Genomic DNA, 466,972 nt, shown 5'->3' on the forward strand with positions numbered 1-466,972 from the left:
TAAACGTAGTTGCTAGCGCTCGAGAGTGCTAGCAATTAGACTGCGTGTGCACATAACAGTGTGCAAAATGTACATGACAAAAGTAAACAGGATAATGAAGAGTATATTCACAAAACAAAAACAATTATTATAATTTTATCGTTATTTTGAGCATTTATATAGGTATTTCCCCAAAGTGTAAAGACACTGGAAAATGTTAATATTTGCTTATGAATATCAAATAAAAATTGTTAACATTTTTTTTGAAAATATGAATCGTTTTATGTCGATTTTCTTCGACGCATTGCACAGCACACGTACAATTTACATATACATTAAAATGATCAACTTGATAACGTCTGCCAGAAAAACTCGGATCATAACAAAATTTTTGATACTGCCTATTCTCCTACACAAAAATTTTGAAACTAATGATCATTTTTTTTTTGGTAAAAAAAAAACACCACGTAAAAAGTGTCATAAAAATTATATATGATACATATAATATCTCAAATTTGAACTTATAAGATAAATCTAATAATCTAGTACAATGTCTAATATGTACGGTATATACACACCACGTAAAAAGTGTCATAAAAATTATATATGATACATATAATATCTCAAATTTGAACTTATAAGATAAATCTAATAATCTAGTACAATGTCTAATATGTACGGTATATACAGACTGCAAAATTTAATGTTTGCAATTTCGATCCAAACTATAAAGATAAAATTAAATAAATTGTGGTTTTAGTTAGGAGGAAGAGGGGGTGGACGTGTTGTACATGCAGAACACCACAAGTTTATGTCATTTGACATTAAGAATATAAATGAAGTAATTTCTTTTAGAATACATATATGTAAGAAAAAAAGAAAAATCAAATTTTTGAGGTTTAACTCCTGCACTTGCGTTTGTAGAACAACACATATATTTTTTTGGCAGAAATTGACCAAATAATTTAAAAGTTTTTTTTTTCTATTGACTTTTGAAATATACCCGAATTTAGGTAAATGTATCAGCTGCCTATAGATTGAACTCCATTTGATACCTGTTTACTATTCATTTATTTAAATATATTATTAATATATCAATATATAAATATATCACATGCATATATAATCATCAGGCACATACATGTAGCATGAAATAAGGTGTGTGCGGGGGAGGGGGGGGGTACCCCAAATCTATACAATTAAGTTGTAAGCAAACAAAAACAAACACAAAACCAACACTAACACTAATTTTGCCAATCATCAAAATTCTAATGCAATGGGGTGAAGGGGCGCAGTTTGTTCAAAAATTATTTTTCAATATTATTAAAGAGAATTTTTCTGTTGCCAAAAAGTGGAGGGATTACCACTGCCCTCATCTGATGCCACATGTCTGATTATAACCAAAGCAATGTAGCTTACCATAGCAGACTCGCAGTTGCTTTGATATTGTCGATCTTCACTCGAAGGAGCGTTCGTTGAATTGCTTAGATTTCCAGGCTACGTTCTGTCATCGGCAGATTCAGCACAGGCGGGGAAGGAAAAAGGGATTTCTCTATCCATGTAATATGAAAGAAAAGCAATAAAAATGTGAACAAGGAAGTTTTTAAAGAAACGTTAGAGTTCATTCATGTTCATGATAGCTGCATGCGCAGGATATCAGAGAAGAAGGATGGGGGGTCCGGATTGCCTACCCCCTTTTCTTATGCCCTTGTGAAATCCTATATTACATTCACAAAGTATAATTACCAAAGTTGTAAACCCATGAGGCTCAAACGTGTTGCAAGTAAAATGTAGATGTATCACTTCTAAATCTGTTTAGTAAGTTCCATGATATAGATAAAAATTGTTGTTTTACATAAAAGCGCTTGATAGTTCAACAGACTGTTAACTAAACGTAAATTTACGATAAATCATCAAACGATATAAAAAGTTAGCATATATTGCATAGTGTTGTATTTAAATGTGTACATACCTTGTGAAATATACCAGGATTTAAAATAAAGACAAATTTCCAGGCGAGAACCTGCATGATTACTGAACGTCCGCTGTCTTCGAAGACTGCTCAGAACAAAGCGTGGTCTTTGCTCTTGGTCCCTTGGGCAGTGAGGTCGACCGTGCAGTGAGCGATCGTCATGGACACATTTTTTGGACAATCATACATTTATCATGGGCTCAATTGATTTCAGAAAGAACGAGTGTCAAACATATTTAAGTCATAAATAATAAGGTGTCATAAATAATGAGGGGTAAACGTATATGAAAGTATTTTTTCAACATTATTTTAGCAAGCATAACTTACAAGAGTTTATGCATCTTCAAAGTCAAGGATTTCTGATCCGCTCCGCTTACAATGTCTGGGAGTAGTTGGGCGGATTAGACTTGACTTGGGAACATGGGGTCAACGATAATCACCACTTTGGGTATGGAAAAACGTTTGCATAGAGATTTGATTTTATAAATTTTGATTGATGACATGGAATTGGAGTACAGTTATTGGTGTTCTCATAATTTACATGTGCATGTATATACATGTACAACATAGCTCATGGAATTTTCGTTAATTAATCGGATTATACATAAAACGGACCCCAAAAAAAGAGAGTAAAATTAGCTGCAATAATTTGATTCGGGGGGCCTCCCTACTCTTCGTTTATATGTTTTGCCCTAGAAAACGTCACATATTAAGTAAAAATCGGAGAGGACTACATTTATTGCAGCTAGAGTAAAATAAGTATTATCAATCTTTTTTCTCATAAGATCAGTAAATTTATCAATACATTATTAGAGTCTTATTATTGTGTATTTCATTTTACAATAAGCCTAGTCTTACATGCATTTAGTTTGTAAATATTAAAATATACTTATGCTCAACCCAACCAAAACGCCACAGAATCGTGGACAATATAGAGATATTCAGATTATTGAAAAAAGTTATGGATTATTGCACTATGGTTACATTTAAATAAACATGTACATTTTGCTATACATCGGAAAAACATTTTCTCTTCTATTTCATAAGAAATCGGACTGCGTTTCATAAATCCATTCACATAAACAAATAACGATCTATCTAGTTACTTTAATTTGCCCGACCATGTTTAAAAATAAGTATTAAATAAATATCATGTTTATATTTTTTAAAAACTTTTTATAACTACTTTTAAGTGCATTTTTTTTAGCTAATACACTATCAAGTCAGTGTAATTCAAGTTGCTATTATAATAAAATTAATAATGGTATCATCGTTCAATTATGTCTTTTTGTTCTATTGTTGTTGACATTGCGTGACTTATTTCATGAAAGACCGAAACGTAATTAACATAATATACTGAAAGCAAGAATAGAGCTCAGTGGACCTGCACAAACTGACCCTAAATATCCAAAATCGTTGGACTAATTATGGTAACCGTCCCATTTTGGTTTTTGGAATTATTGACTGTTCATTCTGTCGGACGTGCCGATGCATATGGACAAACATAATAATTTACATGTTCGTAATTTCATACATTTTTTAAGCATAGTAATGTAATCAATTGAATGAGTCAATCTCAGAGGTGAATGTAAATATAAACAATTCAAAGTGTTTTCTTTTGGAGTTTCATACGCTAAAGGTGTCGCAATTATTGCAGACGAATATGTCACCCAAGAAGATGTTATTGCTACGATATATCGATCATTGCTACGATATATCGATCATTGCTACGATATATCGATCATTGCTTTCAAGCACATGTCAGTACATGTACATGTTTTTTATCTGCATGAAACACTTTAGTCCAAAATATCTGACGTTTTCCTGGCCTTTTTTAACGATTTTAAAATCAAATTTACTTTTGAGTCAAAGGTTTTGGTGGTAAAAAGATGCACCGCATTTACTAGTAGTACAATTTTAGTCCACATTATGCTAATTTCATTTTTGTTAATTCCCGTTGAACTCCCAGAAATAAGAACATTTTGGCATGAATTTATTTGATCATTGTTCTGCATACATGTACAAACTACATACAGTTTTTCCTGTAAAAAATAACTTTTCAAGCCAAGAACACATATATAGTCTATTGCGACAGGTTAGGATACTGAAAAATATATTAACTACATGTACATAACAAAATAATAATAGTTACCCTCATACGTGTAACAGAGACGTCTGAAAGTCAACGTTTAACTATAACAACATAGAACATAGTATGGCCGGGGGGATTATCTACTCTGGTGGGCATACTATGACGGGGACGGGGGAGTGGTGGAGGATATAGTCACTGACACTGCCCAGTATAGTCCGCCTGACGGTCCCCAGGCCCCGGGAACCCATCACAATCATGTCCGCGTTCAAATCCGTCGCCGCTTTCAGAATTCCTTCTCCGGGTTTTTCGGCGTGCGTGCTGCGGACTATGCCGGCTACCTAAATGGGGAGAAAAATACATCAAATCAAAGAAGGCAACATATTGGTTTTCATTTCTATATTTTTAAAATTAAAAGTACACTTATGCGGCATTCAATGAGTTGTATTGTTGCAGTTGATTTTTTTTGGTAATATTACCGTATGTTGAATAGTTAAATCAGGTACATTTTTTAAAAAAGCTAAAAAATGGGGAAAAAACCCAAGAAACAAAACTAGTATAGATGTCTAATGAAACACTATCAAAGCACAGACTAAGGATTTTGGGAAATAAAATATGCAGGGAAACGGATTATACCATGTATATGTACATGTATCACTGTAATTATTGGCATATCGCAGCGTTAGATCGAAACCTAAAGCGGATTTCACGGTTACGTTTCCACTTATATTGATTTTCTTAGTGGGAGATGACCCTATCGAATGGCTTTGTGGGATATGAATGACAGTTTGGCCCTTTGATCAGTCCCTTAGAACAAAAAAAAAAATAGCGTCGATCGCGGTATTGGGATAATATGCGTCCAACACGGAATATGTTATTTCTGTGTTTAATTACGATAGAGTAAAATCAGCAACATTAAATAACATGCAGACTTTATAACTACTTGAATTTCGTCAATACTCATTTTGATCGTAAAAAACTAAATTTTGAAAAAAAAGTAGGGTCATAACTGTATCATTTTATCTTTATAACAATCAAATACTTTCTTTCTTTTCATGATTCCTGCAGGCATGAATGCACGACCATTGCAGAAATGCTGGGTTGTTTTGTTTAACGATCTCTACATTCATAGTCCACATGAATCATAAAAGGTGATATTTATTTAAGAAATAAAGTACGAGTTTTCGTGAATGTTGCATAATAACCTCCGAGGTCGAGAAATGTTGTTTAGAAATATAAAAGCCGAGGCGTTAGCCGAGGCTTTTATATTTCAAACAACATTTCGAGACCGAGGAGGTTATCCTGCAACATTCACGATAACAAGAACTTTATTTCTATTCTACTAACAGCCCAGTATTTCTACAGATCGTTTCTGCTATAGAGAGACGATCTAGGTCATTTTGACGGCTGTTCCGTGTAACCCCAATGGTTTTGTTGGTAATGTTTACATGTGTATCGATCAAAGGAATCACATGCAGACGACAGAAATTTCTTTGGTTTTTTAATATTCTTATCTTATTTATAAAATATCTTTGAATCATGTTCCTTATATTATAAAGGCAATTCAATACGATTATTACTACTACACGATATATATTTTATGTAAAAACATGCAGTGAAAAAATGCTAGGGAGGTGCTAGGAACAGCCGCATTGATCTCTTAAAAATAAACATTTGAGGCAATACACATCGTTTTGACTGGAACTAACACGTGAAACTGACATGGTTTTAAAACTTTTTACGGTTTGAAGTTGTACTTTCATAGTCAGTGCGAGACAAATAGGTATTTCTGATCTGATAATTTACTGATGACGTTCGTGGTATATTGGAGAATAATGTCCGCGGCATCTCTTTGATCTCGGCAATAACTGTAGTAGAATTGTTTATAATACAGCTTTCTGTTAAAAATATTGAATTAATAAAAATATGTAGCAGTACCTTAACTGTTATTCATGTACATCAGTGTATTTATGATAAAAGAAATAGCCAAGTCTCCTTTCACGTAAATTGGGTCTGACATCATCAGATTATAACGTGCAGTCCGTGATTTATTTTTCGATGAATGCATCGATGAAGGTTTCGACTGATCGTTCGCATCAGAAATAGAGGAGAGAATACCCAGTGGATGTAGATATAACGATGTAGCTTCCTTGTATAACGAGTTAATTACGGCGTTACTCTCAAGTATTTATATATTGCTGTTTAAACCCTGTTATCTCGTTATTCTGTTTGAGATATGACCTCGAGTTCTAATTGGTATTCGATCCAAAAAATGCAATTTTCTATCACATGAGATATTCAGCTTCAGCCCTCTCATTCACCGATTTTCACGGCGACCCTAGATGATATAATCTCTAATCAATCACTGAAGAGCCTTTAAGTCGGTGCAAACACGCATACTTCGTATACATGAACATAAATATATAGTGTTCAATATTCATTTCATTCCTAGACACCCCCCCCCCCAAAAAAAATGAGAGAGAGAGAGAGAGAGAGAGAGAGAGAGAGAGATTTTAATAGGAACAAACGATCGATAAAATAATCGTGGCCAAAACCTGGTATTCTGTTGATTTGTAACAATTCTCTCTTACATAAGAAATGAAACGTGTCCAAATGAAAACAAAATGAAAAGGCCAGTATCGACTATCGACTTGTCAAAGATTCTAGCTGGAAAAAAAGAGATAACTGGGAAAGTCATTATATCGTCGAATGAATTATTCAGCCATTGCAGAGACCGATAAAATTGTACAAATCTAGTTATATATTATTTAGATTCCATGAAACTTCGGGCTGTAAATGTGATTTTGGTGTTCTACGCGATTGTGTAGCTGATGGATGGGTGTAATAATTGTTTTAATGCTTGCACGTCACAGTCATGTGATCAACACAGTTGATGTGAAAATAGTCTGCACATATCAGTCTTTTACCCAGGTTCGATAACTCTATGTTTTACATGTATCTATAAACGTACAAAATACATGATCATGAATCAACAATATTTTGTTAATTAAATCCTAGTTAGGGCAAATCAGACATATATCATTGTGTATGTTTAATACATGTTTTTAATCTAGATACTGTATGCTTGAATTTTTGTACAAGGAGGACAATTTTTTAATCGGTTCCCCGGACTTTGAACCAGTGACAGAAAACCATGCCTTGAGAAAAAAGGTAAATGTACACGTGTTAACTAGTATGCAGAAAAATCATGGACTTATTTCAAAATAAAAAGGCAAAAAACTCAATTTACAGCTACTGAGTATTTTTCTCATTTCTGTTAAAACGTGATCAGAATATGGAAAAATTAGCAACTTCTTCTATGCAACCGATCGATAATTCACATAAGTTACATGCTTGTATTTTTCACTCTATAATATGGATAATGGAAGAGAAATTCAGAAAAAGAGAGGTCAAAGCTTTCTTTAGTGGTCCATTTAGGGTATGAAAGGGAGGGGGGGGGGGTCTTATATAAGAAGAAAATCCAGATAAGCCACTGACGCAGGATTACGTTTGATATATTTTTGTCTGCAATGCTTGCTTATCTTAATACCCACACATAACGCAAAAATCATCCTAATGATTCAATATACGTACGTGTTCCTTTTTCATTATTTCTGCGAATTCTTCCAGTTTCTTCTTGATCTCCTCCCCATGTCTCTCCAGCATCGCCTTCAATGCCGTCCTATCTACAGCATATGGAACTGAGAAAAGATAAAAGATAATTTATAAATAAAATCATCTCTCTCCCTCTCTCTCTCTCTCTCTCTCTCTCCCATCTTCCCTAGCCAATGCTATCTCTATCAGATTAATAAAAATTTATTTCAATGCTACTAAATATAAAACATTTTAACAGTTCGTGTTGTCTTGATATTAATCATTCTCATGACAATCGAAACGTTGTCAACACCATGATATATCATTTCGCAGAAATTATGAATGTAGAATTTCGAAAGACAAAACACCTTCAAAAAAGTGAAAAACAAAAACATCCGATGTGACCTCATTTCAAATACAAACGCAATTATTATAACTATCGTCTGGTATTTCCAGTCTTGCTTGCGTTGCATTTAATGCACCAGTAATTGCACACAAAATACGTCGCGACCCACTGTTGTGCAGTCTATTTTCTGAACAGCGTATTTAGATGCATTTATTTCCATACCATTGAACCACTGGGCGGAATACATCGCATCGTATATCTCTACGGAGTACACCATGACTACTTTGTCATCGTCACGCTTCAATGCTTTACAAAACCCTGAAAAAATATTGAAAAATATAAATGTATGCACACTATAAATATACAACAAATCATGTTAATAATTACATATGCACAATTCTCCGATTACACAGTTAATGCAACCTTGTACTGACGATGATTTTAAGGGAAATAATACGGTGCAACTGCCTAGCTACATGTATCTGAATTCATTATAGAAAACATAGCTTCATGTACTTACCAAAGGAAGTACATGCACATGTGCGTGTATAATAAGTATCTAGATATTCTGCTTGAAACTGCAATTTTTCATTCATGTTTATCTATCTAAAAAGGGATGCAGAAAAAAATAGGACACGGTCTAGAAAAATAATACCTATGTGTAGATATGAAACATTTACGCACTTTATTAGAAATACTGCGTTGATAAATTTATGTTGGATCGTAATCTTATGTACACTGTCAGGGTACCTACATGCATACCGAGAAATGGGGAAGAAACTCTGCTAATGCTGACCTCAAATATTTACCATGTGAAATATCTCGGTTACCTACCATGATATCGGAAGGTTCTAGAGACAGGGGAAAAGCCCGTTGGTGTTCAATAAAGTTGTCGATATGGGTCTGTGTAAATGCCGTAGTTATAATTGGAGAATACAGAACGAAGTGGTCAAAGCAACGCAAAATCATTGTGAAAGGAGGGGGGTCGATACTCTTTTATTACTGCAACTGACTACTTCTGTGCATTATGACTAGGCGCTTATAGAAAGCTTTGGTCAATACTGATGAACTTGAAATGAACCATAACAAAAGGGCATAACAAGAAACAGATGTCAATGATCGGTGTACATTTCATGACCCGAAAAAGGGCGGTATATTTACACATGTACTACACTTAGAAAACAATTTTTTATTGCGTTTTAAAAAGTTCAGGACACTGAATTAAAAATAAAGCTCAGTTTAAGGGTTACTTTGAATCAAGCAGAAGTAAGCACTTTATCGCGCTAATTTAATCTGAATAACATTTCTGCACCAGTGTAAACATCTTTTTTCAGTGTTATCTATAATTGGTTCTGTCACAGAAATACATTACTGGAGGTTGTGCAAAGAATCTAAACTCAACTGACAAACTGATCAACCTTCTGACACTCTACCGGATGATCAATAACCCCAAAGCAGATATCGTCGAAATTTTTATCTGGCAGTAGAAATGTTCTGTTTAACTTGTAAATTCAAGCCGTAAAATATCAATGACTCGATCAATGCATTTACAAACTTGCCGAATACTTACAGTGGAATGCATTAATGGCATGGTCACTCCCATCCATTGCAACAATAATCGTCCGAGGCGCCATGACTGCAGATCAGATGTGAGAATCTTCTCGAAACGAACTGTTGTTTATGATCTTTACGATCGTAAACTATATCTACCTTTTCCCCCCGTCTCCCTCTCTCTCACACACACGTACACTTCTCAACACAGGTGGGAAATTCAGCCGAGTCGACAAACTTTAAAAATATAAACAAGGTCACGTGAATAAGAATAATGCGCAGTAACTGTGATTTTTATGCGAAAGATGAGATAGTGAAAGTAGGTCTTTAACGAGGGGAAAATCTAATCGATTCTGACAAATGACAGGGCTTTATATATAAATCATTGGAAATGTTTTAAGATGTTTAAACACGCATAGACAGAGGTTTCTTTGAATTAGTCTTTTGCTAAGAATATGTTTTTAGGTTTTTTTTGTTGGTATATGCATGTGTGTTTGTTTTTAATTATTTTTTTTCCTCATTTTTTCATTCACATAGTTCACATATCGGGGGGGGGGGGGGGGGGGTCTCAGGGAGTCCGTACCAAAGCATGCCCATGAGTATTTTCAAAAACAAATTCTTGACATTATATTTTACCCCTTGATTTTTTTAACGAAAGGGACAAATAAATATATTAAAATTTGTTGTTTGCAAATCTTAACATGTAGCTATAGGTTAATTGATTTCATGAACTAAAAGTTGTATACAAATAAAACAACAATGCTAAGGGAGCTAATAGTACATGTATTTAATTAACCAGTCTCCCTCTGAATTGATACTGAATGAATTCAATAAGAGTGTTTTTCCATATGCGCGGATCTTTTTTTTTTTGGGGGGGGGGGGGGGGTGGTCGGACCAATAATTTATCTCTACATATGAAATATATGCTGAATGGGAGTGCAAATAATATAACAATATTATTAAAATATTTTTTTACACGCAGATCAATGTGATATAAACATGTAATTTACAATATATTATAATGTAAAGGTCTAAGCAATCTACATTGTAATCATAAGTAGATATTTATTTAAATTTAATAAACAACTTGTTTTTGCATGAATGTGAAATAAAGAAAGATTGCATTGTAACAAATAAAAGATTATATCAAAGCTGTTTTTTTTAAGTCTTGCATTATAATACACAATGAATTGTGTTTTTCTATAAATATATATTCACTATCCTACAAACGTATGTATTTAATGCTTCATATAGTACTACTTGCATATTTGTGGTGTAAAAGTTTATTTAATACATGTTCACGTATATTTCATTAGCAGCTTGTACAATAAATATTCCTTAGTAGCACAGTATTTTTTCCCTTTTATTAATGCCCATAAAAACGCACGGAAATGATAATTTATCTATCAACATGTAAAATTGCAAAGCAAAATAAATAGTTTAAAATTTAAAAAAAATACATAAAAACATAAAAGCATAACAGTTGTTTGGATAAAATTATATTTAAAAAAAATTAAATTGAAACATGTGTATATGTAGTTCAGCAAAATGTCTGATAGTCAAACTCATGCTATTCCACTGCATTCTGTCACATACGAAAAACTGGTGAGATTCATACGAATAATTCCAATCACGAGTTATCCACATTCGAAATCAAGATGGCGGACATACAACAACGGGTACATTAGCATGATGAACCACATAATCACTGACACTGCCCAGGATGGTTCTACGGATCGTGCCCAGACCCCGGCTGCCCATGATAATCATGTCTGCGTCTAGCTCAATGGCGGTCTTAACGATCCCCTCCCCCGGATTTTCCGACTGGGCACTGCGTACTGTCCCAGTGGCCTTTCGTTTGTAAAAAGAAAAAAAGACATATTCTTGAAAAATAATTATATCGGTGGATTAAAAAAAATTATGTAATAGAATTCATGTTTTTATATAAAGTAACAAGTATACACTGTAACTAATAAAAATAATTTTAAGCATATATGTGGTTTTATTTTCTTTAAATAGATCCAAACTGATTTTAAAACAAAAATATTAGGTTAATAGCGTGGAAACTGGATCTGGAAGTTGAAGGCTAAGTACGGTTGTAACCCTATCAAATACATGTACAATATAGCCACACACCTTAAAATCGCTAAACAGCTGCTGACTGCCGCATTTTGTACATGTTACACATTAAATCCGGGTTCGATCATCGATGTGTTCAGGTATATAGTCCAGTGACATATGTTGTTCTTTTTTATGTAGCAAGAGCTACATGTAACAGAATATCCATTTACTTTATGCGATGTGAAATGAGGGTCCAGATTTCTTTTCGGGGAAAGGGAGGGATAATATTGTTTTCCGGGGTGGAAATCCATATATTTTTTCGTTGACTTTACCATGCCCCCCCCCCCCCCTCGCTTTTTACATGTAAGTATAGCAAATAATAGTTAATGCGCCATGTCTAACAGACATTTACTTAAACTAAAATGTGTATCAGCATGATTTACTCACATGTTCACTTTCCATCAGTTTAGCAAAGCCAGCAAGTTTTTCTTTGATCTTCTCCATGTTTTTATCAATTGTCGTTTTAATTTCTTGTTCAGAACTTGGTACTGCAGTAAACATTAACAAGGGTTTAACAAGTAACTACCAGCACATGTAGTAGATACACTTTGTTTTTATATTGTCTTCTTTACCAAGATTAATTCTTGCAACTTAGTTTTCAAAGCAGCAATGCTTTGAAATAAATGAACAATATCTATATGCTTAAAGTATTGATAAAGCAAATCATGCTGATAACTTTAAGTGTCACTGATTTTCATGTACTAATTTACATTTTGAAACTGACCATGTAGCCATTGTTTAGGGGTCATTGCATCTGTGACCTCAACCGTGTAGACCATGACGACTTTGTCCGTGTCTCGCTTCATTGATTTACAGAACCCTGGAAGAAAAGGGGAGATTACTGTAAATTCTGCATCTTTCGTTGATTGTATAATGTTGAGAGTAGTGATCCAAAAATAGGTAACTATGTTTCTGTTGGTTTTCATCGTGATCACAAAAGCACCGGTTTTATTGAAAAGTTTGTAAGCATATGATTTTTTATGGAAAAGAGAAAAAATATTAAGAGTTTCATTCATATGAATTTTTTTCCAACCGAACGAAATGCACAATTATCAGTATACACTTTTGCCTCAGTAATATACTAATACTATTGTTCTGAATTAGGTTTTTTTCATTATGAATGATGTAAAATATGCAAAGCGTCTTTCCGTTTAATTGAGTATAGTTGTTGTCTAGCATTAAACAGACATATTATTCAGCGATATTTGTCGTACATGTATTATAATAGCTGTTTTCATCGTCTAGCCATTCATTCTTTTTGTATAGATCGGGAGTTGAAGATGTGCGATTTCATTTATACAGTGCATTCATATGTTTTTATTGAAAGGATCGAAAGCAGGCACCCATTGTCGTAAAAACAGAATTCTGACGAGGTGAATTCGTGTTAATGGAGACATCATTGTCAAAGAGAAACGAAAATAGGTATATATGCAACATCTTGATATAATTATAACCATTCTCAAAGACCCAGCTGCAAGTCCCAATTCAAGAAATGTACGTATACATGAGAGTTGTGTCGGAGGCAAATTGATAATAAAGGGGGGGGGGGGGCAAAATCCCCCTAGCACCCCCCCCCCCCCCCCCGGTTCCTATGCATAATTATGTACTATTCTGTAGGAATTAAGTAAAGTGTATAACATGTATATTTAATGCTTAATACGATTTTTGCATTGAAGATATTTGGAATCCGACTTTCTACTCAGAAAAAATACATACCAAAATCGAATGAACAAGATCTACAGTGAATAAATAATTCATTGAAACCACAATTTTTTATGTTTGTATTATAGCGAGCGCAGCTCGCCGGCGCGCAGCGCCGGCGAGCGAAGCGAGCTCTAAGAACCAGTGTGCGCGGGAAAAAGAACGAGCTAAACCTACAGTTCATCAAACAAAATTTTTTGTCTACATCCCATAATGCTCTCTAATGTTTTCACCCGTGGTGCTATGCCAAAAATGGCCGACTTTTAACTCGTAATTTACAGTGACTTAAAGTTTGAAGACACGTTTTGAGTACCGCATATGCTTTGGCGAGACTCAAAAGATTTGTTACATGCTTCCATACCTCCGTATTGAGTCGAGAAACGTAAACAAAGACGATCAAAATCATGGATGACGTCACAGTGCACTCGCGCTATATTTCCCGCGATAAATTTAGAGGTGGATCAAACATCTGTAATGCGTGTACTAGTTATTTCAGTATAGACTGCGATACCTGCCTCTTTGACGTATGATTTGTTTTTAATCGTTTTTAATATAGAGATTTTATGTATATATATTAGCAAGAGTCATACTTTACTGGCATATCAATCCATTTTTAAGCTAATTGTGCATGCATGAGTAGGGAGGAAATAAACAATAGGACATTTTGAAATAAATAAAAAGGAATAAAATGAAAAAATAAACAGTTTAAAAAAATTATGTAGATATTGCATATAGTCAGACCATTAAATTTAAAAGTGGGAAATTTCACATCTACAAACAGGGACCAGAGTCTCTCTCTCTCTCTCTCTCTTTCTCTCTCTCTCTCTCTCTCGGGGTAGGGGGTTGCGTGGTATGTATCATAACCATTAAAATTAATACCTTAAGCATACTTATTGTAGAGCAATACTCTCAAAAATTCTTTAACGTTCGTTGATACCTAAATAACACTAGGTTGACAATGATGCAAGGCATTTGTAATTCTTGCTGCGCTGGCCAGAACGGTAGCACCGTAAAACATATTAAGGAAATGGATGTACATAAAGCTTGTTGAACAGTCAAGCTTTTGTATCGATTAGTGATCACACCATCAATATCCATCATCTTCGAGCACTACCCTCCCCCTTCCCCCTCCCCCTCGCCTTCCCTCGCCAATCTATGACAATTGTCATCGCTAAAATGATGACCTAATTAGCATCAGTATACCACTACGCAATTAAATATAATTAGAACAAAGAGATCACGCAGCCCAGCCCCCCCCCCCCCCCCCCCAATTAATGAAATATACATGTAGATGTGTGACTTACATTTGAAGGCCTCGATGGCCTGCTTGCTTCCATCCATCCCTATCACCACGGTTCGTTCCTTGTCAGCCATTAGTTTAGATGTGTGCACTGAATGCAGGGAGGGGGCACACATCCGAGGAAACACTTGTATATAGCAAGCTTACTACTCTTTTTTATAATACTGCTCTCTTCAAATACTGCACAATGCACGGCTTGTTTGAGACATCATACGTATACATACATCATACGTATACACACATGCACACAAACACAGTCAGTCCTGCCAGCGCGTTTATTTTGATACGTGCTAAAAAGCATTTCAATAGGGTTTTTTCTTCTCCTTTTTTTATTTTTTTTTTATCTCAAGGCCATCTGAACGAAAGTCGTATACCTGTATAGACTCTATAGAGATAAGTGGGGTTATTTTCATTCGGCCGTACATGTCGAAAGTTTATAAATCCTTTTGTTACAGTGTAACATGGATATATATACGTCTCCTCAACAGTCAGCACAATTCGATTTAATAAAATATGTCGATATTTGAATTATTATATTTTACTCAGAAATCAATTTAGTGCAATGAAATTACTTTTCTGGAAGTTTCTTTTGTGTATGTGTGTGTGTGACAAATTTAAAAAAAAATGTAGAATTGTAATGTTTCTGTAAAATTTCAAGCCTTGTTCAAAAATATGGATGTAATAAATACTTGTATAGTTTTAATAAATTTCAAGACAATAAAATAATCCTAATGTTTATGTTGGCTCTGAATCTGCATCTCATGACACGAGCTTTTCCCCAATGCAAGAAACACAACTCTCGTGCTTTGAAAACTAACACGTATATACATGTAATAATAATTATCCTTCATACACAACAATCAAGTTTCCTTCCTAATATAAGAATTCTGGGAGGAAGTTTGCGTTATGGGTTGTTTCTTTTTCAAGGTTTGGATTTGTTCGAGTTCTAAAAACATGAGTTTCATTGTTCCAAAAAAAATTGTTACGCGTAGAAAATTCTGCATTTTATAATCAAAAGTCATATAAAACATGTACATGTAAAAATAAACAAATAATAACACATGAGTATAACATTCGATAAATTATACAAATCTGAGGTACATGTGTACTACATCCATATACCGGGTAGTTGTGAATGAGTAAAGTGACGCGAGATTCTCTTTCATTGATGATTTGACAGTCTCTAGGAAACTTTCGGACACACGGCGACCGGGATATGTGAATGCTGTAGCACGTAGTCACTGACACTACCGAGGATAGTCCGGCGGACCAAGCCCATCCCACGTGACCCTATCACAATCAGGTCAGCGCCCAGCTCCTCAGCCGCCCGGATGATGCCCTCCCCGGGGTCCTCCGCCTGTACACTTCGCACCGTCCCTGAGGCCTAAAAAAATAAATAATCTGAATTTAAGTTTTATAAATTGACTAGAACTTCTCGGATCTTTCCGGTAGAGTTCGGTAAAGTTCTGTTTCCGATAGAGCTCGAAAAAACCCTGAAATTTCCAAATAATTGACCCTGAACATCAGATAAAATTGGGCATTGGAGGTTAGATTCTAATTAGACTGATGTCTGATTGAAAGTGATCAATTATATAATGAATAGAGCTACATTAATCTTTTTTAAAATCATCATTAATTTTGTCATCATATATAGATATAAAAAATTATCTAGGGTTTAAATATTCAATTCCCACCCCCACCCTCCAAGAAAAAAGGACTTTATAGGTTTCTTTAGTTTGAGTTGACATCAATAATATATATCATTAAAAAGATCAACGCCGTCAAGTCAATGTACATCCATTTGCTTATTTTTAGATAAATTTCGTATTCTTTCTGCTACTATTTGAATTTGCTTTGTGCAATACTTATTGTCAAATACCCCGACTTTGTAGAATGTGTTCGTTAAGACCCGAGAGTTCATTAATTTTTAATAAATGTACTTCACAGATAAAAAATGAAATCACTGCTAATTAAGAGAAATTCGTACATGTTCTTTCTTCATGATGTCAGCAAACTTGTGTAGTTTTTGTTTGATCTCCTCGTGTTGTTTATCTATCATCTTTCTCAAAGCATCCCCGGAGTATGGAACTGTAATGCAAGAAATTAAAAAAATCATCAATATGATAGCTATAATCAAATTTATCATCATCATCTCATCATCATCATCATCATCATCATCACTGCAACCACTGAACAGTCCGCACATCGTATCTGCTTATATACCTTTTGCTAATACTCATTTCCTAATTTAAGGTTTTAGACGACACATTCCTCGAAAAAATTATCATTATTTTCAAATGTTCAACGGCCTTATAATATACCAGATAAGATTAATATTATCTATTATCGTTTTTAAGATGAATAAAATTTTTAAAATATATATATTTATGCCAAAAATGTTTATATCAGCAATTTAAGTGTATTTTCAATAAGATTACGTAGAGAACTGCATACTCTAGTATCTTGCACAAATGCCTGGTACATATGTAGGGTACCCTGATTTTTTGCAAGAAAGCTTGTCAAAGAAGTAGTAAATCAATAACAAATCCTGGGAAAAATTAAAATGTAAAATTTATGAACGTGTCGTCTGACCTTAAGCATGTGATACTTTTAACGCATTAACACATGCATTTAAGTGTACATGTAGGCGGACACTAACTTACCATTGAGCCACTGAGTGGAGTAGATCCCTCCGTAGACCTCCACCGCGTACACCATCACTACTTTGTCGTTGTCGTGTTTGATGGAATTACAGAACCCTAACAAACAAAACAAAAGCATATATTAGAACAACACAGCAAACTCTTACAGAGAAACAAAACATTTTTTTATTATCATATATGAGCACGATAATATCCATTACGAATTTGATTTCTTAAAAATAAAATCATGTATCAACTAAAAACTAATGTACATTTTCCCGGCTGTAACATGTTCATGTATGTGTAATGTATGGACTATTTTGTACGTAAAATATCTTCTTTTTTTTAAATTTTTATCTAATGCTAGTTATTGTAATCTTGAATGCCCTCTGGGCCCAAATTTTGAAATAAAACTATTATCATTTAAGGTTAGGTTTCATTAAATTGAATATTTACAAGTATATGAAAGTGAATATTATCTAGCACTGAAATACAACTATATTGCAATACAATATAATTTCAGTTGTAAATGAGCATGACCCACTTATAAATACCGTTTCCTAAAATGTGACCTTCCGTTAAGTGCAAAAATGTCATCTCAGTTCACACATGAAAAGCGCTATAAATATACGAGTTACATGTATGTAGTGCATTAGGAGGGGTTGGAGGAGGTACATGAAAAATCAAACTTACCAGCCAATTGACCCCTTACATTTTTTGAAACTCTTTTTGACAAAAAAAAAAGAACTTTTTTTTCAGCGGCATAATAAGTATACGTCAAAAATGAACGTGTAAATGATTTCGATTTCAGACCTAGATTTGCAAGTACTTCACGTGTACATTACATGTAATTTTACAATACTTTGTACATTACAAATTATACCTGTCAAGCGATATACGAAGATAGTTGATTTATAACTGATTATCATTTCATAGCTTGTCGAAAAAAAAATATTTACCCTTTTTTCGATGAACAAGTGCAATGTAATAAAACACAAAAATAAACTTAGTTCAATTAATAATGATCAATGGAGAAGAAACAAGTTCAACTCCATCTCTCCTTTGAATTCGCATACATACACGTGTGTACGTGTACATACACATGATTATAAAAGACAAGCTTTGTGTCCATCATTCACAATTGACTACCAGTGAATTTAATACATACATTTAAAGCTCTTAATTGCCTGATCACTTCCATCCATCGCCACAACAACAGTTCGTTGTTTGTTCGCCATTGCTGTGTTTCTTCAATTCTGCACCGGGATTAAAAAACGGATTTTACTTTTTTTTCTTTCAAGAATCTCGTCTGCACTACTAGGTCATGTCCGAATGTCTCACCATTTAATCCAATATACAAACATGTGTCAGAATTTCCAACAGTTCACGAACCGCTTTACGTATTGAATGAGAAACGTAGTAAGTTGTACAGTCACTGTGTCAAAGACCTTAACCTTAACCGGTTCTCGGTCAGTGAACCCGTGGATCGTTTAAATGCTGTGCACGTGTGTGTTTTGAAATACTTCTTTTATAATCATCTGCCCCACTATTGATTTAACAGGACTCTAAATTGCCATAGTAATAATGTTTTGCTTATTTCCAGCCAAAGTGCATTTGATATCAAATATAATAACATTATACTTTTTTTGTTTTGGAATTTTAAAAACTTGTCATAATTTTTTCATCACTGTTAATATGCATTTAAAAGGACAATTTATCTTTCTTATGTCTATGGAATGAGTTTATGTACCATATTAATTGTTATACGCGTGAGATATATTAATTATGTCCTTCGTTGTGTTGCCAAAATTTACTTAAACAATGAAACATATTATAAAATCGTGCTGTTTTGTAACAAATGATATATGAATGTATATATTATTAAAATATGTTAATATTTTACACTTACAAGTAAAGAAAAATGTATATTACTTAAAAAGACAATGATTTATTGTTCTTAATATAATTTTTTTTCCTGGTTTTGGAACAATCGGCTACATTTATAACCAGATATCGGTTTAACTACGTATCTTGAGAATTTAAAAAAAATATATCTGATATTTGCTTCACCAAAAGTCTGCAAAGTATTAGGAAACGAAAATTAATCATGTCGGGTATTTAATTCAATTCCCATGAAGCCCAAAAATGCCTCCCACAACCAATCAGCTTCTCAAAATTGCGGCTATTTATTACTTATATTGCCTTTTGAGATATAGTCAATCGATAAAAATAATTATGAACCGTGTATTTATGTATAATATAATGCAGCAGTCAAACCAGGGCATAGAAAACAAACACATATTTGGATAAAAATCATTTATTTCCTAGGTAGATTGAAAGACGAGATTTGATTGGCTATTAAACCGGGTGTTAATTTCCGTACACCCGACTTGAGGCAGAGGTAAATAACGTGACGTGAATGACTACAGAAATATATCGAGTTGATCGATCTCATAGACAAAAACAGTGATGTTGTTTTAGATCCAGGTTTAATAATAAATGCGTGAACGACATATTTTGAAAGCCCGATATACCCTTGATTGGACATGGGAATTAGATTTTTTTTTTTGGTTTACATATTAAATAAATTCGTTATCCAGGTCCCATTAAGGGTGTACGGGGATTAACTTCGGGTTGTGTTCCATAAACACTGAGGCCAGAGGCTCGTACATCCTTGATTGAACGAGGATATATAACTACTGCAAATCATCAGAGATCCTATATTTAAGGAGGTTTTTTTATGAAATGAACAAAGGAATACAGGCATTGATGTTAAATTTATCAAATATTCGGTAAAAGATATTTTGACAAAGATTATGAAATATATCTTAGCCTGACTCTCCTCTTTCTTATTTTACGATCAGAAAAATCGATTAGTATATAACACTACCCTATGAAATACATAAATTATTTTCGATAAGTTTTTCTGTTTTAATTTTTAATCAAAGTATAGGCATAAAGATAACTATTTATGGTAATCAAGTGATGATGCAACGCTGCAGCTGTAATGTGTTACCTGATTCTATTTATTTGATATCTATAAATGGGTTGACATTCCAAGAAAATTCAGATATATGAAGTCTTTGGTATATTATCCATATCCGAATTTCCCTTCATAACACTTTTAATTACGTAATATCCAAATCACTTGCATCTGATTATAAATAAAGTAATATATGCGTATGTAAAGGAAGTATACATCTGTAAGTATATATGTATACGTTAACATTAAATGTAAAAAGTATCCGGGGAAAATGTCACATTGCCATATTGCTATCTATTTATAGTACTTGATTTTCATTACTATGCCTTTACAATAACTACCAACAACCAAATTGTCATCATCGTCTACACCTGTAGGACCCCTTAGATCACAGTTATCAATGTAACGGAGAAACTGTCCATTTTAATCCAGAATGTGGATACAATGGTTGTCACCGTCTGCTGTCAGTACACGACTCTGACTGTCTGTTGTGATACCCCAGGGTTGAAATGGTTCGTTCTTGGTAACTGAGGGATGACCAGTGTATCTCCATCTGAGTTTCCCGTCCTGATTAACCACGACTACTGCACCAGCCCTCCAGTCAGCTACACAGATATCATTGTTTCTGTTCTCATTGATGTGTTTAAAAACTTGATTCCCTGAGTACAAAGGTTTACCATTATCATCAAATTGAAAAGTCGATCCTGAGAAACGGACAAGTTTGGTTTGAGTGTAATCATTACTGTACATAATAACAAGAATGTCAGAAGTAGAGGTGACACACAGATTACAAAGCTTCCATCTATTTACTCTGATCAACTTAAGTTTTCTGTCCGTCCATTTTTTACTCTAAACACTGTCATTGTTTCTTTGATCGTATATAGTAGATCCCAATGCCCGTCTACAGCTATATCATCAGGGTCTATTCCTGATTTGGTAATGTTTTGATAGAGGAGTTTACCTTCTATGTTAAAGCATTCAATTACATCTGTTAGCCCACTTGTCCATATTTGATTTTCATTTAGACAGTCAACACTGCGTATTAAGTTATGTCCAGTCTGTATTTTGGCATATAGCTCTGGTTCATCAAGGAATTCTCTAACTGTAACGTTTCTTTGCTTTAGTGACAAGACTTTCTCTGCTGTTGCTGTAAATAAGGGGATGATTTGTCCAAACAACCTATACAACTCTTTGCGGTCCTTTGGTTTTGGGATGAATGTTGGCAGGGATAAACGGATCTTAGGTGGAAGCTTTTTTAACTCGCTGTTCTTAGAGTTGTATCCAATTGTTAAAGATGCCTCACTAGATTGCTTGATATCTCTTAGAGCAAGTAGTGTTTGCGTTATTAGGGACTGTATTTGTTTGACTTCATCCAAGTGTTTCTTTAAAATCTCCACTTGTTTCATTTTTATCTCATTGATTTCAGTTTTCATCTTGTTGATAACGATGTCGATATTTTTATGCCATTCCTTTCCTTGTTTAGATATTTCTGTTAATATTCTATGGTATCCTCCATCCAGGTAAGAAAGCTGATTTTCCAACTCAAGTGCAATTTCCTCATATGTAGGAGCAATTAAATTTTCTAATTCTTCTGTATCCCGTTCAATGGTTTGTTTCTTTGTTCTATAAACATGCATGTGTTTCAGATACAACACAACAGGAGCAAACAAAGATGTAATTGCAATTAATGCATTGAAATTTACAAAGTTTTTTTTGAATGTGTTCCACATTTCGGATAAAGCAAGGTTGATTTCCGCTCCAGGAAAGGGACTATTTTGTGTTCGTCATATTCATCAGATATGTGTTCACCTATACAGGGCTTGCAGAGGTTGACATGACAAAAGTCACAGTAGCTGTGTACTATAGCGGTCTCACAAAGGTCACATCGGTGCACATCCTGGGCACCAGAGCGAGAATCCATAGTTGATCTACAATGTACAACATTAGACTAAATACTTCACAGGTTACAACTTATATTATGAAAGATTTAAAATTCCAATCGAATTTTAGAATGATGTGTTGATTATTTCTTTCTGTCAGTCCACAGACACCTATTTCTAATCAGCGGGCTTCCCCAAGACAATGTTCAGGGAAATCGTTTTGAAAGTGAAAGTAATATTTCTCACTTACAATCTCGTTGAAATACTTCATCAGTCATTATTTTGAAACCATACCAATAACGACTTTGGTCTTTCTATAGTACTGTGAAACAAGTTGTACAATGTGAAAGGAGAACATACCGGGTTAACAAGAATTACGTATTCCGTAGGCTAACAGTAATTGTGTTTACGTTGCTAAACATGGCTGATCACTTTCGGAGTGTGACTACCTGACTGAATATTAATCAATAATTCGATTTAATTCAAGTTATTTCCCGCTTTATTTCCTGTGGCCCACATATTCTTACAAAACACCCATTATTGTTGGATCACAAATTAAACGTGGATGACTTTTGAAAGTTTTGTTTAGATATAATCATTCATTTTTTTTAATATTTATAAAAGATTTATGTTCTGATGTATTATCTTTGTAACACGCTGTCGGTATTTCATAATTATGTTCTTTTTTATATTAATTTTAACTGATACTTTATTCCATATACGATAAACAATCTGGGTCAAAGAGTAAACATCAAACAAGTTATTGTTCCAGCTGATTGTCTTTTTAATGAATTCCGATCGAAGAAAAAAGTTAAATGGTTAATTATCGCAAGAACAACTTTTACGGGTACAGACGCATGCGCGGATCCAGAATTTTTTTCAAGGGGGTCCGAAGGATATTTTATTTTTTCGGGGGATTGAATCCAAGGCATACTTTAGGTAAATATAATGGCACATTTTAGAAATTTGATTTTGCCGGGAGGGGGGGGGGGATCTCCATACTCCATACGCACACACATACCCTTAGATCTGCGCATGAAACGTAGCTTGGTAAATTAATTTTATTCATGTGTAGAGAGTTTTTAATTGATAAATAAGGTATAAAACTATTGCCAATGTTATAAACGATTTTGACCTAATCGGAGGTTTTTCGTATACATGTACATGTACATGTGCCTACATGAATTTATGAATTGAATCTTATTCAGGGAAGTTGAAACCAGTTTAAAACGACGCGTCAGTGATTAATAACACGCTGCTTTTATTACCTTTTAAAAACTACTCTAAAGTGCAATTTTGGGCTTATTACTTATAAATGTCCACTTTCTCTTAATGAAATTTACTTCATTAAAATGGGTTATATTTTTTTCATGCATGCTATACCTATTCATACCAAACAAAAACACACCCATTTTATCACGGCAATACAGAAAAATTCAAATATATTGAAATTTTTTTTATTTGATTATTGTCACAGATTTAAAAATGATTTTGTCAATTTTACCATTCTCCTATCCGTATACCTGTGGTTTAGTATGGGAAAAAAAATATAAGCTTGTCTTTCAGGATCTACCATTATTAGTGTTCACATACTATGCATTTCATGCATATTTTTAATTTGTAATTTTATGGTACATGTATGGCATGGTATGCGATTTAAATGATTTTCTACATTGTATACTATGGTGTATGTTGTAAAAGATATGCTTGAACTCACTGTATGCATCACTTTCATTCAACGAATGGATGTGTTTGAGGATATATACAACAAGGTTTTTTTTGCATTTCAAAGGTATGAGACGCATACGATAAAAAACCGTTTTCCTGTGCTAGCATTTCATTTAATATACAACTTCTTCTGATGCGATTGCACTTTTTCATCAAAATTTTATTGTGAATTATATCCGCTGCAGATTAAAACAAATGTATGATTAATTAGGTCATAAATACACAGAGCGTTACCTCACTGAATCAGTCAAACGCGTCATGAAAAGATGGTTATCTTATGTTTGCTAAGCCATACTTTCTAGCTTAACAATAATTATACGACGCATAGTGTAATATAAATAAACAGAATAAGTTTTGATTAACACACGAAATAAAAAAAACTGGCAATGCTCATAACATTAATTTTGTTGTGGTCACAAGAAACGTAGTAAAAAGATATCCTCAATGATAAAAAGTGGGTGACTTTTCTATAAATACATACATTTTTGCATGAACGTTCCATTAATTCTACTGTTTTCTTCATGCATGTTTTCATTTTATTGCAATACATGTAGATCACGATATTACTTTCCAAAACGTTTCTTATCGACAAACTTATATACAACAACAGAATTTGAGCACCCCTCCGTACATAATGCTAGATTAAATTGATTAATTTAAGAAAATAGAAAGTTTCATTTAATAGATAGCATCATGCAATCGAAGAATATAAGTAAAAATACGCAGCAAATATGCAAAAATATTTGATCCACATTATGATAGTTTTCATTTCTTTTCAGTTAACATAGAAACAAAAAGCCCCAGGTGTATTCGAGCCCGTAATTCTGTAAATTCCTTATTTTACGCGAGTACTTAATTCCGCAATTCCAGTGTTTTGTATAAAATCGTGAGAATAAGAAATCGCGATCAGCATTATTTTGTCATAATTTCTTATAGTTCAAAACTGTCTGAAAAATAAAAGCGAGATTTTAAAACCCACGAGGGTTGCTTCTCGCGATTTTACGCGGAAGTTTATTCCTCGCGTTAAATTAGGAATCTACAGTATGGAGTTCACAAGCCTGATATTTTAACAATCATGTTATAATGATATTCTATCTCTGGCTGTATGTTGTGATGCCCCTGGTTTTAAATTGTTTGTTCTTTGTAATTGAGAGATGCCCAGTGTTTTCCGGCCTGATCAACCACCACTACAACACCAACCTCCCAATCAGCTATTAAGATGTCACGATCTCTGTTCTCGGTGATGTATTTTCTAGAACTATTCTCAGAGTACAAAGGTTTACCTACATCATCAAATTAAATTATTTGTTTCTCTGTAGAGCCCGAGTAACGGACAACCTTGAATTGTCATCACTGTATAGGGTAAGTAGAAGATCACCAGTAGTGGTGACACAACTGTTATTAGGCGCCCATGCATCCCTGAAATCTGATCAACTCTTCTGTCCGTTTATATTTAACTTTATACACGGTCCTTGTTGTCCAGTCAGAGTACAGTAAATACCCATCACTGTCTACAACTTTATCACTGGGACATGGTTTTGATTTTGTTTGGATGGTCTTAAGGCGTGAACGTTTAGTATTTAAGCATTTTATATTACTGGACTCTCCACTCGTCCACATTTGCTCTCTATTTAGACATGTTATGTTGCTTAAATATTCATACCGAGTCTGTATTGTCTTAACAAGCACCGCCCCATCCAGGAGTTCTTATAAATATAAATGTTCTTGTGTGGCAATAGAGAATGGTATGATCTGTCCGAAGAAATTGGGCAGGTATTCATGGACTATCGGTTTAGGAATAGATGTTGGCAGCGATACATTTACCTTGGGTGGCAATTTGGTTACGTTTCTTATCTCAGATACATGTATGTATTATATATATGTCAGGGGACATTCAGTAGATTCCTCGGGTTCCGCTAAGAATGATAAAGTTATTATAGTGATTAACATTAAAATGTCTATTATGAGTACTTGATTTTCTTCAAATCGCCTTTTCAAAAATCGCAAACAACAAGGTTGTCATACATGTCCAAACATAAACCAAAAGGATTCTCCAGATCACAGTTGTTTATGTAACGTAGAAACTGTCATCCTGATCCAGAATGTGGATGCAGTGGTTATCACTGTCTGCTGTCAAGATACGACTCTGACTGTCCTTCGTAACACAAAGCGGTTTAAATGGTTTGTGCTTGGTAGTTGAGCGATGACCAGTATATCTCCATCTGAATCTTCCGCCCTGATTAACCACCATAAATGCACCAGCTTCATAATCGGCTACACATATATCACGATTATTGTTCTCGGTGATGTATTTGATATAACTATTTCCTGAATACAATGGTTTACAAAAAATATCAAATTGAATCGTTTGTTTCTCTCTGGATCCCGAGTAACGGACAACTTTGGATTGAGTTTTATCATCGCTGTACATGGACACCAGGACATCACCAGTAGAGGCGACACATATATTAGCGGGAAACCATGGTTTTACAACTATTAACTTTTGTTTTCGTCCATTCTTTACCTTATATACTGATCTTGATGGCAAATCAGAGTATAATACACCCCCATAACTGTCTACAGCTATATCAAATGGGCAAGCATCAGATTTTGTCTGGATAGTTTGCAGGATTAAACCTGTCATGTTGAAGCATATAATGTCATTGATCAATCCACTTGTCCATATTTGGTCTTCATTTTGACAAACTACACTGCGTAGTTTTTTAAAGCCAGACTGCATTGTAGCAATGAGCTGTGGCTCATCCAGCAGTTCTTTAACTGGTTGGTTAAGTGACAAGACATTCTTTTCTGTAACAGTAGATAATGGGGTTATATGACCAAACAAACTATACAGCTTTGTACCATCTATTTGTTTTGGAATGAACGTTGGCAGTGATACTTTTATCTTGGGTAGAACCTTTCTGAACTCCCTGATCTTAGAGCTGTATTTAATAATAGAATACACTTCATTAGATTTCTCAAATTCTTCTAAGGCTATTATTGTTCGTTTTATGAGAGATTGTGTCTGTTTGATATCATTCATATGTTTTTGTAAAATATCTTTGTGCTTCACCTTTATCTCGCCAATTTCAACTTTCATTTTGTTGATAATGATGTCGATTTCATTGTGCCAAAGATCTCCTTGTTTCGGAATTTCGGTTGTAAGTTTTTCATATTCTTTATCCAGGTTTGCAGTCTGGTTTTCCAAGTCGATAGCAACTTCTTCATAATAAGGATAAATAAAGTTTAAAAATTCTTCTTTTTCCTTTCCAATTATTTCTTTTATCAACTTATAATCCCCTGCTAGTTCTACAAACCTATGCCTAACATGTGTTTCTGATGCCATACAAGAAGAGCAAACAATGGTGTCGTCACAATCAGTGCATTGAAATTCACAGATTTTGTGTGGATGTCTTTAACATTGCGGATAAATAAGGGTTGATCTTCGTTCTTGGAAAAGAACTTTTTTATGTTTATCATATCCATCAGAAATGTGATCACCTTTACATAGCTTGCAGAGGTTGACCTGACAAAAGTCACAATGACTGTGTACTCGTGCATTTTACAAAATGAGAGTAAAGACTTATAACATGTGCGTATTTAAGGTACCTCACTACACCCAGACTTATACTTTTTAAGACACTACGTCACAAGATGGGGAATTCAATGTTTTGTTAAACTGTTTATATCGTTCGATTGGGTTGTATATCGTCGTAGCTAAGTGGTTAAGTGGCTAAGTGGCTAAAGTATTGGGCTTCTGAACAGCATATCATGAGTACCAATTCGCCTAGAGCTTTTGTTCATGTTAACTAAACTAAAGTTTTGAAAATGTATTTTTTTTATCCAAAATTGCACATTCTCTGCCTATTTGACTTAAACACTTCTTATTCATTTTGATATCTCTCATAATCAAGTATTTTCTGCTGATTTGAGAAAACATTTCAAGGTGTAGTGCGCCACCTTATTTAGATCCTTTGCAAAAGATAGATAGATAGATAGATAGATAGATAGATAGATAGATAGATAGATAGATAGATAGATAGATAGATAGATAACAGTGTGTTTGCTATCATATCACATTTATACTAGTCCACATACAATAATTTCCGTTATACAGGATAATGTTTATATTCAATGATAAACATGTAGGGATTAAACTAGGATATAGAAACCTTACCTTTAGACTTCCCCTAACTTACATGAATGCATAAAAATTGATATGGTAGGCTTAAAATGATTTGGTTACAATGACTTTTTAATTTTACTTGAATTTAAAATTTTAGTACACACATTGCTTTACAAAGGTGTTTCAAATGGTCAGATAGTTATAAGCGAGATATAAAACTCAAAGTCATTTGATATGCATTTGTAAACAAAGCTCAAGCCATGTTCTTGTTTTATGTTATCTAATAAAATACAAATTGCTGAAATATTATCAAAAATTAATTAGTAACACAGAAACAGATAAATTATAACAATGATAACTTTCATTTAGAGACATTTGATAAAAACAAAGTTCAAAATTTATACAATTTACAATATACCATGTAAACATGAACATGGTACGCCTTTTTTTTTTAGATAACTAAGTATTGTGAGCTTTGCGTTTCGCTTATCAATGGACAACAATTTTTGTAAAAGTTTGGCTGACCATTTAAGATAAATCTGTAAAGTAAAATGGAAAAAAAATGGAAGAAAGAAAATAATATCGACCAATGTCTTTTGATAAGGGCGGCTCACCACACTTTTGAACTGTTTCTCAAATCAGCAGAAAACTACTTGATAATAATAGATAGCATCAAAAAAAATATAAGTAAACTACGCTACACATATGCAAAAAAAAAATTGATCCAAACTATGATTATTTTCATTTTTTTCAGTTAATATATAAACAAAAAGCACCAGGGCCATTCAAACTCCTGATATGCAGTTCACAAGCCTGATACTTTAACAATCGGGTTATAATGATATTCAATCTATCGGCTGATACAAACATTTTATTTAAACATTTTTAAAATTAAAATCTGGTGACGTGATATCTTTAGAATTGTAATTCTTGGTGTAGTGAGGTACCTTTAGAATTTGCAGAGGGCATACAAAATATAACTTTACAGTCAATACTCAATCCGTTCATTTTTCTTAAATTATTTTGACTCTTCGTATATACCTGTAATTGCTAAAGAGAAAGTATGATTTTGACAAGAAGACATGTTTAAAAATCCTTTTATGGCCTTTTAAAGGTTTATGTAAATATAAAAAAAGGGGAAAACAACTTGGAATACATACCATATGCATGTCAAACAAAATATGAAATGATTCTTAAGGTCTGGTATCTATTCTACTGCTAATCACGGCTGAAGCTGTTGTGATTACATGTCTAGAATTTATCTAATATCAAATAATTATCTATGATGAGGATAAACAATGTATATTTTTTCTTCCGTGTGCTTCAGTTATGCTACAATTCAAATTATTTATATCTCAAAATAGGAATGCACTTAAGTTTTTAATGAATGCAAAATACAATATTTACTTTGCTAGCCAAGGGTTTTCGGTCCACTTGCTCCCCATAAGCCTTTGGCGAATTTCAATACGAAAACTCGGTGACAAGCTCCGTTTTATGATTCGCTGCAGCTGCGAGTAGCTGATCCAGTGGCAGTGCTGGTAAATATAAACTTTAAAAGAAAACACAAGTGTGATCTTTGGTCAAACATTCGATACTTTTAACAAATTGAGACACAAGTTCTCGAGTACAATGCCTCCACAACGACGGTCTAACCAGATCGCTTTAAAACAAACCCTGTATGTTTTGCTTGGAATGAACATAGTTCTACAAACTTGTCTAGGCTCGCGTGATAGCATGGGAAGTAAACATGGGGAATGTGGAAGTTCTATCCCGTTAGTCTATACTTTCCTGCTTATGGTTATTGCTTTTAAGGGTTCAATATTCGTTTCTCCATATGTTTTAAGTTGTATTAACGCCGTAGGGTGAATATAACACGTTGTTTAATTCGATTAAAATGTAAATATACAGGGGGCGCAACTAAAGTTGCTCGCTAGATAGCACCACCACATCACCGAGTTTTCGTAATGAAATCCGCCAAGGGTTTATGGGGAGCAAAGTGGGCCAAAATCCTTGGCAAGCGAAGATGCAATTAAGCTGATTTTATAATGCCTGTTGTTGTTAAGGTGAGCGATGTGGCCCATAGGCCTTTTGTTTAATTTTGTTAAAAAATTCGTGTTCATAATACTAAACAAAACAAGGGGTAAAGTAGGAATAATTTGTTGTCTATTTATCAATTTATTGAATCAAAACAGTATATGGTAATAACAAAAAGATACCACTGTTTCTTAATAATCCTTTAAAATTGGTTTATTAACCATATTGACTTTGAACAGTTTTTTTATTACGCTGGAGATTAAGTTGAATTTAGAGTGATTTTTCTGTTTGACCAATGACTTCATTCAGTATTTTGAAACATCTGCGGTGCATGGAGGTGAATTATCGTCGAATTTCGAGTCTCGAAATATTTTTCTATAATTCCATTTCTTGCGTTGTTGGCATTTTTAAGAGCTTATTTGCCTGGGGTCTGTGCATTCTCACTCTTCTACCTTATAATTACTTATTCAAAACAAGCTTAATTGGTGAGAGATCCGGATATATTTGGGAGCCACTATAGAATATCCTCGTTGTTTTGTTTTTTGGTTAAGGAATTCGAAATTTGTGTGCTGTTGTCCACCAGGACTGTTAAACCAGGATTGCTGGTGTTTATTGGACCAAATATTTCATTTTCATAAAATACCCTATTAACATTTTTTATTTTATTTTTTATTTTTATTGAATATAAGTAGATATGTATGTGTACAATTTATTTCACCTTAGGAATAATGAATCAAATTATTTTACTCTCATGGATGGTACACATGTAAATACAGGCGGTCACATGATCAACCCAAAGTAGATAATATTTTGAACTGTACTTGAAGTACACGTACATATTTGAAGATCATGTAAATAATCATGGGGTATTGTCAAATTTAGACTATTTTGACACAAGTACTAAAAGTGCTTGGAATACTTGATTTTTCTGACATTGTGGTTCGCGTAATCACAAACAAAAAGGTCATCCTTTTTGTCCACACATAGACCTAAAGGATCATTTAAACCACAGTTATCAATGTAACAGAGAAACTTTCCATCCTGATCCAGAATGTGGATACAATGGTTGTTTCCGTCTGCTGTCAGGATAAGACTCAGACTGTCTGTTGTGATTCCCTGGGGTTTGAAAGCTTTGTTTTTGGTAGTTGAGCGATAGCCGGTGTATCTCCATCTTAGTTTTCCGGCCTCATTAACCACCACTACTACACCAGCCTTATAATCAGCAACACAAATGTCATTGTTTCTGTTCTCGGTGATATATTTCATAGAACCATTCCCTGAGTACAAAGGTTTACCATCATCGTCGAATTGAATAGTTTGTTTCTCTGTAGATCCAGAGTAACGGACAGCTTTGGATTGAGTTTTATCACCACTGTACATGGTAACCAGGAGATCACCAGTAGAGGTGACACACAGCTGATTAGGGTTCCATCCCTGTAATCTGATCAACTCTTCTGTCTGGCCATCCGTTACTTTATACACTGCCCTTGTTGACAGGTCAGAGTAGAGTAGATCCCCATCGTTGTCTACAGCTATATCATTTGGGTACACCCCTAATTTTGGCTTGATTGTAAGGAGGAGATTACCTTCTATGTTGAAGCATTTGATATCACTTCTACATCCATTGGTCCAGAATAGATCTTCATTTAAACAGGTTACACTGAATAGATTTCTATTCCCAGTCTGTATTGTGGCAACAAGCTCAGGTTTGTCTAGCAGCTCTCTGATTGAAGTTTTAAGCTGGTTTATCGACAACTTCTTTTTTTTGTGGCATTAGCTAAGGGTATAATCTGTCCAAAGAAACTGTATAGATTTTCAGAGTTGATTGGTTTAGGAATAAATGTTGGCGGCAATATATTAACCCTGGGTGGAAGCTTGCTGAAGTTTTTTACCTTAGATATGTATTCTATGACAGAAGACATTTCATTAGACTTCTCTAATTCCCCTAAGGCTATTAAAGTTTTCTTTATAGGAGATTGCATCTGTTTTATTTCATCCAAGTGTTTCTTCAAAATGCTCTCGTGTTTCATTTTTATTTCATTGATTTCAGTTTTCATCTAGTTTATAACGATCTCGATTTCTCTGTGCCATTCATCTCCTTGTTTTGATATTTCTGTTGTAAGTTTCTCATATCCTTCATCTATGTTGGCAAGCTGGTTTTCCAATTCGAATGCGATTTCTTCATATTTAGGAGAAATAGAGTTTCCTAGTTCTATTTTATCCTTTTTGATGATTTCTTTCTTTGTTTCAAATTCATGTTTAACTTCTACAAACCTATGCCCGATGTGTTGTTCAGATGCCATGCAAGACGAGCAAACAAAAGACCTCACTGTCCTGCAATCTTTACAATGTAGTTCGCAATGTTTGTTTGAATGTGTTCCATGAGGGTTGATCTTCGTTCATGGAAAGGCACAATTGTATGTTTATGATATCCATCAGATATGTGATCTACAACACAGCGCTTGCAGAGGTTGACATGACAAAAGTCACAATAGTTGTGTACTTTGTCGGTATCACAAAGGTCACATCGGTGCACATCCTGGGCAGTAGAACGAGGATACATATTTGATCTACAAAATTATAGACAAATACTAAATAGTCATTTGTTAATCAAAAATTGTATATATAATATCTAAATGATATATCATATATAATATTAGTTATCCAGGCCCAATCAAGAATGTACGGGGGTTTACCCCGGGTTGTATTCCATACACCTTGATGCCGAACGCCGAAGGGTGTATGAAATACAACCCGGGGTAAATCCCCGTTAACTCTTAGTTGGGCCTGGATAACGAATTTCTTGCCTGTGTTACACAAATTGTAAATTTATATTGCTTACCAGTGCTTTGCTACTTGAAAATCAATTAATATTAATTGAAATTGTGCCATTTATTCATATCAATAGAATATAAGGAAAGGGGGGTGAGAAATAATTTATTCATTTTCCTCATTAAACTTTACATTATATTACGCAAAGCTGCGGCCTCGCGGTGTATGGAATACAACCCGGGGTAAATCTCCGTACATCTGCATGCAGCCTCGGGGTGTATGGAATACAACTCGGGATAAATCCCCGTACACCCTTGACTAGACCTGGACAACTTATAGTATTATCTATTTCAAATATACTTAAACTCTTGTTATAAAAGAATAAATAGAACTTTATTTTTACAGTCAATACTTCTTGATTACTCTGTACTAGTATATCAGTCTACATAAACTTATTACTATAAAAATTATTAGTAAAGCTTATATCTACAGGATATCATTGACACACAAATTAAGATAAACGAAAAATAACTATACATGTAACATGGACACCTTCCCGGAAAATCCCCTCTACACACCAACATGCATGCACACGCACAACTTATGTATTGTCGTAATAGCCTTAAGAGGCATGACAATATCTGCAGTTACAATTAATTTGGATACGGTGTTGTATTTCACCCATTCATAATTTATATGTATAGTGATTTGTAAAATGAAAGTAATTTTCTACAATGTAATATAATAGTGTATTGTTAAAAATGTCTAGAATTGGCATTTACGTCATGTTATTGAAGGAATTAAACAAAAATGAACAAAAAAAATGTAAATAAAAAAAGAATACATACCGTGTTAATTAGAATTTAACATATTCTTTACGGTCTAATATATGTGCCGCTAAACATGGCTGATCTTGCTCTGTGTTATCACCTGACTGGAAGTTCTTAGTCAATAATATTAGAGATACTTCCCGTGACTCACTTTTTAATACGTGGACACAAAATTTTTATACATGTATAACCAACGATAGATTTTTATGTGTCTGAAAATTAGATGGTAATGAAACTGTGCATTTTCTTGAAGTTCAAATGTATTGTATGGTAAAGACAATGTTTTAGCTGAAGCATTTAAATACGAGAGAAAAATAATATTTCGATGCAACCATGCACGGAAAATTTAAGCAATGTCTAAAACACAATTCGCAATTCATTCTGTTTATGATAATTTAAACAAAAAAAAAATAGATTCAAATGTTTAGTTAAGCTTTCTGACTTAGTTACATGTATTAGCCGAACATCAAAATATTTTGCTGATTATGCAAGTAAATGATAGTTTCAAAATCTTTTCAATGTGCATTCGATTAAAGACCGAGTCACACGCTTGAATTATTTAAAGCGAATTATACGCATACATCAATGTGATTTTGGTTTGGTTTTTTTCTTTATCATTATTTTAACATTTTTTTTTTAAATTGTTTAAAGACTTTAAATTTATAGGGTCTGAACTCTATTTTACCAACTTCACATTGTCAAACCAAAATCAATCGTTGAAAAAGTATCGTTAAAATGTACTTATCAGCATTATCAACTCACAAAAACTGTTTTTAAGGCCAAAACCATCAGTTCGGTTTCTGTGGATATGATTAAACTGCACTGTCTACTTTCTCATGTCATATAATTATAATAAAACACAACAGGAACAGTCTAAAGTTTAATTAACCAATAATATCATACAAAATGTCAATGTCCATATGCATAACAATTATTTTAAAGATCAAGATCAAACAAACTCCTTAGTGGTGAGAGGTACAATAGTTGGCACATCTTCAAAATACAGACATTTCATCCGTTTCGCTGAAGACAACACTACTCTTTAGGAATGTTTACAGTTTATTGTCATTTATCACGATATCACTTTTCACAACCTTTCTTCTCCACATATCTACAGACAACTACGGGCATTGGAGCGTGCCTCAGTATGTAGTCACTGACACTGCCTAAAATAGTTCTTCGCACTTTTCCGAGACCCCTTGTGCCTGTCTCGATAAAAGAGGCGTGGATTTCTTTGGCCGCTTGTACTATACCCTCTCCCAGGGATTTGGAATCGATGGCATTCACTTCACCTAAAATCTGTTGAAAAATAAGAGATTTATATATATATATAGCTAGTCAATTTTAAAAATTGTCATTTATTGAGAATTTTCATTGCATGTTATAGTTCAACCCAACGTATGAAGTCATGCACAGTCTTACCTTAGAGTTTTCTAACAGTTTTGAGAACTTTTTGACTGTCTCAATGTGTCTGGCTCTTTCTTTGTCAAGAGATCCACCTACTTTTTCTTCTACATTTTCTGTAAAAGCTATATTATAAAACGACATGTTGAAATGTAGATTTTATCTCCTTAGAGAAAAAAACCCAAATCGAATCTTATTTTCACAATGTGCACAATATTAATCTTAAGGTTTTATGTAATGTACTGAAGTCTTCATCCAAATATTTCTATTTAAAAACCATGTAAATAGGCTTTAATTACTGAGTTTGTTTAGACAACCTTTATATGTCTTGATCAAGGTTCTTTATTGGGGTTTTTTAAATCAACTTTTTATGTGTTCAAAATTTAATATATTTTCTTGTGACCCAAGTAATATAATGAAAGAGAGCACTTGAAATTTAACACAAGACTAGTATTATAACAAATTTGATATGCATCCTGCTTTCATAGTCCAATATTATAAAGGTACATAATCAGTTTAAATCATGATAAAGTATAAAACAGTGAGCATACAATGACAATGTACATCGTTATATAATTCTTCCTGTGTAAAACAAACTTAAAAAATGTTCCTTAAGTATTATAAAATTCACGAAATTTTTCCTGCACATAGTATATTTAAAAAATTTCCTAGTATGATTTATGTCCTGTGTATACTTATGAATACCGGCCAAGTTTTTTCATTAATTGGGTGTGGCACAGAAAATATCAATTTTGAAATGAATTGAATGAATATTATGTTATTATTACTATAATTTTAAGGGTCACTCGATTATTTTGAAACATTGTAAGTCTGAGAATGAAGTAAAATTTTATTGTATCAGTAAGCAAATGTTGTTCACCCCCCCCCCCCCCTCTTAGTCTCCCTGCCGCCTAGACTTCCACGTCTGACACGGACCTCAATAACTTTAGGGGTCATTAAACACGTCATGAAATTATTAACAGACTAGTGGGTCATTAAGGTACACATCTATGACATATATGGTATGTCAGTTATTTCGCTACCTACATGTATATACTCGTGTATCCTGTTATAAATAGTAGAACCAGGGGATAAAAATGATGCAAAACAAAGATGAAAGGAAAAACGAAATGAAAATGTTTTTAAAAATGATACATTGAATGTATCCTATTCTATTGTTATATCAAATGTTCTGTATATTTAGTACTTTGTATGATAATACGTCAGTTTTAAAAACTCTTGGGCAAAAAACACAGCTGGATATAATTACTTAAAATCACTAACTTAAGATTATATTACAAGTAATTTGTAATTTTTAAATTATAACTTTATGAGAATTTTTTTTGCAATATTAACTTAAATTTTCTTAAGGATATATCGATTATTGTATTTTGTGTCATATTACTGATGTTGATTAATATAGAGTATGCATGTAATATTGTACATAGATCTCATTTTTAAGGTTCCCAATTTTGCCATAAAAGCAAGACATTTAAATATGATTGAATTGTAAAAAAAAAACCGCCAGTCTACCATTAAATCTACCGTATGCAAAATGCTATGTTTTAAGGCAATCTAGATTAAAATCGTTCACTTAATATATATTCCTCATCGAAAGGCCCATATGCCCTGTAGCCCGCATCTGTTTGTATGCCCGCATCTGTTTGTATTCCAGAAGTCAAACTCCAATATTTGTTTTATACTGATAACAGACCAACATTGGTACATACATTTCTCTTTAATATTACGCCAATCTAGGAAATCATATCAGCTTTATTGTCATTGTATAGCGCTCCCCCAACAGCTGTGAATACCATGACCGGCGGTAAATTGATTTTACGAGCGCTGAGAGAGGTGGTAATTGCAATTTACTATCGGCCATGATTTATAGATGAGTTTTTGGTCATAAACATCGCTTACATACACTGTAATTTTGTCACAAATATTTTAAGCGACTTTGTATATTAATGTAACTATAGGCCATTATCGTAAATGTATCTATTTTCATTGATCATACAGAGTTAAGGCTCGGCAAAATATGCATAATATTTTTTAATCATATGATATTGTTTTGATGGATATTCCCTAGTTTCCGAACTAAATCCATAAATAGAATGCATGATCATACATGTAACTCTAAGAGAGAAGAACTACCCCACCCCCACCCCCCCCCCCACACACACACACACACGCGTCTCACTGCCGGCTCCGGGGCCGATCATCACCTCCTGAGCGCATTTCAAATTAACTGTGACAGAGTTAATTTAAAGGCCATCAACATGTAAGAAACCTAAAACGAGTAAGGCAAAGTTTTGCAATTTCGTACAATATTAATGTATGCTCCTTTAAAGCTATAGTAGGCTTACCTTCAGGTCCAGACAATTAGTGTTATAACAGGGACAAAGAGGTTGTATTAAATAAATCTTCATTTATTTTTCTAATAAAACAACCGTACGCTTGTTCTGACATTTCTCATTTCTTCTTTATCCTTGTTTACATATACATACGTTGTGGTTTATTCATGTGGCCCATTAACAACAAACATTTAGCATTCGGATGTACAACGTAAGTAAGATGAATCAGAATGCGCAGATTGGGGGGAAGGGGGGGGGGGCAGACATTCCTGAAAAAATGAAAATTTCTTAAATTTTCATAATCATAAAATGACAGTAAAATTACCGCAAATATGCCATGGGCCACCCCGACCTCCGGCAACTTAACCCCCCCCCCCCCCCCTTTGAACAATTTTCTGGATACCCGCATGAATCATTAACAAAATTTTGTTGATCAGATAAATGATATACATGTATATGTGTATATTTCCGTCCCATCTGTTCAACAGGAAATCAAATTTTAAAGTCAAGCCCCATACACGCCGCTTGCTTTGATAAGCAATAATATGTCACCAATGATATAAACTCAACTGAAACAATGTCATGATCATATACTTACAATGAAACGCAAATCTGGAGTCCTCGCTTCCATCCATTGCTACCATCACGGTCCGTGGGGGGAAAGTCTCGGTTAAATCTCCATAAGATAGAACTCTGACGTCAGTGGAATGACATTTGTGTCCATATATGCGAATTTCAGCATTTTTCCTTGTAAACGTTTGAAAGCACTTCAATAAGCACTTTCAATAATATATTAAAACCGCGTTGTATCAGTAGCGGTTGTTAAAAGCTCGAAAAAAGGGTTGTGTAAAGCTGTGATTTAATTTATAAATAATTTGTCTACAAATATCGCCATTTTTGTTTTCAATATTGTAATTATTTTATGTGAATATTTTTTTTTTCTAAAATTGTTTCTTTTGAAATATATTATTCTAATGTTTAAAGTAATACTGATAAGAGATTTTCAAAATGCTGATTGATAGAATGAATACTGATAATAGGCTTTTTTTCTTTTAAGATTGCTTGATTGGTTCATTTGCTTGATTGTTTGATTGATTTATTTTATTATCTCAGGTGAATAATTGATTAATTAAACATTAAAGGAAAGGTTATAATATTTCAGTGTATGTCAACTAAAAAGATACTCTTTAAAATTGTCCAATAAGTATAATATAGAATATCTACGTTGTTTTGATGTTTTGATTGAAACTCATGTGCTGTTGTGTTGTCCACCAGGACTGTTTAAACAGGATTGTTGGTGAGTATTGGATTCAATATTTCATTTTCAACAATGTAAAACGCCCAATTAACATCTTTTATTTTTTTTAAATTTAAATTAAATATATTAAGAACATATGTATTTGCACAATTTACTTCACATTTGGAATAATGAATCATTTTTTCACTCTCATTGGGGATATAAATACGGGCGGTCGCCATATCCATAAAACCCAAAGTAGATAATACTTAGAACTGCAACTGAACTACATATTCATGTTTGAAGATCATATCAATAATCAAAGGGGAATGTCACATTTATATTATATTTGACACAAGGGTCTTTGGAATACTTGATTTTTCTGACATTGCCGTTCCCGTAATCACAAACAAAAAGGTTATCATTATTGTCCACACATAGACCTACAGGATCTATTAAATCACAGTTATCTATGTAACGGAGAAACTGTCCATCCTGATTTATAATGTTGATACAATAGTTGTCACAGTCCGCTATTAAGATATGACTCTGACTGTCTGCTGTGATTTTCTGAGGTTTGAAAGGTTTGTTCTTGGTAGTTGAGCGATGGTCACTGTATCTCCATCTGAGTTTCCCGGTCTCATTAACCACAACTAGAGCACCAGCCTTACAATCAGCAACACAGATGTCATGGTTTCTGTTCTCGGTGATATATTTCATAGACCCATTACCTGAGTACAAAGGTTTATTTTCACCATTTAATTGAATCATTTGTTTCTCGGCAGATCCCGAGTAACGAACAACTTTGGATTTGGTTTCATCATCATTGTACATGGTAACCAGGAGATCACCAGTAGAGGTGACACACAGATTATGAGGCGTCCATCCCTGTAATTTGATCAACACTTCTGTTTGTTCATTATTTACTTTGTTCACTGTCTTTGTGATCTTTTAAAATAGGTTTATTAACCACATTGACTTTGAACAGTTCTTTGATTACACTGGGGATTTAATTGAATCTACCGTCATTTTTGTGTTTCACCATTGCCTTCATTCGGTATTTTGAGACATCTGCGGTGCATGGAGGTGAAATATCGTCGAATTTTGAGTCTCGGTATATTTTTCTATTCCACTTCACGCACTGTTGCCATTTTTAAGAGCTTAATTTCCTTGTGTCTGTGCATTCTCATTCCTCAACCTTACTTATTCAAAACATGATTAATTGGCGAGAGGTCGAGAGATAATTGGGAGACACTATAAAATATCTACGTAGTTTTGATTTTCTGATTAAGGGAATTTGTGTGCTGTTGTGTTGTCCATCAGGAATGTTAAACCAGGATTGTTGATGCGTATTGGATCCGATATTTTATTTTCAATAATTTAAAATACCCCATTAACATCTTTTATTTTTTTAATTTATAATAAATAGAAGTAGATATTTATGTGTACAATTTATTTCACCTTAAGAATAATGAATCATTATTTTACTTTCATTGATGGTATAAATACGGGCGGTCACATAATCAATATCCATAAAACCCAAAGTAGATAATAATTTGAACTGCAACTGAACTACACGTACATGTTTAAAAATAATGTCAACAATCATGGGAGAAAGTCACATTTAGACTATTTTGACAAAAATGTTAAATATCTTTGGAATACTTGATTTTTCTGACATTGCCGTCCCAGTAATCACAAACAAAAAGGTTATCTTTATTGTCCACACATAGACCTACAGGATCTATTAAATCACAGTTATCTATGTAACGGAAAAACTGTCCATCCTGATCTATAATGTGGATACAATGGTTGTCACTGTCTGCTGTAAGGATACGACACTGACTGTCTGTTGTGATTCCTAGGGGTTTGAAAGGGTTTTTCTTGGTAGTTGAGCGATGACCAGTGTATCGCAATCTGAGTTTCCCCGCCTCATTAACAACCACTACTGCACCAGCCTTATAGTCGGCTACACAGATGTCATTGTTTCTGTTCTCCGTGATATATTTCATAGACCCATCACCTGAGTACAAAGGTTTATCTTCATTATCAAATTGAATCGTTTGTTTTTCGGTAGATCCAGAGTAACGAACAACTTTGGATTGGGTTTCATCATCATTGTACATGGTAACCAGGAGATCACAAGTAGAGGTGACACACAGATTACGTGGCGTCCATCCCTGTAATTTGATCAGCACTTCTGTTTGTTTATTCTTTACTTTGTTCACTGTCTTTGTTTCCCAGTCAGAGTACAGTAGACACCCATCACTGTCAACAGCTACATCATTTAAGTGCCTCCGAAAGTTAGTTTTTATCGTACGGAGGAGATAACCTTTTATATTAAAGCATTTGATATCACTACTCAATCCACCACTGGTCCAGAAGATCTTTTCATTTAAACAGGTTACACTGTATAGAGCATCATACCTAGTTTGTATCGTGGCAACAAGTTTGGGTTTATCTAGCAGCTCTTTGACCGAAGTCTTTGGGTGGTTTATTGACAATGCATTTTCTTGTATGGTATTACATAATGGTATGATCTGTCCAAAGAAATTATATAAATGCTTATGGTCAATTGGTTTAGGAATGAATGTTGGCAGCAATATATTTACCCTGGGTGGAAGCTTGCTGAATGTTTTTATCTTAGATATGTATTCTATGGCTGTGGATATTTCAGTAGACTTCTCGAGTTCCCCTAAAACTATTAAAGTTTCCTTTATAAGAGATTGCATCTGTTTTATTTCATTCAAGTGTTTCTTCAAAATACTCTTGTGTTTCAATTTTATTTCATTGATTTCAGTTTTCATCTTGTTTATAACAATGTCGATTTCTCTGTGCCATTTCTCTCCTTGTTTTGATATTTCTGATGTAAGTTTCTCGTATCCTCCATTCAAGTTGGCAAGCTGGTTTTCCAATTCAAATGCAATTGCTTCATATTTAGGAGAAATAGAGTTTCCTAGTTCTATTCTATCCTTTTTGATGATCTCTTTCTTTGTCTCAAATTCATGTTTAACTTCTACAAACCTATGCCCAATGTGTTGTTCAGATGCCATGCAAGAAGAACAAACAAAAGACCTGCAATCTTTACAATGTAGTTCACAATGTTTGTTTGAATGTGTTCCACATTTGGGATAAATGAGGGTTGATCTTCGTTCATTGAAAGGCACAATTGTATGTTTATGATATTCATCTGAGATGTGATCTACTACACAGGGCTTACAGAGGTTAACATGACAAAAGTCACAGTAGCTGTGCACTATAGCGGTCTCACAAAGGTCACATCTGTGCACATCCTGGGCACTGGTATTAGGATCCATAGTTGATCTACAACATTTATAATAGACAAATACTAACCAAAAATAATGTATATAATATCTAAATGATATATCATACACATTCTTAGTTATCTAGGCCCAATGAAGGATGTATGGGGATTCACCCCGGGTTGTATTCCATACAACTTGATGCCGAAGGTAGAAGGGTGTATTAAAAAATAAAACCCGGGGTAAATCCCCGTTCACTCTTGGTTGGGCCTGGATTACGAATTTATTGCCTTTGTTACACAAATTTTAAATTTATATTGTTTACAAGTGCTTTGCATCTTGAAAATCAATTAATATTAATTGAATTTGTGCTGAAAACCATTTATTCATACCAATAGAATATTAAGAAGGAGTGATTTTGACAAATAATTTATTCATTTTCCTCATTAAACGTTACATTATATTGCGCGAAGCTGTTGGCTCAGTGTGTATGGAATACAACCCGGGGTAAATCCCCGTAGACCCTTGACTTTACCTGTACAACTAATAGTATTAACTATTCTAAATATACGTAAACTTTGGCTGTAAAGGAATAAATAGAACTTTATGTACACAGTCAATATTTCTTAATTATATCAGTCTACATGAACTTATAACAATAAAAAATAATAAGTAAAGCTTATTTCTACAAGATATTATTGAAACACAAATTAAGATAAACGAAAAACGCACAATTTACATGCATGTATTGTTGTAATTGCCTTAAAAGGCATGACAATAAATCTGCAGTTACAGTTAATTTGGATACGGTGTTGTATTTCACCCATGCATATTAATATGGCATTGTGATTTGTAAAATGAAAGTAATTTTCTACAATGAAATATACAATGTAATAGTGTATTGTTTAAAATGTCTAGGACTGGCATTTACTTCACGTATTAGAAGGAAATAAGCAAATATTAACAAAAAATGTAAATTGGTATCATACCGAATAGAAGAATACATACCGTGTTAATTATAATTTAACATATTCTTTACTGTCTGATATCTGTGCCGCTAAACATGGCTTATCTTGCGCTGTGTTATCACCTGACTGGAAGTTCTTAGTCAATAATAGTAGAGTTACTAGAGTGACCCACTTTTAATACGTGGACACAAACTACAAGAGAATCTTAACCCCCCCCCCTCCCTTTCTATGGCAGTACTTAAGTCCAGGTATAACCAACGACATATACATATGTGTCTAAAAATTAGAAGGTGGTGTAGTTGTGCATTTTCTCGAAGTTCATATGTATTCAAAAGACAATATTTTAGCTACAGCATTTCAATACGAGAAAAAATAATACTTCGATCATTATTGTACGGAAAATATTAACAATGTCTGAAACACAAATTCCCTAATCGTTCTGTTTATAAGTTTATAATCATTTAAACAAAAAAATTGATTTAAATGTTGAGTTAAGCTTTCTTATGTACACATCGTCTTTCTTAGCTACTAGCCGATTATCCAAATATACGTTATAGTACTTTCCTGATAATGCGAGAAAGTGATACTTTCAAAATATTTTTTCAATAAGCCCTAGATAAAGGACCAAGTCAACGCTTTGATTTTTTTAAACGAATTATACGTCCTGGCACTGTACCAGTTATAGGCTATAATTTTACGTTTTCTTTTCGTGTTTCCTTATTTCTTGATATATTGGAATAAAACTTTTCATGCTTTAAATTGTGAACTTTTTATTTATCCATCGGTTAGATTACGTCATCATTTAGAAGCCAAAACATATTGTTTCTATGCTTTTTAGCACGCCCCGAATTTGCCGAGGTTTTATGATTTACTGTACCAGTTATCGGCTTCGTGATAACAACATAGTAAAATCCTTGTACATGTTGATTTTATATTCTGCAAAGTGTAAATTGAATTATGTCCCCTGCGTGGTCAGCCTATAGGTCGTGGGGGTTATTATACATAAACAAAACTCATAAAATTATTCGTTTATTATCATACGGTAATACACAAAATCTTACGCTAATCAATACATAATTTTACAATCAGGCGTTCAACTGCGTCATGAATCTCTCGGAATATAGTTCTTTTTACTTATAAATGTTTTATGTATTGATATTATATGCCAAATCAAAGAGTTCGTGAGAAGCGGTGCGGTACAGAAACCCTTGGCTAGCGAAGATGGTACAGTGGTACGCATAGTTCTAACTTGTAACCTACATGTACAAGTACATGAACCGTGTACCCCTTGGTCTGCTAAACCTCTCTAATGATACAATGATCGATTAAAGTCATGTTTTAACTCTGAAGTATACAATTTATTTACTTGATGTTACGTCTACAGGGTACATGTATTCATGTCTACATGCATTTTGAGTCTTCCGCACAAGAATATATCATATGTTTCTAATTAGACCCTGCTTTGAATTTTGAGTTGAAAATTCACAATCTGTTCTTTTTTTAAATAGATAAACTCGTTCATCCTTTCCAGTCTCCCATGAACCTCGAGCGAGAAATATTTGCAACTTCATACGTGATGCACATAACATAAGAAAATCTATGTGCTAACTATATTTGAATACTGTATGTACGACTTTCGCCACAAGTGGATTTTGTCAATAAATTGAATTGTAATTCAAACAAAAATCTGGTAAAAAGAAAAGAAAACAAAACCAAGTTAAAGGTAAAACATTTGGGATTTAACTCTTTTAAAAGGATTTATATTGTCTGGACTAAAAAAAATAACATACATCACTGACAGTGTGCACGTACTTACATGTACATCTATAGACTAAATGTTAACTAGTTTACATGCTGACATTTTAACCACTAAAGACAAGAAACTTTAAAATGAGTAAGAGACTTACCTTCTTCAGTAACATCCACATAAATCACACCTTTAAATGTCCATCTTTTCTCTTTTATTACTCGTAACTCTTATCAGCTTATCAACAGCTGATCAATGTAAACGTAAACATCTGCCGACAGTACTGTGACCAGTGGCGTAGCTAGACTAGACACGAAGTGCATGCTTAAAATGGCAAGGGGTCTGGGGCGAAGATTAAGGCCCCGGAAGATAATGGATTCTGACGATTTTTAACACTAAAAATCATTGCAAAAATTGAAAGGAATGCTCACAATTTAAGCATTATTTAAGGCAGTTAAAATTGTTTTGGTTATAGTTTAGACATAAAATAAAATCACAAAACTTTTTAAAAACTTAGAGAAGAAAAAAAACTTATGACGTTTGTTTTTGACCCACTCAAAGCTTATATTCTGAAGTTCATTTTCACCTAGTTTATGGTAATGAATATCTCAAAAAAGCTGTGATATTCTATGGGGAAATTTACAATGACGTGTAAAACTAAGTTCAAATGCAAAATAAATCTTTGTTTTATTAGGTACATTGTACTGTTTCTTTAATATGGTACTGTAAGTCCACATTGCGTGTCTATATTTGGTACTTAAGACGTCTTTGTTTAGCATTGATAAATCTGTTGATGACCGCTCGGATGTCAATACAAAGATTCCGGATAAAGTAGGACCGGGTGACGGAAACGGATTGATGGCATAATTAAGTATGGACCGAATACTTGAATTCGTTTTTTAATTCTTTTTCTTTATTTATTTTTTTACTGAGCTTCTTCTTTTTTCCCCCAAATGATGTGCATGCTCAGGCATATAAGCATACATGGTAGCTACGCCACTGGTGACTGTCAGAATTTCCTCGTAAACGATTCAAACAAGTCTGAAGAATATATCCTCCTTAATATACAAATACGAAGTAGTGTTCTCGGTACATGTTCATGTGCTTCACTGTGGATTGAAAGTGCACGTGAACGTATGTACGGCGAAAAAATACACAACGTCTCTTCTGTCGAATCTGCGTTTCGGCACCCATGGCTCTGTCTTTCCCATAATGCCGTTCGTCGCTGTTTATATTTGGGGTTACAGACAGGGGGCCTCCGATTTGCTCTGCGCGGACACATAGCACGTTTAAATAAGTAGTTGTGTATGTTCATTGCATTTATAAATGATTAAGATAAGCAGAATAAAACCGTGAAATTTAATAAGAACAATAACAAATGCTACGCCCGGAAGCGGCATTGTTCGCTTGTGTGTCTATGTAGACAATTAACTTGTTCATGTACGATTCTCGCATATTTGTTTTATGACATTACAAATAAATATAGCACAGAGCTTGTTTAATTTCATTCCAAATGACAAAATTTAATATATTAAAAGTAATCAAGTTATTTTTTTTTCATAAAATGATAAAATTTTTAGCTATCAGAAAAAGACGTTTATGGACTGCTGACCCCTAATTAATGAGGCCAGCCCTTTTTTCTTAATTTTAAATAAAAGCTCTCGTTATTCTAAACAACTTTTGTTCTATATGTTTTAACAAAATATTTTTTTGTTTAAAAGTTATAATACAAAAAGCAACAATTTCAGCCCCGAAAAAATCTTAAACTTTGGCGACAAATAGCTCAAAAACTAAAAAAGAAATTTCCAAAATTTTCATGCCAGCAAAACTATAACATGTTACCAACAATTTCGCCAAATTTCAATCACCTATCATCTGCAGTTCCCGAGATCAACTCTGGACAAAAGACTCCCCCCCCCCCAATTTTCAATTAAAGGGCAATAACTCCTAACCGGAAATGAATTTAAAAAATTTGATAAAACCGTTAGTAGACCTTAACATTATCTACATACCCTGAAAGTTTCATAGCAATCAGACAAAAAATGTTCAAGAAATGGCCTTCAAAAAATTTGCGGGAAAAAAAATAATAAGAAGAAACAGTATAATAACAGAAGGGTTTTCTGTTGAAAACGGAAAACCCTAATGAGAATAACATAATATTTATTCATTTCATTTCTCATTTTTCATTTCAAAATTGATATTTACTGTGTCACACCCAATTAATGAAAAACTTGGCCGGTATACATAAGTACAAACAGGACATAAATCAAATTAAGAATATTTTTATATATACTGTGTGCAGGAAAAATTTCGTGAGTTTTATAATACTTAAGGAACATTTTAATTTGTTTCACACAGGAAGGATTATAGAATGATGTGTATTGTCATTGTAGGCTCAATGTTTTATACTTTAACATGATTTAAACTGATTGTGTACCATTATAACATTGGATTATGAAAGTGGATTCAGATAAACTTGTTATCATATTTGTGTTAAATATCAAGTGCTCTCTCTCTCTCTCTCTCTCTCTCTCTCTCTCTCTCTCTCTCTCTCTCTCTCTCTCTCTCTCTACTATTTGGATCACGAGCAAATATTTCAAATTTTGAACACATAAAGAGTTGATTATAAAAAAAAATGAAGAACCTTGATCAATGCATATTAAGGTTGTATCAACAAATTCTTTTATTAAAGTCTGTTTACGTGTTTGTTGAATAGAAATACATTCACATGATTGTATATTCTGATGAAGACTTCAGTACATTACATAAAACCTTAAGATTGATATTGTGCACATTGTGAAAACAAGATTATCTTTGGGGGTTTTCCTGAAGAGATAGCAATCTACATTTCAACGAGTCTTTTTATTTTTAAGCTTTTACAGAAAGTGTGGAAGACAAAGTAGATGGATCTCTTGACAAAGAACGAGCCAGACACATCGAGACAGTCAAAAAGTTCTCAAAACTGTTGGAAAACTCTAAGGTTAGTATGTGCATGACTTCATATGTTAGGCTGAACTATAACATGCACTGAAAATTCTCGATATTTGGCAATTTTTAAAATTGACTAGCTAGATATATCTTATTTTTTAACAGATTTTAGGTGAAGTCAAGGCCATCGATTCCAAATCCCCGGGAGAGGGTATAGTACAAGCGGCCAAAGAAATCCACGCCTCTTTTATTGTTACGGACACAAGGGGTCTCGGAAAAGTGCGAAGAACTATTTTAGGCAGTGTCAGTGACTATACACTGAGGCGCTCTCCAATGCCCGTAGTTGTCTGTAGATATGTGGAGAAGAAAGGTTGTGATAAGTGATATATTGATAGATGACAATAAACTGTAAACATTCCTAAAGAATAGTGTTGTCCTCAGCGGAACTGATGAAATGTCTGTATTTTGAAGATGTGTCAACTATTGAACCTCTTACCACTATGGAGTTCGTTTGATCTTAAGTTCACCTTTCAAGTTATTGTTATGCATATGGACATTGTCATTTTGTATGATATTATTGGTTTATTAAACTTAAGACTGTTCCTATTGTATTTAATTATATATGACATAATAAAGTATTCAGTGCAGTTTAATCACATCCACAGAAACTGTACATATAATATTGGCCTTAAAAACAGTTTTTCGTGAGTTGATTATGCTAATAAGTACATTTTAAGAATACTTTTTCAATGATTAATTTTGATTTGAAAATGTGAAGTTGGTTAAATATAGCCGCGACCCTATAAATTTAAATACCTTAACCAAATGTTAAAAAACTGTTAAAATAATGATACAGAAAATAGAACCAAAAATCACATTGATGTATACTGGTACTGTATCAGTTATCGGCTAAGACCAGATATCGGCTAAACTGTGGGTTCGGGTTTATAGCACCCAAATATCCGAGATTTTTTAATTCAGTCGTCTGTTTTGAATAAAGAAAAGTAAGTTTGCTTGAAAACTTTCTTCAATATGTTTTAAACATGAGCTTTAACGATAATTGTTTACCGCTGATTTACATCTTTGCACTTTCAGCTGTGGGGGAAGTGACGTAATAAGTTAAAAATAGAATATGACCTCTTTGTAATACGTAATTATATCGTTCGTGAGAAGCGGTGCGGATCAGAAACCCTTGGCTAGCGAAGATGACCACTGTGCCAGTTCACATAATTTTTCTTGTTTAGCAATTATGATGTGTACTTAAATTGTCCTTGTTAATGTTTTAAATATAATTTTTATATTCTCTTTTCTTACAATGTAATATGACTACTGGCAGTACTGGCGTGCGAGCAGTTCTCGCCGAGGACCATTTCTTGCTGGTGCATTGTTACATCATATTTTCATATATAATTTTATGTGTTGATAAAATTACGTAACAATGCACCGGTGAGAAATGGTACTCGGCGAGAACTGATCGCACGCCAATATTGATTAATTACAGACAAAAACTGAAGGTTGCAAGTGTTATATTTTTTTGAACACCATTGTTTAAAATAATTCTTTATATATATATGTGACGGTCAGACTGGTTCGAATACCAGTGCCAGATAGCTCAGTTGGTAGCTAGAGCACCTGACTTGAGATTCAGGGGGCCCAGGTTCAAATCCCGGTATGGTCCTTCATTATTTCTCCCATCCCGTTACAAAATTGGTGCTGTGACCAACCCCTGGAACTTACAGGTTAACTCCTGCCAGGGGGAGAGCCAGGGGTGATCGATCTTCGATGGTGAAGATCATTTAAGGGGGGAGGAATGTGATGGTCAGACTGGTTTGAATACCGGTGCCAGATACATGTAGCTCAGTTGGTAGAGAACTTGACTAGAGATTCAAAAGGCCAGGTTCGAATCTCAGTCTGTTCCGTCATTATTTCTCCCATCTTGTACATATATATCAGATATATAATGGATGATTAAGAGTCATCACATGTTTTGTAAGATAAATGTTAAACACCTTAACTTTACAACACAATACATATTAGTGAATATTTATGTATCTTGATATTATTTGGTGTGGTTTTCTTGACAGCGTCGCATTCAAGTCAGTGTCAGCTACATTATGCATAAACAATTTACCCGCTCCTAAACCACAAACTTTCTTATTAGTGGATTTAGCTTACCACTGATTGGCTGCTGTTGCAGCAGAATAATAATACATGCACGGACAAAACACAATGAACATATCAGAGAATGAAAAATTCATCGAGTTACTTTCAACTGTTGGAATTTGGATATTTTTTAAAAATGTACATACCTTGTGACAAAACATATATGTGGTACATACAGCTGTTGCTTTATGAAGAAAATTTGGGTTAGACCATATATAGCTACCATGAAAGTAAATGATATTTACAAAAAACTTGCAATTTATGGCGCACGAAATATACGCTAGTTTTATAAAGATTGACATATATGTAATGTACCACATACTGTGAAAAAAAATCTATTAAAAATTCTTTATCAAGTTTACTCATACATGTTTTATGCTTATTACACATAGTATTGTTTTTAAAACATGTAATTTATAAGAAAAGAAACAAAAACCCTTGCTAAATTTATTTGCAAAAAAAACAAACCAGTAGAATTGATAAAACATAGTATACCAGAAGCTAATACATGTACTTTGACGTTGATCGGATGGGTAATATTCCTTTGTAATTTATGAATTGAAATATTGACTGTTGCACTACAAGTAATAAACTCTCTCTCTCTCAATCTCTCTCTCAATTTGATATGTGTCTATACCTAAGAAAAATTTTTGAATATTATATTATGACTTGATATGCAAATTTTTGATCTTGTACTACCTAAATGTTATGTCATGTAATAATGTATAAGGATATGTCATACTTATTACACTGCATGGTCAGTGTATTTTTTCCAGAAATACTATGCATATGTAAATGTAAACACAACTATTACTAGTACATGTATGTAAACGCAGCTAATTTTTTTTTATTTCAGCTCAAAACGTACTCTTGTTACCACATGGCTTTTATAGTGGGTCAGTGAGGTTAACCTGTCACCTCTATCCACATGCATATTCCTTGTGTTCTACAGACTATTTACCGGTTATTCAATTAAATCGGATAATGCAAGAACAATAATGGAACTTTAAGAAAGCATCATGACATGTTGTTGTTTGTGTTTGATAAGAAATTATGAAAAACAAAATTAAGGTTGTTTAAAGAAATTCATAATTGTTGTGAAAATTTGTTTTTCAATAAAAGTATGCAATTATGTTTCCTTTATTTTTTATTTTATAAAGGTAATAAGATGTGTTTACATAATTGAAAAATCACACCCCCCCCCTCCAATTGTCTGCATTAAGATTACATGTAGGATATGTAAATGACTAAATGTACATTTGACAATGAAATAACATCTGCTATGATAATTACTTTTGAAATGAACAAGAAACAACCTATGTCTACCTTTCTAAGGTATATATGCATAAAAAAGTAGAAAAACATGTCAAATTTGAACATTTTTCATGGAAATCAACTCGATCTGTCTCCAGCTGCATGGGTGTGTTTGAATTTAATTTTAATTTAAGGCAGATGTCTAACTTGTAGGTTGTAACTTACTGTTTTAGCATGGTTAGAAGGAGACTAGAAATCAGAATAGATTAGATATTCACTAAATATAATTGTTAGCTTACTTTTTTCATGAAAACAAGAAATCACAAGCAGGACAGCTGTCTATTTGTTAATTCAAATGGTACAAATCATACAATAAACAAATAAAGAACAAATTTTAGAATCATTGATGATTGTTTCCAAATATGTGTAAGAAATGACACAAGGAAATTGCCACAAGTTTCATACAATTAGGTAAAACATTTCAAACGCATTACTTTTTATGAAAATCAAAAGATGGGGGGTATACATGTAAGGGTATTTCTAAGTGATGTGAAGCTTTTTATCATGATTATATCATGTAGATGTATGGTGTATTGAATAAGGTTTCTTTTTAAAGGTGGTTGAACAACAATTGACCTCTAAAAGGTCAGGTAAGGATGTTTTATTATGGAGAACCCTATAAATCTGGGTTTACTAAAGGAAATTGGAAATGGTGGGTTCACTTAAATGGCCATATTTTTATTAAACCTCAATGGAATTGGCAATATGTGGTTTTTTTTTTTTCTCAGAATTGCATTAGCTTTCTTATTCTAAAAAACAGTCTTTTTAGAAAATGTTAGTGTACTAAGTTAAAGGTACAAGGAACAGTTTCGGATAAAGTACTGTCAATATTTTTGTAAAATTGGGAGTGACTGTACTTGAAGGTTTATCAGTGTTGCGTAGATTCATGAAATGAATTTTAATGATTATCATTAGTTAGAGGGATGTCTTTTGTTGGAATTGGTAAGCAATATTAAGGTCCATAATTTAGAGTAAATGAGAAGCAGTAAATAAGTAAATTGTGAAACTTGCGGCTGACTGTTGTGTTGACTTTACACAGTGAAATTGAAGGTTACAATCACAGGTTATATAACACGAAATGTAGGTGGATGGGATATTATATACATGTACATGTACCTATTTACTGGGTATGAGGACAATAGCAAGTTTATTGTCCCCCAAGACAGCAACTATTTAATGGGGCAAAACCAAGGGAAATAGTTGCTGTGGAGTGGGACAATAAACTTGCTATTGTCCGAATAGTCAGTTAATTGGTATTTTATTATACCAAAGAAAACTTCATTTGTCAGCGATACAGAATTTCTTAATGATAAACAAATTAGAGTTATCAAACTTTGTATTTAATGCAGCGATCTGATTAGGTCAGAGGTGTTCCTGGTTTAAAAAGGAGGGTAATCGAATTCTGCTGATGAATGGTTTTGATGACTATTCACCATGGGCATATAGCATGGATACTATTTCAAATTAGATAAAAAAGCATGTTTATGTGGGGGCCTTCTAGTGATCAGTTTGTCCGTCTGTCCATCCGAGATTGCTTGACCGGAGCATAGCTTCTCTCCCCTTGGCTCAATCTGGCTCATACCTCATCCATAGGGTTCCTTTGGGTAAAGGATGTGCAGTGACCTTGAATCATTTTTTTAGGTATAAGGTTAAGGTCATAGCAGAATTATATATATAAAATCCTTGTCTGGGGCATATCTTCTCTCCCCTTGGTCCAATCTGGCTAATACTCACATAGTGTCTCTATGGTAAAACGATGTGCAGTGACCTTGAATGGAATTTCTAGGTAAAGGGTGAAGATCATATCGGATCATGCAAAAATCCTTTTTTTTCAGAGCATATATACTTTCCACTAACCCCTATTTGGGTAAGACTTAACATAAGCAGAGCTTTTGAGTAAAGGGTGTGTAGTGACCTTGAACCTATTTTCAAGGTAAACTGTGAAGGTCATAGCAGAATTTTATTTTAAAAAATCCTTGTCCCGAGTATATTTTCTCTCCCTTTGCTCCAATCAGGCTCATACTTCACCCACATGATGCCTTTGATCAAAGGATATGCAATGACCTCGAATGATATTTGTAGATCAAGTGTCAAGGTCATATCAGATCACGCAAAAATCCATGTATTTTAAGAGCATGTATATACTCTCCTTTTAGCCCCTATTTTGCTAACATTTTACCTAAACAGAGCTTATTAGTTAATGGCGTGAAATGGCCATGAACCATGTCAATGTAAAGGTCATTGCAGATCTTTTTAAAATTAGTTTTAGACTGTTGATTATTTCCCAGATATGCTTAATCTTGGTCAGATTGCACAAAAATGCCTGTATGTTAGGGGGAATGAAATTGAATTAGAAGTTTATTGCCAGCTGGAAAAATTTCAAGTTCTAGGTCAAGGTCAAAGCAAAATTCTCTGAAATAACATCAGCAGGGCCCTTTGAAATGTTCACCATTTCAATGTTGTCTGGTTCATAGTTATTTTACATAGAAAATATTCACAGAGGTATAATAATTTTTATTTTGCATTCTTGATTTTAAAGAAAATAGATATTAGTTCAAGGTAAAGTTAACTTGCACCTTAAATGTAGTTTATTTGAATTTGTTAAGTCGTACTTAAACACTTTCGGATTTTTTGTTAAGTCGTTCTTGAATGGTTAAGGTTTTTTGTTAATTCATACTTAATACCATTCGGATTTTGTTAAGTCGTACCAAGAATCATTCGATTTTTTTTTTATCTTTTGTACTTAAGTTACTTTTGTTACTAGATTAAGAACTCTGCTTCTTAGAGGTACTTATAGCGTTACTTTCGACATTAACGGAAAACCCACTCGTTGCTTTGCAACGAGCTTTGCTCTAGTTATAACTATAATTTTAAAGGCCATCCGATTATTTGGAAACATTGTAAGTCTGAGAATGAAGTAAATTTCTATTTCACAGTAGGCAATTGTTGTTTAACCCCCCCCCTCCCCCCTTTTTGTGATCGGCTTCGGTCGATCACAGTTGTATCCATATGCGGCATCCGGCAAATTTAACTATTTGCGCACGCATTGTGCCTTGCACTATTTTATTTACTATGCATTGACAACCTTATTCAAATCTTTAATTAGACGTAGATTCCTAAAACGGTAATCTTATCCTGAAAATAAAACATTTATAGAGTTACATGCATAGTGATTCAATTCACTTTTTTTCACATATGCGTAAAAATATTAGTCGGAAGTAGAATTCGACTACTAAAGTAAAGCTCATTCATGCCTTGCCATTTCGAAAATTAATAAAACGATGCTATTTATATAGTTTACTGCATGTAGCATATATTACATAAACAGTGCTGACCAATGATATTTAATGCCGATCATTCCTTAAAAATGAATACTTGTTTTCTCCCTACCGCCTAGACTTCCACGTCTGACACGGACCATCAATAACGTTGGGGGTCATTAAACACGTCATCAAATGATGAAAAGACTAGCTGGTCATTAAGGTACACATTCAGGACATATATTGTAGGTCAGTTATTTCGCTACCTACATATATATACTCGTGTATCCTGTTATAGATAATAGAACCAGGGGATGAAAAGGATGCAAAACAAAGAAAAAAGGAGAGACGAAATGAGAATGCTTTTAAAAATTGTATATTCAATGTATCCTATTCTATTGCAAATGTTCTGTATATTTAGTATTCTGTATGATTATACGTCAGTTTTAAAAACTCTTTGGCAAAAAACACAGGATATCATACCTTGAAATCACTAACTTCAGATTATATTACAATATATTTTTAATTATAACTTTAGGAGATATTTTGTTGCAATATAAATTCAAAATTTCTGAAGGATGTATCCATTATTATATCTTGTGTCATATTACTGATGCAATTTAATATAAAGCACATGTAATATTGTACATAGATCTCATATTTAAGGTTGCCTATTTTGCCATAAAAGCAGCAATTTAGTATGATTGAATTGTAAAAGAAGCCAGTCTTGTGAAATTCTTTCGATTATGATACATCTACCATATGCAAAATGTTACGTTTGAGGCAATCTAGATTAAAATATAGTCCTCATCGAAATGCTATGATGTCCTGCAGCCTGCATCTGTTTATATTACAGAAGTCAAACACCACTATTTGTTTTATACTGATAACAGACCAACATTGGTACATAACTCGTCCAAAACGTCACGAAGTCACGAACGTCAATTTGTTTTCATTAATTTTTTTCTTCTATACTTCCATTCATCGTCTTTAATTGTTTGAAGTAGAGTAGAATTAATTAATAATTTTCTACAATTCTAGATTTTTTACAATTTTAACAAAAGAGATCAAAACATTTTGAATATCCAGATACAGTTAAAATTCTGCGCATTTCTGATGACTCCATATGCAATAACCCCCCCCCCCCCCCCACACACACACACACACGCACCGAGCAAACAAAGATGAATATTGTCAAATTCGATGCCTATGTTTCCACAATTTCGGGGCATTGTCAAATTGCAGATACGAATTTATTTTCAAAAAGACAAATATTCATTCTTTTTAATTAACCTTTTGCACGGAAATTTTATCGAATATGTACTGATATTACTTTTTTAAGTATCTTCATAGTTCTGAAACAAGTTTAAAATCAGTTATAGCTGTTTTTGAAACTCAGATGGTATTGTGTTAAATTATTGTCATGATTTCTCTTCTCTTTTATACGTTATCAACACTTAATTCTTATAAATCACCGATGGACAAAATCGGCTTTGACTTTCTCACTTAAAAAGAATTAAAACTACAAGAATGTGGACAGTTGATATGTAAAAAAAAGATTTTAAGAAAAAATGGCATCTTATATTTATAGATTAACATATTTACATCCACTAAGTATATTTCCCTCTATTTCCTACGAACATTGATTGTAATTCACAGCTGTATAGAAACAGACAGGTCTGAAATCATCGGTCGAAAAATCTCGGATTGCACGAACTATATAATCATGATGATGCCAAACTCAAATTCCCATAGAAGATGCTTTGGCTACAGCTTTCATCTGTCGTTCTGGTGTACATTAACAATAATTTAATGACCTTTACTTTTACGATCAATTCAATTCATTAATTTATTAAATGAAAGATGTAAATATACATGAACACAATAAAATGCTTTCTTCGGTGATACATGCGTGTTATGGCTATAAAGATAGCCACATTACAGAACGCGGGTTTATGTTCATTGTTTAAATATACTAGTACACACCTAATTAAGTGTATCAAATACGACAGACCAACAAAATACAAAAGCCACCCTCGTGCTGAATCTACACTTCAATTCAATCGCTTTGAAAGTTCGCGCATACCGTTGGATTTTTGTGATGCGATTTTTTTACACCATAATCGTGAAATAATTGGTTATATATAAACATAATTCACTTTTTTTTCAAAATGCAAGATTGCAAGTAAATTTCAATAAGACTTCTGCATTAATTATGTCCATTCGTTTCCACTATTTTTTTAACGTGTCGACGTATGCTCAGTAAGAAGTAACACAAAGTAACATTTTTACATGTTGACTAATTTAATTTTCACCAGGCTGAAGCTAGCAGCCACTAACAGCAGCCACTAAGACCGTAGAAGCTAGCAGCCAATAAGGAAATTCATCAAAGTACTGAGAGTACTCGAACAAACATTTTTTTTTACTTAATTATCGACATATTTTGATTAATATCAAAATGATTAATGCTCAATAATTTGTACGAGCATTGGCGACTTCCGAAGCAGTAAAGCTAGCCTGGATAAGAGTTATAAATGCGTTTTTGTTGGATAGAAATGAAATACGTTTATACGGGTAAAAAATTATGAAAATAATGTTATCCTATTAAAGTGTAGTCTTATTGATACAAATAGAAATACTATATACATCGTATACAATGATATGCAAACGTATTATGAAATAAAAGACAAATTGATGAAAAATGATAAAATCAAGTAAATTAATTAAAAGGCATAAAATGATACAAAAACAATAAAAAACCCAAAGCCAACTCAGTGTGGCAAGATAATTTGTTTACATCAAAGTTGAACATGTGCGTTAAAAATTTAACCTCAGGCCTTTTCATTCCCCGGAAACTTAAAAAGAAAATTAAAAAGACATCGTATTACGAATATGAGACAATAGAACAACCAGCATTGTGATTTTATTCTCATATGAAAATTATTATATGTCGCAGTCAAAAACAGCGAAAATCATCATGTGAAATTGGGATTATTTTGTCTCAGCCATGTTTTGACGTGAACCTTCGAAGAATACAACAATGACAATGAAAAGGTTCGGTTTAGCTCACCAAAACTTTGTCATATTTTAGCATTTCACAATGATATAGGGGTTGAGGCGGGTCATTATCTCTTTTATCTTTGAAGTGTGCATTAAACGGATACCAGGGCAATGTAGGGGACCTATGGTGCTATTATTTCCCGGTCGCAGATTTGGGCTGTAGGGGTACCACCAAGTGGCTCCCAGGGGTTCTGGCTCATTTCAGGGATTCATATCTCACTTGAGATTGGCCACAAGAACTTGCAAACACTTGGATAGGTAGAGGACCTCACGAGGTATTCATAATAAGCGTTAAAAGGCACCCATGACCCCTACAAGGGTCCGGTTAGCTCACCCGAACTTTGTCATATTTTAGCATTTCACAATGATATAGGGGTTAAAGAAGGGCCATTATTAAGGTCTTCCGTTTCCAACGGAAGACCTTTCTATTATTGTGCGGGTAAAAAAATTAAGATTATTAGGGTCTTCCGTTTCCAACGGAAGACCCTCTTGTTATTCTACGGTTTCTTTTTCTTTATTCTTACTTCCGTTTCCAACGGAAGACCCTCTTGTTATTCTACGGTTTCTTTTTCTTTATTAGGGTCTTCCGTTTTCAACGGAAGACCCTCTTGTTATTCTTCGGTTTCTTTTTATTAGGGTTTTCCGTTTTTCAACGGAAAACCCTTCTGTTATTCTACTGTTTCTTATTATTATTTTTTTTTTTTCCCGCAAATTTTGTGCACGAGATTTCTCGAACATTTTTTGTCTGATTGCTATGAAACTTTCAGGGTATGTAGATGATATTAATATCTCCAGACGTTTTTTTCAAATTTTTAAAATTCACTTCCGGTTATGAGTTATTGCCCTTTAATTGAAAATTGGGGGGTCTTTTGTCCAGAGTTGATCTCGGGAACTACAGATGATAGATGCATGAAATTTGGCGAAATTGTCGGTAACATTTTATAGTTTTGCTGGCATGAAAATTTTGGTAATTTCTTTATTAGTTTTTGAGCTATTTGTCGCCAAAGTTTAAGATTTCTTCGGGGCTGAAATTTTGTTGCTTTTTGTATTATAACCTTTAAACTAAAAATATTTTGTTAATACATATAGAACAAAAGTTGTTTAGAATATCGAGAGCTTTCATTTAAAATTAAGAAAAAAGGGCTGGCCCCTATAATTAGGGGTCAGCAGCTCATACACGTATTTTTCTGATAGCAAAAATCGTTATCATTTTATGAAAAAAAAATAATTCAGTTATTGTTAATATATTAAATAATGTCATTTGCTATCAAATTAAACAAGTTCTGTGCTATATTTTTTTTCAAATTTCATAAAACAAATATGTGAGAATCGTACATGAACGAGTTAATATGTCTATATAGACACACAAGCGAACAAATGCCAGGCATTTATTGCATTACGTTGTGTTGCGTCTTAGATAAATTGTTGTGATTCAATTTCATTTTTTTCATCTATATCATTTATGAATTCAATGAACACATTATTTAAACGTTCTATATGCAACTATTTGTCGGGGCGCCCCTGTTTGTAACCCCCGCGCGCGCGCCGAATGTAAACAGTAACGAACGGCATTGTAGAAAAGAGAGAGCCGTAATGCAGAAGAGAAGTTGTGTATTCTTTCGGTGTACACATGCATTTTCAATTTGCTGTGAAACATATGAACATGCACAGGGAACAATACTACATATTTGTTTAAGGAGGATATTTTTCTCGTGTGAATCGTTTACGAGGAAATTCTGACAGCCACACTTCTGTCGACGATCAGCCGTTGATAAGCTACGAGTAATAAAGGAGAAAAGATGGACATTAAAGTGTGTGATTTATGTGGATGTTACTGAAGAAGGTGAGGTTTTTACTCCTTTTAAAGTTTCTTGTTAACTGGTTAAAGTTTAGTATATAGTATAGATGTACATGTAAGTACGTGCACACTGTTAGATGTTTTTGTTATGGTGTGGGTGTTTGTTTACTAACGTGTAAATTTTACATGTTTCATGGATGTTTAGACTCGCTCGGGGTTCATGGGGGACTGGAAAGGGTAACTGAATTTATCTATTTAAAAAAATAACAGATTGTGAATTTTCAACTCAAAATTCAAAGCAGGGTCTAATTAGAAACATATCATATATTCTTGTGCAGAAGATTCCAAATGTAGTCATGAATACCCTGTAGACATAACTTCAAGTAGATAAAATTGTATACTTCAGACTTCAGAGTTAAAACATGACTTTAATATCTTTATGATGCCGATCATTGTATCATTAAAGAGGTTTAGCAGACCAACGGGTACCCGGTACATGTACTTGATCATGTAGGTTACAAGTTAGAACTATGCCTACCATTCTACCAGTTCACATAATTTTTCTTGTTTAGCAGTTATGATGTGTACTTAAATTGTCCTTCAATGTTTTAAATGTAATTTTTTATTCTCTTTTTTTAATCTGACTACTGGCAGTACTGGCGTGCGAGCAGTTCTCGCCGAGGACCATTTCTCGCTGGTGCACTGTTACATCATATTTTCGTAAATAATTTTATGTGTTGATAAAATGACGTAACAATGCACTGGTGAGAAATGGTACTCGGCGAAAACTGATCGCACGCCAATATTAATTAATTACAGACAAAAATTGAAGGTTGCGAGTGTTATTTTTTATTGAACAACATTGTTTAAAATAATTCTTTATATATGTGACGATCAGACCGGTTTGAATACCAGTGCCAGATAGCTCAGTTGGTAGAGCACCTGACTAGAGATTCAGGGGGCCCAGGTTCAAATCCCGGTTTGGTCCTTCATTATTTCTCCCATCCTGTAACAATATTGGTGTTGTGACCAACCCCTGGAACTAACAGGTTAACTCGATCCTGCCAGGGATGATCTTCGAGGGTGAAGATCATTTAAGGGGGAGGAATGTGACGGTCAGACTGGTTTGAATACCGGTGCCAGATACATGTAGCTCAGTTGGTAGAGCACTTGACTAGAGATTCAGAGGACCAGGTTCGAATCCCACTTTGTTCCGTCGTTATTTCTCCCATCTTTTACACATACATGTATATCAGATATATGAAAGATGATTAAGGTCATCACATGTTTTGCAAGATGCAATAAGTGTTAAAAACCTTTACTTTACAACAGAATACATTTAAGTGAATATTTATGTTTCTTGTTATTATTTGGTGTGGTTTTCTTGACAGTGTCGCATAAACAATTTACCCGCTCCTAAAACACAAACTTTCTTTTTGTGGATTCAGCTTATCGCTGATTGGCTGCTGTTGCAGCAGACAAATAAGATATGCACGCACAAAACACAATGAACTTATCAGAGAATGAGTTGAGTTTATTTACACTGTTGGAATTTGGGTATTTTTTTTAAAAAATGTATACTTGTGACAAAACATATATGTGGTACATACAGCTGTAGCTTTATGAAGAAAATTTTGGTTAGACCATATATACCTATCATGCAAGTAAATGATATTTACAAAAAACTTGCAATTTATGGCGCACGAAATATACGCTAGTTTTATAAAGATTGACATACATGTAATGTACCACATTCTTTGAAAAATAATCTATTAAAAATTCTTCATTAAGTTTACTCATACATGTTTTATGCTTATTACACGTAGTATTGTTTTTAAAACATGTAATTTATAAGAAAATAAACAAAAACCCTCGCTAAATTTATTTGCCAAAAAAAAAAACACAGTAGAATTGATAAAAAATGGTATACCAGAAGGTAATACCAGTACATGTACTTTGACGCTGTTCGGTGGGTAATATTCGTTTGTAATTTACGAATTGAAATATTGACTGTTGCACTACAAGTACGGTAATAAACTCTCTCTCTCTCTCTCAAACTCTCTCTCTTTCTCAATTTGATAAGTGTTTATACCTATGAAAAATTTTTAATATTATATTATGACTTGATATGCAAATTTTTGATCTTGTACTGCCTAAATGTTATGTCATGTATTGGGATATGTCATACTTATTACACTGCATGGTCAGTGTATTTTTTACAGAAATACTATGCATATGTTAATGTAAACACAGCTATTACTAGTACATGTATGTAAACACAGCTAATTATTTTTTTTATTTATTTCAGCTCAAAACAGACTCTTGTTACCACATGGCTTTTACCGGTACCTGTTGATTCTTGTGGGTCAGCTCCTGAGATTAACCTGTCACCTCTATCCACATGCATATTCCTTGTGTTCTACAGACTATTTACCGGTAATTCAAATTAAATCCAATAATGCATGAACAATAATGGAACTTGAAGAAAGCATCATGCCATGTTGTGGTTTGTGTTTGATAAGAAATTATGAAAACAAAATTTAAGGCTGTTTAAAGAAATTCATAATTGCTGTGAAAATTTGTTTTTCAATAAAAGTATACAATTATGTTTCCTTTATTTTTTATTTCATAAAGATATTTAGATGTGTTTACATAATTGAACCCCCCCCCTCTATTTAATTGTCTGCATTAAGATTACATGTAGGATATGTAAATGTACATTTGACTTTGAAATAACATCTGCTATGATAATTACTTTTGAAATGAACAAGAAACAACCTATTTCTACCTTTCTAAAGTATATATGCATAAAAAAGTAGAAAAACATGTCAAATTTGAACATTTTTCATTGAAATCAACTCTGTCTCCAGCTACCTGGGTGTGTTTGAATTGAATTCTAATTTAAGGCAGATGTCTAACTTGTAGGTTGTAACTTACTGTTTTAGCATGGTTAGAAGAAGACTAGAAATCAGAATAGATTAGATATTCACTAAATATGATTGTTAGCTTACTTTTTTCATGAAAACAAGAAATCACAAGCAGGACAGCTGTCTATTTGTTAATTAAAATGGTACAAATCATACAATATAAACAAATAAAGATCAAATTTTAGAATCATTGATGATTGTTTTCAAATATGTGTGAGAAATGACTCAAGGAAATTGCCACACGTTTCATAAAATTAGGTAAAACATTTCAAACCATGACTTTTTATGAAAATCAAAAGATTGGGGGGTGGGGGGTATACATGTAAGGGTATTTCTAAGTGATGTGAAGCTTTTATCATGATTATATCATGTAGGCATATGTTGTATTGAATAAGGTTTCTTTTTAAAGGTGGTTGAACAAAAGTTGACCTCTAAAAGGTCAGGTAAAGATGTTTTACTATGGAGAACCCTGTAAACCTGTGTTTACTAAAGGAAATTGGAAATGGTGGGTTCACTTAAATGGCCATATTTTTATTAAACCTTAATGGAATTGGCAATATGTGGTATTCTTTTTCTCAGAATTGCATTAGCTTTCTTATTCTAAGACAAACCGTCTTTTCATAAAAATGTTAGTGTACTAAGTTAAAGATACAAGGAACAGTTTCGGATAAAGTACCGTCAATATTTTTGTAAAATTGAGAGTGACTGTACTTGAAGGTTTATCATTGTTGTGTAGATTCATGAAATGAATTTTAATGATTATCAATAGTTAGAGGGATGTCTGTTGTTGGAATTGGTAAGCAATATTAAGGCCCCTAATTTTAAGTACATGAGAAGCAGGAATAAATTGTGAAACTTGCGGCTATGACAGCTATGTTGACTTTACAGTGAAATTGAAGGTTACAAACGGGAGGTTATATAACATGAAATGTAGGTGGATGGGATATTATATGCCTATTTAGTATTTACTGGGTATGAGGACAATAGCAAGTTTATTGTCCCCCAAGACAGCAACTATTTAATGAGGCAAAGCCAAGGGAAATAGTTGCTGTGGAATGGGACAATAAACTTGCTATTGTCTGAATAGTCAGTTAATTGGTATTTCATTATACAGAAGAAAACTTTATTTGTCAGCGATGCAGAATTTCTTGATGATAAACAAATTAGAGTTAAATCAAACTTTGTATTTAATGCGGTGATCTTATTAGGTCAGAGGTGTTCCGAGTTTAAGGTGATATGGGACACTTCCATGTTGTGACGTATTGTTTATCGAAATAAACAATAAAATAAAGTGTAATTATATAAGTACATGTAGTTTCTTTTAAAAAATGGTCACCTAACTCCTTAGCACAGTGGGTTAGAGGGTTTACTAGGAACCTGTAAGTCATGAGTTCGAATCCCGCTGGGGTTTTTACAATTTTTACCTTTTCAAATATTTTTAAAAGCTATTTTTTGGTTAAATATTGTAAAATTTGAAAATTCTAAACCGGTGAAAAGTTTTCAATTATATAGTACTTTAATCCACATTAATATCGACAGATGTCCCATACCACCTTAAAAAGGAGGGAAATCAAATTCTGCTGATGAATGGTTTTGATGACTATTCACCATGGGCAGATAGCATGGATACTATTTTTAATTAGATAAAAAGGCATGTTTATGCGGGCGCCTTCTAGTGATCAATTTGTCCGTCTGTCCATCCGAGATGGCTTGACAGGAGCATAGCTTCTCTCCCCTTGGCCCAATCTGGCTCATACCTCATCCACAGGGTTCCTTTGGTCAAAGGATGTGCAGTGACCTTGAACCATGTTTTTAGGTATAAGGTTAAGGTCATAGCAGAATTATATATATAAAATCCTTGTCTGGGGCATATCTTTTTTCCCTTTGGTCCAATCTGGCTAATACTCACAGAGTGTCTCTATGGTTAAATGATGTGCAGTGACCTTGCATGAAATTTCTAGGTAACGGGTGAAGATCATATCGTATCATGCAAAAATCCTTTTTTGAGAGCATATATAATTTCTACTAACCCCTATTTGGCTCAGACTTCACATAAGCAGAGCTTTTGAGTAAAGGGTGAAAGGGTGTGTAGTGACCTTGAACCTATTTTCAGTGAAAAGAAACTGTGAAGGTCATACCAGAATTATATTTTTAAAAATCCTTGTCCGGAGTATATCTTCTCTCCCTTTGCTCCATTCAGCCTCATACTTCACCCACATGATGCCTTTGTTCAAAATATATGCAATGACCTCGAATGATATTTGTAGATGAAGAGTCAAGGTCATATCAGATTACACAAAAATCCATATTTTAAGAACATAGATATACTCTCCTTTTAGCCCCTATTTGGCTAATATTTTACCTTTACAGAGTTTATTGGTTAATGGCGTGCAGTGACCTTGAACCAAGTCCGTCAATGTGAAGGTCATAGCAGATCTTTTTAAAATTAGTTTTAAATAGTAGATTATTTTCCAAATATGCTTAATCTTGGTCAGATTGAACAAAAATGCATGTATGTTAGGGGGAATGAAATTGAATTAAAAGTTCTATGCCAGCTGGAAAAATTTCAAGTTATAGGTCAAGGTCAAAGCAGAATTCTCTGAAATAACATAAGTGGGGCCCTTTGAAATGTTCACCATTTCAATGTTGTCTGGTTCATAGTAATTTTACATAGAAAATATTCACAGAAGTACAGTAAAGTAAACTTTACATCGATAAGTTTCTGACAATTAATGACGCAACGAGCACACAGTACGAAAGGTCAACCTTTTGAAAAGCAGTGAAGAGGAAAAGTTGCTCAGAATTATGTTTTAAACAAAATTGATTTTTTACATAAATTTTAATTTTGCATTCTGGGTTAAGAAAAAAGATGTTAGTTCAAGGTAAAGTAAACTTGTACCTAAAATGAAGTCAAATTTGTTAAGTCGTACTTAAACACATTGTTTTTTTTGTTAAGTCGTTCTTGAAATGGTTAAGGGTTTTTGGTTAAGTCGTACTTAAAAACATTCGGATCATGTTAAGTTGAACCAAGAATCATTCGATTTTTTTTTGTTATCTTTTTGTACTTAGGTTTCTTTGTTACTAGATAAGAACTCTGCTTCTTAGACGTACTTCTAGCGTTGCTTTCGACATTAGCGGAAAACCCACTCGTTGCTTTGCAACGAGCTTTGCTCTAGTTATTATTTTTTTTCTTTTTCTTTTTTTTCTGACTCCTTTTCGGCTTCATAACTCAAAAAGTTTTCAACCAATTTCAATGAAACTTTCAGAGATTATGTGCAATTAAAATTCCTCAATGATATAAAAGTTTCCATAACAACGTCACTTCCGTTTTTACGTTACGTCATTTTTAAAGTTTTAAAAAAGTCATTTTGTCCGCGGCATTTCTCAAAAACGCTTTAAGATAGAGTCTTGAAATTTTCCCTGGTCATGCATTTGGCAATTTACATGTGCAATAAGGCTGGAAATAAAAATCCGTCACTTCCTGTCGAAACTGGAAGTGATTCAAATTTTTCGAAAAAATAAATTTTTTGATCAAATTAAAAAAGTATACGTATTTTGTAGAGCTTAATAAGCTGAATCTCACACTGAAATCCGTTTTAAAATCGGACGATGCATTACAGAGATATCGGGGTTTAAAAATTCATTTTTCCGGAATTTTTGATTCCGCGTCCTTGGTTTAAAAAATAGTGTAATGTTCAAAGTAAAATTAACTCGTACCAAAAATAATTGTTAAGTCGTACTTGAACACATTCGGATTTTTTTTGTTAAGTCGTTTTTGAAATTGGAAAGGTTTTTTGTTAAGTCGTACTTAAAATCATTCGGATTTTGTTAAGTCGTACCAGGAATAATTCGATTTTTTTTCATCTTTTTATTTTCGTTAATCGTGTTATTGGTTGATGAGATCTGCTTCTTACAGGAACTTCCAGCTTTACTTCCGTCATTAACGGAAGACCCACTCGTTGCTTTGCAACGAGCTTTGCTCTAGTTCTTATTATTCTTTTTTTTCTTTTTCTGACTTTTTTGGAGCGTCATTTCTCAAAAACTACCCAACCGATTTGCACGAAATTTGCAGGAGTGATAGAACAATATCGTCGCTACATATTATTAAATTTTCAAATGATGACGTCACTTCCGGTTTCAGATATAGACGATTTTGTAAATTTTTAAGGGTCAATTTGTCCACGCATCTTCTCCGAAACTAATCAAGATAGAAGCTTGAACTTTTCAGGGATTGTAGATGAGTGTCTGTAGATGTACCCCCATGCTTCCAATTATGAAAATTGCTCATGGCCTTGAAGCTCGCCTGAACCTGATAATTAGCACCAAATTTTTTCACGAAATTTTTGCACATTTTCTGTAATACCTTTCGATGTGTACATATTTTGTTAAAACATGTAATGCAAAAGTTCTTTCAATTTACAAGGGCTTTCATTTGATATGAGGAAAAAGGGGCTGACCCCTCAAATTAGGGGCCAAGAGGGCTCTAAAGTCTTCTTACAATAACTCTTTACTGAACAATAATTTGTTATTAGTTATAGAAGCAAAAATGTTCATTGTACAGCTGTTAATCTATACAGTACAATATTTAAGCCATATGTTACGATATTAGGGGCTTCAAGGGGCCAGAAGTTCAAAACTTTGATCATTAATATCTGAAAAAGGATAAATATTTTTAAACGCAATGTAGAACAAAAGTTGCTCAAAATAATATTTTGTACAATATGCAACCTTAAATGTTTTTGTTTATGACCCCATTAAGGAGTTAAAGGGTCGGCCCCTAAAACACATTTGTACAGATATCTCAAGAACCGTTAACATTATGTGAACACTTGTAAAACAAAATATGTTTATATTTTCGAGACCTTTCATTTGATATCAAGAAAAAGGGGCTGGCCCCTCACATTAGGGACCAAGAGGGCTCTAATGTCTTCTTACAATAACTCTTTACTGAACAATAATTTGTTATCAATTATAGAAGCAAAAATGTTCATTGTGCAGCTGTTTCTCTAAACAGTACCATACTTAAGTCATATATTACGTAATTAGGGGTTTCAAGGGGCCAGAATTCAAAACTTTGATCATTAATATCTGAAAAAGGATAAATATTTTGTAAAGTAATGTAGAACAAAAATTGTTCAAAATAATGTTCTGCACAATATGATACCAAAAATTTTGTTGTTAGTGGCCCCGGTAAGGGGTTAAAGGGTCGGCCCCTAAAACACAGTTGTTTAGATATCTCAAGAACGGTTTACAATTCGTGAACACTTGTAGAACAAAATTTGTTTATATTAACGAGTACTTTTATTTGATATCAAGAAAAAGGGGCTGAACCCTCAAATTAGGGGTCAGGAGGGCTACTAAGTCTTTTTATAATAACTCTTTTCTGACCAATAATTTGATATTAATCATGAAGCAGCAAAGAAGCTTTTATTAAGCTTAATTTAAAACTGAAATCCGTTTTAAAATCGGACGATGTACTACAGAGAAATTGGGGTTTAAAAATTGAGTTTTCCGGAAATTTTGTTGCCGCGTCCTTGGTTTAAATAAATAGCGTAATGTTCAAAGTAAAATTAACTCATACCAAAAATAATTGCTAAGTCGTACTTGATCACATTCGGATTTTTTTTGTTAAGTCGTTCTTGAAATTGGAAAGGTTTTTGTTAAGTCGTACTTAAAATCATTCGTATTTTGTTAAGTCGTACCAGGAATAATTCGATTTTTTTCATCTTTTTATTTTAGTTACTCTTGTAATTGGTTAAAGAGCTCTGCTTCGTACAGGAACTTCCAGCTTTACTTCCGACATTTACGGAAGACCCACTCGTTGCTTTGCAACGAGCTTTGCTCTAGTTCTTTTTTTTCTTTTTCTGACTTTTTTGGAGCATTATCTCTCAAAAACTACCCAACCGATTTGCACGAAATTTTTAGGAGTGATTGAACATCATCGTCGCTACATAATATTTAATTTTTGCATGATGATGTCACTTCCGGTTTCAGATATAGACGATTTTGTAAATTTTTAAGGGTCATTTTGTCCACGCATCTCCTCCTAAACTAATCAAGATAGAAGCTTAAAATTTTCAGAGGTTGTAGATGAATGTCTGCAGATGTACCCCCATGCTTCCAATGATGAAAATTGCTCAAGGCCTTGAAACTCGCCTGAACCTGAAAATTAGCACCAAATTTTTCATCGAAATTTTTGCACATTTTCTGTAATACCTTTCCATGTGCACATCATTTGTTAAAACATGTAATGCAAAAGTTGTTTCAATTTTCACGAGCTTTCGTTTGATATCAAGAAAAAGGGGCTGACCCCTCAAATTAGGGGCCAAGGGGGCTCAAAAGTCTTCTTACAATAGCTCTTTACTGAACAATAATTTGTTGTTAATTATATAAGCAAAAATGTTCATTGTACATATGTTTATCTATACAGTATCATACTTAAGTCATATGTTACGTAATTAGGGGTTTCAAGGGGCCAGAAGTTCAAAACTTTGATCATTAATATCTGAAAAAGGAGAAATATTTTTAAAAGCAATGTAGAACAAAAGTTGCTTAAAATGGTGTTCTTGTCAATATGCTACCTTAAATGTTTTTGTTTATGACCCCATTTAGGAGTTAAAGGGTCGGCCCCTAAAACACATTCGTACAGTTATCTCAAGAACGGTTAACATTTTGTGAACACTTGTTGAACAAAATATGTTTATATTTGCTAGACCTTTAATTTGATATCAAGAAAAAGGGGCTGGCCCCTCATATTAGCGGCCAAGGGGGCTCTAAAGTCTTTTTATAATAGCTCTTTACTGAAAAATATTGTGTTATTATTTATAGAAGCAAAAATGCTCATTGTACAGCTGTTTATCTATACAATATCATACCTAAGTCATATGTTACGTAATTAGGGGTTTTAAGGGGCCAGAAGTTGAAAACTTTGATCATTAATATCTGAAAAAGGAGAAATATTTTTAAAAAGCAATGTAGAACAAAAGTTGTTCAAAATAATGTTCTGAACAATATTTAACCAAAAATTTTGTTGTTAGTGGCCCCGGTAAGGGGTTAAAGGGTCGGCCCCTAAAACACATTTGTACATATATCTCGAGAAAGGTTTACAATTCATGAACACTTGTAGAACAAAATATGTTTATATTAGCGAGACCTTTTATTTGATATCAAGAAAAAGGGGCTGGCCCCACAAATTAGGGGGTACAAGGGCTACTAAGTCTTTTTATGATAACTCTTTTCTGACCAATAATTTATTTATTATAAATATTTATTATAAAACCACAAAGCAGCTTTTATTAAGCTTAATTTAAAACTGAAATCCGTTTTAAAATCAGACGATGCATTACAGAGATATCGGGGTTTAAAAATTGAGTTTTCCGGAAATTTTGTTTTCGCGTCCTTGGTTTAAAAAATAGCGTAATGTTTATAGTAAAATTAACTCGTACCAAAAATAATTGTTAAGTCGTACTTAAACACATTCGGATTTGTTTGTTAAGTCGTTCTTGAAATCAAAAAGGTTTTGTTAAATCGTACTTAAAATCATTCGAGTTTGTTAAGTCGTACCAGGAATAATTCGATTTTTTTCATCTTTTTATTTTAGTTACTCTTGTTATTGGTTTAAGAGCTCTGCTTTTTACAGGAACTTCCAGCTTTACTTCCGACATTAACGGAAGACCCACTCGTTGCTTTGCAACGAGCTTTGCTCTAGTTCTTATTTTTCTTTTCTTTTTTTGTTTCCTAGACGGGAACTTTGAGGCTTCATATCTTGCTCATTTCTGAACGGTATTTGCTCAAATTTTCAGGGCTTATGTACTCTACAAAACACTATCTTAAGCAATTCATAAAATGTAGAATTCCCTTTCCGTAAAAGAGTTATTCTCCTTTTAAATTGTTTTAGGGCCTTTTGTTTCCAGACAAAGGCTCCGAGACTATGATAGCAGGGAATGGGAATCTAACGAATTTGAATAACAGAGAAATTGTAGTTGTGCACATCTGTTTTTGTTTTTTGATTACGTTTTTTATTTAGGAAAAGGTAGGGGGTCAAAAAACAGGATTCAAAAAAGTGCAAAAATTTAGACATGTTTTCCTTTATATCTTTTAAACGAAAAACATTTTGTTAAGACATGTAGAATAAAAGTTGTGCAAAATATCAAGGGCTTTCATTTGACACCAATAAAAAAGGGCTGGCCCCTTAAATTAAGGGCCAGTAGCCCTCAAAAGATTTTGCTTAATAACTCAAAAACGGTTAGGATTTTGATATGGCTGTCGCTGGAAAAGTTGTTTGTTGGGATCTCATAAAGGTCGTTGCAATGTTATTTTGTATGAGATTTGTGTAGTATGAGTGTAAAAAGCTTTACATGTTAACATGTACCTGTTTTCATTTGACAAGTTAACGAAAGTCTTTGCGCGTACAACTGGCATAAAGTTACCGCAGAAAGTATGCTGGTTTATACAAACGGCATTAATTCATAAGAATTCTTTTTTTTAGGATACGTGCTTTATTTTAGGAGTTTAAGTCATTGTTGTTAAGTTCTTATAATGCACAATCCTTAAAAACGGGATTTGGGAAACAAATCATTGTTTTTCTTTTCTAGTAAACCACAAAATATGGAATGAAAAAAAAATCTATGCATTACATTTTAGTTATTAACTCCATGCATTTTAAATCTACCTTGAATCAGAGCTGTGTGTGTGTACCATTACGTAAGCTCTCCCTCGCCCGCGGCCGAGAAAATCGGTCACCATGGTCGCGGCTGGACTACCTAGCGGTCAGCGGTTATCTAATACACGAGAGTTGCGTCTCTCATATATGAGTTTATTTATCCGCAAACTCAAGAATTGTTTTCGTTTTGATTACACATATTTTTTATCGATTAAACGATTGGGTGTCAATTAAGAAATCGTTCAGTTAATTAATAAAGGAATGTCATTTTCAATCTAAAGCAATAATAGACATAGATCAATTGTGGGTTTTTAAGTTTAAAATAAATAACTTCTATTTGATAGAGTAAGGTCATTATACTGCAATCTTTTCAAAGCTTCCTGGGTTCTGAGCTGTGCGGGTTTGTGCGTTGTACCTTTACATAAGCTATCGTTCGCCCACGGCAGAGGATCTCAGCCACGGCTGCACTACATAGCGGTTATTTAATACACAAGATTCGCACACCGAGACGCACACTTCCATGCATATGAACGTGTTTGAGTTAATATAGCCGTACATACAAGAAATGTTTTAATTTTATGTCATCAAAGTTTGTCCATTTTGTATTTATTTAATTAAATTTGAGTGTAAATGAATATTAATGAACGATATTACTCCAAATCGGAAACACCGTCAGACATAAATTAATGGTTGGTTTGTTTATGTAAAATATTTTATAAACTGAACAAATAATGCTTTAAATCAACAACAACAACCCCTAAATATTAAACATTTAAATGATGATCATCCATCGCACATGGCTGAGGAGATCCAGCGCGAGTAGACAAGTGATCCGCGGTCGGTTCGTGATCTTCTACATGTACCTTATCACGCGTTCATGTTTCATATTTTGCACGGACACAACTATATTTTATTATGTTTTCAACTATTGTATTGGTTTAAGGTGAAAAGATAAATTTATTTTGCTTGTACAGTTGATTAAGCATTGATGTATACGATAGCGTACAAGGTAGTTTATAAAATCAAATCAAATTATAATCAAAGTTCCATGTTACATGTTTGCGGTAGGTGCTAGCACGATAAAAGAATGTCCTGAGTTGAGGCATCCAATGATTATTTAAAAGAATATTCACATGAGTTTTAAACACTTTAGATTAGATTCTATCGGTCACATATTAATCACTTCTGTAGTTTTTCTACATGTTCGTTTCATTATGGAAGCGAACTCATTGCTGCCCCCCCCCCCCTTCCTCCCGCTCCGCTGACAGGAGCTCGCGCTGTATTTTTTTTTTTGATTGGCGAAACGATATCAAGATCTGTCGAAAATCATTTTTGGTGGCTTCTTCTTATGTGTAACATTTTGTTTCACTTTCCCACCCGTTTGTTTATTCGGTCAGTCTGTGTTAATTCAACCGCCACGTGCGACCGAGAATCTTGTGTCGCTTCAGCGCACACAGCTCAGAACATATATAGCCCCGGGTCATCAATTGTTATGTTAATTGAGTAACAATTGGAATGGTGCTTTTACTATACATAAAATAATAAATAAAAAAAATTATCCAGAAAAAATGTTACCGTAACTCAATAGTCAATACCAAAAATAAAATCCGCATGATTACAAACTGAAATCGGGTTTTCGGTATTCGGCGGGATTTGATTTTTCTTCTAACATTAGTATTTTTATTGGTTTCAGAGAATACGATGTAAAAATACAAACAGTAAATAAATCTGATATTATTTATGTTACATTAAAGTTTTAAAATTCAGAGAATTTAAAACTATCTATAACAATTTAATTTCTGAGTGTTAACTCAGCACAAGTTAATATATCTATTTTTAGCATTTTAGAGTTACAATTTTTATTTCAAAATCATTTAAATTTTACTTATTTTAAATGCTTTGTATTTTTTCTCACTGTTAAAAGTTTTACTTTATTTCTTAATCGAGAAAATTTATTGGTAGCGTTTTACTTTTTAATTGTATAACCATGGCATCTAAACAATTTGACACTTTTCTGGAAATTATTTAGTTATGACAGATTGTCGGACAATAAGTTAATTTGTTAAATAAACTGACAAATTCCTCATTCAGACAAACCTTTGAAGATAAATTCTTTGTGTTATCAGAGCGACACTTTAGCGACTCGCGAAGATTATTCTATTTTCATTACGTCAGAAAACTTATTTACTCTTTTCGGCTTTACTTAATCTTCTCTTTGTTAACATACGTACATCGAAATTCATCTAATTGACTTTATCACATTTTTGGCCTTAAGTAATCAGTGTCAGCTCGTAGAAGAAATTCTGTGAAATTAGCCCGCTAGCATTAAATCAAGTATCCTGATTGGTCAATGAGAGCAATTCCAAATTAAACCGGATGGTTGGTGAATTTACTTAATTCACTCACTTTCCATCCGACGTTTAAAGAATAAAGAACTTGTTTTAATTTTACGGAATTGTTTCTCTTTTCCATTAGGTAAGCTTGAATGAAATGTTCTATTTTCAGTAATTTAGGTTTCCATTACAGTATTTTATTTTATTTTCTGTTGCTAATTTTGATAAATTTTAGTTTGTTTGTTTAAAATACTTAAGAACAATGATTAACTATATATTTCTTATTATTCGGCGGAACTATGAATTTGTCATTCCAGAATTTTAGTTTTCATTTCTATAAAAGATATTTCGCGTCATTGTTTATTATGCCATGATACTTAATTTTGCTTCATTTCGTTTAAATGTGTGATTTTTATTATTGAATTTCTATGCTGTTAAATGCTGTTTTTATAAAAATTGAATTCGCCGCGTAATTATTGTAAACCTGTAGTAAACTCTTCAGTGCGAGAAGGTGAATTTAAGAATCGGTAGAAATTCGTCAGCTAAGTAATATTTGTAAGTTATTTCCTCTTTAATTATTTAATGACAACAGTTTATATTTTGTTTTCTAGTTTTCTTGCATTTTATAAGCGTTATGCATTTTCATACTTATGCGGAATTATCGATCCTTAGATTATAAGCGTAAAAACGATCTCGCTTTCTCGCATTGCGGTGTTTTACTACAGGGTGTTTCGAAATATGTTTTTGTTTTAATGCACTTTCCATCCGACGTTTAAAGAATAAAGAACTTGTTTTAATTTTACGGAATTGTTTCTCTTTTCCATTAGCAACCAGTAGAAAGCCGAGTGGCATCCTACCAAGCTATTCCCCAACTTAATCATATTCACAAACAGAGAAAGTCTCTGTGTGAAATTTACATTGATGATGTTGAAAAATATCTAAAATTAAATTAGTCACATTCGTTAGAAAACAATGTTATACAAACATCCGTTAGTTTTTTTCCTATGTCGTATCATTCGCGTAAACAAATATGTTCGGTACATATCCATGCACCTCAGGAAAAATTCAAATGATTAAACAAAAAAGAAAGTTGTAATTACTATTTCGGATTTTTTTTTTCAAAGTAATTTAACATTGTATTGAAAGAACAAGAAATAAAAATGATTTAATTTTTTGACTCAATCTTCGTATATATTACCGGCGCTCCTTACATGTACATGTATAACGGCGTACAGTGTATATAGATTATCATGATCTATTTGAATTAAGTTCCATTCGTAAAGATTCCCTTAATAATTAATTGCATGACTGTGTACATTGTAGGCAAATCCCTGTGCGTTAATTACTTTTAAGACCTCTTTTTTTCCGTTAACAGTGGTTTAAATAATTAAAATAATTACTTGTAAAAATATCTATAATCGGGATTCCAAAGAACTTACTTCCTGCAATTCATAGAAATGATCAGTATGTTTGCTTTCTATGTTTTCATTTAATTTTGTTCAAATAATTAATAAATATTCTATCATTTAAATTGTGTGCTTCATCAAATAATGATTCCGATTACATTGAAGTCATTAATTTTTCCATTGGCTATTGACAAAAAAAGAGACGCTTGACCATCCAATGAAAACAAATACACAGAGTTTGATTGACAGGTTCAGCCAGGTGCAGCTCTCACCCGATGTCCGAGGTTATGTGTGCGCTTGTACAAAGCCGAATGGTCTTAGTAAGAGTTATCGATGTAAATAAATAATAAAAAAAAAATACATGCTTATTAAAACCTAACGATTACATAAACTAAAACATTTTCTTATCTTCTTTTTCAATACACGTTTTATATGCTGGCTTTCAATCATAACACGTTTTTATAACAAAAACAGAACTGAAAGTTTAGTAATTATAATCGTTTGACACCACATCACATATATTTTCAACTCGCAGCAACAACGGAAGACCTACTCGTGGCTTTGCCCTCTCTTATATCTTTGAAGTGTGCATTAAACGGATACCAGGGCAGTATAGGTAACCTATGGGGCTATTATCCAAGATACCTGATGAATAAACTAAGAGAGATTGATTAGGACTAAATACTTTATTATGGTTTGGCGTTACTGGCCGCAGTGACTTTAGGCTACCAATGGGCTGCCTCACAACAATTCAAACAATACAACAATACGTGACGGCCCATCAATAGGCTCATTGCGCAGTGGGTGAGCACAAATGCACAAACGTCACAAAATATAATATTCTGTACAGTGGGTAAGTGCAAATGCACAGACATACAAATGACAAAGTTATACACAAGGTTTGTGCGAATGGGTAAACGCAAATGCACAAGTTTCAAAGTTCAAAACACATTAAAATTGTCAAAGTTCTTGTGCAGCAAGTATGTGCGCGAATGCACAAGCATGAATACACAGCATTTTAAACACATTAACAGCATTATAAACACATTATATTGACAGTAAAAAACTGTATCCTATGATAATTTGAATGATTGCACTCTTCCATTGGAGTTGGGGTGCGACGATAGCCCATAAATCAACGACAATGTCAGGAATAGAACGAGTGTCACTGCGACGATTTTTTGTTCAGAACTGCAGGTATCACAAAGATTACGTGGGTGTCACACCGGAACTGAAGGTATCACAAAGGTTATGATGGTTGACCTGAAAAAAATAATGTAAAGAAAAGCAGTATGTGGTTCTAAGGAAAGGAAATGGGAGAGGAAGGGAGGGTAAATTAATCTAAAGAGTATACTTTATTACGGAGAATTAAAACATGTCTTACCAGTTTCAAGAAGAATCCAGAAATGATGCAAAAAGAGGTCTAATTTTAAAGCGAGTATATTCAACCGGAAAAATTCCGGAAAAACATAAACACTATTTATAGGTCCTTGGATAAATTTGCATATCTTTGACAAGCCAAGATATGCCGTATTATCCAAGATACCTGATGAATAAACTAAGAGAGATTGATTAGGACTAAATACTTTATTATGGTTTGGCGTTACTGGCCGCAGTGACTTTAGGCTACCAATGGGCTGCCTCACAACAATTCAAACAATACAACAATACGTGACGGCCCATCAATAGGCTCATTGCGCAGTGGGTGAGCACAAATGCACAAACGTCACAAAATATAATATTCTGTACAGTGGGTAAGTGCAAATGCACAGACATACAAATGACAAAGTTATACACAAGGTTTGTGCGAATGGGTAAACGCAAATGCACAAGTTTCAAAGTTCAAAACACATTAAAATTGTCAAAGTTCTTGTGCAGCAAGTATGTGCGCGAATGCACAAGCATGAATACACAGCATTTTAAACACATTAACAGCATTATAAACACATTATATTGACAGTAAAAAACTGTATCCTATGATAATTTGAATGATTGCACTCTTCCATTGGAGTTGGGGTGCGACGATAGCGCCACTTGCAAGGGTCATGAACGTTTGTTTATGACACTGCAACCGCCACCAATGGAGTGCGCCACTTTCCAAAAGTAACATTGGTGACGGCGGCAGGACCGCAACTCCAATGGTCACCACGAGCCAGTAGTAGTTAATTGTGATGTGGTTAGTCCGGAAGGCCAACACCGCCACAATTTAATAAATCTTGCAACGCACCTTGAATGGTATTTAAAAGGATATCATTACCCAGCTGGGACAGGTGAACTCCATCAGGGTCAAACAACGTAGGTGGTTTTTGGGAAAACTGAGGGTATTTGATGTAATGACCGCCCCTCGATGTTACAAATTTTATCGCTTCTCTATTCATTCGACCCCTTATTTCATTCATTGCTTTAACATTGTCTGAAAAGCGCCAAGCTAATCTAGGCAGGGCAGAGGACCAAACTATCGTTGTGGTAGGGAACATGTCACAAATTCGGGACAAGGTTGTGAAAAGGAGCTCCAGCAGCTCTTCAGTGGTTTTCTGGCCAACATTGTTTGCTCCGCAATGAATGACGAGAAACTCAGGACGATCTTCTAACCTTAGCAACGTTGATAGCCTAGTATTAAGGTCTTGTAGCTTCATGCCACTATATCCCTGCCATAAGACTGAAGTATTCTCGAGATTAAGATTAAGCCCCCCCCTGTCTTGATACTGCACTCATAGCTGCTCGTTTGATGATAGAAGATCCGACAATCCAAACTCTGACAGGACCTAGAATTATCTTGTTTATGGTTAGTAAGATAGATACTGTTGGAATGATAAGGTTACCGAATGTATGTACGAAATGCATTAGAGCGCCATCGTCCTGACCCTTGGATGACGTCACTGTGAACGCCTTGAATAGCAAGGGTTGTAGCTGCACCTATTCTAAATGAGTGGGAATTATAATTGGAGCTATCAACCCCTATTGCATTAAGACAACGCTTCAATATGGTGATAAATTGATAACGGGTCAATGGTTGACCTTCAAAATGAATAAACAATGGGCCAGTTTGAGATGTGCGCATGTGTAAGTAGGCATGCATGGCGGCAAAAGGACAAGCAACACCATTTGAAGCAGGAATCTGCAAGTTTGCCCCCACACCTAATTGGTTTGTTTTTGAATGACAAATTGTCAATTGAATGTTGGTCTGCTGCATTGTTATGTCATGAAATTGGATGATAGTTGCTGGTGTGTTGCCTTTAGACACTGTGAATTCCCCTATGCGCAAGAGGGCGTGAAATGCTAAAGTGAAAGCTGCAGTGAATAGTTTGGTTTCGTATATGGTGTTGCATACGGTTTGCAATGTTGGTATAATTTTGTTTAAGAGCTGTAATGTAATAGGCAAACGAGTGTCCTTGTGTAGTGTTGTTCTTTGCATGCCCTGAAGTAGCTTTCTTATAATAAAATGATTAGTAGGATCTACATTGTAAATTGCTTTGCTGTAAAAACTGATAGCTGCAATGTATGACTGAGCTGTGGAGTATTTGTAACCTGAAAGTGACAGGTAAGCGATAAACCTTGTAATGTGAGTGTCGAGAGGTGGCCACAGACTGGGTAGGTTATGAGACCGGCGAAATGTTTCAAATGAATTGATGCCTGCTGTGTGTGTTTGCCTAGTGTTTACAGCAACTGAAGCGTTGAACAATGATTGGATGTGACTTGTGAGAGTAATGTCTGGAATAGGGCTGGAATGGCCTGCGGATGAAGGTCTGCATAAGGTGCTGCTGCTCGAAAGACTTCCCACTGTTTGCGAGATATAGAATCAGCAATAATGTTTGATTTTCCCGGAATATGTTGTGCTTTAAATTGTATGTTGTGTTTTAAAGCCATTAAGACTAACGATCTGACAAGTACCATTACTCTTGGGGACTTGGCTGACTGTTTGTTGAGAATATGTACAAGGGAAATATTATCTACATGGAGGATGACTTTTTTGTTTTGCAAACGCAATCCCCATATCATGAAGGCTAATACGATAGGTACTAATTCGAGAAAAGTTATGTCCCGCAAAATTGGCTTGTTTAACCATGAAGATGGCCAGGTAAAATGAACCCACTGACCCTGAAAGAAACTGCCGCAACCAAGGTGGCCAGAACCTGCACTATCCGTGTAAAGTTGCAAAGTATCTAGTGTAACCCATTCAGTGTCTGGGAAGTATACAACGCCGTTAAAGTTGTCTAAAAATTGTAGCCATGTGAACATGTCTTCACGGATAGGGTTCGTAATTCTGATGTGATGATAGGGAGAGGGCACCCCGGACATAACATTGTAAAATCTCCTATTGAATGCACGGCTACCTGGGATAGCTTTACTAACGAAATTGAGCTTGCCCACTAAAGATTCTAACTGGGAAAGAAGAATTTTTTTCTGTGTGACCCAATGCTGCAACAAAAGTTTAAGTTCTTGAACCTTACTAACGGGAATTTGGACCAGCATAGTCACAGTGTCGATTTCTAAACCAAGAAATGTAAGCTTAGTGGTTGGCTCAATAGTTTTGTCTTGGTTCAGGGGGACCCCTATTTCTGAACAAATGTCCTGAAAAGTGTGCATGAGAGCTGAACAATTGTCTGAATTGGACTTGCCAATAAAAATAAAGTCATCCAAGTAGTGGTGAACTGTATCGAGTTGTGTTTTAAATTTGACAGCCCATTCTAAGAAAGTGGAAAAAGTTTCAAATATTTTGCATGATATTGAACACCCAAAGGGGAGGCATTTGTCGATGTAATAAGCCCCATTAATGTAAATTCCTAGAAGTTCAAAGTCCCCTGGGTAAATTGGCAGAAGACGAAAAGCATTTTTAATGTCCACCTTAGCTAATAGAGCCATAGGACCTAGTGTGCTTATGGTTTGGACCACTGTGTCAAAAGATGTATAGGTAACTGTAGTGAACTGTGGGTCTATGTGTTCATAAATACTGAAAGAGGGTGGGTAGGATAAGTGTGTTATCATACGCCATCCACCGTCAGCTTTGGGTACAACACCTATGGGAGATACATGTAAATTAGGCATGGGTGGGAGTAAGTATGGGCCAGACATTCGACCTGCCGTAACTTCACTATATATTTTTTCCAAGAGAACCTCCTCGCTGTCGGAAGCTGAACTCAAGTTTTTTGAGAAAACTGAAATGCGTGGTCCAGAGTATTGCAATTTAAAGCCATGTTTTAGACCATCCTCTAAATACCTTGCCGAGACCCTATCTGGGTATTGACTCAAATAATTGCTAATTGCGCTAATGATTATGGGAGAATACCCTAGGACCCAAATGTCTCTGGGGTTGACGAGGGTTTCCTGCCCAATGTTGGTTGGTGCGTGTTTGGTGTGCTGGTGTCTGATACCTGAATGTGGCATAAGAGTTGTTGCGGACTGGAGTGGATGCCCGAAAGGAATTATTTGCATGACCCGGGGGTGGGTTAGCACTGTTGCACAACATAGATGGATGGGTGCCATTGCATTTAAGGCATCGGTGTATGTACGGACAATGGGGCTTGTAACAGTTTGCTTTGAGATTGTAATCAAAGCACTTGTGGTGTTGGGTACTAGAAGATTTATTTGAATTGGCAGTCATGTATAATAACCAAAGCTCATTATCTATGATTCCCCAGTTCTGTGACGGGTTGTGTGCGATCCTTAGCCTAAATTGTTCATCGTACGAAACCCACCCATTAGAATTCTGTGCCCCTAAGCGAACGTCGTGCATATATTTAATAAGCTGTTGCGATCTAAGTGGGTGCACTGCAGTGTAAATGCTGAAATAAATGAGAAATGCATCTGTCCATTTTTCGATAGATGTTATTCTGGTTGTGGGTTTTGGTTGTGATATGATGTTACCCTGCGCATCAATTGTGAGAGTAGATGTTGCATGGGCATTAGTGGGGTCCCTTACCAATAATGTTCCCAGATTGACAAATTCGCCCTTGATGATTTTTTGCTTAATTGGTTGGTTTACATGATACCCAATGGGAACTGTAATAGAGTTGATTGGTTCAGGAGTAGGCTGATGGGTTGAGGTGATAATGGAAGTTATCCCTGTATCTGTACATGAAGATGTGAGACTAGAATTGACAGGCGAAATGAGGCCGGGCATTAGAGTGGTGGATTGTTGTAATGTTGCTACAGGGGGGTTAAAAATCTCATTACCCGCCTGATCCTGGGCTTGCTGTGGTGGGGCTGCCTGTTGTAACAGTGCCGCCTGATGCTGTGGGGCTGCCTGGGGTAGTTGGACTGCCTGGGGCTGAGGGGGTGCCAGTTGAGCCTGGACATCTTGTTCGTTATTGTTGGTCTGTTGGCGTTGAGCCCTGCGCCGGCCTGGCCTGCGTGCTTGTCCTGGGTCTTGAGTATCACGGGCAGCCGCCCGTTTAAGTTGTCTCTTCGGCCTTGGCATTGACCCCGTTGATCTCGTGGTATTTTAAAACAAAAGCGAAAATTGTTACCTAATTAATTTGTAAATAAATCAATGTTAATCAATTTCATAAAATTCTATTGGTATATTGGTAGCTAAGCCGAAAAAAGCAGTAAATTTAAGATCAAGCTAAAATAATGTGCGCCATTGAAGATTGCACTCGAGAGATTGTTGCATCTAAATCCATACAATCAAAGGACCTCAGTGGCCATCGAGCGGAAATCGGTGGCAGATATGCCTTTTCTCGACTTAATAAAATTGATAAAAGTATTTGAACGACTAAATTAATCTAAAGAGTATACTTTATTACGGAGAATTAAAACATGTCTTACCAGTTTCAAGAAGAATCCAGAAATGATGCAAAAAGAGGCCTAATTTTAAAGCGAGTATATTCAACCGGAAAAATTCCGGAAAAACATAAACACTATTTATAGGTCCTTGGATAAATTTGCATATCTTTGACAAGCCAAGATATGCCGTATTATTTCCCGGTCTCAAATTTGAGCTGTAGGGGTACCACCAAGTGGCTCCCAGGGGTTCGCATGACCCCTACAAGGGTCCGGTTAGCTCACCCGAACTTTGTCATATTTTAGCATTTCACAATGATATAGGGGTTAAAGGCGGGCCATTATCTCTTTTATCTTTGAAGTGTGCATTAAACGGATACCAGGGCAGTATAGGGAACCTATGGGGCTATTATTTCCCGGTCTCAAATTTGAGCTGTAGGGGTACCACCAAGTGGCTCCCAGGGGTTCTGGCTCTTGTCAGGGGTATGTATCTCACTTGAGATTAACCACAAGAACTTGGTAACACTAGGATTAGGTAGAGGACCTCAGGAGATATTCATAATAAGCGTTAGAAGGCACCTATGACCCCTGCAAGGGTCCAGTTAGCTCACCCGAACTTTGTCATATTTGAGCATTTCACAATGATATAGGGGTTAAAGGCGGGCCATCATCTCTTTTATTTTTGAAGTGTGCATTAAATGGATACCAGGGCAGTGTAGGGGACCTATGGGGCTATTATTTCCCGGTTTAAAATTTGAGCTGTAGGAGTACCACCAAATGGCTCCTATGGGTTCTGGCTCATTTCAGGGGTATATATCTTACTTGAGATTCACCACAAGAACTTGGTAACACTAGGATTAGGTAGAGGGGCTCAGGAGATATTCATAATAAGCGTTAGAGGGCACATATTACCCCTCCATGAATACTTCTTGACGTCCTCTACCTAATCCAAGTGTTTGCAAGTTCTTGTGGCCAATCTCAAGTGAGATATGAACCCCTGAAATGAGCCAGAACCCCTGGGAGCCACTTTGGGGTATCCAAACAGCCCAAATCTGAGACCGGGAAATAATAGCTCCATATGCCCCCACACTTCCCTGTTATCTTCAAAGATAAGGAAGATAATGGACCCCTTTTAACCCCTATATCATTGTGAAATGCTAAAATATGACAAAGTTCGGGTGAGCTAACCCTTGTAGGAGTCGTAGGTGCCCTCTAACGCTTATTATGAATACTTCTTGTGGTCCTCTACCTAATCCAAGTGTTTGCAAGTTCTTGTGGCCAATCTCAAGTGAGATATAAATCCCTAAAATGAGCCAGACCCCCTTGGAGCCACTTTGTGGTACCCCTACACTCTTCAAAGATATGGAAGATAATGGACCACTTTTAACTCCTATATCATTGTGAAATGCTAAAATATGACAAAGTTCGGGTGAGCTATCCAACCCTTTTCACTGTCAATGTTGTATTCGAAGGTTCACGTCAAAACATGGCCGAGACAAAATAATCCCAATTTCACCTGATAATTTTCGCTGTTTTTGACTGCGACATATAATAATTTTCATATGAGAATAAAATCATAATGCTGGGTGTTCTACTGTCTCATATTCGTAATAATACCATGTCTTTTTAATTTTCGATTGATGTTGTTTCCGGGGGAGTAAAAAGGCCCGAGGATAAATTTTTAAACACGCACATGTTTAACCTCGATGTAAACAAATTATCTTGCCACACTGAGTTGGCTTTGGGTTTTTATTGTATTTGAATCGTTTTATGCCTTTTAATTTACTTTAATTAATCATTTCTTTAATATCATAATACGCTTGCATATCACTTTATACGATGCATATAATTTTTCTATTTGTATCAATGAGTCTACACTTAGGATAACATTATTTTCATAACTTATGACCCGTATAGACGTATTTCATTTCTATCCAACATAGAAGCATTTATAACTCTTATCCAGGCGAGATTTACTGCTTTGGAAGTCGTCAATGCTCGTACAAATTATTGATCATTTTTATATTAATTAAAATATGTCGATAATTAAGTAAAATGTAATTTTTCTGTTCGAGTACTCTCAGTACTTCGATGAATTTCCTTATTGGCTGCTAGCTTCTACGGGCTTAGTGGCTGCTGTTAGTGGCTGCTAGCTTCAGCCTGGTTTATTTTTCTTATTATCGATGTTACACGATGAATGAATCTCTCTCTCTCTCTCTCTCTCTCTCTCTCTCTCTCATTGAATACAAATAATGGCCAAGTGATTATCGATTTTAAACAAAATGACAAAATTAAATGAAAGTCGTTTATAGAGTGCATAAAGTTGCATACGGTATTCTGAAGTTTTAAGAAATATTGCGATTCTCGGATTTTCTTTATTGCTGTACATTGTAACAAACACACATAAACATTGACTTCAGTATCATCGAAATTTGTTTCTTGCATAAGGAAGAAAAGGTGAGAAATCATCATCTATGAAGGTGAATTGTACGGCCATGCATGCTGTAAATTGTAGATGTCGCACCTGTAGTGTTTATATTTATCTTTGACTTTTGTGTCCATATGCGAATTTCAACATTGTCCCATGAACACGTTTTAGAAGAACTTCAAATCTGATCCTTTTATAGTTTAATGATAATAAATACTGGTTAGGAAGGTTTGACTGCCTTATTAAGCCAGTGAATGTGCGTATTTAAATTGCAAGTAATACCCACACAGGCGATAAATTAGCATATTTATCAAATAACAGAGATCGTTTGCCCAGATGTATTTATTTATTTATTTATTACTACATGATCGACAAGTATTATACCATATTGTCCAGATAGTTTGTACTGTGACTCCATTAAGCTAATTTTATCATGCTAATTGTTGTTCAGGTTAGCGACGTGGCCCATGGGTCTCTTGTTAAAATTTGGTAAAAAAAAAATCGTGTTCATTATACTAAACAAAACAAGGGGGTAAAATCGGAATAATTTGTTGTTTATATATCAAAGGTTATTGAATCAAAATAACATATCATAATGGTAATAGCAAAAAGATACCACTGTTTCTTATTATCTTTTTTAATGGGTTTAATAGCCATATTGGCTTTGAACAGTTCTTTGGGTTATGCTGGGGATTGAATTGATTATCCATAGTCATTTCTGTGTTTGACCATCGCCTTCATTTAGTATTGTGAGACATATGCGGTGCAGGGAGGTTAAATATCGTCGTATTTCGAGTCTCGGAATATTTTTCTATTCCACTTCTTGCACTGTCGCCATTTTTAAGTGATTATTTGCCTGGGGTCTGTGCATTCTCACTCTTCTACCTTACTAATTCAAATCATGCGTAATTTGCGAGAAATTCGGAGGTATTTGGAAGACACTATAGAATATTGACGTTGTTTTGATTTTTTTATTAAGGAAATTCGTGTGCTGTTGTGTTGTCCACCAAGACTGTTAAACCAGGATTGTTAGTGCGCATTGGATCCAATATTTTATTTTCAATTATGCAAAAAACCTAATTAACATGTTTTATTTTTTTATTTATAATAAATCAGAGTAGATATGTATTTGCACAATTTATTTCACCTTAGGAATAATGTATCATTATTTTACTTTCATTAATGATATCAATACGGACGGTCACATGATCAAGATCCATAAAACCCAAAGTAGATAATATTTTGAACTGCAACTGACCTACATGTACACGTACATGTTTGAAGATCATTCCAATAATCAAGAGGGAATATCACATTTAGACTAGTTTATCCCAAGTGTTAAATGTCTTGCGAATACTTGATTTTTTTGACATTGCCGTTTGCGTAATCACAAACAAAAAGGTTATCATTAAAGTCCACACATAGACCAAAAGGATTTTTTAAATCACAGTTATCTATGTAACTGCGAAACTGTCCATCCTGATCCAGAATGTGGTTACAATGGTTGTAACTGTCTGCTGTCAGGATACGACCCTGACTGTCTGTTGCGATTCCATGGGGTTTGAAAGGATTGCTCTTGGTAGTTGAGAGATGACCAGTGTATCTCCATCTTAGTTTTCCAGCCTCATTAACCACCTTTACTGCACCAGCTTTATAATCAGCAACACAAATGTCATGGTTTGTGTTCTCAGTGATGTATTTCATAAGACTATTACCTGAGTACAAAGGTTTATCTTCCTCATCAAATTGAATCGTTTGTTTCCTGGCAGATCCCGAGTAACGAACAACTTTGGATTGGGTTTCATCATCATTGTACATGGAAACCAGGAGATCACCAGTAGAGGTGACACACAGATTACGAGGCGTCCATCCCTGTAATTTGATCAACACTTCTGTGTGTTCATTCTTTACTTGGTTTACTGTCTTTGTTTCCCAGTCAGAGTACAGTAGACACCCATCACCGTCAACAGCTATATCATTATAGCGCCTCTGAAAGTTAGTTTTGATCGTACGGAGGAGATTACCTTTTATATTAAAGCATTTGATACCATCAAATCCACCACAGGTCCAGAAGATCTCATCATTTAAACAGGTTATACTGTATAGAGCATTATGCCCAGTCTGTATTGTGGCAACAAGTTCAGGTTTATCCAGCAGCTCTCTGACTGAAGTCTTTGGTTGGTTTATTGACAATATATTTTCTTGTATGGCATTACATAATGGTATGATCTGTCCAAAGATATTATATAAATGCTCATGGTCAATTGGTTTAGGAATGAATGTTGGCAGCAATACATTTACCCTGGGTGGAAGCTTGCTGAATGTTTTTATCTTAGATATGTATTCTATGGCTGTGGATATTTCAGTAGACTTCTCAAGTTCCCCTAAAACTATCAAAGTTTCCTTTATAAGAGATTGCATATGTTTGATTTCACCTTTAAGCGTTTCTTTAAATTGCTCTCGTGTTTTAATTGTATGTCATTGATTTCAGTTTTCATCTTGTTGATAACGATGTCGATTACTCTGTGCCATTCCTCTCCTTGTTTGGATATTTCTGTTGTAAGTTTTTTATATCCTTCATCGAGGTTCGCAAGCTGGTTTTCCAATTCGAATGCAATATCTTCATATTTAGGAGAAATAGAGTTTCCTAGTTCTAGTTTATCCTTTTTGATGATTTCTTTCTTTGTCTCAAATTCATGTTTAACTTCTACAAACCTATGTCCAATGTGTTGTTCAGATGCCACGCAAGAAGAACAAACAAAAGACCTGCAATCTTTACAATATAATTCACAATGTTTGTTTGAATGTGTTCCACATTTCGGATAAATGAGGGTTGATCTTCGTTCGTGGAAAGATACTATTTTATGTTTGTCATATCCATCTGAGATGTGATCTACTACACAGGGCTTGCAGAGGTTGACATGACAAAAGTCACAGTAGCTGTGTACTATGGCGGTCTCACAAAGGTCACACCTGTGAACATCCTGGGCAGTAGAGCGGGGCCCCATTGCTGATCTACTAAATATAGAAAGAAACTAGAGCAGAGCTCGTGGCAAAGCCACGAGTAGGTCTTCCGTTGTTGCTGCGAGATGAAAATTTATGTGATTTGGTGTCAAACGATTATAATGACTAATGACTAAATTATAATGACTAAACTTGGCGATTGACTGCCCTCTCGCTGGGTATCCGCCGAGCGCTCATGACATGCTAGGAGTTTTTACCGCGCATCCACAGCGTGCTCTGCGCGCTGACTGCGTGCACATGCGCTGTTGGAGACTTTACGGCGCTGTCATGGCGACCTTACTCCACTTCTACGGCGTGTTTATCGGAACGCAGAGCCACGGCGCGTACTTTGTGCATGTCCAAAGTACGCGCCGTCGCATGGCGTTCTAAAATGTTCTAGGCTAGGATATCCCACCGCGGCGAACGAAGATGCCGTTGAGTTGTTACGGCGCTGTAGAAGACTCTAGTTCGTTTACCATGGCGTTTTACATTATTCAATTATGCAGCGGGATCGCTGTGAGGACGCAGCTCCAGTGTGACAGGGGTTTAAACAATGAGAAGTTTAATGGCGAGTTAAATTTTTCAGGGTAGCATGGATTGTTATATATTACATGTACTCATGATTCATGTAAGGAAATGTTAGTAAAAACGTGCATAAAAAACACGTAACTTCTGTAAATAAATCTTTCTAATTTTTTGAAGACTATGTGCAAGTTTGAATTTGTTCCGTGCTGTCAAAATTTGGTAAATAGCCAAAATTGATGGCATCTATGAAAATTTATTCAGGGTTGATATTATTTGATAATACGAGTAGACTTGAACATTTAAAATAATAATCAGCTATCTAAGATCATCGGGAGAATTTATGCATAAGTGAGCGCCTAAATGTTACTCCTGATATACAGACACCGCTATGTAACGTAAAATTTAATAACATTATTTACAGAAATGAATATTACTTCTCCCTACGATGCAATAATATTCAAAATCCCTATTTTTAAGTCAGTTTATTCTCCTTTATCGGATCAACAGTTATTCTCTCGGAGAAAGTTTACGTATGTATTTAAAAAAAAGAAGGAGAAACTTCAAAAAAAATAAGCGGAAAATAACGGTGTTACGGTTTTTATTTTCAGTTAATTTAATTAAATGTGACAAAGGCGCATATTCGGTCGGATTTTTGGTAACATGTACATGAAGTAAATTTGATGCAAATTCCATTTTGTTTTTTGTGGGTTTTTTTTGTTTTTATTTTTTTTGCTTTTCTCTGCTTTATCATAAAGATATATAAAAAAAACTACGTACATGTCACAAGCAATATTTGCCTTCTCTATTTATCTTGTATTTTAATAGATTGGGTAATCATTGTCAGGGACGGATACAGGATTTGTAGTTGGGGGGGGGGGCGTGGATAAAATTATGGAGGCAGGGGGTCTGGGGCCGCCTTGAGGCCCCCAGGGTCCCGGGCAAAGCCCTGTTGGGGGCCCAGGGGGCGAAGCCCCCGGAAGCTCCTGGGTTTTCGTGTATTTTGAAGGTAAAACCAGGCTCAATTAAAATAGTGGTATTTTTTCAGTTATGTACACTTTACACAAAAGCCTATTACATATATATATATATATATATATATATATATATATATATATATATATATATATATATATATATATATATATATATATATATATATATATATATAACAATTTGACACATATTGTTACTTATACCTAATACATGTATTGGATTAAAAACAAAAAAATGTGGGCATTTATGAACTCCCAAAATTAACTAGGTTATCAAAGTTACAACATTGTAATGACGTTACGGTATCCGACCCCCTATTAGCTGTTAGAAATATCTGATGCATCAAATCTTCAATATTCTTATATTAAAATAGTCTATTTACCTAGAAAAAAATTCAAAAAATATACAGTTATTCAGAAATTTCTGCTTGCGTCGCAATATGGAAATGACAGCGCAGTAACAAAACTGCTGGGATTTCCAGTCGATTCTTGGTCGAAGCCCCAAGTTCAGGGCCCTGGGGAATTTGTTGCAGCCACCATAATGAAATGACCAACACTGCTTGTTTTAAACACAGTTTAATTGGTTTGTTATCAGAACCTGTCAACATGCATTAGGATTAGATGTTTATAGATGTTTATAGAGCAGCAGATAGCACAGCTAGTGTATCAATGAGGTGTAATATTGAGTCAGGCATAATTATAAATAAAGTGAAACACAAAATGCTAACTTTTCTATGTAAAATTTATCTAATCAACTACAGTAATGCATACTTTGAAAATTTTAGGGGGGGGGGCGTGCGCCCTCCACGCCCCCCCCCCTTAAATCCGCCAGTGATTGTTGACCTAAAATTAGTATTCCACTGGCTGTAGCTAACCTTGTAAGTAAATTAAGTTGCATGACATCCTCATACCACACAACTTCAATAAAACTTCTTTTTTTAAATCAATTTTCATATAATTAGCAATAAAGAAAATCCCCAAGAACACATGTCCATCTCACTGAAGTGTAACTTTGAGAAGCGCATATTTTTTTTGGAGGCAGATATGTCGCTATATTATAGTCTGTAAGTCAAGTAAACTAATCTGTTCTAACTTGCAATACTTTGATGATTTCTATAGCGACCACCTGCATAGCATAATGTAGTCGTATTTCATAACATCTTATCCCAAGAAAACATTACATTTGACTTATGGTCGGGCTCGGTGTTCAACAAAGAAAGGTGGGACAAATTTTTGAGCCCAAACACCGACTGAAAATTAGGCAAACAGATTGTAAAAAATATACATAGTGCAGTAAGTGTATAAACGTGATCGAGATTGTACTTTGGAGGCTCCAGATAGGCCTTTTTCTGTGTCGAAGTATGCGAATAAGTGTCAAAACCTGTAAGTCAACTGTGAAGAAATCTCCGTCCGCCATTTTGAAAAATGCTCTGAGAAAGACTCGCTGTGTATTGGTGATCGTCATAATCGTGTCCATAATCGCGTCCAGAGCCTTACAACAGTGTGGTGATGTCGAATTAAATCCAGGACCCTTGAACGAGGATGATAGTCGTCAACTCACAAGACAAACACAGAGAAAGCTGACGTTTGAAAACCGAGGAGATTCGGACGTTCTGAGAGCCATCGGAGAATTAGGTAAAGATTTAAGAGAAGACATTTGCTCTATTAACGATAAACTAGCGGCACTTGAGAAAAAGATAGACAATTATGAAACAACGGTAGAAAATTTGAAACAGCATAATAAAGCTTTAGAAGATAGAGTGCTACAGCTCGAAAACAAAATTAAAACAAGCCAAGATCAGAAAAGGCAGTATAACGTCATATTGCATGGAATAGAGGATGGGGACACCAAACCACAAGAGACGTACCAGAGAGCCTACTCACTTATGGAAGAGCTCCAGTTAACCAATATCAAAATCGACCAGGCATACAGACTCGGAAAACCAGGACAGAAGACGCAGAACCCACGCCCAATAATGATCAAGCTAACAAGTGTGATGGACAAGGAAATGGTTATTCATAAATCCAGAGAAATTCCGTACAAGAATCGTCCAAGGCTAACTGAGGATTTCCCTCCCGAACTAAGAGACACAAGAAAAAAAAACTAATACCATTCCTAATAAAAGCAAAGAATAACGGGAAAAAGGCCTCGCTTACTAGAGATAAGCTCCGAATCGAAAGCAAAATGCTAGTGTAGATTATATGCTTGATGATTCAATTATTAATAAGTATATCCCAGTGTTAGAAGACTGTGAGGACGAACTGTATATGTCGGATAAATTCTGTAAAAAGCGAAAAAATCAGGACAAAGAGACAAATCATTTTGGTAAACAATTACTAGATCTGTGTGCTGTGGAGGGAATTCATCTTGTGAATGGTAGAACCAACAGTGACTTGTTAGGAAACTTTACATTTATTTCTAACAGAGGGTGTAGTACAATTGATTACTGCATAGCTGATTCAGCAATGTTTAAGTACATTAGTGATTTTAAAGTATTAGATGTAGATATTTCCCTCCATCTTCCCATACTTTGTACTTTAAATATTGTTAATAATAGTATTGAAGTCATGGAGGTTGATGTACAACTTGAACATTTACCAAAATTTAAGTGGGATATGAGTAAATCTGTTGAATTTTCACATAATATGCATAATCCTGATGTGTTATCAGAAATTAAATGTATTACTGAGTCATGTAACTTAAGTACGCAGGAAACTGTCTGTAAATTGAGGGGTGTCTTGGATCCCAAGGTGTGTTTTAAACTTTTTGACAGCATTATCGTTCCTATTCTAACATATGGAGCAGAAGTCTGGGGAACTGATATCAACGAAGAGATTGAAGCTGTACAGAATGACTTTTGCAAATGGATATTGGGAATAAGCAAAAAAGCTACCAATATAATGGCTAGAGGAGAATGTGGAAGACTACCCCTTTATGTTATATATATGATAAAACCAGTGAAATACTGGCTAAAAATACAAAATATGGAAACTACAAGATATCCAAGACAGTGTTTCGAGATGCTTTATAATTTGGATTTGTGCAGCAATCGTTCAACTCCAAACTGGGTATCTAAATTGAAATCAGTCTTAAATCACTACGGCTTTGGGGACGTTTGGTTAAGTGGTGGACCCGGAGATCCAAAGGTCTTTATGTCAGAATTGAACCAAAGGGTGAGAGACTGTGCCCTACAGGATTGGAACTCAAAGTTAGACAATTCACCAAAGTGTGCTTTCTATGTGATGTTCAAAAAACAACTTGCATGTGAGAGTTACCTCACCTTTCTAAGCTACCCCTTAAAACAGGCATTAGCCTCTTTCAGGTGTTCCTTACATAAATTACGTATTGAAGAAGGTAGATTTGAGGGAATTGATAGTGCGGATAGATTTTGTCAACTTTGTAATTTAAGACAAATTGAAAATGAAGTACATTTTCTATTTCACTGTCCAATGTTAGCGGACTTAAGAAGAAATTTTTTATTTCACTGTCCATCAGAAAGAAAAGAGGTTCCAATTTGTATTGACCAGCTTTTTAACAGCAATGACCAAAATGTCATCAAATGTACAGCAATTTTTATCAAAAAAGGTCTGTCAATAAGACAAGAAATGTTAACTCTATGACAATCTATGTTAAAACAATACAGTATTGTTACAAATTTTGTATGTATATGCATTATGTATATAACATGTTTATGTTGCATATTAATATGATGCCTAGATGTACAGTGGGCAATGGCCTTTAAGTACCAAATAAAACATCTTATCTTATCTTTCTTATCTTATCTTATCTTAAAACTTTTAATTATAATATATATTATTCTGTTCATAACTATATATAATAGAAGTTTAGCGTGTTCGACATGTTAATTTATTTTAGCCACGTTCTCAGATTACGATCCCGCACCTTTAATGTGAAAATGAAAGTCTTGTTGTTTGAAAATTGACCACTTTGAAGAAATTTAAGCACCCTTCGAACTGTTGATTAATTACATAACAATTGATGATCTGCAGCCATAAATAAGCTGGGGCTATATTTGTTCTGAGCTGTTTGCGCTGTTCAAAGTGACACAAAATTTCGGTAGCACGTGGCGATTGAATTTACGCAATAAAGAAAGTTGATATTTACAAAGACTGACCGAGTAAAAAAACGGGTGGGAAAGAGAAACACGCTCAGGAGAAAATGCTACACATAAGAAGTCGCTATCAAATGATTTTCGACAGATCTGGAATTTTAAAAAAAGAGAGCACTTGGCAGCGGGGCGGTGGGAGGGCAACACAGAAATAAGTTCGTTTTCACAATGAAACTAACGACCATGTAGAAACACTACAGAAGTTATTTATATGTGACCGATAGAATCTAAACAAAACTTGTTTCAAAACTCGTGTGAATATTCTTTAAAATAATCACCGAATGCCTTAATTCAGGGCATTCTCTTATCGTGTCAGCACCTACCGCAAACATGGCACTTTGATCATAATTTGATTTGATTTTTTGAATTACCTTGTACGCTGTCGTATAAATCAATGCTAAATCAACTGTACGAGTAAAATAAATTTATCGGTTCATAATAGTTTAAAACATAATAAAAATAGTTGCGTTCGTACAAAATACTAAACATGCACGCGTGATAAGGTACATGTAGAGGTCACTTGCACGGGATCTCCTCGGCCATGTGCGAGGGATGATCATTATTTAAAGGTTTTAATATTTGTGTTGTTGTTTTTAATTTTGTTGTTGATTGAAAACATTATTTGTACAGTTTTTAAAACATTTAAGACTTACAAACCAACCATTCAAATATGTCTCACGAGTATTTCCGATTTGGAGTAATATCGCTTTTATTAATTTTCAGAACGACTTTTTAATTTACTCTCCAATGTTTAATTTAACTAAATACAAAATGAACAAACTTTTATAACATAAAATTAAAACAGTGTACAGTGTATTAACGGCTATATAAACTCAAACACGTTCATATTCATGTAAGTGTGCGGGTGCGAATCTTGTGTATTAGATAACCGTTTACCGCTAGGTAGTGCAGCCGTGGATGATTTCCTCGGCCGCGGGCGAAGGATAGATTACACAAAGGTTTAACGCATACACACGCACAGCTCAGAACCTAGGAAAATTTGAAAAGTTTGCAATTTAATGACTAAATTCTATCAAATAGAAATTCTATTTTTACTTAAAACCCACAATTGATATATATGTCTGATATTGCATTAGATTGAAAATGGCATTGCTTTTATTAATTAACTGAACGATTTCTTAATTGACACCCTATCGTTTAATCCAATTGAAGAATAAACCTTTATGTGTAATCAAAACTGAAATAATTCTTCAGTTCGCAGCTAGATTAACTCATATATGAGAGACGCAACTCTCGTGTATTAGATAACCGCTGACCGCTAGGTAGTCCAGCCACGACCATGGTGACCGATTTTCTCGGCCGTGGGCGAGGGATAGCTTACGTAATAATACACATCTCTGATTCAAGGTGGATTTTAAATGCATGCAGTATGATAACTAAAATGTAATGCATAGATTTTTTTTTTCAATAAGTATTTTGTGTTTTACTAGAAAAGAAAAAGAATGTTTTGTTTTTCGATTCTCGTCTTTAAGGATTGTGCACTATAAGAACTAAACAACAATGACTTTAACTTCTATAAAAAAAAAAAGCATGTGTTCTAACTTTTTTCTCATGAATTAAAGCCTCCTGTATAAACCATCATACTTTCTGTGGTAACTTTTTGCCAGTTTTACGCGCAAAGACTTTCGTTAACTTGCCAAATGAAAGCAGGTACATGTTAACATGTAAAGCTTTTTACACTCATACTACACAAATCACTTAAAATAACATTGTAACGACCTTTATGAGATTCCAACACACAACTTTTCAAGCGACAGCAATATCGAAATCCTAACCGTTTTTGAGTTATTAAGCAAAATCTTTTGAGGGCTACTGGCCCTTAATTTAAGGGGCCAGCTCTTTTTTATTGGTGTCAAATGAAAGCCCTTAACATTATGTACAACTTTTGTTCTATATGTATTTAGAAAATATTTCAAACTAAAAAGTTACGAAGCCAAAACATGAGAAAAATTTCGCTATTTTTAAAACATAGATTTCGATTGATTAATTCGAGTGGAATAATTGGAAGAAACTAAAATCCAAAAATCAGAGGACAATATTCAAAGTGTCAATAATAAAGATTTATAACTATAAATTATTTGCTACGGACCATTTCGGAGCCTTTGTCTGGAAACTAACGCCCCTAAAATTTTAGAAAAAGGAAAATAACTCAAAACCGGAAGTTGCGATTTCAATTTTTTTTGTGCTCTAGAAACCTAATTCAATTTACAATATACCGTGAAAATTTGAATGAAATCGGATGACAAACAAAAAAGTTATTGAGGATTTAAAAACGTCTAGAAGAAGAAAAATTATAATGAAGAAGAACCATCAGAATCAGTACAAGGTCTTCCGTTGGAAACGGAAGACCTTAAAAATACATTATTTGACAAATATATCTAAATGGTATGTCATACAGCATTCGGGTTTTTTTAAGAATAAAAAGGACTTTATTCACACAATACTTTTCAACTATATCAAATCAGTCCACATAGATTTATTTAAACAAGTAGAAACTATTCAATTCTACAGGATATTTTTGTCTCACAATTAAAGATAAACGTAACCAAACTGTACACGTAACACGTAACATGGACGCCTTCCCGGAAAACCTCCCTCTACACACCAACATGCATGCACATGCATAATTTATGTATTGTCGTAATAGCCTTTAAAGACATGACAATATCTAAAGTTTTTTGAATACCTTTTTTTTTATTTATTGTTTTTGCCTGTCGATGTTTTTTATAACTATAGCCCCTCCCCCAACCCCCAACCCCCTCCCCACTTTCAATTTCGTGTTGTATTTCACTTCTTTATAATTCTGTGATTTGTAAAATGAAAGGAATTTTCTTCAATGTAATATATATAGTGTATTGGATTGACATTTACTTCACGTATTTGAAGGAATTAAACAAAGTTTAACAAAAACTGTAAATTAAAAAAAGAATACGTACCGTGTGAATTAGAATTTAACAAATTCTTTGCGGTCTGTGCCGCTAAATATGGCTGTTCTTGCTCTATGTTATCCCCTGACTGGAAGTTCATAGTCAATAATATTAGAGTTACTTCCCGTGACCCACTATTTAATACGTGAACACAAACTACAAGAGAATCTTAACACCCCCCCCCCGCCCGTTCCATGGCAGTACTTAAGTCAAGGTATAACAAACTATAGATACTTATAAGTCAGAAAGTTAGAAAGTAGTGCAGCTGTGTATTTTTTTTTAAAGTTCAAATGTATTGAAAAGGCAATGTTTTAGCTGAAGCATTTAAATACGAGAGAAAAATAATTTTTCGATTCAATAATGCACGGAAAATTTTAGCAATGTCTAAAACACAAATTCCCGATTCTTTCTATTTATGATAATTTTAAAAAAATTATTCAAATGTTGAATTAAGCTTTCTATACACATCGTCTCTCTGAGTTACTGGCCGATATTAAATAAAGCCAAATATTTTGCTGATAATGCGAGAAAGTGATACTTTCAAAATCTTTTTCAGTGTACAATAGATTAAGGACCAATTGCAAGACAACGCGCTTGAATTTTTTAAAGCGAATTATACGTATACATCAATGTGATTTTGGGTTTCATTTTCTGTATCATTATTTTAATTTTTCTTAACATTTGTTTAAGGAATTTAAATAAATATGGACTCGGCTCTATTTATCCAGCTTCACATTTTCAAATCAAAATCAATCATTGAAAAAGTATTCTTAAAATATACTTATAAGCATTATCAACTCACCAAAAACTGTTTTTAAGGCCAATATTATCTGTACAGTTTCTGTGGATGTGATTAAATTGCATTGTCTACTTTATTATGTCATATATAATAAAACACAATAGGAACAGTCTAAAGTTTAATTAACCAATGATATCATACAAAATGACAATGTCAATATGCATAACAATAATTTGAAAGATAAAGGTCAAACGAACTCCTTGTGGTAAGAGGTTCGATAGTTGACGCACCTTCAAAATACAGCATTTCATCAGTTCCGCTAAAGCAACATTACTCTTTAGGAATGTTTACAGTTTATTGTCATCTATCACGATATCACTTTTCACAACCTTTCTTCTCCACATATCTACAGACAACTACGGGCATTGGCGCATGCCTCAGTATATAGTCACTGACACTGCTTAAAATAGTTTTTCGCACTTTTCCGAGACCCCTTGTGCCGATCACAATAAAAGAGGCGTGGATTTCTTTGGCAGCTTGTACTATATATACCCTCTCCCGGGGATTTGGAATCGATGGCGTTGGCTTCACCTAAAATCTGTTGAAAAATAAGATATATTTAACCAGTCAATTTTAAAAATTGCCATTTATCGAGAATTTTCATTGCGTGTTATAGTACAACCCAACGTATGAAGTCATGCACAGTCTTACCTTGGAGTTTTCTAATAGTTTTGAGAATTTTTTGACTGTCTCGAGGTGTCTTGCTCTTTTTTTGTCAAGAGATCCACCTACTTTTTCTTCCACACTTTCTGTAAAAGCTAAATAATAAGAGGACTCGTTAAAATATTGATTGCTATCTCTTCAGGAAAAACCCAAACAGAATCTTGTTTTTACAATGTGCACAATATCAATCTAAGGATTTCTGTAATGTACTGAAGTCTTCATCCAAATATAAATGTAAATGTATTTCTATTCAACAACCATGGAATACCTTGATCAAGGTTCTTTATTGGGGTTTTTAATCAACTCTTTATGTGTCCAAAATTTGAAACATTTGCTCGTGACCCAAATAGTATTGAGATAGAGAGAGAGAGAGAGAGAGAGAGAGAGAGAGAGAGAGAGAGAGAGAGAGAGAGAGAGAGAGGACTTGAAGTTTAACACAAATATGATAACAAGTTTAATCTGAATCCTCTTTCATAGTCCAATGTTAGAATGGTACAAAATCAGTTTAAATCATGTGAAAGTATAAAACATTGAGCGCAACAATGACAATACCCATCATTATATATTTCTTCCTGTGTGAAACAAATTAAAATGTTCCTTAAGGAAGGAGTCTTTTCTAGTTTTCGACTTGTCATACGTAAATTTGATTAATTGTTCATTAAATCAAGATGAAAGGAAATTAAAATAGTATATTTTTCTTTCTTTTTTACTATCATACAACTTGGCATAGAAAAATGTAATCAATGTTTAGAATCGAACAAGGACTATATTTTTGGCGTAATATTGGCGTAGGAAAATATCACATGTTGCGCAATTCAGAATTGCTCTGTTTTGGCATTTTAAAAACAGAAACAATTTAATGTTGGATTTTTTTACTAATGTGAACTAATAATATTATACTTGGGTTTCAGAATATGTTTTTAAAATATGATTTGCCTATGAAATTACATTTTTATAAGCTTTTTAAAGCGCCCATTCTATACATTGATTTTTGTTAAAAAATCATTAAAATCAGTTTTTCTCTCTTATAAAATGGTCAGTATATTAGCTTTTCTGTCAATTTATATCTTTATATAAAGTCTTTATAATACATAAAAATCAGAAATATTTTATTATTGGAAGCATAAAAAAATAGTCAAAATTTCTTCAAAATTTAAGAAAATTAGAGGAAATGCGGGCTAAGCAATGTCAATTTTAGTATAAATATTTATTCCAATTTAGTAGTATAAGCTGATAACCACTCTGATGGTCTATGATTTCATTGAAGATTAGAATCTTTAAATCTTAAACAAATGTCTACAGAACTACAAAGAGCTACACTTATTTTTATCATCCTGTACGTTAAGGAAAAAGGTAGTGACCTTGACCTGACCTTTATGCGAAAACAACAAGGTAAAATTTGATTAAACTGATAGAATCATTAGGTAATATGATCCGTTTGACTGTGTCAAAATTTCATGAATTTCTTATTATAAGAAGTATGCTTGATAATGAAAAGACTCCTTCCTTAAGTATTATAATATTAACAAAATTTTTCCTGCACACTGTATATCTAAAGAAAAATCCTAATTTCATTTATGTTCTGTGTGTACTTATGTATACCGGCCAAGTTTTTTCATTAATTGGGTGTGGCAAAGTAAATATCAATTTTGAAATGAATTGAATGAATATTATGTTATTCTCATTCTAACTAAAATTTTAATCGTAACTCGATTATTTGGACACATTACATAAGTCTGAAAATGAAGTAAAATTTTATTGTATCTGTAAGCAAATGTTTACCCCCAACCCCCATTTCTCCCTACCGCCTAGACTTCCACGTCTGACACGGACCATCAATAATTTTGGGGGTCATTAAACACGTCACGAAATTATGAAAAGACTAGAATGTCATTGAGGTACAAATCTAGGACACATATGGTATGTCAGTTGTTTCGCTACTTACATGTATAATTATACTCGCGTATCCTGTTATGAATTATATACCAGGCGATAAAAAGGATGCAAAACAAAAATGAAAGGGGAGACGAAATGGGAATGCTTTTAAAAATGGTACATTGAATGTATCCTGTTCTACTGTAAAAGCAAATGTTCGGTATATTTAGTATTTCTGTATAATAATACGTCCGTTTAAAAAAAAAATAATGGACAAAAAATACAAGATACAATACCTGGAAATAAGAAACTTATAATAAGATTATAATACAAGTAATTTGTAACTTTTTAGTTACAACTTTAAAGGAGATTTTTTGTTGGAATATTAACTCAAATTTTCTTAAGGATATATCCATTATTGTATTTTGAGTCATATTACTCATGCAATTTGATATAAAGTACATGTAATATTGTACATAGATCTCATTTTTAAGGTTGCCAATTTTGCCATAAAAGCAGCACATTTAAATATGATTGAATTGTAAAAAAAAGCCAGTCTTTTGAAATTCGTTTGAGAAAAGTTAAACCATACATCTACCGTATGCAAAATGTTATGTTTAAAGGCAATCTAGATTAAAATCGATCACTTATAGTCCTTATCGAAATAGGCCCCGATGCCCTGTATCCCGCATTTGTTTGTATTCCAGAAGTCAAACTCCAATATCCGTTTTATACTGATAACAGACCAACATTGGTACATAAATTTCTCTTTATCAGGTTTATTGTCAATGTATAGCGCTCGTCCAACAGCTGTTGATACCATGACCGGTGGTAAATTGATTTTTAGAGCGCTTAGAGAGGTGGTAATTGCAATTAATATCGGCCATGATTTAAAGATGAGCTCTGGTCATAAACATGTCTTACATACACTGTATTTTTGTCACAAACATTTTAAGCGACTTTGTATATTTATGTAAGTATAGGCCATTATCGTATCTATTTTCAGTGATCATATGGAGTTAACGCTCGGCAACAAATGCATAATATTTCTTTAATCATATTGTTTTGATGGATATTCCCTATTTTCCGAACCAAATGCATACTACTAGAATGCCTGATCATAAATTTAAGAGAAAGGTACTATCATAAACATCTTTCAGCATCAATATTTCCAGATGCACTTCGTATTTTCTTAAAAAAGGTAAAGTCTTACTTAATAATACCATGCACTATTATAGTTAGGTAAGATTGAAGATACGATAACAGGCCTTTGCATGCAGATAACGAAAGATCGACTTTGATCATAAGAAAATATCATAGCACATGTAAGGAGACTGGTCGGTCAGCAAATCCATGTAGCCACCAGGTCTACTTTATATTTTAAAGCATAATTTATTTAAGATACATACATTATATATATATATATATATATATATATATATATATATATATATATATATATATATATATATATATATATATATATATATATATATATATCAGATTTGAAATATTTGAATATTTTCATCAATATGTATTGATCAATATTTTGATCAATACAGTATTTAAAAATGCACGGCCATTCTACAAAATAGCCAACTTGAGTCGTGCTCCGATTGGAACTCAACGGCGAACACAATAACTACCCTGTCTCTGGGCCTGTGGATATTCTGCATGTACCCTGGGGAGAAACAGAGAACCACATTATTATTTAATAACCTTCATTAAAAAAATCTAACTTTTCATGTTACTGTAACAACTACACGACGTATACAATCCCCCCACCCTACCCCCCCCCCCCCCACCCCACCCCCACATACACACACACGTCTCACTGCCAGCTCCGGGACCGATCATGACCGTCTGAGTAATTTCAAATTAATTGTGACAGAGTGAAGTTTTAAGACCATCTACATAAATGTATTTTGTAAAAAAAAAAAACTAAAACCAGTTAGGCAGCCTTGTAATTTCGTACAATATTAATGTATGCAGCTCCTTAAATGTTATAGTAGGCTTACCTTCAGCCCGCATATTTATTTTTTCTTCGCGGGAAAATTAATTTATTACAGCAACAACAAAAGAAGTTGTACAATATATATCTTAATTTATTTTCCTACCAAATATAACGTTACGCCTGTTTTGACATATCTCATTTCTCCTTTATCCTTGATTACATTACATAGTTTGTGGTTTATTCATGTGCCCTTAACAACAAACATTTAGCATTCGGATGTACAACTTAAGATAAATCAGGATGCGCAGATCTGCGGGGGGAGGGGGGGCAGACATTCCTGAAAAAAATCAAAATTTCATAAATTTATATTGTAAAATTGCCGCAAATATGCCTTGGGCCATCACCATCTCCGGCATTCTGAAATCCCCCCCCCCCCCCCTTTGAACAATTTTTTTTTCAATTTCTGGATACCCGCATGAATGAGTCTCGGTTCAATCTCAATTAGATAGAACTCTGACGGTACTGGAATGACATTTGTGTCCATATTCGAATTTCAGCATTTTTCCTTGTAAACGTTTTAAAGCACTTCCATAAGCACTTCCAATAATATATTAAAGCGGCATTGTATCAGTAATGGTTATTAAACGCTCGAAAAAAGGGTTGTGTTAAGCTGTGATATAATTTATAACTGATTGTCTACAAAGATCGCCATTTTTGTTTTCAATTTTGTAATGATTTATGTGAATAATTTTCTTTGCGAAAAATGTATCTTTTTTAGATATATCATAATTCTAATGTTTAAAGTAATACTGATCAGAAATTTTCAAATTGCTGATTAATAGAATGAATACTGATAATAGGTTTTTTTTTCTTTGCTTGATTAATTCATTTTATAATCTCAGAAGAATAATTCATTAATTAAACATTAAAGAAAAAGTTATAATATTTCAGTGTATGTCAACTAAAAAGATATTCTTTTAAATTATCCAATCGAGTTTGATCGTAATGCATGCATTTGTACAAAATGCAGTTTTAAAAACAAGTTTGTTTTAATACTATTATGTACATTTGAATATCATTATACCAATACAGTGTAATGCTTATCACCTGGTCACATCAATTCACCTTTAATTTAGGAATAGTTGTTTTAGGGCTCGGGAAATATACATGTAGCCACATAATGTTTACTATTTAAGTGTTGGCTTTAAGTAGGATATTGAGGACTTGTATGACTTAGCGTTGGGTCTGGGGTTTTTTAAAAAAATTTTTAAAAGGTTTAAAAAGTCATGTTTATTATACTAAAAAGAACAAGGCGGAAATATTCGGAATAATTTAATTTGTTGTCTACTAGACTTTGATCCGTGCGTGGACGGGTTAACATTGCATATGATATCGGACATTCACGAAATAGATACATCGACAGACCGTATTAACAGAACCAAGCTTTAAGACTATAATAATGCTATTAATTTCACAACACTCTGCTTTGCTAGAATTTATAGTCAAACTTTTTTTTCGGGACAGGCTTCACTACAGTTAAAATGCCTCCCATTAACCGGTAATGTAGCAAAAAATTGCAAAATTGCTTATAAATGTTTTTGGAGAAAATTAATGATGCCGCATTGAGAATAACAGTCAAATCATTCAGTACAAACCATTTTGAGGCTGTAAATAGCTTTCATCTGAAAACTTAAATCATATTAATGAAGAATTCAACACTTTTTCACCAACGTTTTTTACTCGCTTCAAATTTACACACCATATTGGCATTCGGAATTCTCGGGTTTTTCATATTAAATGCACTGAGTTAGCGTTATTTCCCTATTTTCTTTGATGAACAGATTATATTAATAGCAAATTTTCAATAAAAATGTACATGTCTTTGTTTGAATTTATCCATTCAAATGTGATATTGTTGAAACATAAACTAAAGAGCCTCCCGTGGTTTAGCGTGAATGTAATGCGCATGCGCAAGATTTTAAGATCCAGAAAATCCAGATGATTTTCAGATTTTTTAAAGGAATTTTCGTCGATTATTAATTAGCGAAGCTTGTTGAGAAAAATAAAAGCAAATTGGTTATATTAAAGTACCAATAATGTTTAAAATATATAAAACAAAAGACAGTACTCTTCCAATTTAAATTCTCGGCATTAGAGCCCAAAAAATCGAGTCAATTGTTTTAATATAAAAGTATAGATTTATAAAAGGTAATTGAATCAAAACAATATTATATATGAAAATAACAAAAAGATGCCACAGTTTCTTAATAATCTTTTAAACTTGGTTCATTAACCACATTGACTTTGAACAGTTCTTTGATTACGCTGGGGATTAAATTGAATCTAGAATCATTTCTGTGTTTCATCATTGCCTTCAGTATTTTGCGGTGCATGAATGTGAAATATCGTCGAATTTAGAGTCTCGGAATATTCTTCTATAATTCTACTTCTCGCGCTGTTGCCATTTTTAAGTGATTATGTGTCTTGGGTCTGTGCAATTTCAATCTTCTACCTTACTTATTCAACCATGCTTAATTGTTGAGAGATCCGGAGATAATTCAGAGACACTATAGAATATCTACGTTGTTTTGATTTTTTGATTAAGGAAATTCGTGTGCCGTTGTGTTGTCCACCAGGACTGTTAAACCAGAATTGTTGGTGCGTATTGGATCCAATATTTCATTTTCAATTATGCAAAATACCCCCATTAACCTCTATTATTTTTATTGATTTTTTAATTTATAATAAATGTAAGTCGATATGTATTTCCACAATTTATTTCACTTTAGGAATAATGAATCATTATTTTATTATCATTGATGATATAAATACGGGCGGTCACATGATCAATATCCATAAAATCAAAAGTAAATAATATTTTGAACTGCAACTGAACTACATGTACATGTACATGTTTGAAGATCATTCCAATAATCAAGAGGGAATATCACATTCAGACTATTTTAACACAAGTGTTAAATGTCTCTGGAATACTTGATTTCCCTTATATTGCCGTTCGTGTGATCACAAACAAAAAGATTATCTTTATTGTCCACACATAGACCTAAAGGATCTTTTAAATCACAGTTATCTATGTAACGGAGAAACTGTCCATCCTGATCCAGAATGTGGATACAATGGTTGTTTCCGTCTGCTGTCAGGATACGACCCTGACTGTCTGTTGTGATTCCCTGGGGTTGGAAAGGTTTGTTTTTGGTAGTTGAAGTATAACCGGTGTATATCCATCTGATTTTTCCGGCCTCGTTAACAACCACTGCTGCACCAGCCTTATAATCAGCAACACAGATGTCATGGTTTCTGTTCTCGGTGATATATTTCATAGAACCATTGCCTGAGTACAAAGGTTTACCTTCATCATCAAATTGAATAGTTTGTTTTTCGGTAGATCCAGAGTAACGGACAACTTTGGATTGAGTTTGATCATCACTGTACATGGTAACCAGGAGATCACCAGTAGAGGTGACACATAGGTTAAGGGGCTTCCATCCCTGTAATCTGATCAACTCTTTTCTTTGTTGATTCTTTACTTTGTTCACTGTCTTTGTTACCCAGTCAGCGTACAGTAGATCCCCATCAACGTCAACAGCTATATCATTTGGGCGCCTAATAAAGTTTGTTTTGATCGTACGGAGGATATTACCTTTTATATTAAAGTATTTGATATCACTACTAAAACCACTGGTACAGAATATCTCTTCCTTAAAACAGATTATACTGAATAGTCTATCACACCCAGTCTGTATTATGGCAACAACCTTGGGTTTATCCAGCAGCTCTCTGACTGAAGTTTTTGGTTTGTTTATCGACAACCTATTTTCTTTTGTGGCATTAGATAACGGTATAATAATCTGTCCAAAGAAATTATATAAATGTTCGCGGTCAATTGGTTTAGGAATGAATGTTGGCAGCAATACATTAACCTTGGCTGGAAGCTTGCTTATGTCTCTGATCTTAGATACGTATTCTATGGTTGTGGATATTTCAGTAGACTTCTCGAGTTCCCCTAAAACTATTGAAGTTTCCTTTATTAGAGACTGCATTTGTTTTATTTCATTAAAGTGTTTCTTCAAAATGCTTTCGTGTTTCAGTTTTATGTCATTGATTTCAGTTTTCTTCTGGTTGATAACGATGTCGATTTCTCTGTGCCATTCCTCTCCTTGTTTTGTTATTTCTGTTGTAAGTTTCTCGTATCCTTCATCCAGGTTGGCAAGCTGATTTTCCAGTTCAAATGCAATTTCTTCATATTTAGGAGAAATAGAGACTCCTAGTTCTACTTTATCCTTTTTGATGATTTCTTTCTTTGTCACATATTCATGTTTAACTTCTACAAACCTATGCCCAGTGTGTTGTTCAGATGCCATGCAAGAAGAGCAAACAAAAGACCTGCAATCTTTACAAAGTAATTCACAATGTTTGTGTGGATGTCTTCCACATTTCGGATAAATGAGGGTTGATCTTCGTTCGTTGAAAGGTACAATTGTGTGTTTATGATATCCATCTGAGATATGATCAACTACACAGGGCTTGCACAGGTTGACATGACAAAAGTCACAATAGCTGTGTACTATGGCGGTCTCACAAAGGTCACAGCGGTGCACATCCTGGCCACTAGATCGAGGATCCATAATTGTTCTACAAAATTATAGACAAATACTAAATAGCCATTTGTTAATCAAAAATATATATATATATATATATATATATATATATATATATATATATATATATATATATATATATATATATATATATATATATATATATATATATATATATATATCTAAATGTTATATCATATATACTATTAGTTTTCAAGGCTTAATCAAGGATGTACGGGGGTTTACCCCGGGTTGTATTCCATACACCTTGATGCCGAAGGCCGAAGGGTGTATAAAATACAACCTGGGGTTAATCCCCGTTCACTCTTGGTTGGGCCTGGATAACGAATTTATTGCCTATGTTACACAAATTTTAAATTTATATTGTTTACCGGTGCTTTGCGACTTGAAAATCAATTAATATTAATTGAAATTGTGCTGAAAACCATTTACAGTAAAACTCGGTTGTAGCGAAGTCCTAGGGACCAATGGAATTACTTCGTTGTATCCGTAGTTCGTTATATCCGTATAGCGAATTCGTAATAATAACTATAGCGAATTCATTATATACATATTTTCTTTCACCAGACTACACTTTTTGCTAAGTGAGACTGAGAATGAAAAACAATCTTTTGATACCTTTGATAATCGGATTGTGAATTGAAGAATTTATGTGAAAATAAATTCATTCAAACTATTATGTTAAATGGTAGTGCAAATTTTTTAAACTGTAAAGAACTTCGTTATAAAATTGTTAAATTTCGTTATCACTCATCTCTACGGTACTCAAAATCAGTTCGCTATATCCGTAAATTCGTTATATCCGTACACAGTCAATGCTTCATAATTATATCAGTCTTCATAAACTTATTACATTATACAATTATTATTAAAGCTTATTTCTACAGGATATTATTGACACACAAATAAAAAAAAAAGAAAATAACTGTACATGTAACATGTAACATGGACACCTTCCCGGAATACTCCCTCTAGTCTACACCAACATGCATGCACACGAACAATCTATGTATTGTCCTAATAGCCTTAAACGGCATGATAATATCTGCTGGCAGTTAAAGTTGATTTGGATACCTTTTTTATTTACTTATTGTTTTTGCCTGTCCATATTTTCTATAAGTCTAGCCGCTACCCCTACCCCCCCCCCCTCCCCCAACTTTCAATTTTCTTTCGACGCCACCGGATACGGTGTTGTATTTCACCCCTTCTATAAAATGAAAGTAATTTTTTACAACGTAATATTTATAGTGTATTGTTGAAAATGTCTAGGATTGGCATTTACTTCACGTGATTGAAGGAATGAAACAAAAATAAGCAAAAAATGTAAATTTAAAAAAAGAATACATACCGTGTTAATTATAATTTAACAAATTCTTTACCGTCTGATATCTGTGCCGCTAAACATGGCTGATCTTGCTCTGTGTTATCACCTGACTGGAAGTTCACAGTCAATAATATCAGAGTTACTTCTCGTGAACCACGAGTTAATACGTGGACACAAAATACAAGAGAATCTTAACACCCCCCCCCCCTTTATATGGCAGTACTTAAGTCAAGGTATAACCAACGATAGATACATATGTGTCTGAAAATTAGAAGGTAGTGTAGCTGTGCATTTTTTTGAAGTTCAAATGAATTGAAAAGACAATGTTTTAGCTGACGCATTTAAATACGAGAAAAAAAATGATATTTCGATTCAACAATGCACAGAAAAATTTAGCACTGTCCAAAGCACAAATTTCCTATTCTTTCTGTTTATGATAATTAAAACAAAACAAATGATTTAAATGTTGAATTAAGCTTTCTATCACATCGTCTTTCTTAGTTACTATCCGATATTAAATAAATCCAAATATTTTGCTGATAATGCGAGAAAGTGATACTTTCAAAATCTTTTTCAATGTCCATAAGATTAAGGACCAAGTCAACGCTTTAAATTTTTAAATCGAATTATACGCATACATCAATGTGATTTTTGGTTTTATTTTCTGTATCATTATAATAATGATAATTTTTTTTTTTTAAATTAACGTCTGTTTATGGAATTTATTTTTATAGGGTCTCTTCTATATTTTACAAACTTCACATTTACAAATCAAAATCAATCATTGAAAAAGTATTCTTAAAATGAACTGATTAGCATTATCAAGTCACAAACATAGGTAATCATAGATTACTAAGCTCACCGAGACGGAGCATCACCCTTATGAGACATCACCTTCATAAGACCACCTTTATCATTTTATATGAAAATCATACTTTATGATCTTGGATATTCATGGATTCTGTTTTGACAAAATATTGTATATCATCTGATAATTTTTTTTATGATAATCATATGTTCATATGTTAATCAATTCAATGATATAAAATTAAATATTGCATCATATCATATTTATAATATATATCATATAATACAATAAAATACCGTAATAAACAATGAGATACGATATTGTAATGTATGATATGACATTGTATTGTGTTATACCTTATTGTATTTGATCACATAATACAATATCATAAAATATAATACAATATAGTATTATATTACAATATCATATTACATAATACATCATAACATTGAAACATGATATTACATTGTATAATATAGTATGATGTTGTATTGAATGACACTGAAACATATTTGATACATTATATGATATTATATCATATAATACAATATAATTTGATCCAACATTGTATCTTATCAAATGATACAATATTATGTGATAAAGTAAAATATTATAAAATACATTATTATATTATACATATTGTATCATATGACACAATAATATATATTACAATATCATATAATACAATTTCATGTGATATGATAATATATCATATAAACCAATATCATATCATACAATATCGTATGATACAATATAATATAATATTACAATATCATATAATACAATTTCATGTGATATAATTCTATATTACTGAAACCAATATCATATCATAAATATTGTATGATACAATATTATACAATATACAATATTGTATCATAGGATACAATATAATATTTTGCAATATCTTATGTAATTGTATCATTTGATAAAATAATAAATTAAAAATACAATATAATATTATACAATATTGTATCATAATATACAATACTATACATAACAATATCATGATACAATATCATATCATAAAATATCACAAAAATTGATACAATATCATATCGTATCGTATAACTTTTTATAATATAACATATGATATCATATTGTATCATATCAAACAATATTGTTTCATATCATACAATACTATATCATAGGAATCATGTTATATCATTTATCAACAAACACATCTATCTATCGATCTGGTTTGAGTGAGGTAGGAGATCAGGCTCTGAATCTGAAGCAACCTCTGCGTTTAATTTATAATAAAATTAAATCAACTATGCAAGCTTTCATCTATAAAACATGTGACCTGTTCCAAAAAACTAAACCTCATCCAGCATCCGAAACCTATGACTCAGATTCAGCATTCAAGCCCATCAGGTGCATTGGTATCATAAGACGCATCATCCATGCAAGCTTGGTGAAGTTTGGACCAGTAATAACTAAGATATCTTCATCAGAGGGCACTAGCGATTAAAACCTTTACTTCCTCCAGCATCCGCAACCTATGGCTCAGATTCAGCATCCATGCCTGTCAGGTGCATCTGTATCATAAGACACACCATCCATTCAAGTTTGGTGAAGTTAGGACCTGTAATAACTAAGATTAAATTTTTTAGCATCCTTGATAATGGAGATCAAGCTCTGCATCTGAAGCTACCTCTGCGATTCATTCATATTACAGTTAAATCAACTATGCAAGTTTGAAATAGTACTATCATCTATTAAACGTGTGACCTGTTCCAAAAAACTTAACTTTATCCAGCATCCGAAACCTATGGCTCACACTCAGCATTCAAGCCTGTCAGGTGCATCAGTATCATAAGACACACCATCCATGGAAGTCTGGTGAAGTAAGGACAAGTAATAACTAAGATATCATCATCAGAGGGCACCTGTTTCAAAAACTTTATTTAACCAGCTCTTAAAACCTTAACCTCCTCCAGCATCCGAATCCTATTGCTCAGATTCAGCACTCAAGCTTATCAGGTGCATCAGTATCATAAGACGCACCATCCATACAAGTTTGGTGAAGTTAGGACCAGTAGTAACTAAGATATAATCATCAGAGGGCACCTGCAACAAAAACTTTAACCAGCTCTAAAAACCTTAACCTCTTCCAGCATCCGAAACCTATTGCTCATATTCAGCATTCAAGCTTGTCAGGTGCATCAGTATCATAAGACGCATCATCCATACAAGTTTGGTGAAGTTAGGACCAGTAGTAACTTAGATATTGCTATCAATGGGCACCTGCAACAAAAACTTTAACCTGCTCCAAAAACCTTAACCTCCTCCAGCATCCGAAACCTATAGCTCAGATTCAGCACTCAAACCTGTCTGGTGCATCAGTATCATAAGACACACCATCCATGCAAGTTTGGTGAAGTACGGACCAGCAGTAACTAAGATATTGCTATCAAAGGGCACCTGCAACAAAAACTTTAACCTGGTCCAACAACCTTAACCTCCTCCAGCATCTGAAATTTAGGACCCAGATTTAGCATCCAAGTCTTTCAAGTCCATAAGTAGGTCCAGATGCATCATCCATGCAAGTTTGGTGAAGACAGGACAATTAATAGCTTAGATACAGGACCTGCAACAAAAACTTTAACCAGGTCCGGACGCCGACACCGACGCCACCGCCGACGCCGAGGGTATAGCATAAGCTCTCCTTGACTTCGTCTCGGTGAGCTAAAAAGCTGTTTTTAAGGCCAATATTATCTTTACAGTTTCTGTGGATGTGATTAAATTGCACTGTCTACTTTATTATGTCATATATAATAAAATACAATGGGAACATTCTTAATTTTATTAAACAATAATATCATACAAAATGACAATGTCCATACACATAACAATAATTTGAAAAGTGAAGATCAAACGAACTCCATAGTGGTAAGAGGTTCAACAGTTGACACATATTCATAATACACCATTTCATCAGTTCCGCTGAGGACAACATTACTCTTTAGGAATGTTTACAGTTTATTGACATATATCACGATATCACTTTTCACAACCTTTCTTCTCCACATATCTACAGACAACTACGGGCATTGGAGCGTGCCTCAGTATATAGTCACTGACACTGCCTAAAATAGTTCTTCGCACTTTTCCGAGACCCCTTGTGCCGGTCACGATAAAAGAGGCGTGGATTTCTTTGGCAGCTTGTACTATACCCTCTCCCGGGGATTTGGAATCGATGGCGTTGACTTCACCTAAAATCTGTTGAAAAATAAGATATATTTAGCTAGTCAATTTTAAAAATTGCCATTTATCGAGAATTTTCATTGCATGTTATAGTTCAACCCAACGTACGAAGTCATGCACAGTCTTACCTTGGAGTTTTCTAACAGTTTTGAGAATTTTTTTACTGTCTCGAGGTGTCTTGCTCTTTCTTTGTCAAGAGATCCACCTACTTTTTCTTCCACACTTTCTGTAAAAGCTAAAAAATAAAAAGACACGTTGGAATGTAGATTGCTATCTCTTCAGAGAAAAAAGTCCAAATAGAATGATGAATCTTATTTTCACAATGTGCAAAATATCAATCTTGTGGTTTTCTGCAATGTACTGAACTTTTCATCCAAATATACATGTACATGTATTTCTATTTAACAACCATGTAAATAGGCTTTAATTCCTGAATTTGTTTAGACAACCTTAATATGCCTTGATTAAGGTTCTTTATTCGGTTTTTTTTTAAATCAACTCTTTATGTGTTCAAAATTGAAAATATTTGCTCGTGACCTGAATAATATCATGAAAGATAGCACTTGAAATTTAACACAAATATTAAAAAAGTTTATTCTGCATCCTCCTTTCATAGTCCAATATTATAATGGTACACAATCAGTTTAAATCATGTTAAAGTACAAAACATTGAGCAACAATGACAATGTACATCGTTATATAATTCTTCCTGTGTGAAACAAATTAAAATGTTCCTTAAGTATTATAAAATTCACGAAATCTTTCCTGCATACAGTATATCTAAAAACTTTCCTAATTTGATTTATGTCCTGTGTGTACTTATGTATACCGGCCAGGTTTGTTCATTAACTGGGTGTGGCACAGTACAAATAACAATTTGAAAAGAATTTAATGAATATTATGTTATTCTCATTATGAGAATGAAGTAAAATTCTATTGTATCAGTAAGCAAATGTCGTTTACCTACCCCCCCCCCCCCACCTTTCCCCCTACCGCCTAGACTTCCACGTCTGACACGGACCATCAATAACGTTGGGGGTCATTAAACACGTCATCAAATGATGAAAAGACTAGCTGGTCATTAAGGTACACATCTAGGACATATATTGTAGGTCAGTTATTTCGCTACCTACATGTATATACTCGTGTATCCTGTTATAAATAGTAGAAACAGAGGATGATTATGATGCAAAACAAAGATGAAAGGAAAGACGAAATGAAAATGCTTTTAAGACTGGTACATTGAATGTATCCTTTTCTGTTGTACATGTAATAGCAAATGTTCGGTTTATTTAGTAGTCTGTATGAAAATACGTCAGTTTTAAAATCTCTTGGGCAAAAAACACAAGATATAATACCTGGAAATCACAAACTTAAGATTATAATACAAGTTATTTGTAATTTTTAGATTATAACTTTAGAAGATTTTTTGTTGCAATATTCACTCAAATTTTCTTAAGGATATATCCATTATTGTATTTTGTGTCATATTACTGATGCTAATTAATATAGAGTACTAGTACATGTAATATTGTACATGTATCTCATTTTTAAGATTGCCAATTTTGCCATAAAAGCAGCAATTAAACTATGATTAAATTGTGAAAGAAGGCAGTTTAGTGAAATTTGTTCGAGAAAAGTTAAACCATACATCTACCGTATGCAAAATGCTATTGTTTTAAGGCAATCTAGATTAAAATCGTTGACTTAATATATAGTCCTCATCGAAAGGCCCCGATGCCCTGTAGCCCGCATCTGTTTGTATTCCAGAAGTCAAACTCCAATATTTGTTTTATACTGATAACAGACCAACATTGGTACATAAATTTCTCTTTAATATTGCACCAATCTAGGAAATCATATCAGCTTTATTGTCAATGTATAGCGCTCCCCCAGCAGCTGTGAATACCATGACCGGCGGTAAATTGATTTTACGAGAGCTGAGAGAGGTGGTAATTGCAATTTACTATCGGCCATGATTTATAGATTAGCTCTGGTCATATACATCGCTTACATATACTGTAATTTTGTCACAAATATTTTAAGCGACTTTGTATATTTATGTAAGTATAGGCCATTAACGTGTCTATTTACAGTGATCATACAGAGTTAAGGCTCGGCAAAGTATGTATAATATCCCCTAGTTTCCGAACCAAATACATTACTAGAATGCATGATCATAATTCTAAGATAGAAGTACTATCATAAACATTTTTGAGCATCAATATTTCTAGATGATGAATATGCACTTAATTCGTGTGTTCGGGGGGAAAAATGAAGACGTCTTACTTACATGTATAAATACCATGCACTATTATATTATGTAAGATTGAAGATACGATCAAAGCCTTTTGCATGCAGATAACTAAAGATCAGCTTTGATCATAAGAAAATATCACATTTATGGAGACTGGCCGGTCAACAAATTGATGTAGCCATCAGATCCACTTTAAATTTTAAAGCTATTTACTATTATAATAGTACATTGAAGAGATATGAATTTTATATTTTTAAGATTTCAAATATTTGAATATTTTCATATAGTTAATAATATATTTTGGTTTAAAATCTCTAGAGTGTAAAATTAGCCACGACCATTCAACGTTTGTTCACTTACAAAATAGCCACCTGGAGTCGTGCTCCGAATGGAACTCCACGGCAAAGACTATAACTACCCTGTCCCCGGGCCTGTGGATATTCTGCACGTACCCTGGGGAGAAACAAAAAATACCCACATTATTATATTTAATAACCTTTATTAAAAAATCTAACTTCTCATGTAACTGTAACAACGACATGTATACACCCCTACCCCCCATCCCCCCCACCCCCACCCCCCCCCCCCCCCCACACACACACACACGTCTCACTGCCAGCTCCGGGGCCGATCATCACCTCCTGAGCGCATTTCAAATTAACTGTGACAGAGTTAATTTAAAGGCCATCAACATCAAATATCTTTTGTAAGAAACCTAAAACCAGTTAGGCACAGTCAATATTAATGTATGCTCCTTTAAAGCCTTCAGGTCCAGACATTTAGTTTATCTTCACGGCAAAAATTAATTTTATAACAGGGACAAAAAAGTTGTATTAAATAAATCTTCATTTAATTTCCTAACAAAACTACTGTACGCTTGTTCTGACACTTCTCATTTCTTCTTTATCCTTGTTTACATATACATACATGTACACTGTGGTTTATTCAGGTGGACCCTTAACAACAAACATTTAGTATTCGGATAAAATGAATGCGCAGATTGGGGGGGGGGGGGGATGAGGGGGGCAGACATTCCTGAAAATATGAAAATTTCTTAAATTTTCATAAAATGATAGTAAAATTACCGCAAATATGCCTTTGGCAACCCCTACCTCCGGCAACTTAAATCCCCCCTTGAACTATTTTTTGGATACCCTCATGAATCATTAACACAATTTTGTTGATCAGATAAATGATATATTTGTGTAAATTTCCGTCCCATCTGTTCAACAGGAAATCAAATTTTATTTTAAAGTCAAGCACCATACACGCCGCTTGCATTGATAAGCAAAAAATGTGTCACCAATAAAAATACTCAATTGAAACAAATTTTTCATATATACTTACAATGAAACGCAAATCTGGAGTCCTCGCTTCCATCCATTGCTACCATCACGGTCCGTGGGGGAAAAGTCTCGGTTAAATCCCCATAAGATGGAACTCTGACGTCACTGGAATGACTTTTGTGTCCATATGCGAATTTCAACATTGTCCCATGTATACGTTTTAAAAGCACTTCAAATCTGATCCTTTTATAGTTTGATGATAATTAAATACGGGTTTGGTAGGTTTGACTGTTTTAAGCCTGTAAATGCGCGTATTTAAATTGCAAGTAATACCCACACAGGCGATAAATTAACATATTTATCAAACAACAAAGATCGTCTGCCCAGATGTAACCAGGTTAGCCCAGAGGGTGAACAACTGTTGTAACTTACTAGATAAACACAGACTGAATCGACAACAACAACAAAAACAATGACGACACAGAGAGACAACTGTTGCCAGTCAGCTGGTCTTACTCACTACGAGGAACAACAAATCACGCGGGGAGCAAGTTCATAGTGACACACTGGTGTAGCAGTATCCATAGGAAGTGGAGGAATGCGCCGTAGATCGTTGTTAACATACAGAAAAACGGGTCAGGAAGTTCATAGCTGCAAAATCACGCGAACAAGTGTTGTGGTTTGATGTCGCTAAGGATAAACACGTGCTTATAATTAAACAGATGCTTTGGTGAACGCGTAATTCGACAATGATTTTCTCTCTTCGGTTACTTTTACATAAGTTTATTTTTACACTACTTGTCACTTTTTTACTGACTAAATATTTCGATTTTAGAACAAAATTATTAAATGATTCCGAATACAATCCACTTCGACTGTATTAATGTCAAAACTTCTAAATACGTACATGTATTTACTTGAGGCATTCATGTGCAGACATGCAAAAAAAAATTGCGATGCATATATATTTATATAATTATATATAAAATCGGACACTGCTTTTTTTTTTTGGATTTAACTTTATATAATAATATATATGTTATAATTATAGTATTTACAGTGACATATATATAGGCCATGTGGGCTTGTCCACAGTGTAGTTAGTCCAACATGTTTTTATCACATGCTAAAATGTTTTAAGTTTTTCTGAGAACTGTGCTGAGTCATTATATGTCGACATTGAAATGACAGAAAATGTTGAGGGGTTTTGGTGATCCGGGAAGTGTAGTAATTTTGTACAGATGTATTACACTTGATTCAACAATATTTTAACCAGGCTCACACCGGTAATTGTTTCAATTTAAAATAGTGTTGCCGGCAATGGACATGTATTACTTAAGCAATATTCTCGGATAAAAAAAAAACTGTTGTTGTTGTTGATTGCTTGTTCAATTTGACTTGTAAATCCTCAATGAAAAACGAGTGATTATTCTTTGAAGAGCAAATTATCTGATAAGTTAAATTCATGATCACTAAATTAACCGTCAATAAAATTAATATAAAACCAATGGATCCCTCAATTTTACGACGAAATGGCACTGGAGGATTTAGAGGGGGGCCCAGGGTAGCCTTTTGTTATTAAAATTTAAATATATATATATATATAAGACCTGCAGAAAACCCGGAGCTACCAGGGGCCCACTGGGGGTCTCAAAGCGGCCCTCAGACCCCCGGTCACTTCGCCCCCCCTTCAGTCTATTTTCACAGGCATCTAATCTATAATTTTTAGAGAAAAAAAAATAATACCTTATAGTTTATAATACATTAGGTAGGGTATTTTTATTACAAGAAAAACATTAATAGTCAGGTGCCTGTTTGAACTAGATGAACTAGATAACTTGCTTGATAAAATACGAGTGAAGATACAAAATAATTAAAAAATAACATATCTGACAGTGGTATCTATCATATTTAATTTAGCTTCTCTCTCATTCCTTCGAGGACAAGTCATTTGAAATGGATAAAAGTCAGTCACGGTCTTTATTTATACATTGTACCAGGGATGTTTGCTAGAAAAACTACATGTTTGTTTAAATACACGTGCTAGGAATTAATAATTCCACTTTAATGGGGAAGTTTTTGCACCTGTCTAATGTGCACCCCCCCCCCCCTTCCAAAAAAAAAAAATCCTAAAAAAATCATAGAAAAATTTTCTTGCATGATATTTGAAAATCATGTCGGTTTGTCAACATATCTTGTAGGAGTTATATTTCCGATATGTATAAACATGTAAAAAAAAAAAAAAAAGTTTTCCGGTCAGAATTTAAAACCCTGAATGATGTTTTTGTTCAAATTCTATTAAATGCTGAAAAAAAATTCCGGTAAAAATTTCAATAAATCCAGTGGACTCACGACCCCTGACATTGTGAGGATGCTATAAATCCTGCTGGTAAATGATTTTCAAATATGAATTTAATAATTTTCTATTGAATTTTTGATTTTTTTAAGTTCAAAACTTACTAGACGGGTGCAAATCCGCCAACTTGGCACTGGTAATACTATATTATCCAACACAGTGAATTTTTTCGGGTCATTACAAACAGAAATCAAATGATTTTTCAGCCTACCCTTGGGGACTATGATTTGAACAAACTTGAATGTGCACTACCCTTCGATGGTTTAACACAAGTTTTAGATTTTCTGACCAAATGGTTTTTAGCAGATTGTTAAAGAGTATTCTAGCACTAATATTCCTCTGTAAAAGTTGGACCCCTATTGTAGGCCTGCCTACCGCACTCCTCGGGCATCCTGATGTAAAAAGAATTTAATGTACACTATCTTTGGGCTTTTTATCATTGCAATGATGACAAAAAAATATTTTGAATTGTTGCTAAGCTACCTGGAATGTTGACTACTTATCGCTGAATATGTTGCAAGAATCGTCTGCACTCTTACCTAATTAACGCACCTAAAACTACTTGAATCTAATTCCATGTAACAAGACATGGATTGTCATGCAGATATCGTTTAAGCTTGTAAAATTAATGTACATGTATAGTACATGTAACAATGTTTCAAATCAAAGTAACATATTTCTATAAGTTATCTACACGTAATAATGCATATATCTTTTTGGGTACATTATCTATATTTCATTCATACTTTAAACAGTTTTTGCTAAAGGGAAGACGATCATTCTGCAATTTTTATCAAAATAATTGAAGGCGGTTTTCCCACCTTTAGATAAGATATATGTAGATTTCTATGCAGAGAAGTTAATTAACTAGCACGTATATATATGCATTTTTAAAAAAAAATTATTAATGATGAATATATTAACATTGATATTGTTCTTAGAGAAGCGCGCTGCATGTATTTTATACGTACATGTACTCTTTTCAATTGTTACATTGTGCCCTATAATCAGGGCATTATATAAACGAGATTACAGTGCCCTTGTATCGTGTCACTGTTTACGTATATTATTTGATTAGATACTTGGTTATTACATAATTATTTGTTTAGACAACCCTGAAAAGAAAAAAAAATTATGATACTTTAAATTCATTCAACTGAATTTACATTTTAAGATATTACGTGTATATCATCCTGGTTAATAGAAAGTGCAGTTTTTTCTCAATTTACTTTTGGGGGAGGGGGTGGGTGGGGGTACATTTTAATGGGTTTTCCCCATCATACATTGAAATGTTAAATATGTAACAATAATGCAGTATACTTTCCTCAATTGGGCACATTATGGGCCGAATCAAGGCAAAACAAGAGATGTTTCTGAAACACTTATGCCCCACTCCCTTGGACATACATTTCAGGGTGTGCAATGTTGCACCTCTGCATAGAATGCAAATAATTGGAATTGTTCAAAGTCCAAGAGGCATAACTCTGTCACAAATTCCTTGATCGTATCGAAAACAGTACTTGACCTAGGTATGTACATGATAAATTTCATTTCAGTATGTGCAGCCTCTGCGAAGAAAGTGAACGAAAACTGTTGGCGGACTGACCGACGGACCGACAGACAGACAGACAGCAGCAAAGCAATATGCCCTACAGACAGACAGCAGCAAAGCAATATGCAATACTGTCCGATCCAATGCCAGCAAATTCAAATTCAGTGAAGCTGCTCGAACGAAGGTGACCGGTATACTCGAACCTTTTCTGTCCGTTCTTTTTGACGACGATGGTACATTTTTTGTTACGTTCCGTAACTCCTATATCGCCATTTTTGTTTTCACAGATGAATAGTACATTGTCAAACAATGGCACATGTTGTGCATTCTCTTCTTCAAATTCAATTAGATTTAAGCAGCGACCGGAAGCGTCGTACCGAGCGATTCTCGAGTGTTGCAGGTTATCGCTGAACTCTGTAACAAGAACATCATCATTCATGCAACAATGGATTCCTCGAGGTTGCCAACCTTGTGTTTTGGTAAAAGTTGATGGTATTTTGTAAGTAACACATTTAACAGACCTATCCCGAAATTCGGTGTAAAACATATGACCCAAACTATTGATTGCCAAAAAAGATGGCTGTGATGTCACCGAAATTACATTTCCCGTTTTTCCTCGCGTGATGTCGTACTGAGTATTGTTATACTTTCATGTTAAATACTGAAATCTGATTGGTTAAGATGCAGTTAATAATATTTACTATTACCCTCAGCGTTAGCAACGCACTTGGCAACGGGTAACATTAAAAAATGTTACATGCGCGAAAATTATGCGCGTACGGTTCGCTGTAGAATTCACGTTATTCCTATATAAAAGCAGTAAAATTTTCTTAAAAATTTTAAAAAAGACATTCAGTATAACAAAATAAATAGTGCCTGTTTGGGAGGATAACAGTTGAAATTGACACCCCTCGAAAACCATTGTCAACCTCCGCTTCGCGTCGGTTGACAATGGTTTTCTCGGTGTGTCAATTTCAACTGTTACCCTCCCAAACAGGCACTATTTATATAATATGTCTCGAACCGAGCCCACAAACCCAGCTCGTTCCACCTTTTTCACAAACGATGTCCCCACAATAAAACTCGGCAGTTAGTAGTTATCATTCCTCTTACTTCAAAACTTATGCAAGGGGGAGGAATTATGAATGATGAAGTAAACACAGGGTTCTGTTCGTGAAGGAAACCAGCAATTTCTTCCAACTTTTCCATCAAACCATTATCATTTTTCTCAAACAATGGAAGATTTTTTTCTTAAAGTTTAGGATATTGATCCAATAAATTCTTTAATATTTTGTTAGTTTCCCCTGTTTGAAACAATCTACAGTCCCCCAAGACTTTGTTGTTGTGCCTTAGTACTTTGTTCATGGATACAAGTTGTTTACGAGACCTGTCTAGTTCCTCTGAAAGATTTTCACGATGAGATGATTGCATTAGGTCTACTTTCTCGAGGTTTCTATCAAATATCTCATCGATACATTTATGCAAAAAGCGTCTGTGAGAGTTTATTTCTTCCTTGAATTTAGAGTACTTTGCGGGAAGTTCCGAAAGTTTAACCAAAATGGCGTCGATCGTCGACTGATACCAGGGTATGATATTATTCATTAACTCTAGATTCTGACCTTGTAATATATCAACAAGCACGTGGATATGTTCTGATACGCAGCCCGATGTATGCTGGGTATGGCCACCTTCACAATTATCACAAAATGAATTACGGCAATCAAAACAGTAATATATGGGTTTCTCAGACGACAAGCATGCGCATCGGCGAAAGAATAAGCGATTTCCTGTTCCGTATCTGAATGGTACAATGTCGTGTGCTTTAGATGGATTAAGAAGAAAGTGGTTTGTTGTACAGTATGAACAGAGTCCATACTTGCAACCTCGACAGAAATTTTGAACCGGGTCTTGACAAAATTCGCAAAGTTTAATCCGTTGAGCTTGAGTTGAGTTGGCCATGGTCGTTTCTAAATGATTAACATGTTTATCTAAAAAATGATTCAGAAGAAAAAATATCGTAGTTATACAGATTACGAATAATACACATAGACAACATGAAAAGTGTAGTTCTTTGGATCAGAAATCAAAGTCCACAGATTGTTATCAATGAAACATCTTTTCATTACTAGACCAAAACTAAAGAAAGACAACTCATAATAGTTTGTCGCATTATTTTGATTTAAACAATACGTTCGATACAAAAATGTATTAGCTTTTACATTAAAACAGTGCACTTGCCTGTATTTACGCCGGCCGTCTCATCCTACATTGTGTGACATAGAATATTCTTCCTTCTTCTGTATGCTAATCAAACAATGCCTAGTTCCGGTAAAAGGAGTAAAGTAGCTTGTTAATTGTACGTGTACAAAGTTCACGTTTGTACGCGGATCCAACATGTTTCATTATACGAATACATTGTCAGCTAGTGATCCAGAACTTCATATTTCGAAAGGGAGGGGGTGTTTGAATGTTTATTTTTTATTGTTTTACCACGTCACTTTGATATTTGAATTTTCCATACCCCCTCCTCTTTTTAGATCCGCGCGTGCCATTAAAACAATTTTTTTTTATAGATTTAGCTTCCAGAGAAGAGAGTATTGAATTGGAAGTTAATTATGCCTGGTAATTATTACAAATGTATATGTTTTTAAATCGAACTTTACTTATTTCATTACACGGGCCAAGTAACACATTTATTAATAAGTAAATATTTATTTTATGCTCAATGTAATGAGAAGTACGTACAATATGTAGATAATGGAGTTTATTTATTGTAAAACACCGAAGCGTATTAATGCCACATTGTAACAAAAATTCTTTAAATCTTACTTTTAAATTCCAAGATTGAAGTTGCATGGAATAACCAAACTAAATGCTGGATGTTCCAACTCCAGTCGTCGATTTTATTAAGAATTTCGTTTATGATATCACACAATTGCAAAAATTATATGCCCATGTATAGATTAAGTATACCCCCTTCTTTTTCATACGAGATTGGATTGTGTTTTTATAATCATATTTTAGCCAATTGGATTTGTTTGCGTGTTAATATATAGTATATTGTTTAACTTTGAGAAACTGTCGTTTTGGACATTTTTCATGAAGTTTTAGACATGGGTATATTGAACTTGTTGTTCATTTTTAGTGAGTAATTAAACACAAAGTTGTTCCAAATCAAGTCAAGCTTGATATCATACATGTTAAAAACATACTGAAACATTTAAAGACAGTTCCCTTTAAAATAGAAGTCCGAATTTTATTGCATTTATACATGTAGCATAGTAAGGTAAAACTTTAAGTACATCAGGCAATGGTTATGCTTGGTACATGCATGTACATTTAACGCTAAATTGCATCGGGTTGAAACGTTCTACAGAGTTATAACGTTCCAACCAACTATCAATAAATAAATCGAGCAAAAATCAACGCATATACATGTACTATATAGTCAGTTTGAAGCTTCACTCCATTGCTGATTCTTTTTATAAACAGGTTAGAGCAGAAATCGTTTTCAAGTTGCAGAATTTTCATTTTATCATATGTTTCCCTGCTTCTTCATCCATTGCCTGGCTGTACCCGACCTTCAACTGTTCCATTATAAACTCGAACACTTTAGTCCACGCATTTCTACATTTGTCGTCAAATACATCACCGAGTTCTTTTTCCCAAACATATAGCATTGCCTCTGTGAACACATCCCAATATTCCGGCTTGAATCCGCCGAACTCGACGTGCTGTTTTCCGAGCCCGATCAGTAAAGGCCCAAAGTACATGTACAGATTATTGATGTTGTCTATTGCTGCCCCAACTGCTTGCATGAACCGTGAAGCATGGCCATTAAAGTCGTGATCATTCCGCAGTAACTCCCCTTCTTTATTTCGGAACGGGAACAACTGTTTCAGATCGGGGTTAAGTTCGAAAATTCTTTCGAACACTTGGGTGCCATTATAAGACATGTCTTTAGCCAAATATTTCCAGGTTTTTTTAACAAGTCGTTTTTCACTTTCGTTCATTACCTCACATGATACATATGACGAAGGTTCCGGTCCGAAGGAAGATGGCGTCTTTGAAGAATTCTTGTTCGAAGTCGGGATTGCATCGAAAGAAGATGGCGAACATCCCATGGTGTCCCAGAATGTGCTTTATTTGCTCATATAAGACATTGCTGAAATCTAATTACAGACAAAATATTAAAAACAATATCCAAAATCAAATTTTTGACTTGTATATTTACCTGTTTGTCACTAGGATAATAAATATTTCTACGTCAAGGAACAGGGAACGCTATAAACAATTACTTTATCAGTAATTCCAGAAATGTTAAATGACAAAAGTCAATCAATTAACAACGTGTCATTAACTACTCAAGGCTGTCTCCTGATTGTTACAGTAAAAATTTCAATCAGAAGGTAAAGAACCACAATAGTCTATAAAAAATCAAGCAGTTGATACAAGAACATACGATATCAAAAAAAATTATACATTTACACCCAAATTTGAGATCAAGGGCAAAATGATGAAAATTAAAAAAAGAATAAACCTTGTTTAGATGACGTGGAATCCTCATCTCTGGTCGGTGTTGGTAGTTCGTCAACATTGTTGATTTCTTTATTGTGCCCAATAAATTCTGAGTTATTCTACAGGTAAGGCTCTGGAACAAAGAATCGATCTATTCAAAGGTGGTGAACGAGTCATATTCATTAGCTGTACCGACTGAAGATAGCATGAGAATAGGACAATTATTGTTTGAAAGCGGATGTTGGTCTTCGCTTTATATAAAAGCCCCTTAATAGCTTCAGCGGTTTTGTCTTTGTCAACGCAGAATGATGTTTTTGTTTACGCTCCAGGTGCTGTTGGCTAAATGGATATTTGTTGATTGGAATCTTAATTCTGAGTAAATTGTTTATTAAATAGATGGAAACATTAACTGATAAGATGGAACGGTTTTAATCTTAAGGAATTAATGGATTGTTGTTGGAACAATAAAGCCGATGTATGCTTGCTAATGATTATTAAAATATTGTAATAGTTATAGGAATGTACAGTGCCATGAAACGATTTATCAGTCCATAGCGATTCTGATATATAAGGCCAAACGTTTCCGCCTTCCAGTGATATTACAATAATGAATAGCATTTGAAAGATTATCATTTTACTAGAATATATATTATTATGAATCAGCTATGATATAAGTATTTCGAACGTACCTCCATTGCTGAAAATGTTGGCATATCTTTGGTTAATGGAATGTGTGAATATGAAAACTTTGATAGGGTTTTCCCTAGATGCACTTACATGTACATTTTAATGCATGATCGTTAAATTAATGTACATTTACCTTACTATGTTATATAGGCAATAAAACAGACTTCTACTTGTAAAAAAAAGTTTCAATATATCGTGCAGAATTCGTAACTGATAACAACCAAGAAATTCAATATACATGTACCCATGTCTATAAGTTAAAAAATGTGCTAAAAGATAGTTTCTTAAAGTTCAAAAGATTAAAGTTGGAGTTTACAACTTTTATTTTGGTAAATCCAACTTAAATCTTTGAATTTAAAAGTTAGAAATTGTGCAAAAATGTGCAAAAAGATAGTTTCTTAAAGTTCAAAAGATTAAAGTTGGAGTTTACAACTTTTATTTTGGTAAATCCAACTTAAATGATTTGAATAATGTTGGAAATTTCATTACAAGAACTCTTGTTACATTTATACATGTCTATACGCTTCCGTATTTTACTAAAATGGACACCTTTCCAGTGAATATTGTATTGAGCATTAAATAAATATTTACTATTCATAAATGAGAGATATATTTGTCAGTGAATTAAAACATAGGTATAATCACAGATTATATAACTCGCCGAGACGAGGCAACATAGAATAAGAAACCTATGACTCATATTCAGCATCCAGGCCTGTCAAGTACATAAGTATCATAAGACGCACCATCCATGCAAATTCAGTTCAGTTAGGACCAGTAATAACTAAGATATAATAATTATCAGAGGGCAACTGCTCCAAAAACTTTAACCAGCTCAAAAAACCATTAACCTCATTCAGCATCCGATACCTATGGTTCAGAACCAGCATTCAAGCCTGTCAAGTACATAAGAATCATAAGACGCACCATCTATGCACGTTTGGTGAAGTTAGGACCTGTAGTAACTTTACAATGGCTATCAAAGGGCGACTGCACCAAAAAACCTTAACCTGCTCCAAAAACTTTAACCTCCTCCAGCATCTGAAATTCATGGCCCAGATTCAGCATCCAAGCCTGTCAAGTCCATACGAATAGGTCCAGATGCATCATCCGTGCAAGTTTGGTGAAGTTAGGACAAGTAATAAAGGACCTGTATCAAAAACCTTTATAAGGTCCGGACGCCGACGCCGAGGGTATATAGCATAAGCTTCCCCCGACTTCGTCTCGTTAAGCTAAAAAAGTAACATTTGATCGATTTAAAACATATCACAATTACCACACATATAAAAGGTAAATCTATCGAAACAAAATGTTTGAGTGGATTGAAGTGATTTAAAGGGGAGGGGTATATTATTAACAATAAAATAGACATTACCCTACCCCCTACCCTGGCAAACATTATCACTCTGACCCCTCTTGAAAAAATTTCATCAACTCCTGAATTGCAATATGGCACTTATCATAATAATCTGTCCCGAGATATTTTTGCCGCATATCTTCTTCAGTCTTTCGATAGTTATAAATACCTCTTGTCTCAGACTATGTTCATTTAATATTATGAAAAAAATCTCAAGATTTCCAATTTGAAACACCTCCTTGAGCATGTCAGGTTTCGATACACGGCTAAAACTAACAAGAGGCCCATGGGCCACATCGCTCACCTGAGGAACAACAGGTATGATAAAATCAGCTTAATGGAGTCATAATACAAACTATCTGGACAATGTACAATAATACATGTAGATCCTGTATAAATAAAATCCATTTTCCCCTGGATATTCTTACGTTTATAATCATTAGTCCCTTTTCTAACAGGATGATTTTATAGTCATATCATATGTTGGGTATTGCAGTTCTCAAAAAGATCCTTAACAATAGTTTATATATGGGATATAAACGTACATCAACCTCTGAACCTTCTCGTGAGGCCAAAGAATTGTCCTGGGGCCAAAGTCTTAACAATTATAAAGAATCATCTGGCTGATTGGTTTCTGAGAAGATTTTTAAAGATTTACCCTATATATTCCTTTGTTAAGCTTTGACCCCCCCCCCCCATTGTGGCCCCACCCTACCTCATGGGATCATGATTTTCACAACTTTGAATTTACACTACCTGAGGATGCTTCCACACAAGTTTCAGCTTTCCTGGCTGATTAGTTTCTGAGAAGAAGATTTTTAAAGATTTACTCTATATAATCATATGTTAAACTTCGACCCCCCATTGTGGCCCCACTCTACCCCCAGGGGTTATTATTTTCACGACTTTAAAACACCTCTGAATCTACACTACCTGAGGATGCTTCCACACAAGTTTCAGCTTTGCCGGCTAATTAGTTTATGAGAAGAAGATTTTTAAAGATTTACTCTATATTCCTTCGTTAAACTTCGATCCCCCATTGTGGCCCCACCCTACCCCCGGGGGTCATGATTTTTACAATATTAAATCTACACTACCTGAGGATGCTTCCACACAAGTGTCAGCTTTCCTGGCCGATTAGTTTCTGAGAAAAAGATTTTTAAAGATTAACTCTATATATATTCCTATGTTAAACTTTGATCTCCCATTGTGGCCCCACCCTACCCCCGGGGGTCATGATTTTCACAAATTTGAATCTACATTACCTAATGATGCTTTTACACAAGTTTTAGCTTTCCTGGCTGATTAGTTTCTGAGAAGAAGATTTTTAAAGATTTACTCTATATATTCATTTGTTAAAATTCGACCCCCCTTTGTGGCCCCAACCTCAGGTGAGCTGAAAAGGTTAAGTTTACAATAAAATAAGTTGTTAAAGTTGGTTTCTGGAAGAACAGACTTTGAAAATTTTCTTAATAAATATTGACAATTTTTTTACTTTTTTAATCTTTAGTTTTTAAGATCTGTGTACAAACATAGAATTGTGAGCAAATCTCTTTATCTTGCTTATAATTCGAAGCTTAACACTTAAATATGGTTAGTAAATAGAAATTGTAAACAATTAAACACAAGAAACATGCACTACATGTATAACAAATAAAGAACGCAATTTATTTTTTCGAAATGAATCATATATATACATGTATATACCTACATATTTCCGTCAGCGATATCAAACTCTATGTAAACTAAATAAACTCGAGAAAATGCCGAGCATCTCAACAAAACCTATTGCATTAATCTATCATTACGCAAAAGATAATGCCGAATTACCGATAGAATGAATTGTATTTCAGTAGGCATCTACCCCTACATCAGATTTTGCTTAATTTGCGCAGGTTAACAGTTAACTGTTTGATTTACCGAAGTCTCTGTTTGATTTAATACGTAAAAATCACGAAATACAGACGATAGTTTCCAGGTTACAAAGCATAAATAATGAAAACGAAACGAAAATCAGAACAAGCGAACACCAACGTCATGTGTGAAAACTGTCAACGCTTTGAAATATTTAGCCTCAATTTACTTCACAAAATCGGCACCAATATATTTTGCATGTTTCAAAATTTCCCTTCAAACGCGAACTGTTGCACAACAAGCAAATTCATCATAATCAGATCGACCCTTTTTCGTATAATGTCATGGCTGCTTTAAACAAAGAACCTCGTTTTAGAAGTATGGAATACGAGTCTAGGTAAAATGGGTATGCAAACCCGGGCCGTGGCAAAATAAAAGCCGGGGCAGATCGGCAATCGTCAATTCCAAATACGCATTATTTTGCAGCAATATTTACAGCGAATACAAATATACTAGTCCATCAAATATCCTGAAATTTTAATGAGATTGGCAGATTAATAACTGCCAATCTTTTGTTTTGCCCTGGCCAAGTCTTGCCTACCCATTTTACCGGATGCCGAGCCCGAAGCTATTAAACTGATTGAAACACGCCTTTCCTATATTATTATTTTCGTAATAAGTCAGATTTGAAACAGAATTGCCCCTTAATTTTTGCAATTTATATTTTCCTTCCCATAAGGATAATATATGCTAAACTACGTTGAATTTGCCTCGGTAGTTCTTGAGAAGAAGATTTTTAAAAATGCACCCCCCTTTTTCTACAATTTTAAGGTTTTCTCCGCTTTGAAAACAGATCGGACTTTTATTTCTGCAATTTATATTCGCCCTCCCATAAAGATGCTTTGTGCCAAATTTGGTTGAAATTGGATAAGCAGTTTTAGAGAAGAAGTTCAAAATGTAAAAAGTTTACAGACGGACGGACGGACGGCATACGGACGACGGACAAAATGTGATCAGAATAGCTCACTTGAGCTTTCAGCCCAGATGAGCTAAAAACTATACGGTTATTTTCCATTGCTAAAGAGATGAAGTGTTAAATAAATTGTTTATGACTTTTAAGGGTGTTGTTTACTCAGGGTTTGAGTTCTCGAATTCGGATTGTTATAAAGTTCAATGTCATGAGTAAAATTTGTTCTAAACACAAAAAGTATCTGTGAAATGAATTATTATTGACATAACATTCGATATTTCTACTATATTATGGAATTATGCCAAAACAAAAATAGACTTTTAGCCAAACAGAGGAAATTCGAACTAAACTTTGCAGATTTTGTTTTCTGCTAAAACATTTTTGGAAGTACTCTAATATTAAAAGTTAAGATTTTATTTTTTAGTCTATATAATTTTGCATGTTTTCTGGTAGTGTTTCCTCATTTATTCATTATAATAACCGTATGGCATGAATTAAAAAAATATTGAAATATGCTTAAAAACGAGAAAAGACACCATATCTCAAAATTTTGATCATTGACCTCATATGAATTATATGCCAACATAATAAGATCAAAATAAATAGTTTAATACTATAAATGTTTTTGTATTATCATCATTCAATTTTTTGTAAAATTGGATCAAAAATGGGTAGGAATTTGAAAAGTGATAGAGGAAATTCGGACTGGAATATTTATAAAAATTGTGAAGGAAAACTTAATGCTTTGTATGTATTTAGTGTCAGTGCCATTCATAAATTGTATTACATTTTCAAAAGTGCTGAGCAATTTGTATTATTTTCACAATTAAGAAAATCTCAATCATAGTGTAAAATTTTAAGTGATTTTCCTTTAATTTTCCAAAAATATACAATGTCCATTAACTCAAAAAGTAGGTCATTGACCTACTTTTTTGAAAATGAAAAATAACACTACAATAAAAGGTCTATAACACACAATAGTTGGTTTTTCATTATCATCAGTGGAATTTTTTTTCATTCTGAGTAAACGTCATCCTTAAGGGACTCAAAATCAATTCACTATTAATATATCCATTAACTCATCCTAACACAATTCATTATAACATTACAATTTTACAAGAAATCAATGAATTTTTCTAAGGACTTTACATAACTTTGCTTATTCGAGATTCTGCTATATCTGTGTTCGTGCCAAATGAGTTTTACAATAACTGTAACAAACAAGAGGCCCATGGGCCACATCGTTTACCTGAGGAACAATAGGTATGATAAAATCAGCTTAATGGAGTCATAATACAAACTATCTGGACAATGTATAATAATACATGTAGATCCTGTATAAATAAAATCCATTTTCCCCCTTGATATTCTTATGTTTATACTGTCACAGTGGTTTTATCAATATCGATGAATACCAATTTTCGTGGATTTCGTTGTTAAGTTGATCAGCGAAATTAAATGTTTATTGAAGTGCAATTTCTAATAAGATTTTGTAATGATAGGGTCATTGGCCTCGAATTTATCTATCCTTGAAACTGTGATTTTCACTTTATCCACGAAAATTGATACCCTTGAATATTAATGAAACCACAGTCATCATTAGTCCCTTTTCTAACAGGATGATTTTATAGTCATATCACATGTTGAGTATTGCAGTTCTCAAAAAGATCCTTAAAGCTGACATGAATTCATAAAAGCATTTGGTCGCCATATTAGTATCGAACGCTCCTCTACTGTCACTGGGGTATATATACCGGTTCAAAAAGTTACGGTCGGTTGCTTTCCGATCGAGGCATTCAGGTCGCACGGACTTCTAAATGCATGAAATACACACTGTTGTAAAATGTTTGTAGCAAAGAATAAAGAAAACAACAATCAATGAAATACAAAATATATTTCTTCTGTGAATGGATTTCCCAGATATCTTTATTATTTTGCACAGACAGTGATACCTCACTTAGCATTCACATCGAACACGTGTGTCGTTCATACAGAGTGAATAACGTCTGCGTCTTTTTGAAAACCCCGGCGGCACTACATCCAACACAGTCAATAAATGATAGTAAATCCAAGAAAGTAACAACGTAGCATCGTTTCCATCCGTTTCTACAAAAGCGCTTTTTCTAAAACCCATGCGATCATTGACATTGCTCGATCTGCCACTGAGTGTTGTTTGCGCATGTGCGATGTTATAACATACATTGTACACAGGAAAACGGTCTACAATTATCGAGGAATGTTATAAGTATCTGCGCCTGGATTTCAATCTGTCTTGTTTCGCCGTTTATTGGATATATCTTGTGCAGCGGCTGTCATTTTATTTTTCTTCAAAACGCGTTTCTACACGTCTTTTCGTCCAAGGTAACGTGTTCGGGTGTATGAAATACCTGAATGCGGTGAAGCATGAATAGTTCTCTCCGCCTTATATAGGAGGTGTTTAGCGATGAGCAGAACAATAGAGATCGACAACTAATATGGCAGTAGTCAGAGATAAAAGGGAAATAATGCGTATTTATGAATTCATGTCAGCTTTAACAATTGTTTATACATGTATATGGGATACAAAGCTACATCAAACTCTGAACCTTCTAGCGAGACCAAAGAATTGTCCTGGGGCTAAAGTCTTAACAATTGTAAAAAATCATCTGGCTGATTAGTTTCTGTGAAGAAGATTTTTAAAAATTTACTTTATATATTCCTTTGTAAAACTTTAACACCCAACCCACCCTCCCCCCTCAATGTGGCCCCACCCTACCCCCAGGGATCATAAGTTTCACAACTTTGAATTTACACTACCTGAGGATGCTACCACACAAGTTTTAGCTTTCCTGGCTGATTAGTTTTTGAGAAGATTTTAAAAAATTTACTCTATATATTCCTATGTAAAACTTCGACTCCCCATTGTGGCCCCACCCTATCCCTGGGGATCATGATTTTCACAACTTTGAATTTACACTACCTGAGGATGCTTTCCTGACTGTTCAGTTTTAGAAGAAGATTTTTAAAGATTAACTCTATATATTCCTTTGTAAAACTTCAATCCCCCATTGTGGCCCCACCCTACCCCTGGGATCATGATTTTCACAACTTTGAATCTACACTACCTGAGGATGCTTCCACACAAGTTTCAGCTTTCCTGGTTGATTAATTTCTGAGAAGATTTCTAAAGATTTACTCTATTCATTCCTTTGTAAAACTTCGACCCCCTTTTGTGGCCCCACCATACCCCCGGGGGTCATAATTTTCACAACTTTGAATCTACACTACCTGAAGATGCTACCACACAAGTTTCAGTTTTCCTGGCTTAATGGTTCTTAAGAAGAAGATTTTCTCAAATTTTTTCATTAATTTCTAATCATCTCCCCTTGAAAAAGGGTGTGGCCCTTTATTTTCACAACTTTGAATCCCTTTTGCCTAAAGATGATTTGTGCTAACTTTGGTTGAAATTGGACCAGTAGTTCTTGAGAAGCTGTTGAAAATGTGAAAAGTTTACGGACGGACAGACGGACGAGAGACAAAATGTGATCAGAAAAGCTCAATTGAGCTTTCAGCTCAGGTGAGCTTAAAATGATAGTAGAAGAGAGATCCACAGAGCGATACTTGAATAGAGAGAAAAATACTGAAACAAACATGCATTTATATTAGCCTTTTTATTTCCTGAGTTATATATCCTGGAAATACATAGATCTCATATGAAGAGAGCATAATAACAATTAAGGAAGGATTTTACAAGCCTGTTAGACAAGCATATTCAAATACAGGACGAATAAAAGTATAAAACATACAAAGATTTTAAAAAAAAAACACATAAATTTTAAAAACTTATTAGATTTAACTAATCTTAATTTCAATGCAGCTTTGCTCATAAAATATTATACAATGTACTTGGTACATATTTTACATGCTTTAACAAGAAAAAAGCTGCAAAAATGTTAAATCTATTAAAATTTCTTTGAGAAAGTTTATCAATGGGTAACAGTTTTTTCCTGTTCCACTGATTTGTCGGAACTTTTTTCCTCCTTTTTCAAGAGATTTCCTAAAACAATTCCCATGAACATGACAAAGCCAAGCTGGGTGTTGGAGCGGAACTTGCTGGCACAGTCATCGGGGTTGTTAAGGTCTACCGTATACAACTGTAATACAAGAGAGATAGAGAGTTTAGTGCACATTACATTGAGGCAATAAACCAAATACAGTGGGGCCTCAGATATCCGGACGCTTCAGTTTAAGGACCATTTTATTTGGGAACAGATTTTTTATACGTTATTTTGTCTCATTTATCCGGAATTTCGCGTTCCGGTTCCAGACGGTCTGTTTTCACCACAAAACACTAATTTACTACTAATCTTGCTTCATTTAACCGGATGGTAAACTTTGATGATACCCTACTCAGTACAAAAGATTACCCCTGTCAGTTAAGTTTCACACCTTTTTTACGTGCTAGACCCTCATGAGTAGCTTGTATAAATACACTGACTTCCCAAATCACTTTCAAAAATTGGAAAATTGCGAACAACAGTGTATCACACACATATCACACTTGGACAGAAAGAATTCAGCTAGATTCGGTTATCATTATTGTCCGGTTAATATTTCATGACAAAATAATAAAATAAAGCAGAATTCTTTATCTCTTAAAAATGTTCACTCTAGCATGTGTTGCTATATGGTATGAAAGGCAAAAAAAACAAGTATCAACACTGGGAGCCATTGCATACAAATACATTTTCATTCATGACAACAATAGACACATTTCAGATATCCGGACGCTTCACCCATCCGGACGATTCAACTTGGGAACGAAAGCGTCCGGATAACTGAGGCTCCACTGTAATATATGCCCAGTACAAGTTTATACTACATTATTTTTACCTGTATACAACATAATTGACACTATCACAAAATAATACAAGCCTTTTATTATTAAAAGCAAGGAATTAATTTCTGTGTAAAATTGCGAGAAGCAGCCCTTACAAATTTGAAAATCTTGCTCTTATTTTTCAGGCAGTTTTGAGTAATTGCATAAAATAAGGAATTTACAGTAGCCTAATCTTTATTCCTAACATTTAGATAACTTTTTCCATCAGCCATCACCATATCTAAACTGATCCATCTGGATTCAGCACTCAACTGTTTAGATACAGGGGGACAGTTCTCAACTGCTGAGCTACTTGAACTTAATCCTCACCTGAGGAGTTATGTTGGCTCAGTTTTTAGGGAGGAATTAGTGATTTGAACTCACTTAAGGAGTTAGGTTGACTCAGTACACACCTGGAGAGTAAGGTTTACTCAGTTCTCATCTAGTGAGCTACTTGAACTCAATAACTCCCTGTAGAGCAATGTCAACACAGTTCATGCAAGCTATGTAAGCTCGAGCTCATTCCTCAGCAGATGAGCTATGTGGGCTCAGTTCTCCCCTGGTGAGCCACGTACAAACATTTCTAACCTGGTTAGCTATGTGGGCTCATTTCTCATCTAGTGAGCTTGAGCTTTGTGGACTCAGTACTCAGCTGGTGAGGAATGAGGCCTCAGTACTCACCTGGTAAGCATTGTGATATCAGTTCTAACCTGATGAGCTATGTGGACTTGGTTCTAAACTGGTGAGCTAAGTGAACTTAGTTCTTACCTAGTGAGCTATATAGGCTCATATCTCACCTGATGTTGACTTACTTCTCATCTGGTAAGCAATGCAAACTCACTACTCACCAGGTGAGGTATGTCAACGCAGTTTTCAACAAGAGAGCTATGCTGACTCAGTATTCACCTGGTGAGCTATATGGGTTAAGTTTTTGCCCTGTAAGTTATGTGGACTTGGTGCTTACCTGGTGAGCTATGCGGACTTGGTGCTTACCTGGTGAGCTATGTAGACTTGGTGCTTACCTGGTGAGCTATGTGGACTTGGTGCTTACCTGGTGAGCTATGTAGACTTGGTGCTTACCTGGTGAGCTATGTGGACGTGGTGCTTACCTGGTGAGCTTTGTGGACTTGGTGCTTACCTGGTGAGCTTTGTGGACTTGGTGCTTACCTGGTGAGCTATGTGGACTTGGTGCTTACCTGGTGAGCTATGTGGACTTGGAACTTACCTGGTGAGCTATGTAGACTTGGTGCTTACCTGGTGAGCTATGTGGACTTAGAACTTACCTGGTGAGCTATGTGGACTTGGTGCTTACCTGGTGAGCTATGTGGGCGGCGGTCAGTGACACAGTTGTGTAGTATGGCCAGGTCTGGTCACACATTTTCCCCGTCAGAACAAGGAGGGACACCATGGCAGTCCCAAACCCAGTCAGCCAGACTTTGGTGTTATCCCCAAACTTCAGGGCAGTGGACTTCACCCCAATCAGCATGTCATCATACTTGTCCTTGTCAATGCAACAATAAAAATCTCTCTAATAAGATTACTCATACTGGTGAAATTTCTTGCTTCTGTACAAGGTATTGTAATTGTAAATATAGCAATGGATCTCTTTAAGAATATTACTATGTCTTCTAAGCCTTTTTACAAAATAAACAAATCTTTAAAATTGAACAAAAGGAATGTATTAATCAACTTATTGTAGAGATGCTAAATGTTCAATGGACCAAAGGCGGCAATGCTTTAAATAAAAAGGCACTTTAGTAAAAAGCACTTAAACATTGATACATGCACATGTACGTATTTAATAGTTCTGAAATTAATACATGTATAAGAGACCACTGCTCAAAATTCTATTCTACAATCTCTTTAAAAGAATGTGTATATATTGAATATATATTAATACAATTTGTACAAATATACAAAAGTTCAAGTATAAACTTAAGTATAAACATGTTTTTCAATAAAAATCTTAAGGAGGTTCGAGTGTGATCAAATTATTCATCAGATCTAGCTAAAAATTTTAAATATAGTATTTTTTGCCACTAACATTTAGTAACAAAAAATCCCAATATTTTATCTCTAAAATTGTTATTATCCTCCTATATTCTAATACAGACTGGGCTCTTCGTCTCCAGGATATTGATATACTGGTTGTCTAAAAATGGCAACCACCACCCAGCCCTTTAATTAAAAAAAGAAAAGAAGAAAAAAAAATGTGAAACTTCCTGAATCACATGCAAATGACTGAACAACTACATGCACTCACTTGATGAGCATAAATGGTGTCGTAGACCATGGTCCAACAAAAGCCACTAGAATACAGAGGAAGGACGGACAGAGGGTCGAGGGAACCTGTGACAGCGGACCAGCCAAGCAGAGCTCCGTAGTTAAAAGTCAGCCCTAGAGTTGGGAAACAAAGCAGTTCAAGTTTCATAGAAAACGAAGGCGATGTGATTCAAAGTCAGCTGTCTTCAAACCAGAGCAGATTTTTTTTTTGCTAGGTTATTTCAAATCGTTAGCTATATGTGTTAACTAAGCAATGGAATCCTCGCTGTATTATCTTAAAGAATTTGGGAGAGAAGAATTTCAGAAAAAAAAAAATTTGGCAGAATATATGCAGGGAAGTTGTGTATTATCAAACATAATTTGGAATATCAACTTCAAAAACATAGTAAAAAAAAAGATTTTAGAGAAGAACAGAAGTCCAAACATATTCAAATAACAATTCCTGGAAATTTGCTGAAAAAGTGTTAAGTGGCCTGGAATGTTCAGCTACTGAATCAAGTGTCAGGACATCTCTATTTTTTTTTTTGTAATTTTTCATGCATAAATGAAGTACCAACTTTGCATAACAGATAATTGCTGCATTGATCTGGTATACCAGGCTGCCACAGGTTTTCCATTTTTCATAAATCAACAAATGAAGGAAAGGGGGACTACTTGCAAAGAAAACATCACACAAAAAGGCTATACCAGTGCATTTTTTTCTACCAAATTCAATTGCCGGTAGTTAATTAATCTAGCACATGATCATGAACTTTTCGAAATGCAAACATACTTATACAGGAGATTTTTCTTTTAAGTAAATACATTTCATGAGCATAATAAAAAATATGGATTTGCTTCCTTCTTTCAATGTACGATAAGTACTAGGTTTAGTGCCACTGCTTTATTTGTACATAATATCTGAAAAGACTTATCTTTACCATACAAGTACCGGTATCTAATACCTATATAACTACCAAGGATTTCTACTCAGTACATCTGATTGTTCAGAATTCTAAAAGAATCTTAATCATGTTTCGTTGACAATTATTTTGTATCCCCCCCCCCCCCCCCCCAAAAAAAAGAATATATTGAAACTTCCAATTCCTTTACATGTACATATAAAAAAAGAAATTCTGATATACTAGCACGCAAAGTTAATTCATATCTTTTTCTGTTTGAGTATTTACATGAACATGTACATAGAGAGTTTTAAAAATAGCTAGTTTTTCTCCGAGATGTGATTTTTATTTCTCCTTTGACTGTCCATTTGTAAATGTACATATATCTGCATGCAAGTGACCATTGAATAAAAGTGTACAACAGCTAAAGAACTACAGAAATCTGAAGCAAGTTCAGCATTGCAAGCACTTGCGAGAACTCACAATTCTAAATATACCTCAGATCATGCTCATAAAAATACAATAGGGATGGACACATTTAACAGCATGCTAAAGATATTGATATTAAATGTGAGTAATAAAGAACTAATAAACAAGGCTACTTAGATTATGTGTGGTTTAAAGTACTAAAAGAAGTAGAATATAGGCATGATGAAATTGTAATAACTTAAGATAAAACTGTGCATTCATGATTATTATTTCAGCAAAGCGTTTCAGGCATTAACGCACCATTTAATTCTGTGTTATAAAGAAAGGGAAGGCTACTGATACCTGATGGGAGTAAATGGTATCATAGAAAATAGTATACAGAACACAGGCCAAGTAAAGGGGAATAGCCGGTGTCTGTAGGCAGCCGTGAATACCAGACCAGGCGAGCAGAACGCCCCAGTTCAGAGTGACTCCTGTCAAAGCAGAAATAACTGTCAACAATCTGACACATTTCTATATAGTATTTAATTGTAATATATAATGCAATTACCATTAAATATGTAATCAATGTAATTTGTTAAACATTTTGCAAAAAAAGAAATGTTGATGTAATATGTTAACATATTCAATTTGATATACATATAAGTAGTTGAAATTTGTTAAACATAATGCAATATTTGCATTCCCACTGTAAGCCCATACGGAGGAGCTGCAATTATTTCTCTATAATCGCAATTGCTCTGTCTGTATACTATGACGTCATAAAGGTGTAACGTTATATATACTTTTCCATGACGTTATAGATTTAAACCACTATACGATACATCATGTGTTTTTCTCCAACTCCATAAAATTGATGTATTTAATTAAAACATGTTTTTGATAACATTTTAAAGGAATTACTGTTTTAACATATCATTGATTCTGTTAACAAATCTATATGAATTAAAAAGATACATTTCAGTCTGAATGTTTACTTTTGATGCAAAAGCTAAATGTCAAGGTCTAGGCTTATACAGGGTATTTGCGAGTGGTAAAATGCAAAGATAAGTAATAAACAACTATTATTTAGTGAACATGGCATTATGAATAGCAACTGCTCTACTGGCATATTTTCCATGATGCGCTAGCGCGCATCATGGAATATGCCAACAGAGCAATTGCTATTCATAACGCCATGTTCACTAAATAACGTTGTTTATTTCTTAAATGAAAATATTTGGTTAAAATACATTTGATTAGTTTACATGTGTCATTTATAATGATATTTACTATCATTTAAAACTTAATTTATCATTAATGTCAATTGCGATAGCTTGAATAGGGAGTCATTATAATTTATTTACAGTACCTTTAATAAATTTATTTAACCATGATAACCTCAAACAAATGTCTCAGTAAATTATTAGTAGATTTTACAACAATCAAACAATTCAAGTATAATGATGAATTTTGTGCTTTTTAGATTAATTCAGAAAGTGAGCACCATATCTGGTTTTTAGTTAATTAAATACCTTTAAAACATGTACTTGCAAAGAATCTAAATCAATAATAAATTAGCAGAGTATCAAAGATGTAAAACCCTTTCAGCATGAAAGAAATGATATACATTTGTAAAGACTTGCCTAAGAATGCCTGGGGCCAGAATGTGATCCTTTTGGCGAGGGGATAGGTGATCACTAGCCCCATTGATGCAGCACCCAGAACCACACTGAAATGTATAAAAGGAACATAACACACATATTTTAAATGCAAAATATACATATATTGTGGTTTTGTTGTTACTTACAAATAATTATATACAGTCAAACTTCGTTATCTCAAACTAGATTGGACTGTTAAAAAACTTCGAGATATCCAAGTATTCGAGATATCGAGGGCAAAATACTAAATAAACAAGGGGTTGGGTCTTACAGATCACTTCGACATATCCATTGTATTCGAGATATCAGTGTTCGAGATATCGAAGTTCAACTGTAATATAATATAAAAAATATTCATAAAAGTTCATGGATCTTTGTTGTTTACTTCAAATGCTAATCAATATAAACAGAAAACTGTGTTGGCAGAGCCATTATCTACCTACATGTACTGACATATAGAAGGTATCCTGAAACTGATTTTTTTTGGAATTCCATGAAAATTTGATGCTCACAAATACTGATGAAGTCACAGTACAAAATAAACAAATGTATTCTGGTACATAAATTCTATTTTCCATGGTTTCCAAGTTTGTTAATTGATATACAGTAGTAACAGTCTAAGAAGCTGCATGCTTATCTTTCTCTTTGGTCAGGATATAAATGACACATTCTCAGGTAACTAAATAAGCTAGCTTGTTTATGTCCAATTTTAATATCTACTTTTTGTGCAAGGGCAGTAATCACTGCACTTGAAAAATATGGCATTACCGCTTTTATAGTAGTTGCATTTTTTTTTTAAATCTCCACACAAATGCCATTTATATCATCTTTTTCATCTGAATAGAAATTAACATGTATGAAACAAACAATCTAATTAGATTGTAAAACAAATGAATACTTTTGGATGTTAAATATTTAGACTTTGTTTCTAATTAATTACCACAACAAACAACACTGACTGAGATGTTGGTAACCTGTACCAATTTAACTGCACAAGAATATACCCAGGGACATCAGACTTCTTTTCTAATATTGTCAAAGAAATATCAAACAAAATCACTGAGGCTTGAGTTACCTGTACCAGTTGAGCTGCACAAGAATACCAAGAGACACGGACAACATCCCCGCCAAACACACCAGTCCCTGAAACTGGGACAGCTCGCCGCTGGCCATGGGGCGTAGCTTTGTCCTCTCCACTTTCCTGTCAATGTCCTTATCCCACATGTCGTTGATGATGCATCCCGCCCCTCTCATAAAGAATGCGCCGGCCCCAAACAGAGCCAGCAGCCACAGGCTTGGCAGAGTTCCAGGGGCTGATGCCAGGGCAATACTCCAGGTGCAGGGCCAATACAGTAACCACGTACCTGAAATTTGTTGAGGGAGAAATATACCTATAATATGAACAATGCAAGTTACAAGCAACATTACTATTCAATTTTAATTGAAACAAAATGAGATAAATATACCACTATGCTCATCATAGGCTACATGGTATCAATATTTTTTCAGGTTTGCACATATCCTCATTTCATAAAAAATCTATTGTACCATGTTAATACAAATGCTGATAAGAGACGCCTTTAATAATCTTGAGAAAATACTGTTTACAGAGAAATTTTTGCCTCCATTTAATTTTTCCTCAATAAAGTAATACCTAAACTTTATTGACAAATCTAATAAAATCAAAATGGGAAGAAGATATTTATAGTAAACTGAAACACAAGCTGGTCGCAAAATCAAAGTTATCTATTGATTGTGAAACACAAGGCCAAATTTAATCAACATTAATCAAATCAAATGTACAAGTAAATTTGGGCAAATATGACTTGTAAACAGTATTTAAATGACCACACTTACAATATACAGTAATACCTAGAGATTTATCAAATCTTTTTTATACATAAATGTGATAAATGATACATGTACGGTATAGAGTATAATATGAGAAATTACCAATAGGTTTGTCAAATCTTATTAATCGCATATAAGGTTGTAAAGCTGGTGGGGATGCCTCTAGTATTCCTTGGGGAGAAAAACTTGCGTTTCTTCTTGGAACAAAGCTACCATTCTTTAAACACTGAGTGTTTGATGCTGACACATTTTCCCCTAGTACATTGGAAGATACTGTCACTGAGTGAAAGCTATGCGCATGTCTCCAGTAAACATTGTCTGTTGGCAAGATTTTGCTCCCACAATTCATGTTGACTTTGTCCGTCTGGTGTACACTGCACAGCTTTTTAGACTGAGGTAAAAAATCTTGGTTCAAGCAGATGAACTTGGATTGTCTTTTGTAAAATCTATTGTCTGAAATTTTGGTTTGGCTGTTGAAGTGCCAACTGCCATTGGTAAAGGCTAATGCCAGGTGTTTTGATAAAGATGGATCCTGTCGGAATAAATGTGTGACTGGTTTCCTCAGCATCATGACTGCATGTATGAATAAACAGTGGAGAGAAAAGTCTTTAAACAATGTTTTCCATTATATCAAACGTGATCCAAGCACAAGGCAACTGGAAAGGTAAAAAAATTCCTACATTAGTTAGAACATGTTTTTACACTGTTTTAAAAAGACAAATTAACACACATAAAAATCATCCAATTTTTTACCATAAAATAATCTATCAATACAATCATGTAAACATGTTAACAACAGATAGTCTAGATTTGACACACTTGGTCAGATAGCGGCAATAATGTAGCCCTCTCCCAATTTTTTTTGGGGGGGAGAAGGCTACAATTCCATAGGATCTCCGTAATGCTGCAAGTGCTGGAGTGATTCACTCCTGCAACAATTTCAACTCAAATTTTATATAAATGACAATAACATTTGCATTTCATACCTGAACTCAAACATCGTAGGCATAAATAAATCCAAAAATATCAAGTATAGTCCATATATCGGTTATTTTTCGTGTATGTCAACAACGCAGGTTGAAATAGTCCGCCAGCAGCGGCTTCCGGCTTTATTGGATTTGATTACGCCCCGAACAAAATTATCACCACATAACAGCTGCATAATACTTAAAGAATGATTCCTTATTCATTATATAAATACATATATAGATAGGGTATATATCGCCTCTCTTCCCCTACATTTAACGACTTATTCATAGAAACTCAGAGGCCTGTATTGAAAATTACTTTGCCAAACTTTGTGTTGCAGCAACTTGCAGGTATAGAGAATTTTTGGCGAGAGCTCACAAGCACCCGCTCTGTTCAACACGCTTTTGGAAAATCAAGCGCGCCCACAGGGGCTCGTCACGAAGTTTTTTCAACCTTCTATATATACCACTTCTATACTATATTTTATAGTATAGAAGTGGTATATATAGAAGGTTGAAAAAAACTTCGTGACGAGCCCCTGTGGCGCGCCCGGTGTACATGTACATACGTAGATGTACTTTGCAATGGTGAAGTGTCAATAATACTTGTTGTGCTTGACCAAACGATCACATCGTCAACAAATATTGTATTGTCTCTGCACACCTTCACTAAAGTGTTTTAGCACACATTAATAAGAGAAATATTCACCTTTTCACGGGTCATTCTTTCTCGGAATATCCGTACAACCGGAAGTTAAAAAAATAATTAGCAGTCGTACTTGGAATGAGTCGCACGACAAAAAAATATTCCAGTACATCGCGCGTTTATCAGAAACCATTAAAAATTTTAGATGGATGCTACTAACAATAAAAAAAACCGCCTCACAGGGGCAGATACTAATTAATTAATGACACATCACAAATTTAAACTATGAAGAAATCGTGCATCACTGAGGCACGTAGCATCAGGAGAGGGAAGGGGGCAGGGGGCCTGCCCCTCCCCCCCCCCCCATTTTTTGCGTGATTTTTCTTAAAATTAGGTACAAAAAATTGAATTAACATGGAGTTGCCCCCCACTTTTATGGGACTATGAAAAAATTTGATTGAAAATAATGAAATAAACAGTCAAAAGTATTCTCCCCCCCCCCCCCCCGAAAAATACAAGGGGCAGGAATTACAGGCAGAGGGATGATAAAATACTGTAAAAGACGGGTCTGCATTATACTTCAGTGCGTACAGTTTACATCAAAAGCAATTTCCAAGTAAACTCAAAGTAAACCCCGAGTAAACCGAAAATAAACACCAAGTGGACCCAAATTTTCAAAAAGTGTACCCCAAAAGTAAACCCAGGGTTTAGTTGGGGTTTACTCTGGTGTTTGGTTGGATATGATCGGTACTGTACATGCATATACATGTACAGTACATAAGCAATTTCGCCACATATGATTCTCATATGTATATTGCCTTTCATATGAGAATCATATGATAATCATATGTGTATCATATGTATATTGAATCATATGAGTATCACATATGGCAGATCATATGAGAATCATATGAACACTCATGTGTGGATCATATGTGGCGAAGTTGCCTGTATATGATACAAAAAACCAAACAAACAAACAAGAAAAAAAAGGAAACATAACAAATAACAAAAACTAAAGCATGCAACAGCCAGGTTATTATAATATATCATTGTGAAGGTCAAACAGGTCAGAAACTAAACGGGGTAAAAAAAAAAAAGAGCAATTTTTAAATCTTCATTAATGTCACTCCCGTCATGATGTCACCTCTTTATTCATTTCTATAGAAACAAATCAAACATTAAAAAAAAACATATGTATAACGTGGGAATTATGAGGAGGTTCGGAATGGGGGGGGGGGGGGGGGGCTTGATCCCCAATTTCTTTCCAAGTGCGCTGCCCCATTAGCACGCTGACCCGTCCCCTATAAAGAGTTATCCCTCTTTCAATGCTATCGCTTGATCAACAGAGATATCCATCACTCAAAACTCAAAGTATCTTCACCATTTAGGCAATTTCATTCACAAAAAGAAACTGTACGAACACTATCTTTCTTTTTATATTACCAAGATATGTCAATAAATCTAGACATGGTCCATATAAAACTAACGATTATCGTAACAATATATTTCTATCCTTGAGGTTTATTGCTTCATTAGATTAGGGTTTTGTGTGAAATTTGTGAGTGCAGCATCCTGCTCACAGAAAGAAAAAAAAACGCGTGCGAATGTGACGTTTCCAAAGCGCCAAAGGTACACTGGCAGATTGACTTCATGAAGTACTGAAAGATAAGAGGGGATATTAAACATCGGGTTAGGAGACATAAAGAGTCGGGTTAGGAAGTTTCGTGACAAATTCCAGACTCGGCTATCACGGGCTATCTGACTCGATAGCCGGCAAAATCGTTTGCTAGTTTTGAGGAAGAAGAGAAGGGAAAAAAAAGACCACGATAATGCGCAGACATTATGCAATTCATTTGATAAATAGTGAAAATCAGATAAATTTTATCTGCGAAAAAAAAATTCTATGAGCAAACACTTAAACGTGCTCACTGCTTAAAAAATGTTGACGTTTGTTAAAAAAAGAGAAAATACATAAATTGCAATAATAAAAACAATACAACAACGTAACACCTTAATTTACTCCTTTTTTGTAGGATTTGTTGGCTCATATTGCACTTTAATTCCACATAAATGAGACAAAATAACGGATAAAAAAATCTGTTCCCAAATAAAATGGTCCGTTATCTGGCGTCCGATTATTTAAATCCCCACTGTACATATAGTTTTTTTTTAACATATAATAACAAATTATGATAGAAGCTACTAATTCCTTGGGGTATAGCAATCGTTAACTTATGATACATATTTAAATAAATGATGTATATTTTCTGTAGTTTGCTCTTCTTTCAATTGTTAAATGTCGAACATTTTCTTAATTGATGTGCTTTTTTCTATTTTATTAATGCTTAAGATAATGTGCACATATATACATACATGTACTAATATATATGATTTAACTAAATGCGAAAAATGACTTCTGTAATCTGACGTGCATTCAACATCGAATTGTTTAATGTTACAAATTGAAATAGGTATATGATTACTATTTGTAACAGAAATGAAAACTATAGAAAAAATATACGCTCTTTTTTAGTCTTTTTTTTACAAGGCAAAATCAATAAAAAGCATGAATCTTCGGTAAGTTTTTGTACTTGGGCCTTTTTTTCACGACACTGCAAGTACTTTGTCAAATACCACTGGTAGCCATTATTTTCTTCGGTCGATATAAGGTATAATATCAGAGTGCCTTTGTGGAGAGAAATTGCTCTCCAAAGGAAAGCCGAACAGTTTCTGACAGCCATAACTACTAAAAACTGGAGTTTATTTACCTATAACTTTCTCATATTGTCAATAACTAAAGCATCTAGGCCAGTCTTCTGTAATAAAACCGTTTTATTTCCTGAAAGTTTATGAACAGTTATACTGAGTGCAGATATAAACTTTCGTAAATCAGGTCTCTGCTCAAGCCATGATATTGCATGCTGTTGCATTTGTTGTCACCGTCATCTGCAAAAACAATCTCTGCGGGTGTTTGATTTGGCAGAACCGTATTAAGGTAGATGGAACACCTCCATATTGTGACGTACTTCCTATCAAAATTAAGGTGGTATCGGATGGAACACCTCCATATTCTGATGTACTTCTTACAAGCATCAAAATAAACAATAAAATCAAGTTTAAGTCTATGAAATTTTTTACTTTAAAATTAATTGTTACTGAACAGCGTACCGTAATACATATAGGTGTAGATGTAGGCGTTAATTCGAATCTGTGAGTCTTAAGTTCGAATCTCGCTGGCACTTTTCTAATTTTTCCCTTTTCAAAAATATTTCAAACATATTTTTTAGTCAAAATATTGTAAAATTTTAAAATTATAGAACAATGAAAGTATTTTGAACATATAATCCACATCAATATCGACAGGTGTACCCCACCACCTCAAATAGGCTGAATGGTCAACATATTAAGCGTCAGATCTACCTTAACATTACAGATATGATTTTTAACCATAAGTTATTATTTAGTAAAAGTTTTCCAATAAATAGTTACAGAACTCTTTTTTTTCAGGAGATCAACACATCCTTAAGATGGCCGCGACCATGCAGCTTTTTTAAAGCTTGTCTGCAACGTTTTTACGTGCACTGTATAGTACCTCTCGCGTTTCTTCGTAACATGCTGAGAAGATATATCATCCAATTGATCACTCAGCTACTAATTATGTTTAAAATAATGGCATTGCTCTTTCAAACGATGTCTAACTATGTACGAGATATACACAATTTCTAAAAAATTCTTGGGCGACAATTTTTTTCCGATCAGAAATAATTCACTAGACAATTAACTTTGTATCTAGATGAGGAAATATAAGAACTCATTTGATCCCTGGGTTTCTGATTACATTTTGTTAAAACTGAAACGGTCAATGAACTTTCACTATTATGAAGAAGATTGCGGGTTTCCTGTGAGACCACTCCGATGACTATTGATGTTGCCTGTCATGGAGGTTGAGTACATGTCATATCATCGTAGAGGGAAGGCAAAACCTCGCAGAAGATTTATTAAAGAAAGCATGCACAAATCTTTAAGAAAAGTTCAGTCCCCCACCCCCCCCCCCTCCCTGAAAAATTCAGACATGAAATTTAGTTAAAGGGACTTGGACACGATTTTGGATCAGAAATTTTATTTTTATTTTTTATGTATAAAATGGTTTACTGGTGCATTTTAAATGATTGACCAAAGTATTGAATCTTAGAGTCGAGTTACAAGCGAGATACAGAGGTAAGAATTGATTGTTATGTAAACAAAGCTCGAGTCTTTTAGTTGTTTACAAAGATGTAATGTAGAGAATTACCATGTCTTGGACAACATGACATGTAAAAAACAATTTAAACTAATTCAATATCTTCATAAATACTATTATCAACAAAAGAAAGATACATTTGATTGAAACTTACACCAATACAACACATATGTAAAAACGACAATATTCGAGCTTTGTTTACAAAACAAAGAATTATGAACTCTGTATCTTGCTTATAACTTGATATTTGACTTTCAAATTTTGACATAGCATTATAAACTTCTGTAATTATCAGATTAAACATTGAAAATGGAAAAATGAAATTTGAAAATTTTAAGTCAAATCGTGTCCAAGTCCCTTTAAAACCATCTACTGACCCGCCACAAAAAAATCAGACTTATGAAATTCAGTAAAAGCAACCAACCTCCCTCAACCAGGGGAAATGGAATGAGGGCCTCGATTACTTTATACGCAAGTGATGCATTGCATTTCCACTCGTCAATGTATCACATGTAGATGGCGCCATCTATTAATTTTCAAGGTCGGTTACATGGCTTTGACTGTTTACAGAACTTCAGAATGATCTTGTTATTTTTGGCGATTTGCAATAACTTGAAGATTTGCTAAGTGAACCACAAAATTAACGCTAGACAATTTCCAATGATTGGGGCTGTTGACATCGTTTTTGAATTAAATTTTATAAATAGTATAATTATTCATATATAAAACATGAAAACCTTTGGAATCTTTTGTTTTCAAACAAAATAACTAATATCTTTTTTCGACTAATTCAAGTTGATTAAAAATAACTTAATCTTTCTCTCTTAGATATCTGACCCGTAGATTAGCGAATGTTCTTCCCTCGCCTATCAATTTCTCTGTTTGTCCTTGATGTTTTTGTCTCTTGCCAGACCCCGAGAACTCGGCCATCTGACTTCATTACAGAAACAATTCGGACGTATTCGCTTGCTTCTGAAGAGTAGGGTTATTTTGACAGCTAATATCGCGGCAAACTCATAGCAATTTGGTACTGTTGGAAACAAAGCTATCGTTTTACAAGTATAATGGAGATGAATACGACCAAATTACCCAGCTGAGATTTGCCGACCAACGAGGGGCAACAGGAATTTGTATTGCTGCCATAAATCATCCAGTACAGAGCGAGAAACAGAAGACATTGGTCAATTGTAATCTTCTCGTTGGGGTGCCAAAATCTCTCTCTCTCCCTCTCTCTCTCTCTCTCTCTTTCTCTCTCTCTGTCTCTCTCTCTCTCTCTCTCTCTCCCAGAGAAAGAAAATTCACCAGATCTAGAGGCAAGCAGAAGTCGTTGAATGCACCAATAAAGCGCAAATTCTTAATTCCGATGACAAACCTATAAATAATAAAATACTTCATATTTTTGTTTTCTACAATAGACAAAAGCCCAGCATCGCAAATTGATGCAAGTATAATGTAGTAAGCCGCGACAAGGATCAATAAGGCTTGGTTTTTTACGATTTAGTACAAACGGATTAAAGTTCGCAGCAGGCTTTTAGTTGGCTATTTTTCTCATCTATCGGCTACTATGTGTTATTTATTGAAAGAAGTCTTTTCCACCAAGGATATTATTTATTTCTTTATTTACCAAAAAAAAAATCAATGCATGTTAGATTATTCGGTAAGGTGGGTCACCTCTTGCATTACACAACTTTGTATGAATCATGGGATGTTTAATTAGAAGCAACTTTTTTCAACAAAAGAAAAGAATCTAATTGAAAAAGACAACAAACAAACAAATGACAACATTACATTTTCAGGCAGGGCAACAATTCGGACTTAAAAACTGAATTGTTTCATGAATCCTTGGTTGTTTGTGTCCGATATGACCTAGTTGTTTTAACGGTGTCGCACCGTACAATAAGCATCCCTACCTAATATTTTATTTAACAAATCTATAAAATAAGATAAACCCATTTGGCATGCACACCTTCTGAAAGAATTTCATTATATGAATAATAATTTATCAGTGCATACTGAAGTTAGAGCCAATATCAAATATTGAGAATGTGCATTACCCGCAAAATTTATAATAGGTGTTACGGGGATGCAGGGCATAAAACTTGTCGTTAAGACATTTTTAAAAAGCATTCATTTGGCTTCCAAAGCGTCTGAAGACTGCTTTTTCTCTTTAAAAAATGATAATAACGAGATAATAGCAAACGAAAGTATTAAAGGAAAGTTTCACGCCCAGTTCATAATGATAAGCTTTTCATAGATTCCAAAGCTTTAACCGGGGACATTTAATTCAAAATTGATTAAAATTTAGAATTCAAGAAATTTTTGTCGTAAATTTAGAACTGCGGGGTTTTTAATGGTTAACTTAATGTCTTAGCCAATCTAGATCATCAACACAGTTTCACCAGTGAAAAAAAATATTACATACCCACATTAAATCCTCAGAAGTTTTGACAAGTTTTTTTTTCTTGTGTTGAATCACAATCAAATGTTTTTGATATTCCAAATTCCAGACATTGAATTAAAGTGTGCCATTGCAGCAAGTAACCACACTGTAGTTGTTTGTTATCAACACTTATTCCGGGGGAGGGGGGGGGGGAGGGGGTTGTGGTGGCAATAGGGAAAGCCAAGGAACTTCGATATATCTCAAGTTGATATAATTTCATATATGGAACAATCATGATTTCTTAAACTTTTGAATTCGAAGGAGCGCTTGGGAGTGATTTTTTTTGTTTTGGGGATTTGTTTTTTGTTTTTGTTGGTTATTTTGTTGTTGCTGTTTTTTGTGGCTTGTTTTTGTGTCTGTGGGGTGGGGGTGGTGGGGGATCGTAACTTATATGTATATAAGCATTTTTTACTGTAATATTCAATAATTTGTCTTTTGATCAAGAATTTACGTAAACTTAAAATTCACGAATTAATTAATCGCCTGTTGACCAGTCTTTTGCAGGTTTGCATGTATACATGTATGCTACTGTTTGGTATTTTTAATACATGGCGTAAAGATCACATTAATTACTTTTGATACTACACTGTACAGAAAAAAAATATACTAGTACAAATACTTTACACTATATTCATACATATACATGCAGAATATTTTTCAAACTTTTTTCAAATGTTATACACAAGTCTATAGTTCCAAATCGATAATTAACCCAATGCAAAAAAAAAAAAAAATAGAAATAATATATATGTTTCAGATTTTTAACCTAAAATTTGTAATCAGGAAAAATAAAAACAACTTACAACAAATTAACGTTCAGAAAACACGAACTGCATATTAGAGAATTCTAATCTAGATGAATCATTTATACAAATGTTGCATTCAATTAAAATTATTTACGGAAAAATCAGGAAAAGCACATAAATAAACCACTTAAAACCCAAGAGGCCTTTCAAATATGAAAACACCTGCTTCAATTTCATAAAGAAGAAATGGCATTTTATACCGCAATGATAAAATGTTGGTATATACATCAACCCATTTATCTGTTATCTCACCAGAAGGCGAATCGCGTTATCAACGGAGTTTACCAAATATTTCAACACTTATAACGGGGCACAAGCAAATCCCAGCATCAGGTGCAAGTCTTGATCGGAAAGATTAGGGCTTAACGACCGAAAGAATATAAATATTTTATTCAAAACGCTGTAAATCGCGAAAATACTTCCATTTTCTAGAACAACAAAGTTGTTGATTTAAAAAAAAAAATGAAAACAAGGTGTCTTAAGGTTTAACAAAATGACGCTGTTTCACAGCATTTTACTACATCGAGATATAAAAATACAAGACGTTTTTGTTTAATACAAACATGTGTGGTCCCCTAGTGTTACTTAGTTGTTGTGTGAACACAAGTTCCTTGATATAAGGTAATTATCTATATCCACAATTTTTTTCTCCGCTGAACTGAAAATATTTCTGACAGTGTGCTGCTTGTTTCCTGTTGTACAACTTATTACTATTAAGAACCGAAAACTTCGTCACTTGTTAAAAAAATGATATGCAACTGTTAATCGGATCATGGCTACACGAACTCTAATACACTTAACATAAGGAAATATCAAAATGCAAAACGGCGATGTCTTCAATCTATCCAGTAAACATCGCAAAGCCGATCGAACAAGATTCAGTTCATGAAATTACCAACACGGACTGACAGACGGACAAACACATGCAGGGTCTCTGATCAGAATATATTTGAAAAGGGCATTGATATACATGTACATGTATATAAGTGTGCCAAATGCCGGAAAATTACCTGCTGAAGCTCAAACGATTTATAAGCGAACCATTGGATTGTTTGCAAACAGCGAGGCAGACAGACAATAAGCCAATACAACAGACAGAACTGCAGGTAAAGACATGGATAATTCTGTATGTTTTGGTATTTGAATTTTGGAAGCATAAAAATATAATTATCTAGGTTAGAAACCGAGTTTGTAATATTTCTTTAATATAATCTATAATGTGTAATGCAGGTTTTCGCCAAATATTATCAATCACATTTAAACTATAATTAAAAAGTATGATTTATAAGATTTCGACAGTAACACCTTTCTTCAGAGTAACAGGGGGCCTATTCAAACGCTGGTCGAAGTTCCAGATTCCAAGACGAACGCTTTAAAAAAATTGGTTTTCATTACTGTAGGTATTAGCATAATATTTCTACCTTTGATCCTGAAGAATTTGAGAAAGTGCAACCATAAAACTGATACTGTTTATTTAGAGTTTGAGCAAGATAGTTTGGTATTTGAAGTGAATTTGATGCCAATTACTGTCAAAACATTGGAGTTTTGTTGCAAAGAGAAGCGGGTGCTCATGTATGCGAGGATGCAATAAATATTTACCAACACTAAAATATGGCAAAACTCGCAAATATATCATTAAAAACAAATAAACAATGAATTTGATTTTTTCACAAGAAGAAGAAGATGATAATAATGATGATGATGATGATGATGATGATGATGATGATGATGATGATGATGATGATGATAAAGCTCTCCATCTAGATGTGAAGGTACGGTCAGTGTGAAAAAAATTAGATCTATTTTTGACAAAGCGCTCAAAGACACATGTACACCTCAGAAGTGGATTGTGTGTATAATTAGCAGAGACGTGATGTAAGAGTCGTGATTCTGTCTTTAAATCTGTAGCCTCTGGGTTTATTTTAGTAGAATTTCATAAAGAAACTATAAAACTAAAAGAAAATTGCAAAGATGTGGACAAAAATACTGGGTTTTTTTTTGTTCTATCTAAATCTCCACCCTCTTCTTAAAAAATAAAGCCTTGTAATGTAGTCCAAAACTGGAGTGTGTATGGCACGTGCTCATAAATGCTATCACCCAGGGGTATATCCAATTTTGTCGAGAGATTATCAATTCAATTACAATCAATATGCCACAGTCTTGATTTAAGCACCTGCATTTCCCCACTATCATATATGAAAGATAATGTAGGTTTTTCTTTCGTTTACGAGGTCTATTGTTTAATGAACAAAAATATCCAAAAGTTGGTTTTTCTTAAAACGATTTTTGGTATTCGGTGTATGTCAGATCTCAGCGTGTTATTATTTGGTGCGAGATTACCAGATATTTTATTTTGGGGGTCCTGAAATTTCTCTTGCCACTTTACAATTTTACAGTTAATGTGAGTTTTTATGCCGCTGTTTGAATGTTTTGATAATCTATCGGACATCTTTAAGTGACCTTTTTGAACTGGATCAGATTATACAAAACGAAGTACGAGTATAAGAGTATACTCAAAGTTGTTTTAAGGAGATTACTAGCAATGGTTAAAATTTGCATCAAAGGCTTGAAAATTTAGCAAAAGACATTGTTTATTGAACAACGTAAGAGGTTTGACAAAAGAAAACAAAAACAAAACACATGCTCTCTTTACGTACAATAAATAAACAAGAAAAACTAAAGGTAAGTTAACATATTTTCTATGAATGTATAAGTAATAAATCAAACTTATAAAACTCTTGAAAGTTTAGGCATTCAAGTATACTTATGTGTATTCCAATTAAACAGATCAGCTTTAATAGATCTATTTTCAGCATGCGCGAATGTGTAATTTTGTATCAGTACGCCGTAGTGATTCACGATTGTAACTTTCAAAATGTCTATTATTAGAGATTGTGTTATTATTTCTGCTTTTATCTTCTTTTTTTTATCAAGAAAAAAGAAAAATCCGTTTAAAACCATCCACAACCTTTTCTTTATTGTTGAACTGTAATGGCAACCCCTTGCGTGCTCCAGCATTCATACATGCAGCGTAAGGTCTTAGCAAATTGAATGTTAACAATTTTACGCGTATTCAACTAATTAACACTTTGCAGGATGCCAGCAGCATCGATTATCATTTTCTCCTGTTTATATTAACCTTGCCCTTGCTTGAAAAAATAACTATCAACACTGTTTTTTTCCCTATTATTCAAAATCCCAAACCATCTACCTTATAGCAAATTGTGGCGATAGTTAAGAGTCAAGACGTATACAATTTAGAAATTATATTTTTCCCAAAGGAATTATAGAAAAGGAATTGTGGGTATTTTCGATTTAAAAAATAAAACATCAAGGTCATAGACATTCAGTCTTCAAACTCTGAGAGTGTTCCTATTGTCAATCGGAACTCTTCGGATGTCAGTAAAAAAAAATCTGTTTGGAACATCTTGGTATCAACCGAAAACGATCAACAATTTCAAGCATTTTGATGTACAGATTTTTTTCTTACAATGTGATAAATCAAACCCAAATTCCATTGACGACATTTTGTTGAAAAAAGTTGCGGGGTATTTTTTTTTCATCTTTTATTAATGATTGGCATGTTACGTCAAAGATTCTGTTGCTGACGAGCAAGCCACAAGATACGTCACAAGGAAAACAAACACATAATCGAAAAGACAAATAAACAAAATACAAAGCAATTGATTTTCAACTTTTTGATATTGAATGCTCTAAATGTCATTACAAAATCAATTTTAGTTGTCCTTTTTATCCATGATTGATGGTATCTGTCAATGGGCAGAAGGATCTCTGATAGCAACAACGAGTTCAATGCGAAAAAAGACGCTTACTGTACCAAAAAATGAATCTCATTTTAGCCTTTAGAAAAAAACCCGATATCAAAATCCATTATGGTACGAAAATGGTACGAACACCTTGAAATCAAAGTGCTATAAATTGCTCAGATTTTTCCATTCTTCTAAAAAGAATTCAATTATCTCCCAATCCCTATGAACCAATTTACATATACAAATAGCGAATTGATGCAACAACATTAACAACGACGTAGCAAACTTTTCATCGTAGCTAATTGAAACTAATTTATGACTAATGATGAGTTCCCAAATCTGAGTGTTTGCATCATAATGATATCAGGCTTCAACATCTTAGTGGAAAGTACAGATATTAAAGACAAGAGGAATTTGACTGCGAAAAACGATAGGCTGTGTGTGAATATATAATTATATATTTCTTCGCACTCTGAGGGAATCTTGGCCAGCATCAATTTCATGTTAAAAAGTAATATCTTTTTTCCCCGGGAGATTTTCAAGACAAACTGGCTTATCAGGCTGCTGGGAGTGAACTCCGATGTCATAGAACCGTTGAGTGACACGAACGGCTGCTATATATCAGCAACTCGGAATAATCCGGAATAAAAAGGGAAAAGAATCCAATGCCTCAATCACTCCAAGACAAGATCTTGCATTTCACCTTCTGTTGAACCTATATCGTCTTACAGGTAATGTCATTTTTCATGTTTCTTGTGTCTCTGAAACATCCGGAACTGTTGGTGTTGATAGAATGAGCGACATTTTAACATCATTATCTTTTGTGAGTTTAACTTTTGGTATGTTTGCTTTTTTTCCTTCGTACGGATTGTCAATAGATTTGTTTATTTCAGCAAATATGAAATATCTACTGCCATTTTCTTATCATAATAATCAAATATCGAAATTATATTAGTGAAACTGTTATACAATCAAATACGCGTGGGATATTTGTTAAAGAGTCATTGCAAATCCAATAGGAGATTTCTCTTAACATTTTCACATAAAAATTTGACACGTTTAATAAACGGTAATTAAGTATAAATAAATGGCATTATGCAGACTCTCTTTGGTAAATGAATATTTCCGACAACAACATTTTATAAAAAATGACTATGGTTTAATCTTATACTAACATAATAAACAAATATTATGTCTGTAGAACTTTAATACATGTACATTGTACATGTACAGGTACAAAATCGTATACATATTTTATTGGCAGTCTGTAGATTGTTCATATAAAATCTAAAAATAGTTTTATCGTTAAGTAAAAGTTCTGAATCATCTATGTAAATGTTGTTTTTTCGATTCACATCTCTCAAAGATTGCATCATTGGTGTGAGAACAGCAAATTGGCTAAGTCAAAATGTGCCAAAACGATAGCATTATGTTTCAAGTCTTTTTATTGTAAATGAGTCATGAAATAAGTGAGTTTCGATTCGATGCATTTTGCATCACTTGTTTTTAAAAATACAAATTGATAGCTTATTTATCTCTTTTTGGGGAGGTGTGTATACCAAATTTTTTTTATACAGCGTGCTTAAAGATTGCATAACGTTCTCTTTAAGCAATAGAAAGCTTATAGTTAGACCAGTCAGTTTAATTGTGATACATATGTAAACATCAACATTGTATTTAAATATTTTTTTTTTAAAAATCGTGTCAGCTACTATAAATTTACTGCACAACTCTCCTTTTAAACACTCATACAATTAGTTACAAAAATATAATTGCTGAATCATCGATCTTCGATTTTCAGTATAAAATGTCGAGTTACTAAATTTGATTTAGAGATTTTTTTTTGCAGTAGCACTTAGTCTAGTGTAGCATGTACTACATATTCTGACTGGTCTTAGACAAAACTGCTCTTGTTTATAATAAAGCCCCTTTAAATCTCTCTTAAAAAATCTTCAGTTCTTTTTTGAGTGTTTGAAAATTATTTTTTTTTACAATAAAGTGTTGATATACATGTACAATAAAGTGTTCATAAGCATGTACAATGTATAAGCTTCCAGCTATTTATGGTAAGAAGCATCTAGGATATTTGGAAATTATAACTATAACTAAACAATGATAAGCATTTAGTTTTTTCCATAATGGTATTATAACACTTGAGAACATTGAAGATAAAAATACCCCGCCAATTCTTGTAAGTGACATAATCGCCACCTTTATGTAGCAATAAAACAACAAGGAATCATTTTATTGTTAATATTCACCCCCTTTTTAGAAATCAGTCGCATACAGTGGCTTAAAGTGTGTAAATCGACGTTGTATAACTGAGAATTAATATTACAGAGATAGAATAGTCTTGACACATTTCTCAATTTCGATCACGTCTACAAGGTTTTGCTTTTATTTTTAGCTTTTTAATCAGACAAGACCTTTAAAAACAGAAGAATTAAATTGTTTTAGATAGAGTATTAAAATACAATTGATTCTTTTTTTTTATCATAAATTGTTATAAGACTAAATATATATCAAATATTGTACTTTAAAGTGTTATAACCTCAATATCGTTAGATCTAGATTTATTTAAAAAAAACAACAAAAACAATTATAACTTTTTTATACAAGTCGTTACATAGATTTATTGACCCGATAAGAGTTTATCAACCCCGGACTTCGTCCTCGGTCAAAATACTCTAACCAATTGTATAAACCATGTATTGACCCCAATAAAAGGCTATAACTGTATAATATTGGCATTGGAAGAGCTTGTAGAATTGCATATTTTTGGCAGTTGTGTTCATAAAGCATGTTTACAAATGCCACTTAATTTGATATTGATAAATATTGCCACTGCTGACTTTAAACAACATATTAATTGATGGCACCAAATTCATAGCCTACACTAATGAAGAGACGTATGCAAAATAGAAATCAAATAAAGTATCGGAGAGTATTGAAACGTAAGTTTATTCAATTTAAGGGACATGGTCATTATTGGAGCTAAACGTTTTCAAATTTCATTATTCATTTTGTATGATTCAAATGTTAAACCTTATTTGAATACCAGTCGTCAAGTTTCAAGCGAGATAGAATGCTTACAGTTATTTGCAGAGCATAGATTACATTAACAAGGATATTGCCTTGTATTTGTTTGCATTTAGGCTTTTAAAAATATTACCGAAATGAAATGCATGTATTTAATGATACGTAGGTAAAGAAATAGCAAAACATGCTTACAACACAAAGAAATTTAGGCGCTGTATCGTGTTTCTAGTTTGATAGCTTTAAAATTTTGTTTCTCGTTTCTCATAAATAAGAAATGCCTTATAAAGCATTATAAACAATAAAAGGAAGAAAGAGACCATTTGAATTCCTGCTACAATTGTGACCATACATCTTTAAAAACACAAATTATCGCTTTACCGTTTTCCAGAATTTATGTGATGGGAAAAATACCATTTTCAAATAAAATGTCCGGAGGCACCGCCTTGAAAAATTCAAATTTCTGATCAAATTTAAAAGTATTAAAATTGAAAATTTGAAAAATTAAATATGTTTGGCACCCCTCTCCTTTAAACTAATTTTCTGGATCCGCGCATGGAAGGATATAGCTTTAGATACTTGGTAGTATATTTATTACACATATCTATAATAAATAACATGCTACTGTATCGACGTTTAGATTTCTTTAATTGTTTTAGCCTAAATACTCAAGTTATTTGATGTGTACATGTGTAAACGTCAGACACTTGAGAGGTGGTACTCCTCCAGTCAAAACTATTATAGCAAGGGAACAAGAACAATTCATTATTATAGGATGCAAGTATGGACCCTAAATGTTTCAGTATTCATTAAAAGATCAACCGTCGCAACTGAACTCCTAACAATGTTGCTGTTAAGTCTAAGAAACGGAATGATGATCTTGATTTGCTTCATGAAAATCTGATCACGTTAACCCAAGAAAAGAACTGTTACCTTTTAAGTACATCAAGTCTTCATTTCTTCCAGTCAGTGTTTTCAAACAAATCTGAGAAGCTCCAAGTTATTGATGATCATTCACACTGAAAGGGAAATAACAAGAGGAATCAATTGATAGCATTGACAACGAGTTGACCAAACCAGTACCGGCAAAAGTTAAATAATCAAAGTTCGAATAACTTTGCTAGAGAATACATAAAAAAATAATATTGAATTATAAGCTTTGCACCTAGATGATTTTTAATCATAATATTCTATCGAAAATGACGGACTTGGAAAAATGGTAGTGCATTTTATTTATCAAAAAATCAAGTAAATAAATGATTGAAATCGCCTTTAAGTTACAGTTTTATATGTCATAGATTCTAGTTGCACAGTACGTGTGATAAAATATTTACAAAATAAGAAGTTAAATCAATATAACATATTACATGTACATATATATATTTTAATTTGCAATATATTTCGAAGAACCACAATTCATTTTAGTTTCAAACTTAAATAATTGGCTAGTAAATCCCATTCTTGAAATTTCTTGATTTTTTCTTCTCACATCCATTATTTTGATATCTAAAATGATCAATATTATTAGCAGCCAAAGTGTCTGTTATCTTTTATCCCTAAAACATTAGGCTGTTTGAGTCCTAGGCCTGTTAATAAGTCTTCTAATAAATTCTTCAATTTCATCGCCTATCTAGATGTTGAGTTCCCATCAATCTTATTCTGACAATTAAGCAGATAGAAAATTCACGATTCGAAATCAGGCTTAATATCAATACATTTGATACTGAAGAACTCAAGAGCCACAGTAAGAGAGAACCCTCAATGTGTGGAATTCAAATCAAGCTGAGAGAAAAGGCAAGATTGCATGTTTTGAAGAAATTGGAGATCATATTCAATAGAATATTATCTTAACTGATGAACGTCATCGAACATTATTTCAACAAACTTTCGACTCATTCCAGAAATAAATTACTGTTTCTTTATCTTGACACGAAGGGGGAAAAGTTTCCCTCATTATTTTCTGGCTTTGTCTTCCATGACAATCGATCCCTTCTTATAAAGTTTTATTTAAATGTTTTGAATTTTCTAGTAAACGATATGATCCGGATAAGCTTGGGGTTTTTTTTATTAGCGAATCTGTGAAACATCAATTTACTGTTCCCAATACAAAAAAGCAACTCACAAAGATAAGCGTCTTAATACCGTTCTTATGAAAAAAAAAACTCTGAGTACAAGGGCGTGTTATTCTCTGAGTGATAAGAAACTTGGAACTGTTTGACATAACAGCAAATACCGTAAGTATCTGCATGATAATAATTTGGCTTAAGAGTAAAAATCAAATATAACTGATTCAAGCATTTTCAAATTATTTGTTTATAGTTGTTTGGTTGAAAGATACAATGTCTTGTTTAAATAATTTTTAAGCTTCGATCCTCTATTGAAACAGCACATCCCCCCCCCTCCCGAAAAAAAAAATTGAAGAAGAAAAGAAGGTGTTTGAATTAATTAAAAAATGGTTACTGATGCTGTCAAATTAAAACTATTTTATTCATTTTGTTGACAAAGTGCACAAGATGTGCAAAATTTAAAACTTCCACAGTGTGAAACCAAAACTTGAATTAATCATTTATACCAAGATTGGGTGCAGAGCAAGACTACTAATAGAACGGCGTCGTGAATTAACGCTATCACACAGAAATCTGAGGGGGTTTTCCGAATAGCGTACGCACCAAAAAAAATCTTGTGTTCTTTTGCTATGAGAATTGTCGTATTAATAGAAGCGGTATAATTTTAAGAAGTATTTCTGTCTAATTACAAACACGAGATTGAGTTTGATGATCTGATAAATATCCTGGGAAGAATTATATAATTCAGCTCCTACATTCTGTATTTCTGTGTGAAGTTTCATTAATGAACAATTATTTATAGACTTAGAGTTCCCCTTTCATCACAAAATTATAGACATGAAAAATATAAGCAGCTATTATTATTATTATTTTTTTTTTGCTGTTCTTTGTTGACATTAAGTTCAAAAGCTGTAGCATGATTTTATGAAAACTCTTTGAAAGACCAATCATAATCTGCAACGAATCTCAATCTAATTACAATTAGAATTGTAGATCCGCTCCTCTACAATACGCTATACACGTGTAGCGACGTACTTGAGCGGATCTAAGTATCTAATTCTAATTTTATAGACTGCAACGAATCTTAGATGTGGTGTGCAGGGGAAGGTCTCTTTTAGATTTTGATCGGCGAGTACGATAAATTAAGAAACCATTGAGAAAACATGCTGCTATGTCGGGTCACTTTGGGAGGTATTCAGTTTGAAAGATTTCTGTAAATGAGCCGTCTTATCTTCCCATTGCAGTCAGATGACGTAAACCTGATCCCTGCAAATCAATTAACAGAACTGATACACATACGAAATCATCAAAATTCGAGATATGTTGATCAAATAAATAGCTGCGTTTTATCCCGCGTAAAAGACACTACACCCATTTTAAATTCCCTACCACGTGCGTACATGTTCGTCGCGTTTTCTGACATCGCCATATTTCATTTCAATATTGCAATTATCAGTGATGATTTTTTTTTTATCGGATTTGGAACTAGGTGGAGTAAGAATCAAAGATTTTGACAGTAACTCATTATACTATCTGAGAAAAAAAAATATTGAAAGATCCAAAACTTAAAATAAAAAAAATATGGGCTGATATTTTCGAACATCAATCTAATGTTACATTTAACATTAATTTTCTTTTTCTTTTTTGTAAACTTTTAAAGATGCGTTACAGTTAATATAATTCTGATGTATCTTACACAAGTTTAGGTTAACCAAAATGAGCCAAATATTTCACGTTTTGATAAGCACCATTTACTAAACGATAAACTGTGGATTAATCATTATTCACAGGAGGTTAATATACATGGATTTCATGGGCACCAAATCAGCAACGTTTTAAAAAATCTCCAAAAAAAAAAATTGTCACTGCTATAATAGATGAAGTTATTGACTTAATAAGTAGAACAGCTCATTCAGGACAACACCCTCTATTCAGTTTACTTTAAGAAATCTAGCTATTCACCAAAGTTGACTCCCATCATAAGGAAGTTATGGGGTTTTTTTCGTAAAGATAGTAATATATCAATTAATTTATTTCATCAAAATGAACTTGATTTTTGGTATACGACTGAAATGCCACTCAATTTTAGCCATTCAATAGGGAAAAAACCCCAAAATATGATTTTCAAGTCTTAATTTATATCTTTTAAGCTCTCTTTATTGCTCTTTTTAAAGTTCATGGATCTTTTTCCCCAGGTCATGCAAGAACAAAATGTGAAGTACATCGAATCACGTAAGATATCAGATAGAAATGTTGTACATGTACACAGATTAATAACACAAAATTATCTATACACGATATGACCTTACAGCGTATAGAACAATCCTTAAAGTACTCCACTTCTAAAAGTATCGTAGTGGAAGTATGGAATACAACAACATTAGACTGAAGACCGACCTTTTATTTCGGTTTGAAAATATGATCGAGTTATTTTCGTGCTTGATGCTACTTAGACCACACGTTAACTATGGTTCCCATGCACGCTGAGAACTGAGGAATGAAAAGATTAATCGTTTGATTTAATCAGCGTCTTAAATGCATTGTTATTAGGCAAACATAATTGCATACAAAAATTCGCAACAAAAACATCTTTAAAAAGTCTTTATCAGCATTCAAGATTAAAGTAAATTCAATTTTGTCTGATATTTGTTTCAGAAAACAATCTGTTATCTTTATTATTTTCCCCCTGTTTTAACCTATTTTTCAGCATTTTCGTCACAAATTCACATCCAAATATCTCTGTTATTAAAAATGAAATATTGAATGGCGCTCTCATACGCAATCGCTTATCTCTGAACAAGAAAAACCATGAAAACGGCAAAACCCTCCAATAAAGTGAGTAGAATCGCCCTGGCGAACAATCTGGGGGTTTATCAGAGGCTAGTGTGGCAAACATTCTCCACGCCTTGCATTGAAACAGGTATCACTGGCGAGGTCCTGTTGGGAGTAACAGTAGGTGCTATTACAAGGAATGCTTTCAGAGATCGCAACATTGGCATCAAATTCTTCGAGCGCTTCGGAGGTTTTACACAACTTCTGAAGCTTTGAGCCCTGATTTGATGTGACATTTACTCATATCTCGTAGTTTTCTAACACTCGCTTGGTGGTCAAGAGGGTGAGAAAAATATAGATCCGGGATCTTTTCTCCTCGATTTCTTTTTTTTATTGCCAGTGTTAGATAGACATGGCTTATTCACACTATTTCTGTTCTTAACTGTTCACAAACGCTTTGTGTATACAAGTAGTTTATCGAGAGTGGAAGGATTTGTGTTGACATACTAGATCTGGAACTGTAAGTATCATATATAGTTTAATGGATATATCGAGCTAAATTTTAATATCTTATTTGATTGATACATATATTATTGTCGTAGCACTTAGTATATAGATCTTATTATTAAAAGAATATGCTATGTTTTGTAGGTTTATTTTTTTTTAATTATCGCGTATAATCAAATAATAATTTTTTTTTTATCCAAGTAGTGAAAATAGCTTTATATAACACAAATATGTTAATTGAACAAACACAAAAGTATTCCATATAACTAAACTTCTTTCACTGGATTGTGGAAATGTCAGATTTCCACAGTATGAAGCTATGTCATTCAGTCAACTGAGAGGAGCCCAAAGAGGTGACTGAAAGACATAACTTAATCATTAGGTCACATTTCTGACCTTTCAGTAAAAATTCAGCTGACTGTATGGTACAGTTTTTATGGTGGATTTCTAGGTAGACGATACCATTATTTTATCAACAACTTTATTAGGGAATTTTTTCTGTTAACAGCAAACGACTTCATAATAATATGATAAATTTTTACATTTATTTAAATTGCCTCAAAGTTTCCTTCCTTTGAATTTACAATATTATATCATTTTCCGTTATACATTTATGTGATACGAAAATACGTGTGAGTGACAACCTATCTACAAGCTCATACAGAGCACAACGGTATTTTACCTCATATGCACACATATTTGTACGTGAATTTTTTTTCTTCTAAATATGCACGTGCATAGTTCCGGCTGCATCTCTGAAGCGGGAAAAAAATGTTGATTGTTTTCTTACTGTACTTAAGTGGGTGGAAGTTCGTACTTTTTATTTAAAATTGCTGTTGTATAAGGAACATCTCTAGTTTTAGAAGACTTCTTTCAATTAGTATAACATATGATCAATCATCAATTTCATATTGCCGGGAGTGTAAAGATGGTTTTGATATTTATTTACAACAATTGCAAAACTATATCATTTCCTTTTTTTAATCGGATGTACTGAATGTAACATAAGGACATGAATCACAACAGACTATTATATGTAATATATTTAGACTTATAATGTTGGTACTTAAGGTCAGACGACACGTTCGTCAATTTTATATAACTTTTTCCAGGAATTTGTTGATGGTTTACTACTATTTTGACAAGCTTTCTTGCAAACAATTAGGGTACCTTACCAGGCATTTCTGCAAAATACTAGAGTATGCAATTTCATATATAATCTTCTTGAAAATACACTTGAATTGCTGATATAAAAATAAATAAGGAATAAGAAATCATTCTTTGAGTATTATGAGGTGATAATTTTGGTCGGGGCGTGATCAAATCCAATAAAGCCCGAAGGGCTTTATGATAGATTTGAACACGCCCTGACCGAAATTATCACCTCATAATATTCAAAGAATGATTCCTTATTACTTATATTTATAAAACTTTAAACCATCATACGATTAAATATTTAAATATAAATAAGCAAACCCCGCTGGCGCCTCAATTTGGCTTTATGAGTTATATGGTACAAAATCGATACGTAGTGTTATCACAGGCAAACACACTGGAAAATGTAAATATATACATATACACCACAACAAAGTTCCATATATTGGAACTCTATCTCGGCCGGGGCGGGGGTTTGAACTCATGACCTCTAGAACGTATACGCTTCTGGCAGTGAGCGGCCACGGTTCTAACCATTCGGCCATCTAGACACATAACCACATCAAATTAAATTTTAATCATTTTTAAAATGATTATAAAATAATTATTGATATTTTTTATTGGAACTCTTTATTACGAGGAGATACAAAAAAGATTCTTGAGGAACGTGTCGTCTGACCTAAAAATAGGTTTTGTCGTTTTGTCAGCTTGAAAAAAAATAACGTATTGGTGACTTTTCCTTCGAACATTTTTATTTATGTCTGCCTTCCCGCGTTTATTCAGTCTAAAAAGTCTAAACTATTTCAAAAAGAATTTGAAAAAAAATCCATTTTTTGAAGATTACGATGTGTTTAATATTCTTGCATTAGTGTACAATAACAATTACATTGATATATGCACTGTGCCTGTAGTTGGAACGATTTCCTTAATTTTGAGAGCAGTCAGAATGAATTACATTTATTCGCTTGAAAAACACTCCTGCCATATGTGTTATCTTTACCAATTAATGTACATATATTGTCACATTGACCTTTTGGGTCATAAATTCAAACTCCATGGTAACGTGTGCAAACAAATATATAAAAAGCTTATAGATAACAACTGCTGGTGTGTCTCAGGAAATCTGAAGGTTTGCAGCTTTCTCGTAGCTTTATAATTTTTTTCTTAAATTAATATTTGATGATCAATAACACAATTATAACAGTATCACATTTCAATGTTTATATATAAGCAGCAAAATTCTATCGTCATTGTATCCTGCTAACTATGTTTTATAGTAAACTAATATATCTTTATCATACTATTTAACATTTAAAAAAAATACAGTATGCACTGAAAAAGCATGTTACAAATACGATCAGATAGAATATGTATATATTTATAATTTGTAGACACTGTCTATGTTATGCAAAATCGTGCATTTCTTTCAGAAATGAGGCCAACGCCTGCAATTGATCAGATTACATTGGCGTTTGATGTCCCTCGATGTCGAAGATTAATTACTTTGCCAAATAAACATTCCTTTATATCGCTCTTATCTTCAAACTGATGTCAAGATTTTCATGATGAATGCTGCATGAAGCCAAATGATATATATTTTCTTTCTTAACTGATTTTTTTTTTTGCTCTCTTGCATAGACTGCAGACTTTGATATTACTTTTGCATGTTCAAATTTGTAACCCAGAATTATGTAATTTTTAATGTTTTTTTTTTAAATATTTTTTTTTGCTTCTTGAGTAGATACTGCTTGTCAGTTATCGATTTACTCTGCATGCAACATATACTTCTGTCACGAAATGTCGTAGTGGTTGACATTTGCATGATCTTCACCTTTCATTTGCAAACTTTTTGTTTTTTTTCCTTGAAATTTGTTTTGATAAGGAAATGTTAAATGCAAAAACATTTTTTTTTTCAAAATGTCATCATTTGCGTAGGAAAGGTTCCAAAAAAACAAAACAAATTCATGAATATACGCAATCCATGATACTATACGTGTATGAAAAAATTCTGATATATTTTTTTTTTATAAATTAAGAAGGAAAAATAAATATTATCGTTTTGCTCACTTCACTGAATTTTGAAGTGAAATTGTTTTCAACAATTAGCATAATAATCATCAGACATAATAATGAAATAAAGCCCAGACATAAAACTGACATCATCGGAAAAGCAGGAGGATACAATTGGTTAAGGTTAAGGTTATCAACTAGATATGATATAGTATTCTTTATTTTTTTTTAAAGTCAGGAAAAGAAAACAGAGTATATATATTTTAATTTGAAATATTAAAAGATTATTTTTAAATTCAGGAAAAGAAAACAGAATATATTTTAATTTGAAATATTAAAAGATTTAGCTTCTCTCTCTAAATACTCCAATATCATAACGATTCTGAACCAACCCAAAATGCTTTAGCATACGTAAATTTATGTACAAGTGTCTCTCGTGTAAATAATATATATATCTCATGGTCATGATATTAAAATACTCAGTAAGTTGCTGCAAGTAGAACAAAATGGTAAGCTGTTCTATAGTCCCCTATTGTGGGCCACTAAGTTCACGAAATTGAAAAAAATAAATTTAAACAGTAATCGTCCCCTAAATACAGATATGACCTAATTTTCAACTGTGTTTACAAATGTTAAGATATCGATACCCTCGCGTTGGTGATCATGGTATATGAAACGCTTTTTTCTCCAGAGAAACCAGTTTATTGATGTTAACGAAGGAAGAGTGGCTCCCACTGCGTACAAACATTAAACGCTAATTCAAAATGAATGATATTTAAAGATGTAGATAAAGTAATAGTAGAGTTGATAGAAATCGGGAACTGTTGCGCAATGGTGTATATCTTTAAGTTAATAAAATCAAGATTGAAATTTTAAAATGTATACAATATTTAAGAATTTTAGTTTATTATTATTATTACTATTTCGCTGATGATAATAATTGGTTATTGGAATACTTTTTATCTTCTCTCTTTTATTTAAAATAATTATTTCATACTTTTAACGATTTGGCATAGTTTAGAGAACTTGCAGAGCAATGCTATCATGAGAAAAAAAAACCGCACACAACAAAGAACTGTTGCAATACACAATGCAAAAAACTTCTGTGAAATGTAACATAGCCACTTGTAAAAGAGATAATGACCTAATTATATAATAACAAGACCAATTTAAAGTATTTACTTACAAGCCAAAAAAAACCCCTGTCATTGTGAACATAAATATAACAATTATTTTGTTGTTATAAGAGTATCTGTCATGGGACCATCACCAATTTTTATAACGTAACTTTAGTTTGTTTTTTAGATACTGTGCAGAATATTCAATTTGGTGCCAAGCTGGCACTATTGCATCTGTCTAAAATGTAGGTTTCAACAACTAAAAAAAATTGAGTTTATTGATATAAATTTGTTGAACCTAGTAAGTGATATCACTTTGGATAAAATTCCGAGGTGAAATTAGATTAATAAAGCATATTAGAATTCGTATTGAAATTAAATATTCTTCTTTTGGAATAAGCTTGTAATGTCATGGGATTTAACATCAAACAGTTTAATGATTTTGCTTGAAGGAAATACCTGTGTGGAAAAAAATCTACAGGAACTACTACTTTTACTAACCAATAAAATTCGTATGACATTTTTTCAAAATCCTACGGAAGTTTTACATATTTTTTATGAAAATAATTTTTCATTGGGAAAATATCTTCTTTTAGTGTGATTTTTATTTTTAATCTAATACTTTTAAAGATGAAAATCTCACTTTTTAAATCGGAAGCCGTTACGGTAACAAAAAACCAAACAAACGTTATACAATTTCTATGCAATTGTCTTTTACTTGACAAACATGTTCTTGAATATTTAGGAATTGGCTTTGTGGCTTTAATCTATTTCGATACAGATCAAACAATGCTTTACTTTTTATTATTTGTTAACTTTTAAATAAGTATAATATTTATTGTAAAAGCAAAATAATCAATCTTTTTTTTTCCTTTCAGGTGAAGTAACAACCAAATCATCAAGATGGATGACTACGACTTTTCTCACTATGACGATGAAGACCTAAAAAACATGAACTCATCATATTATTACATGTTATTACATAATATGAATTTGTCCGACATCTATCACCATTTGAATGGAACTTATGGAACATTTGATTATGAAAACGACTGTTCTAACCAGGCACATCCTCACACACTTTTCACACAAGATTTACCCGGCTACCAGAAATTCTTTAACATTTTCCTCCCAACCGCCTGTGCTATAGGAATAGTTGGCATTGTGCTAACAGTTGTTGTTCTTGGAAGGAAGAATATGACCACATCCACGAATTCCTACCTAACAGCTTTGGCTATAGCTGACCTAGGGTTCCTCGTTTTTCTCGTCTCGAAGTTCTTCGGCTCGGAGGAAATGTCGGTGGAGGTTTATTACAAGTACTACTTTTATACAGGGACGATCGCACCAGTATTTGTGGAAACTTTTTTAATGGCGTCCGTCTGGTTGACTGTTGTGCTGGCTGTAGAACGGTACATTGCAATATGTCACCCCCTGAAGGCAATCGCAATCTGTACAGTTAACCGAGCGAGGCTGATTATAGCTGGTATATTTATTTTTTCCTTCATTATCCGAATACCCCGATTTTTCGAATTCAAATTAATGACCATGTCACATTGCGGCAAAGAATTAGTGCACATTATGCCGACAGAAATGGTCATGAGCAAATACTACACAAAAACATATCCTATCATCGTTGACTGTATAGTAGGCTGTGTATTACCATTGGTTGCTCTAGTTCTATTTAACATCAAACTCATTCTGGAAATTGCAAAGTCCAGTAACTACCCCCGGTTCCATGACGTCAACATGCAAAACATGATTGCGCGGGAACAACTGAAAATCACTTTGATGCTCGTCGGCATCATTGTAGTTTTCTTTGTGTGTCAAGCTCCCATACTGGTTAGTTACACCGTGCGGCATATCTTGTCCTACACAGTGGCGAACCGTCAGCAACTCGAAATTTTCAACTTGGTCACGCTCATTGCACTGAGTTTACTTACATTCAAATCGTCCGTCAATTTTATCGTCTACTGTTGGTTCAGTGAGAAATTCTGGAACACTTTTAAACGAGTGTTTTGTGGAAAGACCTGTCTGGACAGGCAAAAGTGTCCCAGAAAACACCACACGCACACCGTTCATTCAGCGGACCAGAACGGGAGCACGAGCGTTCGAAAAGCTTCATACATGACAAAAGACACTATCTGTTGATATAGTGATATCAATGTGGACCAAATGCTTTTCCATATCATATGTATATTCTCGGTGTTTTGAATTCCAAAATAAATACTTTAGTAAACATATGAAAAGTTGAAATGAAGAAAACCACGTAACGTGTGGGATGGATGTTTGAAAAAAAACCCAACAACAATAGAGCCGTGTACGTGTATGTTGTTGCCGAGAAGAGTAATTTGTGACAATGGTTTTGGTTTTATGGAGAACTGTGTAATTAATTATGAAACCAGGCTTAGAAATGTCTTTGTCGACTCATAAAACAGACTTCAAACTACATGTACGAAAAGCATGTCGGAAGGTTGTTTTTAGCTGTGAAAACAAGTCGTGGTTGTCTGTTATTATATCTACATGTACATATAGTTCCAGATATTCAAACATTGCATTGTCTCTTTGTTGTTTTCCCATGCCAGTGTTTGTACATTGCTCATTTCTACAAATTGTACATGTTTACAAAAGCATCTTTTAAGTTGTTTAGTTCTTCATAAGGGCGTCACATCTGGGTTTTTTAGCTGCACTAATCTGAGAAAATTTAATTTCTGTGAAACGGAGATAATTTTCAACAAAAAAAAACCTTAATTATATCTTAACAGGTTTTTTTTTTGTACAATTACAAAATGAAATGATATCAAATCCAAAATTGTGATACTAATATTGAGAATTTAAGAAAATAAACCAAACACAGCGGAACAACTGCATCATAATACGAAGATTGATTTCCTCTATACATGTATATATTTTACAGTTCTAAGCATTCGGTATTCTGAAAATGGACATTTTATTGCCAGTAACATAAAGTCGAGAGAATGTCCATTTGGAAGATGTATCTTATTGAACCTTAGGAAAACCATTCTTTGAATGTTACTTATATTGTATACCTCCCTTTATACCTTAAAATTTTTGTGTATACAACTTTGCTGGTGTGAATTCGTTTCTCACAAGGTCTTGTGACTTGCAACCAAATTAAATTTAATGTTTCAAATACGCTGAATATATATTGAATAAGGTGAGTTCTTATTTATATCCTGCGTTCATGATGACCAGAAATAAAAATTCAGAAATTTTGTTGTTGAGACCAAATCCTTGTTATTAGAAAGATACATGTATTATCGATTATATTATATTATATTCCAAAGACAGACAAGACATCTGCTTTCTTTTATTTCAATTTGATTAACTGACGTTCATCATACACTGATGAGAATTGTTGCTCATAAATATATTGGACGATTATCTCTATCAGCTTTGTTGTTATTTTGTTGATAATATAATTATGGAGACCAATATTTACGTATTTTGACGTGAAACTATTGATGAGAGAAATCTTTATAAGATTGAAGAATTCATCATTTTATTGACAATAAAGTTTGTGTGCATCAATTTATATGTATTGTTTCTCATTTATTGCTCATACAGGTTTATCTCATTTGTATTCATCTAGTATTTATGATCAAACGGAATTAAGACACGATTTGAGTTCAACTCTTTCAAAATGATTTTTCGTTTCATTCTTAATGTCTATAATGGTCAATATAGATGTTTTTAATGCTGTGTCAAAATTTGAAAGTCAAATATTGATCATGATTAAAAGCGAGTTACGCAGGTTAGAATTCTTTGTTTTGTAAACAAAACTCGAGTCCTGGTTTTGTTTACATATGTGTTGTATTAGTTTTATTGGTATCATTTATGAACACATTGAATCGGTTTATTTTGTTTTCTACATGTTATATTGTCAAAGACAATATAGCAACTTTTTCACTTTACAGTATTTGTCAACAAATATAAAACTAGAGCTTTGTTAACATAACAAAGACTTCTTTCTTATGTGTCTCTGTAACTTGACTTCTATCTTTCACTAATTTTGGCCAATCATTCAATAAACAAATTCACAAGTAAACCATTTTATACTTAAAAATTAAAAAAATATTTTTTAACCTAAAATCATGCCTAGGTCCCTTTATATCAGATTTGAAATACGGTAAAACAGGCCTATAACGAAGTGCCAGGGGCGGCCAAGTTTGCTTTGCTGTAAACGTTATTTGTTCTTATAATATCTGTCAAGTTAACAAAATTTGATATAATCACGGGGAATGAAAATTACTTCGCTGTAAGCGTCAATGCATTGTAAGCGTGTTCGCTATAACCGTTTTTTACTGTATACATTTGGAACCTCTTGAGTTCACTTTCAAATCGATTTTTGTCCGCAATTGAATACACTGAGAAATAATTATTTAATGTAAATGAATCAATGTGTTTCTTTTTTATATCTTATTTCATGGAAAACAATACATAAAAATAGTGGCAGTACTTAACTTTTTGTGTAAACTTGGCAAAAATATTTAGTACATGTACCGCAAACACATGTAAATGTACATTGTACTTGTGTAGAAAGGAAATGATGAATATCAATGTATACTACTAGTATGTGTGTAATTAAGAATCATCAAAATTATTGGATAAAGCTTTTTCTCTATATAAAAACACAATTAATGTTTTGATATAATGATTAATTTTTTTCTTGTAAGTTAATTGGATTATTATGATATGATATTAATAGGTATAGCATTAAGTGCCGAAAGGACAAAGCGAGGTTAAGAAAGCGAGTGAATACAGATCATGCACTTGTCATAATATTCTATAGATCTTACTGCCCGAGTGACCTTAATTAAAGACAGCTGCATATCTTCATCCAGAACAGCCAATCAAAATAGAATTAATCGCGATTGCTATCACGATAGTATTGTAACAGCACAAAGAGAGACAACTCGCATAAATGTGTCTGACTCAGTACAAGCAGCACATACAATGATCATTGAAGACCTAAAACCCTTGACTGACCAGTGTGCCTCGTGACCCACGTTGAACTTACTATTTGATATCAGAAGATTATAGTCATTTTACTCAAAAGGGGCATATGTACATATTAAGAAGAAATTTATTAAGAAAATTTATCACATAATTATACATGTATATTAATTTTATAGGACAAAACATGTCAACACAACATAAATTATTACTAATTTATTTTGCATATTTGAAAAGAAAACGCTAGGTAAAGTTGAATGAGTATAATACATGTACATTCCTTAAATGTTAAGTAAATGATTCCTATCAAAATATCACCTTCATATTTCCGATGACCTGAAAAACCCTAATACGCAAAGTGCTTTAGACGGGTATATCGGTTTGTTTTATTTACTTAAAGATAAAAAATGGGGAGAATTGGAATGTCCCCCCAACTACCAGTACACCGGTCTTTCTTCCTTGTATCACAACAAAGCATTCTGGGATCGAGAACAATGGGACACAGTTACTAATATCAGTAGAAATATTAATTTACTAATTCTTCCTCACTGAAGATGAATGTGCTCAGATTTTGTTTTCCGGGATTTCTTCTGCACTGTGCATTGATTTGCCAGGTAAGATAAGCTTACATCATAAACACCTGTTCGATAAATACGTTTATGATTCAAATATAACATATTGAATTCAAAGTAAATAATGTGTACATGTACATGTACTTGGAAAGAGTATAATAATATATAGTAATATATATTTATTATGATTACGTAGATATATAAATCCTACTATATGGTTTCAAGTATCTATAAGTTGTCTAAGGCAAGTGATAATTTCGATGAGTCTCTCTCTCTCTCTCTCTCTCTCTCTCTCTCTCTCTCTCTCTCTTTCTCTCGTTGTTGTCACCCATCTGCCCTTTGTTGTTGTTGTAGATACACTGTAACGTTGTTGTGTTTGTTCACGTCGATCAAGTTGTCATACACAACACAACAGCCGCCACGGACCGATGTAACAACAGGGACAACAACTGTGGCTTCCACATAAACCTCTGTATAAAGTAAGTAAATGTATAAGACGCATGTTATTAAGAAATATGGTTAATGTATAATCACAACTGAATGATTACCAATTATAGTATTTGTTACATGTAAATGAGTTAATTAAGAAACTGACTAATTAATCAACCACGCAGTTAGAGTTCTATATCGTTAATTATAGTGAATAAATGCATTACCTACAAAGTTTAGAAATATTCTTGTGAAATTCTAACAAGCGGTTAAAGTCTTTCTACATTATAGAGGTTAGTTGTTGGAACAATTTACAACGTCATGAAAGAGTTTCTAATTTATGCAATAATCAAATTGGGAAAAACTATCACTACCTGTTAGAATGTAACATATTTCGATTCAAAACATTTTTTTAGCAAGAAACTATTAGATCAACTTAATACTCTAAAGTTCTGTAACTTATTGTCCAATACCAACTCTATATTTTTAAGAAAACTTTTTATTTTCATAAGGAAAAGTTATGAGATTATTTGTTCTTCACAAATATAATGATCCAATTTTGCTCATCCATACTGTTTGTATATGTAAAAACATGTATGTCTAGACGACATGTACCTCTTGTACCATTTATAAAGTTTTGAAAAAATAAATGAATAATGTTTACTTACAGCGAAAGTCATATTTGATTTCATCACAATTCATGACGTTTGCAACAGTTGACGTTTTGAGTAAATGCAGTCTATTATACCTCATATGATGGCCGTTTTCCTACACTGTACATGGATATTGTAACTTTAATGTCCCTTGTCCGACTTTTCTTTAATTGTTTTCCTTTATTTCTTTATAAAACAAGGTGTAGGCCTATAATTTCCCATCACTGGCGATTCGATGTAGACCAACCTAAGAGCGTTCATTTTTTTTTCCATTTGACTTGATAAAATATACATGTATATATTGCTTAATCACGCAATTACATGGGCATAAATGGTAAACAAACTGACCAAATCTTTTTGTAGAGACCATGATTCTCAGTGTGACGAGTCGGCCAGGGCCTGGGTCAACATGACAGGGTACCAGTCTAGAGTTCTAGGACGGAACATAGGGGACAGGTTCAACCCACTGGAGATGGACGCCAACCACACGGTATTCCATGCATTTAGTGTAGATTTGAAGAAAAAAAACCACATGTACATTTTAATTTACAGAATCTACCCATAAGAATATTTCAATTGTAAGCACAAATTTTAATTCATGCAGTATTTGTGTGATTTAACAATTAAATGACCTAAGTATATGAATATTTAAACAAAATCGTTCAGTATAATTATATATTTATAGGGATGACTTAGTAAAAATACCGGTGTTTGTAATGTATATTTGATAATATGTAAGTTTTAAAATTTTCGTTTTGCAGTGCATTTTATTAGCTTATTTGACCATTGTTTTCTTTTTGATAAATAATAAGCAATAAAAAAAGAAAATAATAATAAGTTGCCAAACCACCATGTAAACAAATGCAATGGGGTTGTTTGAAATCGTACTAAGGATTCTATTGGAGTCTATTTCAATTTGATAACAAACAACACGTTTTATCTTTCTCTTTTCTTTGTTATAGATGGGCCCGTCCTCCATTCTCCAGGTTTCAGTTTACAACAACGACTCCTCAAGACTTCTACTGGAACAGACTCTGAATGGGGCGGACCAGTGGACGAACGGAAGTCAGTACATACTGTACAACGATCAGTACAGGACGTTCGCTCTCCACAACAGCATCATCAGGTCTCTCTCTCTCTCTCTCTCTCTCTCTCTCTCTCTCTCTCTCTCTCTCTCTCTCTCTCTCTCTCATCTATCTAACGTCATTTCAAAAGTCAGATGACTTTTTCCTATATATACAATTAATATCAGAAAATTAAATCAAATAAATTGATAAAAACTGCCCCAAATTTTTGTTTATACTTGTATAAACTAGGTAGCATTTGAACTCATTACTTAATTGATATAATAGGTCATGATATTTTTATCTTTTAGAGTACCAAAACTGCTTGTATTGTTGAAAATGTAGTCATCAGTTTAAACCCTCTTCTTCTTGTACAACGATTTCGTCGACGTTTAATACGAGTACTAGTTGCCTAATTCATTTGCTGCCCCTCCCCCTTTTATTGGACATGAAAAATGCTGTACATATTTAAAACTATTTTAGTGTGACTCTGACATCCTGGTTCTTTTGCGCCGAAGGATACCATGGACCAAACTGTTCCGTGTATTGTCCCGGCGACCCGCACAGATGTATAGTAAACGGCGTCCAATATTGTAAAAACGGTAAAAATCCAAAACTACATGATAACTATTTTGTATATATAGTAGATCTAATACATTGATTTTCTGATACATTTACATGCATCTAACTGAGGAAGAATTACGAGAACACCTGAAGCAAATAATTACGTTAAAGAGCTGTTATCTGCATTATTTATGATAATGAAGGCAATTTAAACTGTTCTACTATTTTGACATCAGTTGTTGTTATAATTGTTCATTCACTCATTTGTTTCCCTAGCTATTTTGATTGTGAATCAAAAAAGAATATGCTAGATTTCTTAATTGTTCTTTACCGATAATAAAACAGTACTACTTAACAAGTATCTTTAATCGAGACGTTTAGTTGTTTTAATTGCCATAAAGATAAACATTCTTCTTCAATACGACAATAATTCCAGGATGGCAGGGTCAGTATTGTGAGAACAACGTCGACGAATGCCACTACGCATGTGCAAACTTTTTCGGGCAGTGTCAAGACACTATTGGCGGCTTCCGGTGCCACTGTGGAAATTTTGCTTTCGGCGAGCAATGCATCATGGACAGGGACGAATGTGAAGAACATCCATGCAACACTGGTCAATGCATCAACACTCTAGGTGGCCATAACTGTTCTTGTCCAGCGGATGTTACGGGTGTCCATTGTGAAGAATTAGTCGCCACCACGTGTTCGCCTTCCACCTGCTCCAATAATGGCGCCTGTTCCGTTTCCAAAGGAAAAGCGCGCTGTTCTTGTCGTTTTGGACATGTAGGCCCAGATTGCTCCATTGAGTGCAGAATGGATTGTCTAAATGGTGGGAAGTGTGTTCGCGCTCCCCTGGGGTCTCCGAAATGTGCATGTCCACCCGGATATCAAGGCGCATCATGCGAGGTTCAAGACTTGTGCTTCAATCATGTTTGCCACAACATGGGTACATGCGTGCAAAACGGATCCACCGTGAACTGTCTCTGTGATAAAGGATCTTACGGGGCTCAGTGTGAGTTTTACGACAAGTGTTATGATTCCCCTTGTAAGAACAATGGCGACTGTAAAAAGCTATCCAGAGGACAGTACCATTGCATATGCCCTTCAACTTGGACGGGTACAAATTGCCAAATTTATAATTGTAAGCACGCATCTCCATGTCAAAACCATGGGACGTGCTTACCAGTACAGACAAGCCTAGGATACAAATGCACCTGTCCCCCATCTTGGTATGGCGATCTTTGTGAACTTAACAACGCATGCGTGTCTGATCCATGTCAAAATTCGGGCACTTGCGTAAACGTTCTCAACGACTATACATGCAAGTGTGCTAAAGGTTTTATGGGACGGAATTGCCAGCATCGCGACTTGAAATACTAACGTTTGCAACTGTTCACAATCATGGATTGGTGTTCAGTGCGAAACCAATATAAATGAATGTCTCTACAATCCATGCGGGGTGTTTGGGACTTGTACTGATTCTGTTGGGGGTTACAACTGCGCTTGCACTACCTCGTGGACTGGCAAGAACTGTGATGTTCACATGAGTTCATGCACATATCATCCCTGCAGGAATAATGGCACGTGCACGGATTTTGATAACACGTATATCTGTGCATGCAACTCACAATGGACCGGACGAAATTGTGAAAAAGATATCAACGAATGCACGATGTCCTCTCCATGTCGAAACGGGGGGACCTGTTCTAATTACCCAGGGGGTTATTCGTGTGGATGTCCGAATGGTTGGACAGGAAGACATTGTGAAAACGATATCAACGAATGCCAGAAGGGTAGTTCCTGTCCTTCGCATACTTTATGTAGCAACACTCTGGGCTCTTACGAGTGTTTAGACTGTTCCAGGTACACGTGTTATCACAACACACACTGTATGGATACGATTGCTGGTCCACGTTGCAACTGTTCCTCGACGGCGTGGACAGGACGCCAATGCGACAGTAAAGACTTCTGTCGCGAAACTTGCACAACCTTGGAGATTAGCAACAATCATTGTCCCAGTCGATGCGGTCAGTACAGTGAATGTATCAACAAGGAGGATGGATACTCCTGCCATTACGATCCTTGCAAAAGCAACCCGTGCCAACATGGTGGAAACTGCTTCAAATCGCATAACGACTTCAACTGCAAGTGTGACATCAATTGGGCCGGGAAAGCGTGCGACCAAGTAAATTATTGCGCTACAAATCCTTGCGAACACCGGGGAACTTGTGTAAACTTATTGGACGGGTATCGCTGTGACTGTTTACCGGAGTGGATAGGCACGAATTGCACGGAGGTCAATTACTGCTATCCGAATCCGTGTCGGCACGACGGAGCGTGCACGTCGTTAACAAACGCGTTTGCATGTCTCTGTTCAACTGAATGGACTGGCCATTTGTGCGAAAAGCGCAATTACTGCAGCACAAGCCCTTGTCGGAACGATGGCATCTGCATCAATGGTCTAACCTCGTACAGCTGCAACTGCACCGACAACTGGATAGATAGGGATTGCGCCCAATACGACTACTGCTCATCCAGTCCCTGTAAAAACCTCGCCACGTGCAAGAATAAAATTGGTAACTTTGAATGTGTATGTCACGAGGGCTTTACAGGTGGGACATGTGCATTGGCCATTGACCATTGTCTTTCCTCGCCCTGCAGAAATAACGCAACATGCACGAATAACCCTTATGGATATTACTGCAGATGCGCTAGTGGCTACATGGGTCAAGATTGCGGCCAGGACTTGGACGAGTGTAAACTCAATATGTGTCCCCCACATTCCACCTGCTACAACTATGATGGCGGATTTGAGTGCCGCTGGAGTAAACGATCCGCGAGAGATGTCAGTCCAAAACACCAAGGTTTAATTACATTTCATTAATATATTTTAAAAAACACCAAGGTTTAATTACATTTCATTTAATACTTTTGATCAATGCAAGGCATGCGGCACAGTTAAAGTGGCGCATATATTCATGTAATTAACGATTGGTACTTTGATAATGAAACAAACTATTATAATACATGTAAATGTATAATTTCATTTCATTTGCATGTGGATATATACTAGTATTCATAACGTTTTACTAATTTCTAAATTTGTAAATAAAAAAATAAAAGATGGACATATTTTAAGCTCAGTGAATTTTTCATGATATCTTTTACAGTCGTAAACTTCAGTTTGTCTGCGTATTTGAAAGAGGAGCTGAAAAACGCCAACAGACGTTTCATAGCAACAATAGATGGTGCCTTAACCAAAGCAATATGCAGCAATACCAAGGGCCACCTTCATCCATATTCAGTGGCATTTAATTGGTTTGTATATTAATTGTTACTATGAAGATCTGCACGTATTTACTCTGACACATTTCCGATTCTGTGGTTTGAAAAGTTTTACGCTAGTATGAGATGAATAACGGGAATTTTTTTTTCAAGGCTAATTTTACATTTTGATTTATTAGTGATGCATTGAATTTTGCTTCTCTTTTAGGCAAGTCGTGTCATTTACATTTGATATTAAGTGTGAAGAAGGAATACGGGGTAATGTAAATTCTAACGACATCCACCTTTTCTGTGATGACGACGACGATTTTTGTCATAACATCCTGAAGAATGCAGTTCTCAATGCAAATTAGAGTTATCTCGCTTGATCCTTACCGCTGTTGTAAAGGATACGAAATAAATCGTATAAATTTGACAGTACTTGGATTTTTATTTACCGTGTCTGTAAATAAAGTTTGAAAAAAAAAATTCTGACCTGTGCTCCGGAGATACTGATGTATTGAAGTTTTGCCGATATCCTCTTTACCGTCGAGTTCTTAAATCATCTGTTTCATTAGATATTGATTAACTAAAAACACTAATGATATATATATCTATTTTATTTACAAGACTCTTCTTTCTCTGGCCCCTTTCTTGCTCTATTTGCTGCGAAGTGCAGTCTTTGTGAATCGTTAAAAAATGCTCGCAAAAGTAAGGTCGGTTCGGCTGTATCGTTATACACAACGTCCAACACGTACCTATTAATGTTGCAGGAGCCATCCAGAGAGAGGAAAAACGTGTTTTCACGTGCTTGCCAGGGTTCCGTGAATGTTTCCATTGCACGCGAAATTGACATTACCTTTTGCAATCAAGGCTGCTCTGATATTTAGCGGCTGTGTTTAATTGGACGAAAATTGGTCCCTTTGGAAAATGTGGTCGGAGGAATAATCCTGATAATTTTTACACGGTTTCTTACGCAATGATCTGTAACAAGGAGGATTGTGCAGGTTGTTATTATTTTTTTTTTAACAAACATTATCGTACATCGTTTTCAGAAATGAATATATCTATATCAACAAAATCACTATCAAGTATTAATAAAACGGATTCCGTCATTACTTGACTGCGTAAGAGGTAATCTAAACTCGTCCTCGGTTTGAGGTTGAATTATTCCACATACGCAAACATTTACTATTTTTAAACCACATCAAAGAAATTTACAGGGAGTGGGGATTGGGGTGTGAAGACAATCCGACCCATGGGAGGGGCACTCTCTCTTCCATGATCTTCGCTTTTAAAGTCTAATGGAAAACATTTGAAAAAAAGGATTGTATACAGGACATGGATGGGGACATACTTTAATTATCCTTTTCAAATTCTGCTATTCCAACTCGAACAACCTGTGCGTACAGAGGTCAAATTGTAGTTACTTGCTTTTATTTAACGGGTGCTCACAAATAAAAAATGGAAACGTAAGGCTGATTTTGTATAATGCTTTGTATCTGGGAAGAGAAATGCTAATAAAATGGTACATTGCAAGTTAAAAGTTTTTATTTTTGCAAAAACCGCACTTGTTCATTCTAACATGTAATATCCTAAATTTTACAAATATTACATGTAACAGGAGTTCGGCTTGATGTGCACTGCGCCGATCAATTGTTAATGATTGCAGATACACCGGCCCGCTCTGCTGCATTGTACATGCCATTTTGTGTACAAAGATGCATGTTTTCTTTATAATCAATTATGTAATGCCCATCGATATCGGCATTTAAAGCTACATGTTTGCCAGAAATGTATTCCCCAAAACAACCCCGTTAAGGTACATGTAACGATACTTCAGATTTTTACAAATATATTATTTTCAAATAGATAGTTAAGATATATAACTGAATTTTGGTATACTACATTTTAGGCACAGGTTCTTGGGGACAATTAAGACCGACCCCTTCCCCTTCCATCCCTCACCCCCAAGAATCTTGACTCCCGGGACTTAACTCATTTTTTCATTAAAATATCCTTTATAAATATGTCATAAAAGGATAATCTAATGAAAAAAAAATGAGTAAAGACCCGGGGATCTAAATACCTGGGTGTGTGTGTGTGTTGGGGGGGGGGGGGGGGGGGCGGGTAAGTGGTCGGTCCTGCCATCAAGTAACTGTGATTTTAGGCACATGTGTGTCTACCGTAATATAAATTCGTGTTGACTAACTTATACATGTACATTTATTTGCTATGTTATTGGGTTCCAATGATGCATGCTCTAAGTCGTTTTACTTTCGTCTATAACGTTTTATTTTGTATTCACTCTTATTGATCTTATTTTTACTTCATATAATAAAGTTTGTACACGCAACCCGCAATTTTCATGATAATAGAGCTTAAACTTGTATATATACTAAACCAGTTTCGTTCCGTGTATTTTCTCAGACTTAACTGTAAACATACAAATTAGGTTCATGTGCATGATGAGAGAAGCAAGATCTGAAGAAAAAAATATATATGTGCGTGAGTCGTTGCGCATCCCTATTGTTGTCACTATGGCAACTGCTTTGCATCCATCCAAGACCGAACAACCAGAAAACTTTCAAGTTGATTATTCTCCAACCGAGCATGACAACATTGCGTGTTGGGAGAACGGGTGTTTGAACCTATGATCTTTCACGCACGAAGTATACTATGTAAAAGTTCCTCCGACTCTTACATGTATGGAGAATTAAATTACGGTTTAACATCACGTTTATTGGGTAATGCTCGAGATGTTTTCTGGGTGAAAAGCACAAAAGAGGAATTGGCGATCGACATGACTGAAACCAACCCTTAATGATTCACTACTGTGAATACACAGAACAATGAATATACAATGGACATTCATGAGCTCGAATTCTATAAACCGATAAAGTCTGCGCCGACAGAAAATAATAAAAATCGGTCCAATTACCGCACTATAAGTCGTTTGTATTTATATTACGGATTGCAACAATAAACAGAATACCCCGTAGTACAAGCGAAGCCCACATGCTTAATCTGATTGACCATATTTTTATCAGAGATGGCTGAGATCCATGCCTAGTCTTGGCATCATCTACACGAGACTCGCGGTTCTCTCTGAGTCCCTCTGGTGTGCTAGGGGCTGCAACGTTTATGGTCTGGGTACTTGTATAGTTTAATTTGACAGATCCCTATTCTCCAATGGCGCATTGCTGGCCATATATCGCTTTTTGGCCCGGATATATATATAGGTCAATCCATTTGGTATAAACCAAGCCAGGGCTTGGTATTTATAGCTTTTTGTCTATGCGATTAATTCTCTCTTCTCTTGTAGCACTAGAGCGATATACAGCGCTTCATACACAGACACATTTATTTTGGTTCTCCCGCAGTGTTCGAATTTGTCAAATAAAATAGTTATACAGTCATGAACATAGTACAGGGAGCAAAATCCGTTTTACACCCACGTTCTATGTATGACAACAAAAAGCAAGAGGTCAAAACAGGCCTAGCCCCTCTGGTGCATTGTACTGACAATTATCAAAAATTGAAGATCTTCGATTTTAGACTAATTCTCCCCGTACCCCAGGCTAAATCTGCTATGATCTTTATGATAGAAAATCTCTCGGAACCATGAAGTAAACTGAAATTCGTCCAATTAAAGGAAATAGACTTTGTTTACAGGTACAGCTGTAAATATTCGCCCCCATTTTAATTTGACCCCTATCGCCCTCATTGTCAGCGGGCGAATCAAAGATTCAACTGAACAATACTTTCAGCCAATATCGATGTGAGTATGACAGTGTAATAAAAAAAGACTGATTAGTCATATACCCGTAAAATCTTTAGAATTCGTGGTGGTTCAATATTCGTGGTATTCGTGGCTAGCCATCACACATCGTCCTAATTTAAATCCTCGACGAGAACAAATTATGAAAGAGATACTTTTCTAACTGAAACTTAAAACCGATGCATCTACGAAATTACACCCCCAAGTATAAGTAAAACAAAACCCAAACCACGAATTTAAATGATTCCACAGTATTACATACATGTATGTAATATCATATTTTGGACATGAAAGGCAGCCTGTACAAGCAGAATTTCTTGAGACATTAACACTTTCAAAATCTTTCTACATGTACTTTGTTGAATGCATAAAACTGTACTCCAAAATGAGTTATAATTGCATAACTTGTTTTCAACAAATATCTGGATGGTGTACAAACTGGTAAAGGGACACGCAAAATCTGCATTTTCTTTATCTTTCACATGTATCTTTAGCATCAAATTTGAGCTGGGATTCTCAAAACTAAAACAACAATAATCAATGGTCATAGTCGGGGATTGTTTCAATAATTACCCAGAATTCGCAATAATGAGAACTTTACAATAATACCCTTGAAGCAGTTCTAAAGTTTTCTGGCTTTACGGGATTGCTAGTGTCGGTTTATGTACTGTGTAAAATAAAACAGCAGGCAAAAACACTTGTCATAGCTCGCTTATTCCTTTTCTGCATGAAATTTCCAGAGTTTAAAATGATTAATGCATGAGACAATTCTCATAAAAACTTGAAAAACGCTACGCATAGGTTTACCATCCTAGAGCCAGTGTTTTTAGGAAATCTAATACTTGGAACTCCTGGATGATACACATACATGTAACTTGATGTAGGCTGGGGTATTCATGATCAGAGATGGGAATTCTTAATTTGTATATACATACATACACTGCCAATTATGCCTATATAGACGTTGTATAGCCAATAATTAATATCGATACGAAGGGTCACGTCTGAGGCCACACACCGACTATTGATTTCAATTAGTGCTGAAGTGGGAACAATTGCATTCAAGAGTCCGGGTTATTACATAAAGGAATGTAACGACGTGTAGGTGCGACCGGGGGTCTGTAAAAGTACGCCAGATCGGGATGTAAAATGTTTCTATTATTGAACAACGAGCCCGATGACTTTATCCTTGTTTTACCTGATCGCGGCCCATTCCTTTAAAGGGTATTTGAACGTGCTCAAAGGTCATATATTTAACGACTGATGAAGGGAAATCCGTGTCTGGGCGGATTAATAGATAATTCATAATTATAATTAACCCCAACTTCATCCATCCGGTGATTTCTTTTGTACGACATGGCCGGGAAAATAATGGAATTCAGACTTGGACAAAAACAATCCTATAAAAGTAGCACCTACCCACTCTACGCTTTACAATAAAACCACAACAACAACACTAACAACAACAGCAGCCCCCCCCACCCCCCCCCCCCCCACCCTCCCCGAAATATGGAAACTTTTTCAAAATTAAAATGAAAAAAAACCCAACAACAACGGGCCCATGAAGGAAAGTAGTCAGTATAAAGAAACGATGGCATTATATAAATTGTGCTCGTTTGGGAGGGTAACGGTTAAAATTGACACTTCCGAAAACACCATATCGTCAACCGACGCGAGGCGTTGAAAATTTACTGAGATTTCTTTTGCCATTGGTGAAAAAGATTAATATTCATACTCAGGAAAATTGCTAATCTTGGATCGAACGGGTTTGATACGGTTTTGTGATTATTTGTGTCGATATATTTTCGTCCGCTTTTCATATGCCTTAGGAACGAGGGGAAACAATGTTTTGTTGATGTAGATATACATGTATTTAATCACTGTATGCCCATGTAAGTAAGACTGGTCAAAGTTACTTATACATGTAACACCCGCGAACGGAAGTTAAGGATAAGTCATCTTTTTACAAATCAAAAATCCATTTTGTAATGTTAATTTTACCAGTTTTATTTTACTTTTTGCAATCAATATGCTGCAATCTGTAGAAATAAGAAATATTTAGGATCACATTATGGATTAGATATCGGATATACTCAATGGGATTGTCTTTAAAACTGACAGACAAATCAATAAACACCTAATCTATTTGGATCTTATGATACTTAATGTATGAAAATTTTGTTTTATTGATTTTATCGCCCTCCCTCGTAGGTTTAGTATTTTGAAGGTGAATTTAAACAAAAATTTAATTTTGGGCAGCCTAATTTCAGGTAAATAGTATCGCTTGTTTGTATACCTCTGTTTACGAGGAGTTAAGTGTAATGTATTTCGACTTTGTAGTGTAAACGAAATCCCTTTTAGAGCAATATTTAAATTGACACAGAAAGTGTTGAATAATCAAATTTCAACACTCCCTAAAAAAACCGGAAGCAAACAAACAGTTACACGGATACAAATAAACAACACTCTATTAACATTTATACAATAAACGTTTCAGCAGTGAATCAATGAATGAATTATAGCAAAAGTATTTCCAAGAATTGTATATTACCAAAACCATTCCGAATTCAAATATTTTCTCAACACCTCAAGGTTTAAAGTCTTGTTGTGAACATTTCAAAATGTCTGCGGCGCAAAATGCTCACTGTTTGCGTTCTCTAAGAAGAACAGGTAAAAACTGTCCTATATGTGTCATCTTTGCTGGTCAGTAAGAAAGAGCGTTAAATATACACAGAGAGAGAAGTCTTCACCATAAGGAGAAAGAAGGAACCATAGCTTACCTCTCACAGTAGCAGAATATACGAACCCCCAGAAGTCTCCTTAAGGGAGGGGATGGGTGATTAACATTCAGCTCCCTTTATTTTATAGACCCCCGTAGATGAATGTTGGTACCAGCCATTCCGTCGTTTGGGTGAACTTTTATTGCTTTCCAATATCAAATTGGATTTTTATTTTGACGTGGTATAAATATTGAGACACTTTTTTGTATTGTAATCGTTAGATTTAGTCGGAAAACCAGTTTTATGAATAATGGAGTGCCGGTTAATTTTTCTAGTGCAATTGTAGCTTTTTTGCACCAATTATTTGTGCAATTTCTGATTTAAAAGTTACTGATGTATCTTTTTTTTTTTTCTTTTTTCTTTTCTTTTTAAATCCTATAGGATATTTAGCATTGTCTACTAGAATTATATTACTTCGTGTGGGAATTTTAACTCAGACCGTGCTTTGAACAGAAATCTCTGAGGGTTTCAAAATCTTGTAAGAAAATTAAATTTTCTAAAGAAAACAATTTGTTATCAGTGAATTAAAAAACATAATTTTATTGAATGGAAAATATAAGTATTGCAGGTATAATTCCATTAAATTGAAGTCATTTTTTAATCAAATCCAACTTCATGAAATTTAATGTCAAAATTTTGATTTTTCTAATTTTTTTACTCATGCACTTTTTAATTTTGCAATATTTTGTAATAAGTAAAAAATAATTATTCTAATAAAACAGATAAAAACAAACTTAAAACAAAATAAGTGGTCAAGTTCTCCAAGCAGTTATTGTGTTTTCGTATGTCAGACATATATGAGTTTTAAGGAAACTGTATCTTACAAAACGGATGCAAAATATGCCACCTTGATTCTGGCCTAATTGTCCAGCACTCAGTCTGTATTTAACATGGGTTTAACAATTTCAATTTCAATTCAAACCATGAAATGGTACATGAGGTCAATCATTATATACAGTTCAAAAGTCAGAGATACATTTTATAAATGAATAGATAAGTAGTATATTAATAGAAAATAAGCATAAATATACAATATATTAACAAGCCAGGAGATGTTCGGAATCCTTAAAAATCACATCGTAGAAAGACCTGTTTTATGTTATGACCTCCATGTAGAAATGACATATGCCACCAACCCCACCCACACCACTACGCTCTTTTTAATAAGTAAATAACGGATCAATGCCTGCTTTACTGTAACAGAAAAAAGACTTTAAAAAAGGAGATTTCGTTGGTGATTTCTGCGACATCTGTTTAACAAAACAGTACGTGTGCGGTTTAGACAACTGTCGCATCCCGGTACACCTTATGGGAGTCAAGTCTGTCAAAGGCAACAAAGGCGATTGCACAGATCAGTGAAAATTGACAAATCTTGTACTTTATTCTGATGAAAAAATCAATGTAAGAAGAGAGATCAAAAGACCAGCCTGACAGAACCTACATATAGATTTTCTCAAGCAATCTCCCACCTACCCCCCCCCCCCCCCCCCCCCCCATTGAAAAAAGTACATGGCAATGTTGTAAATGTTGATTAGAGTTTTACTGTTAAAGTTCAATGAATTTATTACATGTATACAATGCTTTTGTTAAGATATGATATACAACGAACATTTCACTTGCAAGTAATTTAAAGACGCAAGACATGCACTTCTGGATGTAAACATCGACGTTCAAAAATATAAATGTTTTGGATTCTTAACCACTCCCACCCCACCCTACCTCGGACCACCACCAACACCAACAACTATTAGTACAGGAAATTAGTTTCATCCGACATTGATTGTTTAATTTCATCCCGTAATAAGAGAAAACAAAACTTGATAGCGATAACAGTTTTCTTAGCTTCACTTCGAATGATTTGAATAAAACCTTTTATCAAGTTACATGAACTGAATCAAGCGGAACCTTTCGAACAACCTCGCACAAAAAAAAAAACAAAAACAAAAAAACAACAACAAACAAACAAGAATCCAAACGTTATTGTTTGGTATCACGAACTAGTAATTTGAATAGCATTTTGTCAAAACGGGGAAAGTTTCAAATTAACGTAGCATAAAATCTCTTGATGCTTCGAATTCTCTACGTATTAATAAAAAAAAAAACAAGCACAAGAAATAACAAAGGCATGTAGACACTTTCGTGATAATTTAATTCCTTCCATTATCGGGAAGACTGCATAGAAAAGTGCAAGAAATCTCTAACAACCATTAATATTAAGTAACATGATAGGTAACAATAGATTAGCAAAAACCGATCCACTGCAGTCGCAGGGGACAAAAATCAAATTATTGCATGTAATTACTGCACCGCAAACCATTTGTAATATCCACAGTCTCGTTTGCCAGACAAAAAAAAGTCAATCCGTGATGGGCACACGCGAATACATATAGGTCTATATATATATATATATACATGTATAATTAATGAAAGTCATTGTGGAATAATTAAAAAGATCAACAAGTGTAAAAAGAAAAAAAAAAGAAAAAAACAAGATACAGTTGTATATGTAATACAGTATTTTAAAATGTTTTTTTCTTGTAACATGCAGTGTTTTTTTTAGTAAAAAATGTCCAACGGACTTTTACATCCAATACGCTAATCGAACGATACAAAGATATAAAAATTAGGTGGACTCAATATAGTTGAAATACAATATTGTAAAAGCCTATCTACTCATCTATCGGAAAATCTAAAAATCTAATGCAAACTGCGTTTGTTTATTTTACACCACAGTTTTCAAATGTGTTTGAAAATAAACCGATAAACAATTGAAAGCTTAATGACAAATTGCAAAAAAGTAAAAGGAGATGGTAAAAAATTCACTCATTTGTTACAGCTCCATAACATTCACCTTAAAAAAGCAGTTTTGAGTTTTGAAGTCCGTGTGTTTTGTCAATTTTAAGTAAGAATGTAATTTTAGTCTGTATAGAAGAAAAAAAATATTGAAGTTAGGAGTGACATGTTTGTATAACTAGGATTTTCAAAAACGTATTGGTTTTATTTTGTAAATTGAAAAATTATCCTAAGAAAATTTTTAAAAAAAAAAGAGAAATTCGCCTACTCTGGTATTTAGTATACTTGTTGCATGTATGTAATTCTGACCTTATATAAGACTGTGCCGAGTTACATGTACAAGTCGTTCAATATTGATATCTCTGATAACGCAGATACATTTTAGATGAATATGGATTTTAATCCATAAATCCATCGCCAGACCATACAGAAATGCAAAAGCAGTGAACACAAATGCCATTGTATGTTTTACATCGTAAACCCTTCAAAAATCAGTATAAATTCTTTAAAGAAAAAAAGTACTTCATCTGAAGCGTAAATTTTTTTATAGAAACGCTTAAAGTATATATACATGTAAAAAGCTCAGTGAAGGAGAAAAAGAAAAATCACATTTCTGTAACCTATCCTTAGCAATACATTTATAGACCCTAGACTATTGATTTCAGTATAGTTCATACAAGCGTTCCAGTGGAGCGATTACTAAAGTAATCAAATATTGAAGAGATTCCGATGTGTAGAGATAGCCGGTTCATTGTTTAAGGATAATGAGTTACTCACATCTAATTTTCACATGTCATGAGATCACAATCTCAACAAAAAAAAAAAATTTCATTTCATTTTTCCGGTTTTTTTTCTTTTCTTTTATGATCTCTTTCTTTCGTTGATTTGAAACATTTCCCTATTGTATTCTCTAATACGTCAGTAGAAGGGAATTTAGTGTTCGTTTATGTGATAAAGTATATGATTAAACTATCCCTTTTTTGTAGATCTTAAAAGTATTGCTTGTTAAAAATTGATTTTGTTCTAAGTCACACAATCGCACTGTATAGTGGCACAATTAGGAGGCTTAAGCTTAAGTTCATCATTTGGAATGCATGGATAATTCAAAGAATTTTCAGTAAACAGAACTTTTGTTGGACTAATACTAATTGAGAGATAATGCAGGGCAGTTAAATTTCAAATATAAATTATGATGTATTCTCTTTTTTGTTTTGACAGTTGTATATCCTTTAATTAATAATCGATAGGTACGCAAATACATCTTTATTTTCTTCACACCACCTGTTACATGCAATGGCTAAAGTTACTGTTTTAAAACTGCATGGGGGATATTGACATCATTAAAAATAATATTGACGGTCTTTTCTAGGTTTAGCTTTATTAGCACAGAATGTATAAAAGTGAAAATGACACTGGGAAAATGTTTATTTTTTGGTAACAGAAGTTGTCAAGCCCATCTCCCTCAAGCCCCCCCCCCCCCCCCTTTCACTCTCAAATGTGTGCAAAAGCCTTTTTAAAGTTATCATCATATAACGGATCATCAAAAATATACACTCATACGGCTTACCAAAAGGGATAAGACTTGGCTTTTAATAGAATAAGGATCAGGGAAAATTTTGTAGAATTACATTATCCAGAGCCCAATAGACGAATTCCTTCTTGAAACAAAAACTGTAACGCTGTAACATATACTATTGACTTTGATGGTGAGAAGTACGTAAGAAAGATGGTCCCATAAGGTAGCAACTCCCCATGTATCAAAGATATCAAAATAGTGTTACATTTTTGATCTGGTTCCAAAATTACGGAGGAATATTATGTTCAGAAATATAGCTAGACTGCTCTAATGGATTTAGCGAGTTTTTTGTGCTTGTCTAGCTGCAAGAATTGTCAAAGACACGACAAAATTATATTTTTCAAAGAAGACGACATCAGAGGGGAATTGTTGCTAACATTTTTACTTTATCTCTATATCTGCCTCAGTGGCTATTGATAATCTTATGCATGTATTCCTTGCTTTATTAAGTTTATATAAAGCACTGGTTCTACCGGGCAAAACTAGATGCTCTGGATCAGTTAACTTATATTTTCAGAAATAACTAAGAAACAATTGATTTTACATATAAAAGAATATTGTGGATATAAAACACCCAGTTAATGGATTGTCTGGGCCGTTTTTACACAAAATTAGCCTCCTTTTAGAAGAGCTCTTTACATGTATAGAGATAATAGGAAAATATTCAAAGTTTAAGGACTTTTATTTGATAAACAATACTTATGGCTATAAACATCATATAAACATTTTTGATAAAGATCTGATGGTGAATTTGTTGACTGTTCGGCTTACTGAATTAATTAAAATTATGAAATTTACAGAATATAATATTCAGAGTCAAATTAATTTTGTTCTATGAATCTCAAATTATATATTACGTCATTTCCCTGCTTTTATTATTACACTTTCTTGAGAAAAACTAATAATATGGAATAAAAAATGATCAGAGAGGTTTTTTTTTACAGTCGGAAACCGAATAATGTATAAGAGGCATCACCAGTCTTTCTGTACAGTAGACTATTGATTTTCCCCCAGTTTAAACACGGGACTCAGATGCACGGGATATTTCGTATCAGAATTGAATTTTCCCTGATGCTTAATTCTACGAGCCTGCATGGTTCTGCTGTGATGTTTTTAACCGATAGATGATTAAATTATTCCTAGATCAAACAAATTCACTATGACAGCTGAATTTGATTACTGAATGAATTAAGGCACTACACGGCCCAATACTATTGACGCTTTCTTTTTTTTACTCTCTTTCCTCATTTTATTTGGATTGTAATTAAGCCTCTCTATTTGCTTACAAAAGGGTGTTTTTACACTCTAAAAGATAGTTGTTTCGAACTGGAATAAAACGACTGTCGTCTGGTAATAAGTGAAGGAGTTCATCTGGTACGGGTGTGTTAGATCTAAATGTAAAACTGCACATCAACCGGTGCATATATCAAACAAACCATTATGATTCTAAAGTACATGTGCTTTGGGGACAAAAATGCAAACATGAGAATCACTTCAACAATAAACTGCAAAAGATGAAATCAATTGCAAATGGAAAATGCACGCAATGTCGCCCCAAACTTATAAGATTACAGGGAAAATGTTTTTGTTCAAAAAACATCAAGAAATACAAATAAAACATGCGTATTTATAGATACGTGAAACTATTCGAGCCCTCGCTTAAAATAAGTTGAGCAAAGATATACTTCATGTAGGTTCTACATGTACAATGTATGTATATATATTATTATCACAGACAAAATCACGTGATCATCAAAACGTTGCATCATGGCATACGGGATCTGTTGCAAATACTGGTACAACAACACATGGTGTGTTGCAAATTTAACCAAATTAAACGAAACACTCTGTATAATTGTAAAAGTCAGGATTCGATTAATATTACGATGTTACATGTATCAATTAGTAGGAGTTCAGTGATAGAACACATCCCCATGTTTTGTATTGAAATGCATAACTGAATTGTTCCTGTATTCAAACAATAAATATATCTTTTAATTAATATTTTCAACAACACAAAGAATTAAGATTAAATTGAGTATAGAATTTTGGTGTTATCCATTTCTTTATTTTAAAAAATGTTCGTGAATACGATTAATTTGGTTAAACAACGTAATATAAATGCGGTTTTGATTGTTGTTCATACATTATCCCGTATGCCATTTCCGACTTATAATAACATACACTTTTACATTCAAATGGTATAAAAATGCAACTACATCATGCTAAAATACTTCATTGTAATAATAGAGCTTTCGATTCCAAGAGAAAAAAGACATAAACATCGAAAAGGGTGTTGAATGAAATGATTTTACAATTAAATAGTGAGAGAAAGAGGAAGAGAAAAAAATGAACAAGAGACAATACAATTAACGTTTCTCAATCGTGCCTTTGCCTTCACCGTTGGTTCATATATTGTATTGCTAATAGTAGTTTTGTTATCAGACGTCTTACCAACAGAGCACGTTTGAATAAAAACCCCATTACTGTAATGTTTTTACGACGACATCTTTTTTTTTTCTTCTTGGGCTCTAAACCATTAATGTTTCATAATAATCTTTTTGTGTTCATCCTGGAGGTGATATAGTTAAGCTGGGCCATATAAGATTGTAATAACATTTTATTCTGAAATTGCCAATTTTCAACAGAAACATTGAATCATCTGCGAGAAATCAATGGCGGGTAAAAATAAATCCTCAACGTCCATCTTTGACGGGCAAATAAGGATTGCTAAGGCTTGGTAATCCTTTACTAGGAGGTAATTGAATCCAACAAGACAATACAATACAGACTGTACTATCTTGCTCCCATTATAAGAGTTAAACTCGCGCTTGCTCTGCTAGGCATAGTCCTGCCTGATAACACAACTGCTATGGTATCAAATCATACACTTTGCAATAAGGCGCACTCTACATATTGTTCTCAATGTGGAACATTTCCATTGCATCGTATACCGGTACATGTACCTACGATTTATCCTCGAACTGCAGATGAAAAAAAGGACTTTTATTAATGATTTGTTTTGGGTTTTGTTTTTTCAATTAGTGCAATAGATGATTGATTGATTTTTACAAACATTTAAAACAAAATTGATCGTCTTCTTTTTGTGAATTACAGAGTTTTTGTGAGTGCATCATAAAAAAAAAACCTTTTTGGAAAACATGGTGTTTTAGTTAAGTCAATCGTAAAACAAAAGTTTTTAACATCTAATGTCAGATTTTACAGAGGTTAAACAAAACAAAACAATAGATTCATCCATGTGAAAGAATTCTCCTAAGTATTCACATTCGATTTAAATTCTCGTCTTAAAAAATCTATACTATAGCCATTCTTTGATTGTCCGAATCATATAAAAAGGGGAATTCAACACTTCTCTTAACCAAGCTATCTTACTTTTTGTACAAGCTTTTCATTTCAAAGTCTCATTCTTTATCGATAGGAAATTTTGGCAACAATGTGAATACTTGTAAAAAACCATAAAATTATATAAAAGATACAAAGAGAGATTATGATAATGATAATAATAATTATAATAATGATAATAATAGTTACAAACCAATTGTTCAAATAATCAAGACAATTTCAGAAAGTTCGTTGTGACTGTGAGAATTGTTCTACAGGCAAAGTGATGTGAGCTAGTACAAAGTCTCAAACTGCTGTGTGAATACGTCCTAGATAAGGAAAGAAAAGAAAACAAACAAATCTAAGAAAACATATTCCATTGCATTAGTCAGTCTATGACCGAAACACTACTCTATTGCATTTGCCAGGCTATCTGAAACAGTTTCTACTTATGCTCATTATAGACATGTGTAATACACTGCACACTTTGATTTTCTACAACGCGTTCAGTACCGCGCATGAATACATTAATTATAACACAACAACACATAGATCTACGGTGCTCAACATTCAAACACTAGTCGAAGCCCAGGCAGAGTTCCTATCTTTGAGGAAGATTTGCGTTTGATCATAATGAATTTTTTTTTTACAATCTTTTGAAATTCGAAGAAAAAGTCTGAATTATTAATCAACTCGTTTGTTAAATCAGTGGACCTTGTTCATAGCACAAAGGTCGGCACGACTAATGTACCATATCACCAATGACATACTCCAATTATACGAAATATATGACTGCCACTCTAGACTACTTGTATACGAAATTTTAATGAAAAGTTTGGATAATAAAAAGACTCAAATCAATTTAGACACTAATATGTTAAAATTGTACTACAAAAAAATCTCTCTCTCTCCCTTTCTCTCTCTCTCTCTCTCTCTCTCTCTCTCTCTCTCTCTCTCTCTCTCTCTCTCTCTCTCTCTCTCTCTCTCTCTTTCTCTCTCTCTCTCACTCCAATGAACATTAAAATCGATACTTCAAACAATTACCAATTAATTAAAAAATATCTTTTGCTGAAAATATTGATTATTTTATTTAACAAGGGGATCAACTTATACATCGATTCCTAATAATTTAAGATAGAAAATGCAGCTCTTTGTAATATGTAGTATATTTGCACGTCCTATCTTAACTGTAGCATCAAGCGTTTGGTCTAAATAGTTAAACTCTAAACTTGGCAAGTAACTTGTCTGTATGTGACATCTTAATCACTTGGATAATGATCTGTACTATGATATAGTCGATATTAAATTCCCTCGATGTTAGTTCTGGTCTCGGCTTTCATATTCTCGTACAAGAGTAATGGATTTTTTTTTAAATACTGGTCACCTAATATCACTAAGCGATTTACTGACTGCACCAACGTAGTGCAAGCCCAATACCATTATAACGAAACCAAAATGTTAATGATATTTTACTCGTACGATTAACACGATCTAATTATCAGAAACAGGGTAATTTTCTATCAATATGATGTCTAACAGGGCATTGGTTAGTGTCCCTCGATAATGCAAAGGGTATTGAGTTGTGTAGCAAACTGACATTAATGAAATATTTGAAATAACACAATATGAGTGGAGGAAAAATGTGGCCCTCTACAAACTACCTGTGAAGTCAATGATATATTGAGCAAAGTGGTACAACACCAGATAAACAAAAGTATAAGTGTGGATATAATGGAATGAATATATTTAGTTACGATATTTTTCATAATTAAAAAATTGCATAATTATATCAATATTGATCATTTCATTGCGAATTTTGAAAATTAAAGAACTTTCGAAGTTTTTTTTTCATTAAGTGAAAAAAGGAAGATTTATCCTTTACCTCTGCCTGTTTTGTGGGCATAAAACTTGTTGAAGTTTTCTGTGATGATTGGAACAGGGATCGCTAAAGTTAAGACCCCTGTCAAGGCAGCAATACTTCCAATGATTTTCCCCAGAATTCCCACAGGATATTTATCTCCGTAACCAACGGTTGTCATGGTAATCACGGCCCACCAAAAAGCATCCGGAATTGACGTAATTTGCGAATCTGGTTGGCTTAGTTCGGCGAAATAGATAGCACTGGAAAACAATAGAATGCAAACGAAGAGTGCGACCAAAAACAGGAGAAGACCCTCTATACTGGCTTTAAACGTTAGAATTAGAACTTGCAAGCCGGCGGAGTGTTTCGTCAGCTTAAAGATTCGAACCAGTCGGATCACCCTTAGAAAGGCCAGAGACGTCCCCGCCGAGTCCCCGTCGCAGCCGTCTGGAGAAAGCAAATTCGACAGCGTTACATAATAAGGAATAACAGCTGTAATATCTACCAGATTCTGAAAATCTTTGAAATATTTGATTTTACTCGGGCACGAAAAAAGGCGAATGAATACTTCGTAGGTGAACCAGGCGGTGCATAGGGTCTCCAGGATGAAGTAAGGATCTGCAAAATTCGGTTTCCCGTTCACGCAGTCGTGGCTCGACAACCAGGGAACCGTTTCCACACAGAACAATATAATTGAAAGCACGGTTATCACAACGGAAACTATTGCAATGACGTAAGCTGCAAATGACGTCTCCGGATACTCCATAAGCAGCCAAATCTTACGTTTGCAAGGGTTTTCTGGTAATACCATTTTTTCAGAAACATATCCTTCTTCCTTTTTGTACAATTCGATTTTCTCCTTCTCTATTTGGTAAAAATCTAACTCCCTGAGAAATATATCATCGGGCACGGGCTCCGGGCGTCGAAGCTTCCCGCCATATTGATAATAATTAAATATAGATTCAAACGTAGGTCTATGCCGATCAAAGAAATATTCACCCCTATCCTTATCGAAAAATCGTATCCTCTTCCGAGGGTTCCCTAGTAAGGTAGTCGGGTGTTTATTAAGTATGGAGGCCCATGTTTCGTAATACTGCCCACTAACGTTGATGGTCACCCGTTCACAAGTTTGCAATGAACAGCTGTGAGGAGAGGAACCATCCACACAACACGTTACCAGGTCTTCCAAGGCTAATTCATTGTCGGATCCGTCGCTGTCCCGGAACTTCCTACCGGAATCGGGGGACTGGAACAACCACAGATCCCCGTCACTCTCGTTTAGACGGTCCGGACGACTGATGGGTCTCCGGTACCGAGACTGATTGTTCATTATAGACACCACCGCCATGTTTACAACCTGAACTCTTCTCTTCCATGCAGAATCCTAGTCGACCTGAAATCTAGTCAAGGAAATTTCTTTTCTTTTTTGGGATCATGCTATATTATGAGATACACAGATCCTGCATAGCGCTTTCTTCTTCTTTTTTTCTCTCGTACTTTATAATTGATTTTAGGTAAGGTAAAACTCTTTATCATTAGAGCACGGCTAGTAAAGTTTGCATGAATACCTTTTGTGTGGAAAATAGTAATAATAAAAAATCCATTCAACGAAAATCACAATCGCACATCCCAGCCATTGGAAGAATCACTCAGTCGTGTGTTTTTTGAACAGCAACACCTTAACGCCACCACCAGCGTAATGTGTATCCTTTGAATATCTGCTTCCGGCAAGTATTTAATTTTCCCATTCACTCAACATCCGGAAATTTTGTGATTAAATAGAATTCACTGAAATAATGAAGAAGCATTTACCGCTCCGTTGATTCCTAGAACCTGTCGGAGCGAAGCCCAGGCTCGGTTTGACAGAGGCAGGCGAATCGCTGTCTATTCGATCGATCTGCCGTCCGATAAGCCATGTACGTTCCGTGTTAAACCGAACCGGCTCTAAAACTAGTTTCGGCATACATGAAAAAGTTTTGGACTGTAGATCTTTTGGTTAAATATTTTCTGTATAGGTAAACGGAAATTTCGAAACGTATTAAGATAGGTACAGGTCGGTTGACATTCGTTTTAAAAGGCAGGAACAATGTATTTAAAAAGATAATGATGGAGTTTAGTGCTAATTGAACCGCATTAAACCCTGAACAAATAGAGAATCAAACCTGGTGTATTTTTACACGAAATAATATAGTGAACTCGGTAGAAAAAAAAACCTGTAGTTTTTCCATCGAATGGACGGCTTTTGTTAACGCCCGCTCCTTAGTAATAAACAGTGAGCTTATCGTCAATAGTACACAGTACATCAATATTTAACCAGAGCGTGATATGAGAATACCAACGGTAAATGAAGCGAAACCACTCGACTGAGTATCCCCGTGTACGCAGCAGTGCTAGTATGTGGCAGTCCTTATAATAGGCCGCTATAGCAATAATAAAAGAGGCAGTGAAGGTAGGATAATACAGGAATTATGAATGATCTGAATGAATTGCCGTAAAATCAATAAATAAATATTTGTACAGTTTATTAAGCACTCTTTTGTGCCGACGGTTCTATCGACTGGTAAACATGTCGTTTGCATTCATACAAAGACAATTATGGTAGATAAATACAACCAGTGTCATTTCTAAACAGCTTCGTTTTGCTTTTGGTGATTTCTATTTATTTATTCATTCATTTTTAATTTTTATCTTTTTTAACACAGTTTAAACACTAGAATATTGCTATGGTTTAAGAGGAGAAAAAAAGCACAGAAGAAAACTTAAGGTACAGAAAAATATCGAGAAAAACAAAGGGGAAAATAACAAATAATTGATTGATGATAAATAAATATCCACACGAATAGTGGCAGGGACACTATATTTTTTTCAATTTAAAACAGGCATAATGAATAAATACGCACTTGATTAAACTATACCAATATTTATACACGCATACTGTAGATTCTTTATTTTTCGTGAGTACTTAATTCTGCGACTTAACCATTTTTCACCAAATCGCGAGAATATAAAATAGCGATTATACGCGGATATTAATTATTCGTGTTTAATTAGGAATCTACAATAACTTAAGGGACAATGATCAATTGAACAAGGGATGCACTGTACATAGATATATTTACTGAATGTATTTGTTACATATTAAATATTTCGGAAATGAAACCGTCATGATGTGTGTTAGAAATAGATTTGCCAGCAAAAGCGGTGTTGCAAGCTCAAGTTCAAAATGAAGAATCGATTCTTGGCTGATTGTCTGTCATAATAGCATCTCAACATTCCTTTTTTATAGATGGACTAGCTGCTGAGGTGCTGAGTTGCTGAGTGATTGAATATCAGATATAGAGCTTTTAATTAAAACAACCGCCCCATTATTACCCCTTTCCCCGGTAACAAAATATGACCTTTCTTTTTAATTTATATATACATTGCCTAGGATTTTCGTCTGTTTGCCTGTCGTCTGTTTAATATTTATTACATCTCTTGCTTAGTTAAAATTGTATAATCATAACATATTCATTTATAAAAGCTTCAGTGTGAATTTCTGATCTTCAGTGACACCGTTTGTCATATAATGGGGTTTCGTTATTGAGGAAGAAACGGTAAAAATCAGGTCAATCAACTGATGTTTGCAACAAGCATTCCTCATTGCTGTGTAGCAGAACGTTACTAGTCTTTTGGATACATACAAGCAATAGTGCATAGGCGAAAGTCAACCTCTCCGACGATTAGTATATTAGCTAAAAGTTTGAAGCCTCAGCAAAATAATTACAAGCATGAAAAGTCGTAGAACAGTGTCAATTACCTCAGTCTTACGACTGCAGAGAGACCCGTGGATGAGGGAGAAAGAATCCCCCCAATTCCTAATTTTCTCCGAGAGGTTAATATTTTATTGAATATAGATACTTAAGAAGGGTAAAATGGCTACCGCTTTGCCTAATCAATTGAAACGCGCGTGCTAAAGAGAGGAGAAATTAGATGTGAATACCGTACTCTTTTCTCCTATAATTGGATATATATCGATTGAGGTTTCAGTTTAAGGGGGACCAGCAATAAGTTACTAGACTCTAGCTTGAACGGATCTTTGTCTTATCTACTCGGCACTTATTGGGTTTATTCTCCAAAAATAAAGTCAACAAACATATCTGCACTTGTAAATTAGCGAAACACTGGCGTGGTTTAATCATCATTATAAGTCTAGAGCGAATAATCATTTCTTAATTAGATTAATCAAGTTAGTAATAATGTTTTTTGTGAATTTAGATGTGAAATTGAACGAAAAGCATTATACATGTAATCGTTTATGTTGATTGAATTGTATTAACCTTGAGGCTTTTTTTGGGAGGGTGGAGGGGGTACTAGGATGTTGTTTTTGTTTTGTTTTTTGTAAAAAAAAAAATTTCGGTGGGGGGGGGGGGGTGTTGTGTTATGTGTTTCGTCTGCCTATTTGGTCAGCCCCATAACACATACATGTATATGATGGGGGAAAAGGGCGGGAAGAGGCCAGATAGCTTTATATGTGACTACAAAAATAAAAGATAGATTCCGTTAACAGTATGTACCTGTTAATGCAAAAAGTTGCTCACAAAGCAAAGTATGCAACTACTACAAAGAAAGAATATAGTAGGAGTCAAGATTGTCATTTAGATTTTTAAAGGTTTAATTTTGGTTTTGATTAGGTAAAACTGTTAATGATTGGTTTTTGTTTGATTGTGTTCTTTTTATCTGTTATTTTTTCATAATAGAGGAGATTGGGTACTGAAGCGGTATTCCTAATGATACGAAAACTCTTTACTTTGCAAAGTTACATGTAATTTACAGGATAAAAATCTTAGAATAGGACATTGTATTCCGTAAATAAATGTAATTCAAATTTCTGTGTAAAAAATTAACCTTAATCGTTGTGATAGAGTAGAGTAATTTTTAAAATATCGAGACTTTTAATTTAAAACAAAGGAGAACATTATACCTGAACGCAATTCTCTCTCTCTCTCTCTCTCTCTCTCTCTCTCTCTCTCTCTCTCTCTCTCTCTCTCTCTCTCTCTCTCTCTCTCTCTCTCTCTCTCTCTCTCTCTCTCTCTCTGGAGCTCCAGAGCTCTGTCTCTGTGTTCTCATCATGCATACTAGATGCAAATATATAATTTATATCATGTTTTTTTATCAATGCAATGTATTAATCTCACCGGGATTATCACTAATTTTGATAATAACATTCTTGCAATTTTCTTTGGAAATATCATTCCTGTTTTACTAAATGGACACGTAGCATTATAAAAAGATATATTTATTCTCATCTTAAAAGAAAATCTGGCATTTCCTCTCTTACAAACTTCACCCCTTTTGCGTACAGCCATTGTCTTTGTATAACCCATTCCCTGTACTTTTGTGGTAATCCTTTGTTTTTTTGGTAATTTGCAACCGTTCCAGTAAAAGCATAAAAAAAATTGAACTTGAATGTACATTACACGAAATAAAATAAAATCAAACAAAAGGCCAGAATGGGATCGGTCAAATGTTTTATTTCAACATTTTTACAAAGATCTCTGAATGCTCTCTAGCATTGCATCAATCTGTTCGGATATCTCACGGTCCATATCCGCTTCATCTGAAATAATATAATAATACAAAATGCATTATTCAGAGTTTTCGAGAATTTTATCTTTCTACACGTAGCACTGATAAAAAAAATTTATATACACCAATACATGGGATTGTATATATTAAAACTATTGTCGTTTGTGTACATAAGTGGAAAATACCTACCGTCTTTTCTTAGCCACCTGAATCCTTCAAAGACAACCATTACAAAAATGGAGAAACCAATCATCTTGGTGTCTATCAAAGAAAAGGGAAACAATTGGATATTTCATCGAATTAAAACAAACCAACTCGTAAAACATGACAAGAATCGCGTGAATCGAGACATTAAACAAAGGATAAGAAGAATGAGAACAAGAAGTTAGAATAATTCATTTTCAAAATTAATTTTCAGATATTCAGAATTATATCTACTTACAGAATTCTTGACTTCTTGGTTAACTTCTTAATGAACAATGAAAACAATATTCCGCTTTAGGAATAATTGAAAACTAAATTTTTTTTTTCCGAAGAATATTCCTGCGTCTCAATGGGAGGCAAGCAACACCTTTACTCAGAAACAGCTGAGAAGATATTATGACGTATGAATCGTGACATCACAATTGCTTCTGGATCATAAAGATTTTTACAGCTAAGAAGATATTATGACGTTGCATAATTTGTGACGTCACAGTTGTTTCTGAATCTTTTTGATGGTTTTTAAAAAAATATTTGTTTATTAACGTATTCGATATGAAATTTAAAAAGTTTAGCATCTTAGTGTATTTGATTCAAGAAATGAATCTAATAATTTTTCTATTGATAGACGTATCAAAGGAAAATTGACCGGAAAACTTTTTTCATCAATGCGCTACAAATAGCACGGAAACTATTTCACAGCTACTTGTAGATAGAATAGCATGTTTATTCGTTGTCATTTTACTTTTATTTTGTCCCGAGTTTTTGCTCCCACCACTTTTTGCTTGATATTTCGATAATCATAGATATTTTTGTACACAAACTTCGTTCATCCACTGATATGCAAAATGTCCAGATTATCTGTTTTGTAACGCCCCTTTATCGCTTAAGGCTTCCATACACAACCCAAAATTGAAAGTCTACGGAGATTTTGCATAGCATCAGTCATTGTTGCCCGGATGATAACGTTGAAAAAGTATGCGAGGTATTCCTAATGAGTTCCGAATGGTGAACAGTTCCCGTTATAAATACCATAAGTAATCTATTTTCGTTCCTGGGAACTTTATGAGTGAAAAATGATTATGTGTCAAATGAAGATATCTTGAATAATGTCCCTTTTACCGATTTTAACTGTATTGCTTTACCATGTATGTGCATTTTTATTAAAAACCATCAAAAAGTGATGGAAGCAATAACTCGGGACAGGCTATAAATATTCAAAGAGGTATAGTAATTCTAACAACCCAAATGTAAGTGTTACCCTCTAGGGCTACATGCTGAGACAGGATCAATTTAATAAAATCTTTATTTATTTTCAGAGTATCAAAGTCACCATTGAAAATATATATATCAGTTATAGAAACAAAAAAAAATCATCAACTTCTTTTTTAAAATAACATTTTAATGCATGCTGTGCTATAATAGACGCACACTTTTACACGTTGTCAATATTGTATATTTTTACGATGATAAATATGTCCATGTTCCCTTGTCACAGATGGTGTACAACAGCTGTACAAAGTCATGGTTTCTATTTCTATAGATAAATGTAACTGCTTACGCAAAGAAACCAAACCTCTTAACACACAACACATGTAAAATCGTTAACTTATCATTATTTAATGTACATACATGTAGATTCAATGGCCCTGACAAGCCTGAAAACCTCGAATATTTTTCCATACGGAGCCTTGTTCAACTAATTTTCCACCCTTCAACTATTTTGTTTGGTTTGGCACGATTCGCTGCTTTAAAAAAATCAATCAAATCCGGGGTATATTCAAGTTAGCCGGGGAGGGTGAAGGGGAACGCGGCATATTTTCGATAATTTTCTCTTTGAAATTTAAGAAAAGAATCCCCACCCCTTTCGATCCGCGCATACCCACGTATATTTCTGTCAAACTAGTTTGAAATTGGTTTAAAGAAAGAGTAAAATTCACCAATTAGGCCTTCAAGATAGCGACCGAAAGGGGAAACCCTGAGGAAAAATATGAAGAGTTTCAATCAGTCAATCACCCCCCCCCCCCAAAAGAGCTAGCTTCTTTGAAAGCTAAGTTTAATGGGGGGGAAAAAACACCTCAAAACTTACTTTTCTGTTATTCATATTTTATGAACCGGCTTTCAAATCTTTTTATTACAGAAAACTTGAAAATAAGATAATTTCATTAATTAAGGAAATACCTAAATGTATGCTATGTTTGTATGTTCCAAGAACCCATTCTAATAGATGCTGCCATAGCATACAATTTGATATTTCTGAGTAAAAAATCCGGTTAAGTAGAGGCTGGCGTTAAATGTGTAACACCAATGGGCTTTAGCAATAATGTAGATTGCTTTATATTTACACCATGACTAAAAGTTTGATGGAATTCATAAAGCAGATGGCTAGTTATGTTACAGCATTATAAATATAACATAATATAAACAATTTCATAAAATCCTCCGTAGACCTAGATAGAGCAAGGAATAGTGTAGGATTTCTTTTTCTTTTTTGTATTCCAAAATATTGTTATAAAATTGCGACGCGAGAGTATCCGCTTTCTAGAGAATTGATGAATTTTGCGCAAAATAAGAAAGGAAAACAATTGTAATATCCCAAAATTATTCAAAACCTTTTCTGGTTGATCCATCACATACCAGATCTTAGAAAACTTTGCAAAAAACAAAAATCATCATGCAAGATCATATAAACGGGGAAAATGGGAAAAGAAACTATCTTCATTGCATCCCCAGTGGCAAATTTGTGTCAAATGCTCTATATCAACTAATGATTTCACATCACGCGAAATTCTCAGATATTGCACAGGCAACACCATTACAGTAAACGCTTGTTTGATCAAGTCCATATTGTATTTATCTCTATTATTGATGACGTTTTGCGCGATAGCAGGTCCATGGAATAATTCGTATATTCTTTATGCATCAGCTGGAAAGAGATGTGACTTTGGATTGCATATATGCAACGCACACTTATCTTTTTTGTAGATAAGCAATTGAAATTAAACTAATCTGTAAATATTTATTTTGCAAAATAATGTCTATAAATTATTATGTGCAGTTAAATGTAAATTCTTCCCTCTGCATGCAAGAGTACTTTACAAAACAGATACAACACTGTGCCGGATAACTATGCCAGAACCAAGGTGACATTTTTGCACCAGTCTAAGCTTAAGCTGCATATACATGTATCGAAAAATTCAAATATACCATATGACAAACATTGCTAAAAGAGTTAATATCCACTATTGTTATCAATGTATCTCACCTGTCAGCTGTGATATTTATACCTTTAAAATATAAATTCCTACAGGAAATTAACTTTATAGGATATTTGGAATAAAAGTACTTCCCATAGGAATTAATATTCTGCTGGGATTTGAACAAATCTCCAATAGGATTTCAAAAATCTTAATTTTCCATGGGAATTACCTGTTATAATCAAATTCTTTCAAGAAATACTTTTTATTGTAAGAAAATGTATTTCCTATAGGATTTTATTACATTTCATTTCAGGACCTCACCCTCCCCCTTCCACACTCAAACCAAAGTATGGGCACCCGGGTCTCAGCTCTTTTCCCCCCCATTAAATCACCTTTATACATGTATATGGCACATTTCTGGTCTATTTTACACCTTCATTGGCGAAGAATTACCTTTATTAAACCATTTTTTGAAAATCATATCATATATAAATAAATACAAATATATACATGTGCACGTAGTACCCAATACAGTACAAAGAAACGTGAACAACAACAAACTGTACAAAGTTAACATGTAAAATCAATGAAGCAGTTCTACAGTGGCTTGTAACTGGACCTGACAGCTCCAGAGACTAGAGCTTTGTGTAGGTGGGTCGACTTGAAAAATGATTTCTGTCCATAACCGATTGATTGGATACCCTCGACGATCCTCTGCCCTCCGAAATAGATTTACTATGGGGGCAAATAAAATATAGTTTGCATGGACAAGTTAGTTTTTTTAAACGATTTTATTTTTATTCGATAAGTGTGGGTGTCACTGAAGATAAACTTCACTAGATAAACGTGACTGAATAAAAAAAAATACAAAAGCAGATTATATTATTTCTGAGTGTTCCTACTATGAATAATCAAAATGTTAAATATGAGTACATTTTCTTCAAGTGTTTAAACTTATTATTGACATTGTCTGCATGCATTGAAGGCGAAGAATCACATTTTCCCGGAAATGATACGAAGTATTCTCTTAATATTAGTTTATCCAGGATTCTTAGGTCAAATGAAATCATTATGGGTTTTTTTTACAATGAATACTTTAACTCCATTTGTTTAAAGAAAAGAAGATTCTAAATATGTTATTCCTAAATGTTTCTCAGTAATAAAATTTTCTGCAACCGATTATTAAATATCTATTTTACATGTATATTGAATGAGTAATTGCATGGACCACCCCATATTTAATTGGATGTTCGCCCTTTGTTCCTGTACATTACATAGCCACTGATTTGAAGACATTTACTTATTGAATTGGATATAATTTATTCCAATGCAAATTTTTTTTCTTATTTTACACAATAAACATGCACGATTCTGATAGTCATGAGTTCGAAGTCTGCTTGGCCATGGATTTTTATACTTTTTCTTTTCTTTTTTTTTTTCTTTTATTATGCCAATAGCAACAGGTGTCTCATGCTACCTTACGCAACAACCCACTTTGAAGGTACTCGTTTATATGAATAGGCATTTGATTAAAGTTAATGAACAGGTCAATGAAAATTTAAAAAATAAATCAATGTTCCGTAAAAAAAACAAAAAACGGGCATAAAAACATATTCCTGATATGCTTTACATATCAAGATAAAAAATAAGGGCATTCAGCCCGTCATACATGTACTTGACTCATAACTTATAACATCGTGTCCCACTAACAGTATTCTTAACACTTATGATGTATATAATACATATTTACTAAGCATGTAGCATCTTCCGATTCATCAATGCAACCACTTTGTATGAAACTTTGATCCGGAAATACTTTAAGTTTCCTATAACAATGTACTATGCTTGTTTGCGCATTTCATTGGAATTGACCTTTAAGCGTGCATCAACAAAAACATAACGTTATGAGAATAAGGAGAATGGGGAATGGAAGAAGAGGTGGAAACAATGGAGAAAATGAAAATGATGGCAGCACCAGTGGAGGTGAGGAGGGGGAAGACGACGGTGAGTCGAAAATGATGGTTTCCGGGAAAGATTAAAAATCTCTCTCTCTCTCTCTCTCTCTCTCTCTCTCTCTCTCATGTATTCTCGTGAACTTCGTGAATGTTCAACACGTTACGCACGACATATTTATTACATTGAAATAGGCTAATATACAATTTATTAAAGGGGTTAGACCCTCTGTTTTTCGGTAGCCATTTTGGGTCACCTCTATTCTAGAAATTATGCATCATATATTGATTCTACTCATAAATTCAAATTTTATAATGCCAATTAAACTATCTTAAATAAAATAGTAAAGGAAAAATTACATATTTACAGAGATTAGTATGGGACTATATTTTGTGGCGGAAGTTTTTTAAGAAGAAAATGAACATTTTTCATAACTCAGTTGCTTTAGAGTACCGTCACTTTAACTTCCTTATTTTCAGTGCAAACAAAATTTCCAGATAGTTTGTGCATTAGGATATCTTCATTTTGATATAAAAACCATAATTTCACAATTTTTCAATATTTCTAAGGACATATATATGCAAATTTAACTTATATTTCATAAAAGTCAAGGAAAAATGAATCCCAATTTTTGCCTAAAATCAGCTTATTTCATGCCATATCTCAAAATTTACATAATAGACCCATACGTTTTGTTTTATTTTCTGAAATTTTAAGCTTCTTCTGACAAGTTTATCATAATTTGAGAAAAAGTTTGAGACTTTTAAATAATTTCATTACATGTTAAATAGGTAATGGATAAAAATAGCGTTTTATCAGTGCAAAAAGGTCAAAATATCAATTAGGTGAAGAAATTGTAAATTTTTCTTAATGATAATTTTAATTTTATTTATTTTAAATAGTATAAATTTGTATTTGATGCCATGGTTCATTCTGATAATAAAATATAGAGGGAAAAGCGATTTATGTGCAATCTGCACTTTCCGTGCAGGAAGGTCATATTAAATACACCGTAGTGCCAAATGAAGCATATCGATCCCAAATTTTTTTTTAAATTTTGGTTAAGCTATGTTTGTAGATTTTTTTTAAAATACTGTAGAAAAAAACTTTAAGACTTTTGATAGCAGGATCCAACGTCCTTAACATGTATTCTTTTTTTTTTTTTTTTTGCAAAAGACAACGTGTAAAGTTATTTTAGTCGTGCACATTTTCTTTTTTTTATCGAAAGTAAAAACAGATTAAACAATTGTACAAAACAATTTAAAGTTTTACATACGGCGTACAAAGATTTTGACAGAATAGAGAGAGAGAGAGAGAGAGAGAGAGAGAGAGAGAGAGAGAGAGAGAGAGAGAGAGAGAGAGAGAGAGAGATGTTAAGATGTTATCACTCGTCATAGGCATTGGAACCGAGTGAGGGGGCTTGGGGGCTGGGGGCTGGGGGGGGGGGGCGTAGCCACTGCCACTGCTTCTAAAGCATGCCTTATTTCTTTTTGTAAAAATATGTTTATGATCTGTAAAACAATGAAATACAACAAACTATTCAACATTGTTGTTTTTGCATTTATTTCATTGTAATAGCCCGAAACCGCAATTTCCAGGCAATTTCGATACCTAAACACCAACTAATTTTCATTCAAGTTTTACCCCCCCCCCCCCAAAAAAAAAAAAAAAAATCTTTAAAAATAAATTTTTGCTTCAAAATTTACTTTATTACTTTGAAATTTTGCTGAATCATCAAGTACTAGTGAAGTGTCATCCGAGTATTGTACTTCATTTTGTTCTGTATTATTAAATTAATACAAATACAAGTATAGGAGAGGATATACATATGCTATGCGTGTGGTCCAATCCTATTGAATTTATTCAATAAAATATATTTAAACTAGAAATATAAGTTACATCTTTGTTTAATTTATTTGATCAATAACACAAGAACTATTTCAGCACAAAACAATTAGACTAAGTAGATAAAGATCAACATTCTTCAAATGCAATACATAAGGAATAAGGAATCATTCTTTGAGTATTATGAGGTAATAATTTAAGCCATTGTACGATTAAATATTTAAATATGAATAAGCAAACCCCGCTGGCGCCCCAATTTGATGTTTTGGGTTTTATAGTACAAAATCGATACGTAGTGTTACAGGCAAAGACACAGGAAAATGTAAATATATGTAAATAAAACTGGTTTGATCCATACAGGTTCTGGTTATGGCAGTACAATTGCAACTACCCAGACAACAGAATGGTCAACATCGAGAACAGCAGTGAGCACAACAGAGAGGACAACATCAACAACACCAACAACAACATCTAGAGAAGTGACAACAGATTCGGTATCTCCGAGCACAACTTTGGTGTATACGAAGGACTCTACTTCAACTTTGTCAACATCTTCTGAAGCAGGTTTGTGAACAAAGAGGCTATAAAAATATACATACTAGGCAAGACATGCATTACAATAGATTTTATTAAACTTACAGGGAATTTGACCGAAAAATTAAAAATGCTCGGTTAATTATTTCCTTTTTTAATTTACATTTCATTTTTTTTTTAACTTCGTTTGAAATATATCAATAAATAAATATTGCTGTACAGGCAACATAAAAAACCCAGATATAAAAAATACAAACAAAAAACAAGAAAATCAAAACACGACGTGTGGCTTGGCTGTGGAATTCAAATGAGATACAATGTACACCTGCACACGCATAATATATACTGATATCTACAAAGGCTGACTTTACATCATCAAAGTAAAATCAAAGTGTTTGAAACGAATGTATTTCACCGAGCAGATTAGTAAATATACCATGTATTTTTTTTTAAGGCATGACCGGGAAAAAAATAAAACAAGGATTTCTATCCAAAGTTTGTTATACGTGTAGATGTACTTAGAGCATGCATGCTACAGTAATGTATACCTTAAATAGACTTTCAAGCTGATAGAAGATTTTGTATAAGAGTTCTCCCTTTGAAGGATGAAGCCACTTAAATTGACACGAAATGCTTACGTTCTATATTAGATAAGTCTGTTTCCCTCTTGACTTTTATACAAAAATAACCGTTTTTTCCATCAGATAATAATTACAGATAGCTGCTGAACGTTCTTGGTCATGGCTTATTTAAAAAAATTGTACATATATCATATACTTTTATGTATTATATATCTATATTTACATTTTCCTGTGTCGTTGCCTGTGATAACACTACGTATCGATTTTGTACTATATAACTCATAAATCCAAATTGAGGCGCCAGCTTATTTATATTTGAATATTTAATCGTAAGATGGTTTAAAATTATATAAGTAATAAGGAATCATTCTTTGAATATAATTTCGGTCGGGGCGTGATCAAATATATCATAAAGCCCTTCGGGCTTTATTGGATTTGATCACGCCCCGACCAAAATTATCACCTCATAATACTCAAAGAATGATTCCTTATTCCTTATTTACAAACGACCAGCCACCCACTTGGTGAGTATATATATGGCTGCACAAAAAATTAGTCATTCAATCATCATGTCAGCAATAAATGTGCAATGAATAAAATCAATCACATCAGCAACAGGATTCTTCAATCAATCAATCCATCAAATAGTTTGATCGATCAATATAAATTAATGACAAATGATATTTAGCAATAGGATTATCAAAAAAAAAAAAATCAATCCATGATAAACCAATCAATCAATTCATATCAATCATTATTGTCAGTTGATGAATTGAGTCATTAAATAATCAATGGATCAAATAACGGATAAATAGTTCTTTGCTTATAGCGGGTTTATGGCTAGGTTAGATAGACCCTGGGCACAGTTGTTCACCTATTCCAAAGCTTTGAGCAGGCCCTGGAAACAGTTGCCTACATCAAGTACCAGAGAAACCCTGTCATATTACAAATTCCGCCATAAAAACAGCTTAGTTAAGGCATTTATCCACCAGACGATTTGCAACCCAGAATCCTTTGAAGGGTCGAAGCTCAAGCAAGTTTAAGGGTAAGACATGGCCAAACATTGGGAAGAAGAATATGGGGGACAACTGGGAGCAATGACCAGGGATGTGTTTATTACAAGATACACCAGAAAACCAATTTCTTTGGGAAATGCATTTCTACGTGCCCCTTTAAGGAGATTTATATACATATAGTCTAAAAATGGCCACGGACATCTATTCTTCTTCAATGCGAAGTACCTTAAACATTTTATGAGTAATTCATCCTCAAGCTCTTGTATCCTTATCAATGCGTCATCAAAACTTCCTTCCAATGACAGTACACATGTATTGCATGGATGACTCTTACTATACTTAATTCTATTCAAATTAAGAGGTCCTAGTGATATTTGATGACTTTGACATGACATTGGAGACGGAAGGGTGGGGGAGGGGTCACGTATCTAACCCAGAAATAGATAATATTTAAAGCATCCTGTTAAATCTAAAATTAAATTATACAAACTCATTTTAAAGATTACACATTTTTTCATCCATTAATAATGTGCATGCACATGACTGTATTTGAATTTGATAGAAGCGTAAAATATTTTGATGTTTTTGTTTTATATTAGTTAAATTTAATTTTTGAAATAGGGAAATAGATATAACGAAATACAAACACAATTAAACTACAATATACAAACCGAATATACATGTACATGTATTTTGGAGCAATATTTTTGAATAACATTTGAGAGTTTAAAACAGTTTAACCATAAAACAAATTGAACAGTTATACAATGCAAATAGAAAACACAGTCTATATAATTGTGTCATAGAAACTACATTGCAAAAACTTTTATAAACACTGACGTAGTCATTTTTAATTTTAATTAACATTGATCGCAGCACGCATGTAACATATTTCCTTGAACGAGACATTCAAAGGAAAAATTAATAGTCTGAAAATCCAACAAAGTTCTTATCAAATGGTTTCTGTATCAATCGCACCTTCTCGTGCAGTTGACGACGGAGCTCGGGAAAACGAGCTCTGACGGAAAGATCCGATAGGTTACGATTGATTTTTTATTTGAATGGTAATATCTAAGGGCATCTATCAAATTTTCATATATAATATAACAACGTTACGTTTTCATACAGGATTTTTAGATCTGAATAACCGAGCAAGTCAGAATGCAATTGGAGCTCCAGTTATTTTGGCATCTGTGCTATTCTCGGTGTTCCTTTTGGCAGTTGTCTTTCTTTGTCTTATCTACAAAACTAGGATAAAAAACGTCTGGAAACAAAAAGTTAAACAGGTAGCCACATTTTGCTCACTTGCAAGATATACATAACTTGTATTTTATTACAATGAATGAATGAAAAGTAAAAAATAAAATTATGATACCCTTAACGGAGGTCAACAGTACATATATACAATTTAAGGTCAGACGACACGTTCCTCAATTTTATATAACTTTTTCCAAGAATTTGGTATTGATTTACTACTACTTTGACAAGCTTTCTTGCAAAAAATTAGGATACCTTACCATGCATTTCTGCAAAATACTAGAGTATGCAATATCCTATATACTAGTAATCTCTTTGGAAATACACTTGAATTGCTGATATAAAGAAAATGGACAGCACAGGAAAATTTACTATATTTTATATTGGAGCTTCACCGGGGTCGGGGCTTGAACTCACGACCTATGAAACCTGCGCTCTCCTAGCAGGGAGTGGCCACCGCTCTAACCACTAGGCCATCTAGTCATATATCTATATACAAATAAAATTTCAATCAAATTAAAAATTATTTTAAATAATAATAATTTTACTGGAACTCTTTATAACGAGGAGATACAAAAAATGCTCGAGGAACGTGTTGTCTGACCTTAAAGAATAATGTACATGTAGTTCCAGTCATTTTAAAGAATATTTTAAAATCTTTAACAAAGTAATTAAACTCTTTCAACAATCCATGCTTATTTCTATATATTCTAACGTTCACAGACGGGAAGATGGTAAACTGATTTGATGATTATTTTACATTTCAGCAGTTACAGGGAAAGAGAGGATTCAACTCACATACAGTGGGCGAATCAAGTCAACGTGTCACTCACTCTGTCTATAACTCTGCCTATTCATTCATTGAACACGACGTCATCGTGTCGTCACTTCCGGCAAACATGACCGAGCGGCAAAATACAATCTCAGCGAACGACCATTACAATGTTTTGAACAGAGAAAATAACACTCATAATAATCTAGATCCAGCAAAAAATCCTAGCAACACTTCTGAATATGATTTGTTGAATCATTCAAAGAGAGCTTCATCGGTAGAGAATATCAGCGGTAATTTATACCACACTGCCGATGCAGTTTTCAGCAAATCGACTCACGAAAATACGTACGACACAGCAAGTCAATCAAATGTTTACAGCTGTGCTAATGCAGGAAATTTTAATAGCAGCGCAAACCAAAGTACCGACGATTACAGTGTGGCCACCCAAGTAGCTAACAACAGCGAAGTGAATCAAACGAATGTTTACAGCAGCGTCAATCTAAACCAAGAAACTGCTCATAGCTGCACAGAACAAAGAGATGACAACTGCAACACAGCTACACAAGTGTCCACCCACAGCAGACCAGATTCAACGGATAATTACCATATCCTGGATCCTACAAATATCCACATCATCACAGACTAAAAAATAAACATGCTGCTATTAAATTACAAATTATAAAAGAAATCCTGATCTGTGGAAAAGAGTTGTAAATGTTGAAACATAGGCTGTATATTATTTTTGTTTGGCTTTTATATTTTTACAATATTCTTAAATGAAGAATTATTTTCGTCTTTGAATCACAACCTAGTATGAATAGAAGCTGTGTGAAATATATTAAAAAAAATGATTAATTGGTTTTTTAATGGTCAAAATGATCGTTATTAGAAAATTACTGAAATATGTAGGGCATATACTATAAGTAATAAAAGATTATACAAACTTAAACCCTAAGAACAAATGTATAACAATGATTTTCAAAACACGTGATATTATCTTCTAGATATCGAGTGATAAATCCATATGGTATTATTCAAGGCGACATAAAATTAACAGGCATTGATCCAAACTTATTTTGACAAATTAATAGTTGCTAGTGTATTAAAAATAAATTGAATACTAGAGACGAGCTGGTTGCAAGCAACGATTAGGTTTTCCGTCGTAGCTGCGTCATACCTGTGACGTATTACAAAAAATTGATAGCTGACCATAGTACAATATTAGATGTGTAAACACTGAGAAACAAAGTATTATATTTCTGTGACCGCGTAGATTTTACGGTGATAGAGAATTCGTCTGGATCTGCATCGGTCGTGTGCAGTACAAACCGGGTGAGGGAATGTTGGCGTAAAGTGTATAAGGTATAAGGTTGTGGCGCGCTGTGGGCCGTAAGCTTAAACGAAGGGTAGATTTGCCGTATTCCTGAAGGTCCACCAGTATACAGTTCCAGAGAAATAAACAGGCAATTGATGCAGGATTCCACATTATTGGACGAGACTCAACGATGGCAACATTATAACAATTTAGCAGACAGACATGTTATAAACAATTCGGATATGGCCAGTAGTGGCCTCCGGACTCAAGACTCTGGGAGAGTCGGACGTGGCCGGGGCTGGCCGCCGTATTCCAGACTGCGCATTGACAATAGTACATAACTATTTATAAGAATTTTAACAATGAGTATAAATTGACAGGTAATGATATAAGTAAGCTGAGTGAAAGGTTCACAGATATAAAATAATTAAATAAACTCAATGAGTCTTTGATGTCCAAGGAATGAAAATCTAATAATTGCACAATGTTGTTTTAAGAGATTAACAGTCCTTGAGACATGACACTCTGTCCCTTTGAAATCACATATTAAGTCTAAAATTAAAAGTGTCAATCACTAAATAAAAAAGTAACTTTGTAAGAAATAAACTGTGAGAAAAAATTACGAATTTTACAAGTTAAGTAAAAAAAAAAATTATAATTGAACTGTGCATTTTGCACGATGATACTACATGTTTATAAGCAAATGCAGATCTTAACACGTTGTCCCTAGTTTGATTCGCCGCATTTTATTCACAGAGTGGGACTGTGGTTATGCCCGGTACGAAGGTAAAAAGACCATTGGCAAACGTTTTACACGCATTTTTATCGAACGCAAGCGCCAATGAATCTCTTAGTATATATGCGGAGATCCTGGAAATTTTACAAGGGGTTTTGAAGAATAATTTTGTATTTCGAGGAGGGGGAACATGCGCGGATCAGAAAATTTTTCCGGGGAGGGGGTTGAAAAGTCAGACGGTTATTTGAGTTTGCCAAGGGATGTCCGAGGCATATTTGGTAAGTTTATAATGTACACGTAATTGAAAGAAATTTCGCGGGGGGGGGGGGGGGGGGGGGGTCTGGAACCCTTCCCCTTCTAGATCCGCGCACGGAGAAGACCGATGCCGGTAATTTTACTATAATTTTAACCATTTTTATTTAATTATTCATGTTCATAATTATCAGAAAACCAATATTACCTTTCAAAGCAGTTAAAACTTAAGATACGAACCATTTAGTCTCGGTGAGTATTGCGTCCGCGTACGAAAATAATGGCAATTTTCAAGAAATTCGGATGGACGATCTGTGTCCTAGGTCGTCCATCCGATTCTTTTTCTGACTAAAAGCTACAGATTTGCAGTTAGAGATTGTCAAACTCTTATTGATTATGTCAATTTGTTTGTCTCAAAGAATCATTTTTTAAATCAATAAAGTTTTACCTTAAAAAAAAGAAAGAAATCGGGCACAATTTTCAATGCTAGCATTTTACAATTTTATGGTCTAATAAAATTTCAAGAAACAACTTTTCATTGCTTTATCCGAAATATTGCATGAAAAAAATTTACATCGCATTTTTTAAATTACAAAAGGATATTCAAAATGAACTTGGATTAACTGCTAACAAACAGGCATAAAGAGAGACTGAGAACCAATTTCTTCTCTTTTTTTTTTTTACATCAAAAGAAATTCAAAAATAAATCAAAATATATTTTTTCTTTGTATGCGTTAATGAAAATGTAGATCAGCAAAGGGTTCTTTGTCGTGCAAGCACCTACTTACATAATATATAATGTAACAGATTGTTACACGGGTCTACAACGATGACAAATATCGAAAAGGCAATATTGTGGGTGAAGGATGAATGTGTAGTTTGTTTTTGAAGTTTATTTTTGATACATGTAATTATATTTATCTGGATCGGTTATGTTTGTTAGTTTGTTTTGTTTATTAAAGAGGGGAATAAAGAAATGAGTCATTTCCAAGCATGTAGCATCGTTTTTGAAAATGGGGGGGGGGGGGCAAACTCATCCAACAAATCTTGACAAGCAAAAAAAGAAATTTTTTTTTTTAGAATTTTCCAAAATTTTCAAAATTTCACTCATAATTTCATGATTTTTATACCTTTTTTTTACATGCTACAAAAATGGGGGAGGGGGGGGGGGGAAACTCCATGATAATTCAATTTTTTATGTAAATTTTAAAAAAATAGTTGCTGCGAGAAAAAGTGGGGAGAGGACATCTTTATGTCATATAACATGTGAAACTTATTTCATTCCACCCATAAGCTTGAAATAGTGAAATAATTTTAATGAAAACAATAAAAATAGACGTCATAAATCCCATATCAAACGACATATTACCACTTGATTCTGCGCGTCTTTTTAATGAATTTATAAACAGCGGCAAATTCTAAAATGTATTTTTAAAAGGTAATGTAAGCTGCAAGTCTGTAGACCTTGTATGAAAAATTTCGGATGGTAGTCAATTTTTCCGGGATACAGACCGAGCGGTACATATATGCATTTAAGGTAACTAAGAATGATTCCAATAAAATACTTTGTTGAGTAATGCAAGCTTTAAAGAAAGCAATACTTATATTTGTTTAAAATATAACACCCAAATACTTCGTCTTACATTCGCTATTTGTAGAACAAGCAGAACCAGTATCAGTCTGACCGGCCTCAGCATATACATTGTTGGAATTTAATTGTCCTAGCATTGCATTGCTCTGCATGTACACAATTTCTTTTAAAAATTAAACAATTAAAGTGTTCATCTATATGGCTACACATAACGTACACACGTGATTCAAAATAAACAACACGGAAAACGGTAAAGAATTCAGTCATTGAGTCTACATTTTATAGAACTTGTAAAAAAAACCCATTGCGGGTCTGAATGTTTGTTGATATGTCAATCTATCAATATACAGTTTGTTAATTATTTTCGATTGCTAAGGCTACAGCGTATTTGATGTACATTGAACGACATTTTTTCCATGCCACTTTTTTCCATGGAAGATAGCGAATGTATACAAGTACAAGTAATAGCTTTCCAAAATGTTTGCCTGACTAAACAAATTTATTCAATGGAAGCATGCATGTATTAATTAGGCTATCTTATCAGAAATTTTCGTTGCTGATCATAAATTTATAAACAGAACGTGCAAATTTAAGACGAAATGTCAGTCTTTTCTTCGATCTAGAACATGTACATATATATATATCACTTGAAATTCATTTATTTTATCAATTCAGTTTTTTAGGAATGTACACATATCATATAAGTGCATGTAAGCTTGAAAGCTGGAGAGTAAATAGTCGTTTTTTTTAAATTGTATTTATTATATTAAAATGCAAAATCAAATGAAAGGCATTTTTAAAAATTTCCAACCATATGAAATATGAAAGGGTATACAAACACGTATTGTTTTTGAATGTGTGTGGGCAGCTTCATCAAAATCATCTTGACAAGCAATTAAAAAAGGTTGAATTCTCAAATTCATAAAAAAAAACTAACTATAACTTCAATTCAATTAGAATTCCTTATTTGCAGTTTCGTTTATTGCATGCTACTACAAAAGTGGAGGGGGGGGGGGGGTTCCATGATATTTCCATTTATCCTATAAAGTTAAGAAAAGTGCCAGCTGCCAAAACAGTGGGGAGGGGGAAGCAGCCTCCCTCACCCCAACCCCCGATGCTACGTGCCATGGTCTGCTCTGGGGTATTCGCATGATCCCAACGGACTCGTCAACTATTGGGCGCGCAAAAATTATGAATGAGATATTATGGCGCGAAATCCTGCTATTACCGGGTCACATGAATTTTTTGACATTTGTTTTGTAACAGCTACATATATGTATATTATACTTTGGATCGGATGTTTTGGAAGAATTCTATCGAATTAAAAAACACACTAGCTTGATTAGTAATTGTTAAATGTAGTAATGTACATTTAGTAAGACACGCGAGTTATGACCCCTTTTCAAGATTAATGAAATCGCCCAACTGAACGAAAATCGGGTCACACCCCGCTTTGGCGATTTAGTTCCTCCAGTAAACATTCCAGCTGTATAAATATATATGTGTTTTAACCCAAACTGATGACTCTCATGCAATAATGATAATCCAACGCCAATTATTACTTACATTGTACCGTAATAGACAATATGTTACAACTTATTGCGATGACCCCCTCCCCCTTTTTCACCGTTCAAATATGGTGGAATGCCTGATCTATTTTTAAATCAGGATTACACACGTGCACTGCATGGTGAACGTCCCTTTCACTTGAAAACTCTTGCTCGCTGTTGTTATAACATGCCATATAACATTTTCATCAATTGTGAATGTAAATGCTGACATCTTAAACATGCATCGGTAAATCTTTTTTGTGAAATATCATGATATTGCTTGTCCCATTGTCTGCACTGTTTCGGAGATTGCAACTTTTAAACCTTAGATATGCCTGACGTCATGACGTCAGGCAATAAAGCATTTATAAAATTCATTGAATTACCTCTTTAGAATTGTGTATGGAATAAATAATTTATAAGTTGCTGCTGAAGGTTGTTTGGTATTTTCGTTTGTAGATGTTTTGCAAGTAAAAAACCTGAAACGCGGGGCAAGTCATAATTAATATCCCTAATAACCGTAACTTAAAACTAGCGGCTTTGGATTTAAATATTATCGTATAAGAATATTAAGTTCATCTCCACGATGAAAATTATATTATATCCATCGCAAATCAGTATTTTTTTTTTTTGCTTTAAAAGAATTGTTCTATCGGGAGCAATCCCGCGTTCGTTTAAATTGCCAGCGTACATTTGTCATGTCAGTAATACACATTGTGCTTTATAAGACGGCCGTGTATACGTATTGTAGAAAAGTTGAGTTTAATTACCATGCATTGGAACCATTTTATTAACACATCTCCCAGTACTGAAACAATTTAAAATGTCTCTGTTACAGTAACACAGTGGGGCATTAAACGTGTACGTCCAGCTCTACAAGCACATGCACTATCGTCTAGGCGACGGCCTGACTACAGCTAGCGACTCTCCTATCGATCGGTTACCTGAGTCTCGTAATGCATCTAAATATAGACAGGGGCACAGTTATGAAACAAACAACAAAAATAAGGTCAACGAGGTTCATCTATATGAAATGAAATTGTACATATGAATAAAAACATTTGGGAATTTTATGTGGAATTATTTTTGCGCACTACATGTATCCGTTAGTGCATTACAAGAAGCCCTTTCATAACCTCATAAACGTGCGCACCCCCACAAAAATGGACCAAACTGACAACAATTGTTTCTGCAAATACTGACTATAAATTACGGAAACATTAAATTGAATACTATAGAAGGATTCAAAATTAATATCTTTACAACTTTGCTTCAATAATGCATTAGAAATTTCATTCCTTTTTAAGTTATTGACAAGAAACTTTGGACGCCTCTAACTCCCTAATTATAAGGGCCAGCCCTTTTTTCGGCATACTGAATGAAAGGTCTGAGTAAGACCAAGAACTTTTAAAATACATGTAATAACAAATTTTTATCAGGTAGAAAACTAACACGGAAAATACGCGAATTTTTTATATTTTTTTTTCTTACCTCTATTTCAACATCTATACCACCCCTTTTATTTGCATTTAAATAATAAATAAAATATATATCTCGCACAATTCAATGTATTAGCTTCCACACCAGCCCATCTCTGAGACTCTGCCAGTCATCGTTAAAGCTAAACCCCCTGGACAAAAGAAGTCTTTAAATTTTACTAAAAGGGGAATAACTCAAAACAGTCTGGAACTGATAAGACTGAAATCCATGATATATCCAGTAAAACGATTAGATGTCGGAGTATGTTTATACGCATCCCTTTAACTATTAAACACTGCTTTAAAATACAATGCAAATCTTTAAATGTCAACTTTTTTTTATTTTAAATGCATTTTTTTTTCATTTTACATAATTGTGGTCATCAATAACCATATACATAAATTTAAATTTCAATTCAAATCATGATGCAAGTAATACGTATAGTACTTTAGTATATATAGTATTATATATACAGTATTATTCATGTTTCATATAAGTAAACTTATAATAACACATAATGTTTCGAATATAAAAACATAACTACAAACATAAGTGAGTATAAAACAGTGTAATATTTATCGGTTTATGTAGTAAAATAAGCTAACCTGATGGCATTACATCTACATAATTATACAATCTTATGTGAACTTTGATTTCACGTTGAAAGAAGAGAAAAGTTTAAAAATCGTTTTCTTTGCTTCTCTGTATGATTGGTGTTGATTTTATCTGACTTATTTCCTTAAACAGTCGAAACGAAAGCAACATTGAGAGCACATTCAGACTCCATGGACTTGCACGGACAGTAATCAGACCTCCATGAAGTCAACACACATAGTTACAGTACCGTGGTAGTCTTAACATGAATGGTATATTGGTTGTTTACTATAATTTGTGTAACATTTTTACGGATAATTTAGAACACTTTTCGTTAACAGTAGATTACAATGTTCTTATTTATCTTATCGACAAATTGAAATATGCTCAAACCATAATTTTTGCAGCTATTTCAATGAAAAACATAGAATATTAAAAGCAAACATTGCTTTATTACCAGTTCATGCTACAATATGTTAACAATAAAATAGGCATAGATAAAGAGGTTAAAAACTTTACAAACGTAACCACTGACTCATCCTGAATGTCGCAAAACGTCACGGTTAACGTTTCCACTAACGCTACTTGTAGTACTAATCACAACATCTACAGTCATCTTGATTAACCAGGTACATGTAACGGCTTCCGATACACTACTGTCATCACAGGAAGTTTGTCCATGTTTATTTACTGACCAGGTTTAACTCTTATTGTTGAGCAGTTTAGCCTCTTTCTCTCTTTATTTTTGTTTTGTCGGACACTACGTACCATTTGAAATGAGGAAAATTCCAGTACACTCGTATAGGCGATGGAAAAGAGATGAAAGTGACGATGATGGTGAGTTGAATAATCTCTCTTTCTCTCTCTATCTCTCACACACACACACACACACACACACACACACACACACACACAGAGAGAGAGAGAGAGAGAGAGAGAGAGAGAGAGAGAGAGAGGAGTGTAAAATATATTCTCTTCTAGATATGTGCTATTTGGAAGCATTTTGTTTGTGCCAACAATGAAGTAAATTGACAGTTGTTTTTTTTTCAAATTCATTGGCAGAGTATATATATTGTATATTATTTGCTGAGATGTTAAAAATATTGGCACTGCGTTACCCTTTTTTCCTGATTCATATCAACTATTTTTTTAAGCATGTTAAATTACCTGGAATAATAAATGAAATGATCGATCCGTCAGATTTTATCCTTTGAACACTATTCGTATTACTATACTATTTGAACTATTTGTACCAATAGTTTGAGCCTGCAAATAAACTTTTTGCACATAATTAAATCATGTCTTAATTTCTTTGAAAATTAAAATTAAATTAATTTTACATAAATGAGGTATTCTCACTAACCAGAGAATCAAAGTCATTAATTAAAGGGGTGTACAGTTAACATCTCATCTGTATCCTGTGTCTCGAGTTCGTTTATCAATTTATGACTTTGGGTGGCCTTTATTTTTTTGTTGCCTAAAATATAGATTCGGATGAGGGCAATAAAAACACAACACCGCAGATAACAGTGCGGGTAACATCGACAGCAACAGTAAACAAAGAGGATTCTACAACGGCTATATCTGTGGCCTCCCCATCAGGTAGGTAAATTATAGCTAAATAATTCACCTAGAAGAATGGTAAAAGCTAATTAAAGAAGAAATTATGTACACTGTTTGACATAGTACTGATCAGCATGTATGTTTATACATGTTTTATGTATTACAATATATAACGAAATTAAAAAATTCATCGGTATGAGTGTGGGAATATAAACAATTTAACTTTTTTGTCATCCCCACTTGTCAAAAGGGACAACAATACAAAATAGTAATGATTGTAATATGACAATCTACTTGCCTGAAAAAAACATTGTAAAACTAAATTAATTATTATAATAAATGAATCTATCCTTTCTGGAAAAGAAAAGAAGTCAAAGACGAGTATATTATATAACACCAACTGCAGATGGCGTACATTTTTAACTGAAAATCTCACTCGAACTTATAAATCAGAAAAGCAAGAAATGTTTACATGCATATATATAAGAATGCCAGTTATTTGATTGTTCAAAGCTACCGTATTATCTTTTTTGCTGATTTCAGTTTTGACTAACAAAGCCAACAAGGAGGACGTCGATGTTGCGGTGATTCTGGTTCCCGTTCTATTCTCATTGCTTCTGTTGGCAGTTTTTATTCTCTGCCTTATCTACAAAATTAGAATAAACGCAATCTGGAAGCAAACGATCTTACAAGTAACAGTTGATATTTGAATGTATCAGCTTCATTAATGATACCTGATTTTCTCAACATAATAGCATCATTTGCAAAGTATAAACGTTTTATATATATATATATATATATATATATATATATATATATATATATATATATATATATATATATATATATATATATATATATAAAGAAGTAAGTCTGTCTCTGTTTATTCATGTAACTGAAATCATTTAGGTTTCAGTATGTGCCTAAAACAAATTATATTAAAGGTAAAGATAAATCTCTCTCAAGATATATTTTGATAACGTTTAATTTGCTTTGGTTTGTTCATTTGAAAGGGATAGGGCAATAGATTGAAACTGTTTTACATATAATGTATTCTTTTGTCTGTTGAAGAATGGAAGGAAATTTAAATCAAACACAGATGACATCACCAAAGAAAATATTCGGGTTTGTGTTCACAACTCCGGGTACGACAAAGAAGTTGTGTTGTCCTCACTTCCGCTAGAGGTGCCCACGAAGCAAACACCAGTCATCTCAGACAACAACTATAGTGTTTTGAACAGAGAAAATGACACAAAAAATTATCGAGCGAAGAATCATAGCATCACTTCTGAATATGATCTTTTGAATCAATCAAAGAGAGCGTCATCGGTAGAGAATTATAGTGGTAATTTTTATAACACTGCCGATCCAGTTCTTAATACAGGTGACCAAGAATGTGCTTATGACAAGGCAAATGAAGTGGATAAGATGTACATGTACACACGAGTAGGTCAATCAAAATTTAACAGTGCTGCAAACCAAGATATTTACAGCAGAATGAATCAAGAAAATGATGATTACAGCATGACAACACAAGGAATCGACAAAAGCAATGAAGACCAAACAAGTTATTACAGCAGTGCCAACCACAGTACTATTTACAGCACCGCAAATCAAAGAAATGTTTACAGCAGCGTCGGTCAAAGACAGAATGATTACAGTGTGGCTACCCAGGAGACAATCGTGAAGAGAGAAGATAACGCTAAATACTAAAGTATTACTTAAATCGGCGCGAATCGAACAAATAATCGAACAATTCATAAAAAATATAAAATTGAGTTCATTGTTTTAAAATTGTTTTAGCATAGCTATAATATGTTCTATGTTTTTTTTTGTTCATAATATTTATCGATTAAAATTTTGGTCAATACGCTTTAATGTGGCAACACAATTTAAGACACGTGTTTCAAATATTCATAATGTATGATAATTTAATATATATAATATGTGTTTGATATATGATCAAACATTTTACATGGATTTCACCAACCTTGAGATAATATGTCTGGAAACAAACACACGGCCGGTCTGCTTAACTGCTTATACTAGAGTGGGGTGTCTTTTTTTTAAAGATGCATCAATGTTAAGGGAGAAACAGGTACAGTGTTAAGAAAACGTAAAATTTAATCATATACCAGTAGTCAAAAAGATAAGTCCTTTACAAAAGCCAAAAAGGCAATTAGAAATTCAAAATTAACTTTTAACTTTTTAAAAAAATACATGTATAAAGAGTATGCTTCTTGGTCAATTGCTATAAAATATGTATATAAGAAATGGACTTTCATTTGAGCGTACATATACTGGTTATGTTTCTTTCCGCGATAAACATTCACATGTAGTTTGTCTTCACAGTTAAGTAAAAAAAACATATTACAACACTATGAAATAAGTTCAAAGACTGCTGGTGTACTCGACAGAAATAATTATTATAATGAATGTTCATTCTTGAAAACAAGAAAGATACAGATAAGAAACAAGAGAAAAGCTTTCAATGTGACAGCAAACCGGGATATCTTGTGTGTGAACAGTATCCATAATCCATTTGTCAACCCTGAATTGATAACCACAACCCATCCTGAGAAATAGAGTACCCTATATGCAATGTTCTGTGCATATGATTATCTCTGATATATTAATCTGCAATTAATCTGCAAAACAACATCTTCCCATTCTGAAAACTAGGAGGAGATATCTGTATAATTGGGATAACCCATATGCAATGTTCTGCGTAAAAATGACTAAGTTCAACCGCTGTTTTTTTCATAAATAATCAATAATCAAAGTCCAAGTAATATGCACAGCTCTGATATATGTACAATTGATATGCAAAACAAAAACAACTTATTTTGAAAACTGTAGGAGGAATTGTCCGTAAAATAGGGGTACCCTTTGGGCATCTGCCCGCTCACCCGCCCCATTTTCACCATTTCAATAACCGGATCTTTCCTTTGGAAAACCCGGTTAAAATAATAGGTAGAGATTGATTGTTAAATAATTGAACGTTGTCTCAATATAGATATAAAAGAAAATATAAATGAAATCATAAGGGAGAATATTGTAATGGATGTCATTAGTGGATAATTACTAGTTTTGAAATCAAGTTATGTTTTCAAAAAATAATAGAAAACTCTGAAAAAAATTAATAATAGTTTAAATAAACATTGTCTATTTTTACAACTAAAATGAGGAAGCAAGAAAAACGGTCCTCATATTGTTTGTTTGTAAAAAGTAAAAGTGTGCGCATAATGAAACAATGAAAAAATACGAAAATAAAGACAATGACGAACTGTACTAAATAAATGTTTTCCGCAATAAGTTTGTTTATGCATGTAACAATTTACGTAATATGATCGAACAAATTTAAGTGACTGCGGGTGTGGTAAGTATTCTGCGCGTGGTTTAACCTAAAGACCGAGAAATTTTACGTAATACTCAGGGGATGAATTTGATAGAAAAATTCTTAAGTGATATTTCCTAATAACGTGGAAGTACTTGGAATGTTATGAAATATTTTATAAATTGTGAGAGAAAAAAAAGAAGAAACCCAAACATTTTTACCGAACATTAATAAAATTCATATACATTTACCTCTACAATGTACCGATGCATTGTGAGGCAGTTTTGATTTTATTACTTTAGCTATGTCAAACAATTAAAAAAAATGGTTCAATAAAAAAAGATACCTACAAACTGCAAAGAATACAATTGAAATTACTTCTTCAATTCGAAAGAGGCATACACATATACATTTACTTGTCGGTGTTTCAAAAGTAATTCGTTCATTATTATACATGTACTCATCATTTTCTGTTACAGTAACTGTTATTGGTAACAGACCTGTATTTTCCCTCTTTATTCTTCATCATAGATGTATCTTTGGTATATTCAACGATACTTTAGGTATTAAATGTATAATTAAGAATAAATAGAAAAAATAGTAATCGACATTAATCATTTTACTTATGACTTGTAAACTAATAACATTGAATTTGACCAAATTCACCACTTACATAATTTAAATGTTTTTTACCTTAAAATTTTAAAAGAAAGATCTTTTCATTTTTGCAAAAATACCCCTCCATTTCTTCTCTCTTAAAATCTAAGCTGAAAACAATATTATAAAAAAATATTTTGTTGCATCATACGGTAAAAAAATCTCGAAACTTGTACCAGAAAATTACATTTAATCTTAATAAAGTAAGGAGTATTTCGTACAAAACGTGCTTTTCTTACAGACGTAGATATAAACTTTAAAGCTGCTTGGTCCGATTTTTTTGTTATTACAGTATCAAAAAGTTTTCCATACAAACCATTTATCTTTGAAATTTTTGGACTTTCTCCTATTTACACGAGCAGAATCGGTCTCCTTCCAAAGTTAGAAATATTCAAAGTAAATAAAAATAATTTCTTTTTAGGCAAACGAAAAAACAAACCAAAGTGCATCACGGTAATTTTTAGAAAAGGAAACCGTTTGGTTTCGTCCCACGAATGATTGGGGTTACAAATGTGTGCCGTGGATAGATATTTTTAAATGAATAAACGTTTAAAAAAAGGGTTTGAAAAACATAATGCATGTTGTAACAAATTGATGGTAAACAACAAAGAAATAAGAAAATAAAGAAAATCTTTCTCTTATGGGTTTTTATTGAAAACTGTATAATGATTACAAATCTGACTAAATTATACAGAGAATAATACATTCCATTTTCCATATTACAGCCAGTATCAGCCCGAGACTCTGATAGCAGCCCGAGGGGCGAAGGCCCGAGGGATGATATTGGTCGAGGGCTGATACTGGCTGTGATATGGAAAAACGGTATCTATTATTATATTTATTACATACTTAGTAATAAAATAAAAAAAAAAACATCAACTTGAAAAAAGTGCATGTATTAAATAAAAATATGGGTTCTTATTGTTTTACCAAACATGTAGCTACAGAACTGGGATTTCCTCAGCTTTTAAAATTAACTGCTCCAAAACGTTTACTAGCATTTGAAGTTTTCAACAGCATCAACATGTTGACTTTAACAAACGTTTTATTTTTTCATAAAAACCGCAACGAAAAAAAGGCAAAGGTGTTCCGCAAAAGGTGTGATACGGATCCGTATTAGCCCTAGGGCTGATAACCTGTATCAGCCCCGGGGGCAGATACGAGTTTTGTAATGTCATCTGTATCTCATATGCAAAAAAACTGTATTTATTACGAAGTATGTAATAAATCATTATAATCTTATGGTGTATGTTTAACTGCAAAAAAAAAAAACAACAAAAAACAAAAGAAATCCAAATTTAACATGCAACGAAATAAAAAAAAAGAATAACGAAAATATAGAAACGTGTTCACGTGTGTAGATATATCAAACCATACTCATCATTGTTAACCGGGCGAGGTTGGCATTCCTGATCCTTTACTCACGGCAAGAATTTAATATATAGTACCACAAAAGTGTCCCTCTTCTGAAATGAATTTAAACAATTCATATATACTCGGCCTAGAGTTTGGACGGTCCGGACAGCTACAAACATGAGGGACATAGTGGGTCAGTCACTAGGGGTCATGTCTCCGGGGCATCGCCTTAATCAAAGCGGTATTGATCATGTCAGTCAAGGGCTATCCTCCCCTCTACATAGTGAGTATTTCAATTTCTTTTTAAATATATATTTATTCTATACATGTTTAAGACTTTGTGCTCTTTATTTTTAAGGAAGAATAAAAATGATTCAACAGAATATTTTTTTTTGGTCAAATCCAAAAATATTAATTTTTTTTTTCAAAATCGTTTTATTCTCAATGCCTTTGTTGAAACATAACAACTCTTTTTTATTGTTAAGTGTTAACAAAATCAATTTAAACTTCAATTTTTTGTTTAATTAAAGATGTTATTGATATTATTTTGTATGAAAAACATTCCCAATTTTTCCTATAATCTTTCAAACTAAAGTTTATTATGGGATGTTACGAATTATATAATTATATAAATCATCTTTTTGTAGATTTTATGGTACAAAGTTTATTGAGAAACTACATGATGAATCAATGGAATGTTGGAAATATATCTATAGATACTGGCAATATATCTCTGTCCAATATGACTGGTAAATTAATTTGATATTGATATCGAAATAGGATAAATCATAGAAACCAAATGAGACATATAACAAATATAAATGAATACTATCTTTTCCCACTTTTTAAGACTGAAAATAATGGACTATTACCAAGCCGTTTGTACTTGTTACACAAGATGAACATGTCCCATTCAGTCAAATAACTGTTACTTAAAAGGTCTAGAAAGGTTGCTGATTTGCAAAGGTACTAGTATGTCATTCAGTCAGTTCTAAGCTATTTTTTAAACACCACTGATAAATGGGTGACGGATTTTCATCCTGTGTTATTTAAGTAATAGTACTTTGATTTCGTGGAGTTTAGAATAAATCTTGTTTCTTGTAGATTTAACACTGGCAGAGGCACCAGAAGAGGATTCCTCCCGAATTTTGATTCTGGTTTTATCTCTTATTCTAGCTGGACTTATAGTAGCATCGATTGTGCTGACTGTCATTTTATTTAAGAAAGACATATATTCAATTACAAGCAACGTTTTTAAGGTATTTAGCACTTTCATCATAATACAGTTGGATTGTAATTGTACAAGACTTTAAGACATTTTTTTATTTGTACTTGCTATCTTAATAGAGCTTAGGACTTCATTGATCTTTTTAAGTAGAAGAGCTCGGTATAAAGATATCTGAAAGTATTCAAATTTAAAAGCTATAATTTATGGAATTCTTCTTCACTACTTAAAAGTTAATTGCTAGTGAACTAAATTTTAAATCTATAGGAATTTGTTTACCAGCCTTCTTACGTCTCTAATTATACTTGAAAAATTTAATTTGACAAAATTTAAAGATATATTCTCATTTACACTTAAAATGTATTTTCTATTTTAACAAAACAAGCAATACACATTATACTTGATATCATACTTAAACAGTTTTTATATTTGACAAATGCACGAAATGTGTTTTGCAGGTTATTTATTGCTTTTGAATCTTTATATATTACCAACGGAAATCAATTGATCAATCTTATGATATTTCATAGCTTGGGTCTGCCAGAAAACAGCCAAATGAGCCTGAAGACCAGCCTGGTCTTTGGGATGAAGATGACGCAACTCTGTACTCTACAATTGTTCTTGACGATGCAAACCTAGGTGTTGCAAAAGATAACTTCGTAGTAGACAACACATCGAGTGATTGTAAAAGCCAACCCGAGTATAGTCGTCTAAAACGAAACTATGGAAACAGAATAAATAGTGAAGAAAACGGAAGTGAGAACCCTTATGACAAGTTGGTACTACACACCCAAACTATAAATAGATTATCTGTGTCATCAAAATCATCTGACGATCACACACCACAATGTACGCCTTTGTCAACCGTATACGTCATCAGTGAGTTCCCGGAAGTTTTCTGATATCAAATTTACAAATAGACCTCAACATATTAGTTTTTTTTCTTGTTTGTTTTGTCTTTGCTCGTTATTTTGTATCTTTGTTTTTTTTCCAAGTTACTGAATTGTGTTCGGGTGTTTTTTCCAACCATGGTCTATCTAATACTTGTGATCCTACGACTAAAATTTCAATTTAAGTAACCATCTGTATGAAAATGCTCTTATAGAGTTCAATTTTGTTTACCTGCCTTATACAGAAGTCATCGGAATGTAAAACAAGACTTATAATCAAACAATTTATGTTTGGTGTCCTATTTAAGTAACAATAAACTTTTTTAAAGTCGAGTTTTTTGTTATTGTTGACGTTTTTCTAGGTATTTGTTTGATCTTTCTTATCGATTTCCAAATACATACAAACATTCTAGTATACTATCACAAACAAAGACTAAAGTTTGTCTAAACTTCAAGTAAATTATATTCATGAAGAGCGTAAGAACGCCACTTTAACACTGTCTGCACTGTTCATGACAATGAACCCTCTTAAGTATATTCTCGGTAGATATGTCTGAACAGGAAGTGAACAACGAAAGCACAGTCAAACCGGAAAGGGCCGACTAGTGTATTATGAATCAGCTACAGAAATAATACCCAAGGACTGTACAAAAAAAACATGTTTTGTTTTTGTTTCTTTAAAAACCTCACACTTAAACGTAATTCAAAAGATGGACATACGAGATTATTCTTTCCAAAGACTTGGTAGCCCTGAGATTGAGAAATCCGGTGTTGACTACAAAGCTTCAGGGCTCTCGCAGCCTTTGAACGGTAGGTGGAAAACTGATCATTTTTTACGATGTTGATTTAACTAAATGACTACATTATTTCTCATCCATCGTTTCACCTTTTCATACAAGGAACATAAAAAAATATAGTACTCTTAGTATTAGCAGAAAAGAAAGGCAGACATGTTACGTAATATGTTGGGTTTATTGTGTCCTCGTGTTGCAATATGCGTTTTGTAGTAGTTTAAAGCATTGTGTAATGTAAGAGTGTATGTATACTGTGAACAGTATCCTCGGTGTGAACAATATAAATATGAGGAAAAAGTAGTATATTATTCTGAAGTATACTGTGATTGATATACAAATAAAAAAATTTAATGTCCTTGTCAGTATTGAATTCAATTCGAGTGATTTCTTCTCTGACTCTGTTTTAGTGCCAAATCTACAAAACAGGGAAGTGGTATTAAGCTCGGAAATGCCTGGCAATGGTACTTCAAATGACATCTCTGTCAACTACACAAGTAAGTTACTTTTATGACCCTAATTACGTGAGGTTTTTTTTTTATAACCAACCAAGCAGGGCATATCGATTCAATACCTCTTCATTGTGCGCTGTTCTCAAAAAGTTCTACTTAACTGATTTATGCACATCTACTTGTACATGTAACGAAATTATACATGTGAATTCTAAAAAAAATAAATGTTACAAAGAAATCGAAAGCTGTAAAGTATAAAATTTGATTCCAACACACCAATTAGAAGAAACCCAATCATACTTTGCGATTAGTGATTCAATGTAGGCTTTTACTCATGCAATATTGTAAGTGTGGCATATACAAATTCAATTGATTGATAAATTGCCCACATCTACATACATGTAGTGCATGTAGTACCAAAACCCCCATCCCTTCCCCATCCTCAAAAGACAGATTGTGATGACTGTTGATTAAAATTCGATAATACACTTCTTAACATTACATGTGTTAAACATTTCTTCCATTTTTAATCAAGTACTTATAAGTTTCGTTAACCCTACCCTATTTTTAAAGGATATTCTTAAGAACAAAATGTTATACTATCCATCCCTTCAAGCTTTGTTTTCTTTGTTTACAGATTTAGTTTATTATCAAAATTACCAAATCAATATAGTACTTACAATGATGCGATTTTTTTGGTAAACATGATTGAAGTCCTCCCAATATGGCATCATGTCGGGACATTATCATCAAACCCTCATTGTAAACTTAACTTCCTGTTAAAGATTCAGCATAACAAACGCACATGTATGAACAGGTCAACTATTACATTACAGAATAAGTTAGTGGTTTGTATGACATTTCAGATAATTGCTTTTTTCATAATGTACTGTTCACAAATTAATGTTGGTTTTTTTTATATTGCTCTTAACATTGATTTTTATTATCAATTCTGCTGTTTAAAAATATTTCAAAAAAGAGTTAGGTAACTTGATATGTGCACTACGTTGAGTTTAGCTATTAGATTAATATACATAAACATAATAAACAGGAAAAAATTAAGGGACAAAGATTACAATATATTTTGTTTGTAATCTGTGAACTTCATATCATCATATTACTTGCGAATTTCTACCTTACTTTATTTTCCATTTAAAAAAGAGTAAAATGTTTTCTTCCCAGGTTATCTTTTCTCAAACAATCCTTTGTATTTGAAGCAAACTCTTTCTCTTTTTGTTTCATATTTCACTCAGCATTTTATAATTTCTGCTTCTTAATTTTTAGCTCACCTGAACCGAAGGTTCAAGTGAGCTTTTCTGATCACCCGTTGTCCGTCGTCCGTCCGTCCGTCCGTCCGTCCGTCCGTCTGTCTGTCTGTCCGTCCGTCTGTAAACTTTTCACATTTTCAACTTCTTCTCAAAAACCACCGGGCCAAATTTAACCAAATTTGGTACAAAGCATCCTTATGAAAAGGGGGTTATAAATTGTTAAAATAAAGGGCACAGCCATTTTCAAAAGGGAGATAATTGCGAAACAGTAAGTTTAGGGTGCATGTCTCTAAAAAAATTCTTCTCAAGAACCACGGCACCAGAAATGCCAATATTTACACAAAAGCTTGTATATATAGTGAAGATTCTAAATTGTAAAAATCGTGACCCTCGGACCAAAACTGGGGCCCCAGGCGGGGTTCAAAGTTTAACATAGAAATACATAGGAAAATGTTTAAAAAATCTTCTTCTCAAGAACCACTGCACCAGAAATGCTAATATTTACACAAAAGCTTTTATATATAGTGAAGATTCTAAATTGTAAAAATGGTGACCCTCGGACCAAAACTGGGGCCCCAGGCGGGGTTCAAAGTTTAACATAGAATAACATATGGAAAATGTTTAAAAAATGTTTTTCTCAAGAACCACTGCACCAGAAATGCCAATATTTACACAACAACTTGTATGTATAGTGAAGATTCTAAATTGTAAAAACGGTGACCCTCGGACCAAAATGGGGCCCCAGGCGGGGTTCAAAGTTTAACATAGAAATACATAGGAAAATGTTAAAAAATCTTCTTCTCAAGAACCACTGCACCAGAAATGCCAATATTTACACAAAAGCTTGTATGTATAATGAAGATTCTAAATTGTAGAAATCGTGACCCTCGGACCAAGACTGGGGCCCCAGGCGGGGTTCAAAGTTTAACATAGAACTACATATGAAAAATGTTTAAAAATTTTCTTCTCAAGAACCACTTCACCAAAAATGCCAATACATACACAAAAGGTTGTATACATAGTGAAGATTGTAAAAATCGTGACCCCCGAACAAAAAGTGGGGCCCCAGTAGGGGTTTAGATTTTAACATATGTAGGAAAATGTTTTAAAATCTTCTTCTCAAGAACTATAGTGCAACTGTTTGGGATATTACTATGCATACATGTACATCCTTAAATAATGTAGATTCAAAAAATTGTAACTCCCGGACAATTGATGGGCACCAAGAGGGGTTCAAAATTTAAACATTTTAAAAAACATAAAGGAAAAGTTTAAAAATTTTCTTCTCAAGAACTACAATGTTTTAGTTTGTGGAATTTCTATGCATGCATCCTTCGCTTATGTAGATTCCTAATTGGTAAAATCGTGACCCCCGGACCAATACTGGGGCCCCAAGATGGGGTCAAAATTTATTAAAGAAATATAAAGGTAACATGTTAAAAAATCTTCTTCTCGAGAACTACAATGCTTCAATTTGTGAGATTACTATCATGCATACAACCTTGGATAATGAAGGTTCGACAGTTTTAAAATAGTGACCCCTGGACTAATACTAGAGATCCAAGATGGGTTTAAAGTTAAATGTAGAAGTACCGGTATATATGGAAAATGTTTAAAAATCTTCTTTTCGAGAACTACAATGCATCAATTTGTCAGATAACTACGTCAGCACCCTCAAATAGTGTAGATTCGAAATTATAAAAGCCGTGATCTCAATCTAATACTGGGGCCCCAAGAGGTGTTCAAAGTTTAGCATAGAAATATAGAGGGAAAATGTTGAAAAATCTTTTTCTAGGGAACTATAATGCTTCAGCTTGTGAGATAACTAGGCAAGCATCCTTAAATAATGTAGATTCCAAATAATTAAAACTTTAGCACTGGACTAATACTGTGGCCCCAAGAGGGGTTCAAAGTTTAACATAGAAAGATATATTGAAAATGTTTTTAAAAAGTTTTTCTCGAGAACTATAATGCTACAGTTTGTGAGATTACTATGCAAGGATCCTCAAATTGTGTAAACTCTAATGTAGTGGAACCAAGAGTTATCTTTCTTGTGTTCTGTACAGTCTGAGAGTTATTCCTCTTGAAGTGGAACTCTGCTATGTTCAGTTTTTCAGGTTGTGTACGTGCGGTCCCACCGCAGTGCTTCACATTTTCATTCCTATGTTACTATTTATGTTGTTCAAGCCAACCATAAACCTCGGACCATAACTGGGTCCCCAGAAAGGGGTTCAATGTTTAAAATAGAAAAAGCATATGCTACGAAATGTAATGTTACAAGGAACTGCTGTTCAGGTGAGCGATGTGGCCCATGGGCCTCTTGTTCTAGATCTGAGGGAAAATATTGAACTATTATAGATTAAATTTAAAAATTCATGTGAATAGCCATCCATGTATTGATAATATGTACATTAAACATAAAAGTAAATTTTTATGTCTAAATTTTTTTAACTTTAAGCCAAAATTATAAAGAAAGCATAGCTCGACATATTGTTACATTTATATGCTGGGCTATAGGTTACACGACCTAAGTTCTGACTCTTGCGATACATGTATATACATATACAGCATAGTCACGAGCATTCCTTTCCTATAAACTAAGATTATGCTGATAACGCAGGAAGTCCTAAATAAAAAGAATATAATAAATAAGTTTTTATTGTTTTTGATAAGGTTTTTTTCATTTTTATTTTTATTCTTATTTTTTTTTTGGGGGGGGGGGGGGGCTAAAGTTTGTTTTAGCCTGGCAATTTACATGCATAGCTGAAACCCAATATTCCAAAATTTAAAGATCAATTTAAAAAAAAACCACCCATATCTTATTACGATTTTGATATATTTACAGGTACAGTGAGGTTAGATCCGACCAAACACGGGGACAGTCAACAAAGCGTTGGCTTTTTGTCAGTGGCTATACCGCTGGTGATCTCGGGGGTAGTGCTAGGCTTCATTTTGCTCCTGGTCTGTTACCGGTGCAGAAAGAAACGGGAAGCTTACTACGGGGAAACATATGAATTTTCCCTGGTGGATCAGTCAATAGTAAGAACTATTTATTTATCAACATTGAAAATAATAATGCACATGGTTTTTTTAATACTGTGAAAATTATAGCTTATGCTAATTGGAATGGCATTGGGTGTGACTAAGTTAAAGAGAACTAAAAATCGAATTATGAAGTGTCAAAGCATGAAATTTAAGTCTTGATATATATATGTTTTAAAGCAAGCCAACCAGTCTTCCATCATTGGACATGGTGTTGTCATGGCGAACGGAACGGAGTATCAGGAAATTAATGACGTCTTGGATGCCCAGGATCAAGACAATAGCCCTGTGAATGGGGTTCTTGCTCTTCATGACGAACACGGCCAAGAGGAGAGTGGCAGATATGAAACGGACATTCAAAACAGAAGCCACAAACCGCAATTAGAAGGACACGAGGAACCCAAAGCTGACAGTGAAAGAAGGAGTCAGAGAGAAATGACTCTTTCAACAAATGTTTATACAAACGACTATTTTTCTGTGGAGAAATTAGACAGTACGCCATATTTTGTGTTAGAACTCGGAAACGAACCTAAATATGTAAATGAAAGGTGAACATTGGTGACTTATTAAGTGCTTTCTGTGGGAGGTTTGGTCAAGATTCAAAAGTATTTTATCTATCAACATGCTTATTACGCTTGGTTTATTCCTTGATGGCTGCTGTGTTTGGTGTAAGAGTGCCTCAACAAATTGCGATTTTTGACCGGTGAATAATTTGATGGATTAATGTGAATCTAGGACAGTTTAATCATACTTATTATTCTTTTCCCTAGGTGCCATTATAAATCATTACACAAAGTGCATTCCATGTGAAAATATATACGCCCTTCAATAACTTTTAGTACACTGTATTAAATACAATTTTATACAGATTTTCATTATTTATTTCATTAAAAAGAGAGCAGTCTAAGTTATGAAACTTGTGCCCAATTCCAACTGTATTCTTGTACAATAAAAATATGTTCAAATCAATCAAATTAAATAGACAGCCAAACTGGAAAAAACATTCATTTGATGTTTTACTTCAGATTTACCCGTTGTATCGTTAGAAAATAACGTTGATTATGAGAGTTGAAGTACTTAAAAATCCCTTTCAAATACCTAATTAATGTATTTACACATTTATGAGCTTCTAGAAATTGACGGGTCGTTTAAACCTGATTAATCTTATATCGTTTACTTGTATCACACGTTTTTTGATTGTCAGTGGCAGGTGCTGAAAACTAAAAAAAATTCGCCCGACTACAGTCATAATGGAGTACGAGGTAAAATGGACTTTTTAAACGGAACACCTCATCCCTTTCTCGATAAACACTAATTGGAGTACCAATTTCAGTTTATGTTAACATGAACATGCATATATATGTCAAAAAAACCCTTCACGGGGCCTCACTTACAAAATAAATTTACACTGTAGCATTTCCTGGAATAAAATCAAAGAAAGAAAACGTAAAATATATACTTGCAAAACAATAATTTTAGTTATTTTAAAACCTTTGAACAATTATTACCTGGAAGAAGTAGAAAAGACATATTTCTATTAACAAACCTGTATGTGTTTTGTTTATAGTAAATACGCATCCGTAATAGTATAGAATTTTGAACCCCGCAACATGTTGCAATGTGTATATTAATGGACCATAAATAATTATTAAATTGATTTAATAGAAAAATTTGTAATTTGAGTGGTACAAAAATACCGAACCCCATCGGAATTTTTTTTCAAGTAAGTTATTTAATAAGATGCGCCGCATTGTCTGTTTGATATCTAATGTTATGCATATTTTAAACAAATTAACACAGGAGAAGTCTTATACATAACACTTAAATTGAGTTGTGTTGGGTGGAGGGGGATGTGTTCCGTTCTAGTACCATGACTTCAAAAGTTATAATTGCTTGTGTTTTGGTAAGAAATATTTTTGAGAGAACTATACTTGATCCTTTGTGTAAAACTAGTAAAAGTAAAAGTAAAAATAGATTATCAAAGTATTTGTCCAAAATGTGTCGAAAAGCATTAATTAAGACTTTCTATGTGTGTGTGGGGGGGGGGGGGTGGCGTGGTATATCTATAACTCGAAAAGCCCTGTATTGTTGTATTATCGTCTCTGAGTTAATGCATGCAGATGTGATATTGTAAACTCGAAAAGCCCTGTATTGTTGTATTATCGTCTCTGAGTTAATGCATGCAGATGTGATATTGTGAAAACATAAACTCAAGAGCCTCCGTGATTTGGATTGTAAAATCCAAAACAATCCAGATAATTTCCGGATTTTTAAAAAAAAGGAATTTTCGTTCATTATTAATTAGCGAAGCTTGATGAGAAAAAATAGAAACAACTTGGTAATCTTCAAGTACCAATGATGTTTAAAATATATAAACCAAAAGACAGTACTCTTCCGATTTCTCGGTATTAAAGCCCAAAAAATTCAAGTCTATTATTTTAATATAATAGTATAGATTTTGTATGACGAGGGCTTGGTTCTGGAGATGATATCACAAACAGTAATTTTCTAATTTGTATAACATAGATTTTTCCTTATCTTTGTCGTTTTATCTAAGTGATTGTGGGAATAGTACAGTTAAAATCAAAGTTTTATATTATAAATTCTTTACAGTTTACTTCTGTGTAAATAACTCACTTTTTCGAATGAACTGTAGAATAAGACCCCCTTGCTTGTATATTCATAACTTCATTCATGAGCTGATTAATATAATCTAAAATCAATATATTCAAAAAATATATAAGCTAATATTGATATACTCTGTCCAAAGATATCCTGGATTCATATTTTGCTTAAATGCTTGATATTTATAAATACCTCAGGGTTCAAACGATGTTCATTCAAAAGTATGAAAAATTTCCAAGATTTCTCAGTCAAAACGCCCCTGTTAGCTCATCAGGTTTCAATACAATGCTAAAAAATGTGATGTCTACGGAGAGTTTGTATTGCAGCAAGCTCGGATGATAACGTTGAAAAATTGCGCGATGCATTCCGAGTGTATTCCGAATGGAGAAAAGATGTAAACATTCCCCATTATAAATCTCCGTAAGGAATCTGTTTTCGTTCCTGTGAACTTTACGAGTGAAAGATGATGATATGTTAATGAAAATATCTTGGAAAATATCCCTTTCAACTATTTCAATTGCACTTCTTTCACCGGTATGTGTATTTTTATTAAAAATCGTCCAAATGTTCTGCATAAATATCTTGGGACAGACTATAATATTAATAATGATGACAGACTATAATATTAATAATGATGTAGAATTAAATCAGGCCCCAAAACTCTAAAATAGTCAATTCACGTTTAAAGGTCATATGAAACGATTTTTACATGTAACACCATGATTTTCTTCCATAAATATAAAGCTTGGTATAAACAAATGTTAAAATACGTGATGTAAGATTTTTTTGCCTTTGCATTACTGAGAAATAACCGTGAAAACTGAGCACCTGAAAAAACTCTTCCCGGCTTATCGTTCTTGATTTTGTGGATTTATGACGTCACGCCGATGTAAACAATGCATCAAAACTCGTGTAATTTTAAAGTAGCTTATCGATTACATTTTAGTAATTTTTGCAAATATGAACGTGTCTTTCTTTTCAAATGAGATAATTTGATTTCGTAGTAGCTTCTCATGATGAAGATCCCGTACTGCAGTGAAAATTTAACGAAAGAAATGCTCCAACATTAACAGCTGATTAATGAATTATCCTTATCCTTTTGAAATAGAAACATCATTTTCTTCTTCGGTACGTATAATGATTGAGCTACATTTAAATGGAATTAAAGCATTTTAATCGATTTGATTAATTTTGTCACATAAAAAAGTATAAGGCAGGTCAATGAAAATGTTTGAGGCATTTTGTACATAGTTTGTAGTTAAGAGCTGCTGTTAAATGCCGCAAAATTATTTTTGAATTTTATGTTGAAATAATATAAATTTCTGACTTTTTGATATATACATGTAGCAATATCTTTAGAAAATACTTTGTGTACATGTGTATTAACGTTTTATTAAATCAGATCGCGGAAATATGGCATTTAAGGATTTAGAAAAGTATCGGTAAAATAAATGGGTTGTTTGATAAAATAGTTGTGAACGAGTATGAAGATAATCAACAGATTTTATTAAGAGCAAGCATCAATAATGAAAAAAAACGAAAGAAAAAATTGCGGAAGGAAGTGAGATAGAAGGGATCTGTGAGTAAACACCGCACATACACACTCTGATTAAAATCAGCTGTTCTGAAACGCTACCGCTCTCAAGCGCGGTAGCGTATCAGAACGGCTGATTTTAATCAGATTGCGCACATACACGTTGACAAATCAAAACACCGCACATATCAATATAAGTACACGTTTCAAAAACAAAACATTTGAAGAAATTTCTCTTAGACTAAAAATAGTTATGTGGTAGTGTTGATTTTGCGTGTGTTTGTTTATTAAATAAAAAGATCAATATGTGTGTTTAAATAAAATAAAATATGTGCTCATGTTCATGTTGTTTTCATCAAATCATCATTTCATTCTATATTCATCTTCTTCTTTTGCATGTTACTATTAATAACTAAACGACCTGATCGACGAGACAGTTGTATGTATAAATATCAACGCATTTGATTGGCCTAGCCACTTTGGCGGGTCGTGCATTTTATAAAAACCAGTTAACAGGTTCTGAGAGTGACCAGACCAGTTACGACTCAGGGCGTAGGCAGAGCATATTCTAGCCATTACGTACATATAAATAGTTTCATACAGAACGCACAGTAAGTAGTTTTTATCTCCTACTAATATTTCCTCTTTTGAATGAGTGAATGAATGAATATTTTTATAGTCTGCCAGAAGTATATATTAATTTAGTATTCTGATAATTTTACTTTATAAATAATTAAAACGTAATGTTGAAGTTTACTTGTAACGCTGTATTCTATGCTCTAATATTTCATGTACTTTTTAATTGAAATACGGCACTGTTCCAGGTATATGTGACAGCTACATTGCCCAGATATAGTTAGATTAGATTCAGCTCGATTCCATAAATCGGTACGATATCCTTAGATATGCACATTATTACATTTATATTATATGTAATTCTAGAGTACTATTTTATAGCCAATTATAGCAAGTAACTGAGTATATAGTTGCTGATATCATTTTAAATTATCAAGTTCAATAACATAAACGTAATTATTTTATTACCAATGTTAGAGGCTGTGGGACTGTGTGTTTTACTTATATAACAAATACATGTTAGCGTGCAAATGAAATTATTGTTTGTCATATTGTATATCAATATTTATGTTGATTATTGTAGGGCTGATCCCATATATAATATAGTCCTGGGGTCAGGCAATAAAGTGAGATAACCCACAACCGGACTTGTTTTCCTTAATAAAACACCGGCTACAAATGGCGCCCAACGTGATTGACCACGGACTATGAGGACCATCCACTCGACCAACTACTAGCTTGTGAAGGCCGTGAATGGTGGACTTTCCTTGCCATAGGAGAACAAGACGGATTCGTTCTTCGGATCAGCAGCGGAGCCCGAACGTGTGACGATCCGGACTTTCTCTCATCACGGACACATTTCAACTTATATTGCACGCATTCTTGTGATTCATTGTTTTATTGAATATGTGAAATTCCACAGTCCCACCGAGTAAGGTCTGTAATTTTTTACAGTGTTTACTATTGTGTTCATCGTTACGCTAGAGTAATCATTTTATTTGAGTCACAGAGAATCAGCTGATTGATATATTGTAGTCTCACCTGGGCTGATATCGTAGCATATTTTTATTTCGAATAATTGTTACTTGTCAAGTAGTGAAAGAGGGTGATAGCGAAAATACTATACTTTCTATTAATATCCTTCATCCCATAGCACTTAAACCACATTACATCAAGTACACTGCCCTTTGTATAGCGACAGAGCGAATAGATAGGAAGCGTCTGATTTAAAGTTTGTCTGTTGTCAATAGGTTGAGTATACCTGTGACGAAACTTACAATTTCCTTCTAATTGCATGTTTTAAATCATTTCATTGTTTCATTCACTTTGCATACTTGTAGTCCATATCAGTATTGCTTAAATCGCAAATCCATTCTGTACGCAGATCTATAACGTGTTCGAATCGGAAAAAAAAATCGTTATAGTTTCCGCCCTTCGGTTCCGACTGAGTGCACTTCGCGTGATCGGCGTTTTGACAGTGAAGACAGCTGCGCTATTTTAATTTCTAAAAGGTACTTGGGTTGTTCATATTGAGTTATTTTTTTTCCAAGATTTTTGTAGATTAGATAGTTTTGTGTCATATTTGATTTAGATTTTTTGTGGTGATTTTTTTTTGAATACTGACCGGTCAAATATTTTGTGTGTATTGAATCTGAATTTTGAAAACAATTTTTTTTGTAACACAGAATTTTGTTCTTTATTGATTAAGGCCAAATTATTTTAAGGTATTGTTTGGATAGAGATAGTTGATTTTTTGCTTATCTTGTGTTTACTATCTTTTCTTTAATTTTTTTTCTGAAAATGTTTTACCTGTGTACCCTTGAGTCATTGCAAAATTTTGGATTACCTCCCTTTGATCAGTTAACTTAAATTTTGTTAGGCACATTTTAAATTTACTCAGTAAATTATTTTGAATTTTTTTTCCTGAAAAAAAAAACTTATCCATTATTTTCTCAGTTATTGATATTTTTGGAAATTTATTCCTTTATTTAGAAAAAAAGTTGATTTTTTTTCCTTCATAGATTGAAATTAATTTTTATAATCTACTCAGAGCCCAAACCAATTGTTTGATAGCAGGATTAATTTTGTTTAATTTTTTTTGAACTGGATTCAGGTGTGTTTTTGATGTTTGAAACCTGATTATTTCTATTGTCACATTGTTGATTTTGTTTTTTGGGGTTAGATTGAGAAACATTGTACTTAATTAAGAATGCCACTGACAGATGAGTTCAAGGATGAGGAACTTAAGACCATGGCGGAAGGGCTTACAGAGATGGGAGTCAAACCTAACCTGCAATCTAAAGAAAAATTTCAAAAGTGGTTACTTGATTTCTCCACAGGAGCAAAGCCAAAATCTGATGGGGCAACTGCCAGCGCATCCACACAGGACAAATCTCCAAATACATACCAAACTCCAAGACTTCCTAACTTTTCTGGAGATAAAAAAGGAGATGCCACCTTTGATCTGTGGAAGTACGAAGTTGAATGTTTATGCAAGGACAAGTACTCAGATGCCACTATAACAGAAGCAATTCGTAGATCCGTTCGATGAGAGGCCGCCAGAGTCATCATGAGACTAGGAGCAGATGCAAAAGTTGATGACATTTTGTACAAACTGGAAAGCATCTTTGGAACAATTGACACAAAGTCAAGCATCCTTTCAGAATTTTTTAGTGCAAAACAAAAAGATGATGAAGATGTAGCAAGCTGGGGATGCAGACTAGAAGATCTGATTAATAAAGCCATACATTTAAAACAAGTCAAACCATCAGAGGCAAATGAAATGCTCCGGAATATGTTCTATGAGGGAATGAAGTCAACATTGCAGGATACTACAGGTTACATCTTTGAGAAAATAAGAGACTTTGATGAACTCAGAAAAACTGTAAGAAGGAAAGAGGAAGAAATGAACAAGAGGAAAACATTCACATCTGGTCAAGTAAAACAAGTTACAACAACAGAGTCTCAATCTAACATAGATCAACTAAAAGACATGGTTCAGAAACTATCACTGGATGTGACAGACATGAAAAAAGATATAAATGAAGGGAAACAAAGTACACAGGACAGTTGTACTCAAATACAACAGATAAATGATGGATACAGAGGATATTACAGAGGAGGGTGGAATAGACCCAACAACAGGGGATACCAGAAGTGGAGGCCTAGAGGAGGATATATCCAGGATAGGGATCCTCAGCAAAGCATGATGGGAAATCAGCAAAGCATGGGAAATACGGAAGATAACCAAGAACCTACCTGTCATAGATGCAATCAGAATGGACATATAGCTATTGGTTGTAGAGTCAGACTGGACCACTCAAACAGAGCTTTAAACTTCAGACGACCTTTGTCAAGGCGCGGACGATAGGTCGCATACAGCAGATGCGCCAAGTCACCAGAGAAAATTTAGTTGGAGAAGCATGTGAAGTAGATTTGATTATTGAAAACAAAATGACAAGAGCATTGTTATACACCGGTTCGACAGTATCAACACTAGCGCTATCATTCTACAAAGAAAATTTTCCACAGACGGAAATAAGAAGTTTTGATGGAATTTTGGAATTACAGGGTGTGGATGGAAAGTCTTTGCCATATGAAGGATACATAGAAGCAGAGATCATAGTTCCCGGACTGCAGAATGACAGAGTTTATCCTTGTTTGTTCCTGATAGTACAAGACACTAATTATCACCAATCAGTACCATTACTATTGGGAACAAATATTCTAAAAACTTTGCTAGAAGATACAAAAGTAATTCATGGAGAAAGGTATTTACAGAAAGCCAATCTTCATACACCCTGGTTTTTAGCCTTTCAATGTCTGTCCAAGAGAGAGAAAGAGCTGAGAAGGAATGGCTACAAGCTTGGAATTGTAAAATCTGCAGAGGAAGCAAAAATCACTATTCCACCAAACAGCCAGAAAACTGTCATGGGATATGTTGATAAACAAATGCGGTATCAGGAATCCTGTGCAATGCTACAAGCATCAAATGAATCTCGTATACCCAAAGACTTGGACATAGTTCCTACTATCATCAACTACAAATATGGGAGAAAGGATGCTGTACCTGTTCACATTTGTAATATAACAACTTCAACAGTAACCATTTCACCCAGAGAAATACTGTGCGAATTACAAGTAGTGAACATAGAGGAGTTATCTATTGGAAATAGTGAAATCAATCCTAGAGTAGACAGCTTTAATATTGACATAGAAAATGTAACAGCTACTCAGTATAAAGAGGCAAAAGAGTTTCTCACTAGGAATCTGGATTTATTTTCATGGAACAGTACAGATATTGGACATGTCACTTCAGTAGAACACAGCATTGAACTGGAAAATGACACACCATTTAAGCAGAGGTCGAGACGCATTCCTCCTGCTATGTACCAAGAGGTGAGGGACCATCTTCAACAACTTCTAAATGCTGGAATCATCAGAAAGAGTAAATCTCCATTCACCAGCAATGTCGTGCTATGCAGGAAGAAAAATAATGAACTGCGGATGTGTGTTGACTATAGGCAATTAAACAGCAGAACAAAGAAGGACGCCTATGCACTACCTATAGTTGAAGAAATTTTGCAGAACCTGAGTGGAAATTCTTTCTTCACTGTCTTAGATGCAAAGTCAGGCTACCACCAGGTTAACATCAAAGAGGAGCACAAAGAGCGCACTGCGTTTACAGTCGGCCCTCTGGGGTTTTACGAATATAACAGGATGCCCTTTGGCTTGTCAAATAGTCCTGCGACGTATCAGAGGCTAATGGAAGAGATCCTTGGCGATTTACACCTTAACACATGCATGATTTTTCTGGACGACATAATCATTTTTGCGAAATCGTATGAGGAACACATGAAGAGATTAGAAGAAGTGTTCAACAGATTAAGAACAGCAGGTCTTAAACTATCACCTAAGAAGTGCAGCTTTTTGATGCAGCGTGTCAAATATATAGGACACATTGTTTCTAAGAAAGGAATAGAGACAGATCCAGAGAAGACAGAAAGAGTGAGAAATTGGCCAACACCAAAGACACCTGAGGATGTGAGGTGGTTTTTAGGCTTCATTGGCTATTATCGTCGATTCATTAAAAATTTTAGCAAGATAGCCAAGCCATTAACAGCGCTCATGCCAATACCAAATGACAAAAAGAAGGGGAAGCAATCAGCGCAACAGAAATGGAAATGGGGTAACACAGAAGAGGAAGCTTTTAAGAGACTGAAAGACTGCTTAGCAACTCCGCCAATCCTGGGTTTTCCAGACTACTCTCAACCGTTCGAGGTACACACTGACGCAAGTTTACAAGGACTCGGTGCTGTTTTATACCAAAACCAAAACGGAACAAAACGAGTGATAAGCTATGCCAGTCGGAGTCTCTCCAGAGCGGAAAGGAATTACCCTGCCCACAAAATGGAATTTCTTGCGCTCAAATGGGCCATAACGGAAAAATTTAAAGACTATTTGTATGGAAATTCCTTTACTGTATATACGGATAATAATCCGCTGACGTACGTGTTAACTTCCGCCAAGCTGGATGCCACAGGACATCGGTGGCTTGCAGAACTATCCAACTTTAATTTCAACATAGTATACAGACCAGGCAAGAAAAATCAGGATGCAGATGGACTTAGCAGAATGACCAATGATACAGAGGTTATAGGTAATGATTCTGTCAAAGCCATATGCCACTCTATGTATTTTGAAGGATTGATTTGTAGCATATCCTTAAATACAAAGACCCTTGAAAGTGATACAAGCAGCTCAGCAGTAGCAACTGTAATAGACTCGAAAGAAAAACAGAATACTGACCCTATACTTATGGAATGGAAGCATCATGTTCAATTGGGGAAGAAACCTAAGATGCACCAGTTGTCATTTGGCCAGGACTCATACGCCTTAATCAAGAACTTCAAAAGACTGTACATCGAAGATGGTGTGTTGTACAGGAAAACAACAGTCCACGGAAATGAGAAAAGACAACTTGTTCTTCCAAAGTGTTATGTCAATACTGTATTAGAACAATTGCATAATAGGTTTGGACATGGAGGGAGAGAGAGAACAATGTCCTTGATTAGAGATCGTTTCTACTGGAACAGGATGTTTAGCGATACGGAAGACTGGATACGAAATTGTCAGAGATGCGTCTGTAGGAAAACATCAACTAATCAGCGAGCCCCACTTATTGGAATCAAAACATACTACCCGTTAGAACTTGTCTGTATGGACTTTTTGACGCTTGAGAAATCTAAAGGAGGTTTCCAACACATATTAGTAGTCACAGACCACTTTACTAGGTTAGCACATGGAATACCTACATGCAACATGACTGCAAAGACAACAGCAGAAGCTTTGTACAACAATTTTATAACGTATTACGGGATACCATCTAGAATACATAGCGACCAAGGGGCCAACTTTGAGAGCAAGATCATAAAAGAGTTATGTAACATCACGGGGATGGTGAAATCGAGGACAACACCCGACCATGCCATGGGGAACGGCATGACTGAGAGATTTAACCGTACTCTCTTGGATATGTTGGGAACCCTTGAACCACATCAGAAAATCAATTGGAAGTCCCATGTTGCACCGCTGGTTCACGCGTACAACTGTACTCGTCATGAGAGTACAAACGAATCGCCGTATTGTCTAATGTTCGGCCGTGAACCCAGACTCCCGATTGATTTGGCATTTGGAATCAATGTGCAAGAACAAAAGACACTGACAAAATACATGGAGGATCTTAGGGGGAGGATGAAGAAGGCATATCAGCTTGCATCAACAGCAGCAGCACAAGCACGTGATAAGCAAAAGGATTATTATGATTTGAAAGCAAGGGAATGCAACATCAGAGAAGGAGATCGGGTGCTTGTAAAAATTGTAAGTTTCGAGGGTAAACATAAAATAGCAGATAGGTGGGAAGAAGATGTTTACATTGTCCAGAAGCAGCCCAACTCGACAATTCCTGTTTACACGGTATTCAAGGAAAATGGGGAAGGAAGGAAAAGGACACTCCACCGAAATCTACTTCTTCCCATTGGTCATTTGGATGGATTTCGGCAAAGACAGTCGAAATATACTACCAAAGAAATACCACCTGCTATAACACCACAAAATAACCAGCATCAAATCGGAGATGATGAATCAGAACTTAGTGACGAATCCAGTGAAAGTGAATCAGAAATAGATGTACCGGTACAATACGCAGTAACAGAGGAGTACACACCACATGATGTACATGTACAAGATGTTACTGGAGAAGATCAGCAAAGGGAGAACGTTAGGGACGCCCAACGAGCTGATGACACAGACAACAGTTTTGCTGAACATCAGCTACCTTTAGCTGAGGGAAGAGAAGAAACAGATGCAGTTAATGCTCTATCTGATGAGGAAATGGAAGCACTGGAATATGAAACTGAAGAGAGACAAGAAAGAGATGTAAGAAGAAGCACAAGAACAAGAAAACAACCAGCATGGTTAAGAAGCGGTGAGTACGTCAACCCAATTCAACAAAAGCAAACGAAAGATCTGGAGTGGAAACAAGGTGAAAAGTTGAAATACCTCCAAAGTATGCTTTTAACAGGTACCTGTAAAGGGTTTGAGAATAAGATAATCGAAACGATGCTCGATATTATTAAACATTGATTTTATTTTTAGCTGTTTTTATGCCGATGATAATATACCGTTGCGAGAATCAATTGCGTTTACTGTAAATAGTGAAAGTTATGCGTATGGTTTCATATGATAACCTCGTAACTATAATCATATAAAACGTGTTCGATATAATATGCGTAGTTAAATGACGAGGACGTCATTTTCCAGTCGGGGGGAGTATGTGGTAGTGTTGATTTTGCGTGTGTTTGTTTATTAAATAAAAAGATCAATATGTGTGTTTAAATAAAATAAAATATGTGCTCATGTTCATGTTGTTTTCATCAAATCATCATTTCATTCTATATTCATCTTCTTCTTTTGCATGTTACTATTAATAACTAAACGACCTGATCGACGAGACAGTTGTATGTAAAAACATCAACGCATTTGATTGGCCTAGCCACTTTGGCGGGTCGTGCATTTTATAAAAACCAGTTAACAGGTTCTGAGAGTGACCAGACCAGTTACGACGCAGGGCGTAGGCAGAGCATATTCTAGCCATTACGTACATATAAATAGTTTCATACAGAACGCACAGTAAGTAGTTTTTATCTCCTGCTAATATTTCCTCTTTTGAATGAGTGAATGAATATTTTTATAGTCTGCCAGAAGTATATATTAATTTAGTATTCTGATAATTTTACTTTATAAATAATTAAAACGTAATGTTGAAGTTTACTTGTAACGCTGTATTCTATGCTCTAATATTTCATGTACTTTTTAATTGAAATACGGCACTGTTCCAGGTATATGTGACAGCTACATTGCCCAGATATAGTTAGATTAGATTCAGCTCGATTCCATAAATCGGTACGATATCCTTAGATATGCACATTATTACATTTATATTATATGTAATTCTAGAGTACTATTTTATAGCCAATTATAGCAAGTAACTGAGTATATAGTTGCTGATATCATTTTAAATTATCAAGTTCAATAACATAAACGTAATTATTTTATTACCAATGTTAGAGGCTGTGGGACTGTGTGTTTTACTTATATAACAAATACATGTTAGCGTGCAAATGAAATTATTGTTTGTCATAATGTATATTAATATTTATGTTGATTATTGTAGGGCTGATCCCATATATAATATAGTCCTGGGGTCAGGCAATAAAGTGAGATAACCCACAACCGGACTTGTTTTCCTTAATAAAACACCGGCTACAGTTAAATGGTAACATATTTGTGAATTTGAAAGCGAAACGAACAATATAATCGTGAAGCGAATGAGGCACCACGAGGCCCATAAGTTTAGAAGAAAAATCTTAATGAATCGCATGAACGTGCAAATGGGAAAAAACGATCAGTTATTTTTGAATTTGTCAATTTCATTAAAAAGGTCGAAATAAAACATATATACATGCATATATTAAAATTATATTATATTTGCATGTGGATCTATGAAGAAAACCATTCATTCTCCATGCAGTCTCGAAACTGAATATGTACACGCTATTAAATATAAACGCACACGATTTCATTTCTTGAGAGAAAAAATACTGACGTGGTTGATTATTGTATAATTATACAAGTTTTTATATAAAATAGTATTTTTTTTTTCGTTTAAAATGCTGCAAAATGACATGGATATTTGTATTCACAACATAGCTTTATAAGGCTATTGGGTCTTACTGACGTCATAAGCAAGGGAGGTAAGCCGCGTAAGTCAATGTTCCTTTTCGCGAATAAGTGATTTTGATCGACTGTGGCGCTCACATTTTGCATAGAATACTCAAAAAACAATGTCAGTCTTATTGAATAGGCACTTATAAACTCATTCCCGTATATAACTCAATATGGTCAGGACATCGTTTCATATGACTTTTAGAACGATTGCCATTTTGTTACAGTACTGTAACTATAATCAGATAGCTTAATTAATACATAATACACTTTTGCTTCCCTAAGTTTTCCCTAATAAACATAAAATGTGTCATTCTGCATGTAGTTTATACGGAAGTCACAGTGCTTTTGTTTCTATACAAGTCATCTTTTAAAATGTCGAACAGTCATTTCGGAACAGGAAGTGATGTTCGGATAAAGATACGCACGCCTTCCTTGAGCATAAAGAAGCAATTGTATATGGGAAGTAAACAAGGTGACACAGCGACGACATACCAGCGCGTGGAGAAAGGCGCTTGCAATGGCTACTGGTAGCAATGACAATAGATGTAAGTATTTATTTGTTTAATTGTTTTCGTGGTATACGTATATTTTAGTTCATGTGATGATCAATTTCTTAGTGTACCTGTTGGATCGATATTGTCGCTGAAATGTATGTCAAGGATGCAGCTAAGAATCGAAGACACGTAAACATGTGTATAATTATTGAACAGAAGATACATTTGTATTTGAAATGCACTCAATATATATGAGTAACCATACAACGAATGTGCAATAGTCTATCAATAGATTATATTCCCCAAAAATATGTAAATTTTAAATATATATTTTTTATTTATCCATTGATTGTATCAAAATAGATTACTGTTAACGAAGATTAATCCCAACATTAAACTCTTCGTTCCTTATCTAAAAAGGATCGATTTGTCTATCAGAAATGACAATCCTTGGAAAGAAAGATTTCTTTATCATTGAATATAGCACATAGGAGCAAAAGAAGAGTGGCGAATGGGAAATCATTTTTAAATGTTGCAAATGAATAATTTTACACTGGACTTCGATGTTTATTGATATTCGTTTATTATATTCGTAGCAGGTTCTTCTAATCAAAATCGTTCTGGTCGTTGCAGAGGGGACAATATAGGTAAATAAATCATTCAATACTTGGGTCTACTTGTACATGCTATATGTCTCATTAATATGCATATATTCAAACTTCAAGATCAGAATCGATTAAACAATGTAGTACATGTATTACAATCTATCTTTGATTATCAACTCAAATATTTAAGAGAAAAATGACCATTATTTTTTTCTTTGATTAATTACAGATTGCACGATCTCAACTCAACCAAGTACAACAAGTAAAGAGAATGAAATATTATCTACTTTATCAGGTATTTCCTCAATAAACGTCAATGCTAAATATAAGAGAGAGAAATAAAGAAAAAAAAAGAGATAGAAAAAGAAAGAAAAAAGAAATAAAGGAAGAAGAACGATATAAATAAATACTACTGCTTTGATAAAGAGTATATATGCTTATTTGACCCAACAAAATGTCATACAAATCTGTATGGATGGTTTTGAAATGACACAGCATACAACATGCATACATGTACATGTTATAACGGGCGAAATGCAGTTTGGGGAAAATTGAAGTTTTTCTCTGAGATACAATGGTAAAGCCATCTCAAATTGTAAAACAAAATTTTAATCATATTAGAAAGGATAACCGTTGTACATGTAATTTTGCAGTTAACATCCATGTGTTGACATCCATATCGATTTTTGATAGCTATGTAACCAAACAAGTAATAGCTTTCAAAAAAGCTTGCCTGACTAAACAAAATTATTCAATGGAAGCATGCATGTAAAGCGGAAGATAAAACAGTCAAATTTTTAAATTGTGTTTGTTATATCAATATGCATAATCAACTGAAATGCACTTTTTAAAATTTCCAATAATAGAAAATAGGAAAGGATATTCAAGCACGTAGCATTATTTTGAAAGTGTGTGTGTGTGGGGGGGGGGGGGGGGGGGCAGCTTCATCCAAAACATTTTGACACTCAATTAAAAAAAGGCGAATTCTCAAAATCATGTTCGAAAAACCTAATTGTAACTTCATTTCAATTCAATTAAAAATCCTTATTTCTAGTTTCATTTATTAAAGGCTCCGATAAAAGTTGAGAGGGGGGGGGGGTTCCATGATATGGGAAATCCATGATATTTTCATATTTTATATGTAAAGTTAAGAAAAGTGTCTGCTGCAAAAAGTGTGTGTGTGTGTGCGTGGAGGGGGGGGGGTAGCCGCCCCTCCCACCCCCGATGCTATGGAGGGTAATCGTGTTCAAAAATCCAGACATGTAAACTTGTAAATCCGAATATGCAATCATGTTGCTGTGTGAGCCTGAGTATGAATATGTGTAATTCTGATCGTGTAACCTATAAAACTCGGGCATAAACACGTGTAAGATTTGACTCAGTTCCTTCGCAAGATGCACATTTTGCAACTTTATTGTTTACATTAGTTAATTAAACCTTCAACTTTGCACACTTTCAATCCGTAGTTTCTGCATTTGTTACTTCAGGCTCAGCAATAGCCAATCTGACATGATACACATTGACAAATGTAAAGTCTACAAGTTTGTCGATTTTTGACATGACCTTATATGGCAACTGCCTTGCTGCGAGAAAAGGCATGCCGTAATCTCCGGAATGGACGTAAAACATAATATTCAGCTAAACTGTTGCAATAAGCTTTTAATGAACGACACCTTTTCTATCGAAAACACCGGTATTATTTTTAGAAAAAAATTGAGGTATGATTGAAACTGGACCAAACAGGAAGAGGTTGCCGATGTGACGAATGCGCTTATTTCCGTAATATAATTCTCATGGTATTATAAAATGAAATGCCTAATATCATATAAAATTTCTCTAAAAAATCTGACATGTAATAAAACTTGAATATAAATTAATGCGTACTCTTTTCTAGAAATAAGACGGATTAAGAAATTTCCTAAGTGGGTAAATATATTTTGAGCGGCATGGGGTTCGAAGACCGCCGTGAGGTCCCATGTAACTCCGTTGCTTCTGAATTCTAAGAATTTTGAGAGACAATTTTATCGGGGTTTCTATTATTGAAATAGTTAAAATGGCGGGCGGGCGAGTGGCTGTCAAAAAGGTACCCTTATTGTACCGATCAGTCCTCGAACAGTTTTCAAGATAGGTATTAAGTTGTTCTTTTGCAGATCAATTAAATATATATATCAGTGGTATGCAAATTACTTGGATTTTGATTTCTGATAAATTATGAAAAAATATCAGCTGTTGAACTTAGTCATTTTGGGGCAAAAACATTGCATATAGAGTACCCCATTTCTTTGGATAGGTAGTATTTATCAATTCAGGATTGACAAATGGATTATGGATTATGTTCCCACAAAAGAAAACCCGTTTTGCTGTCACATTGACAGCTTTACTCTTGTTATTTTTCTGAATTAGTTAGAATAAACGACCTGCCATCTAAACTAATCATAAAAAAATCTTGACAAGAATTCCCAAAATCATGAACATCATAATCCTTGGGGGGGGGGGGGGGGGGGGGTTACCTATAACTCCAATCTTAATTACCTGCCCAATCCCCCCCCCATCATGACATTTCTAATCCGCGGTGTTTGGGGGATGGGGGGGGTGTGCTAGTATACCTACTATGACTCCAATTTTCAATATCACTATTAATATTTCATTCTCTTTAAGGTCTTTTAAGGAACAATTTTGTTTGTTGCGAGGAAAAAGTGGGCGGAGGGGGGGGGGGGCTTAACTATCCCTGTCGTTATGTTCTTAATGGTTAGGTCTAACTTGGCAAAAAAAGTGTGGGGGGGGGCTCCCCCCCCCCCGGGTTCCGACCCCTATGAATAAAAATGCGTATATATCTTTATACAAAGTCTTTAAATGTAATTTTTTTTTCAGTTCTAAGAGGATATCTGAAGCCGATCGAATTCTTTACTCATATCTTTTATACATTCTCTTGATAAAATGTACACCAATCTCATATTTAATTTTCCGAAAAATAATACTATTTATGAAATGATGTTATCCAGAGACAATATGATTATAGACCTACCAAATATATTCCGACCCTATTCCGGCAATTACGGCATGCCTTTACCTGCAGCTAGCCTTTTTCAATCAGTGACGTCACTCTTTCCATATATGGTCATGTCAAAATTCGACAAACTTGTAGACTTTACTTTTGTCAATTTGTAAGATGTCAGCCGTGATATTTCAGAAAGCGGAAATACAAATGCAGAGATTACAGATGGAAAGTGTGTATTAAAGTAGCAGGTTACATGTAAATAACAAACAGCATTTTACAGCTGCAATTAAGCATCTGTATGAAAATTAGATTGAAGGTCTGTGGGGTCAACTCTAAAGTGTTTGTCCCTGAGATTTTTAGGTAATAAGATTAAAATGACACTCATTCATACTCAGGCTCACACATCAACACGATTGCATATTCGGATTTACAAGTTTACCTGTCTGGATTTTTGAACACGATTACCCTCCATACGATGCCTGTTATGTGTACACACGGTGTGCTGTGGAGTATTCTCATGATCCCAATTTCGACCCGTCCACTAATCGGCGCGCAAAAACGATGAATGAGACATATTATGGCGCGAAGTCCTGCTTTACCATTCACGCAACGGCAGAGATATCGATCCGATGTGGACTGGGTCAAATGAATTTTTTGACATTTGTTTTGTAACAACTAAATATATTATATTTTGGATCGAATTTTTTGGAAGAAATCTATCGATTAACATACACACTAGTTTTAATGTACGTAATTTAGTACAAGAAATCATCTTGACGCAAGCGTCAAATGGGCCACAAAAATATAATTGTTATATGAATCATTGGTTGTTTACATAAAAACACACCACAAAGAAGAAAATAAAAGTTGGTTGTACTAATTTTTATGGTAAATTTAAATATACTTTCAGCAACTTGTTTTGAAGTTAAACATTTTACTATTATCATAAAAAATCGAGTTCTTTACTGTAAGCATTTCTAACAGTAATTGTTTGATCATTGCCATAGTATGAAGTAATGGAAAACACATTGATTTGTACAATACAAAGTTCAACTCATCATTTTTCTCTATGAGATTATCAATTCAAATTTTCATTTCTGTCATATTTTTGCGTAAATAATTGATATGGATGTCATTTCATAATATTTTCTACCACATTTTACATGGAAATATAAAAAATTCACACACAAAGTCATTTTATTTGACACGGCACATAGAAATTCAAATATATCATTTATATAAAAATTAATGACATTCAGGTCTTTAGTATTTCAGGTCAGTATGTCCCGCATACCGGAATTTTCCGAATAGATTATAGTCTCGATAAAAACGCGCCAAACACGACAATCTACCAAGTATGACCTATTTTTCTTTTACGAGTAAACCAAAAAATATGTGATATTTTTTAAAAGGCAGAAAACATATTTCAACATGCAAATTTACTTTTAATTCATAAAAATATTCATAATATTAATTCTATTAAAAAAGAACTATGTTTGCTTACAAAAGTGCATTTTAGTATCAATTTATCAAATTTCAATAAAAAATTAGATAACCCTTTTTTTTTTAAACAATATATTGAGTGTATGTTTAAGCATTTTTAATTTAATTGCTCTACCAGTAAAATGTTTTTTTTCAACAATTAAAGACTTAGTCAATACACCTCATGTACCACTATGATGAGTGTGAGTGAAATAACTTGATTTACCCGTTTATTACCCGTCAATATAACTTAAGTCGTTTACTTTTCAGACCAAATATGGTTTTTTTATGTGTCTTAAGTTTAACCAACATTTTTTTTCCCCAGACTCTTCCGATTCCGTTAATACAACATATCTGAACACCACCTCTTCATTGCAAAGTAAGTTTTTTTTTTAGATTAAAATCACTAAGACAATAGCAAGTTAATATAGACCTTTTTTGATATTAAATAATTTATACTCTCTTCTCATAATTATATCGCGGGTTCAGTTGTATCGCGGTATGTTCCAAAAAATAGGATTCCCGTTTTTTCCGCAATTTTACACAAACAGTTCATACACCAATTTCAGAATGTATTGAAAGAAGGTTCTCAAATATATCGGAAAATAAAAATGTCCTCACAAGTATAAGTTTTTCTGGAGGGAAAGCGAGTTCAAAAGTCAGAGTGTATTTGATGAAAAAAAAAATAAATAAAAAGGATTTTAAAATGCTTTTTTATTCCCTAACCAGTTAAAATGACTTTAGGTTAGCTTATATTAACATTTATATTTTTAAAAATAAAATTGTCCGTTATAACTGAACCAGACTTCCATATTTTCAATGCCGCGATACAATGGAACTCTCTAATTTTGAAGGTGAATAAGACTAAATCTTGTGATTAAAAAATAGAACACAAAATAAACGAAGTAGGTTTAAGAATTGATGTTCCTCAGAAAAGCTAGTCTAATACAAGCTTTTTAAAACAGCACTTAATGACATGTGAAAATGACAACTTCGTATATCTTTTTTTAGGGGAAAAAATAAGTACCGCGATATTACGAGACACTTGGATATATCCTGTCATTCTCCAAAAGCAGTTTGTCACTTTAACACACTTTCTAAGAAATAGAATACGAAGAAACACCACCTTAATACTCTCAACTTGATCGTGTCTAGTTTATAGTTACTGTATTTTTTTCAGATTTGCATGTAATTGCATTTTTAGACAGGGGAGAGGACAGTTACCAGAGTGAATTACAAAAAAAAAAAAACAACCTTTTTTTTTTTTGTTTTAGTTTGTCAACTTCCAAGTTTTGTTAAATAGTTATTTTTTTTTCACTTTTGATGGGTAATAATACTTATGATTTATTTTTTAGCCTTTTTTAAGAAGCAAATTCAATATTTTCAAGAGACGTAAATAAAAATCGTCATATATTGCATTATATTATGCAGGTTCGACGGAGGACCCATCGGATTTCAACAGTTCCTCTATGTTAATTGTACTTCCGATAGTCATAGCTGTTTCTCTTTTCCTTCTTATCGTCTTTGTGTGCTTTATAATCTGCCGGAAAAAGAACAAGAGCCTCCAGAAAGAAACGTATAACCAATACTCACATGTGGACCAAACAGACGTAAGAGGAGAGAGAGAGAGAGAGAGAGAGAGAGAGAGAGAGAGAGAGAGAGAGAGAGATCTTTAATAAATCATCAAACACAGAAAAAAGTATTGAAAATGTTTTGGTTTTTTTGGTATGCTCTCATTATATATACACACATATATTTTTATACTTCAAGTTTGTGGATCCACCTGCAGATCCTGTACGTATACCACAGGCAGAAATTGAATATGAATTTGTAGAGATTCCTGTGTATGAACTCGAAATCTCCATCCCAAAGTCTTCGAAAGAGTCGGGGTTTTCTGAAACAGAAACTTGCAGTAGTTACTTAATGGAGAAACAAATTTGTCCTTCCCCAAACACACTTATAAATGGCCCACAGTTCTCTGGTCCGAAAGATGTAAGTCCAAATCCCTCTCTAAATCATCATAAAAATTCACAATCACCAACCCAGTCGCCAAATATGTCGGTCTCTCCCGCGAATGTTGGAGCAGACGAGAATTACTTTACTTTGACGCCAGCGACCCCTGGCGGTTTCGTCATCAATGAGCCCGGATTGGATAGCGGTGAAGGACGTTCGGACTATTTTACTTTAGAGAAAATTGACACCTAACTTCATTAACGCCTTAGTAATTATATCTTACATTTTGTTTTAGTTAACAACTACAAAATGTTTTAAATGTAGACTTAAGGTCAAGATCTAGTAAATGATTGCAGGAATCTTGTCAGACTGTCTTTTTGGTGCTAGAACCATCATGACGTCATAATGTGATTTGATGAATCTTTTCCCGTGTTTTACAGCTTTAAAGGAATTCGTAGAAAATAAAACAATATTTTGACATTCTATATTTAATCACGGGAAAAGTAATCCCAGTACCTATATTCAATTTGAAATCATTTTAAAGAGGAGATCAAGAGCTTGTTTAATGCCGTTTTTGGAGAGAGTGTAAGCATTCTAGATATATTTCATTTGTCAAAAACGGACAAAACTCCGAGATTTATTACTTTTATCCTTCATATTTCATAGAAAATGGTTGTTTAAAAGATGATTTTTCATTGCGTTTACCAAAAATTTAAGCCCCGGTACACCCTATGAAACAAAGATATTGATATAAAGCATATCTTGAATTTCATTCACCTGTAGGCACCTTTCATTTACTAGATCTTGACCTTAATGGTTTTTAAAAGACTTCTTTTATTTGATTTTCAAAATGTATTTTGTATGCTTTTTTGTTCCATTTTACCTGATTGTATTCTCATGTTTTGATTTGAAAAAATTAAAATGATTACACATAAAACAGAAACTATTGGTTATGTCAGCTATACATCATCATTCATCATAGTTGTGTTGATTTATCTAATAGTTTACCACACTGCCAAACTAGAGCCCCACTCTGACCTTCGTGAAAATGTTACATTCCAAAATCATTATCTAATCGATTTCATCTACAGTTAATCACCATCAAAAGTAACCGGACATTTGCAATCGTTAAAAAACGGTTCATTCACAGCAGTAACTCCTACAAAAAAGTTGAATGTTAGACAACATTTGATATGCACGATTTTAAGCCAATTTTTTGTTGTTTCACCCTCTTGATGGAAGCCACAGTGAAATGTTACAATCGATGAAAATGCACTGTTGAACAAAGGCTGCTCTATTAATTTTAACTGTTATGGGCCGTCTAAAATTGTTAATTTTACTGATGAACTTCAAAAACTGTAATGTTTGCAAAGCTTGTACTTTTAACGCTGCAAGTAAATGATTTCAAGTTACGGCAAAATTGTCAATTCTTTGTATTTGCGTAAAACGAGCTGAAGTGTCTCTCAAACGTAACGAAGTAATTACATGAGTGAAAAATTTAAATCCAATAAAAAATTCTTTATATCTTATGGAAACATTGTTTCCTCTACCAAGTGTTTCCCATAAGAATTCATTATTTCAAAAGTAAAAATGTTACATAACAGATAAAATGTATTGAAAAAAAAAGTACAATGTGCGAATACCGGTATATTCTTTTAAAGGGGCACGGTCACGATTGTTGTCAAAACTTATTTTTTCGATTTCACTATAGCATTTTTAATAGGCAGCTAAAATTTGAGTGTCATTTGTTCAGTTATACGCGAGTTACAGATATTACCATTCTTCGCTAGGTAAAGAACGCTTTTGTTTACATTTTGAATGTTCGAGTGAAAATTCCAGTTTTAGACCTAAAATGAATGGTTAAATATTGGGAACTGTTTATTTATGCTTAAAGTGAATAAAAAGATAGACAATCAGCTTGAAAAAGATTATTTACTGGTATAGTGAATCAAAAACAGGGCACGAGCCTTGTTTACATGACAAAGAATTGTGAGCCCTGTATCTTGCTTATAACTCAACGATTGACTCTCAAATATTATTTGATCATTAAAAATACATTCCAACAGCATTGTAAATAATAAAAACAGAAAAATAGAATTTGACCAAAATCGTGACCATGCCCCTTTAAAGCAATCGCAATATTATATGACATATTTGAGTTTTTCGAGACACGCGTCGAAACTGGGTACAAAAATATCACGTCGTCATTGGCAAATTTTACGACAGTTTTGAAACTCAATTCGTCAATATATCGTTTTAACGGTTTGATAGAATGTGACTTGCTTTTTGACGATTCCCATTTGTGAAATATATGTCATTAAGAGGACACTTTGGACTTTTTCTCAAGACTACTATATATGTACAAAGGCATGAGGTTTACGAAATATACTTGATATCAACTCATATTTAAAACCCAAAAACTTTTTTAAAACTTTTTTAATATCCACACAGAAAAAAGCACTCACAGTCTCCTGTCTTTAAAGGGTTTATAAAAGGCAAATGCATGAGACATAGGAATGCCGGATTAAAATAACGGATTTTAAGACACAACTATCAAAGAGAGGTTACTCTGATATCGGCGAAATGATAATTCAAACACGCATCCAATAACGTAAAAATCATAATAGGTAGACTCCTTATGAGGTGAGCCCTTAAGGTTAAAACCATGACTCTATTAAAAGCCGCCGAAACACTCTATGCATCCATAATAACAATTATATCATTGTATAACGTGTACTCATAATAACAATATCATTGTATAACATGTACTCATACCAACAATATCAGTGTATAACGTGTACTCATAAATAACAATATCAGTGTGTAACGTGTACTCACAATAACAATATCAGGGTATAACGTGTACTCATGATAACAATATCAGGGTATAACGTGTACTCATGATAACAATATCGGTGTATAACGTGTACTCATAATATGGTCTAGAGTGTCGGGTCTAAATGAAATTACAACAAGTTTGTTTGATTGATGTCGTTTTTTTTCAAAACAAAGTAATGCATTTCATTACAATTACATGAATAAAGTAATTCATTTCCATTACCATTACATATCTTTTGTGAAAAGTCAATACTACGTTTTAAAATGTAAAGCTAAATACAGGTAAAGTGTATTGCAAATGTTTGAGATATGAAACACACGTTAACATACCTACAGGTTTTTGCTCACTATCTATACTATATGTATATCATAAACTCAGACAAAAGAAGGTCATTTTGGAGTCGAACACTTTATGTTTTTATACTTTAATTATCATAAAGGCATTGTATGTTTTCAACACATTCTTTATAGAAAAAAATTAATTAAATGCACACCTAATTTCAAATGATTTAAACTCTTTATCTGTAACTTCACTCATAAAATGTCATTAAATTGTGTTGATAGAATGGAAAGTAATATTGAAAATTCAAAAAAATGGGATTTTTAAAACAAGTTTACATTTAAACAATTTTGTCTCTATAATAATACCTTTCTTCTTCAAATTATCAATACAACATATATGAACACCAACTCTTCCTTTTCGAGTAAGTTTTTTCTAGATTATTAAGATCAGTGAGACAATAGCGAGTTAATAAAGACTTTTTTTCTAATTTTAGATAATTTACATCCTGTCATTCTCAAAAAGCTATTTGTCAATTTAACACATTTTCTAAGAAATATAATAATAAGATACACCGCCCCAATACTTGCAATTTGATCGTGTCTACTTTCCAGTACTTATTTTAAGATTTGCTTGTAATTACATGCTTAGACAGTGAAGCAGGCAGTTACCAGAGTGAATTACAAAAAATTTTGCTTAACTTGTTCATTTTAGCTTGTGTACATGACAGTTTTTTTTAAATACGGTAGTTATTTTCTTTTTATTTTTGTGTAGTAATAGTTATGATTTATTTTCAAGCCTTTTTGTACGCAAATTAGATGATTTCAAGAAATATACACACATAAATGAAAGTCGTTTTATGTTGCATTATAAGTTCGACGAAGGATCCATCGGATCACCACAGTTCCTGTATGTTAATTGTACTTCCGATAGTCATAGCTTCTTCACTTTTCCTTCTTATCGTCTGTGTGTGCTTTATAATTTGTCGAAAAAAAAGAGCCTGCAGAGAAAGGCTATTATCAATACCCCCATGTAGACAAAACCGATGTAAGGAGAGAGAGAGAGAGAGACAGAGAGAGAGAGAGAGAGAGAGAGAGAGAGAGAGAGATCTTTAATAAATTATCAGACACAGAAAAAAGTATTGAAAATGTGTTTTTTTGGTTTTTTTAGGTATGCTCTCATTATATATAAACACCTTTTTTTTATATACTTCTTTAAGTTTGTGGATCCACCTGCAGATCCTGTACGGATACCACAGGCAGAGTTGAGTAGAAAGAGATGGCTATTATACAAATATGGACTCAATGTAGGTCAATATGCATTAAATTTATAATGACCCAGGATGACAGTATTGACCTCAGATACATGGAGGATATCGACCGAGGACGCTAGCCCGAGGTCGATATCCTCCATGTATCTGAGGTCAATATCTGTCATCCTTGATCATTTAAATGCATATTGGCCGTGCATTGAGTTCATATTGATTCTATTATATAATTTCCCAAATTTATTAGTACAATGTGTATCTTCCTAATGTTTACAGAGATTGTGATATGCTGTTGTTGTAAAGCACAAATAATTTAATAAAAATGTTTCAGAATTTATTGAATATTACTTCCAAAACTAACAACTAGAGTTTCTTTTCATTTAGCAACAGTCCTCACAATGTACAACAGAAATCATAATAATCAACAATAACAATTATTGTAAATCTATCGCAACATGAATAACAAATTAATAAAAATAGGTATCACATATATGTATTACTGAGTATCTTATCTAGGCAATGAAAAGTGTCAATATTTTCAACATAAAAACAACTTATAACAGTGTGTAACAAAAACAGTAATAAAATTAAAAAGTAACAACACTAAAATAAATATTCCTGAATTATTTCTTTGACTGATTTCACCAATATACTTGGTCTATTGATTACTCTTAAATAAAACTCATATTGTAGGTGATTGTTACATATGAACAATTGTACATGGTTTATAAAACAGGTAAATTTGGCATGGGAGTGTTTGCATAAAGATTGTCTTAACCATCATTCAAGGTTGCTTCATCATTACAAGTCGTCAAAGTTGCTTCGTCTAGAATGTGGACAGTTGTTTCAGAGAGAAAATGATTGGTATAACGCATCAATAAGGAGGCTGCCTCACTGATGAAACTCATCATGTTACCCATCTTGTTGTGCCACAACACTACGTTATTGCAGTGTATGTTATCCTTTAGTACCGCACTAGGCTGCTGAAATAAAAAAGGGCACTTTGGGTCCAACCTTCGGATTAGTTTCACAAAGCTCCTCAAGGGACAGCAGTCACTATCTAAAAAAAAAATTATGACTAGGTTTTTTTATTTTCAATTTTTCAATTTTAATAAAACCACATACATACATCCCTCTCCATCAGTACTAACAGAAAAGTATGTTCTTCGAAGAGTTCTTATATTTTCACGGCTCCTGCACTCAAAGTGCATCATGATGTCCACAAAGACCTATCATATATATCAAAAAAGTATTTATTTAATAAATGCTTGTAATATATAATGTGACCATTTGCTGTTATCAGTTTTAAAATTTACCTTGTGTTGCAACACCTGGGCTGGGTCAGAGCTTGAAAGGTAGTCATACATTTTTATCAAGCCAGCATCAGATATTGGAGGGTGATGGTCTGTTAGCCTGTTCCTGCATCTTCAACTCCATTATCATCCCTATATTTGTTGTTAACAAATGAATATTTTTTTAATCATCTTAATATATCTCATAAACAAATATTAAAACGAATATGCTCAATGACTTGATAATTCGTGAAATTAATATAAGCTGATAGTATTAATTTTATGAAATCGGAAGTCCTTCCTTTGAAATAATTTGTTTGACTCTCGGAATAATGTCAACGTCTGGTCGAATAGATTGTAAAAATGTATAAAAAGACCAATCAAATTACCGAAATTCACAAAAGTATATAATTTAATAACATAATTAAAAACAAGAAAAAATATATATTGAATATGTTTTATTTTTCACGATTCATCATATAAATTACATACATTTTTTTTTCTTCAAATCTATGGATCCACCTGCAGACCCTATGCGAATACCACAGGGAAATATTCAACATGAATGTGTACAGATCCCTGAGTTTGAACTAGAAATTTCCGTCCCAAAGTCTTCGGAAGAGTCGGGGGTTTCTGAAACAGAAACCATAAAGTGCCATTTTATTGAGAAAAAAAACTTATCATTCCCTAAACACACTTATAAATGGCCCACAGTTCTCCAGACCCGTCTCAAGTCATTATCAAAATTTACGATCACCAGCTAAGTCACCAAAAATGTGTCTCTCCCGCCGATGTTGTAACAGTCGAGAATTACTTTACTTTGACGCCAGCGACCCCTGGCGGTTTCGTCATTGACGAGCCCGGATTGGATAGTGGTGAAGGACATTTAAGAGAAAAATTCAAAATAAATTTCTTAAACGTACTTTACTGATATTTTGTAGATTCTGTAGATGAATTTGAACGATATCAATTGATTAAGTTTAAGATCTTTATTTGTTTTGTTTCATATTTTACTTAAAATGTAATATCTATTTTCAATTTTCGCATTGTATTTGATCTTAAAACATGTTATGGACTCCTACACACAAAAACGAGTAACATTTTCCTTATCATGATAGAAATAATCAGTGCAATAATTCTTAATTTAAACCTATATTATTCACTTACCATTTGCCGATAAACGACAAATATAACCAGTACACATACCACCTGGTACAGATAAATATTCAATGTGAAATATACATGTATAATATTTAAACTATTTCTAACATAAAAATAGATATTATATATATAACATCACAAGACTGCATTAATAAGCTGAAATAAATTTTTTCCTGCTAAAGTACATCTCAGTGTTTCCTCTTTATTTCAAGAAAACAGCGTATTTGATATTTTATCGAAACTTTAAATTACTTTAATGATACCTAGTAGGGAAAGGATAATATATATCTGATCCATCGTGATATAACAGGAATTAAAACTGACGGCATGAAGCTATTATCCTGCTTAAAATGTTTTGGAATCGTTTAAATAAGTGGGGATTGATAAAAATTTTACAAGTTCGTGGGGACGTAATTTCCTTTATTGTACCTACAAAAGGAAATATGACTTCATAAACCTTATTTTTTAAAGTATGGATGATGCTTGTTCGTGGATGAGAGGTATCCACGAATTTTACGAAAATTTAGCAACCACAAAATTTAATGATTCTACAGATTTCAATAAAAAGGAGATAGAAGTATCATTGTTTACATCACAATAGAAAGATGTCCATTTCAGTCAATTGAATATAAAATAAAATTTCTGGAAAGGAGCTTTGTCGATAAACAACCTTTTAGTTTATTTACTATGTGTAAGTTGTTTGCAATATTAATGAATTTTTTTATTATTTTCGCTCCAAAGTATAAGTTCAACGTTAAAAAAAACGTTTCGAGGTTATCACTGGACTACATGTAGTACTGTGTTCTTCATTTTGTATCTCCATGACATTATCGGCCGTCTTCAATTAATTACTGATAAAAAAAAGGGAAATATTTTAATAATTTTAAAAGATCTCATTAAATATCGTTGATATTTATCTCAATTAAATCAAATGTACCTTCATTCGCAATAACCTTTTAGTTATTTCCTTGTGAATGTACAATATGCTGCGCGCTTATCTCAGTCAGCTAAGCATTGCCATTTGACCTACCCTAGATAACTTTTGTATATATTAAAATGATTGCAACAAATACGTTACAAGCCTTCTGAAAAACTAGGAACATAATACGCATCACCTATGGTAAGGAGTAATTTACCATTAACGACTTTTTGTTTACTTAAGAGATGGCAAAACTAGATACTCCTCATTTCACCAGTATTTATCACTGTTTAAAAACGATATAGAAAACTGACTATATATTATCAATTCTTCGTCTAAATAAAAATGTCTAATTGGTTCTTGGCATGGATAGATCCAGTAACAGTTATTTTATTTATATAAGGTATAATAATTCAAAATGGTGTCTGGCAGAATTCAATTCTAAGAGTTCCATAAAAAGATTTTTTATAGTTTTTTTAACCAGCTATAAAATAACACAAAATTACGTAAGCATTCATATGATATCAAAAACAAACTTCTCATAATATTGAATATGAAATATAAAAGTCCATCGTTAAACTCTTAAAGCTGCTTGGTCCGATTTTTTTGTTATTACAGTATCAAAAATGTTTCCATACAAACCATTTATCTAAGAAAGTTATGGACTTTCTCCTATTTACACGAGCAGAATCAGTCTTATTTCAAAGTTAGAAATATTCAAAGTAAATAAAAATGATTTCTTTTTGTGCAAACGAAAAAACAAACCAAAGTGCATCACGGGAAGTTTTAGAAAAGGAAACCGTTTTGTTTGGTCCCCCGAATGATTGGGGTTATTCAACTTGCATGCTATACATCAATTGTAAAGAAAGCAAACTCCAGAAATATTAGCGAACAAAACGTACACATGTTTATTTGTAATTTGTCTGATTATTTCGATCTTTATTTAATGCGTTGTCAAAGTCGTAATACAACCATACCCGTCTCGTCGTCAGGGGGAAATCTAAAATGAGGCGAAATAATGCGGTACCCTTTTATGTCGTTTGTTTGTTAGCAAATTTTTTACATATTTTTCTTCATTGAAATTTGGCTTAATTGACTAGAAAAACTACTGCAATGTCTATTATCATTCATATACTAAGCATAACCATCGTTTAAAAGCTTGCATAAAATTTGATATAAAATCGGACCTAGCAGCTTTAATGGTAGTCTGAATAGCAATTCTAGGCATAATCAAAACAAAAACTATCACATTATTAAACTATAGAAAATCTTTATGGTTGAAATAAAAATGTCTTTTTATGATTAATTAAAAATCGGATATATACGCTCCGAAAGACGAGTAATATGTTACTAATTACTGTAAATTACTTTTTAAACACGATAAATGAATTTATGCAAGAAGAATTCCTCGCGGATTTCAACATTTTGATTCAATTTTTCTGATAATTATAAACTACATGAAATTGCACTGTACAACAAATGCTAGGCATTTGCGATTTTGTTTTTTCTATATTTTATGACAAACGACAGAATTGCTCATATTAAGTAGAAGTACATATGGTTATCTTTTTTAAATCATGTAAAAGAATTAATGTTGATCGGTACTTTTAATTTTTAGTCCACGGTACCATGAAGATTGACCAAGGATTACGTACAGCTCTTGTTTTATGTTTCTTTGCCAACCTTGTAAATGCACAAGATCCCGCTCTTCTCGCCGGAAAGATGGTTGCTGAAAATATTAACAACGGGGCGTTTACTGCTGTCGTGAAAGATGTCGCTAAAACAGTGGCGCCATTTTTTAATGCCTTCACCTCAGCAATAAAACTTTTATTTGGAATACAAGCTTCTCCTACAGAGTCCCCAGAACTGAAATATCTGCGAAACATGTCGGAGAGCATCAACCGAAGATTTGATCAAGTAAACGTGCAATTCAATGACGTCACGAATTTGATTGATTGGTCAGCAGTTCAAGTCTCCTATGGAATGTTAGAGAGCAATATACATGCGGTTTCCGATCAATTTAGCAGAATATTTCAAGTTCCAGAATCAGGGGCTAATCAACAGAAGAGACTGTTTGTGATCAGCTATCACAACGGTTATATCGATAGCGGCTCCAAACTGTTTACAGCATTTATGCAAGATCATGGAGTTATAAGCCAGGGACTTATCCGTCCTGCTATGAAATACACGAGGAACGATAGAGGCAAAATCAGAACATTTATGTTGGGGATTTTAAAACTACTCATGATGGCTGCTAAAGTAGAGTTAGCATATTTAGGAGTCAAGGGTTATGATTCTTTAATTCCATTCTACATTCACCAATGGCAGGTTCGCATTGAGCAAGTTTAAGAGAAAATGAAGGCGATAGATTTGGAATTAAAAAATGTTTACCTACCCCAATCCCTAAAGGATATCGACCGGTTTGCATTGGATTCGAAAAACGTAGGACTTAGTAATCAAAATTACAGCTTTAACCTATATCAGGAACTTTCTACGAAATATTTCTGGAGGGATTGGTTGGTTATAGCCTCCACTCATACAGAAGGGCGTAGTGACGCACACTCACGGGTGTGTAATGGCGTCATCAGATCTGTGTATAGAACAAAAGATATACTCGTTGATAGCGTCGAGCGCAGCAAACCATCATTTAATATGAGAGAGGTAGAAGGTTTGTATGCATCTTTAAAGCAAACATGCTCACATACAGCCATTTATAATGCTTGCACAACACCGCCACCCTGTTATTATAACATTTGTGGTGCTGAGCCCTATTTTTATCATGGACGAAAACGTCGATGTGGAGACTACAAAAATTACAGTAACGCGGATGTAATATTCAACTGGTTTGGCGCAGTCAGGACGTCCTGTTCGACATATTCATCTATAGGCAGAATATCTCCCAACAAGAACCCTGCATATAACGCGGGTCCTAGCGAGGGTTCATCACAAAGACTGTTTGTAAAATACCTTGGTTTGTGCAAATATAATGTTCATTTCTTCGGATAATTTTCTTAAAGATGAGTATCTTTATCTTTTTGTAAACTTTGTTGTTCGTCCGAAATTCAAAATGAATCTAATTTTGAAATGCTGCAGTACCACCATTGTAAAAATATAGGATGTATTTTCCGATTCTCATCTTGTATTTTATTCAAAACTGATTTGTCTGCATAACAAATAAGACAGGATTACCAACAGCCTCTGTTGAAGACCTCTCTTTGTAAGTTCTATGGTCGTAATGACGACTTCGTCAGCAAATACAATCTTCCATTGGGTCGCATGCTTTGCATCTTATTGTTAAACGATGATCTCATAATTGTCTACGGATTTTTCCGTTTTTCCGATTACGTCAAAGAACACACGGCTGCTGTGACCGGTCAGCAGCGGATGCTCACTCTTCCATGACACGTGAACCTACCTCAAAGTTTATGAAAGGTCATTGTTGGCTCTGTTCCTGTTTTTAATTATCCCTTTTAACTTTTTATTTTGATCCCTGTTCGTTATCACCACATGTGATTTATATCTGGATGTCTTTTTCATATTCACCGATTACAATATTTCCTCATTTTACCTTAAGAGTTTAAATTTTATTAATTAAGCTAATTTTCCGTACCAATAGGCATCCCGATAACAATTTGTTTTTTCTCAGATTACAAAAAGAATATTGACAGATTGTATTACACTCGAAACATCTCACAACTGAAAAATCACGATTTTAGTGTGAACCTTTATGTAAAACTTTCTACAAAATATTATTGTAGAGACCAGTTAGTTGTGATTTCGACTCGCACTAAAGAACATCATGACGCCTACTTACGAGTACAGCGTCTTGTCCGATCTATTTTTCTTTAGGAATCATCGCTACGGAAAAGAATCCTGTATATTATGCAGGTACTATGAATGGTACGACAAGCAAATTAATTGTCTGTGTCCCTAATTGGAGAACATAAATACAATGTACATTTCTTTAGATGAGTCCAGTAAAATAAATTATTCATTTCCAAAATTAGTTGATTTGTACATTTTTGTATCTGATAAAAACGCCTTCAACATTAAACGTTTTGAGAAATTAAATGTGTCCCTAAATGCGCGAAAAAAGCAAAGATATTTTAAGTGCAAATCAGTATGTATGACTTTATGTAAGAATCAGGCAATAGGTTGTGCATGTACCTGGGGTCACCAGATTTCAACCATCGTTGGTATATTATTATATTTTGTTTAGAATTGTTGGTTTAATTCATTTTATTGTTAAACGTGTCCAATGAGTGCCGTGGTAACCAAAAACATATTACATGGAAGCATTGACTTCAAAAAATACCTAGGGTGTTCCTATATAACTGAAACTATATAATGAATGATTGTAAAATATAAAACTAAAAAACTGAAGAAAAAGAACTGCCTAACGAAAATTAAAAAGATTGTACTTCCCTGCATATATATTTTAAGGTAAGGTTTGTGGCTTGCATTTTAGGAATGTACCAATGTTACAGATCATATTGTTTGCTATAAAAGCCTTTTTTTCTTATAAAATTCAGATGATTTTGCCGGAGCCGTTTCATAATTACAAAGGGTCAAAGTTCATGATTTCAGATTGGAATTATAAAAATAGTACAAGCAGTTAAAATTTCTTTCAATCATAAAAATAGTACCATTCATCTCAATCCATCTTTCCATCAATCAAACGCACACAATACATATACATAAAATGCTTTTAACAGAATTAATGCAAGGTTCTGGTTTTAATGAATCCGATGTACATGCAAAAAGAGTTGGTGTACTAAATTATAACTTTTAATACCCTCGTACAACACTCCAAGTACATTTAAGTGAACAGTTGATTATCAATCCGTAATAGAGAAGTATTCCGGTGGTGGGTCTGATGTAACCTGCTCTTGTTCATTGTATGGGGGAGGAGGCATTGGTATATCTCCAGCTATTATGGAATTATATAAGGATGGATCAACTATAATTAGATATGGACCAGGGTCATTAGATGGCGGATGATGATCGCCGGTTAAATGTGCTGCCCTTGAGGTCATGTATCCAGTTGTCGAGGGTATGCTGCTTTCTTGGTCACATGGTGCGTTGCGACAGAAAAAGTGAACTAAAATAGAAAAACAGTATTTATCGCTTTTCTCTTATGTAAACAAAATCTAACATAAACCTTAGCTTCCGTAAAAGGACTGGAGATGAGGTTAAAGTAAGTAATAAGATGAAAACAAAAAACAAAACTCAAAAAAAAAATGTAGGATCAAGTAAATGAAATTAAGAACACGGTTTGTTTTCACTGTACTCTATCTTATTTTCCATTCCTGATAATTTTTCATCAAAACCTAATGTAAATTTTGATACAGGCAATGGTGCAGGTTATTTATATATTTTGAGGAATATCTGTAACAGTTATAATGATAAAACAATCATTGATTAAAAATAACCGTTTTCAATGGCATTATGCACAATTTTAGTGCAATTTTAAGAATGAAATTGATAATAAACCAATTTAAAGCAAATTTTACCTCGAATATCTCTAAATCTGCGTCTCAAATATGTATTTGATTTCAGTTTACGACACTTTAAGTAGACAGCGACAATGATGATGAAAATAACTCCAAACACACCACCAGATATTCCAGATACAGTTATAACATCTAAAAGATAAAGTCTAAATAAATGCTGAGTTCTGTTGATACAAAAATAAACTGAATATTTAATGAAACAAATATATATCATTTAGAATTATACTCTTAACTTATTTAGACAATTTGTTTGCGATGTTTTTATTTTTATTCTAAACAAGTTACATGTATATTATATATGTAAAAAAATCTTTTTTTTTTAAAGAATTGATTGTTTAAAGTATCTAAAGGTCAACGATATATATAACGCCGTACACTTTTGTTCTTATTCAGTGCTAATAATATCACTGTATCTTTACAAATATATTTTATCCTACAGATAAGTGAAACTAAAAATTCAATTATTGTTATTCTGAATTTTTGAGGTAAACTGTAAAGATAATGCTTGGTTTATCACAGTCAATAACTTGGTAGAGTGCAGGTACACGAACACGAAAAAATCTTAGGAATACGGTGCATTTTAAGTAAGTCTCAGTCTTATGTGTGTTTGGGAACCGCCATAACTTTGTCCTAACTTTATAACATCACTTATCTTCTCTTAAGGCCATTCCAATGTTGTAAAATCAGGGGATTTTATTTGTTTTTTTGGGTTTTTTTTTTTTTTGGTTGGGGACTGTTAAGAAACTTTTTCTAAAGACCGGTAGAATAAAGCAATCTTTTTTACAGTTCCAGCATTTCTGACAAGCTTCAAATCCTACTCCGGGTGAGGAGCATAGTCATTTATTTTAATATATACGCTTATTTTAACCTAATTAGGACAAGAGGGACACCGTACTCTCCCTCTTCCCTACTTCCCCGTTGCTAAATACCTGCCTCGGAGCTTACAACAATTATTTAAACAATTCATTTTTCAGCAAAAACTGTTCTATTCTTAATAGAAGGTGTCCCAGAAAAACTGATATCATTTACTCTTTGCATAACTTTTGATTAAATTTATCTAACAAAAAATCAAATGCATTTTCATTAAGATATATGATGTAAATTTTAACTCAATAAATTTTAAGAAAAATCATAAAATTGACAAATGAAGCACTGTTTATAAAAAGACTTGGTAACCGTTGTGTGTGTACACGTACAGTTAACGTTAAATTATATAAAAAGTGTGTGCTTTTGTATTACTTGAATGACAATAGCAGGAAAAGCAAATTTACATTCCAAAAAATGCGCAGGTGTTAAGCCAAAACCTCTCCAGATATTATCTTTACACACAATTCAGTTATTTGGATTTTTGTTTTTTTGTATTTTGTTTGAACTAAATTGTAAGTGGTTGCTGATATATTTTTAAAGGGGCATGGTCACAAATTTGGTCAAATTCTATGTTTCTGTTTTCATTATTTACAATGCTTTAGGAAAGCATTTCTAATGATCAAATGAAATTTGAGAGTCAGTCGTAAAGTTATAAGCAAGACACAGGGCCCACAATTCTTTGTCATATAAACAAGGCTCGTGCCCTGTTTTGTTTACATAGGTTCAATATACCAGTAAAAAAAACTTTTCAAGCTGATTTGTCTATCTTCTTATTCATTTTAAACATAAATAAACGTTTCCTAACATTTAACACATTCACTTTAGGTCTAAAATTTGAATTTTCACTTCAACATTCAAAATGTAAACAAGAGCTTTTTTTATATAGCAAAGAATTGCAAGCTCTGTAACTTGCTTATCACTCAACGACTGACACTCAAATTTTAGTTGCCTTTTAAAAATACCTTTCTGAAGCATTGTAACCACGTACTATTTTCTCTAGAAAAATGTTTGATGATTTTTTCCTGCAAAAGTATCTCAAAGTTTATCAGTATGAATCGATGTCAAAAATATGTAGAATGATTTTAGATGATTAGGATATCCTAACTTAAGATGTTCCTAAGTTACCTTCGAGCTACTGTAATAACATCTTAATTCAAGTTTTATGTTAAATTTAGGATGTTCCTATTTAAGTCATATCCTAGGAACACACTTAGGTCATATCTTAGAAAAGTTTCGTGAACATGCCTGCTGGTTGGCATTATAATTTATGCGCTCTCGTGGAAAAACACGAACGGAGCATCATGTCATACATGTACGTTCATAATCTGACTAAAGTTAATACATATCTGACAATTTTGTGTATAATACTTTTTTTTAACTTTGCCTAAAAAGGTAAATAAATTAAAGAATATGTAAGCAAGTTAGTCATAATTCATCCATGTAAGTCAGGTACCTTTACCAATTGTAGATCGTACGCTAGAAAACTGATTAGTGTATTAAAATTGTGAAATCACTTACGGTCGTAGGTCTTTGTAGTTTCCACCTGGAATAGGAATTCTGATTGTGTCCATCTTTCTTTTGTATAGAATTCAGCAACAAAATAGAGTGAGTCACTTTGTGTTGCACAAAATTTAGACGTTGATTTCTGCCTACAGTTATATGTCTACAAGGCAAACAAATCGATTTCAGAACTTAGGTAACACAAGAATCAAACTACTAACTGAATAAATCACTAAGAGCAAACAAACAGATCCTCCAACGGGTCTTACTGTATATGAAACAAACCAGTACTTATATTTAGATGATAACCTTGAATACAGTGCCATTTAAACTGTTCCGTAGCGTTAGTCTCAAATTGCATGTTGGATCCGAAAATCGTTCTAGAGTCGTACAGATCTGGTATTTGTCTTTGGAATTCGAACCATATCCACTAAAGGCTATGTGTGAGCACCACATATCCCTGGGCTTACCGGTGTTGAAAAAAGAAACATAAAACACAGAGACCTCGTTTATCTGGTGAGGTTGCATCGAGCATGTTTTACCAAAGGAATCTGAAAATAATGATTGTCATTAGCAGTCAACTTTCATTTTGGGTGATAGAAGTTAATTGGGTCATAAATAACTACAGCAGCGCTACTCACAAATTGTTGGTGACGATGCCACAAAATGAAAAAAGAGAAAAATATCCACAAAAGGTAGACTTGTTGTTTTCATCTGAAACCGAAATTGAGCAGATGTAAACAATGCATTTTCCTATGAGTTTTCAAATTTAAATTTTATCCTTTTACACAATAGGTCAATTTTGACTCCGTTACTTCAACAATGGAGGTGTATGACAAATACATAAAGCTAGCCCAACATCACATTGACTTGATGTCGTATGTTAAAAATCGATCAAAGTGCTCTGTTTATATATGTAAACATCAAATCAAACGTGTTAAGGATAATAAGTAAAAATGTATGAACTGTAATTCATATTTTTTCTGCCTGAACAAAGTTTTGAAATATAAAAGTTAGGAATGTATTTGTCTTTTTTCTTTAAACTGAAATACGAGAGAAAATAATGTTCAATCAGTGGACAATCTTGATAAATTAAAGGTATATTGCATGTTTTACAAACAATGAAATCATGTCCTCAGAGAGATTGCTCCATACTGCAACAGTTAGCCACTCGACCGCCCTATTGTCATTTAATACGTTATGCACTTGTCGTGCTGACAGTCAACTAGAATTACGGAAGAAAATTCCACCTTTAAAAAAATCGAGGTTCTGGTTTCCATGTAGTTATTTTATTCATGCAGTCAATGAAATGACACCTTTAGGTTCATATAACAATACAACGAAAAGACAATAAAACTTCAGAAGCACAAATCTTTTGTATCAAAAACCCTTCAGCATAGATAATAATGTAAGTTAGATGCACCACGGGGCGTGTTCAGGATGCTATCATAAGACTAAGATATGTCTAAGATTTATCTTAGGACAAAAGGTGTTTAAAAGCCGTCCTAACTTATGGCACCTCTTGAAAATAATCTGAACTTTAAGACACCCCAACAGCTGTCACTACATGTAGGGGTGTTTGATTATCTGTCTCGGAGAATTTCGATATTAAGTAAAGTGGCCAGGGCTCGCTGATATTTAAATTGTAGATGTTTCTTTTTTTTTTTTAAATGATTAAGTGACACATATTACGAAACACATAAATTATACGTAATAGATGATACAAAATCGAGCAAATAAAACGAATAATCGTCAATGCTAAATGAAATACCACATTAGAAATCTTTGAAAAAGAAATTTCTTATAATCTCAGTAGGATACCTATATGACCTAATTGTACATTTACAATACTTTTCCACAATCAACTTTAAATTGTTGATTTCCATTTTTCAAAGAAAATGTTGTCAAAATAAGAAATCTTAATTTGCGATACCTTTAAGATTGCTTTGGTATCCTAAAACATGTTTTTGGGTGGATCTGGAGATAGTTTCATGAACATGGCCATAGATGTGTACTTATCTGATTATCAGTTTATATAGCGTCCTTCCATATTTAAGTTCTTGCTAATGATGTAATATCCAATAATAGACTAACAAAGCGGAAATGATTATTGGAGAATGAAACCGCAAAAAAATGTACAATTTCATTTTAAATAGTTTGTTACGACGGATGCAGAGAGAGACTTTTACCAATAGATTCATTTCTCACGTTTTGATTGAATGTAAGTTCCTTGAATTATTATCAGTAAGACTCCCTACACTTATTTCCCAAATTTTAAGATTAACATTCATTTGAGAAATAAAATGAATGAATAATATTTGATTGAGAAACATAGGGTTTCTTATACAGGTACCTTATCGCTTCCGAAGTACCTCGTATAGAAATCTCGCATACAAATCAAAATCGAAAACACACACACACGCTTTTTTGACGCTTGAACTGATTCCAACTGATATAAAGCAGATTACGACAAAAATCATTCTAAAATCAACAATATACTACAGTTTTATCCGAAAGGTCAAAGTGCATGATAAATTTCTTTTACCTTTACACAACCACCGGTCTGTCAAAATTTAGTTCGGATTAACTTAAATAACAATAGGTTAATGCAATGTAAATTCATATTTGAAAAATAAATGCTAAAATTTCGCGATGTTTTTAAATCTCTGTTTAAAAACTGATTATTTGAAAATTGTTGATGCCAGTGAGGAATATTTTATTTTTTAATTAGATTTTATCCATACGTATTACAAAATATTATCGAAAACACATTTTAATTTTGATTAAGATAAATTCATTAGTAAAATTTTAAATAATATATACCTACCTTTAAAAAAATCAGGATCTTTCTGTATAATACTAAAACCAATCTTATTCTCAGTCCTCTGCAAAACCACAAATCATTTCCCGGTAAAACATTTGAAATCTATCTCAGCTATATAACATTAGATCTCATATTAAGTTGCGTTATATTGGGGTACTTATTTTTTCTTCCTGTTTTTGTAATTTTCAAAAGACAGATAGCTATAAGATGGACACACATATACGGTTTGGAAGGTATACTTCGTCTGTAGTTATGCATAATGCCTAATAAAATGGAATAAAAATTGTATGAACTTAAATTAATATATGAAGAATGAAGTAGGGTTAAAGTATGAAGAGTTACACTGGGTTAACCCTGGTATGAAATGGAACTCTTTTTAACAACAACAAAATATCTTATCTTCATTGTCTAGTAATATTTGCAACAGTTTTTCACTTTAATATTAACAATCTGTATCGAATATTCGAGTCTTAATAAAAAAAGTTTCGTTTGAGAAAAAATATTCCATTATACCAAATAAACGAGTTACGGTATGGTGCCTTCTGCAAAAAATGACAAGTAAACTGTATTTACCACCTAAACCTGTGTACATACAAATTAAGGCCAAAATTGTTAAATCTTGTTCCGAAAATAGTACATAAAAGTTAACACAAATGCTGTATTTGATTATTTATCGTTAGGTGTTAATTTTCTAAAATACCTCTATAAAAGTGCTCTAGCTCCAAAATATCGATGAAATACATTTAACTCCGGCATATAACTTCACCATGACCTACTTTAAGTATATGAAGCGTCTTAAAATTTGTAATAATTTTGATTATTTCTTCATAACCTACTGAGAATTTTATTTCTTGTCTACTGCAAGTTCTGTTTGGGTCCATCTCACATTCATCGTCTCCATTAATTCCTTCATGATATTGATCAATCTTCATATACCAAGCACAGTGTTTAACTGCATGGTCCAATGCTTTCATACATCGATAATTAAGATGGCCTCAATCAGCACATTGTTTACACATAACACGAAGCCTGTAACTATATAAAGCTTGAACTCTTTATTTGACTAGGTTCATCATATCATGTAATATTAAGGAAACAACGTATACTTTAGAAAAGACAAAAGTTAAAAACAGTTACAACAGACATATTTTCTTCTAAAACTAGTACATAGACAAATCGGTGTTTTATAGATAAAGATAATACTGTTCATTAACCAAGATTGCATTGTAAACATTTTTTTTTTCAATTTAAGCAATGGAACATGTAATGAAACAAGCAGACATTGTAATTAAAACACATTAATGTATAAATCCGATGAAATACACGTTTGTTTTTGTGTAATAATGATTTACATTTTTCTATACCGATAAACTAAACAAACGATAAACATGCACTTGATATATGAATCCGAAACGGTAATAAAAATATTTGTTTGTACAACAATTTGCAATCATGTCTCTATTCTCTATCAAATTTATCTATACCAGTACTTCATTTTTATTGATAACTCCCACTACCAAATACAACTGTAATTAATTTGATACTTTTTTTGACAAATATTGTATTATGCATTTCAAACCGGACTTACGCCTTAATCATGGCAGATTTGTTATGTTCTGAAGACAAAATATAAAAACACTCCCTCTCGCTTTGAAGTCTGAATACTTATAGAATTATAAGTTATACGTGAACTTTGCATTGAAAACTACAAAAAAGGCATTTGTTTACTGTAAGATATTAAAGTATGTAAAAAAAAAATGTTTTGTAATTCTACCTGCAAACGTGAAATTCAGATATTGATGATCCAGTATTTTAAAGACAAATGCAAACAAGTATTCCTTTTAAGGGAATGATCGGCATGAAATATCATTGGTCAGCTCTTTTTATATGATATACGCTACACGCAGTAAACTATACAAATCACCGTTCTATTGATTTCCGAAATGGCAAGGCATGAATGAGCTTTACTTTTAGTAGGCGAATAATACTTCCGACTAATATTCTTAAATCAACGATATGTTATTTTGCATTACAAGTAGTTTATAATCTGTATTTGAATTACGCATATTTTCATAATATGAATTCTCAGAATTTTCCGACAAGAACTTTGAAAACCCCGAATGAATCATGTTGTGCAATATTTAAAAATAGAATTGATTTCTATCAAAATATGTATCAGTAATCGAAATACTGTAGATTGGCAAATAATCACGATGGTTTTATTTTCACTATGTTCGCGATTTATTGTTTTTCCGCTAAAATAAACCCATCGTAAATATTAACATATAAGATTTTTAAAAAAACTTCCAATGCTTATACTTTGATCACCTGGTTTTCTTGGAGCATGAAATTAAAACCATCGCGATTGGTACTTTTAGATAATTCGTGAAATTTAACACCGTGGAATTAAAACGACTTACAGTTCTTCAAAAATTGAGTAGATCCAGGCAATAATGAACTCTCGTCTCGTTCAACCAGATGCTCGGCTGTCTCCGTTAATCTCCGACAAGCAAGAGATACTCCCTGCAAACACTAGGTCACGTGATAGCTTGATGACGCGACCTCTATTATAGAATGACTCTCTGCTTGTCGGAGATTTACGGACACAGTCGATGGTTGAACAAGACTATATTAAACTCTGGCGTACACATACATGTACGATCGACTGCATAAAATATCCTAATTGTTCGTACTATTTAAAATCTGACTATTTTCAATGTATGTATAAATAAGTTTATCAAAAAACAATGCTCCTGAGACATTTCATCGAATTTATCGATTATTTCCATGAACTAAATCTTGTCAGCGGTGATGATTTGTGATTGGGCAAAAACATTGTCTCAGTTCCGGTTTTACGGACACAGTCGATGGTTGAACAAGACTATATTAAACTCTGGCGTACACATACGATCGACTGCATAAAATATCCTAATTGTTCGTACTATTTAAAATCTGACTATTTTCAATGTATGTATAAATAAGTTTATTAAAAAACAATGCTCCTGAGACATTTCATCGAATTTATCGATTATTTCCAAGAACTAAATCTTGTCAGCGGTGATGATTTGTCATTGGGCGAAAACATTGTCTCAGTTCCGGTTTGCCAGAGTAACTGCATAGGAGAGTTGATTAAAATCAATACCAACAATTTGGGAATTATTGTTTGAACAAACTTGAATCTACACTACCTAACAATGCTTTAACTCAAGTTTCAACTTTCCTAGCAGATTGGTTTTTGAGAGGAATATTTTTGAAGATTACTCTATATTTTTTATTCTTCTGTAAACATTAAACCCTAACCCCCCATTGTGGTCCCACCCTTCTCCCGGGGATCATTATTTTCACAAGACTTAGTTTGAATGCTTTACATTCCTTGCCAAATTATTTGTCTGCTATGCACAATGTGATCTATTTTACATGTACATGTAATAGCGTGTATAATGACCGACGGGCAACGCGCAATGCTTGATTATAACACAAATATCTAACAGAGCAAAACAACAAACAAACAAATAAACAAACAACCAAACAAACATATTACTTGCAACTTGTTTATTCGGAAAAAGTTGACGTTGAATCATTCTTGTATCTTCAACTCAATCAAAATTCAATAATTATTAGTTCAATGTTGAATAGTCTTCATTGAATCAGTATTGAATCTAGAGTTATCGTCGTCTACACGCTATTTAAATGAATATCTAATGTACATGTAACATCAATGGCATGCTTGGAATCACCCAGTACCATACATTTTTTAAAACCTTTGATTTACATAAATACCAGAAAATAGCCACACACGGACATTTTATCTGATTTTGAGAATTTTTCATTTAATGCGGCATTAAAATTTGATGTGTTGATTGATTTAAAAGTTATAGAAAATTAATGTAATTGGATATTCCTGAATAAGAAATGTACCTTACAAAACAAGGGAGGTTAATGTAATAGATATTCTGCATTCAAATATGCTACGCACAAACCATTTTCAAAAGCCTTGAATTTATCAAATTCAATGTATATAGAACTAACATGATTAATTCAAACATAGGTGTTCTTTGCTGAAAACTGGTCCGTATCCTGTTTCGAAAACAAAACCAAATCGTTTATACATTTACGACCTAAATGTGCGTAATTATGCAATTCATCATACGCAGTTTCCTTGAGAATTTTCAATATGGTTTGATCTTATCGTAACCAGACAGTTACACCTTTTGCAGATAATAATTGTATATATATATATATATATATATATATAAAGGATTGTGTGCAGTGCGACTTTTGAAACCTGGAAAATCGTCGCTCACGGTAAGGATCGGGTTAAAATCTACAAAGAAACATAAACTTTTTTTTAAAATGTACATATAAGTAACCTTTTGATAAAACAAAAAAAGTGAGGTATCCTCCTCTCTCATTTGAAATACTCTGTCAAATTATTACAGCAGGGCAATAACAGCTCTCATTGCGGATAAAAAACCGTGACTATTATCTTTAAACAATATATATAATTTATAGTCACAATAAATGTTAATTGCATGTATTTGATTAAGTGTACAATATTCATAAAGTATCTTATTCTTTAACAGATATTACTTCATGTGGTAGCTTTGAAAATTATTAAATTATCAAAGCCCCCCCCCCCCCCCCCCCCAAAAAAATATCAAATAAAAAACAAAACCGAAACGTAATGTCTTAAATTTTACCAGGGTTTAATATTCAAATGTACATGTAAACATCACTTATACATGTATTAGTAATAAATGAAACCAACTTAAATGCTAAGCAAATTTGACGTCCAATGGATTGAAAAATATAATATACCTGTATTAGATATTTCATTTTATAAACATTGAATAACTAGACTGAACATATATATGCCTAAAGTAACTAATATTTGATTTTCTTACCTTCATTAAACATAGTTGAGATTAAGCTTTAGGGGAGCAATTTTTATTTTACTCTCAAAATTATCATCAATTGTATTTCCAGCCCAAAGAGTCATGAAGATTGGCCTAATAACACTGCGAACATTTTTTGCTATATCTTTTTTCGCAAATGTGGATTCGCAAAATTCTGCGCTTTCTGCCGGAGAGGCAGTCCTTGAAAATATCAGCAACGGAGAGTTTACTACTGTTGTGAAAGATGTAGCTAATACAGTGGCGCCTTTCTTGAAAGCCTTCACCTCTGTTGTCAAGCTTATCTTGGGAATACAATCTTCGTCTACAGAATCCACTGAACTACAATATATGCGGAACCTGTCCGAGAGCATCAACCGTAGATTTGATGAGGTCAACGCACAGTTCAATGACGTAAAAAACTTAATTGATTGGTCCGCAGTTCAAGTTTCATATGGAATGTTGGAAAGTAATATACATGCAGTTTCTGAACAATTCAGTCGAATTTATCAAGTTCCAGAATCCGGAATAAATGAACAAAAGAAAATGTTTATAATCAGTTATAAAAACGGCTATATCGATAGTGGAACTAAACTGTTCACGGCGTTTATGCAAGATCATAGAGTTTTAAGCCAGGGACTTCTCCGTCCTGCCATGAAGTACACGAGGAACGATAGAGGGAAAATGAGAGCATTTATGTTGGGGATTTTGAAACTACTTTTGATGGCAGCTAGAGTAGAACTTGCCTATCTAGGGGCTGTTGGCAGCGATTTGATTGCTCCATTTTACATCCATCAATGGCAGATTCGAACAGAGCAGGTTCAAGAAAAAATGAAGGCAATCGATTTGGAAATGAAAAATGTCTATTATTCTCAGTCATTAAGCGATATTGACCGATTTTCAATGAACTCAAGAAATTTACGACTAAGTAACCATGATTTTAGTAGGAACCTCTATGAAGAACTTTCTAGAAAATATTTTTGGAGGGATTGGTTGGTTGTCGTTTCGACTCACACCGAAGGACACCATGACGCTCACTCCAGGGTGTGTAATGGCGTCATTAAATCAGTGTACAGGACAAAAGACCTTGTCATTGATAGCGTGGAACACGATAAGGCTATCTTTGATATCAGTGAGGTCCATGGTTTATGTGCATCCCTAATCCAAACTTGTCGAAACAAAGCATATTATCATGATAATTGTCATCAATATCACGGACCGCATAGATCTAAATCTAAGCGTTGTGGATATTACGTATATCCGTCTGATGCCATTGTCATTTTCAACTGGTTTAATTCCGCTGTAACGTCTTGTCAAACCTATTCTTCTGTAGGAATCACTGGCATCGAAAAGAATCCTGTATATTACGCAGGACCTGTGAATGGTACGTCCAGCAGACTGTCTGTGTCCGTTATTGGTAATTGTGATTTCAAAGTACATTTCTTTGGATAGTTCAAATAAAGTTGATGATCTGTAGACCAAAAATCTTTACAAGATATGCATTTTTTTTTATAAAGATGAAAATTTAAAAAAAAAAAAACCTTTTGATAATTAAATTGTCCTTTTCTTCTTTGTGCAACCAGACAAAGCTTAAAAGCTCACATCATATATCTTTGCTTAGAAAAACCTAATAGCACTATAAAAATGAAATTGCAGCACACAAACAATGCCTTTTTGAAAATTATGGATATTTTAATTTATATTTCCATGAGAGAGAGAGAGAGAGAGAGAGAGAGAGAGAGAGAGAGAGAGAGAGAGAGAGAGCGAAAATATGACTTTATCTGATAGAGGTACATATATTATTATTATAACGTTAACATGGTAAACAGGGTCGACGTAAACAACCACATTTCCTCTTTTTTTTGGATATTACCGCTGTATGCATTGAATAAAGAATAGACAATCGTTAATGTTATATTCTTAATTATTATATTTTATTTTAAGTCTTTTAATATGCTTAAAATCAAGTTATTAAAACAGCTTTAAAAAAAAAAATACTTTTATTATTGATCGCCAGGAGTAAGCGTTGTGTTTCTGTAAATTTTTCAACATCCTCATTAGAAATAAAATCTGAATGATTATGGCATCAGTCTATATTTGATATTGATTTTACATGTTATACACAAAAAAAAAATCAAGAAAAAAATTAGGAAACAAGTAAAACCAAACCAAAAATATTTATTGCTCCGCACGCAGTAAGTTCATGATTATCAAGAAGGGCAGTAAAAGAAGTCTGAAACAATATTACACGAAGCCCATTCTAACTTTCTTGATATAAGCTTAATGCGCATTACTTACATGTAGCTGCAAGCATTACAAACTGATAAAGATTCGTTTCCATTTATCTTTTTTTCTGCAATATGTTTCTATTTGCTGAAAATATTGGAATACATTGTAAAAAAATATTATTTTTATCTGATTATAAAATGTGTGTGTGTGTTCCCTAATATTTGAAATAGAGTACATTGCTAGTGAAATTAATATGTATCAAACTCTAACATTACTTGAACAACCCTCTTTAAAAGTATGATATCCTCTGGGCATTTACAAACTTTAATAAACCGCTTACATGTAGATCTTAATTTAACCGCACTTCAGCTTTTTCTATCTAGAAGGTTTGAAAATATGTATGAATGGCAGAGCTATGCAATTCGGTCACATTTACGTAATTCTTTTTAATGTTTTTCAGTCACCATTGAGTTAGCCGAATGACAGGTGTTCATCCCATTTCAAACTTTAATTCATATCGTTGTGCATTATACATAATTTGTAACTAAAAATGAATATTCCCTGAACGTCAAAACTTTTCATATGTTATCGGATTAATGTAAAGTATCAGCGAAAATGAACTTTAAGTTGCTTAAGGAAGGAATCTTATTTGGTTTTCGACTTGTCAAACGTAAATTTGAATAATTTTTGATTAAATCAAGATGAAAGGAAATTAGAATAGTATATTTTTCTTTCTTTTTAATTATCATACAACTTGGCATAGAAAAAGTAATCAATGTTTAGAATCCAGCAAGGACTATATTTTTGGCGCACTATTGGCGTAGGAAAATATCACATGTTTCGCAATTCAGAATAGCTGAAGATTATTGAGTCTGTTTTAGCATTTTAAAAACAAACAATAGCATTAATGTTGGATTTTCTCACTTATGTGAACAAATGATATGTTACTTTAGTTTCAGAATATGTTTTTAAAATATGATTTGCCAATCAAATTACATTTTTATAATCTTTTTAAAGCGCCCGTTCTTTATATTGATTTCGTCAAAAAATCACTCAACTCTGTTTTTCTCTCTTATTAAATGTTCAATATATTAGCTTTTCAACCAATTTATATCTTTATATAAATTCTTCATTATACATAAAATCAGAAATATTTTATTATTGGAAGCATAAAAAATAATCAAAATTTCTTCAAAATTTAAGAAAATTAGAGGAAATGCGGGCTAAGCAATATCAATTTTAGTATAGATATTTTATTTTAGTAGTATAAGCTGACAGACATTCTGCAATTCTACCATTTCATTAAAGTATAGAATCCTCAAATCTTAAACAAATGTCTACAGAACTACAACGCGCTACACTTATTTTTATCATCCTTTACGTTTAGGAAAAGGTAGTGACCTTGACCTGACCTTTATGCAAAAACAAAAAGGTTAAATTTGATTAAATTGATAGAATCATTTGGTAATATGATCCCTTTGACTGTGTCAAAATTTCATGAATTTCTTATTATAAGAAGTATGTTTGATAACGAGAAAACTCCTTACTTAAACATATACTAAATAAATGAATGAGATTTTTGTAAGCATCATGTAGACGCTGAAAAAAATATTGAAATGAATGATCAAACACAAAGAATAATTAATTTAAAAAGAAAATTCAGTGGTTTGTTAATAAAATAATAAAAGAGCATTACTTATCTCAGGGAGTTCAAGTTGTAAATGTACATCCATTCACAATGCTTTCTGTACATAAACGTACATATTCTGTTAAGAACAAAAAATTATTCAAAATTAATCTTTACTTTTCCTCAACTAAACAAAGCTTTTAGAAAAAAGATAAATTGTTATTGTCTTTAACTTCAAATTGAAGTACGAGAGACAATAAGTTAAAATGTGTGGAGATATCAAATGCCCAACATACAATCAATGAGCATGCAACAATCCATCATAAAAATGCAGGGTTTCTAGTTTACATTCACCTATATTTATATTTATGCATTCAAGAAAATGACACTTTTATAGATTCACAAAACAATAAACATAAAAGATTAGATGTACTGATATTTTGCTTGGAAAAAAAGCTAAGACAAGTTGAATGAATCAAATTTATATCTACCATAATATTTGTTAAACATTGTAAGTAGAATGTTTTCCATTATGTCTCTTGTCCATACTATAAATATGAGTATGTTTACTCTTTTAAGAGTAGTATGTGAAATTTATAAACGCATTTTTACTTGTATATGACGGAATCGTCAAACTCCTACTACGATTACCTTGAGGGATCAAGATGTTATACATGTAGAAGATTCTGTCGTTGTGGAAATTATCAAAATTCTGCAAACGCCAAATTGAATGATATATTTAATTTGGTTGGTTGTGCAAATACATCGTGTAGCACATATTCGTCTGTTGAAATCATATCTACCAATAAGAATCCTGTATATCATATAGGCTCTGGCACATGTTCATCGCACCGACTATTTTTTTTTCACCTTGGTTTGTATGACTATCATATAAATCAAAGTACTGAGAGTACTAAAAGACGGGGGTCTTGGAAGTTTGAATTTGTAATTGTCCTGGATTTCCTCGAATACTAGTATTCTTCAAAAATTTATGAGTTTGAATTATTTAGTTGTTACAATCTATGTTAATTCGGCTTTTTTGCAAATGTCTGTCAGTGATACTTTGTCTAAATTTTACTCAGTCCCGGCCTTCATAATGGTAGAAAATTGACACAACGGTATATTATGTAAAAAAAGACTCCAAGGAATGTTTTTTAAAATTACTACTAACCAGGAAACTATATCAAAGTAGATAATTTTAATCTTTAGATTTATTCAATTTTGTGATCCAAGGGAAAATCCACAAGTCGGACGTACGGTACACATGTATCTGTAATTAAAGTTTTATAAAAACCCCGAAAACTCTAAAACTGCTGAATTAATAAACAAAGTGAACATTTGTATACCGATAACAAACACAGGCACCTGACGTTAGAAACATTTTTTAAAAATAATCCAAGAACTTAGACAATAAAAAGATTTGTCACGGTCGCCATTTTGATTTTTAAGACCGACTTATCTGACACGATTTTCTTCATTTGCGATTCATGCAAAATTAATAAGTAAAAATAAATCCGTTCGCCACTTACTAGTTTTTGGTGTAAACTAGTGCACAGTTGAAATTGACACCCCTCGATAACCATTGTCAACCTCCGCTTCGCGTCGGTTGACAATGGTATCCTCGGGGTGTCAATTTCAACTGTTACCCTCCCAAACAGGCACTATTTATATAATGTATAAGTCTTCCAAAATGAATAATCTATTATAGATTTTGCTTACAATGTATTGTTTAAAATTTAAATTCAGTTTAATCAACTAAAGAGTCACCGAACGAGAAGGCAAATTCAGACTTGTTTCTATTTCTTTGTACAAAATTCCTTTAGAGACGAACAGCAGTCATACCGCAAGTAGACTGGAAACCAATGAAACACCTATTTAATTTGTAAAACATATGTGTATAACCCGTCCCGATTTTAACTTCGGCTTGCACATGAAGTTTGGTAGTATTAAGGTGAAAGTTTGTCAAAATAAAATTCACAACTTTTCAAAAATGGCACATTGCGTTTGGGAACTTTAATTTCGATTCCACCATCAACCTCTTCTATTGATTAGTGAGCTCGTACACAAACTGAATCGTCAACAACGCTCATTCCACATTTGAACCCGAGAAAGAATATTTTGATCAATAAAACTATTTGTTTATTTTCTAAATAGAATTTTATTTATACACAGAGGACTTAAAAAGATTAAATGGGTGTTTTTATAATACATATTTACTGAAATGCATGAAAACTTTCTGCACTACTTTCTTACGCGTAGACTCAATTCATGTGTTCTACGCGTGCCTTCCGGTTTGAGACTTCGGCTGACAGTAAACCAATAGACTGGGTCACATGACCCCGTCTAAAAATCATTTTTTTGGATAATGACAATTCGATACGCAAGGGCATGCTCTTTGTTTGAACAGTTTTTTAAGGCGAGGCAAGCTACTGAAAAACAAGTTGACAAGGACTATCAACAGTCTCGTTTGAAGTCATCTTTTCGTAAGTTCTATGGTTGATACAACGACCTTGTCAGCAAATACATTCTTCCACTGGGTCGCATGCTGACTGACGTTTTTCATACTAATTGTTAGACCATATTTAATCACCTAATTGTCTACGGACTTCTCTGTTTTCCCCCGATTACGAGAGAGAGCACACGGCGGGTGTGACCGGTCAGCGGAAGATGCTCACTCCTCTTAGGCACATGATCCTGCCTCTGAGATTTTCCAGAGGTCCTTGTTTCCCCTGGTCTGATTGAATACCGAATTGTCTACAGATTTTTTCTCCGTTTTTCCCGATCATTATATTTTCCCCAAATTACGACATGTTTCCCGATTATGACATTTTTACCGATATGACATTTGGTGCACGTTTGGTGTGACCGGTCAGCAGAGGATGCTTACTCCCCCATGCACCTGATCCTACCTTTATCTTTTTAGAGGTCCGTGTTGCTCTGTTTTGAAATTGTATATCGTTTTATTGATTTTTGAGATGGTTAACATTTTGTTATTGTCATTTTTTCATACATACATACATTGTACATACATACATGAGCAAAAAAAAATAACATTTCAAATATCTACAATTTTTTTTTTACAAAATAATTAATATTTAAAAACAATAGTGTGAAAAGGAAGAACGAATTATTTAGTGTTTAGCCTTATTCAAAAATACTTAGTAGTCCAAATTTACAATAAAAAAAAGATGAGTGACCTTATTTCCTGTCATCTTAATCCATCCATTCATCTACATGTATCAACCACAACACAAACATAAATATGATAATAACAAATTAATAAACATGCGTTTTTCTGGTTGCAAAAAGATGATAATTAGTCTGTAACAGAGGAGTAATCTGGTGGCGGATCTAGGGAAACCTGCCCTTGTTCACTGTTTGGTGGTGGAGGCATAATTATATTTGATTCCCCAGATATAATGGAATTATGGGAGGATGAATCAATTATGATAACATATGGACCAGGGTTTATGAATGACGGGCGGAACTCGTCGGTTAGAGGCTCTGTCATTGAGTTTACGTGATTTCCTATGTCTCCAGTTGCCGAGGATCTGCTGCTTTCTTGATCACATGATGAGTTGCGACAACAAAAATGAACTAGAAAAGAAAACAAGTACCGTTTTGTTCTTGTATCAATACTTTAGATACCGTAATCTTAACTCCATTGTGTATTTGTTTTAAAAAAAGTAAGAAAAAAATTAAATCCTAGGTTCTTGTTAATGCATATTTAAAATGCTGTTTAGTTTCACTTTACAATGCCTTGCTTTCCTATTTAAACATTTCATTACAAAACGTAATGCCGGTATTTAGTTTAATAACAGGCAATGGTGCATTATTAAAAGAAATAGATTATTCATATTGTTTGAGGAAAACCTAAATACCTACCCAAATAATGGCCTGGGAAAACGATCAGTATATTGTCACGGGGTCGTTATTCCTCGTACAAAATAAATAAATAAAAGGGTGGTCCAGTTTCCAACATTACTTTATTATGGTGAATAGTAATGATGATGAGAAGGTGACCTGAAATGAAAACATTCATACAATTGACGCAGACATTTTTATAATATTTAGATATTTTAACTTTAAGATAAAAACAATTAAAGAAAGTATTTCTCACCAAATTCGCCTTCAGTAGAACTTAAATGTAATAGTTTGAAACTAATGACAGTTTCAAACTATTTAACCAGACAAGTCGTAAAACTGTCGCTGTCTGCTGGCAAACGAGTTATGTTCTAAAATCATGGTGCAAAACAATATAAATTAAGTGTTATCACTCACACTTCCGCACTGACCATACACACCCAGTAATTAAATGATTTACTAAATACTAAATTATATTAAATTGTATCCCTGTGACATTCTGATACCCAGGTACCATACCTTTCTGGGGGTTTTCTCACCCTTTCAGACCTCCTTGGTTCCGTTATTTCCGGTGTTGGCGATTCAAACGTTGTTGTTGAATTCCTTGTGATAGATGACCGACTAGTTGAATAAGATGATCCCATTGTGGTGTACTGCCGAGAACTATCATACATGTATGAATCTGCCGTTGATTTTCTTTCTGAAATACTCAAATTTCGTTTAGTTTTACCTTTCCTTTTTCTAATGATAGTTCCTTCATCAATGGATTCTGATTCTGAAATATCTTATTTCTCTGTTGATTCTTTTTGCTCTGGTCTTGGCATCTTGTCAGTTGACTCTATATTTGAACTAGAAGATTCAGTTATGCACATAAAAGGCAATAAAAGATTTCTATGTAACCTTCTTATTTTCCCAGACACCTCATTTTTGACTCTGTAAACTGGAATGTTTGAAACAGGCTGTTCTACTACAACATACGGGTCTCTCTCCCACTTATCTGAGCGTTTTGCTTTGCCTGAAAACACTACGCGTAAATTTTTACTAACACTCGTCGATCACCAATATCTAGTTTCTAAAACCTAACACCGTGATCATAATTCTCTTTATACCTGTTCGAGTTCCTTCCTATGTTACCCCTTGCCATCTTGTAAGCGTAGTGTAATCGTTTCTTTAACTTCTGGGCATAGTTTTCTCTACTTCTTACCTTTTCTTGTGAATCCTCTAATCCAAGATAGGCATCGATGGCTAATCGTGGATTCCAACCAAACATAAGGTAGTGCGGGGAAAAGCCTGTAGTCTCATGCTTTGTCGCGTTATAAGCGTGAACTAATGGTAAAACGTAAGTTTACTAATCTTTCTTCTGCTCATCGTCGTGTGTCCCCATCATTTTGAGGAGCGTCTGATTAAATCTTTCTACTTGACCGTTACCCATTGGGTGATACGGCGTCGTTCTACTCTTCTTTACTCCGACAATCTTGCAGAGCTCCCTAATAACACTACTCTCAAAGTTTCTCCCTTGGTCGGAATGTATACGCTCTGGGAAACTATAGTGGCAGATAAATTGCTCATACAGTACCTTTGCTGTTGTTGATGCCAGTTGATTCCTGGTCGGAACAGCCATTGCGTATCTCGTAAAGTGGTCTGTTATTACAAGTATATTTTCATACCCACCTATTGACTTCTCAAGAGTAAGAAAATCAATACAAACAAGTTCCAGAGGTCTTGTTGTATGAATGGACACTAATCCAGCTTTTGGTATATGTCTTGTCTTGCTTCTTACACACCTTTCACACTTTTCTACCTTGTCAACCACATCTGCATACATATTGGGCCAGAAGAATCGCTGTTGAACTAACCAGTAGGTTCGATCTCGCCCTTGATGACCCTTGTCATCATGCAGTCCTATGAGTACACTACTCCTATACTTACCAGAAAGAACTAGCTGACGAACTTCCTCTCCTGCAATCATCGCCGTTCTTACCAAGATTCCTCTCTCAAACACCAGTTGTCTCTAATCCCTTAAAAGTAACCGGACTGGTTCTGATTCCTGTTGTAGATTATTACCAGATGGTTTGACCCCACCGTTTAACAGATCCTTGACTCTACTTATAACTTTATCCTTACCTTGTTCCTCTCGCCAATCGATGTTGCTAAGCTTCTGCGGTGTTTCATCGACTTCTTCTGACTTCGGCTTCATTGACTTTCCAATTACACAACTCTCCGCTAGAGGGTTTATCTTTACCAATGCAGCTAGAGAAATAGCTTTAACTACATCCGAAAACAGTTCTTGTTGTGGTGGATTTCTTGATAACCCATCTGCAACTCTATTGAGCTTACCTGATCTATATGTAATCTTAAAATCGTAAGCTGACAATGATGCCAACCAACGATGAGAAGTAGCATCCAGCTTGGCTGTTGTAGTAACATAGGTTAGAGGATTATTATCAGTCCTTACCTCAAAGTGATTACTATACAAATAATCGTGGACTGTGTCTACTACAGCCCATTTCAAACATAAAAACCCCAGTTTATGAGCTGGGTAATGTTTCTCTGGTTGTCTTAAATCCCTACTTGCATAAGCAATAACTCGCTCAATACCATCATTTACTTGATATAAAACAGCCCCCAAACCATCTGAACTCGCATCTATGTTCAAGACAAAGGGTTGGGTAAAATTGGCATAAGCAAGAATAGGAGGATTTGTAAGCTTCTGTATGATCAAATCAAAAGAATCCTGTTCTAACTCACCCCATTTCCACTCTGTCTTCTTTCTCTTCCTTGCGTTTTTCTTTGCTGTTTTGTGTGTTGGTTGTCCAATCAGTAGATCATTCAAGGGCTTGACTATTCTGGCATAGTCCTTGATGAATCGGCGATAATATCATGTGAAACTTAAGAAAGATCTTAATGACTTCACATTACACGGAATCGGCTAATTCTTTAAAGCAGATGTTTTATCAGGATCAGTCATGATCCCCCTTTCAGACACTACATGACCTAAGTACCAAACTTGACTTTCAAGAATTCGCATTTCTTTGGATTTAATTTCAACTTATAGTCATGCAATCTCTGAAAAACAGACTGTAACCTATCGAGATGTTCCGTGAATGTACTGGAAATTATAAGGATATCATCAAGAAAAAGTAAACACTCTTTGAGATTCATGTCCCCCATGCAAGTTTCCATAAGTCTTTCGAATGTTGCAGGAGCGTTGGTCAGACCGAGCGGCATCCTGTTACATTCAAAGAACCCTAGTGGACCTACCGTGAACGCCGTCTTTTTCTTGTCCTCCTCTCGGATCTCCACCTGCCAGTAGCCTGACTTTAAATGACATATCGCATGTTTCTAAAGTATACGACGTTTTACATTTTTTGGCTTCCTTGTGTATATAATAATTACTCCTAACAGTTTGTTAACGGTATAAAAGAGGTAATTAGCCATAATAACAATTTAAATTATAGCCCCGATCGTTTAAAAACTCGTTAATTAGATAGCGTGTCACGTGGTACAGTGACGTCACATGCGACCTTCTTCGAACAGCTGATTGTAAACAAATTGTAGGATTAGCATTATCTTCTTTAAATTATGACATTCATTCACCATGTAAGTTGGGTTTTTTTTACATGCTGACTTAATGAAAAGAATCTTATTATTCAGTCGTACATGTTTGAGCCACTAGTACGGATAAAAAACGATGATATTGCCGAAAAAGCGACGATGAAGTCGGCAATGACGATCAAATTGGTCGACGTGTAAACATTGAAAACACAACTTAGTAAGGATTGTAGCTCAAATAAATCTGTTAAAGGTGTTTATTTATTAAAATCTACAACAGTCTTGGTTTTTGGCGTTTCTAACGACTCAGAATGTTCATTACTGTAAAACTGTGGTGCACAAGAAGTTTGTTTACAGGTTGTTTACTCTATATTACACTGGATTATAAAAGCAGGCAAGAACGTTTTCCTTAATTATTGTTTATTTATGTGAGATCCCATCTCCGTATTTTTTTTATCCATTTACGTATAAATGTGTATCAACAAACTTTGTCTATTTCTCGCGTAAACAATCAATATCGACAACTCGATTCATAACTTCTCCCACAAAATATAAAACTTACAGAAATCTCACCTACCGTACTAAAATTATGATTTCTGCAGAGGTGAGCTACATGTATGAATGAAGAAATCATGTATACAAAACCGATGCATACATGAACGTATAGTTTAACAATAAGAAAAAGAAAACAGCTAATGAATCGAGGCGGTATCCAAAATGGCGTCCCCTCTCGTTATTTTTCTCCGATGAACTTGCGTTTTGTACACAGGCCCCTGTGCATAAACTTCTATTTTTTTCTTTTTGAGAAATGAATACGATTTATTTATGAAACTATAATTACAAAAATGTACCATATAATTAATAATATATGAAATGAATGTTTATTTATAAATCCTCTCGTCGACAGATAGACCCCTATATTTGTCACAAGATTTCCGCATACTTTCGTAAGGGAATCTTAAAAAACAACAGTCCAAATCCCCATTTTCGGTGGCTAAATCACCCGCAGGAGGCACAGAACACCATCATGTCCCGTTATCGGCAATTTAATAGGTGATAATTAGTTTAATTGTCGTTTAAATCTAATCGAATTACAAAGATGGCTAACAGCACCTTCTCGCTCGAGGTCGCTTATGGCGTCACACATCATGGCGGGGAGATCGAGAGAGAAAATATGTATATCGCGACATTTGAATTTCATCGCTTTCAAACTCACGAATTAGGCAGAATATTTTATGAAAACGTTAATAAATTTCATTTTTAATGAGTATAGAATGATTTTATTTAAAAAATTCCGAAAATTGAAAAACATGCGATATGTCCTTTAAGTCTAACTTACTGAAATAAGTAGCCCCGTCTAACCTGTCTAGCGTGTCCTCAACCCTAGGTAAAGTGTAGGCGTCCTTGATTGTCCTGTTATTTAACTTACGCAAATCGATACAAAACGTTAAGGACCCATCCGCCTTCAGGCACAAAACAACATTGGAGCAATATGGACTACTGGACTTTCTAATAGCGCTAGCCTCTAACATCTCACGTACATTTTGTCTCACCTCTTCAATCATTCCCGGGGGAATTCGCCTGTATGGTTCTCTGAAGGGTACATCTGTCGTTAAGTGTACCTCGTGTTTCACCACATCCGTCCGCCCGAGATCGGTCGGGGATGTAGAAAACAACCCACGCCATTTCTCTAAAACACCATATACCTCCTTACACTGCTCTGTAGAAAGATTATCTGTATTGACCTTCACTCCTAAATCTGTTAAGGGTTTGTGATCTTTCGTCTTGTCAGTAGTCGGTGTTTCCGTATTCCAAGTATCCATTACTCTAACCTGACTTACCTGACACAAATTTGTTTTCGGCAAAATCTTTATAGCACTTGCCGATATATTACATACCTTAACGTTGACCTTTTGTATATTAATTCAAATCATTTTAGAATAGAAAAGGATTTACCAAGAGATATTGTTAACTAAGCAGTAATTAATTAATGAAGATTGCATTTAGGTCTATGGGGACAAGCAAATTTTTTACAATAAAAAAGTAAACACAAAGAATGTCAAAAATGCTTCGGTGCAAAGATGCATTTAATCATTAGGAATACAAAAACCAATCCAAATAAATTTTATACCGAATACATTTTTTTAGAATTAATATTTTTTCAATTCAAAGCAAAGGGGGCAACTCTTCCAGAAAATGAAAAGGTCATTTATTAGGACACATTCCTCTCTTACATATTGATACTTAAACATGAAAATGATGTCCAAGTATACATAGTATTAAGCCCATACACATCTGTTATGCATCCATATTCTTTGAATCTGGTGTTAATATTGATTAGATACCTGAGCACTTTGGAATCTTGACTATCTAAGAATGACTGTATAGTAGTCTCACTAATTGAAGAATTGTAGTTCTTGAGAAGAATATTTTTGAACATTTTTCCGATATAATTTTATGTTAAACTTTGAACCCCTCTTGGGGCCCCAGGATTAATCCGAGCGACATAATTTTGACAACTTAGAATCTTCACTATATATACAACAAACAACAGATTCTTTGAATAGTGAGAAGGTCTGAATAAATGGAACCCGTACAGTGGCTGTTGCTTGAAATTGTACTCATCATGTTGACGTTATTAAGGATCGAAAGGACGTCATTTTGAGCACCCTTCGAAATGTGTTGTATTTTTATAGCCAACGCTCAGTTTGCCAATAGTAATGAATGTTTGTGATATTTGCTGAGTGAACAATTACGTCATATATCTTTATGAAAATGAGTATGATTAAACATGGTTTTACATATATGGGACGCCCTGCATATGTATCTCCGTCATCACAACAGCAACGTTTAAAACGCCAACGACATAAATGTATGTGTTTTGTTAATATCTATTACAGAATATTACTTATCACAATAAGTACAAAATAATGTCATCCAATCATAATTGATATTTCGTTATTTCCTTGTGAATACGCCGCGTTCTTATCATCCTCACCTGTATATTTTCATTGACCCACACAAGTCAATTTCTATATAAATAAAGATTGAAACAAAAACAACAGGACTTACTTGGAATATCATTAGCGTTACCTAAGGTAAGGAGTTAATAATCATAACATGACTTTATGGTACTAGATACTTAAGTCTTGTCACTTAACCGTTTTTATAATAAATTTTGAGAACGTTAGAAACAAAAAACCTGACTCTGACAAAATAAAAATATTTGAATATCAATACAGGATGCAAAAAGTAGCGATCAAGGGAAAAATATATAATTTTTCCAAATTTAGCTCTAAAAGTTGTACAGGTATATATAGTTTGTTGACAAATAAATACAAGTATTGCGATTATTGTAACGTCAGAACATTAATAATGTGAATCAATTGGTTAGTTTAATAATAACCAAAAGTAATTGCTATACAAAAAGTTCATTATCTTTTAAATGTCTTTTCTTTTTAAATGTCTTTTTGTTTAAAATGTCGTTTCATGATTTAAAAAGTGACATTCTTTCATTGAAGTCTATGTATCATCTATTAAAAAACAGAGTCTCTATTATTAGATATAAGATAGTAGCAAGGGTATTTTTTTTTCGAAATCTACATGTTAATACATCAACGTCATAGAGCTACATGTATTTCCTATAGTCAATACAAAAAAGAACGTAAAGGTGTGCAAAGACGTCTGCATGGCTGAGCTATGTATTTTGTATTAACGTTTTCCTTTCAGTTATCTTTCAGTCGTCCATTGATAAAAGGTTTTTTATGAACAAGTTCCATCGATTAAAGCAACTACAGTATGCATGCGTAGTTAATATTTTTTAGTATCTTTTAATATCCTGAAAGAAGTAAACATGTTTCATATACATAATTTAAAATATTCAGCAAGCTGAAATAAAATTGTACTCGAGAACAAAACGCCTATTTTAAAATGTCTTGGGGTATTTTGATTCTATACTACTTTATACATTCTTTACATTTATAATAGTTAAAATAGGACTCCAAAATTCATTCAAGTACAACCACAACAAAAATTAATATGTTATTGTGACTATGCACAGATAAAGTTTGAATATAAATTTGTTATTAAAAAAAACTCTTTCAAAACGCAGACAAGTAGTCTTGATTTCCATTGTCATTTTACATTTTAGGACAAGAAATCATGAAGACTCTACTATTGTTGGGCACAATGTCTGCTATATGCGTCACAATAACATGTATTAATGTGCAATTACGCACTGCTTTAGACGTCGAGAATGAAGTTGCTAAAAATATAAACAAAGGTGCATTTAAAGCCGTTGTAAAAGATGTAGCTAAAACAGTGGCACCGTTCTTGAACGCCTTCACATCAGTTGTAAAACTTATATTTGGCATACATACATCCTCGACTCAGTCTCCGGAACTAAAAATTCTGCGAAACCTGTCTGAAAGCATCAACTGTAGATTTGACCAGGTTGACTTGCAGTTTACCGACGTTAAAAATTTGATTGATTGGACAGCAGTTCAAGTCGCCTATGGAACGTATGAAAGGAATATTCGAGCAGTTTCTGATCATCTCAATTATACATTCCTTGTTCCAGCATCAAGTATGAACCAACAATTACAAATTTTTGCAATAAATTATGAAAACGGTTATGACGGGAGCGGCTCCAAACTGTTCACAGCATTTATGCAAGATCATGGAGTTATTAGCCAGGGACTTCTCCGTCCTGCCATGAATTACACTAGGAACGATCGAGGCAAAATGCGAACATTTATGCTAGGGATTTTAAAACTACTCATGATGGCTGCTAAGGTAGAATTAGCTTATTTAGGAGTCAAGGATTATGATTCTCTTGTTCCATTCTACATTCACCAATGGCAGGTTCGCATTGAGCAAGTTCAAGAGAAAATGAAGGCGATAGATTTGGAATTAAAGAATGTGTACCATCCCCAATCACTAAAAGATATCGACCGGTTCGCAATGGATTCGAAAAATTTAAGGTTAAGTAACCATAATTTCAGTCGTAACCTATACCAGGAACTCTCTACAAAGTATTTCTGGAGGGATTGGTTTGTGGTAGCGTCAACTCACACAGAGGGACGCAGTGACGCACACTCACGGGTATGTGATGGCGTTGTCAAATCAGTGTACAGAACAAAAGATCTGGTCATTGACAGTGTCGAGCGTGACAAACCGACATTTCACATGGGAGAAATCCAAAGCTTGTGTGCATCTTTAAACGAAACATGTCAACACACAGCAACTTATATTCCTTGCCAGACACAGAGTCACTGTTCATATCCCTACGGTAACTGCATTGGTGATTCGTCACACTCTTGCTATAATTACCTTACGGGATCCGGACCATGTAGAAAATTTCGTCGTTGTGGAAGCTATCAAAACTCTGAAAACGCCAATGATATATTTAATTGGTTTGATAGTGTAAAGACATCATGTAGCCCATATTCTTCTGTTGGAATAATCGCAACCAACAAGAATGCTGTATATTATGCAGGCCCTAACGCAGGATCATCACCCCGACTTTTTGTATACGACCTTGGTTTGTGTGATTATAACGTTCATTTCTTTGGATAATAATTAAAAACCAAAACGCCAACATTGTCATTTTTTGACATATCAGTATTTGTGACTGTATTTTTTTGACAAAATATACAAGGAATGCGATTAAACATTATTGAACTTCACAGCATGTTAATGTTATGAAACGTCATGTATAAATAAAGTTGTTGATAAATTGTGAATGAATTCTTTTTATAGAGAGCTCTGATTAGTGTTTTTTTATTTGAAAAGTTTTACTTTAATTGAGGTATGTAAATGATATAAAGTGTGTACTTGGAGACTGGCCGAGATGATAAACAGGGTATCAACAAAGATATAAACAAGGTATTAACAAAGATATAAACATACATTTATTCATATCGTCAAACATTTTTTCCCCTTTAAATGTGCGTTTCGATGAGAAGTAGCTGTGATGGAGCTCTTTTGAGACCAAAGAGCTTCAGTTCCTGTCATACATAAATATGACCAAATAAACCTAACTCCCTGAAACCTTTTGTGGAACCGTTTGATAACGATAATAATTTCGTGAACCTTTTACTACTGGTATTATCATTAACTTTTTTTAAACATATTTTAAACACCCTGCCTTCCATATTAGGTAAAGTAAGTGAAATTTCTTGTGCATATCAAGACTCGCCTATTTAACAAGTAAACAACCCATACTGCATTACTTTATGAGATGGCAAGACAGCATTTTGAAGGACATTAATTATAAGGCAGAAAGATAAACCAAAAATTTATTGAATGCATTGTTAAAGTATCATTTTGAAAACATGATTTCATTGTTCAAAGGATACTTTGTGAATAAGTTCTTTTTTATAGAGTGCTCTGATTGGTGGTTTTGGATTTTGGAGAAAATTAATGAAGCTACATTGAAAATAACAGTCAAATTAAAATATTCATAACAGACCATTTTGAAGCTGTTAATACCTTTCATCTAAAAATTTAGTTCATATAAATGAAGAATTCAACACTTTTTCACCGAACTTTTTTACTCGCACAGAGTTAGAGTTATCTCCCGTATATCCTTTGATGACAAATTTTAAGGAGTGACCTTATTATCATTTATTTCAATACATACGTCCATCTACATGTAACAACCCCAACACAAACATAAATATGATCATAACAAAGTAATAAACATGCGTGTGTCTGGTTGCAAAAAGTTAATAATCAGTCCATAACAGAGGAGTATTCTGGTGGCGGATCTTGGAAAACCTGCCCTTGTTCACTGTATGGTGGTGGAGGCATAGGTATATTTGATTCCCCAGATATAATGGAATTATCGGAGGATGAATCAATAATGATAACATATGGACCAGGGTCTATAAATGACGAGCGGAACTCGTCGGATAGAGGCTCTATCATTGAGTTCACGTGATTTCCTATGTATCCAGTTGCCGAGGATATGCTGCTTTCTTGGTCATATGATGAGTTGCGACGAAAAAACTGAACTAGAAAAGAAAAAAAAGTACCGTATTCTTCTTGTATCAAGACCTTATATAGATACCATAATCTTATCTCCACTGTGTATTTGTTTTTAAAAAAAGTAAGAAGAAAATTAAATCGTAGGTTCATGTTAATGCATATTTAAAATGCTGTTTAGTTTCACTTTACAATGCCTTACTTTCCTTTTAAAATATTTCATTACGCAACGTAATTTTTGGGAGTTGATTTTAATCAACTCTCCTATGCAGTCACTCTTGCAAACCGAAAGTTAAACAGTGTTTGGACCTAAGCACAAATCATCACCGCTGACAAGTCTTAGTTCTTAAATATAATAGAAAAATTCGATCTAATGTATGCTGAAGCATTGTTTTTCAAGAAAATGTATCTATAAACACTTTGAAAATAGTAAGATTTCATATAATACGAACAATTTAGATATTTATGTAGTCTCATGTATTCCTACGCCAGAGTTTAATATAGTCTCGTTCAACCAAAAGCTCCGACAAACAGAGGGACTCTCTTGCTTGTCGGAGATTAACGGAGACAGCTGAGCTGGTTGAACGAGACTGGAGTTCAATATCAATAGTGCTTGGATCCATACAATTGTTTCGATTACTAATGCATAGTTTGAAATATATCTTTAAATATTACACAACATGATTCATGTGGGGTTTCTCTAAATTCTTTTCTGAAGAGTCTAATTAAAATTCATATAATAAAAAGTGCGTAATTTAAATACAGACTAGAAACTAATTGCTACGCAAGATAAGTTGATTTTAAAATAAATGATAATCGATTAAATCAACTCCCGTCAATACTTCAGTATTTTGATTCGTTTAATAACAGGCAATGGTGCACGATTAACAGCAACAGATTATTCATATAGTTTGAAAAATACCTAAATACCTACCCTAATAATGAGAAAACGATCAGTATATGATATTATCCATGTGAAATAATTCAACCCAATTTCCGATGGCACTATGTAATTTAAGTGCAACTTCTAGAATTAAATTGATAATGATGGTCAAAACAATATATAATTTTAAAAAAGGAAATTGTACCTGGAATGTCTCTAAATCTGCGTCTCAGACAGGTATTTGATTTCATTTTACGACATTTCAAATAGACAGCAAAAATGATGATGAGAATAACTCCAAACACACCACCACATATTCCAGAAACTGTTTTTACATCTAAAATGAAAAAGTCTTATGCTGAGTATTATAAAATAAACTGAATGTAACAAAAATCTTTCATTTGAAATTTAATCTTTGCATAAATAATTATTAAATAGACATTTTGCTACCTACGCTATAAATTTTATTTTTCTAAACAAGTTACACGAACCTCTTCTCTGTAAGAAACCTTTTCTTAAAAGAATTGATTGTTCAAAATTATCTACAGGTCAACAATACATAACGCCAAACCGGATATCATGTCACATTTTGAAAATCATCTGATCTCACTGTGTATATTTAAACAAAACCGTGTCTTAAAAGATAATGAGACTTTTAAAAATATGAAAAATAGAACTAGTTGCTTCTCGATTCATCTGTATAAATCAGATATACCTATCATATTGAAGAATCTATGATAATTAACTGATTAGTTTACTTAAATTTTGTGTTAATCACTAACGGTCGTAAGACTTTGTAGTTTCCACTTGGAATAGGAATTCCGATTGTGTCCATCTTTCTTTTGTATAGAATTCCGCAACGAAATAGAGCGATTCACTCTGTGTAGCACAAAATTTAGACATTGATTTCTGCCGACAGGTAAATGTCTACAATGCAAACAGATGGAAATCAGAGATTAAGGTAAAAACAAGAAAAAATTAGCTAAATTAATCATCAAAAGCAATCAAACAGATCCTCCAACTGATGATAGATGAAGCAGTGGTAGTAAAATAAAGACAATCAAATAAAAAGTAAAACGTCTGATTAAATAGCAGCACTGTTGTAATAAAAGTATGTAAAAGTAATGTAATTATAGTAGTTTGTAGTGGTAGTAGTAGTAAATAGTTGTAGTATTATAAATAATAGAAGGAGTAGTAATAGTAGTTATAGTAGTAGTAGTAGTAATAGTAGTAGTAGTAGTAGTAGTAGTAAATGTAGATGTTGAAGTAGAAGCTTTAGTAGATGGACAAAAAGAGGGATGTAACTCGCAAAGGTTTATGACTAATATACAACTAGTACTTCATGAATATGTTGACAAATTTGTATAGTAATAGAGCTTAATATTGTGTACTTGTATATATATATATATATATATATATATATATATATATATATATATATATATATATATATATATATATATATATATATATTGTTAGTTGTTATTACAAGACAAATTTAGTTGTTGAACTAGCAATGGTTGAAGTAATGCAATTTACACTTTAATGATATTGATTGCGCATTCAATGACATTGGAATTGGCTTTATATTGCTTCTTTAACTTTTTGGGGGGATAGGTGGGTTATATGAAACAAATGTGTTGTTATTTAGATGATAACCTTGAATACTGTGCCATTTAAACTGTTCCGTAGCGTTAGTCTCAAATTGCATGTTGGATCCGAAAATCGTTCTAGAGTCGTACAGATCTGGTATTTGTCTTTGTATTTCGAACCATGTCCACTAAAGGCTATGTGTGAGCACCACATATCCCTGGGCTTACCGGTGTTGAAAAAAGAAACATAAAACACAGAGACCTCGTTTATCTGGTGAGGTTGCATCGAGCATGTTTTACCAAAGGAATCTGAAAATAATGATTGTCATTAGCAGTCAATTTTCATTTTGGGTGATAGAAGTTGATTGGGTCATAAATAACTACAGCAGCGCTACTCACAAATTGTTGGTGACGATGCCACAAAATGAAAAAAGAGAAAAATATCCACAAAAGGTAGACTTGTTGTTTTCATCTGAAACCGAAATTGAGCAGATGTAAACAATGCATTTTCCTATGAGTTTTCAAATTTAAATTCTATCCTTTTACACAATAGGTCAATTTTGACTCCGTTACTTCAACAATGGAGGTGTATGACAATTACATAAAGCTAGCCCAACATCACATTGACTTGATGTCGTATGTTAAAAATCGATCAAAGTGCTGTGTTTTTATATGTAAACATCAAATCAAACATGTTAAGGATAATAAGTAAAAATGTATGAACTGAAATTCATATTTTTTCTGCCTGAACAAAGTTTTGAAATATAAAAGTTAGGAATGTATTTGTCTTTTTTCTTAAAACTGAAATACGAGAGAAAATAATGTTCAATAAGTGGACGATCTTGATAAATTAAAGGTATATTGCATGTTTTACAAACAATCAAATCATGTCCTCAGAGAGATTGCTCCATACTGCAACAGTTAGCCACTCGACCGCCCTATTGTCATTAAATACTTTATGCACTTGTCGTGCTGACAGTCAACTAAAATTACGGAAGAAAATTCCACCTTTAAAAAAATCAAGGTTCTGGTTTCCATGTAGTTATTTTATTCATGCAGTCAATGAAATGACACATTTAGGTTCATATAACAATACAACGAAAAGACAATAAAACTTCAGAAGCACAAATCTTTTGTATCAAAAAACCCTTCAGCATAGATAATAATGTAAGTTAGATGCACCACGGGGCGTGTTCAGGAAGCTATCATAAGACTAAGATATGTCTCAGATTTATCTTAGGACAAAAAGTGTTTAAAAGCCGTCCTAACTTATGGCACCTCTTGAAAATAATCTGAACTTTAAGACACCCCAACAGCTGTCACTACATGTAGGGGTGTTTGATTATCTGTCTCGGAGAATTTCGATTTTAAGTAAAGTGGCCAGGGCTCGCTGATATTTAAATTGTAGATGTTTCTTTTTTTTTTTAAAAATGATTAAGTGACACATATTACGAAACACATAAATTATACGTAATAGATGATACAAAATCGAGCAAATAAAACGAATAATCGTCAATGCTAAATGAAATACCACATTAAAAATCTTTGAAAAAGAAATTTCTTATAATCTCAGTAGGTTACCTATATGACCTAATTAGGGTCTTCCGTTTCCAACGGAAGACCCTATTGTTTTTGTTAGGTTTCTTTTTCTCTATTTTTCACTATTATTATTCTTTTTTTTCTTAACATTTTTCTTAAAACTCAAATATCTCAAATATGATACAATGGATTTTTATGAAAATTTCACGAAAAATACAAAATATCAAGGTCTTTTATCATGTACATTTTTGTTGATGACGTCACTTCCGGTCGGCCGTTATATTCGTTTTTCTTTTTGTAAAAAGTGATCTTGTCCTCCCTTTTTCTCAAAAACGATTAAAGATAGAAAATTGAAAGTTTCAGGAATGATAGATTTTTGAATTTCTAGGGCCGATCAGGTAAAACTACGATCGTCCGTCACTTCCGGTCCGCTCAAACAGCATTTTCGGAAAATTGTGTTTTAAAATTTTTTTAAATCAAATAATCTACAATTTTTTTTCGATCAGAATATGTTTTAAACTTATCAAATTTTAATATGAGCAGGTCGTCCGTCACTTCCGGTCGTTACCGGAAGTGATTCTAATATTTGGATTTTTGGCATTTTAAAGCATATGCATTTTGTTGACATTTTTGCACTGAATACAAAACTAAAAACCGTTTTAAAATCGGACAACGCATTGCTGAGATATTGAAGTTTAAAAATGACGTTTTCCGGGAATCTGCATTTCGCGCAATGTCTACCCAGAGTTATCATTCCTGCTTCACTGGTGGGAGATTGCATTTCTTTGTGTAGGTTGAGAAAGTAGTTTAAAAGGAAGTTAATATGATAGTAAATCGTACCAAATGTCAACAGTTTAATTGAACGCTATCAATTCAAAATCAAACGAAAGACCCACTTGTTGCTCGCAACAATGTGCTTTCAGGTAAAAACACGATAGTAATTTGTACCAAAATTCATTCCGAAAATTGTTTATTTGTTCCTAAAATTATTATAACTATAGCTATTATCTTAGAATTTATAAGGTAACCGACACTACAGCCCATAAAATTTGGCTTCGTGCAAAAGAATCATACCAGTGATCTATCTCCCTTCGTTGATCAGTTGATGAGATCAGTAGTGACCACTTTGATACATTATATAAAGGATCTACTGTTCATCCAAATGACCGTAGCGTTATTTTTCATTAATTAAAATCAAGTTGCAATATTCAATATATTGTCGGTTTGAAATAAAGAAATGTTTTCGTACGAGTTAACTAATAAGCTATAGTTCTATATTTAGAAAAAAACAAAACAAAGGAAACTACGCAGTTAGTTTGTCGAAAGATATCGAAGACATTTCAAGAGGTTTTTACGGTGCTGCTTTGTTGCAAAACAAGAAGATAGATCTTGTATACTCTTTTATTAAGAGAACGATAGTACAGTTTTGTTATATCAATCAAATTGAAACAGAGTAAGTCATGTCAGATTGTCTTTCACGTCAGCATATAATTCCAGTTGCATGAATAGCTGTATCTCTAGGTTTGGATGTCGGAACCGATCGTTAAGATCTAAATTGTTATGAAAGATAATCTGCTATAAATATATATATATATATATATATTTATATATATATATATATATATATATATATATATATATATATATACATATACATTCTTGATTTACATACTATTCCGAAGATATATTTATTTCAAGTACAGATGGTAGTGATTATAGTGGGCACTATTGAAATGAAACGCAGACACATGAGGATGATTATGTCACCTGAATAAATAGACATTGCTTACTAAAGTGAAGATCATTCGAGAGTATAACTATTATAGGGTCAACTTTTAAATAAATATTTACAATCTGACAAAACCATGCACAAACTTCTGTTACGTTATCACATCTATGAGATTGTGTAAGAAAAGTCTGTGCTTGAGTCAAATTGACAAATATAGAGGTCAAGTTCAAATTTGGTTCCATCCTAGTGTATGATTAATTCAGAGTTATTTCTGTTGTTCTAAAACAAGATTGACTGCTCTTAAATTTTAAATTGATGCTTTTGTTAACTTGACTAGAAAATACAGGTCAAGATTGAAATTTACTTCTGGTCTGATGATTTGTGATGAAGTTATGCGTCTTGAAGTTATATAAAAAGAATGATTTTTAGGGATTTATATATCTTTTGTATTGAATTGTTACAGTAAAGGCGATTCCAAGTTTTTTTTTATGTTTAGCGTCCACGGACGGATTGGTTTCGAGATGTTGAAATAAAATTTAAAAAATCATTTTTGATAAGATTAGATCGCTTTTTCATATGTCGGGCTTGGGATCGCATTTTTAAATGAAATCGGAAATCAAATATTCATAATAACAACATTCAAAATGAAAACCATAGTGGTTATTTGTTATTTTTGCATTTTTCTTACAAAATAAAGAAAATGCTTAAAAATATATTATAAATTTTATTTTGTTTAATCTTTAAAGTTGTGTGTTTTTTCTAAGGGTTGTGGGTTTTTTTCCTGATAGAAAGATGGGTTTTTGAGTTTTGGGTGGACACTAAGCAAAGACAAAATTTGCAATGGCCTAATTTGGCATATGAAGATTTGACTGATTGTGGGAGCATTCGTGGCTTTTCGACACATCTAGTTTGCATGTATATGCTAAAAATTTTATCTTTAAGATGTAAATTGTTCAGTTCAAAGAATTTGTAAAGTTAGGATGAGGATGTAAAAGAAAAGACAGGGTTATTAAATTTGTTCTAAGGAATCTATTACTTCAGCCTTAGTTTCAAATAAAGATATCTTTAATTTATTGTGTCATAAAGACAAGATGTTGATACAGTGAATATTCATAATACTTTAACTTATGACCTATTTCTAAATCTTTATTGTCACTGTCTGAACAGAAATTTAATTGAAAAGATGAAATTGGCCCTGCTTTGAAAATAAATGACAATAAAAATGGTAAACCATGTGAAATCCCATGAAGTAAAAGTACTCAATGTTACAAAAACTTGACACATTGATCTAACAGTCCTATCACTACTGTAACAAAATGTGCATAAAACACATTATGCATTTGCCATGATCTATACATGTATATATATGTACATGTACTAAAATTGTTTTAACCATGGCTTTGAGACAAAGGGTGTGGTGTCCAATAAATACATGTATAATGTTGACCTTACCAGCCCCTTTCGAAATTAGAAATGATTAGATAACTTGTGAAAAAAGTTGACACCATAATCCTTTATCTATATATTTTTTTTTATACCCTGTGTCATTCCAGGTGTAACTCATAGTTTGTGTCATTGTATATAAGATATGATCTGCAGGGGTGACCTTACCTTCTTAATAAATAGAATTGATCAAGTATCTTTAATAATGGGGTTGAATTTGGAACAGGGTTCTTTACTACTTTAGGAATTCTCCTCTACTCCCACACAGCTGTAATGAAAATTGAATTCATAATTTTGTTGACTAGGAAACCCTCTACCAATATTATCAATTTTATGTCCCCCAAGATAGGGGTTTTGACTCTAGGGCGGACCAAAATGGTCATATAGATTTAAGGTACTATGAAACACACTTGAAATTATTATTTGAAATATTTTCTCAAATACAGAAAATAATGACTTAATATTATGTAAAAGTGAATTTGAACCCATTATCTTAAGAAAAAATATATAAATCATACTCATGAATTACTTGAGGCTAAAAAAATTTGATATAAAACATACTTTGATAATTTTGAAACACACAGTTGGATGGCGTTCATATGATTTTTGTGCAATTTAGCCTTATATCATTTAAAAATGTTCAACTTGTGTTCTTTTCAAAGTAAAGACTTGAAATTTAGACACAATTATCACCAGTGTTCAGGCTTTATGTTAAACAAATTTCAAGGTCATATGTGGCCGAAATGGTCATTTAGTGTTAATGTATATAGAATGTTTAAAAAACGTCCACTGACACAGAATAAAAACTGACTGCATAATAAGGAAAAAAAAACATTGAGCCGTCATCTAAGAATATTTCATATCACATACATGTAAGGCAAGGTTTAAGGCTGGGGGGGGGGGATGTATATTTGTCTTTTTATATTATTCTGCTCAGGAATTTCAATGAAAAAAAAAAGTTAATTCAGATATTTAGAAAAGAGACAGAATGAATCTGTCTATCAAAGTTAAGAAATTGTGAAAGTTAAAGGTGTTTTCTTTCCTTGCTTCTTCATAAAGGAGTTATTTTCCCTTGCCTTGCCATAATTCTATTTTTAATCATTAAGTTTTATGTAATTAAGAAGTTGTATAATCAAAAGAGTTTTTTTTTTTATTTTTTATTGTTGGAAACAAAAACTGTTACACTTTATGAACTTAGTAAATAAACAAATAGACTTGTTAATAGTATAGTAACTAGATACGATCTCGTTACGAGTAACGAGTAGGTCTTCCGTTCAATTTTAAACGATACGATTTAAATATAAATGAAATTTCAAATTTCCCCCTCAACCACTCCCTTTCAGATAATGCATACGATTGTCAATATCCCTTGAAATGCTTAACAGAGTTTTGCTTTTCACATACAGCACATTTAAGGTTTAAGATTTTAGTCCCCTAAAATCCCTAATTACGTTATTAATTGGTTTAGAAATTCGTTTTACAAAGTGATATTGTTACGACCAACCGTTTTGTTTCTATAATGCATTACAAAATCTTTATCGTTTTTAAGTTATTTGTAATAGACTTTACGAGTATCTTGGTCCCTAATTTAAGGGGCCAGTCTTATTTTCTTGAGTTCATTTGAACGGTTTCACGAATACTAACATTTTTTGTTCTTACACTTATCTAGAATTGTTGTTCATTTTTTAGATACAAATGATTGAATATTTTAGGGGCCAGCCCTCTAGATCCTTAATGGGGACAGCCATTGGTGTTTTGATTAATGGAATCGATTAAAGTCATCAATGCAAGCATTTTCTCTTCAACAATGCTTAACAAAATATGTCTATTTTTCTAGATAAATTGTATCAAAGTTTTAGTACTTTGGCCCCTAAAAATCTCTAATTACGTAATAAATGGGCGTAGCAACGATCTTGCCTGACAGATATTGTTACGGTCAACAACTTTGCTTCTGTAATGCATTACAAAATCTTAATCGTTTTGAAGTTATTTGTAATAGAGTTTATGAGTGTCTTGGCCCCTAATTTAAGGGGCCAGCCCCTTTTTCTTGATTTTGTTGGAAAGGACTTTTGATTATCTACCACTTTTGTTATATATGTTTTAACAAAATATCAACTCATAAAAAGATACAGATCAAAACGTATGAAAAGTTTGATTCGAAATTCGTACCCAATTTTCGAGCCTAGGCGAGCTCATAGAAATGGCGCCACTGGCGCTAAAAAACTACATTGTGCACAACTTTAATTTATGGTCTACCTATCCTGAAAATTTCATATTCCTATCTCTGATAGTCTCTGAGTTTATGTCTGCACAAAATGGGTCGTAAAAACTGACAAAATCTGCCGTAAATCGGAACCGGAAGTGCCGATTTCAAAATTTCAAAAAAATTCTAGAATTATGACCACTGGCAATCATCTGTGAAAAAATGGTCGAAATCGGCCGAATAGTTTTTGAGATATCGCGTGCACAAAATTTTGGGAAAAAAATAATAATAACTAGACACGATCTCGTTGCGAGCAACGAGGAGGTCTTCCGTCCGATTTTTAGAATATGGAATAACCTTACTCTTGACCTTCATCAACGAAACGTATCCGGAAAAGGAGGCGGGATCTATGAGTAATGGGTGAAAGACTATTTATCACTTTGGTGTCCCTTACTTGAGGGATCAGCTCCTTTTCATTCATTTTAGTCAAAAGGTATTTTTGTGTACCACTAATAAGTATTTAGAAATTGGTTACCGTTTTTGAGATATCTGGGAAAAATCGTTTTGATATCCGGTCCTAAAACTCCTTTTAGTGTCCAGATAAAAACAATATATGGTTGTACATTGTTAAGCTCAATATTTTGAGCATCTTTTGTTAAATATTGCTTTCCAAAGTTTTCCTCCATTTTGAGATATTGAGCATCAAAGCTTTAGACTTCTGGCCCCTTAAACTCCCTAATTACGTAACATTGGAGTAAATGATCGCCATGTACATGTACATAACATTAGAATGAACATAATTGCTTCTATAACGTATCAAAAAATATTTAACAGTAAAAAGTTATCATTTAAAGACTTTAGAGCCCCCTCACCCCCGTATTAGAAGGGCCAGCCCCTTTTTCATGATTTCAAATGAAAGCTCTTGTCAATTCAAACACTTTTTGTTCAACAAGTAATTACAAATTTTGTACGTTCTCGAGATATCTTGAGAGGGTCGTGTTAGGGCCAACCCTGTAACTCCTTTTAGGGACCGCATAACAATGAAATTATAGTTGATTATTGTTAAGCTTAATATTTTGAGCATCTTTTGTTCAATATTGCTTATCCAAATGTTTCTTCATTTTGAGATATTGAGCATCAAAGTTTTGGACTTCTGGCCCCTTAAAATCCCTAATTACGTAACATTGGAGTAAATGATTGCCATGATTAGGTTAATGACCTAAGAATAAACATAATGGCTTCTATAAAGCATCACAAAATATTTAACAGTAAAAAGTTATCATTTAAAGACTTTAGAGCCCCCTCAGCCCCTAATTTGAAGGGCCAGCCCCTTTTATATGATTTCAAATGAAAGCTCTTGTCAATTCAAACACATTTTGTTCAATAAGTGTTTACAAATTTTGTACCGTTCTCAAGATATCTGGAGAGGGTCGTTTTAGGGGCCGACCCTGTAACTCCTTTTAGGGACCGCATAACAAGGAAATTATGGTTTCAGATTGTTAAGCTCAATATTTTGAGCATCTTTTGTTCAATATTGCTTATCCAAATGTTTCTTCATTTTGAGATATTGAGCATCAAAGTTTTGGACTTCTGGCCCCTTAAAATCCCTAATTACGTAACATAGGAGTAAATGATTGCCATGATTAGGTTAATGACCTAAGAATAAACATAATTGCTTCTATAAAGCATCACAAAATATTTCACGGTAAAAAGTTATCATTAAAAGACTTTAGAGCCCCCTCAGCCCCTTCTTTGAAGGGTCAGCCCCTTTTTCTTGATCTCAAATGAAAGCTCTTGATTTAAGTAAGTTTTTTTGTTCTACTTGTTTTAACAAAATGCTTTCGAGAAAAGAGATATTCAAAGAAAACCAAGAAAAATCACGACGCCTTTTTAATCTTAATTTTCAAGCTCGGGCGAGCTTCGGTGCTCTTTGACATAAAGATGATTAATGACCATTAGACACTATTTCAATCTTTCGTCTATCAGCCCTGAAAAGTTCAACATCATATCTTAAATGGTAAAAGAGGAGTTCTCTGTACAAAATACCCCTATAAAAACAGTTAAATCCACGATATCTCAAGACAGGAAGTGACGTCATAAACAAAAAAAATTTCCAACAAGGTTCAGATCAATACCTATCAGAACTGAAAATTTGACGTAAATCAGTTGAGCCGTTTCCGAGATATCGCGTGCACAAAATCGGTAAGAAAAAAAAAAATAATAATAATAATAGGGAAAAAGAAACCTAAGAAAAACAATAAGGTCTTCCGTTGGAAACGGAAGACCTTAATAAGAAACAGTACGAAAACTATAAGGTCTTCCGTTGGAAACGGAAGACCTTAATAATTGGCTAACCAAACTGATTGATAAACAGTACATGTAAAATGATTTTGGTATAAAAACCAGATGGTGAACCACTGATTAATACTAAAGCCGGAATAGGATTAGCGAGTATCTCTGGATGTTGTATGAAGAAGAGTGGGTTTTTTTTTGTTTAATTTCCCACAGGGAGAGTTTCTGTCTGCCCTTTAGGATGAGGGATTGGAGATTGTTTTAGATAAAACATGTTTACTAGCCACCTCATATTAGTTTATCCATGAAAAGATATACACTTAAATCCTATCTTGAAAATTAACAAATATGGGGAAAATTATTTTCTATCAGAGCATTTTCCCTTTTCAATATTTGGTCATGCACTCTAATATGATCTTTTTTCAAAAGATAATAATTAAAGGTTGAAAGATTTCAGGCAGGGAGTGGTCATTGTTTCAATACTATAATTTTTATACACCAGAATGAAACTTAATTAAATGTAAAAATGAGACTCCTCGACAAGTTTGTGTGTGGGCTATGGTACTCAGGTGACCATTAAGGCCGTCGGGCCAATCGTTACAATAATCCTATTTATTTCAGTCTAAATATTCCACTCTAAAATAGGAAACGTACGGCAAATTGAGGTTCACAATTTTTTGTATATATTGGCCCTATATTTCAATTTCAGTAAAATATAAAATCAATTGACAATATTGTGTATCATTTAATCTATAAGAACATTTTTCACTCTTCAGCAAACTGGCCCTCTCGAATATTAATTACTGCGATTAATATTTTGTAAATATTATAAGGATGGAAAAAGGGACTGTAGTCTGTTGTTGTCGATACAGACACATAAAAATTTCAGTCATATTTTGCCCTGGTTTAAACTGATTTTTAAAAATATCACAAAAAATTAAAATGTTACAATTATTTTCATAAGAATACCCATAAATTAAGATATAAATTGTTACCTAGAAAGACTTTCACAAGTGTAATTATGACATCATAAACAGTGCATTTTCCCGTAATTTTCTTAAAACTGAGCAGAAGACGCCATTTCCTCTGTGATCTTTTGAACAGAACAGTTTGTCCACAACCGTCGCCCATGATGAAACTTACGTTATCACTTTATCATGTGATATCACATTAAATATATTAATTTAGTTGAGGACGACAGCTGCTTACACATTTTCCACTTCAAAAAACTATGAGATATATGCCATTTTTCATTATTTTCCTCTACATCTTAGGAAAAGGAAGAAATGTTGAACACATTATTCATTTTCAAAACAGAGTAAAAGTGTATAACTTGGTACTTTATATGCACATGTGTTCAAGATGGTATACGTGCATTTTCATGAGATTTTAATAACTTGTGAAATTTAAGGCAAATTTTGAAGGAAACTGTACCTTCTTTTCTGTCCAAACGCCATGAACATTGCCAATGCTCCTAAATAAAAATACAAATTGTATTTCTAAATAATGTCCATAACAATGAGATTTCTATTTTCATTCATTTCATGAATTTTTTTTAGATGCCAAAGAGAAAGGCATTGTCTGCAAAATACCAGCGTGAAAAAGACCGGTTGAGAAAGAGAAAACAACGACTTAACTCTGCAGCATTGGTAGAGCCTGATATTTTACCAGAAGTAGTCTCTGGAGCTGTCTCAGCTCCTCCCAGCAATGTTCTGGGGTCAGGTTCTATGGGGTGCCTACCTAAAGAGGAAAAACCCCTGGCCAGGATGCAGGCCTCGCCTAGAGTGAAAATGCATCCACCTGCCCAGAGGTTGCCATCTCCTCTGGGAAGTCGTCTGTGTGCCCAAGACGGAGGCACGGCACCGTCCCCTGACTCCCCACCGTGGGTTTGTGCTCCACCGAGGGCACCTGGACCAGACACCGTGCACGTGTCTGGACCAGCAGGTCAGGCGCAGCTGGAAACCTCCATGGATGAAGGGACCAGCAGGAAATTAAAAGATGAGGGATATTTTGAGGAAAATAAAAAGGAATCAAAAGGAAATACTATGCAATATATGAAACAAAATGAAACAGAGTATGAAAATATAACAATGAGATTTTATTATGATAAAAATGACTTGTCACATAAACTAGCAGAAAACAAAAAAGACAAAATTGAGAAAGACGCAAGTTTGAGTCATCAAAGTTCAACATGTACAGGTATCTATGAATTATATCGTTCTGTTCAGGGCTCATTCCATCAAGCTGATTATTTGTTCGAGGAGAACGCAGGAACTCAATGTGTTGCAAACTGTTTATCAGCTCTTTCTTATCACAAGTTAAAGAATACTAAGTTTTGGTCAGCGCAAGACATGAACAGAATCTTAATAACAGGCGATGAATTGTATTCATTTATGCAAAGAAGCTCATCCATTAATGATAGATATTTGCTTGTAGAAGAGCTGCCACAGAATTTTGAATGTTATGATCGTTCATTTGAATTTCTCTCGAATGAGCCAAAGACAAGTGTTATTTTGCCAGATCAACATATTAATTTCACAGAATTTGATGCTTTACCATTGCAACAAACACTCACTATACTCTAGAAAATACTGATGGTTGTTTTGTTTGTTTTGGTGGGAACACTTTACTCATTGGCAAAACAAAGAATGGATTCTTTAGTTTTGATTCTCATTCAAGAACAATAGAGGGATTGTTTTCTACAAACGGCAAAAGCACACGAGTTTTATTTGATACTATTGACCAACTATTTTTGCATCTTACTGGCCTTGCTCTTTCAATGGGGTATTCCTCAAATGTAGAGTGTAATTTGACTGGAGTTCACTGCAAAATGACCAATATTTTAAACATTCCCGAAGATAAGGGAAACGACAATGGAACTCAAAATTTGACAAATAATGATGATTTGGTATTTGTTTCTGAAACACATGAACAATATAGATTCCTACTTCTAAACAATAAAGAAAAAACGACGCTTTGTAAATCTCTAAACGTCCCTTTTTTGCACAATACAGATAATCAACTGTCGCAGTGTCATGAACAAAACCTTGGAGAACCAATTTGCCATAAAGAAATTTTAAGAGATGGCAACTGCTATTTCAGAGCAATATCATATGCGTTGACAAATACTGAAGATTTTCACAATATCATGCGTAATGCTGTGTGTGCACATATTTTGGAAAATAAAGAGTTATTCAAAAAAATTTTAAGGAATGATCAACAGTCCGTTGAAAATTACATTGCATCTTCATCAATGTCACAAGATGGTGTATGGGCAACAGAGGTCGAGATTTTGGCAATGGCTCATCTTTTGAAAGTTGATATTTACACATTCTCAGAGGGTCATTGGTTAAGGTATTCTGGACAGATAGTAAACACAGTTTTGCCAAAAAACAATCTTGGTGCAATTTATTTGGATCATGTTGGCCAAAATCATTACAATGTGGTTCTAAATGTTGCAGAAAACCCATGCAGAGAAAGTCCAATAAATTTAAATTCACAAGACTCAAGACCAGTTCCCAAGAATTGTGCAGCAAAATATCAAAGTAACAAACAATTGCAAAGAAAGAAGCAAATCAAGAGAGATGATAAAAGAAAACAATCTTTAAGAAAAAAATACCGGGAAAGTGCAACCTTCAGACAAAACAAACTTGAGAAAGCACTTAACCGCTACAAACATGATGATGAATATCGAACTAAAGTAAAATTAAACAATGCAGACAGATACCACAAAGACATGCAATACCAAAAAAATGCTAAATTTCGAAGCAGGAATCTTTATGGAGACACTGTTCAGAGAGCTAAAAAACAAAAAGCCAGCATTGATAAATATGCTTCAAATGAGATGCACAGAGAACATGTAAAGGCAAGAAGTGTACGCAAATACGCAGAAAATCAAAAACATAAAGAAGATGTCAAATTGAGGAGCAAACGCAAGTATAAAACTGATAAAGAAAGCAGGGAAAAGGACAGGAAAAGAGGATTACAAAGGTATACACAAGATAAAAAGCATAAAGAAAAGGTCAAATTAGAAAATGTTCAGAGATATAAGAACAACACTGAATACAGAGCAAATACTAAACTCAGAAGTAAGGAAAAGTATGCCACAGATACCAATTACAAGATGCTCATTAACAAAGCAAGCATTCAAAGATACAAGGAAAATAATGATTTCAGGGAAAAGAAGCTCAAAGCTGCTGCAGAAAGATATAACAAAGATGAACTATTCAGATCAGCTGTCAAAACTTATAGCCAGAGGCGTTATGAATCTAGTTCAGAGACAAAAAACATGAAGAAAACAGCTGTTAGGCATAGTAGACAAATAAGAAAGGAAAAATGTACAAAAGAGGATGAAGTTGTGAGAATCTTTAAGGAGAAAACAAAAGAGGGCATTGACTATACATGCTGTTGTTGTAACCGACTTCTATTTCAAAATCAAGTTCAAAGATGTGAACAATCTATGTATATAAAAAATGAAAATGCAGCAAAAGTGGCAAATTTATGCATACAACAAAAATACCGTCATAATTGCACAACTTCCTGTCCGCAAAATTGTGTGAAATCAAATTTATGGATTTGCTATACGTGCCACAGAAAGATCTTGGCTGGCAATATTCCACCAGAGAGTGAGATTAATAGACTTACACTTGAGGATATCCCAGTAGAACTAGAAAGGTTAAATAACCTTGAGAAACACTTGATTTCTTTACACATTCCTTTCATGAAGGTCATGGCTCTTCCACATGGTGGTCAAAAAAACATTCATGGACAAGTAGTGTGCGTTCCTTCCAACTTAAAAAAAGTCACAGCTTTACCTTCAAAGGAGAACGAAGATTTACTGCTCCGTGTAAAGTTAAAAAGAAAGTTGAATTATAAGGGATACTATGAGTATCAGTTTGTCAATCCTAATCACATACTGACAGCATTAGACTTTTTGAAAAAGAACAATCAATGGTATGAGCATGTTACAATCAATACAGACTGGAGTGAAATCAGTGATCACAATGAAGAACTTCTACAAGAAAATGATGTAACTGTTGAGGAACCACAGGAAAATGCGATTGATACATGTTTGCAACCTGTGGATATTGCGCAGGAAGTTCTTGACCACTATTTTGACGATATCTATAGCATTGCCCCTGGTGAAGGAAATAATCCAGTGAGAATGTTGCAGGAACCCGGAAATGAAGCTAAAACATTTCCATACCTTTTCCCGAGTGGTCAGTTTTCATGGAATGATCAAAGGGATATAAAGATATCTTTATCAAGATATTTCAACAACAGACTAATGAATGCTGATGACAGATTTGCAAAGGACAGCACTTTTATATTCTTTAGTCAGTATATGTCTGATCTTAATCAAGTAATAGAGAAAACACAAATATCAGTGAGGAAATCAATCAAAGCAATGGGATGCAACAAGGTTATAGATTCTCAAATGGTTCAGGACCCTGATATTCTTGCAAGGCTCATGAAAAACAACGAAGCTTTAAGGTTTATGCAGCCAATTCGTGGAACACCAGCATATTGGTCATCTGCCCAAAAGGATCTTTTTGCAATGCTTCGTCAATTGGGAATCCCAACATGGTTCTGTTCTTTCTCAGCAGCTGAATATAGATGGAATGATGCAATTATAACAATTTTACGACAAAAAAATGATAACAGAGATCCGTGTTTGTTAGACTGGTCAGAGAAAAATGAGGTGCTAAAAAGTAATCCTGTTACTGTTGCAAGAATGTTTGAACACAGATTTCATGTCTTTCAGACAGATGTAATTCTTTCACCTGTTGAACCCATTGGAAAAGTTGCAGATTACTTTCAAAGAGTAGAATTCCAACAAAGAGGGTCTCCACACATGCATTGTTTATATTGGGTAGAAAATGCTCCAAAACTTGACCAGGATGGCGAAGAAGCTGTATGCAAATTTATAGATAAGTATGTATCATGTGCTTTGCCTGCAGAACATGAAGATCCTGAATTAAGAGACATTGTATTGGCAGTGCAACAACACAGCAAAAAACATTCGAAATCATGCAGGAAAAAAGGCACAAATTGTAGATTCAATTTTCCACGACCCCCTTCTGCTCGCACTTTCATTACTTCTCCAAACGAAACACAAGAGGGAGATGAAACTGACTCAGTTGAATTGAAAGAACAAAAAGTAGCTGCAAAAGAAATTCTTGAACGTATTTGGAATGAAGTGATAAATGAAGAAAATGAATCAAAAACATTTAAGGACGTTTTGGAGGGAGTAAACGTATCACAAGATCAGTATGAAAAAGCACATAAAATCTTGACAATGAAACATTCAGTTGTTCTTCAAAGAAAACTTGATGAACTATGGACGAATCAATATAATCCATGTCTCCTGAAATGCTGGAATGCAAATATGGATATTCAGTTTGTTACAGATCCATTTAGTTGCATCGTGTATATGATTTCATACATATCAAAGTCTGAAAGGGAAATGGGTATGATATTGAAACAAACAAAACTTGAAGCTGAGGAAGGAAATGCCAGTGCACGAGACACATTGAAAAAAATTGGATCAGCTTACCTAAATCATAGGGAAGTAAGCGCACAAGAGGCTGTTTACAGAGTCTGTAACTTAAGAATGAAAGAATGTTCCAGGAAAGTTGTATTTGTTCCAGTGGGTGAAAATCCTACCAGATTGACTAAACCTCTCTCTCAGATTAAAAGAAATAAAAAGACAGAAGATACAGATGGAGACGAAGATCATGATGAAAATGACATTTGGATGACAAATATAGTTGAGAGATATGAAAATCGACCAGACAAACACGATTTTGAGACCATGTGTCTGGCAGAATTCTGCTCAGAATTTAGAGTTCTTGCAAAATCACAGATTCCAAAGACTGCGAATGAAAACGTCTTCAAATTACAAAATGAAAAGGGTTATATTCAAAAAAGAACAAGAACACAACCAGCCATTATTAGATACCCAAGGTTTAATGCTGAAAAGATGACCGAGAAGTACTATCAATCTCTTCTTCAATTGTTTCTACCATATCGAAATGGTTCTCATTTAAAACCACCACCGTATGAACTTTTCGAGACATTTTATGAACAAGGCCACATCAAATTTATGGTAGAAAAGCAGATCAGATCAGTAAAATCTATTGTTGATCAAAACCATGCACGATTTGCACAAAACGAAAAAGTAATAGATGAAGCAATGGAAACATTTGAAAACATAGGAGAACCAGAAGATGCTTGGGCAAACCTTTGCCCAGAAACAGAGTCAATGAGGCAGAAATTCCAAAGAGAAAGAGGCCAATATGATGACTGTAATGAACAATTGATAGAAACAATCCCAGACATGCAGGAAACCACTAATGCTGATGTTCCATTAAGAGTTGAACAGAGAATTAATTCAAGAGATGAGATATTGCCGGTCTTACAAACCTTAAACAAAACGCAGATCCAATTATTTTATCATGTGCGTGAATGGTGCCTAATGAAAAGTTTAGGACAGAATCCTAATCCGCTACAATTGTTTATAACCGGTGGAGCTGGGACAGGTAAAAGCCATTTAATTAAAGCTATACATTATGAGGCATCCCGTTTGCTTGAAAAACAAATGTTATCTCCAGAAAGTGTAACTGTGCTCTTAGCTGCATTCACTGGCACGGCTGCGTTCAATATCGGAGGAAATACACTCCATCATTTGTTTTCTTTGCCAAAATTTATGACACTACCATATGAACCATTAAAAGAACAAAGTTTGAGTGAAATAAGATTACAACTTTCCGAGCTACAAATTCTTATAATTGACGAAGTTTCGATGGTTTACAAACGACTGTTATATTACATTCATGAAAGACTTGTTCAAATCAAGAAAAAAAGAGAACCATTTGGAGGAGTGTCCGTTATTGCTGTTGGTGATTTTTACCAACTTCCGCCAGTAAAACAACGCAAAGATGAAAGGTTATACAAAGACAATCCCACATACCCTGAAGATTTTTGGGTAGAAAATTTCAGGAAAGTGGAGTTAACAGAAGTGATGAGACAAAAGAAAGACATGTCTTTTGCAGCTACATTGAACTTACTGCGAACTAGAGAACGAAATCAACCTTTAACTGACCAAACCAAATCTATGTTGTCTCAATGTGTTAGAGAAGGACCAGAAGATGCCCTTCACATTTATGCAACAAATGATGAAGTAAACTCGTTTAATCTTACAATGTTAAAAAAACGATGTGTAAATCTTGTGGAAATTGATGCCAAAGACTTCACAAAAGATTCCTCTACCGGGAAACTGAATCTGAGGAAAAAACCCATTAGCTATAAGACTGAAGGATTGCCCAGTACATTATTGCTGGCCATTGACGCAAGAGTAATGCTAACACGAAACTGCAAAGTAGATGATGGGCTGGTAAATGGAGTAATGGGGCATGTATCTAACTTTCAATTTGGCCAAGGAAATAACTCCAACACTATAATGGCTGTGGGAGTAATATTTGACAACATATCTGTTGGAAAAAAATCTGGAAAAAGAACGAATCAAGGAAACATTGTCATGATCGAAAGAGTCCAAGAGGAAGTAGTTGAACGAAAAACAAAAACTACTATTCGACACCAATTTCCATTGCGTTTATCATGGGCTTGCACAGCGCATAAAGTGCAGGGTATGACAGTCGACAAAGTAGTTGTCAATATAGATCGAGCATTTTCACCTGGCCAAGGATATGTTGCTCTAAGTAGAGTTACATCTCAAGACGGATTGTTTATTGACACCAATGACCTACAAGGATTACAGAAAAAAATATATGCTGACCCAGAAGTGAAAGAAGCTTTACAACAAATGGCAAATATAACCTTTTCAGATTGCTCCGCTGGTTCTGCGCAAAATCTATCAATTCTCCTTCTTAACATACAAAGTCTTCCAAAACATTTTGCTGACCTCCAGAGAGATATTAGGACTAAAACTGCTGATGTTATATGCCTAACAGAAACATGGCTAAAAGCAAATCATATCGTCAGTAATTTTGAAATGAATAATTTTCAGTTTCACCATGCATCTAGAGGACTTGCATATGAATGTAACAATGATGAGATGATACATATGCGTTTCGCAAAAGGTGGAGGGGTTGGTGTGTATTTGAAACAAACTGGACCAAGGAAAACCATCATTTCCTTCCCAGAAAAAAATATTGAGGGAATTGCAGTACACATAACAAAAGATGATATCATTATTATCACTGTCTATCGATCCAGTTGTGTGAATGTTTCAAACTTTTTACTTCAGCTGCAAAGAGTATTAGAAACATATTCCTCAAATCATAGGCACATAGTTTGTCTCGGAGATTTTAACGAAGATGCAAATTTGCATGGTCCTATCCAAAATTTAATGGAGAAACTTGATATGACACAATTGGTACATTTCTACACAACTGAAGGAGGAACAATATTAGACCACGTTTATGTGTCACCAAATGTACAGGCGAAAGTTCAAAAAATGCCAACCTACTACAGCTATCATGAGGGTTTGCTGATCACCCTATACCCAGAAAAAAACTCATTACAATCTGCTGATTAAATATCAGTCCTAGAAATAATGATAAAAAACCAATCAATGAAAATCAGTACAGCATTTCAAGTTTCCATTTTATCGATTATGAAAAAACGTTTATCAACCTATTAATAAATTTCATTTAATAAAAATGCACGTAAATAGATATGATTTTTAAAATCCCTGAATTAGTATTACTCTAAAAACTACAGTGATTCAAGGAAAGTCAGTATCTCATACATGAATTTCATGGCTGACGTGCTTAATTTCTCTCTAAAACTTACCAAAATATAAACATTGAGCTGTAACATAATCACATTTGTATTAACATTCTATGAAAACATATCTTGCCTTAAAATTAGAAAGCTTATTCAATTCTGAGAAAAGGTATGCTTCATTTTGCCAATCCATTCAGTTTTAAGAAAAATATGGCCATTTAAATGAACCTACCATTTCCACTATTCTCTATCGATCTATATCACAATTATCGGGCTCTCCATCATTAAAAGATATTTACTTAATCTTTTAACGGTCATTTGTTGTTCAAATTCCTTTACTAAAAAACATTATTCAATACTACATACATTTACATGAAATTATCTTGAAAAAAGCATCACATCACTTAGAAATATCCTAACATGTATACCCTCCCACTATCTTTTGATTATAATATAAACCATTAAGGTTAATATATTTTGCCTAATAATATGCAACCTGTGGCAATTTCCTCAATTAAGTCATTTCTTACACATTTTTCAAATAATCATCACTGATGCTAAGAATTGCTCCTTTTTGGTAAATTTAAAAATTTGTAGCATTTTTTAACTCAAAGATAGACATGCCGTCCTGCATGTGGTTTCTTGTTTCTATGAAAAACGAAGCTAACAATCATATCTAATGAGCATCAAATCTTTCCAGGTTTCTCAGTCTAATTTTATTAAGGTCTTTGATCAATAAGAATCACATTTTGTACCTAATAAATGATTAATCCAGTATTCTTAATCATTAAATCATTTTAAAGGTGTTATCAAATAAAAATACTCCACCAAACAAATTTGTAAAATTTTAATTATGGTCCAACTAATTACACCTTGAAATTTGAATTCAAGTCTATGGGCAACAAATGTTTCATTAAGATATTGTTAAAACTAATTTTAAATGTTAAAACAAGGAGAGGCATGATCCGCATCGCACAACATTTAAAATTAACCAATAATTTCGCCGGATTGGACAACATCAAGATTCAACAAGGTAAAAACTCTCTTCGATAATACATGTATACACATTTTATATATTAAAATATGAAATAAAATGAATCATTTACTGCAGATATTTTGACAGAATTAAAATTTTCTCTTTTTCATCAAACGGAGATAATAAAAAGATTTAAGATACAAAATGACCGGCTTTTTATATGTTATCAGTCATGTGAGTTTGGTTTATATCAGTTTCATTGTTATCTAGCAATACATATTTAATTAAGTAGCTTGAAATGATTCAAAATTGTTCAATATCTCTTCATTATACATTGAATACCTTAAACCACTCTAAAACAGTAAGACCTACAACTGTGATATGCCTGCCAAAAATAAGAAATAAAATTCAAACACACCAGGGTAGCTGGAGACACATAACCATTTCATATGAAAAATGTTTTAATTTATATGTGTTTCTATATTTTTGAAGCATATATACAATAAAAAGGTAAAAAAATGTTAATTCTTGCTCATATCAAAAGTAATAATCCTACCAAATCTGTTATTTGAAGGTCAAATGTACATTTACATATCCTACATGTAATGTTAATGAAGACAACAGGAGGGCATGATTTTCCAACTACCTGTATGTAAACTATAATTACAAAACATGAATTTTGGACAAAAGAACATAAAATTGGGTTATCAAAGATTTTGTATACCATGATACCTGCATTAGTCTACATGTAAAGTACATGTAACAGAAATTGATCGACATGTGCTGAAAACGATTAAACATCTTCGCCCGACTACAGTCATCATCGAATAAGATCTAAAAAAAAAAAATCCTCTTGGCAGAACACGTACATCATCACTACCTCAATATCGTATAATTAACTGATTAAGAAATGTGTATAAAATTTCGATCGGGTTCAGTATTTTTGTATATAATGAACGATAAACTTCCAGAAAATGAAAAAAATCAATCCAATTATTTATTAAAATTTGATAATTATGTTTGCGTTTTTATCACAGGACCTGCTACAGCCTAATTCAATTACAGTAATTGCATTGTGTAAGTGAAGTCCTTTCAGGAGTTATTTTACGTTATTGAAATTAATGGTTAATGATTTATATGAAAACATTCATTAAAATCCATTTGTTTTATATGTTTTCTCTGACATTACTCATCCAGAAAAGAAAAACAAAATAATACTATATTTTATCACGGACGTATGTATATACATGCGCGGATCTAGAGGGGGGGGGGTCGGGGTCGGGGGATTCCCGACCCCCCCTGGAAAATGAAAATTTATTAAATTTACATAGTAAAATTATCGCGAAAATATGCCTCGGACCCCCCCTGGCAAACACAATTATCCCTCGGACCCCCCCTGGAAAAATTTTCTGGATCCGCGCATGTATATATGTCTGATTTTATATCCGCATGTCGCATATGACGATTAACTTCAAAAAGACCGGTTTTTAATATCAACTAAACTTAGCACAAAGCACATACCTTGTTATCATGTAAACAACAATATGTAACTAATAAATGGATTTTAAATGACTGATTCCGGGACAATATTCCCGAAAAATTCAAAAACGAAAAGTACGGATTGCACAAATGGAACATTCCATAATGGACTAAAAAACTGCTTACGGATTTTTTTCCATTCCAAAAACAGTTGGTATTTTACCTTTTAAATCTAAAAATTCAATAATACAAAATAACACTATTTCAATTTCTTATTTCCGCAAAATTACAATCAATATTAACCTCATCTGTCTGTACTAAAAATAAATGACCAATCCCGTTCACCCCTTCATATTGTCTAATCCAATGTATCGTACACGGTGTATAAAACATTTCGCCCCCTCGTCAGTTCTGCCTGGCTCCAATGGATTTTTCATCATTTCAATACGAAAATCTATAGACTTTACTAAGAAAAAAAAATAACTATAAGATGATATATTCCTATCTCATATAAGATATCAGAATGATATTCATATCTTTATAACTTAAATAAAAATTATGTGTCAGAATAGCAGTAACCATTTAATAAACCACCGCCTGAACAGCTTTCGCGCGCTTCTATCACAGACGCTGAAAAACAGAGAACATCTTAAAATCGAAACACTACAGAGAAAAGACGAAGGATAGAGACATGGCATTAGCGGGAGCTGCTGGTGGCGATGGGGCTCCATCTCCCAAGAAACATAAATCCTCACCGGTGAGTCATCATTATAAGTTGGGAATGTTTATTCAAATAATGCGATGAAACCATGTCAGTAAACAGTTTTGAAACGACGCCATAATTTGACTCTTGACCGCAACCAATCAATTTGTATCAGGTGATTGTTTTATTTAATTATATCCTTTATTTTATACAAAAATATATTATACATTCAATGTCTTCAAAAAATTGATTATCGTATCGCGAAGCTACGTACTTCAATAAACGGTTCGAACCAATCGCCCAAACAGCCAAATGGAATATAATACTAAAATAACTCATTTAAGATATAATAGCACAAATGAATTATAAAATTAATTAACTTTATATCCCATTTCGACTATGATATCCCAAACGCCCTATTTCTTCCCATTTGGGGGTTCGTTCCAACCTGATTTAAACATATACTGTGGTTTCATCAATATTCGTTGAATACCAATTTTCGTAGATTTCGTTGTTTAGTTGATCCACGAAATTAAATGTTCATTAAATTGCCTTTTCTATTCACACTTTGCATTGATAGGGTCATTGACCACGATTTTACGTATCCTTGAAACTGTAATTTTCACTTTATCCACGAAAATTGATACCCTTGAATATTAATGAAACCACAGTAGTTCATTTAACTTGCTGAAAATGTTATTCATTGGATTCTGAGGTTAAAAATCACATCTTTAAATCTTCATCATTGAATATATAACTATTGTAAGCTTCTAATCCTGTTTCCAATGTCTATGTAAAAAAGCATTTATTCCACTTGTTTTCTTTCTAAATCATTAAATATTCAAGATGTGATTTTATGGCATATTCAGTTTTTAAAACAAAAACCATTGTAAGTATGATAAAAACCCCATTCAGAGATTAAACTTCAATTTGACTTGGTTATGAGTAAAAACAATATATCTAAAACAATTTTACCAAAATAATTAATCATAATTATTATAATAAATAAAATTAAATCCTTCTCCATGCCATGAAAGTACATAGGGCCAGTGCTTGTCCCCCAGTTTCCGTCATGCTAAGTGGATGAGAGTCATTGACTCCCCCTGGATAGGACACCAGTCAATAGCAAGTTAACCCCCAGCAATGCTCACCTACAGTGCAATTATTAAAATTATGCTTTTATTAATATACTTTTTTGCATTAATCATAAATTACTAAACTGCTAGTATAAATCACCCAGATCAATGTGTATATTTCTCTGCAAATTATGATGACAAGAAAAAAAAATTAATTGTCAAAGTTAAACGACTCTTCATACCAAAAACCATTTTTCATCTATAAATAATCTGTTGATACCAAAGTTAATCCAAATTTCCAAAATCTCTTAGAAATATCCAATGATATTCCTCCTTCAATAATACAGATATAAACACTTTTAACAAATCTATTTTGAAAAAGTTTCTTGCCCTTATATCAGAGCAGGATCAATCAGATTATAAAAGTTGCCTCGTATATAAATTGAAACAGAAAATTCACTTAACAACGTTGGAATTTGCGATCATAAGTGTTTAACTTTTTATCAAAAGTATTTTTTACAATTCTACATACATAGGTAAACCAAAAATAAAAACAAAATTTTGGGGTTTATATGTTCCTTTCGCTGCTACAGTGAATTTTTAATATGATCTTTCTGCACTCAAAGTGCAAATTGCACACAAATCACTTTTCCCACAATAATTTTTAATCAGATAAACCATGGCATCAAATACAAATTTATATTAAAGAAATTTAATATAATTAAAATAATCATTAAGAAAAATTGTGCAATATCTTCACCATATTGATATTTTGACCTTTTTGCACTGATGAAATGCTATTTTTATCCATTAACAATTCAACATGCAATAAAATTATTTAAAAATCTCAAACTTCCTCTCAAATTTTAATAGACTTAGCAAAAATATCTGAAAAATTCTTCAGAAAATAAAACCAAAAGTATAACTCTATGATGTAAATTTTAAGATATAGCATCAAATAAACTAATGTTTAGAAAAAATTGGAGTTCATTTTTTTCTTGACTTTTATGAATTAATAGTTAAATCCACGAGACTTTTTTGAAATAATAGTTAAATGCGCCAATGTATGTCAATAAAAAAATTTAAATATTATTAAAATATGTTTATTGAAACAAGACAAAGATAACCCAATGTATAAACTAGCTGAAAATATGGTCTGCACTGAAAATAAAAAAACTAAAATTACGTACCCTAAAACAATTGAGTTATGAAAAATGTTCATAATATTCTTAAACATCCTCTGCCACCAAATATAGTCTCTTACTAAACTCTGTAAATATGTAATTGTCCCCTAACTATTTTAATCAATATACTTTATTTGGCATTGTGAAATACCAATTTACAAGAGAACTAATATATGCCACATATATTCCAGACTATAGATGACCCAAAATGGCTACCCAAAATCAGACCAACAGACCCCATTAAACAAAATACAGACAAACAATAAAAATTTCAGATTTGATTTTCCAGAGAGGAATATTTGAGAAATTTAGTACTAAGTGCAAACAGAAATAAATAAATCATTAATGAAATAATTAAAAACTAATCTTCCAAACATAAACCACAAACTGCAACAACCATGGATACAACAGCATTATGGAATGTGTAATATATATTTTAGCATTAACAACACTTCCAAATCGTTTAATAAACAATACTGTAAATAACATATACATGTACATATTGTATTTTTTATAACCAGAAATTAAATAATTTAAAATTTCACATACTTTAACATCCTGACATAAATGAATTGTGTACCTTCATTTCAGTTTCAAGCCGCACAACAGAAAATCTACATCATGGAAACACCAGAAATCAGGAAAAACCCAACAGATGCTAAAGAATATGCTGTTACAAACGTTCTATCAACCACCACAGCATTCAACACAAGACACGAACTCTACCTAACCATCAAACATCTCGAAAAAATCAAAAAGTCAACTGGGAAATGCCTACTCATAAGAGGTTTTAGTCAAAGAGATGATCATTCCATAAGGATAACTGACACCACCATTGTAAGAATTCAATATTCAACTTATTTAATAAAAGAAACTGACATATCAATTCAATCTACCATTCAATCTAAAAATATTAAGGTAATCTTTAATGTTTACAGATGGCACAGAATTCATAGTCTTCTGTTTACATAAAAATGTACTCGATTAAACATGTGTAAGTTTAAAAACACAATTATTATAAAATAGATGTATACTACATTGAATTTTGCTCCTTTTAACAAAAGGTCATGGATACTGCTATGGAAAAGAGTATCTCAACTGAAATCATCAAAAAGCATATTGAACCGGACATATTATCAATTGCTGAAATCAAGACAAAGCAAAAAGGAGACAGAGTTTCTGTCAAAGGCCATGTAGACAAAGTAAGTAAATATCAGTAGAAAAATTGTGATATTATTTATCACAAATTCTGCTGGACCTTCATTAATAGTGGAATTTATGTTGAATAATTTTTTTTCATGCTTTTCATGCTATTCATGCTTATTGAGTGCAATTAATTTGAACACATACATGTCTTATCTTCTACTTTATTGATTTTATTTCATTCTCCTACATCATCATTTCTACTAGTATAGCATATTTTATTCACAATAAGGCATGAATTTTTGGTTTGAAGATTTCACTTCTCCCTAACAGAAAAATTATAGAGAAAGAACTTTGTGAACTGAATCAAACAGACTTCATTTATTTAATTAAGTTTACATTGATATACACAAATTCAAAACATAATTTTAAAATATTGTAATTTAAATACCTTAAGACAGACTATACTTAAAATACAGGTAAATTAGATTAAAAGCATGTCTGCAACAACTAATAAAAAATCTAACAATATTTTAATAAATAAAAGCTTATCTAATTTAAGAAATTGGATATATTTATTGTATTTAAACCTTAAATAAAGGAAATATCTCGTCATTATTTAACCTAAGTGACAAATAAAACATGTCTCTTTACTTCAGTGCATTTAGGGGTATTAGTCCAACCCAATGACCCACTTACACTGTTTCTTTTTCCACCAATTTGGGACTGGGGGCTAGGATGCTCTCAATTGGGAAAATAGCGACAAAGCCGAAAGATTGGGAAAATTGCTTTTCATTTATTTCAATGAAATTTAATGGTTTCTATGACTATAATTTATTCAAAATGAAATACAAAAAACACCACAATGCGTTTATCCAGCATTCATTACCGTAACCGAAACATGTTAGATAAGACATACGTAAAATTTTGACAACTCGTACAAAGATTTTTTCCTAAAATTACAATTGGGAATTTTCAGACCGAAATTCGGAAAATATTTAAAATTTCCGATTGGGCCTGAGGCCAAATTTCACCCCCAAATCAGGCCCAAAGAAAACCTGACTTTCCACCATTATGTAGAGAATAGCCAAATGGTTACAAATGCTATATCTTACCACCTTACGCATTAGATCCTTATTACAAACATTACAAACTAATAGAAGACCATGATTTTCATCACATTAATTTATTTATAGAAATATCAAAAATAATGTATTTGCAACATATTGCAATGTATCCACAATTCAGAGTATGAAATTGCAATATGGCTTGCACTGCCAACACCCAACTCTTCATTAATCCAACTGTTTTCTTCAGTAAATCAAGGTTCACAGAAAAAAACCCTAAGCAAACTAACTTCAATATATGTATTTGTAACGGAGATTAACTGGTTTAAATCTCAACAAACGTTCAAATTTTGCTTCCATTGATATTCAAAACAAAATGAATAAACAAAACAATCTAATTCAAAACACAATTATTTATCCTCCTTTTCCGATTAAATTTATTAACAATGCAGAGAAGTTGACAAATGCAGCACTATGTATATTTGACACATATTTGAATTGCTCTGTGAGAAACACAGTTCAAAAATAAATAATGGTTAAACTCCCAAAAATGAACTATTAAAACAATTAATATTATATTTATTACACATTGAATATCTGTTTGCTCTTAGATTACCAACGTCTTGGAGACAAAAACATCGAAAAGGAGGATCATCACATTAACTGACCAATCAGGATCCCTTGACATCAAAATGTGGGGCTCTCACGTCAACAAACTCACCAACCAATACGATGATGTAACTATCATATGCCTAACAGTGGATCTGTACATGGGAAGAGTTTCACTAAACTCAAATACATCCACAACACTGCAGGTATCTATATAAACCAAGAAAAATGTCAATAAAATATACAAAACACTAGCAGACCCTTAAAATCATATTTTATAACAATTTCCATGCAGAAAAGTACTGATTATATAAGCTGTTTACCAAAATATTTCCAAAGCAGATTTTTATCAACAAATATTCATTCCACAACTTAAAATTTTAACATAGTAGAAATCATACTAATCATATATATATTGCAAGAATTATTCTTATGCAAACCTGATGTCAACTTTAAGAATTCTCCCATAGACTTACCTTTTAGACATATATTTGTCACTTTCCTCTACAACTAATTTATTATATTGAAATTCAGAACCACTTTTCCATGGAAAATCTGATATAAGAAAAATTATAAATCTAATTAGCTAAATAAAAATTTTCTCTTATTTAACCTAAATTTAAATCCTACAAACCAAAAAAAGTGTTTTCATACACAAAATTGATTGTTAATCTTCCCACCATGAAATGGCCAGGACATAATGTTCCCTGTTTTATCAATCTGCCATTCCATCATTAATGACCTATGATCAATGTCTTAAAACTGTTCCACTCATTAATTCATATAAATGGATTTGACAAAAAAATATCCACTCACTGAAATTTCAAACTGCTTACACAAACATAAATATTTGAAAACAAAATATTAGAATAAAATGAAATTATCAAAATTTTGTATTTCATATGCCATTTCATCAATAGCACAAATAATATCACACAGCACTGATTTAAATCAATTATATGTGATGACACATTAAAACATTAAATTGGTATTTTCCCTGTGCTTGCTCATTATGATTCACAAATCTTCTCTTGATACAACTCTTTGGCGATAGTTAAAAAACAATACCACCTCCTATGGCCAAAATCATCATTGAGAAAAACCCCAGAACCATTCCAATTTCATTCCAATAATTGTGTCTGCATCCCTCCTATGACACATTGTGCTCACATTAAATTTGTTGTTGATTTTAAACTTGACATCATATTCATATTAACCACGCCGAAGAAAACATTGCTCTGATACAATATTCCACTTCCATAAGTGTACATCATCTCCATCACCATCTTCAAACAATCTAAAATCTCTAAATAAAATTCAACCAGACCTGAAGTGTTTGATACTTAGTAAATACCACAGTCTCAGTCCAAAGTCACATCATTCTTAAATTTCATAAAGTTAATTGGAAATTATTCACCCTTACAACAAAACAAATACATGAACTTATTTGATATAGCAAATAAATTGGAAAAACACTGAAAAGTTTTGTCAGCTTTACAGGTTCAGTTCAAATTTGGATCCAATAAATTCCTCAAAAAAAGAAATACTACAAAATAAAACAAAATTACACTCTCTGTTCTATCTAACCAGTATATGATACTGATACATAAAATTGCAAATAAATTGATTTAAGAAAAATTCCTAATCCTGTTTCAAATTATGTTCAGGTTTGAGAATTTCTGAACTTTGGCTGCATGTAAGGGCATGGCCTTTACATCAAGTTGTCAAAAGATTCATTAAAATATTTAAATACAACATAAACAAATCTTAAAGAAAAACCATTCAATTAACTAACCATTCAAGCTAATTAATAAAGATTTAAAGCTGATATGTCTTTCTCACATAATTACCCTACTGCTCTTGATAATTTATTAATGCATTTCAGGTCATGCAACAAGAGCAATCAATTCATGGCAAAATTGAAGCAGCCTCCTTTGAAAGGTAAGCCAAACTATTTGATTATAAACCTTTCAAAAGTTCTATAAAAAAAAAAAAAAACAACAGTGTGCTTTGAACTCTCTCTACATTTTCGACAGTACACGAAACATCCTTTGGGAGATGCTTTTGGTTGTCCTATAGATGTGCAATAGCTTTCAAAGATTTCAATTTTGTCCCTGATTTACATCCAAACAGTTCAAATCCAAATTTTATAAAAACGGCCTAATTCTTTCCACACAGTAAATGATTTGAACTAAAAATTCTAAAACTTTAATGTTAGCCATTTAAAGGGACTTGGACACGATTTCACTTAAAATTTTCAAATTTTATTTTTCCATTTTCAATGTTTATACTGATAAATGAAGAAGTTTATAATGCTATGTCAAAATTTGAAAGTCAAATATCAAGTTATAAACAAGATACAGAGTTCATAATTCTTTGTTTTGTAAACAAAACTCGAATATTGTCATTTTTTACATTTGTGTTGTATTGGTGTAAGTTTCAATCAAATGTATCATTTTTTGGCTGATAATTGTATTTATGAAGATATTGAATAAGTGTAAATTGTTTTTTCGTGTCATTTTGTCTACGAAATGGTAATTCTCTACATTACATATTTTGTAAACAGCTATAAGACTCGAGCTTTGTTTACATAACAACCAAATCTTACCTCTGTATCCCGCTTGTAACTTGACTTTAACATTCAATATTTTGATCAATCATTTAAAATACACCAGTAAACCCTTTTATACATAAAAAATAAAAATAAAATTTTTTAATCTTAAATTGTGTCCAAGTCCCTTTAAGGAGGCCAATTTGGGGTTTTTTTGCGGAAAAACTACAATAGCATAACTCTATATTCTTTAACCATATGAAATATAAAACAACTCTACTTTATTTCCAAAGGTTTATGAAAATCGACCGTATGGTTCTTTTTAGGGACCATCTCAAAATGGAGGTACATTTACTATAGGAATATATAGGAAACTGCATTTTCCGCACATCAAACAGTTTAAAAAAAAAAAATACTACAATAGCCTTTTTCCTCAAATTGTTATATATGATTAATAATAGCTTTTCCTACCTTATATGTAAAAAACACAAAATTCTACCGTCTGGTTTTTAGTGGGGGCATCTCAAAATATTAAAATGCACCAAATTTTGCTATATATTTGGATCATCACGAATGATGATTGGTAAAATGGATTCATTCCAAAAATTAAGAAAATATCCTCGAGGATAGGATCATACTGTATATAAAATTTCAACAGCGTACAATTCTCACTTTTTCTTTTATGATATTCCTACAAAGCTTCATTTTATCATAACGTCATAAAAGCGCAATGGCAATGCTTCCCTACCAAACAGCGTAAAAATTGTGATAATAATAAAAAATTCCCTTTAACAACCTAAATATTTTTATCTGTATTTTGCTTATTGTGTTTAATCTTATAAATGATATCCAAAAAAATTATAAGAAGTATATATCAACTGCATTTTATTAGAAAGCGCAAAAACATGCGCAATGTAAACTAAAGTCACCCTCCTTAAACAAAAATAAAAATGTCTCATCCTCCTTTCAGAAATCAAATGTCAATAATGATCAATGACATCATCTATAACTTGACTGAAGAGTTGATGAAGAGAATTTTCCCAGAAATGAACTACATCGACAATATGAGAGTGTCAATCAATGTCAAAGGAAACTCCATTGTTCAAATGTAAGTACATATCAATTACAATTATGAATAAATTTGAACCTTAAAATTGTTTTAAACTATCTCAGTCAATCAATAATGATATTCAAAATCACCTACTGTGCAGACATAAATAAAAGAAATAAGTAATTCTATACTGCAGTCACTGCATTCTACAATATCACATTTAAGTTCTATCAACAATCATCCTCCTACAACTATTTTCAATTCATTTCAGCAATATGGTTACAGCAGAAAATGACTGGGAGCTACAGCTAGAACAACACGAATGAAAACTACAAGGAACATTTCAACTGTACCAAACATAACTGTATTACATTTGACAAAAGAATGTCAATCATTGATGCCTTGTGCTTCCTAACTAGACCTGGTTTTAAGTTTGACTTGCAGGAACAAGATTTGTTTTCTATATTTTCCTTTTTAAGTTTTACATCTGAAGCTTCTGTTTTAAATTAGACCAAACCATTAATAAGTATGGTTTGACTCAAAACCAAGTTTGGTTTTAGATATTTTGTTATCCCTGGATGTATAATAGGATATAGAAGTGATTAAACAAAAGGAATCAAAGTTGGACAAAACCATGGAATTTGACTGTAAAAATCAGAGAATTTCTACAATATTTTATCTTCACATTATTAACCAAAAAATGACAATATCAATTGGGTAAATATAGAAAACTCATATAACAACCATTTGTTTCGTAGATTTATGAAATCTCAAATTTACCACTTCAAATTAACCATACTGTTTTTGACAATAGAATGTCAATACCTGATTTCTTGTGCTTTCCTATTAGACTCAATTTAGCATAAGCTTTGACTAAAGCAAAAAAATTTAGATTGTAGTTTTTCTCATTTCGTCGAAAGTTTTGTTTAAAGTAAGACAAACAAAGTTATTAAATGTAAATATTTTATTACAATTTCCATCGTTTGTAGATTTTAGATTTATATTTTTATGTTTCTAAACTGAGATACATTTTACCATCTCTTCTAATCCACAAAAAAGACTTCCATTTTGCAGTTAAAAAATTCCAGTTTGATCCTGATTATAGATTTTATACAACTTTTCATATCCACAAAATATGCATTTTAAAAAAAATCAAAAAATGCTTTACTTCATTTGCTTATCTGTACAGACACTAAAGTTTCTGGAAAAAACCCCCATTTCTCCCCATATATTTAGAAATTCCATAATAAAAAAGGAAAAAAAAGTCTATATTATTATAATGTTCTAAGATTCAAATTGCCTACCATAGACTAACTGCAACTGTATATCGCATGTCTTTCCCTTTTTTAATTTTCTTCCGTCCAATTCTGCTTATATTATAAACACATTATACAACGAAAAAATTGTTTACATTTTACAAAACCTCATTTACCAATTGTAAACTGCTTGTAAATAAAAACGAACGTTCATTTTGTAATGTGTTCATGTGTATTTGGATACTAATTTATATCATGATCTCTATCTACATATTATGAAATGCAACATATCTTTAATGACAGTAAACTTGGGTAGAACGGGATAATATCGACCACCGGTCAATTTCGACCACATTACAAAATCTCAACACAAGGATTCATGGAAGTGTTTAAAAAACGTATGATGTTTCCGGAATTACAACAACTCAGACCCCAAACTTGTTTTGCAGTTAAATTATTTGATAAGAATAATAGTTTTCTTATTTAAAATTCCCGTTTTCAGGACGCTTGCTTTCACGTCGGCAAATACAACAGAGGCAACTCGTGCCACATTGTTGACATTTCATAACTTGTATCAAAATTCAAAAGTACGTATCAAATTAAAACTGTTCTAATTTCTATCTGCATGACTTTATGTTACAGATTTTAACTTTTTATCAGTCGATTTCCCTTAAAATGCACACCTTTTACCCGCAGAAGTTTGGTCGAAATTGACCCGCATGGTATTTAATGACGCGCATCAATTTCGACCACTTGTAGCCACAAATATATCAGACATCCGTGGTTTTTCTCGTATCATACGTCATTTATGGTCCGAATATAAATAATTTAACTTGTATTAAAAATTGCAGGTTTTCCCCATGCTTATTATTTTGAAAGAAAATTAAAGAGTTTGCTTAAAAACATACAGAAAAGAGGATATTGATCGCAGTATCAGTGGGGGTACTATTATCGTGCCAACACCAACTGGAACTTTGGCTTTAATCAAAAGAAAACTCGGATTTTTTGTTGTTGGAACAAAATAAAAATATATTCTGATATGGATTTAATTTATATTACAATGAATTCGCACCTAACATATTAATCATGAGATAAAATCATGCATTGAAAACTGATTAATACATAGTTAATTTGAATGCAGCTAAAATGATCTTGGAGTTCATACAAAGGAGATCAAATTTCCTAAACCAATTCTAATAAAAATTCGTTATAAAACATTTCTCTCTTAAATTTTTGACTATCTGAATTTTTTTTATTAATTCACATTCATGCAAACCATTCAAATTATCAAATGGATCGGAAAATATCTGTTAAAACTTTATGCCTAAATAATCACGCGTCTATGTGTTGTTTTGACTATTCCTCAATTAGGCCTTAAGAACTGCATCATTATTAATAATTTGACAATCACAAAATAACTTAAAAATAAATGAAGAGGAGTCAAGCTATCTTTAATAAGCGACAATGGATACGACGATGGATATAAAATTGACCGCCAATAATAACGTTGAAAGTATCAGAACAGTTTTCATTCAACGCGAAAATCTATAATGTACATTATAAACCTAAAATTAGCGCTGCTTAGTGATTATTATAAGGAGAAAAAATAAAGATTGGATTTTAAGAATAAGACAAAATGAGGGAAGGAGTATTACCATATTTTCGCAAGCAAATTTTCCATTGTGTTTTTTTTTATATTTTAAACACACAATAAAGACACACATTTCAAACGAACAATGTCGGCGACGACCGCTACAATATTTTAATTGTTAAACGGAACAACTAAGAAAAGATTGTGATATCTCAGCATATTTTCTATCCAACTACATGTCTGATCAAATCAATCATAAATCGATCCCATCGGGCTTGATTAAATTTGACCACGCTCTGACCAAAGTTATATACTTTTGATATACTCAAAGAATAACTCCTTATTCCTTGAGTAAAACAAATAAATAAGCATCAGCTATAGTGGGTAATAAAATGAAACAACTAAATTCTTTCAAAAACATATATTGTTCCTCAATTTTAAAAGTACATCTGCCTCAGACATTACGATTTTAAAAGTACTGAAAAAATGAATCTTTCGACTTTCTTATATATAAATATTTTTTTAATTTATTCACCTTATGGTGACCCTCTTACTGATTCAGAATATGTAATTTGTTTTAAAATCGATCAAGGCATTCTCGAGAAATTAAGCGTCAAAGTTCTGAACCGAGAGTCTGAGTACCTAAGTCAATAGAGTCGTAAACATGGCCCAGGTGACTAGGGATCAAACCCCGATTACCGCAAATCTTTTATACTATTTTTCGCTTAGATCTACGATTTTATCTTTCAAGTGAAAAGTTTAACCTAATCTACTCAAAAATCGGACGGAAGACCCACTCGTTGCTCGCAACGAGATCGTGTCTAGTTGTACATTTACAATACTTTTTCACAGTCAACTTTAAATTGTTGATTTCCATTTTTCAAAGGAAAATGTGGTCAAAATAAGAAATCTTAATTTGCGATACCTTTAAGATTGCTCAGTATCCTAGAATATTTTTTTGGGTGGATCTGGAGATAGTTTCATGAACATGGCCATAGATGTGTACTTATCTGATTATCAGCAGTTTATATATCCTCCTTCCCTATTTAAGTTTTTGCTAATGATGTAATATCCAACAATAGACTAACAAAGCGGAAATGATTATTGGAGAATGAAAACGCAAAAAATGTACAATTTCATGTTAGATAGTGTGTTACGACGTATGCTGAGAGAGACTTTTACCAACAGATTCATTTCTCACGTTTTGATTGAATGTAAGTTCCTTGAATAATTATAAGTAAGACTCCCTACACTTATTTCCCAAATTTTAAGATTAACATTCATTTGAGAAATAAAATGAATGAATAATATTTGATAGAGAAACATAGGGTTTCTTATACAGGTACCTTATCGCTTCCGAAGTACCTCGTATAGAAATCTCGCATACAAATCAAAATGGAAAACACACACACACGCTTTTTTGACGTTTGAACTGATTCCAACTGATATAAAACAGATTACGACGAAAATAATTCTACAATCAACAATATACTACAGTTTTATCCGAAAGATCAAAGTGCATGATAAATTTCTTTTACCAATATAATTTACATTTACACAACCACCTGTCCGGTAGAAGTATGGTTAGTTTCCAAATTACATAATTTAGTCCGGATTAACTTAAATAACAATAGGTTAATGCAATGTAAATTCATATTTGATGAAAAATAAAAGCTAAAATTTCGCGATGTTTTTAAATTTCTGTTTAAAAATTGATTATTTGAAAATTGTTTATGCCAGTGAGGAATATTTTATTTTTTAATTAGATTTTATCCATACATGTTACAAAATATCATCGAAAACACATTTTAATTTTGATTAAGATAAATTCATTTGTAAAATTTAAAATGATATATACCTACCTTTAAAAAAATCCGGATCTTTCTTTATAATACTAAAACCAATCTTCTTCTCAGTCCTCTGCAAAACAACAAATCATTTCCCGGGAAAATATTTGAAATCTATCTCAGCTACATGTATATAACATTAGATCACATATTAAGTTGCGTTATTTTGGGTTACTTATTTTTTCTTCCTGTTTTTATAATTTTTCAAAAGATAGATAGCTATAAGATGGACACACATATATACGGTATAGAAGGTATGCTTTGTCTGTAGTTATGCATAATGCAAAATAAAATGGAATAAAAATTGTCTGCACGTAAATTAATATATGAAGAATTAAGTAGGGTTAAAGTATGAAGAGTTAACTGGGTTAACCCTGGTATGAAATGGAACTCTTTTTAACAACAACAAAATATCTTATCTTCATTGTCTAGTAATATTTGCAACAGTTTTTTTACTTTAATATTTACGATCTGTATCGAATATTCAAGTCTTAATAAAAAAAACTTTCGTTTTAAAAAATAAATTCCATTATACTAAATAAACGAGTTACGGTATGGTGCCTTCTGCAAACAAGAGGCCCAGGGGCCACATCGCTCACCTGAGCAACAATTGCCTTAATTCTGATCAAATTAGCATTACAGTATCAAAATATTTTGACAATTAAGTACAGTAGATCTTGCTAAAAAAAATTGAAAATCTGCAAATTTTTATCCACCTCTTTTTTTTGGTAAATACCAAGCCCCTTTTGTTGTTGTACCTGTAAGAAGATTTTTCTCTATCCTATATATATACCCCTACCCCCCATTTCGTGGCCCCACTTTTCTCTAGGGAATCATGGTTTCATTAAACTTAAATCTGCATAACCTGTGCTTTCACACATAGTACTGAGTTTTGTACTGAAAACTTTCCCAGAATATTTTTTAAGATTTTCTCTATATATTCCTATGTAAAAAATCAAACCGCCATCATGGCCCCGCCCTACCACTAGGGACTGTGATTTTGAAAACTTGAATTTACACTACCCAAGGATGCCTGTACACAACTTTAAGCTTTTCTGGCCAAATAGTCTTTAAAAAGAAGATTTTTAAAGATTTTCTCAATATATTCCTATGTAAAAATTCATACCCCATTGTGGCCTCACCCTACCCCTGGACTATTATTTAAACAAACTTGAATCTATATGATCTGGGGATGCTTCCACTCAAATTTGGGTTTTCCTGGCCTAATAGTTTTGAGAAGAAGATTTTTAAAGATTTTCTCTATTTATAAAAATTCATCCCCCATTGTGGTCCCGCCCTACCCCCAGGGACCATGATTTGAACAAACTTAAATCTACATTATCTGAGGATGGTTACACACCAATTCGAACTTTCTTGGCCAAATAGTTATTAAAAGAATTTTTTTAAAGATTTTCTCTATATATTCCTGTATAAAATTTATCCCCCAATTGTGGCCCCACCCTACCCCGAGGGACCATGATTTGAACAAACTTGAATCTACACTATCTGAGGATGCTGCCATTTTAATTTTAGCTTTTCTGGCCTAATAGTTTTTGAAAAGAAGATTTTTAAAGATTTTCTCTATATATTCCTATGTTAAACTTGATCCCCCAATTGTGGCCCCACCCTACCCACAGGGACTATGATTTGAACAAACTTGAATCTACACTATCTGAGGATGCTTCCACTCAAATTTGAGCTTTCCTGGCCTAATAGTTTTTGAGAAGAAGATTTTTAAAGATTTTCTCTATATATTTCCTATGTAAAACTTGATCCCCCAATTGTGGCCCCACCCTACCCACAGAGACTATGATTTGAACAAACTTGAATCTACACTATCTGAGGATGCTTCCACTCAAATTTGAGCTTTCCTGACCTAATAGTTTTTTAAAAGAAGATTTTTAAAGATTTTCTCTATATATTCCTATGTAAAACTTGATCCCCTAATTGTGGCCCCACCCTACCCCCAGGGACTTTGATTTGAACAAACTTGAATCTACAATATCTGAGGATGCTTCCATTTTAATTTGAGATTTCCTGGCCTAATAGTTTTTTAAAAGATGATTTTTAAAGATTTTCTCTATATATTCCTATGTTAAACTTGATCCCCCAATTGTGGCCCCACCCTACCCATAGAGACTATGATTTGAACAAACTTGAATCTACACTATCTGAGGATGCTTCCATTTTAATTTGAGCTTTCCTGGCCTAATAGTTTTTTAAAAGAAGATTTTTAAAGATTTTCTCTATATATTCCTATGTAAAACTTGATCCCCCAATTGTGGCCCCGCCCTACCTTCGGGGACCATGATTTGAACAAACTTGAATCTACATTATCTGAGGATGCTTCCATTTTAATTTTAGCTTTTCTGGCCTAATAGTTTTTGAGAAGAAGATTTTTAAAGATTTTCTCTATATATTCCTATGTAAAACTTGATCCCCCAATTGTGGCCCCGCCCTACCTTCGGGGACCATGATTTGAACAAATTTGAATCTACACTATCTGAGGATGCTACCATTTTAATTTTAGCTTTTCTGGTCTAGTAGTTTTTGAGAAGAAGATTTTTAAAGATTTTCTCTATATATTCCTATGTTAAACTTGATCCCCCTCTTGTGGCCCCTCCCTAGCCCCGGGGACCATGATTTGAACAAACTTGAATCTACACTACCCGAGGATGCCTCCACACAAGTTTAAGCTTTTCAGGCCGATTAGTTTTTGAGAAGATTTTTAAAAAATACCAACAAATTTTCAATAATTCTCAATTATCTCCCCTTTAAAGAGGGCGTGGCCCTTCATTTGAACAAACTTGAATCCCCTTCACCTAGTGGTGCTTTGTGCCAAATTTGGTTGAAATCTGCCCAGTGGTTCTTGAGAAGAAGATGAAAATGTGAAAAGTTTACAACGACGACGACAACAACGACGACGACTACGACAACGACAGACAACGGACAAATTGTGATCAGAAAAGCTCACTTGAGCCTTTGGCTCAGGTGAGCTAAAAATGACAAGTCAACTGTTTTACCCCTTAACCTGTGTACATACAAATTAAGGCCAAAATTGTTATATCTTGTTACGAAAACAGTACATAAAAGTGAACACAAATGCTGTATTTGAATAATCTATCATAAGGTGTTAATTTTCTAAAATACCTCTATTAAAGTGCTCTAGCTCCAAAATATCGGTGAAATACATGTAACCCCAGCATTTACCTTCACTATGACCTACTTTAAGTATATGCAGCGTCTCAAAGTTTGTAGTTATTTTGATTATTTCTTAATAACCTACTGAGAATTTTATTTCTTGTCTACTGCAAGTTCTGTTTGGGTCTCACATCTCACATTCATCGTCTCCATGAATTCCTTCATGATATTGGTCAATCTTCATAATTATACCAAGCACAGTGTTTAACTGCATGGTCCAATGCTTTCATACATCAATAATTAAGATGGCCTCAATCGGCACATTGTTTACACATAAAACGAAGCCTGTAACTATATAAAGCTTAAACTCTTTATTTGACTAGGTTCATCACATCATGTAATATTAAGGAAACAACGTATACTTTAGAAAAGACAAAAGTTAAAAACAGTTACAACAGACATATTTTCTTCTAAAACTATTATAGAGACAAATCGGTGTTTTATAGATACAGTTATTATTGTTCATTAACAAAGATTGCATTGTAAACATTTTTTTTCAATTTAAGCAATGGAACATGTAATGAAACAAGCAGACATTGTCATTAAAACACATTAATGTATAAATGCGATGAAATACACGATTGTTTTTGTATAATAGTGATATACATTTTTCTATCCCGATAAACTAAACAAACGATAAACATGCACTTGATGAATCCGAAACGGTAATAAAAATATTTGTTTGTACAACAATTTGCAATCATGTCTCTATTCTCTATCAAATTTATCTATACTTAATTTTTATTGATAACTCTCCCTAACTTTCGAGTGTACCAAATACAACTGTAAATAATTTGATACTTTTTTAAACAAATATTGTATTATGCATTTCTAACCGGATTTACGCCTTAATCATGGCAGGTTTGTTATGTTCTGAAGACAAAATATAAAAATACTCCCTCTCGCTTTGAAGTCTGAATACTTATAGAATTATAAGTTATAAGTGAACTTTGCATTGAAAACTACAAAAAGGCATTTGTATACTGTAAGATATTAAAGTATGTAAAAAAAACAAATAATTATGTTTTGTAATTTTACCTGCAAACGTGAAATTCAGATATTGATGATCCAGTATTGTTATTTTAAAGACAAATACAAAAATATGCTTAAAGTAAAAATCAAAAACAAATACATGTATGTCAAATTACGAAAATATTAATAGTGTTAAAAATATAAACCAATACATGCATTCCTATAAAACAGTGTGTGTAAATGCATTGCATAATGATGCATATAACATATAAAACAAACCCATAAAATATAATTAAAGACCTGAGTTTCAAACGTGATACAATAAAAAACCAATCAACGCACAAAATTTGAGTACTGTGCTGACATTGTACTTATATAGTACATGCCAAATGATTTAATGACTTTCATGTGACTAAGTGTCGTTGTTTGTTCTTTCTCCGGTATACGATGAAAATGATGGCTGCGATCACGACAAGTAAAACACCTCCAAGAACTCCCAAAACAATCGCCAAAACAGGTGTTGGTTCTGATAAAGTATTAAATGAAATCAAATGGTTAAGTAAACGCCAATAAATAAATTGTAAATAAATATTCATTTGTAATAACCTAGTTATTTGTGTCTCAATTTCTTATTGTCATTTGTGTTTCAAAACAAAATAAAAATTTCAGATACTCATTACATTTACCGGTATATCATATACTTTAATTATTTCCTTAAGATGAAGAGATCTGTCCAAACATATACAACATTTATTTTTCTAAAATCTTAAGCCCCTTTCACAATTGGCGCACGACCACTTTACACCACTTTGCGATCGAAATTTTGAGCTTCGCACGAGTTCTCGCATACGTTGCACGAGCTCTCGCATTCGTTGCATACGTTTTACTGGTCGCATCAAGTCTCCTTGAATAGTGGACATGCACACTATTCAGACGCGACCGAACGCGATCCAAATTATCGCAGTGCAACGCACGAACATTAGTACAAACGTTTTACAACGTTTTGTGTACTCGCAAGAGTGATACACGATTTATAAAGGTCGTAAGATAAATCGCTGGTGTTTATGCGTCTGTTTTGCGACCGTGAGACTGTTGCTCAACGTGTCTCATGTAATCTTGCAACGTTTTACTATCATTGCACGACTCATCAGCCTCAATATGCCGTGCTTTGCTACTAGTACATGTATATATACCCTGTATAAGTATCTCTGTTTCAGAGCAAAATTTACAATATACATTTGTTGCATGATGGTGAGGAAAATACATGTATGAAGATTTATTCCCTCAAGAAAAATCATATTTCCCGAGGGCTTCGCCCGAGAGAAAAAATTTTTTTCTGGGGAATCAACCTTCATATTTCCTGAACATTAATGTAATAAACGTTTCATTATACCAAGCAACATATGATAACACAAAATACGTTGATTTCTAATAATTTTTTACTTTTCAACAGTCGCAACATTAATGTCGTGATTGTTTGATTGTAACTGTCTCACTTTTCTTTCATAAATCAAAGATAGTTAAGTTTGTTTTGAGATATAAAGAGAATCATAATGATTAAATACATGTATTTTGATTTAATCATATTTGTCTACATCGTATGCTCATATCGGCTTTTTCATTCCTATGACATCGCCCTGCCACGTGACTTTCTAGACCAATTAGATATAACAGAATAATCATATTGAGGTATAATAATAAATGCTGCTGCATATCTGTATCTTCTTGGGCAGCATCTTTTCTCACTTTCAACTATGTCTACTGAATAAGGGCGGTGTATATATCCCCTTTAACTCGCACGATCATTCGTACCATGGAACGCATAATCGCACGTCCAATTACATTGGCGCACGTTCAATCGTCCAATAACCTAGTCTTTCGCGCGTTCCTGTCGTATGATCTTTCAACAGTTGCTTTCATTGTACAACAATCGCATACAGACGAAAGATATATCGCAAGATTCAATGCGTTTACATCGCACACGCTCGCTTAGATCGTGCAAAATTCGTACGGATACTTTTCTCAAATGCGATTATTTCTGCAACAGTTTACGATTCATATCTAATGTTTTCGGCCGCACGAATATTTTGTCGCTTCTGATCGTGCGCCAATTGTGAAAGGGGCTTTAGACCTATAATATTCAGAGTTTTTCTTTACTACATTCCAAGATTTGACAATATATTAAAGAACTTATAAAAAGAAGTCTACTTTTTGGACATCATATCTAATATATCTTATCTAACATCTAACATCTATGAATCATGCATCAACTGGCCAATCTCATTATTCTAAATGTGAAAGAACTATAAATAATCTTAATAATCATAAAAGGTGAAAGAAGATCACTGTGATATCAAAATGAAGATATGATGATGCTAATACATAGTTAAATAACATCACTTCAATTATTGTAACAGTGCAGTTCCCTATATATTTCTATGATAAAATTTGAACCGCTCTTGGGGCCCAAGTGTTGGTCTAGGGGTCACGGTTTTAACAATTTAGAGTACAAATCATTTGGGGCTGTTTGCATATTAATTTTACTAATTGTAGCATTGAGTGTAGTTCTTGAAAAGAAGCTTTTTTTAACATTTACCTTATATGTTTCTAAGTTAAACTTTGAACCTCTCTTTGGGTCCAAGTATTGATCTGGACGTTATGGTTTTAACACTTCCGAATCTTCACTATTTTAGAATGATTGAATAGTAGTCTCACTAATTGAAGCATTGTAGTTCTTGAGAAGAAGAGTTTTAAACAGTTTCCCTATATATTTTTATGTTAAACTTTGAACCCCTCTTGAGGCCCCAGTATTAATTCAAGGGTCACAATTTTAAAAACTTCAAATCTCCACTATATATACAAGCTATGGTGTAGATATTGGCATTTCTTGTGCGTTGGTTCTTGAAGATTTTTTCAGACACATACCCTATTTTCACTGTTTCATAATTATCTTCCTTTCAAAAAGGGTTTGGCTATAACAATTTAGAATCCCTTTACCATAAAAATGCTTTGTACAAAGTTTAGTTAAAGGACTATATATGGTATGGGCCTAAAATGGCCCCCTTAATGGAATATCATTATTTTACTGTAATTCTTTGTTTTCTTTGTACAGATATATATGTGATGATTTTAATTAATGTTGACTTCATTTTGATTCAAATGCCCACAATTTAGAAATACGGCATTGTGAAGACAACCTTTTTCTGCCATTTTTGCATTTAAGCATAAAAGAGCTTGTTTTCAAACAGTTTTTCTTTCAGGAAACATAGAGCGCATGCTTAAACCAACAAAATATTTTAATCAGAGATGTATCTAGTTAAGTCTAATACTGTGGTTTCATCAATATTCGTTGAATACCAATTTTCATAGATTTCGTTGTTAAGTTGATCCACGAAATTAAATGTTCATTGAAGTTGAATTTCAACTAACATTTTGTATTGATAGGACCATCGGCCACGAAATTACGTATCCTTGAAACTGTGGTTTTCAGAAAATCCACGAAAATTGATACCCACGAAAATTAATGAAACCACAGTAAGTGACAAAAAATTTGTCCTGGTTCAAGCATGCGCTCTATATTTCCCATTCGTAAAAAGATGTGAAAAATGTCAATTTTCGTCTGATTTTGATTGAATTATAGAAATAGCGACACTTCTGACGTCATATACAGCAAGTGAGTGCAAATAAATCAAACAAATATGTGAAAAATATATTCTATATCAACTCTTCTAAATTATAACATAACATTTTATTGTACCCGAAACACTTTAAAAAATAGTGAATTATGGGGGCCAAATTTGACTCTTATCATATATAGTTCTTTGGCCCAGTGGTTCTAGAGAAGAATCAAATTGTGAAAATTTACAGACAGACATATAGTTGGGATAATGACGGACAAAAGGCAATGAGAAAAGCTCACTTGAACCTTTGGTTCACGTGAGCAAAAACGATATTGTCTGCACTGCGTAGTAATACATAGCATATGCTACATGAAAAAATAATGGTTATAAAATGTTGTTTTAAAGTGTACAATTGGAAATTATAATATAAATATAGGAAATAAGGAATCATTTTTTGAATATTATAAGGTGCACGTGACAATTTCAGTCGAATCGAGGTCAAATCTGTTATAAAGACCTTTAGGCTTTATTGGACCTGACCACACCCCGACCAAAATTATCACCTTATAATACTCAAAGAATGGTTTCTTATTCCTTAAATAAATTAATTTTCAGACATTTAAGTACAATATGACATTATGTACATGTAGTACTAGTTTATACTAGTACATAAAGCTTTTCCATGAAGGAATGAGAGTGTCACTTTTATATTTATATAATTATATTGTAATGAGACTTACTATCAGTCCTCTCTGCCACAACGCGGAATAAAAAGGTGGTCTGTGCGAATGATTTTCCCTCACTTAAGTTCAAGAACACATATAATTTCTCCCCGTTTGGAACACAGAATTTGAAATCCATCTGGTTCTGACAATCAAAGGACTACAAAGAAAAAGGTAAAAAAAAAATCCTCAAAATATAAAATAATTTAAGTTATTAAACAAAACCCACTTCAAACTTGACATAGAGCATGCATCAAAATATATTTGTATAATATCTTCCTAGTACCCTCATTCCAACCCACTCCGATCTCTTCAAACAGGAGCGATAACATACAGGTACATGTAATTAATACAATTGAATTTCAGCATTACATAACATGAAAAACCTCATATCATCTATTGCACCATGTGTAATTATAGACAGTAGTTGACCTAATGCTAAAAATATCTACAGGTAATTACAGGTAATAGGTGAAAGGAGGTTTGAATTGTTTTTCAAGCAAGTCACAACTATTCTTTAAAGATCTCGAAAATGCAGTCAAATTTTAAGTAAAATTGTAAGCAACTTTTACTGTTCATGTACACAGTACAGAAGAATAGCCACTCACATTGCAATTCAAATTGATATCTGTTAATGATACTATAATTTCATTTTTTCACAGTTACTTGTGCTGTACATGTTTTTCTCAGTTAATTAAATAGATGTTCTTCTCTGTAGTTATTTAATTGTTTACAGTTACTGCAGACAAATATCCTTCTCCGTTTACTAATATTATCTTTATTATAATATTTATTGTAAAAAACTTACTAGTGCTTATACAGGTTATACATGCTTGTATTACTTGTATGGACACACAACATAACGTCAAATACAAAGTGGTTAGGGATGGTCAGCTGGAGTGGTGATAAGTGGGCAATCATGGCGTCAACCTCTTGATTATAAGTAATCTACATAAGCATGCACTTGACCCCAGTAAGGATTGTTTTTAGGAAACAAGTGTCTTTGTGCTAGATGTTGCTATTTTTGTATCGCAAACTCACGGTAAAGGATTGAAATTTAGTATAAATCAAAAGCATTATATATTGATTTTTTTGGTTCTTGTACTAGTATTCTTAAACAGATAATTCAGCTATGTTAATTACCTTCAAAGGCAAAGCAAACAAACTGTTTTTAAAGTCCAGAGTCACCGCACACTCCCTGTCGTTAAAATAGATGGGAGATATACAGATGTTGTATCTTGCGTCGGGCTCGTCATAGTTCTTGGTCTGGAAGATGATTCTATCGCACTGCTGATAATTTAGATCCCCGGATGTTACTTTATCTCCGTCATAGCGTCCATCGAATTCTATCTGTGTGTTGCTCTTTTCTGTGATAGTACTAGTGGTACCGCAGTCGGTACCTAACCTGTCTACAGAATCATAATACTAGCTAGTATTTAATACACTTGTACTATCAGTTATCATACAAAATATTTTTTTAAATATGACATCAGAAAATAATTATAATCATGTTTTGGTTTATTCCATTATTAAATTAAATTTAGTTTATGGATATCAATTATAATATCTATACTACTATATTAAAATAATAGACTCGAATTTTTTGTCTTTAATACCGATTAATCGGAGGAATACTGTCTTTTGTTTTATATATTTAAAACATCATTGGCACTTAAAGATTACCAATTTGTTTTTATTTTTTCTCAGTTAAGCTTCGCTAATTAATAATCAACGAAAATTCCTCAAAAAATCCAGGAAATCACCTGGATTTTTTGAATTTTAGAATCTTGCGTTTGCGCAATACATTTACGCTAACAGGATCTTTAGTTTGTGTTTCCACAATATCACATCTGCATGAATAAACTTATACAAATACGGGTAAATTTTCATTGGACTTTTACTATATATTCTGTTCATATACATTTAATGATTTCTTATGAGAGAAAGTATAAAATAACAAATATACATTTCAGCTAGGTACTTACTTTTGTCTTCGTGATGACAAAAATATTAATTTTATTTGATTACATGCAAAAAAGTTACATTATATTTGTTAGGAGAGTGAAGATAGAATATGTTTTATCGTAAAAATGAATAATGTCCTACGGATCCAGTCTAACAAAGAAAATACGTGCACGTTGGCGAAAAGGTGTTGAATTCTTCCATTCTGTGGATTAAAATTTTTAATTTAAAGGTATTTGCAGTCTCAAAAAGGTTTGTTGTGATGAATTTGACTGTTATTTTCAAGGCAACTTCATTTACTTTCTCCAAAATCGTTCCGGAGCGAGTCTGCAATTTATTGCTACTCTACGGGTATAAGGGAGGCATTCTTTCTGTGGTGAGGGCTTTTCCTGAGACACAGTTAGATTATTCAAACTAAAAAAAGTGTAGTGACATTCATAGCATTATTGTAGGCTTACAGCTTTGTTATGTAAATGCCAATAATAATTAGGTGTGTCGATGTACCTATTTCGTAAATGTCCGATATGCAATATCAACCCGTGCACGCACGGGTCAAAGTCTAGTACATATATTAAGGATATACTATATGCAAGATACATAATATAGCATACCTCTTACAAAAACATATTTAATCGTTTTATTTCAAGATATTTAGATCACTTGTAAGGTTACGAACTTCAGGAATTTATAAATCAATAAAGCTATATATCAGTTAAATAAGCTTTGACTGCACATATCAAATTGCATGGACCTTTTGTATACACCATCTTTTTCTATGGTGGAATTTTTTTTACATCTGTACGTGTGCAAATAAACTACACAGAAACTTGTATGATTATGCGATCACATATCATGCCACTTCCTTGCAAACTTACATATTGTCTGTGAATCAACAGTTATCCATTGTAGAGAACAGATAAATGCAACGCAAAATACACATAAACTTGATGAAGGCCGATCATCTTTGCGTATCATCTTGTCAATGGACGACAGCGATTCTTTTTAACCATCAAATTTAAAGCTCTTCGTTAGGAAACTAATTCTTCAAAGTGAAGCTCGAACTACAGTCAAAGACACGTGAGAATAATCAACTGACAGGAGTGTTTTGTTTACGATACAAATTATTTGTATGCCGATCCCGAACTTTTGTAGTACCTGTACCAGCAAAGTACATGTAAATATATTGATATTCACCATCATTATTATTGGTACATTTAGTAATTTGGTTTAAATATGATTGGATAGATTTATTTTATTTTTATTTTACAAAATACAGAATATAGTGTAAGAACTTTTCGGTTTTATTCAAACATAATTAAAAAATGTACTAAACATTATCATTACGAGATTTTGATTTGTTATCTTTTCTTAAATTTTATTTGTTAATTACGTATTTGAAACACTGCATTTCAGAATCAAAACAGTCTATCTAGTTTTCTAGGAATCCCCCCGTCCTTTCTCTTCAAAATGACATTTTCAATCTTTCAGATACATGTAGGCCTAGTAATGTACGTATCAATTATTTACCTCCTCTTACTTATTAATATAAATTAATTAAGGACAGTTAATGTAATCAAATAATTACGGGAAAAAACCCAGACCGTTTATGGTCTTGACTAGTAGGCATTGTTGATATCGGCCGATGACCTTATTGAATAACATTTCTCTTCATCAGATTCAGTTGATATTTCTATCATCTATAATTATTTTTTTTCAAAAGAAACTTACAAGGATCAAGATTAATAACATACCGATGTAATCTTACTTTGATATTTTACTTAGGTCTTCCTCTTTTTATACATATTTATTTCATACCATTTGACATATAAATTATACATGTATACCTCTACTGGCTTTTATACATATTTTAAAAAACTGAAAATGCATATACAAGTTTAATAATAATGTAGATTATAACACGAAATTATCTTTCAAATTGATTTATTATACACTTGGCAAGTGGATAAAGATAAAAAAAAAAATCAAATATCATATGGCTTAATATGCTTTTTGTGTTTAAACAACACGATAAAATAAATACGTCATAGATATCCATCACACCATAAACCATTTCAGACACTTAATATAATGGTTGCTTCAAATTAAAAGTCAATATAACTTACCGGGTTGATGCAAATTTAGTGCAAAACACTACAATTATAATATTGATTGAATTTAATTCTTAATTCTTTTCAGATTTACAAATCAAATCAAATTTATTTCAATTAGATACACCATCAAAATGACAGTACATGAGGTATGTACATGTACATGTAAACATGACTGTATATTTACACCCACTTTCTTTTCCCCTATCAAATTGCATTGATTGATTTGAGTGATATTTATGCATAACACAGTATACCCAATCACCAAATCTGGTGCGTAAATGAATACATTCAGTATTTCTCAAAGAACATGACTGACTCTCCTCGCGACTTCAAACCGGATTACAACATGATATTATACTTACGCTGATTAATATTTCATTGTTGTGAATATTTTCTAACTGTTAAATGACTTCAGTTGATTATTGTTTTAGTATACCAAAAGTAAATTCATTAGATTACAGAATGAAAAGTAAAATTGTGTTACAATGATTTAAAACGCTGTGGACTATTTTTGTCAGCATAAATCGACAGTTCCAATGGCTGTTCCGTTAATTGCGCATTACTCGTTGAATAAGGCAGATATTTTTGAAAATAAATATATTTGAAGAGAGGAAAAAACGTTAAAAAACGTAAATATAAGTAAACAAAGCTAGCGCGCGTTATTCAATTTGTATGCACACACCGTTGCAGTTATGAGACCACATCTTTCAAAAACTAATGATTCAATGCTTAAATATACATTAATAGGTTTACAATTATTGACAAAATGTCAGAGGTAAGACAGAAGTTATGAAAATTAAGCGAAACAATGGAACTTCATAAAACCAAAGAAGACTCGGTGATAAACCATTCATTCTTCTAATTATAAATGTACAGAGATAAAATAAACAGTTCAGCACTTTCCTCCTCTCCCATTCATTAATGCGATAATCATGTGCAAATTGTGGAGTATTCCGGTGGTGGATCTTGTTCCACATATGGTGGCGGAGACCTCGAAAACACAGATCGTCCAGAAGAGTTTATGGAATCGTTGAATGGTGAACCCAAAATAACGTCAGGTCCGGAATGTATGGGTGACGAGTGGATGTCATCTGTTGGAGACGCTGACCCTGAGTTCATTGAGGAAGTCCTACTTTCTTGATCACATGGTACGTTGTTGCAGAAAAATGAAACTGGAATACAGAAAATTGCTACATTGCTAACAATACACAGTTCTACAAAGAAGTTCAAATTCATAAATTTTCAGTATTTATAAAGGATCAATTTAAACATAATGACGATAGTCAACGAAAACTAGTGTGCTTTAATTAATTTATCGATCAGGGGCTTTTAATACCAAAATGGAAATTTCGTAAAAAACGAGAAATCTTTACGTTAACGATCTGATTCATGATAAAGAAAATAAAATTTCCAACATCTAGTTATGTTAAATAAGATAAGTATGTCTGATCTGTAATATAAATAATAACTCGCTGCGTTTTGTCAGTATTGTTGATAAACATCAGCAATTAAAATCATGTTATGCACTAAGGCAACTACAATTATTTCAACATGCCAAATGAATGTTACTTGGAGTATTTCCAAATCTGCGCCTCATAAATGGATTGGACGCTTTCGTTTTACGGCACTTCAAGGCGACAGCAATTATGATGATAATGGATACTCCGAACACACCACCACATATTCCAGAAACAGTAATGACATCTTGAACGATAAATATAACCTTGGTATTAAATTACAATCAAAAAGTAGGCACGTCACTGAAAGTTAAAGCAATTCTAATAGATTAATAATATGCACAAAACTGCATCTGATGTACATGTATAAGGTATATATTAAGAGGTACTAGTTAAATCTACTTTAAGTCCAGAAAACTACATGTATATATTAGGGAAAAAAATTATTATTCTGAATGCGTTGATTGTTCCAAATATTTAATGGATTTGGTGATTATAACCCAACAAATATCTGGTATTGGTATGCATATACATGCATCAAGATTGATCATAATTACGTTTATTCATACAGGTATTGATGACAATCGAGCCACAATTTATGTATGATTTTATATAATATGTATTTAGTATCCTTGTGCATTGTAACGTACGGTCATAGGTCTTTGTAGCTTCCACATGGAACAAAAAATATGGTGGCGTCCATTTTTCTGTTGTTTGGATTTCTGCGACAAAGTAGAGATGCTCTCCTTGCTTAGCACAGAATTTAGACATTGGTTTCTCGTGACAGGAAAATGTCTACAGACAAGAACAACATTATATAAGGCAAGAACAATCAATTTGATTTACAAGCACTGTCAGCCCAAACTGAAATAATTCATGGAAAAACACAAACTTGAATTAAAACCATATTTAATACTTAGAGAGATGCCAGAAGATCTACTAGAACCCCCCCCCCCCCCCCCCAATAAAAAATAAATAAATATAAAAATATACACTCCCCTGTGGGCACCTCATGAAAAATAAACTAATATAAATGCACTGTTTAGTAAATAAAAAAAAATCAAACTTCGTTTTAGAAATATGTGGTCACTAGCAGTGAACATTCCAAATACAGTCCTTGAAGACAAATGTTCAGTTGAAAACAATAAATCAAGACTTGGAGTATATCATATGTATTCGAAATACGATATTTTTAGCTACAGTAACTGTAGTTTCTGTAGTGCTTGTTAATGAGTTGTAATGAAATCATGACCGTAAATCAAAGTATTACTAAGTATTTTGTCATTTTAAAACATGCCTATTCTTGACTTATTGGTGGGATATCAGGTATAATAACAACTGCTACAGTTAACAGGTAGTTGCATTGTTCATGTATAATTATACATGACAAGTGTAGCTGCTATGAAGATGTACAGTTGTGCGACTTTCTAAATCCATTACCATTATTTACTTTTTAGTTTTGTTTAAGAGCTGCTTTTAATTGTTTTGGTGTTTGCTAGCAATTTTTATCAACATCTTCATCATCATCATCATCATCATTACATGAAACTCATCAGAAATACTTACCTTGAAAATCGTGCCATTTAAACCGTTCCTTAGAGTTAGTTTCAAATTACACGATGGATCCAGAAACATTTTTGGAGTCGTACAGATTTGGTATTTGTCTTTGGAATTCGAACCATGTCCACTAAAGGCTATGTGCGAACACCAAATCTGACTGGGATTACTGGCGTTATAAAACGAAACATAGAACACAGAATCTTCATTCACCTGATGAGGTTGCAATGAGCACGTTCTACCGAAGGAGTCTGAAGATATATAAGTTAGTAAATACATTGATTTCCTCTTTTTTATTTATGAGCGTTTCTTATATGTTAAGTTTAACGGATAATTACTGGTAGTTTACTGTAGTTTATTGCTACTCACAAATAGTCGGCGAAGCTGCTACGGAATGAAAAAAGACCAAAAGTGCGATTTGATTCGTAAATGTCACCTGAAACAAAAAGCGTGCACGTGCATTATCAACGAACTTCATTCACATCTGACATGGATTACAGGTATATTTTATTGTTCTAAAATTAAAACAACTATTAACTTTACCTGCATATCGTTTTTGATTTTGATGGTGGATAATCACAAATGTACATCACAAGTGTTGGATTCGGTCTGAAATAGAATAATTTTAGTATATTGCATACTGATTATTATATAGATTTGGAAAACAAATGAATTAAAAACATTTTTTTTGAAACGTGAAAAAACCCATTAAAATGAGACGGACATGTTGACTGTAAATTTATAACTTTTTTCATATTACCGGTACATAAAATCTAAATGCGAGTTGATACATCGCAATTATCTCTACTTATGATATATCATAAAAGTAAGAAATTATAACCCATGAAAATGAAATAAATTGCAAACTAGTAGTCATTGTCTATAAAAAAAAAAAAAAGCACACAAAATTGTACTTATACAGTGTATCAACATTACATTAATGTACTGACCATGGATGACAAGTTTCTTATGGAGAAGCAATGCCAGCTGCCTAATCCAATTGATACGTTTATCTTTTTGTACATATAATAAAATACATACATGTACGTTCAAATCAACATATAATTATAAAAAGGAGTATGGTCAATGTTGATCAATGAACTTAACATTACTTTGTAAAAAGTTACACATAACAATCCGTGTAACAAAAGAAGGTGCACGCCTAAAACATCACTCAAGCAGATAAAGGAAGAAAATAAACCCCAAAGGTAAGGCCTCTTGGTTTACTGCTCTACTTTACTCGTTTTACATGCATTCAGTTAAAAACACGTTCAAGGCATCAGATAGCAATGACAATGAATGTCACCTGCACGTTTTTTTTATGAAAAGGGATACAATAACGTAATAAAAAACGTGCATTAGTTCACGGGTGAGATGGTTATTTGACCGTGTTCATATTAACCAAAGCGCCTAGCTACTTCCTCATTGTTGAGGTTAATATGACACACTAGTACCACCCTGTCAAAGGTATCAAATACTTTAAAAACACTGTTTAAGGCCATCTTAGGATTTTGTTTTTAAACAAAAAAAAAAGATAAATAAAATTTTAATGTAATAATATTAAACAACCAGGCATATTACAAAAGTAATTTAAGTATACTTATTCCCCAATTAACTCAAGCCATTGTTATTTTGTCAACAAAAAAGCACGGTATATACTGCACAATGATAAAAACAAAACGAAGAAAACGTCTGATATGCATTTCATTTTTGTTCGTATATAAACTAAAATGTATTGATGTTGCATTGAAATTATTATAAATAATTATATATATGTACCTTGATAATTCAGTCCTCCTCGTTTACCTCCTTAGACCGTTGGTCACTCAAAGAGCGTAAAACCTAAACCCGGAAAAGCAAACGAAACCCTCAATCGGTAATACAACTGCAAAAGATATTATCTACCATATCGTGTTGCATTGAATTATGAGTTGCCGTATTGAATAGAAACAAGCTGTTTTCTCTTCCTGGTCAGATTGTGTTTTTGTTCAGGTAAAATATGTAATTCAAGACAGAATGTCACATTAATTATTTAACAAATACTGGTATGTAAACTGCATGTGACCCAGTCAATTATGTAAGACTATAATTTTTTTCTTGTGGTTTAATATCCTATGAATGTGCTAATTGATAATCTGAAGATATGTTTTTGTTATACATACTGCAAGTTTTATTGAAGACTATTAAATACAATCATTAAAATACAAAGTGTGACAAGTGAATTGTTACCATTTTTTGTTGTTGGTTTTTTTTTTTGCTTGTCAGAAATTTTTGGATGAGTCTGCCACCCCCCTCCCCAACTTTCAAAAACGATGCTACGTGTCTGCTATTTTTGGTTTTGTTTTTTTTTAATTGTTTTCTTTTTTGTTTTGTTTTGACAGATTCTTTGGAAAGAAATTGCAGTAACTGTTGTATTGTTCAACAAATGTTTTTAAAGTAACATGAAGCCTTTGTGGAGAAATGCATATTAAGCCACAAGGTTGCCTTTTTAGTGTTTCCTCGTCCATTTCCAGACACTCATGTGTTGTCACCAACTGTTATCATATAAGTTGCATTGGTACCCTCCTATGTACTTCTTGCTCTACACCTTTTAGCGTCTCTTCTCTGAATAATTTGATCTTCATTTTAATATCCTTTCATAGATATTAGTTCTTGTTTAATGATTCTTCTTCTATTTTAGTTTCGTTTTGTCCCATTAGGTTTTGTGGGGTCTCTTCTCCGGTGTATATTCATCTTTCCGGCAAGTGATATCTAATAATTTTGATTCATAAACAACACCTTTTTATCAGTTTCTGTTTAGATAGAAAGCTAACTGTCCTTAATATACAAAAGGCTTCTTTGATTTAACGGTCCTGCAAACTATAGAAGGGTATCAGCCATACGTTCTTTTACGAGGGACCCGTATTAAATTCAGAATATTTTACAAAACAAAACTGAACTGCACTTAAAAAATCATAATAACTCTTATGTAATATATGTCAATACTTTATTCAAGTTTCCGGAAGCAGAAAACTCAAAGGACGTTGATCACGCACACCGAAAATTAAACCATTCTTCTACTGTCGTCCAATCAATGCGTTTGTTTTGTGTTGCACTGTATCATGTTTCGGTCAGATCATAATCAGGCTAGGTGTTTTTTCCTTCTAAAAATTCATATTAACAGAAATATACGTATGTAATAGTTTAGAATTCAATTTAGATGTACACAGAGTTGAAAATCTTCTGAGGTCTTGTTAAAAAATATACAACCAATCTAGTACCAAAATCTTCCGATACTTAAAATAAGCAAATCTTTATTTCTTTTTGCCTTGGTCATTCTTCGGATATTAATTTGATAATAAAGATTAATCCAAGAGAATAAGGTGTGTTTAATGCGTTACATCATGTATTTCCCTGTTATAAGTACCCAGTATATTAGCAAGTGTATCACAATCAATCGTCGATCTATCTATCATATCTGTAATGTTATTTCGAAAACAAAAATATAATACATGTACCTTATTTAACAAGAAACCTGTTTTCCCTACAGTATGACGTTTAATATTGACTGATCGAATATTGAAAGGTTGGCAATGTCATGTGGCCAAAACAAAATTCATTTTGTGTTTTCAGTCTGAATCACATGTGGTGTTTTTTTTTCGTGTGTGTGTGTTTTGTTCTTTTGTTTTATATTGTTTGTTTGTTTTTGTATCCCTCTAGTTGTTTTATGATCCAAGCAGAAGCAGGTGAGCAAACCAGGAATTGAAATAGACGCTGGTATGCTTGATGTATCGAGTATTTGTGTATATTCGTTAAAAACTTGTTTTAAGGCATTAATAGCAAGAGGGTTTTTTTTAAATCAGAGAACAGTTATTATAGATATCATACACTTTTATACCTATAAAGGATATTGGATTGATATTTACGTTGTCTACATGTTTGAGATTTTACTTTTCTACACTTAAAGATTTGATATCTACATGTAAAATAATATTTGATATACAAAAACTGGTGTTGTTTAAAAGGTCACTTTATGCCACTCTTCCTGTTTATTACAAATCCACTTTTTGAAAATTACAAACGGTTTGCGCGGTTGTTATCTGTTAGGTGTGTGTCAACTTGATTTCTGTTTCAATTGCTCGTATGTTTTCTCTCACCATGAAGTAGAAACAATAAATATAAATACAATTTTTCGTGAATATGGTAATGGAAATAATTTTCTTCAGTCAACACGAATATGTAATTATTTAGATATTACAAATGGGGCAGACATACTTACTATTATTTCATTTAAAGTTAATGCATCTGAATTCCATGGGACTTATACATTTATTAGATAAATTAAAACCTCTTATACCCTGCTATGTAAGCATTAAAAAAACAATATATTAATTTGAAATGTTTTATCTAAACGTTACTTCGAATATGAATACAACAGAACAAAGTATAAAAGAGTAGAAAAAAAAATAATACAAATATGACCAGCCAAGTTTATGGGAAAAAATTCTGTTTAACATTTGAAAAAAATCCCTGACAAAAAAAATTAAATCTCACATCAACATTTTTATTGATTTTTCATTTACCATGCCAAACTTATATAAAATATAAACATTCCCTTTTCATTTCGTGAAATATAATATCGAGGTAATAAGTAAACTAGTAGACAAAGTGAATGCACCTAAATACAAAATCGTCAACCAAGTGCTTCTGTAACAATATAACTAAAAAAAAAATCCTATTATAAACTGTATATCAAAAGGATGTTCAATAGATAACAATACATTCTTATATATAAAGTTTTTATATTAAAAAATACCATCATTTTTAATCAGACATTTGTTGATATACACTCTCAACTGTGTTGCTATTGGATCTTTTTACTGACCAATTTTGTCACCTGAAAGAAACATGTCCATGGGTGTTTACTAGTATTATCGTCGTCATTCAAACAGTAAATTAATAAAAACAGAGACCACATGTTGACGCAACAGTCATTGAAAAAAACTCAATTGTGTTTTATTCAGATCTTGTGAGCTTAAGATCCATTTTTTTTTTTCATGATTAAAAGTAATGGCTTTGACAAAGACTTTGCAAATAACAGAAATAAATTGCATCTAAATACTAATAAAAAGCTATGAATTTTACTCTAAATCAATGACTTATCCATCTAAATTTATTTTCTATAATAATAATTGTACTTACATTGTACTGTGGTTCACATTCATTTTTTGGTCATTCTTTATATCCTCCTATTTTGCATCCTTCTTTTTCGTCTTCTGGATATAAACTCTCCTACTCCAGCGATTATAACGATAATGATGACTCCTATAACAGCTCCCACAATTCCATACACCAGTGCATCTGAACTCTCTTCGTCTGAAAATACAAAACATCAACAAATTAATTTGTATCAGCCTTGCTCAGTAATTGTACATTGATGATGTGTGCAACACCATTGATTTTTAAGGAAACAAAACTTACATTTGTACACCTTTTCAGCTGTGACAAGGAGTTTGAAGTTGGCTCTTGAGAGTTCACTTTCATTTAAAAACTCAAAGTCAATGTAAAGATATTTATCTTGTCCATTACAAAACTTTGTTACATTATTGTTTAGGCAATCTATAGTCTGAAAAAAAGAAAATATAAATCAAAACATGTTTCACGTGATAAAAAAGCAGGCTAAAAATAACAATAGGCCAATGTGCCACATATTTTACCTTAATAACAGATTAAAAGTTTATGTGTCTCCACTGAAAAGATTCTTTCATATGAAAGATACTTAACTATTTTCAACCAAAGATGATTTCGTTAACTCAGGTAAGCCAATGAAATTATTCAGATACATCAACCAACTTGATCTCTAATTCTTCTGTCAGAGACACTACACATTTTTGTCCAATAAATTATCAAATAGAAAGTATTCTTTGAGTTAAAAATTTAACAACAGCATACTTTATATATCTTACCAAATGATCCAAAGTATTATCATAAGATGTATAATGTGTTTCATTTTCAAACATAAGGTAAGTTATTGCATTGTTAGTTAGTATGATTTTTATATACATTTGTAGCAATGTTGTCAAATGTACCAAAGGTACACTGTAGTTAAAATATATGTAGACGATGTAGTAGTTTTATTCTCTAAATTTTGCACCATGTAGGCAGGGACATTGAAGTTGGTAACCTGTAGATTCATGATCCATGTTCCAGCCACTGTCTGATTTTAATTATACATTCACATCGTTTTCAATGTTTACTATCAATAAACAGGGTGAGGACAGATGTATTGCATTGAGTCATTCAAGGATTAATGGTCGTGAAATGAAAATGAAATGTATATTACTACCTTAAAACATATCCATGAATCAAAAAAATATGCGTGCAAGTAATATAATTTTTTTTTTGTTATATGATATATCACACAATACCTGAAAAGTTTCAGCATACACATCATCAGTAAAGTTAAGCTGTACAGCACAACCTGGGTCGTTGAAGTATATTGGTGTTACACACACTTTATATTCATCCCTGAGGCTTCCACCCTTCCCAGAACCTTTGAAGCCTATGCTTGCACAGTAATATTTGAGAGCTCTTCCTCTATATGTGACATCAAATTGTCGAGTTTCATTGACATCTCCATGATAATATGTCTCAGATGAGCTTGAAGTGCAGTTCCTCCCAAATTCATCTAGTATTTTTGAAAAAAGAGAGAAATGTTTTTGTCAATGGCTTTGTTAGGATAGTTTAGAAATCAGAGATCAATCATTCAAGACTTATTTGATATGTATATAGTAGATGAAAACAGATATGATTTTAATTTTATCATGTTTATCTTTTATCCATTATAAAACTCTTAATTTTGTTGCAACTATTTTCTAGCTAAAGGTATTAATAATAATTGTCATTGTTTTCTTTTTTATGCATTCAATTTCAGTAAAAGTGAAAAAAAATTTATTGCGATCATGTTGTATCACAATGATTTTTTTTCGCAGCAATTCATGGTTCTCAAATTTATCTTGGATTCATTTTAAATTTTTTAAAAAAATGTTAAGTTGATTAAATATATTTAAATTGAGTGTACATATTAATGTAGAGCAAGTGGTCTAAAACTTGGCTACTGTCTGTCAAATTATTCAATCATGATTAAATACATTTTATGACATTCTCAATAATTTAAAAATATAATGCTACAACACATGCTTATTTATTAATATGATGCAGTTGAAATATCATAACTTATTATTTTAATATCTCAAACAAACAAAAAAATATTCATTTTAAATGTCGACTTTTTGTTGAAAGTCTAAGGGAAAAATCAAACATTTGTTACTTTTGTAAAGATTATATATAAGCTATGAGACTTGCCGTACATTATGAAAATAAAATAGATGCAACATATTTTGATAATTTCAGAGTTGAGTTAGATGTGGGGTTAGGGAAAGACACTTCCGTGTTATGATTAAAGTTTCGTTGGGTGATATAAGTTAATATATAAATAGTACAGCTGTATTATTAGAAAAATATACGGTATATTAAGGCAAAAAAAGATCAAATTAGTTTGACAAAGAAATAAACATTATGTTCATGTGAGCAATGAGGCCCATGGGCCTAGCTCTTATTTTCAACAACTCACAAGACACAGTTTCCACTGCCTCCACTTGATGCACATACACGTACAAAAAAATCACAGAGGATAGTAACACCCAACCAGCACATCTTTTGGGGCTTCCAACAGTCATCACTATATATAATGTCCCGCTACTTCTTCCAAATCTTCTAGCTTTCTTCAATTACACATATTCTGCAATATCAAATATTTAAACACGTGTACATACATTAACAACTGATTAATGCAACGAATTAATTATATATTCCAAAAGTTTGATTTAAATAGGCCACAAATCCTCAAACTATTTTCCCGTCCCGAACAAAAATGAAAGTAAGCGCCAAACGTTTTAGAGTGGGGATTTACTTAACCTCAGAATGACCTCGCAAAGAGAGACAACTCTCCCGGCGATGTCGAAGTCGTTACTGAATAATGCACCTACTTCCAAGGTCAATATTAATTATTCCACTATAATGAACAAAATATCCGATGTGGATCAAAATTATCTTTCTTGGGGAGATTCAAAACGGCCAATTTTAAATCAAAATTATGTAAGTAGACCCCCCTCCCCCAAATAAAAATTCCGGAGGAAAAAAGGGGGGGGGGGGTGGTGGCGGTAATTTTTACCTTCGCTTGCTTCGCTCGTACATGTAATATAGAGTTTCCAGTTACCTGTGTTATGTCTATTTATAATTATTTGATATCTACTACAATTCTATACCTTCTTTGCCTGTGATTCAATGAAAAAAAAAATCATTGGGTTAAACTCACCTGTATTTAATCGATACACTGCCCAAGAATAGTAAAGGTCTGTTAGCGGTAACGCATACCTCACCGGCGGAGAATAATGACCAGGTAAGTATAATATCCTTATGATCCGGTGACCATAAATTGTTCAAACAAAGATCTTTGTTTGCGTAAGTTAAACACATTGAAAATAAAAATGTATTTACAAATTACCAAATAAAGGCCCCTTTATATCAATTTTAATATTATTTTCAGTTAATTTTTACAGGCCATGTAAAACCCATTGCGTACAGCAGAGTGACCAGGTCAGAGGCGGATCCAGCAATTTGGAAAAAGAGGGGGGGGGGGGGTCCAATTGATGAAAACCAATACGTGCAAAATTCATCATTTGTCAATAAACAAAGACATTTGAACGTTTTCCGTGCGTAAAAGTAAACATTTATCTCGTCACTATTTATTTCATTTCTATTTCAACATCAGAGTGTACTGCATTATTAAGTGTTTTGCAGTATTATTTTAGGTAAGGAAGATTTGCATAATTTCTAGCCTTAAAATAAAGTCTCCAGCAATGAAAAAGTGCGTGTATGCTTAATAGAAAAAAACCCACTAAATAACAAAAAAATAATTCAGACCAATTACGACAAACTATTATAAAAATGGATTTTTAGTGATTTTTTTAATGTCTTTGATGTTTAAATTCTGAACTATTTATCGATTTTGATTTCTATCGAATGCCTTCTTAAATAAAGGTCTAAATGATAGGATATGACAAAAGAAAGGGGATAATTTATCTGCTGAATAGCTTGTACATGTGTAATACAATAGTACAAGCAATTGTCGTCCCAGGGAACTTGATTTGATCTCTCTAATGGGTGCGCTACTGTATCATCCGCCACTAGTACAGATGCGATCATATAATTATTTAGTAGAGTTTTGAAAAGTTGTGCATTTTCATAAAGGTGTACATATAAACCCTTTACACCGTGCCGGTATTTTTGGACAGAATTTCCGATTCTTGGAAATAAAAAAAAGGCTTTCTATTGTGGGTATGAAAGTAGCTTGCATTTTTTGTATAAAACGAATTAAAACTTTACTTAAGTTAATTAATTAAATAATGCATTTGAAAGCGGCTTTTAAAAGTAAAAACGAATGCGTGTACTCGTACTTGAACGTCGTTTTACTCGATGGTTTGTCATTTCAAAACTGTATGAACTATAATCAATTTTTTAAATAAGAAATAGAGTAGAAAATATTTTGTAGATGTTATTATAAATCTGTGTTTTTAAAGATACTGCTTATTTTTTTTTAATTTCCCACATGTTAACTCAGTGTAGTATACACCGGATGCTGAACGGTAGTACTTTATTTCGAAAAAAAAAATCATATGTCCAAGAGAAAGGGGGGGGGGGGGGGGGTCCGACCCCCGGACCCCCCCCCCCCCCCCCCTTCTGGATCCGCCAATGCAGGTGGCACTTTATGTGTCAAATTCAATACTTTACATAATTAAAGGCATTCCAATACACAGCCAAAAATCTATGGAAGGGAATTACCGCCAAAATTCTATGTATCTTGCTTTTATTCTTATTATGCTTACTTCTTTATTCTTCAGTACATTTAGACTTGCATGTCACATTATTGTTTTCATATTCATGCTTATCTAATTTAACTTTGATTCTCTTTAATTCTTTATTGCTTGCTTATTTCTATGTTGCAATATTCTCTTCTTATTCGAGTAAATTCTTTCTTCTATCTCTATTACAAACGTGAATTCAAACACGCAAACCATAAGGCACTTTCAATTAAGACGAATACAAGTTGTATGAATTTAATGCAATATGTACTGTAGCTGACACCGTGTCCAGAGAGGTACACTACGTAAAAAAAAGAGGGCCTTTACAGGATACTAATGTGTAAAGAAAACAAATATAATACCGGTAGATACTGATTTGTGACAACACCTCCCCAAACAAAAAAAAGTTCGAAGAACTTTTAAAACAAAAATAAAATTCAAAAATACATAAGCAAAATCTACAAAAGATATATTTACAAACGACTTAGACAGTCGACTCCAACATTATCTGAGCCCTTAATAGATATAATTCGAAATCTATAAGGTTGTAATAATAATGCCCATCGCATCAATCGAGCATTGGATACTTTAGCTTGTGTCAAGTATACTAACGGTTGATGATCTGTTTCTAAAAGAAACTCCCTTCCGTATAGATATCGCCGGAACTTTTGCACTGACCATACTATCGCCAAGCACTCTTTCTCTATCGTGGAGTAGTTGACTTGCCCTTTAGTAAGTTTCTTGCTGGGATACGCGACCGGCTTCTTTACACCAACCTCATACTGAAGTAACACTGCGCCAACTCCCAAATCAGAAGCGTCTGTCTGTAAAATAAACGTTTAATTCAAATTTGGCAATTTCAAAACAGGCGTTACCATAAGCGCCGATTTGAGGGCTGTAAAGGCGTTCTCCTGTGCTTCACCCCACACCACCTTGTTTGATAGGCCCTTCTTGGTAAGATCTGTCAGTGGTGCTGCCACAGCAGAAAAGTTTGGTATGAACTTGCGATAGAATCCTACCAGACCGAGAAAGGAACGTACTTGCTTCTTTGTAGAAGGTCTTGCGAAATTTGATATAGCTGACACTTTGTCCGGAAATGGTCGAAGTTCCTCGTTTCCTGCAATATGCCCAAGACACTCAAGACTTTTATATCCTATGAAACATTTGCTAGGTTTTACGGTAAGGTTCGCAGCACGAAGTCTCTGTAAAAAGTTTTTAATAACACAAACATGCTCTCGAAACGTACGAGTAACAAGAGGCCCATGGGGCCACATCTCTCATCGAAGCAACAATGGGCGTTCAAAAGATATTGTGCCATATGGTCCCTCGGTAGAATAACAAAAAATAAATATTGTAAAGTATTCGAATTTTACACTTATTTTTGCATACACGTAATCTTTGACATTGTACCTTCATGAAATACTATTTTTTTACCAGAATAAGAAAATCCCACGCAAGATATAAAACTAAACATTAGGTAGGGGTACACTGTTAAGTTGTTAACTTCCAATTCCCTATATTTTCGTTCTGCCCCCCCCCCCCCCCCCCCCCGCCCCCACACACACTTTGTAAAGCGATCGAAATATATGAGAGCATATAGGTACATTTTTTTTCATCAACTACTTATTAGTTATTGTATTTTCAAAAACAATATAATAGTTATTGTTTTTTATTTAAAAATTCCTACATGGAATAGCAATAATTACTTTATTCCCGCAACAGAAATGTGTCAGAACTATGGAAACTGTTTTAAAGATGTCGTTTTTATTTACTCGTGTCTGAAAAACTATCAAAATTGATGTAGATTTCACATTATTTATTGTATAAAGAGGGGGCCCCAGAGAGTTGGTATATACAGAATATCATTCTTTTATTTTGTTTGTACAAGTATTTAACATTCATATAGAATTTCTAATGTTCAACCACAATTTCAGATTTCAGCGTCAATCGTAGAATTTTAAGCAAGATACAGAGCTCACAGTTCGCCTAGGTTTGAGTCATATTTTGTTCACATGAGTTTATTACATTCAGCTTAAGATTTTTAACTTGGTATTTCCTATTCAGCATTTAAAATGGAAAAAAAGAATGGCCTAAGATTTTCAATTCTTTTATTCACTCAAGACCAGTTCACTGGTATTTGAAGTTCAAAATCAGTTTATACAAATGTACACAAACACAGTCAAGGATCACATGTACAGTAGGAGTAATATCCTACCAGACCGAGAAAGGAACGTACTTGCTTCTTTGTAGAAGGTCTTGCGAAATTTGATATAGCTGACACTTTGTCCGGAAATGGTCGAAGTTCCTCGTTTCCTGCAATATGCCCAAGACACTCAAGACTTTTATATCCTATGAAACATTTGCTAGGTTTTACGGTAAGATTCGCAGCACGAAGTCTCTGTAAAAAGTTTTTAATAACACAAACATGCTCTCGAAACGTACGAGTAAAAGCAATGACATCGTCAATAAAGTTATCAACACATTGCATCCCTTCCAGAAGTTTTCTCATAAGGCGACTAAAACTAGCAGACGCATTGACTAACCCGAACGGCATCACTGAAAATTGGTACAAACCCATCGGAGTCTGGAACGTTGTGATCTCCTTCGAAGATTGCCCCAATGGTAACTGCCAGTAGCCCTTAGAAAGATCGAATTTAGACACATATCTACAACCTGACAATTGAACAAAAATGTCATCAGCATTAGGGGTTGTGTCAGCATCAAAAACAGTGATTTTATTGATTGCACGAAAGTCAATACAGAATCTGTTAGTCCCGTCCTTCTTCTTCACAATAACTATGGGTGAACAATATGGACTTGACGACGGTTCAATTACGCCTGCTTCTATCATCTTCCGCACTTCTTCACACACGGTATCCCGGGAAACGAAAGGAAGAGGATATGGTTTCGTACGAACTGGTTCATTTGTCGTCAACTTGATGTCGTGGACTCCCAAAGTCGTCACACCAGGAACATCTGATAAAACATCTTCAAAATCGTCACGTAAATATCCCACTTCTGACACCATTTTGTCACGACCGCCGTCGTGACTGTTGACTGTTCAGTCATACACAACAGGATTCGATTTATATTTACAATTTTTATATAAATTAAAACCAAACAAATATACATAATTTATACATAACATGAACAATAAAATGTTTAAGTTTTCTGGTATCCCAAGTCTCCATCACGGGCATGTAGAATACAAGTAGATGCAATCCAGTGAGAAGACGGACGATATAGGTAGATATGGCATGGCGTGAGACAGTGGCGGACATGTATAACCACGGCGATGGACTGCCAGAAACTGGATAGGGACCTGTCATGTAGAAAACGTGGCCACTGTCTGCCAGGTCTGCAATGCGGCAGTTTAAATAAGGTAATCAAACAATAGAAAAGAACTGACCAATACGTACTGTAGCTGACACCGTGTCCAGAGAGGTACACTACGGGTATAAAAAATAGTTACACAGGAACTTTAAGAGGGTCCCTACAGGATACTTATACGTAAAAATATAATACCGGTAGATACTGATTTGTGACACCCCCACACCCCCCCCCACCCCCCATCTTTTGATTTTCATAAAAAGTCATGGTTTGAAATGTTTTACCTAATTTTTTTTAAACTTGTGCAAATTTCCTTGAGTCATTTCTCGCACATATTTGAAAACAATCATCAATATTTCTAAAACTTGTTTTTTATTTGTTTATTGTATGATTTGTACCATTTTAATTAACAAAATGACAGCTGTCCTGCTTGTGATTTCTTGTTTTCATGAAAAAAAGTAAGCTAACAATCATATTAAGTGAATATCTAATCTATTCTGATTTCTAGTCTCCTTCTAACCATGCTAAAACAGTAAGTTACAACCTACAAGTTAAACTTCTGCCTTAAATTAAAATTAAATACAAACACACCCAGGTAGCTGGAGACAGAGTTGATTTCCATGAAAAATGTTCAAATTTGACATGTTTTAATACTATTTTTATGCATATATACCATAGATAGGTAGAAATAGGTTGTTTCTTATTCATTTCAAAAGTAATTATCATAGCAGATGTTATTTCAAAGTCAAATGTACATTTACATATCCTACATGTAATCTTAATGCAGACAATTGGATAGAAGGGGGGGGGGGGGGGATTTTTCAATTATGTAAACACATCTAAATGTCTTTATGAAATAAAAAATAAAGGAAACATAATTGCATACTTCTATTGAAAAACAAATTTTCACAGCAATTATGAATTTCTCTAAACAGCCTTAATTTTGTTTTCATAATTTCTTATCAAACACAAACCACAACATGGCATGATGCTTTCTTCAAGTTCCATTATTGTTCATGCATTATAAGATTTAATTTGAATTACCGGTAAATAGTATGTAGAACACACGGAATATGCATGTGGATAGAGGTGACAGGTTATTCTCAAGAGCTGACCCACAAGAATCAACAGGTACAAGCCATGTGGTGCCATGTGGTAACAAGAGTCTGTTTTGAGCTGAAATAAAAAACAATAATTAGCTGTGTTTACATACATGTACTAGTAATAGCTGTGTTTACATTAACATATGCATAGTATTTCTGGAAAAAATACACTGACCATGCAGTGTAATAAGTATGACATATCCCAATACATGACATAACACTGAGGCAGTACAAGATAAAAAATTTGCATATCAAGTCATAATATAATATTAAAAAATTTTCATAGGTATAGACACTTATCAAATTGAGAGAGAGAGAGAGAGAGAGAGAGAGAGAGAGAGAGAGAGAGAGAGAGAGAGAGAGAGAGAGAGAGAGAGAGAGAGAGAGTTTATTACTTGTAGTGCAACAGTCAATATTTCAATTCGTAAATTACAAAGGAATATTTACCCACCGAACAGCATCAAAGTACATGTATTAGCTTCTGGTATACCATTTTTTAACAGGGTTTTCCAACGGAAAAATCCGGTCATTAAAATGGTGAAAATGGCGGGCGGGTGGGCGGGTGGGTGGGCGGATGCCAAAAGGGTACCCTCATTGTACGGATAACTCCTCCTACAGTTTTCAAGATAGGGAGTTGTTCTTTTGCAGATCAATTGTACATATATCAGAGGTGTGCATATTGCTAGGATTTTGATTTCTGATTATTTATGAAAAAAATACCAGCTTTTGAACTTAGTCATTTTTTGGCAAAATATTGCATATAGGGTACCCTCATTGTACGGATAACTCCTCCTACAGTTTTCAAGATAGGAATTTGTTCTTTTGCAGATTAATTGCACATATATCAGAGGTGTGCATATTACTAGGATTTAGATTTCTGATTATTTATTTAAAAAAATACCAGCTTCTGAACTTAGTCATTTTTTGTCAAAATATTGCATATAGGATACCCTCATTGTACGGATAACTCCTCCTACAATTTTCAAGATAGGAAGTTGTTCTTTTGCAGATTAATTGTTCATATATCAGAGGTGTGCATATTGCTAGGATTTAGATTTCCGATAATTTATGAAAAAAATACCAGCTTTTGAACTTAGTCATTTTTTGGCAAAATATTGCATATATATGGAACGCCAAATTAACATATATTCAAATATTTGTACCTATCTTCAAATAATTGTACCTATCTTCAATTCAATTGTACCTATCTTCAATTCAATTGTACCTATCTTCAATTCAATTGTACCTATCTTCAAATTGAATTAGAGATAGGTACAATTCAATTATACCTATCTTTTATTCATTTGAAGATAGGTACAATTGATTTGAAGATAGGTACAAATGCAATGAATTGAAGATAGGTACAATTGAATTGAACCTATCTTCAATTACTAAAATATTGGCAATAATGAATACTCCCTGTATAGTACGTCATTTCCGTTACGTCACAACTGGCGCGAAAAAAATCTTATAAAATAATTAAAGAGCTTATACTGGTTTTTCAATGCTGAAAACCTAGTGTAAAAGGGATGTCCTAAAGATCTATAAAAAAAAAATCAGAGGTGACATTACTGCTTAACACCTTTATATATTTATAAATAATAAAGATAAAAAAAAGATTGAAGAAAGGTGACTTAGAAATAAAATCGGGATCGGGATGATAAAATAGGCAACATGATTTTGTCAACTTTTCGAAAGATTGAGCCTTAAAAACAAACAAAAACTCATAATAATTGTTACCGCTTTAATAAATAGAGTGATTATCAACTTAATTATACATTCTTTGATAAAATTATGGAAAAAAATAAAGCCAGTTTTTTATTTAGGTATATAGTGACCCTAACTACTAACTCCGTCACTTCAAGGGAGCGTTCATTATTTTCAACAATACACAAAACGAATTGAACCTAGGTATAATTGAATTGTACCTATCTTCAAATCCTTTGTAGATATGTCTGAATTGAACCTATCTTCAAATCAATTGTACCTATCTTTAAATGAATTTTACCTATCTTCAAATGAATTAGAGATAGGTATAATTCAATTGAACCTATCTTTAATTGAATTGAAGATAGGTATAATTCATTTGTACCTGGGTATAATTCATCTGTACCTAGGTGTAATTATTTAGAGATAGGTATAATTATTTACACCTATCTTCAATTCAATTGTACCTATCTTCAAATAAGTGTACCTATCTTTAATTCAATTGTACCTATCTTCAAATGATTTGAAGATAGGTACAATTAATTGAAGATAGGTACAATTATTTGAAGATAGGTACAAATATTTGAATATATGTTAATTTGGCGTTCCATACATATAGGGTACCCTCATTGTACGGATAACTCCTCATACAGTTTTCAAGATAGGAAGTTTTTCTTTTGCAGATTATGGTACATATATCAGAGGTGTGCATATTGCTAGGATTTTGATTTCTGATTATTTATGAAAAAAATACCAGCTTTTGAACTTAGTCATTTTTGGCAAAAAATTGCATATAGGGTACCCTTTCACCTTATCCATTTTACTGGATACGGGTTGACATGGATACAGTTCACATAAAAGAAAACCCGGTTTGCTGTCACATTGACAGCTTTTCACTTGTTATCAATTCTACTGGTTTTCTATTTTGCAAATAAATTTAGCGAGGGTTTTTGTTTCTATTCTTATAAATTACATGTTTTAAAAACAATACTATGTGTAATAAGCATAAAACATGTATGAGTAAACTTAATGAAGAATTGTCAATAGATTATTTTTCACAGAATGTGGTACATTACATGTATGTCAATCTTTATAAAACTAGTGTATATTTCGTGCGCCATAAGTTGCAAGTTTTTTGTAAATATCATTTACTTGCATGGAAGTGTATATGGTCTAACCCAAATTTTCTTCATAAAGCTAAAGCTGTGTGTACCACTATTACTTATTAGGTTACTAACCTAATAAGTGTTTTGTTTTCCCGAGGACTATCAAGCGACATATTTATTTACAAATAGCGATGATCTACGCAAAGCCATGTACAAGATGCCTAACATTTCGTCCAATTTAACTCATTTAAACTCTTTAAAATTTTCAATCTCACCTTTCAAATACTCTTTCAAAATCTTTGCTTCACTCATGTTTACCTACGGTACAATGTTTTGTTGCTATTCAATTTTAAATGTTTTCTCCCTTTCCCCAGCAGAGATTTGAGCAAATTTCGACGCTGCTATTTTGTTCTGCTCCAGACAAAACAATGTGACGTCAATATTCTAAGGGCAACTACTCTAATTTTAAAGAATTTCAAAGGGCAACTACTCCAAATACTTTAAGAAGTTTATGTATTATTAAATACTGTGAAATGTCGAAATGAGTAAGCGAAGCGTCGGCCAATGACGGCCATATTGCCTATTATTATGCCTTCTGTCAGTTTGTCACGATATATCCAATACTCATCTATTTTCGCATAGTACTAAAGGATTTATATAGCGTAAGCATACTATGCCGAAATAGAGCACGGCAAATGTTTTCAACGAAAATCTTTCAGTCGCCGACAGCGGGATTCGAACTCACGATGCTAAAATCATTCGTGCTTGAAGCCCAACGCGTTACCGCTACGCTATATTAGCCGTTATTATAAACTCTGGTATTTATAGATATAAAACGTAGATATATACGACTGACATCAAGCAATTACGATTATTCATTTTTCCAAAAACACTTCATTATTGACGGTAATTTTAAAGTTAAAGTTTCTTATAAACTTTTGAACAAATTGTTTGAACATTTTTCAAAGAAATTTTACATGAGAATCACAAAAACGCTTTTTTAAATGACGCTTGATAAAGAATGTACAAGAAAAAAATTCAATGAGATTTCGTCTGCTAAACATTTCGAGTTTTCTCGGTAAGGCCAAGCGAGACGTTTTCTTGAAAAGAACATAAACCTTTGTTGACTTTTCATTGTACAACAACTTGTTGATTAAATAAACAATCAAATCAATTGATTAATTTGAAGAAAAAAACTAAAAAGCTAGCTTTTCCAGTGATAATTTATAGGGACTTTTCAACACTCGAACGCCACAGCTACTTAAATATAGCAAAGCACGTCAGTATATTCAACAGTCGGCATAATAATAACAATAGTGTTGTGTTGTGCATGTTCTATGCCTAAATAGTAGTCAGGGTTTGATACATAGTGCACTCGCCTCCGGCTCGTGCACTATGTATCAAACCCTGACTACTATTTAGGCATAGAACATGCACAACACAACACTATTATATAAATATTATTTCTCACCGAACAAATATAGAGATATATGAGGCAATCACGTGCTATGTTTAAACCAATGAAAGTGTGACCTTTCAGTCCAAGGGAAAACAAATATGTTTTGTCACATGTATACATTTTAAAACAATACCCAAATTCCAACATTTGAAATAAACCCAACTCATTCTCTGATAAATTCATTCTGTTTTGTGCGTGCATAATTATATTATTCGTCTGCTGCAACAGCAGCCAATCAGCGGTAAGCTGAATCCACTAATAAGAAAGTTTGTGGTTTAGGAGCGGGTAAATTGTTTTTGCGACGATGTCAAGAAAACCACACCAAATAATATCATGAAACATAAATATTCACATAAATGTATTATGTTGTAAAGCAAAGGTTTTTAACACTTATTGCATCTTGCAAAACATGTGATGACCCTTAATCATCTGTCATATATCTGATATATATGTACAAGATGGGAGAAATGATGATGGAACAAACTGGGAATCGAACCTGGCCCTCTGAATCTCTAGTCAAGTGCTCTACCAACTGAGCTATATGTATCTGGCACCGGTATTCAAACCAGTCTGACCGTCACATTCCTCCCCCCTTGCAGGAGTTAACCTGTCAGTTCGAGGGGTTGGTCACAACACCAATATTGTAACAGGATCGATGGGAGAAATAATGAAGGACCAAACCGGGATTTGAACCTGGGCCCCCTGATGCTTCAGTCAGGTGCTCTACCAACTGAGCTATCTGGCACTGGTATTCAAACCGGTCTGACCGTCACATATATAAAGAATTAATTTAAACAATGTTGTTCAATAAAAAATAACACTCGCAACCTTCAGTTTTTGTCTGTAATTAATCAATATTGGCGTGCGATCAGTTCTCGCCGAGCACCAGTGCATTGTTATGTCATTTATCAACACATAAAATTATATACGAAAATATGATGTAACAATGCACCAGCGAGAAATGGTCCTTGGCGAGAACTGCTCGCACGCCAGTACTGCAAGAAGTCAGATTAAAAAAAGAGAATATAAAAATTACATTTAAAACATTAACAAGGAAAATTTAAGTACACATCGTAACTGCTAAACAAGAAAAATTATGTGAACTGGTAGAGTGGTACGCATAGTTCTAACTTGTAACCTACATGTACAAGTACATGTATTGTACCGGGTACCCGTTGGTCTGCTAAACCTCTCTAATGATACAATGATCGGCATCATAAAGATATTAAAGTCATGTTTTAACTCTGAAGTCTGAAGTATACAATTGTATTTACTTGAAGTTATGTCTACAGGGTATTCATGACTATACATTTAGAGTCTTCCGCACAAGAATATATGATATGTTTCTTATTAGACCCTGATTTGAATTATGAGTTGAAAATTTACAATCTGTTATTTTTTTAAATTGATAAATTCAGTCATCCTTTCCAGTCTCACATGAACCTTGAGCGAGTCTAAACATCCAGTAAACATGTAAAAATTACACGTTAGTAAACAAACACTCACACCATAACAAAAACATCTAACTCTGTAATTCTTATAAAATTCTTAACAGAATAATACAGGGACAGTCCAAGTCGTTCTTAGGTTACGGGTTTAGTCCGGGAAGGGCAGCTCTACTACGTCTGATCCACGAGACACGCCCTGCACAATCCAGATGGCGACGGCATCTCCCGTGCGTCTGTCACCCTAGTCTGGACACCAGAAGGGAGATACTAGTACTCCAAGTTTGGTGCTGCTCCTAAAGGCTGTCCTCTTCCAACTGACTTCCAACTAGCAAGGGAGTTCCTAGTTGCAGGAACATGGACATCCTCAACCGCTGTCTCAAGACTGCTTACTGGTATTTTCAGCTTGGCTGTACTGGCAGTCCGAGCTGCCATGACAAACAGATCATCCGAGACGCCCACCCTGGGTTGGGGGCCAAGAGTCTCCCACTATGTCATCCTTGACCTTGGCCTCAGGGCACTTGGATTCCGTAGGAACCACCTTGCTGCTCAGCACTTTCAGCCGACAATTACTGACCACTGGAGTAACTTCCTCTTCAGGGACATCAGGATCTGTGGAGAAGGATTTCAGCAACTTGGTCTTCTGTGTCGCATCCTATACGCCTACCACGCTTCCTCCTGCGCCTTATGTTGGGACAAGGAGCGTCTTTGTCCACAACACATAAGTAATCTGCAGGGTGCTTCCTGAAACTGGTCTTCTCATCCTGGGTAAGTAAGCTCACAGTGCGAAGCTGCCCGCTGGGCGCTTGACTGCAAGTCTTGGTCTCTTCATTTGCAACTCCTTGACAGGCACCACGGCTACGCAGGGGTGATCTACAACCTCTCCAGCGCTTACTTCCGTCTTCCGTCTAAGGACAGCAGGACATTCTTTACGGAAATGCCCAGTCTTTCCGCATCTGAAACACTGACCTGTTCTTAGGCCAGGTTGCCATCTAGGGAAAGAAGTCGTCGGGATCCCAAGCCGGACCGAATCGAGAACTTCCTTTAGCGTCTTCTCAAGATGCTGCACTCAGCTTATCAACTCCCGTATCTGACTCTCGGCTTTCCCATCTCTTTTACTCGACTCCTCATCTACAACCAAACGCCTCACTGTATTGTACCTATTGCATGGGGGTCTGCCCCGTCGGGAATGCCGGTAGAACTGCATCCGGTCTACAGCCTCATCAACAGTCATGGGCTAGCCATCCAGGGCATACAGGCCTGCCTCCCGGTCCTCTACCTCGTAACACAGGCGGGGTATAGCCTGAGAGTGAACATCCGGTAGCTGGGGGAAGGCACGAGTAGCCAACGTCAGTACTCGGTCTGACCACTGCCTCAGGGACTCACCGCTGTTTTGGACTGCAGGCTGGAAGTTGAGCTGGTGGGCCAAATCAGGTGCTGCTGAGCCAAAGCGCTTGTCAAACTTCCTCAAGATGTCGGCGAAGCGCAAATCAGGGCTGGTCTCCAGTAACAGAGTGTAGTACTCACTAGCGGTTCCTTCCAAGAAGAAGCAGAACTGGTCGTGTTGCTCAGTCTCTGTCCAGCGCTGGCGTCGTGACAATCTAACAAACTTGTGCAGGAATAGCTTCCAGCTGGATCTCCAATCAAAATGCAGATCCTTATACCTCGGCCTACTCCAGGTTGTCGGATTGTGGTAGCTGGTTGGCGGTGCAACAAACTCTTGGAGGTTGTAGCGCGCTGCAGGGGTCTGCATATCTCCAGGTAAACCATAGGCTGCTGCTGGTCTCCACGAGTATTCCGGGGGATGGATATACGCTGCAGGTATCCGCGCGTAATCTGAGGGACATTGAGACGCTGCGGGAATCCGCGCGTGACTTACATTAAAAGGTCTTTCAGTGGTGGGGGGCTCATATGCACGTGCCATTCTCCCACCTCCTTCACCTCCAAAATGACAAGGTTGGGAGGGGACCTCAAGTACTGATACAGGATAACTACTATAGGCCGATGATCCGAGCATCCGCCCATAACAAACGGGTCTGGTGAATACCGATCATCTCGATGGCCACCACTGAGCTGAGACTGTGCATCTGGGACAGTGGGGTTCTGGGTGGGTGGAATCTGGGGCTTTAAATCAACTGCCTGAACTGGTCTATCATACTGCTGCCCCTGACCTACATCCATAGACTCTGGTGTAACCCCTTGCGAATAGACAGGTTGGCTATCTGAGGACTTGCATCCGGGCCATGCAGGGCCGGTGGGCATTGGATTACTGGGGGATGAATCCTGGGTAGTAAGGGGGTCAAAATCCAACAAATTTGGGGTTTGCCCCTGAGGCTCAGGTGGGCATAAAGTAGTATCCCTGACAGTAGGTGTTTCCTCAGGGTTAAGGGCCACATGGGAACATTGTGACATGGGGACCCCTAAATAGTCACTAGGTGGAACAAAGTCCCTAACACCAACTGGCGAACTTAAACCCTTGGCCGATAAACGAACTGGATCTATAGTTTCACCCCTCCCCCTCTCAAATCTGTCAGGAGACTCAATCCAAACATGAAGAAGACCTATGTAATATCTGTGGGGTGCTCTCTCAACACAGCCTTCTCTAACAATGCCCTGTAGTGTCCAAGTATGTGGGCTGCCTAACAATACTTACGGGATCTGGCCCGTACACACAGCCGAGCCTAATACCCCGTGACAACTCATCCCTACCATGAGCCATAGACATAAATCGGGGCGATCTCTCATCCAACCCCAAAGCAAACAGAGCCTCTTCAAATGACATGATGATAAATCAAAGCAAGTAGCACAAACAAAGCTAAAACTGACTCAATGTTTACAAAAACTAACAGGAAAGCTGACCACGCGAGGGCCCCCAAAAATGGCGGCCTCAACGCGTTTTACGCAAACTCCCTAAACAAAATGATACAGGCTTACTCTACGGGAAAAAAATTCTCGGAATAAATGGCAAGTTCAGGGCCTCGAGTTGGGCGCCAATATAGTATTTCTCAGTCACTATCACTGATGATATCCGTGGGTTGCTGCTGGACTTGCCTGTCGCCGCGTCTAGCACATGTCCTACGTCTTCACTCGCTGGCTGCATGCGGTAGAATCCTCGCTCGTGCAGATTCCCCGCGTGGTGACGTCACGGGCTAATAGATAGCCCGTACGGGTAACGAGTCCACAAACACTACAATATCCTCCTTAAACAAATATGTAGTATTGTTCCCTGTGCATGTTCATATGTTTCACAGTAAATTGAAAATACATGTGTACACCGAAAGAATACACAACTTCTCTTTTCTACAATGCCGTTCGTTACGATTTACATTCGGCGCGCGCGGGGGTTACAAACAGGGGGGGGGGGCGACAAATAGTTGCACATAGAACGTTTAAAATAAGTAGTTGTGTGTGTTCATTAAATTCATAAATGATATAGATGAAAAAAAATGAAATGGAATCACAACAATTTATCTAAGACGCAACACAATTTAATGCAGTAAATGCCTGGGCCTTAAAACGGCATTTGTTCGCTTGTGTGTCTATGTAGACATATAAACTCGTTCGTGTACGATTCTCACATATTTGTTTTATGAAATTTGAAAAAAAAATATAGCACAGAACTTGTTTAATTTGATACCAAATGACAATATTTAATATAATAAAATTAATTGAATTATTTTTTTTTATAAAATGAAAACGATTTTAGCTATCAGAAAAAAAGTGTATGAACTGCTGACCCCTAATTATAGTGGCCAGCCCTTTTTCTTAATTTTAAATGAAAGCTCTCGTTATTCTAAACAACTTTTGTTCTATATGTTTTAACAAAATATTTTTAGTTTAGAGGTTATTATACAAAAAGCAACACAATTTCAGACCCCAAAAAACCTTATACTTTACCGGCAAATAGCTCACAAACTAAAAAAGATTTTGCCAAAATGTTCATGCCAGCAAAACTATAAAATGTTACCTACAATTTTGCTAAATTTCATGCATCTATCTTGTGTAGTTCCCGATATCAACTCTGGACAAAAGACCCCCCATTTTTAGCTCACCTGAGCTGAAAGCTCAAATGAGCTATTCAGCTGATCACATTTTGTCCGTCGACCATTTGTCCGTCCGTCTGTCTGACCGTCTGTAAACTTTTCACATTTTGAACTTCTTCTCTAAAACCACTTAACCAAGTTCAACCAAATTTGGCTCAAAGCATTCTTATGGGAAGGCAAATATAAATTGCAAAAATGAAAGACAGATCTTCATTCAAAACAGAGAAAACATCGAAACTGTAAAAAAAGGGGGGTGCATTTTTAAAAATTTTCTCAAGACCTACTGAGTTAAATTCAATGTTATTTAGCATAAGTAATCCTTATGGAAAGGAAAATATAAATTGCAAAAATTATGGGCCAATTCTGTTTCAAATCTGAGTTATTACGAAAATAATAAGAAAGAAAAGGCGTGTTTCAAGCAAGTTATAGCATCCATGAGTCTTGGTAATATGGGTAGGCATGACAGGGCCAGGGCTGTCACATTAAAATTCATCATTGTATATATTTAGTTTCGTATTTTAACTTTACCACATATCCCGTGGTGAGCCCCTTAGTGTTTTAGTCATACGTATTTGTAAATACCCATATTGAACCTCAGTTCACCGGGCCTTAAACCCGCCAGTCCGTGCAGTATCAGTTTGGACGCGGCAGTCCAGAGGGAAGGACGTTCTTATACTTCTCTCGTGCATACCATCCAGTCACTATGTATTTTGTTAATTGAAATAGCTGTGTGCTAACTCTGAAGTGAACCTGGTACTGGCTTTTTCTGAGGTGAGGTTTATTAATTGTCAATTTTATCGTCATTTCGTTCATTACTGTTCTAAAACACCCAGTCATGATATTCCAATCGTTTTATGCTTATTTGTTACGTTTGAATTTAAATGTCTATGTTTAGATACACATGTTTGAATCTATTATAAGTATGGCGGACTATTATAGTCATATTCCTTTTGTAGTCATGAGTAGTATTATGCAACACTGCATTTAAGTAATGAGTTAGAATTTTGTGAGTGTAAAAGCTAACATGCTTTATAGTAAGTCTTCTGTAAGACTGTATATCAGTATTTTGTGTGTAATAAGCGTCTATGCTAAGAGTGTCATTCGTGACCGTATAGCCTGTAAGTAAAGTATGGTGCGTATTGGTGTAAAAGCCACAGTTGCTTTTGTTATGTACTTAATGTGTTTGTGTACTATGTTGGCGCAGGTTCCTTGTTCCATCTATTGTGTAAACCAATTTCATCGATGGTGGCCGAATATTGGTGACGTCTTGTGTAGACCAAGTGGCCAGTAGAGAACATTGTCCATTGGAGGACCTCACCAGTCCATTCTTGTTAAGACCAAGTGACAATAGACAACAGTGGAGGACCTTACCAGTTCCCATACTAGGACAATTACTTTCTACATGTATTGATTCAAACTATATTAAATATGTAAAAACAATGTAAAATATTGTCTTAGTCTTTGTCTTACAGTAAATATAAATTGTAATTAATTCCGCTCGAAAATCTGTGACATGGGCAAAACAAAAGATTGACAGTTATTAATCTGCCAATCTCATTAAAATTTCAAGATATTTACTGACCAGTATATTTGTATTCGCTGTAAATATTGCTGCGAAATAATGCGTAATTGGAATTGACGATTGCCGATCTGCCCCGGCTTTTATTTTGCCCCGGCCCGGGTTTGCTTACCCATTTTACCTTGACTCGTATTCCATAATTCTAAAACGAGGTTCTTTGTTTAAAGCAGCCATGACACTATATTATAAACGGGTCGATCTGACATGATGAATTTGTTTGTTGTGCAACAGTTCGTGTACGAAGGGAATCTTTGAAACATGCAATATACATTGGTGCCGATTTTGTGAAGTAAATTGAGGCTAAATATTTCAATGCGTTGACAGTTTTCACATATGACGGTGGTGTTAGCATGTTGTGATTTTCGTTTCGTTTTCATTTATGCTTTGCGTTAACCTGGGAACTGTCGCTTGTATTTCCTGATTTTTACGTATCAAATCAAACAGAGACTTCGGTAAATCAAACAGTTTACTGTTTACCTGCGCAAATTAAGCAACATCTGATGTATTAAGAAAGAACTAAAATGCAATTCAATCAGGCTATCGGTAATTCGGTATCATCTTTTGCGTAATGGTAGAATAATGCAATATGATGTTTTGTTGAGATGCTCGGCATTTTCTCGAGTTTATTCATGCAGTTTAAATAGCGTTTAATATCGCCGACGGAAATATGTAGGTATATATACATGTATATGATTCATTTTGAAAAATAAATTGTGTTCCTTATTTGTTATAGTGCATGTTTCTTGTGTTTAATTGTTTACAATTTCTATTTACTTACCATATTTGAGTGTTAAGCTTCGATTTATAAGCAAGATACAGATTTGCTCACAATTCTATATTTGTACACAGATCTGAGGCCATTCATTTTTTCCCATTTTAAATGCCGAATAGGAAATACCAAGTTAAAAATCTTAAGCTGAATGTAATAAACTCATGTGAACAAAATATGACTCAAACGTAGCAAAATTTTGAGCTCATCTTGCTTATAATTCTACGATTGACGCTCTTTTGGTTGATCATTAGAAATTCTATAGGAGTTAGAGTATGTTAAATACTTGTACACAAAAAAATTAAAGAATGATATGCTGTATATAACTTCTCTCTGGGGCCCCCTCTTTATACAATGAATAATGTGGAATCATTTAAATTCGTGGGGGCCAATTTACGTGGATTGTGAATTTTTTGTTCATTCAAGGGGATGTAATTTCGTGGATGCGTCGGTTACTGTTTCAGTAACAAAGATAACTCTTTCTAAATTTGTTTTCGTTGAGGATTTAAATTCGTGAGAGAGGACTACCCACGAATACCACGAAAATTGAGCCACCACGAATATTAATGATTCCACAGTAATGTGAAATGTGAGTAAATAAAAACGACATTGTTAAAACAGTTTCCATAGTTCCGACACATTTCTGTTGCGGGGATAAAAGAATTATCGCTATTCCTAAGAAAATATCACAGCGGAAAATTATCCTGGTTTGTAGCCATTTGTTATTTTTGAATAAAAATGAAAATAATGGGTGGGCCATAGTAAATTAGAGTGATGTTCCTGTCAATACGGTAAAATTGATTTTTATGGCTCTTTAACATGTCACGTGACAACTTTTTTCATTCCAGTGTATTCATCAATCAAGTGTGAGTAAAATTATAAAAGTCACGAATTTACGCGAGGTAAACAACAGTCATTTAATCATAATGGAGAAGACAAATTAAATTGTTGAATATTTTTAATTTGAGAAATTGAGCGCATTGAGGTGCAATTTTCTTCTTCACATATATACATGTAGGATTTTTTGATAAAATACAATAACTATTATATTTAAAAAAAAAAATACAATAACTAGTAAGTAGTTGAGGAAGAAAATGTACCTATATGCTCTCATATATTTTGATCGCTTTATTAAGTGAGGGGGGGGGGGGCACAACGAAAATACAGGGAATTAGAAGTTATATAACAGTGTACCCCTACCAAATATTTAGTTCTATATCTTATATGCTATCTATTATATTTTCTTATTCTGTGTAAAAACAGTATTTCATGAAGGAACAATGTCAAAGATAACGTGTATGCAAAGTAAGTGTAAAATTCGAATACTTTACAATATTTATTTTTTTGTTATTCTACCGATGGCCATATGACACAATATCTTTTGAACGCCCATTGTTGCTCAGGTGAGCGATGTGGCCTCATGGGCCTCTTGTTCAATTAAAGGGCAATAACTCATAACCGGAAGTAAATTTTTAAAAAATTTGAAAAATCAGTTTTTAGACCTTAATATTATCTACATACCCTGAATTAGTTTCATAAGAATCAGACAAACAATGTTTGAGAAATGGCCGACACAAAATTCGCGGGAAAAAAATAAGAAGAAGAAGAAACAGTAGAATAATAGAAGGGTTTTCCGTTGAAAACGGAAACCCTAATAAATTAATACAAAAATGACCAGCCAAGTTTATTGGGGAAAAATTTATTTAACGTTTGATAAAAATCCCCGACAAAAAAAAAATTACTAGTAAAGCACACATCAACATTTTTATTTATGTTTGATATATACCATGCCACACTTACATAAAATATAAACATTCCCTTTTCATTTCGTGAAATATAATATCAACGTAATCAGTAAACAAGCAGACAAAGTGAATGCACCTAAAAACAAAATCGTCAACCAAGTGCTTCTGTAACACTATAACTCAAAAAATTAAATTATAAACTGTATATCAAAAGGATGTTCAATAGATAACAATAAATTCTTGTGTATAAAGTATTTGAATTTATATTAAACAAGAGGCCAATTGGCCTTAACGGTCACCTGGGTAGCATATAACCCATACACAAACTTGTCGAGGAGACTCATATATGCATTTAATTAGTTTTCATTCTGGAGTAGAAAATTTATAAATCTGTAATGACGACCACGTCCCTGCCTGAAATCTTTCAAAAAAGAACTATGAAACCTATAATTTTGGTGAAAACCTTAAATATCTGGTCTACAAAATCATGAATTCAGTTTTCATTTCAGGTGTGTGGGAATAAAGAAAATAATTTTTAAATATTATATGCATTTCTCCTATACATCCATTTTGGCCCTGCCCTAGAGTCAAAACCCATACTCCAGGGGACATGAAATTTAAAATTTTAGTAGAGGAATTCCTGGTAAACCTGATTGTGAGAATAGAAAAGATTTTTAAACAATATATGCATTAACACTATATTGCCCCCACCCCACATGTCCTGAACCCCTGACCCAGGGGCCATGACTTTCACAATTTTGGTAGAGGAGTTAGTCATTCCTTACATCCTCCTATTTTGCATCCTTCTTCTTCGTTTAAGACTTCTGGATATAAACTCTGCTACTCCAGCGATTATAACGACAATGAGGGCTGTTATAACACCTCCCACAATTCCATACACCAGTGCATCTGAACTCTCTTCGTCTGAAAATAAAAACATCAACAAATTAATTTGTATCAGCCTGCTCAGTTATTGTACAATTATGATGTGTGCAACACCATTGATTTTTAAGGAAACCAAACTTACATTTGTACACCTTTTCAGCTGTGACACGGAGTTTGAAGTTGGCTTTAAAGCGTTCATTTTCATTTAAAAACTCAAAGTCAATGTGAAGATATTTATTTTGTCCATTACAAAACTTTGTTACATTATTGTTTAGGCAATCTATAGTCTGAAAAAAGAAAAGAAAATATGAATCAAAACATGTTTCACGTGATAAAAAATCCAGGCTAAAAATAAGAAGAGGCCAATGTGCCACATATTTCACCTTAATACTAGTAACAGATTAAAAGTTTATGAATCTCCACTGAAAAGGTTCTTTCATATGAAAGATACTTAACTATTATCATCCAAAGATGATTTCGTTAACTCAGGTAAGCCAATGAGATTCTTCAGATACATCAACCAAATTTATTCAGATACATAAACCAACTAAATCTCTAATTCTTCTGTCATACTATTAGACACTAATCTACATTCACACTGTTGTCAATGTTTACTATCAAATGCAATAAACAGGGTGAGGACAAATGTATTGCATTACGTCATTCAAGGATTGACGGTCGTGTAATGAAAATGAAATGTATATCACTGCCATAAAACATATCCATGAATCAAAAAAATATGTGTGCAAGTAATATAATTTCACACAATACCTGAAAAGTTTTAGCGGACACATTTTCAGTAAAGTTAAGTTGCACAGCACAACCTGGGTCGTTGAAGTATATTGGTGTTACACACACTTTATATTCATCCCTGAGGCTTTCACCCTTCCCAGAACCTTTGAAGCCTATGTTTGCACAGATATATTTGAGAGCCCTTCCTTTATATGTGACATCAAATTGTCGAGTTTCATTGACATCTCCATGATAATGGCGCTCGAATAATCTTGAAGACTTAGTACAGTTCCTCCCAAATTCATCTAGTATTTATGAAAAAAGAGAGAAATATTTATCAATGGCTTTGTTAGGATAGTTTAGAAATCAGAGATAAATCATTCAAGAGTTATTTGATATGTATATGGTACTAGATGAAAACAGATATGATTTTCAATTTTATCTTTTATCCATTATAAAACTCTTTATTTTGTTGCAACTATTTTCTAGCTAAAGGTATTAATAATAATTTTCATTGTTTTCTTTTTTATGCATTCAATTTCAGTAAAAGTAAAAAAAAAATTATTGCGATAATGTTGTATCGCAATGATTTTTTTCGCAGCAATTCATGGTTCCCAAATTTATCTTGGATTCATTTTAAATTTAAAAAAAATGTTTAGTTGATTCAATATATTTAAATTGAGTGTACATATTAACGTAGAGCAAGTGGTCTTAACTTGGCTACTGTCTGTCAAATTATTCAATCATAATTAAATACATTTTATGACATTCTCAATAATTTAAAAATATAATGCTACAACACAATAATAATAATGCCTATTTATTAATATGATGCAGTTGAAATGTCATAACATATTATTTTAATATCTCAAAAGAACAACACAAAGATATTCATTTTATATGCCAACTTTTTGTTTAATGTCTAAGTGAAAAATCATAGATTTGTTACTTTTGTAAAGATTCTAAATAAGCTATGAGAGTTGCCGTACATTATGAAAATAAAATAGATGCAACATATTTTGATAATTTCAGAGTTGAGTTAGTTGTGGGGTTAGGGAAAGACACTTCCGTGTAATGATTAAAGTTTCGTTGGATATTGGGTGATATAAGTTAATATATAAATAGTACAGCTGTATTATTATAAAAATATACGGTATATTAAGGCAAAGAAAGATCAAATTAGTTTGACAAAGAAATAAACATTATGTTCAGGTGAGCAATGAGGCCCATGGGCCTAGCTCTTATTTTCAACAACTCACAAGACACAGTTTCCACTGCCTCCACTGGATGCACATACATGTACAAACAAATCACAGAGGATAGTAACACCCAACCAGCACATCTTTTGGGGCTTCCAACAGTCATCACTATATATAATGTCCCGCTACTTATTCCAAATCTTCTAGCTTTCTTCAATCACACATATTCTGCAATATCAAATATTTAAAAACGTGTATACATTAACAACTGATTAATGCAACGAATTAATTATATATTCCAATTTGATTTAAATAGGCCACAAATCCTCAAACTATTTTCCCGTCCCGAACAAAAATGAAAATAAGCACCAGACGATTTACTTAACCTCAGGATGACCTCGCAAGGAGAGACAACTCCGGGCGATGTCGAAGTCGTTACTGAATAATGCACCTACTTCCAAGGTCAATATTAATTATTCCACTATAATGAACACAATGTCCGATGTGGATCAGAGTTATCTTTCTTGGGGGGATTCAAAACGGCCAATTTTAAATAAAAATTATACAAGTAGACCCCCCCCCCAATAAAAATTCCGGGGGAAAAAGGGGGGGGGGGGGGGTTGGTGGCGGTAACTTTTACCTTCGCTTGCTTCGCTCGTACATGTAATATAGAGTTTCCAGTTACCTGTGTTATGTCTGTTTAATAATTATTTGATATCTACTACAATTCTATACCTTCTTTGCTTGTTAGTGAATGAAAAAAAAAAATCCTTGGGTTAAACTCAACTGTATTTAATCGATATACTGCTCAAGATAGTAAAGGTCCGTTAGCGGCAACGCATACATCACCGGCGGAGAATAATGACCAGGTAAGTATAATATCCTTATGATCTTAAACACATTGAAAATTTATTTACAAATTACCAAATATAAAGGCCCCTATATAAAATTTTTTATACTATTTTCAGTTAATTTTCACAGGCCATGTAACAGCAGAGTGACCAGGTGGCCTTTTATGTGTCAAATTCGATACTTTACATAAAAAAAGATATTCCAATACACAGTCAAAAAAACCCCCCAGAAAATCTATGGGAATTTGTCGTTGCAAACGACATGAAAAGTACTCGGATGATTACGTTGAAAAATGTTACCTGGTGTGTTTCTTTGCACGTCTTCCCTTTCCTTATCATTAATTGTGATGCTGTTCCTAATCTAAGGTTTCTTTATATAGTTATAACTTCTTGATGTATTGCCCTTCTCCATGTAGTTGTTTAAATGTCTTTCTCTCTTTCGTTCTCTCTCTCTGTGTTTAACGATCCTATTGTACCCGAGTTATTTAGATTGTAGTATTTAACCATTTTGATAAATTCGTAAAAACCTTTTTATGAGTACATGTATATGTGTCGTTAGAGAATGCAAGAGGGGGATTCGGTGAGACCCATTTAAACAATTCAAACTCTTATTATATTATATTCACGTACCAAATTTCTTCAAAATAGGCCTCAGACACCCCCCTCCACCCGGCAAGCAAAATTATCCCTCGCTCATCCTCGAGAAAATACCTCTGGATCCGCTAAGTCAGTGGGCTATCTTATTAAAAGGGTACTCATATTTTTCGGGCCATAAAAGGGTAAAATGACACTCGATCGGTTTGGTTCCAGGAAACTCAATTAGGGAATGGCAGACATGTAGCATCGGGAGAAGGCAGTTTTTTTCCTTTTCTCGCAACAAACATTTTTGAATTTCTTAAATTTACAAATAGAAAATATAATTTTAAGGAGTCCCCCCTCAAACAACCTATATATAGGTAAATATAAAAAAATGTATGTGTATATCTATGTGTTCTTTGTAATATTTTACCAAAATCAAAATGCATAAAAAAAACTCTTAATTTAAATAATACATGTCCTTACTGTATTCAAATTTTAAAGAAATAATCGGTGTTGATCATACATAATAAAATTAAACCAATCTTCTGCTCTTGACCAATCCCGGCCTTTGTTTTGCGCTTTAATACTGTATCGTTTTCACATATCAGATCATTATCAGTTTTCAGTAATTCCAAAATGCATATAAACATACAAATTGAATTAATTTCTAATGTTGAAATAGGTTGACAGTTTCTTTTCATTAGTATACTAGACATCTTCGAGATGGAGCCCATTTCAAAGGGCCCCGATCAAAAATTTGGATATTAGGATATCTAGCATTTCAGAGAACTTTGCTTTGACTTTTACCTTGACCAGCTGGCATAGAACTTTTGATTCAGTGTTATTGCCCCTTACATACAGACATTTTTTTCTTCAATCTGAGCAAGATCAAGCAAAGGGAAAATAACCTATGGCCTAAAACTGGATCATTAAGAAATTAGATCCGCAATGACCTTCACATTGACTTAGTTCAAAGTTACTGCACACATTCATCAAAAAGTTCTGTTTATGTGAAGTATAAGGCAGACCAGGATAAGATGAGAGTGTACATCTTTTAAAAAAGGAATTTTGTGTGGTCCATGTAATATGACCTTGACACTTGCCCTACAAATTATACCATAGGTCACTGCCTGAAACATTCTTTAAACCTAAATGTATGATTTATTTAGTGGGAATAGTTTTAATCGTGATCATTATGATCATGCATATACCATATAAAGCTCATGCAAGCAAAGAAATGTAAATATTTGAAAAACAAATTCCCTATTCCTTATTTAAATGTAACATAAATAATTATTTGAAAAAAAACAACCATTAATCAAAATAAATGATACATTTAATTGAAATATTTCATCTTTTACAATAAAAAAAACCATAATCAGGTACACAGAATCATGAAATTCTGGAGTACAATTTTCATGATATAAAACACAACAAGAATCATAAAAGGATAAAAACAATATTAACATGATATGCCAAGTTCATAATAAATTGTGTAAAGTTTTTTTTTTGTTAAAAGTCCCTGACTAGATAAAATTTCAAATCTCATACATAAAAGTAATATCGATGTTTCCTTTGCTACAAAACTTGTGTGCAATAAAAACCTTCCCTTGCATTTCAAAACAATATAATATCAAAGTAACAAGTTACCAAGTATATATGAAATCCCATCTTCACAACGTCAAGGTTTTGTGATTACGGAACTCCACACACTTTATGTGGAGTTCCGTAATCACAAAACCTTGACGTTGTGAAGATGATGAAATCCCTGAAATACAAAAACATAAACGTAAACTAAATGCTTACGTAACAAAAAATGACTTCCAAAGCAATATCAAGTGTATAAGTCAATGAATAACGTAATAGTATGTATTCAATGAATAATGTAATAGTATGTATTCATAAACGTAATTGAATTAATTAATATTTTAAAAAGTTTCATAATTATCATTTTTGAAACAGTGAACTTGTTGATAGTGGAGAATGGTGTCCCTGTTGAATTCATTTTGTGCCACAACTTGTGACCTTTAAAAAGAACAGAAATACAATTATATCATATACATGTACTACATGTTATATAACAAGAGGCCTGCAGGCAACATTGCTCACCTGAACAAAAGTGGCCAACTGGCTTCCCTCTGACCAAAGTAGCTTTACAAAGGTAAGCACAATGATAAAACCACTGGTATTCTATGACATAATATTTTTAATGCCATAATTCTTCATACTTTTCATTGAATTCACCAAATATGAGCCATCATATTCTGCAGATTTTTCTTCCATACACATGCATTTTAGCCAATAAACTTGGACCCCACTGTGTCCCCAATCTTGTACCTCTCCAAGGTCATTGTTTGAAAAATTGAGATGATTTTGTTATACCAATAAAATTGCTTATATGGAACCCATGTTCATTTATCTCTATATATTTCAGTGTAAAAAATCTGAACCACATTTTGACCACTTTAAGAATCTATGTAGTCATAATTCAATAAACTTATATATACATTAGCTTGTTTTAATATTACACTGTATATTTAAAAAAAATTCACACATCCTCCCAAAATGATAAACCCTTTTGTGGCCCATTCTAATAATGGTCAAAGAAGTAAATCTTCATTTTAGCTTACTATAATTCCAATCAAAAGGATTAATATTCCTCTATCATTCTCATATAAAAGTCTGAGTGTAAAATTGGAGCCCTCTTTCTCTCTCTCTCAGACTGTGATCCCCATTTGATTAAAAAGGGATAATGGTAACAATAAACTCCATACTGGCTTCCTTTGATATTGTTTTCAATTTAAATATTAAATAGCATGAACTTGGAAAATTTTTCATATATATTCCCTTTCCTTCCTTAATTCTGACCCTCCCTCTCTCTCTCTCTCTCTCTCTCTCTCTCTCTCATTTTACAGATGGATTGACAAACAAATCAAAGCTGGACAAATAATGATCAGAAAAATTCACTTAATTGTCTTTCTGCTCAGGTGAGCTAAAAACCAATTTAAACTCTTCCTACACAGTTTGAGAAATAATTTGAATATTAAAATTGTATCACTTAATGCAACAAACATAATTGTACAAACACTGGTTCAAGCCAAAAAGTTCATGTATAAATGCCATACTGCATTTCAAGGATTAATAAAATTTTCTATAAATAAAGAAGTGTCAAAGGTAGCATTTCCATGAAAACTTTGCAACTACATGTAATAAGAAAAACCATATTTGAACATTGACAATAAGTTAAGGTTTAAATATATCAAAACAATGAGTACTGTAAACCAACAAATCTTTGCTACATTTCTGAGAGCCTTGTCATCGTGAATATTTCTTGCTGCAATCCAGTCAGAATTGAAGAATTGTAATAACAACATGGATCCACAAAAGGCTTGGTTGTGAAAAGTAATCCTCGCCAACCAGACAGCCCCAGAAAACTGCAAACTTAAGTCATTGTGAATAAAGGTTGGTTTACAGTAAATGCAAATAAAATCGTTACACATGCAGTGTGGTTCATACTCGCATTATTTAATTCCCCTGATTTTGCATTTGCATTCTCTTTTTTCTCCTTGATGCTAAGAACTTCCTGATTCCAAAAAAGGAAACCACAATAATGACTCCGATGACTGCCCCCACAACATAATACACCACTGAATCTGCCACTGAACTATCTTCATCTGAGAAAGAAATTATATCAACAAATTAAAATAGTCCAATCAATTAAATTATCATTTATAAGACAAGGTCTGCATCAACATGTGCATCCTTAGACCCGACAGGTTTTCTCTCCATTACACTGCTTTCAGTTTTACTGTATACAAGGAAATATATTCGCCCTCGTTTTATTTTCGACCCTTTCGCCCTTGTTGTCAGCAGGAGAATTTAAGACAGGACGAATTACAATGTTTCAATTTTCTTCTCTTTAAACATACTGTGCCTGAGTGAATTCAAGACAAAGCGAAACTGTTTGCAATTATAAAAGGGTGAAAATAACACGGGGTGAAAATAACCCTCAAATTATACAGTATATGCAGATATATACTCTCTGGGTTCGGACAATGCAACATGTGATTTTTAGAATAAAAAAAAAAATGTCATTTGTGGACTTGTTAAGCAAATAAAACTTACATATGTAAACCTTCTCTGCAGTGACCAGTAGTTTGAAGTTAGCTCTGGAGACTTCACTTTCATTTAGCACCTTTAACTCCATGAAGACCAAGTTTTTCTGTCCACCGCAGAATTTGGATACATTATAGTTCACGCAGTCTATACTCTGCAATAAAAAAAATCAAAATGTTATGAATCATAAATAAATGTGTTTCAGAGGATATGGTGATACATGTAATAAGTAGGCCAAGTCGTAAAAGAGGTACATGTACATATTCATGTTATATAAATTAAACTGAACCAGTCTAGTTATACATACATCCTAGTTTGCAAAACCTCCTTGTATACGAGCAATTCTGGCCAAAGACCATTTCTCATGGCTGCATTGTTACATGTACATCATTTTATCAACACATTAAAACATGTACGAAAAATGAAGTAACAATCAATGCACTGTGGAGAAATGGTCCTTGGCAAGAATTGGTTGTATGTATACATGTATTATTTTCTATAATTTTACCCAAGTGTTTACATGCAACTCAGACAGTAGTAAGCTTACATGTATAAGCAATGGAATACATTGGTTACATGCAGGCACGTAGCATCAGGGGGTCCAGGGGGGGGGGGGGGGGGGGGTCCGGCCTGGACCCCCCCCCCCACTTTTTCTCGCAGCAACAAATTTACATATAAAAAATTTAATTATCATGGAGTTGCCCCCCCCCCCCCACACTTTTTGGGCAGTATGTAAACAAGAGACCCATGGGCCACCTCGCTTTCGACAATGTACAAAAACACATGTAGATCCTGTATAAATAAAATCCATTTTCCCCCCTGGATATTCTTATGTTTATAATCATTAGTCCCTTTTCTAACAGGATGATTTTATAGTCATATCACATGTTGAGTATTGCAGTTTTCAAAAAGATCTTTAACAATTGTTTATATATGGGATAAAAAGCTACATCAAACTCTGAACTTTCTTGTGAGGCCGAAGAATTGTCCTGGAGACAAAGCCTTAACAATTATAAAGAATCATCTGGCTGATTAGTTTCTGAGAAGAAGATTTTTAAAGATTTACTCTATATATTCCGATGTAAAACTTTAACACCCCCCCCCCCCCCAATTGTGGCCCCACCCTACCCCCAGGGATCATGATTTTCACAACTTGGAATCTACACTACCTGAGGATGCTTCCACACGAGTTTCAGTTTTCCTGGCTGATAGTTTCTGAGAAGAAGATTTTTGAAGATTTACTCTATATATTCCTATGTAAAACTTCGACCCCCCATTGTGGCCCCACCCTACCCCCGGGGGTCATGATTTTCACAACTTGGAATCTACACTACCTTAGGATGCTTCCACACAAGTTTCAGCTTTCCTGGCTGATTAGTTCTGAGAAGAAGATTTTTAAAGATTGACTCTATATATTCCTATGTAAAACTTCGACCCCCCATTGTGGCCCAACCCTACCCCCGGGGGTCATGAATTTCACAACTTTGAATCTACACTACCTGAGGATGCTTCCACACAAGTTTCAGCTTTCCTGGCTTTATGGTTCTTGAGAAGAAGATTTTTGAAAATTTCTCGAAATTTTTCATTAATTTCTAATTATCTCTCCTTGAAAATGGGTGTGACCCTTAATTTTCACAAATTTGAATCCCCTTTGCCTAAGGATGATTTGTGCCAAGTTTGGTTGAAATTGGCTCAGTAGTTCTTGAGAAGATGTTGAAAATGTGAAAAGTTTACGGACAGACAGACCGACGACAGACAAAATGTGATCAGAATAGCTCACTTGAGCTTTCAAGGTGAGCTAAAAATTGATATGAAAATAAGGAAATGAGGAGTGAAATTTTGAAGATTTTGGGAAACTTTAAATTTTCCTTTTTTTCTTTTTTGCTTGTCAAGATTTTTTTTTTGAATGAGTCTGCCCCCCCACTTTCAAAAACGATGCTACGTGCCTGGTTACATGGGCATACAACTGAAGATTGAAGATTTTCATGAGTAGATTATAGTACTGTACAATTTTTTTAATTATTTATAGTACGACTATTAGTAAGTACTTGTGTGCAATTCAAGAATTTCATAATTAATGTACATGTAATTTTATCAATGAATGACGACAGAAATTGACAGAAATAAATCAAAAGGTGATTAATGTTTGCATTTCACACTTTCTCGGACATGCAAGTACCCGTATTATTTGATAGATTACATGTACAGGAAAATGCAAAAAAAGTACCTGTATTTCCTGTACTTATGTTATATTTTGTTATGAAAATACCTTAAAAACATCAAGGGATGCATTCTCTGTGAAGTTTAATTGCACAGCACAACTCGGATCATTGAAGTGTACTGGAGTTACGCACACTTTATACTCGTCCCTTACACTTGGACCATCTCCAACACCTTTGAACGAGATGGTTGCACAGTAATCATTGACAGTCTTTCCTTCATAGGTGATGTCCAATTGCCGATTTTCATTGACAATCCCTTGATAGTGTCTGTCTGATGATGGGCTGGAGGTACAATTCTTTCCAAATTCATCTATTTGCATTAATAGAAAATGGTGTTAGTAACTTACCACTTTGCAATAGTCAGTGAACCAAAGCTCTCTCAGTTTTCAACCAGTATAATGATCAATTTGAAAACATATATATTTGCTTTGCCGTTTGAGTGTCCTATTTCCACTTAACCTTCAAGTACCGGTAGTTAAGATTGACTTATTGATCTTGACATCTGGTTTCGACCCAAGACCTTGACCTTTGCTTGATATCATGAACACCTTTGCTTGATATCATGAACACCTTTGCTTGATATCATGAACACCTTTGCTTGATATCATGAACACTTTGATTTTAATCACTATTGTCTTAATTATTCTATCTCTGCTATTGATGATAAAACAATGTTGAAAAATTTCACATTATATTACTTCTTAATTTTTTAATTGTTATTTTTTTTATCAGGGTGAACACTTAGAAGTTTTGTTAAGTTTATGTTTTACAACTAAAAATCAGTCATTTAACAACTCAATATAATTTTAATTCTGTTTGTAACGCAGCATTTGATTGGATAGAAAAATTTAAATAAATTTGTATAACCTGGTTCCCACGTCACAATGCACCTTGTAGTACGTAAAAAATATACCAATCTGATGTTATGTTGGAATTTTGAACAGATTTAATATCATTTTATAAGTAAAATACACTCAATGTGTACAGTAAATTACAGAAAATTAAATTATAATGAATGAACTCAATTTCTACCCAAGTTAAGGTTGTATAATTTGGGTTGGAGCAATTTACGCGTTTTTATAATCCGCAGCACGGATTATAAAGTGTACACTGCCCCAACCCAGGTTATACTCGTATAACTTGGGTAGATATTGAGTTCATTTCTTAAATAATTCTAATGTTGCATTCGGAACTGGCTTCAATGGTTGCCTTGGTGATAATACAGTAAAAGAAAACACATTTATAATTATACCAAAATACATACAATTTAAGCAGACCAGTATGAAATATTTTTTCCCTTTAAAGGTGTACGATATCCAAATAAGAGTTATCTCTCTTATCAGAATTTTTTTATACAGTAATCCAATAATTTAGGGAACACCCCTATATCTATACATGAATAAACCAGTATATATATTGTTCTTTCCATGTGATTGAAAACTTTTAAAATATTTCTTTGTTCACTTCTTTATTAATCAAAACTTACAGGCTACAGTTTCCATTGCATCCACAAGTTGAAGATGTCCAGGCACGCACAAACAAATAAGCAAGGACTGTAGCAGCCTATCCAAACATCTCCCAGATCTTTCAAATGGCATCCCTTGGTCTATCCACTACCTTGCAATTTTTCTTATCTACAATAACAATAATCCTGTAAATCAAATATCATACAATTATCCGATGACTGTGGATGGGATAGCTATTTCATTAGACCTAGATCTTTCATCGGAGGGTTTGCCCGAGGGAAATACTTAGTGTCATTAACTCATGTTTGATTAAAGAGCTTACAGATTTTCATTATCCTTTCTTATATTCAGTATTTTTTCCTACCAACATACCGGTATATACTTAACTAGCTGCATGTTAACCTCATGTTTGTTCTAACCATGTATATAGACTGATGTCTAAAATTTATATTTGAGTAAACTTACCTTGATTGGATTTGACTGATCATGAAATCATTAGTATTTAAAAGGAACTTTGTTTTGAAAGGTCTTTTTAAGTATCACACTTACGAAACATGTGTAAAGAAAAAAAAAGCACAAATGATCACTATCTTTAATTAAGTAAATAATATCGGTGTATTCATTTATATAACTATAATTGCAAAACCTGATTTAATAATAATTAAAATCAATAAAAAGATAGCTTGTAATTCAAAATATTTCATTTTAATTTTTTTTTCTGTATGTAAACAACAGAGGCCCCATGGCCACATCACTCACCTGTGTAACTTTTTTATTAAATGAAATATCAATTGATACAAATTATCAAGACAACTGTATTTTCAAAAAAATTTCAATAAATCTTCTCATTAGTTAAACATTGAGCTCCTATTGCTGTTTCAGTAACAGTTTTAAATAACAAGACTTTAAAAGATATTTTTCTCCTTTTATTTCAATTTAAAAATTCAATCCTTTCCATTGAAGCCCTACTCTGCCCATGATTATGATTTGTTTCCCCTTGGAATTGTGCCAAGTTTGGTTGAACTTGGCCCGGTTTTTTTGGAGGTGATGAAAATGTGAAAAGTGAACAATGATGGAGAAAACAATGACAGACGACGAACATTTTTTTCAGATAAGCCTTTCAAGTTTGGCTCAGGTGAGCTAATTATAAAAGCGACTGATGCCATTAGAGCAGTAACTGGACCAAACATGCAAAAAATATCAGATTCAAATGTGTCAAAACTCTGACACACACACCCCACCTTTAGAGGTATAAACAGATTTGAGTAATATACATATACACACAGTCAAATTACAAATTTATTATATATGCTGTTTCATTCTGGAGAAATTCAGAATGATACAACTTACCATATGAGGAGTGAGATACAACATTATATGTCTTTTTTTGTGTCAATGTGTTGAATTGATTAAATGCACGGTCTGAATTTGTGGGCTGAAATGTACCTCTTATCTTAAGAATGAAGTGTCTGACATTCGTCTATACATCATAACATGTAAATATGAATACATGTAGTCATGTACACAATAATCGATTTTTGCATTTAGAGTATACACACCCGTCTACATACATACATGTATTTACCGGTATACATCGGTTTTTATCAAATAAAATTTTTCAGTTCCATCGATTAAATGTTAACTATAGAAAGGGCAGGTCCAGCACCTATTATTTTCTAAAAAGGGAAGGGAGATAAATATGTGTCTTTCTAAAGTCAACAGTCAGACAATAAGAAATTGATGCTGCTCTTTGTCCAACAGCATGATGCGCTGAGCAGCTGACGTTTTTCTTTTCTTTAGACTGATAAATTGAGAGGGTCTATAGATTCTCCGCTGCATTCATTATATGGACAAGTGCTCCCGATATAATTTTTTTTTCTAAATAAATCTCATCAAGACATGTGCTAAAAATTAACGACACTCTTGTCACTTACCAGTAATGGACCTGTGACTGTCTTGAACACCGTCTTGACTTTTTCATCGCATTATTTATATCGCACACCGAACCCGAACAGAATCAAAGCGACATCAGACATTGAGACAAAGTGCTTTTAAAAAGAAAAATGAACAATACGAAGAAGAAAGATTGAGAGATAAAATGAAACAACGTCATAAAAAAATTGGCGTTTCCGTTTTATAGGATAATCACAATATTCCTGGTCACCTATTGTGTGGTCGAACGAAACCATCACTGCAGTTAGGCCTCCCTAACTATATCATAAATTCTTTTTAAATTAAATTTCACATGAAATTGGGCTTAGATATAAATGGATATTTTTTTCCTAATATGAATAAAATCATAGATAAAATGGAACTTATAAACATAAAGATTGAGACATGTACATATGCATGTACGTGTATGAACTTTTGACACTGCCTGTAGACCGAGTAATGGCCGGAATCCAGGTCAACAAGGTCAATACGAGGTCAGTTCGTAGTACTGTGTATGTCTAATGCATGAGTAATCACGTAAGTGCTTAGAGCCCCCCCCCCCCCCCCCCTCCTTCACATCACCCTTTCACCGCACAGATTTAGACCCCCCAGGTCAGCAGAGTATAACGTACTTTAACTCAGTCGTTGACTCTCCTTTTGATTTAGACCTATATAGAAATGTTTAAGGTCATTTACACATGTGACATGCATCATATCTGAAAATTATATGATAAGCTTCTTAATATGTTATGTATACCCGAGTCGACCTTCTGCATAAATATTCTTTTTTATGCAGGTTGGGTATGATTAAATCGTTTATTTTCAGAAATTTTTAATGGGACATTGGGTATGATTAAATCGTTTATTTTCAGAAATTTTTAATGGGACATTGGGTATGATTAAATCGTTTATTTTCAGAAATTTTTAATGGGACATATTTTGTACATGTCTATCAAAAACCAGAGAGTCATCTACCCTGGGGGTAGAAATCGAGGTTGGGGGTGGAGGGGTCCTGTCCTCAAGCATCTGTAGAGAAAACATTATAATATGTGATGAACAGAGAAACTACTAAACTTGCAAATTGACAGTGTCTGCAACAGTCACTGTGGCACTCGTAAATCAAAATTTCAAATCACTACGGAATAACGCAGGCACGTAGCATCGTTTTGAAAGTGGGGGGGGGGGGGCAGACTCATAAAAAAAATCTTGACACGCAAAAAAAAAAAAAAAAAAAAAAAAAAGGAAATAGGAAGATTGATGCTACGTGCCTGTAACGTACCTGAATATATTGAAATCATTCTGAAAATAAAACAAAGTTGTTCATCTTCAGACAAACACCAACATGTTGTATTCAACTATTAGAATATAAAAGAGCATAGGAGAGGGGGGGGGGGGGGGGGCTCTTGTACATGTGATTGTGTGTGTGTGTGTGTGTGGGGGGGGGGGGGGGGGGTTACACACACACACACACCTTTTTTTGCAAAGTCATTCATAACCGTAACCACAAGACCCTTTTTTCTTGTTTGTCAAGATTTTTGATAAGTTTAGCCCACTTCCAACTTTCAATTTGCTTTGTGAAGTTAATAAAACTGCAAATTACGTTAACTATCAAGGAGTTCATCCTGACGACGCGATGATAACAGAGCGCTCTGGTTGTGTTTATATACAAGAACTTACCGAAATAATGTTTCATAAGACTTTTATTCCACCACCAGTAAGCATCCTTATTCACTATTTTCAATTTCGAATCATAAGGCTAGCCTAGTGTTTGTTTTATTAAACATCAACAACTGTTCCTCGGTCGAGTCAATTCAAACTAACGAGCATTCGCAACTTTGTGTATGTCAACAAACTTGATTATTCAAGTGATTCTAATCGGAATTTCCATTCAAGTGAATAAGCTCTAAGAAAAATTATTTAGAGCTAAAAAATTATTTTAAGGTTTATTTCAGTGAAACTTTAAATTTAAACAGTTAGATTTATCTCAGGAATGACGTATTGCGCAAGGTCACAATAACCGCATAGCACAACGTTGCATCATCGTTTTTATCTTTGAAAAAAATTCGGGTCACATAAGGGACTGTCTCAAAAGCTTCATAATATAAATCAAATTGTATGAGATAAATAGAACATCTATAATTGTGTGATTTTATATTTGCTTTATCCAACTCGTTGAAATGGTTATATTCGCTCGGCAAGCCTCGCGAATATATACACCATTTCAACGAGTTGGATAAAGCAAATATAAAATCACACAATATATAGATATCCTCTATTTATATATAATATTATTTTCATATTCAGTTAATAAACTTGATTTCATGATGCGATGTACAATTTTGTTTTTTCCTCTAGAGCAGAGGCGGATCCAGGATTTGAAGTTAGAGGGGCGCCAGTTTTAGGCAGGGGGTCTGGAAGCTCCTTGATGCTAAAGATTTTTTGGGGTAAATATGACTTTAGACTTTGAGCTGTTTCTTCTCGTTTGATTGTAAAAATCATTGCGTTATATCGCAAAAAATTTCGCGCTTAAACGCAAAACCATTTTTGCAATTAAACACAATACTTTTGTGATTATACGTTTGAATGCAAAACTTTGCAATCTAATTCGCAATAGATTTTGCGTGTTTTCGCAATCTCTTGCGTTTTAACGCAAAACACATTGCGATTTAAACAAAAGATTGTGTTATTTTACGCAACAACTATTGCGATTAAACGCAAAATAAATTAATTTTTCTTTTAAACTGGCCTCAAGGAGCTGATCTATAGAAATAGAAAAAAGGCATATTTTTTCTTTTAAACTCGCCAATAATTAAAATTGTTCTTCAAATTTTTTTATTTAAATCATTAGGGGATGATTAAGTTTTTAAATGGTATAAAATATTCTGTTTCATAGAGAATTACTTTTTTCCACTGTTTGTGTTTAACCATCAAAATTGTCGATATTTTTTTTAAGCAAATAATCTAAGCAACAATTAAAGCGACTTAGACACGATTTCAGATGAAAATTTTATTTTTGATATGTATGTATAAAATAGTTTTCTTGTGTATTTTGAACGATTTCCCAAAATTTGAATGTTAGAAGTAATGTTACAAGAGGGATACAGGAGAAAGAAATCGTTGTTATGTAAACAAAGCTCGAGTCTTATATTCGTTTACAAATAATGTAAATAAAGAAATTACAATTTCTTTGACAAAATAGTTTGTGGAAACAAGATAAACTCAGAAATAATTTGATCAACAACGAAAAAAATATTAGATTGAAACTTATACCAGTATAACACATATGTAAACAATAACAAGGCTCGAGATTTTTTTACCACTGCAACTCGCTTGTAACTCGATATTTGACTATCAAATTTTGACAAAGCATTAAAAACATCCATTTTGACCATTTTAGACATTAAATATGAAAAAATAAACTTTGAAAAATTTGAGCTTAAATCGTGTTCAAGTCCCTTTAAGTTTGACCGTTCACCGTTTCAACGCAATTTAGAAAAAAAAAACACAAATTAAATCTGTGAAATTCATTGATCTACAATATCACTAGTTTCTAATCATTGTCCTAACTTAATTAAGGAATCATGAGCGTTTGAAGAGAACAAGGGAGATAAAATTTGGATCGTCCGAACGCGGATGCTGGTTCGGAATACGATGAAACGGAACGGAGTGAACGCGAAGGAAGTTTTGTTGATTTAGAACCATTTTAACAAGAGCTTGGGCTTTGGGTAGTTGTGTCAAACAGCAATGTGACGTAGCCCTGTCTATTTCACTGCTGGCCGTTCAGCAATGGCTCTTTTTGATATCAACAAGATTTGTCTGGTTTTTGAGCTAAGACTATGCAATCGGTGTATATTTTGCTTGAAACCGCGTCATTTTTAACTTGTTTTGACGCAAGAAATAGATAGCTACGTCCAACCGAAAGTCCAAGGTATTGTTAAAATGGTTCAAAATTTCAGTGTTTTGCCTATATACCATTCATGTCAAACAGTTTGCTTTTATATAAGAAGTAATGGTTTATAATCTTTTCTAGTTAAGTACCGTTTGTGTCCATTGAAAGTAAAGGGAATAATCATGAAACGTTTCATTTAATTCATCAAGAACTCTTGTGAATTATACTGAGATGGACCAATCTGTATAAAGTATGCATATTTCATCATTTGTAGCATTTTCACTATTTAGAGCTACGATCTACATGTATCACAACTGCTGGTGGGTTATAACTCGACAAAGAATTCTGCCACTTTGCAATGATTTTTTGATGACAGGGACATCAGTTCGATTTTTGCCCGAGATCCCTTCCACAATGACACGTGATTAGGACGATAATTTTATTTTCAACACGAGTTTAAGGCAACACTTGTACGATATATGTACGACACTTTCTCAAGAATCGAAGATTTTCTTACGAAAATGCATGCATGAGGCGAGTTTAGTCAACACTTGCACGTTCTAGCTATTGATCTGACGAATTGTGACGATTGTTCTACGAGAAATGTACGAGTGTGTACGAGTCTTTATGGCCCGTCAAAAATTCAGAAACCTATGCAATAGTGATATATGCTGCTAAAGATGATCAGACGATCATCTATGTAATAAAGTACAGAAAAAATCAAATGAAAATAGAACAGCTCAATCACCACTGCTATGTTGAAAAAATGTAGAGCAGAACACGACCAAATTCGTACAAATTAACGTTGAACAGAAGTCTTTGAAACTCATTGCATGTCGTATTAATGTCCTGAATATTCGCAACGCAACTCGTAGCTTGTCGAAATACTTTTCAAACGACGAGAAGTGTCGAAATATCATATACGCCTTATCGCCGACATACACACGAGATTGGACAGCATCATTTCAACATGTCTTCGATAATTGTTCGAGTATATAAAGTGTATAAAACTCGCATGAGGAATCAAAACCGTTCGAAATTCTCGCCATTACTTGGCGAGCTCTAGTGACATAAAGAGACATTAATTTGACATGCACAGATTTGTGCTCGAGTCTACTGCAAATGGGTGACAAAGGGTAAAAGTCAAGTCAAGCGTGATCTGGCACAGACATAATAAAACCATATATACATGTACAGTAAATGGTTTCAAAATTAGACTAATAACTTAATGGCTTCTGTGCTACATGTTTTTCTTCGATATGTTCATTGGCATATGTATGTATAATAATATGATTGTTGCATGTAAAAATTCCGCGCTCTACAAGTCGATGCTCCGTGTTCTACAGAGCAAATTCATTATTTAGCTCTGCGTTCGAACGATCCAATTTTGTTAAATACATGAAGACATTGATCATGATCCATTCTTGAAAACGCGCATAATTCAATGATTTGAATAGAATGAATATTAGTATAATAATATATTAATATTGATATATTATATGAATATCAATATCATTACAATAATATTAATTTCAATATTAATATTTTTAATTGCATTAAGTTTTACATAAAGTAACGAATTGAATTACAATGAAGTCCCCCCCCCCCTACTTTTTTGAAACCTTGTAAAATATTGAATTGGAAACAACCCAGAGAATGAACAGTGACATTAAAGTAATAGTACCTTTAGTAATATCCCCCCCCCCCCCCAACGAATAGGATTTTCGTTGATTTTTTTTTATTTACTCGTCAAGAATATTTGGATGAGTTTGCCCCCCCCCCTTTCAAAAACCGTGCTTCGTGCCTGAACCAGCAGGCACAGTCGATAGCGATGAACGGGGAGTAACTCGTGTATTTTTTTTCAACTCTGATCAGTTCAGAGCAGGATCAGCCATGTTTGGGGCACACCTACCAGAAAGTAAGATATTGTAAAATCACAAGGTTTAATTAATGCATAAGGAATCATTCTTTGAGTAGGCCTAATAGGAGGTGAAACCTTTGGTCGGGGCGTGATCAAATTTAATAAAGCCCGAACGGCTTTATGGTATATGAAGATTTGAATCGAGTTAAATCGAACTCGGGGCGTCACTGGAGCTCTAACGACCGAGCTACCCAGGCCCATGCGCGGATCCAGAAAATTTTTCCAGGGGGGGGTCCGAAGGATAATTGTGTTTGCCAGGGGGGGTCCGAGGCATATTTTCGCGATAATTTTACTATGTAAATTTAATAAATATTCATTTTCCAGGGGGGGTCGGGACCCCCCCGACCCCCCCTCTAGATCCGCGCATGAGGCCGATATCCACGGTCCTTCTAGCCCCAACTACTACACTAGTTATGGTGATTAAACGTATAATTCTAATTAGATCTAAATTTTTGAAAAGAATATTCAAATCATTAATAAGCAACTTTCGTTTTGAATCTAACGTTCTGTTAATTCAACTTTATCTAGACTACTATCTGGTAGGTAATCAAACGTAACTATATCAGCTTGAGTTATTTTAAAATGATTTAAAAATTTTTGAAACCTACCCATGATTTGTATCAATTAAAAATTTATTTCAGTTAATTGGATGAATTTTATACAGAATCCAAATGTTACATGCAAAATCAATTATTCACTGTCTGACTATATGTATAAGAGTTAAGAACACATTATTTATCATTGATATTAAAAAATATATATGTATTAATTTTTAATTCTTTTTTATAGATTGAACAACCATGGATCCCCATTCTAGTGCCCAGGATATACCCCGATGTGACCTTTGTGAGACCGCCATAGTACACAGCTACTGTGACTTTTGTCATGTCAACCTATGTAAACCCTGTGTAGTAGATCATATCTCAGATGGATATCATAAACATGTAATAGTCCCTTTCAACGAACGAAGATCAACCCTCATTTATCCGAAATGTGATATGCATCCACAAAAAAGTTGTAAATTTCAGTGCAAGGATTGCAACAATGGTTTTGTTTGTTCTTCTTGTATGGCATCTAAACAGCACAAAGGACATAACTTCTTAGAAGTTACAGAAGTTTACAAAACTAAGAAAGATGATATTAAAAAAGATACAAAAGAGTTAGAAAATCATATTTCTCCCACATATGAAGAAATTGCACTTGACTTAGAAAATCAGCTTGCCAACCTGGATGGAGGATATGAGAAACTTACAACAACAATGTCCAAACAAGGGGAGCAATGGCATAGAGAAATCGACATCGTTATCAACAAAATTAACACCGAAATTAGCGAGATAAAGGTGAAACACAGAGACATTTTAAAGAAACACTTGAATGAAATTAAACAGATACAGTCTCTCATCAAACATACATTGCTGGCCTTGAGGAAAATTGAGAAATCCACTGAAGTTTCCCAAACCATTGAATACAGCTCTAAGATCAGAGAATTCAGCAAGCCTCCACCCAAAGTTAAGGTTACACTGCCAAAATTCATTCCAAAACCAATAGATCGTCAGAAGCTGTATAGTTTGTTTGGACAGATCACCCCATTATCTACTGATACAGAAGAAAATGTCCTGTCACTGAACCAACCCAACACTTCAATCAGAGAACTGCTGGATGAACCAAAGCTTATTTCCACTATACAAACTGGGCAAAAGAAACTACGCAATGTTACCTGTCTGAATGAAGATACGATATGGACGAGTGGACAGACCAATGATATCAAATGTTTCATTAAAGGTTCAATCCTCCAGACAATCAAAACTAATTCAGATTTTTTCCTCAATGATATAGTTGTAGACAGTAATGGGGATCTACTGTACTCTGACTGGCCAACAAGGACCGTGTATAAAGTAATAAATGAACGGACAGAAGAGTTGATCAGATTTAAGGGATGGACGACTGTTAATCTGTGTGTCACCTCTACTGGTGATCTCCTGGTTACCATGTACAGTGATGATGAAACTCAATCCAAAGTTGTCCGTTATTTGGGATCTACAGAGAAACAAACAATTCAATTTGATGGTGAAGGTAAACCTCTGTACTCAGAGAATAGAAAAATAAAATACATCACAGAGAACAGAAACCATGACATCTGTGTAGCTGACTGTGGGGCTGGTGCAGTAGTGGTAGTTAATCAGGACGGGAAACTCAGATGGAGATACACTGGTCATCCCTCAGTTACCAAGAAGAAACCATTTGAACCCTGGGATATCACAACAGACAGTCAAAGCCGTATCCTGACAGCAGACAGTGACAAACATTGTATCCACATTTTGGATCAGAATGGACAGTTTTTCCGTGTCATTGATAACTGTGATCTGGAGTATCCCTATGGTTTATGTGTGGACAATAATGACAATCTGTTAGTGTGCGAATATTACAACGGCAATGTAAAAAAAATCAAATATTTAAATTAGACATATCTGGTAATTAATTGTAAAAATGTATTGTAAATCAAAGAAAAGTGGCCTATTTCTGTGTATATTGAATGTCATTGTTTTCATTTGCTATAAAATAAATTAAGTTTTACTTTCCTAATACTGTTGAATTCATAATTGTTTTTCATTTTTAACAATAAATTTATTTTCAATGAAAAAATGTCTGATCTTATTCCATTATTTGAAAGAAAGTGGCATCTGAGCATTGTTTGCACGTGAAATACAGCTACTGTACCTTATCGAATAAATTGACAAGTGGTGTGTCAATTACATGTATCAGAATAGAAGAGTAGATTTCAGACGTATGTTGCTCAGTCCTATACAGCTAACAAACCGGTATAACGTGTACTTACTTGTATATGCGAAAGTTAATATATAAAAAAATAAGGGGTTAAATCGACAAGGATCATTTTGCAGTATTGATAGAACGTTAATGAAACATGAATGATTGTTTTATTAATGTACTACAAAACCATAGCTGTTTAAATAACGAGCAGATGTTTAAACGCGTCAACTGGCTATAGGTATACTCTTTGCTATACTTTAAATCCTGTATGTATTACAGAGTAGATGAGACAAAGCAAATATGTATTTTATCTAATATTGCAGTAGGTATCATAATTAATAAAATCCTGTTTAATCACTTTAGTAGATGTAGGTATCATAGTTAACTCATTGAAAGAAAAATAAAAATTTAGAAATGTTCCAACTAATCATATTACAAATTCTGCATTCTAAATTTGCTGTATAACCCCCCCCCCCCCCCAAAAAAAAGAGCCCCGTGAGCTTAGAGGGCTATCCTAGTTTATCGACAATCGCGTTTTTGTCTTTTTTAAATGGGTTTATACACACGTGATGTATACCAAAATGTCTGTCATATAATTTCAATCTGAGTAGTTTTGGACGTTTTTACATAAATTAAACTAAAATGTACGCATTAAAGGGTCGCGGAAAGTACGCAAGGCCCAGCGTAAAAATTGTCAAAAGACCCTAATTGAGGAATTAGATATGAATATTTACAGGGTTTTTTTTTTTTAATCTGTCAAAACATCATTATCTTCAATTTTGAAGTAGTTAGAATTGGGTACGTCATATATATACTTCATTTGAAGTTTTTTTTTTTAAATGAGTAAAGGATTTGTGAAAGGTATTTCAGCAAGATCAGGTCTTTAAAAACGCCAGAAAAAAAGAGACGTTGGCTGACCTCACTGAACACCTCGCCATCATAAAATTCTGTCTCGACTTCGGTAAAATATCAACAGAAGCAGTACACTATCGAAATATTTTGAGATCATTTATCTAATAATACTTACATTCGGTGTAAATTCCTCCTTATGTTTGCATTGCAAATCTGCAAATTATTTATGAATAAACTTTGATAATTCATGCGCCATGTGCCCAAATATAAACGTCTTCATGTGTGAGTATATTTATTTTTGTAAGACTAAATAAAACGTTCAATGTTACTTAACCAATTTAATATAATAATTATGTACTTTTGAAAAATAATCATTAAATTATATCTACTCCTAAATAATTTTTTTTTCTCTACAATGTTCCTGAAGCGAACTAAATAACATCTGTTCAATGTATGTTCATATCCCTGACTGAGAGCGTATATAATAACAGTGGGACGGACAACTTCGGAATGGACATTTTTCCGGCGTTGCGCACCCCTTTCCATTCACAATATTGACCAAAGTTTAGTACCTAATGGTGGGGTTTTTTATTCTAAATAAATTTATGGGAAAAAAATTGAAACATTTTTAGATAGTTTTTTAGATATTTGAACTTAAAAGTTCCAACCCCATGGGATTTTAGTTTGGAAAAAATACCCCACAGAAAACCCCATGCAAACCCCATGGGGTTTTGCAATAAACCCCATGGGGCAAGAAACCCCATGAAATTATTTATGGGGAAAAAAACCCCACCATTCCCAAAAAAATCAGATGGGGTTTTTATCCCCATATTTAATGCTTATGTTGGGTTTTTTCCCCCATATTTACTAAAGTAATGATAATGGGGTAAAAAAAACCACAAAATATTAATCTGAAGTGAAGTAATAGAATCTGCTTAATGTCTGATATTAGGCCGATTGCATAGTTGATATACCTTACAAATTTTTACTAGGCAATTTTCAAATAAAGTTGAATTTACTCATCAAATGTATGATGGATCTCTTTGTGACAGAACAGGTTGCAAGTGATTTTAATTTTTGGTTGTTTGAATAAATCTGTAAAATATTTCTATATTAGCTAGTTTATGCTTAAAATTAGCATTTAAAAATCAAGGAAAATATATAGCAGCCCAGGTGAAAACTTAACTAACCTAATGTCAATTGTTGGAAAGTACCTGTTCATGTATTCTTACAAAGTCTACTTATTAATTAATTTCCTAAGTTATCCTAAATTAATTGTGACTTTCACATTGCAATGGCAAGATGTGGTATTTATCAAAATTTTGGTCAGTTAGGACGTATTACGTGTAGTCTGTAATGTTGCAATCAAAAATTTTGCTGGCAATGAAGTTTTAAAAGTAAAAATATTTCAACAGCAAAACGATTAGGAAAAAATCACAAACAGCAAAATAAAACTGGACCAGTTAGCCTATTCAATATCAATCTACAACATATATAGACTGTCTGGGGTTCTGTGTTCGTCAAGAAGAAGAACTCGTGATATTATGAGTATATAATGAACTACGAGAGCAAGTTTCACACGCAAAAATCTACAATCCCTTATTTTGTACTTACAGCAAATGAATTCTTTGGAGGTGTTGTTTAGTGAACTGATTCACGCCATCGAAAATTAGATTCTCGGAAAATTATTTACACGAGAAACAATTTACAAATGCATGATTCAGTCCAAACACTGTGAGTGTGACTCTTGTTCAAATGTTGCATCGTGTTTGTTTCAGATTGTTCTTTCCAGACTACAGTAAGCGCTTTTATGACTATGACAAGTGTTGACTAAAATCAGAACATGCAATTGGGGAAGCTAATACACGAAACTGTCTGTTTTGAAGTTATTTTATTTAAAAAAATATATTTTAAAATATTCTAGAAATAGATCAGAACATTGTATAAGGCCGGCGGAACTGCGGTGACGGTTGTTGTCTCAGAAAAAAGATCGTTTTTTTTACATTAGTGTACAGGTGTATCATCGACCATATATTGGAGTACAGTACTGCGGTGTAATGGTGAATATATTGTACAACGGCTGCATCAGCGAACAGTGGTCATAAACTCTGTTGTATACACAAGCGCGAAGGGTGGTAAATATATTTACTTCCGAGGCAAGTGTATGTTGACATTTAACATGGCATTTTAAATTGGGTATATCTTATAGTAGTAACTGCAAACTGTTTGAACTTCTCTGAGAGCTAGCTAGCAACTTAACTTTGCTTATTTCTGGCAAACCCTATTTCATATACTTCCCAGTGTAAGTGCATGCATTTCCAAGTTAAAAGAAAGAACAAACCCCAATTAAGATACCTAAAGACACCCCACACACCTTCCCCTTAATGTGCTAATTACCCCTTAAAATTGGTTTTCGTCCTCCCTCCCTAGGAATTCACCCCTGCCCCCCCCCCCCCCCCCCCCCCCCATTACTTCTACTGGTCTGCATGGGTTTGATCCCTAATGATGAATACATCCCTGAATGTTGAACATATTTTATAGACATATTAGACTGATTTTTTTTGCAACATTGAAAAACCAAAACTTTATGATTGCAACATGTCATATAACCTGGAATTAATATAGCAAATGGTATATATATTACATAAGTAAATAAGGTTTATCCCTTTCCATTTTTGGATTTATTATATAATTTACTGATTTTATTAATTGTCTTGGTTTTTATATGAGGATAAATTTAATAATTAAACTAATATGAATTATACATGTTATATGGCAGCAATTTTTTAAAAAAAAGTTTCAGTTTGATATGAATACAAATCATAACTGCCATGAATCCATATTTTTATGAAAATTATACTAAATGAAAATGGATCAGTTATAAACTTTCATTAAGTTATAATAAGTGCAGTTGATTAACAGCAGGAATGATCATAAAACTGTTATTTTAAGTAATTACAATTTATGAAATGCATTTAACTTGGAATAGGGTTTCAATAAACCTCATAGACCACTTTACTGTAAGAGTGGTACTGCTCTCTTGCAGGGAAATATGATCAATTATGGTGAAGTTTAAGTACTTGTGATGTTCATGCAGACCAGTTCGAATACCGGGGCGAGATAGCTCAGTTGGTAGAGCACCTGACTAGAGAATCAGGGGGCCCGTGTTCGAATCACGACCATCATTATTTCTCCCATCCTGTTACATTTGGTGCCGTGACCAACCCCTGGAACTGACAGGTTAACTCCTGCCAGGGGAAGAGTCTGGGTTGATCTTCAAGGGCGAAGATCATTTAAGGGGGGAGGAATGTGATGGTCAGACCTGTTCGAATACCAGTGCCAGATAGCTCAGTTGGTAGAGCACCTGCCTAGAGATTCAGGGGGCCTGGTTTAATGGTACGTCATGTTTCACCCAATAAAGTCATTTTGCCCTGCAAAAGAGCAGTCATCACAGTTACTGTGAAGGGGTCTATGACCCTAGCACAAGTGTTTGTTTCTGTTACAGTAAAAAAAATATTTTTGAAATTAAGTTGACATGTAGACAAACAAAGTTATCATAGAAAACAAAATGAGAAAAAACCCATGTTTGCTCTGTTGCTTCTTCTGTCCAAAAGTTATATTTGAATAATATTAAATACATCTAGTACATGTGGAAAATCACCACATCCTTCAGTTAACATGTAGAATATGTAAATGTATCTTTGACTGTAAAAATAACATCTACTTTGAAAATTATTTTCAAAATGAACAAAAAATATATACTGGTATAGTTGGAATATTTATTTAATATACATGTAGAAAAACATAGGTAAAATTTGAACATTTTTCCATGAAATTCTATTATCACCATGCAGCTATCCAGCTGTATATTAATCTTATTTTACTTAAAAGCATACATCACACTGGTAGCTATACATGTAGGTCTTATTGCTTTAGCATGGTTGACAAGAGAGTAGAAACACCATACAGCTATAAGTATATATTAGATATTCACTAAAAATGAGTGTTTAATTAAGCTCACTTTTTCATGGAATCAAGAAATATCATATGCCGGATGGAATGTCTCTTTGTCTGTGGCTATGTATAAATATATACATGTAAAATGCTACAAATCTAAAGGTCAATTCTTAGTTTCTATGACAATTGTTTTCAAATGTGTGTGAGAATTGACTCGAGGAAATTGCCATAGGTTTTATGATCCTATATGTGAAAGGTTTTTAACATCTAGCTGCACTTCATGAAAATCAAAAGATAGGGGGAGGGTATACATGTAAGGGTATTTCTATGTGATGTTATGCTTTTATCATGATAATATCATGAAGATACCAGGTACTTGTAGTATTGAATAATTAAGGTTTCTTATTAGAGGAGACTGAAGAGCAATTGACTTCTTAATGATTATTTAGTAAAAATGTTTTACTGCAGGAAATTTAAACCCCATGAATCTGTGCATGTTTATACTTATAGAAAGATGATTAAGTGAAGTGGAGATAGTGGGATCATCAGTTATATTTTTTCTTAAACCTCAATGGAAGTGGCATTATGGGGTTTACTTTTTTTTTTAGAACTGCATATTCTTTCTTATTATAATACAAAACTCTTTTTTATAGAAAGTTAGTGTAAGTGAAAGGTAGCAAGGGACTGTTTCAGATTATTTGTACTGTCAATTATTTGGTGAAATGGAGAATTGCTCTACTTTCAGGCTTATGTTGTGTTGCAAAAAGTCATAAAATAGTTTTTAGTGATTAGCATTAGTTAGAGAGATGTCTCCTATTGAAATTGGTATGCGATATGTAGGTCCTTAATGACTTATATTAGGTTCATTATGATCCAAAGTACCGGTAAACTTTTAATTGATCATCATGCAGCTATGACTGTTGTGTTGACTTTAGACAAGGGGTAAAATATAACATGAAACATTTTATTTGAAGGGGAATAGTCAATGTGTTTACATCGTTTAAATGTACAGAATTCTTGATGTAACTGATTGTAATAAAAATGGCTTTTGAATTAAAAGTGGTCATAATTAATCTTAAAAGCAATTTACAGAAACTGTTATTACACGGTACAAGGTGATTGGTTCAGCCGGGAATGGGGATGTTACTAAAACAGAATTAACTTTTTTATTTTTAAATGAAAAAAGAATAAATTTGAAAATTTCGACTTAAAATTGCACAACCTAAGCGTTCTGATTATAAAGTGTTTTTGTGAGAAATAAACTCTTAGACTTAATGTCAAAGATGGCAGTGGATATATTTATAGTTTAGTCTGAAAGACCTGTCTAATTTATGAAAAAGGAGGGGGGAAACCAGACATTTGAATGGTTATTTTAGGAGTACAGTCAGAATAATTATTGCAAACATTTGTTTGGGAGTGGAGCACATGTCCATTGTTCATATAATGACACTTTAATATTGCATGGTTGTTTATTTTATTGAATAGATTAAGAAAATGCTACTGTAACAATGTTGCCAAAATTTTCACTTTTTGATTTATGCTTGAAAAAGAGGATGTATGGGTCCCCCCAATAATTGATAATTTTTTTGCATGGGTAGACAATATCCCAAGTACAGTTGCTTCCAGCAGTTACTTGGGGCTTGTGCATGCTGGCCAGTAAGAAAGGTAAAATTTTTAGAAAACAAATTGAGATTGGGGTCATCTAGTTAGTGTTTACCTTTGCATGCAGAACAATTTTAACAACCCCGCCCCGACCCACATGTAAGAAATACACTATATCCACTACATGTATATATCTAATTGACATATTTCTTTAATCGACAAAAAAACCTGTCTCAGTTGTATTTAGAAAATTAACATAGATTGTATCTCAGTATGCATGTATGTGATAAAATTATACATGTATTTAAAAAGTTTAACTAGTTCTACATATATAGTTACATGTAGATTGCGGCAGACAACCCTTATTCTTGAATATATATTATGAGGTGTAATAAGGTATCGAATACAACTGATAACTGATCAAGAACTTCTAATACCGCTAGTGCATTGGCAGCTCATTTTCCCTGATTGTCAATATAAATATTAATTAGAGCAAATAATTGTTATCTCAATCTTCATGTTTAAAAAAATATTAGAACCTTAAATTGATCTTCACTAATACAAAAAGATTGATAAGAAAATTAGCCACTTAGTCATTGAATGTATTTTTCTCCTCCTTGACATTTACATGTATGTTTACTTAATGGATAAAACAATGCAGTCATAATTTGAATTTCATTATCAAAAAATCCTGCTGGTATGATTCCATAATATCAATTTTATAAATCTGAGTGACAAGTACGCGCTATTCAGTTGAATATAAAATTGTATTTTGATAGTACATGTACATCTACATGTACAATCCAAATTCGCCATTAGGTTACTGATTATCTGGCATAGTAGCATATGGCAGTGTTTGTTTTATTGCAAAAATTATGTGTTAATTATGACCAACAATTTTGTGTGACCCAAATAAGACTTATCATCTGAGCACTCAAAGAATACCAGAGATACATGCAAATTACATGTAGTTATTTATAGCTGACCGAGTTTATAGACTTTTGAAATTTTAACTTGTTTAGTTTAAGTTATGCATTCCCAATAGGATAACATATTAATGTATCAAGTTACAGAGCTTGATTAATAATGAGATTATGAAAATAGCAATAATTTTAAGAAATAACCTCATTACTACAAAATAATGCATTGTATGATAGCATATATCAAAGACTGAACTGGACATTATTCTAGGAGATTCAAGAAATGCACAATGGGTTTGCGTATTTTTAGAAACACTTCATTGAAGAAACAATGTAATTTGTTTGCATATCGGGATAATTTTTTCAGGATGTATAAAATTGAATTAAATTGATTGAGGCCAGGATGATATTGATATAAATGAAACTTGACATCCATGTAAATACATGTATGTACCCAGAATATGTACATGTATAGATACATTGTACATTCAATTAGAGATTAAATAGTCTAATATTCTAATACTGTAAGATTTTCTATAATTGAAAAGTGAACCTAGGTGAAATTAATCTGCAAAATTTGATGTTTGTACATATATTATGTCTAAATAAGAGTATGAAAGTTTTAAAAAAATCCAGAAACCCTTCCCAAATTAAGGAAAATGCAGCATGTATGTTTTAACAATTTTACATTTGTCTTCTAATATTGTGTTTGAATGAATAATTTAATTTCTAGAATGTAGCCTGGTGTGTTTTTGTAACTTAGAAGATGAGAGTGCTGGGCTCGCCTGAGATGAACCAAGGAGACACACTGTGTATACCTCATTAGCACCTATTGTTCTTTCACAGACCTTGCAATTAACTTAGAAATCTTACGTGTCTTTGTAATGGGCACATTCTGTGTATACCTATTGACCACCCTATTGTTCTCCTAATGCTACAATCAACAGAGCAAAGCACTATATACATACGACACATGAGAACTTGAGAATTTGTAAGAAATTACAAACCAAAGGGAAATTCTGAATGAATGAAATTAAAAAGTTTTTATAAGAATTTATAAAATGAAAATGAAAACATTATCTATAATCGAAATAAAATTTTAACATACATTGAAATAAAACACTTAATAATAATAAACAAAGAGACTCCTTAGAAGGTGAAATTTCCTTTGTGGTTCGATCATTAAATTAAATTTAATGATCGAACCACAAAATGTCCTATCTTATTCCAAAAAACTTTATAGAATTCTGTTGTAAATCCATCACTGCCTGGACTCTTATTATTTGCCATATTTTTTATATGGGTACATGCAAAGTTCGGGAACTGTCAAACAAAAAAAAGGAATAATTACCCGTATCCCAAAAGATGGTATTTAAACAATTGGAGACCAATAACACTTCTAAACATTGCTTATAAAATAAGTTATGAGTGTAATGCACAGAGAATTAAAAATATGCTTGATATAATTAGTAGTCCGATCAAACAGGTTTCATTCCAGGAAGATATATTGGTGAAAATACTAAGCTGATATATGATCTTATGCAACATATGGGTGGGGGGGGGACATTTCTGGTGTATTATTCATAATTGATTTTAAAAAAAAAAAGCATTTGATACTTCACATGGAAATTTATTCACAAATATTAAGATTTTTTCAACTTTGGAGCATCCATTCAATCTTAGATATCTGCTTGTCAATGTAATATAGAATCATCAGTCACATAAGCTGGAAACCTTTCAAAATTTTTCAAACATAGCAGAGGATTTCACCAAGGCGACCCAATCTCCCCCTATTCATTCCTACTGTGTGCAGATATTTTGGCATATAAGATTAAAATAACTTTTATATTCGGGCTACACCCTGAGCCTATTTCTATAGACATTTATTCTATCTTCTTGATTATGAAATCCCATATCTATTGGAAAAGGTGTCTTAAGGAAATACTATCAATTCATGAATTAATAATAGATATTGAAAGACATATATCGACTCTAAAATATATTGCTACAAAAAATTGCAGATTAGATGATTTCTATAAGAGATGGGAAACTTGGCTTTTTCTTCTTTCTTTTTAATAGACTTATTTAAATTTGACTGTATAATAGAGATTATATAAAGCTGTCAATCAACTACTAACTCATGTTCAACAACTACTCTCTTTCTCTCTCTCTCTCTCTCTCTCTCTCTCTCTCTCTCTCTCTCTCTCTCTCTCAAGGAACAATTTGGATTTGAAGTAAACATACTTAAAAGCTGTTGTGATCACTTTATTTTATACAAATGTATCGGATTGTTCAACTTTAGATTTTAAAAAAAAGAAAAAATAGTCTAATAATGTAAAATTTTCTATCACTGAAAAGTGGACCTAGGTGAAATTAATCTGCAAAATTTGGTGTTTGTACGTTATGGCTAAATAAGAATATAAGAGTTAAAAAAAAATCCATAAACCCTTCCCAAATTAAGGAAAATGCAGCATGTGTGTTTTAATAATTTTACATTTGTCTTCTAATATTGTTTGAATGAATAATTTAATTAGAATGTAGCTCTGGGTGTTTTTCTAACTTAGATGAGAGTGGGCTGGCCTGAGATGAACCAAGGAGACACACTGTGTATACCTCATTAGCACCTATTGTTCTTTCACAGACCTTGCAATTAACTAAGAATTCTTACGTGTCTTTGTAATGGGTACGTTCTGTGTATACCAATTAACCACCCTATTGTTCAACGGAGCAAAGGTACATACACACGACACGTGAGAGCAGGTGTCCGACCGAGCTGTGTACGTGTAAGCAGGAACAAAGTAATGGACAAGGGGCTGCAATTAATCTGGATGTCAACTTGGGGGCCGGGTGTGGGGGGTGGGGGGGGGGTCTATTTCTGCAGCAAAGATTTTTATTATAATTGAGTTATCATAGAGCCTACTCACCCCCACCCCCCCCCCCCCCTCCCACACACACTCTTTTGGGGGAGAATATTAAAAATTGGAAAACAAGATGTTAAGAGAGGAAAATGAAGTTAAAGGTAGATTACACGCTATCACCCCCCCCCCCCCCCCCCACGCATTTTATAATCGATATTAAAATATATGCAACTTGGACCTTTTCATAAAACAGTGCATTTTGAACACACTTAAACGGCTCTGATCAGGATGTATATCGCTACCGGATCGGGGGGTTGGGATTAAAGGCAATGGGTTGGGACGTAGATTTAAATTTTAAAATAAAAGTGTACTGGGTATACATGTATGCGCTTGAAATTAATCCCTGGGTATTTATTTAGTTGAACTCCTTTTGGTCGCCCTTATTTTCTAGGGACTTTTATCAGAGCAATAATTGAATGGTTAAACGATATGTTATGTTAATCATCTATCTAATGACCTCCGTCGGATTTTTTCTGCAAAGATGTATCACTGTTGACCAGTTTATTGCAGCGACGTCGCGCACGGTGTTGGTGTTAATTTCGGTAACGTAAAAAAACGTCAAAAACGTCATTTTCACTCGTCATTATCATAACGTAATGATACATTTCATTAACCACAACATACAAATATATTAAAGAATAAGACCTTTAAATTGATTTTTTTCCACATGTAAGAAATTTTATATTTCAAAACTGTTATAAAAATACATATTTGTAAGAAATATCAATGTTCAAAAGCATGTGATTCGCTCACAGCTTTCAATTCTTATTCCTAAATTCTTAAATGAGCTTCCTCTGAAATTAGTCATATATTATAAAGAATAGCTCTTGATTCAAAATTGATATACAAAACTCCGTCATTCCCGAGTCTGTTCTACCCTTCTATTTTTCCTTTTTTTTCATAAATGTTAATTCGTAGTGTAGCAGTCAAAGATCCCGTTGAAATAATCAAAATACATGTTCATCGTCACATTACGTTTAACGTCATTGCGTCATTTTACATGTACCCATGTCGTCTATATCTTAATCGTAAAAATAAATATTCGACCGGTTAAGTTCAGATATTTATCATCAATTTTGTCTTTAAGTTATTATTCCTATATTTTATTATTATTATTTTTATACTTTGGTACCTTCTTCACAAAATAATTTGTAGCTATTTATAATTTTCTCTAGAACTGTTTTATGAAGAAAAAACCCGCACACATACTGCATGCCGTAACGTTAAAAGTCCTTGCGTCATTTTACGTACCCGTGACATATAATGTTGACATCATTTTTTTTCTAAAAATCAATTATTTTTATTCGAAATGCTTGTATATTTGGCATCAAATTGTTTGGGAGAAAAAGCACATTTCTAACTGCGATTCATTTTTGTGAATTTTCTGCGCGACTTTTTAAAAGAAGTGTCGAAGTTACTTTCTCTTTCATTGCTTATGTAGTTTAATGTGTTTTTATGAAAGTGTGACATTTCATGTTGACATTCTAAAATGTTTCTATTAAGAAAATTTGAGGACACATTTGCTTCTTTTTAATGGCTATACAACCTATGAAAATGCACATTCTAAAATGATTTCTATTATTATGAAATATAGCCAACATTTTTTTTAAATGGGCATGATACTTGTGATCGCCATGCTACGCATAACGTTCGACCGTGAAATGTATCTCTTGTGACACGTGTCTTGAATAAACTCCAGCATAACGAATTTTTTTTTATCATTAAAAATCAAATTAATTATAAAATATATATTACGAAAATTTTACGCAGAAACAATTTCTCTTTATTAAAAAAGTCATATATTTAAAGAAAAACTTCAATAGATCATTGCAAGTTCCTGAATCACAATTTATATTTTGGCAATTAACTCATCTTGCCCTGGTCATTTTCGAGGATTTTTTACGCATCTACAACTCCATTCTGGGAATTCTTTGATCCGGCGTCGATTCCTGGCATTGATTACGTCAAAAACGTTATGACGTATATCTGTTACATTATCAAAATAATTAGTCCACCAAAAATTCCCCTCCCAAAATGAAAGTTCACCGAGATAATGTAGTTTATTTGAGATATGTACCCAAAAAGTGTTACCTATCTACATGTCATTTCTAGAAAAATTTTCAGGTTTTAACACCGATTTATGAAATATAAAAAAAAAATTCCTACATTTTATTACATGTTTTGTTGAAGTCCGTTTTCATTCGAACAGATCGGTATATAAAATTACATAAGTCCAAATTTTTGTTTTTAAAAATACTCAAATACTGTGCGCGCACCCTGAAAGGACATTTTAACACCAACACCGTGCGCGACGTCAGCGGCAATGATTGCAGCGATCTGTGTTCAATTGAGCAGTGAACACTGGTGAAGTGTTTCTGGCGTATGATCACAATTAACAGGGCATTAATTAGATAAAAGTAAAGAAAATACGTTCACTAGCTTTTATGATTTATAACAAGATGCAAGCCATTTCCAATTATCGGAGAATATTACTGTAACAATGAATAAGCATATCAAACATTGTGCATTGTACTGATGGTTACTGTAGTAAAAATATCTTAAATAAATATAACAATCAGTATATTTCAAAGTTTTTTCGGCAAGAATTAGACGTTCTGGATGTGCAACAGAGACTAATAAGTAAATGATCATACATTAATATAAACTAATTAAATTAAATGTCGTAAATTGGAAACAAAGATCAAGTACAATGATTTTGCATTGGTTCTGATAGTAGTAAATATGTAACAATGATATAACATTAAATGTAAAAATCATTGGACACGTCGTAGAATATATCATCATTTCGAGTCAAATTAGGTTTAATCTCGACCCCCCCCCCCCCCCCCCCCCCCCCCGCTGTTATCGATAAAATTTGCCGCACGGGTATGAATACCTTCCGACGCCCAGGGTAATTAAATAAACGATTATTGAATACTAAATCATATCTGATGAGTATAAAAATAGGTAATGAGATTTTAAAATATCTTAGTTAAAAAAAACACCATTTATATATTATTTTTCCGTAATCAGTTAATGACCCTTTTTGATATCGTTTAAATATTTAATTACATCAGAATAAATAATGAGCGCCGTGGCGCATATGGTAGCGCATTGGCCTACAGACCCAAGGGTCGTGGGTTCGGATCTCACGGCCGGCAATGATTTTTCTCCAAATTTTCTTTCTATAAATTGCCACAAAAATTAAAATAATATCAATCCAGTAACAGTTCCTTCTCGGCTCGATACAAATTTGACAACATAAAATCAAGCATGCATTGATATATTTAGTATACACAGCGTTCCGATGATATGTATACACATGTGTTGAAATATAGACAGTGAATACAAAGTACATGTATACACAGGGATTGGTCTTGTTCAGTTTATTATGAAATCGTGGGAATATATTAAACGATACAAATGTGCAATGGGCCTCATCCTTTGACTTAGATTGTGATGCCTTTTTGTCGGCCTTAGACTCTGTTATTATTGCCGGTGTGGAAATCACTCCAAGTATTCTCATGATTAAGCTTAAAAATCATTACAAAGACTGCATGATTTGTACTCCATGACTATGTATTTCAAGCACTGGTTTATTTTGTATAAAGGTTATCCTTTATATATACTTGCCAAATTAATTGCAATGGGAAATTCGATTTTAAATAAAATTCCAGCTTTTGCTCCAGCTTTTGCTCGCTTGAGATAAGTCCTATACAATGGGAAGAGTGGGAAAGAAATAGATAAGAGGTACTTACCGGTATACATGCTATGAATTAATTTAAAAACAAAATAATTATTGTGAGAGGCTTCTACCGTATATTTAAACGCACTGATTTTGTCACATGCCTCTGATGCACTATAGCCATGGTATCTATTTTTTATTATCCAAAATAGCTCCTGGACATTATCACAAAATTTATACTCTTTCACTAAAACATTCTACGGAAAAGAAAAAATCAACGGGACTTTTCATCAAGTACCCCCCCCCCCCCCCATGAGAAAACATGTACACAAGCTGAAATTATCCGTCGAAAAGTATTATTGTACATATATACCTTGATAACCACCTTACTATCTCCTGTTAAATTAAGAATTTTATAATAATTATTGGTTTTACTAATAGTATAATGATATGAAACATTTTGCACACTTTATTTATTAGTTGTTATACCCCCCCCCCCCCAACCCCCACCATTGACACTAAATTCATCATGTTTATAGTTAGATGAATAATCTATATAATAATACGGTGTTCAGGATGTTAAATAACTAATATAGGATTTTCGAGTTCATTAAACGGCATTATACTTGAAATTCATGAAATTTCGACTGCTCTAATCGAAATATCTGTGTCCCGATTTGTCTAACTATTTCGACATCCGGTTTTCAACTCCATCGCTTGGTACTTGATAAGTTGGTAGGGCTAGTGTTGCTAAGTTTGTGTTTCTTCTGTCCATTTCCAAAGGTAATTCCATTGACTGCAAATCAGTTTCATTTTAAATTTATACGTCTATATATTCTTTAATAACTTCCAAGTGAAAAGCTAGGTAATGAAAAAAAAACCCAACATTTATTCTTGGACCGAATTTTCTCGAAATAGTGAGACCATAGATTTAAGACTGTTTTAATATGCTATGATATTTAACAGAAGTTTAAATATTATACGTAATCTTTGTGATTGCATAAAATTTATGCCTTTATTAGTGGATCATATAACATTGGTACATACAATACAGTTCAGTATTGATAAATATTTACATCCTGTCAGATTTTAAAGAATTTTATAATAAGCAGGGCAATACTTATTTTGAATTAGTTATATCTTTTAAACATAATTTACATAGTTTTCATGACATATTTTTAGGCAAATTAAAGGATGACAGAGCATACCTCTGATGCTGACACTTGTCATTTGAAAAAAAGGCATTTTTGGAAGACATTACCAACATCTGTGGATTATAATTCAATGCAAGAGAAAATCTAGAGTCATTAAACTAATGCAAACATGAATAAATCAGTCTCGAGTAACTTATTATTGAGAATCTGATTTATTTGCTTGGATTGGTTTAGTTAACATCACCCCATACTGTCTGCACTGTGAGTACTGGTATTTTAATAGATTGGTAAAATATTTTAGTAATTTTATATTATGAACAAATGGGATAAAATACCCCATGCATATGTGGGATAATAAATCCCATGACATCTATTTTATGGGATTAAAAACCCTAAACTGTTATTTAAGAAAAAAGTGGGTTTTTAAACCCCACATTATTTTCATGGGGTTTTCTGCCCCATGGGGTTTATTGCAAAACCCCATGGGGTTTGCATGGGGTTTTCTGTGGGGTATTTTTTCCAAACTAAAATCCCATGGGGTTGGAACTTTTAAGTTCAAATATCTAAAAAACTATCTAAAAATGTTTCAATTTTTTTTCCATAAATTTATTTAGAATAAAAAACCCCACCATTTGGTACTAAACTTTGGTCAATAGTGTGTATGGAAAAAGGTGCGCAACGCCGGAAAAATGTCCATTCCGAAGTTGTCCGTCCCACTGTTTAATGCATGGTGCGCGGTATTCAATTTGTCTGCACCGCTTGTTTAAATGGCACAAGCGATTTTCTGGTGTAGTGTGCGATTCAGCAACTAAGTATTTACACCTACATTTGAATTATTTAAAAGTGAGTGAAAACATGTAATTTTTATACCCGCACTTTCTAAAGAAAGTTCGGGTATATTGTTGTTACCCTGTTCCGTCCGTCCGTCCGTCTGTCACGTTTTATTTTCTCAAACTGCTCTTACATCTTATAACCCAGCAAACTGAACTCTTGGAGTTTGATTTGGGGTATCATGTTGTTTTGTAAAAAGGTTTCAAAAATTCTCTGTTAGTCCTGGGGGTCAAATAATTGGTAAAAAATGACGTTTTTTCACAAAAAACCTTCTTCCTCGAACTCCTCCTACATTTTCAACAGTAGACAAATCATCTTTTGGAATATGTTTTAGGGTATCCTATAGATGCGCAATAAGGTATCGGAATTTTCAATTTTGTCCTGGGGGTCATTTAATGGCTGAAAAATGACGTGTTTTTTTTTTTTTACAAAAAAACTGGTTTCAAAAACGTCTTTTTTTTTGGCAGTAGCCAAATGATCTTCTAGAATATGATTGGGGGTGTCATATTGAGGCGTGATCAGGTTCCAGATTTTTTTTTATTAAGGGGATCAGTGGGCAACGAAAAATGACGTTTTTTTTGCAAAAAAAATATGGTTCCCAAAACTCCTCTTACAACTTTTGGAGTAGCTACGTCAGCTCTTGGGATATAATTGGGGCTGTCCTATAGATGTGCAATAAGGTTTTAAAATTTTAAATTTCATCCAGGGAGTCAAATAGTAGCAGAAAATTGACGTTTAACCCTTAAAAAAATTGATCCAAGAGCTCCTCTTATGATTTAATGGATGGACAATCACATCTTGGGATATGATAGGGACTGTTCTATAGATGTGCAGTAAGGTTTTAAAAATTTTAATTCATCCAGGGAGTCAAAAAGTAGCAGAAAATTGACGTTTATCACTTAAAAAAAACATAGATCCTAGAACTCCTTTTATGATTTAATGGATAGACACATCATATCTTGGGATATGATAGGAACTGTTCCATAGATGTGCATTACGGTTTTGAAAAATTAAATTTAACCCTGAGGCCCATTACCTACCGGTACATACCTTTTGATGCCCTTTAAGGATCAAGAATATATATGGTTAAGGGGTGGGGATCTCAACCGTTTTCGAGATATTCGTGCACTTCCTGTTCAAGGGGGGTCATGACCACCCCCGGGGCCCATGACCTACATACCGTTTGATGCCCTTTGACACAAGGAACAAGAATATATATGGTTTAAGGGTGGGGATCTCAACTGTTTTGAAGATATTAAGGGACTTGCTGTTTGAGGGGGTCAGGACCACCCACAGGGCCCATGACCTACATAACATTTGATGCCCCTTGACATCAGAAACATGAATATATATGGTTTAGGGGTCATGATTATAACAGTTTCTGAGATATAGGTAATTTCAAATTCCTGGGGGGTGGGGATGACCCCAGGGGTCAGATCTAATAAACCCTATATATTGCCAGTAACAGCCAATACATGATTATGAAAACCCTATATTATTATCTTTGTCCGTTTTCAAGTTACCATTTACAGTAGAGTCTACGATTCTTCCTACAAGGTTCAATGTTAGATCCCACACCCTTTTGACACCTCCCTCCCCCTCCTCCCCCGAAAAGTGGTTGTCTAACCCAAAATGAGAAAAATCAAACCAGGGTGCACAACTAGATATGCAGGCCTATCATATCCTAGAGTTTTGTACAATTCTGTTCAGCCATCTCTGAGAAACAAGTTCAGAGCAGGAAAGAAGAAAACGAAGGTAAAGAATAATAATACATGTATTAAGAACTGTACAAAAACAATAAATCTCCAAATTTCATTCAGGAGACTTTTAAAATAATAAAGATTAATTAGAGATAGGATCATCAAACATCAATAATTTAAAGATAATTGACATTTTCTGATTCTAAGGGGGTCAGGATGACCCCTTAGGGTCATGACTTACATGCCATAATGATCTGATGCGCCTGCATGACCTAAGGAGGAATAATATCTTTGGATTAAGGTGGGGATCTCAATGGTTTTTATGATATTTAATAATTTCAGGAAGAGCACTTGGGATCATGACCTACATACCATCTTAAATGCCTTGAACAAAGAAACAATAATATAATATGTACATGATATATATGATTGAATTTAAGAACCCAGATATAGATCAATCATCTGTTTTGTAATACTTCCTATGTATATATACATGTACATGTATTAGTTTGTGTTTTGTTCTATACTATTCATGTTCGTGACTGTAGTATGGCTTAGTCTTATTTTAAATTACATTAAAAAATTGCCAAATATATGACTCCCAAACAAACTCAAATATAGAACTGTTCTTCCCCCCCCCCCCTCCCTTGTCGAATGATCTATTAAAATCAAAATATAACTAGGTGTCTAAAAACTTTTATAAACTGGTAAAAAATGTTATTCTTAAAAAAAATTATATTACACCTTGCATAATTGACAAATGATCTATTGAGATATGATCAGAGGTCATATTTCTACCTTGGGATCAATAAGTAGTATTCATTGACAAGTTAAAATTAATAACAATAAATGATTAAAATTACAAATGTTTATACTCCACATTCACACCCCCCCCCCCCCCCCCCCCCCCCCCCCCCCCCGATCTAACCTGGTTATAAAGATTCAGTCTTCTTAATACATTCTTACATGTGTACAGTAGCAAATTTTAAATCATTTCTTGATTGCTTTTTCTCTCGTGATTCACATTAACATTTTGAAAATTGCTGAAGGACGTTGTTTACTCAGGGTTTGAGTTCTCAAATCCGGATTGTGAAAAAGTTCTATCTCATGAGTAAAATTTGTTCTAAACACAAAAGGTATTTATGAAATGAATTATTATTGAAATAACATTAAATATTTTTACTTAGTTATGGAATTAGGCTCAAGGAAAGTTTGACATTTAGCAAAACAGAGGAAATTCGGACTAAATTTTTCAGATTTTGTTTTTCACTAAATTTGTTTTGCTCGTACTTTAATATTCAAAGTTAAGATTTTATTTGTTAGTCAACATAATTTTGCATATTTTCTGTTGGTTTTATCTCACTTTTTCGTTTAGATAATAGTATGGCACATATTACAAAAATATTGAAAAATGCTTAAAAATGATAAAAGACACCATAACTCAAAATTTTGATCATTGACGTAATATAAACTTTATGCAAGCAGAGAAAGGTCAATATACTTAGTTTAATACTATAAATATTTTAGCATTATCATCATTCAGTTTTTTGTTATACTGAATCAAACATGGGTAGGGATTTGAAAACTGATAGAGGAAATTCGGACTTGAATATCTTTTAAAATTGTGAATGAAAACTTAATACTTTAGATCTATTTAATGTCACTAACATTCATAAACTGTATTTCATTTGTTAAAGAGGTGAGCAATTTGTATTATTTTCACAATTAAGAAAATCTCAATCATAGTGTAAAATTTTTAGAGATTTTTTAAAAATTTTCCAAAAATATTCAATGGCCATTAACTCAAAAAGTAGGTCATTGACCTACTTTTTTGAAAGTGAAGAATAACACTACCATGTAAGGTCTACAACACATAATAGATGGTTTTTCATTATCATCAGTGGAATTTTTTATCATTCTGAGTAAACGTCATCCTTAATTCAATTTTTAAGATTTATAAACAAAATGTTATATGCATCACTTCCATGTGTATTCGCCTATTTGGGGCAATTGTAAAGTCTCCTAAACAAAGCAGTGACATCATTAGGCTATAGGAATTACCCACATGGATCAAACACTAGTATGTATAACATATGAATAAGATAAAATATATTATTATTTCTAGTTCTAAAATGTCAGGGTGTCTCCAACATGTCCAAGGGGGCATAATTAATCTATATACAATTTAACGTGCAATGACACAAAGAGCAAAAATAAATAATACCGAGCGCAGCAAGAGGCGGGCGAAGCGAGGATTAATGGTAACACGTATCTATAAGAAAATCAGTGAAAAATGAAAGTTGAATCAGGGGTACTAAGGCCCATTTCTTCCAGCCCTGGGCGCCGCCATATTGGCAGCCATTTTGTTTTTAAAAAGTTAGTTCGATCGTTGATTGAGTGGTATTTATCGCCCCTAAACTCGATTAAATAAGTTCAAGTGTTTCGATAGAAGGTAATTTGAATTAAAATAAATTAAAAAGGAAACCAGATAAGTTTCAGTAGTGCTTCAATCAAGAAACAGGACTTATTCAATGTATGTCTTATCAAATTATCAGATGGAAAATAAAAACATTAACGTCAAGGAACTGATCTTTTAGATACTTAATAAAATATTTTTTGATTACAGCGGCATTTCAGGGCTGCGTTTTACAAAAGAACTTACGAAGTCATAAATATTTTCAGTCTCATGAAATGATATATAAAGAACAAAACTTAGACAGAACTCTATTTATAAACTACTCTGATGTCCATAATAATATTCTACAATCATGAGAGTAAAACATTGATTTAGTTTGTGATTAATTAGCACTCATTAATTTGGTCGGTAGTCGTAAGGTCTTTTGTAAAACGCAGCCCAGGGCTAGTCATTGATGTATGAAGTACAACCATTTATTTCCCTTACAAAATAAAGGGACTGGGAAACATACTTAGTGGAAGAAAATATAAATTAATGATAATCTAACCTCAGAAATTGCTACAGGCAATAGCAAGTCAGCCCAAAAGAATTTTGTTGCTTTTTCTGCTTGAAAAAAAAATGTTTTCAATTCTCATACAACACTTCGCTTTGTTTTTATATGGTTATCTTTTATATGCGCAGAGTTGATAAAATACATCTCCGAGCAATGAAGGCGCACAACACACGTTTATGCATAGAAAATGCAATGTAAATCTCTTTTTGCAATTTTCTCCAACTTTTTAAAAAATTTTGCTTGCAAAATAAATGTTATAAGTCATCAATTTCAACAAAATACATACATGAACATGTATTTCTAATTTTATTTCCAAACAGAATGACATAGCATTACACAAAAACTAGCTGGAGGAGGACTCTGTCTGAGTCTGTATGATCATTAGGTTATCAATGTCTGACATGGCCACTGCAAGATACTCCCCGCCACCATTGCTGTGTGTCGCACCATTGTCCAGACAGTACATACCGGTAGTACATGTAGATGTTTTAAAGTTGTAAGCCTTGTCCTTAAGAGTGATTCAAGTCCTTTGCTAGAAACATAAGAAAACAAAATGACTTTACATTGAACACAATACAGCATGTATCAGTGACACCAAAAGAAAGTAAACGCATGCAAAATTTCAAATGTTGGCAGTCATGCAGCACCTTAGCAACAAAGCAAACTTTCAAATGTCTTGCAACTAGAAAAAAAGAACATATATTTTGTGTTTCCTTTCAAAGAATGAATATACATAATCTATGAAAAATACTTATATGTTCTTAATAGTTGTTTTGCTTACTAATTCTGCTTTTGAGGACCCTTTGTATTCTGATTTAAAAGTTTTAACAAGTGAAAAGCTGTCAATGTGACAACAAACCGGGTTTTCTTTTATGTGAACTGTATCCACAATCCATGTCATCCCTGAGTTGATAAACACTACCTACCATATCCAGTAAAATGAAGTACCCTATATGCAATATTTTGCCCAAAAATAACTAAGTTCAAAAGCTGGTATTTTTTTTTCATAAATGATCAGAAATCAAAATCCTAGCAATATGCACATCTCTGATGTATGTACAATTGATCTGCAAAAGAACATCTTTCTATCTTGAAAACTGTAGGAGAAGTTATCCATACAATGAAGATACCCTGTATAAAATATTTTGCCCCAAAATTACTAAGTTTAAAAATAAAAGCTGGTATTTTTTTCATAAATTACCAGAAACCAAAATCCTATCAATATGCACACCTCTGATATATGTATAATTAATCTTCAAAAGAACAACTTCCTATCTTGAAAACTGTAGGAGGAATTATCCGTACAATGAGGGTACCCTATATGCAATATTTTGCCAAGAAATGACCAAGTTTAAAAGCTGGTATTATTTCATAAATTACCAGAAACCAAAATCCTATCAATATGCACACCTCTGATATATGTTTAATTAATAAGAACAACTTCCTATCTTGAAAACTAAAGGAGGAGTTATCCGTACAATGATGGTACCCTATATGCAATATACCCTTTTGGCAGCTGCCCACCCACCTGCCCGCCTTCCGCCACTTTCACCATTTCAATCTCCAGATTTTTACATTGGAAAACCTTGTTAAAAATTCAAGGAATAGAGAGCATATATAAGGTCTGAGGCACATTAATTTTAGATTTTAGATGGCTAGCTATTACATTCTGACTAACACTTTCCATATAGGTACACTGAACTGGAAAAAAGTCCAAGTGAGCAGCTTTTTGAAAAGAAATCTACTATCCTTTTTCTTATATTTTACACCAATAGGTGAATCAGTTTCTACACAAACATATATCTTCAGGCTAATAAGTGTGTATAACAAACAGTAACAGTAAAATGTAATCTTTTTTAAAAAGTATTCTACATATTTAAAAAAAATGCATTAATATTTGCATGCATAATCAAAAGTTAATTTGTCTTCAATACAATATGTACTGAGTTGCACATCTTTCTATGGAAAAATGGAACAGATCTTATGTACCGATAAAAAAAATATATTTGAATGCAATATGTACAATATCATGTCATAGGTTATGATCTAATTACTAGTACCTTTACATCAGGGTTCAAGACCAAACATGATAAATGGCTCCACAAGCTTCTCCAAGTCTTCCATTTTCATAAAGTTGTATGGTCTAGTGTACATAAAAGATGGCTTGTCTAACTCACAGTGAGTAAAATTGCCGGCTTTTATATTTTGATATTGTGTTTCTGTCATTCTTAGTTCAGTTAATGTCACCTAAAAAAATAACCAAAAATTCAGTACAGATATCATTCACATGATAAATACAGTTTAACTTCAATATCTCGAACACAGATATCTCGAATAAAATAGATATGTCGAAGTGATTTGTAAGTCCCAACCGCTTTTTTCAAAAGTATTTTACCCTCCATATATCTCGATTACTCGGATATCTCGAAGTTTTCAACGTTCCCATCTAGTTCGAGATAACGAAGTTTGACTGTACATACAAATATCAAAAGTATAAAACTTAAGATTTTTTGTTTGCCTAATTTACAAGTTAAAGAATAAGCTATTCTGACCAAAATCAGTCTTTTGAACCGTTATCACAAAAGGTCTATTTAAACTTTAGATCATGCTAGTTTTACTTAAAATTTCTTTATATGTTAAAACATATTGCGAAATTTAACATCTGATCAGGGAGATTACATGTACCGGTACAAAGAAACTTACTTGAGTCTGTTGTACAACAATTCCAAATATTGAACCATGTCCAATGGACTGGCTGTACTTCAACAACAGCTCTCCACAATGTTGTCCAATCATCTCTTCAGATAACTGTGCAATGATGGGACAATGTCCATTTTCACTTGCTGTAGATGATGTTGGAATTTGATCTGTTTCAGCTGATTTTCCTCTGGTTTTGCTACTAGACGTAATTTCAATCCTGCATGGTGACATAGGTTTCTGCCTGCTGACCTGTCAGTGCAATGTCAAAATATAAAATGAATGGTACCGTAGAGAATAAATTTATAAAGAATTTTCAGTTATACTTATTTCAAATGTCAGTTAAATTCTACATAACTAATTACATGTATATCAAAACTGCATGATGACAAAATATTGCAAAATTAAATTTACTACATTCAACATACAATGACTTCAAATGATAAAGAATGATCAATCAATGCTTTCCTATTCTGTATACCGTATTTGTTTACGTTTTTATATATACAACAAGTTGCGAATACTTTGATAAGAGCATTAAATTCATCTTTTACAAGTTCACATATCAAGTAAAGTTTTGATTAATTAATAAATAATAACTGCCAACAATTAAAAAAAGCTGGTTACACAGATACAATTCAGAACGAGGAAATCAGTCAAAGTTGTGTGTTCTTAATTGCAGTATGATCCACTTACAGTACCACAGATCAGGGCTATATATCATTTCTTAATAATAAGGCTGCATAGAGGTTTATCAAGATCAGGAGCTTTTGTCTTAAAATGGGTGCGAAAACTCTGAAAATGATTTCAAATTCAATTTTTAGGTATTGAATCAGTATATGTACTAACACTGCTCATACCTTACAAACTGTGATAATGCAAGGTTTCTCCACTTTCCGTTCACTTTCGTTGATCCTGTGATGAGTGTAGAGGATGTCGTGGGAACCTTGGACCTCTACATTGCCTATCTTTAAAGACTGAACAGGAGGACATGACTCAAAACTGGATAAAGAAGAGAAAGATATTGATAAATAAAACAAAATAAAAATATTTTATAGGTACATCAACATGGAAAATACAATCTTGTATTTTTACAATCATTATTTAAACTCATATTTTGCTCATTGGATTCATATCTCAAGTGATATGGACAGAGAAACAGATAATTTAACATTGCAATCAGACACTCAAAGCACAAAATATGAAGATCAAAGTTGGGTGATCATATGAATGGGAATTTTATCAATTGATGAAATTGAAACTCATTTACCTGAGTCCACTCTGCATTCCAAACATCTTAACTAAAGTATCGAACAGATGCTGAAAATGAACTTCTCTGTTTGGGACGCCTTGCATTACATTTTCCACCAATCTTGACAATACATACATAAAACTTTTTCCATAGGTGTCAAACCTAGACAAAAGAGAAAATTATAAATGTCAGAATAAAGTGGGGGTGGGGGCTGCCCCAACTTTTTCTCACAGGAAACATTTTTCTTAAATTTACATATTGAATACTGAATTAGCATTGAGTTGCCCACTCCCTCCAAACCCACTTTTTGCAGGTCTAAGCAATCTCCGTTTTTGGAGGATAGCTCAATTTCAAGATGACTGCTGATTTTTACCATATATGGAAAGTCACTTTGCATTGTGGGTGAAATTATCCTCCATTTTTGGAGGATAGCATGGGTATATTTCAAAGGCTTCGTGCATATCTTTAATGAGAAAATGCAAGCACCAGACCATATGGGAATTAAAGTTAAGGGAATAAACTAATGATTGTATGCGGCGATTTGAAATTCTATGTATAGTATTTTCACAATATGCTTTTAAAGTGTGTACTTCCTGTGTTCAGTTTTACAAATGACATAGACTATTTACATGTTTCATTTAATAAAAATCACAAAATAGTGATGTTTATTACTCATTAAAACATTAATGAGTTCATTCACGTTGAGAGACACACAATAGATATCTTGATCTGCTATATTGTACATGTACAAAGTAAATGTTTGCATATACCTTAGGAACTTTGTAGCTCTTATTCTTATTAATTCACATGTTATTAAGTATCATTTAAATTTAATCCCTTCACACAAAAAGACATTGTTAAATTTTATTAATCAAAATGATACCATTTATAGATATCAATTATCCAGAATATTGAAAAAAATGTGAGTCTTCACATAAGATATTTTTCTTTAAAATCAGCCCTGCAATTATTTAAACTTAAATATTTATTAAATATTATCAATAATTATAATTATCAATAGCTAAATAAGGTGATATTTTTATAGTATAATAATTATATTTCATTCATAGTTAACTCCCTTTGTAAAAACAGAGTTAATTGCCCTTCATCTGAAAAGATCCACCAGGGGGCGCATACATCTATCCTCCAAAAACGGAGGATAAAATCTATCCTCCAAAAACGGAGGTTGCCTAGACCTGTTTTGGGCGCATGTAAAGAAATGAAGGGAAAATAAAAAATTAACAGTGAAATTGAAGATACAGATGTTATACCAAGTGCAGCAATAGGCAGGCGATAGCCCGCCTCACAAAGCGAGACTTAATGGTAACACGTATATATATAAAAATATCAGTAAAAAATAGAAGTTAAATGAGGGGTACTAAGGGCTGAAAAATTAATATTTCTTGGAATCACTTACTTTTCTTTGGCTATTTCGGAAACCATAACTTTTACGTTTTACTTATAAAACACGACATCATGATGTAAACTGAGCATGCAACTTTTACTATGACGATGATTTGTTGAGTAGGCGGGCTGATCCTACTCTCTACGTTTAAAACCATTAACATCTGTGCTTGGCCCAATGGTCACAATGTTTACATTTAAATATAGACTTCTCCGCCCCCTCCCCTGTATTAAGTACAGTATTACTTATCTTTTGAGTTATCATTTGATTATTTCGATTCAGTACCTTCGAAACCAATTGTCTAAATTGCTAGGGAGACCTTTTGGGACAAAACAATGATCTTTATACGAGTGTAACTTCATAACAGAATCAGTGTTCAACTCTTCGAATGATGTGTAATACAGATTTTGAATCACGTCCAAAAATCCACTCCTTTTCACAAACTCCAAGATCAGTGAAACTTTTTCCTTCTTCTCCTTTTCGCGTCTTATCATTCTTTCAACATCATACGTAAGGACACGAATACCAATTTCTCCAGTGCAAGGTATGGGACTTGTTATAAAATCAAATGGCGTTTTGTCAAACTGAAACGAAGTTTTGATGCCAAGGTACTTAATATGTTGTTTCGTCCAGTGACACAATCTGCATGGAACCTCTGAAATAGGTATGTCAAACTGTGCAGCTAATGGGAAAAGCTTTTCAGTGTCATCGTCGCTCACATCCAAACGAATTTTCTTTACAATCTTGAAATTGGATTCAGCCGCCATACTTCCAAAACAATGCAGTCGCATTTCTCGGGCTTTTTCCACGTCCAACGTCAGCTGAGTTGGAAAGGTCAGAGACGTTCCGATCGAGAGTATTGTACCAAGTTAAATCGACACCTAGTTATTTTGACACCTAAAAATCATACCTCATATCTCTCTCTCTCTCTCTCTCTCTCTCTCTCTCTCTCTCTCTCTCTCTCTCTCTCTCTCTCTCTCTCTCTCTCTCTCTCTCTCCTTTTAAACCTATTTTTTTTTAGTAGATTCAATATTCATCGGCCAAATAATACAGTACATGTATATATCTTTGGTTTTTTTGTTTTTTTTTAAAGAAAATGTAGAGTAAAAAAGGATTTTAACCAAAATTACCAAGTAGATAAATTTATATAAAGTTTAATCAATTTTTCTTAATTTATGCGCGGATATTGCATTCAAACGCATTGTTTTTTAATTTTATTTTTCAAATGTACATGCATGTATATAGCATTTCTCAGTGAAAAAAAGTACTGAAGCAGCATTTGAAAAAATAATTATTATGTTGGGGCCGAAAAAAGGTCAAGAAATAGTAAATGATGCTAGAGTGTACTGCATTAAAGAGATTCTGTAGAAAATAAACATTTTTTTACATTTGATATTAAATCATGAAAATCGCGATGTTTTTATTTGATTTGGCATTAGTTTTAAAACAGTGGTCAATATCTTGTTTGATGCCGTTTTTTTTGGAGATACTGAAGGCATTCTAGAACTATTTCATTTGTAAAATAAAAATGGACTAAACTCCGAGATTTGTAAAAGATTTCCTTCATATCATAAAGAAAATGACTGTTAATTTGATTTAAACCGAAAATGGACTAAACTCCGAGATTTATTAAACCGAAAATTTAATCCCCGATATATACAAAGCTTTTATTATGAAGAAGCAACTGTGACGTCACAAATCATGCAACGTCATAATAAAAAAATAGAAGATTCAGAAGCAATTGTGATGTCACGATTCATACGTCATAATATCTTCTCAGCTGTTTCTGAGTAAAGGTGTTGCTTGCCTCCCAGGAATATTTTTCGGAAAATTTCAGTTTTCGATTATTCCTAAAGCAGAATATTGTATTCATTGCTACATTAGAAGTTTACCAAGAAGCCAAGAATTCTGTAAGTTGAAATTGTGAATAGATTATCTGAAAATTGATTTTTAAGATGAGTTATTATGAACTCGATTTGTTTTATGTCATGTTTTACGGGTTGTTTTGTTTTAAATCAATAAAATATCCAACTGTTTACCTTTTCATTGATAGATACCAAAATGATAGGATTCACGATCTTCGTTATGGCCGTGTTTGAAGGATTCAAGTGGCTAAGAAAAGACGGTAAATACTTACCATGATTTACATCAAACATCAATTAATAAATTGATATACATACACATTAATCTTTTTATCAGTGCTACTAAGATTGAATTCTCTGAAAACAATGAATAAAATTAACGCATTTCGTAATTTCATGTATATCATTTCAGATGAAGCGGATATGGACCGCGAGATCTCTGAACAGATTGATGCAATGCTAGAGAGCATTCAGAGATCTTTGTAAAAATGTTGAAATAAAACATTTGACCGATCCCATTCTGGCCTTGTGTTTGATTTTATTTTAGTTAACTCGTCTGATGTAGTGCGAGCTAATTGCAAGTTATTTGGTATTTTTACTGGGACGTTTGGAAATTAACAAAATCAAAGAATTATGCAAAAAGCACAACGGATGGGTTGTACAAAGACAATGGCTTTAAGCGTGGGATAAGCGTACGCGTGTGTAATATAGGCAATGTCAAATTTTCGTGTAAAATGGCAATGAATTATTTTTTTTTATAAGGAAACGTGTCCATTTTCAGATACTGGCAGCACCCCATCTCACAATTGATAGAAATTTAATGTTTTTTTTATTTAGCAAGAAACTGTGTTGATTGTCATATGTTAAATATTTATTTATAAAGTCTATGTACAGGTCACGACTTACATTTAAGTTACGCGAACCCAGAAAATTGGTGGGGCTTTCAAAGTGAAGTTAAATTTTTGTGATATGGAAACGTAAATGGGTACCTTTTAATTTATATGTTCTTAGATAAATTCAAAAAAAATATACCAAATATATTAATAATCAATTGATATATTAATATTATCAAAATGTAATTCAATTTAAGTCACATGTGCTTTTTTCCCTAAACAGACGTATTAAAATATCTGGAGCTTGCCTTAACGTCGTATTTTCTGTTATCGGAAAAACCCTACTGATAGAACACCTTAATTTTGATTTGTTAATTAATTTACAGCTTAAATTTAAACCAATTAAAATGAGAAATGAAAACATTTCAGATCATGTTTTTAAATGTGTGTGGATGTGCTGTAGTAAATGACAACCAAAAATTACTGGTGACTCGAATGATTTGTATACTTCAGCTTTATGTAGCAATAAATAAAAAAAAATCACTCTTATATGATAAATTATCATAAATAAATACATGTACAAAACCATAGTAAATTAAATGCAAGCATTGAAAAAAAAAAGAATACACGCATTCCATAAAATAACTTTCAACTTTATTTTCCGCATATCTGGTAATGGCGTCGTGATTTCACATGAACAAAACTCACTCGTGCGATACACGTGTACAGAAGCTGATCAGAAACACAACAGCGTCTTTCATCATGGGTTCTATACACAACAGGTGTTACTTTCTTTCTTTGTTTTTTAGCATTTATTGTACTTAGCCAAGATATATGGAGTTCTCAATAATGGGCCCAAGGATTTGGGAAACATTGACGAATAAATAAGACGTTCAACAATTCTTATCTGACAATGTACATGAATTTTTCTGCAATGCTAGCTACCTTCATACCCGCATGAACCACCAAAGACAACATATAGTACTTTTTTTTATAACCACATACTTGTTTGCACACTTTTTCCGTGTAAATATTGCACATAGATTATAAATATAACACACATAGAAAATATGATGTGCGGTATTACTTGTCCACATTTTTCTAAAAACTAAAAAGTTAAATTGGCACATGTATTTGTCATTCTGAGTGTACTCTCTCCTTAAATTGTGTTGAGGATTTCAATTGTGGTATGCAATGTTCGTGGCTTGTCAAAGGATACTAGTAATTGTTACTCATTGGTATACATATCATTGTGTAGTTATAAAATTGGCATCGGGAAAAACTGATACATACTGCGTACATATATATATATATATATATATATATATATATATATATATATATATATATATATATATATATATATATATATATGCGAAAACTACATTTACATATATTTGATAAGCCTCCGGTTGCTCTCTCACCAAGTTTAAAACACGTGTTTCAGGGTTGATACGTATACACTCCTACATGTGGGTAAGTAACTATATGAAATAAAATCGTGAAGGAACTGCATTTTGAACGTGTACGAAATACCAGATTGGCTCTTGCATAGTTATCCGACACAGTGCCATGGACAGAACAGTAAAAGTATCAGCTGATGTTGACCGCTTCTTCATAGCTAGGGGGAGGATCAAAACACTGTGATTCTGTCGTCTGGTGACACACACTGGGATCCCGAGAGTCTTGGAACTCGGACGGTACAGTTCTACCAATTATACACGACACCGAGTACTCCGGGGGAGGATCTAGGTTTGTGGATGGCGTGGATCTTAATAAGAACCATGGGTTTCTTTGGTAGTTTGCACTTGGGTAGGTGCTCTCTGCTGCGTTGATTTGGGAAGTTTGGTACATACTTTCCGTTGCATTGCTTCGGGATCTCTCCACGGGACACGACAATGAGTATTCGGGTGGAGGATCCGTCCATCTGTTTATCACGTCCATGTCGGTATTGTCGGCGGGACTTGAAAAGGGGGTCCTTCGTTGAAGTTCTAGATCAGTTGAATATGTCTGAGTTGTAGCTGTTAAAACAGAAACAGTGAATGTATCGTAACTAATTATTGAAAAAAAAACCCTAATGTACATAACAACTGTCAATTGTCACACTTGCTCTTATAAATAAATATTTTGTTAACATGTACATTGAAAAACTAGCTCTCAAAGGTATTGTCGTTTGTTGAATATTATTCTATATCAAATCAAATTTCATGCATTAAGTACAAGATTAAATATAGTCGATTTGGTTCGATAAATCTAAATACTGTATACAGGGTAATTTTCACCCCGTGTTATTTTTGCCCATCAACACTTGCAAACGGTTTCGCCCCGTCTTAAATTCGCCCAGACACGCCTATGTGTTGAAGAGATAAAGTGGAACATTGGATTTCGCTCAGTCTTAAATTCACCCGCTGACAACGAGGGCGAATGGGGCGAAAATAAAATGGGGGCGAATATTTCCCTGTATAAAGTAAGATTTTAATTAGTAAAAAAAAAATATGATGGAATTTCGCAGATATTTTTCTCTCCTTACAGTTCAGTATAGCTTACATTGAAATTCTACACTTTAATCGCAAAATTTCATTTTTAAACATATTTGTTTATAAATATTGCACTTTATGCTGGATCTTTGTAAAATAAACGCTGTAACTGTAACGACTCCTAGAGGCACATACATACATTTCACGTTACAATTTACCTGTGACGGACTGTTGGGTGCATGGGCATTTTTTCCATCGCCATTTACAGCACGATACAACCAGAACTATGACGAATGCGAGTACTACAGCCACTCCTACTGTCACTTCACGCCAAGAAGTGTCGTCTGTTTGGTAAAGTAAACAAACTTAACAGAAGTGTCTTAATTAGTTTGGAAAACATTCTTATTATAACAAAATGTTCAACGCAAATAATTCAACCAACTTCTCTCGGTTTTCATGGTTATAAAGGTTGCAAAAAAAAAATGCTGATTAAAAAAAACAACAACAAAAAAACAATACCACCCCCCCCTCAAAAAAAAAAAGTTCCTCTTAGAAACCAAACAAAAAAAACCCGCAATATTAAAAAGTAAGTCATCTTTATTTACCATGGAAGTCGTCAAAGAAAAAACCTAAATGAACAAGTGTTATAAACATGTACCCCACATCAACTTACTAGCTTCAATTAAGACATGCACCAGGAGTTTGAATCTAGTATCTCGTGTAGACACCCCACCAACTCTGTCCACATAGATATACAGCTGCTGATTCAGAGCCCCACAGAACTCCAAATGGAAGATTTGCGTACAATTCAAACTCTGCAAAACACATATATTGCCAGTGTATTATGAATAATATTTTTACAGAAATAATATGCAGTGAACATACATCCTTTATATAGATAGAAATGTTTTTTTTTTAAATCAATCTCCTATTTATCATTTACATGTACTTTTATTTTTCTTTCAGTAGTAATTCAAATACTTTTTCACATTTAAAAGGGTTTTGCCAATAATTTCCTCACATTTCTATCATAAAAGTGTTGTGCAGTATTGTTTTACATACTTAAAATTTGTTATTGATATTGATAATTTTTACACAAAAAACTTAGATGTACAATGTACATGAGATTTGACATTTAGACTTAATATTCGTAACTAACAATTTGAATTGGAAAGTAGTACATGCCATTGATCGATATTATCAGAAAACCTTACCAAATCTTAATATACCAACCATAAGTACAAAAAGTGACTATTAATAGTTATACATTAATACATGACATTTGTATGTACCTCTAGCGTATTGCCATTGGCAGAAGATGCATATTTCAAGCTCACGGCACAAGACGGATCAAAGAAATACTGAGGGATGATGCAAATTTTATAACTGTCCCGTGTGCTTTCCACTTTTCCTCGGAACACGAAGTAATCGCAGGATATGCGTGCTTTTCCTCCGCCGAACATTACGTAGAAATGTTGGTTTTCATTCATTTCTGTCAGTCCTGTGCAGTTACTGCCAAAATCTACTTTAATTTATATAGAACAAAATTCTGAATTACAGAACAATGTTTAAACAATGTACTAGATGTTTGAGGGGGGGGGTGTCTATAATTGAAATAATGTTTTTGTTTTACGTGGTATGAATATGATGACACATTGTGCGACTGTTTTGTTTTTGAAAACAATAACAACCCCGATTCTTTTCATTGCAAGTAAAATTGTCAAGATACAACACTATAAACTTTGTTCCATATTCTCTCAATGATAACATTGAACTAGCTAGCAAAAAATGAATAAACTTCGTTTTCATAAGTCAGAATACACGGTAAGAAATTTTATGTCAAAATGTCAAAAATCAGAAATACATACGTGTGTTGGATGTTTCCATAGCGTTCACAAGATTATCAGAAAATATAAGCAGCAATGCAATGAAACGAATGCATTTCGATCTGGTTTGTGAATATACATGTATGCACTGGTCATCATTCCTGTGTATAGAAAATTTTGTCAGAATCTGAATCAGTGAACAATGTAATGGTTTATGCGTATACAAGTTTTTAATTTTACATACATCTTTATTATCTAAATGTGCTTACATTGGTTCCAGGTAATAGAAACATGTAGTTACGCCGTGCATTAACTTTTCATCTTTTGTTACATATTTCTATTCTGTAAAAATAGAAACAATCACCATGTCATATTGTATGTACATACATAGTGTAATCGCACATGAATTTATATGTACTATATATCAACATGTAGAATGTTTAACAATATTGTAACTAAGAATGCGTGTATTTATACCTTTTATAAGAAGTATCGAAGGGACAGCATTTTGATAGATTCATACATTTCACCTTTCAATTATAATACTCACATTTGCACGCTTGTTAAAATATGTATAATATATTTTTTTGTATCTCTTTATAAATATTTCATAATTGTTGTATAATATGCATGTTTGATTTTGTTCAATAACATACATTTCATGTACTCTCTGAAAAGAGGAATAAAATATTGAATGAATGAAAAAGTAATTTTATGACAAGTTAAGTGGTCCAGATTTTCTTTGTTAAATTGATCAAAGATATACAACCTTAATAAGAGATACATTCCGGCATAAAATAATCATATATAAAATGATCATGTTACTTTTATGTACGCGTAGTTACTCGTCAACGAATTTAACGAAACTCGAATAAGTGCTAAAAAGGGGAAAAACATTATAGATTTCTGACGTTTTTGTTTGACATTATTAGATATCATGCATGAACATTTTATTCTAGATTTAGCAACAAACCATAGATGCATATCTAAACACTTTCCGAATTGCAAATGTTTGGCGATTAACTTTTATGAATTATACTAAGCTTTCGAAATGATACTTACTTTCACAGTTGGATCTTCATTTAACAGTCTGAGGGAATTAATATATAGATTATATAACGTTTATTTGGATTTTTATAAATAATTATTATAGAACGTTTGAAACCCTAACGATGCCAAATGTACATGTATGTAGCTTCTATTGTATAATTTAAAAAAAAGTCCTCAATTATTTTTATTTGTTTAAGCCACTCAATTATTTATGCATAATAACAGATTAATAAATCTAATAGATATGCTTATCTTATATAATTAAAAAATGCAAAAATACACCAGTCCTAAACTTGGTTAATATTTACAACTTGCGATGTGTTGATATGTTATGCCTCAATGAACAAGAAATTCTGAAATCATTTCCGCATCATAAGAACTAATGATTTATATACTTAATACCTGAAGCATCACTATATATTACGACTTTTCATACAAATCTGTTCATAGTGACCATTGGACGTAATAAAAAAAAGAATATGAACCATTTGAACTGATTGAAATGGAAAGTTAATGTTGTGAAACATTTACCTGAACAGCACACTGTCAGTTAGGTCACGTTCTATATCCTTTTATATCTTCCTCCTTTCTACACTGGCATTGACCTTCATTATACAACCTGCCATTTATGGATATCCACTCCAGACAAAAGGAAAATGTAAAATACAGGTTAAATATTTTCGAAATTTTTAGGAAAAAGATTCATATTACAGAAATTTTCTTTGTAATTAGCTTCAATTGAAATTGGAAAATTGATGTCCAGAATGATTTTTATTTTTCTGTTATACGTGTACACATACGTCATGCAATAATAAAACAGATAATCTCTCTCTCATGCAACCACAAACTCTTTCCCTCCTCTTTCATTCCTATATATGTAAGATAAAAAATTATGTAAGGTAAGATTAATAGAATCCGAAAACCGAAAGTAATCTTTTGAACGTCATAACAGAAAGTTGTGAGACATGATTTTTTAATTGTGAAATAATGCGAGAAAAATAATCATTCATTGTATCCTCGTCCAGGACCGTGAATCTTGGCCCCTCGGTGGAATTTCACTAACAGAAATTGTTTTTCCACCGAGAGGCCAAGATTCACGGTCTAGGAATCGGCAGAGCCTCGGCCTGGACCGTAAATCTTGTCCTCTCGGTGGAATTTCACTATCCCACACTCGTAATAATGAATGATACATTATAAATTTTCCAGTTTCAATTGAAGCTAATTACAAAGAAAATTTCTGAAATATATGAATCTTTTTCCTAAAAATTTCGAAAATATTTAACCTGTATTTTACATTTTCCTTTTGTCTGGAGTGGATATCCATAAATGGCAGGTACAATGTATATGTATAATGAAGGTCAGGTACAATGTATATGTATAATGAAGGTCAGGTACAATGTATATGTATAATGAAGGTCAGGTACAATGTATATATGTATAATGAAGGTCAGGTACAATGCAGTGGCGTAGCTAGAGCTAGAACGAAGTATAGGCAATAAATACGGCGAGGGGTCTGGGGGTCGCCCAAGGCCCCCGAGCGGGTCCAGGGCAGCGCCCTGGTAGGGGGTTCAGGGGGGCGAAGCCCCCCGACAGAAATTGAATTTCATGTTTTATAGAACACACAGGAACAAATTTTAGGCACTTTTCGTACATAAAATTTTGAGTTTTTTTTAAAGATTTTTTTCGTAGTAAAAAGGCAAAAAACATTTATTAATACAATCCAACATTGTTTTCACCAGCAGTCTTTTTTTAAGCGTTATCAAAGTGAATGGCGGGAAGAAACGGGGAAATAAGATAAGGCAAATACCCATTCGGTTTCTTCGTAAAATACAATTTTGAATTTATTTTATCAATTAAATCAATTCAAATTTATCATAATACAAATTTGCAAAAGCACAATTTCTAAATAAATTCAGTTTTTATTATGTTTAACAAGCGATAGAGAAAATATATTACTTTAAATTTTGGCGGAATCGAACCCACAACATAAAAACCCTACTTATAGAAGGTTAGCTAATGTCTGGTGCTCTAACTTCTGAGCCATTTCATACACAACAAAGTAGATTGTTTAAATATTACGCGTGCCTTGAACTTTGGCCACGAATTTACGGACTTGAATTATTTTTTTCAAACGTTGAATTGTTGAGATACAAAATGGTATTTTTATTGTTTAGTGGGTCATCTCTCCAGGTTTTTGTTGATTGAAATCGGTTTGTTTTTTCATAAAACTTTAATTAGTCTATGAGTATGAGAAAAATATGGAGCAGAGACTCACTATAATTATAATAAAAAAGACCTTGAAGTTGTAAAAAAAAAATGACACTATTGGAAGTTTTGATATACGTATACGCCTGTTTGAGTCAACATATTCCAAGTATTGAACATATTTAAAGCTTAAAAACCGATGATATGTTAAATATTTATTGTTTTAAATTTTTTTTTTAAATATCAGACTTATTGATATTTAAATTTTTTGGTATCTTTTCCGTCCGTGCATAGATATTTTACACGCCTTATCCACCCATCTTCTTACACTAAAGCTATTATCTGTCTCTATAGTTTAGTTTACTATTAAAGGGAAAACATTAAGACTTTGTAATTGAATGTCATGATTCAAAAACAGTTGTAATGGTTACTTTAAATTTTGATAATAATAAGAAAACAGATATATTGCTTTGTTGTTTTTTTTTAAGTCGTACATTATGTTACACGAAGTTATTTTAAGGCGTCGATTTTTATTAGCCGCAAATTTGTCAATGATAGTTGAGATCGCAATATACCTCGATCTATGAATATGATTTTAAACATTTCATCCAGTGTTCTTACTATTGCCCGACATGTTTTTCACTGCCGGATTGACTGCGCAATAATTAGCATCATCGATGTCACATATTTGTGACCTCAAACAATCAGAGTTTTAAAATAGGAAAAAGAAAGATATTTGCTTTGGCTTTTTTTTTATATATTTTTTTTAAATGTGACATTTTAACATTTTTAATTTTTGGTCTTAAAATCATGTGTAGGCACGTGCCTTAAGTGCCTAACGGCAGCTACGCCACTGCAATGTATATGTATATTGAAGGTCAGGTAAAATGTATATGTATAATGAAGGTCAGTGTAGAAAGGAGGTGATGGTAATGATATGTACGAGGGTATATCCAAAAGGACACATATAAATTTAGAAAAATCAGGTTAATGGGGATCGAGAACATATGGCATTTCCTTCCTTGGCACTTTATGTTCATAGTGTTGTAAGAGGAACAGGGGACACAGCAGGTTCATTATATCTCAGAAAAGAAAATTAAGGAAGAAAATTTTGGAAGGTGGAAGGAAGCAATGAACGACAATAGAGGTCAATCATTAAGCTTAACGTTTGTTATTTATACATACTTCTTGATTCCAGGAACTTTGTATTATAACAACATTCCATATTTATAAAGCTTACTTTAAATGTCATATAACAACTAGGTTTGATTGATCTTTATGAACTAAACATTAGAAAACATTTCATGGTATTTTCAAGTCAAATTTACATGAAATTATTATAACAAATTTAGTTTAAAGGGACTTAGACACGATTTGACTTTAAATTTTCATATTTTATTTTTCCATTTTCAATGTTTATAATGAAAAATATAGATGTTTATAATGCTATGTCAAAATTTGGAAGTCAAATATCAAGTTATAAGCAAGATAGAGAGTTCATAATGCTTTGTTTTGTAAACAAAGCTCGAATATTGTCATTTTTTTTTACATATGTGCTGTATTAGTGTAAGTTTCAATGAAATGTAACTTCCTTTTGTTGATAATAGTATTTATGAAGATATTGAATTAGTTTAAATTGTTTTTTACCAGTCATTTTGTCAAAGAAATGGTAATTCTCTACATTTCATTTTTTGTAAACAACCATAAGACTCCAGCTTTGTTTACATTACAATGTATTCTTACCTCTGTATCTCGCTTGTAACTTGACTTTAACATTCAATATTTTGGTCAATCTTTTGAAATGCACAAGTAAACCAAATAAAAATAACATAAAAATTACAAATAAAAGAAAAATAATTTTTTTTTAAATTTCAAATCGTGTTTAAGTCCCTTAAAAACTGTTATCATACTGTTTATACATATTAGGTATTGTGCAGATAACTTTGTGTTTTTAATAGTAGACTATATATTCATTGAAATCACTGGGCATATGTTTGTTTTATTCCAATTTAAAAAAAAAAGTTACATATAAGAATTCATGGTGTTAAGAATGGTATAAAAATGCTTAAAAAAACATAATGCATGTTATAATGAAGTCATATTCAAAAGTATTTGGCTTTCTTAATTTTTGTAAGTATAATTTTTATAGAAATGTAAACGAATACCCTTATTTCAGGTATCCTAGTTATCATAATTATGATTGCTACCTATAAGTTGTGGTGTATATGTGTGGTTTTTTGTTGTTGTCTCTCTGACTTTTTTTCAAGAACTGGAAAATGTAAACATTTATTTTTAGATACTTTTTAGAACCTTTTTTTTTTAAAATAGTAAATAATAACGGATAAACTTTATGCGTATTGAATACAATGTAATTTTCAATGCATAAATTATCGCCAAAATTACCGGATATACGATAAGTCAAATATGAAAGAAATATGATTTATTCAAATAGAATCATTGATATAAAAAAATATGATATAAACAATTCAACAAAACATTTAAGTATCCATCCATATCTTGTGACGTATTGTCAAATAAATAGCTTGAGGTACCATGAAATGTTTTAATTCAACATCAAAGTTTACAAAAACTTGAATCAAAGTAATATATGTATGTATGTATCAATTTGTAAGTGATTTTTTTATTATTCAATTCAATTCAATTCAATTTATTTTCACTCAAACCGTCAACATGACGGTACATGAGGTACACATATATATATATAAATATTTACAAATGTATGTATAGAGTCAGAGGTACATGTACAGTACAAATTAGAGAGAAAAAAAAATATGAGAAAAAAGTACAAATGTTCAAGGAGGACAGACTGATTCAAAAATTTCATTTATAAATAAACAGAGTTTTTTTGAGTTTTTTAAGTTTTAAAGTAGACAATAACTCACAAAATTTAAAAGTGTTTGGTCTTACACAAAATCTAGGTTCCAAGTATTTTTGTCTAATACATGAAAGAGCATTACATTCTAATATAAAGTGCATTTCATCGGCTATTTGATTTTTATTACATAATGTGCAACATCTTTCATTAAGAGGAATGCCTAACCATCTACCAGTTTCTACAGGAAGTCGGTGATTCGACGTACGGAATTTAACAAGAATTTTTCGAAGTTTTGATGGCAGAATACTCAAATATTTTTCATATCCAAAAATAAATTTGAAAGTTCTATATAGATGACCTTTTGAAGAATTTGCAATATCAGCCGACCATTTCTGCACAAACTGGTCTTTAAGCCTTTGCTTGACAGCATTTGTAATCCAATTAACATTTACAGTACATTGTTCATTCCAAATGTTTGAAAAACCACACTTATTAAAAATAGAATGTATACAATCAATCCATGGGTTTTTAGAAAAGTCATTATTATATTGATTCAATAAGTATTTGTAAAGTATATGAACAATTTTATTTTCTGGCCCGGTGAACAATTTTGCCCAGTATGAAACCATTCTAGTATATATATTAACAGATAACGGAAACCTTCCGGTTTCTCCATAAACCATGTATGATGGGGTACAGCTTTTTAAATTCAGTATATGTTTCAAAAATTTCAAATGAATACGTTCTATAGTTTCTATATTTTCAAAGCCCCATACTTCACATCCGTATAATAATACCGGCATTACTACTTTATCGAAAAGGTCTAACTGACACTCGACAGGTAAATTAAATTGCCTTATTTTCCTAATGACCCCATACATAGCCTTCTGTGCCTGTTCACAGAGATGTGTTTTTGCTTTTCTGAAAGACCCTGAACGTGAAAAAACAATTCCAAGGTATTTAAACTCTTTCACATTTTCAATTATTTCATTTCTAAAGTAAAATTCCCTTTTTATCATTGGACCTTTAGAAAATACCAATATTTTTGTCTTATTTATATTAACCGTTAACTTCCATTGCTCACAGTATAAATGAAACTCGTTCAGAGCATTTTGTAAATCATCAGGCGTTTCAGCAAGAATTACAGTGTCGTCAGCATAAAAAAGAATACATAGTTTAAAATACATAAACAGTTCATCCTCTAAAGGTTTGGTAACACTCTGTAACCCAATTATATTTTTATCAATCATGAACTTTTCTAAGTCATTAATATATAACGAAAATAAAAATGGCGACAAATTTTCACCTTGGCGTACTCCAACATTAAAGATATAACTATTTCAATCATACCACTATTGAAAATTACGGTACAAACCATCTAATAGAAGATATGGTATGCTGTTCTGTAATCTGCAGGCAAGTCAAACGCTTATCATCAAATATATCGTAACTGTTAAAGCCTACAGTAATACACAAATTTAAAAAAAATGCATGAATATTATTTATACATGACATATACATGACAAATACATGTCATATATCAAAATATTATGATGACATTTTCATACAAACTAGAAGACTTGCATTCACATACATTGCAAATCTATTTTTCAACACGTTTGATAAAATTAGTTATCATTCCTTCTTACTGCGTTTGTCTGAATATAATTCAATAAAGTGCTAAATGTATCACACCAACATGTATTACGTTGGAACGCTGCTCTCTTCTTTAATCATTATACACCGAAACAATATTATCAGTTATTTGTCTCTTCATTTAATAGATCCAATTTATGACCAAAAACGTCTTTATTGTACTCCACTCTCTTAACAATTCGCTAGCAAACCGAGTGTAGAGTGTCACGGTACCGCATGGTCCGATTTCTCATACATTTTGATCAAGTGACTCAAATCTAATGGAACACTTATAACCATGCCGCAAATGATTTGAAATATCTATGCAATACCAAAAAATTAACTAAGTGAACGCTTATATTAAAAAAAATATATAAGTAAGATAAATATGGGAATGAACTTTGTTAAAAGATCTTGGCGGTATATCAATACATTAGATACATAAATCTGTGCCAAAAAGTAGTCAAATCAATGATTACGTGGAAAACAATCAACATTCTGTATTTCAAAGACGCTGTAAACTTCGGACTTCAAATGTCATTAGTTACCGATTGAAAAGTGAAATTAAATAAACACCCTAACAATATTTCTGATCTTCATCTATTGTTAACATGTCAGGCGTTTTGTTGATTGTGTGTCAGAACGTCAGTTAATTCTTCATATTTGGGGGGTGCGTCTGTCCACTGGTTTGCTGCTGGCAGTGTATCTGTGTATTGCACCGGCTGTGGGTTCAATGACACTTGATACACACCTTGCGGAGAAACGAGGTCAGTAGTTGTCATCTTGCTCAGATCTGGTGGACCTGAAAAGAGCACATATCCGGTCCCTGGAACTAAAAATAAGAAATATGAATATCAATCCTACTATGTTTTAGCAGTCTGCCCTACATGTATACTGCTAAAAAGGGCTCAAAATTATGATCTAAGCACAAGTACAGTTGGCCTTGATTCAGTTCACCATTGTTTATAATTTATATCATTTACGATTTGCATTAAATTTATTAAAATATTTGTTGTTTTAAGGTTGTCCCTAATATATGATTTTGACATTTTTATACTAGAAACGAAAGTAGTCTGGGTGGTCAACAAACTACTGTTCAGATCTTCCTTAAATCTTTAGATACGATTATTTCTGCTATAAACTATATTATAGTAAAGAAATTTTCCATATAATTTAGCTTTGAATTATCAATGATTTCTTCCATATTTATAAAGAGCTCTTCTTCGAGCAGGAGGTCAATATAGACAAAAGATGGTGATGACGGCTAGTCCTTACTCCGATTTCCTGGTTCCAGTACAACTAGTCTCCCAAACAACTGGTTCCGTCTACATACACACAGATAGAGTTTAGAAGTGCTGGAAATCATCGCAAAAAGTCCACCAACAACAAGTATCATCAAAGGAACAATTAAAAAACCGGCACTCATCATCTCTGTTGCAGACAAAATAAAATATACACTAATTAATATATAAGACTGAAAATAATAAAACGCGTAATCCGTGAATATACATGATGATCAGAAAATCTCAATGCAACTGGGGATGGTAAAGCCCAGTGAAAACGAATCAATAAAATGATATCGGATATTAGTAAGTATTGATGTAACCTAAAGTTGAGATTATCTGTAACAATCATTAAAAAGGGATAAATTCAACGATCTAGTCAGACGAAAAGATGCGCTCTCAAAATTATGGACAAGAGTCCATTTTCACTCTATATTTAACAAACTACTACATAAGCAAAAGTAATACTAATGTTATAATTGATACTTTGCTATATTTCCTGGATGTTGGAAAAGGTTGAGAAGTACCCGTTTGATAAAAATGAACGAGACAAATTAGATATGTACAGTCACTCCAATGCATTCCAAGAATATTCATTCGCATTTCCTACTTAATCAGGTCCATGATCATGACTTTATATATAATATATATATATATATATATATATATATATATATATATATTTATATATATAATTATTGTATATAATTATTGTATATATTTACCGTCCCGTCCTTTTGTAGCCGTTACCAGAAGCATAAAACTGGCATCATCTGCTGATCTGCCATGGGTACTCTTGAACACTATGCTAAGTGTGTCATCTGGGAGACCACAATACTTGTATCTTTTGATGTCGGTGCAAGTAATTTTCTAAAATTAAAGAATTGCTAACTCTATAAATAGCCATATAAAAGGCTGATGGGTGGGTTGTCTCTATAGAAAAAAACCACATACCTTCTTACTTTACAAAAAAAAAAAGACGAGGCTACGGGAAAATTCATTTCATTTGCACTAACTTAGGGATTATGTATTAATAAATAATTATGAATTGTTGGGAGTATCACACTTGCTTTATCTGCAAGTCAAACTGTTCTTCATACCCCCTTACTTTGTTTTCTTTTTTGTTGAACAGACCATCGTATAACTGAGGACCATATGTATTAGTATGCCTTTAAGGTAAGATATTCATGCATACATACTTCTGTAGCTTCTGCACTGAATGATGTCATAATGTCTACTTCGACTGCACAGGTTCTGTCGTTGAAATAGAGAGGAGTTACGCATATTGAATACTCATCTAAACTCTTCTCTCCTCTCCCTCTAAATTTGAATTTATTGCAACTGGAAGAAACATCTTTTCCATTGTATTCAACATAGATTTCGTCATACTCCGTAAGATCTTTAGTAAGGATGGGACAGTCGTTTCCAAATTCATCTAAACGTGAATTACATGTACATGTATCACATCAACAAATTTCCATTAACTCCTTCTTTCTTTCTTTCTTTCTTTCTTTCCTTTTAGTACAAAACGGAATTTAAAAATGTTCATTTATAAGCAATTGTTAAATTCAGGTATAACTTACATGTATCGTTCCATGCAGCTGCTATAGCAGTGTGTTGGACAATCGGCAATAAGCACAATAATGTTACGCGCAGTGAGAAATACATGTTTCGCTTTCTGAAGAACAAAAAAAACATACTCGTATAAAAAATGCTAAAAATTGTAAAATAATTTTTTTTTCTCTCAATGAGGACACAGAAACGACAATTGAAACATTTTAGTTATGTGTAAATTAGAATATTATATGAAATATAAGTATATTCATAATGGTTATTATAGAAGACAAATCTTTAAGAACAAGTAAAATAGTTTTTGTGAAATATTAAAATATTTTAAATCTTAAATTAATATCAAATATTATTCATATCAAAATTATTATCTCAATTTTTAATTCCCAAGTAATTTTTTGAAATTAAAGCATTAAATTCAATTAATAACAGGCTCTAATTATACATAGAAGTACTTAAATCCAATGAATTATACTTTGGCAAATTCCCATTCATAAGATGATAGAGTCGATATTTCATGTTTAGTATAATAGTAGTGAGCGCAGCTCGCCGGCGCGCAGAGCCAGCAAGCGAAGCGAGCTATAAGAAACCAGTGCGCTCGGGAAAAAGAACGAGCTAAACCTACAGATTCATCAAGAAAAATATTTTGTCCCATAATGCTCTCTAATGTTTTCTCCCGTAGTGCTATGCCAAAAATAACTAACATTTAACTCGTAATTTATGGTGTCTTGAGGTTTGAATACATGTTCTAAGTACCGCACAAGCTTTGTTGAGACCCCAGACAATTTTTTCTACATGTTTCCTCCTTCTAATCATCTTCGCTAGCAAAGGGTTTTCGGTCTACTTTGCTCCCCATAATCCCTTGGCGGATTTCATTACGAAAACTCGGTGACAAGCTCCGTTTTATGATTGGCTGCAGCTGCGAGTAGCTGATCCAATCGCAGTACTTGTAAATATTAACTTTAAAAGAAAACACATGTGTGATCTTTGGTAAAACATTCGATGCTTTTAACAAGTTGAGACACAAGTTCTCGATTTCAGTGCCTCCCAAACGATGGTCTAACCAGATCGTTTTAAAAACCTATATATTTTACTGGGATTGAATATACAATGTAGTTTTACAAACTTGTCAAGGCTTTCGTGCTAGACTGGGTAGTAAACATGGCGAATGTTGAAGCTGCCTATCCCGTTATTAAATACGTTGCTGCGTATGGTTATTGCTTTTAATGGTTCAATGAGCTATGTTTTATTTCATTTCTTTGGTCCGCAATATTCACGACAACGATACGTGGTTTTAAAGCATGAAAGCTTTCATATAAGTGATAGTCGGCGACTTTTCACTATTGTACAGGTCCTTTCAAAGCACTATGAATAAAACATTTCGTTCTTTCCCTAAGTTATAACTTCATTCGTATTTAATAGCATCGTTAATTATGTTCCGATATTCGATAATCAACATGTTTACAAGTTGTATTAATGCCACGATGTGTATATAACCCGTTGTTTAATTCGATTATCTAATGTTAATATACAAGGGGCGCAACTCAAGTTGCTCGCTAGATAGCACCACCACATCACCGAGTTTTCGTAATGAAATCCGCCAAGGGTTTATGGGGAGCAAAGTGGACCGAAAATCCTTGGCTAGCGAAGATGCCTTCTTATTGAGTTGAGAAACGTAAACATAATTAATGATTCTAGTTTTAACGTATGACGTCACAGTGTCTGGCGCTTTATTTCCCGCGATAAATTTAGAGGAGGATCAAACATCGGAAATGCGTGCACTACATTGTTGCAATTGAAGTATAAACTGCGATACCTGTCTCAGATGATTTTTTAATTTTTTTTTGTTTTGGTTTTGATAGAGAGACTGTCATATTGCTCCAATTTTAGTTTGCATGTACAGTAAGTATATATAAATGAAAGGAAGATTAAAAAAATAAGTCATTTTCAACTGAATAAAAAAAAAAGTAACTAAAGTTATACCTCTAGTATGGCTATAAAGTCTGATTCCAGATTCCTTCCATCGAACTATAATTCTAAACTAGCCCAGTGCGTGAAAAGGACAAGGAATATTAAATCGGAAGTTAATACGCACATAATCTGTTCAGATCAGTCTGAAACATCTATTATTGAGTGCTATTTATAAAGACAATCAAGCGGATATCCGAAAATGAGTTTCTCAAGAGCACTTTTTGAAACTATATCCGTCCTTGTAGATTTCGGAGTAAATGATGTCTTTAAAGTGAAATTGAGTATGAAAAACTTTTAAAACGATAGAAGCATCGATATGCAATATTTTAGAAATAGCCAAATGATTGTCTAGTTTCTTTTCATCAATGTCACTGACAAGATGAATGATTTATACCGTACTCTATATTTCTAAACATGCGAGAAATAAGCTAGATCCCCCAACAAAAAATAGTTGTATTTTATTTCTATTTTATTTTTTTAAATAACCAATAAAGATGTTATGCATACTACATGATCTCCGCGCATCTTACAATAAATCTGTTGTAAAAATAATAAATGAGATTACTTTTTAGTAGCGAAGGGATTTAACTAGTTCATTAAAAAAAACAAACAATACATTTCCCAATACAAGTTTTAAATGCATATATTGATAGCTACATATTCAGTTAAGGCCATTAATATATAGTTAATGGTAAAAAATAATAAAAATAATAATTAAAAAAGAAGAACTACCCTTCATAGTGTAAATCTGCAATGTTTTTTCAAGAGGGGGGAGATAGTTCCGGTTTGTAATATAGAATTATGTAAACGTTTAAATATTACATGGTATTTCGATCAGAAGTCGATTATTTTTAGACATAAAAAACTAATTACAAAATGTAGAACGGTTCTTTTTTAACATACAATCGATTAAAATTTGCTTCTTTGTTCTAAAGACGGTTCAGAAATATATAGTTTTAACAGATACTTAAACAACGGGCAAACAAAGAACAAATTGAGTCGACGGATTGGGGAATTAACGACAGAGGTCAGAATAAACACCGCTATTTTTTCTCAAACTATCACTATGGTTGATTTCATACATACAGTGAACGTGAAATACTTATAACTGATTCTTCTCACTAATTTTAGAATGAAAAGAATAAAAGGTAATGCATTTAAGCGAAATAGTTCGTATACTTTCAGAGTGTTTTTACATTTTAATCAAGATTAATATTTAAATCAGAATGCTTAACATATGTCAAAAGCAAGGGTCAAAATTTATATATCATTGTAAGGAAAGTATTGAACATTTTTCATGCAAACACTTTACAAAACTGGGAAATTCCCTACTTCATTTTCATTTTCAGAGTTGTTCATGCATTTTGCTGGAAAACGAATCTGACTTCATGATGAAAATATGAAACATGAGAGAAAAACTTTGATGAACTTTCATTCAAGAGGTCCCTCCTTGCTGAACGAAATTAGGGTCAGAGCTAAGAACCCTTATGATTACATTACTGCTGTAGACAATTCATAATGGGACCCATATGTCACTTAAGGACGTTGGATCCTGCGATCAAAAGTCTTATTTTTTTTTCTAAAGTATTTTTTAAAAATCTTAATACATAGCTTAACCAAAATTCAAAACAAAATTTTGGGGTCTATATGCTTCATTTGGCGCTACGGTGTACTTAATATGACCATTCTGCAATGAAAGTTCAGATTGCATATAAATTGCTTTTCCCGCTATATTTCATTATCGAAATTAACCATGGCATCAAATACAAATTTATAATTTATAATGAATAGAATTAAAATTATCATAAAGAAAATATTACAATTTCTTCAGCTAATTGATATTTTGACCTTTTCGCACTGATAAAACGCTATTTTTATCCATTACCATTTCAACATGCAAAGAAATTTTTAAAAAGTCGCAATCTTTTTCTCAAATTATGATGAACTCGTCAGAAAAATCTTAAAATTTCAGAAAATAAAACAAAAAGTATGGGTCTATTATGTAAAATTTGAGATATGGCATGAAATAAGCTGATTTTAGGCAAAAATTAGGATTCATTTTTCCTTGACTTTTATGAAATATAAGTTAAATTTGCCAATATGTGTCAATAGAATTATTGAAAAATTGTAAAATCATGTTGTTTGTAACAAAATGAAGATATCCTACTGCACAAACTATCTAGAAATTTTGTTTGCACTGAAAATAAGGAAGTTAAAGTGAGGGTACTCTAAAACAACTGAGTTATGAAAAAATGTTCATTTTCTTCTTGAAAACCCCTCATCATTTCATTATCGTTTTGGGGGTAAACATATACTATATTGAAGTCCTAATATATACAACAGGTTTGATTTAATTCGACATTGGAGGCAAGTATACAATCCATATGCATAAAAGGTAAACATATTTGAGTCGGATAGAAACTATCCATGTTTGAATCAGATAGAAACTATCCATGTTTGAATCAGATAGAAACTATCCATCTCTATACCATTTAGCCACTGTTCCTATATGTAACAAATGTGCAAACGTTTTCTTTGAAATACCTTATATTCTTAAATTCAAAAATTAAATAGGAATCTTCAATTACATGTACATATGCAGAACAAAATTGACAATTTTGAAAATCCACATTTAAAGATAATATCGTAATAAATTGTTACACAAACATTTACAAATATTTAATGCTGTAATGTACATGTTTATCGCTTTACCCTTAATTGAAACATCGAATATTTCAAACAACAAGATTCAGTAAATATATCTAACCATTGTTTGTGTACAACGTCATCATTTGTTGGCGATCTCGGCATTTCTTAGATTGTGTCAGTCACGTGTGAGGCCATATACTCTTCATAGCTTGGAGGTACGTCTGACACATTTATGTCAGTTGTCCGTGGAGATGTATCACTTTGCGGTGGTGCACAAGATGACATCGAATAAACTCCTGGAAATGAAATATGAGAAGTCGTCGCCACCATGGTCTGTTGTGTTTGGGCGGAATAAATCACATACGGAATTTCTGTAGCTGATAAGAAATAAAAAAAAAATGATCATTAATGTATTTAATGATTTAATCTATTTCTTCTTTTTTTTGGCAGAGATATTTCATTTACTTTTCGTATACATAATGATACAATCAAATTGGGATATGTTGATACAAAATACATTAATTTTGTGATCAATATTTGCAGATTTTTTCACAAACATAACACATTCATAATTATTGTATAATATTTGGTGTTGTTGATTTTACAACCAAGTCAATCTTGTGAAAAAAAAGAAAAACAAAATGTTTAGTATTTTTTCCCTGTCCATCAATATGTTATATTTTTACAGATTTATCGTACAGCAGTTTATAGTTTTTAAACTGGCACTGTTGTTACCTTTTTTACATAGATTTCATACAACGGATATCATATATTTTAAAATGCTAAATGTCTATAATTTAATACTAATTCAATTTGATACAGATAACTTAGTTGTACAATCTCCAGGTAATAGGTTAAAGACACAAACGCTTTTACAACACACACACACACACACACACACACACACACAGAGAGAGAGAGAAAGACTATATATCTGTTTCTATCTGTCTGTCTGTCCGTCTCTTTCTCTCTCTCTCTCTCTCTATCTCTCTTGATCGATCGAATGTGCATGGGTTACTTTAATCCAACGTAAAGAGTGCTTGGAAGTTATTTTAAGGCTTTATCTACCTCCCCCCCCCTCCCCGACAACGAGTTCCGTGTAAAGATATAGGAAAATGTTCAAAACCAGTAACACTTTTTTGACAATACATGTACAATCAATCGGTAAAGTCGGTATGCTTGCAAGTAAGCATCCTGTCCCATAGATTGCAACATTCAAATACTATTCTGATACTTACAGAGATATAGCTGTGTCGGATTGAATATACTCTTCTGTGATGACTTCCGTCTAAACACCCAATAGCAGCATATAGCGACCCACACTAAGGTAATAAAGATGCCGAGTATGACACCTACATACCCGGCATTATGAGATGTATGGGTTTTGTTATCTGTGTTAACAAATAATTAAAAATCAAATGTGGTAATTTACATTAATTTAAACGATGTCATTAAAACTACATTGATATTCTTAGTAATATAGGTTAAAAAGCATTAAAAATACAGCACCGTATTGAATTCGTAGGCACCAAAACTATTTCATTTAATAATGAGAGTAGTCCTTGAATCATTGCGATAATTTATTTCAAAATTATAAATTACAGTTTTCCCTACAGAGAAACTTTTTATAATTTACATGTACCGAAGATTATTGTATGAAATTTTTCCATCGTAAACAGTCTCAGTCGACTTTTTTGTGGATTTTCATTCAATTAGCCATTTTTTGTAACAACTTCCATTTTCTTGATTTGTCACAAATTAAAGTTTCTTGTGTTCTTGTTTTAATTAGAGTATCGGAAAATTTCCAATTATTTAAGTTTGTAAGATTTGTGTTTTTTATGGAATGCGGTAAAAAGTCAAAACCCAGAAATAATAAATTGAAGCTCAACAATAGCTATTACCAGCGTTATCGGCTGTGTGACGTTATAATTGTTTACAACTACAGATCCAGTCTATGTCGCTTTAGTGCATGTAATTAAGCATTGCCAGCTGATAATCACAGTGAAACAAAATGAAGTAGTTTGCGTTGTATATTATATATTCTTAAAAGGAACATTACTACTTACAATCGTAGTCTTTCTTCGCTGTGATCTTTAGCTTAAAGCGGACATTATTTGTATCTTTGCCATACCGTTTCTTGAACTGAATGAAGAGAGTTTTATTTTTCGGTCCACAATACTGGACGCTCTCGTTTGCAATGCATGCTATTTTCTAAATTAAAAAAAAAGTATATGCATATAATTATGAGGGTTTCTCTCTCTCTCTCTCTCTCTCTCTCTCTCTCTCTCTCTCTCTCTCTCTCTCTCTCTCTCAATTCATACAAACAATGGTTATTTTTCTATTAAAAATCTTAAATTTTGTTTCATAAAGCTTTTATATTACTCATATTAAAAATGATGCTAAAAGTAGAACTCGATTGTGTGTAAAATGTAAACACATACGTGTTGCGTGACTCCAGAAAGGGATGTTTTGATGTCTATATCGACTGCACAATCACTGTCATTGAAATAAAGAGGAGTCACGCAAAGGGAATGCTCGTCTAAAAAGCCATATTTTCTTCTTCTGAATTTGAAGTAATGGCAATCGAAATCAACCGTCTTTCCATTGTACTCAACGTGTATTTTTCATTCTCATCTACATCTGTAGTATTTAATAAGCAGTCTTTTCCAAATTCATCTAAAAAATTATTGCTGAATTAGGAACGAAAATCTTAGGTTTAAACACACAACGACTGTATCAATCTATTGAACTCTCTCTCTCTCTCTCTCTCTCTCTCTCTCTCTCTCTCTCTCTCTCTCTCTCTCAACTTAACTACTAGTATTATTCATAAATACAGAATAGTATTTTCAAATTGACATATCCACTGACATTATTAGTGAATACATGTGTACTTGGTAAAACCTGTTTTTCATATACTTACATGTTCTCTCATATCCGAATACTAAGGCTACATGCGAAAAGATCAGCAATATGCTAGAAATCAATGAAAATGACAGAACAGGGATTTTACTGTTTCTATAGCATAAAAAGACAATGAAGAAAATTACAATAAGCTAAATAAACAACCTTTTCGAATAGGTTGATAGGTCAATATAAGGCAATACTATTGTTGTAAATTTTAAAACACATACAATAATACCCATTTTTACACTATACCAATGTTAGAAATTAGGTCACCCGTTTATTTAGGTTCAACACTAACTACGCATTTATAAGGATTTTTAAACTTCACGATTCAAGTTAAAATTAACGCTTGAATTGATATTTAGGGATCTTTTATCAAACATGCATGTTTGTATTTTTTTATGCCGTGGCTTTATGTTAAATACAGTAAAAAAGATCAAACATCAGGGAAAAAAAGAAAGTGCTTTGAGTATTTCATCATCAACACGTATTTAGTAATTGATGGATAACAAGGTAGATTTGAAAACATGTCAATAATTATACAAATGATAATTATATATAATCGGAATATGTTTTATTATACGAATAAGCATTTACTTACAAGTTTAAAAGTAGACATTATTATATCAAAACCAACAAGATTTAGAAATAGGCTTGGCTTTAAAATACATACCTCCTACCCATGTTCCTGAAATATATGCAGTGACGTAAAGCTATTTACGACTCTAAAGTATGAACGGGTGGATCCAAGGGAGCGGAATTGTTAGAGTTTGTAAAAGAAAAAATCCGACAATATTTACACTATATTTAGAGAACACTTTGAATAGAGTTTTTTTCTTCTGAGAAATATAGTCTAAATGAACCTTCTATGTGTACAACTTTGTTTTGTCTATCCCGAAAAAAAAAAGAAGATGACGAGAGTTTAAACAAACCAATTTCAAACATGCATTGTCTATGGAAAACCTTAAGCTATCATTATGAAAATTAAATTGTTGTTGATATTTTATTATTATTATTTATGCAACTTTGAGCAAGAAGCTCATCAGCATTAAAACGTTACCTTTCCTATTGACGTGTATATGTAAAGATATAGGAAATTGCCCATATTGTAAAGCTAACGCATTCTAAGATTTCTCAACTTAAATATATGCAATGAACAAAAAAGCAGAGTTAAAATTGTAGGACAGACCTGATTGTTTGTTGACCATCCTGCCTCCTTAAAAAAGAAACACCATTGTGAAATATTATTTAAAGTAAAATCAAAGGTCAATCAGGTCTTGATAAGATAAGATGATTAAGCATTACATAGACTATGTTTAAAACAATTGGAATGAAATTCAAAATAGATATGACTTCTACAATGTTTATGCGTGTATTTTGCTGTAGGTTTATTTGACTTTTATAGGTTTTAAAATTGCATCAATTAGATAGGAAGTGCTGTACCCTCCTTATCAATTCAAATAATCCAACGCAAAGCTATGGTGAAATAAGTGAATGACATGATGTTCTAGTTTCTCCTGGATTTCTCTGTGTCTCTGTGTGTGAGCCATGAACAGATTATATTGATGACAACTCTACAGTATTTCTAAACTCGATAAATGATTTACGCAAAATTAAAGAGACGTTGAAATAGGGTATTGTTTGGAGTTAAAAATCATCCATTTTCTTTTCGAAACATACTTTTATTAGAAATGAACACATTAAAACTTGTTCAAGACAATGTAAAATAAAAAATCCGCAAAAGAGCTTTACAATTAATTTTAGTGATAAGTACATGTATTTTACGCGAAATATTTAAAAACATTACTTTACAGAATTTTAATGTGGGATAAACAACTCGCAATGAAGGAAAATGTCGTTCAAAAGATGCTCATAATTTTGAATATAAAACCAGTGCAATATATAAAAAAAAATAAACGATAAATATGTTTGAATTTAATAGAACCATTTCTTAACCATTCATTCACTGTTCCTCTATGAGATTACAGTGCAATTCGTTCATGTTTTCTTTGAACTGCTTTAAATTCCCGAAATGAAAGTGACTCATATAGTTGATAATTAATAATTTTTATATTTGCATGAAAATGATATTTTGAGTATTTTTTACATAATTATAAACATTCACAATTAATACATCAAGGTATATAGCATTAATCTTCATTGAGACATCAAGTATTTCAAACACCAAAACTCCACAGGTTATTTGATCATTATCTACGTATGACGTCATCAGTGATGTCTTTGAGATTGTGTCATGTACGTGTTAGGTCTTAGAATCCTTCAAATCCCCATAGCTTAAATGTTGATCCGACAACTTGTCGTCAGTTGTCCGTGGAGATACATTTCCTTGTGGTGAAGGATATAATGCCATTGTACACAGAACCGGAGAGGAAATATCTGAAGGCGTCGTAATCTTGCTTTGTTGTGTTTGGCCGGAATAAATCACATAAGGAATCGCCGTTGCTGATAAAAAGTGAAATAAATTTTTTAAAAATATTTAATGTATTTGAATTCTTAACTTTTTGGCATGGATATTTTACCTTTTATATTTCATTCTCCCTTCACCACATACATGAACATAATGATCGAAACACCTCAGGAAAAGCACAAAGCCAATTTAAGGTCAATTAAACTTTTACAAATGCTTATATGATTACATATCTATTTTCAGGGTCCGCGCAAAGTTTAATATTACACATTCTTTTTTGAATATTAGATTTGAAATTGTTGATTTAACATCGTAAGGAAACCCAATAAAAGATAAAACACACATTTGTTTTTCATGTTTTGAAAATATTATGTTTGTTGCACATTTTCGTACAACTGAGATAAAACTTTAGAACTGACTCTGTTTTGTCAAACATTTTTCAGGCAACAAAAAAAATAGAATTTTTCTAAAGGATTTATAAAACATGTCGAAATTTATTTTATTTTCAAACCGATTCTTGTACAAGCAACCTTTATTAAGTTTTGTCGGGCACATAAACGCTTTGTCAAAAAAAAGAAAACAAGAGTTAAAGACCACCAGTTACGAACAAGCAGAGTACATGACACACTTTTCTCCCATCATTAAAAGGGCTAGGCGGTCCTGGGTTTTTTACGCTCTATTTACCCGCGTCAAACAAAAAAAATTGTATAAAGATAAAGTTGATGTTATAATTTAGGAGCTAAATTATACATATTTGAATTTGTTTTAAACTAAATAATTGATGGCCCAAAATATCATTAAGATTTTTAAACATATCTAATTTTGTTTTAAAATTACCATCTAGCCTCTTTTCAAAATGAGATTGTAAATGTATTGAGCTGGAATTAATTGTGGATGAGTTTCAAATGTTATGTAGTGAATCAACGACTGTTAACATATTGTTGCAAACATTATATTATAACTTTCATATGCTATTTTGATACTTACACGGATATAATTGTGGTGGATCCGGTTTGAATACTCTCCTCCGAGATGGCTTCCATCTACACAAACAACAGCAGCATACAGCAGCAAACACTGTGATTATAGCGGTGCCGCCAATGACACCTAAAATCAGGGCACCAATTGCTGCCGAACTATAAGATATACGTTTATCGGTATCTGTGTGAAAACAACAATTTTAAAATTAAAAATAAATGGCATTTATGTTTTATGTGTCATCAGTTAGAAAGTACTTGCGCAGAATTGTAATACCTTACACATTAATATGATACAATGCTTAATATGTTAAACCATATTTTATTTCGTTCACGTTTTGAAATTTTATTAAATAAGGGATCACTAAATCATCATAAAAAATTAAATTAAATTAAACAAATCACATGTTTATGTATATGAAGCCTTATTTTGGTCATTTTGATTGGTACAACCGTTATTACCAACTTATTGAACCCTTACAATATTCTTCGTTTCTACACTTCATGATCAGTGTATTTGGTTGACACAATGGTGATTGGAAACGCATTTGAGACGTAGCACATGCCACAACTGATGAGCGACATTATCACAGTTGAAGTTGTGCATTCCCGTGAGAAGTAGAAGAAAATGTCATGTTTAATTGCTTATATCTGTTGAACCAGTCCAGGTGTGGGTTTTATGCTTTCTAAGATAAATCAATTCTATTGATTGCTAAAAATCTTTTGTTTTTGGCCGGGGGTATGATCAAAATCATTTAAAATTGTACTCACTACCACCTCATTTTTAAACAATTAAGTGTTATCTTTTTGTAATATATTTAAGAGTAAATAATGCATAAAATAAAAAAATGAAAAATCCAAAAAAGGAAAACATATTTTGAGATGGTCAACCAGTCGAAAGTTGGTCGCATTAACTCATGTTTTACCACCATTTTATTTAGAAATCTACACATTGTTTTATGGGTGAATTTGATTTATTAAGACCCTAGTAAGGATTCTAAATATTTTAAAGAAGAACATTACTACTTACATTTGAATTTTTTTTTGCTGTAATCTTTAGCTTAAAGCTGGCTTTATTTGTACCTCTGCCGAACCGGTCATCAAACTCTATGTAGAGAGTCTCGTCTTGTGGTCCACAATACTGGGTGTTTTTGTTTTCACTGCATGTTATTTTCTAAATTCACAAAAACGTATAATTATGACATGTTTTCCCTTTTTTATTAGAAAAAAAACTTTAAATTTTTATTGTAGAATTATATCATGAATATATAAATCTGATGCAAAATACATAACTTGTTTGTATCATGAATTAGTATTTAAACACATACGTGTTCACTGACTCCAGTATTGGATGTTTTGATATTTATTTCGACTGCACATTCACTGTCATTGAAATAAAGGGGAGTCACGCAGACAGAGTACTCGTCTGAAAGTCGAACTCCTCTTCCACTGAATTTGAATGAATCACAAAAGAAACCCACCGTCTTTCCATTGTACTCAACATACAATTCGTCGTCCTCATATAGATCATTTGTATTTGATGAGCAGTCTTCTCCAAACTCATCTTAATTGATAATAATTGCTGAATTTAGAACGCAACTCTCATGTTAAGGATGTAATTTTTTTTTCATTTCTTTCTGCCTTTCTCTCTCATTTTGATAATGTTAATATATATTCATTAATTACAAAATTGTTTATGTATATATCAGTTTTCATTATTGTTATAATATCCCAGGTTATTGCTTCCATCACTTTCTGCTGATTAAAAAAACATTGAAAGAAAAACAATTGAACTCGACAGAGGGTAAAATATCCAAGATAACTTTATCGGCACATCATCATTCTCACTTGTTAAAATTCACAAGATGAAAACAGATTTCTTACGAAGATGTTTAGTTGGAAATAATCTCGTTTCCTCTTTCAACACCTCAAAAAGTTTTTTAACGTTATCACCCGGGCTATTATATGTCTGATGCATTACAAAAACTTTCTATATGGGGTTGTGTTTAGAAACTTGTAAACGCTGAGGGTCATTTAAAAAAATAATCTTGACATTTTACATTTTAGTGGATGTACGTAGTTTGGGCAACATAAAATAAATTTTATGATAATCGAAATATTAAGTGAAAAGAGGCGTAAACAGAAACATCGGACATAATAAAACTACATGTAAACGATGTTTTAAACCTTTTTACATACTTACATGTTCTCCTATATCTGTATACTAAGGCTACCGGCGAAAAAAAAAATAAGCAAGATGCTTGTAATCAATGACACTGAAGAAACGAGCTTCTTTCTGGTTCTGATGGATAACATAAAAATGCAATACAATTCATTACAACTTTTTCTTAAAGATTTAAAGTTCAAGGTTAATCAACACAACTGTTTAACGTTCAAAACACAAATAATTATACCCTTTTAAAACCAAACCAATGCTTAGATTTAGGTCATCCGTTTATTTAAGGTCTGTAGTAACTATGCTTTTAAAAAGATTTTACAACTGACAGATGAATTTATTTATCGCAAGTGCATGAGTTTAATACACTTTACTTTATTTTAAATAAGATTATGATAAAGGAAATATTTTTCAAGATGAATTAGAAAATTTCATAATACGTGCATAGTATGTACACATATCAATAAATACAAAGATCGGTTCGATCAATATAACGTTAATGATGATTAGATTGAATTTGATTTTCTTTTATTTTACGAATAAGTAACTATGTAATTTACAAATTAAGTTGACATTATTATATAAGACTTTCCAGCGATTTAGATACAGACGCTGCTTTATTACACATACCTTCTACCCATGTTCCTAAAATAATTGTCACAACATAACTTTAGTATTTTTTTAATGTTTTATAAATGACATATTTTCGCTGTACAACATGCAAAATACATTTTGTTTTTACATTTTTTTTCTTTCAAAATATAAACTATGTTTTAGAACTGTTTAGTGTATGTAATAAAGTTGATTCAGTTTTGTATATACTGGTGTTTATATTTGTGTTCCTCTTTAATTTTGTTATGAATGGGTTACCGTATGTGAGTGACGAGTGTCGGGTGAGTGTGCTATTTTTAGATCGAGTATTTAAAGTGACCGGTTTGGGTGTAGTGGTCAGTAGAGGGTCCGATAACGACATCAGCCGGGTGCCACGTTTTGCAGCTCCTGTTTCAAGATATGGTGAATATCTCAAGTTAGCTTAATACTAAGGAGAAATGGGTAGCCATTGAAATTTTGGATTCTGTTAGGCGGGCACATGTTTTCCTAGCCGGTAAGGTTGTTTTGTTGTTATTTTGTACATTTCGCTGGTAATTTAGTTCTTAGTGTAATTGGTAGTATCTTTGTATGTTTATCGGGACTTTATTAGTCACAGTATGTTTTTTTCAGTGCGTAAGGGTGTTTGATACAATTACCTGAAATACAGACTGGTGTGCTAGACGAAAATTTTCCTATGGAAGGTCGTGGGGACAATTGACGAAGGTCGGGGACGCATTCTATGCTGAGTGGGGCGTGGCTTTCTATCCGGGCAGTGGTCGTAGACTTGAAGCGAGAGACCTGCGAGTCCGGGGCTTTCGGTTAGGATAGCGACAAGAGGGACAGGAAATTTGACGAGGGCAGGAGCGTCTCGAGTGCATAGTGACCTTGAGTTCATTTTCAGAGAGGTTTTAAGTGTTAAGGATGTTGTTTACTCAGGGTTTGAGTTCTCAAATTCGGATTGTTATAAAGTTCAATATCATGAGTAAAATTTGTTCTAATCACAAAAAGTATTTATGACATGAATTATTATTGACAAACCATTCTATATTTTTACTAAATTATGGAATTAGGCTCAAACAAAGTTGGACATTTTCAAAACAGAGGAAATTCGGACTAAAATTTTCAGATTTTGTTTTTCACTTAGATATTTTTGGTAGTACTGTAATATTCAAAGTTAAAATTTTATATGTTAGTCAACATAATTTTGCATATTTTCTGTTGGTTTTATCTCACTTTTTCGTTTAGATATTTGAATGGCACACACTACAAAAATATTGAACAATGCTTAAGAATTATAAAAGACACCTTATCTCAAAATTTTGATCATTGACCTCATATAACTTTTATGCCTGCAGAGTAAGGTCAATATACCTAGTTTAATGCTATAAATGTTTTGGTATTACCATCATTCAGTTTTTTGTAAAATTGAATCAAAAAAGTGTAGGAATTTGAAAACAGATTTTTCATTTTTAAAAGAATTTAGCAATTTAATTTTTTTTCACAAATAAGAAAATCTCAATCATAGTGTTAAATTTTCGGGGATTTTTCTTAAATTTTCAAAAAATATTCATTCGCCATTATCTCAAAAAGTAGGTCATTGACCTACTTTTTTTGAAAGTGTAAATAGCACTACTACCATGATAGGTCTTTCACACACAAGAGATGGTTTTTCATTATCATCAGTGGATTTTTTTTTCATTCTGAGTAAACGTATACCTTAAAAAGCGGCTGTTATTACAGGCTTATTTTCATATACATGCTTTTGAGCTGAAATTTGAAGTAATTGTAAATTCACGGTATTTTGAATTATTGAACTTTAATATTTTTTTGAGTAAATTTTTCAACAAGAGTTTTATTGGTTGAAATAGCTTCTAAACAACATTTTGTAGTTTACTTCCATTTTATATCTGATACAGTGTGATTTAATCTTGAATTTAGTTGATAGTATCAGATATTTGTTCATTTGTTTAATTGAATTATTATTCTTTTTTTTGTTATGTTCGAATGAGAGTGGTGTGAAAGGGGGAGTGAGAATAATGATTTGTTTTGTTTATTAATTTTTTTCTTCAAATTAAACTTATTTATTTTCTTTACAAAATCTTATTGTTCATTCAGCTGACAAAATCAAAAAAGAACTCATTACAGTGTAATTGTTTAGACAATAGTGCCGCTTATATAAAAAAAAAAGTCATTGCTTTAATGAGAATAACAAAAATATCGAATTCAAGTATTAAATACACAAAGCAAATTGTCATCTGTCTTTTCAACAAGTTTTCTTAAATTGGTTAATGATTGAATAAATTATATTCTAACAACATAAAAGTTATAATGTCTATATTTTTGGGATACACAGTTTTATCAAAAGGTACCTTCATTTTTTTTATTGTAAGAAACAATACAACATTAAACTTGACCCAAAGAAGACAAACTGCAAACGAGAGAGTAGAGAATACAGTTTTTAATTTATTTATACATGAATATTATCTGGTAAACGTTCACTACATACATGTAACCCTATATAGACGAACAGTCATTGATTGTTATGTTAGCTCGCAAGAAACTGGTCACCATTTTGTAAAAAATCATTGACCGGTGTTGTAGAGCAGTTTTTCCCCCAATCGTTGCTTTTTCCCCTAAAACCTGCTGTTATTAAAGTAATCTTTCCCACCGTGGAAAATAGCCACTTTATTCTAGGTTTCCCCACAGGTAGGTTTAAATAACAAAATGTTGGTTTAGATTTTATAACAAAAAATCTGGAAACCCAGTAAAGATTACAAATAATGTTTGCATACATTTGTATTTATCTGTACATTATGTTGAGTTTCATCTTTATGGTTTATTCTTCAGGTTTATATTTGTACTCATGGCGCATGAATAGGTAAGTTAATTCTTAGGAAATTGAACGCTGCAGATTTTAAATGCAGACAAGAAGAAAAAACATGCACTCTAAATATCATACATTGACATATATTAAAAAAAGGAACATAAATAGATATTATTACTAAAAGCTCTTCTTTTTATCACTTAGGCGGACATACTTTTTTGCTCTATCGATTGCTAAGACTTGCCTTATTAAACCTGCGATTTTCCGCGATTTTTCTGGAGTGTCATCGTATCTAACAATAAGTTTATAAAACCATTAAGACTTTATTAGTCTTACTAGGAGCGATGATCAAATTTAATCATTGAATAGTAAAAATTCCTCTTATAGATATGACGTCACAATAAGCATCATGATGTCATTTTTAAATTAGAAACATGTCAATTTTTACCTTAACTCTGGTTTAAATTCTAAAAACTCTTGGCGTAAAATGTCACTAGAAACTTTTCTAAATGAATATATAGAGTGTAAGGACAATGTATTTTCAATTTCGTTCTCCTATCTGAAGGTTTAATAGTTACATATTAATAAGAAAGAGAGTTTTAAATGAATGCCCAAAATCAAAATTTTGAATTTTACAATGAAATAGTTTCAACTGGAAGGTGGTAAAACAAAGATCATCTTTGCTGGAATATAACCTTTAAAGGTCACTTAAGATCGTTCATCTCTTTTCATGATATTTTAAAAGAAAATTAAAGCTAAATTAAGGTTAAATTTAAATAAGGTTTTAAGGAAGATCAAGACTGAATGCAAGTCTGGAATAAAAAAGGGGAAAAATCTTGTTTAAATATTTAAAAAGCACCCCTGTCTCATCAACCACGATAAAAGATGTCAATAAACATATTCGAACGTTATTTGCATATAGAGTCTTCATTTGTTAGCTTTTTTTTTGGACGAGTCTTAGACTGTGTCATAAACGTGTGAGGTTGACGATGCCATCAAAGCGTCATAGCTTGGAGGTGGATGTGACAGATTGTTATCATTTGTCTGTGGATATGCTGCTCCTTGTGGTGGTGGGTATGATGTCATTGGATAAACACCTGGAGAGGAAATACTAGAGGGCGTCGCCATCATATTCTGTTGTGTCTGGGTACCATAGACCACATACGGGTTTGCCGTAGCTGATTTAAAAAAAAAATAAACGAACGATGATTCATGTTATAGTATTCTATTGGTTTTTTTCTTCTTCTTTTTTGCAATGATATTTTATGTTTCATTTTTCAGATAAATCATGATGCAGACACATGGAGAAATTTATTGTCAGTGTGTTTTATTTATTGTCAGTTTTGAGCCAGACAAGCTTATACAAAATGTAGAAACGATCACTGTTGAAATTTTAAGCAATATTTTACATAGTCATTCATAATTTATTTTCAATAAACTGTCAGATTGTTCTTTGACTAATCCGGAGATGTAATTGTTTTGAAAAAAAAGTTATCGTATGTTTAATTTATTTTGTAAACTCAGTTCTACATGTAATTACAAACGAGCATTGTATGTGGGAAAATTTCATCCAGTATTAAGAGGAATGAATGAATGTAAAGATAATATTTTGATTTTTTTTCTTTCTTATTAAAAGTTAGATTTGTGGCTAAAAATATCACAATTAGAAGATTAAGGCTGATCAGGTTTTTAATGTATAAAACCATATATCCTCCTCAAGAAAGAATCAGATTATAAATTGTATTGAACAGAAAATGAAAAGAAAATTTTTGATAAGAAAAAAAACCTCATATAGCATTATATAGGATAAACTCTCTCTCTCTCTCTCTCTCTCTCTCTCTCTCTCTCTCTCTCTCTCTCTCTATCTGTGTCATTTTATTAACGTCTTTTGGCTCTCATTTAAATACACTTTCTTTGAAAATTTGAAGTGACGCCAGCATTACTTTTTTGAAAATGTTTGGCGCAGCCAATAAGAAACGAAATGTTTTATCACATTTTATATGTAACATTTTTGCGTTCATATGATATTGATGCCTACCCGAAAATCCTTGTGTTGGATTGAGTACTCTCCCTTGAGATGATTTCCGTCTACACACACACCAGCAAACTATAGCAATGCACACAACGATAAGAACGAAGCCGCCAATGACACCTCCAACTATGGCACCAACAACATATTCATGAGACTCGTTGTCTGTGTCAAAAAATAATATATATATATATATATATATATATATATATATATATATATATATATATATATATATATATATATATATCGTGGTTAAATGTTGTGATTGATACGACTATTCCGTGATTTAAACGAAATAATTAATCATGTCATTTATGTCCAATGAAACATCAGTAAGAACGTATATAAGTACTGCGCATGCTTGTACTTATCTATATTCGCAGGTCAATAATCTTTTTTTTATAAATGGGAGTGGTCAAAAAGTCACCACAAGCCTTTTTGTTTTAAAATTTATATTAGATTATAAGATATTCCCATAAAAAGCGGCGGCGTTTTTATAACGTGTAGTCAAGCAGATTGGAGTTTAGATAGGTTTAAGTTAAAGTGCTTTTATATTTATTTCATATACAGTCTCAGGATAATTTTTTTTTGCTTTATTTACCCCGGTGTACCCAATAATTGTTTAAACATAATCAAGTACCTTGCAAATAAATTCTAAACATATTTATTTCATTCACAATGACGCTTTGTTTTCATATTTACATATTTACATATAGTATTTTTCAGACATGAACCCAAACATCAACGGAACAGCAACATTATTATCAAATTAATCATCACGACAGGAGCTCTACTAGCTTCTTCAGGCAATGTATTACGGAGAACGGTGAAGAAATTGTTTTGTAACGAGACAACTTTTAATATCCTTTTATATTCTTGAACACACAGACCAATTAAAACCGGTTTTAACTTTTATTTCTTATTCTAAGAAATGGCATATTGGTTCCAAAAAGTAAAAAGCTTTAAAACTATCTGACAGGACAAAAAAAATGCCTGATATAAAGACAGACAAATCGTTAACTGTAAAACCAGACAGCAAGGGGAAAGAAGAAGTTAATTTGAGCATAAATATTTTGTGTTCTAAACCTAAAACAAATAATCTTTTTTAAATTTCTACCGCTAAATCGTAGTTTCAACCCCGTTTGTTTTATCTTTAATGTACACTATGGCTGATGTTATATTTTTGTGTTATAGAACATAATCAGGGTGCTGAAGTAATAAAAGCAAACAATACTACTTACAATCATATTCCTTTTTCGCTGTGATCTTCAGCTTAAACTTCGCTCCATATGTGTCACCGTCATTTCGGTTCTTGAACTCTATATAGAGAGTTTCATCTTGCGGTCCACAATACTGAGCGATTGTGTTTTCACTGCATCTTATTTTCTAAATTAAAAAAGATATATGGATATTATGATACTCTCTCCTTCTCTCCCTCTCTTTCGTTCTTTCTTTCTGTCTCTCTTTTTCCTTCTCTCTCTCTCTCTAAAATTCCTGAATATGCCCAGTGACAAAATTATACTATCAATTTTAATTTACGGTACTTGGGATAAAATTGTGGTAAGTTTGTCTATTAAAATATCTGTAATTGGTGCTAAAACAACCAAAGTATTCTAAACGACGTTAGAAATATTACTTGAGTCTGTAATGTATATAAATACATACGTGTTTTGTGACACCAATTATGGAGGTTTTGATGTTTATTTCGATTGCACAGTCATAGTCATTGAAATAAAGAGGAGTCACACAGACTGAATACTCGTCTAAGATATATCCGCTTCCTCTGAATTTGAAGTAATCACAATAAGAATCAACCGTTTGTCCATTGTACTCAAGGAATACTTTATTATTCTCACCTATATCTTTCGTGAAATATGAGCAGTCATCTCCAAATTCATCTGAAATGATCATTTTTTCATTTCTTATATTCAGTAGTATATTCCCACTATTTAACTTTATAGCGACAAAAGGTCAATCATTGTCATAGCTCGTTCTAGAATAATTGACCGGCATATCTCTTCTTTTAATATTGACCCGTTAGAAACATTCTCTAAGGAATTATTTCCTCGAAATCAATTAATTGCCACTACTTCGTCGATGTGTAAACTGTGACAGAAAATTGAAGACCTTTGCGACTTCAAAACAAGGTGACGTCATGCTAGGCATTCGGTCAAGGTAAGCAAACAACGAAAGCGCAATGCGATGGTTTGCTATTTCAAATATTTTTACGGGCGGTGGAATATCACCAGTGACCGTTTAATATCGACGATATGTTGGAATGAGCTTTGCGCAAAATTGAATTGTCAACTCTGTGTTAAAACGTAAAAAAAGGTTTTCTCATTTTTAATCCTATCTCAATTTTTTTTTTAATTTATTATTTTATTCAGATCACAAAACAAATATTGATTGTGTTTTCGGGAAATATTCATTATATTATCCGTATTGGGACTAATATATTGGTTTGTCTGTGGCAATATTTCGTTCTCGGAGGCTAATATAATTTATGATGTCCTCTTCCTCAGTCAATATGTGTATAATATTAATAACTTAGATATGAAACGTCATCATCACTCTCTCTTTTTGTCGCTTTCTTTTTCGAATTACTCAACAAGTGAAAAAATAATGCCAAAAATATTATGAAGAAATACAATACAATCATACAAAATGATATACGTACAAATAAACTACCAATTATCGGAATGTAAATACATAGTATGTAAATCCATTTTGATATACTTACATGTAGTCTCATATCCGAATACTAAAGCAACGTGTGAGAAAATCAGCAAACAACTGGTAATCAATAAAAATGATAAAACAGGCTTCTTACTGGTTCTGTGGGGAAAATTGCAGCTAAATTACATTATACTGTTATAACAATTTACATGCAAATGGTAATTAACCCAAACTGTAATAAAACATTCAACACACAAATCGATATTCCTCTCTCTACACCGTTCCAAAATGCAGGTCATCCATATATTATCTACGACATTCAAATCGATTTAGCTATTTCTCCGTCAAGGTTACATTGACGCTTAAATTGCTATTCTGAGATCTCTTATAACAAATGCAATGCTTGATCATACTTTTGCTTTTTGCTTTGTTAAATAAATTACCATTAGGAAATATTTATGAGGATAGAGAAAATATTTACAATGATCTATAATAGTAAACACGTTTGTATGTCAGTAGATTTAAACAAAATGTATTCGATCAATACGTGTATTAGCATAAATGAAGGAACATTTGAATTTAAAGATACTTTACAGGACAAATAATCATACATTTAAATGGTAAATGGCTTGACATTAGATCTATAATCAATATAACAAATTTAGATACAGAAATCGTCTTCAAAAAACATACCTTCTAACCATGTTTTGACACACCCGAGTGACGTAGGTCTTTGTGCGGTTAAGAGCATCGGCTGGTGGATCAAACGGGACGGGATTGCATTGTTTTCATAGAATAAGAATAAATTTGGAAAGCTTTTGTCATGTCAGCATGTTTTCATTTACCTGACACTCCCGGTAAGCTATGAAAATTAAAATTCAATCAAGTCACACAGGACATGTGTTAAGTCAAACACAATATATATATATATATATATATATATATATATATATATATATATATATATATATATATATATATATATATATATATATATATATATATATATATATATATATATAATTTCCCAATACAACAAAAATAAATCGGCACAGTTTTAAATAATTTAAAAATAATGAATTTACAGAATAAAATCACAAATTGATCCTATTAACCGGATCCTATTAAACTTTTTCGCCATTCCTGGCTCTTCAGGCGGTAAATAGGATCAATTTGTGATTTTGTTATGGATATTTTTAAATTAAATTATATATATATATATATATATATATATATATATATATATATATATATATATATATATATATTTTGATACGAACATTATATCAATGACTTAAATGTTATCTCCCCCTATATGTGAACAATAGTTTTGTATTACATTAACATTTTACACGAAAATGTATGTATATATGTACTATGTGTTTGCAATTGTAAGTATATATCTTAATTTATATATTCATGTGTTTATTTACGTTTAAAAATACAGTTATAAAGAATGAAGAAAAGATAATCATTATTATATAAGTGTTGTGTTGTGCATGCACTGTGCCTTAATAGTATTCAGGGTTTGATACATAGAGCCGAAGGCGAGTGCACTATGTATCAAACCCTGACTACTATTTAGGCATAGTACATGCACAACACAACACTATTGTTTTTTCAAATTAATCAATTGATTTGATTGTTTATTTAATCAAGAAGTTGTTGTACAATAAAAAGTCAACAAAGGTTTATGTTCTTTTCAAGAAATGAGAGACGTTTGACCTTACCGAGAAAACTCGAAATGTTTAGCAGACGAAATCTCATTGAAATTTCTTCTTGTACATTCTTTATCAAGCGTCATTTAAAAAAGCGTTTTTGTGATTCTCATGTAGAATTTCTTTGAAAAATGTTCAATCAATTTGTTCAAAAGTTTATCAAAAACTTTAACTTTAAAATTACCGTCAATAATGAAGTGTTTTTTGAAAGATTAATAACTTTAATTGCTTGATGTCAGTCGTATATATCTACGTTTTATATATATAAATACCGTCAAAGACTTTATCGGTTCATATAGCGTATCGGTAACGCGTTGAGCTTCGAGCTGGATGATTTTGCGTCGTGAGTTCCAAACGCCGCTGTCGGCGCTTGTAAAATTTTCTTTGAAAACATTTCCCGTTCTCTATTTCGGCATTATATGCTTACTCTATATAAATCCTTTGTATACTATGCGTAAATAGATGAGTATTTAATATATAGCGACAAACTGACAGGAGGCATATTAATGTACCATATAAACGCATGATATATTTTATACATTACTGATCAAGAGGGACCCTGGCACCCCAGGTGAGGTATATCTAGAGAGCTTATGAAAAAATGACAATAACAAACTGTCAACCATTTAAAAAATCCATAAAACGAAATACAAATTCAAAGAGCGACACAGATCTCTAAATGGATAGAGTTAGGATCAGGTGTCATGGAGGAGTGAGCATTCTCTGCTGACCGGTCACACCCGCCGTGTGCTCTTTGTCGTAATCGAGGAAAAAACGGAAAACTCTGTAGACAATTAGGTGATTAATTATGGTCTAACAGTTAGTATTAAAAACGACAGTCAGCATGCGACCCAGTGTAAGATTGCTTTGCTGACAGGGTCGTTTTATCGACCATAGAACTTACAAAAAGATGACTTCAAACGGGACTGTTGATAGTCCTGTTTTATCAACTTAGAAACTGTTTACATGCTCTTGTGTATCGAATTAACTGAGAGACAAAAACACCATATGCAAGTGAAGTCATCGTGTTTATCATGTCATCGGGTTCACAGGTGTGTGGCTGTCAGTCAAGATATCGGGTCTCAATAGCTCAGTGGTTATAGCGCTGGCACGGTACGCCAGAGGCCCTGGGTTCGAGTCCTGGTTGAGACTTGACTTTTCATCACCTGTGACATTTGGCGCCCAACGTGCAAATCCCACGGTCACTCCCTAGGAACATGTTTCACAACATTTCCTTCACTCGTAGAATTCTACTCGTAAATTCGAGGACGAATTTCTACCCAGAGGGGGAGTATGTCACCGGGTTCATAGATGTGTGACTGTCAGTCAATATATCGGTTCTCAATAGCTCATTGGTTAGAGCGCTGGCACGGTACGCCAAAGGCTTTGGGTTCGAGTCCCGGTTGAGACTTGACTTTTCACCACCTGTGAAATTTCGTGATATAAAGTTTTGTTGTTAGGCTACCATCAATGTCCATTTCCAGTAAAATATCCAAATATGAACAGATGACACACACTCAGCGGTATCTTTTATT

The 466,972-nt window shown here is 33.4% G+C and overlaps 27 protein-coding genes, 5 long non-coding RNA genes and 1 other non-coding gene across 66 annotated transcripts; 12 read left to right on the top strand and 21 right to left on the bottom strand.

The window, feature by feature from the left end:
* Positions 1–3,927: 3,927 nt before the first annotated feature.
* Positions 3,928–9,815, bottom strand: LOC105323192 (universal stress protein in QAH/OAS sulfhydrylase 3'region). 2 transcript variants are annotated; one of them, XM_066081693.1, is made up of 4 exons: positions 9,551–9,815; positions 8,203–8,298; positions 7,631–7,741; positions 3,928–4,377 (listed from the first exon to the last, which is right to left on the bottom strand). In XM_066081693.1, exons 1-4 carry the CDS (start codon positions 9,612–9,614, stop codon positions 4,184–4,186), a joined length of 465 nt encoding a protein of 154 aa, XP_065937765.1. In that variant the 5' UTR covers positions 9,615–9,815; the 3' UTR covers positions 3,928–4,183. The 2 variants fall into 2 exon arrangements, with proteins under 2 accessions (XP_065937765.1, XP_011420495.1); XM_011422193.4 differs by having other exon boundaries at positions 3,928–4,381; positions 7,635–7,741; positions 9,551–9,812.
* Positions 9,816–11,013: 1,198 nt separating this feature from the next.
* Positions 11,014–14,915, bottom strand: LOC105326375 (universal stress protein in QAH/OAS sulfhydrylase 3'region). The gene is made up of 4 exons (XM_034451221.2): positions 14,658–14,915; positions 12,377–12,472; positions 12,040–12,140; positions 11,014–11,382 (listed from the first exon to the last, which is right to left on the bottom strand). The coding sequence occupies exons 1-4, from the start codon at positions 14,767–14,769 to the stop codon at positions 11,185–11,187; spliced, it is 507 nt and encodes a 168-aa protein (XP_034307112.2). The 5' UTR covers positions 14,770–14,915; the 3' UTR covers positions 11,014–11,184.
* A 639-nt stretch (positions 14,916–15,554) lies between these two features.
* On the bottom strand, positions 15,555–18,873 carry LOC117682824 (universal stress protein in QAH/OAS sulfhydrylase 3'region). The gene is made up of 4 exons (XM_034451281.2): positions 18,464–18,873; positions 17,317–17,412; positions 16,641–16,741; positions 15,555–16,037 (listed from the first exon to the last, which is right to left on the bottom strand). The coding sequence occupies exons 1-4, from the start codon at positions 18,531–18,533 to the stop codon at positions 15,837–15,839; spliced, it is 468 nt and encodes a 155-aa protein (XP_034307172.2). The 5' UTR covers positions 18,534–18,873; the 3' UTR covers positions 15,555–15,836.
* Positions 18,874–34,515: 15,642 nt separating this feature from the next.
* LOC105323398 (universal stress protein in QAH/OAS sulfhydrylase 3'region) lies at positions 34,516–114,803 on the bottom strand. 3 transcript variants are annotated; one of them, XM_066081698.1, is made up of 4 exons: positions 114,096–114,803; positions 113,109–113,201; positions 96,672–96,778; positions 34,516–34,947 (listed from the first exon to the last, which is right to left on the bottom strand). In XM_066081698.1, exons 1-4 carry the CDS (start codon positions 114,235–114,237, stop codon positions 34,729–34,731), a joined length of 561 nt encoding a protein of 186 aa, XP_065937770.1. In that variant the 5' UTR covers positions 114,238–114,803; the 3' UTR covers positions 34,516–34,728. The 3 variants fall into 3 exon arrangements, with proteins under 3 accessions (XP_065937770.1, XP_065937769.1, XP_034307164.1); XM_066081697.1 differs by lacking the exon at positions 96,672–96,778 and adding an exon at positions 35,071–35,177 and having other exon boundaries at positions 114,096–114,775; XM_034451273.2 differs by lacking the exons at positions 34,516–34,947; positions 96,672–96,778 and adding exons at positions 110,076–110,506; positions 110,620–110,726 and having other exon boundaries at positions 114,096–114,683.
* On the bottom strand, positions 75,140–81,384 carry LOC117680646 (lethal(3)malignant brain tumor-like protein 3). Of its 2 annotated transcripts, none has more exons than XM_066081694.1 (2): positions 81,241–81,384; positions 75,140–80,939 (listed from the first exon to the last, which is right to left on the bottom strand). In XM_066081694.1, exon 2 carries the CDS (start codon positions 80,888–80,890, stop codon positions 79,739–79,741), a length of 1,152 nt encoding a protein of 383 aa, XP_065937766.1. In that variant the 5' UTR covers positions 80,891–80,939; positions 81,241–81,384; the 3' UTR covers positions 75,140–79,738. The 2 variants fall into 2 exon arrangements, with proteins under 2 accessions (XP_065937766.1, XP_065937767.1); XM_066081695.1 differs by having other exon boundaries at positions 75,140–75,735; positions 80,647–81,383.
* LOC117682807 (uncharacterized) lies at positions 102,826–106,623 on the bottom strand. Its single transcript, XM_066081696.1, has 2 exons — positions 106,501–106,623; positions 102,826–105,165 (listed from the first exon to the last, which is right to left on the bottom strand). Exon 2 carries the CDS (start codon positions 105,156–105,158, stop codon positions 103,488–103,490), a length of 1,671 nt encoding a protein of 556 aa, XP_065937768.1. The 5' UTR covers positions 105,159–105,165; positions 106,501–106,623; the 3' UTR covers positions 102,826–103,487.
* Positions 114,804–121,469: 6,666 nt separating the features above from the next.
* LOC117683076 (neuroglobin) lies at positions 121,470–121,898 on the bottom strand. Its single transcript, XM_034451888.2, has one exon. The coding sequence runs from the start codon at positions 121,896–121,898 to the stop codon at positions 121,470–121,472; it is 429 nt and encodes a 142-aa protein (XP_034307779.2).
* Positions 121,899–130,963: 9,065 nt separating this feature from the next.
* On the bottom strand, positions 130,964–412,463 carry LOC105345323 (4-hydroxybenzoate polyprenyltransferase, mitochondrial). Of its 3 annotated transcripts, XM_066081710.1 has the most exons (8): positions 412,453–412,463; positions 140,951–140,967; positions 139,376–139,929; positions 138,498–138,786; positions 137,410–137,490; positions 134,450–134,588; positions 133,499–133,687; positions 130,964–131,461 (listed from the first exon to the last, which is right to left on the bottom strand). In XM_066081710.1, exons 3-8 carry the CDS (start codon positions 139,842–139,844, stop codon positions 131,294–131,296), a joined length of 1,335 nt encoding a protein of 444 aa, XP_065937782.1. In that variant the 5' UTR covers positions 139,845–139,929; positions 140,951–140,967; positions 412,453–412,463; the 3' UTR covers positions 130,964–131,293. The 3 variants fall into 3 exon arrangements, with proteins under 3 accessions (XP_065937782.1, XP_065937781.1, XP_011451742.3); XM_066081709.1 differs by lacking the exon at positions 412,453–412,463 and having other exon boundaries at positions 140,951–141,005; XM_011453440.4 differs by lacking the exons at positions 134,450–134,588; positions 412,453–412,463 and adding an exon at positions 136,122–136,252 and having other exon boundaries at positions 137,405–137,490; positions 140,951–141,005.
* On the top strand, positions 152,617–167,538 carry LOC105345324 (FMRFamide receptor). Of its 3 annotated transcripts, none has more exons than XM_011453441.4 (2): positions 152,617–152,877; positions 165,689–167,538. In XM_011453441.4, exon 2 carries the CDS (start codon positions 165,714–165,716, stop codon positions 166,956–166,958), a length of 1,245 nt encoding a protein of 414 aa, XP_011451743.3. In that variant the 5' UTR covers positions 152,617–152,877; positions 165,689–165,713; the 3' UTR covers positions 166,959–167,538. The 3 variants fall into 3 exon arrangements, with proteins under 3 accessions (XP_011451743.3, XP_065937771.1, XP_011451744.3); XM_066081699.1 differs by lacking the exon at positions 152,617–152,877 and adding an exon at positions 157,399–157,416; XM_011453442.4 differs by lacking the exon at positions 152,617–152,877 and adding an exon at positions 160,093–160,540.
* LOC105345325 (adhesive plaque matrix protein 2) lies at positions 170,195–174,446 on the top strand. The gene is made up of 6 exons (XM_011453444.4): positions 170,195–170,398; positions 170,711–170,835; positions 171,802–171,928; positions 172,401–172,564; positions 172,986–173,104; positions 173,503–174,446. The coding sequence occupies exons 1-6, from the start codon at positions 170,339–170,341 to the stop codon at positions 174,444–174,446; spliced, it is 1,539 nt and encodes a 512-aa protein (XP_011451746.3). The 5' UTR covers positions 170,195–170,338.
* LOC136274577 (fibropellin-1-like) lies at positions 174,444–175,951 on the top strand. The gene has a single exon (XM_066081700.1). The coding sequence runs from the start codon at positions 174,610–174,612 to the stop codon at positions 175,948–175,950; it is 1,341 nt and encodes a 446-aa protein (XP_065937772.1). The 5' UTR covers positions 174,444–174,609; the 3' UTR covers position 175,951.
* Positions 185,022–194,863, bottom strand: LOC105345326 (potassium voltage-gated channel subfamily A member 1). Of its 2 annotated transcripts, XR_010713004.1 has the most exons (4): positions 194,032–194,862; positions 192,485–193,863; positions 190,817–190,931; positions 185,022–190,244 (listed from the first exon to the last, which is right to left on the bottom strand). XR_010713004.1 is itself a non-coding variant. In XM_020074127.3 (2 exons), exons 1-2 carry the CDS (start codon positions 193,809–193,811, stop codon positions 190,234–190,236), a joined length of 1,338 nt encoding a protein of 445 aa, XP_019929686.2. In that variant the 5' UTR covers positions 193,812–194,863; the 3' UTR covers positions 185,022–190,233. The 2 variants fall into 2 exon arrangements, 1 of the variants encoding a protein (XP_019929686.2); XM_020074127.3 differs by lacking the exon at positions 190,817–190,931 and having other exon boundaries at positions 192,485–194,863.
* LOC109620861 (uncharacterized) lies at positions 197,953–198,637 on the bottom strand. The gene is made up of 3 exons (XR_002201504.3): positions 198,474–198,637; positions 198,221–198,292; positions 197,953–198,062 (listed from the first exon to the last, which is right to left on the bottom strand). It is a non-coding gene; the product is annotated as an uncharacterized lncRNA (long non-coding RNA).
* LOC105318887 (serine-rich adhesin for platelets) lies at positions 203,229–210,186 on the top strand. Of its 2 annotated transcripts, none has more exons than XM_011453447.4 (4): positions 203,229–203,415; positions 205,591–205,794; positions 208,490–208,647; positions 209,386–210,186. In XM_011453447.4, the coding sequence occupies exons 1-4, from the start codon at positions 203,337–203,339 to the stop codon at positions 210,037–210,039; spliced, it is 1,095 nt and encodes a 364-aa protein (XP_011451749.3). In that variant the 5' UTR covers positions 203,229–203,336; the 3' UTR covers positions 210,040–210,186. The 2 variants fall into 2 exon arrangements, with proteins under 2 accessions (XP_011451749.3, XP_011451748.3); XM_011453446.4 differs by having other exon boundaries at positions 203,232–203,436.
* On the top strand, positions 217,606–220,358 carry LOC136269481 (uncharacterized). Of its 2 annotated transcripts, none has more exons than XM_066081701.1 (4): positions 217,606–217,747; positions 218,399–218,512; positions 219,017–219,057; positions 219,545–220,358. In XM_066081701.1, exons 1-4 carry the CDS (start codon positions 217,687–217,689, stop codon positions 220,184–220,186), a joined length of 858 nt encoding a protein of 285 aa, XP_065937773.1. In that variant the 5' UTR covers positions 217,606–217,686; the 3' UTR covers positions 220,187–220,358. The 2 variants fall into 2 exon arrangements, with proteins under 2 accessions (XP_065937773.1, XP_034307157.2); XM_034451266.2 differs by having other exon boundaries at positions 219,017–219,165; positions 219,545–220,357.
* On the top strand, positions 223,892–232,361 carry LOC105318885 (uncharacterized). Of its 2 annotated transcripts, XR_010713006.1 has the most exons (7): positions 223,892–224,106; positions 224,471–224,572; positions 224,928–225,082; positions 225,579–226,748; positions 227,140–227,226; positions 231,295–231,488; positions 231,672–232,361. XR_010713006.1 is itself a non-coding variant. In XM_066081703.1 (4 exons), the coding sequence occupies exons 1-4, from the start codon at positions 226,649–226,651 to the stop codon at positions 232,041–232,043; spliced, it is 753 nt and encodes a 250-aa protein (XP_065937775.1). In that variant the 5' UTR covers positions 226,507–226,648; the 3' UTR covers positions 232,044–232,361. The 2 variants fall into 2 exon arrangements, 1 of the variants encoding a protein (XP_065937775.1); XM_066081703.1 differs by lacking the exons at positions 223,892–224,106; positions 224,471–224,572; positions 224,928–225,082 and having other exon boundaries at positions 226,507–226,748.
* On the top strand, positions 245,931–254,144 carry LOC105348892 (uncharacterized). 4 transcript variants are annotated; one of them, XM_066081704.1, is made up of 6 exons: positions 245,931–246,059; positions 246,605–246,655; positions 246,843–246,908; positions 251,419–251,472; positions 252,525–252,703; positions 252,864–254,144. In XM_066081704.1, exons 1-6 carry the CDS (start codon positions 246,032–246,034, stop codon positions 253,296–253,298), a joined length of 813 nt encoding a protein of 270 aa, XP_065937776.1. In that variant the 5' UTR covers positions 245,931–246,031; the 3' UTR covers positions 253,299–254,144. The 4 variants fall into 4 exon arrangements, with proteins under 4 accessions (XP_065937776.1, XP_065937777.1, XP_034307156.2 ...); XM_034451264.2 differs by having other exon boundaries at positions 245,975–246,059; positions 246,608–246,655; XM_066081705.1 differs by lacking the exon at positions 251,419–251,472 and having other exon boundaries at positions 245,935–246,059.
* On the top strand, positions 260,944–263,930 carry LOC105348891 (uncharacterized). Its single transcript, XR_010713008.1, has 2 exons — positions 260,944–261,004; positions 262,422–263,930. It is a non-coding gene; the product is annotated as an uncharacterized protein (transcript).
* LOC136274578 (uncharacterized) lies at positions 264,005–271,822 on the bottom strand. The gene is made up of 6 exons (XR_010713007.1): positions 271,511–271,822; positions 269,325–269,397; positions 268,993–269,234; positions 268,702–268,846; positions 266,317–266,448; positions 264,005–265,904 (listed from the first exon to the last, which is right to left on the bottom strand). It is a non-coding gene; the product is annotated as an uncharacterized lncRNA (long non-coding RNA).
* Positions 294,291–332,887, bottom strand: LOC105348889 (uncharacterized). The gene is made up of 6 exons (XM_034451259.2): positions 332,638–332,887; positions 297,533–297,605; positions 297,201–297,442; positions 296,324–296,468; positions 295,747–295,878; positions 294,291–294,687 (listed from the first exon to the last, which is right to left on the bottom strand). Exons 2-6 carry the CDS (start codon positions 297,603–297,605, stop codon positions 294,407–294,409), a joined length of 873 nt encoding a protein of 290 aa, XP_034307150.2. The 5' UTR covers positions 332,638–332,887; the 3' UTR covers positions 294,291–294,406.
* On the top strand, positions 312,806–315,898 carry LOC136275028 (uncharacterized). The gene has a single exon (XM_066083281.1). It carries the CDS (start codon positions 312,806–312,808, stop codon positions 315,896–315,898), a length of 3,093 nt encoding a protein of 1,030 aa, XP_065939353.1.
* On the top strand, positions 318,711–329,385 carry LOC105331894 (uncharacterized). 2 transcript variants are annotated; one of them, XM_066081706.1, is made up of 7 exons: positions 318,711–319,301; positions 322,099–322,344; positions 322,572–322,709; positions 324,329–324,532; positions 326,212–326,267; positions 327,848–327,985; positions 328,200–329,385. In XM_066081706.1, exons 1-7 carry the CDS (start codon positions 319,236–319,238, stop codon positions 328,252–328,254), a joined length of 903 nt encoding a protein of 300 aa, XP_065937778.1. In that variant the 5' UTR covers positions 318,711–319,235; the 3' UTR covers positions 328,255–329,385. The 2 variants fall into 2 exon arrangements, with proteins under 2 accessions (XP_065937778.1, XP_065937779.1); XM_066081707.1 differs by lacking the exon at positions 318,711–319,301 and adding an exon at positions 319,327–319,422.
* LOC105348888 (uncharacterized) lies at positions 336,120–344,218 on the bottom strand. 2 transcript variants are annotated; one of them, XM_034451263.2, is made up of 4 exons: positions 343,975–344,218; positions 342,281–342,542; positions 341,156–341,297; positions 336,120–337,321 (listed from the first exon to the last, which is right to left on the bottom strand). In XM_034451263.2, coding segments are annotated over exons 1-4 (528 nt in total). In that variant the 5' UTR covers positions 343,977–344,218; the 3' UTR covers positions 336,120–337,199. The 2 variants fall into 2 exon arrangements, with proteins under 2 accessions (XP_034307154.2, XP_011456786.3); XM_011458484.4 differs by having other exon boundaries at positions 342,281–342,546; positions 343,975–344,217.
* LOC105348887 (uncharacterized) lies at positions 345,295–356,644 on the bottom strand. 4 transcript variants are annotated; one of them, XR_010713010.1, is made up of 12 exons: positions 356,581–356,644; positions 355,837–356,004; positions 354,632–354,891; positions 353,685–353,829; positions 353,406–353,579; positions 350,004–353,100; positions 348,768–348,833; positions 348,594–348,660; positions 348,234–348,475; positions 347,318–347,462; positions 346,780–346,914; positions 345,295–346,382 (listed from the first exon to the last, which is right to left on the bottom strand). XR_010713010.1 is itself a non-coding variant. In XM_011458482.4 (8 exons), exons 3-8 carry the CDS (start codon positions 348,771–348,773, stop codon positions 346,141–346,143), a joined length of 837 nt encoding a protein of 278 aa, XP_011456784.3. In that variant the 5' UTR covers positions 348,774–348,833; positions 349,175–349,237; positions 350,004–350,178; the 3' UTR covers positions 345,295–346,140. The 4 variants fall into 4 exon arrangements, 2 of the variants coding, with proteins under 2 accessions (XP_011456784.3, XP_011456785.3); XR_010713009.1 differs by lacking the exon at positions 356,581–356,644 and having other exon boundaries at positions 355,837–356,163; XM_011458482.4 differs by lacking the exons at positions 353,406–353,579; positions 353,685–353,829; positions 354,632–354,891; positions 355,837–356,004; positions 356,581–356,644 and adding an exon at positions 349,175–349,237 and having other exon boundaries at positions 350,004–350,178.
* On the bottom strand, positions 377,073–379,734 carry LOC105348885 (uncharacterized). The gene is made up of 4 exons (XM_034451252.2): positions 379,289–379,734; positions 378,069–378,334; positions 377,440–377,584; positions 377,073–377,336 (listed from the first exon to the last, which is right to left on the bottom strand). Exons 1-4 carry the CDS (start codon positions 379,392–379,394, stop codon positions 377,194–377,196), a joined length of 660 nt encoding a protein of 219 aa, XP_034307143.2. The 5' UTR covers positions 379,395–379,734; the 3' UTR covers positions 377,073–377,193.
* Positions 382,551–390,641, bottom strand: LOC105327704 (uncharacterized). 2 transcript variants are annotated; one of them, XM_066081708.1, is made up of 6 exons: positions 390,397–390,641; positions 388,483–388,630; positions 387,044–387,306; positions 384,784–384,928; positions 384,175–384,332; positions 382,551–382,683 (listed from the first exon to the last, which is right to left on the bottom strand). In XM_066081708.1, the coding sequence occupies exons 2-5, from the start codon at positions 388,592–388,594 to the stop codon at positions 384,184–384,186; spliced, it is 669 nt and encodes a 222-aa protein (XP_065937780.1). In that variant the 5' UTR covers positions 388,595–388,630; positions 390,397–390,641; the 3' UTR covers positions 382,551–382,683; positions 384,175–384,183. The 2 variants fall into 2 exon arrangements, with proteins under 2 accessions (XP_065937780.1, XP_011426615.3); XM_011428313.4 differs by lacking the exon at positions 382,551–382,683 and having other exon boundaries at positions 382,709–384,332; positions 390,397–390,635.
* A 1,048-nt stretch (positions 412,464–413,511) lies between the features above and the next one.
* On the top strand, positions 413,512–414,789 carry LOC117687286 (uncharacterized). Of its 2 annotated transcripts, XR_010713678.1 has the most exons (3): positions 413,518–413,690; positions 414,090–414,322; positions 414,676–414,789. It is a non-coding gene; the product is annotated as an uncharacterized lncRNA (long non-coding RNA). The 2 variants fall into 2 exon arrangements; XR_010713677.1 differs by lacking the exon at positions 414,676–414,789 and having other exon boundaries at positions 413,512–413,690.
* A 5,163-nt stretch (positions 414,790–419,952) lies between these two features.
* Positions 419,953–425,731, bottom strand: LOC105326318 (uncharacterized). The gene is made up of 6 exons (XM_066081711.1): positions 425,201–425,731; positions 423,529–423,672; positions 423,119–423,260; positions 422,265–422,510; positions 421,622–421,808; positions 419,953–420,093 (listed from the first exon to the last, which is right to left on the bottom strand). The coding sequence occupies exons 1-5, from the start codon at positions 425,704–425,706 to the stop codon at positions 421,629–421,631; spliced, it is 1,218 nt and encodes a 405-aa protein (XP_065937783.1). The 5' UTR covers positions 425,707–425,731; the 3' UTR covers positions 419,953–420,093; positions 421,622–421,628.
* Positions 425,732–426,673: 942 nt separating this feature from the next.
* LOC109619712 (uncharacterized) lies at positions 426,674–427,296 on the top strand. The gene is made up of 3 exons (XR_002200427.3): positions 426,674–426,825; positions 426,969–427,040; positions 427,190–427,296. It is a non-coding gene; the product is annotated as an uncharacterized lncRNA (long non-coding RNA).
* Positions 427,297–428,966: 1,670 nt separating this feature from the next.
* Positions 428,967–433,556, bottom strand: LOC105335893 (uncharacterized). 2 transcript variants are annotated; one of them, XM_066081713.1, is made up of 7 exons: positions 433,495–433,556; positions 432,183–432,255; positions 431,956–432,074; positions 431,380–431,609; positions 430,761–430,902; positions 430,306–430,431; positions 428,967–429,631 (listed from the first exon to the last, which is right to left on the bottom strand). In XM_066081713.1, the coding sequence occupies exons 2-7, from the start codon at positions 432,221–432,223 to the stop codon at positions 429,204–429,206; spliced, it is 1,086 nt and encodes a 361-aa protein (XP_065937785.1). In that variant the 5' UTR covers positions 432,224–432,255; positions 433,495–433,556; the 3' UTR covers positions 428,967–429,203. The 2 variants fall into 2 exon arrangements, with proteins under 2 accessions (XP_065937785.1, XP_011438332.3); XM_011440030.4 differs by having other exon boundaries at positions 428,969–429,631; positions 431,380–431,612; positions 433,495–433,555.
* A 5,770-nt stretch (positions 433,557–439,326) lies between these two features.
* LOC117682548 (uncharacterized) lies at positions 439,327–450,751 on the bottom strand. Of its 4 annotated transcripts, none has more exons than XR_010713012.1 (11): positions 450,689–450,751; positions 450,032–450,084; positions 449,553–449,787; positions 449,178–449,322; positions 448,350–448,433; positions 447,230–447,488; positions 442,506–442,600; positions 442,122–442,357; positions 441,648–441,792; positions 440,915–441,070; positions 439,327–440,471 (listed from the first exon to the last, which is right to left on the bottom strand). XR_010713012.1 is itself a non-coding variant. In XM_066081714.1 (11 exons), exons 7-11 carry the CDS (start codon positions 442,588–442,590, stop codon positions 440,254–440,256), a joined length of 840 nt encoding a protein of 279 aa, XP_065937786.1. In that variant the 5' UTR covers positions 442,591–442,600; positions 447,230–447,488; positions 448,350–448,502; positions 449,178–449,322; positions 449,553–449,787; positions 450,032–450,084; positions 450,689–450,741; the 3' UTR covers positions 439,327–440,253. The 4 variants fall into 4 exon arrangements, 2 of the variants coding, with proteins under 2 accessions (XP_065937786.1, XP_034306230.2); XM_066081714.1 differs by having other exon boundaries at positions 448,350–448,502; positions 450,689–450,741; XR_010713011.1 differs by lacking the exon at positions 449,553–449,787 and having other exon boundaries at positions 448,350–448,502; positions 450,689–450,713.
* A 3,097-nt stretch (positions 450,752–453,848) lies between these two features.
* LOC136275153 (uncharacterized) lies at positions 453,849–455,881 on the bottom strand. The gene is made up of 3 exons (XR_010713685.1): positions 455,624–455,881; positions 454,749–454,984; positions 453,849–454,594 (listed from the first exon to the last, which is right to left on the bottom strand). It is a non-coding gene; the product is annotated as an uncharacterized lncRNA (long non-coding RNA).
* Positions 455,882–458,628: 2,747 nt separating this feature from the next.
* LOC117683078 (uncharacterized) lies at positions 458,629–464,596 on the bottom strand. 8 transcript variants are annotated; one of them, XR_010713013.1, is made up of 7 exons: positions 464,413–464,593; positions 463,784–463,878; positions 462,900–462,941; positions 462,709–462,826; positions 462,285–462,429; positions 461,050–461,205; positions 458,629–460,189 (listed from the first exon to the last, which is right to left on the bottom strand). XR_010713013.1 is itself a non-coding variant. In XM_066081718.1 (6 exons), the coding sequence occupies exons 1-6, from the start codon at positions 464,421–464,423 to the stop codon at positions 459,969–459,971; spliced, it is 774 nt and encodes a 257-aa protein (XP_065937790.1). In that variant the 5' UTR covers positions 464,424–464,596; the 3' UTR covers positions 458,629–459,968. The 8 variants fall into 8 exon arrangements, 5 of the variants coding, with proteins under 5 accessions (XP_065937790.1, XP_065937787.1, XP_065937788.1 ...); XR_010713014.1 differs by lacking the exon at positions 462,900–462,941 and having other exon boundaries at positions 464,413–464,591; XR_010713015.1 differs by lacking the exon at positions 462,709–462,826 and having other exon boundaries at positions 464,413–464,591.
* Between the last annotated feature and the right edge of the window lie 2,376 nt (positions 464,597–466,972).

Source organism: Magallana gigas, chromosome 4 (assembly GCF_963853765.1).
Source record: "Magallana gigas chromosome 4, xbMagGiga1.1, whole genome shotgun sequence".
NCBI lineage: Eukaryota > Metazoa > Mollusca > Bivalvia > Ostreida > Ostreidae > Magallana > Magallana gigas.

Coding starts and splice junctions, on each gene's coding strand:
- LOC136275028 (XM_066083281.1), top strand. CDS start 312,806: ATGGGTATGATATTGAAACAAACAAAACTTGAAGCTGAGGAAGGAAAT.
- LOC105318887 (XM_011453446.4), top strand. CDS start 203,337: ATGAGAATAAGGAGAATGGGGAATGGAAGAAGAGGTGGAAACAATGGA. Junction 205,795..208,489: donor GTCAACATCTTCTGAAGCAG/GTTTGTGAACAA, acceptor GTTTTCATACAG/GATTTTTAGATCTGAATAAC. Junction 208,648..209,385: donor GGAAACAAAAAGTTAAACAG/GTAGCCACATTT, acceptor TTTACATTTCAG/CAGTTACAGGGAAAGAGAGG.
- LOC105326375 (XM_034451221.2), bottom strand. CDS start 14,769: ATGTGTGCCCCCTCCCTGCATTCAGTGCACACATCTAAACTAATGGCT. Junction 12,473..14,657: donor GGCCATCGAGGCCTTCAAAT/GTAAGTCACACA, acceptor CTTTTCTTCCAG/GGTTCTGTAAATCAATGAAG. Junction 12,141..12,376: donor CCCTAAACAATGGCTACATG/GTCAGTTTCAAA, acceptor TGTTTACTGCAG/TACCAAGTTCTGAACAAGAA.
- LOC105323398 (XM_066081698.1), bottom strand. CDS start 114,237: ATGTTGAAATTCGCATATGGACACAAAAGTCATTCCAGTGACGTCAGA. Junction 96,779..113,108: donor CGACTCCAGGTGGCTATTTT/GTAAGTGAACAA, acceptor CTTATTATTTAG/CTTTTACAGAAAGTGTGGAA. Junction 34,948..96,671: donor AACTATTAGAAAACTCCAAG/GTAAGACTGTGC, acceptor ATTTTTCAACAG/ATTTTAGGTGAAGTGAATGC.
- LOC105318885 (XM_066081703.1), top strand. CDS start 226,649: ATGGACATACGAGATTATTCTTTCCAAAGACTTGGTAGCCCTGAGATT. Junction 226,749..227,139: donor GCTCTCGCAGCCTTTGAACG/GTAGGTGGAAAA, acceptor ACTCTGTTTTAG/TGCCAAATCTACAAAACAGG. Junction 227,227..231,294: donor CATCTCTGTCAACTACACAA/GTAAGTTACTTT, acceptor ATATATTTACAG/GTACAGTGAGGTTAGATCCG.
- LOC136274577 (XM_066081700.1), top strand. CDS start 174,610: ATGAGTTCATGCACATATCATCCCTGCAGGAATAATGGCACGTGCACG.
- LOC117680646 (XM_066081694.1), bottom strand. CDS start 80,890: ATGCCAAGGCCGAAGAGACAACTTAAACGGGCGGCTGCCCGTGATACT.
- LOC105348892 (XM_066081704.1), top strand. CDS start 246,032: ATGGCTACTGGTAGCAATGACAATAGAT. Junction 251,473..252,524: donor CACCACCTCTTCATTGCAAA/GTAAGTTTTTTT, acceptor TATATTATGCAG/GTTCGACGGAGGACCCATCG. Junction 252,704..252,863: donor CACATGTGGACCAAACAGAC/GTAAGAGGAGAG, acceptor TTATACTTCAAG/TTTGTGGATCCACCTGCAGA.
- LOC105327704 (XM_066081708.1), bottom strand. CDS start 388,594: ATGCCATTTGAAAGATCTGGGAGATGTTTGGATAGGCTGCTACAGTCC. Junction 384,929..387,043: donor CATCCCTTGATGTTTTTAAG/GTATTTTCATAA, acceptor TTTTTATTGCAG/AGTATAGACTGCGTGAACTA. Junction 384,333..384,783: donor TGCAGAGAAGGTTTACATAT/GTAAGTTTTATT, acceptor TTTCTTTCTCAG/ATGAAGATAGTTCAGTGGCA.
- LOC117683076 (XM_034451888.2), bottom strand. CDS start 121,898: ATGTCTTATAATGGCACCCAAGTGTTCGAAAGAATTTTCGAACTTAAC.
- LOC105345324 (XM_011453441.4), top strand. CDS start 165,714: ATGGATGACTACGACTTTTCTCACTATGACGATGAAGACCTAAAAAAC.
- LOC105331894 (XM_066081706.1), top strand. CDS start 319,236: ATGGCATTAGCGGGAGCTGCTGGTGGCGATGGGGCTCCATCTCCCAAG. Junction 322,345..322,571: donor GGATAACTGACACCACCATT/GTAAGAATTCAA, acceptor TTTTAACAAAAG/GTCATGGATACTGCTATGGA. Junction 324,533..326,211: donor ATACATCCACAACACTGCAG/GTATCTATATAA, acceptor AATGCATTTCAG/GTCATGCAACAAGAGCAATC.
- LOC117682824 (XM_034451281.2), bottom strand. CDS start 18,533: ATGGCGAACAAACAACGAACTGTTGTTGTGGCGATGGATGGAAGTGAT. Junction 16,742..17,316: donor CTCCACTCAGTGGCTCAATG/GTAAGTTAGTGT, acceptor CTTGCATTACAG/TTCCATACTCCGGGGATGCT. Junction 16,038..16,640: donor ACATCATGAAGAAAGAACAT/GTACGAATTTCT, acceptor TTATTTTTTTAG/GCCTCAGGGACGGTGCGAAG.
- LOC117683078 (XM_034451890.2), bottom strand. Junction 462,942..463,783: donor ATTCGGATATGAGACTACAT/GTAAGTATATCA, acceptor TGATCATTTCAG/ATGAATTTGGAGATGACTGC. Junction 460,190..461,049: donor TCCAACACAAGGATTTTCGG/GTAGGCATCAAT, acceptor TTTTTAAATCAG/CTACGGCAAACCCGTATGTG.
- LOC136269481 (XM_034451266.2), top strand. CDS start 217,687: ATGAGGAAAATTCCAGTACACTCGTATAGGCGATGGAAAAGAGATGAA. Junction 217,748..218,398: donor AGATGAAAGTGACGATGATG/GTGAGTTGAATA, acceptor CCTAAAATATAG/ATTCGGATGAGGGCAATAAA. Junction 218,513..219,016: donor ATCTGTGGCCTCCCCATCAG/GTAGGTAAATTA, acceptor TGCTGATTTCAG/TTTTGACTAACAAAGCCAAC.
- LOC105335893 (XM_011440030.4), bottom strand. CDS start 432,223: ATGCACGGCGTAACTACATGTTTCTATTACCTGGAACCAAT. Junction 432,075..432,182: donor TTCTATTACCTGGAACCAAT/GTAAGCACATTT, acceptor TTCTATACACAG/GAATGATGACCAGTGCATAC. Junction 430,432..430,760: donor GCATGTCTTAATTGAAGCTA/GTAAGTTGATGT, acceptor TTTACCAAACAG/ACGACACTTCTTGGCGTGAA.
- LOC105323192 (XM_066081693.1), bottom strand. CDS start 9,614: ATGGCGCCTCGGACGATTATTGTTGCAATGGATGGGAGTGACCATGCC. Junction 7,742..8,202: donor TTCCGCCCAGTGGTTCAATG/GTATGGAAATAA, acceptor ATCTTTTCTCAG/TTCCATATGCTGTAGATAGG. Junction 4,378..7,630: donor AATGAAAAAGGAACACGTAC/GTATATTGAATC, acceptor CCATTTAGGTAG/CCGGCATAGTCCGCAGCACG.
- LOC117682548 (XM_066081714.1), bottom strand. CDS start 442,590: ATGTATTTCTCACTGCGCGTAACATTATTGTGCTTATTGCCGATTGTC. Junction 442,358..442,505: donor AGCTGCATGGAACGATACAT/GTAAGTTATACC, acceptor ATTCACGTTTAG/ATGAATTTGGAAACGACTGT. Junction 441,071..441,647: donor GGCTACAAAAGGACGGGACG/GTAAATATATAC, acceptor TGTCTGCAACAG/AGATGATGAGTGCCGGTTTT.
- LOC105326318 (XM_066081711.1), bottom strand. CDS start 425,706: ATGCGACTGCATTGTTTTGGAAGTATGGCGGCTGAATCCAATTTCAAG. Junction 423,673..425,200: donor TTAGACAATTGGTTTCGAAG/GTACTGAATCGA, acceptor TCTTTTGTCTAG/GTTTGACACCTATGGAAAAA. Junction 421,809..422,264: donor TTGTTGTACAACAGACTCAA/GTAAGTTTCTTT, acceptor TTATTTTTTTAG/GTGACATTAACTGAACTAAG.
- LOC105345326 (XM_020074127.3), bottom strand. CDS start 193,811: ATGGCGGTGGTGTCTATAATGAACAATCAGTCTCGGTACCGGAGACCC.
- LOC105348885 (XM_034451252.2), bottom strand. CDS start 379,394: ATGACTGTTGGAAGCCCCAAAAGATGTGCTGGTTGGGTGTTACTATCC. Junction 378,335..379,288: donor GGCAGTGGAAACTGTGTCTT/GTGAGTTGTTGA, acceptor CATAAATACTAG/ATGAATTTGGGAGGAACTGT. Junction 377,337..377,439: donor AGCTGAAAAGGTGTACAAAT/GTAAGTTTGGTT, acceptor TTTTATTTTCAG/ACGAAGAGAGTTCAGATGCA.
- LOC105345323 (XM_066081710.1), bottom strand. CDS start 139,844: ATGATGCTGAGGAAACCAGTCACACATTTATTCCGACAGGATCCATCT. Junction 133,688..134,449: donor ACACCATTTATGCTCATCAA/GTGAGTGCATGT, acceptor TGCATTGACAAG/GACAAGTATGATGACATGCT. Junction 131,462..133,498: donor CCGCCCACATAGCTCACCAG/GTAAGCACCAAG, acceptor CTTGTATTACAG/TTGTATACGGTAGACCTTAA.
- LOC117682807 (XM_066081696.1), bottom strand. CDS start 105,158: ATGGATCCTCGATCTAGTGGCCAGGATGTGCACCGCTGTGACCTTTGT.
- LOC105345325 (XM_011453444.4), top strand. CDS start 170,339: ATGAATGTGCTCAGATTTTGTTTTCCGGGATTTCTTCTGCACTGTGCA. Junction 172,565..172,985: donor CTCCACAACAGCATCATCAG/GTCTCTCTCTCT, acceptor AAACTATTTTAG/TGTGACTCTGACATCCTGGT. Junction 173,105..173,502: donor CGTCCAATATTGTAAAAACG/GTAAAAATCCAA, acceptor CAATAATTCCAG/GATGGCAGGGTCAGTATTGT.
- LOC105348889 (XM_034451259.2), bottom strand. CDS start 297,605: ATGAAAACAACAAGTCTACCTTTTGTGGATATTTTTCTCTTTTTTCAT. Junction 297,443..297,532: donor GGCATCGTCACCAACAATTT/GTGAGTAGCGCT, acceptor CATTATTTTCAG/ATTCCTTTGGTAAAACATGC. Junction 296,469..297,200: donor TAAATGGCACAGTATTCAAG/GTTATCATCTAA, acceptor TTTGCATTGTAG/ACATTTACCTGTCGGCAGAA.
- LOC105348888 (XM_011458484.4), bottom strand. CDS start 344,074: ATGATACGCAAAGATGATCGGCCTTCATCAAGTTTATGTGTATTTTGC. Junction 342,547..343,974: donor TGTTGATTCACAGACAATAT/GTAAGTTTGCAA, acceptor ATGATTCTGTAG/ACAGGTTAGGTACCGACTGC. Junction 337,322..341,155: donor TGTGGCAGAGAGGACTGATA/GTAAGTCTCATT, acceptor ATACTTTATCAG/AACCAACACCTGTTTTGGCG.
- LOC105348887 (XM_011458483.4), bottom strand. Junction 348,476..348,593: donor AGCAGCTTCGCCGACTATTT/GTGAGTAGCAAT, acceptor ATATATCTTCAG/ACTCCTTCGGTAGAACGTGC. Junction 347,463..348,233: donor TAAATGGCACGATTTTCAAG/GTAAGTATTTCT, acceptor TCTTGTCTGTAG/ACATTTTCCTGTCACGAGAA.